The sequence below is a fragment of the Panthera leo genome, chromosome A2, assembly GCF_018350215.1.
Source record: "Panthera leo isolate Ple1 chromosome A2, P.leo_Ple1_pat1.1, whole genome shotgun sequence".
NCBI lineage: Eukaryota > Metazoa > Chordata > Mammalia > Carnivora > Felidae > Panthera > Panthera leo.
Window position 1 is genome coordinate 161,954,898 of NC_056680.1, and position 524,364 is coordinate 162,479,261.

The window sequence follows — 524,364 nt, forward strand, 5'->3', positions numbered from 1 at the left end:
CTCGCCCCACATCCACTCAGATGAGCGGACTCTCGTCACCCCGTGGGGTCTCCCAGGAGTCGTCCTCGAACCACCAGTGGCAGCTAGCACAGTGCCTGGCCTACCGTAGGGGCTCAACTCTTCCCTGCTGAGAGGGATGAGCCTCAGAGAGCCTGAGCCAAGGTCCGAAGCAGTGGGAGCCTCTGCGTGGCGGAGCCAGCAGGTAGGGACTTTTGGGGTCAGGGTCCTGCCCACCCGCCTACCAGGAAGAGCTGTGATTGAGGCCCAGGTGGAGGTGGAGACCTGTCCCCTCAGAGTCTCGCCTCTTCCCCAGATGCCTAGCCTGGCCCCATCGGGGCCACTCCTCTCACACTGTGGGCATTTGGGGATCCGGGGCCCCCAGGGCTGCAGGGGCCTGCACCGCCCCGGAGAGGAGCGGGCTTGGAGGCTTTTCCACCTCCACTTTTGTTGTTGTTGTTGTTGTTGTTGTTGTTGCTGTTGTTATGTTTTCCTTTTTTACTTAAAACTTTTTTCCCAATTATATTAAAACACAAAATTTGCCATCTTAACCGCTTTGAAGTATATCGTTCAAAGCTGTAAAGTGTTTTCACTTTGCTGTGCAGACGATCTCTGAGCTTTTTCACTTAGAAAACTGAAACTCTACGCATTAAGCAATGACTCTCCATTCTCTATCCCCGGCCCTTGGGCACCCGCCGTTCTGCGTTCTGTTTCTATGAATCTGATGGCTCAAGGCCCATCGTATAAAAACCTTCATACGGTATTTGCCCTTTTGTGCCTGGCTTATTTCACTGGGCATAACGTCCTCGAGGCTGACCCCTCAAGGTGTCAAAATTTCCTTCCTTTTCCGGCTGAATGAGACTCTGCTGTATGGATATATACACGATATATACACCGTATATGTGTATCAACCACATTTTGTGTATCCATTCATCTGCCCATGGATAATTCGGTTGCTTCCACTTTTGACTACTGTGAATAATGTTGCTTTTACACCCCCTTTAAAACGTGTTGCCATTAAGGGTGCCTGGTGGCTCAATTTGTTAAGCGTCCAATTCTCGATTTCGGCTCAGGTCATGATCTCTGGGTTCATGGGTTCATGGGAATGAGCCGTGCATTGGGCTCCACGCTGACAGCCCAGACTTGGGATTCTCTTGTCTCCCTCTCTCTCTCTGCCCCTTTCCTGCTGGCGTTCTCTCTCTAGATAAACAAATGAACATTTAAAAAAATAAACAAACCATGTCGATACTAAACTGGACAGAAACATACTCCAGCTCAGCCCTGGAAAGCCATGCTTGATCCTCCCCAGCCCCTGTGACTCTATTTTCAAGACCCTTCCCCAGAGCACCTCAGATCTTTGGCTGCTAAAGGACCCATGGTGGCCTTCTTACCCAAATTTGCTTACTTAATGCTCTCGATCAAACGTATTCCTGCTGACAACTCCATGCTGTCCTTCCTAGGAACATTTATCTCTTAACAAGGGACGCTTGGAAATGCAGGGAAAGGAGAGGAGGGGATAGTTTGAGGTGGGGAGGATTTGCCCAATGACTTGGGGTTGGGAGGGATGGAAAGCTGTCTGGATAGTGGGATCTGAGGGGGCCTGAAAGACTTCCCATGACCCAGACTTCACCCCCTTGGGCAGACAGGAGTCTATTTAGAGGCAGTACACATCCGCCTGCCCTCCAGCTCTCTCCTCTCCCACCAACACCAGCTACTAACTTGGCAGAATAAACCCTTCTGAGGGGTCCTGGACGGCTCAATCGGTTGAGCCTCCGACTCTTGATCTCGGCTCCGGTCATGATCTCACAGTTTGTGGGTTCGAGCTCCACATCGGGCTCTGTGCTGATGGCATGGAGCCTGCTTGGGATTCTCTTTCTCTCTCTCTCTCTCTGTCTTCCTCCCTCTCTCTCTGCCCCTCCCCTATTCTCTCTTGCTCTCTCTCAAAATAAATAAACTGAAGAAGAAGAAGAAGAAGAAGAAGAAGAAGAAGAAGAAGAAGAAGAAGAAGAAGAAGCCCTTCTGATGGGGTAGGTAGTTCGTTCTGAAGGTCAGGCAAGGTGACCAGGTCCTGACATGAGGGTATGTGTGTTGGGGGAGGGGGTCACCAGAGGAGGCCCCCAGAGGGAGGGCAGGCAACCAGGACACAAATAGGGGAAGCATCGGGCAGGCAGGCGGAGCACTGGCCTAGGCCTGGCCAGAGGGGACAGGCAGAGGAGCCAGGTGGATGGTCCCGCCTCTTCTGGCCCTGTACCCACCCCTGCACCTCCCCCTTTCCTCCTCCCACTCACAGTCTGTCCGTGGGGGATAAAGTCATCAAAAGTCAAGCCCATGGCCCTTCTTTCTGACTTCCCAGGTGGGCAGGGTATGTCTCTATCCCAGTGCTTAGCACCTTGTTCTTAAGTCACCGGGCCCTTGTCCATCCCTCCTTCTGGACGGTGAGCTCCAGGAGGGTGGGACTGGTACTCGTTGGCCCGACCCAGGCCTGGTGCAGAGGAAGGTCCAGCAAATGTTTGGAGGAGGCTTCAGGCCGACAGGTCTATGGCTGCAGAAGGGGCTGGCACTGGGGACCTGGGAGGCCGGGGGGAGACTGAGCCAGAGGCTGGCTTAGACAGCGCTAGAGGTAAGGGGTGAAAGCCAGCCATTTGTGAGGCCGTCCCTGCGGCATTGCCTGTATAGCAAGAATTTGGAAATACCTAAATGCTCGCCAATAGGCGACAGATTAAATAAATTGTGTGACAGGTGTAAACAGGCGATAAGAGACAGGATAAACAGGTGACAAGATAAATACATCATTCCGTGAATGCTATCAAACAATGGGGAAGCACTCCATATACCGATAGAGCAGGATCTCAGAGATAAGGTGAGTGAAAAAAATCGAGACGTGCAGAACAGTGTGTAAAGCAAGCTGTGTGTGTGTGTGTGTGTGTGTGCGCACGCACACACACGCACAGTCCTCTGGAAAGGGTACAAAAGGAACTGGTCCCTGGTGAGGAGGTGGGGGGGGGCGGGATGGGTAGAGGAAGACTTACTCTCCACTGTGTGTTCTTTTGCGGCTCTGGAATTCAGAAGTGAAAGTTTACAAAAATCACCTCTATCATCATTCGTACTTTCAAATTAGACTTGAGCACCCACTGTGTGAAATCAGGCCACAAATCTGTGTGCCTTGGATCATGAGCCACTGTGGGACTCTTTATCTGTTCATTTCTGTTACTTGTTTTGCATTTCTGCCTCGAGCTTGTCCTTGGGCGTGCCCAGCACTGTGTGAGGCTCTGTGGGACAGGGATGAAAGAGGGGATTAATCCAGGTGAACAATTCACTAAGCCAGATGCGAGGCATAAATGCAATCACAGGGGCCACTCCCAACGCTGGAGGGGACAGAAAGAAGAATGGAGATGGGGGGGGGGGGCAGGAGGTGGGGACAGGGGGCTGGGGAGTTAGTATTTCATGGGGACTGAGTCTCTGTTTTTCCAGATGACAAGAGTTCCGGGGATGGACCATAGTTAAAAATACTGTATTGCATATTTGAAACTTATTAAGAGAGTAGATCTTAAAAGTCTCATCTCAAGAAAGACAAGGTTTGTAAGGATGTGAGGTGATCAGCGTTAACTACACTCATCATGGCGATCCTTATCCAATCATTACATTGTACAATGAAACTAAGATAATGTTATTGTCAGTTATACCTCAATTACAAATAGATAAATAAGAATAAAAATAGGGGTGCCTGGGGACGCCTGGGTGGCTCAGTCCGTTGAGCATCGGACTCTTAATGTGGGCTCAGGTCATGACCCCAGGGCTGTGGGATGGGCTGCACGCCAAGCAGCGTGGAACCTGCTTAAGATTCTCTTTCCCTCTCCCTCTGCCTCTCTCCCCCGCTGGCACCCCTCCCTCTTAAAACTACATAGGGTGGGGCCCCTGGGTGGCTCAGTCGGTTGAGCGTCCGACTTCGGCTCAGGTCACGATCTCGCGGTCCGTGAGTTCGAGCCCCGCGTCGGGCTCTGGGCTGACGGCTCAGAGCCTGGAGCCTGCTTCCGATTCTGTGTCTCCCTCTCTCTCTGCCCCTCCCCCGTTCATGCTCTGTCTCTCTCTGTCCCAAAAATAAATAAACGTTAAAAAAAAAATTAAAAAAAAACAACTACATAGGGTGTTTGAGTTTCCAGCAGCCCTGCAAGAAGGAAACAATTATTCAGATTTACACATGATATAACACGGAGCTCAGGGAGGTCAAGAGACATGTCTGAGCTGGGATTCGAACGCATGTCCTTCGGGCTTCTTCCTGCCCCTGCAGGCGGCTCTGGGGAAGCAGGGCAGAAACCGGAGGGTTTGTGGACATTTCACGGAGCAGGCAGCCAGGGGGTGGAGTTTGGCCGGGCCATCCAGTCGTTTACCTGTGAACAGCAAGGGAGAAGAGGGCCCGCCAGGCAAGGAGTAGCCGGAGCCCCAGCCTGGCAGGGTGAGTGTGCAAGGCATGCCCGTGGACTGACCCGGAGCCCGGGTGAGCTGAAAGACAAGGCCGCAAAGGAACAAGCTTGCCCGGGAGTCTGGGCTGTGTCCCGGGGCCGGTAGGTGCCAGCAAGGACGATTGCATGTCCTCGAGCTCCCAGGCTCTCCTCGCAGGTTTTCAGGACACAGGTTTTCACCTCCCCCTTTCAGTGTCCCCCATACCCTCAGCTCAGGACAGGGAAGGTGCAAAGAGTGCAGAAATGGCTCTAAGGGTGACTCAGATTTATTTCTTTTTTTTTTTTTTTAATTTTTTTTTCAACGTTTTTTATTTATTTTTGGGACAGAGAGAGACAGAGCATGAACGGGGGAGGGGCAGAGAGAGAGGGAGACACAGAATCGGAAACAGGCTCCAGGCTCCGAGCCATCAGCCCAGAGCCTGACGCGGGGCTCGAACTCACAGACCGCGAGATCGTGACCTGGCTGAAGTCGGACGCTTAACCGACTGCGCCACCCAGGCGCCCCGACTCAGATTTATTTCTGATTTGGTGCTTTTCTTTCCTTTTTTCTTTTCTTTTCTTTTTTTTTTTTAATATTTTTATTTATTTTTGAGAGACAGAGCACAAGTGGGGGAGGGACAGAGAGAGAGGGAGACACAGAATCTAAAGCAGGCTCCAGGCTCGAGCTGTCAGCAAGGAGCCTAATGTGGGTTTGAACCCACAAACCGTGAGATCATGACTGGAGCCGAAGTCGGGTGCCCAACCGACTGAGTCACCCAGCCACCCCAGTGTTTTTCTTTTCTTAAAGAGTCCTCCTAGGGCGTCTGGGTGGCTCAGTCAGTTAGGCGTCTGACTTCGGCTCAGGTCACGATCTCACGGTTCGTGAGTTCAAGCCCCGCATCGGGCTCTGTGCGAGTATCTCAGAGCCTGGAGGCTGCTTTGGATTCTGGGTCTCCCTCTCTCTCTGCCCCTCCTCCACTCACTCTGTCTCTCTCTCTCAAAAATAAATAAACATTAAAAAAATTTTTAATGAAAAAAAACCAGACTATTTCTTAGAGTAATTTTAGTTTCACAGTAAAATTGAGTGGAAAGTACAGAGAACTCCCCTATACCCCTGTCTCCTCCCCCCAATCCACCCCCCTACCAGAGCGGTACATTTGTTATAGTCAACAAACCTACACTGACATGTCATTATCACCCAAGTCCACTGCCTACGTTAGGGCTCGCTTTCAGTGTCGTACATTCTATGGATTTGGACAAATGTGTAACGACACGTATCTACCATTATGCTGTCGGACAGAATAATTTCACTGCCCCGAGAATCCTCGGGGTGCTGTCTTCCCTCTCTCCCTCCCCACGACCCCTGATCGCCACAGTTTTGTCTTTTCCAGAATGCCACATAGGTAGAAGCGTACAGTATGTAGCCTTTTCAGACTGGCTTCTTTCACAGAGTAATATGCACTTAAGGTTCCCCCATTCATATCTTCTTCTTGTGGCCTGATGGCTTACTGCTGTTGGGAATAGTATTCCATGGTATGGATATACGACGGTAATAACGATCTCTTTAAAAAAGAATTCTTGTTTGTTTGTTTCCTTAGCTTTCTGTGTACTTATAAACCCAGCCCAAGTCTCTGCTGACTATCTAAATGCCCTCTCAGGGCATCAGATTCAACAGGCTCTTCTGGAGCCTTCTGACCTATTTGGGTCTGGGCCGGCTGCCTGCAGCTGTTATCTTGGGATCTCCTTTGAATATAATCTGGGGAATTCCCTTCACCTCGCTACTGTTCTTTTATTCACTCACCGAACAGGTACTGAGTGCTTACCCCTTGCCTGGCAGTGTTCAGGTACCGGGAGACCGCAATGAACAGAAGGAACCAGAAGGTTTGTCCCCATTTAGAGTTTACCTTCAAATGGGAGAAATGGACCACAGGGAAGAAAAGTACGTGGGATGTTCATCCCAGGCCTCTGGGGCTGGTTCAATATTCAGAGATCAATCAATGTAATCTACCCTATTAACAAGCTAAAGAAGAAAAAAAAAATCACATAATCACATCAATTGATGCAGAAAAAGCTTTTAATGGGGCGCCTGGGTGGTTCAGTTGCTTAAGTGTCTGACTCTGGATTTTGGCTCAAGTCATGATCTCATGGTTCACGAGATCGAGCCCCGAGTTGGGATCTGTGCTGACATGGGGAGCTTGCTTGGGATTTTCTCTCTCTCTCTCTCTGCTCCTCCCCTGCTCATGCACACGCTGGCACTCTCTCTCTCTCTCTCTCTCTCAAAATACATAAATAAACATTTTTGAAAAATGAAAAAAAAAAGGAAAGAAAAAGCATTTGACAAAATTCAACACTCAAAAGGCAATTTGAAGAGTTCTGAGATGCCAGGAATGTTCCACATCTGCACAGTCGGGCTAGGCTGATGGCAGCTCCCAGACATGTCCATACCCTAACGCTCAGAACTTGTCAGTGTTACCTTATTAGGAGAAAAGACCTTTGCGGAGGTAATTAGATTAAGGATCTTGAGATGGGGAGATTATCCGGGATTATCCTGTGAGCTCTAAACGTCATCACAAGTGACCTTATAAGAGGGAGGCAGGAGACTGCACGCACACACAGGAGAAAGTGATGTGAAGCTGGAGAGAGAGAGAGATGGGGCAGAGCGGCCACCAGAAGCTGGACAAAGCAAGGGACGGATTCTCCCCTAGAGCCTCTGGAGGGAGTAGGGCGCTGCCTAAACCTCGATTTAGAAGTTCTGGCCTCCGGAACTGTGGGAGAACAAATCGCTATTGTTTTAAGTCACCCAGTTGGTGATAATTGTTACAGTAGCCACCGGCAACGAATACAACCCTACCACAGTGATAGCCTCGTGGTCACATTGTACCTGTCGAGCAAGATGTTACCATCGGGGAAAACCGGAGGAGGAATACACGGGGCCTCTCTGCCTTATTGCTTTACAACTTCATGTGAATGTACGATTATCCCGAAATAAAAAGTTCAGGGGCGCCTGGCTGGCTCACTTGGGAGAGCATGCGACTCTTGACCTTGGGGTTGTGAGTTCGAGCCCCACATTGGGCGTACGGCTTACTTAAAAAAAAAAGGTTAATTAAAAAAAAAAAAAAAACAGCAGAGAAGGGAGATGAGAAGTTTGCCTTGAAGGGAGGGGGACACCAAGTGAACAGTCCCTGGATTTACGGGTCTGGTGTGTTAGAGGAGGCTGCAATGCAGCTGGAGGGTGCCGAGGTCCCGGAGGTCCTGGCACCTGCGTGTATGGGGGAGGGTGAGGCACGCAGGGCCTTGTGGGCTGTTTTGAGGACTTTGTGTCCTACTCTGAACGAGATGGGAAACCGCTGGAGGATTTGAGCAAGGACAGACAGGATGGACCCATGTGGCTGCCATGCCGAGCAACCCCCGTGAGGGGCGAGCCGGGAGGATGCTGAGATGCGTTCATCCCGAATCAGGAGGAAAGCAGGAAGCATGTGGTGTCCTGGAAGCCGAGTCGAGGAAGCATTCTAGGGCGAAAGGAGTGATCGGTTGGGTCGGATATCGTGGATGACCCCTGAAGTGGAAGCCTGGGAATCGGCCATAGGCTACAGCAGTGAAGCAGCCATTGGCGAACTTGACGACAAGAGCTTTGGCGGGCCCGCAGGGCAAAGCCTGGAGAGCCAACGGGAGAAAAGGAATTACAGACACAAATACAGACAACCCTTTAGAGAAACGCGTCGCGAAGGGGAGTAGAAAAGTGGGGCAGTAATTGGAGGAAGAAGTGGGGTGGAGAAGTTTTTCCCTAAATTGGAGGAATCAGCAGCATGTTTGTAGCTGGGAGGAAGGAGCAAGCAGAGGGGGGGGAACCAACGATGCTCGGAGGGAGAGAAAGACTCCTGGAGCAATCTCCTCGAGCAGCTCAAGGGGGAGAGCACGGGCCATTCATCCTCAGTGGCAGTTTTCAACGTGGGATGTACGTTAAAATCATCCGGGGAGCGTTTCAAGGTCCCCAGACCGAGGCCGCGCTCAGCACATTAAATCGGGGTCTCTGGGACGAGCCTGCAGAGAACGGAAGGGGAGAAGGAGCATAGAGGCCCAGAGGCTGGTACTTGCGGGGGCCAGGCAGTTGCAGGGGCCTACGGGAGCTCTCTGCTCACTGCTGCTATTTCCTCGGTGACGTAGGGGGCACGCTCATCGGCTGATGTTGAGGACGGGGGAGAAGACTTTGCAGGAGTGAGCAGAGAAGAAGATATGGATGGTGACTGAGGCACGGGAAGGCTGCAGTTATTGGTAACAATGAGGCCTAGGGTAAGACTATGAAAATGAGTGGCTGAGGCAGGGGATAGAGGACAGTGTCACCAGAGGAGGAGAAGCGTAAGAAACGGAGGCCAGGGTGCTGGAAGTTTCCTCTATGTGGACATCCAAGCTATCGAGAATGAAGACTTCCGGGGTGCTGGAGAGAGTGACAGCAAGCTAGGAGGATTCTCTCCTGAACTCAGTCGCTGTCGGTCTGGAGCGGGAGGGGGTACATCTCTACCATCACCCTCACCTTGCACGTTATGCTTTCGCAAAACTGAACTACCTAAAGGTCCCGGATCTTGTGCCAGAAGTCCCATTTCTTGTATTCTGTATCTTTTTCTTTCTTGGTCTCTTTTTTGGATGGTACATCTTCTCAATTTTATTATGTATGTATGTATGTATATATGTATGTATGTATTTTGCTAAGACCGTTGCAGTAGTCTCGTTACTGGTGTTCTTGCCTCCAGTCTTGCTCCACTCCACCTGGTCACTTACAAACCCCATGTCTTCTCCACATTTCCCCCAGAACAGTTTTTTGGATCACCACATCTGACCCGGTCACTTCCTTGCTTAAAACCTTGCAGTGCATCACTGTCCCTGATGCTGTTGATCACTTTCTGTGCCAGGCACTCTTTTCAATGTTTCACGGACATCCGAAAGATACATCCTGTCATCGTCCTTATTTTACAGGCGGTGAAACAGAGGCACAAAGAGGTTAGATAGTTTGCTCAATGCCTCGTGAAGCTTACAGGATCCCAGTGCACAAAGCTTCTCATAATTGACCACCCTCCCTGTACAACTTCATTTCTCACCATTTCCTCCCACCACGAACTTTATGCTTCAGTGAAGGTGAATTACTTAAAGGTCCCAGGATCAGTGAGGCCACCAGCAGGAAGTATATGGCACAGAAAGAAGGTTTAATTGAAGAAAGTTAATGAAGGGCCTCTTTATGAGACACGGGCAGGGCTAAGGGAAAATAATGATAATAAGACACCCAGATACAAGCACCAAAGGGGGACCAAGGGGACAAAGAAGGGATGATGCTCCCATTACCATGTGGGGGTCAGGGCTGTGGAAGAGGGTCTGCCCGCCCCGGGGCTTCAGGGCCAAGCGAGCACTGTCAAAACCGTGACAAATCCCTTGATCTATGTTTCCTCCAAACCTATGATCTCCTGCTCATGCCTCCATTGGTCAAATCCAACTGGAGGCCAGAAGATGAGAGGGTCTGGAGAGTGGATTCTATAGCGGCGTGAGTGGACACCCAGCAGGCGAGAAAAGGATGGAAAATGAATCCGGAGGGGCAGAGAGAGTCCTTGTCCTTTATTTCGACGACTGGATCCTGTGGCCCCCACCCTGGGGAAACACCAAGTCCCATCAGGCATCGACTGCGGTGGGTAGTGTCAGCTGTGTCATACTTGCAATGCGAATCCAAACGACGGCGTTAGTGGCCAACATTGTTCTTCACGGAAGGCAGCAGGGAAAGGGGGGGGAAAGAGCCCACTTGCTGCTGGTTCCAGACCTGGGGTGGCACTCTTGGTTCCCTCCTCTCGCTGCCTGCACCGACTTCCCTACCTCTCGGCAGCACTGCGGCCCTCTGGGTTTCACTTCTCAGGGTGGTGCAAATCTTCATTCCCACGGAATCCAAATTCTTAGCTGTCCTGTCCTCCCTGAGTCACCGCGGTTTCCTATTGGCCGGTTTCTGGACGGGGAGACCCTGCCGCGCTCTGGCGAGTCCTCTGGCTCAGGTACAGTCCTCCTTATCCCGGCCAGTACAGCGAACCCCATTCGATGCGGGCTCGGTCAAGAAGCCCACAAGTCACCAACCTGACCTTCCGGTTTAACGGGATCAAGACTGTGCTCTCCCGGGAATGTTCTCCAGCTGTAAGTCCTCTGTAAGAGGACTGGTTGGTGAAAAAGCGACAGGGGCCCCTTCGGCCTCCACCCTGGTCCTTGCGCACATCTAACACACCTATGTGACTATGTCACATCTTCTCTTCAGATCTCCAACATTTCCTCCCCGGGCTACGCTCCAGACCAGTTCGAGACTCCGGGGGCAGCCTGTCAAAGTACAGAACCTGCGTATTCGGGCCGTGGGGGAAACGGCACCGAATACACGTGGTGTCTCCCAGAGAGATCCCACATACTCCCGCTGGTGCCCCAGCTGAGCCCTCAGCAGGCCATTTCCTCAGTCCATCCACACAAGTGCCACCGAGTATCTCGGGAGCCGTGCACAGGCCAGTGAATTCCACGGGCATGAACTCAGTGCCACATGCCTTTTGCCGTATAATGAGTTTCTTGGCTGGAGATGATGTTGTGTGGGTTACCATGACAATGAGCAGGGCACTCTGAAAATCTCCAAGTGGTGGTGCTGGCACGCTGCCAGTAAAGAAAAGCAAGTCTGGACCCGGAACAGGACCCCGCTCCTAAGAGAGCAGATTTCTCCATGAAGAAGCAGTACAAGTTACCGGCCTGGTCCGCCAGCTTCCGGAAGGTGCAACCTCGGGGATTCGGGGTTGGTCTTTGCTAGCATTTAGCAGTTTGAGACCTCAATGGAGATGATACCCGTGTGGGTCCTAGCGAAGGGTACTTACTGAGGATGCACTGCGGTGAGAGGGGAAACGGGCTGACCGACATTCGCGGGAAAGATCGATCCCTTCATTAGCGTGATTAGCAAGCACCCCTGCTGGGGTGCTCTGCAGTGGGGGCCCCAGCCGGGAACTTCCATACCTTGTAGCGTCACATGATGCTCATCCAGGGACTTCCATCTCCATGTAACTCGTTCCCAGACTTCCTGCTCACAAGCCTTCCGATCTCGACCATCCAGGGTTCCTGACCAGCCAGCGAATCTATGACCCATGACTCATCAGTCAGTGTAGACCGTGACCCCAAACCACCTTTCCTCCGAAGCACACAACCAGATTGGCCAAAATGTGTCTACTGGGAGGCTTTCCCTTCACCACTGTCTTTCAAGGCCGTTCCTCCCTGTAGCGGTTATCACCTCCCGTGGTGAACACAAAATACAGTAAAACCTTGGATTTCGACCAACTCGTTCTGCGAGTGTTCCCCAAGACGAGCAAACATTTCTAATCAATCTTAACTTGAAAAACAAGAGATGCCTTGCAATCCGAGTACTAGGTGATGCCAGATGTCACACGATTACCACTGAGCCAATGGTTCTTCTCTCTCTCCGGCTGCGGGATTGTGGGTGATCGCCAATGCGATGTCACGGTTCCACAAAATCCTCAAAAAAAGGCAAAAGCAGGGGCCATTGGATAAGGTTGCAGGAGAAGAAAAAGGTTCCATTGAGCCAATAGAGAGCGGTGATTCCTTTCGTGATAGTGAAAGTCGTCCTACACAATAGCCCTCCTCTCTTTCCCTCATACCAGCCACGAAGGCTTTCAAAGGGAAGTGCAGGTTGTTTGTTGTTCTTTATATTTTGTATTTTCTTTATTCTTTTGTATTATGTTATAGTACTGTAATCATTCTTATATGAATATTTTGGGTTGTGGAACGAATCATCTGAGTTTCCATTATTTCTTATGGGGAAATTTGCTTTGGTATACAAGTGCTTTGGATTACAAGCATGTTTCTGGAACGAATTGTGCTCGCAAACCAAGGTTTTACTGTATGTGAATATATATTCACGTGTGAACATAATATGTCGGTTCTGTTTTTCTGGAGGACCCTGACTCATAAACTTCCCCAAATTTCCTTGTGTCCCTTAGGGGATACATCCCTCCCTATCTCCTTCCCCCCATCCCCAGGCAACCACTATCATTACAGCTCAGTTTTCATTTTCTACAATTTTATATAAATCAGATCATATGCTATGTGCTCTTTTTTGGTCTGGCTTCTATCACTCAGCACAGTTATTTTGAGATTCATTTGTGTAGTTGTATGAATCAATAGCTTGCTCCTTTTTATTCCAGGAAATACACTTGTTGGTGAACATTTGGGTTGTTTCCAGTTTGGGGCTATTTTCTTTTTAAGTTTATTTATTTTGAGAGACAGAGCGTGAGTAGGAGAGTGACAGAGAGAGAGGGAGAGAGAGAATCCCAAGCAGGTTCCACACCATCAGCACAGAGCCCGATGCAAGGCTCGAACCCACAAAACTGTGAGATCATGACCTGAGCTGAAACCAAGAGTCAGACAGTTAACCAACTGAGCCACCCAGGTGCCCCGGGGCTATTTTTTTTTTTTTAATGTTTATTTATTTTTGAGAGACAGAGAGAGACAGGATGAGTGTGGGAGGGGCAGCGAGAGAGGGAGACACAGAACATGAAGCAGGCTCCAGGCTCTGAGCCATCAGCACAGAGCCCGATGCCGGATGGAACCCACAGACCATGAGATCATGACCTGAGCCCAAGTCGGAGGCTTAACCAACTGAGCCACCCAGGCGCCCGCCCTGGGGCTATTTTTAAAAAAAAACTGCTCTGGACATTCTTGTGTTAAGTCTCTTCAAAGACACATGTTTTTATTTCTCTTGGGCAAATACCTAAATGAGGAATGGCTGGGACACATGTCTCATTTTTTTTTTTTTTTTAATTTTTTTTTCAACGTTTTTTATTTATTTTTGGGACAGAGAGAGACAGAGCATGAACGGGGGAGGGTCAGAGAGAGAGGGAGACACAGAATCGGAAACAGGCTCCAGGCTCTGAGCCATCAGCCCAGAGCCTGACGCGGGGCTCGAACTCACAGACCGCGAGATCGTGACCTGGCTGAAGTCGGACGCTTAACCGACTGCGCCACCCAGGCGCCCCTCATTTTTAAATCAACTACCAACCGTGTTCCCAAGTGGTTATTATTGAGCAGGGTGAGTTTTCGTGGTTCCCCCTCTTCACCAACACTTGATACAGTCAGTGTTTTTATTGTAGCCATTTCCCATGGCGTGTAGTGGTATCTCGTTTTAATGTGCGTTTATGTTTCTTAGGGACTACTGATGGTGAGCACCTTTCCATGGGCTCATTTGCCATCTGTCTATCTTCTTTGGTCAGGTGTCCATTCGGATGTTTTGCTCATTTGTTTGGAGCACACACCTGGTAGTTTTTATTGAATTCTGGACATTGGATTTGAAAAAGAGGCTGTGGGTTTTATGTTTCAGTTTTTTACTGGCAGCCAGATACAATGTAGGCAAACCACCCTGATCCAGGGAAGGATGGGCTTCCGCTTTGAGCCGTGGCCTGCTTTTGGTACATTGCCAGTCCCGCAGCACAGGCCTTCAGCATCGTGCCCGGCAAGCTGGGGGTGTCCTGTGTCCTCCGTGTTCTCTCCTGGTGGGCACAGAGCCCCCCTGTTCTGTCTCCCCCACCTGCTGAGATTGCTGAAATGACTGCTTTTAAGCCTCGAGACAGATGCTTTCTGTTTCATTTCTCATCATCTTGTTCCAGAAGGCCCAGGAGACTTGTGGGTGTGGCCACAAGCGGGGGCGGGGAGGGGGGGGGGGCTCTCAGCTCCAGGGGTGTCACAACCTTCCTTCCCGAGCCTGGACTCTCTAGCATTTTAGGAGACTTCTGGCGAATCTGTGGAAGCCCCCACTTCTAACTTCGAAAGCACCTGTGGAGGGCAGCTGGCTCCTCCCACTGGAGTCCGTCTGGCCCACACAGGCGTCCTGCCTCGATCGGGATGTTCCTTGCTCTTCTAACAGTAGGGATCCTACCGGAAAGGTGCCCGAGAAGGGACAGGGACGCGGCAGAGTGTGCTGGTGGCAGGATAGCGACGAGGGGCTTTACCACCCTCCCTGCCCTTTCAGTCTAGAGCTATCCTCTCAATAAGAGGAACCTGGCTGGCTTGGCCTTGGGATTCAGATTTTACCTGCTGCTCTACCTGAGCAGGTCTGGCTGGGGTGGGGGCGGACACGCGCCCCCTAGTGGCCCCCGCGGGAAGATGACCGCGCGCTCAGCTGTGGATGCTGGCGGGGGGGGGGGGGGGGGGGGGGGGGGGGGGGGGGGGGGCGGGGAGTTTCAGTACAAAAATTGAACAGGAGGGGCACCTGGGTGGCTCAGTAAGTTAAGTGTCGGACTTTGGCTCAGGTCACGATGTCACTGCTGGTGAGTTCTACTCCCGCGTCAGGCTCTGGGCTGACAGCTCAGGGCCTGGAGCCTGCTTTGGATCCTGTGGCTCTCTCTGCCCCTCCCTCACTCACACTGTGTCTCTCTCAAAAATACACATTTTTTTAAATTAAAAAAAAAAAAAAAAAAGAATTGAACAGGAAACCTCTTTAAACAGCCCTTGAATGCCCTTGTGCTTTTGTCTTTTTAAAAAACCTTTAACTTTTTTGTATCAAAAAATTAGCCTACATACAAGTAGACTGGCTGGTTTAATGAACCCCGCCCCCCCGGGAGCCATTGCTCAGCTTGCACTCACTGCTGGTTCTGTTTCATCTATGCTCCTAAGCACTCCCCTTCCTTGGATTTTTTTTCTTTTTAGTGTTTTTTAATGTATGTATATATATATATATATATATATATATATTTTTTTTTTTTTTTTTTTTTTTTTTTGAGAGGGCGAGAGACACAGAGGGGCAGAGAGAGAGGGAAACAGAGGGAGGGAGACAGAATCCGAAGCAGGCTCCAGGCTCCGAGCTGCCAGCCCAGAGCCCAACTCGGGGCTTGAACCCACATACCGCGAGATCATGACCTGAGCCAAAGTCAGATGCTTGACTGACTGAGCCACCCAGGTACCCCTGGATTTTCTTTTTAAGTAAACTTGACACCCTACCTGGGCTCGAACTTACTACCCAAGATCAAGAGTCGCATGCTTCACCGGCTGAGCCAGCCAGGAGCCCCTCCTTATATTTTCTTAAAGAAAATCCTTGACTTCATATTATTTCATCTGTAAATGTTTCAGTGTGTAGCTCTAAAAAGTAAAGGTTTGTCTTTTAATTTAATATGTAATTTAAAAATAATTTAAAAAATGTTTTTAACTTAATATATAAAGTTTTTTTTTTAATTTTAATTTTATTTTTGAGAGAGAGAAAGAAAGAGAGAGACAGTGCAAGCAGGGGAGGTGAAGAGAGAAAGGGAGACACAGGATCTGAAGCAGGCTCCGGACTCTGAGCTGTCAGCATAGAGCCTGACCCAGGGCCTGAACTCATGAGCTGCGAGATCATGACCTGAGCTGAAGTTGGACGCTCAACCGACTGAGCCACCCAGGTGCCCCAGTATATAAAGATTTTATGAAAAACCTTAAACATCTATTTTATAGAACATTAAAAGTTTTAAAAACTAAAATTATAAAAATACAAAATATTTTAAATATTTGAAAATAATATAAAAATATAAAACATGAAGATATAGACACATATAAAATATTTAATAAAAATTAAAATATTTTATATAAATGTATTTAAGTGCACCTAGTACATAAAATATATAAATATTTATTACACAAATAGAATATATAAATATAAAATAAAAGTTTTTAAAATATAAAACCTTAATACCATCATCACACCTAAAAAATTAACACTTTCTTAATTTCAGCAAATACTCAGTATTTAAATATCTAATTGACAAATGTCATTTTAAAAATATCTTGCTTGTTTGGATCAGGATTCAAAGTATTTTTTTTTTTAAGTTTATCCATTTTTGAGAGAGAGAGAGAGAGAGAGAGCCAGCAGGGGAGGGGCAGAGAGGGGGACAGAGGATATGGAGCAGGTTCTGGGCTGAGAGCAGAGAGCCTGACACGGGGCTCGAACCCATGAAGCGTGAGATCATGACCCGAGCCAAAGCTGGACGCTTCATCGACCGAGCCACCCAGATGCCCCGGAATCAGGATTCAAATAAGTTCACGTGTTGAAATCGCTGGGTACGTCTGTCAGGCTTCTTTTACCCCGTAGGTTTCTTGACTCAGTGGGTATGTGTGTTTGTGTGTGTGCATGCACGAGCACATGCACCTGCGAAGGAACTGGGTCATTTGCCCTGCAGGGTGTCTCCCAGCCTGGGTCTTTCTCTCTCTCTCTCTCTCTCTCTCTCTCTCTCTCTTTTTTTTTTTTTTTCAGTTTTTCATGTTTACTTGTGAGAGAGAAAGAGGCAGAGCATGAGTGGGGGAGGGGCAGAGAGCGAGGGAGACAGAGAATCCGAAGCAGGCTCCGGGCTCCGAGCTGTCGGCGCAGAGCCCGACGCGGGGCTCATGAGATCCTGACCTGAGCCCGAGGTTCGATGCTTACCCGACTGGGCCCCCCAGGCGCCCCTCCCAGCCCGGATCTTGCTGGTTGCACCACGGGGAGGCCATGCCGTGTTCTTCCATCAGGAGATAACACACCGGTTATCTCTTTTGCTAACAGTCACAGCAGCTGACGATCAACGTGAGTTTCATTAATTCAGCGCTTGATTTTACGTGGCTCCCCCTTTCTGGTTCTGGTTTTGGAGATACGAGAGAAGGATGAGACGCGGTCCTCAGCGTCCTCAGGCTCCGCTCTCCCCAAACTCCGCTGTGGTTTCCCCGGCCCTGCCCACCGTGGGTCAGCCAGGATGTTTCCTGATCCCGGCACTCCTGACGGGTGATGCCAAATGCCTGTGGCGCGAAGGAATGAGTGAGTGAACGGGATGACGGCCTCCACTGCTCCACGGGTTGTCCCTGCGAGTACCCCGAGCTCTCAGCAGGGTTACGGACTTGGGCTGGGAAAGGCCAGGAGAGGAAATGCCTTATGGCAGGCAAGCTTTGACGGTATCCCTCAACCCACGTGACCGGTCGGCGACCAGGGCTGAGGAGGGAACACATTGTTCTGAGGGTGGCCTCCGAATAGAAACTTCTGGAGCACGGGGCGCCTGGGTGGCTCAGTCGGTTGAGCATCCAACTTCGGCTCAGGTCACGATCTCACGGCTCCTGAGGTCATGAGTTCGAGCCCCCCCTCCCCCCACTGCCGTGGGGCTAGCTGCTGTCAGCAAAGGAGCCCGCTTCAGATCCTCTGTCCCCTCACTCTCTGCCCTGCCCCCACTAGCATGCACGCATACTCTCTCTCTCTCAAAAACAAATAAACATTGAAAAAGAAGAAACCAAAGAAGCTTCCGGAGCACAAGGGAATAAGAATGTCTCAAGAGCAGGGGGCTTTCAGTCTGGCTGGCAGACTGGGGTTTAGCTATCAGCTTCACCACTTAATCCGCTGTGTGACATCGGGCAAGTTACGGACTCCCCATCGGGGACTGACAGAGCCTCCCAAAGACACCAGGTCCTAACGAGTGCGAACTGTAAATGTTACCTTATTTGGAAACGGGCCTTTGCTGTTGGGACTAAATTAAGGATGCTGACAATGGAGAGCCTGTCCCGGGCTATATCTGGCGGCCCCAAATGTAATCACAAATGTCCTCAGAAGAGAGAGGCGGGGTGGGGGTGGGGGTGGGGGACCTGACGCACACCCAGGGCAGAAGGCGCCACGAAGGTGGAGCTGAGAGGGACGTGTAGATGCCGGCCTTGCAGACTGGAGTGACCGTGACCACGAGCCAAGGAGAGCCGGCAGCCGCCAGAAGCTACAAGAGGCACAGAGGAGCCTCGCCCCTGGAGCCTCCGGCGGGAGCACGGCCCTGCCATCCTGGGGTCAGCCTCGGAGAGAGAACACGTCTCTGTGCTTCTAAACTGCTAAGTGTGTGGTGACGCGTGACGGCAGCCGCGGGAAACGAACCCACCTCCCCGTGCCTCGGTTTTCCTTATCTACGAAAAGCGCAGTGGGCCCCCTTGGGTGGGGGAAGAGAAAGTCCTGCTGGTGGGCTCAGAGGAGCACCGGGGGAGCCAGGCCCTCCGCACTCGCCCACCTCTCCCTGCGTCCTTACGGTTGCAGGGGGGCCCCGTGGCCCGACGGGCCACCGATGACCAGTCGAGGGTGGCAGAGGGGAATTCTGATGGACTCAGTGTCTCCCCGGGGGGCTGGGCTGCAACGAGCTTCCTCAAGCTTCCGGGGCCCCGTCTTCCACCACCTGAGCTGGGAGAAGAGAGCAGCATCACACCAAGGAGAGAGAGGGGTCCACGCTGGGCACGGTGTCAGGGAACCAGCAGGGCCACCCTTTCCCCTGGGGGGGCGGGGCCTGGGGGGGGGGGGGTCAGGAGAGAGCCCGGGCCTTCCCCAGGTTTGCCTGAACAGGTCAGGTGAGCCCAGCTCGGGGCCACCCGCCAGCACATCTCACCTGGGAAAGCCCTGCTCCTCCAGAAGGCCGTACCCCCCCCCCCCCCAACCCGCACCGCCCGCTCGCGACCTGCATGGCCCCTGCTGGACTGTGTCTTCTCAAACCCAGCGCTGGGCGGGGGCAGGCATCAGCTCCGTTTTGCTCACCGCAGCATCCCTAGCGCTTAGCACACAGTAGGTGCTCAACACACGCTTGTCGAGAGGGAGGAATGAATGAGCAGAAAGATCCTGGAACGAGCGGCCAGTCGGAGAAGGGGCTCTGGGAGCGGCTGATTTAATGAGAACGTCACCGAGGGCCGTGCACTGAGTTCAGCATTGAAGATTGTCCCTCGGAGCTTCAGAACTACTATTGGTACCCCTGTCTCCGCCCTGCACCCGGGCAAGGTGAAGGAGCCTGTTCAAGGTCAGCCAGCTTGTCGGGCAGAGCTAGGCCTCAGCCTGGGTCCGTGACCCCGAGCCCCGCCTTAGAGCTCCGTGCAGCATTCTGCTGGAGATCAGGGGAAATTCAAGGCTTGACAACGGGCCTCATGTGCTTGCTGTCACCCCCCCACACACACCTCCTACCCCCCCCCCCCCCCCCCCCGCCCCCTGCTCCTGGGAGTGGCTGGCCATAAAATGCAGAGATGTAAAAAGACACAAGGGAGGAGCAGAGGGGCCCAGGTCCTTGGCTTCAGTCACCCAGAGGAGGATCAGCTCCAGGAGGGAGTCAGGAGGGGTAGGAGAGATGGGCTGGGCGGTCCTTCAGGAACATTGGACCAGCTGAGTAGAGAGAGGCGCCCAGGATTTAAGCCTTAAGAATAGCACTGAATTGGGGCGCCTGGGTGGCTCGGTTGGCTGAGCGTCCGACTCGATTTCGGCTCAGGTCATGATAATCTCAGGATTCGTGGGTTCAAGCAAGCCCCACGTCGGGCTCTGGGCTGGCAGCCAGCGTGAGCCTGCTTGGGGTTCTCTTTCTCCCTCTCTGCCCCTCCCCCGCTGGCGGGCTCTCTGTCTCAACATAAATAAAGGTAAAAAAGAAAAAAAAAGAAAAGCACAGAATTTATGGGACGAGACAGAAAAGCCCCGGAAGGGACTGGCGATCCGCATTCCTAGTTCTCCTTCGCATTCCCCTCACTGTCCAGCTGAACTGAAAATGTCTGGTGGCAGAAGAGAGTGTCCAGGGGTGGGGAGGGGTGGGCAGGACCAGGGCCCCCCAGCCTGCGCCTCGCATCGTCCATCTGACCCAGCGCTGCAGGAGTCCGCGGTGAGCACCGGGCAGGGGGGCTTCCTCTCCCCAAACAAGCCACCCCGTGTCATGTCTGGAGCTCCTGGCTCCCTACCTGATCCTGAAGATGCCTGCCCCCTTCCCCATTCCCCGCATTCCTGACCCAGGCCTTCCGTTTGTTCAACGTTGGTGGCAATGATGCGACTATGATCTGTTTTGCGTCCTTTTTGCTAGAGTTGCCAGCTGAGATATTTACAGATGAAATGATGGGATGTCTGAGATTCGCTTTTAGAAACAAACAGGGTGGTGGGGACACGGGCGGAGGAGTAAGAGAAACGGAATCAGCTTTTCGTAATACCGTTCGGTCTGTTTTTGCAGGTATTTGAAATTTTCCGCTGGGAAAAAATCTCCCCGGGAGATGCCGAGGTGGGGGTGGGGGTGGGGGCGAGGGAGACGCTCACCGGGAGACCCGACCCCCCCTCACCCGCCGGCTTTGGCCTGGGCGCCCGGGAGGCCGGGCTCGGAGGCTGCGAGCTGGCGCGGGCTCTGGCGCCACCTGGCGGCCGTCGCGGGACCAACAGCCTCTGAGGTTCCCTGGGCCCCGGGGGGGCACCGGGCGCTGGGGGCTCTCCAAACCCAAGCCGGACCCCACAGCACGGAACGCGCGGGCCCACCCGGTGCTGCCCTGACCCCCGGAAGGCCCCTCGGCACCCCAGCCCAACCTTGGCCTCCCAGGGCCCACCTCTGCCCCTCACTCCCCACTCCCCGAGCCACAGCAGCCGTGGGGTGTGAATGACGAGACTGACCGGTGATTGCGGGGGTTCCGTCCTCCACGCTCGCTGGGGGCCCTCCCGAGGGTGGCGAGTAGGCCCGGCCGCCGCACACGGCACATCCAGTCGACTCATCGGGGTCTCCCTTTCTGTGGTTTGTACCGAAACGTCACAGTTTAAAGGCAAATACTTACAAGAGCATTTCCCCCCTCCCTACTTCCTGCTCTCCACAGTGGGAGCGCTCAACTCTTCTAGCTGATTCTTTTGTTACTTACCTCCCTATCACCAAAGAACAGGCTTATATTTCTAGCTTTTTCCACTCTGGGTGTTTGAAACTGAGAATAGCCCGTGACAATTTGGCTCTTCTACATTTTTCACTCTTCACCCCCTGACACTTCCTGTCTTCGTACACCTTTCACCCCCTTTACTTCCGGTCTCCTTCACCTCTCACCTTCCACCCCCTTACGCTTCCGGTCTCCTTCACTCTTCACCCTTCACCCCTCCACTTCTGGTCTCCTACACACACGCACGCGCGCACACACACACACACACACACACACCCATCATCTCATCACTTTCCACCCCCTTAGACTTCCTGTCTCCTTCACCCTTCACCCCTCCACTTCTGGTCTCTTCACCCTTGGCACCCTAGACTTTCTGGCCCTTCATCCTCCCAGTTGTGACTTCTTCTGGGTTAGAGTAATTTTCGGAGTTTCGGGTAACAGTTAACTACTATTCACGGATGAGCCATGATTAATTTTTCCTTCTGCTGTAACTTTTCGTTTTCTCTGGATTTCGTCATTGCCTTGCATTTGCTTTTGCCGAGCTCTCTATGCACTCGTTACTGTTTTATCCCCCAATTCTTCCCGGTTTACAAGTTGTGTAGATTCAGATATGTTAGATATCCTATTAATTTCGGCGTCTGGGAAAAACTCTTCCCCAGGGCCTTCTGGCCTCTCCCATGTAAGGGGACTGATATCTGCTGCCCAACCCCCCCCCCCCCCCCCACCAGCAGGGCAGGGGCATCCCGGAGGTGCCTTCCACAGACTCTCTCTTGGGTGGAAGCCCATTTCTTGGGCCCCTTTCCTTCTCATTTCTTGCTTCGTTCTCCTGTTTTGATCGAGTCTCCCTTCCAGCAGCTTCCTGAGAAAGGATGCTTAAGGGGTGAACGCTTGAGACTGTGCGTATCTAAACACGCCTATTTTGCCCTAATGTTTTAGCGGTTTCACTGGGTATATAACTGTTGCTTGGGAACCGCTGTCCCTCAGAGTTTTGAAGGCACTGCTACCATCTAGTGTTATTAATGAGAAGTCTGAGGCCATTCTGATCCGTGATCCGTCTTATTAAATGTTGCCCCCTTTCTGAAAGTTTTTAGAGCCTTCTCTTTATCGTCAGTATCCTGAAAATTCATGATGATGTGCTTTGGAGTGAATCTACTTTGACAATGTACAGGGATTTGAAGTGTCCTTTCAATATGTATTTCATGACCTCCAGTTCTGGGAATTTCGGAGAGAAAAAAAAAAAAAAAAGAGAGAGAGAGAGAAAACAAATCCAGGATGTTCAAATTGAAGTTTTGGAAGTAAGGAACAAAGAACGTAATAGGAAGGTTAACTTCCTTCCTAATTCGTAAAAATACACAAAATTTTTCCAGAACTGAGTATCGTAAGTCTACAGATTGAAAAGTCCTAGGGACCACTCAGTGTGACGCATGACAAGAGACTCAATGCAAGGCAATGTGCTGGTGACATCTCTTGGTTTGCATATTTGAAGCTGCATTTAAATGCGACATAGAAGTTATTTGGACCTCAATATACGATCCAGGCGACGACGTGTTCTATGACTGAAATGAAGAACTGATACTGATTTGCCACATAGAGTTGTATCCGGGAAGGCTTCATGGAAGAGGTGGAACTTGAGTTGGTTTGTAAGGGATGGGTGGGCAGAGAGGAGGGCTAGATGTTCCACGGGAGGGAAATATTGAGCTTGTAATGAACCCCTGGGTGGGGGGTGGGGGGTGGAGACCGGGCTGGCTGGAGCCTCAAGATAAGGTGAGGTGGGACCCGAGTCCTGATCTGGCTTCGTGGAGCCCCGCTCCTTATCTGAAACTTCCCACAGAGAAAACAATGCCCTCGCTGTGTTCAACCTGAGCCCAATCACGCCCAGAGGCCCTGGGCAGCTGAGGCCCGATAAGCAGGTAAAATTTCCCCTTGGGAACTGAAGGCGAGTGGGTCCTGCGTCTTGTAAGTCTCCTTGGGAGGATTCTCCACGACCCTCCTGCCCTCTCCCTGGAGTTGGAATCTTGGCACTGGGAGGGATCTTAGAGCCTCCTAGCCACTGAGCAGAGGCCACACAGGGTTCAGGATTTGCCCAAGGTCATGCTGCTTGTTGGTGACAGAACTGGGTTTAGAACCCAGATCTCTGCCCACCCCCCCCACCCCCCCATCCAGGGCACCTTCCCACCCCCGCCTGTGCTCACATCAGGAGAGGCAGCTTTTCATCTGAAGGCTACACTCAGCTTTTCAGCCCTGGGGGAATCACAGGGTGTCCAGCGGGGGGTGGGGGGGGGTGGAGGAGGGGCCAGAGCGGAGTTTGCTGTTGGATTTAGGATCTGCATTTAAGTTCACATAAGCGCCAAGGACAATGATGTCCGTTCTGCATGTGTTTCAATATCCTTACTGCTCTGCACATTCACTATCGTATTCCCCGGGGTCAAGGTCCTCGGGGTGCCTCCCTGCCCGAGAGCCCCAGAGCAGCATTGGCAGGCAGCCGGACCCCAGAGGGAACTGGAGCCAAATAAAATATGAATTGAGTTGAGAAATGACTCAGGCACTCGGTTTTGCATCGAGGTTGCTGGTAAGCGAGATGTGGCGGTGCTTACCCTCCGGGCAGGGGGGTGGGCAGCTCCTAAGGGCTGGGGCCATGTCCCTTCAGTGGCCGGCACGGTGCCTTTTACAGGGAACTTGCCCAATACACTTGTGAGTTGACGTCTGTCATAGGTTGAATTGTGTTCCCCAAAGACCACGAAGTCCTCACCCCCAGTACTTGTGTGACCTTATTTGGAAAAAGGTTTCTGCAGATGATTAAGTTGGGATGAGGTCATTAGGGTGAGCTCCAATCCAATGGCGGGTGCCGTAATAAAAAGGGGGAAAGACAGACGCACAGGGAGAACACCACATTGAAGACATGAATTTGAGGCCCCGAGCCCAGGGACGACTAGATGCCGGGACACAGCCCTGGAACACATCCTCCCCTAGCAGCTTTCGAGGGAGCACAGCTGTGCTGATGCCTGGAGCTCAGACTTCTGGCCTCCAGAAGCAGGAGACAATAGATCTCTGCTGTTTAGGCCACCTAGGTTCGTGGTCCACGTTTAGGTGGGGCGCCTGGGTGGCTCAGTTGGTTAAGCATCCAACTTCAGCTCAGGTCGTGAGCTCACGGTTCTTGGGTTCGAGCCCCGCGTCGGGCTCTGTGCTGACCGCTCGGAGCCTGGAGCTGCTTCAGATTCTGTGTCTCCCTCTCTCTCTGCCCCTCCCACACTCATGCTCTGTCTCTGTCTCAAAAATGAATGAGCATTAAAAAAAAAAAAAAAAAAAAAGGTGGCCCCAGGAAACTAATGCGTTGCCCAAAGCATCCGCTGGTTTCTGCCTCCTGCCTGCCAGGCCAGTCTGTCTGTCTGCCGCCTGCCATGGCTGTTTCCCAGCCTGGCCATCAGAGGATGGTGGTGACGTCAGCAAGACCGGGGTCTCAGACCCCTTGCTCGTGGGATTGAAGCCCTCGGCCGGCCTCTGGACACCACTGGGCCCTCCCGCACGAGGGCATCAGGAGAGGTACCGAGGGACCGGCTCGGCTGAGGCCCCGACACAAACCCCTGGCCCGTGGAGCTGCAGCTAGCCGAAGAGGGCGTCTGGCCCAGGGCCTGGGAAGCTCGCGGGTCCATCCAGTTCTGTCACGTAGCCGCGGCGAGAGCTGCCACCACTCAGGCTCCCACCTGCGAAACGGGTTCTTCATGCTTCCCAATCGCAGGTCCCAGGGGCACGCTCACGCGCACAGGATATTTTTGGGCGCCACGAGAACTGGGGAGCTTCTGGCGTTCTGCGAAGCACCCTGTAGCGCGCGGACACTGCCTGGGGAATGATGGTCTCGGTTCCTGTCCTTCCCGGTTTGCGATGTGCTCTCTGACCACTTTCCTTTTGAGAAAGGATGAGTCATTCTCGTGCCCCCCAAGTTCTTGCTAATTTAGCGTCATTTGCATGTGCAGCCTTTTAGGTGATTTAACTTGTAAATTTCCCTCAATAATTCCAGCTCCGTTACTTTAGGCCCTGATTGCAGCACTTAAATTTTTTAGTATTCCGTGCACCTCCTTCCAAGATGTGTGGGCTCAGCCGCCATCAGAGCAGCCAGAAAGCCCTCCAGCCTCCTGTCTGGAGGCTGCGGCTTGACAGTTCCCCCGGCGAGCGCTGTGCCCAGGCTCTGAGAGCAAAGAGGGGAACAAAGGGGTTGTCGCTGAGCTCTGCGCCCCACGGGTCTTCTCCACGGAGTGTCCATAAATGCAGGTCCTCATGCACTGGTACAGCCCTGCTGGGGGGGTACCTGCCATCCGGCATCTCAGTCCTCCGTGGGGGATTTCACATGGGTCACACTTCTCAACTCCACACCCGGCAGGTGTCCCCCTCGGGTCCCCACCCCGCCCCCAGATTCATCCCCCATCCTTTCTGGTCCTGCTCTGTGTCTTAGGGGCTGGCCCCGAAGGCTGTACCCTCAGTGGGAGCTCAGAGGGGGACTCATCTGGGTGCCTCAGGACAACTGTTCCTACAGGGAGGCCCCTCCCCAACCCCACTGGGCTCTACTAGTAAGATTTTCTTCCTGGGGTGCCTGGCTGGCTCGGTTGATAGAGCATGGGGCTCTTAATCTCAGGGTGATGAGTTCAAGCCCCACGTTGGGCATGGAGCCTACTAGATAGATAAATAGATACACAGATAGGCAGATAGATGGATAGATTTTCCTCCTTCAGGCCCAGGAGGGTCAAGGTTCTGTTGTGCCTACTTTGGGGGCAGTTGTTACCTTATCTGCCCCTGGCCTCTGCAAGTTCCCTTCTGTTCTGGTTGTTGCAAAACCAACCCCGTCAAACTTAGTGACAGAAAGTGATCACTTTGGTACGTGTCCTGGGTCCTGGGAGTCAGGAACTCAGACAAGGCAAAGAGAGGCAAGTAGTCTCTGCTCCTCAGCCAGGACGACTGGAAGGCTGGACGACTTGGCAGCCCAGTCATCTGGAATCATCTGGAAGCTTCCTTGCTCACATAAGGTCTAACAGCTGAGACTGGCTGTCAGCCAGAACTCCTACACATGGTCTCTTCATCTGGTCGCTCTGCGCAAGCTGGCTCGGGCTAGCTCCCAGGAGAGCACAGTACAAGTCCCCGGCATTTGAATGATCTTGCCTCGGAAGTCACACGGCGTTACCTGTTCCCCGCAGGCGGCTCTGCTCCTGAAGTGGGCTCTGGAAAGCGGATGTGGCTGTACTTGGGGCTGGAAGGGTCCACACGGCCCTTCCGACCCTCAGTCACTAGCTTCCCCACCGAGGCCCGGGAGGGTACAGCGAACTGGCAGAAGATCTCTGTGTGTGTGCCCTGCGGCTGCCAGGGAAGCTGGGATGATGAATGTCTGGCACTTTCTGCTTCGGGAGTCGGGGGGGATTTTTGCCCCATAAAAGGGGTTCCCTAGATGTATGAGTAAAAAACATATTAAGGTAGATGAAGAACTTTAGATGCTGAGGGGTTACTGAATCCAAGAGACGTCTGCTTGGTCCTGGGACCCAGAGAAAAGTCACTTCTGACGTGTCCCCGGAAACGATGTCGGAGTGTGCCCTCTCTGGGCTCCTTCCGCAGAATCTACAATTAAATGCAGTATACATTTCTCCCCTTTTTTGATGGGAATGGCATCTGCGATAAAATTTTAACTGCAATTTCAAAAACTGTTGTGGAACATTTTAAGAAAGTGAGCGAGCAATTACAGATTCCGGAGTTTGGATGCATATAAAGGATACCTTCTTCTGTCATCTTTAAATTCAACTTAAAATCGGTGGAACCTGAAACAAAAGCGATAACAATGAGATAAGGTCTATGTAAATTATTCTGACATTGAGAAGCAAATTGTAACAAAACACTTTCAGATCCCGTAAAAAGCAATAATGGACCCAGGCGAAGGGATACATTTTGAATAGAAGCTATGAATAGGTTTGGGGATTGTTTGATAATCCAGTTAATGAATCACATGAACACAAACACTGGAAAAGGATGTAACTTCTTTGCTAATTTGACAAGAAATGCTGACATTGACAAAGATAAAACTCGTACAGCACCACTTCAAGGAGGCTGTCCATGACGCCCTGATTAATAACTGTCATTAATTCAAAGGTTTTTTTTTTTAGTTTTTTTTTTTTTTATTTTGTTTTTAACGTTTATTTATTTCTGAGAGACAGGGAATGAGCAGGGGAGGAACAGAGAGAGAGGGAGACACAGAATCCGAAGCAGGCTCCAGTCTCCGAGCTGTCAGCACAGAGTCCATTGTGGGGCTCGAACCCACAAACCGTGAGATCATGACCTGAGCCGAAGTCGGACCTCAACCGACTGAGCCACCCAGGGGCCCCTAATTTGTTTGTTTGTTTGTTTATTATTTTTGAGAGAGAGAGAGAGAGAGGAGGGGAGGGGCAGAGGGAGGGAGAGACACAATCCCACATAGGCTCTGCACTGACAGAGCCCCGAAGTGGGGCTCAAACTCACAAACCATAAGATCGTGACCTAAGCCAAGATCAAGAGTTGGACACTCAACCGACTGAACCACCCAGGTGCCCCAATTCAAAATTTTAATTTTAAGATTAATCCCTGAGCACCTCCTGGCTGACAGCAAGGAACCTGCTTGGGATTCTTTCTCTCCGTCTCTCTACTCCTCTACCTACTTGTGGCCGTATTCTCTCTCTCTCTCTCTCTCTCTCTCTCTCTCAAATTAAATAAATAAGCATTAAAAAATAACAACAACAACAAAACAGATTAGTCCCTGAGCAAAAAATAACTTGAAATGCACTGAAACCTTAAAACTCATATGTGAAACTCGATAGAGATTTCCTCGAATGTGGAAAAAAAAAATCCTTAAAATTTATAATAATTACTATCAGCAACGCACTGCAAAGTTGTATTGCTAAGGGTCCAATCAGGAGACAGAAACCGCACAGCAACTTGCACAAGGGAAGTTTAACATAAAGAATTAATTTTAACATGGGGTTGGAGTAATAAGGGATTGGCTAGGAAGAAGTAAAGAGGGTTCTTGGGGCGCCTGGGTGGCTCAGTCAGTTAAGCGTCTGACTGCAGCTGGGGTCATGATCTCCTGGTTCCTGAGTTCCAGTCCCATATTGGGCTCTGTGCCGACAGCTTGGAGCCTGGAGCCTGCTTTGGATCTCTCTCTCTCTCTCTCTCTCTCTCTCTCTCTCTCTCTCTCTCAAAAATAAATCAATATTAAAAAGAAGAAGAAGAAGTAAAGAGGGTTCTTGAAGAACGCAGGCTGGGGAGACCCAGCGAGTGTCCATCACCCAGGGTGAGACGAAGCACCCACGAAGACGTCCCTCTGCAGGGCTGAGATCCAGGCCTTGATTGGAGACAGCGTGGCTCGCTGCCCCGCAGAGAAGTCACTGAGGTGCCAGGTTGGCCGCACTTGCTGGAGATCCGCTGCCCGGGGTGCCAGAGGACCCTCCACCGGGAGGCGTCCTATCTCAGAACTCGCCCCAAAGCCACAGGAGAGGACGCCAGGGGACACTGATCACGGGCTACAACCCCCACCCCCGCCACCAGGTGAAGCTGGCCCCCCCGGGGACGCCAAGGGAAGCTCCTGGCTGCGGGGAAATTTTAGAGCCGGGCGCTGCACACATCACACAGGCTGTTGGAACGCAGACACCCAGACACTTCGGAAGCTGCTAGTCGCGGGAGGAGCCTCACGTGCTACGGGAACCAGGAGAGAAACCCTTCTCCTCCAGCGGCCCTCTAGCGCCCTCTCCTGACAAAGGTTAACACCCAACAGTTGGCAAACAAAATTTTTCCAGGACCCGCCCCCCCACCTCTCTAATTATCAGAAAGCGGACCGCGAAGGGGTGTCAGGAGCTGAAATGCAATCCAATTTCTCTGGTAAGAGTGTCTTCATTTGAAGAGTTAGCCTAAGGACTTCTAGCCAAAAACTGTTAAGAAAAAATCTTCGAGAGGTGTAAATGGTTAATAAAGATGTTTTCGTTTTCTGGGTTTTATGATGTCTTGTGGTATCTTTCAACTTTTAAAAATTTGTAATGTTAGGGAGGCCTGCGTGGCTCAGTCGGTTGAGCGTCCGACTTCGGCTCAGGTCATGATCTCACGGTTTGTGGGTTCGAGCCCAGCGACGGGCTCTGTGCTGACAGCTTGGAGCCTGGAGCCTGCTTCGGATTCTGTGTCTCCCTCTCTCACTGCCTCTCCCTTACTTGTGCTCTGTCTCTCTCTCTCAAAAATAACTAAAATGTAAAAAAAAAAAAAAATTAAAAATTTGTAACATTATTTTTTTCATTCTGAGTAAGTACTTTCATTCCTGATATCGTATTTGTAATAATTGTCTTTTTTTTTTTTTTCATAAAGGGCCTTCCCAAGTTACATTAGTTTCAGGGCCCCCCAGACTGGATCTGCCCTTGCCCATGGGAAAAACTTCCAAGCTGTTTTTATAAGTGTTGCTCATCAAGACCCATGTCAGATCTCAGCTTCCTTTGAATACTTTAACTAAACTGATAACTTGGCCTCTCGGTAAATTGCTGTGGCGCTAAAGGGGGGAAATGCTGGGTTTTCTATACTCTACATGCAACACTTCTGAAACCAGAGGTGTGGGTTGTCCACACCAAGCAATTCTCCAGTTCTCTGCCACACCAAGCGGGTGTCCTACGTTCAGTCCAACGCGGGCCCTATCTCCCTGGATAGAGCATCACCTCCCACGGGTGAAGGGCTCCGTCCCACAGGACTGTGCCCACCCTACTGCACGCACCAGCCCCACTCCAGGTTGCCACCTGTTTGAGACTGACTGGCTTTAAATCAGAGGTTCCCGGGGCGCCTGGGTGGCTCAGTCGGTTAAGCGTCCGACTTCAGCTCAGGTCACGATCTCGCCGTCCGTGAGTTCGAGCCCCGCGTCGGGCTCTGGGCTGATGGCTCAGAGCCTGGAGCCTGCTTCCGGTTCTGTGTCTCCCTCTCTCTCTGCCCCTTCCCCGTTCATGCTCTGTCTCTCTCTGTCTCAAAAATAAATAAACGTTAAAAAAAATTAAAAAAAATAAAATAAATCAGAGGTTCCTACCACCCTTTCCTCAGGTTGGATAACTTGGTAGGATGAGTGAGAGAAGTCAGGAAAAGAGTGTACTTACTAGATTACCAGTTTATTAAAAAGGGGTGAACTCAGAACAGCCAGATTGAAGAGATGGGTGGGGCTACAGGGAAGAGGAACTGGGCTTCCACGCCCTCTCCAGACAACTAAAGAAACTAACTCCCCAGCACCTCCACATGCTCAGTAACTCAGAGGCTCTATGAACCCCTTCAATTGGGTTGTTGTTGTTGTTGTTGTTGTTGTTGTTAATGGAGGCCTCATGTCATGGGCTCCATTGATGAAAGCATTGGCCATTAGTGATTAACTCAACTTCCAGCCCCTCTCCCCTCCCTCCTGGAGGGTGTGTGTGTGTGTGTGTGTGTGTGTGTGTGTGTGTGCGTTATGTGTGGCTGAAGGGCCAACCCTCTAATCAGGAGGTTGGTTCCCTTGGCAACCAGACTCCATCCCGAGATTCATCCTGGAACCCCCCCCCCCAGGCCCAGCCATCTCCTTCACATACAAAAAGGCACTTGTCACTTCAGAGATTCCAAGGTTTTGGAAGGTGCCTACCAGGAAGTGGGGCAGAGACCAAATATATATTTCTTATTATGTCAAAGGCACTTTTTTATCTGTATGTTCATTGGGTACCTAGCCCACGCCACTGTCTATTTTTATTTAACTAAAATTTCTTTCTAGCTTCACACAAATGTGTCTCCTTTTCCTGGGATGTGCAGAGAATTCTCGATCTCCTTCACAGCAACGGTCACTTCCTACTTTGGATTGTCAACTCCTAGAGGGAAGAGGTCATTTTATTTATATATGTGAACTTGAACTTGTAGCAGCATTCAATAAATGTCAGTTGCATGAAGTAAGAGAGTCCTCTTGCCTCCTTTATTAGATTATAAGCTTCTTGAGGACAGGGCTAGGATTAAAGTTGAGGGAACTCAGAGAGGTCATCCAGTCTAACCCCTGGGTACAGGGTGGGGAAATGAGGCCCGTAATAGGGCACATCCTTGAGACCCTGAGGGCAAGGCCACACGGTATCATCTTCAATTTCAGTGTTCTATCCTTCATGGTGTGTGTGTGTGTGTGTGTGTGTGTGTGTGTGTGTGTGTGAGATGGGGTAGGAGGGCAGAGATGGAGAGACAAGTGGAGCTAAAAACCCCCCGGGCCCCAGTGGCTGAGTCAGGCATCTGTCCTTCTCCCCATTCTTGGCACAGGTAAGTGTGTCGGGAACAGAACCCCGAGAGTCTATTGTTTAAACAGGGGAGTGGGGGCACCTATTTGTCTCAGTCAACGGAGCATGTAACTCTTGATCTCAGGATTGAGTTAGAGTGCCACTTTGGGGGTAGAGATTACTTAAAAATAAAATCTTAAAATAAAACATAAAAATGGGAGCGGTTAGGGACATGTAATCAAAATCTTCCAAAATTCCTGACAATTTCAGTAGCGGGCTGGGGCCTGGGTCTTAGCGATAGTTCTTTTTTTTTTTTTTTTTCAATTTTGTTTCACATTTTTATTTATTTTTGAGAGAAAGAGACGGAGACAGAACACGAGCTCGGGAGGTGCAGAGAGAAAGGGAGACACAGAATCCGAAGGAGGCTCCAGGCTCCGAGCTGTCAGCACAGAGCCAGACGCGGGGCTCGAACTCACCAGCGGTGAGATCATGACCTGAGCCGAATCGAACACTTAACCACCTGAGCCACCCAGGCGCCCCCCAGCGATAGTTCTTAAAAGGGGGAATTAATGGGTGAAGAAGCAGAAACTTAGAGAAAAAAAACTTAATATTCTTCATTTTCTCTCAAATTGTTGTTCGGACTTACAGTTTCATGAACAGAGTATGAAGAGGTGTGTATTTCTCAGATGTGCCCACTCTTCTCAGCTTAGATATTATCAAACAAATGCCAGTCTAACAGCAAGCCAATCATTTCTTAACATGGTTAATTTGTGTTTCTTTAGTTACTGGGTGGGTTGAACATCTTTTTAAATGTTTGTGGGTCCTCTGAATACTTTTTGGGAAAATCCTGTGGTTGGTTGTTATCGTTGGTGCTTTATAACAATAATTCAATGGAGTACATTTTAAGTGAAAAATGTTTAATGTTTATTTTGAGAGAGAGAGACAGGCAGACAGAGCATGAGCAGGGGAGGGGCAGATAGAGAGGGAGACACAGAATTTGAAGCAGGCTCCGGGCTCTGAGATGTCAGCACAGAGTCTGACATGGGGCTTGAACTCCCGAGTCTCGAGATCATGACCTGAGCTGAAGTTGGATGCTTGACCCACGGAGCCACCCAGGTGCCCCCTTCTTTAAATTTTTTAAAAGAGAGAAGTAGGGGCACCTGGGTGGCTCCATGGGTTAAGCATCCAACTTTGGCTCAGGTCATGATCTCAAAGGTCATGAGTTTGAGCCCCACATTGGGCTCTTGGCTGTTAGCACAGAGCCTGCTTGGATCCTCTGACCCCTCTCTCTCTGCCCCTCCCCCACTTGTGCTATCTCTCTCTCTCTCCCAAAATAAATAAACATTTAAAAAATTAATACATAAAAATAAATGAAAGAGAGAAGTAGAAGGTGGATTCTACTAGTGGATGGCCGCCTCCCAGTAGATCATGGAGAATCATGCTTACACATAGCAGGTACGCAATAAACACGTAGCAGATTAATGGACCATCATCAAGGATCCTGCTTGGTGAGATGTGAGGGGTACCATTCTGCCCTGCTTTTTCTCTCCCGATTTATGCTGGGCTTGGGTAGGGGAATGAAATCTCTTCCTGCTTTGGTGGGGAGGGGAGCCAAGGTGGAGATAGGACACAATGGCCCAACATGAACAGGTGTGCTAATCCTACCCGGCTCAAGTTTTGTAGCGATGATTCCAGAAAACACACCGGGAAGGGTTTGGCTTGTAGAACCTGGCCCTTTCAGCTCTTGCTAGATACTTCTCTTGAGCTTCGAGCCAACACAAATCTGAATCTCACCACGAGAGGGGGCCCTAAACTCAGGATGATTCTGAAGTTTGGTCAGGTGCTGTCTTCAAAGTTATCCCTCAGAAATTCTGATTTTCCACCTAAAATATTTCCTCACAAGTTTAAGTGGCTGCAAGAAATGCAACTGCCTGTCTAGCGTAGTTATACCTATTTTTAAAAACTCTTGGCTATATATTCAGTGATATGTAAATATCAGCAATTTGATATCCATGATTTAAAAAATACACAAAGTTTGGGGCACCTGGGTGGGTCAGTTCGTGAAGCATCTGACTTCAGTCAGGTCATGATCTTGAGGTTCATGAGTTCGAGCCCCGCATCGGGCTCTGTGCTGAAAGCTCGGTGCCTGGAGCCTGCTTCAGATTCTGTGTTTTCCCCTCTCTCTGCCCCTCCCCCATTCTCACTCTGTCTCTCAAAAATAAGTAAATATTTTTTAAAAAATTTTAAATACATAAAGTTCTTTTAACTATTCATTTTTCTTCATAAACTTGTCTTTCCATCACCTCCCTCCTCATCTAATTTTTTTCCTTAATTTTTCCAATAATGAAGAAATTCCCTCATCTAGTTTTATCCTAATAGAATATATGTTATTTAGGGAGTCTTCTTTTATGGATTGTCCCTATCATACTTCTCAGCAACAAAGATATAAATAAAAATATTTAAAAAATTTTATATCCTATGATCATGAGTCTCTAACTACTGAGAAGTCTCTTCTGGTTAGAGTATCATTGTTATCATGTGTATTTCATTAAATCAACATAAATATGTTGCCAATTTGATAACTAATTGTTAAACAGAAAAAGTAATTTTTTAAAATGTTTATTTTTGAGAGAGAGAGAGAGACAGAGTGCAAGCGAGGGAGGGGCAGAGACAGAGAGGGAGACACAGAATCTGAAGCAGGCTCAGGCTCCGAGCCATCAGCACAGATGCCTGATGTGGGGCTCGAACCCACCAGCCACGAGATCATGACCTGAGCCAATGTCAAACACTTAACAGACTGAGCCACCTAGGCGCCCCTAAAAAGTCAATTGTTATTGGAAATGCCCCTCTTAATGAGGTGGATGAGGTCGTTTGTATTTTCCAATCTGCTGGAATAAGTCACATTGCTAACCAAACACACTCCTATTTCCACTGCTTGGAATGGATTTTGGGCTCTGCAGCCAACACTGGCATGAGAGTGACAGTGTGGAGGCACTGATTAAAGCCTGGATGAAAGCCTCTGAGCAATGTCCCCTGCGCACGTGAATTCGGTTACATTGTCTACGTGTGAAAGCACACTAGGACAAAATTTTCAAGTGGCTAAAATAAAACTTGACTTGCTCCTTCATCCCTCGTCTAGGTAGTCCTCAATCTCCATAAATTACGTTAGTGTTTGCATCCATTTTTTTCTCACCCTTAACTGCCTTTAGCCAGGTGTGTACCTCTTTCTACCTGAACCATGGCAATGACGTCCAGACCCCTCTAGTCCTTCCTGCACATGGTGATCAGACCGGTCCTACTTATGCCTCTTGTATCCTACCTCTCTTTTGCCAACAAAACAAAACAAACTTTCTTATCTCCTAGAATATGAAGTCTAGACTTCTGTGGCTGTCATTCAGGGCTCCCTGGGATGTCCATTTCTGCCCTCTTGAACGTCACAGCCCGTTCTCTTCCAGTATCCTCTCCCAGTCTGGTGGGCCTCCCTCGCCATGATCATCTCACAAATTGCAGTTTCTTTGGACCAATGGGAAGTCCCTCTTGGTCAGGTCCTCTCCAGGAGAGTTGGTTCCTTCTGGTCTGCCCCTGTCTTCATGTAAGGGGAAGGGCATGAGACAAGGTATTTCTTTGCTCACGCCATGTGCCAGAAATAGATTCATCCTGATACTTGTGGAGCAATCAGAGAATAGAGATTTCAAATAAACGCCCCTAGGTAATTATTATATATTAAGAATGTTTACTAAGCATCTGCTGTGTTTACCACTGTGCTAGGCACTGGTGACAGAAATAGAAATTTAAGATCCAGTCTGATGAGGGACGGTAAGGCAAGCTGAGGGCTAAGCGCAAGCTAGCACAACCCCCTCCCCCCTCTTGGGATCTGTGTGATACTCCTCAGGCCCTCCTGGCTGCCCAAGAACAAAGGAAAGGAAAGAAAACAAACGGTTAACTGACAGAGATCACAGGCCTGCAGGACCTGAGTCTTTACCTGTTTACAAATGTCTTAGTAAATTACAAGAAAAAGGCAATCTTATCAATAGCCTCATGTCCAGGAACTCCCTGCTGTCTCAATGTTAATGCATTGCTAGAGGGAAAAACAACCTTAGCTTGACAATAGCTAAACCTCCAGTAATCTGTGAGTCTAATAGCAAATGGAAACCACGTTAAGAAACTTCCTCTTAGGGGCGCCTGGGTGGCTCAGTCTGTTAAGCCTCTGATTTAGGCTCAGGCCATGATCTCATGGTTCGTGAGTTTGAGCACCACATTGGGCTCTGTGCTGATAGCTTGGAGCCTAGAGTCTTTCAGATTGTGTCTCGTGTGTCTCCTTCTCTGTCCCTCCTCCACTTGTGCTCTGCCTCTCTCTCTCTCTCTTAAAAATAAACATTAAAAAATCGATTTTAAAAAGAAACTTCCTCTTCACTTTACCTCCCCTAACCCCATAGTATATAACCACTCTTCACAAGCCCAGTGCAGCTCTTTCTGCCCACGGGTCCTGTCCCTGTGCTCTAATAAAAGCACCTTTTTGCAAAGACGTCTTCTAGAATTTTCTTGGCCGTCAGCTCTGAACATTCATCACCCCAAACCTCATCATAGTCTATCTTCCCTCAAAGAGCTGATCATTTACTTGGGGAGACAAGAATTATACACGTTAACAGTGGCAAATAAAATAGTACAGAACCAAATGCAAAACGAACCTGTTATCATTTGTGATAAACTATTTTCCTATATTTTCACTTTAAAAATTTTAAAACAAAAGTAACACATACTTGTCAAAATGAAATGTTTTGAAGTATAAAGAGTAAAAGTGAAAGTCCCTATTCACTCCCTTCTCAATCCTTCTTGGTGAATACCCTTCTAGACTGTTCTCAATGGTCTTATAGATAAATATACATATGTAAATGCATATATACACATACACAGTATTTTGAATAGTGTCATCATAGACATATTGTTCTGCAACTTATTCTTTCAATTTTATACCTTCCCCTGTCCTACATATGTGCAAATCTACTCTGTTCTTTTTTTTTTTTTTAATTATTTTTTTCTTTTAGAGGCAGAGAGAGTGTACAAGCCAGGGAGAGAGAGAATCCCAAGCAGGTTTCACACTCAGTGGCAGAGCCCAATGTGGGGCTTGATCTCATGCCCCTGGGATCATGACCCGAGCTGAAACCAAGAGTGGGATGCTCAACCGATTGAGCCAGCCAGGCTCTCCACTACTCTGTTGTTTCTTTTCTTTCTTTCTTTCTTTCTTTTTTTTTTTTTTTCTTTCTTTCTTTCTTTCTTCTTTTTTTTTAATGTTTATTGATTTTTGAGAGAGAGAGACAGAGTGTGAGTGGGGGAGGGTCAGCGAGAGAGGGAGACACAGAATCCGAAGCAGGTTCCAGGCTCTGAGCCATCAGCACAGAGCCCGACGCGGGGCCTGACCCCAAACCTGAATCCATGAACCATGGATCATGACCAGAGCTGAAGTCAGATGCCCAACCGACTGAGCCACCCAGGAGCCCCAACTCTGTTGTTTCTAATGGCTGCTATCGTGTTCCATAGCAAGAACCTATTTATTTCTCCTTGCCTTCTATTGATGAACATTTGGTTTAGTTTTAATTTTTCCTTATTAGAGTTACATTGTATTCAAAATCGTGCAAATTCATCCATATGTGTTCTGCAAAAAACAAAAACAAACACAGGAACAAGGAAGCAATAAAAACAATGAGTAAGCATTAGTCAAGAATGTAAACTCTGGAACCAGACTTCTTGGGTTCAAACCCTTATCTGCCACTTATTAGCTGTGTGATCTTGGGCAAGTTCCTTAACGTCTCTGAGCCTCACTTTCCTCATTTAGAAAATGGAGGTTATAACCGTGTTTATCTCATCTAATACGGTTCTAATCTCATCTATAAGGTTCTAATACGGATTAAAGGTTCTAATACGGATTAAAGGAGCTAATGTGTGCAAGATATTTAGAACAGTTCTTTCTTGGCACAGAGTGAGTGCTTAATAAAAGTTAACTATTATTCTATTATTATTATTGTTAAGATATACATAGTAGGGTGTGTCTGGCTGGCTCAGTCAGTAGAGAACACAACTCTCGATATCGGGGCTATTAAATTCAAGCCCCAAGTTGGGTGCAGAGATTACTGACAAACAATATCTTAAAAGAGAGAGAGAGAGAGAGAGAGAGAGAGAGAGAGAGAGATACAGAGTAGATGAGCTAGAGGAAAACTTATTAAATATAGCTACAAGTCACAAATAGTTTACCATTATTTTTTTTTAATTTTTTAAAATGTTTTTATTTATTTTTGAGACAGAGAAAGACAGAGCATGAGCAGGGGAGGAACAGAGAGAGAGACACAGAATCCGAAGCAGGCTCCAGGCTCCGAGCTGTCAGCACAGAGCCCGATGCGGGGCTCGAACTCACAGACTGTGAGATCATGACCTGAGCTGAAGTCGGATGCCCAACTGACTGAGCCACCCAGGCGCCCCAGTTTACCATTATTTAAAAGTTATTCTGGCTAAAAGAAGGGAATGGGATGCATCTATATTATTCCATTTGCAGCTCAAGAGACACTGCGAAATATGGCAGAGAGTCCAAGTTAGGCCCTGTTCCCTTTGCTTATTTTATTTTTATTTTATTTTATTTTTTTTATCTTACACAACGTAAATTTATTAACAGAAAACAGTAATTTGAGGAGTGCTGTTCACGGACAGAGACAATGGCAACCTCCCTGCCTGCAGGTACTATCAGAGGGGATGTGGGTGACGTCCTCAATCTGCCCGATCTTCATTCCTGAGCGGACCAGGACTCACCTCTAGCCCCATGTCCAAGGTCTCGGTCCTGTATCCCGCTGTGGCCACATCCTGGGCAGCCAACATGGCAGCATACAGAGAGGCCTCATTTCCATTTCCTTGCCAGAAAGATTGGCGACACGGACAGAAGTGTCACTGAAGGACGCAAAGATGTGGCGGGCACCAAATATGTTTTCCCCTACGGCCCCCTGAGGTCCAAGGCTGAGGACCTACTCTTCCTTCCTTTCCTTCCCCTTGCCAGGTGCCATTTCGGCCCATCTTTTCTAGACTCTGCCACTGGAAGAAGCCCCTGTTCTCTTTTCTTTTCGACTTAGCTTTTGAGCCAGGCGATAGTACGATTACAAACAATCTGAACGGTCCCTCTAAATCGTGAGACTTGCGATGTAACAAAACTTAAAGGCATTTTTGTGGATGTGCTTTCATGGACCCAGAGACATTGGGCTAAGCCTGTCTAGCGCTTCGGGTCTCCCTGGTAACAGTGTTTATTAGGCCAGGCTTGCACCCACCAGTTCTGGGGAAGGGTGGCCCTTCCCCACAAGGCTGAAGCGGTTCTCTGGCAGAACGACCTGGAAAAGCAGGAACAGACTCTGTCACTAAAGGGGCAGTAAAGCCATCAGCACTTGGGGCCACTGCACATCCCTCCAGTCCAGCTTCTATGAGGTCTGGTGGTGTCACCAGGAGACCAGTGGTGATGATGAGGGAAACAAAGGCAAGAAATATGTGGTTTAAATTAAATTCCCTTACAGCCTGCAGCCCGCTAATAGACGCCAGAGACTTGTAGTGTGTAACACTCCCCAAGAAATTTATGGCTGCCTTAATGCCTTAGTATTTACACTTCCTCAAAAATTAAAAGCAACCTTATTTTGACAGTAGCTAAATCTTCAGGGTCCTTTGACACCTTGCTTTCAGCATCCAGAAATTCTTTGGAGACCTATGTTATCTATAACTCCCCTCCACAAACTCAAAATATACAATAAGTCTTTCCCACACCCGCAGCTGCTTTTTCTGCCCATGGGTCCTGTCCCTGTGCTTTAATAAAATCAGCTTTTTGCACCAAAATAAAAAACAAAAAACAAAAAACAAAAAACAAAACAAGCGAACAAAAACCAAAAGAGTCTCTAGAATTCTTTCTTAGCGTTTGCTCACGAACTCCACCTCAAATTCCATCAGTGTCATCCAGAGACCAGGGAGAGGCTGAAGTTTCCGTTGTTCTTATTCCCATATGAAACATGACAATAAATCCTCATATTTTGAGATTCCTGTGTGCGTCTGATCCTTGACCCCAACAGGTCTAACTCAGACATAAACAAACCGTTTTATAAATAAAAATATGTAAATAACCAGGAAGCAAGCATGGGAAGGCGTTCACTCCCCTGGTATGAAGCATAATGAACATCATAAGAACTATAAGATGCCTCCTTTCCCCTCCTCCTCATCTCGCCTCCTCTTTCCCCTGTTCTTCTTTCATTTTCCCTTGAAAAAGGGCAAATTGCAAAAACCATAATATCTAATTCTGTTGAAAAGGTAAAGCCATAAATTTATCAGTAAGTATAGGAAGTCTAGAATTTGTACCTTTTATGGAGTACTCTACAGGAATATCACTGAACAAAAGAAAACAAAACAAACAACTACTAACAACCACAACAGAACACCCTAAATATAGAAAAAGATTTACATCAGAGATGACCTTCACCATTATAAATAACGAATAATTAGAAACAACCTTGTGGCTAGTCTTCCCGAGTCAAGATCTATTTTTTTTCTTTCTCTCTCATTGTAATGGAATCCTTCTCTGACGTACATGGTGCATGGCTATCCAGATGGAGTTCTACATTTCCCAGCCTCCTTTGCGCAGGTGCAACCATGTGACCAAGCACGGGGCCAATGGAGATGTAAGGCGGGAAGCATGTGACTTCCGATCGAAGCCCCCTTCACCTTTTCCCTTCTCTCTGCCTAGAATGTGGACGTAGTCACGAGCGAGCAGGTGCTCCGCAGAGGTGGGCAGGATCCTGCAGATGGCAGAGCAACGAGATGGAAAGAGCCTGCGTCGCTGAGCCATGGAGCCACCGTATCAGCTCTGGGCTGTTAGACAAGCAAACAAAATTTCAATTTCTCTTGAGTCTGTTCCAGCTGGCAAGTCTGTATCCTAATACACATGCAAATGACCCACAATAGGAGATGATGGGCTGATCTGTTGTATTTCTACTTGCTGAGATATTAGGTAGCTATTGAAATTATATTTATGAAGGTGTGAAATAATAATTAAAACTCTTAAACTATATTAATTTTTATTTTTTTTTAATGTTTATTTGTTTTTGAGACAGAGAGAAACAGAGTATGAACGGGGAGGGTCAGCGAGAGAGGGAGACACAGAATCTGAAACAGGCTCCAGGCTCTGAGCCGTCAGCACAGAGCCTGACGCGGGGCTCGAACTCACAAACCGCGAGATCATGACCTGAGCCGAAGTTGGACGCTTAACCGACTGAGCCACCCAGGCACCCTAAGCCATATTAATTTTTAAAAGTATGGTTAAAAATTGCATACGTGGATTTTTAATATATTGAGGAAAGGCTCTGATTAAGAAACAGATACTGGGGCGCCTGGGTGGCTCAGTCTGTTAAGCCTCTGACTTGGACTCAGGTCATGATCTTGCAGTTCACGAGTTTGGGCCCCACGTCGGGCTCTGTGCTGAGGGCTTGGAGCCTGGAGCCTGCTTGGGATTCTGTGTCTCCCTCTCTCTCTCTCTGTCCCTCCCCCACTCGTACTCGGTCTCTCTCTCTCTCTCTCTCTCTCAAAAATCAATAAAACATTAAAAAAAGTTACAAAAATAAATAAATAAACATTGAAAAAAGTTAAGAAAAAAGAAAAAGATACTGGAAATATTTACACTGAAATGTCAACAATGGTTATAGTGTAGGTAATGAAACATCAGGAGGTTTATATTTATTCTTCCCTCACTTTATGATTTAAAATTTTCTAATAAGAGAAAAATAAGAAAAATTTGTTAAGTGGTACTCCCAAACTATTCAGCCAGTCTTCTCTTCTCCCGGGACTGGCTGCCCCCAGGCTTGGCTTTTTGTGCAGGTAACATAGGCATCAGCAAGTGGAACAGGGAAGGAGGAGAAGGGCTCCTCTCTTCCGGCTCCCCCCACAGGCTCCCTTGCAAGATTATTCCTGATGACAGCAATTCCATTACTAACATCTCTTCACTATCAACCTCTATGGCGGCTATCCAATCCCTCCTTTGGGGGTAACACGCTAAGTGTCTGACGCATTAGGATGAATCACTTAGGCTGGAGCAGATTCGTAATTCGTGTCTGTGAGGAGGTGGGCATGGGTGGAGGGGTGGAGGTAGGAGGGCAAAGAAGGGGTGGGTAGGGAACAGCAAAAGGTAGTATCATCAACCTAAAGCTTTGCCTAAATGAGTCACTGAGCCAGATGCTGCTGTCTACTCAACGTCCACTCTCCTCTTCTTCCTGATGACCAATTTTTTTTTTTTTTCAGGGGTGAGGAATGATTCCCCAACATGCCTTGCAGGTAGTGGCTATTTTTTTTCTAGTTGAATGACTGTTTTAAAAAAGCTTTTTTTGTGTTTATTCATTTTTGGAAAGACAGAGAGAGACAGAGCAAAAGCAGGGGTGGGCTGGGGGGGCGGGGAGACACAGAATCCGAAGCAGGCTCCAGGCTCCGAGCTGCCAGCACAGAGCCCGACGCGTGACTTGAACTCACGAACCGCGAGATCATGACCTGAGCTGAAGTTGGACACTCAACCGACTGAGCCACCCAGGCGCCCCGACTTTCTGTTTTTAAAAAGTTTCCATGTTTATTGTATTTTGGGGTTGGGGAAGGGCAGAAAAAGAGAGAGACACAGAATTTGAAGCAGGCTCCAGGCTCTGAGCTGTCAGCACAGAGCCCGATGCGGGGCTCGATCCCACAAACCGCGAGATCACGACCTGGGCCGAAGTCAGCCGCTTAACCGGCAGAGCCACCCAGGCGCTCCAAGTCTAGTGACTTTCTAGTGACGTTTTTTTCCAGTCTAGTCAGAAACAGAAGGGGTGGGGCTTCTGGAAAAGCTATTGTTTTCCTACTAAAAACAGACTTAGCTGACACACGCTTTTCATTCTTTGCGCTCCCCCTTCTCCTTGTCTGGACCACAGACACAGTGTCTGGAGGTGCGGCCGCCATCTTCTTCCAGGGCATAAAAAGTGTTACAAGGTGAGTTTCAGGATAAAAGTAAAATCACGATTCCCACGCAGAGATACACAAATGAGCACGTGTTCAAGATTTTGTTGAACTCGACAACAAAACAGGGAACAAGGCAGATGTTATAACCAGCTCAAAAGAGGAGCCAAGAAGCACACACTCCTATGAAATAAAGGAAGGTGAAGGCGAACGGGACGTAGAGGTGAAACTGGTCCCCCGCAGGGTGGGAGGTGAGACAGTGCAACTTCTACCTGAAAGGGTAGAATTTGCTTCGTTACCGACAAGAAGTCCGCGATGCTATTCGTGACCTTCGATTACAGCTGGGAAGGAGCGGCATGGAATCAGTCTTATCAGCTGGAAGACTGTGCCACGGGTAGTGCAGTCTTCCATCAGAGTGCACGTTTTTCCTCGAGTGACATCAGCTCTGGACTACAGACCTCTGGACTTTTTTTTTTTTTAATGTTTATTTATTTTTGAGAGAGGGAGAGACAGAGCACGAGCGAGGGAGAGGCAGAGAGAGAGGGAGACAGAGAACCCAAAGCAGGCTCCAGGCTCTGAGCTCAGAGCCCGACGCGGCGCTCGAACCCACGAACCACGAGATCGTGCCCTGAGCCGAAGTCAGACACTCAACCGACTGAGCCACCCAGACGCCCCTAGACCCCTTCTAAGCGAGAAAAACAAAACCCTATTTGCTTAAGTGACAGTTAGTTTCTGCTAAATGCACCTGGCCACAATGCTGACAGATTCAGCCGAATTTAACACAATTCAGTTATTAGGAAAATGCCAAGAATCCTAATCCTTGGGAAACTACAGGTGATATGAAATAACCGCAGCAAGGTAGAGGGATGACAAGGACAGTCTTTTCAGACGTAACGGTATTTCTGAGGGCTTTCTCTAGAGGTGAATAACAAAGATACCTGGTTTTGCCTTTCTTTCTTATTTCGCCAGTAGTCCATCAACAGACGGAGTGTCCGCTCTCGGGTGCGATGGAGCCACTTGCAGGCAGATCAAGGTTTCCACTCACAACAACTAGAAAAGCCGGATGGAAGCGTCAGACGTCACCCCAGATCGTCAGCTGACTTCAGAAACAAGCCGGAAGATAATGGAAGGGCATCTTTAACGTGCTGAAAGAAAACACACCTGTCGGATTAAAACTTCCCCAAAGTTTTAGACAATAGGCTTTATTTAGAAAACAGGATGGTAGAGAGGTCTGATTTTACCTTTTTAACTGCCATGCATCCTATCGATTTGTAATGATTTTCTGGAATCAAGTAAAAAAAAAAAAAAAAAAAAAGTAGTTTAGCATTCCGTGGAAGTTTCTCAAACCATAAGCCTACAGCAATGACTACCTACTCTCCGGTCTCTGTGTTTGCTTTTAGTTTTCATTCATCCTTGGACTTAAAATCACAAAACTAATATTGTAGATCAAGTTCTCTTTGACGTTAATAATAGGTTAAACGACAAAACACAGATTGTTGTGAACTTAGTTCAATAGTATAACTACCATGGTCGGCTTTATTCATCATCTCTGCCTTTCCTCCTTTATCTTTTCAGAGCTGGAACATCACCTACCCACCTCTTGGGATGATCAGAGGTACCTGGGTTAAACATTTGGGAGCAGAACATGCTAGAAATTCGAAACCAGGATGCAGAACTTGTGGACTACATGCTTTCAGAATGATTCTACCTGGGTCGGGCGGGCCACCAAACCCCTTCTGGCAGTGACTGAGATCCAGCCTCCGCATTTCACAGGGAATCAGAGTAACTCTCCTATTTTACATTTTCAAAATTTCTTTCAGTTTCTCTCATCTTCCAGGGGGATTGAAATGATGTATTTCCAATCAGGTGGGAACACAATCTCCCTCCCCACCTGCTTGGTTTCTTTGTCCTTCTATGTCTCCCTCCCCACCTGCTTGGTTTCTTTGTCCTTCTATGTTCTTCTCATCCAGCTAGGATGCTAAATAAAATGACCACGTCTCCAAATAAGGTGATCAGTAATTAAAAACCTACCAGACAGAAAGTGTGAGTCATCATTCAAATTCCCTGAAAATTCCTATTTATAACCACTTCCTTCAAATTCTCATTTACAAATAGAAAAATCAAGAATGAAGTGGTTTTCTTTTTTTTTTTTTTTTAACGTTTACATGAAATTTCACTGTCCTATTAAGGATGTTTGAGGGTTTTCTGATTCCACTCCAGCAAAAGTAAAATCACTTATGCAGAAGTTGCTTGATTCCTTGTTACTATGAAACCCATGGCAACAAAAATACAAACACAAATTAGGAAGAATTCGTCATCCTACAAAATTGCAGTTGAAGCCACTAAATGTCAGCGTTAGAAATAACAGAAAGGAGGTAGGGTAATAAAATACAACAAGAATGATGCAAGTTGAATTACTGGGTAAAAGGGAATATGCGTTTCGATTTTGATAGACGGTGCCACATTGCCCTTGCAGGTACGAAACAGGGTACCTATTTCAACACAGTCTTGCCATCACAGGCTATCATGTTATTTTCCAGTCTGATAGGCACAAGGTGGTTTCTTGGTGTAGTTTTATATTTATCTCATTGTGAGTGAGGTTAAGTAATGTGTCATACGTTTATGAGCCACTTGTATTTCCTCTTCGGGGAACCATACTGTCAGAGCCTTTGCCCAGTTTTCTATTTTGGTCCTTTTCCTATTGAATTGTAAGAGCTCTTTATATACCAAAGAGATCTGTCTTTGGAAGCTCTCAAGCCGCACGCCATCACAATGCTAGAGCAAGTCCAAGGATGGTTTTGGGATTCGGACAGGAAGGGCCAAGGGCCTCAACCGAGAAAACTTTCTGCCGTCTGAGATTTACTCCTTCTATGTTTCATTTCCGGGTTCTCCTATCAAAGGCTCATCTACCCATCGCTCAACGCTCTGTCAGAGCCTGTGCTCAACCCCACGTTCCCAGAACATTTCACAAGTTGCCGTTAATTTTTATGCACACTTGTCTTATTTTCTCACCTAGACATGAGGACGGAACCCAGACCATAAACTTTATTTGTATTTACCACATTGCTGGGCAGAGAGCGGCTCTCCATCGACCACTGAGGTTGCTAGTGCGATGGATACCTGGTTAGCAGGGCCAGGGTCGGGGGGAAGCGCCAGGGCAACCAGCCGATAAGTTTCAGGTGAAGCAACCTAAATGTCACCCTGGGCGGAGGCCCGACGGAGACAGGGAAGAAAACCCTGGCGTTTAGGGGGACAACCTGTTTAGTCCGGCCTAGACCGAGGGGGAAAGGGTACTCCCTGCCAGGTCCGCTGGTCTTTTTCAAGGCTTTAGGTGAAATGAAGCCAGGCGCAATTTCCTCTGAAGTCGAGCAAACGGGGCCGAGCCTGCGGCCGGGCCGGGACACCACTTCCACCCGGACGGAAACGGCCCCGAGACTCCAACGCCCGGGCCTAGGGTCCTCCCATAGGCCCCGCCCCCTCACCCGCCACCCTGCCCCGCCCACGCCCTCCCCTCAGCCCCGCCCCGCCCTCTCCCTGCCCCACCCACCCCGCCCACCCCGTACACGCCTTAGCCCCGCCCACAAGCAATACCGGTCCCGCCCCTGTTGGCTCCGCCCACACGGACCCGACCGCTAACCCCGCCCACAACCCTCCTTCCGGGCCTCGAGAGGGTGGCGCGGAGGCCGCAGCGGCGGGGGCGGGGCCAGCCTCACCCGGAATGAAAACAAACGGCGGCCGCCGCCGCATCCGGGCACTCGGCGGGTCGCGGCGGGCGCGGTGGTGGCGCAGGTGAGGCGGCGGCGGCGGCGGTCGAGCGTCCGGTCCCCGACCCGGGTCTCAGCGGCGCTGTCGGGCGGCCCCCGCTCCCGGCACCACCCCGACGCATCCCCAGGCCGGCGGGGGCGCGGCCACAGCGGCGGGCGGAAGGCGCCCTGCGCGGAGGCCGGCCGGGGCTTCGGGACCCGACGGTTCGAGCGGCCCTGGGTCTGCGCTGGGCTGGGCCGGGGTGGTGGTGGTGGGGGGGGTGTTTAAAAATATGTGGAGTATTGTTGGGGGCGGGGGGCAGAGAAAGAAATGTATCTAATTAGCCAGACAAAAAGCTTGAGACAACACTGTTACTCCAAATAAGCCGTTTGGGTTGTGTTTGCAGTCACAGCTAGGTTTTCTTTGCTATTTAATGAGAAAACATGGTTGATTCTTCATTTCTCTGACGACCTGGTTCTGCGTTTCTCATCTCCTTCCCTTACTCTTAATTTTTAAGACAAGAATCTTTTATTATTCCATCTAAGAGCAAATGTAGTGTATTTTGAATATACGTGTACATATGTGTATTTGAAAAGCTCTGGGGAAAGGTAGCATAGACTGATCGTTACTAAAGTGAAAGTGAAAATTTTAAAGGCGTGGTTTAAAACGTTTCACTTTCAGTTTGAAGCAGTGATAATGAATTTCTGGGCTTCCCTCCCCCGTTTTCTTGAGAAGTACTTGAAATACATCACTGCTTTTTTGGCTGTAATGTGAAACGCTGTACCTGCACGCGTGAAACTTTCAGTTCTCCAGCTAAAACTGAAAACTGGTTTCTTAAACGATTTGATGTGAAGTACGTATCCTCTTTGATTCTGTTGTCTATAACTGAAATTTTTGTACATTTTAAAACAGCAGACTTTTCTTTTGTAAACATTAAGTCTTGTGCCTACAGACCGCCATCTGTTGATTTGCTCAGTGGGCAGATTGTGGGATACGCACTATATTCGTGAAACCCTTTGGGCCTTTAATCAGGCAGTGGCTAGGATGGGCCACGGAGGGCTGTGCACCTGGCCTTACAAATAGCTTGCCTCCCTCAGTAAGCAGCCCATGAAATGATCACTCCCCCCCCCCCCCCCCACCTGTTGATATTTTATTCAGAATTCCTGAAGATTTGAGTAGGGAACTAGATACAGTGGTTGTGTGAGTTATTTATGCTTGAAAAGCTAATGCTCATAAGTACGCATGCTTTTCCGTGTGAGAAGTGGTTTCTTAAATGCTTAAAAATCTGGGTTTCTCCTGTGGGTCACCTGGATGCACAAGCCCCTCCTTGATGTGTTTATTCCTTACTCCCTTTCCTCCTCCGTATCCTGATGACCTCTTTCTTCCCCCCACGCTGATATAAAATAGATTTGAACTTTAAGATATGTATTTATGGAATACACTTAAGTGAACAGACTTGATTTAAAATTAGGTGAATTGGGTTTCGGGGGGTGTGGAATACAGGCCTTTCATAAAAAAAGAAAGTTACTTATCAAGATTATATTAACCCTTATATATGTATTTTTTTACTCTGTGGACCTTGTCTTCATCATTCAGACGTTAATTATCTTTTTCCTTTTCTTACTCCTTGTCTAATTTGGTCGGTTGACATTTCCAGCAGCCTTAGCCATCCCTTCAAATTGCTGTGCTCATGAGAGATGAGTGGACCTCTCCATCGCTGGCAGGTGTTTCTTTGGGGGACACTAGTTACATACACGAGACAGATAAGCAGTGAAGGATTGCGTGCCAGAATGCAAAGGCCAGTGTCGTAGGCAGACCTAACTTTGTGACCTTGGTCAAGTCATTGTACAAACCTGGGGCCTGGGTGTTTTCGGCTGTAAAATGATGATCCAACCAGCGTTCGATTTGAACAGTGCACATAGATGGGTTGTGGTGTGCTTATCACGAAATATATACAGTTTTTCTAGTGAAACTTTTGTATTTAAAAAATTCAGTTATCGGGAATGTTGCTAGTTCACAGTTCAAGCTGGCTTTTATGTTTACCCTTCCAGGGTGGTTGGTCTTTGTGTTAAACTCAGCAAAATACAAGTACAAGAGAATGTATAAACTCTCTGTTGAGTTGTTTATGAAAGTTAACAGCTTTAGGGATTCACCTTCCCCTCATTTTATCTTTCAGATCAGAGAATAAGAGATTAAGAAATAGAAAAGTAGTATAAGCCTTGCTACATATTAGCAACTTGGAAATACATACTTTATGTAACAGTAACATGCAACTGTATATTTTAGTGTGTGTATAAAATACCTAAGAGAAGTCTGGAGCTAGTTAAAACCTAGTCTAAAAGTAATGTAGATTAAACAGGAGGGGAAGGAATGGAGGGGAGCTCTTCTTACCACACAGGTGAGTTATAAAATGCCTTGAAATACAGTGTGGAGTATCCTTCATATACTGTTTTGCTTTCAAGAATGGCGCAAAAGAAATATCTCCAAGCAAAACTGACCCAGTTTTTAAGGGAAGACCGAATTCAACTTTGGAAACCTCCGTATACAGATGAAAATAAAGAAGTTGGCTTGGCATTGAAGGTATTTTCTTTTAAGACCTAAATAAATAGCCGTGTTGTAAGTCTCCTTGGTGAATAAGGTTCTGGAGTCACCGGAAATTGCCGGGTGTAACCATGTAACTTTTGGCCTAACCAAAAGCATTAGGGATAAGCAGGTACCCACTTTTCACTAGGAGTTGACAAGCTTCTTTTTGTTTAATAAGGTTTTATTCATAGGAGAGTGTTCTCTAATTTGCGAGGCACATACTATTTTTAATACCTTCAGTGTTATGTAACAGTGGTAATTGGGGAACTAATTTTGACCTGCTGGTGAGGCAGTACTGATGCCTCTATTGTGTGGCCAGGGGGAGCGGCTGGGTTGGTTCTCAGTTCTCCTTGCTAGCGTGGTTCACTATAAAATAGTTGCTCCCTTCCGCCAGCTATTTTTATACTATGGCTATCTGTTCGTTCGTTCAAAAGACATTTTTCTAAGAATTACGTCTCAGCTTTCTTCGGCAACGTCAGAAATGGCATTGTTTTAGGGGAGGGGCAGAGAGCCAGAGCGCGAGAGAATCCCAAGCAGGCTGCGTGCTGCCAGTGCAGAACCCAGTGCGGGGCTCGAACCCATGAAGCCACGAGATCGTGACCTGAGCCGAAACCAACAGACGGACACTTATCCAACTGAGCCACCCAGGCGCCTTCATTAATCATTTCTGATAGAACTCTGTCATGTTGGAATATAGCGTGTCCTTTTCTGCTTTCTTAGTCTGAGTACCCTGAGACAAATAATGGAATGTTTATCAGGGACTGAGGACTGTCACCAGGGCATCATATTGCCCCGTGTGGTGACGCAAGGATGCGCTTGGGAGAAAAGAGTTTTCCTATTTTTCCTGTTCCTGACAGGCCCCACTTTGTGTTTTCTGCAGCCCATTTTCTGACCTTTTTTCTTTTTTTTTTTTTTTTTTTTTTTTTAATTTTGTTAACGTTTATTTATTTTTGAGACAGAGAGAGACAGAGCATGAATGGGGGAGGGTCAGAGAGAGAGGGAGACACAGAATCCGAAACAGGCTCCAGGCTCTGAGCCGTCAGCACAGAGCCCGACGCGGGGCTTGAACTCACGGACCGCAAGATCATGACCTGAGCCGAAGTCGGACGCTTAACCGACTGAGCCACCCAGGCGCCCCTCTGACCTTTTTTCTGAATTTGCTTGTTACCGTCTCTTGGCTCAGAAGCTAGGTATGGCAGAATAAGAAAGCTATTTGGTCTTTGCCCCCAGGACGTGACGCAGAGTTCCTAAAACCCTTGGAATGTCCCCAGTGATAAAGGTGATAGGAGCATCGTTTGTTCCAATGAGGCAACTGTTGGTAATACCTTCAGGATGGGGCTGCTGGCCAAAAAGACCAAGCTTGGATTAGAAGCTTAGACTTCCATTCCCCTTTCCAACCTCGGAGAGGGGAGAAGGCTGGAGATTGAGTTAATTACCAAAGGCCAATGACGTAATCAGTCATGCCTTCAGAAGAGAACTCCCTTGAAAGCTTCCAGATTGGCAGACCTATCCCAGTGCTGTGCGGGCGGCACGCCCCACCGCCTCAGGGTTAGAGGCGCCTGCGCTCAGGACCCTTCAACGCTCTGCCTTCTGTACCTCTTCACCTAAACACTCATTTGTATCCTTTACAATCAACTATCGTTGGGAGTACAGCATTCTTCTGAGTTCTGTTGAGTCATTCTAGCAAATTATGGTTTTACAACCAGTACAGTGATTCAGAATTTTCTGGTAAGATAGTTATTTAAGTTTCACCTGACTTGTTCTCACAAGTTGGAAAAATGGGAATGTTTTCTTTATTTTTTTGTTTTTTCTTTCTATCCCCTCCAGTGAAGCTGACCACTTCACCGTTCCTTAAAGTAACTTATAATGTATCACAGTCAACGTAGGTCACGGTCCACCTTTCCTTTAGCCCAGGATAATCCCCATTATAATTGACACTTCTTCTATTCGGTCCCATTTTCCTATCCTTTGTTTTTTGTTTTTGTTTTTTAACTGTTATTTTAACGTTTATTCATTTTTGAGAGAGAGTGAGTGGGGGAGAGGCAGAGAGAGAGGGAGATACAGAATCCGAAGCAGACTGCAGGCTCTGAGCTGTCAGCACAGAGGCGGATGCAGGGCTCGAACTCACTAACCCGAGATCATGACCTGAGCCGAAATCAGAAGCTTAACCGACTGAGCCACCCAGGCGCCCTATCCATCCTTTGTTTCTATTTCGCTTTATTTTTACCTGGATCCTTCCTAGCCTCTCTCCCTCTCAAGATGTCAAGCCCGTCTGGGTTTCTCTCTGATGGGCTGACCACCACTCATCAGAGCCCTTCACACGCTGTCATGTATTACACCCCTTTTCTGCAGTCGGTGCTACATTGACCTGTGTTCTGATTTGGCTTCACAGGACCTTGCCAAGAAGTACTCTGACAAGCTAGATTGCTGTGAAAATGAAGTGGAAAAGATAATAGAAGAAATACGTTGCAAAGCAATTGAGCGTGGCACGGGAAATGAAAATTATAAAACAACAGGAATTGCGACAATTGAGATATTTTTACCTCCCCGACTAAGAAAAGTGAGTAATTTCCCTCAATGAGTACATAGGTACCAATGCTTTGTTAACTTAGTGATAAATTGTGATTTAAAAAAAAAAAAAGTGTATTTATTTATTTTGAGAGAGAGTGAGCAGGGGAGGAGCAGGGCGGGGGGGGGGGGGGGCGGAGAGAATCCCAAGCAGGCTCCACACTGCCAGCACAGAGCCCGATGAGGGGCTCGAACTCACGAACCGTGAGATCATGACCTGAGCTGAAATCAAGAGTCAGATGCTTAACTGACTGAGTCACCCAGCGCCCTGTGATTTTTTTTTTTTTTTTTTTAAAGCTACAATCCACAGTTAAAATTCTTTTCGGTTACTTAACATGTTGAATATTTATCAACTTCCAAGTTAATTTTGTAGGTTTTTCAAACTGGAACATTTTTACAGGGTGGGTTTGTCCCTCACGGACCTCCAAAACGTCACAAGGCTATGCATCACATGGCTTACCTTCTCTGCAGTTCGGACAAACAATTTAGAAATAATGGGGAATCAAAGGAATACTTCAGGTTTTTTGCCAAGCTGTGTGCAGTTGGACACGTCAGTCGGGAATTCTCCCTTTTCTCTGTGCTGGTGGAGGTTAGAGTGTGATGGACTGAGTGCTCCAGCAGGGCCACAGTGATGCGGGCGGGGCCACCGCATGTCAGGGCCATGTCCTCAGTAGTGCAAGTCCAGAAAGGTTCTTGAGGCAGGGTACCCAAAGGTTGCTGGCCTCTGAGGACTGATCAGTGTTAATCATTTTCAGAAGATCTGAAAATATATAAGCGTCAGATCTACCATAGGGCCCAGCAGTTTTACTCCAGAAAACCGTGTCTGTGCGGAAACTTGTACGTGAATGTTTGTAGCAGCTGTGTTCACGGAAGAGCCCTCTCTGGCTCCCGGGTGGAAACAGCCCACATGTCTGTCAGTGGGTCAACGATCCACGAGGGAAGGTTGCCACACGGTGGAATGTTACTCAGCCGTGAAGACGGATGAGGTCCTGACACGTCTGTGACACGGCTGAACCTTAGCAACATGATAGAAGCCAGACACAGGCCACACATTGTACAGTTCCGTTCATATGAAACGTCTAGAGCGAGTGAATCCATAGAGACAGGGACTAGATCAGTGGTTGCCTGGGGCTTGGGGGATAAAGGGAGGGATTGGGGGTGTGAATTATGGTATTTTTTGGAGGGGATGATGAAAACGTTCTGACATTTGGTTACAGTAACGGTTGTGTAACTTCACAAGCATACTGGAAACCCCTCACTTCTCTTTTAAACAGGTGAGCTTTATGAAATGTAAATTATCTCATTAAAGCTTTAACACATTTCTAGGAAAAACGAAGAGCTTTATGAGAAAAAGGAAATGACATATGTAACTACCTCAGGATGCCCGTTCATGAGTTCACATATATCTATATCTATATCCACATACATATACACACACATACAGGGCTCCTCTTTGCTAGAATCAAGCACCGGGGAAGCCAGCTCACCGGTCAGAAAGCTGAGTGTACAACCTGAGCAGATGTGCGTGGTCTCGTAGGCTTTCCTGCTGATCGCAGTTTTTCCTCATAAGCCCAGCCAGTGGAGAACGAAGAGGTTCCGAGATCATGTCTTGCCACTTCCTGCTCAGTGGGCACCGTGTCTTGTTCACTGAGGGTGGCTGCAGTGCTGCAGGTGCTGGGCTGGGTCCTTGTGTCGCATAGGCCAGCTCCCTTGAGTAAAGACGCATCACAAACCCCTCTGAACATCTAACTTCCTGCCGGAGGCTGAGCCCTGCCTAAGGTGCACACTGCCACCCCCTTGAGGGCATCTAGGTCACAGGGTCAGCATGTTCAGTAGCTTCTTCGCTAGGCACGTGTCATTTCAGGGCTTAACATCGTCTGATACCAGCCTTCCTGATTTTATAGACAGAGTAATAGCACCAAAAAGTGTCACACTGAAGTACATTTTCTTTGATTTGCCTTTTTTAAAACAGGATAGGAAAAACCTGTTGGAGACCCGATTGCACATCAGTGGCAGAGAACTGAGGTCAAAGTAAGTATCTGTTTGCCCAGCGCCCCGGCTGCTCTCGGCCCTTTCACATTAGCTCGACTGATCCTTTGTGACAGTCCCGTCAGTCCCGTCAGAGAGACAGGGCAGGTGTTATTTACGCTCACTTAGTGGAAGGGAAACAGGCCTCGAGGCCGCAGAACTTGATCAGGCTCACACTGCCAGTTAAGGGCAAAGCAAGAACTCAAGACTGGCACCACTCGCCTTCATTTCCTGGTGGAACTTGAGGTCCGTGGGAACTGGCCAACGTGTCCTAATCAGCGAACGAGTGATATAAATAACCTGATGTTCACCAGATCACTAGCTTTGACTTTTATTTCTTCGCGCACTGATAACTTGCTGTGACATTCAGCAAGGTGTTCTAGCCGATTTCAGGCTGTCGGCCCATCTGTAAAAAGAAAAAATACCCGTCACAGGCCAGTGAAATTTACCTTTTGAGGCCCGGTTGGTCAGGTCATCCACTTCTCGATTTTTAAATGGTAAGTGTCTTCGCTACTTCCAGGGCTAGCCAGTCCTTGTTTGTGAAGCTGATTTTTCTCATTTCCTCTGGTCTACATCAGGGCCGTTAGGGATGGATTCAGGAAGCATCATTCATTCAGCACACATGCGCAGAAGATTGCTGGGAGCACCCCTCTATTACGGGCTCCTCCAGGGAGTCCGCAGAAGGTGTAGAGAATGAATTTGCTCCTGACATGCAGCCAGGGCCCTCCTCTTCAAATGGATGTCCCGCCCAAGTGGTCTCCACATCATGAGGAAAGAGATAGTTTTAAAAAGGACATGGCCTCTTACACAGTCTCAAATAACCACCTAGGAACCACGAAGTGGTGTTTGTGAGTCAGTAAATCGAAATGCCAGAGTTTCTGAGTGGAATGTATGAAATAGCTGTCACGATTAAACTCTGTTTAACGGCTCATGACAAATTGATGGCCTGCAGCGGGTACCGGTTTATTTTACAGAATAGCTGAAACCTTCGGATTTCAAGAAAATTACATCAAAATTGTCATCAACAAGAAACAGCTTCAACTAGGTATGTCATGGCAAAGTGCAGAATTTTAAATCGGGTTCATGTAATGACGCTGCATCTTTTTTCTCCCTCTTTTTCTGTCCACAAATTTCTAGCGGCTTTCTTGCACACATAGTCTAAAACCGATCGTTGTAGTGTTCGCTAAAATAAGCACGTAGAGCAGAAAGCAAGTTTTCTAATCAGCATTTACTACCTGTTCTGTGCTGGTGGGAAGAAAGACACTCATCACAGGTCTGAGGAAGTGTTAAGGAATGGAGATGCAGAGGCCACAGCGAAAAGGTGGTGGCAGTGGTTCTCAAGCTGGGCGATTTTGCCACCCAGAGGACATTTGGCACTGTCTGGAGACGATTTTGGTTGTCATGACTTGGTTGTGCGGTGCAGGTGGGGGCTTGTGCTCCTGTCACATAGGGAGTAGAGGCCAGGGACACTGCTGAACATCGGATCAGGCACAGAACAGCTCCCACGACAGACTCACTTGGCCCACGATGTCAGTAGTGCCGCTGTGAGAAACCCCGGGCCCTGTGAACTTGTGCAGTGTTAGAATGTTCTTCCTAACAGAAGCAGGAAGCCATGGATGCTGGGGCGGGGCAGAGGGGGGTGGCGAGTGCAGCACGACGAATTTGGGTTTCAAAGATCCCTTTGGCTGCCCTAGGGAGTTGGACTTGAAGGAGGCACGAATAGACTTGGGCGACCAGTTCGCTGTTGCAGCAGTTTGGGCGGGCACTGCAGTCTGCTCCCAGTAGGTTCTTCTGGCTTAGAGAGTCAGGTTCACATCCTCGCTTGATGGAACACAGCCTGCACACAGCCCTAGGCTTCCTTTCCAGCGTCTCTGCGAGCCATTTCCCGTTGTCTCTTGCAGGTGTCATAGACAGCTTTTCACTGTCATCTCTCTGACAGTGCTGTTTGTGGTATTCTTCATGGGTTGGAAATCCTTGATTTTGTCGTTATCAAATCCATCAATTTCCACCTTATCATTTGTGTTTTAATAGTTACTTCCCCACCCCCACCCCAGGGCCACACAGTTTTCTACATTTTCTTGTATTAGTTTAATCTGCGTGAGGTCTGTAATCTGTCCGGAGGCCCCGTTTATATTTAAAGGCTAAAGATCGAACTTACCTTGCTGTTGCCACACTGCCCTTCGGTGCCCCCTTTGTCAGAGCTCTGTTTCTGCACTTCCTGTTCTTTCCTTTGACCTATAGGTTTATTCCTGGGCCAGAACCATAGAGGGTTTTCTGTTGGGGTGTAATTGACATGTAACATTATATGAGTTCCAGGGGTACAGAGTAATGATTTGATGTTTGTATATATTGTGGAACGAGCACGATGATCTGTCGTCTCACGTAATTAATTTTTTTTTTCTTGTGAGAAGAACTTTTATTCTCTTAGCCACATTGAAATATAAAACACAGTATTGTTCATTGTAGTCACCAGGCTGCACATCAAACAGCCCAGGACGGACTTACTTTGTAACTGAAGTTTCTACCTTTTGACCACCTTCACCCATAGGGTTCTATTACCGTGGTTTTGTTGTAGTTTTAAAATCTGGTAAAAGGAGTGCCCTTCTTGGCTCTTTTGTTTTTTTTTTTTAAGTTTATTTGGGGAGAGAGAAAGAGAACCAGCAGGGAGGGGCAGAGAGGGGGTGGGGACAGAGGATCCAAAGCGGGCTCTGTGCTGACAGAGAGCCTGATGTGGGGCTCGAACCCATGAACTGTGAGATCATGACCTGAGCTGGAGTTGGACTGAGCCAACCCAGGTGCCCCTTGGCTCTTTTTTATTAAGGTGACTTGGCCATTGGTGTATCTTTATTTTTCTACATTAGAATGGTTGCCGAGTTTCTCAAGAAAAAAATCCAACTGGAGTTTTCCAGAAAAATATTCCAATTTGTATGTTTATAGTTCATAATATTTCATTCTTTTAAAATCTGTATGTATGTGTATTCTTCATTTTGATGGTGGTCCATTTGCATCTTTGACTTAGTTTTTGTTAGGTTTGTGTATTTGATTACTTTTTCATGGAACCAGGTTTTGATTAGTTTAATAAGCTCTTTTATTCTGGTTCATTGATTTCTGCCACTTTTTTTTCCACGTTTGTTTATTTATTTTGAGAGAGACAGACAGACAGAGACAGCGCGCAAACAGGGGAGGGAGACCGAGAATCCCAAGCAGGCCCTGCGCTGCCAGTGTGGAGCCCGATGTGGGGCTCGAACTCGCGAGATCATGACCTGAGCTGAAACCCAGAGTCGGACGCTTAACCGACTGAGCCACCCAGACGTCCCTCTGCCAGTAGCTTTATTTCCATTTTATGTGTGCAGAACCTGGGTCCTAGGAAATACGCACTTTACTCAGGGTCACAGAGCTATAAAGGGATAGAACCCAGGAGGTTTGCTTTTAACCGCCACCATAGATCTCCCGCGGTGCCCCACTGCACCGGGGCTTCTCGCCCGTTGCTGCGAACCCGGTTTGTGGTTCGTCCAGCTAACAGGGGAGGAAACTTCACCGGTTGCTTTTACCCCCTGCCTAGCAGCAGCTGAATTACACGTGCCGTCAACGAGTCCGTTGCGCAGTGGCTCGCAAGTACTCCGGCAGGTTTAAGAGCTCACGTGGGGACACGGAGAACGGACCGCTTTCCAGCTCCAGCGGCTCTTTTCGTAACGAGCATTTCCGATTTGTGCAGGGAAAACTCTTGAAGAACAAGGAGTGACGCACAACGTGAAAGCAATGGTGCTTGAACTGAAACAGTCTGAAGAGGATGTGAGGAAAAACTTCCAGGTTGAAGAAGAAGAGCAAAATGAAGCCGAACTAAAAGAAAAAAGAATCCAGAGGACCAAGAGAGGCCTGGAGATCTTGGCGGAGAGAGGTACACGGCACTCTGGGCTCTGTTTCACTCAGGGTCTTACGGGCGGTGGCGGATCAGACCTGGGGGGGAGGCTCACCATTCTTATGGGCTCTTGTGCCCCACGGTCTAGTAGTTCAGTGTCCCCATCGCTGCTTTTTATCGTCGAACTAACGGGGCTCCTTTTGGCTTTGTTGCAGCTGAGATGGTGGTGGATCCAGAAACCACGCCGTACTTAGACATAGCTAACCAGACGGGCAGATCCATCAGAATCCCCCCTTCAGAGAGAAAAGTAAGGACTATAGACATTTGTGGCTCGCGCTTCGATTGGCTGTCCAGAACAGAAGTGGTTTGCTAGTTCTTTTATCTTGGACTATTAGAAAGGATTAGAAATAGCCTTCTGGTTGAGCTTATAAACGGGATGTCACCATATGGTGAGCACCTGGGTACAGCGGACTCACCCTGTGATTTTCAGTGCAGTGGAACGGGACAGCGTGATCGCACTGTCCCGCGGCGGTGACTTGGGACACTCCCGAGTAATGTGACGCACTGCCTTCAGCATAAGTGGCTTCCCGGGGCAGTGGTAGTTTCGATGTGGTGTTTTCACTAGAGGGCCATGTCCCCCAAGGGGCGGATCAGAGTGGGGGGCTGGGGTGGGGGCTCTGTAACTTGGGAAGAGTCTGACAGGCGATTCTGCCCTCTCACCCCAGTCCCCCAGTCCCCCTTTCCGTGTTCGCTAGCTTGGAATAGGCAGGAGGTGGTTGTCCCCTGGAACATGCCCAAGCTGGTCTTTCATGGCAGCGTTCTACAGCTGCGACCCCGAGATGAGAGAGCTAGAGTCCAGGACCTTCTTAGAAAGAAGGGCTAGAATGACGGTGGGCCAAGTCCATTTTAATTTTTGTCCTTATTTTTTTTTTAATGCTTATTTGTGTTTGAGAGGAAGCACAGGCAAGGGAGGGACAGAGAGAGAGAGGAAGACAGAGAGGGAGACGGGATCCGTCAGCTCACAGGCCGATGTGGGGCTGGGTGTCACCGACCGTGAGATCGTGGCCTGGGCCCAAGTTGGAGCTTAGCCGACTGAGCCACCTAGGCGCCCCCGAATTTTTCCGTCTTTAAAAGACAAGTTTGTGTAGGTCTCACGATAGGAATTACTCCCTTGAAAGTGAAGGATTAAAGTCACGTTTTAAGAAGAGGACTTTGTAGCCGTCGGTGGATTGATCGGTGTTTGTTTTTAAATGTTGGTGATTATTCACCACAGCTCTCTCACGTTAAATGACGATATCCAGATCTTTTCCGAAAACATTTACACGACTGAATTGTAAACTCAAATCTAAATATCAATGAACTTAAAGCATTTTCTGCATTACTTTTTTTTTTTTTTTTTTTTTAAAGTAAGCTCTATGCCCAGCATGGGGTAGGAACTCATGACTCCAAGACCAAGAGTCACATGCTCTACTGACCAAACCAGGCAGGCGCCCCTGGATTGCCTTTTAAAAATTGTTTTAGAGGGGCACCTGGGTGTCTCAGTCAGCTGAGCATCTGACTTCAGTTTAGGTCTCAGTCTCACGATTCGGGAGTTCGAGCCCCACATGGGGGCTCTCTGCTGTCAGCCTGTCAGCTCAGAGCCTACCTACTTCATTCAGATCCTCCATCCCCCTCTCTCCGCCCCTCCCCTGCTTGTGCTCTCCCCCAAATAAATATGTAAAAAAATAATAAAAAATAAAACTTTTTTTAGAAATATTAGAGTTTACAGTTCAGAAAAAACTTCGTCAAGACTAGAAAGTGAAATGAATATGTTTTCTAAAAAGGATACAAACAAGCATCTCTGGTTACTTCTTTATGTGTTCAGTCTTCGAGACTACCAGAAATCCATCTAAGTCACCAGGTACTAAAATAAACTGCTGGAAACAAAGGGGGCAGGTACTGGCTGTGACCGTATCAGTCACATTGAATTGAGTGCTTGATCTCAGCATTTTGATGAAATGAAAGCATTGATTATATTTTTCTTGATTTCAGCTTTTAGATTCAGTTGTGATCTTGTTGTCATCGTTTTTTTTAATCTTTATTTGATTTCTTTAGACTTAATGTGCTTTTAATAGAATTTGTTTTATTATAGTTTAAAGTGATGTTTTTTTTAAATCCGTATTTTTTTCTAGGCCCTTATGTTAGCTATGGGATATCATGAGAAGGGCAGAGCTTTCCTGAAAAGAAAAGAATATGGAATAGCCTTGCCATGTCTGTTGGATGCTGACAAATATTTCTGGTAGGCGCTTTTGTATTTGGTGAATACCACTTTTAAGGAAGATTTCCCAGTTAAGGAAGGTCTTCCGGTTTTAAGGAAGGCCTTCCCTGTGAAGAATTTTATAGACATACGCACTTACTGTCCTTACGGCAAGCATGCGGGACATAGGTCTGGGTTTTGTGATGCGTCGGCAGCCTGCCCCATCCGTCATGCAGGCCCCATCAGCTTTTCCCCTCGTGGTTTTGGTGTGGATGTTGATGATCATTCCCCAAATCTGTTGTTTTATCAGGGGCTGCAAAACAGTGATACCTGCTGCATTTATTGCCGGGATTTTCCTGGGAAGAAATATTTTTCCTCATCAGCTAATTGGGTTACAGTCAGGTACAGTTTGTGCAGAAAGAATAAAAAGCTCGGTTCTTCCCTCTTGTTTTCTTGTTTTCACAATAAATGAGCGGCTTCCCCAAAATTCTCCAAAGGGGACATCAGCAGTGAACTGGGTTGTTTGTTTTTTTTTTTTTAAAGTATCAGTGTGAACTCATGGACTTTAGCACATTCGATGTATTTCAAACCTCAGTGCTTTATTTTTTTTATTTTTTTTTTTATTTAAAAAAATTTTTTTTAACGTTTATTTATTTTTGAGACAGAGAGAGACAAAGCATGAACGGGGGAGGGTCAGAGAGAGAGGGAGACACAGAATCTGAAACAGGCTCCAGGCTCCGAGCGGTCAGCACAGAGCCCGACGCGGGGCTCGAACTCACGGACCGCGAGATCGTGACCTGAGCCGAAGTCGGCCGCTTAACCGACTGAGCCACCCAGGCGCCCCTAAACCTCAGTGCTTTAAATTGACCGTCTTTGGCCAGCAAGTGGGTCCTGGCTGTCTTTCATGTTTTGACCTGATCCCCGCGGTCTTGGTCTCTGGTGTTCGAGACGCCTCCTGCCCATTCCCTGCCCCAGGCCAGGAAGCAGCCGTTCCCCAAGGATTCCTAGTTCCTCTTAATGGGAAAAGGCACTGAGACACTATAATCCTGAAGGAAGAAACATTTGAAAATTAGACTTGAGATTTAAGAATGGTCCGAAGTTAACAACGTTCGGGTAATTTTCCCCCCATTTTGACGAATTCCCCCAAGATGTATCGTACGCGTCAAGAAAATGAATACAGATGTTTACGGTTTGCCAAACGTACTAGCACCCTCGGGCTTTAAGTGAACAAATCCCAATTTAAACTGACTTAAGCAAGAAAGGGGATTTGTTGTTTCGAATATTTGGGAGAAGGAGGCGAACCTGAAAATAACCAGAACGAGGGCTTGGTGCCTTTCGGGTTTTCTTACTCTGCTGGTCTCTGCTTCTACGCTGGTTTCATTTTCTTCGACTAGACACGGTGCAGGAGGTAAGTTAGGTCCCTCAAACTCAGATACGGTTTCTCGTTTCCTTCCATAATTGTTTGTAACTTTTGGTTAGGACAATTTCAAGTACACATAAAGATTAGTATAGTGAATTCCTATATACTTTTAATCCAGCTTCAGCAGTTACCGAGACGTGGTTGACCTTGATTTGGCTGCATGAGCCTTTCTTCATCTTTTTATCCCATATAAATCCTTGAAATGGTTTTCGGGTCTCCAGGAACCCCTGAATGAAAATAACCGTATCTCCAGTTCACAGTACGTTAACGTGTTCAGTAAGCAGTAGGTACACTAATCCGGGAATAATTGTCAGTGCCTCAGCAGAGAATGACATTTTTTCCCCGAAGCTCTGTTTATTCGGGCTACCTTACTGGCATACGTTGGGTGCGAGTTCTTCCTCTTGGTAAAGGAGACGAGCGCTGACACAGGTCAGGGATGTGCGTGTGTTGTTTCCTTTCCCACGTGATGATTTCCCACCTTCACGGTGGCCAAAAGTCCCGTCCCAGCTCGCTGTTCTACATCTGGAGGGATGGTAGGTAGTGTGACCGCGAGTAGTTTCTTCCCCTGTTTAAAACTACAAGTGAGAGAGTTCTGCTTTGGGCCATGATGGAGTCACAGTGACTGGACTTACCCTGTCGCCCAAAACAACTGAAAATTTGGGCCAGGTGTCTGAAAACTCGAGTTTCCGGGCAGTACAGGACAGCGGTCGCTAAGGTGGAGGAAGAGACTAGGGGAGCCCTGTGATTGTTTCAGCTGGCTGCCCAGAGCATCTCTAGACTGCAGTGCAGGGAGGAGAAACCCAGATGCAGCCTCCTGGTCCCACCGGAGTCGAAGCCAGGAATCCAAGGAGGCCAAGATGTGAGAGGAGAGAGCTGCCTCTGCCTGAGGGAGGATGTCAGAGAGCTTCAGCGGGTCTCGTTGGAGTATTCTGTTGAGTAACGATCAGCACACGCGTTTGAGGAAACTACCCAAGGCAGGGGAAAACCCTGCCCGAGTGGAACAGAGAACAGTCTTCAGAGTTCGGAGGGCCGAGAATAATCTGCGTTCCCGCCAGCCACAGTGGGAATCTTTTTGGTCACAGGCCGTCGCACAGAATTCAGAAGGGTATTGCCTCAGCAGTAGGCCAAAATTCTCTCCAAGGGCTGCTGTGGTCCCACCTAACCAAGCTTAAAAGCAAGACTTAAAAGGATCACGTGGTTTTCAAGTAACTGCCTCTCAGACAAAGCTCAGTAATACTTCCAGCAATACAGAAACATCCAGTTGCCAATTAAGGACTAACAGTCCTGCAAAGAAGCAAGCAAACAGAACCCCACACTAAGAAGAAAGAGCCAGTCAGTGGACTGGAAGACAGACTCGGAAGACAGAATTAGTAAGCGGGGACATTGAAACGGTTACTAGAACTGCGTTCCGTATGTTCAGGAAGGTAAAGGACGGACGGAGCATGTTAAATAGACCCCTGGAAGACCCACATTGGAATTGCAGAGATGAAAAACCCCACGTCTGAGGTGGAAAGCATCGGGTGGGATTAAGTGTACATCGGACCCCACAGAAGAAAAGATGGGTACACATAAAGGTGAGGCAACAGAAATCCAACAGGAAGCTGAAAGGACTAAAAAAAAGAAAAAAAGCGGGCGGTGGGGGGGGGGCACATCATCCACAAGTTATAAAGCAGCCTCAGATGACCCTGTTTGTGGATAACTGTAGGCCCTGAAAAAGGCAGCTGGGACTAATGGCCCCAAATTTTCCCAGTTTGATGAAAACCCTTAAACACCCAGATAAAAGGACCATAATGAATCCTAAGTAAAAGAACTATGGAAAAACTACCCCAGGGCATACGGTAATCCGGTTCCTTAAGGCCAGTGATAAAAAAGACTTCTTAGCCAACCTTCCCTGAAAGAAAACGGAGATACGTAGGCTTAGCTTACGTTTCTTGAAACTAGTATCTTTATTTTACGTAAAAATTTTGAACTCATAAGGCAAATAGAATAAGTTTCTGTTAAGTAACTGACTTCAGCCCAAATGGGATTTAACTTTTCTAAAGGTAGGCTCAGGAGGCTTTATTTAAATAAACGTTGCTCATTTAGGTATTTCAGTTAATGTTTTTTAACATGAGAACTTTTTGACTGCTGATTGTGAAAGCCACTAAAACCACAAGCTGAAGCGGTATTAATAAAAATATATTCTATGGTACAATTTGATACAAGGCTTTGAAAATTTTGTTTTTTTCTGAGGGATCCAATCAGGTTCAATGACAGGCCTAAGAGTTTCAGAATTACTACATATAAGCAATGATTTTGTGGTCTCTTATAGGCCTCTCTATGAATAGAAAGTGTTGTTTTTAAAACTAAAAGAATGAAATGTATTTCTCAGCTGTGAGACTGGTGTTTGTTTTCATGTTGCACAGTACTGCGTTCGGGCTTGAACTCGTACACAGGCTTCTATGCCTACCTGAAATGAGGCAGTTCCTGCCCTTGCCCTTCATGCTTATTAAACACGAATGAGCCTGTGCACACATACAAGATATTGAAAACTGTGACAAAATGTCCCCCGCTTTCTTAGGGATGGCAGGATAATCTTCTGTCACAGAGACAGAGGGAGTCTAGAAAGTAAGATCACCTTGAACATAAGATCCTTCCTCTTCCCTCAAAGGCAAGTTCTCAGGCTGAGCAGGCATTCTGAGAAAGTGCCCCCGCCCAGAGGGGGCGCCTGGGTGGCTCAGTTGGTTGAGCCTCCAGCTTGGGCCCAGGTCATGATCTCAGGGCTCGCGAGTTCAAGCCCCACGTCGGGCTGTGTGCTGACGGCTCAGAGTGTGGAGCCTGCTTCAGATTCTATGTCTCCCCCTCTCTCTGCCCCTCCCCTGCTCACGCTCTGTGTCTCTCTGTCTCTCAATAATAAATGTTAAAAAAAAAAGTTAAAAGCAAAAAAAAAGTGCCCATGCCCAGCCATGCAGCTGCGCGTGCGTGTGTGTAAGATACGGTGTGTATGTTACAAAACCTTCACAAAGAGGAGAGAAGCCTGCTTTGGCATATTTCTCTTGCATACGCGTGTAGACTGTCCCGGGCGCACCCCCGAGGCCTGACATTCCACTTAGGAGACTCCTGCTTTACAGCGTAAATGCCGCCGTCGCATTTCATGGGTTTTTCTTTTTTTCTTCAGGCAGATTTTGATGGGCAAGGTGGGAAGCTTGAGGGCATGTGGATTTTGCAGTTTGATACAAGAGCAGTCTTATTTTTTTGATAGAATACCCGTGAAAACAAACAGCCAAGACCTTTCTCTTTTAAAAAAACGTTTTTAATGTTATTTTTGAGAGAGAGATACAGAGTGTGAGCGGGAGGGGCAAGGAGAGAGGGAGACATAGAATCCGAAGCATTCTGATGTGGGGCTCGAACTCACAAACCGTGAGATCCCAAGTCAGACGCTTGACCGACTGAGCCACCCAGGCGCCCCCCAAGTTTGTCTAGGTGTAACACACGATTCCAAATATTTTCCTTCCTTGTTGACGAGGAGGTTCAGATTTCAGGTCTGGATTTGCATGATGAATTTCTAAAAATCACATTTAAAATAAATAATCTTGATGTCCATCTTTGTCAACATATCATTGTCTTGTTTTCTCCCTTTCTCTGGACCTGGGTTTAGCCCTGCTGCGACAGCTACAGAGTAGCATTTAGCCTGTACCTGGGCCCCCACATCCGTAAGCTTTTAGAGCCTGGCATTTTCTGGATCCTTTTTCCTCCCACCTTGCCTGTGATTGCATATGAATACCTTGTTTTCACCAGTTGGGGCATTCCCAGTAAGCAGTGATTTTTTTGGGGTGTGTCTTTAAAGCATTGGTTCTTAGCTTTGGCTGTATGTTAGAATCACCCAGGGAGATACTCGACATACAGCATCCAGGCCCTATCTCCAGACGTTTCTATTACAACTTGATGTAGATGGGGTCTCAGCATCAGTATTAACCAAACAAAAAAAAAAAAAAGAAAAGAAAAAAATTCCTCGCTTCCAAGTGATTCTGATTTGGAGTCAGGGTTGGAAACCTTTGCTTTAAACCACGGTCTCCTCACGTTTGCTGACGGGTTTTGACACGGTGGCCCCAATTTCCACTTTCTGCTGAACGTCTTTCCCGGCACAGCAAGGCTGTGCGTGTGTTTATGCCCAGGGCAGATGGTATTAGACCGTTATTCCTGAGCCCTAACTGCTTTTTCCCCATTGGGAGGATTCAGCTTATAAATACAGCTCCTTTCACAAACATAGGGGTCTGCGCTTTAGAGCAGCCGGTCTTTGGAAATACAGCGAAACCTGGAAAAGACTTGCAGAAATTCAGAAAAGGTTGTTAATGCTCCCTTTGTGTGCTTCCCCCCCCCCCAGTGAGTGCTGCAGGGAGCTGTTGGATACGGTAGATAACTATGCGGTGCTCCAGCTGGACATAGTGTGGTGTTACTTCCGCTTGGAACAACTGGAATGCCTTGACGACGCAGAAAAAAAACTAAACTTGGCTCAGAAATGCTTCAAAAATTGTTACGGAGAAAACCATCAGAGGCTGGTCCACATAAAAGTATGTTAGTGTCCTTTGTTTACGTATCATCGAGCCCATGTCTAGAACTTGAGCTCTATTCCCGTTAAATAAATATTCCTGTTGGAGATGGCCGCCAAAAGGCCATTTGATGGTCGCGTGCATGGTGCTCGTTTTATGCGCTTTTTCGGTGGGGTGGTTAAATGTTCTACAAGGTGGGCTGCTCAGCGTGTAGCCAGAGGAACACAGTTTTCCAGCCACAAAACCCCCGCTGATGGTCACCCCGACCGAGAGAGCTTGGTGACTGTGTTCAGTAGAGTCTCGTGGAAGATTTAAATGCAGGAACAAAATAGACATTTTGAATGGTAACAGTTCCCACGAATGGGTCACAGCTCGAGAACTGTGATTTGAATAGGACTTTTCTAAGGTGATTTCCACAGGTCAGCAGAATTCTGCTTGGAAATCTCAGGGCAGCATACAACCTCCCTGGTTTGGGTTTTTGTGTACTTCCTTCCCCTCCAGGAGGAATAAACGTTTTCGTTACGCTGTTTTGCCCCTGTGGGGATGAAAGGGATCACAAGGGTGAACGTTACAGCTCTGTAATTAGAAACAAGACCATTTTATCCTTTTTTCTTCCCCAATAATTTTAGGGGAACTGTGGGAAAGAGAAGGTGCTGTTTTTAAGACTTTACTTGCTTCAAGGTATCCGAAATTATCACAGTGGAAACGGTGAAGAGGCTCGTGAGTATCTCAACAAGGTAAGAAAGTGAATACTCCGAAGTGGTAGCCGTTTTCACCTACCTTTTTTTTTTTCATCCCCCAAAGTTAAGTATTTCATAAACTCAGCAGTTTGTGACTTGTAAAGGACATGCATGTATCTCCCGTGTTCTCTGCCTCGTACATACCACAAACATACTTGTATCCGTTAGGGTGTAGGTGAGATGCTGTGATAAGGAAACCTCAACAAGACAGTGGCTGTAATTGGCTAGAAGTTTCCATGCCTGTCTGCCATCTGGCAGTGGAGAGGTGAGCAGGCGGGGTCAGTAGAGCAGCTCCGCCGGCCTGTGTGCGGCAGCCAAGGATGCTCCTGTCAGTCCCCTTCCAGCCAGCAGAGGGGGCAAGAGAGAGTCCAGGGCGGCCTCGGGAAGGGCCGGAAGTTGGGGCTGTCACTCCTGCTACGTGCCCCTGGCCGGGACTTAACCCCCTGGCTACACCCAGTTGCAGGAGGGGGTGAGAAATGCCGTGTGCACAGCTCCAGCTCAGGGGATTTGATTACATAAACGGGGGAGATGGTGGATACCGGCCCCTCCCATGATACTCCAGAGGCCCGTTGCCTTCTGTTACGTTATGATACATCACATGCACAGCGTGGGATCTGTAGGGATCTGCAGGGATCTGTATTCTACTCGAGCTAGTTGATGACAGGTAGAGTTGAAGAGTTTTTATCTAAAATCTGACACACCCCTCAATCACATAGGGTACAAGCTAATTTCTTTCAGGCTTTAGCCTTGTGTTCGGCGTTAATGTTGTTATAGTTAATGATTCGTGTATTTTTTCCTTGTCTGCAGGCACGTCAACTCTTTAAAGAGCTATATATTGATCCATCAAAAGTTCACAATTTGTTGCAGTTGGGATTTACTGCCCAGGAGGCCCGGCTTGGCCTGAGGGCATGTGACGGGAACGTGGACCACGCGGCTGCCCACATTACCAACCGCAGAGAGGTACCTTAACGTGGTCTCGGCGACACTGGGGCTCCGCCTTTGCGTAGGTGTGAAACTTGAGGCAACAGCAAGCCTGTTTCCAAAACGCTATAGCTCTTGGATTGGAAGGAAGAGAAAGAGATTATTCCGTGGTAGTTATTAACAACAAGGAGCTCTTTATACTTCGGACTGGGAAGAAACAGGAGAAACTTGTGTCATTTAATTGAATTCATCTTCAGGCAGCGTGGTTTCCTCAGTTTTATTTTCTGCTGCGGCGGCAGTAGCTCATAAGTGCGTTGTCCAGGTAGCCTGTCTGTGCGGGTCTTTGCTCTCTTTCTGTCTCTTTGCTTACCATGGTAGATTCCGGAAACCAGTTTAAAGGGGGGCTTTGTTTTCCCTTGGAGCCGTAGCTGTAGTTTGGGATGGCATTCTTAGCTGGAAACGTGAGTCAAGTCATAGGAGCAGTTAACATTATGAAGGCGAAGGGACAAAACTGTAATCATTTGGAACAATTATAAATAAGTAGATTTTCGGGGGCACCTGGGTGGCTCAGTGGGTTAAGCATCCAACTCTTGACTTCGGCTCAGCTCATGATCTCACGGTCTGTGGGTTCGAGCCCCACATCTGTCAGTGCAGAGCCTGCTCGGGATTCTCTGTCTCCCCCGCTGTCTGCCCATCATCCACTTTCTCCCTCTCTCTGTCTCTCTGTCTTTCTCTCTCAAAGTAAACATTAACAAAAATAATTAAGTAGATTTTGGAGTTGGGGGGCATGTTACCGTATCTAATATGCTAGTTTTCAGTAAAAGAGTATTTGGTCGGGAAAGCCCAGTGTGGTCCCTGGCCTGCCTGGTGCTGGAGCGGGAGTGGATCCGTGGGCCAGTTACACAGCAGCCAGTCTGAAGGGCTGTTTTGGCTTCACCTTTTAAGACCCCAGCTGGTAGCTACCCTTCTGTCTGCCAGTCTGCCCGACTGCCCTCCTGATCATGGTCCGTTGGGTCTTGCTGTAGAAGTCAGTGAGTGGGTAAAGGCAGAGACTTGGAAAAGCTAAGTTTTGTGTGTTTTTGCATTTCACACAGTCTTATTCAGTACTAGGGCGCCTGTGTGGCTCAGTCGGTAGGGTATGCAGCTCTTGATCTCAGGGTCGTGAGTTCAAGCCCCACATTGGGGATAAGGCTTAAAAGTAGATGAATAAATAAATAAGTTCAGTACTAGGAGAAAAGCAAGCATTGCTGAGACTGCATTTGTTACGTTAATTTTGATTGTAAGATTTCACTAGCATTTGGAAAGCCAGCATTTTAAAATGAGACACTGAAAAATATTTCTCATAATCTTTCCTTACATTTGTATATACTTTAGAGTTTATAAAAAACATTCTCAGGGTCATGATGTCACTCAGTTCTGCCTGTGATCGCCTGAGGCCGCTGGGGCAGATAATTATCAGTTTTACAGATGAGGAAAACTGGGGCTCAGCAGTTGACGTTTCTGGGGTTGTGGGTCAAGTCAGTGGTAAAACCTGAACTAAGACTCTGGTTTTCTCATGCACTTTCCACGCCCATCTGACAGCAGCATTCTGAGGAGTTTTTACCAAAGGTTCTGAAAAGCCAAGAGATACTGTGAGGGGGCAAAAATGACCACTTCCTGACTTTATAAGTAGCAAAAATAAATGTTAAAGAACAGTGGAGTCCTACCATAGTGCATTTACTTAACCAAGTCCTAAGCCCTTGGAGAAAATCAAGGGCAAGATGGCGTATGCAGAGCGATTGACCCGGTTCACTCTTGGACCCGGTGGACGTGTTCAGGGTGCTTTGGGTTGAGAGCAATAAAAACCCCAATCCAAGCTGGCTTAAACTCTGGGCAGGAAATTACTGGCCTGCTTCGCTGCTCAGAGGCAGCATGAGTCTCCCTCAGGTTACTTGGGCCAGTGGCTTCCCCCTGGGGCGGAGAGCTTGGCTTCCGGGTCTGTCCACTGTCTAGTCAGGGTCCTCTCCTCACCCCAGGAGCTCGGTCTGAGCTTCAGAATCATCTGAGCAACCCTGAGCTGCTCGCTGACTGGCTGCCTTCTAAGCAGTCACTGTGGGGGTGGAGGAGGGAAGACACTAGAACCCCCCCCCCCCCCCACAGCCCTTCCTGGGGCCTCCCTGGGGCTCGTCCTGAGTACAGGCTGGTTCCCCTTCGGGCCAAAGCAGCAGACGCTGAGGTGGCCGCAGTGCTGAAGGGCTGGGCGGCAGGGAGAGGCGGATGTCCTCGTTCCCCCGACGCCCCCGAGCCCGCTCCGCGTGGGAGGCTGGGCTGGGTACTCGGCACACAGTGCAGTGCCCACTGTCCTCCAGTTGGTCTGCTTTGTGTCTCCGGTTTCTAGTATAAAGAGAAACGTCAGAAAAGATTGTGTATCCTCTTGTGTACCGATACGAATAAGAGCTGGTGTAGACATTTGTAATTAAACAGAACTCCGTGAGGCTGCCACTCAGTCTCAGGTCTGTGTGACGTGAGCCCCGTGTCTCCCGGCTGGCTGCGTCTTGCTCTGGGTTCGACACCATGCACGTTTTTTAGCCCTTTGAAATACGAGTGGAAGAAGCCGAAATCGGGAGTGGTGATGGGCAGGGTGAAGGCAGCAGCTTGGGCGGCGGGGAGGCGCGAACAAAGGTGGAAACGTGAGGGCCGCGGAATCGCTCTGCTGGCCTGCGTGGCTGTGGCGCCGGCAGGATGGGGGCAGCTTGGGGGCGTGGGGGCCGGGGGGCGAGGAAGCAGGGGTGAGATGGCCCGGCCTCGGCCTCGGCCTGCGCGGGGCGCCGCGGGCAGTGCTGGGGTGGGGGACTCGCTCCAGCTGAACACAGGTGAAGGGGGCTGGCCCGCCGCGATGCCCCTGGTGATGCAGGTGCTTACCGGCACCTTGTCCGCTTTGAAACAGGAATTTAGTCTAAGGACGCCTTCGTCCCCGGGGGTGTTTGGGGGAGTCACTCGGTTCTGTGAGTCCTCCTGCTGACTCTGCGGGAATTTCTGGCTGCGCCGTGAGGACTCCTTTCTTCCTAAGAGATGAGGCCGCGGCCCCCCCGTGTGCAAGAAGATGGGGGGCACTTGGTGCTTGGGGTGAGCCACGGAGGTAGGAACAGACCTAACAGAGGAGAAAGAGCCATCTTCTCCGCTGTTCTCTCTGTGTCGGGTGAGAACTAGCCATGTCCAGAATTGTGCAGAAGCCCTCATCCCAGCTCTGCGGTCAACTGTGACCTTGGTCCGCAGGCCACTTAACTTTCTTTAGAGATTTTCTGTCTTCTCATTGGCAAAATGATGAGGTTGGATTAAACTAGTGCTTTTCAGAGTTGTTTTAGCTTGTTTTGTTTTCTGTCAGCAAAATCCGTTTTTTAAAAATTACGTTTGTTTTCAAAAATTCTGAACTCTCTTCAGTGGGGCTGGGATGGGAGAGAAGAGGCTAGAACTCTCCACAGCCCTTCTCAGACTCGCACGGCAACAGCAGGCACTTACGAGACCCGGGGTCAAGAACTGTGGGACTAGATGACCTTTGTCACCTAACATTGACCATTCTGGAGGTTTTAAATAGGCTAATAGGCCCTAGGAGGCATCTGAGTCCCTGCTGCCTGGAGTGGGGTGGGTAGGGTCTGCAGCTTTGCGGTCACCTGGGACACTGCCCCCAACCCCCATTCAGAGTCCACCATTTTAACAAGATCCCCGGGGATTAATCAGGGGCCAGGAAGTACCAGCCCCCCAGAGAGGGTCCATCCGCTTCTCTGGCCTGGCGGCAATGAGCTCCCTGGTTCCGAGTGGCCTGTTCTGGTCGGGATGGCAGTGACTAAGAGGCACTGTCTTCCGGGCCTGGAGGGAGGTCTCCAATCCCCACGGGCCCTGCCCCAGGGGCAGCGCGTGCCCCCTGCCCTTGCAGCCCTCATGCTCTTGCTTGGGTAAGACATGCGGAGAGCGGTTCACTCCCCTTTTGTTACTTGCTTGGCCCGTCGACCCCAAGAATCCTACAGAGCATACCGAGAGGTCTCCCTACGGAATCCCAGTCCCCAACTCGGTGACTTTGCTGTTTTCCTAAAGGAATTGGCCCAAATAAGGAAAGAGGAAAAAGAGAAGAAAAGACGCCGGCTGGAGAACATAAACTCTTTGAAAGGAATGGGCTACTCTACTCACGCGGCCAAGCAGGCCCTGCATCAGGCCAGCGGGAACCTGGATGAAGCCCTGAAGGTAGCGCATCCCCCGGGGCCTCTCGGCCTGCCCTGAGTGCCCCTGGTGTGGCCGCGGGGCCCCTTCTTCCCCTGACCTCCTCTCCGGTGTCCCCCCGCGGCACACGGAGCCCCCCTCCCAGGGCCTTTGTCCCCAGTCCTGGCATGGATCTCAGGGTCCGTTCTCGTTCTCGGACCCAGTGACGGGGCCAGAAGGACAGACCCCACCTCGGTGCCCGCCCACTGTTGGGCAGCGTCCGTGGGGCAGAACTCTGCGTGAGGTTTCTGTTTGCAGCACCAGGGGTTGGCAGTGACGCAGGAAGGGGACGTTGATGAAAGTTGCAGTATAGTTTTCTTTTCATTAAAACGTTTTATTTGAATATCGTGTTGTTTCTTGATGCAGTCAGTACACGCTGACCTCAGGGAGCGCAGAGTGTTGGGGAGACAGAACACAGCGGAGCGCGGCCGCCGTGTGCGAGCACAGCACATCGGGGGCGGGGCTGCAGCTGCGTTGTGGGGGATCACGCCCCCGGGGGCGCCTCTCCAGCAGATGTGGGGCACCCTGAGGGGAGCAGGAGCCCCGGGGAGCTGCCGGGGTTGTGCTTGCCGGAGGCTGGGGCCGGAAGGGCGGGCGTCCCCTTGTCGCCCTGCAGAGGGGTTCCTGCTGGAGCCTGCCCTGCCCTTGCCTTTTATCCTCAAGACCTCCTGTCCGTTCCCCAGAGGTTTCCACAAGTAAATGTTTACCTATATATTATATATATAAATATATACGTAAATATATATAAATATATGTACAAAAACGTATATATGTGTAAATATATAAATATATATACGTATATATATATAAAAATGAATTTGAATATCTAGTTTGGCTTCTCACATTGGAGAACTATAAAAGGCGGGGAATTCTGAACGTGTGCAGGACCGGTGGGGCACCACGGCAGGTTTGAACTGCACCAAGTCGTGCATCAATGCGTGCCACCAGTACGGAAGTGTTTAAAGGGAAAATTCCCAACAGGGTTTTTTTGGGGTTGAGTAAGCACCGTGTGATACGAAAATCAGGGGTCAAAAGAACTCTTATGTTCGTCTCGACGACATGTGAGATCTAGCTCGTGACACTTTCCAAAGAGAAATTACATTGGTTGGCCCTGCACTGCGTGAGAAGCACTGGCGTGTGTAGCCTTTTGTGGCCTGTCGCCCCGGAGGCTGAGCCCTAACGCAGCTGGGGTTTCCTTGGTAGCTTCCCACCCGGGCGCTCTCGTCCCTTCCTGGGTCCTCAGAAGGGATCTTTTGGTCTGGCTAACCTTGCTCATCCTGCAGATGTTACCTGGGGCAGGAAGCTTTCGAACACCGGCATCCCCGCCCCGCCCCGTGTCTGCGTTCGGGGCCCCCTTTCTCTGCTTTCTCAGCACCCTTTGCCTGGCCCCCCCGCGGCGTCCTTGGTGCCGCGAACTTGCGTGTTGGTGTGTCCCCTGGCCGTGTCTGCCTAGCACAGAATAGGTGCTTGGTTTGTCTAAGTGAGCAGGTGTTCGTGATGAGTAAAGCATGTCCCTGTGTGTTTGTAGATTCTTCTCAGCAATCCTCAGATGTGGTGGTTGAATGATTCAGATCCCGACACCAACAACCATCAAGAAAGTCCTTCCCAGGAAAACATCGACCAAGTAAGTCAGGATGGATCCGCGTCCCTCCGCCTGCACGGCCTTGCGTGGGATTGCCCAGGGTGACAAGGTTGGCGGCAGGACGGGGCTCCAGGCGTGACTCAGGCCCACCCCAGGAGGCCAGCCAAGCACGCGGCAGTTGCAGCGGGTGGAAGTGGAGTAGAAGGCATTTCCTTCAAGAACAGCACGTCAGGAAGCAACTGGAAGTTCTTGGGCTTTTCTCCTTGTGTGTGCATACAGTACTTTACACACCAGGCACGCTTCTTTCAGCCCGGTTCTCTGCCTGTGACCTAAAGAGACGTCACTCTGGCGACTCTGTCCACATCTTCCCTCCCCTGGTAGTACACCTAGTATGTTGTGACTGCTTGACTAACGGTCCTAGTGGCGAGGGTTATCACTTCCCTGCCGGCCCACAAGCCCGCTGTGGCTGGGCACTGGCATGTTTGGCTCGTGTCTTCCTCGGTCCCTTCCAGGCAGCCTCGTGTGCACACCGGTGCTAAAGAGCAGTGCGCACAGTAGGGCAGCCTGTACGCGTGCCATGGGTTTAAACACGTGTTCCCGCTAGGGCCGTCCTGGCAGGGGCGGGGGCCGGCTAGGGGTGTTGGACGGGTGTCGGCCGTGTGCAGCCGAGGCCCGTCAGCGCCGGCTGCCCCCTCCCTGTGTCCTCCCCCAGCTGGTGTACATGGGCTTTGACGCGGCAGCAGCCGACGCTGCCTTGAGAGTGTTCAGGGGGAACGTCCAGCTGGCAGCTCAGACCCTTGCCCACAACGGAGGAAGCCTTCCTCCTGACGTGCATCTCTCGCTGGAAGGCTGTTCGTCGACACCATCCACGTCCCCTTCCGACTCCGCAGGTAGGTCTGAGGTCTCGAATGCCGACTTGAGAGAGGCCTGCTAACCGGAAGCTGACGGGGGAGGGGCGTGACGAGCTGTCGCGGGGACTGACGCGCCTACTGGGCGTAGGCCCTGGTCTGCGCTTGGGCTGCCTGGAGGGCGCGGCCGGGCTTTGTGGAAGTCGCCCGGGGTCCCTTGCAACTTTCTGCGGCATTTTCTCCTTTTTCTCCTCCTCCCCCTCACCTCAGCTGTTCCCACACCCCTCTGTTGCAGGTGCCTCTAGTGCCTCAACAGATGAAGATATGGAGACAGAAGCTGTCAATGAAATATTGGAAGATATTCCAGAACATGAAGAAGATTATCTTGACTCGACGCTGGAAGATGAAGAAATTATTATCGCAGAGTACTTATCCTATGTAGAAAATATAAAGTCAGCAACAAAAACGGAATAATGGGCAGAAATCAGTACTGAGTTTCTGCTTATAAATTCTGTCATTATGAAAAGTCCAATGCAGGTCGTCTTTTTTTCCTTCTTTTTATCTGATTTTGCTCCAAGAGTGCTTCCTTCTTGGGCATAGGAGGGGCGGGCAGGGAACAGGCCAGCCGTGAAGGTGAGAGATGTGGGGGGGGGGGGGGGAGCGTCCAGATCTATTTCCTCTTCATTTTGCCCGGCTCTCCCGCCCTCCTCAGCCCACTGCTGCTCTCTTCCTTCTTCCCACCATGCAGCTCTGCCTTTCAGCTTCAGCCTCGCTGCCCTGTCGCTAAAACATCCTTAAAGCCTTCAACCGTTCCAAGTGCCCTGGGGACCTAGGGAGGAGGCCTCCCCTCCAGTAGCCATACCGCACTGTGGCAGACTGAAAGCTCGGGTTTTGTGCTCTTAGTTTAGTAAAGTATGCACTTGTAATTCAAGGTTGAAGTTGAGAATTTATAGACGTGCAAAATTCTTCTTTACAAAAATAAAATCCTTTTATTAAACAGGAAAGTCCTTAAATGCTGACCAAAGCACCTTATTTTTCATTAGCACTCTCAGATGCTGTGCTGTCATATTAAACTCCCTGCCGGCTGAGATACCTGTCAGAGATTATTAAGATATATTTTCTCCAGGTTTGTGGGTTTCTTTGGTGTATCTGTGTTACAGAAGACTGCTTCCAAAGGTACGTAGCTGGCCTCTTAATGGCTCACGTGTCCACTCTCGGTGCACCGCACATTCCCCTGTAGATGTGTGTTAAATGAAAACCCGTCCCAGCACTAGGACACGGCTGGCAGCAGCCGTGCCAGATGTGTTCCTGAGCCTCTCCTCTTCCTGCCCTTCCGGAAGTCTCTGGAAGCGCCTGTGACCATCGAGGGCAGATGGGTCACATCACTGCCATCGACGGGCTGGGGGAAATGCTTCAGCTGTTTCACTAATCATTTTCACAGAGCTTCAACAGCCGTCCAGTTTGGGTGGGTGGGAATCTTTTCTGTCATTCTTTTCAAGTGGATGATACGGTTGGAAATAAAAGGTGGAAAAGGTATTCAAAAATCGTCAGCCTAACTTTGCAATAAGTTGCTCAAACTCCCTACGCTGCCCTACGTGCTGAAAATGTCTGGGTGGTCTGGAGTTTCCTTTAGACTCCAGGTGCTTGCTGCCATCGACGTCCTCTAAAAAGATGGGACGTCCAGAGCAGGGCAGAGGCTGACGGTGGGGAAGAGGACGACACAGCGGGGAGGGGAGTTTGGGCTGTCAGGGTCTCTCAGCCTCGCCTGAGACCACGTCTCACTCGGATTTCGGGTCTGAATTGCAGCTTTTAGCCAATCCCTGTCCTGGACTTGGGCCAGGCATGGCTTCTAGCTTCCCAAGGGCTCTTTTGACGGTCATAAACGGGCTAGGGAAGCAGAGCCACGCGAGCAGGGCTCGGACGCGGCTTCATTTTCTCGTGAAGAGACGCACGGAAGCCAGTTCTCGAGTGAGGGACCGTCCTGGGCACATACCACGTAAGAAGGACGGCCCGTCCGGACTTGGGAGACAGGCTCCGGTCCTGGCTTTGCCTCCAGCTGGTGGTGTGAAACTAGACAGAAAGTGACTGAGTGCCACTCCCCGCTCTGGAGGGCAAGAGAAGCCACAAAGGACACTTGTGATGAAAATCTGCCCCCAAGTCTTTAAAGAGTATGGCGAGGCTGAGTCACAGAGGAGGTAGGCCTTGGAGGAAGCTCTCCCTGGAGAGTCAGAGGAGAAGGGAGAACATTCCAGACCTGGGGCCAATGAGGAGGCAGCACAGGCTAAGTGCGCCACATTCGTGAGGTTACAGCCGTTCTAGACCCACCAGAGGATGGACTGGGGGCAGAGAGAGGTCGAAGGGACTGCCGAGTGCAACCACAGAGCGCCCTGAAAGGCGGGCAGGGGGTCTAGATTTGAGTGGCCGAATACGCGGGCCATTAGGGGTTCGAGAACTCCGGGCAGCAGTGGGTGCAGGTGTGTGTCCGCTAGACGTGCCGCCCTCACCACATCTGACGCTCATCCTTCTCCAGTGAAATGCCACCGGCTCTTGGCTTTGGTGATCCGGGTCCTGACCCTATTTCCCGCCCATGTCCCTAAGTACTTCTGTCCTTCCCTATTCAATGTTATTTATCAAAGGCAGAGGATACCTGGTTATCTGGTCTTTACATCCTCAACGTCTCTAGCAAAGGCTTGTGTGTTGTAGAAACAAATTCCTTGAGCATATTCTGCCACGTAAATACAAAACGACAGTTTTCCGTTTCCTGCTCTCTTCCCGGAGAGGCAGGCGGGAGAACAAAAAATGCGGCAGCTCCTGTTTTCCCATCTGCACCCAGCGGCTGTTTCTCCGGGGATATCACAGCTTGTGTGTTCTAGTCTCTGTTGTGGTTGGACGGGACGGGGGACCTGAGATGACGCGGGAGCCAAAGCTGTAGACGCAGGAACACGGCATCGGCTGTGCCACCGGGGAGCGTCTGATCACTCGAGCGGCCTCTCTGCCAGCGACGCAGAGATACCGGCGCAGGTACTCGAGGTGGTCCCTCTCCCCGTCCTCCCTGAAACGCACCTCCGCTCCCCGGGAAGCTGCCATGGCTGGCAGGCCCCTGCAGCCGCAGCGGCGGCACCGAGAAGGGCTAGGGAGCGAGGGCTCCCAGACGCAGCGGGCAGAACGCGCCGAGCCCCACGCCAGACCGCAGGGAAGGGACCCTCCTCCCTTCACGCAGAGCGGGAGCTCCGAAGCAGGGGTGACGCGTCCCCGTCGCCACCTAGACAGGCTGAAGAGCCAGGTCCTCGCCCTCTGGCCCCTCCCCGCGCGAGTGACACTGTAGGGGCCATCAGGCCTCAGCCCCTCACGTCGCCCCGGAGGAGGGGCAGGCCCAGGCCGGGTGCGTGAGCCCCCCGGTTCCGGGAACCCCTCCTCCTCCTGAGAGGAAGCCGAGAGTTTGCGGAACAAAAGACATATTTCAGGGCGCTTTGAAAGGCGTGTATTTCGGTTCTTCGCGAGTGTCCTCCAGTTTGCCAAACTAATGACAATTGCGGCTCGGTGGCTTTTTGAAGAAATCCCCGTTTCCTCCCAGGAAAGGCTTGGCTTCTGGGACCTCTGCGGGGCCGCAGACCCTGGGTCGGGAGGGTCCCGCGGGCCAGAGGCGCAGACCTGAGGGCGGGGGCCACTCGGCCGGGGGGGGGGGGGGGGGGGGGGGCCGGGCTGGAGGGGAGGGCGGAGGAGACTCCGTCCCCGAGGGCGAGCACGGTCCCCCTCCACGGGACGGGGCTGCCAAAGTCCACGGACACGGAGGACGGGCAGAGCCCACTGCCCAGGTCGCGGGCGGGGGTCCGTCGGTCCGCCGGCGGGTGGGTCTCGGGCGCTCAGGCCGGCTGCAGGGGCGCGGCGGCGCAGCCCACCTTGTTGCTGAAGAGGCGGGAGCGGCCGCGCGCGGGGGCGGCGGGGCGCGGCGGCGGCGCGCACGGGAGGCCGCGCACGTCCCAGAGGCGCAGCGCGCCGTCGTGCGAGGCCGTGTAGAGCACCTGGCCGTGCACCTGCGGGCGCGGGGCGGCGCGTGGGGCGGCGCTGCGGGGGCGCGGGGCCAGCCCTCCCGCCGCGGGGCCCGCAGCTCCGGCCGCCGGCCGCGGCGCGAACGCCACCTACCTCGCCGGCTCCGCCGGGGGAGCCGGGGCTCGGGGCGCCGGGGGCGGCCTCCCCCTCCCCGCCGAGGCCGCCGGGCTCGCCCTTGCTCCAAGCCCGGGAGCCGGGCGGGAGCGCCTACCTGGATGCAGTTGATGACGAAGGCGTGACCGCGGAACACCCTCTGCAGCGCTCCAGACTCGGCGTCGAAGGCGCGCGCGCGAGCGTCCCCGCTGCCCGTGAACACTGCGAACACAGGGCCACGCTGCCTCCACCTCCTCCGGGCGCCGCGGGGCGGGGAGCAGGGAGGGGCGGGGCGGGAACGGTGACGCCCGTCCGCCCGCCTCACGGGGAAGCCAGAGGGTCCAAATAGGAACTAGCAGAAGCCCCTTGAAAGGAAGGAGGCGGCACCTTCATTATCCTACCACGTGCCTGGCAATGCAGGGTGACCACCCCCTCCTTGCGCCGCGGCCAGCTCCGCACGACTGCGGCTGCGCCGGCGCTGCCCTCTCAGGTGCTCCTACTCCTCCTGAGTACCAACCACCTCGACCCACGTTCCCTCTCAGACCATTTGGTGGAAGCCTTTTAAGCCTTTGGTGAGGCGTGGCTTCCCTGCTACAAAGCCCCTCCCTGCCTTGGGGTGGGGGCAGTCATACACCCCCACCATCTGAGCAGCCTACTGGGGCAAGGACCAACCAGAAATTCGTTCCTCCGCCTCCTCGGTGATGAACCTGGCCCTCCAAACAGAGCCTCTGGGGTTCGCTAGAGTGCCCCCGCCCAACCCCTCACAGGGGAAGCCCCGGGATTCCGCCTTCCTTGTGCCTTTTCCTACATTAGAACTTAGGTCAAGAGTTCCCAGACTCCGGTGATCACCTGGAGGGCTGGCTAAGACCGATTGCCGGGCCCACCTGAGTGTCTGTGTTAAAAGGTCTGGGAACCTACATGTCTAACCAGTTCCAGGTGCTGCTGCTGCTGGTCAGGGACCACACTGAGGACACTGACCATAAGAACTCCCTCGTTTGTTTTTTGTCTTAGCCTGGGTTCTCCCAGAAGTGAGCCCTGACACTAGGATCTGGGTGCAAACACTTTGTGAGCGCATTCCACGAGGTGGGGAGAGAAACAAGAAGGAAGGAGGCCCATACAGGTGTATTAGTGAGCAGGTGACTGCTGGGGCCCTTGGGAGAGGGTGCAGAGCATGTCTAAGAGTTGTTCCCCGGCGGCCCGGGGGGGGGGGGGGGGGGGGACAAGGATGCTGGACGACTAATCCACAGTTCCCATCAGTCATTGGTTGAGGGCCTCTCTTGTGGGTATCAGGAACCAGCCCTCCTCCGACCTGCTCCTCACAGGAAAACACCCTAGCGCAGAGGACCTCAGCTGCAGCAGCAGAAGTTACCCACAGCACCTGCTACCCCCACCCAGCAGCCTAGCGAGCCATGGGGCCTCCCTAGCCTCGGAGATCTATTCCTTACCCCGCTAACTGCTTCACCTGCCTATTCCCAGCCTTGCTGCTAAAGCCACTGGTGAATGCGGCTCTGGGGGGAGGGCGGGTTCCTTCCTGGGTCTCTTCTGTTCCTTTCTGCTTCCCCTCCCCCAACCCAGTGTGGCTGCTGGGCACCCTGTGGGCGAGAAGAGGGTCAGGAATTCAGTCTGATCAGCCTGCACCCTGTTGGCAAAGACCACGGACCAATTTCCTTAATAGCGGGCAGCAGGTAGGGGCCGTCCCAGCTGCTGCCAAGGTGAGGCGCTCTGGACAGCTTTCGTCTTTTTACATTAGAGGTTCTGACTTGGGAGCAGAGCCATAATCACACTTACAGGCTTGGACACAGGAAAAAGGAAAAAATAATTTTTCCGTGTCAGACACCTAAATCCTGAGGGCATCTCAGGCTCTATTTTCAGAGATCCACATTCTGCCTTCATCAAACACCTGTGCTGTGAAATCAACTGGAATTTTCTGCTGTGTCTCTTCCCACCCCTCTGCTCCCTCTGTGTGTGTGTGTGTGTAAAAAGAGGGGGGAAGGGGGTGCTGATGGCAACACATAACGCTGGGGATTGTTTGGGGAAACAGATACGTTCAGGAACCTGGGAGCCCCACTCCCATGCAGGTGTGATGTGATGAGGTTGGGGGGGGAGGGCGATTGCTTCTTCGAACAGTGTCTGTTTTCTGGGCATGTCTGGGGTGAACATGTGCCAAGCCCGCGGGACAGAGCCAGCAAAGCTCAGGTGTGTCAGTTTGAGACCTGTGGGCCAGACGGCTTGTTGCCTACCCGATAAGCCAGTCTGTCTGTCTTTCTTTCCAAACTAGCCCTGATTCATCCTGGAAGCAATATCCCAGATAAGAGATCTTATTATTTAGTCCTTGCAGGCTGTGGTCAAAGAGGTATAAGCACAGAGCCTTTGGGCAGGGCTTCCAAGAAAGATCTTTTTTTGTTTTATTTTGTTTTGAGAGAGTGATAGAGTATGAGCAGGGGAGGGCCAGAGAGAGAGGGGGACACAGAATCTGAAGCAGGCTCCAGGCTCTGTCAGCACAGAGCCGGATGCGGGGCTTGAACTCATGAACTCCAATATCATGACCTGAGCTGAAGTCGGCTGCTTAACCGACTGAGACACCCGGGTGCCCCTAAGAAAAATCTTTAAAGGGACCTCCTCAGCTGGAGCACCTGGGTGGCTCAGTCGGTTAAGCATCTGACTCTTGATGCTTGGCTCGGGTCATGATATATCACGGTTTGTGGGTTTGAGCCCCATGTTGGGTCCGCACTGACAGTGTGGAGTCTGCTTGGGATTCTCTCTTCCTCTCTCCTCTGGCCCTCCCCTGCTCCTGCGCGCTCTCTCTGTCTCTCTTTCAAAATAAATAAACTTAAAAAAAAAAAAAAAAAAAGGATCTACTCAGCTAAGAGATGCATCCTTTTGCCCTTCCCTCTTCTTCCTGTCTAAAACATGACATGATGGCTGGAGCTCCAGCAGCTATCTTAAACCATGAAGTCCCCTAAAGGATAGAAGATATGTGCTAAGGGTGATGTGCAAAGTGATCAAAGGAGACTGGGTGCCTGACTGACTTGGTGCAACCATCCATTCCTGTCTAGACTGCCAGCCTCTGAAATTCTACCTGAGAAAAATAAACCACGGTTTCATTTAAAGCACTGTTATCTGGGCTCTTGTCTGTAGTCAAACCTAATGCCGGGTGAAGCCAAAGGCACGCGGCCCTCAGGTCTGGCTGGAGTAAGTAGTCTCTGTCTCACTTAGAGAATTAGAATGTGTTGGTGAGACAGTGCTCTTAACCCTGGGACTTCCGACCATTCAGGCTGCTGCACGTTCTTGTGGGGTGCAGTCAGGGAGGAATCCCCACACCCTCGTTTGGACCTTCTTTGGAAATAATGCCGCAGGCACATGTGCGTGGAGGGGGGTGGGCTGTTGGTCCTCCCGACTGGCCGCTGAGGCTCACGAAGGGAACAGTCGAGTAAGAGGTAGAGAGGCAGAGGGGCCCCGAGTGAGGGAGGACTTGGTAGGGTAAGAAGTGGAGGGCACAGGCAGGTTGGGGTGGCGTGGGGACCGCCGGGGACAAGGCTCACTTACAGGTGCCCGCGTGGTATTTGAGGGCGCTCACGCTGTGTCCGTGGGCTGCAAACGTGCGCACGCGCTCCCCCGTGTCTGCCAGCCAGCACTTGACCGTCCTGTCCGCGCTGCCCGAGTACACGTGCCGGTTCACGAGCTGGGGGGAGGGGGGAGAAGGGCGGGTCAGCACCAGACTTCCGGTCCTGCTGGCGGCAGCAGGCGACTCGGAGGCCCCCTCCAAATCTCTCTGGCTAACAGGGGAGGGGCGTGTCCGGGTCTCCCTGGAAACCGGATGGGCAGGAAATGGCCCGGCCTGCGGGACCCACCCAGCGGCCCACTCCGGCGCCCAAGAATCCTGTCGCTTTGCCCTGGGCCAAGTCACTGACTCTGCCCGCGCCTCCCTCGGGGGGTGCAGAGCGGGCCTGTACAGCGCTCGGCACCCTAAGAGCAAGGACCACGAAAGGTTCGCGGTGCTGTCATTACGGCTTCAGCAGCTCCCTACTGAAGAAGAGGCAGTGCCTGGGAAGGTTAACGCGAATCCACCGGCCCCAGGGGTTTCTGGCTGAGGAAAGGGCTCCCGGGGCGGGGCTCTCACTCTGCACCTTTGCACGCAGAGGTGCATACAGGAAAGAGAAAGGTCTAGAGGTACCCTGACTGGCCGCAGTTATGTCCAAGGTAGATCTTTGCCACCCGGGGGCCGTCCCGGGTCCTGACCTCCTGCGCCTGAGGCTGCCCTGGTGGGGAGGGAAGAGGCCCTGGAGACAGGCTCCCCCACTTCCTGCCCGCCCCGGCTCACTAGAGTGGCATTCCCAGCCCTGCTTGGTGTGGTGGGAGGTAAGGAAAGGGCCTGGGAGAGAAGGGAAGGGGCTTGGGGAGGCCCCCTCCCAGGAGCACCCCCTGCCAAGGTAGTGTACTGGCCCAAGGAACTGCAAAGAAAGACTATTAAAAGAACCCTGCAGATTCCTCTAGACAAACAAAACCCCACGCAACACCTCTGGGTAGCAGTGATGCAGAGAAGCGAAAGTTGGGCGAGGAGGGCAGGCGAGAAGCCCTGGAGAGAGCTCTTCCTGATGGTGCTGGGGCCCAGAGACCCCTGGGGGCATAGGAAAGATGAGGCCCTTCCCGGGGCCCAGAGACCCCTGGGGGCTTAGGAAAGATGAGGCCCTTGGGGGGGGGGGAGTGGGCAGCAGGCAGCTGGCCTGGAGCACGTACAGGCTGGCCACTGGCCTCCTCCACCTGCCCCAGGCCCTCCTAGCTTGAGAGCCCGATCCCGGCCACGCTCTGGGCCGCTTTCCACTCCGGTCCCCACGGCTGACCCGGTTTCCCCACGTCATCTCCCAGTTTAAATCCCAGAGGACAGGACTCTCGCTAGCCCAGGTTCTAGTTCCACCCGAAGCCACGGCACAGGTCAGACCTGGCTCTGGGCCACTCACAGGACCTCGAGGAATACACTCGGCCTCCTGGAGGCGGAGGCTGCCGCTGGTTTCCGGAGGACACAAGGGGGACACAGACACGGCCCCTCTCCCCGGCCCTGCCCTACAGTCCTGATAGTTTACGACTCGCCCCGGCCAACAGAGCCTGACTTCTGGCCTCTCTTATTGTCCCCTCCCCAAGAACAGGGACACGTGTGACACCCACATGCCCAAGGGGCTCCAGCAGGGCTCAGGACGTCACTCAGTCTTCTGGCTACCTGCAGCACCCTGCAGGGGCTCAGCTCCTGCCCATGTTCCAGCGCCCCTGTGCTGTCCTCTTTCTTTGTGGGCAAGCCGCCCCCCGCACTGTGCCTGCCCCCTGCCCCGTGTTTCCTGACCGTTCCCCGGCATCTGTTGCTGTCCCCAGCATCCACGGCTGCGTGCCGCTCAGCCCACGCAGAGGAGGCGCTGAGACCCCGCGGCTGCCGGGGCGGAGGGGAGCTATCTCCTGCTCCCCACGTAGCGTGTCCCAACAACGTGGGGACTGCCACGCTGTGTTTAAAAGTGACCAAGCGGCACAATTTCAGAGCACAAATCCGAGGCCAAGGAAACGCTCCAAGCGTGTCGCCCTTGGCGGCCTGGGGCCTCGCCGTTCCCTTGGGCTGCTTTCCCGGGGAGACGCCCACAGGGAACAGCGGGGCAGTTTGGGGAGGCCAGAGGAGGCCCGACGCAGATGGGGAAGCAGACAGACCCTGACGGGGGCCTATCACAAAGGACGCAGGTCCTGCAAGACCTCCCTCAGCCAAGACGGCTCCGAGGGGGTGGGGCTCACGGGCCACGCCCCTGCCACGGGATCCACCCAAACAGGCGGCAGGATGAGGCTTGCGAGCCTGGGAGCCTGGGACTCTGCCGTGGAGGCCCTGGGGTGCACGCCTCTCCCCGCTCAGCTCACAGCAGCAGGTGCACCAGCACGGGGGTTAGAGGAGCCACCGGGCCAGGCTGCGGGGCACAGCGGGGCTCTGGACAGTCCGCCTCCTGGGCGGAACTGCCAGAAGAGGCCCCCTGACTCCCCCACGGTTCAGGCCCCGTCGCACCTTTCTAAGCTGCTGGTCACGAGGACAGGTGACGTGTTCAGCCCCGGGTCCCAATCCTCCTCTGCCCCTTACCAGCTGTGAGGCGTGTGGCAAGCTGCTGACCCTCTCTGAGCCTCTGTCCTCGCACGTGCCCCATGAGAAAACGTAAGCACGTCTGTTAGATGCTTAACAGCAGCAGAAACAAGCAGAACAAGCCGTGCACGGCCACCGTGCTGTGCCTACAGCGAATCCATCCGGATCCTCTCAACCCCCCGGGGGTGGGCGCCACTTCACGCTCAGAGGCCCCGAGCCAAAATCTTGGGGCCGGTCGTGTTTCAGGAGCTTTTGGATTTTAGCAGCACGCTCCTGTCTCTACAGCAACAGGGTGCATATTCCCAGGAAGCGGGCAAAAACGAATTGCCACGAGCCTCCTCTCTGTCCAGGCTTTGCCACCAACTAAGTTTTGCTGCCGAGCCTAAATCTTTAAGAAGGCTTCAGGTTTTGGAACGTTTGCATTTAGGAATCGTGGACCGGGGGCTCGTGGGTTGGTAGACCTAGTCCTCACCTAACGTGTGAGGAGACCAGAATTCGCGTGTGGAGCACAGCCTTAACCCCCGGGTCTGTGAACGTGACTGTCTTTGGAGACAGGGTCTCGAAGGAGGTGGCTAAGTGAACTTGAATTCACTAGGGTGGGCGTCTCATCCGGTCGGACCGGCGTCCTTGTCGGCAGAGGAATTCTGGATGCGGAGGGGAGACCCAGTGAGGACGCAGAGAGAAGATGTCCGGCTACAAGCTGGCACCTTGGCCTTGGCCTTCCAGCCTCCAGAACCGTGAGACCCTCCATCTCCGTTGTCTAAGCCCCACCCCCCTCCCCCTGTCCGTGGCAGCTGGGAGGATGCCTCCCTGGCGGACAGGCAAGGGCCGGGCGGATCTCACCTCCAGACAGATGACGGGGCCCTGGTGCTCCCTGAACACCCGCAGCTGTTCCCCGCTCAGGATGTCCCAGGCGCGGATGGTGGCGTCGGTGCTGCCGGTGAAGGCCGTGTGACTGGGCGTGTCCAGCACAAGGCAGAGCACGGCGCCCGTGTGGCCCCGCAGCGTCTGCCAGCAGCCGCCGCCGGCCACCTGCCACACCCTGGCCGTGCCGTCCGTGCTGCCCGTCACCAGCAGCCCCCCGGCCTCCTCGGCGCAGGGGGCCCCGGGCAGGTCCCAGGGGGCGGAGTAGGCGAGGGTCAGCACGCAGTTGCGGTGGCCCCGGAACTCCTGGGACACCTGCCCCTTGTCCACGCTCCAGGCTCGAGCCGTCCGGTCGTAGGAGCCACTGAACAGCTGGTTGTCGGCCACCAGGATCCTGGAAGGAAGAGGGAAGGGCAGGGGTCACACCGTGCAGGGCGGCCCCACGGCCCGTCCCGGGGGCCCTTTGTCTGCCGTCCCGCGTGTCCGGGGAGCCCAGGGAACTTCGTGTGGGAGGAGCAGAGGGGCCCCCCGAGCGGGACGTGGCCACGACGCGCCGTCTCATTTTGGTAAATGCTAAGAAGCCCTCGGAACATACATGTCTGTCTTCACGCGGCGCTCCGCATAACGTCCCGGGCTCTGTCCACACACCCCCCCAGGGGAGCGGCTGAGGGAGCACCTGGAACCGGCGTGTGTGGCCAGTGTGGGGGCAGAGCGGTCAGGACGCCGCGCCTCACCCTCAGAGGCGCCCGGTGCTCCCTCTGCCGGCGAGCCTGGCGCAGGTAGGGGGAGGGCCAGACCTCGAGGAGAGCAGACGTCCCGCCTGCACGCGGCCCACGCCGCTCTCCGCTGGGCGGTCCTCAAGGCCCACGGGTCATTAGGCAGGCCGAGCACACCGTGACACGTGCTCTGTGTCCGACTCCCTTCTTCCCTGACACCCAGTAGGTATGGTTTTCATGACACGTGTATCTCTAACAGAAAGTGACGAGTTGACACCACATGGCATCATAGGTGATGCCCTGGGGGCCTGAGTCCTGCCCCGTCGGGCCCGGCATGAGAAGACAGGGACCCCAAGGCCTGGTCGGCGCCCCCCCCCACCCCGGCCAAACGCACGCACCCGGCCAGACTCTGAAAACATGGGAAGAAGTGAATTCCACGTGGTGGCCCCAGGGATACTGCACAGTCGCGAGCACTTACTTCGTGATGCAATACACTAAGACTTAGTATCTATCCAGAACTATCAGGTTTTGTTTGTTTTTTTTTTAAGTCTATTTCTTTATTTTGAGAGAGAGAGAAAGACAGAAAGATTGGGGGAGAGGCAGAGGAGAGGGAGAAAGAGAGAGAGAGGGAGAATCCCGAGCAGGCTCCGTGCTGTCAGCACAGACCTTGTCTCGGGGCTCAGACCCACGAACCGTGAGATCATGACCTGAGCTGAAACCAAGAGTCAGACGCTTAACCACCTGAGCCACCCAGGCGCCCCCAGAACTATCAGTTTGGAACAGCAACCTCTCAAAAGTGGTGTGTGTGTGCTCAGCCTAAGCCTGGCAGACTAGAATTTCTAGCCTTCATTGTCCGGGTTTGCTTTTGAGGAGCAGCCGATAGTTTCCAGCTACAACCTGAGAGCAAGCTGGTCACCTGAGATGTGGCCTGTCCTGTCCGCCCCAGCCCCAGCCCCAGCGGGAGAATCCCGCAGACCCGTGTTTTTCCTTAGTCACTTTTTTTTTAAATGTTTTATTTATTTTTGAGACAGAGAGAGACAGAGCATGAGCAGGGGAGGGGCAGAGAGAGAGGGAGACACAGAATCCGAAGCAGGCTCCAGGCTCTGAGCTGTCAGCACAGAGCCCGACGCGGGGCTCGAACTCACCGAGTGTGAGATCATGACCTGAGCTGAGGTCGGACGCTCAACCGACTGAGCCACCCAGGCGCCCCGTCACTAACTTCTTCCTCAAGGAAGAGCTTCGGGAAATGGTCAGCAGGAGGTATGACCCCCTCGGCCACCTGTGTCATCTGGGCCCTGGTCCTCAGTGTCCGGGCCTCACTTGCTCTAGCTAAAGAGGCAGGAGAATAGAAGCCCGGATGCTGGGGGCGCCCGGGGGGCTCAGTCGGTTGAGTGTCCGACTTCAGCTCGGGTCATGATCTCCCAGTTTATGGGTTCGAGCCCCGCGTTGGGCTTTATGCTGACAGCTCGGAGCCTGCTTTGGATTCTGTGTGTGTGTGTGTGTGTGTGTGTGTGTGTGTGTGTGTGTGCGCGTGCCCCTCCCCTGCTTGTGCTCTCACTCTCTCAACAATAAATAAACATTAAAAAAAATTAAAATAAATTTAAAAAGCAATGCAGATGCTGGAAGGCAGGAGGGCTCCCTCCAGGCCTTCTTCTCCACTCAGAAGCATCCTGAGCCAACACAACCCCCGGTCTTTCTACTGAGAGATGTTACCTGGTTCCTGCCGGGTAATAAGGTTCTGACCGCAGGCAGCTGGTACCCCAGTCAGTTAGTGGTCGGTCTGGCCCCCCATTCCCTCCCACCGAGCCCTAAACCACTGGGCCAGTTTCTCACGCTGACCCAGCCTGTGAATCACACAAGCAGTGTCCCCTGTGACTGAGAACAGCCCTCCCTCTCCACCTGCCCTGGCCCAGCCCCTGACCCCTTTCCCTGACTGACTCAGCACACCCCCCAGGAAGCCCCCACCCCCAACAGAGAGGCCTCGAGGGCCTGCGCGCAGGTGCCCGTCCCCCCTGGTTATACCGGGCCCTCCCTCCGGAGTTTAAGACAGCCACCACAAGTTGCATAAATAGTGTCAAATTGATCTGATCAGCAAAGGAATTTTCACGGCTCAGATCAGACCCAAATTCAAGAAGGAAAAATTCCAACCTCCTTGAGAAGGAGGGGGTGGCATATTTCAACCACAACACGGAAAGGAGAGGTTTAAAACCACTCTGGGCTCTTATCTTCAGAACCAAACCCGTTTTGCTCCAAAGCAAAGCCCCCGGTCCACCATCAGGTACCTGTTAAGCCACTTTGTCTGGAATTTGTTCGCATCAGGAGGGGCCGTGGCCTCCAACGCCTTTCCCCGTGCCTAGCAGTGGGGCCCCCAAGTCGGGCATCCCTTCCCCGACCTCCTCCCGGACCCCCACATGCAGCCGGGGGACATCCGTCCTGAGCCTCCGTGGCCACGCGCTCCCGACGACCTCCGCGCACGTCCACGGGCAGGCCTCCCCGGCGCTCAGTTCCTCCGGGGCAGGGGGCCCCCGGCCACGCTGACCTGTTCACGATGGACGTGTGTCCCCGGAACACCTGCAGGCACTGCCCGGTCCGCACGTCCCACTTCCGGATGGTACAGTCAGCGCTGCACGTGAAGGCGGCCTCGTCCTCCAGGTGGCAGAAGGTCACGTAGCTCTCGTGGCCTGCGGACGAGGCGGACACGTGAGTGTTCCAGGCCGTGGCAACTCTCGCGGGGGCGGGGAGTGTCTCAGGGGAGTCCGGAGCGACCGGCCCTTTGCAGGGACGACCGACGAGTCCAGTCTGGGAGTCTTGGGAGCGATGGGGCACCAGGAGAAATTCCGGGGCACTCTCCCTGCCCCCAATCTTTTTTAAAAAACGTTTATTTATTTTGAGAGAGAGAGAGTGCAGGGAAGCGGAAGAGAGAGGAGAGGGTATCAAGCAGGCTTCACCCTGTCAGCACGGAGCCTGAGGCAGGGCTAAAACCCACAAACCGTGAGATCATGACCTGCGATCAAGAGTCGCCACCCACTGAGCCACCCAGGCGCCCCTACCCCCATCCTTCTGTTCCTTCCTCTTCGTCTCTCTCTCTGTCTTCCTCCTCCCTCCTCTTCTTCCCTCCCCCTTCCTCACTGGTTCCTTTCAGTCTTCAAACTTTGCAGGTGTTTGAATTCACTTAGTCACTGAACAACCCGGTGTCCCGGAGGCAGGAGGCAAGGAGACCCAGGGCACACCTGGCCTGCGGGCCCAGAATGCCTGGCTTAGCTCCTGGCGCAGGCCCGGTCTCACCCCTCCGCACCCCCATCTCCTGATGGGCCCTGGGGAGAGTACCAGTGCCCGCCTCCCGGGGCGGCTGTGCAGACGCAGTGCATGCTGGATGGTGGCTGTTCTTATGTTTGGGAAGAGACACTGGTCCCAAAGGTATCAGGCCCTGATTCTTGGAAACGAAACGTTACCTTGCTGGGGGGGGGGGGGGTGGGGCGCGGGGGACACACATTTTCAGATGTAATGAAGGATTCTGAGATGAGGACAGTATCCTAGATTCTCAGGGTGGCCAGAAATACCACCACAAGTGTCCCTGTAAGAAGGGGCAGAAGGAGATGTGAGGAACCCACAGAGAAGCCGCTGTGGAAACAGCAGTGACCGGAGGTGCCCTGAACACGGCTGATGCCACCCAAGCCAAGGAGCACCCAGCGGCCGCCGGAAACTGGCAGAGGCGACCAGCTCTCTCCTGCAGGGTTCAGAGGGACAGTGGTCCTGCCGACACCTCGGCTTTGCCCCAGCGACACCGATTTTGGATCTCTGGCCTCCAGAACCAGACCGGAATACACTTGTGTCTTAGGGCGCCCAGCGTGACCAGTGGTCAGAGCAGCCGCAGGGAACTAATACAGAAGCAGAAACGACTAAGGCATTTTCTCTGCCCTCGAAGAGAGTGCTGGCCCCGAAGGACGGACAGCGACGGGACACGCGCTGGACAGAGCATGACGGGGTCAACGGAGCAGAAGCCTGGGTGTTGCAGTGCCTATGTGGGGAGGAGAGAGCAGAGTGTCCCGCGACGGAAGATGTCACACACCAACGCAAGAAGGAACCCCGAGGCCAGAATTTAGGCGCTTGGCAGAAATGGCGGATCCCGCACGGATACAGCGAGGGTGGAGGTCTAGGGCAGAGGGAGGGCCACACAGAGCCTGGGGTCTGGGCCAAGTGCACCTGCCCGTCCAACTGTTCACAGTGCAATTGTCAGTCTCTTGACTGTCACCGTGGCTGTGGCATCAAGGCTCACAGAGCAGCTCTGGAAGCTGTCAGGTGCCCCGTCATAGGAGGCCTGTCCCTCAGGTCAACACGTTTCCACCTCGGATAACCACTCCTGATAGCAAACTGAACCTGAGTGTGTTTTTAGAAGAATCCAGGGACCAGAAAACCAATAGAATCAAAGGAATGTTTGACCTAAGATCCATTTCACAGAGAAGGAAACTGATGAGTTCAAATATCTACACGTGTGGGCTATATTAATTACGCTGAAGATTGCGGTCAAGGGGCGCCTGGGTGGCTCGGTCGGTTGAACGTCCAACTCTTGATTTTGGCTCAGGTCATGATCTCAGGGTTGTGGGCCCGAGCCCTGTGTCAGGCTCCGTGCCAAGCATAGAGCCTGCTTGAGATTCTCTCTCTCTCTCTGTCAAATGAATAAAATGGTATCAGATAGGGATTCAGAATCTCCTGGGCAGTTTCAAGCTGATTTGCACTTTTTGGGCGGCCCTTGGTTTTAGTTTAGTTGCTCTTGGAAGAACCCAACTCCCTGGGTTTTAGGAAACAGAATTAAAAAAAAAAAGAAAGGAAGACATGTTTTTCAGTCTTCTTGGATAGCATATACCAGGCCTCTAAGAGAACGACGTTTGTGTGAATTAAGTAAACACTTGAAGAGGGCGCAGATTATGTTTCCCTTAAAATACACGTCAGTTTAAAAGTCGAGGGCAAAATGTGTTTGGCAAAACACAGCCCAGCTTTTTTGCCAACCCCAAAATGTTTATAAAACATTTTAAGATTGTCAACAAACTTTCCCTGAAACCAGAGCTGCCGTGGGGAGGGCTCAGCGCCGTCTGAGGAACCACCTGGCTTGCTCAGCGTGGCTGGAAGGCAGCCCGGTGTCCCCAGGGCAGGCGGGCGCGGGCCAGGAGACCCCTGCGGGAACACCCCGCAGTCTCCTACCCACCCCGTGCAGCCCGGCGCCAGCCAAGCCAGGAGACGCTTCCGCAGGGGCATCGGCCCCTTTCTGGCCGCTTCCGTCCTGCCTCAACAGCATCTGACAGCAGGAAGGCAAAGTGCCAAGTGTACAGGAGGCCAAGAAAAGCACTGGAAAACAGTGTGGCGAGTCAACCATGGCATCTCCACTCAATGAAGCCATAGCCACTAGCCCAGGCATGGGAAGGCCATGAGATGTGGGACCGATTATATGACCCGTGGAAGACAAAAGAAAAAAGAAAAGAAAAAAAAAAGATATATACAATAAAAATATAAGCACCTAGAAACAAAGACTTGAAGAAAAGAGTTAATAATGAAAAGAATTTCTTCGATGTAAAAAAAAAAAAAAAATCTCATGTCTGAAGCCGGGCCAGGCTGACCCTCTGCCCTCTCGGGCGCCTGGCCCTGGGCTGCCTGAGGATCCCCGCGGTGGTCAAGGCCCTCCCAGGGACAAGCCCCTTCCTGTGCGCCAGGCACCCCCACATCTGAAAACCCACTGAACGAGTCCCAGCTCCGAGCCCTGCCCGCAGACGCTGCAGAGCGTGTCTCTGCCTGCAACCCACGGGCTGTGTGACAGGGTCCACCGCCCCCAGCCTACGGGGTCACGGGGGGAGGGGATGAGGGAGGCTGGGGAGGAGGGCCCATCAAATCTCCAGGGTCCACAGCGCTGCCACCACCACCACGAGCTGTTGGAATTGTGTAGAATAAGCAAAACAAAGCCAAACTAAAAATAAACATTTTTGAAGGGATAAAGAATGCAGATAAGACGCAACTATTATGTTCAAAAGGACAGGCTGAGGCCAGGGGTTTTCCGTTTCTGCCAATGTCGTCCGGCCCTCCCCGCCTCCCTGGCAGCGCCCCTCAGACTCGCCGGAGGCTCCAAGTGGCCCCTCCACGTGCTGGCGAGACCGCTCAGGGCACCGGCCACCCAGGGGCCGAGGTGGGCTGGCTGGCGTGGGCCCCACCGGAGCTGGAACGTGTGTCCGACTCACTTGGCTTGAAAAGCGGATCCGCTTTCCCCTCTGTGTCCCTGGCAAGTCTTGGGTCTCCCCGGGGGGGGGGGGGGGGGGGGGGGGGCGGGGGGGGGGGAGGGGGGCGGGCTCCAGGCTGCTCACTGCAGTTCCCCACCCCCCTGGTGGCTCCCCCACCCCCCAGCTGCCCGCAGGGTTCAGACAGCTGGGAGCCCCAGCAGGAGGCTTTAGGGCAGGATCTGTTGGCCTGCAGCCATGCTCACACCTCCCTGGAGGGAGCCTTCCCGGGCTACGGTGAACTTCCCAGCCTTGCTCCTTCGGGGCTAGGAGTGATGACCCCTTGACCCCTGCTGGTGCAACCACAGGTCCCGCGGTTCCCCTAGGCTATGCCCACATTTGGCAAGTGCCTCTATTAACCTCTCCTTGAGCCACCATCTTGAGGGTGCCATTTGGTTTCCTGCCGGGACCCGCCTCACGGAGCCGCCTGGCGATGGGGCCAGAGCAGTGAGCCCAGAGCACGGAAGGGGTGGCTGAAACGGACAGTGTCGGACAAAACCAGCAAAGAGTCCGCTTCGGGCCACCCGCCCCGAGCTCCCAGCCAGGACAGGCTGGTGCTCTTGTCGCTGAGGCTGCCACTGGCGCTGTCGTCCCGCCTGGCTTCTGTCAGCCCACGCCCTCAACCAGGCGGCCTCGACCTGTGCCCTCCTCACTCCACACCCGCAGGGAGCTCCCCACCCCCAGACAGTGGTCTCCCAAGAGCTGGAGAAATGAATCATCCAGCCCGGGCTTCCTTCACATCCATCCTTAAAAACGCATTTTGATGGAACTCTTCTTTGACAAAGTTACTAATGATCCATGTCTGAGAGCCTTCCCTGTGCCCCCACATGCTTCTTTAAAAATACGTAGACGATTCAGAAAGCCCACTTCTCGGTATATACACAAAGGGCCTGGAAGAGATGTTTGCACGGCCAAGTTCACGGCAGTGAACTACTCTCGCGATAGTCAAGTGAGAGGAACCCAAGTGTCCACTGACGGGCGAACGGGCAAAAAAAATGCACACAACAAAACAGTTCGCGGCCTTCAGAAGGAAGGAAATCCTGACACCTGCTACAGCACGGACGAACCTCGAAAACATCATGCTCAGTGGGATGAACCAGTCACCGAAAGAGAAACACTATAATGACTGCACTGTGCGGGGTCCCCAGAGCAGTCAGATCCACAGGGGCAGAGAGCAGAATGAATGTGGGGGGGCGGGGGTGGGGAGAAATGGGGTTATTGTTCAAAGGGGACACAGTTTCAGTTTTACAAGATGACCAAGTTCTGGAGATGGGTAGTGGTAATGGCAGGACATTATGAGAGATTCCTATCTTCAAACCGTACAATTAAAAATGGTCGAGATGGTAAATTTGATGCTACATGTTTTCTATTATAGTTAAAAATTGGGGCGCCTGGGTGGCTCGGTCGGTTAAGCACCCACCCTCAGCTCAGATCATGATCTCTCGGTTCCTTAGTTCGAGCCCCGCGACAGGCTCTCTGATGTCAGCACAGAGCCTGCTTCAGATCCTGTCTCCCTCTCTCTGTGTCCCTTCCCTGCTCACGCGCGCTCTCTCTCTCTCTCTCAAAAATAAATAAACATTTAAAAAGTTTAAGAAAAAGGGGCACCTGGGTGGCTCAGTCAGTCAAGCGTTTGACTTCGGCTCAGGTCATGAGCTAGAGGTTCGTGAGTTTGAGCCCCGCATCGGGCTCTGTGCTGACCGCTCAGAGCCTGGAGCCTGCTTCGGATTCTGGGTCTCCCTCTCTCTCTGCCCCTCCTCCACTTGTGCTCTGTCTCTCTCTCAAAAATAAATAAAACATCAAAAAAATAGATAAACATAAAACATAAAAATAAGTAAGATTGCCCATTCCCTTCCAGGCCCACCTGGGCCAAGAGGCGAGCCCTGACTACCCCAGCGCGCAGACTTCCTGCTTTATCTGAAGTTCAAGTGCACAAAGCCCCCCGAGTTTAGCAACCCATCCTGCAAATTCTCTGGGGCAGCCATCTCCGAATCTCACACAGGCACCCGGTAGAGCCAAGGGAGGGGTGCGGGCCCCGGCCAACGCCGCCCTGACTGCGTAAATGCGGGAGCACTGCTTAGCCCTTTGGAGCCTCAGTTTCCTCATCCACAAATGGGGATAATAAGGCTGTGAGAAGCAAACGAAGAAGAGCTTTGGAGCTGGCCAGGTACAGTGCCAACGAGACCCTCTTATTTGGTTCGGGCGTGTTGATGTAGGCATGGAAGGTAAGACGACTAGTACGAGTCAGGAACTATTTGTTCATTGTTTTAATCCCCGCCCCCCCCCCCCAAAACACACACAACCTCATAAGGCTAGATGACTATTCTGTCACCCCCAATTCACAGATAAAGAAACGAAGGCAAGAGAAGTAATGAGATTCGAGCAGGAGCAGCCCAGCTCCAGAGCCACCTCCTAGTAATGGATCCTCCTGCTCCCTGGTGGTGAGTAGGGGTCAACCAGATGGGCAGACGCCCACCAAGGCTTCCAGTAATTAGGGGTGTGCAGTTTGTTCACATGGAATTAAAAACAAACAGCACCCCTATCTTGCTAGAAGATGCTGTTAGGAGACAAGGACGCTGTGGGACAACCACAGTGGGTTGGAACCTTCAAGCTGGGTCCCTCGCCACACGGGAACAGACCAGGGCGGGGTCCGCCATTTTGGGAAATGCTGCCTACCCCATTGAGCCAATGAAGTGCCCCAAATGAGTAGGTACCCGATGGATAAGAGAAAAAGAGGGGAAAGGAAAATTACATTAAATACAATTCTTCCCTTTACAGAATAATTGTCAGTTAAACCTGCTTTTTTTCCCCTTAAACCTGCCTTTCTTCACCTAGAGGTCACCGACTGCCTTTGAAAGCCAGTTCTATTTTCTTTAAAAATAAATTTTTTTTTAATGTTTATTTTTCAGAGAGAGAGAGAGAGAGAGGGGAGGGGCAGAGAGAGAGGGAGACACAATGGGAAGCAGGCTCCAGGCTCCGAGCTGTCAGCAGAGCCCGACGTGGGGCCCGAACCCAGGAACGGCGAGATCACGACCTGAGCCAAAGTCGGACCCTTAACCCACTGAGCCGCCCAGGCGCCCTCAGTTCCATTTTCTGAAAAAGCAGAGCTGCTGCGGGTCAGAAGCTAGGAGCAAGGACTAGTGCACATCCAAACTGACTCTTTTCTAAGTCACTATTAGTGTGACTTCGTGATAAGGCAAGGTTATTCTGTCCCTTCTGTCCATGAAAATTCTTGAAGTGCCGATCTTTATAGCAGCAGAAACAATTCGGGTAAGTGGTCAGCAGTTTCTCCGTTTGATGGAGGTTTCCTGTTGAGGGGGATGGCTCTCGGCCAGGGCACAGAGGCTGTTGGGGTCCTCCGGGGACAAGCCACTGTGAGGGCCACAAAGCGGGTGTTTCGGTTGTTGCCAGGCACAGAGCTGGGTGGTGAGGACAGGGCAGAGCTGGGCAGGAGGGCGGGCCCTGGAGGCTCGGCCCAGTCTCTGGAACTGCCCACCAGGCCAGAACCACCCTGGAAAGGCCTGGAGCTCAACTAGGGAGGAAACGCACCTACGAACTGGACTCCCATCATGGGCACTAGCCCCAAGGTCTCCCCGGGGGCAGTGTGCCTCAGACCCACCCAGGAGCTTGTTAGAGGTGCAAATTCTAGAGTCCTACACTATGGGCCCACTGAAACTGCAACCTGGAAATGTACATTTCTGAAAGCCCTCCAGACGAGTCTCGTGTCTGGGGGGCAATGCAGCTAGATTTTAAATTCTGAACAGATCTGGCGCACCCGGGTGGCTCAATCGGCCCGGCCTCAGCTCAGGTCACGATCTCGCGGTTTGTGGGTTCGAGCCCCGCCTCGGGCTCTGTGCTGACAGCTCGGAGCCTGGAGCCTGCTTCGGATCCTGTGTCTCCCTCTCCCTCTGCCCCTTCCCCCTCACGCTCTGTCTCTCTCCATCTCTCAAAAATGAATACACATTAAAAAATTTAAAAACATTTTGAATAGATCTTAGCTCTTCCAGATTTGGGTCAGTGCCTGTCAATCTGTGCGATGCTGGGGGCAGGGGGGTGGCCAGGAATGTGTTGGTTTGTACCAGAATTTCCCGTCTCCACACCTACCCCCAAGTAACAGGCAATCCAAAATCCATTTCTCCCAGGCTTTGAAATATCTCCCATAACTGCTTTTATTTAAAACCAACAGGGTTATCATCTGCCACTAATGAAGCTCCCTGTGCCTACATGGCTTAGAAGGCCCGGGGAGGCCACTCAGGACTTGCTGGTTATGGTGGAAAAACCAGGTGGTTATAAACAACCGCCGCGTGGAGAGCCTTGTGCTTCAAGGGGCTGCTCTCGGGACAACAGCGACAGGGCTGGAGAGGGACCTCACAGTCCTGCAGTGCGGACACGTCACAGGGACCCACGGAAAGAAACGCATCGGCCTCCAGTGTGACGAAGTACACAGATCCAAACCAACACGTGTGCGTTTGTGAAACTTCTATAAAACAACATGTCCACCTACTACGTGTGCCTCCTGCCCCCGCATCGTGTTTCCAAATATGCTAACCCCCTTCTGAGAAACTTTGATCCATTCCTCTCCCACACCCCTTCATTCTCCAGAAGAAACGAGGCTGCAGGGAGGGCAGGGCAGGGCGGTCAGATGGGGAAGGGAGGGGGGTTCACATTTCAACCCTCCCCTCCCTCCCCCACAGGCTGCGCGACCCCGGGCAACTTATTTCCGGAATGCCTCGGTTTCCCCGTCTGCCCGAGGGGGATAACAGCCGCGTGAGGCCTGCACGCTGCAGTGCTCCGTGCGGCGGGGTGGGGGGCTTGGCAAGCCCTGGTGGTGACCACAATGGCTCCTAGAGTTAGTGTCCCGGCCAAACGCCCCAGGGACAGCGAGAGGCAGGGGAAGGCGCTGCCTAGCCACAGGAGCGCGCCGAGGTGCGATTCCCGGTGGGGCGTGACAGCCGTGGTACCGGAAATGATTTCCCCGCACTGGGCTGACAGGTGACGGAAGCCCCACGCAGCGGGCGCCCCTCGGCCCACGGGTCGGGGTCACGGCCGGCTGGGCCCCCCCGCCCGGCGCGCGCGCGCAGCCCGCGGCGCGCTGGGCCCCGGGCGGGCGCTCCCCCCGCCCACGAGCGCCCCGGGCGGGGGCGGGGCTTGGGCGCGGGGGGTCTGGGGGCCGCAGGGCTGAGGTCAGAAGGCGGGCGAGCGCGAGGCGAGGGAGGGCGCGGCGAGGCGGGTCTACCTTGCAGGAGGGCGCAGCACTGGCCGTCCGCGGTGCTCCAGAGCCGGGCCGTGCCGTCCTCGCTGCCCGTCAGCAGGCGCCGCCCGTCCGGGCTCAGGCTGAGCCAGTTGATGCCCCCGCGGTGGTCGGCGCAGACCCTCAGGGCCGACCCCCCGCCCCCCATGCCGCCGGCCCGCCGGGAGCCCCGGAGGCAGCGCCCCGCTAGGGAGGGGCGCCCCGGCATCCGCGCGGCGGCTCGCTGCGGCTGAGACCCGCGGCCATGGCCCCCCGCGGGGCACGGGGTGCGGAGGAGGGGAGGTGGGGGCCCCCGCTCCCGCGCCGCCCACCCGGCTTCCGGGCCCGCGGGCCCGGCGGTGGGGGGGAGGGGGAGGGGGCTGCGCTGCAGGGGGGCGACCCGCTGGGACTTCCCGGCCCCCACCGGCGCCGGCCGCCTCCGCTCCGCGCGCCCCACCTGGGCAGGCCCCTCCCTCCGAGGACCCCCGGGCAGCGGCGTCTCCGGGCGCGCCGGAAGGCTCGGGCCTCTTGGCGGGGTCCCGCGGCGGGGGTTGGGGGGGGAGCCCGGGAAGCCGAGCGCCCCGCGCCCCGCACGCCCTCCCCGGCCGGCGCCGCGCGCTCGGGGCGGCGAGTGTGGAACAATACGGTCCGGCCTGGCTCCTCCTCAGAGACCACCCCCCAACCTGTCCCCTCCCACTTTCCCGGCCGGCCGGCGCCCCAGCCCCCACCCCGGCACCCGGCCCTCCGGACCCACCGCCCCACGTGCGACTCCCCCGGCTGCCCCGGGCGGGGACCGAAGGCCGGGACGAGGGAGGAGGAGGTGGACGCGAGGGTCCGGCGGGGTGAGACCCGCACGCCCGGGAGCTCCCTCGGGCCGGCGGCTGCGCGCCACCACGGGGCAAGCCTGCCCCGCTCCAGGCTCCCAGCCCTGAGGGGGGGGGGATGCTGTAGGACGGTCCCCTTGTTGGAGAGCGCCCCTGGCCCGCCCTCGCTGGGAAATCACACACACGCCCCGAATTCTAAAGAAGTTCCGCCAGTGGGGTGGCGGCGGGGGAGCCGGGGGGAGAGCGGCGCGGTGGGGTTTCCCGGAGCGGTCAGGTTCACCCATTCACGCGGCCGCGGGGTCCTCGGCGCCGGGCTCTCGCCGTCCTCGTGCTGGGGGTGCGGGGCCCCCACCCACCGATCCGTCTTTTGACATCCCCATCCCACCCCAGCTCCTCTGACGGTCCACTGAGGTCTCTGCGGGAATCCCACACCCTGGGATGGGAGCCCTCCCGGAACGCCTGCTGGTTCCTATTAGAGCGGTTCCGCCGCCTGTTTCGCTGGGGGCGGGGAGGGGTGACGCCCCCACCCCCCACCCGCGCAACTCCGACTCGGATCCTCCAGGTCCTAAAAGTAGCAGGGTTTCCCGAGGGGCGGGGTAACGGAGCCAGGTAGCTTTGCAAAGACGGCCAGACCTTCTCCCAATGGCTGACCACGCCCAGACACCAAAAGCAAACCCCATATTGGGGTCCCAGGGCACACTGGACAATTTATTCGATCTGGTGAGTCAGTTTACAGTTCAGCTTAGGGAGCTGGCCCCAGTGAAGGGTTTAGGGGTGGGGGGCAGTGGGATTTGGAGTTGTGGGAAGACACAGGTAGAGGTGGACTGAAAGGAGGCAGGATGGGGTGTGATCCAGCAGGAGAGAGGAAGACAGACACCCTGAAGTATCTTCGGAAATTGGATGCTTGCAGGGAGGAAGGGAGGATCCACGGGGTGTCTGCTACTCTAAGACTGCGTAGACAGGGACTGGGTTCAGAGATGCTCCCACAGGCTGACTGTAAGTTCCTCTTAGGACCTGTGACCGTCAAGATGCCCTTGCAACATCCAGGTATGAAGACTGACGGGCAGCTGGCCGGACAGGTGCTCAGAAGAAAACCCAAAGGAGACAGAAGACCCCCTCCCTGGGCTGTTCCCTCCCTTGGGGTCCTGGTCCTTGGGGTCCCTGGTAAAGGGATTCCTTTACCCTCTCTGCCCCCAGGGCAGGGTCCTTCCGCACCTGACACAGGAATTCTACACAATTCTTGACGTGGACTGGCTGAGCTACCATTTACTTTTGAAAAACGAAAAGAAAAGGAAAAAACTTTTCACTTACATTCTAGAGTTCAGCCTTTACGAGGCAGAGGGAGGGATATTTGGGACAGAGAGACCTTCCCAAGCCTCCTGACCTTTCCCTCTACAGGCAACAACCATCTCTGGTTTCCGGTTTCAGGCCAACTCTGCTAACGCCTCTTGCAAGTAATTCCCTGAAACTAACCCACCCAGTCACACTTCTCAACAGCATCTTGCGTCCATCCGATGATGAAGAAGTGAAACCCGGTCCCTGTATCCGCCACCACGGTCAGACTGGAAAAGAATGATTTCCAAGGCTGGCAGAAATCTTTCCTACATATTCTATCCTCCCCTAGACACTAAGCAAACAAACAAAAACATCCTATGCTATCAGAATTTTTACAGTATTTCGCTATAATCAAGTGACAGTGATAAGGCAGGCACAATCGCACATTGTGTAATAACTTCGAACTTCCATAACAACTACTCGAGATAAATATTATCTTTCTGGTTTTGCTGATGAGGACAATGAGGCCTAGAGAGGTTAAGTAGACAAAGTCACGCAGTTGAGTGGGAGATTCGGATCTGTTAGGCTCATGTCTAAATGATCTGTCTACATAATGCAAGTGAATCAGTGACTTAAAGGGAGCAAGCCCATCCCTCAGTGCCTAGGACATGGAAGGCTCGTGGTAGTTCCTTTCTCTCCGATCCCACTGAATTTTCCTGGAGAGAAATCTCAGGCAAAGGTCTGGCAAGAGTGTCTTTCCCCGAATGTTCCAACGAGGATCTGTGGGCACCTCACTAAGTGCATTTCTCTGTGGATGGAGATAAGCAGGCCCACAGCCTGTCTCTTGGTGCCCGGTACACTTCTGCCCTCCCGCAGAGATCTCGAACATGCTGCCTGTGGGCATCTCTCCTCTTGTGAGTGGCTTTTATTCACACCGGACCCAGCAAGGCATCATGGTTAGAGTGTGTGTGCATGCGTGCCTGTTCGTGTGTGTGTGTGTGTGTGTGTGTGTGACTAGAAAGGACAAGGAGGGAGGCTGGTTTAGCAGCATCTGTTTTCACTCATTCCAGAAGATTTCTAGCTGCCCTCAAAATGATGCATTTGCTTGTTCTCTGTGTGGATCCTGAAGCCAAGTTTAATTCATACTGGAGCTGTTAATCCTACTACGCGTATTTTACATGAGTTTCGTGTGTTTCCAATCGGAAGCCAAGGGTCCACTGACCCATTAACTCTACACCTGCCTTTATTTTGCTGGGAGCAAGCTGGTGTCCATCAGGACTCTTTGGTTGTGGTGAGAGACACTGAGCTTACTGAGTGTAGGCAAGAGAAGGGAATCTGTCAGAAGGATATCAGGCGAAGGAAGAAATGAGCATCCAAATTAAAGAAAGGTAAGAATTAGGACATGCCGGGACTCCCGGCTCCCCTCTCTGTCTCTTTGTGGAGACCCAGACCTTAACCCCCGAGAGGCCCGAGTCCTTGGTGGCCCTGCCTGTGTGACGGTGGCCGTCTCAGTGATCTTCATTGCTGAGTATGACCATCAGAACGATGACAGTAATATTTATTGAACACCGAGAATATGCTAGAACGTGTTACAAGTGCTTTACAGGTCTTATTATCCTCACAATAACATTTTTTTAATTTTTATTTTTTAAAGTTTATTTATTTTGAGAGAAAGAGAACGAGCAGGGGAGGGGCGGGGGCGGGTACAGAGGATCTGAAGCCATGACAGAGATAATGAGTTACCAGCTGAGTTACCCAGGCACCCTACAGTAACATTTTTTAGATGTGTATTTATTTATTTGTTTTGAAAGCGAGCACGCACGTGAGCAGGGGAAGGGCAGAGAGGGAGAATCCCTAGCAGGCTCCGTGCTATCAGGGCAGAGCCTGACATGGGGCTCAATCTCAAGAACTGTGAGATCATGACCTGAGCCAAAATCAAGAGTCAGACGCTTAACCGACCCAGCCACCCAGGCGCCCCCCCACGATAACATTTTGAAGCAATCTCTATGCCCAACATGGGGCTCGAACTCACGACTTCAAGATCAAGAGTCTCACGTTCTCCCAGGGGCCCCTTCATAATAACCTTTTGCAGAGATACTATTAATATGCCATCTTACTGTAGGGAAACTGAGACACAGAGGGACATTAACCCTTCCAGGCTCACACAGCTAGCAAGAGGGGAGGCTGGACTGGAGTCTGGGCACTGTCCACGGGTCGCATCCATACCCCTCCAGGCCACCGCTCTGTGGGCGCCCCATTCCCCCCGGAAGTCAGCGGGATCGCTTTGTCAATAACTATAGCTCCCGACGTTCTGCTGGCCGTCCTCTCAGAGACTCGCTCGCACGTGGTGTGCTAGGACCCTTAAAAGTCTAAGTATTTACTTTCCCCCAGGCATCTCTATCTGAGGCAATGACCCAAGGTCTAACTTTCAAAGACCGGGAAGAAGTCACAGGAGGTACCTGTGACACCGTGGCGGGCATCTTCCGGAGTGCCAGGTCTGGGGATTGCGCGGTCCTCTCACACGCTGCCTCACCTTCCTGATTCTGCAGATCGACGGAGACTTCAACGGATTGCTCCCAGAGTCAACTCTGGGCGATCGCCCGTTCATCCCCCCAGAGCCTGAGATCTTGGAAGGTCACAGGGCTCCCTGAGACCCAAGCTCCGCGCCTGCCTTACACTCTGAGGCCCAACCCACTGTACTTTCCAGCAGATGCTCGTCCACCCCCTGGGAGACCAGATGTTTCTTCACAGCCCCTCCTGGCAGCATTCCCTGAGAGACAGCCTTTAAAGATTCCGGAACTTCTGTTAGCAATTTATTCCTGTGGCAAGGGTGAAGTTGGGGGTAGGGAATCAAGTGGGTGCCCTCGGGGTACCAGCCAAGGCTGGGTGAGGTGGGTACGTGTGAATGGATCCAATTCAGCATTCTTGTCTCTTGGTTAGAACCAAGCCCCCGGTGTTATGTATGCCAGGGCTCCTGGCCTTTCTGTGTCATTTCAATGCCGCCGGGTTGGCATCAGCCCGTCCAGTAAGTTGTTGGAACACAGACCACAGTCCCCAAGCCGGCGCATCAAACACCAGATTGTCTTCTCCGTGCCCTCAATCGGATCCAGAATCGTGTTCCTCCCTCTTGGCCAAGCACCCTCAAAACCCATCCCTACATTCTCCAGATTTCTGATGATGGAAATTCGTGGACCCCTGCAATTTCCCGGGTATCTCTCTCCTTGCCTTGTCTCTGCATTCTGCATCTCTGCCTCTAGTCTAAGCCATACAAGCGAAAACCCTGTCACTGGGGAAATAGCTAGGAGAGGTACGGCGTGCAGAGAGCTGTTCGCTGCTTCTTCAAGGGAAAAGCATCTTCCTCAGGGGAGTGGGGAGGGTCCTCGAAGTCCTCCACATCCCCCCGCCACCCCCCTCCCAATGGTCCTTCTCTCATGAGTGCTCTAAATTTCACACGGTACTGTCCATGGGTTCAAGCCCCGCGTCGGGCTCTGTGCTGACAGCTCAGAGCCTGGCGCCTGTTTCAGATTCTGTGTCTCCCTCTCCCTCTGACCCTCCCCTGTTCATGCTCTGTCTCTGTCTCAAAAATAAATAAACGTTAAAAAAATTTAAAAAAATAAATAAATTTCACACGGAAGACCTGGCAAGTTGGTGGATACAACTGGGGTTTCCGTTTGGCAATCTACAGGATCGGTCTCCAAACTTTGTCTCCAGATTTTTAGCCTGTTCACGGAAGGCCTTGGGTTCCGCCACGCACGTCGTGAGACGTAATCTTGCTGTGCATCCAAATACCCGGTGCTGGAGAAGCAGCTCTCCACCATGGCGTCTGCATTCTGCATCCTTCTAAAAGCGTTTTATGACCGCAACTGTGCAGTCCTTCGAAACTCTGCCGGTTCCAGTGGGCGCCTGGTTCCAGCGGGCCACGGACAGTAACTTGGCCCCATGTTTTGCCACCCTCTACCAGGGCGGCTCTTTCCTTCCATATCCGTTGCCTATGGCTGGCATAGCGAAGTGTCACAAACTGTGTGGCTTAGGCACCAGGAAGGTTAGCAGATTGGAGTGGACCAGGCTGGGCGGGGGGAGGGGGGCACAGACACAGGCTAAGTCACATATCTTCTCTCCTTTGTATACAGATATCACACTATTAGCGCACTTTCTGCAGAGCAGAAAAGATGTTCTGAAGACTTATAGAACCTCTGTGGTCCCCATTATCCTTATATGTCACTACTTTGGACAAACTAGGCAGAGGATGCCCATTTGAACAGATGAACAGTTTGATGATAGATGCTGATTGAAAAAACATCTGTCTTCATACTTCCAAAAGCAAGTTCTTTTCTTTTCTTTTCGTAACCTTTACACCCAATGTGGGGCTCAAATTTACAAGCCCAAGATCAAGAGTCACATGCTCTACTGACTGAGCCAGCCAGGTGCCCTGCAAATGCTCAATAGTCACCAGTGAGGCACAGAACTAGGTACGTATTAGGAACTGTTTGTGATCGGTTAGGAACGCCTTCACATGTAAGGGATAGAAAACGTAATACTGGCAAAATAAATAGGGGTTAATTTCTCTAACATAAACAGGGGTGGCTGCTGACCCAGGTTTAGGGGCTTAATGACACTGGAGCCATATTCTCTCTGCTTTGCTCTCATGGTTACAAGAAGGCCGCCCAGGCTCCTGGCATCACATCTTCATTCAAGGCAGGAAGCCAGGGGGAAGTGGCTTTTTATCAAGACAGCAAAAGCCTTTTTAGAAGTCCTTTTAATAATCTTTGGTTTTCATCCCATTGCCCAGAGCTCTTCCCATGGCTGTGTCCGTGAGCTGCGTCCATGCAAGGGAGGCAGGGAAAAAAAGTAGTTGGCTTTCCCGGATGTGTCAGGAAAGACAGGCAAGGTTAGAGGACTGGGATTGGATTGGCTAGTCCACAATGTCTGCCACATCTCCTTAGGTCTTTGTGGAGTAGTGGCTTTTTTGTTTTTGTTTTGTTTTTTTCATTTATTTTTGAAGGAGAGAGACAGAGCATGAGCGGGGGAGGAGCAGACAGAGAGGGAGACACAGAATCGGAAGCAGGCTCCAGGCTCTGAGCTGTCAGTACAGACCCCGATGTGGGGCTCGAACTCATGAACCGTGAGATCGTGACCTGAGCCAAAGTTGGACACTTAACTGACCGAGCCACCCAAACGCCCCTGTTTGTTTGTTTGTTTGTTTGTTTTTTGAGTAGCGTTTTTCAGACTAGAGAATCGTGATCCACTGGGGCTTGTGAGATAAATTTAGTGGGTCTCTGACCAGCATTGTTTTAAAAGAAAATATCAATGTTCAGCTCCATACTGAGTGTGAGGACTGTTCTGTGACACAGCCATTTCACTTGTATATAACAACCCACAAACAGGTTTAGGCAGAAAGATCACTGGGGCGCCTGGGTGGCTCAGTCAGTTGAGTGCTGGGCTTCAGCTCAGGTCATGATCTCGCGGTCCGTGAGTTCAAGCCCCACGTCGGGCTCTGTGCTGACAGCTCTGAGCCTGGAGCCTGCTCCGGATTCTGTGTCTCCCTCTCTCTCTGTCCCTCCCCTGCTTGTGCTCTGTCTTTCTGTCTCTCAAAAATAAACAAACATTAAAAAAAAAAAAAAAAAAAGCAGGAAAACCACTGCTGTGGGGCCGTAGGCAGGAGTCAGAAGGCCGGAGGTCCCTTGTGTCGATGGTCCCTTGTGTTTTGGGCATCGTAATGGCTCAATAAATATTAGTTGTGTTGTTGTTAGTATGTTCTGATAACTAAGGATGGTCAGGTCCGGCCTTCACAGCCCAGTGAGATATACTCAGCATCAGCTAAATGTCCCTGTATAAACAAGTGATGTTAAAATACTGCCCCCACAGAAAGTTTACTTTGGCACGGCGCCGTGGGCCTAGCCCTGCGGGGTATTATTAACAAAAATCCTAGGAAGCTTGTTATTTTCTTTGCAAGAGGGCTATGTTGAGGATGCTGCTTGTGAATTGCAGCATGGGTCCCAAGGACCCCTGGAAGAAGTGTCTCTTTGGCTTGAGTCCCAGGAATGGCTGCGTTCCTCCCGGGAAACTGGCTTCTTTTTATCTTTTGGACTCGGCATCATGGAGCCGATGCTGTTTTCAAAGAATCGGGACTTCGTACCCCGTAGAACACTGTGGACGCTCACCTTACCCTGGCCTCCCCTTTTTTTCTTCTCCCTTTTTCGAAATCCCCAAGATGTCTTTCACATGCTTTCTCTGCCTTATTTTTTTTGCTCAAGACGGACGCCCCTGGCTTTGGTGCGCAGCCCCACGATGTGTAAAGTGGCAGTTGAGTGCTCCCTGTCTTGGGGGGGGGGGTGGTGCTGCTGCTCTCTCCGGAGCCCCAGGAAAGGATTTCTGGCCAGTAGCCCCATTTCCTGGGTGGTGCCTGTTCCTGCTGCCTTTCTTGTCCATGTGGATCAGGAATCCCAGGATGCTGCTTGTGGGTCGCAGCTGTGAAGCAGCCCGGCACCCAGGGACAAGCCCCCCAAATCCTCCATGGGAAAGGGATCCAGGAGACACCTTTCTCAGCCCCAAACTGTGGGCTCCCTGCATGCTGGGGGCCCGGCAAGATGCATGGAGAGGTGGTATGGATCCATCCCAAGCAGGGCAGTCCCACACAACGGCCAAAGCCTCTCCGGTTGGACAGGGGCCCTCCCATCATGGTCGATGGCTCACCCTATGGGGCCCCCGCCCTCCACCCAGGGTGTGTGGTCCCGGGGGGATGCTGGGCACGCAGGGACCAGGAATAGGGTTCTCACCTCTGACCGCTCCCCCCACCCGCCCTGAGCAAGGGGCTGCTCTCACTTTCCAGGGAGGTCCCTTCTGTCCCTTCTGTCCTGTGCCGAGGATCAGCTCGACCCTTTCGGGATGTTTTCAATCACTGATTCCAGAGAGGGGCTTAGCCTTAGCCGCAGGCCACGGGCAAGCCAAGATCCTGTTTACGAAACTGCTCATTTTACATGTCCGGGAGTCACGGGCTGCCAGGCAAGTCAATCCCTCTCGTGTCGCCGGGCCGCCCCCAGCTGAGCAGGGGCTGGGGCTCAGGAAGTTGGGGCTCAGCCCAGTCCTCGCCCCGGGTTCCCCGAGCCACCCTGTGGAAGGAAGTTTGCCTTGTGCACTTTCAATGTCCCCAGCATTCGGTGGGGGAACCGACTGAGATCAGGAACGAGGGGACAGACTCTCCAGGTAGGGGGCGGCGTGGGCAGGGGGCGCCCACGGGATCCTCTAGAATCCGGGGAGGGTCCTTCATGTCCAGATGATCTCCCAGCAGCCCTTGGCACCCTGGCAACGAGGAGGGGCTAGACTTTTGTTTTCATTGTGATGACAGAACAGATCTCCCATGGTGTCCGTTCATGTCTGCGCCCATCACCACCGTCTCCAGGGCGTCGTCTCCATCCTCCCAAACGGAAACCCCGGAGCCAGATTTTGGAAAAGCCTCCCCCGCAGCAGGTTTTCATTGCAAACCCATATGGGTTGTTGAGGGGGGGAGGGAGGAAGATACGTAGGGGTCTGAAGGGACTCCTCTGGTGGGGCAGAGGCAGGGACAGGAGGCCTCCAGCGGGGACTGCGGTGAGCCAGGGGGGACAGCCGGGTCACCTGCAGGGGGTGGGGGATGCTGTGCGGAGAGAGCACTCCCGGGCAGGAACACCTGCGGCTTCAAAGGGAAAATTTTTTCCTGGGGTCTGACTGTGGAACAGCCAGTTCCTGGTCGGCAGGGGGCCGCGGGCTGGGGACGGAGGAGGGACAGGACGGCTTTGAGAAAGTCCTGGCTTCCCAAACCACAGAGCAGGGACAGGAGGGCTTTGAGAAAGTCCTGGCTTCCCAAACCACAGAGCGGGGACAGAAGTATGTGAAGCATGTGTGACTCTCCTCAGAAGGCACCGGCCCTCAGTCTACCCGATCCCCTGGACGGACTTCAGACAAATTGCGAGCCTGCCCACAAGCGCTCTGGTGGGGATGGCACAGAAAGCAGATTTGCTGACAGATTAGGGCGCAGGGGGGCTGGGGTGAGGGCAGGTCACCCAGGAGCACAAGCGGTCAATCACCAGTTAATGAGGTGCCGCTATTCCTAGTTCTAGGGGAGCGGTTGGGGCCGGGGTGGGGGTGGGGGCAAGTTCAGGAGAAACCTCCAGAACGCCTGGAAGCCTGGCTCCCCAGAGGCTGCCTGCCGGAGAAGGAACAGGGGGGCCAAGCTCCTGACCCCGTGGGAGGGCTTCCTTCATCAGAAGTCCTCACATAATCCCCAAAAGGGGGTGCTGTTGTTGCCCCTACCGCACAGCAGGGGAAATTGAGGCACGGAGCAGTGACCTGTCCGAGGTCACACTGTAAGGGAATGCTAGAGAGAGCATCGGGGTGGGGTCCATCAGAACCAGAACCTGTCTGTCCCTGCTCCCCAACGTCCCGGGTGACCTTGAGCGCACTCGTCACTTCCTGCCAATGACCCATATTCATGCAGCACCTTCTCGTGGGTTACTGGCTTGGCTTCTACAACTGTATACAGTTGGAACAACAGATAGATTTGCCCTCGTTTCGCAGAGCAGGAAACTGAGGCCCAAAGCTGTTTGGTTTGTGTTGTGGGCTGAAACGTATGCGCCCCAAATTTAATTTAAAAAAATTTGTTTAATGTTTATTTTTGAGAGAGAGAGAGAGAGAGAGAGAGAGAGAGAGAGCACAAGCAGGGGAGGAGCAGAGAGAGAGGGAGACACAGAATCTGAAACAGGCTCCAGGCTCCGAGCTGTCAGCACAGACCCCGACGAGGGGCTCGAACTCACGGACCGGACCGTGAGATCATGACCTGAGCTGAAGTCGGTCACTCAACCTACTGAGCCGCCCAGGCGCCCCCTGTAGGCCCCCCAAGTTTATATATTGAAGTCTTAACCCTCAGGACCTCAGAATGTGACTGTATTTGGAGACAGGGTTTTTAAAGGTGGAATTAAGTTAAAATGAGGTAGTTCAGGGGGACCCTTGATCCCAAACCGCTAGTATAGAAGAGATTAGGACACAGAGGCACACAGAGCAGAGACCACGTGAAGACACGGCCAGAAGACTGCCATGGGCAAGCCACGGAGAGAGGCCTCAGGAGAAACCAATTCTGCCCACACCTTGACCTTGGAATTCTGGCCTTCGGAACTGCGAGAAAATGAACTTCTGCTGTCTAAGCCCCAGTCCTGGTATTTGTTACAGCAGCCCAAGGTGCCTCTGACACTCTGCTCCTTCACACCGTGAGTGGGGACACCAGGTCCTGCTTCCCCCGGCCTTGGGGTTACTGTACATAGTAAGGAACATCATAGATTCCCGTCCCAGACCCGAGTGGAGCACAGAGGGGCCAGCCGAGCAGGGACAGGGTCCTAGCCGGGGGCAGGGCCCACACAAGTGGAGACCAGGGTGGCTGACTTCACACGGAAAGTTCCACCTCCCTGAACAAACTGGCAGAGAAATGAAAAACAAAAACATGACTTCATACCAGCCTCCTCCCAATTCAGACAGGGTGACGGTGTATTTACATGTTGATTCGTTCCGGGCTTAGAGATTTGAACCCGTTTGCTGTGGTGGTGGTTTCTTCCAAGTTCATGATCTGAGCCCTGTCGTGGAGGGAGGGCCTGGAAGGAGGGTGTCTGCACCTGGCAGGCCTCAGTCCCACACGGCCAGGGGCTTCCCGGGCTCCACGCTCTGGGTTGGAGGTGAAAGGAGGAAGGTTGGGGTGTTTGGGGTGCAGGGCACGCCCTTTGTGGACCCCATCTACAAATGGCAGGATGGCAACCCTCTCCCCATCCTGGAGGGGTGGATGGCCGCCCAGTGCTGTAACTTCTCTGCTTAGAGGGGTCCCCCAGCAGACTCATGGGGGCCCTATGCCTTCGCCACCCAGATCTTGGCAGGTGTTGTGCTGGGTGTGAACAGTGGGAGCCCCCCGATGACTCACCTTTTCCACTTCTCCCTCAGTGGGCAACGTGGGGTGCGGGGGCAGAACCCAGAAATGGGACAACGGCACCTTCACAGCCCCCTAGGACAGACTCTTCCTCACTCAGAACCCTCAGCAGAACCCACCCCGGAGATTTTTGGTTTTCTTTCTGGGACCCTGTTTCCCTCCCTCCCCACCACCCAGCCTGTCCACGGCCCGATTCTAGTCGATGTATTAATTGCAGGGTTCAAGTACTTTCCCATAGGGGTCCCGAGGGAGTGGCCAGCCTGAAGGGGTCCTTCCCGTTTGGGACCCCCTCCCCTAATCGGAAAAGCACAAGCAAGATGTGTGGAGAGGAGGGGGCGGAGCCTGTGTGGCCAGTCAAGGGGCAAACTGTGGGGCGGGGGCAGGGGACCCCAGGATCACAGAGTGAGGGGGGGTGTTGTAAAGCTGGAGCACGAGCTTGAGCCAATGGTCAGCACTCTTGGGAGCAAGTCAGGCTGCCGCAGCCCCTCATCCCTCTTCCCGCCAGGCGCCTCGGTCTGGGTGCAGCGGGGAGTAGACATCTGTGGTTTCCTCATCTCCACGGAACCCTGTCCGAGTGTCCAGTGCCCTTGTGTTCCCAGGAGCCCAGCCCACGGGGGAGGACAGCAGCCGAGGCCTCTCCCTGTCGAGTATCTCTATGCCCATCTGAACAGCCGGGGTCCGTCCAGGCTGCTCCGTGGTTCAGGATTCTGGTGGGGAGCCCCGGGCAGGGGGCAGAAGTTACCTGGGCCACTGCTAGTGTCCCGCAGGCTCCCATCCTGTCTCACGGGGGAGGGGAGGCTGGACACTGAAGTGTGGGTGGGCAGGTGTCCGGAGTGCGGACCCTCTTATTCCCAGAAACCCCACCACCTTCAGGACAGGCTCCTCCCTCCCTTGCCCCTGGCTCAGACCCCCAACAGGGTAGACCCAGGGTCCCGGAGAGGGCGGAGGCCACAAACAAGGTCCACGGGTTCACCCAAGGGGGTGAAGGGAGCCAGGCCCCTGGGTCTGCCCAGCCCCGGGAGCAGGCTGGGCGCGGGAGCAATGGTCTTCAGCTCCTTCCAAGTCTCCTCCTCCACTGCCTCGGGGTCCGCGTATTCCCGAGTCTTCTGAGCCCCCGTTGCACGATCAAGCGGGCAATGTGTCCCTAAGGCCCAGCCCATCTTTTCAGAGGGGCCTTTCCCGTAAACCCCAAGGCCAAGATCAGCCAGAGAGGCAGACTCATGAACCCTGGGTCAGGCTTTTGGCTGCAGAGCAGACCACGTGGCCTGGCCGCCCCGGGGCTGCTGAGTCAGGAGAGGCACAGCCGGGAGGGAGTGGCGGCCTCAGCCCCCCTTACTTCTCCCCGACTCTCCCCTAACAGGCGCTCTGGCCCTATCCTGGCTCCACGGGGAGCTGGCTCTGGGACCGGAGGCTGTCCTTCCCGCTCAGGGCGCACGCCTCTCCCGTGTCAAATGAAAGGGCTCGGCTCCAGGGCCTGTAGATCCCTTCTGGCCCCTTCGGCCGCCCTCAGCTCCCCGGCCTGAGCCCGGGGCCCAGGTGCCCTGCCGGCTGCCCCACGGTCAGGGAGGGGCGGGGAAATCACTCAGGCCAGCTCAGCTCTCCTTTTCCATGATCTTTATTCCTCAGGTCTGAGCCCAGGGTGGGGCCGGAAGGGGCTGCCGCTAGAAGAAGTTGACCACCCTGCGGACCGACTGGACGCGAGAGCTGTGGGCCTCCCAGTCCGAGTAGTTGCGGAAGTCACCCCGCTCCACCAGGTACATGCGGCCGTGGTAGTTGGGCTCCTCGTACAGGACCCACCTGCGGCCAGAGGGAGGCCAGGCGGCCGTGAGCCGCTGAGCAGCACAGGGTCTGCCCGCCTCCCGCCTGCCCGCCACCCCTCACCCCTCCCGGCCAATGGGGGGGCCCGAGCTGAGGGGGAGAGGTGTGGGGCAGGGCCTGTGGGGCTGGCCTCTCCTCCTCCCTTCTGATGCTCCCTCACCCTTGGCTCTTCCACCGCGGGAAGCAAAGCGGGGCTACACGCCCCGATCCGGTCGCTGGGGTCCTTCCGGCCCAGGCCATGGGGTGCCCTGACTCTGTCTTTGCAGCGAACCCCACTGTGGCCCTCGCCCCCCCAAGGCACTCGGCTGCTGAAGGGGCCTTCTCCTGGCTGAGACACAGACTCAGAATTTCTGAGCCCAGCCCGCCCAGAGAAGGGAGTGACTGCCCAAGTCACACGCCACCCCCCTCACCCCCACCCCTGCGGCCCGAGTCGCCTGCTTAGGGCAGCTTCCCCGGCCACCCCCTTCCTGCCCCATCCCGACTCCACATCTGGCTCCTGGCGCAGTCTGCACAAGGGTCAGGGGTCAGGAATGAAGAGAGAGGCCCAGTACGTGAGCCGCTGGGGAGCTCAGGGCAGACCTGGCTCACCCTGGCCTCCCCACACCCCTAGCCTTCCTGCCCCTCCCCCCTCCTCCCCCTCCTCATGGCCGTGGGTGGCTCAGGCCCAAGGTTTCGGGGCGTATATGCAGGAGTCCCCAAAAGGAAGAAGAGGAAGGACAGGCTGGGCCTCTGCAGTAAACGTCTCAGGTCTCCCGGGCTTCCTGCTGTGACTTTGGGGACCAGGCACGAAGAGGGAGGGAGGAGGGGGCGTGGCCCATCCACAGCAAGGACTGTGCTCTTTGGGGGGTGGCAGGAAGTAGGGAGAGCGACCTGGCACATTCCCCTCCAAATGCCCCCCAGAACCCGGGTCTGTGGGGACAGGTCGATCCTGAGCTGACTCGGGAACCAGCGGAACACCGCGGCTGGTGTCTGGGAGGCAGTAGGGAGACCTGCCTGGAGGCTCCCCATCAGACCCCAGGAAAGGGCTTGACGGAGGTCACCGCCCCCAGACCCGGTGGTCCAGGCCATCACCCTGGCCAAGGGCTTACTTTTTTTTTTTTTTTAAAGGTAGTCACAGGAGCAAAGGGTGAACCCCCGTAGGGAGGAGAGCAGAGCCCTGGGTGAGATGTGGGGCTGGCCATACACAGCCGCTGAGTAAGTGGGTGTTACAGGAGACCCCGGGCCCCTGCACTCAAAACTCTTAGCTCCCACCCTCCCCCGCCCCTTTTCCTAAAGAGGCCCCTGGAGTCTTCCCAGGGTGGGTGTTCGGGGACTGTGGCTAGGGTCTCAGGACACCTTCCACGCAAAGGTATGACTCTGGCCTCACGAGACATAATTTAGCCGGTCGTTTTCCAGGCAAACTGTTGTTCTGGAATTCTACCCCTGGATTCCCAGAGGCCTTCAACTGAGGGCAAACATTTCTGAAAGGCAGAGAAAGGCAGACAGGAGAAAAGGAACCCTGGATAGAGTCAGAGTGACAGAGAAATAGCAGGAGGGAGCTGAGTCCCCCTGGGACTCTGGGAAGGAGGAGAGAATCCCCCTGGGGCGGGGGGGGGCCGGGGAGGCGAGGGGTCCAGTGCTCCCTCTGGCTCAGCCACAGTCTCCATTCAGTCCCTCCCGTGACCACTCTTGAACCTCTCGTGACGTGCCCTGATCCCCCACCTCGGGCACACAGACAGCAACTGGACCCCTTAGCTGCTGTCACGGGAGCCACGTTCCCGGAACCCGCGTGGGGCTCTTCTGCAGAGGGGCCGGGACTGAGGTCAGGGGAGGCTCCCTGCTCCACACCGGGGACACTCTGACTTGACGCCCAGCTGCCACCCCCGCTGTGCGGTTCACGAGCGAGCGGGGCGAGGTCACTTTCGGAGCCTCCGCTTGCTTCTCTGTAAACGGAGATGACGCTACCCACTGGCTCACAGGAGGAGCTGACTATACGGGGGGCTGGCAGAAGCCAGGCCAGCACGGGGGTCCTGACCACTCTCCAGGAGCAGGGCAGACACGCCCTGGGCAAAACCCCCGTGGCCACAACCTGTCCGCCGGAAGTGAGCCGCCATGACGTCCAGCTCCCCGGAGGGGCTGTGTGGCAGGGGTCTGCCCGCTCGGTAGGAGAGCTCCAGCTCAGGGGACCCCTTGGCCGAGTAGGACCGGGGTGTGCAGGGTGAGCGGGTTTCCTCTGGTTCGAGGGGACCAAAGTACTGTCCCCGAGCTCAGTCTAATCTTAGAGAACGGTTAGTCCACAAAGGGCCCTGCTACGTCTGCTCCCACTGGGGAGGCCTACCTCTGGGGCCCCACGTCCCCTCACCACGGCCTTCTGGAGCCACGGAGGAAGCCTCCCCGCTGCTTGGCTGGGGTAGAGGAGGCAGCTGAGGGGGTGCCGGGCCTCCCCCGCTGCTGGGGTCGGGCCCGCCCGGTGGCCTCCCCACACACTTGGCTGTGCAGGGCCCAGCCGGGCCGCGGTCGGCGGCCTTGCGGCCTCTACTCACGCGCCGTCCCCATACACCTTGACGGCGTTGACACAGTTCTTGGCCCAGCCCCGGCTCTGCAGGAAGGGACAGTCGTCCTGAAACTCCAGGCACTGGCCGGTGAAGTTGCAACCCTCGAAGATCTCCATGCGGAAATTCTCCCCATGCTGCGGGCCCGCGGGAGCGGAGGAAGGAAAGAAGGCAAACGGTGCTGAGTCCCATTCCCCCCCAACACAGAACCCACGTGGCCAGAAACTCGGAATCGCCCCGGGGCTCGGGGCACCCGATGCTGGGGGGTGGGTACCGGTGAGTGCCTGCCACCCCAACTAAGTGGCCCACCCAGCACTCTGCTTGTTCTGGGACATGAGATCTGGCTGGATGAGAGGGGTCGATCACTTTAAAAGGCTTCAGGGCCCTGAACCAGTCCAATCTCCTCTCTCCTCAACTAAAGAATCCAAGGGTTGGAGCAGCCCAGACCGCCGGGGGACACAGTGGCCGCGCTCTGACCAGGGCCTGGACCGCTGGGTTCCCTTCTGGTGCCTGCACTGGGGGACGTAGGCCCCAGCCACACCAACGCGTTCCTCTGCCCTCCATCCCCACCCTGGGGCCTCAGGCCACGGGCAAGCCTCTCAATGATAATATTTTACAAACTGTAACAGAACCTTTTATTAAAACACGAAGCCAAAAATCTAAAACAAATAACAGAGATCTCATTTGCTGGAATCCCAGCTGGCTTACTGGGATGACACTATATAGCACCCTATAAGATTCCTTGCATTTCCGAAAGACAGAGGAAGGCCATTTCCCAGCAGGCTCTGGGATAGTTTACATAAAAACAGCATTATGCAAGGGCCTGTGGGTGGCTCAGTCGGTTAAGGTTAAGGGCCTGACACTGAGTTTCAGCTCAGGTCATGATCTCACGGTTTTGTGGGTTCAAGCCCCACGTCGGGCTCCGCGTTGGCAGTGTGGAGACTGCTCAGGATTCTCTCTCGTTCCGGCCCTCTCTGCCCCTCCCCTGCTCACGCTCTGTCTCTCTCTAAATACATAAGCTTAAAAATTTTTTCTTTTTAAACAGCAGTATGCAAGATCCAGGGCCAACCACATTAACTCCTTTTTCCAAATGTCTCTGGCCTGGTGGAAATACTAAGGGAGCATACTTACGATCTGAGATGCCAAAGCCCCGGACTCGTGTGGAAGAGAGGGGGGGGGCCCCCATACAGGAGGCCCCTTCCCTGGGGTTCCTAAGATGTTCACTTAGGACCACCTGGCCCCCACATCCAGGGACAGGTCCTTCTACAGACACACGGCTGAGACTCTGAGGACCCTCTGGTTCAGGAATCTGCCATTTCCCACCTGACCATGTGGACCTCAGCGCCGGTCAGCTAGCACTGGTAACTTGTGTGAATCCTACGTCCTCGGATCCCCCTTCCCGGGGGGGGTGGGGGGGGTGGGCAGACATGAACGATCACCGTGGGTAGTGACGTCCCTCCTACACTCTCCCTACACACACTGGGCCACGCTGTGAGATGACAGCCGCTCGTGTGGCTCCCAGAGACCCGCCCCAAATTCCCCGAGGACCAGCTGGTGACTTAGTCACCTCCTTCAGTCATTCCACAGCCAGAGGATCAAAGCCGCCTGAAAAGCGCGACACAATGACCCACAGGAGCGGACACACCAGGCCCGAATCAGCCCTGCTTAGGTTACATTCTCCCCCGTCCAGTTGCAAATCGAAACTTCTAATATTTCCAACAGCATTCTAAGTGGAAAGTTCAGCAAGATTTTGGGATCAGAAATGGAAGGTGGTTCCCTGATACGTGCCTGTAAATGTCAGGTATAAAAACTCCAGGGGCAGGGGCGCCTGGGGGGCTCAGCCGGTGAAGCGACCGACCGACTCTTGATTTGGGCTCAGGTCATGACCTCACGGTTCGTGAGATCGAGCCCTGCATCGGGCTCTGTGCTGGGCCTGGGGTCTGCTTGGGATCCTTTCTCCCTCTCCCTCTGCCCCTCCCCCACTCTCTCAAAAACACAAACAGGACTTCTGGCTCTCCTGTTCATTCCCATGCCAGCCCACACACGGGGGTGGGGGGGGGGATGGCGGGTCTGTGGGGGGGGGCATCTCTGCATCTTAAAACATCCCACAGCCTCATCAGATCTTAGAGCTGGGAAGACCATGCAGCACGGACCCTCGGTCGCTCTGGCAGGAGGCCCCCAGCCAGAGGCCCACTCACCATCCCCACGGGCCGGCAGGACCCCATGTGGTCGTTGTGGCCGTTCCAGCACAGGAAGTCAGGGTAGTTGCCGTGCTCCAGGATGAACTGTTGGCCCCGGAAGTCGGGGTGATCGTAGCAGACCCAGGCTCCGCTCTCCACGCGGATGGAGTTCACCCGGTTCATAAAGCCTCGGTCCTGGAAGTTGTCACAGTCCCCATAGACCTCGAGTTTCCGTCCCGTGAAGTGCTTGCCTTCATAGAAGGTGATCTAGAAAGGCCAGGTTAGAGGGCTCGGGGTCAGGGGCTTTCTCCTTTCAGTCTTGGGAGCAGACAGCTGGGGTCCAACACCCTCGATTGAACCCTGATTCCCAGGCCTGCTGCGTACAGCAGGGGCTCAACACCGTTAGCTGGGTGAAGGAATGAATGCAAGGTGGGTTGAGGTCTGGGGCCTGGCCCTCCCTACTCTGGGAGCTCACGGTTGAGCAACCAAATTTCAGAAAATACCTGGGGACAGGGATTCCCCCTTTGTCCCTGGCCCATTTGAAAACAGGCTCCTTTCAAACTCGCAATGCATTAAAAAAAATTTTTTTTAATGTTTAATTTTGAGAGACAGAGAGAGAGAGAGAGACAGAGTGCAAGCGGGGGAGGGGCAGAGACAGAGAGGGAGACACAGAATCCGAAGCAGCTCCAGGCTCTGAGCTGTCAGCACAGAGCCTGACGCGGGGCTCGAACCCACCAACTGCGGGATCACGACCTGAGCCGAAGTCAACGCTCAACCGACTGAGCCACCCAGGCGCCCCTCCCACTGCATTCCTTACACTCAATTTTTGTTCATTGTTAAAACCTAACATCCAAGTGTTTTCAGAAAAAAAGCATTTCACCCACAACCCCATCATCATAACCAAACAATGAATTTTCAGAAAGTCGAGTGCCTGGGACCGGGCCCCTTAACGGGAAACACTGAATGCAGTGACCAGTCAGAGCCTGGTGCAGGGATTAATGGCTAAAAAGGGGTTTTTTTCAATGTAACTCGTCCCTTTGTGTACTAGGCCTCTCCTGTGGGTGACAGGCATGTGTCAGATCTGGAACATTACCAACTCGGTGGGCAGTTCAGGCACCGTGTCCTACGGCAACGTAGCACGGACAGGTTCTCCTTGTCCCTAAACAACATGCACGCTATCAACCCCAAAGTTCATTTACTGCGGTGGACCCTAAAACTCCAACCATTCAGTAACTATCTGGTTTTCAAGAATTGTGCGCCTCGAAGGGCCCTGGCAAAGTACAAATTAACGTTTCCTGGGGCCTGGTAACCGGTGTAATCATTTGTGCCGATGCCAGGGACTTCCCTTCTGGGCCCCTTGGGCAGAAGCTCTGAGAGCCCAGGGCGTGACTCCCCAGCTGTGCCTCTGGGCCTGGGGGAGGGTGTGCAGGGGCGCGAGGGGCTCTTGGGGGTTGTCTGTTACTGACGCATAACCTAGCCAGTGCCTACTGAATAATGTGCTCACGCACTGACCCTGAATGAGGCCCCTGGAGACAGAGGCTGCATCGGATTAGCCAGCGAGAATGGTTGGGGGAGATCCAAATTTGCCACCTTCCTGCCCAAGACAGGCCTGGCCGGTGGCCCAGAGATATTTAGGGAGAACTAGTCACCCAGAGGATTCCAGGATCCCTCAAACCTCTCCAGAGCCACTGATGGAGGGGGTAGGGACGGGGCCTTCCCACCTCGCACACCAGAGAGGCCAGCGCGCCCGGTTTGGGTAGGACGTTTTGCCAGTTTCGCTCAGGTCTGTCAGATGCAAAGGGCGAACGGTGCAAAGAGTTAGGTTTGGCCCCCGCCTCCCCGGAACGGGGGAAAAGTGGAACGCAGTGTGGGTAACGTCGTTAACGTCGGGCCGGGAGGGACCACACTCACCTTGCCGGAGCACTGCGCCATGGTGTCCCCGCCCCTCGGGCTGCAGGCCCCTTTATAAGCGGGCGGCGCCCTGCTGGGTCAGCGCCGCCCCGGACAAAAGATTTGCTGGCCGGGGCGTTAGTGTTGTCCGGTGCGCTAAGCCCGCCTGGGGCCGCCCCGCCCCGCCCCGGGCCGCCCGTGGGACCGAACCCCGGCGGGAGCCCGGCCGTGCGCCCCGCCCCTGCCCGGGGACGGCCGGGTGCCTGCGGGGTCATCGCGGCCCAGCGAGCCCCAGCCAGCACCCCCAGGGTCTACTCTGCCTCTGACCCCAGCCCGCCGGCGGTCCCTGCTGAGTCAGGGGCGCGCGCGCGCACGCACACACACACACAAACACACACACACACACACACACACACACACACACACACACGTGCCGGGCCCCACTGCCTCCCCGCTGCCTTGGGCTGGGGCGTCTCTAGCGCTCAGGGTGTGGATCCGTGCTGCCCCTTCCTTGGGCACAGAGCCTTCCCAGACCTCCCGCCCCGTCCTTTTCTCACCTGGTCACCCACGTTCAGGCTGTCACTGAGTTTTTTCTCAGTAACAAGGTTACAAGGATGGAACCTAGCTCCTGGGAGCAAAGAAGACAGCCCTTGCCTGGCCCCCTGCCTGCTGCTCTGGTCTTACCTTCCAGCCCCACCCGAAACGTACCACCACCACTCCGATGGCCCCCAATGCCTGGTGGCTGTCCCCCCACAGCCCCATCTCTATGCCAAGTGGTCCTTCTTCCTCCCCTTCTTCGTTCTTGCTCCCTGAATGCTGTCCCCTACCCCCCATCAATGCTCATCCTTGATCCCTACTTTGATTCCTACTTTGAGGAAAGTATTTTTCAGCAGCATTTCACAGATGAGACGCCTCCGACTCAGAAGAGGAGGTCACGCAATTCTTGGGGGCACCAGGGTGACCTTGCCCCTGTTCCGGGAGGCTGTCCAAGGATAGGCCTCTCAGCGGACCTGGCCCTGCCGTGGCCCCCACAGGAATCCACACTGGCCAAACCACACATTCCAGCGTTTGCCTCCCGACACGGGCCCTGTTGGGGAAATATAATTAAAAGCACAATCTCCCAACCCCGGAAGCCTGTCCATACAGGTAGGAGAGGAAGAAAACCGTTGTATTATTGAATAAGCATTAAACTTGAATGTGAAGTGTATCACAGGCCATCTGCTGCAGAGATTGCAAAGACCAGGACATCTCAGTCTTTTATGTAGTCAGGCAGATGCGGCTCGTCACACGTGTTCTCAAGAGAAATTGCTGATTTCCTTGTATCTTTGTGCTGGGAGATAGGTTTTGCAATTCAGAGTAAAGGGACAGCTGGCGTTAAGCCCTCTCTACCCAGGAAACCGGGAGGTGGGGCGATATCTACCCTGATGATTATGTGTCAGAGAGGTGGCTCCCAGCTCCTGGAGGAAACATTCCTGAGTTTTCAGACTGGCAAGCTGCTTATTTAGCCATTAAGAGACATGCATACATATGAGATGAACTGAGAGAGAAAGTCTAGAAGAAAAACGAGGGATGGAAAGTCTGTTCCCTTATTTTTAACTGGGAAAATTAAGGATTTTTTTTTTTTTTTTAGATATAAATTTTATTTTGGGGACACCGGGGTGGCTAAGTCGGTTAAGTGTCCAACTTCAGCTCAGGTCGTGATCTCACAGTTTGTGGGTTCGAGCCCCGCGTCGGGCTCTGTGCTGACAGCTCAGAGCCTGGAGCCTGCTTTGGATTCTGTGTCTCCCTCTCTCTCTGCCCCTCCCTTGTTCGTGCTCTGTCTCTCTTGCTCTCAAAAACGAATAAACATTAAAAAAAAAAAGAAAAGAAAAAAGGCCTTCTTTCTCCAGAAATACCCACTAGCCTGATTTTTGTGTTTATTATTTCTTTGAATGTTTTCATGCCTTTCTTATGTGTGTACCTGGAAATATTATACATTTTTACAGTGTGGTAACATTGTACAAGTATCCTGAATATTTTTACTGTTATTGTACTGTCTGTGACCCCAGTTTCTGAAATAGTGGCTCAGTCTGTTAAGTGTCCAACTCTTGATTTAGGCTCAGGTCATGATCTCTCAGTTTGTGAGTTCAAGCCCCACATCGGGCTCTGTGCTGACAGCTCAGAGCCTGGAGCCTGCTTTGAATTCTGTGTGTGTGTGTGTGTGTCTCTGCCCCTTCCCTGCTGCCTCTCTCTCTCTCTCCTCTCTCTCAAGTAAATAAACATTAAAAAAAAAAAAACACGCAAAGAATACAATGTGTTTGGGGTGAAATTGTAGGACTGTTCCTTGTTGCTTGTTGCACGATATCAAATACCCCTGGCCCTGCCCATTAAAGGCTTGTCCCTCCTCTATTATTCTGACGAATGGAAACACCTTCAAATGTCCAAATGCCCCAGGGGCCAATCCCGCAGAGTCTGGGGGCCACGCCTCTGTGTGAAATTGCTGGGTGAAGCAGGAACTTACCTTCACCTCCACTGGATGCAGCCAAGGCTGCATAAATGCAGGAGTAAATGAGGGCGAGTACACCGATGGTACCATATTAGCATCGGGATGTTGGGGTTGGGTTAGTGTGTGCCCGGAAAGTGCACTGGGCAGCTTGGGGACAGCCTGGCCACTGGTGGACAGGGAGGGAGCTCCTTTGGCCAGAATCTGTGCCCCTCTGAGGGGGGCCTGTCTGTGGACCAGTGGGGCCTTGAACCTCCGGGGGGAAGGGGTGAAAGCTTCCTCCGGGTTGCTCAGGGCCAAGCCTCACCGGGTTCTGGCTCTGCCCTGTTTTAGGTCTACTTCTAGAAGACCGAACGCATCTCCCTCCCAGAGGAGGGGCTGGAGGTCTCCAGCGGAGGAAGTGAGTGTTGGATTAGGGCAGGGAAAGAAAGGGTGGGAGCCGCAAAAGTTGAACGTTTGGGTTCTCGAGACATCCCCTTGGCCCCTCTCCCACCGGGGAAGTGTGCTTGGTAAGTGAGAGGCGCCAAAGCCTGACCCCTAGTGGTGGTTATAATAACGACACCCCCAATTACTAGGGGGCGGGTAGCAGGAAGGCTTAGAATTAAAGCAAGTTCAACACCAGGGACAGTAATCTCACAGCGTTTATGCAGCCAGGGACCAACCAACTAACACAACATATATTATGCCACTTAAGTCCCTCAGCAATCTTAAGAGGCAGGTATTATTACCACCCCCATTCTGTAGATGCAGAAAGTGAGGCACAGAGTAAGTCACTGGCCTGAGGTCACAGAGTAAGTACGCACTGGGGCTCGGATTTGAATGCAAAACTCGTGCCCTTCCCCTCAAAGAGATTACAAATCGTACATTTTTTTTAAGTTTCTTTCTTTATTTTTATTATTATTTTATTATTTTTTTTAACGTTTATTTATTACTGAGAGACAGAGCATGAGCAGGGGAGGAGCTGAGAGGCAGGGAGACACAGAATGTGAAGCAGGCTCCAGGCTCCGAGCTGTCAGCGCAGAGCCCAACATGGGGCTCAAACCCATGACACCGTGAGATCATGACCGGAGCCGAAACCCAGACCTGGATGCATAACCGACTGAGCCACCCAGGCACCCCACATGGTCTTAGTCTTGATGGTGGCTGAGAACTGGGGAGGGGGCACCCCATCAGTTGGGGGCAGGGGCAAAATGGGCAGAAAGAGGCAGGTCATGTGGGCACAGTTGGCTAATCTAGTGGGGACGTGATTTCCATAGTAGCGTCACAAATAGGATAAGTTTGTGGAGTTCACACCGGGAAAGGGGTTTTGCTTTTGGATCCAAACTAGAGTGCAGGGGCGCCTGGGTGGCTCAGTCGGTTAAGCGTCCGACTTCGGCTCAGGTCACCATCTCGCGGTTCGTGAGTTCAAGCCCCGCGTCCGGCTCTGTGCTGACCGCTCAGAGCCTGGAGCCGGGAGCACCGTGTCTTCCTGTTCGAATCCAGGAGGGTCCAGCGGAGGGCAGCAGGTGGACAGGATGGACACCTGTCTGAAACGAGGGTGTGCGTGAGCCCAAAGACCAGGCGCTATGGTGCCCTCAGGAAGGGTCACGCTCGAGCTGTTGGTGGCCAGTCACCCATCAGGAGACGGTGGCAGGGTGAGGGCTATACTCTGGGGTGGCCAGTTGGACCAGAAAGCCTAAAAGACACGGCCCCTTGGCCCCCCTCAAAGCTGGGGTCTGTGGGAACAGAGAAAGGGACTCACTCTATCGGAACCTCAAATCCCACAGAGCTCCTCCTTCCAGGGCTTGGGGCCAGGCCACCTGGCTGACCAGGGGCACATTATGCCATCTCTGTCCCCTCCCTCCTGCCCGGAGCCGCTTAACACGCAGAACCCAGGGCAGAGCATCTCGCAGTGGGTCCGGTTCCCCACCCTTTCCCAGGGAGCCCCGCTTTCAGATCTTCCTTCACCCCGAACCTCAGAAAATGAGGGAGAAAACATGGAAAGCCTCTCAGGTTGCTGGCACCGGTCACAGGTCACAACCAGCAACTGTGAGTGGCCGTGGGGCACTGGCCTGCTCTGTCGTGTGTGCCCCATGGGCAGAGGGCAGGCCTTGGGACCCCATCCACGGGTGGGAGGTGTAGACGGTCCGGAAATGGGGAAGAAGAAATCAGCACCGAGATTTGTGCCTCTCTCAGACTCTAGGGGGCGACAGTGCAAACCTGGCCGGTGGACTGAAGGCTCCGTCGGCGGGTTTCACTGCCCCCCCCCGCCCCGCCCCCACCCCGGGGAGGCTACCAGGCCTGGCGGAGGACTTGATACGTGGAAAATCCATGTATAATTTGGGATCCAATCACAACCGCACGTGGCTGCACCTGCTACCTGTTAAAGAAAAAACTGTAGGGAAAACAGCCTTAAAATTGAAAACACCTTGGGGCGCCTGGGTGGCTTGGTCCGTTAATCGTCCGACTTCGGCTCAGGTCATGATCTCATGGTCTGTGAGTTTGAGCCCCGTGTCGGGCTCTGTGCTGACAGCCTGGAGCCTGTTTCGGATTCTGTGTCTCCCTCTCTCTCTGCTCCTCCCCTGTTTATGCTCTGTCTCTCTCTGTCTCAAAAATAAATAAAAGTTAAAAAAAAAATTAGGAAAAAAAAAAAACACCTTTATTTTGGCCAAAAAGTGGGAAATTTAAATTCTCGCAGCAGAACACCTTAATGCAGCTTGAAGCATGCATAGTTGGGAACGACCAATTCAGTTCAAATGATTCTTCATTTTGCAGATGGAAACACAAAGGTGAATCCAGAAATGTGGACCGTCCACCTGGTGGCAGAGGAAGAGTGAGAACGTGGGTCCCCGTCGTCCGGGCAAGCGGTGCACGATCTTTATTTTTTCCAGGGGCTGCACCCTCCTGAGGGGTTGTGTAAACCGAGGCAGCGTGGCCTCTAGTCCCAGGGCATCAACATCACCTCGCACTTGTCAGAAGTGCACATTAAAAAAAAAAAAATTTAATGTTTATATTTATTTTGGGGGGAGATAGAGCATGAGTGGGGGAGGGGCAGAGACAGAGGGAGACACAGAATCCGAAGCAGGCTCCAGGCTCCGAGCTGTCCGCGCAGAGCCGGACGCGGGGCTCGAACTCACAGACCATGAGATCGTGACCCGAGCCGAAGTCGGACGCTCAACCGACTGAGCCACCCAGGCGCCCCAAGAAATGCACCTTTCAGAGCTCTGCCCCGGCCCTACTGCATCTGAATCTGCACAAAGAGCCCCCACCGCACCCTGGATGGCTTGGTCGGACGGCCACTCACATTCACACACGCGTATACACGTTATGCATTCACATGGATGTGACTCATCCGGGGATCACGGTCAACTCTTAGAAAACGGGTGTGAGGCTTGGGTCTCACATGAATTTGCTAGATGATCCTTGTCAGGTGCGATGCATTGAACGTACGCGTCCCCCTCGAATCATATGTGGCAAGTGGATCTACAAGGTGACGCTATGAGGGGGTGGTGGGTCCTCTGGGAGGCGCCCAATGGCCGTAGTGCCCTCGGGCCAAAGCTCCTGTTCCACCACGAGGGGACACAGCCAGAGGACCGCTGTCTGGGAACCAGGAAGCGCCGATCACCAGACACCAAAATCTGCCCGGGCTTTCGCGCCTTCATCTTGGACTCCCCGCCTCCGGACGATGACAAATATCTTGCTCTGACCCCCCTAGCCTGTGGCGTTCCACGTCGTAGCGGCCCAAACAGACTGGACAACAGGTCACAACTCTGAACTTCAGCTTCCTCGTTTGTAAACTGGAGAGTTCTGGCCATGTGTCCTTTAGGATGTCCTAGCCAAGGGGCTCCAGTTTGCCAGAGCTGTGCTGGTGTTATTTATTATTATCATTAAATTTTTTATTTATTTATTTGAGAGAGAGAGACAGCGCAAGCGGGGAAGGGGCAGAGAGAAAGAGAGAGAGAATTCCGAGCAGGCTCCGCACTGTCAGAACCAAGCCTGAAGTGGGGCTCGATCTCACAACCCTGAGATCATGACCTGAGCCAAAGCCGAGGGTCGGATGCTCAACGGATAGAGCCACCCAGGTGCCCCAAGGGCTGTCCTAGTTTTATTATTTATTTATCAAAAAAAATTTTTTTTTAACTTTTTAAATGTTTATTTTTGAGAAAGAGAGAGAGACAGAGTGCAAGCAGGGGAAGGGCAGAGAGAGGGGGAGACACAGAATCCAAAGCAGGTTCCAGGCTCTGAGCTGTCAGCACAGAGCCTGATGCGGGGCTTGAACCCATGGACTGTGAGATCATGACCTGAGCCGAAGCCCGACGCTTAACCAACTGAGCTACCCACGTGTCTCAGTCAAAAAAATTTTTTTAAGGTTTATTCATTTTTCAGAGAGAGAGAGAGAGAGACAGAATGTGAGTGGGGGAGGAGCAGAGAGAGAGAGACACACACAGAATCTGAAGCAGGCTCCAGGCTCCGAGCTGTCAGCACAGAGCCTGACATGGGGGTTGAACTCATGGATCTGGAGATCATGACCTGAACTGTCCAGCTGTCTGAGTCACCCAGGCACCTCGAGCTGTCCTAGTTCTAAAAGTGAAAGACCCGGGGCACCTGGGTGGCTCAGTCGGTTAAGCATCCAACTTGAGCTCGCAGTTTGTGGGTTCGGGCCCCGCATCGGGCTCTGTACAGACAGCTCGGAGCCTGGAGCCTGCTTCGGATTCTGTGTCTCCCTCTCTCTCTGCCCCTCCTCCACTGGTTCTCTCTCTCTCTCTCTCTCAAAATAATGAATAAACATTAAAGAGATTTTTAAAAAAAGTGAACGTCCCACGTTGCGAGACTGCCCCTGTGGGAGGGTCCTAGGGCAGCCCCAGCAGAGAATCACAAATTGGGGGGGCTTGAAACGACAGGAATTTACCGCCCCTCACGGTCCTGGAGGCCAGATGTCGACAGCCTGGGTTCCTTTTCTGGAGGCTCCGAGGGAGAATGTTCCATGCTTCTGCTTTCGTGTGGCTGGCCTGTGGCCTCCTCCCCGCCCATCTCTGCCTTCACCTCTGCCTTCAATCTGGCAAACTTCCTCTTCTTATAAGGACGTCAGTCAGTGGATTAGGACCCGTCTTGCTCCGGTGTGACCCCACTCAACCTGATGACCTCTGCAAAGCCCCTATTTCCAAGTAAGGCCACGTTCACAGGTACCCGGAACCAGGACTTCAATACAGCTTTGGGGAGGATACAGTTCAACCTACAGCTGCCTCCGGGTCCCAGGCAAAGCGGGAGGTAGGTCACCCCCCTACACTGTGAGATCCTGCAGGCGTGGGACTCTGGCCTGTGCCCCCCTTCTTTGCAGGTATCATGGCCTGAGTCCGTGGTTCTCAAAATGTGGCCCCTGGCCCAGCAGCAACAGTGGCAGCCACGGCCCTGGACACTTGTCAGACGTGAGGATGTCTGGGGCTCCACCCTGGACCCCCAGAATCGGAAGTTCTAGGGTGAGGCCCCTGTGCGTCTTACCTTCAGGTGCCTCTGAGGCCCATGTTCGAGAACCGCCGACCCGAGGTGGGGCGGCGGCCCCTGGGCCCTCAAACCGTTCCCAACATTTCTCACGCGACGCTCCGGTTATAGGCACAGAAGAGGTCGTGCCTCGGAGTGGTTCCTGTTACCGGACAATAAAAACTCCCCGCGTCAGAGCCGAGGAGTGGAACCTTCCCAGCTGTTCCTGCTGTCCACACCCGGCTGGCCCTCCGCGTAAGGCCTTTTAGGGTAAAGTTCCGGACGTAACAACCCCACAGCCCTGCCCCATACAAAAGCCAGAGATTCCGGTGTTGACTGACCCGGATTCCTTGCTCATCTACCGAGACGGGGCTGGAAGAGGGAACACAAAGATAGAACACTCGGAAGCCAGCTCCTCCTGTGTGGCCTCTCCCTGCGGGAGCTGTTTTGTTTCTGTAAAATCAGATATCAAGAGGTGCAGGCCCCCACCGGGGCCCGGGGCCGTTCTCGGGTGGCAGGAAGAACTGGGTGAAAGGTCCCGATTGCTGAGGCCGCAATATTTCCAGAATCCTTTGCTATTTCCTGGAAAACTTCCTATCTCAGAAATCTAAGCCAAGCCCTTTTCCTAGGCTGTACCAGAACACGGGGCCGGAGGGGCCTCGGGAGCCCGGCTGACTCCCGTGCGCACCATCGTTCTCCTTGGAGGATGGAAACTGGGGTCCCCGCTGGGAATCTGAGGGAGCAGGTGGCCTCTCCTCAGAGCAGGACACACTCTCCACTGCAGGTGTGATGGAGACCGAGCTCTGTGGGTCCAGACAGGGACCTGCGTTTCCTTTATTAGCGCGGTGGGAGATCGAGGTGTCCTTGACACCTGGGGCCAGAGCCCGACGCGGGGCTCGAACTCACGAACCGCGAGATCATGACCTGAGCGGAAGTCGGATGCTTAACCGAATGAGCCACCCAGGCGCCCTGGCTTCTTTTTTTTTTTTTTTTTTTTTTTAAGTTTACATATTTTGAGAGAGAGACACAGTGTGAGTAGGGGAGAGGCAGTGAGAGAGGGAGAGAAAGCATCTCAAGCAGGTTCCACACCGCGAGTGCAGAGCCAGGTGCGGGGCTCGAACTCCCGAACTGTGAGATCACGACCTGAGCGGAAACCAAGAGTTGGACGCTTAACCGACTGAGCCACCCAGGCACCCCTCATTTTTTTTAACGTTTATTTATTTGAGAGAGAGAGAGAGAGAGAGGGAGAGGGAGAGAGGAAGAGAATCCCAAGCAGGCTCCACGCTGTCAGCACAGAGCCCAGATGCGGGGCTCGATCTCACAAACCGTGAGTCGAGGACCTGAGCAGAAATCTTAACCGCCCGAGCCCCCCGGGCACCCCTCTGTCTTGCCTCTCTAGTTTTGTGATGTTGCAGGAATCCCGGAGTCATACCCACTGCTGCTGGCGACACGGGGTGAACGCTCGGGGAGCTCCAGAAACAGTGGGACCCTGGCAGCAGGTAAAACGGGGGCAGCTGACAACCCTCAGGACTGTGACTCTGCCCTTGGTTGGGCTTTGGGGACAGCCGAGGTTCTCATACTGGCGGCGTGACAAGGGCCAAGGAAAGTTTATGGATCAAGGACTCAAGACCAGAGAGTGTGGGGGTGGGGGCGGGGGGGCCCAGAGACACAGTTTGGAGACTCGGGACCAGGGCTGCCTCGTTCTGAGTCTTCGTCCCATCTATGCTCCACTTATTTGGGGTTCCAGTGCGAATCAGGGTGCGGTGCAAACTCATGGGCTAATTGTGGGGAGCTGTCTCTGGGCCTCGGGTCCCTCCTGTGGAAACCGATGCCCGGTCTCAGCTTTCCGGTTGGAACTCTGGAACAGACCCTCCCCGCCCCCCTCCACACTAGGAGGTTATCGAAGGGACAGAAAGACGATAAAGACGGGGAACACAAAAGTTCTGCTTAATGCAAACCTTTCTTGCTTAACGTAAACCTTTGCCCTCTTGGGGGAGGGGGAGGAGACTTGGACCGGTTCCGGAATCTCCCGAGGAATGCTTTGGAAGACATCCTGGTTTCCCGCTGGTACGGGGCCTTCCAGGCAGCCCCTATTAATTAATATGCACAACAGTCTTGGTCGACTGGAGTCACCCAGGCAGCCGGAGGTCCCGGGCAAGCACGCACTCCCTCCCGGAGATGCTGGGACGGGCAGTACCCGTGAAGCTGGGTCAGGGGGGCACACGGCAGTGTGCCCACTTCTCGGGCGAGGCCGCAGCCCACGGGAGCCGGAGACATTTCCCTGAGTCCAGAACTCTCCAGCAATTGTCTCTTTGCCTCCATTTACACGATAACCTGAAAGGCCTCGGCGTAGGTTCTGGGCCGTCCGACTGGCTTCCCGATGACAGGGTACCGCTGCCATCTGCTGTGCACACGAGCCACGGCAGAGGACACCCTCCTTCCTCGTTACGAGCCCTTAATGGGGTAGGCTCAAGAAGCGAGTAAAAGCTGTCCCAGTCCCAGTGCCCCGTGTGAATGGTGGGGGAATTTCAACCACACCGCAGCAGACGTGGGCCGAATTCAAAGGGAACTTTCTGGAAGGCAGCCCTACAGAGAGGCTCACTTACTCTTCTGTTTCCCTGCCGAGGCTCCCCGCGACGGCACAGGCCCCGCGGTAAAGGGCCTCTGAGAACCCGGTGAGGACACTGGCAAAAACCGTCCCCCCAAAATCGACTTCTCCAGAACTCTGGAAATCAACTAAAGGCTCGCAGCAACCAGGGAGCGTTTATTTAAGAAAAGCGATGCATTCTCAGCCCAGGTGAGCTCTGTGGCATTGTCACTCGCCCTCCGGCCAGCCCCGGACCCCAACTCCGAGGTGCCTTGAAAACCAGCAGCCGCAACTGGGTAAAAGCCAGCGACCTAGCGGCCCCCGGAAGGATCACGCTGGGGTTGCTGCTCTTTGGAAGCCCCACGCTCAGAAAACTCCTGATTTGCCCACCAAGCAGTTCCCTGGAAAACTCCACCTTGCAAAGCTTGTCTTTATCCTTGACCTGCCCGCTTTTCCCCACGGTATCTATCAAAAACAATCAGCGGGCATTTCGCTGACACGGGAGCAAACAGCAAGATAACAAAAAAGCTGAAAAAAGAAGAGAAAAGAAAAGAAACTGTTGGAAAATGAGATGTCCGAGGGGCACCTGAAAAGGCTCTCCTCGGAGCCCAGGGGAGCACTGTGTGTCGAGCAGCGCCGCTCACGACAGACCTCACCAAGACGGGTCGGGAAGGACTGAGGCAGAGACTCTCCAGCTAGAACTCGACATCCTGCAAGGTCTTCCCGGAAAAATGAAGGAGATAAACAAAAACTCCCGAGAACTCCCAGCTGGCTGACGTGCCCGCAGAAAGTGCCGGAGGGAGTCTCGGGCCGGAGTGAGGTCACCAGGTGATCACAGAGCGCCAGTAAGGGGAACCGGCAGGTAATTACACAAGACAGGATAAGTGAATGTAGTTTTTGTAACTTTTTTCTTCTGTTTGATTTCAAAGATGACTTCGCAGGGGCGCCTGGGGTGGCTCAGTCGGTTAAGCGTCCGACTTCGGCTCAGGTCATGATCTCGTGGTCCGTGAGTTTAAGCCCCGCGTCGGGCCCTGGGCTGACCGCTCGGAGCCTGGAGCCTGCTTCGGATTCTGTGCCTCCTTCTCTCTCTGCCCCTCCCCCGCTCAAGCTCTGTCTTGCTCTCTCAAAAATAAACGTTAAAAAATTTTTTTTCTTAAATGTAAAAATAAAAAAAAATATTTTTAAAAAATTAAACAAAAGAGGACTTCATAAACCAGTAACAAGTCTTGTTACTTTTAAAAACTGGTGCACCGGAACATCTCTCTCGGCCGGCCCCAAGCTCAGAGAGAGGCTGGTGGGGGCGTCAAGGTCCCGGGGACAGACCTCTCACGGCCTTCGTCGCAGGCAGATTTAGTCCGCGAACATGCAGTGTGTACAAGGACCCACCATGACGGATGGTGACGGGTGCCATGCTGTTCGACAAACCATGTGGAGGCCTGGAAGGGAAGTCTGGGGAAGGGCGTTGTCCAGGGAGGAGAGTCTGGGAACCACCGAGGCCAGAGTGACCAGAGAACAGCCTCGGTGGCCGGTGGCGTTAAGCGCCAGCTGGATCGTGCTAGGCTTCAAGCGTCGGAAGTTTCGATTTTGGCACGATTGTTATTAGCGAATTGTAAGGAGGGAGTGACATGAGGCAATTAGTTTTCAACAAGCTGACTCGGTGGGAAGCGGGAAGGGTTTGGAGGGCGTGCCACCCGCCGCAGGAAGCCAGCGTGCAGCGGGGACAGACTGCCTGGGAGATGGGAGGGGAGAGGGAGAGGAGGCCCCCTCCCCCCACTTTCCAGCTTTAGCATCCGGCGGCCAGTGGTGTCATTTCCTGAAATGGTCTAGGGGGAGGCCCAGGTTGAGGCTTGATCAAGTATTCAATTTGCACAGAATAAATCTGAGATGCCTAGGAGGCACGGAAGAAAAGCCCAGAGGTCAGGGCGGGAGGTGTGAGCTTTGGAGCCTTCGGGGAAACACGCTAGCGAAATCCGTGCCTGCAGAAACCCCACAGAAATCCGGGTAGAGGGTGTAGGCCGGGCAAGGGCCCATTGAGGTTTGGCAGAGAAGGCCCAGAAGTGGCTGAACACGGTATTAAGTGACAAAAAATTTAAGTCAAATCTGGCACTTGCCAGTTTCTTCAGAAGCCCAGCTACCACATTCGCACAGAGGACACAAAACGGATTTGGTTACTGACATTAACCAGTCGCGAACCCCTTTAAGACGGCTTCCTCCCCTAGAAGTGGGGCGGCACCCTCTTCACGCAGTGGAGCCAACCAGAACATCCGCACAAACAGGTAACACCAACCACCCCTGCCGTCACCTGTGGGTAACCAGCTGGTGGAGCCGACGCCCCGCCTCGGGGACACACGAGGGACATGCGAGACGCTCTCTGTCCTCTGTCCGCGCTCTGTCCTCTGTCCGACCAGTAAGGCAATTGGCCGCGGACAGGCTCAGGGCCCTGGGGGGCGGGACTGGCTGGCCCTGTGCGAGCTCGACAAGGTGCAGATTTCCCTGCGGTGTTCGCGACACTCAGAACCGCCTCACTGTGCGCGAGCTGACATTTAAACAAAACGTCGGAAAAATCAAGAACGGTAAACACCTAGCGACCAGGTGAACCGGGCCACAGAGAGGAGCACCACGCCACCTCCAGGCCCCCTGTGACAGACAGCTGAACCTGCGTCCGGCACGAACGTGCTGCTCGAGGTTCCCGTCGTACACAGAAAGCTTGGGACGCACTGCGTCCGGGTCTCGCGCTGTCCCCCACACCGAATGCCCATATAGAACCTAAGGCCTGAGGATCAACCCTGTTAATAACAAGCGACGATACCGTGTTGTCAAAAAAACCCCACTACTGTGTTTCAACATTTGAGGAATTGCGCCACTCAACCTCGGCTGGACCTACAGTCGACGGGGCGGCCGCCGTGCACACCGAACGCTCCTTCCTCCTCCTTGCGGCTCCCGGTGGAGCTGAAGGCGGTTCTCGAAGTCTCTCACGCGACACTCAACCGGCCGTATTCTCCGACCCCTGCAACGACTCGGTGTGGTGGGGTCTGAACCGGATCCCGTCTGCGGTGGACACCCAGCCTGGCGTAAGGAGAGAGAGGAAGTGGTCCCGACTCCTCCTTTCCCTCAAGCAACCCACGGGCAAGCGCGAGGGAAGTGCGGGGAAGGCTGGGCCAGGCGCACCCCCGCGTGCACCCCGCTCAAGGGGGGCGCTCTGAGGGCGGAGGGGAGGGCGGTCACTCCTGGGGACTAACTCCCTCGGACGTCGTCGGTGGAGCGCCACCCCAGCTCTTGCCAGCTGCCCGCCGGGTGGGCCCCACCAGCCACCAGTCCCCCCCCTCCCCCCCCAACCCCTGGGTCCCGGGCCCCCAGGCTCCACTCACCTCTGCCTGCGGCCACCCCCTCCACCAGTTCCTGCACTCCAACCTGAGCCTCCCCAAGGCCAAGGTTGGGAGACAAACCCCCAGGAGGCCAGGGATTCTCCCTGAGAAGCCACGCTAGGTAGCACGAGGGACTAAGGTTTGCAGCTATTTTATTTACAAGTATACATTTAACACAATGAAATAAACACTGATATATTGAAGCCTAGTTAATAGTAGTGTAACAATATGTATCATTTTGATGATTACATTATTTTAAACAACAAACTACACTGAAAAATTAATGCCGATAAAATTCTTGGTCATAATATTATTAAGAAATACAATATATAAATTGAAAATATGATTGCTTAAAATTTGAAAATGGAAGTGAACTCATTTGGACAGAGTCAGAGTTTAACATAATCTGAAAGGGGGGTGGGTGGGGCCAGAAAAAGCTCTGACCCAAATGAAATCTTTCAGGTTAACAGAAGGAAAAAGCAGCGGAGTTTCTCTTGAAGGATAACGGGCAGTCTGCTTCTGCAGGCAGGATCGGCTCCCGGGGTCCTCGGGCTCCGCGGCGGGATCACATCACCGAGCAGGAAGACTTTCCTTGTGACGCGGCCCCATCGATTTTTTCTGCCTCCAAAATTATCCTTCTAAAAACGTCAACAGCAGTCTGAAATCAAAGACACAGCCAGACAGCGATAGGTTTAACGTGGAGCCCTGGTGCCTGACTGGTGCCAGTCCCGCAGGCAGGACTGAAGAAGGCCCGCCGCTGCCCGCCGTCCCCCACCCCTGCAGGTGGGGGTGCAGCTGCGGAGAGACCCCAGAACCGCCCAGCCCCCTACACCACCTGACCGGAGAACTAACCTCTCATCCCGCTTCTGGTCCCCGTCATCAACGGTCACTGTAGGCTGCCCCTGGGTCTCCCCCGACCCCACGGCGCCCCTGGAGCTTCTGGGTCCGGTATGAGGACCCCTCACCCGTTGGCTCCCGTTCCCATCAGAACACCCCTCTCCCCTGCAGCGCGTGTCCCCTTCACGGCCTGGCTCCCACGGGCCCTAAACCAGGGCGGGGGCTTTTCCTGCTCCTCGCGAACCCTCCAGACCTCTGCCTCCCACTTCCTTAAAACGCTCAGCTTCGCCTCGTAGGCAGCCGTGCGATCATATAAGCCACCTTCGAGCCACCTGCAAACCCTGAGTCACCTCCCCCCTTCCTTCTGGGGCAGTGTCACTGTGTCCAACACCGCTCTCCGCCCCTGGGACCTCCTCGCCTCCCGTGACCGGGGGACCGGTCTTTCTCAGTGGTAGCCTCTCAGCCCGGCGGGCAGCGCAAGGGCCCTTCACAAGGAGCCACTGTTATCTGAAGCCGGGAATCCCCTCTCAGGCGGGACACCAGCCCCCCACGATCACAAGATGCCCCTGTTCTCAAAGGCCTCGAGGGGCAGCGCCTAGACCTCGTCGATACCAACGGTCACCCCTCCAACACCCAAGGCCAAGAACCCACCGTGCCCACCTTCCTTCTCTCTCTCTCCCTCTCACTTTTCTTCAATATCCCAACCTCCACAATTCTCGGCCCCACAGGGACCAGCTTCCTTGATCCGAGGACACGTCCCTGTCCCTTAACCACTCGTCCCCCTCACTCTGTTCCCAGCACCACCGCCACCGGCTTCACCTTCTCTGCCCGCAGCCACAGCCAGCACCCACCCGGTCACTGTCTCCCTGGGACCCCGACTCCAAAGGGGGCCCTCGGTGCGCCCCCCCCGCCCCACGCCGATGGAGGTTCGTGCCTTGCCTTTCTCCTGGAATTTCTAGCGCCTCTCCCCGTTCTCACGCTCGGCTGCTGTGTCTTACAGTTCGCCGGGAAAACGCGCAGCATCCAGGAGAGAACTCTGCATCCCCGTCCGCCAAGCTGACTGCCCCTCGAGCCTGGGCGCACCTGCTCTCGCTCCTTCCCTGCTGCCGCGGACGAGGCGGCCCTAACTGGGCGAGAGCTGCCCCGCCCCCACCCTCTTCTCTAAACAAGGTCGCTGGCTGCAGCAAGCTCTCCTCCTTTCCCAGGACTGTACAAACACGTCGTTTATTTCACCCTACAAAAATGCACAGAAAAAGGCCTGGAAAAACCCGTGCCAGACTCTCCCCGATTCGGTGTGCCTGGAATCTGGCGTTCTAGATAAACCTCGGAATTCTTCTTGCTTATCTGTGTGATCTGACTCTGCCCAAGTGTGCTCTCTTTCATCACATCGCTGAAGTACAGCCGTGGGTCGCCACAACAAACACGCCAGGACCGCCAACTCACCCCCGAGTTGAGCAAGAGAGGGTAGCGTTCTCACGGACTCCCATCGCTCTTACCATCGAGGCTTTGTTAACAAAACCCACTGAACTCCGCTTACGAGGTACGTGAGACAAGTTACAAACAAGCTATGCTTGAAAATTTGAAAATCAATAAAATTGACTTGATTGAATTGATTTGAAAATCAATAAAACCTTTGAGCGGTTCACACAGGCTGATCTCTGATCACATGACTACTGGTATGCACGTGTGTGTGCGTGTGTCTTTACTACACTTCTCCTCTCCCCTGTTCTATTCGAATAGCCGTGAGCATCCTGGCAGGAATCTGGGTTAGAATCACTCACACCTCTAATGTAAGGGATTAGAGTCCCTTTGGGCGGCGAGAGACTCACCAGGCTTCGGCTCTCCTCATCTCTTTAGCACATTGCAAGACGGCGTGGGCAGGAGTATGAGAGACGTGACAGAGAGCGGACACATCTAGACAGGCCTTTAAGATAACTGACCAGGACACGGGTTTCCCAAGGACCGCGGGTCACTGCTGTATTTACCCGATTTGGGTACAAAGATCTTCTGGCCTTAAAGGACTCGCTTCCTGTCGGAGAAGGCACCTGCTAATCGGACAGCAGGGCCGGCAGGGAACAGACCACAGTGAGTGGATCACTCGATCTCTGATCTTCTCTGGCTTAAGACGTTTGAAGCTGCCATGCAGGACCCTTGCCTTCTTTTATGTTTTTGGCTACTATGCGATAACTTCGCTAAATGTATCAAAGCCACAGAGAAGGACAGTAGTGGGAATCTTTTCTTTTTAAGCCTTCGGCACAATTCCTCTTTTCTCTGGTGTTCAAAAGGCACCAGGCTACCCTCTACAAGAAACACAAAGACAAAAGAGCACACCCGTCCAGAATCACGTTACGATCCTTAAGCTCCAAGGACGTACGGCGTAAACCAGAGAGGAGGCCTGCACCCCGACACCAAAGGGCCTAAGAACGCACCTCAAGCAAACCATTCGAGGTTGTTCTCAAGAGGAGACGTGACCCCGAGGCAGCGGCCCTTCCTAGGCACTGCCTCTTCGTCACACTGGAGCGCAGGGCCCGCTCGGGACGGACGTGCTCGAGGGGGCCGGCAGGAAGGACACACGCGGAACGCGGTGCACGCTCCGCGCGGGGGTTACGCGAACAGTTGAACGACACTGCTGCCGATGCCAGTTTAATTATCGTGTCCGATGGGACAAGTGCTCAAGGACCCTCCGATTTTCACCCGAGAGGAAGAGTGAAGTCAGCGAACAGAACCAAGGTGGCTGGGGCCATTCGGCTGCCCTCCCCCGCTTGACGAACGTTTTTTACATGAGGTGTAACTGACACGTGACGCGGTGTTAGTTTAAGGAGCACAACGTAACGATCTGACAGTCGTGGGCACTGAGAAACGATCACCCCAGTAAGTCGACGGCCACCGCCACAAGGTTACAACCGTTGTTCTTGTGAGAACTTTTGCCAGCTACTCTCTCGGCAACTTCTTTCTTTCTGTAATTTTTTTTTTTTTTGACGTTTATTTTTGAGGGAGAGCGTGAGCAGGGAAGGGGCAGAGAGAGAGGGAGACACAGAATCCGCAGCAGGCTCTGGGCTCCGAGCCGTCGTCCCGGAGCCCGACGCGGGGCCCGAACCCACGAGCTGTGAGATCATGACCTGAGCTGAAGTCGGACACTTAAAGGACCGAGTCACCCAGGCGCCCATCAGCAACTTTCGAATACAAACAAAAACACCACAGTACTGTTAACTGTAGTCATGCCATATACTACACCCTGGGACTTACTGATCTTGTAAGTGGACGTTCTTACCTTCTGACCACCTTCAAACTGTGACTATGCAGATTTTCAAGCACACAGAAAAATGGAAACAACCGTGTTAACAATCAGCCAGCCCCCCATCTAGAGTCAACAAACGTTAACGTCCTTGCTCGCTCTGTCACCCAACTGCCCCATTTGAAAGTAAGCTGCAGACGTTAGGAAACTTGGGCCCTAAATACTTTGGTTTGCATTTCCTAAGAATGTGGACAGTCTCTTCATCATTCCAGTACTGTCACTGCATCCAAGGAAATGAAGGTATTTCCCTAATATATCCAGAACATAGTAAAATCTCTCCAATGCACCAAAGATGTCTTTTACGTTCCAATCGAGATTGACGGACTCTGTAATCCACAGTGGCTATTCCTCCCCAAGAATGCTTTAACTTTCTCTTAATGTTTATTTTAGAGAGAGAGAGAGAGAGAGAGAGAGAGAGATACTGCGCACATGAGAAGGGAGGGGCAGCGAGAGAGAGAGGGACAGAGGATCCAAAGCGGGCTCTGAGCTGTCAGCACAGGGCCCGACACAGGGCTTGAACTCACAAACTGAGACCATGGCCTGAGCTGAAGTCCGACGCTTAACCGACGGAACCGGCAAAGCACACCCCCCCCGTGTCCCCCCGCCCCCCTCCCCCCGCCCCCCCAAGAACACTGTAATCTCTATTATGCTTTGCTCACGCCAGAGTCCTTCTCCTCCTGTCCACCGGAAAGCATGGTATAGACAGAGAGGACCAAACGTGGGGTAGGTTTAAACTCTCTGAGCTCTTACATCATATATGAATAGATCTAAGAGTGATCTAAGAAAACTCATTTACATCTTTGGACCTTAAACTCCCTTCCAGAATGAGGTAGTGCAACTAAATGATCTTAAGGACAGGCCAGACACCTAATAAATGTTTGATTTAGTTCCATTAGAAAATGAAGGCATCTCTTACGATCTCAGCCCCTGGTATGAGTTCTATGTGCAATCAGGAGCTGAGCAGAGTCCCATAAATCCCTTGTTAGCTGGCACTTGGGAACCAATTACACAGATTTAATATCCCCCATCATCCGAACCCAGGGACCAAGGGATCTGACGAGCCCGGGGCACCTGGCTGACTGAGCCCCTACCATACAGGCACGCCGAAGGCATCCGCTGTGCTGGGCATTAGGGAGCGCACAGTGGTAAATGACACGGCCTTGGATTCCAGAATGAACTATGGGGGAGAAGGGAACAGAACCTTGAGCCGGGGAAAAGCGGCAGGGGTGGGAGAACGGGCGCCAGGCCCACCGTCTGCTGCCACCCTTCCCGACCTGCTGTTTCCTCACAGAAATGGACACTGACTACTCTTATTCGAGGATCAAACCAGAGAACATGTTGAAAATACTTTCAGAACTGGAAAATGGCAAAAGCTACAGAACGTCGTCCGAATGTAAGCGGTTAACGAGAGAAAAGACAGGTCAGAGGGGAACACGAGTGAAGGGTGCCATTCTCAAAGTGCCCACTGTGTTCAAGGAGCGAGCGCAATAAATAAACATTAAAAAAAAGGGGGGGGGGGGTGCGCCTGGGCGGCTCAGCTGGTCAGGCATCCAACTCTTGATTTCGGCTCCAGTCATGACCTCGTGGTTCGTGAGTTCAAGCCCCGCACTGGGCTCTGCACTGCCAGTGTGGAGCTTGCTTGGGATTCTCTTTCTCTCCCTCTCTCCCCCCGCCCCTTCCCTGCTCGCACGCGCTCTCTCTCAAAATCAATAAACTTACAAAAAAAAAAAAAAAAAAAAAAAAAAAAGGAACATCTGCAGGGCTGATATTGGGAACAGATGCCTGTAAAACGGTTCTCTGCAATTTCTACGTTAGAAACAATACATATGCGTCTAGCCCCATTTCATCCGACAGAAAAAGGACGTAGGTGCGGGCACAAAATTATTGCCAGAATGACGTAAGACCATCACTGCTTCTTTTCTACGTCTGGACTTATTTCTGGACCAGCCCTGAATACAGAACAAAAATAATCATAAACGTCTACAAATTCGTGCTATCAACTCCTGTTTATCCTACAAATATTCTAGGTCCCGTCCTAAGCGGAATACTGCCAGCCACCCGAAGACGGGCGCTGGAGAGGGTGGAAGGGAAGGACACAGGGGAAGCAGGAGCGGCACAGCTGGCGGGGCCACAGGCCGACCGAGGGGACACAGCCCGGGGCCGACGGATGCAGCGTCAGAGGCCGTCTACGAAACACGTACCTGATTTTCTTTAGCAGAAGATTCCAAAAAAGCTGCGTTCCAAGACTCTGCTAATGCTTTCCCTTCTTCATAACTGATCACCCTAAAGGAAAAAGAAGATTCTAATTAAAGTACTTGGCTCTTTCTTTATAAAACATCTATAATTATTTATGAACCAGGCTCTACTTTTAGCGACCGTTTCCCGTGCAAAGCGGAAGACCGCTCTCTGCCCAATATTCCTACCCAGCGTGTAACATACAGCAGCATTTTAATTACGCCTGGGTCGGGGAACGGGACAGACATGGCCTTCCTGGGTTACCTGTGCTCCTGCGAGCCCTCCAAGATCAGAGGACACGACTGCGAGCACCCGAGGACGGGGCGATTCCCAAAGGCACGGGGTGCAGGCCTCTGGCCAGCCAGTCCCCTCTCCAGACGAGGCCCCACAGGAGTGGGGCCCTTGTCCCTGACCACCGATCTAATGCCACCTGCGTCAAAGCAGGAGGGGGGAGATTTACGCTGTGGCTCTGCTTCTGCTTAGGTACAATCGCTGCCACGTTTCTGAACACAGAAGATGCTACAGCTGAGAATATTCTCGACGTGGGAACGAGAATTACAAAAGGCACTTCCGCGGTGAGATCAGCGTAGGCTTCATTTTAGAAAGCAGTTCGCCATCCGGAAGGTACGCACCTTTCCATGTGTAGATCTTTCTTATTCCCGACCAGCATAATAGGTATTCTAGTAAGGGAAGGAAAAAAAAAGCCACAGTAACCCAGGGCCAGACCCGCCTGTTCACAAGACACTACTGTCATGAGGGCATCTAACAAAAGAGAACGAAACTATTACTACTTACTGCACTTTCCCCACCATATCCAACAATTTGCCGTGAATAACTTTAATCACTTCAAAACTGTAAAACAAAAGCATGAAATCAGACCTCCATCTTAGTTGGTGTTTTTACATGGTTTTTTAAATGTTTATTTCTGAGAGACAGAAAGAGACAGAGCACCAGCAGGGGAGGGGCAGAGAGAGAGGGAGACACAGAATGGGAAGCAGGCTCCAGGCTCTGAGCCGTCAGCACAGAGCCTGACGCGGGGCTGGAACCCACGAACCGCGAGATCATGACCTGAGCCGAAGTCGGACGCTTAACCGACTGAGCCACCCAGGCGCCCCTCCATGTTTCTTATATAATGTTTCTAGTGGGAAAAACATGGAATGTCACCGACTCACCGCTGTAATATAAAATAAAGTGAACACAAGGAATCTCATAGTTTTTTCCTATAAACTTCTTTCACGTGAGCGTGTGACACTGAGTAATAACCCTTACTGAGAATATTCAAGATGACGTACGTGAGATTATTAGATGGGAAACTCTACCAGTTGTCCGACAAATCACATAAACGCGTATTTTAATCTCTGAATAAACATCCGTAGGATGTTCTGTAGCTACAGGGCCCTCGCGGTCAGCCCGCGTTCCACGTTAACGTGGTGGAAATGCACAGACAGTAAACCAATTTATGTGGTTGTCATTTCCATTAGCGGAAAAGCTCAGATCACCTAGGCAGCTGGAGGTGAGGAATACAGTTTTCATTCTAGCAGTGCAAGAGAACGTTCATCGGGATACTTTTCCCCCTTAACAACCTGTTTGCTCCACAAGCCAATCACTGAAACGCATTCAGCCCGGTAAGGCTGATCGTTACTACAACCAGTCCCATCATAATCCTTTAGATGGCTGAATGCTATCTATGCAGAGCAAATAAACTCGAAGCAAGCAGCAGGGGGGGAATCGTACCTTTTGATTGATGTAACAGAATACACAAGAATATAACCATTAATATCTATGGAGTATGTCTGAGGAAAGATGGAGTATTCATCCTGTGGGAGAGAAAATAATTCCATCTGAGTAAAGTCTTCACAAAGCATAACAAGCAATCTTTACCCAGTTTTTCCCATATTACCTGGTCAAAGAAATCAAAGTCAACGAAGAAGTAGATTAAAACATTATTCTAGACACATAGCCCCACACACTGAAGACTTATTTAAGACTGGTTTGGGGCGGCTCATTGTTTTAAGCTAATATTCAGAAACGATCCTGGCCATTCTAAGGCTTCTGGGGAGAAGGCTAATCACTTCTGCAAGTCCTGGTGGGGAGGATGAAGGAAATGGCAGGGCAACAGGTCCCGCAATCTTACGTGCAGTGAAAGGCGCTAACGTTTCCTTTATGGACAAAAAGTCCAGAATCTTAGATCTCATGGGAAACTCACGAGTGCTTCTGGTTTATTCCACAAATTTGTGTTTTCATATTTAAAAGTGTTAGGTCATCACTAAACCTGTTCCCTGCACTTGAATCACAAGGGCCTGAATGCCAGTCTATGGGCCATTAATGGGCTGCTACCTGCACTTGAGAGGGGAAGAAGAGAGGAAGAGAATCCAAATGCTACACGTGGGGTACCCGGACTTCCGAGGATCACAGGAGTTACTTACCGAGCAAGTTTAGGAATGAACAACAAAGGCACACGTTATGTGACAATGTATCAGCAGCTACTTTCATAAAGCGGCTTTAGGAGACTCAAATATAAAAGCATTCTAAAGGTCTAATGTCAGTGCAATTTTCCTTAGTGCCCGCCACTGTCTCGTACAAAACATTTTGTTCTCTGGTGAAATGTAATTGTCAACGTGCTGCGTATCCCGGGCAAGCGCTGTTATATAGAACATCTAGAACATCGTGTCAAACCACCGTTTTATCAAAGAACGGTCTCTGTTAACTTTGCAGGTCCACGGGATGATTATAACTAATGTTCACGATGGCCCGCAATTATTACTATTCGCCACAGTAAAGTGTCTTTAAAAAAAACAACAACAAAGAGTAAGTTTTACTATCAGTTCTTGGTATCATAAATAGTAATCTTTAATTAGAAGACAGCATTTCTACATCACAGCACTCACTACATACACAAAATAAAACGTCTGTTTCATTATTACTTTCAGATTAGTTTCACTAAGTCGAGTTCATTTTAGAAAAAAAGTTTTTTTAATGTTTATTTTTGAGAGAGCACCAGCGGGGGAGGGGCAGCGTGAGAGGGAGACACAGAATCCAAAGGGGGCTCCAGGCTCTGAGCTGTCAGCACAGAGCCCGACGAGGGGCTCGAACTCAAACTGTGAGATCATGACCTGAGTCGAAGCCAGACGCTTAACCCACTGAGCCACCCAGGTGCCCCACCCCCTCCAGTTTTTTTTTAACATTTATTTTTGAGAGACAGACAGAGCATGGATGGGAGAGGAGCAGAGAGAAAGAGAGACAGACACAGAATCCGAAGCAGTCTCCAGGCTCCAAGCTGTCAGCACAGAGCCCGATGCAGGGCTTGAACCCACGAACCGGGAGATCACGCCCTGCGCCAAAATCAAGGGTCGGGCGTTTAACAGACTGAACCACCCAGGCACACCAGTCAAGTTTATTTTAGTGTTAAATTTTGAGAACATTTTTGTCGATGGAATGATAGATCTTTTCACCCAGATTAAAAACAACATTCCAAATGATTTTAGTCACCAGTTGAGCTACAGTAGATCCAAAGTTCAAATCACCTTTTCCCTGAAGAGAAGATGTGGAAATAAAAGAGTAATCATAATCACATGGGGTGCCTGGGTGGTTCAGTTGGTTAAGCGTCCGACTTTGGCTAAGGCTGTGGTCTCACGGTTCGTGAGTGCAAGCCCCGCATCGGGCTCTGTGCTGATGGCTCAGAACCTGGGGCCTGCTTTGTGTTCAATGTCTCTCTCTCTCTCTCTCTCTCTCTCTCTCTCTCTCTGCCCCTCCCCCGCTCGCACTCGGTCTCTCTCTGCCTCTCTCAAAAATAAACAAACAACAACAAAAAAAAAGCTTAAAATAAGAAAAGAGTAATCACATTTCAGAGGCATGGTGCAAGGAACAACTCATTAAAAAGTATATTGGAAGGAAAGGACCTCCGGCTGTAACAGAAACCAAAAAGGACAAAATTTCTAGGAATAAACTTAAGAGAACGAAACTGTACGTTCCAACTGAAAAAGATCTGAAAATCCTCCCAAGAGATAAAACACTTCAAAAACTGCAACAGTGCGCCGAGGTCCTCAGCGTTCACGCGCAGGTCTCCACGGTCTCCACTGGCTGATCCTGAATTAACACATGAATGTAACATGAGCCCGATAAAAAGTGTCTTTTCCGAGAAATAGCAATTGTAGAAGCAGGTGGGTGAAAAGCACAAAGCTACTTATTTTAAACTTAAAATAAGTACAGCACTAGTTCAGGAGCGAAGCAGACAGAAATCTACAAAGACCCAGACGGTCAGGGGGATTGGATATGCGCTCATACCGGCCCTTCAGCTCAGTGAGGGAAAAAGTAACCTTCAACAAAACTGTGCAGGGAACGAGATCAGAAGCTTCTGGAGGTAAACGGCTGAGTCGCATCTCTAACTCACCCTTGGGCAAAAACACATTCCAGAGGAATTAAAGACTGCAAGATTAAAAATGGAAACTGCGTGCAGGGTAGACGGGAGAATTCTTTAAGAATAAAATCAGTTGAAAAGAGAATGATAAATTCAACTATGTGAGAACGAGCAAGTTCTTCATGGCTAAGAACCTTTCCAACAAAAATCATAAACTGAAAACAAAACCTTGCGGCTCAGATCACCTACCATGCGCATTTGCTTCACATTATTAAGGGGTCTGTCAAACCCATCAGCAAAGACCATCCGCCCAACAGAAAAAGGGCAAAGTACACGGACAGGATAATTCCCAGAAAAGGAAACACACTTGCCCTCAAACAGGAGAACGTGATCACACTCCTTCGTGAGAAAAATACTCACTAAAATGATACTGGGGTACTATTTTTCACCTAGCGGACTGGCGAGTAACCAAAGACGTGAAAATGCATTGCACTGATGGATGTGTTGGGGAACAGGCACTGGCTCCTTGCTGGTGAGAAGGTAAGCGGCCACCCTATGGCCCAGCGACCCCACAGCCACGACATGTCCTCACACACACACGGTCTAAAATGACACAAGATACGGATCGCAGCGCTGCTGGTGGCACCAAGACTGGAAATGACCCACTTGTTGGTCAACAAAGTACGCTGCGTCCAAACAACAACACGCTATGCAGCAAGTGGAGGGAAAAAGGGCCACAGGGACCCAGGTGGAATCACCTCCAAGACGGGAGACGCAGGGATAGGCTACTCTCTGTGTAAAAGAGAAAAAATAAAACTACAATTGTACGTTCCAGTACAGAGTATCTGCAAAGCATCTACTAGAAACTGGTCACGGGGCTGTTCGTGGAGGGCTGGAGCTAAGGCAGCCAGAGCCCGAAAGACCCAAGTGTTACTATTTACCTTTTGGGGTTATTCCAGTTCTGTAACACGGGCATTTATTACTGTTTTTTAAAAACCGGACTTAAGTACGTAATACTTGTTTTTTTAAAAAGGGGGATTTGACACTATAAATATGACTGTCACTGGGGCGCCTGGGTGGCTCGGTCAGTTAAGCGTCCGACTTCAGCTCAGGTCACGATCTCGCGGTCTGTGGATTCGAGACCCGCATTGGGCTCGGTGTGGACAGCTCAGAGCCTGGAGCCTGCTTCCGATTCTGGGTCTCTCTCTCTCTCTCTCTCTGTGCCCCTCCCCCACGCATGCTCTGTCTCTCAAAAATGAATAAATGTTAAAAAATGAAAATTAAAAAAAAAAAATGACCACCACTGATTAACCTGTCATTGAGTCTACTTCAATTAGGCCCGAACAAAGTATTTCATGCAAACTAAAAACCATCCACTTGTATTGAACCATGTTCACCCCCTCCCCTTGCTGACAACAAAACCTGCTACGACATAAACTACCAAGTAGATAGTACTTGCTGCGACAGTGTTCCTCTTAAAACGTGACAACCGCGAACACGCTATAGATTCTGTTTGAAGAATCTGCCCTCTCATCACCTTCCCCTGCCATGGGGCACTCTTCGCTCCAGCTCCAGCCCCAGCCCCAGCCCCTAGGAATCCAATTTAAGAACAGCTGTAAACGTGTTGTGTTGTCCAGCTGCCACAGAACAAGGTGTTCGCGGTTACAGAACCGCAGCAAAGCACATGTGCGTGTCGTTAGCATCACGCATCATAAATACGAACACAACCTTTTATTTCAGAGTCTCCCAACTGAACGTAGCCTTGAAGAACTACTAGCTGCAACGAGCACAAATTATTCGAGGCAGCTGAATTTGGATCCGTCTGTGCAAAAATTCTCTATTCTGATCTGGCAGTAACAGGCCCAAAGGAGCGAGACAGGCAGAGCTGGTCGCGGACCTTGCTCTCGCCGCCCCTCCCACCATCCACCCGCTCCCCAAGATCTCTGATCCTTTCGGGGTGATTCTTTAGTACTCTATCATTAAAACAGTTACAGGCATGTGACGCTCAGTGCCAAACAGAATCCCAGAGGGACACATCTTCTATTCTGATAAGGAGTCAACATAAAGAAATTTTCTCCAGAGAGATGTTTTCAAGGACAGCGCTATTCCAAGGATAAGCGACACCTGCACTCCTCCCATTCAGGGTCATGTTAACATCAATGGAGTTGCCATGCTGGGCATCGCTCTGGTCTTAAGAGCATCAAAGATCTACAAGTCAGGACCCAAGCTTCTGGAAGCTCATCAATCTCCTCTAAACCATGCAACAATCCTGTGAAGGCGGGCACTACAGAATCATCTGTTTACAGATGAAGAATCTGAGACCAAGAAAGGTTCATTAACTTTCTCAAGGTCACCAGGCTAGCCAAAAAAAAAAAAAAAAAAAAAAAAAAGCCAGGGTTCAGGAATCAAATCCAGGCAGCACGACTGCAGAGCCCACGTTCCAAACTATGAGACACTGGTTTCTCCTTCTGGCCTATTATAAAATGAATTTCTATAGTAACATTACACGAAAGCGATTTACTGATTTACATCCTCACCCCCATTTTCCAGCAGCTTTAACAAAAATTCTAAACGAAGACATAAAAAGCAAAGCAGGATCTTGGTAAAGTCAGAGGCCCACTATGAACGAAGTGCCTGTTATTTCTTCACCCAGGACCCTATCCGTTAACACCTGCTGTTCTAGCATAATTGTTACCAGGGCTCCCTTCACTCTTAGTTGTTTTAGGCAATAAATTATACCAGTCACCTTAACCACGAAAGACACAAACTTCAAGAATCGAACGCAACGTCGGACCCCAGAGGCTCTTCTACAGTGACTTCTAAGAGAAGTTTTGTCCTCTAGGTCACGACTCCCCTATGGAGACTGTTCCTCTTCTGCTTTACGCACCAAACTCCCCTTCGGTCACTGGACAGGTACCCTGCAGAGTCAAAGTCCAGGACGGCTCTGCTCTAAGACAGCCATCATGAGATCTGAGGACGAAAGCCCATTATACCGATTACCCAGTGGCCTGCGGGGCGAATGAGGGAGTCACGTGGCATACCCCTGGGACGTGCACATTTGATTTATTTTCCTTGAAGCTTCCAGAATTGAAACTCCAGGGTTCCTTTGGTGCTCAAACCACTCAATATAGCTATTTTCTTGCTTCACTAGGGGGCTACACTTTGCTTCCATGTTCATTTCGGAACTTAAGGGTGGGGAGGGGGTTCATTCCAAACTCACATGACGGGTCACATCATTCTAAGTCTATCTCAATCTTCCCAGGTTCCAGAAAAAAAGCCTCCATTTAACATGGCAGATCAGGTTACGCCACACGCACTTTCCTGCTAGTCTGATCCTCTGTCGATTGTAAGAAACACGGCAGGACTCGGACGACATCCCAGCCTCTTGAAGCTCCCACTCCAGCAACTGTAATAGATCTGGCCCAACAGAATGGCTTCTAGTAAAAGCTGGACCAGGTGCCATGGGAATGGGTGAAGTTCAGCCGCCAGGGTTAGGAGGTTCTTTGTACTCTTCAAGTTCTCTGAACTTCTTTTCACCCGCTGCTTCTAGTCAATTCCCCTGGCCATCCTCCGCCAAATCCCTGCTACATTAACCCGTGAAGACCTTTTTTTTTTTTTTTTTTGGGTTGTTTAATCTTTGGCAATTACTTACTGCCTAGCAAATCAAATCAACGCTCCTTAAGCTCGTGATCATGTAATCCATCTATAAGTCACCTCATTTCTGCCCTATACCTTTCTCATCCCTTTCCCCAGGAAAAGACTTAACTCTTGTTTTTTTTAAAAAATTATTGTATGTTTTTATTTATTTTTGAGAGAGTAAGAGTGTGAGCAGGGGAGGGGCAGAGAGAGAGGGAGACACAGAATCCGAAGCAGGCTCCAGGCTCCGAGCTGTCAGCACAGAGCCCAACGCGGGGCTCGAACCCACAGACCGCGAGATCATGACCTGAGCCAAAATCGGACACTCAACCGACTGAGCCACCCAGGTGCCCCTACTTTTTTTCTCCTTAATGTAGAAAGGGAGGAAAAGCACTAATAGGATTCTGACATAAAATGCAAGTTTAAAAAACAGAAATACACTATCCTATGATATATACAAACCTTCCTGATGCTATGAGTGCATTTAACACAATTCTAGAGTAGAACAACAAGCTAATGATTCGGAAAAACTGCCACAAATGTCTTAGAAGACAGCCTGTTAATATTCAGGCACACATAAATCAGGAGGGGTTTTCCTGGCATCACTGTTGCATTTAAGTATCAACAGCAGGGCCAGGACCGCTAGACAGAGGACAGCGGAAGGGGACTCTGAGACACCAGACTTACTTGTCCAGCTGTGTCAACAAGCTGAAGATGATATTCTTGTCCATTTACTGTGATCAATTTTGTGAAAGCTACAGGGAAAAAGGGAATTAAATATTAGTAAAAAGAATTGACTTTAGATCAGTTAAAGCTTGAACACTGACCACCGATTAAGAAGAGTCCCTAATCGTTTCATAAAGATCCCACAAAACAAAATGGAACAGATCTGAGTTTACAGATTCTTCCCTCTTCCATTATTTAATAGACACAAGCTGATGGATGAAAATCCAGCTTCGGTACACCTTGAACCTTGTTCCATGAAACTGAAATTAGGCAACAATTCATATGCTGTAAAAGTCATTTGAGTGCTCCGTGGCTTACAGCTTCCTCTGTGAAAAAGAGAAATATATTACATAAAGTGTGAGGTCTAGAATGGACCCAAAGCACAAAACCTTTCATTAATTTAGAAGTCTGGTGTCAGAGCACAAACAGCTAATATTAACTGAAGTGTTAAGAACGTCCAGTACATAAAAAAAATTATCAATTTCATCGACATAAAACAGCAATGGAACAGGTGTTCTGCATGAAAGCCATCATTCCCACTTAGCTTAAGCATCTGAGCAATTTGTGACAATCTCTCTTCCCTACCAAGGGGGGGAAAAACACAAGACTCATAACTTCCGGAAAAGTCCATTCAGAATCCTGAGGAGACAGACTTCAAACAAATGTAGACAAAAGAGGAAAAGAACTATTAATAGTAAGAGAATATTGAAGAGTAACCATCTGGAACCCTGACAGCAGAACGGAACTTATTTCTTTTGCGTCCATGGTCCCGGCCATCTTCACTTAAGACGCGTCGTTGGATCTCCTGGCTGGCCACTCGACTGGACCAGAACCAGGCCACAGAATCGGTCCCTTGCACAGCTGGGAGAGGACCCGCTGTTGTCCACTTTATCCCACAGCCAAAAGGGAAAGCACAGCAGACATATGAAAATTAGGAGAGGAAACTTAGAGGTGACAAGGGTGGACAGAGAAGAGATCTTCTCTGGAGGAGGAGTTCCACGGGAGCACTCCCCTACGGCCAGCAGTGGTGCTAGAATCGGGAGGAAAGACCACAGACCAGGCCATCCACACCAGTTGCCACATTTTTTCCCCCTTCATTTGCGTGCCTTAATGGAGACTACCACTTTAGAGAATAATTTCACCAGATGAAAACCGAATCCACATTATTTCAAGATAGGGAGTACACAACATAATGTGTTTCATCAATTTTATTGCATTTTTCTTCCGCACTGGAACTTCTCTGAATGTGGGGTGCACCAGGCCTTGACTGTGCTTTTGATCACTATCAGCCAGGGGGCAGTCATGATGCTCCTGTGTGAAAACCTGCCACTGACACCTTAGTCGGGGAAGATCAAAAAGTGCATTCAAGACGATGAAATTTATATAAGGAACCGTGATGAGCAGTAAAACAAGTAACCTTCAATTAGATTTAAGTAACTGTGGTTATGAAGTATGACATAATTATTATGTCAACACTACTAAACAAAACATCACTCATTCTCGCAAGAGCTCCTTCTTGAGTACCTATGAACGCCAGGAGCACTGTTCCAGGAGCTCGAAATACTGCAGCTGACCTCAGCATGCTTACAGCCCCGGGGGGAAGGAAGGGTCGAGACACCGTCAGGCACCGTCTTTGGGAGAAGAGCATCGGGAGGTCAAACAGCAAGTGCCAAAGCCCAGCGAGAAGAAGCAAGATCAGCGCAGAAGCGGAGAGAGTGCTGGGGAGGTAACCAGGTTGGGGAGGAGGCAGAGGACCTTTTAGGAGATGGTAAGGACTTCAGAGTTTCATTCTAAATGTGCTGGGAAACCAAGGGTTCTGAGGCAGGGGAGTAACTTGGTCTGATTTATATTTTAAAGAGATCGCGCTGGCTATGCTGTGAATAAGAGAAATGGACAAGAATGGACCAAGGACATTGGTGGGGGTCCATAATATAGTGCTTACGTAGACTCGGGATCTGAAGACAACGATGGTGGTCTGGGACCAGAGAGCCATGGTGGAATTCAAAGGGAGAGCCAAAAGGATGAAAAAAAAATTTTTTTTTAAATGTTTACTTTTGAGAGAGAGAGAGAGAGAGAGAGAGAGAGAGAGAGAGAGCGCAAGAGTGCGCGAGCACAAGCGGGGAGAGACAGAGAGAGAGACACACACACAGAATCCGAAGCAGGCTCCAGGCTCCGAGCTGTCGGCACAGAGCCCGATGTGTGGTTCAAACTCAGGAACCAAGAGATCATGACCTGAGCCGAAGTTGGATGCTCAACCGACTGAGCCAACCAAGCGCCCTGAGCCAAAAGGATTTCTGGCTGGAGGCAGGGTGTGAGAAAATGGAGAGGTGGGAGGACTCCAGAGTTTTTGGCTTGAGCCACGAGATGCATGAATTGCCATTTGCCAATTCGGGAAAGCCCGGGGAAGGAGCGCTGCAGATGGGGGAGGAAGCAAATGAAGAAGACTACACCCAAGGGGAAGCGAGGGCAGCTGAACAGAAAAGCCCTGAGTCTGGGGGAGAGGGAGCGACTGGGGGTTTTGGGAAACAAGCAAACTTCTGGGAAGAAGGGAAGATCGCTGGCGATCAAGTACCGCCAAAGCCCTAGCCGGACTTTGGAGCCCAGGGCCCCCCCGATACTGCCAGGTCAGGAAGATCAAGATTCAGCCAAGGAGACGGGAGAAATACTGGCCACGAGGGAAGAGTCAAATGGGACGACACGTAATTGTACAGAAGATAAAGGAAATGAAGCTATTGATCAATGTGTTAGTATATCCTTGCACATAAAAAGGATGTAAATCCTCCTACACAGAGCAGTAAAATGAAATCGAGGCCTTTCCATCTGTCATGGAAAACTGCCTCTTCTTATTACTATAGAAAAAAAGGAAGTGTAATAAGAGATCTGTCAGCTCCATAAACTAGGAACCAATTCTTCTACGCACTCCATGTCCGATCCTGCAGAGCAGTGGAAAGCTGGCTTTCTCCTGGTATCGCTTTCCTCCAGCCCTCTCTCCGTCCCCCTCCCTTTTTCAATCACTAGAGAAATTAACCCACTTCCCCCAACGAAAATCCTGAAACTGCCCCAAGCAGACTAACAGTGACGTATTCGTAGAGCCTACTGATGAGGGACAGATTTCGAAGATCTGGAATGCGCCAAATAAGATCTGTGTTCCTGAAGTGTATCACAGTCTCCTAATTCGTATCCCACTGAGAAGGCTACCCACCATGCGATGCTTGATAATGCTGCAAAACTCCTAATTAGAACGGTCCCGTTTTCTCAGCTTTATTAACGCATCAACAGTACTACCTGGAAATAGCAGAAGCCGTAAATCACTACTATTTTTCCTCCTCTAATTGACCAACTACCCCTACTGGTTAAATTTCACCAGAGCAATTTAGTTTGTATTGAGTTGTTAGATTAACATGGTGGACAATCTACACATTTGCGTAGGTAGTATTTTTGGCATAAAAACATCCCCAAGCTAGAAAAATACAGGGTTTTATTCATGTTATTCCCCTACATTCCATTTTCTTTTATTAAAAAAAATTTTTTTTTTTAATGTTTATTTTTGAGAGAGAAAGACAGAGCGTAAGCTGGGGAGGGGCAGAGAGAGAGGGAGACACAGAACCTGAAGCAGGCTCCAGGCTCGGAGCCATCAGCACAGAGCCCGGCGCGGGGCTTGAAATCATGACCTGGGCCGAAGTCGGGACACCTAACCGACTGAGCCACCCAGGCGCCCCCTCCTATATTCCATTTTAAAAGGAGATGACACCGTCTCAGAAGTTTTGCTTTTGTGGTAATGTCTCAGAGATGCGTCACCACTGAATGTTTGCTATGAACCACCTGTTCTATGTTCTGAAGTGCAAAATGATTACCGGATTCTTTCCATATTTACAGAGTACTGGTGTTTTTTTTTTTTCAAACCTTAAAACCATCCATTCGTTAGCAACAGGTTTATGATAACCTGTTCCATTTCTAATTCCCTGTCATCACTGAACAACGTTTATTTTATTTTATTGTTAATGTTTATTTTTGAGAAAGAGAGAGAGAGAGAGACAGAGTGGGAGCAGGGGAGGGGCAGAGAGAGAGAGAGAGACAGAATCCGAAGAAGGTTCTAGGCTCTGAGCTGTGAGCACAGAGCCCGACTTGGGGCTCGAACCCACAAACCATTAGATTATGACCTGAGCCGAAGTTGGGACACTCAACCAACTGAGCCACCCAGGAGCCCCTACTGAACAACGTTTCTGACCAAACAGCACAGGAAACAGTGGAGAAAGGGTTTCTTCCTGGGTTGGTCAGAAGCAGGGTAAACAGAAGCTGATGTCTGCATACAACTCATGAACTTTTAAGCGATTCATATACCCTGACACTCATTTTCGCTCCTGCCTAAAGACTTTAATAAATATTCTGAATTCATTTTTGACATGAATAAATAAAAGTCTTTTTTACCGAACACTAAGTAGTAGGAAACATTAAAAATACGATTAAAGATGTTGACAGACTTCATGTTGGGTCATTCAATTTCTGAGATGATATCAAAGTAAGGAAGCTGGACGTTCACTGGATCTTTTACTTACATATAAAGAAAATATATCTGTACACAACACCATGACTTTCCTTCCACCTTAGTTATAAATGACACATAAACACTCAAAAATAAGAACCACCTTTATTGGCAGGCCTAACCAAGAAAACCGTACTGTATTATTCTGTGAATAAAATGCCCAAATGAGCCTTATCTTAAGGACACACAACTCTCTAAGTTGTTATGTATAGCAAATGTTAAGACCAAGACCACGATTTGCTTGTGTTCTTATTCCAATGGAGAGATAACCAGACTTGTCCACCTAGCATTCAAATTTGTTTTACGTTTATTCATTTTTGAGAGCCAGAGAGAGCGCACAAGCAGGGCAGGGGCAGAGAGAGAGGGAGGCACAGGATCCGAAGCAGGCTCCAGGCTCCGAGCCATCGGCACAGAGCCCGATGCGGGGCTCGAACTCACGAACGGCGAGATCACGACCCGAGCCGAAGTCGGACGCCCCACCGACTGAGCCGCCCAGGCGCCCGTGTCCACCTAGGATTCAAATTCATCTGCTCCTCACACTGGCACACTGTTCTGTAAGTCACGGCCGAACAGATCAGCACAGGATGTGTCCGTAGTCAGGACTCTTCCCTTCTGGACACTGGCCGAGCTTAGTTACTTTCAAACCCGGGTCTTCCCAGGGTCAGTGCCCCAACAGGTTTCCTTCCCCGCTACCAGCACACTGGGACATGAGGGACAGCTGCATGTTTTAAGTCAGAGGTGGGCAAACTCTTCCTGTAAAGGGCCAGATGCTACTGTAGAACAAAAGCAGCCACAGACACTACGTAAATGAATGAATATGGCTGGGTTCCGATAAAACTTTATGGACGCTAAAGTCTGAATTTCACGTAACTTTCACATGCCCCAAATATTCTTCTCTTAAACCTTTTTTAATGATTAAAAAATGTGTAAAAACCAAAAAAAAAAAAAAAAAAAAAAAGTGAAAACCATTCTTTGCTCATGGGCTGTACAAAAAGGCAGTGGGTCTTTCTGGCCTACAAGCCATAGTCTGTCAACCCCCCTGTCGTAAGCCTCTTTGGAAATCTCTCTCTCGAGCGCCGGGCAGATGAGATCTATGAATCTAGTTCACGAACCTGACTGTTAAGTCGGCTTCATGTCTAATGTGTCCATCAGGGTTTGATGAATCCCATGTTTAAATGTGTGTGTTCCTGGTGACAAATCCTGGGTAAGCCCAGGTGCCAAGAATCTCAGAAGACTAGTTCTAGGGCCTACTTAGGGTTTTAAGATCGCCCGAAACAAGAGCAGCTTCCAATAAATCAGCTTCTCTGCATGAAGTGCTTTAGATTTTCCTCCATGACTCTAGAATCAAGACCTCTCTCATGGTCCTAGAATCCTTCAAGAAGATTCTGAAACCATGGATTGAAACCGGACAAGGTAAATGAAGGTTGTGGTTGGTCCCGGTCTTTGGGGCTTTTCTCTGCGCGTGGCCGGAAATGCCAACAGGCTTTAGAACCAACTCTGTTTTCATGCTGCAACTGCTCTCTCCATCCCAGAATCGCTCACTACTCCACAGCCTTGACTTTCAAGTGTTCAGGACTGGAAGGGGTTGGGGGGCTGTGGGGGAGGGGGCCGGGAGGGCTGGTGATTCCGTGTAAGAGTAAGGTACAAAGGAACTAGAGTGTTTTCATCCTTCCTTTTCAAGCTTGGAATCCTTAAAAAGGGCTACTGTTGAGAAGAAGGGGGGGGAGGGTGCGGAGATTGTGTGCTCTCTCTTCTTGTTTTCCTGAAGCAGAGTCTGGGACAGGAGGTTCACTGTAGGACTGGATTCCTATGGAACTGAAAACAATTTCTCGATGGAGGGATCTGGATACTGAGTAAAAATCCATTCAGTGTGAAGCGGGTCAAACTTTTGGAAGCTTTTCTGGACCCCCGTTGGAAATCTATAGGTTTACCCCAATAACCCCTGCAATCAAAGCCTCCCGAAGTACACAATGGCTGTTTGTATGTAGAATGCAGGCTTCTCAGTTTATAAACCCTTGAAAACAATACTTACTGTTTTCTATGGTTGGGTCGTAGGAGTCAACAAATTGGCCTTCAACAAACTGAATCGTCAATGAGGATTTCCCTATAAAAGAGAGCAAAAGCTCAGTATGTATTTGCATATTAAGGTAAAAAAAAAAATCTACTATTTTACAAAAAAACCCCACTCTAACAAGATGAAGAAACGGAAAGTACTGGGATCAGAACACCTTCCTTTAAATAAGCCTTTGGGCAATTTCAAAAAGGAAATAAAATTTCAAGAATCTGCTTTCTAGGAGAGGAATTTAACCAATTAAGCTATTATGAATTAAAACACTTTTGTGACGTTAACAAATATTACTGACCAGCAAACATTTCACATATTCTGTTAAAGGTAAACTCTGCAATAAGGTCTAAACTAAGCTAATTTCCTCTGGTGTCCCTGAAATGTGGGTATTAATTTTAATACAGAAATTATTAAGACAGGATTTGTTTCTTTGGGCTCTTTCCTATGTGGCTGTTAGAAATGTTACCAGGTACAGCTTTTAATTTTTTCTTTTTAACGTTTTATTTATTTTTGAGACAGAGACAGAGCATGAACAGGGGAGGGTCAGAGAGAGAGAGGGAGACACAGAATCCGAAGCAGGCTCCAGGTTCTGAGCTGTCAGCACAGAGCCCGACGCGGGGCTCGAACTCACAGACCACGAGATCATGACCTGAGCCGAAGTCGGACACTTAATCGACGGAGCCACCCAGGTGACCCAAATTTTTTTTTAACGTTTATTTATTTTGACAGAGAGAGAGAGAGAGAGAAAGAGACAGAGCATGAGCGGGGGAGGGACAGCGAGAGAGGGAGACATAGAATCTAAAGCACATTCCAGGTCCTGAGCCGTCAGCACAGAGCCTGACGCGGGGCTTGAACTCACAGACTGTGAGATCGTGACCTGAGCCGAAGTCGGACGCTCAACTGACTGAGCCACCCAGGCACCCCTCCAGGTACAGCTTTTAAAGAGGGCAATGTGAGACCATGTAAAAGAAGTCTTTAAAAAACTCCTCGAAGCCAGAAATCCTGCCTGAACCATTCAGTCTCAAAAGCCTAGTGATGTCTGGCACACACAAAATAATGAAGAAATGTTCTGGACTTTATCATAAAATCACTTTCTCATAATTGAGCCTATGTGCTAACCAATCAAGAGCCGGAGGCTTAAGTTCTCAACTATTTGATGCCTAAAATTTCACCTGCTGGACTTCAGAATGGGGCACTCTGTAAAGATAGTGTGAGAACAGTCCAGGAAATGACGTAGGTGGTCCCCCCCACCCAAATCTCACCCGAAACACTTTCTTCTCTCGTACGTCTCCCAGAGCACTAGTGTTTTTTGGGTAAGATTTAATTTTTTAACTAATCTCTACACCCAGTGTGGGACTTGAACCTACAACCCCGAGGTCAAGAATAGCATGCTCTTCAGATTGAGCCAGCCAGGCGCTCCCTATTAACTTTACACACACGCTCTACATGTTTGCTGCATCTCACCGGACTTTCACCTCAAAAGACCTTCAGGGAGAGAGGTTTGCACCAGGAGCCTTCTGCTTCTGGGGGGTTTCGGTTGGCACGTTTCCATAACACAGGCAGCACCCCCCCATACTTAGAAATTAATGAATTAATAAACTGGTTTACAAGTGAGAGCTGCGGGGAGACAACTAGAAAACCCCCAAGTTGGCAGGATTATTTTACTCCTCACAGGCAGTTAAACACACAATTCAAAGTGTTTCTAGAATTATTAAAACCCAAAATCATTCTCTACAGAAGCAGCCTACAAGAGCTTTTGACAATTAAAAGTTACCTCCCTGCTTTAAATCCTCATTTCAATTAGAATAAATTTCCTGGGGCACCTGGGTGGCTGAGCAGTCGGTTAAGCGGCTGACTTTGGCTCAGGTCATGATCTCACAGTTCATGAGTTCGAGCCCTGCACTAGGTTCTCTGCTGTCAGCACAGAGCCCGCTTCGGATCTTCTGTCCCCATCTCTCTCTCTGCCCCTCCCCTGCTTGCTTCCTAGCTCTCCCTCTGTCAAGAATAAAGTAAACATTAAAAATTAAAAAAAGAGTAAGTTCCCAAATCCCAACCAGGCCGGGCTCTGCTCCGCCTACCCCCCCCCCCCCAAACCTCTCTGCTGCCCCTCCCCAGACCCTCCCAGGCCCATCTGGCACATCCCCCTCTGTCCCTCTGTTCTAGAATTCTCTGCACACGACTCACTTTTGTCATTACTTTGGGAGCTCAATGGCCCTTCTTCAGAGACGCCTCCGCTAAGACCACCCCATCTAAGGTGGCACCCACTCCCTAAGGGTCACTCTATCACAGCCATCCTGGTTTTTCTCCGTAGTGCTTGACGTTATCGGACACTGTCTTCGCTCATTAGCCTCCGGAGACCAGTATGGTGACTGAGGGGTACAGCAGACGCTCAGGTTTTGGAACGAACGAATGAGATTAACACTTACGTGTCCAGAGGGCACTCTCACGCATTCTGGATGTTATAAAAGATCTCAATTTTATGCCCAAGGCAAGGAAAGACAGTTCGACAGGAATTAAGAAACAGTTATCTAGTATTTATTTTGGTGTCCAACCATGAGCCTGCCTGTGCTATGCGGAATACGGGGTCATCCAGGAGCCCACACGTCTCAAAGGGACTGTGTTCAAAAGAAAGCATGTTATCGAAGCTAGTTCATAAAGAGCATTTAAGTTAACAGACAGCAAACCTATTTTATGTAAGGAAACAGCAAGAGAAAAAAACGTCTACTAAGTCAGCCAAACTGAAAAAATTTAAAGGAGTAGGAAAATTCTTATTTATACTGAATGCTATTGCTTCAAGCAAAAGAAATTTAATTGGAAAGGAAAGAGAGAAAGAAACTTCTTTAGGGCTTCTCAGGGGACTTCTGGGCCCTCCGGTGGGCACTCTGACACCCCTAGGTAGGCTAAGGGAGGGTTTTGGCTTGTAAATGGAAAGAAGGAAGGAAGCACAATGTAATTTTTCTTAAAGACAAATGGGCAAGAGTTACAAGGGCTTCAGAGCATTTTTACACCTTTTCCCAAGTAGAACCGGGTTAAGAACAGTGGAAGAAAGGGGTTGCCCATGACACCCATGGGGAGCCCCTCCGAGAGGCAGGAAACACGGAAACACAGCTCAGAGTGGTGCCGGGCAAGCTTCAAGGGCCTCACTTGCAGGGGTGAAGGGGCAGAGAGCAGAGCCTCGGAAGTTATCCCAGGAAACTTAAGAAACTCAAGAAGACACACGCTTAACAAGACAGCACGAGATTAAGTGCAACGACGGAGTATTACATAAACGAGCGGCCCACGTTTCAAAAATACAATTACTGGCGCGCGTCCGAAGAGGAGTTTCTCACATACGTCATGAAGGGCGTGCATTACACGAAAGGCTAAATTGACGCTGAACTTGAAAACACGGATAATCATTCCGGCGAAAGGCAGACAGCGGGGTCCAACGCAAATCACAGTGCGGGTTGGCACAGCCAACTCTCGTCTTGGCGAGTAACCGGGACGCCCGAAGTTAAAACCCTGGTCTTCAGGGAGCCAACTGGCTCTCTGCATCTGCTTGGTCCCGGGAGAAGGGAACCATCCATTAGCAGAGGCAGGAGGGCTCTGGCCTCCCCTGGGGTCTCTCCTCCTCTGCACTCTCCCCTAGGGGGAGGTGATTAATTATTTAACTGAAGAAGGGACAGGAAGACCACGTTTGCTGACAGGACACGGCGGGTTTTTCTGCCGTTTCCACTAAAAAGTCGCATTATGGGGCGCCTGGGTGGCTCGGTCGGTTGGGCGTCCGACTTCAGCTCGGGTCGTGATCTCGCAGTTGATGAGTTCGAGCCCCGCATCGGGCTGTGTGCCGGCGGCTCAGAGCCTGGAGCCCGCTTCTGATTCTGTGTCTCCCTCTCTCTCTGCCCCTCCCCCGTTTATGCTCTGTCTTTCTCTGTCTCAAAAATAAAGATAAACATTAAAAAAATAAATAAAAAGTCGCATTATTAGGCAGCCAGTGTTGAGACCTTTATATTAATGTTAGTAAACAAATCCCAATTTAATAACGTCCTTAGCCTCGCTTCCAGCAATTTCTGGCTTTCAGGGACCTCCTCGTCCTCTAGAGCAGTTTGCAGCTACAAAAGGCATTGCTGATCCACAAATGATATTCTTTTTAAACACAAAATTTTTTTTTAATGTTTATTTTTGAGAGCGAGAGCGAGAGCGCTAGAGAGCGTGAGAGATAGAGCAAGAGCGGGGGGGGGGGGGGGGGGGGGTGGGGTGGGGTGGGGAGAGAGAGGAAGACACAGAATCTGAAACAGGCTCCAAGCTCTGAGGGGTCAGCACAGAGCCCGATGTGGGGCTCGAGCTCACAAACTGCGAGAGATCACGACCTAAGCCGAAGTGGGCCGCTTAACCGCCTGAGCCACCCAGGCGCCTCCACAAGTGATATTCTTGATCACCTTTAACATTTTCCCTTCATTATAACGTCATGAATTTACTGTGGCCTTTACATTTACCAAATTCAGATTCTGAAACACTAGTTACTTCCTGAAGACGTTTCAGCAACAATCGTGCTCTCAGTAGGCTCATAAATTCGTACGATCTGAGAAGAACCTCAAATTCCAGATCAACTCTCTGGAGAAATGTTGTATGAAAACACAGGAGTGATCGGAAAGAAAATAAAAGGCACCACGTACGCAGATGTGTGTTATTAACGCACAGAGGGGCGCAGATCACTCATTTGGTGACATAACGTAGTACTGAAAAGGTGTGAAAACAAAATATCCCCATCTTCCACAATTAACTTCCAAATACTCTTCGGCTAGACTGAAACCCCCCTTAACTTTAAAAATCCTACAGATTTTCGTTTTTTTTTAAGTTTACTTATTTATAGAGAGAGCACGGGGGAGGGGGAAGGGCAGAGAGAGAGAGAGAAAAAGAGAGAGAGAGAGAGAGAGAGAGAGAGAGAGAGAGAACACCCCAAGCAGGCTCCACGCTGTCTAGCGCAGAGCCCGATGTGGGGCTCAATCCCACGAACCATGAGATCGTGACCTGAGCCAAAATCAAGAACTGGGTGTTTAAGTGACTGAGCTGCCAGGGACCCCCCGCCCCAAATCCTACAAATCATTTTTAAAAAGTTTCTTCCTGTGGTGCCTGGGGGGTTCTGTCGGTCAAGTGTCCAACGACTTCCCACATCCTTGATTCGAATTCTGTCTCCCTCTCCCTCTGACCATCGCCCTCCCCGGCCCCACGTTCTCTCTCTCTCTCAAAAATAAATAAACATTAAAAAAATTTTTTTTTCTTAAGTTTCTTCTACACTTTTACCAGGTAAACCCAGCATTTATGTGTTTCTCGCCAAGGATAACGGGGCCCAGTAACTTTGTTCACCCGGTATTTTCCCCACGGAAGATACACCTGCACAGTTGCTGACTGAATCTCTCACACTTGTGATTACTGCAAAATGAGCGCTGTGCACAAAACCTTTTAAGAGCTTTCAGGTTAATTTTGAACTCGTTTTCATGATTGTTCTCCTAAAAAAAAAACCCACAACAAAACCCTACTTTTGGATTACTTCCCCCTCTCCCCAGCCAGCATTCTCCGGGAACAGCTGGCACATTACTTGTTCATCGGGGCATAACGGGAGGAGAAGGTTCCATCTACCAACTAGTCTGTCAAGTCGCTTGGCACAGGGTCCACGGAGAGCAGTGTGATGTATCTGGGACACAACCCATCCCCGAGGACTGCTTTCATTTTCACCTGAAATTCCTAACCTCACCTTATGCGACCTGATGTCCACGTAGATAAGCTAACACTTCAGCTTCAAAGCTTCACTGTATTGCCACCAATAATCATCTGTGTCGCTTCAGAGAGCCACCTTGTGAGCCCAGCACCAGACCCTGGCTGGTCACCCCTCCCAGACAACTCCCCTCCTAACACCTGCACCTCCCATGTACCAATCACAAGCGGGACATTCTCCCGGCCCTCACTCTCTGACTTCTATTGAGCACATCTCCGGAAGTAAAGTTTTCAAACCAGGGGGTTGAAACCCACCAGGTGATGAAGTCAATATACTGAACTATGACCAGACTATCTGTGTTTTTTTTTTTTAATTAAAAAAATTTTTTTAATGTTTATTTATTTATATAAAATGTTTATGAGAGACAGAGTTCAAGTGGGGGAGGGAGAGAGAGAGAGGGACACACAGAATCCGAAGCAGGCTCCAGGCTCTGAGCTGTCAGCACAGAGCCCGACGTGGGGCTCGAACTCACGGACCGTGAGATCATGACCTGAGCCGAAGTCGGACGCTTAATCGACTAAGCCACCCAGGCACCCCAATGTTTATTTTTGAGAGAGAGAGAGGGAGAGAGAGAGAGCAGGGGAGAGGGAGAGAAAAAAAGAGACACAGAATCCGAAGCAGGCTCCGGGCTCTGAGCTGTCAGCACAGAGCCCGATGTGGGGCTCGAACTCCTGAACCACGAGATCATGACCTGAGCCGAAGCCGGACGCTTAACTGACTGAGGCCCCAGGCACCCCCAGACTGTTTTTAAAGAGAGAGTACACCAGAGTGGATCGCCTGTAATAAAGTGATGAAACTTTTCTTCCAGTTAGACAAACATTCATGACTGCGTCACAACGTAAACTCTTTCTTAGTGCAGGCTGTAATCGGAAAGGTCAGAAATCTACCACTCTGCGTGATCACATCCTGAATCTCCAATCCCCACCATGCTTCATTTCCTTGCCTATCACTTTAAGCCCCAAGATAAATCACTGTCCACTACTTTCTTGTCAAACCCCTCCAATTTCCTTTCCCCGGGCCCCTGAAAAACCTTCATCTGATCGTTTGCCCTTGGGGAGCCTGTGGAGCTCAGCTGCAGAAAAATTCCGCAACCCTGTGGGTTAACGACTATTCTCAAGCCACGGTCTTTGCACCTTTCCCCTGTGCTTGTCCCACGGCCCCCTTTCCTCCTGCCGAAGTGGTGAAAATGTGGTCCCGGCAGCATCCCAGGGTCACCTATTACAACGGCATATTCTTAAGTCCCAACCAAACCTACTGGAAGTGTTAACAAGCCCCGCCCCCATTCTACGGGGCACCCAAGCCTGAGAACCACTGTTGTCAGGAAACAAATTCACATCTCCTGGATCACCCTGAGTCACCTTTCTCCTCCAGCCTCCGGGATGACCCCAAATCCTCTAGTTCCTCCCAGCAGCTCTGATCATACGCATTTAAAGGACATCTAATATGAGGCAGGTCCTGGGACACAGCTATGCGCGTGACGTGGTGTCTAACCTCAGCGGTCACCTGCTGTGACCACCTCTTCCTCCCACAAATGCTCTCCTGGCCACTTGTGCTCTGGATCCCATTCCCTCCCAGTCTCATCCAGATCCTCCTCCTCCTGAGGCAGCTGTAAACACACTAGTAGGGTCTCCACTGCTTTACTCCATGCAATGAGGTTTGTTAACGGTGCCCCGGAAACATGTCAATACGTACAAGCCCGGGAGACCGGACTGGAACAGATCCTCGCGAGCACCTTGATTTCAGACTTCTGACCCCACAGCTGTGACAGAATACATTTCTGTTGCTCCACCCCCAACCCACCATTTGGGGTGCTTCCCTAAAGGACACGAATACACCTGTTTTTCCTTTCGTTTTTTAAAGAACTTTATTAAGATGGAATTCACGTACTATAGAAGTCATCTCTTTAAAGAGCACGATTACATTTTTAGTACACTGACAGGGCTGGGCAGCTGTCACCACGACCAACTCTGGGACATTTTCATCCCCCCAGAAAGAACCCCCATGCCTGTGAGCCGTCACTTCCACTCCCCTGTCCCCTCCCCAACTCCCGGTGACCTGACCGCTGAGCTACTCTCTGTGTGTATTCAAAATAACTCAAAAGGAACCCGACAGCACAGGCAAGAGACTGGAAGAGGCAAATCACAAAAGACGTATGAATTACCATACCAACAGGTAAATGGAAAGATGCTCAACATCATTAGCCACTGGGAAAATTCAAATAAAACCACGACCCACCACCTTCATTATTAGCGGGGCAAAAGTTAACAAAGATCCACGATACCAAGCCTCGGTGAGGACGGAACTCTTAATTTGTTGCCGGCAGAAGTGGGAAATGGCACAAACGGCACCGGGGAAGAGTTTGGGAGCTTCCCACAACGTTACACACTTAAGAAATACGTGGTTCGTGCAACACCATTCCTAGGTATTTACCAAAGAAAAATGACCGCCTGTGCACAAAGACGTAGCAAATGCTTACCGTGGCTTTATTAGTAAATACTGGAACCAACCAACGGGTGACAGGAGAGACAGATGAGGGCACGGCCATTCAACGGGATAGTACTCAGCAATAAACCGGAACTACTTACACACATGACGACCGGATGAATCTCAAAACCATCACGCTTTCTGAGAGAAGCCAGACAAAAAGAGTATGCATTGCAGGATTCTATTTATATAAAATTTTAGAACAAAGAAAAACTAATCCGCGGTGACGGGAAGCAGATCAGTGCTTGCCTGGGAGTGGGGCTGGGGCATGAAGGAAGGTTTGGGGATGACACAAAGGTTCTGTTCTGTCTTTCGGAGTCATGGTTGCACAGGTGAATAAACCTATCAAAACTCATCTAACTTTACACTTAAAATGCGTATTTTAATATATGCAAGTTATACATCAATAAAACTTGATTTTTAAAAAAGTATAAAAAAGGGGAAGCCACGGGGTGCCTGGGTGGCTCTGTTGGTTAAGCACCCAACTTCGGCTCACGTCATGATCCCACAGTTCGTGGGTTTGAACCCCCGCATCGGGCTCTGCGCTGACGGTCTGGAGCCTGCTAGGGATTCTCTCTCCCCGCCCCTCCCCTGCACATGCACGTATTCTCTTCTCTCTCAAAAATAAATAAACTTAAAAAAAAAATGTGTGTGGGAGGAAGAAATTTACTATTTTTTTACTATGCAGAATAGGATGGTGATTGTTAGCTATGTCACTGTAGGCAGTTTTCCTGAGTCCATTCGCTTATGTGTCAAATGGTTAACAGTACCGACCTTACACATAAATGAAAATACATGTAGAATACCTGGAATGTTAGTAAATCCTCAATAAATGTCGCTATTAGTAATAATACTATTAACTGCTAAATCAGTTAATGACTAAATCAGCTTGGGAGGAAAATCCGCTTCAGATTGTGTATCTCCCTCTCTCCTTCTGCCCCTTCCCTGCTCTGTCTCTCCATCTCTTAAAAATAAACAAACATTAAAAAAAAAAACACAAGACCAGACTCCTAAAAAAAATCAAAACCTGAAAAAAATAGCATGATAAAGAAATCAAGAAGTATAAAAATACACACACACCCCCTGAAGCAGGAAACCCCCAACTGTTCGGTCATCCGCTGCTGTGTAACAAACCACCCCAAAATTTCGTGCTACTGCCAGCAACCAGGTCATCTGTTCTCGGATTCTACAATCAAGGATGGGCTCGGCATCCCAGCGCAGGGCTGGTCCAGCAGTCATTCCTTGGTGGCTGGGGGCTAGACTCAGCTGGGAGAGCCGGGCCTTCCCCCTTCCACATGTCCTCCCCTAACACGTCCACATGTTTCTTGCAGCTCCAGAGGACGCGGGAGCAGAAGGTTCTGACTTGCTAATGAGTAAAGCCTGCCACCGGCACGTCACCATCTCTGCAGCATTTGGCTGGTTCAAGAGTGCCACAGGGACAGGACAGGGGTCCCAGGAAGGCGTTTCTCTGCGAACCGCCAACAGGAGGGACATCAGCGAAAAGACAAGGTTTGCAGGCGGCAGCAAAGACCCGCAGACTCGCCTGGGGTTATAAATGGACTGCACCCTGAGGGTCATTATCAGAAGGGCCAGAATAACAACGAACCGTAGGAAGATTCAGGAACGCGCTCCTTACGTGGTACACAATGCCAGTTACGTGCCCCCCTGAAGTACCACACCCCCTTCGGTACAAAATGTGTGGTTCTGTTAACAGGCTGCTGCTGTTTTTTTGAGGGGCTGGGGTGACAGGCATGAACGTCAAGGTCACCAAGGAAGCCTTTTCAAAAACTACGCATACCTTCTGATTTTAGAAGGGGGCGCGTAAAGACTTCTTCGGTGTTCGCTGTGATTCTGACAGGCACACCTACGTCTACACCTCCATCACAGACTCCCAGGAAGGCATGGGATGCAGATAATCCAAAATGTAACCGTTCACCAGGGACTACAAGCCAGACACTGTTTTCAGAATTTGTAGAACACTGTCTTGTGAATTATCTCCTCTGTTCCTGTGAGTTAACCGGGGCTGACACCTTCTCAGTCTTTCACGCCCCCTTCCCAATTTTTTAAAAATAGATGCTAGGTGAGAAAAAAAAAATGAAGGCGCAATTATTATTACGACAAAGACGAGACAGAATAACCAAGCAAAACTGGTTCATAAAATTATTACTCATTCAAATACTTCCCGGGTGCTCACTCCTGCCAAGCATGATGCTTCCAGATGCTTCCACTGCGGAGAATACGAGAAGTTTATGTGGAAACATGAACACTGGAGCTACGTAAATGAAGAACTTTATTAACTGTCAGAGTTATTAAACTAAAAGAAAAACAAAATTCTGCCAAGAAAGGCCACGGAGAGGGCTCCCTGAAGAGTTTTAAAATAGGAGATTCATCTCCCGTGGACTGATTTAGAGATACAGACTCGCAGGAAGGCAAGGGGACAGACCTGATAACGCTTGGCAACAAGGAAGAATGAATTTTTCCACATTTGTAGCCAAACCTGGGGAGAAGGCTGGGGTTCAGGGCGGAAAAGAGCTAGAGAAAAGCAAACAGGAGATAGATTCCCAAATTAGAACACAATTTTTAACATACCGAAGAGCATGTAGTTTTAAGATTCATCAAAACTAGCAATAACAAAAAATTAGCAAAACGAAAGAAGACATTCATCGGGTGAGCGCAAATGGTTGTTTATGAAAGTTATTTCTTCGGGGTGCCTGGGTGGCTAAGCGGTTAAGCGTCTGACTCTTGATTTCAGCTCAGGTCATGATCTCATGGTTCGAAAGTTCGAGCCCCACGCAGCCTGCTTGGGGTTCTCTCTCTGCCTCTCTCCGCTCAAGCTCTGTCTCTCAAAATAAGTAAATAAAATAAACTTAAAAAAATTGTTTTTTCAAAAGTTCTTCAAGAATCTACAATGACCCATGTATGACCACCCATCCATTCCTTGCTATATACCAGGCTGTCCAACCGCGGGGGGGTCAGCAGCCCTATGTGTGGATGATGAACATCTGAAACGTGGTTAGTCCTGAGACATGTCATACACAGTGTAAAACATACAGAATTTCGAAAGCTTAGGATAAAAGGTAACAATACCAAAAATATGCAATATATATTGAAATGATATTTTGGACACATTGGGCTAATAAGTTAAACATACACTGAAATTATTTCACCTGTTTCTTTTTACTTGTTTAATGTGGTTACTGGAACATTTAAAATTCCCTCTATGGCTTGCATTGTATTTCTGTCGGGCAATGCTGCTCTACGCGACGGTTTAAGGATACAGGAACATCCGGGGCACCTGGGTGGCTTAGTCGGTTGAGCGGCCGACTTCGGCTCAGGTCATGATCTCGTGGTTTGTGAGTTCGAGCCCCACATCAGGCTCTCTGCTGTCAGCCTGTCAGCGCAGAGCCCGCTTCAGATCCTCTGTCCCCCTCTCGCGCTCTCCCCCAAAATAAATAAATATTAACAAAAAAAAAAAAAAAAAGAAAAAAATAGGATACAGGAACATCCTACTTGTATATAAACTTAGCTGCCTACCAGGAAAACTTCCACAAAGCTTTAAGAAATGGCAGGTATGTCCATTTTGTATACGGTCCAGTTTTTTCAGGTAACAGTCATCCAGAAACATGGCCAGATGAAGAAAACATTTCATACCACATTTACGCATTTGGGTAGCAATTATGCAGGATGAAAAGGTCTAGAGATGGAGCCCAAGTCCCCTCCCCCCCTCCCCCCGCCCAAAGCAAGGAATGTCCCTGTAGATGGACACGAATCCTCAGGACCCCTGCCTGGTGGAGCAGTGTAAGCCACGTGGGACCTCCAAGTTGGGTCCTGCAACCTCCCGTTTCCAAGGCAGCAGGGCAACGACGCCGCACCCCGAAGGTGTGTTGGGGCACTCCCTCGGGTGCCCCGGGGATCCGGGAGCAGCAACTCCTCAGAATCCCAAATGAAGGCACAGCCACCTGTCTCTAGGACCACGGGAACTGGGTGGGTCCCTGCTAGGGCCTCCGCAGCCAGCAAGCAGGGTGAGTGTGTGATCTGGCAGGTACGTAAATGAATCTGGTCCATCTCCGAATCCTGGCGTACCCCTTCTCCCTTCTGCCAATGGCACCATTACGCATCCGGGCTCTCGCGCGAACCACCTGAAGGTTACCCTTAGCGTCTCCCACGCCGCAGCCTTGCCGATTTCCCCCTCATCACCTGCCAACTCTGTCTCCTCATCATCCTGCCTGTACCCCACCAGTCCCCGACATCTCGCCTGGTGACCCTGCAGGATGTGCCTGGTCTTCGCCCTTCCACCCCGACTGCCCCGTGCACCTCGCAGAGCGGGGGGAGGGATCTTCTTGAGGGCACAATACGGGAGGGTCAGCAAACTACAGACCAGGAGCCAGATGTGGCCCCCCCGTGTTTTTGTACAGCCTGTGAACTACAAATGGTTTTTACATTTTCAACTGGTTGGAAAGAAAAAAAATCAATACTATTTCCCGATGTGGAAGTTAGATGAAATTCAAATGTCAGCGTCTGTAAGTGAGGTTTCACTGGCACGCGGCTACGCTCGCTTGTTTATGTACCGGCTGCAAATGTGTCTTCTTCCTTATGATTTTCCTAATGACACCTTCTTTTCCCTCACTTGCTCTACTGCGACAGTACAGCGTGCACGACATATATTTAGAGAAGACGTTAGTCCATCTTGGTGTCGAAGATCACCTTAATTGTCGCTTAACAGCCTTGACTTTTCGCTGTTTCTAGGGAAAAGTCTAAAACTTTCGACAAGGCCTGTAAGGCCGGTTCCCGACCGACAGTCCGCACACAGATATAAGTCCCGCGTGACCTCCCCGCCCGCTCACATCTCACTGTCTCCGCCTCGTTCACCACGCAGGGGTCCGGCCCCACTGGGCCAGGCTCCTTTGGCCCTCAGGGGCTCTGCCCGTGCCGTTCCTTTTGACTGGAAGGCATTTGCCCTTCTTCCCCTGCCCGGCTAACTCCAGCATTATTTAATGACGGTTCTTTGGGGACAACTGTCTACCCCCACCCAGGGTCACAAGAGCTGTCCCCGGGATTACGTCTTTCAAAGCATTTATCCCGATTGGATGTGAAAATGATCTGTGAACGGGCCCGGACGGTGGTGCTGGCTCTGGAATCGCTGCTTCGATTCAAATCCTGGCTCAGCTACTTAATAAACGTGTGATCTTGGGCGACTCGTCGAACCTTTTGGTGGCTCAGTTTCCTCATCTGCAGAACAGGCACAAAAACAGGACCTACACCTCCCAGAGTTGAAGGCCCCCCTCCCCCCACCCCATGCTTTGAGAACAACCACTATTACTATTAATAGTGGCACTTACTGTGGCTCCCTCACTACACGAAGCTCCCTGAGGGCAGGGATCAGGACTGCCTCGGCCTCTGTGACTCAGCACACAGCGTCTGGCATATGCAGGGACTTACTCGAGCATTTAATGAATGCCTATCTGAATAACATCTGACACTTAATCCCCACCCTGTCCTCTTCAACCAGTCATTTTAAAAAAATGTTTATTTTTTGAGAGAGAGAGAAAGAACGCGTGCACACAGGTGCATGTGCGCAGGGGAGGGGCGGGGGGGGGGGGGGGGGGGCGGACAGAGGATCTGAAGTCCGCTCTGCTCTGACCGTGGCAAGCCCGAGGCAGGGCTTGAACTCATGAGCCGTGAGTCATGACCTGAGCCCGAGTCAGATGCTTCACCAAATGAACCAACCACCCAGCTGCCCCTTCAACCAGTCATTTCAGTAATTCAATCTTACTAAAGGCGGGGGCGGGGGGGGGGGTTGGTGGGACTGAAATCCTTTGGAGAGTGGACAGAAGCCACCTCTTTCCCCAGAAAACATGCCCACAATCCCAGGGAAAGCCCATGAATTCCAAGAACCACTACTCTAAGTTGGCAATACTCCTCGACACGCGCCACCCAGCACTGAAGAGACCGCTCCCCCTGTGGTTCAGAATGAGCGCTGGGTGGTTCAAATGCCCGGCAAATTAAAAAAAAAAAATTTTTTTTTAAATGTCTGATTATTTTTTTAGAGGGAGAAAGAGACAGCATGAGCGGGGGAGGGGCAGAGAGAGAGGGAGACACAGACTCTGAAGCAGGCTCCAGGCTCTGAGCTGTCAGCGCAGAGCCCGACATGGGGCTCGAACTCACAGACTAGACCGCGAGATCACGACCTGAGCTGAAGTCGGATGCTTACTTAACCAACTGAGCCACCCAGGCGCCCCTGCCTGGGAAGCGAACCCAGGGCCTCAACCCGTATGCACTTGGGAACCCTTTTCTGAAACCTAAACATAAGACTTTCCATCTGTGGTCATCCCTTCCCCCCATGGGCACTGCAGCGACCTTCTGGTCCCAACTCTGTGCGCCCAGCTCCTGTGTCTCCCGGTCACGCATTCCAGCCCCCTGGGGTACTCAAGGCCGTATGAGCCTGCTCAGAGATGCACCCTACCGTGGAGAGTTCTCTCCTAGCAGGCAGGCCGGAGATTGCAGTGTTTTCCCACTCCCCTCCTGCCACGGAGCGCCACATTTTACCTCGGTGCGTCCCCTTTGCCAAGATCACCTTGGGCCCTCATCCCTCTTGATGTTAGCCAGCATGGTTGAATATTGCCACTTGTGTTTTTTAGTCGTCTATACAAGTCTTGAACGAGAATAAAGAGAAGCTACGGTTTAAAATATTCTCTTTAACATATCCTGAGTGTGATTTAGATTTGAAAACCGTGAAGTATCAGCCGGATGCGTTTGTATCTAATACAGTCTTAGAAGAGCATTTTCATTTCATAGAACTACATTAACTGTGAGAGTCGATACTTTCATTTCCACGGACGCAAGTTATTTACTATGACACTGTGGAGTTAATATTCAATTTTTAATCTTGCAAAAAGTAGGATCACGTATCTTGTTGAAACATCAATTTCTGTTTCAAAAGTCCCTGAGGAGTCTTTCTGCAAGCACAACAGAAAGAGAAATGAGGGAGCGGGAACAGGGAGGTAAGGGGGGTGCCAAGCAGCCAAGGGCACGAGGGAGTTAATTTTATGGGGATCCTCACACTGTCCAGTTTCCACTTACCCACAGAGCGTAATGCAAGGCTTCTAGTACTTCCGTTCTAAATTAATCTCAATTTCGACTTCAAATTCCCATGTCCTACACAGAACTCTTTTTTATCAGATGCCCAGTATACGTTTAAGAATGTTGGGGCGCCTGGGTGGCTCCGTCGGTGAAGCGTCCGACTTCAGCTCAGGTCATGATCTCGCGGTTCGGGAGTTCGAGCCCCGCGTCGGGCTCTGGGCTGGCGGCTCGGAGCCTGGAGCCTGCTTCGAAATTCTGCGTCTCCCTCTCTCCCTGCCCCTCCCCAGCTAGTGTTCTGTCTGTCTCTCAATCAAAAAAAAAAAAAAATAAATAAAAAACATGGGAAGAAAAAAGAACGTTAAAATACTAAAATGATATTCCAGGGGCACCTGGGTGGCACAGTCGGTTAAGTGTTCGACTCTGGATTTTGGCTCGGGTCATGATCTCACAGCTCGTGAGTTTGAGCCCCACGCTGGCTCCACGCTGATGGCATAGAGCCTGCTGGAGAGTCTGTCTCTAACCTTCTCTCTGCCCCTCGGCTGCTTGTGCGTGTGTCTCTCAAAATAAATAAACGTAAAAAAAATTTTAAATAACGTTCCAGGACCGCTGTGTTTGAGATATTAAATTACATTTCTAAACCAATCAAGAAATTCATGATAAAGGTCCCCACCAGAGTTTGGATTCTGATTTAAGACGGACTGTGAGAACTGGATTACTTTTGGCTTAGTTTGCTACTTGATGATAAACAGTTCTAGAACTAAGGATAAAGGTTCTCTCAAGGGTGATCACTGAAGATTTCAAAACGCTTTAACTTGCACAATCATGTTCGAGTGCAGCTCTGACTTATTCGCATAACTAAATACAACCCACTCATGGACAATATTAAAGTTGTTAACTCCTTATTCTAGACCTTCAACTAAGAAAAAAGTATCGTAGGGGGTGCTTGTGTGGCTCAGTCAGTTGACGGGCGTCAGACTCTTGATTTCAGCCCCGGTCATGATCCCAGGGTCGTGGGATTGAGCCCCGCGTAGGGCTCTGTGCTGACAGCGCGGAGCCTGCTTGGGATTCTCTCCCTGCCCCCCAACCAAAATAAATAAACAAACTCAAAAAAAAAAAAAAAAAAAAAAAAAAAAAAAAAAAAAGAAAGAAAGCGTCAGGGCGCCCGGGTGCCTCAGTCGGTTAAGCGGGGCAGACTTTCGCTCAAGTCACGATCTCACAATTCATGGGTTCGAGCCCCGTGTCGAGCTCTGTGCTGACAGCTCAGAGCCTGGAGCCTGCTTCGGATTCTGTGTCTCCCTCTCTCTCTGCCCCTCCCCTGCTCACTCTCTCTCCCTCTCCCTCAAAAATAAACGTTAAAAAAATTTAAAAATAAAGTATATTTTGGACTACGTAATCCCAGGTAGGGACGGTGGTTTCTCATTTTGTGATAACATTGCTGCTTGTACTTAAGTCTCCCTGCCCCCATTCTGCTGCTTACATTGGAAAATTGTGTTATTAGCATGTGGGTCCTGACACGCTGCCACCCGTGGCCAATTTCTACTGATCTCTGGGAGTCTCACCATTACCAAGTCAAAACACAACACTCACCCCAAACTGCATCACCATCAGAGGCCAAGTCAACTTGCTTTCAGGTGTCCTAAGTCTCCCCAGGCTCTGGTAACTCACCACTCACCGCTCAGAAGGAATGGTCCCCCGACGTTCCTGCGAGGCCGTCCCTCCTCCGGCCCCCCACCACCTCTCCAACTTCACTTCCTACTCCCACCATATTCTCTGCTAGCCACCCTGCTTCCTTCAGTTCCCAAGCACGCGAGCGCTTTCCCGCCTCCCCATCCCTCTCTCCGACCAGGCGACCGGGCCTCTTCTGGAAGGCTCCTCGAAGACTGTGGTAACCACCCCTTTGAGCAGCATCCAGGATGCGGCCACTCTCCATTCAATTCTGCGCGACAGCAAGTAGCAGCCCAGCCAGGTTCGGCACATGCCACAGTCCAACGAATCTCAGAGAACAGAGAAACTCTGGGGGTCCCCTGAGACCTTTTCAGGGGGCTCAGGAGGTCAAAAACATTTTCATCACGATACCAAGATACCAGGTGCCTTTCCCACTATGTTCGTATTTACACTCCGACGCTGCAAAAGCCATGTACGGATGTACAAACGACAGGGATCACACGCTGCAGCCTTCACAACCATACCCCCATGGTAAGAACAATTTTTACGGAAGAGTGCCCTTGAGACAGCAGTAAAAATGATTAACCTTGTCTTGAGCCTTAAAGCAGGTCTTTTTAATATTCTGCGTGACAAAATGGTATGTCGACACATGGCGCTCCTGAATACTGAAGTCCGATGTTTGTCTCAAGGAAACGCACACGCGCAACTGTTTGGGAAGTGATCTGAAAATAGCCACTTTGCTCACGGAGCATCATTTTTACTCGCGAGAGTGACCAACCATCATTCTTTCAAATGTGACTATCTGGGCAGACATCTTCCCGAAATGAAAGAAATGAGACTGTCACCTCAAGGAAGACCGGCAGCACTCTACCAACCATCAAATCCTTAACTCTCGGGAGGACGTGAGAATTTTGGAGAACGTGCATCTCGCACGGTGAGCTTAAAGCCTCCCAATATTTACATTTCTTCTAAGGAGAATGAGGGTGATGTTTAAAAACGTGATTAAAAGAGTTTGTATGTTGGGGCGCCTGGGTGGCTCAGTAGGTTAAGCGTCCGACTTCGGCTCAGGTCATGATCTCACGGTTCGTGAGTTTGTGCCCCACGACGGGCTCTGTGCTGAGAGCTCAGAGCCTGGAGCCTGTTTCGGATTCTGTATCTCCTCCTCTCTCTGCCCTTCCCCCTCTCACACACTCTCTCAAAAATAAACATTAAAAAAATTAAAAATTAAAAAGTTCATATGTTGAAATGCATCAAAACGTAGAAAGATTTGCAGAACAGTGAACCATCCTTTTTGAAATAGCGAAGATATGATGTCACAAAATCAGTCATGGGTGGAAGATCCGTTGAAAGCGAAAAATAAACCAGTGGAATTCAATGGAACAGGGTAGAAAAAATTCTTCTACAGGAGTTGGCAACGAAAGGGAATTACTGATACATGCTACAACATGGATGAATCCGGAAAATTTGCATGTGACACGAAAGATGCCCATCACAAAAGACCATGTATGTACGATTCCATTTATACGAAATGTCCAGAATGGGTAAATTCACAGACACAGGAAGGTTAGTGGATGCCTGGGGGCAGGGGTGAGGGGTGGGGCAGTGTATCAATAGGTACTGTTTCTTTTGGGCCTGATGAAAGTAATTGTGGACAGACAGAACCCACAGGGACATCAAAATAACATCCGGTGCTGAAACTGTCATGATCACAAATGCAAGCTCTGATGATTCCCTTGAACGGAACAAACGAACAGCACCGAAAGACAAAAACAAACAAACAGAAGTTAATTTCAAGCATCAACAGAAGGTGGTCACTATAGGACTACCCCACCCACAAGTACACAACCAAATGTTATTGAGTGCCTGAACACACAACTTCACTTGAGAACAGATTTCATATATGGCGAAGAATGTTTTCTTTTTATCATTTTCAATGAAATGTGTCAGAAAAGGATAGAGTAATTTAAAAGGACACTAAGTCAAAATACAGTTGGACTGCATTCTGGGGCACCTGGGTGGCTCAGTCGGTTAAGCGTCCGACTTTGGCTCAGGTCATGATCCCAAAGTTTGAGTTCCAGCCCAGCGTCGTGTCGGGCTCTGTGCTGAGAGATTGGAGCCTGCTTCGGATTCTGTGTCTCCCCATTTCTCTGCCCCTCCCTCTCCCTCTCTCAAAATAAAATAAAACGTTAAAAAGATATTTTTAATTAAAAAAAAGAATATAGTTGGATTGTATTCCACTGGGAACAGATTTAATGACTTATTTCTCTATGAAGTATCCAACTAAAAGGTGCATCTTCTTTCCTACCTAAAACATTTTGACAAGGTAATAATTTGAGTTACTTCTGAATCGTCTTTTACCAAACCACAGGGCTGTTTCATTTTCTCTCTCATGATCTTTCACATTCCTGTGATCCCCTCTCTCTTGTTAGCCTCAGAGACTTATATATGACCAAAAACCTTTTGATTATGGTCTAATGGTAAACGAGACCATCAAAGCTCTCTGCTGAAGGTTCCAGGGAAGGATGTACCAGATTTTATTTGAAAACAGTGACCCGGCACTATATTTTTAGCTTGATTTAGTTTAGTTACGTCCTATCATGGGACTACTTGTTGTATTAGAAACAATGGGCGTAAGGGAGCTTGAACATGTGCCACCACTAAAACAATTAATACAAAGCACTCCCAGAAAGCCAGACTGCGTTATAGGTGACGTGTCCTTAAAGGCTTAATTTAACATTGTAAATAACAGGAAAAGCACTTCAGGAAAAAGGGCTGTATGAATTACCTGCGAATTATACATTCCTCACTGGTAGTTCTATCAAGGTTTTTAAAAAAAATGCAAAATTTGAAAGCCAAGTAAAACCATCACAGCATTTCGTTTTATCTGAAGGCGAACTCTTCAAATAAAGTCGGTAACGCGACAAAGTCACAATGACACGTACCCTACCTGTCAAACTGGCAAAAGAGAGTTAATTAAGAGAGTGTTCTGAGAAAGGTGTGGGTTCTAGCTGAGCCTTTTCCTACCACCTTTTATTATTTTCTTTAAAGATTTTATTCTTAAGCAATCTCTACATCCAACATGGGGCTGGAACTCACAATCCCGAGATCCAGAGTCACACGCTCCCTTTTCTACCTCTCTTTCCCTTCAGTCAATAGGACACAACAGCTCAGCCTCAAAAAATAACACAGCCTAGAAACACATATACTCAAACTTCTCTAGTAGAACCGCATTCAAGCAAACATGTCCGCGAACTAGAAGCCTGAATACTGAGTAATGCTCCAAAGGGTGGCCAATACTTCCTTTTCTGATGCTGGCAAAACAAAAGACCCACAAACCACAAAGAGCCTTGGTTCCTAACAAAGGTAAACAACTTTAAAATCAAAGGCAAAGGTTGGGGGTAATAGATGGAAGGCAAAACAGAACAGATCTGTTGGACATAAGGACTTCTTTAGCAAAAACCGCCATAGAACGCTAGACTCGCTTATTACTGAAGCCTAGAATCACCATCTGGGGAATTTCAAGCAGTGAGTCAGTCAGTATCTTTAGGACATTCTTTTAAGCTGAAAACAGGTGGCCCAGGTAGATGTCACCTGTAACTTGGTTATTCAGAGGCACTCTGTATCTGATTAGAGCTCACTCAAGAGCCAGAACAGGTCATAGTCCCACTCTTCCAAATGCAGAGGAAATAAAGAGAACAGAGAAAGAAGCAAGGGCTGGGTGACTCAGGCTGCCAATAAAGGTCAGATTCCACATGGGCACTTGGGGAGGGGGCTGCTGGTGGTTTTTAAATGCCTCGATTTGCTGCAGGGTTACTTGCGAGCGGCAGCCACCAAGACCCTCACCCATTCCCCCGATGGGTATATACTTATGATTTCCCACTGCATACCAGAGTTATCCCTAGGGCTCTTGGCACCCCCTATCTCTACACAAGCATCTCTCAGCCTTTGGTTCCCCCCCCCCCCCCATTCTCAGGACTCCCCCACCCCCCAGCACTTCGACGAGAGAGATGATAAAAGGATGAGTAAGCATGCCCGTAGCTGATCTTGGTCAAAGAGCACAGACCCTGGCACCGGCGGTGGAAAATGGGGGTGAGGAAGCACAGAAAGCGGAGTCGGGGAGTTCATCCAATGGGTAGCCGGCAGTTACAAGCTTTCCGAAGGCAGTTATTGTTGCCTCCTTCTGCAATCCCGGTAGACTCCAAACCTTCGCTTTCACCTCCCTATCCAGCACCCCCCCCCCCCCCGCCCGCCACCACGATCAAGTGCACGTTTTCCTTAGACAGTTACTTCTTAAAAACAACACCGAAAAATAAACGTAATTTCTCCAGGCTTCCGGTTGTCAAAGACAATAAAGCCTCGCCCTGAAGCATGGTTAAGTTCAACGGTTCTGTTTCCTCACTCGTTTTCCGGCACCCCCTCCACCCCCACCCCACCCCAGACCACCTCAGCGACGCAGAAAGGCGACTGCCGGGAACAGTTTCAAATATATGTCAACCTTTGGGAGGGGGAGAAAAAAAAAAAACCCAACAAACTTCTGAATCACTTCGACAGCCCGGTTACAAGTACCTGACCTTATTATTTTTTTTTTTTTTCCCCGTAGAAAAATAGGACACCGAGAGATCAGAAATCTCGTTTTCTCTGCCTTCCTACATCGGTCGTGGCAACATCTAGGGGGCTTTCGAAGAGGGGTCTTTTGGGTTTCTTCGGGGGGAAACTTGCCCTCGGGAGCCAAACGTCCTAAATTCAGGTCCCTGGTTTTCTTTAAAATGCTGAACTTCACCACGGACAGAAAAAAAACCCCAAGGTGCCGTTCCCTTTGTTAAAATCCCACGGACTTTATTGAATTTGAGGCGGAAAGGCCGCTGGCAAGATCAGGACAACCAGCCGCAAGAAGGTGGAGAGACAGGTGCGATTTCCCCCCGCGGCGGTTCCGGCCGGGAGCACACCCCTCCTCCGGCTCGGCGGCCCCAGACCACCCCGGACCTCCCCGTCCGCCCGCGGCCTCCCCACGCGCGGCCTCCCGAGCCCGGGCCGCCCCCCGCCGCCGCCGCCGCCGCCCCGCGGGGCCCGGCCTCGCCGCCTCCGCTCAAAATGGAGGTGGCGGCGGCGGGAGGCTGGTTACGAAACGCGCGGCCGCCACATGGCCGCGCCGACCCCAAACTTGGCCGGGCCGCCGCGTCCCGGCGCGCAGGCGAAGCTGGGCCCCGGCGCGGAGGCCGCGCGGCGCCCGCCACTCACCCACAGACCGGTAGCCCAGGATCGCGATCTTCCGGGACTTGGACTGCGGCATCTTGGCGGCCTCCTCAGCCCCGGGCCAACCACATCAACCGCGGCGGCGGCGGCGGCGGCTGCTGTGCTGCGATCGGCGGCGGCCGCGCCGGGGCAGAGCGGCATCCAGGGGCGGGGCGGGCGGGCGCGGGCAGGCGCGGCTGCCTGGGCTCCTCGCTCGCGCGCCCAACCGCCCGGAACCGCCGCGCGGCCCCGCCCCCAAACACGCCCACGTGACCACCGCCGGCGGGGAGGGGGGCCTCCCCCGCTCCGCGGTTCGCGTCAGCACTGCCCTCCCCGCCGCGGCGGCCACCCCCGCCCCCGAAACGCACGGGGGTGCGTCGGGCGACGTTTTACTTTAAGGGGAAATAGAGGGGACGCCAAGATGCCCCCGGAAAAGTCACGACTGAAACTCGCTGCGTCATGACCCTCCCACCCTCTTCCGCCGCCTTTTCCTTACGCCAGTTCTCTCTGGGCGCTGATTGGATAGCTCCCGCCCGCCCGCGCGATGACGGGACGGAAACTCCGTCTCCGATTGGGGGCGGCTAGGAGGCGGAGCCGGGGGCGGGGCTGCTGGCCCAGAGCTAAAAATAAATTCCGGCTGCGACCCCGCGGTAGCGCGCGAGTGAAGTTTGAAGGATTCGAACGTCTCACGGGGTGGGAGTGGGCAAGAGGGGCGGAGAGACGCTAACTCCTCAGTGATTGGTTAGTGCAGGGAGGGGGGCGGGGCAAACTTTGAGGAGTGCAGTGATTGGCGGGACCTTGAGCGGTTGGTGGACTCGCGCCCACTGGGCCCTTAAAAGGCGCGAGGCACGTAGCTCTTGCTGGCTGGGCTGTGGGTTAGGTGGGGTTTCCCGGCCAGGGTTTTTGTTTTTTGCTTTTAACTCCTTGTCTCGTGGGCTCAGCGAGTCTGGCTTTAAGGTTGTAGCTTGTTACTCGGCGTCACCCAGGGATGAAGGACGGATATGCGTTCATTCAAAATGTTACACATTTCACTAAAAATGTGTGTGCCTCCCCAGTTCGGGTCTCAACCCTGCCACGGGCGAACCCGGCACACCTCGCAGGAAATGAAGAGCGCGAGTCAACACCTCTTTACCTGTCAACGCCTGCATGGCTCATTCAGTAGGCAAACTTAAGCAACAGCTGTGGTTGGCTGGGAACGCTCCAGAACCAACCTTCCAGGCGGGGAGTCAAGTCTATTGGGCTTGCCCACCTGTGTGGGCTGGTCGCTCCTTTAAGGGCACATCGCCGCGTTTCCCACCAAAGGCACATGGGCGACCCCTTTTTCCAGCAGTGCGGGTGAAGGGCGGTTGGGTCGGCACCACTGTTGGCAGTAGGGGAAGGGAGGCCAGTGCTGGAGGCCTTGGTCACCGAAAGTGAAATTGAAGGCCAGGCCCGAGAGTTGAGGATGCGATTGGGACCTTTCCAGCCAGGGAGACTTCCATCATGCTTGATCTTCTTGCCCTTGGTGGTTGCTAAAGAAGCAGCTATTCCGGCTACTCCTACGAATGTCCCCTACTGTCCTCAGGCTGTTTGACGGTGTTGGGACAACCGCCTGCTGGTCACAGCCCTTTGCCTTTCCCAGGGAGCACAGAGGAGGAACCCCCCCCCCCCCCCCCCCCGCCCCCGCTTGGAAGCTGAGTGGCAGGACCGGATTCCTAGGTATGAAGATTTAGAGGTGACTGTCCCATAAATAGGCCTTGTTGAGTTAGAACACTGGCCTTTGGGCAAAATCCTTCCACCGTCCTGCTGAAGTACTTCGAAGAGAAGGAGGATGGATGTTCCCATCCTAGGGGCGCTCCAGATCGAAGCCCCAGACAACCAACTGGAAGTGAAAAATATCTTTGAATTTCTGTGTTTTATCTTAATGGCTTTTGCATTCTACTCTATTTAGTTGAAATATTTAAAAACTTTAGGTCTTTAAAAAAATTTTTTTTAATGTTTATTTATTTTTGAGAGAGACAGAGACGGAATGCGAGTGGGTTAGGGGCAGAGAGAGAGAGGGAGACACAGATTCGGAAGCAGGCTCCTGGCTCTGAGCTGTCAGCACAGAGCCCTATGCGGGGTTCAAACTCAGGAGCCCTGAGATCATGACTTGAGCCGAAGTCCGACACTCAACCAACTGAGCCACCCGGGCGCCCTTAGAAGCTTCAGGTCTTAAAATGGAATCTCCAGGAAAATGTATCCCTTTTATCCTGTGAATTTGGATGCCGCTTACCACAGTATCTTGCACTGATCCTACTAGACTCCTGGTTGGTTGTGAAATCAGACATGGAGGTGTTGCCTTTTATTTTCTTAAATAGAAGAACCGAACAGAAAATAGGTTGCTCGTATTGGTAAGTATTGTTTTGTATTGTCTCGTGATACTTGGGTTGTGTGTATCTATATTTGTAGATGTGTTATATATGTTTTGCATACTGGGTTCCATTGTAGAATGTATTTCCTACTGTGGGTTGCCTCACGAGGTTTGAAAGTGTTGCCCTAGTCTTGGAATATTAGGAGTCCAGACTGAGCAGTGCTGTTATAAAGGACAAAGTCGTTAAATGTCCCAGTCGTCTTACAGCCTTTAAGGTCAGACCAGGCATTTTAAAGATTCCATTACTCCAGAATGGGGAGAATGTGTTTGGTCTAAGAAATGACTCAGGTTCCCTAAAATATTTGGGATTGATGGTATGAATTCACATAGAAGGAACTGACTCCAGCCAGCCCTCATGGGAACATGGTGGGGAGAAGTGCGCTTGCTTCTGAATTCAAAGTGGTTCTACTGATTGAGATCCCTTGTTAACTGTTGAAGCAGCTGGAACTTCCGCCGCGAATCAAATCAATTTCTCCTCCGCAGGTTCTGCTTATTCCAGACCGTTCTGTCTTGTGGTCTCTGCGTGCTGCCTTCCCTCGGTGTCCTTCCACTCTATTTCATTTCCCTGGAAATTAAGAATTCTGTCTCTTCCATTTGAATTACAGGGAGAGGGGCACCTGGGCGGCCCAGTCGATTGAGCATCGACACTTGATGTCGGCTCAGGTCATGATCTCACGGTTCATGAGTTTGAGCCCCGTGTCGGGCTCTGCGCTGATGGCGAGGAACCTGCTTGGGATTCTCTCTCTCTGCCTTTACCCTCCTCTCTCAAAAATAAGTAAAACATTAAAAAAACTAAATTCCAGGCAGAGAACGTGATTGGTTCAGCTAATTACCACTATCCCTTGAATGAGGAGCTGATACTGAGCCTGTAGATTTGCCAGTTAAGCCTCCACTGGTCTAAACCTATGGTGTTGCAAATAATGGCAGTTATTTGAAGTGTGAACTGTTCGCTATTGAGGGATTATTATTAATGTTCTGCGAACATCTCCAAGTCCAGTGACCTCTTATTTGTAACTTCAACATTTTATTTTTATTTTTTATTTTTTCCTAATGTTTATTTTTGAGAGAGAGAGAGAGAGACAGAGCGTGAGCAGGGGGAGGGGCAGAGAGGGAGACACAGGATCCGAAGCAGGCTGCAGGCTCCGAGCCGTCAGCACAGAGCCCGAAACGGGGCTCAAACTCGCGAACCGTGAGAACACGACCTGAGCCGAAGTCAGACGCTTACCTGACAGAGCCACCCAGGCGCCCCTGTAGCTTCAACATTTAAAAAAAATTCCCCGAGTTTTTATTAAGTTTTAGAACTTATTTTTATCTACCATTAGATTAGACTAAGCGAGTAAAACTGCTGTGCTTGTTTTTACTCAAAGGACATTTATGGGGGCACCTGGGTGGCTCTGTCGGTTAAGCGTCCGACTCTTGATTTTGCACAGGTCACGATCCCAGGTTCGTGAGATCAAGCCCCACAGCAGGCTCTGCGTTGGGTGTGGAGCCTGCTGAAGATTCTCTTTCTCTCATGGCACCTGGTGGCTCAGTTGGTTGAGCATCTGACTTCAGATCAGGTCATAATCTCATGGTTCGTGCGTTTGAGCCCCGCATCGGGCTAGCTGCTGTCAGTGCAGAGCCCATTTCTATCCTCTGTCCCCCACCCCTTTCTGCCCCTCCCCCACATACTCTTTGCCTTTCCCCCACGTGCTCTCTCTCTCAAAAATAAACATTAAAGGGGCGCCTGGGTGGCTCAGTCGGTTGAGCGTCCGACTTCGGCTCAGGTCATGATCTTGCGGTCTGTGAGTTTGAGCCCCGCGTCGGGCTCTGTGCTGACAGCTCAGAGCCTGGAACCTGTTTCAGATTCTGTGTCTCCCTCTCTCTCTGCTCCTCCCCCACTCATGCTCTGTCTCTCTGTGTCTCAGAAATAAATAAAAACATTAAAACAAATTTTTTTAAATAAAAAAAATTCTGTCAAAAAGTTTGTGAAATTAGTTTACCTTTTTAAAGTTTATTTATTTATTTTTGAGAGAGAGAGAGGGAGAGAGAGAATCCCAAACAGGCTCCTCACTGTCAGTGCAGGGCCAGTCATGGGGCTCGAACTCCCAAACTGTGGGATCATGACCTGGGCTGAAATCCAAAGTCAGATGCTTAACTGACTGAGCCACCCAGGCGCCCCTATTTTACCTTTTTACATGTGAAAGGGTGGCCCTAAGTGAAAGTGGACATGAAGGCATTTTGTTGTTGTTTTGCTTTCAAATATTTGGTGAAGGAAGGGCTGAAAAAGAACCAAACTAGTCTTAATCTTGGCGTAAGCCAAATCAGACCGATCTGTTGTGTCTCCTGTAGGGTATTATTCAAATCAAACAGTGCAGAGTTGAGGAAACACGCCGAGGTCGTTTCATTGTGTGGTCTTGTGGACGAGAGAGTGGTTTTCTGAGCAGGACCTTGGTAGGCCTGTCCTCAGCAGAGGGGCGAGAGACCGTCCTAGGCAAGGCAAGTCCCTGACCTGCACTGGGCCGAAAGAAGGTCCCCTTCTCTCTGGTGCCAGTGATCAGGCTGGCTCAAACCCTGAGGTGTGGAGTTGCATGGAGGGCCCCCAGAAGAGGGAACGGGAGCAAGCCGCTTAGGTCTTAGGTCCACGGAGGTAGGCCACGTGTGAGAGAGGAAGTTGGCTCAGCAAGGAACTCTGAGGACAGCTTTAGGCCTGTGCAGTGGTTGTAAATTGTTCTCAGCTGTTAGAGGTTGATGGCGTCCCTCAAAAAGACGGACTGAAGTCTCCACCGTCTCAGAATGTGATCTTATTTGGAAGTAGAGCTGTTGCAGATATAATTAAAGATGAGGTGGTATTGGGAGTAGGGCCTACCTACTCCCAATACGACTGGTGTCCTCATAAGAGAAGAGACACAGACACAGGGCACGCGGCCACGTGCAGGCAGAGGCAGAGGCTGGTGCGATGCGGCCACAAGCCGAGGAACACCCGGGACTCCTGGAGGCTGGGAGGGACAAGGGAGGAACCTCCCTCCTAGAGACTTCAGAGAGAGTAGCACCTTGAGTTTGGGCTTCTGGCCTCCAGAACCGTGAGGGAATAAATCTATACTATTCTAAGCTACCTAGTTTGTGGCATTTGGTTACGGCCTTAGAAAACCAAATCCATCGGTTATCCTCAAATCGTCAATAAAGTTTCATTCCAAGTTTGAGTCCGGTTTCTGCTGGGCCCTGAATGAAATCGCCATTTCTCCCTAACCCCGGAAGCCAGAGTGCACCTAGTAGGGGCTTTTGCCAGCAGAGGGCTGCCGTGCCCAGTAGAGTTAAGTTTTCTGAGGGTGCCTGGTAGGGAAGATGCCAGGGAGGTGGCTAGAGCAGAGCCCCTGTTCCCGAGAGCGTGTGCGACGGCACCTGGGGGGGGAGCCGGGGGACAGCCAGAAGGCTGGTGCTGTGCAATAAAACAGGTGACGGCTTGTGCCAGCTGGGCTTGGATTACGTAAGCTCCTCAAACGTGTTTCAGATGTGGAATCTGGTCACGGAGTTCACAAGCCACCCAAAGTTATAATTACTGTTTGAGGAACGTGTTCACTGTTGGATCCTCCTGTATGAAGACATCTCAGTGTTGGGTTTCATCCAGCATGTAGGGATCCAGGGAGTTTCTTTCATTGTTGTGCAGGAAGAACCAACCAACCAAACAAAAAACCCCAACCACCCCCCTCCGAAACCAGAACTTGTATTTTTTAAGCATGTTTATTTTAAAAACAAAAATAACTGAGCTTTGCTGGTATGTAACATACAGATTGACCAGGGCACCCTCATGGCCCGTGTGACAGAGGGTAGCATGTTGTGACAGGTTCAAGAGGTAACCCGGTGGGACTAACCCAGCAGGGAGCCGTAGGCAGTCTTGCCCTCACTGTTGGGTGTTCAGAATATTGTCAGCGTATCGCTTTTCATGCGTGTGGTTTTGGGGAATTGTGGAACGCGTTACCTAAATTCTGCCAAACTAAATCTCACAAAATGGCCCCGGATCGGAAGAGATTTCTTGCAAAGAAACCGTCAGTTAGCGATGAGCATAAAAATGCAATGGAAGCGTATGCTCCGAAAAACGGCTGAGCTGATACCCCTTCCTTGGGTGAGCCCTCTGCCAGCGACATTAAAGGTAAACCTGATAACCAAATCATATCTTGTAAGAAAATGACCAAAAAACTTTTTACGAAGAAGTCAAAGTTGGCTAGAGGAGCATTTGAAATATTGGGGCACCCGAGTGGCTCAGTTGAGCTTCGGACTCTTGGTTTCCGCTCAGGTCATGATCTCATGGCTTCGTGGGTTTGAGCCCTGCATCAGGCTCTGTGCTGACAGCATCCGCTGCCCTCCCCCACCCCCCCCATGCTCTGTCTCTCTCTCAAAATAAACTTAAAAAATTTATAAAATATAGATTCACATCTCCATCATTAATGATGACTAAGTATAATTACACCTTGACAGTAGCTAATGATGCAGTGAGTGTCCCTTAACAAACAGCAAGATGTTTAAAAACGAAGCGTCCAAAACACTATGGCAGACTTTATCAAATTTTTCTGCAACTTGTCTTTTTTTGGAAAATGTCAATCACATGTCTAAAACTAGAGTGATTAGGACAATGAGCCCTGGGCCTATTACCTAGTCAATATATACTGAGTCGTGGACAATCCTGTGTCATCTATACAATACCCACTTCTCCCACCCACCCATGGACATCAATCCCACTCCATTCATAACTACGTTAATATTTTCCCTGAAAGATGACTCTCTTTAAAAAAATAAACTATGCCGGAGCGCCTGGGTGGCTCAGTCAGTTAAGTGTCTGACTCTTGATTTCAGCCCAGGTCATGATCTTATGGTTCCTGAGTTCAAGCCCTGAGTCGGTGTCAGTGCGGAGCCTGCTTGGGATTCTCTCTCTCTCTCTCTCTCTCTCTCTCTGCGCCTCCCCTGTGCGTTCTCTATCTCTATCTCTCTTTATTTTTGGCGTTCAGAGTCTATGATGTGTTTGTATTTAGTTTTCTTTGCTTTTGTGCTGTGTAAGGTTTATGAGTTTCTGAGATTTGCGAGTTACTGTTTTTGATCTGATTTGGAAAACTTCCCAGTCAATGTTTCTTCAATTACTTTTCTTCAAGTACTTTTTCTGTTTCATACTCTGACCTTTTATTCTGAGACTCTAATTTCACACATATTAGACACTTCAGGGGCTTTCTACCAGTCACTGAGGCTCCGTTTATTCTTTTCCCTATTTTTCCTGATTTAGTGATTTAAAAACAAATTGGAAACATTTTTCAGTTGTAAGATTTCCGTTTGGTTCTCTTTTATAGTTTCCTTTTTCTCCTGAGATTATCCTCTCTCTACCCAACATACATATGTGTTCTCTAGGTTGTTTAACATACTTTTATTTTTAAGTCTTTGCTAATTATAATATCTGGATCCTTCATAGGTCTGCTTTTATTGAGTGGTTTTTTTCTTGATTAAAGGTCATTTTTTTTTAACTTTTTTTTTTTTTAATGTTTATTTATTTTTGAGACAGAGACAGAGTGTGAGCAGGGGAGGGGCAGAGAGAGAGGGAGACACAGAATCCAAAACAGGTTCCAGGCTCTGAGCTGTCAGCACAGAGCCCGATGCGGAGCTTGAACCCACGAACTGTGAGATCATGATCTGAGCCAAAGTCAGACGCTTAACTGACTGAGTCAGCCAGGTGTCCCATGTCAATTTTTTGTTTTTACATCTAGTAACTTTTGTAGTGGACGTTAAGGATGATGTATTATAAAAATTCTGGGTTCTTAATATTATTGAGCTTTGTTCTGAGTTAATATTTGTATGTGATAAAACGTATGGAGCAAAGTTTTCTATTTTTTTTTTTTTTTTGCACATGAATATCTGATTGGTCCAGCACCGTTTGTTGAAAAGACTCCCCGTTCTCCACTGAATTGCCTTTATATCTCTATCAAAATTCAGTTGCCTATACATGTGTGAGGCTCTTTCTGGACAGTCTTTTGTTCCATTGATGTGTTATTCTGTCTTTACATCAACCCAAAGCTGTCTCGATTACTGTAACTTTACAATAAATCTTGAAATCTGGTCATTTTATCCTTTCCAACCTTGTACTTCTTTTTCAAAGTTGTTATGACTAATCTAAGTTCTTTGCATTTTCATATGAATTTTAGAATCCATGTGTCAATTTCTACAAAAATCCTGCTGGGATTTTGACTGGCATTGTTTTGAATCTATAAATCAATTTTGGGAGGAATTATATTTTAAATTTTTTTTTTTTTTTTAACGTTTATTTATTTTTGAGACAGAGAGAGACAGAGCATGAACGGGGGAGGGGCAGAGAGAGAGGGAGACACAGAACTGGAAGCAGGCTCCAGGCTCTGAGCCATCAGCCCAGAGCCCGACGCAGGGCTCGAACTCACGGTCCGTGAGATCGTGACCTGAGCTGAAGTCGGATGCTCAACCGACTGAGCCACCCAGGCGCCCCAAGGGAGGAATTATATTTTAGCAATATTGAGTCTTCTGACCCATGAGCAAGTGTGAGATAGAAATACACACACCCTCGTTCCTGGCACAGAACTCCTAAAACCCTCGTAAGTTACTAGGTGATAAGAACATTAGGAGCACATCTCTTGTTCAGGGTGCCTGAGTGGCTTACTAAGCGTCCAACTCTTGGTTTTGACTCAGGTCATGATATCACGGTTTCATGAGTTTGGGCCCTGCATCAGGCTCTGTGCTGCCAGTGCCCTCTCTCTCTCTCTCTCTCTCTCTCTCTCTGCCCCTCCCCCACTCACGTTGTCTCTCTCAAATAAACTCTAATAAATAATTAAAAGACCATCTCTTGTTCTAATATTTGTCTTTGACCCCATCCATGAGACAGGGCTCCTAAAACCCTTATAAATTTCTAAGTGATAAGAACACCTTTTGTTCTAAATGGGGTGACTATGGGTGGGCTCCCGGGTGGGAGCTCCTCACCAGAAAGACCAGTCCCTGATTAGAAGCTTGGAATTTTCAGGGGGCACCTGGGTGGTGCAGCCGGGTAAGCATCCAACTCTGGATTCCGGCTCAGGTCGCGATCTCACAGGTTGTAAGATTGAGCCCCGCGTGGGGCTCTCTGCCCCTCTCTCTGCCCCCCTGCAAATAAACAAAAAAAGCTTGGAATTTTCAGCTCCTCCCACCCCTCTTCTCCTGAGGGGGAGAGGCACTGGAAATGGAGTTACTAATTGATCGTGCCTATGTGGGGAAGTCTCCATAAAATCCCAGTAGGACTGGGGCAGAGACCTTCTGTGTTGGTGAGCATGTAGGTACCCCTTCCCTCACAGGTGCCCTATGCACCTTGTCTGTTGGGATGTTCATATGTATTCTTTATTTTAATTAAAAAAATTTTTTTTTAATGTTTATTTTTGAGGGAGAGAGACACAGCACGAGCAGGGCAGGGGCAGAGAGAGAGGGAGACACAGAGACAGAATCCGAAGCAGGCTGCAGGCTCTGAGCCGTCAGCACAGAGCCTGACACGGGGCTCGAATTCACGAACCACAAGATCGTGACCTGAGCCGAGACCGGACGCTTAACCGACTGAGCCACCCAGGTCCCCCTCAATCTGTATCCTTTAAATATCCCTTAATAAACTGGTCACTGTGTTTCCCTGAGTTCTGTGAGCTGCTCTAGCAAATTAATGGAACCCAAAGAGGTGGTTGTGGGAATACTCCGATTTATAGCTAGTTGGCCAGAGGCACAGGTCACGACATGGACTTGAAATTGGCATCTGAAGCGACGGTGGGGGCCGTCCTGTAGGACCGAGCCCTTAACCTGTGGGATCTGATGCTCTCTCCAGGTAGATAGTGTCAGAATTGAGTTGAATTCTTGGACACGCCAGCAAGAGTTGCTTGTTGGTGTTGGGGAGAAACGTCACACAGCCGGTGACTAGAAATGTCGGAAATGAAGTGTTCTGAGAAACATAGTAGAGAAGAACTGGATTTTTCCCTACTCACACAGGAAAAATCTGAGTTTTTCCATTACAGCAAGGACATCACTCCGCGCATTTAGGTCTTCATTAAATTTCTCCAGCAATATTTAGTAGTTTTCAGTGTATAGGCTATAAATACTGTTCCTCAAATTTACTCTAAGTATTTCTTATTTTGATGCTATTAATGGGATTAAAGCGTTTTCGGTTTTTGATTGCTGCTAGTATATAGGTATGCAATGATTTTTGATCACTGATCTCTTGTCCTAAGAACACGCTCTACTGCGTGAGCTACATCGCCTTCCTTGATTTCTTATCCTAAAACTTTGCCGAACTTACTGGTTTCAGTACATCTTTCATAGAGTCCCTTGGCTTTTCTACATAGATAATCATGTCGTTTTTCCTGGTCACATTCCATTTTGGGTGCTTTGAATGTAATTTTCTTGCCTTGTTACACTATGACGTTGAAGAGGAGTGGTGAGAGCGGACGTTCTTATCCTTGATTTAGGGAGTGAGCCCAAATGTCGCCATTAAGCGTTGTGTTTATTTGCCAGAGGATGAGATACAATTGGGTCAGAGTCTCAGATTTTAGCAAGAGATATTGGTGTCTTGGGGCGCCTGGGTGGCTCAGTTGGTTGAGCGTCCGACTTCGGCTCAGGTCATGATCTCATGGTCTGTGAGTTCGAGCCCTGTGTCGGGCTCCGTGCTGACCGCTCAGAGCCTGGAGCCTGTTTCCGATTCTGTGCCTCCCTCTCTCTCTGCCCCTCCCCTGCTCATGCTCTGTCTCTCTCTCTGTCTCAAAAATAAATAAAACATTAAAAAAAAATAAAAAAGAGATACTGGTGTCTTAAATCATTACGAGAAGAGAAACATTGGCTGTATGCCATTTCTGGAGAAATGCCTGTCATCAAGGGAAGGACTGCCATTTCGAATAAATACCCTGTTTTAATTCCTGTTCCACATCCTGAAATCTCTACAGCCTTGGAGAAGCTACCCTACCTTCCTGTGCCTCCCAGACCTGCTGAGATCTACCACGGGGAAGGCTTGGCTTGTCATCTTGTCCCTTTCCCTCACCTGCCCTCTTTTCTGGGATTGGATTAAATGCTTCCTTCTCTCCTCAGTGTGACATACAGTATAGGATAGGACACTGAATATGAAGTTTCCTCTTAATCTTGTTTTCAAATTATTCTGTGATGCTGACTTTTCCCTGAATTCTTTCATTAATAGTTCACTTCTTGTTACTTGTCCTTAGTATGTGGTTTCGATTGAAGATTTCATTTCCAAGGAAAGGCCAACTTTCCTTTGATTCTGATGGAGGAAAGATCAACAGGATAAATCTTTTGAAATTAAAGCAACTGAACCAAAACACAAACATAAGAGGGGTATCAAATGCTTCTCTGAACTCAAAGGGCTCCCGTTCCAGAACCAGTAAAGTCGGGAGGGCTCTTACTGCTCGACCTTGAAGGAGGTAGCCCAGAAGAAAAGGAAATCAACTGCAGTAGTTAAGAGGAAAGAGGAACAGCCAGCTGGAGAGGAACCAATGAAAACCCTTGGAGGCAGCTCTTGGCTGGAGGAAGAAAGCGGTCTGATCTCAGCGTGTGGCACACAGGTCTTCCCTGAACTGGCAAAGTCAGGCTTCGTTCCTAAGTCTGCTTTGTCAGTCGGATGTCAGCATGACCAAGGTCAGGGTCAAACAGGAAACTTACAGAATGGGTTAGATGTTAAAAAAAAAAAAAAAAAAAATGGGGATGTGCCCAGATAAACTACAGGAAAGAAACCAGCTTGAATTTATTATGCAGAAGAAAATTTGGCTGTTAATTTCTTTCCGATCTTAATTTCCAATCCAATCTTATAAATTTTAAGATTGTTGCAAGCATAAAATTAGTCAACTGTCAATGGTTCAAGATAATGTGTCGTTCAGTATGTTACATTCTAAATGGCAAAAGTATTTAAACTGGATAATTTGGGGGAATCAGCCTTGTGCCCTGATTGAACAGTACATTACCTGACGGAACTTAGCTTAGCAATACATCAGTTCTAAACTGAAATATGCCATGCTTATTTGGAGTACAGCTTTATCTCGGTGTTTGCTGAGGCGTAGAAGTTCATCGGTCGCTTTGCCAGCTGATATTAGGTAAAGGTCACTATATCAGTACGTTGTGTCTGTATGGATAGTTTCATTTCCAGCTCTGCTGAGCGGATCAGGGCAGGTGCTCCCTGGTTAATTACACAACTGTGTTCTAGGGAGACTTTGGAAGGCTCTTCACGCCCATAGGACTCTCCTGGGGGTTTCCTCCTGCATGGGTTGGCGTGTTCTGTGCAGTGTGACTCTGCTGGCGGGGTCAGGACGGGAACCTGATCCAAGGAGAGCCAGTTTATAAGTTGATCTGTGGCCCGCTCACAGTTCTGCTCAAAAGGGTCATTCATGTTGCGTGGCACTTGGTGCTGTCAGTCTGATCCTCCTGGAGTCTGAATGTAAAACGTGAAAAGTTGGCAGTTAGAAGCAGTAGCAGCGGAAGGACGTGCAGGGGAAAAGGGGCCACGAGCAGCAGAAGGCACCGAGCAGAGAAGGGCGCAGGATGCGAACGGCGGGTGCTGCTGCTGTCCGTGGGGTGACAGCTGAACCAGAGTGGGAGAGCAGCCCTGTGCCAAGACGCTCCGAGAGGCCAGCTGTGCATCTGTCTGCCTCACCTTTCAATATAACAGCCCTAGGACACCCGCCTGTAGCTTCTTTCCAGGACCCAGGAAACCAGGGGCTTTGCTTATTTAACTGACCTATTCCCAGCACAGGCGCACCTCAGAGATGCTGCGGGCTGGGCCTTTGCGATAAAGTGAACACCAGGGTAAAGCGAGTGGAAGGAAGGTGTTGGTTTCCTGGTGCACGCAGGGCACGTTTGCACCACACTGCGGCGTGTGACGTGTGCCCCAGCACCGCGGCCAAAACGACAGTAGTGGACACACCTCCGTGAAAAGCGACTTTATTGCTGAAACGTGCTAACCGCTGTCTGAGCTTCCAGCGGGTCCTAATCCTCTTGCTGGAGGGGGTCCTGTCCCACGGTGACGGCTGCTGACCGGGCAGGGTGGTGGGCGCTGAAGGCCGGGGTGGCTGTGCAGCATCTGTAAATAAGACAGTGGGGACGTTGGCCACACCGGGTGGCTCTTCCCATCACGAATGATTTCTCTGTGGCGGGCGGTGCCGTTTGATGGCATTTTACCCAGAGAACTTTCCCCGAACCGGGGTCTGTCCTCTCAGCCCCCGCCGCTGCTTCGCCGACCAGGCTTCCGGAACGTTCCAAATCCCTTGTGACCATGTCTTCGCGGCATCTCCACCGGGAGGAGATGCCACCTCAGGAAACCGCTTTCTTTGCTCCTCTTCGTCCGTCCAGGTTTCATCCTGAGATGGTGGCGACCCCGTCCCCTCTTCAGGCTCCACTTCTGATCCCAGTTCTCTTGCTGTTTCTACCGCGTCCGCAGTGACTTCCTCCACTGAGGTCCTGAACCCTCCATGTCCTCTCCAGGAGGGTTGGAATCACCTTCCAAACTCCGGATTATGTTGATAATCTGATCTCTTCCTGTAATCATGAACATTCTTAATGGCTTCTAGAACGGTGAATCCTTCCCAGAAGGTTTTCAGTCACCTTCAGGTGCATCTGAGGAGTCCCAGGCGTGGCAGCTGTTGCCTTATGACACGTATTTCTTAAATACTAGACTAATTTCAATACTGATGTGTCTCAGGAACTAGGGAGGCCTGAGGAGAGGGAGGGATGGGGGAACGGGCAGTTGGGGGAGCGGTCAGAACACGCGCATCATTTACTTATTAAGGTCGCCATCTTATATGGGTGTGATTTGTGCATCTACGATTACAGGAGTCACATCAAACATCCCTGATCACCATAGCAAATATCATAATGAAAACAAACATTTGAAATACTGTGAGAATTACCAGAAGGCAACCCAGAGACACAAAGTGAGCAAATGCTGTTGAAAAAATGGCGCCAGTAGGCTTGTGGGATTCAGGGTTGCTGCAAACCTTACGTTTATAAAAACAAAACAAAACATGCAGCATCTTGAAGTGCCACAAAGTGAAGCACAATGAAAGGAAGTAGTTTTATTGCCTATAGTGGCTCTTGGTATCACTGAGTGAGCTGGCCACAGTGCTGGCCTTGACTGTGGTCAGTATTCAGCCAGAATACATACAAAGGGAGAGATGGGAGGACCAGTGAGTAATACAGGCAAGAAAAATATTAGGGGAGCAGGATAACCAAAATCTGTAAAATTGGAGGATTTATCTTAGAATTTATGATAATATTAGTGTTCCAATTTTGGATCGTGTACATAGATTTCCATTCAATAAGAACTGTTGATGATAATAGTCAACATTTCATAATTTCAGTTTGGCAGTTGTTTTCACCCATGAGTCCCTTTTCCCATTTAAGTAATTTTGCTGCAAATAGAGTAAGGGGCAGAGGTAGCCAAACTTCCTCACCATCGGAATGGAAGAAGTTGATACAGCCGCCATGGAAAACAATGTGGAGTTTTCTCAAAAACTGAAATATAGACATACTATGTGATTCAATTGTTCCACTACGGGGTACGTACCCAAGGAAAATGAGAACACTAATTCAAAAAAATATATGTACCCCTATGTTTAATGCCGCATTATTTACAATAGCAAAGGACGACATTGTGCCATTTGAGGTGACGTGCCTGGACCTAAGTGAAATGAGTCAGACTGAGAAAGACAATTATCATAAGATTCCACTCATAAGGGAAGAGGGAGACACAGCCTCCAGTTATGGAATGAATAAGTCTCCAGAATAAAAGGCACAGCACAGGGAGTACGGTTAATGATATCGTCATAGCGACCTAACAGGACAGATGGTAACTACTCTCACGGTGAACGCAGCATAATGTATACATTTGTCAAATCACTGAGTCGTACACCAGAAACTAATGTAATCTTGTGTGTCAACCATTCTCAAAAGAAAAAAAAAATTGCTCACCATTATTAGATAGATCCATACCACCAAAGGCTCACCTTAGATTCACGCTTCTTTACCTTTAGATTCATGCTTCTTCTTAAGGGCACCGTGTCTTTGTCTGTTTGTCATAACAAAGTGCCGTAGACAGGGTGGCGTAACAAAACAGAGATTTATATCTCCCGGTTCTGGAGCCTGGAAGTCGGAGATCAGGATACCAGCATGGTTGGCTGGGACCCTCTTCTGGGTTGCAGGTTTCTTATTGTATACTCATGTGGTAAAAGAAATAATACTAAAACTCTTGAAAATCCATCATCCAGAGGTAATCACCATGAGTGCTTTGGCGTAACGTGTTCCTAGACTTTTCTAATCACATGTCTATATGTTTATAGCCTAAAAAATACTGTCCGATTCATTTGCAGCCATCTACATCATAGCTCTGTCTACGTAGTATTCCAGTACGACTGACCGTATCATCATCTATGATAGTAGCAATTTATGGGGCTCTTACTTGGTTCCAACAGTGTTATATGGTCTCAACCAATCCTCCCACCCCCTCCGTGAGGATAGGTACGATTTGGTGTCTTTACGTAACAAACAGAGAACTGAGGCTTAGGGCTGTCGGCCTGATAGATTGCACATCCATCAAGTAGAGAGGCTGGAGCGCCAGGAGTCTGACCCCGGCACCCACACTTCTAACAATCGTGCTCTTGTGCTTTCCATCTTTGGGCACTTCGGTGGCTTCCAGAAAGGCACACGCCGATAATTATTTTGGCGTAGCTAGGATTTATTCAATGAGACGCACGTTGAAATTTCACGGAACGAGTTTTTAAAGTCAGAGCAATATGATTACATGCCTTTGCCGCTGACATTTAATAACCTCAAGTTACGATCTAGGCTAGTTCTATTCTGAGTGAGATGGCTGTGTTCGTTCTGTCCGCTCCCCTCCTGTAGTCCAACCTTCCCAGATTTGGGAAACCGTGTGGTTCTGAGGCCGCTCTGCTTCACGGAGGCCTCAGGCTGGCAGTGTTTCCTCCTCTCCAGGCTTAGCCTAGAGAGGAAATGCCACCTAGGAGGCAAGGACGCGGTGCTTTTCTGCTCCAGACCCTCCTCTGGGACCTCTACGCCACCCCATCCCGTCCACTTTCCCGCCGGCCGAGAACTTAGAAATCTGTGTGAGACCCAGCTGCCTCTGTCTCCCGAGTCGGAAAGCTGACATTCCCACGTACAGAACACAGCACCTCCCCTTGCAAAGGTTATTTCTAGCAACTGCTGGCTAGGTGTAACTTGAACCCAATACAATACTTCCGGAAGCCGAGTGAGCTCACAAGCTGGTGAAGCTGACCTCCCACATTGTTAGACTGTGATGCTAAATGAGGTTGACAGCTCTTTTCCCATTTGACTCAGATTCTCTCTGAGAAATGGCCAACTTAATCCAGATTTCTGAAGATGATTCTCTAATGGCACTCTCATTTGGGCTTCTAAATGTGTTGTGCCAGCTGGTAGAAACCTAGGAAAGGTACTGAGAGGGAGGACTGGTTGATTCCAGTCCCCCCCCCCGCCCCCACCGAGGGATCAGTATACACTTAAAAATTCGAAGTGTTCAAACAAGAGCACAGGTAACCCTTGGAGGGTGCAGAAGCGTTCCAAGAGACACACAAGAATGGATAGCTTAAAGAGAATCAAATTCCAGATTTTCAACTTTAATGTATACGATTTCCTAGATGGGGCTGCCTGGGAATATACCTGAGTTCATCACAGCTCCTTTGCTACTTTACAAAAATAAGGCGGACTCTTCACCAGGACGTGCTGTCCCAGATGGACAAAACCCTGGATCACTGGGTGAAGGGAAAAACTCCTTTAGTAATTCATGGAAACATCACGAACCCTTAGAACTTGGTAGATTCTTTTTTTTTTTTTCTTCTTAGTTTATTTATTTTGAGAGAGACAGACAGTGGGAATGGGGTAGGGGGGGAGAGAGAGAGAGAGAGAGAGAGAGAGAGAGAATCCCAAGCAGGCTCCATGTGGGGCTTGAACTCATGAAACCACGAGATCATGACCCGATCTGAAACCAAGACTCAAACGCTTAACCAGCAGAGTCACCCAGGCGCCCCTGTCTGTTCTTTTTTTCTTATACATGTTCATGTTCAGGCTGAAGCCTAGTGTTAGAAGTGAGGTATTTTGGCCTGAGTTGAGATATTCAGAAATAATATAGGGAGGGGTGATAAGAACCATGATTTTCATTTATTTCCCTTTTCCATCCCTGGACTGTTGTTAATATATATCCATTCTGAGGGAGAGTTTTATGGGAGCAAAGCAATGAGAGCATTGCTAAGAAATAATGTGCATAAAAACCAGCTGTTAAAAAAAAACTTATCTGAACATAATTCTTTTCGTTTCTCTCAGTATTCATCTCTCAGCTATTTCATTAACTAGAAAGAACTTTAAATGACCAAAGAAATATGGTAGTTAAGCTGATTCTATTAAAGATAGCCGAAAAAGTTTCTCAAACCACCAAAATTTTCAACACACATTGGATAAAGGCCAAGGATAAAACTTTTTGTTGTAAAAATTTTTTTAATGTTTATTTGTTTTTGAGACAGAGACAGACAGCATGAACGGGGGAGGGTCAGAGAGAGGGAGACACAGAATCCGAAGCAGGCTTCAGGCTCCGAGCTGTCAGCACAGAGCCCGACACGGGGCTCGAACTCACGGACCGCAAGATCATGACCTGAGCCAAAGTCGGACACTCAACCGACTGAGCCACCCAGGCGCCCCTCATTCTTTTTATAGCTGGATAATATTCTATTGTATATATACACCACTTCTTTATCCATTTATCTATTGATGGACACTTGGACTGCTTTCCTAATTTGGCCATCGTAAATAATGCTGCAATAGGCGTGGAGGTGCATGTACCCTTTTGGGTTAGTCTTTCCATATTCTTTGGGTAAATACCCAGCAGTGTGATTACTGGTTCATATGGTGGTTCCCCTTTTAACTTTTTGAGGAACCTCCCTAACTTTTCCACAGTGGCTGCACCAGTTTGCCTTCCCACTAACCATGCAGAAGGGTTCCTTTTTCTCCCCAACACCTGTTGTTTCTTGTGTTTTTGATTTTAGCCATTCTGACAGGCGTCGGGTGACATCTCAGTGTGGGTTTGATTTTGCATTTCCCTGATGATGAGTGATGCTAAGCATCTCTTCGTGTGTCTGTTGGCCAACTGGGTGTCACCTCTGGAGAAAGGGCCGTTCATGTCTGATGTACATTTTTAAATTGGATTATTCATTTTTGGGGTGTTGAGTTTTATAAGTTCTTTATATATTTTGGGTACCAACCCTTTCTCAGATATATCATTCGCAAATATCATCTCCCATTCTGTCAGTTGACTTTTAGTTTTGTTGATTGTTTCCTTTGCTGGGCAGAAGCTTTTTATTTTGATGAAGTCTTCACTGTTTATTTTTGCTTTTGTTTCTGTTGCCTCAGGAGACCTATCTAGAAACATATTGCTATGGCCAGTGTCAGAGAAATTACTGCTTGTGCTTTCTTTTAGGATTTTTATGGTTTCAGGTCTTACGTTTGGTTCTGTAATCCATTTTGAGTTTACTTCTATGTATGGTGTAGGAAAGTGGTCCAGTTTCATTCTTTTTGCCTGTAGCTGTGGCCAGTTTTCTAAACACTGTTTGTCGGAAAGATGCTTTTTTCCCCCCATTGCATATTCTTTCCCCCTTTGTTGAAGATTAATTGACTATATAATTGTGGGTTTATTTCTGTGTTTTCTTTTCTGTTCTGTTGATCTATGTGTCTGTTTTTGTGCCAGGACCATACTGTTTTGAGGACTACAGCTTTGTAGTGTAACCTGTAATACCTCCAGCTTTGTTTTTCTTTTTCAAGATTGCTTTCGCTGTTTGGACCCTTTTGTGGTTCCATACAAATTTTAGGATCGTTTGTCATAGTTCTGTGAAAAATGCTGTTGATATTTTGATAGGGATTGCATGAAATCTGTAGACTGCTTTGGATAGTATGGACATTTCCGTTTTTTTTTTTTTTAATGTTTTATTTATTTTTGAGAGAGAGAGACAGAACAGGAGCAGGAGAGGGGCAGAGAGAGGGAGGACACAGAATCCAAAGCAGGCTCCAGGCTCCAAGGTGTCAGCACAGAACCCGACACAGGGCTCAAACCCACGAACTGTGAGATCATGACCTGAGCCAAAATTGGTTGCTTAACCAACTGAGCCACCTAGGTGCCCTGGGTAGTATGGACATTTTAATAATATTTGTTCTTCCAATTCACAAGTGTGGGATATCTTTCCATTTGTGTTGTCTTTAGTGTCTTTCATCATTGTTTTATAGTTTTCAGAGTACATGTCTTTCACCTCCATGGTTAAGTTCATTCCTAGGTATTCTTTTTGATGCAGTTGTAAATGGATTTATTTATTTATTTGTAAATTTACTTATTTATTTTGAGATTTGAGAGACAGAAAGGGGGAGGGGCAGAGAGAGAGGGAGAGAGAGAGAGAATCCCAAGCAGGCTCTGCACTGTCAGCATGGAGCCCGATGTAGGGCTCAATCTCAGGAATGGGGAGATCAGGACCTGAGTCAAAATTAAGATTTGGACACTTAACTGACCGAGCCACCAGGCACCCTGGAATTGTTTTCTTAATTTCTCTTTCTGCTGCTTCATTGTTAACGTATAGAAATGCAACAGATTTCTGTACATTGATCTTGTATCCTGTGGCCTTACTGAATTCATTTATAAGCTCTAGTAGCTTTTTGGTGGAGTGTTTAGAGGATTTTCTATATATTGTATCATGTTATCAGCAGACAGTGCAAATTTTACTTCTTCCTTACCAATTTGGATGCCTTTTCTTTCTTTCTTTTTTAAAAATTTATTTATTTTGAGAGAGCGTGCACGCGTGTTTGTGCGCATGTGAGTGGGGGAGGGACAGGGAGAGAGGGAGAGAGAGAATCCCAAGCCGTGCAGAGGGAATCCCTAACAGTGCAGAGCCCGATGCGGAGCTTGATCTCATGAACTATGAGATCATGACCTGAGTCGAAATCAAGAGTCGGACGCTTAACTGACTGAGCCTCCCAGACATGCCCGTTTGGATGCCTTTTATTCCTTTTTCTTGTCTGATAGCTGTGGCTAGGACTTCCAGTACTATGTTGAATAAAATTGGTGACAGTGAACATCCTTGTCTTGTTCCTGACCTTAGGAGAAAAGCTTTCATTTTTTTTCCTATTGAGTATGATGTTAGCTGTGGGTTTTTCATATGTGGCCTTCATTATGTTGAGGTATGTTCCCTCTAAACCTACTTTGTTGAGGGTTTTTAATCATGAGTGGATGTTGTACTTTGTCAAGTGCTTTTCCTGCTTTTCCCGTCAAGTGCATTTCTGTCTAAATGATTATATGGTTTTTATCCCTTCTCTTTCTTAGTTGATGTGATGTATTATGATGATTGATTCATAAGTATCCAGCCACCCTTGTATACTGGGAATAAATTATTGTAGTGAAAGATTTTCTTAATGTATTGTTGGATTTGATTTGGTAATATTTTGTTGAAGATTTTTGTATCTAATTCATCAGAGGTATTGATGTGTAGTTCTCTTTTGTTCTAGTGTCTTAATCTGGTTTTGGTATCAGGGTAATGGTGGCTTCATAGAATGAATTTGGAAGTTTTTCTTCATCTTCTATTTTTTGGAAAAGTTTGAGAAGAATAGGTATTAACCCTTCTTTAAATGTATGGTAGAATTCACCTGTGAAGCCATCTGGTCCTGGATTTTTGTTTGTTGGGGGTTTTTTGATTACTGATTCAATTTTATTGTTGGTGATTGGTCTGTTCGAATTTTCTATTTCTTCCTGATTCGAATTTGGAAGGTCATATGTTTCTAGGAATTCACCCATTTCTTCTAGGTTGTCCAGTTTGTTGGCATATAATCTTTTGTAATATTCTCTTAAAATCTTTTGTGTTTCTGAGGTGCTGGTTGTTATTTCTCCTCTTTTCTTTCTTTTTCTAAAATTTTTAAAATTTATTTTTGAGAGAGAGACAGAGGACAAGCTGGGGAAGGGAGGGGCAGAGAGAGAGAGGGAGACACAGAATCCAAAGCAGGCTCCAGGCTCTGAGCTGTCAGCACAGAGCCCAATGCAGGGCTTGAACTCACAAGCTGTGAGATCATGACCTGAGCCGAAGTCTGATGCTCAACTGACTGAACCAACTAGGCACCCTGTTCCTCTTTTATTTCTGATTTTGTTTGAGTCCTTTCTGTCTTTTTTTTTTTTTGTTTCCTTATGAGTCTGGCTAAAGGTTTATTAATGTTGTTGGTTTTTTTCAAAGAACCAGCTCCTGATTTCATTGATCTCTTCTATTTTTTTTAGTTTCTATTTCATTTATTTCTGATCTAATCTTTGTTATTTCCTTCCTTCTATTTAGTTTTTTTTTTAACATTTATTCACCTTTGAGAGACAGAGAGAGACAGAGGATGAGCAGGGAAAGGGCAGAGAGAGAGGAAGACACAGAATCAAAGCAGGCTCCAGGCTCTGAGCCATCAGCACAGAGCCCAACGCGGGGCTTGAACTCACAAACTGTGAGATCATGACCTGAGCTGAAGTTGGACGCTTAACCAACTGAGCCACCCAGGTGCCCCTATTATTTCCTTCCTTCTATTGGTTTTGGGTTTTGTTTGATCTTCTTTTTCTAAGTCCTTTAGGTGTAAGGTTGGGCCGTTTATTTGATATTTGTCTTCTTGAGGTAGGCCTGTTGATATAAGCTTCCTCTTAGAACAGCTTTTGCTGCATCTCAAAGATTTTGGACTATTGTGTTTTATGTTCATTTGTCTCCATGTGTTTTTTTGTTTCCTCTTCGATTTCGTGGTTAACTCATTCATTGTTTAGTAACATGTTAATTAACCTCCATCTATTCGTGCTCTTTCCAGATTTTTTCTTGTGGTTGATTTCTAGTTTCATAGCATTGTGGTCAGAAAAGATGCAGGGCATGACTTCAGTCTTTTTGAATTTGTTGAGATTTGTTTTGTGGCCTAATATGCCGTCTGTTCTGGAGAATGTTCCATGTGCCATTGAAAAGAATGTGTATTCTGCTGTTTCAGGATGGAATGTTCTGAATATATCTGTGAAATCCATCTGGTCCAATATGTCATTCAAAGCCACTGTTTCCTTGTTGGTTTTCCATTTGGATGATCTTTCCATGATGTAAGAGGGGTGTTAAAGTTCCCTACTATTATTGTATTACTAATGATTACTTTCTTATGTTTGTTATTAACTGCTTTATGTATTTGGTGCTGTCATATTGGGTGCATAAATATTTACAATTGTTATATCTTGTTGATTGCTTTCTTTATGATTATATAGTGTCCTTTGTCTCTTGTTACAGTCTTTGTTTTAAAGTCTATTTCGTCCTATACAAGTATTGCTACCCTGGCTTTCTTTTCACATCTCTTTGCATGATAAATGCTTTTCCATTGCCTCATTGTCAATCTTTATGTGTTTTTAGGTCTGAAATGAGTCTTTTGTAGGCAGCATATAGATAGGTCTTGGTTTTTTATCTATTCTGTCACCCTGTGTTTTTGATTGGAACATTTTGTCCACATACATTTAAAGGAATTATTGATATGTATTTATTGCCATTTTGTTACTTATTTTATCATGGTTTTTATAGTTCTCGCTTCCTTTTTTAAAAATGTTTATTTATTTTTGAGAGACAGAGAGAGAGTGTGAGCAGGGGAAGGGCAGAGAGACAGAGAGAGACACAGAATACGAAGCAGACTGCAGGCTCTGAGCTGTCAGCACAGAGCCCAATGTGGGGCTCAAACTCGTGTACTGTGAGATCATGACCTGAGCTGAGGTTGGACACTCAACTGACTGAGCCACCTAGGTGCCCCTCTGTTCCTTTCTTTCCTTGTTTTTTTTCTCATGATTAGTTGGCTTTCTTTAGTGATATACTTGGATTTCTTTCTCTTTATTTTTTGCATATCTGTTGCTGCTTTTTGATTTGTGGTTACCATTAGGTTTGTATATAACATCTTCTGCATATAGCAATCTGTATTAAGTTAATGGTTGCTTAAGCTTGAACCCATTCTTTACTCCTCTCCCCATCATGTTTTACGTATATGGTGTCATAGTTTACATCCTTTTGTTTTGTGAGTCCCTTGACTGATTTTTACAGATATACTTATTTTCACTGCTTTTGTGCTTCCTGCTTTCTTCAGTCTTACTTATGGTCTTTCCACTCAAAGAGCCCCTTTAACATTTCTTGTAGGGCTGGTTCTGTAGTTATGAATATCTTTAACTTTTGTTTGTTGGGGAAACTCTCTCCTTCTATTCTAAATGATAGACTTGCTGGATAGAGTAGTATTGACTACAGATTTTTTCCTTTCAGCTCTTTGAATATATCATGCCACTTCCTGTTGGCCTGCAAAGTTTCTGCTGAAAAATCAGCTGATAGCCTTATGAGGTTGCCCCTTGTATGTAACTGTTGTCTTTTCTCTTGCTGCTTTAAAAGTTACCCCTTTATCACTACTTTTTTCCATTTTAACTACTAGGTGTCCTGGTGTGGACCAACTTGGGTTGATTTTGTTGCAGGATCTCTGCGCTTCCTGGATCTGGATTTCTGTTTCCTTCTCTAGATTGGAGAAGTTTTCAGCTATTAGTCCTTTGAGTAAATTTTCTGCCGCCTTTTCTCTCTCTTTTCCTTTGAGGATCCTTGTAATGCGAATGTTATTATGCCTGATGATGTCACGAGTTTCCTGAGCCTTTCTCATTTTGCATAATTTTTTGTCTCACCCGCTTAGCTTGATTATTTTCCATAACTCTGTCCTCCAGGTTGCTGATTCATTCTTCTGCTTCCTCTAGTCTACTACTTATTCTATCTAGTATATTTTTAATTTCATTTATTGTGTTCTTCATCTGATTGGTTCTTTTTTACCTCTCTGTTAAGGGTCTCACTGATGTCCTTCACTCTTTTCTCAAGTCCAGGAGTATCCTTATGATCATTATGTTAAATTCTCTATCAGGCATACTACTTACCTCCATTTCGCTTTGGTCTCTTCCTGTGATTTTGTCCTGTTCTTTCATTTGGGACATTTTCCTCTGTCTCCTCATTTTATCTAACTCCCTGTGTCTGTTTCTGTGTATTACAAAAGTCGGCTACATTTCTTGCTGTTAAAAGTAGTGGCCTTCTGAAGAAGTCCTGTAGTTCACTGCAACCTGGTGCTTCAGGGGTGTCTTCTGTGTGTGTTGCATGAACTCTGCTATTGTGGTTTAGCAGCTCTTTCCCTTAGTCCAGTTGTCTGCTGTGGCTCACTTGCCTGTTGTGGGTAGGGTTTGGTCCCGTGGTGTTATTGGGCCACTCTGTGGCCACTGTAGGCTTGAGTTGAGTGACATCAGGCATCTGCAAGATGCAGTAGCATCGACGTGTGGAGTCCTTTCTCTGTGTTGCCCCCCTGAGAAGCTTTCTTTGGTGGGCGGGGCCTGTAGTCAGACCAGCCGTGTACCCCAAGCTCACTGCTGGGGCTGTAGTCTGACTGGTGTGTGTGGTTATCTTTCCCTCTCCTTGGGGCAGGACTCACTTTGGAGTAGTGCTGGCCTCTCTTGGAGCTGCTTGCACATTGCCAGGCTTGTGCTACCACTTTTCGTGGGCTCCGGGCAAGAGCGTACTGGGGCGGGGGGAGTGGATTTGCAGCGTCCACAGGAACGAGATGCACAGTGTTTGCAAGGTTTGCGTGCAGGTCCTCTGTGAGAAGGGACCTGTCGCTGGCGGAATGGAGGCCAGCCAGGTTGGGGGTGTGGCAGCTCCACAATGTGAGTGGGGGCAGGAGGTGCTGTGTGAGCAAGGTTTGCCGGCCGCCGGTCTTCTGGGGAAGGGGACCCATAGCACCAGACCGAGGTAGTCCTGGCCAGAGCGGGTGGATCTGCTGAAGCGTTGGGGGGTGGATACAGGGGTGCAAGGTGGTGCTCTTAGCAAGGTAAGTATCAAGTGTTGGCACTGTGCTTGCACAGGCAGGGGGCCATGTGTTTATGCTGGGGAGTGGGGGAGGGAAATGGTGTCTGCCTGCTCCTTTGCTCCTGGTGGAGTCCCCCAGTGATCCCCTAGATGAGAAAGCAGCCCTCCCTCCTGAATGCCCCGGGCACTTTTCAAACTGCTGCTTCTGTGCTGTATCTCCACAGGTTGTTGGTTGTGCCGTCTCTTTAAGGGTGGTGACTCGGTTTCCTCTTGTGCTCCCCGCCAGAGCTGAGGCTGCTGACTTTTAAAATTCTAGGTTTTAAGTCCCCCTGGTTGTAAGAACTCATGAAATTTCACCCCTCTGGTTTTCAAAGCTAAACGTTGTGGGGATTTCGTTTTCCCCGTGCAGAATTCACGGCGTGACAGTCTGTCTCCTTCCCATCTCTGTGCCTATGGGTCCCCCCTCCTGTGGACAGTCCTGCAGGTCTGGTCAGCTTGCCACTGCATCTCCACCCTTCCTCCCCTCTTCGATGTGGCCTCTTCTCTATATTTAGTTGTGGAGTTTGTTCTGCCAATCCTCGTGTCATTTTCTGGGCTATTTACAAGATGTGAGTGTTTCCAGTTGTATCCATGGGAGGAGGTGAGCTTAGGGTCCTCCTACTCCGTCCACCGTCTTTGCATCTATCAGCTATATAGTTCTTACCTAATTATTTGTAAACAAATCGAAGTACACGCCCCATTTCACCTATGAAATGTTTATGCCATAAAATTAACCACGAGTCTGATCAATCCCTTGGTCTAATGGGATAGAGGAATATGCTAAATGATACCCTGTGGAAATGTCAGCTTTCTGGAATGTGGGAATATCTATAAGCTAAGTGTCCTCAAAAATAAGTGACATGGAAAAAGAGGGAGGAGGGAGAGAACTCATAGATTTAAAGAGCCCTGAGAGGGGGGCCTGGGTGGCTCAGTTGGTTAAGCGTCTGACTTTGGCTCAGGTCATGATCTCACGGTTCCTGAGTTCGAGCCCTGCGTTGGGCTCTGTGCTGACAGCTTAGAGCCTGGAGCCTGCTTCAGATTCTGTGTATCCTCCTCTCTGCCCCCGCCCCCACCCACACTCAGTCTCTCTCAAAAATAAATAAAAATTAAAAAAAAAACAAAAAGAGCCCTGAGAGATAAATCAACCACATCAAACCTGTGGATTGTGTTTGAATCCTGATTTGAACACATTAAATGTGTGTTACATTGGGGGTGTTTGAAAATGGAGGGTATTACATGATATTAAGGGATTTTTGTTAATTCTGTTCAGTGGGGTAATGGCATGATAATTTTTTTAATGTTTTATTTATTTTATTTTTTTATTTGTTAGAGAGTGGGTGTGGGGGAGGGGCAGAGAGAGACTCCAAAGCAGGCTCCATGCTGTCAGGACAGAGCCCAACATGGGGCTCGAACCCATGAACCACGAGATCGTGACCTGAGCTGAAGTCGGTCGCCCAACCGATTGAGCCCCCTGGGCGCCCCAATAGTTAAATTTTTTAAAAAATTTCTCTCTGAGATAGTGTTGAAATATGCAAAAACTCCAAAGAGTAGAAAGGGCAAATGGAATAAGAAATGGAGTAGAATAAGAGAAAAAATAATCAAAAGGAGGAAAAAAGAAACATAAAATAAGGCCATGCAAGTAGAAAACACAAAATAAACACAAAATACAAGTAGATCAATGATTATAGCAAATGGACCAAAATGTTTTAATCTAAAGACAAAAGTTGACAGGATGGACTTTTAAAAAAATCTAACCATATGATGATTACAAGAGACACATCTAAAACATAATCATACAGAAAAATTGGAAATGAAGGTTATTTGGAATGGCTAATAGAACAGGCTATACCAGGGGCGCCTGGGTGGCTCAGTCGGTTAAGCATCCGACTTCAGCTCAGGTCACGATCTCGCGGTCCGTGAGTTCGAGCCCCGCGTCGGGCTCTGGGCTGATGGCTCAGAGCCTGGAGCCTGCTTCCGATTCTGTGTCTCCCTCTCTCTCTGCCCCTCCCCCGTTCATGCTCTGTCTCTCTCTGTCTCAAAAATAAATAAAAAACCTTAAAAAAAAGAATAGGCTATACCAAATACTGACCAAAAGAAGACTTGTGAAGCTGCGCTGATATAAAACAAAATAGGTTTTAAAGCAAAACCATTACTATGGTTAGAGGGGCTCTAAATAATTATGAAAGGTTTCATTCACCAGGAACATACTACAATTCGAAACCTTTATGTGACCAGTAACATTCTGTTTATGCAAAATATGTTAAGCAAAACTTGACAGAATTACAAGGAGAAAGTGAAATCATGTAAGATATTTTAATACCTTTTAGTAATTGGGAGGTAGTTTTTAAAAATCAGTAAAGACAGAAAAGATTTGAATGGCAGAATGAACAAAGTTGTTTCACGACCACCTATATAGCACGTTGCTCTCAGCAGATGAAAAGAAATACATATTCTCAGACACGGATAATCCATTTATGAAAATTGACCATGGGGAAGGTCATAAAGCAAGCCTCGTCACATTTCCAGGAATTTCTCATATCGACCACATTCTCCAACCACAATGCAATTAAGTTAGAAGTCAATTAACAAAACATAGAAAGAGAGCCCCATAGATTTGGAAAATAGGAAATATACTTTTGTAGAGTTCATGGGTCAAAAAGAAATAAAGACAATAAAATATTTAAACTGATAATAAAAATGCTTCAAGTCTGGGCGCCTGGGTGGCTCAGTCAGTTAAGCTCTGATTCTTGACCTCAGCTCAGGGCTTAGTCTCAGGGTCATGAGTTCACGCCCCAAGTTGGGCTCCGCACTGGGTGTGAGGTCTACATTAAAAAAAAAAAAAAAAAAAAAGCTACAAATCAAAGCACATGGGATGCCATAAAAGGGAAAAAGTTAGCCTTAAATGCTTACATTAGCACAAAAACAAAAGGCTAAACGTTAATGAGCTTAGTGACTTATTTAAGAAGTTAGAATAATAATAGAAGGAAGGAAAAATAAAGAGCTGAAGTTAAAGACCTAGAAAACAGGGGTGCCGGGCTGGCTCAGTGGGAAGAATATGTGACTCTTTATCTTGAGGTCGTGAGTTCGAGTTCTAACCCCACATGGGATGTTAGAGATTACTTACATAAATAAAACTTAAAAAAAAAAGATACAGAAAACAGAGTTAAATATTATTAACGAAGTAAAATGTTCATCTTGGAAAGAATAACGTTGACAAACATCTGGCTGGGCAGCAGGTGTAGAAGTCATTAGTCCCGCTGGAGGCAGGAGGAGGGCAGGGGCCCAGGAATGAGGTCGCTAAGAAAACGAAGATGGGTGGGTTAACTCATGCTTTTGAACTCAGGGCGAGGAGATCAGTGTTTGTTGCAGAGAGTTTGGGGATGAATTAATGGTAGATGATGGAAAACTAAGCACGTGGAGAAGTGACAGTTGGGGGCCAGCTAAGGCCTTGAGGGAGCAGGTTGGGGTCGGCCAGGGCCCTGTGTGTGTGTGTGGGGGGGGCAGGTGGGGCCAGTGTGGGGATAGTGTAGGGGGCAAGGTGGGAGTCAGCTGGGAGCCATGCATGGGGGTGATTCTGGCCAGAGCTGTGTGTGGGGGGGTGGGGGCGGGGAGGGAAGGAGCTGAGGGCAGAGGGGGCCTTGCGGGGTAGTGCAGGGGGGCAAAGGTCCGGCCAGAGCTGGGGCTTTTGCAGGAGGACAGGGGCAGGGGTTGGCGGTGTCTGCAATGGACAGTCAAGTCAGGCTGGACAAGGAGGCAGGACATCGAGGGGTAGACGGTGAGGGACGGCCGGGTTGGGGGCTCACAGGGGCCTGAGGAAGAGGTTAAGCGGAAGTGATGGTGGCTGGAGGAGAAGGGCTGCCCCCCCCCCCCCCCCCGCCCCAGGTCAGTGTTCAGTGACTCTGTGACCCTCCCGTGAAAGTGGCATTGGGTCGGCAAGAGGGCTCAGAGCTGCAGGCGAGGCTGGTCCCATCATTTCCCCGCTGGCTCACGCTGTCGCTTTAGTTTCACCAACGGAGTGGGGAGCATTCTTCCTCCAGGCGATTTGCAAATAATAGAAGAAAGTACACACTGTGCTCTTTTAAACGCTGTTTACAGTTCTTGAAAAAGCCTGTTTCAAAAAAAAAAGAGCAGTTGGGTCAACTAATTTATGGCGTAATAAATAGAGCCATCGGGTGCATAAGGTATAAGGAACAGATCTCAATTATTCATCACTAAGTGCTGTGTCAAGATGTCTGAAATCTATAATATGGTTACTCTTGAAGACTTTTCCTTTCAATGTGGTAATCATAGCAGCCTGCCCTATTTCCAACCAATGCATTTCAAGGCCCCTGAAAATGGACCTCTGTCGGTCGCCATTTGAAAAACCTCCTGTCCGCTTTTTTTTACGCTCAGTTCTACCTTTCCTTCCGTGTATTTCAGTTCTAACATGTCTGGGTTACGATAAAATTGCTTTTAAAAGGAAAGCAAATGGCGTACTTTTATAAAAATGTGTTGGTAAAGTTTTTAAAACCACGTTTAATGTTCTAGCACCTTCCCAGTACCTAGCTTTGTCACATTAATCAGTCTGCGTCTGCTGTCACATGGCCTTCTCTCTGTGTGGCCTGTTCTCCAAGGGACACAGTCACTGGTTTAGGGCCTGCCCTCCTTCAGTGTGACCTCACCTAACTTGACCATGTCTGCAAAGACCCTGTTTCCAAATAAGATCACATTCACAGGGACCGGGGTCGGGGGGAGACTTCGGCAGATCTTTGTGGGGGGGACACAATTCAGCTGGCGATAGCTGTTTAGAACTGGGATTAAGAGCATGGGCTTTGAGGGGCGCCCGGGTGGCTCAATCTGACTCTTGGTTTCCGCTCAGGTCACGATCTCACGGTTCGTGAGTTCGAGCCCCGAGTCGGGCTCTGTGCCGATAGCATGGAGCCTGCTTGGGATTCTCTCTCTCTCCCTCTCTCTCTCTGCCCCTCCCCCACTCACACTGTCTCTGTCTCTCTCAAAATAAGCAAATAAACTTAAAAAAAAAAAAAGCGAGAGAACAACCTCAAGGTGCTGTGGTGATGTTCTTCTAAAATGTTCTCGCAGCACACTAGATAGAATGTAAGCCCCTGAGGGCAGAGATTCGTGGTGTGGCCCGGTCCCCTCGAACGGTGCCCGGCCCGTGGTGGTGCTGTGTGCACAGTGTAATAGTTGCTAAATAAATTGATATTGAAGCCTAAGGCTTCACTGGGGACTAAGCAAATGTTCTCTTCGATGCGGTTCTGAAAAGTAACAGGGACTGCAAAAGTGTGGGCCTTGGGGGCCACCCCAGTTTGCTCATTCCAGGCTGGTTTGCTGTAAACCTCCCACCCAGGGGCCACCCGCCTATCCCCTCCTTCCACCTGACGCTTGTGATTAGGAATTAGCCCAGGGGCCGTCCTTCACATAGCACTGTTTTGGCGGGGCGACGTTTCTGGAAATTGTTTCAGCTGTCAAAAAGAGGACAAGGGGCAAAGAAAGATGGTAGCTGGGAATTCTCAAAATACCCTGGAAGGACTGCCTCTGGATTTTAAGAGGCTCAGGAGTGAGTTTTATCAAACCCTCTGTTCCATCTATGCAGGTGTGAGGGGCTGGCTTGGTGCCCGCGTCTCTGGTCTTTTCCACTCCCCGCGCCTGAAGCTGGCCTCATCTTTCTCTCTGGGCAGGTGTTGGTGTCTTTTTCTCCATTCTCCTCCCCACGGAGCTTGTCGCTTGTGCTCTGACTGCCGGCCCTCTCCGGTGGCCGCGGGCTCCCTGGGGGTCTGTGGGTATCCACATTCCCTCCTCTGAGAAGGAAGTGTCCTTTGTGTTAGAGAGGGAGCAGGGCCTGCCTCCAGCATCCTCCCTGGGTAGGAACCCACCTGTGAAAGCTACAGGCAGAGAAGGGGGCCGCCTCTGGATTCGTAGATGATGCCCCGTATCCTGTGGTGTCTCCCCACCTTCATCAAGTAGCCTGGCCACGCGGGGGACCAGCTTCACACGGTTGGAGTGTGTCACCAGCCCCAAGATCCTCCTGGATGTACTGGCCTTTACCAACCGCTCATCAAACGTCGGCCGAACGTTCCCGAAGCACCTCTCAGGTCCAGAGATGTGCCGGTGTGGGAGTACGGAGATGAGTAGGAGATCGTTCCCTTGAGGGACTCAGGTGACCGCTGCACCCGTGAGGACAACACCTGCTACTAACATTTGCGAGACTTTTAGCGTTCGGGGAGCACGCTTACGCGCAACGGTGTGTGCGTATTTCTCCGTCTCGGTAACTGCACAAGGGAAGAGCCAAGCCAAGAAAGGTGAGGGACTTTATAACAGTTTCCTGGTGCGCACAGCAGTACCGAGAAGCATGTCTTCTTTAACAAAATGTTTAAAATGTTTATTTAAAAAAATTTTTAAGGTTTTATTTATTTTTGAGAGAGACAGAGAGCGAGTGGGGGAGGAGCAGAGAGAGAGAGAGGGAGACACAGAATGTGAAGCAGGCTCCGAGCCATCAGCACAGAGCCTGATGCAGGGCTCAAACCCACGAACCATGAGATCACGACCTGAGCTGAAGTCGGGCGCTTAACCGACGGAGCCACCCAGGTGCCCCAAATGTTTATTGATTTTTGAAAGAGAGCATAAGCAGCACACAGAGAGAGGGGGAGACACGGAACTCAAGTCGGGCTCTGGGCTCTGAGCTGTCAGCACAGAGCCTGACGTGGGGCTCGAACTCCCCAACCCGAGATCGTGACCCGAGTCGAAATTTGGATCCTTAACCGACTGAGCCACCCAGGCGTCCCTGAGGAGCGGATCTTCTGACCCGAGATGCCAGGTGGCCTCAAGTGCCACCCTCCACTATCCAGGAAGGAGGCAGGGCAGAACAGGCCTACGGAATTACGGCCTGTGCTGTCAGAGGAGGGAGGCATCCATCGGCCGGCTGGCGGGGGTGGGGGGGGTGGGGGGGGTGGGGGGGGGGTAGGGGGGAGTCCTGGGAGCCTCCAGGTGGAGGGCCATTTGACTTGGCCCTTGAGAGAGCAGTTGAGTATCTGCAGGTGAGGAAAGGGGGTGGGGACCAGCTCAGGCCAGTGGGCAGGCGTGGAAGGCGTGGAGCTTCTAGAAGGACGGGGAGCAAGTCGGTGGGAGGCTCAGTGGGAGGGGAGGGCTTTGCGGGGCGGGGGGGCCTGTGACCGTTTCTGAGCAGTGAAATGAGATGATGAGATTTTTGGTTTAAAAATGCAGCTTAACGGCTGTGATGTCGGGAGGGTCAGCTTTTTGGGCCTCCGAATCCGAATGCGTTCGGAGGCCGCCAGAAATGCAGCCTCTTTATGCTGTCTTTTCAAGGGGCGGGGTGGAGAGGAGGAGGATTAAAAAGCTCACAGAGGATTCAGAGGGGGCCAGCGTCTCCACGTCGTGGTTGAATATGGTGAGTCCCCAGCAGCGGGGAGGGGTGGATGGAGGTGTTGGCTGGACAGGAATCGGGGGGCTGGGGCTGTAGGTGGAGGTTAGGGTTTCCTGAGTGTGACCCTCTCTGCGTCCTCTGCACCAGGCAGTGGGGAGGCCTTGCGGCTGGAAGGGAGGTGACCCCACAGCTCGGGGCGTCTTGCGGGCCAGGGGGCATATCCAAAGGGTTGCCAAAGCAAGGGGGACCTCAGGCCGCACGGGCCACGAGGCGGGGGGACCCCACCCTCCCCAGATCTTGGCCCGCCCAGCAGTGGCCAGGCCTCGCGGGCCGCAGTTTGAGGTTCCCCCTTGGTCTTTGCAGTTGAGGCCGTGGACGAGAGCAGCCCCGGGCGTGGCTTTGGGCCGTTGCGTGGTTCTCCCAGGCCGAGCAGCACAGTTTGGAAGAGATGAGAAGGGAGGGCCTGCTCTCAGGCTCCTGCGCTCAGCTGGGAGGGAGAGTTCACGCGGAGGAGGGTCAGCAGCCTCTCTCCCTGGGGCTGGGAGGGCCGGTGGCTGGAATGGGTGAGGCAGATGGCCTGTGGCAAATGAGCGCCAGTGACACCTGGCAGTTGTTTACCTGCGTTCTCCAATTCGATTCGTTGCGGTGGTGATCCGTTGGCCGGCGCGGCGGGAGGGGGCGAGATGCTCCTGACTTTGGCCAGTGGAGGCAGGTGGGAGACTCATCCTGCGTCCCCAACCTCCCAGAAGCAGGCGCCCCTCAGGCTCTGGTCCCCAGTGAGAGCAGGTGATTGTGATGCAGGCTTTCCAGAGAGGGCAACGCACAGCTGAAGTCAGAGTAGCGTTTTGTCGAGCCTTCAGATTCTGACCAGCAAGTTCCTTGGAGGTGGAGGTCCAGCAGGGGTCTGGAGGGAACTGGGTATCTGGCTTTTTCCCCACCTCCCTGCGGGGAGGATCCTCAGTATCTCTGAGAGCCACGCAGGGAGCCACGTGATTAATTTTCCTATGCCCTGGCTTAGGCTGGCATCTAAAGGTAAATGTTGTGCAGTGTGGTAAGTTCTAGAAATAAGATGGGGCTATATCCACAAGGCGAGGGGACTTTAGGGGTTTCCTGTGACTGTTGCAGGCATGCTCTTTATGTAGACTTACAACCCTGCCGGTTGCACAGGGAATTTTACGTGAAAAAACAATTTTGGAACCTGTTCTTGGTTTCTTTATGAAAAGAGAGTAACAGAGAAACTTCCAAGTATTTCCCTGCGGGTTGGAATTTTCTCCCGAGAGTGCTACCGTTTGCAAAGCAAAATTCTCTTTTTGGCGGAAGTGCCTTGGAAGTAAGCGCCCTGAAATCTACCTGTGGACTGTTTGGATTGTCCCCTGTCCCAGAAAGGCTGCCTGCTCAGGTGTTTTTTTTTTTTCTCCCCCCTCCAAAGACAGATGGATTCAGTTAGGAAGTAACGAAGGTAATCAAAAATACCCAGAAGGTTGTAATTGTTCGGGGCGGAGTTTCTAACCTCCTCACTTACATCTTGGGCTGCACATTGTATGTCGTTGGGGCTCGCTCGCAGGGTCTATGGTCTCTGCCCACCAGGTGCCAGCGGCACATCCCCACCGCCAGTGGTGACGAGAGAAAGCGTATCCACTTTCCAAGTGTCCCCCGGGGTCCACAATCTCTCCCGCCGAGAACCAGTGGTTTAAAGAGGATGGTCTGCTCACGCAAATGTTTCTCTAGGAAAATGTAAGAAATGTCATCAGTTCAGGAAGTCCGTCCAGTTTTCCTTGGAGATTAGAATGTGAAACGGAACGGATGCCCTCTCCGCTTCCGGAACCGGCGTGGTGTGTTTTTTACGCTCTTGCTTTCACGTTGATCACTCATCAGTCGTGCGCAAGCCTTTGGGGGCTGTGAGCTCCTCGTTGGTGCGAGGGCCAGGGCGTCCGTGGGCACTGGTGGCGCAGTGAGCCTGCCACGCAAGGGGGTCCTGGGAGCCTCGAGGGGACAGGCCGCTGCAAACACCTGGGGCGCATCCAGCAAGGGTTCCCAGGTGGTTTTTCTCGGGGCAGCTAGGCTTTTCCCTTAGAATCCTTTCCTCGTTAGGATTCTGGAAGTGCCACTTCTCCTTATTTCTAGAAGGGCACAGAGAGGCACACTTCCTAGAACCCGGTCTTTATCACTTGCCGGAAACAAGATGCTCTTGGGCAACAGCCCTGCGTCTGAGAAGGGGCCACCCCACTCCCGCTGGCGCCTAACAGGTGCAGGTGCGCCCCAAACCCTGCTGCCCGGCACGTTGGCACAGCCCTGCCCCGCCCTACCCTACCCTGCCCGAGGCCCGCCAGACTGAGTGTGCCTCGTGGGAAGAGAGAATCGTAGCACGTTTCTTTGTAAATGGCCCCGCGCGGTTTTCTGAAGCGGAACATACACAGAATACGCTCTATGTGGTACATGGGAGTCTGAGCAGACTCATGGGTGCTTCACAAACCCGGGGCGGGCTGAAAGCAGATGTTTTGAGGTTCAAAACTGGGGTTCTAGCAGCTTTGTGACTGTTTTTGCTTTCTCCCAAATATGACCATTAACCTAAGTCACAACCACAGTTGTTTCTATGGGGAAACGTGTACATGTGCTCTCTCACAGCTGGCCTAACTAGGAAATGAAAAGTGACAGCGTAAGAAAATCTGCGGGTCGACTTTTATTTTTTTTTAATTTATTTTTTTTTAAATTTTTTTTTCAACGTTTTTTATTTATTTTTGGGACAGAGAGAGACAGAGCATGAACGGGGGAGGAGCAGAGAGAGAGGGAGACACAGAATCGGAAATAGGCTCCAGGCTCCGAGCCATCAGCCCAGAGCCTGACGCGGGGCTCGAACTCACGGACCACGAGATCATGACCTGGCTGAAGTCGGACGCTTAACCGACTGCACCACCCAGGCGCCCCCGGGGTCGACTTTTAATTGAATGTATTCTATTTAATAATGGAGAGAAAGTGTGTGAGTCATTAAGGTTTTTTCAAAAATATTTTATTTTTTAATTTCTTAAAAAAATTTTTTTTCGAGTGTGTGTGTGTGTGTGCGCGCGCGCGCGCGTGCGCGGGGAAAGGGCAGAGAGAGAGAGAGGGAGACAGAATCTGCAACAGACTCCAGGCTCTGAGCTGTCAGTGCAGAGCCTGATGCGGGGCTTGAACCCATGAACCGCGAGATCACGACCTGATCCGAAGTCGGACGCTTAACCGACTTATTTTTGAGAGAGTGTGTGAGTGGGGGAGAGCCAGACAGGGAGACACAGAATCTGAAGGCAGAATCTCCAGGCTCTGAGCTGTCAGCACAGAGCCCGATGCGGGACTTGAACACATGGACTGTGGGATCATGACCTGACCCGAAGTGGGACGCCCAACTGACTGAGCCACCCAGGCGCCGCTATTATGTTTTTAATGTTTTTTATTTATTTTTGAGAGAGAGCATGAGTTGGGGAGGCGGGGGGGCGGGCAGAAGATCCGAAGCGGGCTCTGTGCTGACAGCAGAGAACCCGACGTAGGGCTCAAACTCACTAACCGCGAGATCATGACCTGAGCTGATGTTGGACGCTCAACTGAGTCACCCAGGCGGTCCCCAAGAATTTATTCTTAAGTAATCTGTACACCCAACACGGAACTCGAACTCACAACCCTGAGATCAAGAGTCACACGCTCCTCCGATCGACCCAGCCAGGCTCCCCAGGTTTGTTTTTTTCTCATGAGGGAAAAAGGGATCCGCGAATTCACGTTCTCCTTCATTTGGGAAGAAATCTCTACGTGGGAAACTTCATGCCGATTTGTAATGAATATGTGCCGAAACACGTGGTATTTTAAAGAACGTCCTGAACAAAATGGTCGATAATAAGATTTACTTTAATCTTTCAATCTGCCAAAAAAACCCCAAAACGACAACAAAAAAATCAAACTATACTCATATATATATACAGTGTGGACATTTTCAGAGCACTTACATTAGGAAACATGGTTTCTCTTCAACCACATGACATATTGCATGTGCCACAATAGAATTTACATGGACGATCGCACAGCAGCCGTACAAACATCGTGATTTTACGTTTCAGTACACAAGAAAAAAATAGACCTCTTCCCGGCACTCTGTCTGCTCCTAACCGCCGCCTGTTCCCAGCCTAGCAGAGCACGTTTTCACCCGTGCTTTCAGAAACTTCGGCTTTCCACTCTTAACAGTGGCTATTTTAGAAGTCCTACGCTTTCCAGATCCAAACTTAAATGAGAAATTTGCCTTTTAAAAATAACCACCGATGGTTTATTAACGGGCATGGGGAGGCTCACCCACCAGGATGTGTTAAAAAAAAAAAAAAAAAAAAAAAAATCGCAGGAAAGTAAAAATAAATAAAGCTGTTGTAAAGCAGTTTTGTTTACACTGTAGTTCAGAACAGACACTTAAACGTAAAACTGCCATTGAAGTTTTACAAAGTAATGATTTATATCCAAATTACAACGGTTTGACAAATCTAATGAGAACAAAACTGATTTGGTAAAGGTCCAAAGACTGTCACGCCCCAGCACCGTGTGGCTCCAGCTGCAACGGGCCGCAGTGATGACATATCACGTGTTCCGACATAAGGCACTAGGTCTGAAGAAGCCATGCGCTTGCCTTATGTCCTATTGCCTGTTACAGACCAGTGAATTCTTTGAAACGAAAAATAATAAAAAATTTCAGGACACAGTGCACTTTAATAACATACAGCATTTGAAATCGCTCAGACGAAGGTCTGAAAACAGTCTTTTAATGCAAGGCTGAATCTTCAAACACATAAAACCTGTTTCTTATGCTCAGTTTCAACGTCACTGGAAAAAATACCCATCGCTAAACCCTGCTATACATTCTTAGCCATTTTACGGTCTTCTAACACGGTCAGTGTTCATGAGGCAAAGCGTGACCCAGAATCTTTGTTCAAGTTCTCCTACGAGGGCTTCTCCACTCACAGCGGTCATTCCGTTTCCGTCTCCTTTTGTTTGGCACCTGTCGGTAGATGGAAAATGAAACATCAAAGCGCGTCGCAGCCGGGCCTGTCTTGCACACAGCAGGGGTGGTCCCCGCCCCCCGGGGGGTCCTCACCCGTACTCTGCCGTGCCTTAGGAGAACGTTCCAGACCCCTACAAACACAGCAGCCCACTTCTAATCTGTGTTCCAGGTCCTGAGTGTTAAATACGCAAGACTTACTTTGGGAAAGAAAGGGGTTCCAGTGCTAACGTTTTTAAAAGAGAGAACGCACGTGTGTCCTGGTGAAGGTGCGCGTGTTGCCGTCACGCGGGCGGACCTCGCTCACTGCGCTCTGTGGGTGATTTTGTCCTTAAAAATTGGAAGGTCTGCGCCAACCCTGCCTCAGGCAAGTCTACCGGCACCGTTTTCCAAACGGCATCGTTCTGCGTGCCCGTCCCATTTTGGGAATTCTCCCCGCGTTGCAAACTTTTTCACGACGATACCTGTTACGGCGATCAGGGATCTCGGTCGCTACTGTAATCGTTGGCCGGCACCGTGAGCCACACGCAGGCAGCGACTCAATAAATGCGTGTGTGCCCACCGCTCCGCTGGCCGTCCCCCCCCCATCTCTCCCTCCGTCTCCTCGGGCCTCCCTCGTCCCTGAGAGGCAACACTCTGGACATCGGGCCAACGTGGCAACCCTACCGCGGCCCCTAGGTGTTCAGGTGAAAGTCGCCCACCTTTCGCTTTGTATCAAAAGCTAGAAACGATTAAGCCCGGTGTGACAAAGGCACGTCCAGAGTGGGCCTCTTTTCACCAAACAGCGAGCCCCGCGCTGTGAAGTCAGAGGAAAAATCCTTGAGATAAAGGGCTGCTCTAGGGGCACCTGGCTGGCTCGGTCGGAAAAGCGAGCGACTCTTGGCCTCTGGGTTGTAAGTTCGAGCCCCACACTGGGGGCAGACATGCCTTAAGTAAATAAACACGTAAACTTTAAAAAAAAAAAAAAAAAAAAGGAAAGCGCTCCTCTGGGAACACACAGATGCTAAGAAGGCAACGCGGCCTCCCTGCTGGTATGGAGAGGGTTGCAGGGGTCTGGACGGAAGGTCGCACCAGCCACACGTCCCCTGAGGCCAGAGCTGAATCCGGAGCCAGGCCCCGACTCTCTCCGATTCCGTGAAGGCGGAGAGAGGTGAGGCAGCTGCAGAGGAGCAGCCTGAAGCTGGCAGAGGTGGGTCAGGAGGTTCCGGGAAAGGCGCCGTCTCTACAGCACGCAAGTGCAGGGTGAAGTGGCAGGCCGGCCGGAAGGCCCAGCGGCCGGAACGAATGACGGGGGCCGCGCGACACCCACCCCTTCGGTGGAGACACAACAGCCTTCTCCCGGAAGACGCCAGCCGGGCCTTCGGAGCCAGAGAGGGGAAGTCCGTGCCCGGGGCTGACTCCCTCGTCGGGGGCTGACGCGGCAGTGACCTGGACCGGCAGCCGGGGCTCGGTGACCATTCGGAAAACCCGAGGCCCCCGCGAACGGCGGGAGGTCCGCTCCGCCTGCGCTCTGTGAACGCACGACGAAGCCCGTCGGTCTCCAGCACGGTCACTGAGCAGGGGACGCTGGCTGCGGAGTTCTGCTCAGCCGGAGATCCCTTTCAAGACGGGGCAGCTCCCCGGCGGTGCACCCGGTCACAGCCCAGAGCTCTGACGGAGACGGACGGGATGAGGGTCGTGCTCGTGCCTGCCACCACCCCCGCCATCCTGCAGCCCGTGCCTCAGGCGGCCGCCTCGGCCTTCGAGTCTAGTATTTAAGAAACACGGGTCACGAGGCAACAGCTGCCATGCCTGGGACTCCTCAGATGCATCTGAAGGCGACTGAAAACCTTCTGGGAAGGATTCACCGTTCTAGAAGCCATTGAGAACGTTCGTGATTACAGGAAGAGATCAGATTATCAACATAATCCGGAGTTTGGAAGAAGGTGATTCCAACCCTCCTGGAGAGGACGTGGAGGGTTCAGGACCTCAGTGGAGGAAGTCACTGCGGACGCGGTAGAAACAGCAAGAGAACTGGGATCAGAAGTGGAGCCTGAAGAGGGGACGGGGTCGCCACCATCTCAGGATGAAACCTGGACGGACGAGGAGGAGCAAAGAAAGCGACCTCCTGAGGTGGCATCTCCTCCCGGTGGAGATGCCGCGAAGACACGGTCACAAGGGATTTGGAACGTTCCGGAAGCCTGGTTGGCGAAGCAGCGGCGGGGGCTGAGAGGACAGACCCCGGTTCGGGGAAAGTTCTCCTCTGGGTAAAATGCCATCAAACGGCACCGCCCGCCACAGAGAAATCGTTCGTGACGGGAAGAGCCACCCGGTGCGGCCAGCGTCCCCGCTGTCTTATTTTCAGACGCTGCACAGCCACCCCGCCCTTCAGCGCCCACCACCCTGCCCGGTCAGCAGCCGTCAACCGTGGGACAGGACCCCCTCCAGCAAGAGGATTAGGACCCGCTGGAAGCTCAGACGGCGGTTAGCACGTTTCAGCAATAAAGTCGCTTTTCACGGAGGCGTGTCCACTGTCGTTTTGGCCGCGGTGCTGGGGCACACGTCACACGCCGCAAACGTGTGGTGCAAACGTGCCTTCCGTGCACCGCAAAACCAACACCTCCCTTCCACTCGCTTTATTGTGACATCCGCTGTGCTGCAGGGGTCCGGACCCCAGCCCACAGGGTCCCTGAGGTGTGCCTGTGCGTACTTCCAAAACGTTGAACAAAAGCATTCCAACACGTTTACGGGTATCTGCACGCATCTGGCTCGTGACTTTCCGGGCAGGTTGGCGGGAGCGCTACCGTTTTTCTCAGCACAGCAGCCTCTCCTATTGTCCCTGCGGACCCAAGAAGACTTTTGAAAGAGATGAACAACCCATAGAAAATAAGGGGCTAAAAAAACCATAGCTACCGCTAACCGATCGTGTATTCACCGGTCGCGTGCGCGCAGGTTTGCCTGGACGGTCCACGTGTGACAAGGAACTACTGCTGAAGAGGAAATGTTGCCACGGCCAGTCCGCGTCCTCGATGGAGGACCGTGTCCACTGGCTGCTGAGTCACCACCGGTAGCTTTTATTCACCCAACAGCGGGCGCCTTCTCGAAGCGCCCCTTGCCGCTGATTCCCACCCAGCAGCGCGGGTCCCGGCTGCGGTCCCTCGCCGCCCGCAAACAGGTTCACGCTATCAGAGCGTGTCTGGCAGGACGCAGGGCCTGGGTCGGCCCGCTCACCGGACGGCTGCCTGGACCAGGGGCTAAATGAGGCCACACACGGGCAACTCCCGGGGGAGACGGGGGCCAGGCCGGAGCCCTCACCTGATGCCTGCTTACACGGCACCGTGTCTCACGATGACGGCATCTCAAGGGCTGCTGATCCGAGGCGGGCAGGGCCCGCGTTCCCGGAGAGCTCTCCGAACGTTCACTTGCGATCCAGCTATTGGGGACACGGAGCACTTTTCCTAAATAGGTTCTACACGCTACATCGCAGAGAATTCTAACTCGACTACTATCTTTAGAACGTTATTTCTATGGTAACGCACACACCAAATTCGGCCGTGGAACAGGGTTCCTCCCCGCAGAGGAGTATTAATGACTTGGAATTTAAAAAATCTCAAATGTGGATGGAAATGTCAACTCATCCAGCCCAACATTTTCATTCGTGTAAAAAAATTTTTTTTTTTATTCTTTTGATCTCTACGCCCAACGTGGAGCTCGCACTCACAACCCTGAGGTCAAGAGTCGGATGCTCTACTGAGCCAGGCGCCCCGGGCCACCACTCTCATTCTTTGGGTCTGTGACACTAGGCACACAGAGGCTAAAGAACGTGATTCGTTCACTCTGGAGCTTACCACGCACAAAGAGTCTTGGCCATGAGACCGAGAGGGGCCCAGATGAGCCCTAACGCTGCTGGCTGAACGTGTGCCCTGGCCCGGGCCAGCTGCCCGGGAGAGGGGTGCCTCTTTCTGAAGGTGCTAAGGTACGTGCCTGCAAGGACGAGCCCGCCCTGGACGAGGCCCGTCCCCGTGCGCACCAAGGAGCTGTCTGTGCGCAGGCTGCACAGGAGTGGGATCACGCGCTCCGGATGGGTCTCGCCCGCCTGCTCCGGGTGACCTCCGTGCGTAGGTCAAGTACAGCCGCGTGAGTGCCCTGCTAGCCGGGGAGTGTCCCGCAGCACGGGGCTGGCGCCACCTGCTTATCTTTCTGCTAGGGGTTTGCGTGTGTTTCCTCAGTCCGTGGACCCCCTCCCCGGTTGCTGCTTCTCTGCTGGAGTCACGGCCTCGGTGCTTGCACCCAGAGGAGGTGAGATTTCTCGCCGGTGGCAGGGACTCCTTTAAGATGGGCATCTTTAGGTTAGAAACCAACTGGAAACTAGTCTTGGCTAGTTTGATTTCTGAACGAAAGTAAAATAAGTACTGTAGTACGTGTACAGTTTATTTTTTCCCCATTATTTGGGTTCATTTTTTAAAAACATAATTTGTTGTCACACTGGTTTCCATACAGCACCCAGTGCTCATCCCAACAGGTGCCCTCCTCAGTGCCCATCACCCATTTTCCCCTCTCCCCCACCCCCCATCCACCCTCAGTTTGTTCTCTGTATTTAAGGGTCTCTTACGGTTTGCCTCCATCCCTCCCCCTCCCCCATGGTCTTCGGTTAAGTTTCTCAGGATCCACGTATGAGTGAAAACATATGACATCTGTCTTTCTCTGACTTATTTCACTTAGCATAATACCCTCCAGTTCCATCCACATTGCTGCAAATGGCAGGATTTCGTTCTCTCTCATGGCCAAGTAGTTTTCCATTATAAACCACATCTTCTTTATCCATTCGTCCACTGATGGACATTTAGGGTCTTTCCGTAATTGGGCTGTTGTTGAAAGTGCTGCTATAAACACTGGGGTACAAGTGCCCCTATGCATCAGTACTCCTGTATCCCTTGGGTAAATTCCTAGCAGTGCTACTGCTGGGTCATAGGGTAGATCTATTTTTAATTTTTTGAGGTATCTCCACACTGTTTTCCAGAGCGGCTGCCCCAGTTTGCATTCCCACCAACAGTGCAAGAGGGTTCCCGTTTCTCCACATCCTCGCCAGCATCTACAGTCTCCCGATTTGTTCATTTTAGCCACTCTGACCGGCGTGAGGTGCTATCTCAGTGTGGTTTTGATTTGCATTTCCCTGATGAGGAGTGACGTTGAGCATCTTTTCATGTGCCTGTTGGCCATCTGGATGTCTTCTTTAGAAAAGTGTCTAATCATGTCTTCTGCCCAATTCTTTCTGGATTATTTGTTTTTCGGGTGTGGAGTTTGGTGAGTTCTTTATAGATTTTGGATACTAGCCCTTTGTCGGACATGTCATTGGCAAATATCTTTTCCCACTCCCTCGGTTGCCTTTTAGTTTTGTTGATTGTTTCCTTTGCGGTGCAAAAGCTTTTTATCTGGATGATGTCCCAATAGTTCATTTTTGCTTTTAATTCCCTTGCCTTTGGAGATGTGTCAAGTAAGAAACTGCTGTGGCCGAGGTCAGAGAGGTTTTTTCCTGCTTTCTCCTCTAGAGTTTTGATGGTTCCCTGTCTCACATTCAGGTCCTTTATCCATTTTGAGTTTATTTTTGTGTATAATGTAAGAAAGTGGTCTAGTTTCATTCTTCTGCATGTTGCTGTCCAGTTCTCCCAGCACCATTTGTTAAAGAGACTTTTTTCCATTGGATCCTCTTTCCTGCCTTGTCAAAGATTAGTTGGCCATCTGTTTGTGGCTCCAATTCTGGGGTCTCTGTTCTGTTCCACTGGTCTGTGTGTCTGTTTTCGAGTACACGCACACTTTAATGTTTAACTTCTAGGGGTTCGGAGTGTACGTCACTTAGTCTGCAGTCTTGGCACGTCTTGGCACGGGTCAGTCTGGCCCAAGGCTGGACTATTTGTACTTGATGGGGGTGGGAAGGGGAGGAGTAGGGAGGAAAAAGAGAGGGCTGGTGCTTTTAGGACCCCTTAGCCTGCCTCTCACTACTAAACATGGCCCACAGGAGACACAGCAGCCCTCTTTCCCAGAGCCCCCTCCTCCCCTCCCCTGCACGCTCCCTGACTGGCCTGAGAGCTTGCGCCGAGCTGGTCTGGCACAAAATGAGGTTAGCTACCAACGCTGTTTGGGAGGTAATGTAATTCCCATATGCTGTTGTTAATGGAAAAAAGTTTGTGTTTAGGCCTTCTGTTTTATATACTCAAAACACAAGTTTTTTGTGTGTGTGTGTGTTTTTTTAAGGGTAGAGCAAAGAATTTCCCCTCCTATGTTTTCTAGGTAGTCGTCCTAAAAATCAAAACTGAAGGAGTCTTCGCTTTTGAATGGGAAGGGTTAGGACTATGGCAACGAATCCTCACTTATGCAGACGCTGCTGGTTGTTGATAGGATGCTCCTCCGAATTTCTATCAACTTTTATCTCTCACCCACGCGGAGCAGTAAAACAAAGAAAAACCACCCAGAAAGTGAAAATGGTTTACAGGGCAATGCACGAGAATTCAAATTTCAGAGTATCAATATAGGAACGATACAACCCCGAAACACCTAGCTCTGTCTGTGCGCGGTGGTGAAGTACCTGCACGGGGTACCTGCCCCCGCCCGGCAGCCCCCACCCCCCCCCCCCCCCCCCCCCCCCCCGCTTCTTGCACACGAAGGGCAAGGCCAGCACCCGGCACTCGTACCTGCGGGCGTGAGTATCAGGGCCTGCAGAATGTCTGACAGGGAGATAATACCCACGATGCTATCTGCTTCATTTACTACCACCAGCCGATGCACCTGCAAACGCGAGACAAGTGGGTCAGAATTTACATGAAGGTTTAAAACGGGTGTAAGGGAAAATGTCTTTCGTATACGATGCCCTGAGTACATCCCACAAGTGAGAGATGGAAACAGCGCGCAGAACCTTGAAGGGTCTTAGGCTCTGAAGCCACAATGCAGTGCTGACTTTCTTAACTACTTGTGGGAAAAATCGGCTGCGTCCCGCTGTTTTCAAATTTCAGAATATTAATATACGAACGATACAACCCCAAAACATGAAGGTACCAGGCAGCCATAATCTTAAACGTAAGTTCTTAATTCTTTACAGTTGAATCTCAGTTTCTCGTAACTCTCAGATACTGATTTACGTGGGAAGGACGTCCAACCAAATGAGAGCGAGAACAAAATGGGTCACGGTTCTTCATTTTTCTGTAGTCTTTTCTCTATGAAATTCCTATGTAATATGCTCAGTTCAGAAGATAAGTGAACTATAATTAAGTGAAACATTATATTCACATCTCATTTTCCACTGAGCTCTTTAGCAAACGAATGGCTTGTGTTGTGGGGTCTTACTCTAAATGTTGGGTGTAGAGAGGACTTAAATAAACTTGAAAAGTTTTTCTAAAAAAACTTCGGGTCTTCAATAATCCTGTGATAGAACACAATTATTTTACTATAATTATAAATTAAAACGATGGCTTGTATCTAGGATCAGCGAGTGCTTTCTAGTCTATACTGGACACATTTTGTTGTTAACGTCCAATAATGCTAATTAAGTAACTCTCTTTTGAACGACTGAAGGTCAAGGGGCAGCTATCTTACCCAGAGAATTCATTCTTCCAGGCAGAAATGACTACCAAAAATATTTTCTTGCCATTTGTTGCTGAGTCTAAACTAGCGAATATTCTGGTGTGATATTTATGTCCTATAAATAACTAAATCATTGTGGACACTGTATCCCCTTTCCCCAACAACTGTAATGAAGCTAAAATTGGCCTTTGTCCCCCAGCAAGGAGCCATCTGGTGAAAGAAATTATTTCAATGGGGATAAAAGTCAAAATGGGTAACTTGAGAAAAGTGTTAAATTACATCTTTTTCCTCAATGACCTATTTCCTATTACAAAGAAATTTCTATCGCTTGCCAGATGGGCCGAAAAGACGAGCCAATTGCTTTTCTCTTTTGCCCGAGAATAATATATGCTCAGACAAGAGAGCTCAGGACAGAGGATCACCAGACGGTGTTCCCCACGCCAACCAGAACTCCGCCACCCAGGACCAGCCACGGCTACTGCTGTGGCACGGGTCTTTCTGGCCTCTTTTCTATACACGTGAGCAGGTAAATGAATATACTCACGCTGTATACGGTAAGTGGCTTTTTCTCTTGGTAATATATTAATGTTTTTTCTGTACCTTCTAGGACATTTCTCGTTGTAAAGGATCTCATCACATGGATGTGCACTGTCCTTATAGATAATCAGGAAGAAGGGTCTTACCTATTTCTGCCTATGATCTTCGAAAGGCCCATAATTCTATGGACCTTCATAAAAAGTAAAGATGTATTCCCAAGTCCACTAAAACTCTTTGGAGAACAAGAGTGATGGGTACTAAACTCAAGTAGAAAAAGGAAAGAGTTCCTACTGAGATTCTAAGTGAAATACGTTTCAAAAGCTGTGAACAGTGGTAGCAGGGGGAGGCCCCGCGGGTGAGCCCACGCCAAGGTGAAGTCTTCAACACGCAAGGATGAAGACGGGGCTGTTTCTGTAAGATGGCTCCCGAGAGGAGCCTTGCCCTGCAACCCCCTGCTTCACATGTAACGTTAGGATCGCCTGTTAGTAGCCTACGAACTAATCAGGGGCTTTTCTTCGTGGACTGTATTCTCAGATTTATAATAAGAATGACCAAAGCAGATGTATCATTATGAATTGATTCTGCCTACTTCGGGGCAGTTCCAGAAAGAACACGGTATGTCAGTCCTGGACAGTGATAAACGGCTAACATTCCCATCCCTGTCTAATGAGGAAGGGAAGGAAAGATTCCGGGAGTGGGGATCCTGGATTAGATACGTTATATGCTGATCTCGCTCATCTTTTATCGGAAGCGTTATCCCAAGTATACTCAAAACCCTCACGTACGCGGGCACCAGAGTGCAGAGGGTCAGGAGACGAAGTTATTCGACCATCTACTCTTATCTCGATCAGGAAAGCGAGAACATTGACTTATGAAGATCAAAGGATGTTTTGAGTGACCATTCCCTTTGTTACAGCAGTATACAATGACACAATTTTAAGTTCGTAAATCCCCTAATGGGACCTAAAGCGCTTGGGACATTTGTTTTCTTAGTTACGTGCTTTTTAAACCATGAAAGTTTCTGACCAGTTTGACTCCACTATGACACTGCACTTATCAGTTCACTGCAGTGAGCATTTCCAGATGACCTACTATGTGTCAAGCAACACGGGGAGGGCGTGATCTCCGACCGCACTGGCTGACGCTGTGACTCAGGATCCCCGCGCACCTCGAGCAAGGACCCGGTGCAGCGGGCGTGCGCAGGGGTGGGAGGGGAGGGGGTGATCTGGCCCGGCTGCCTCACCTCGGCCCGCACTATTCTGTCCACGATGGTCTCCAGTATTTCCAGCTTACTGCACTTCACGACGCCCTCAAAGTACTGTGAGCGGTGCTGAAGGGCCTGGGTCACTGTGATATCTAGGTTATTGTACGTCTTCTCAGCAGCAAGGTTCTGTAATAAAGGGGCGGTGAATTATGTCCTTTGATTTCAGCTCGCCTATTTAATAACCAAGATTAGTAAGTTTAAAGTGACCTGATTTTTAAAGACATTGTTTATCTTTTAAAAAAAAATTTTTAATCTATTTTTGAGACAGAGACCGAGCATGAGTGGGGGAGGGGCAGAGAGAGAGGGAGACACAGAATCCGAAGCAGGCTCCGGGCTCCGAGCCGTCAGCACAGAGCTTACGAGATATACCTTAATTACGACAAACCCTGTTAAATTTTGCCTGCTTGTCCCACGGAAGACTACCTCCCCCCCCCATCCTTAGACTAACATTTGTAAAGGGTGAGAAGCACCCTAGGGTGCCTGCAACAGTAGACCCTCCCTGTGAGCCCCTGCCCAGGGGGCAAGGTTTTCGCCAGGAAGGCGCCGAGGGACCCGCCAGGTCAAGCCCGTGAAGGAAGAACAGGCCAGACGAGCCCCCCACAGACCCATGTGGCTTTAACCTCAGAGGGTCCTACCCAACCAAATTCTAATTGGCAGATTTTTTTGATGCCTGTTATGTTAAGCAGAATGCATGAGACAAGAGACACAGCTAGCTGCCAAGTTATATTTAACGGCAGGATCAATATTAGGGTAAAAAATGCAGAGCATGTTTGGGGCTACCAGAATTTTGGTTTCCTTTCTTAGAGATACTAGAAAACTCTAAGGAAGTGCATTTAAAATGAATGGGGCGAAAAAGCATTCAGTAGAAAGATGTAGCATTACATCTAGCAGATTTGCACCAGGGATCAAAAACAGAGCCCTCGAAACAGGACTTTAACTAACTCTAATATGGGGGCGCCTGGGTGGCTCAGTCGGTTGAGCATCCTACTTTGGTTCAGGTCCTGATCTCGCAGTCTGTGGGTTCAAGCCCCGCGTCGGGCTCTGTGCTGACGGCTCAGAGCCTGGAGCCTGCTTCCCATGCTGTGTCTCCCTCTTTCTCTGCCCCTCCCCCACTCGTGCCCTGTCTCTCTCTCTCTCTCAAAGATAAACATTAAAAAAAATTTTTAAATAACGAATATATTTGCTGTTTTCTTGAGAACAGCTGTTCCCAATCAGTAAAACAATGAGATGATTATAACCCCTAAAGTGACCCCTGAATCACTGTGTGCACTAAGCACATGGAATAAATAATGTCTTGCCCACAGAAATAGGACCGTCTATAATATTCACACATGCTGTAGTAATGGATAAACTACACATAGACTGGAAAAACCAGAAGATGCTAATATGTTATTCACTGCTAACCCAGGGGATGTTAAGCACAGTAACTCTGGGCAGTCTGCAGAATCCTCCGGTCCTCACGTTCACAAAAGCTGGTAATGAGGGAAAACCACAAGCAGGTTAATGTACCTAGTTTACACTTATTTATTTCTGAGGGGCAGAGAGAGAAGGAGACACAGAATCCGAAGCAGGCTCCAGGCTCTGAGCTGTCAGCACAGAGCCGGACACGGGGCTCGAACTCACAAATCGTGAGATCATGACCTGAGCCAAAGTCGGATGCTTAACTGACTGAGCCACCCAGGCGCCCCACGAATCTGTTTTAAATGCATTCTAGACGACAGGTGTAACAAAATTAAAAGTACTTACAATGACATCAAATTTGGAATAAATATCTACAACTTTTCCTAAAAATGAAAACAAATGTTAGAAAAAAACAGGTCTTAGAGACAAAAAAAATACCACTTAAAATCAGTCTTAGCCAGATGCTTACTAGCGATTAAACAAACTTGCCTAATTTTAAACGGACGTGAAATCCCATCTTAACAGCCAGTGTAGAAATAAGCCAGGTCCAAGTCCTTGCTAACCCGAGCGCTGCTCGGTGCTGACTTGATCCGCCATGTCTGAAACTCTCATCCCCACCCCCCTTGCTGGCCACCCACCCAGTCTGATCTGCTGACCGCTTAGCAGTCAGTTTGCCCCAAGGAGACAAAGCGTGGTCTCTGTCTGACCAAACCCACAGACCTGACTCATCCACCACAGGCAAGGCCGACACTCGTCTTTCTACAAAGACGTTCAAGGCTTTAATGATGGGAGTGTCCGGGTGGATGAAGGCGATGTTGTGGTAGGTCCCGATGCCAAGGGCGTCTAGGTTCTGCTTCATGAAGGCAGGCTTTGGCATATCAGACATCTAAGCAGAAGATAAACACAAATGTTCTAGAGCCCGAGCAGACCTTTTCAACGTGCACATGTCCACACTTGAAACAAAACACTACGTATCACAGATTACAGTTAGCGGTTTTCTGACCATCTACCCGGATGTCCGAACGAACACGGAAATGCTACACGTAGGAACTGCAGTCTGCATTCAAACCGGTTTACGGGTCTACGCTTCTGTTCAACGACTTAGTAAAACACTACAAGGCACTCACACAGTGTAACGTTCCCCTTCTCTTCACCCACGGAAAACGTGGACAGAAGAGGGAACAAGAGGTCTCTCTGGAAGTTCAGACCCATAGCCACCAAGAATCCTGTATCCTTAGATATTTATCTTAAATTCCTGGTCCTGCTGTCGGCATTAAGGAATATCTACCAAGAACCCACGCGTTTCCAAACCCAGAGCGTCTCAGGAGAGCTGTCTGAGCTAAGCTAGTCCTCACCCCGGCCCCCCCCCACCCCCACATCCTGAGGACTCCACCTTGTGATTACGAGGGGCAAAGAACAGGCCAACAGAATTGCAAGAACCTTTAAAAGTTCGCTTTTCTTTTCATGGGCTGTTTTAGAGGAGGAGGGAGAAGTCAGAAGAGAGGAGTCTAGGGTCATGTTTGACTAAGACAAAATAAGGTCTACGGTTTCAAAAATCCACCTTGTATAAAGGGTATAGTTGATTCCGTCCTCCTGCTGTACCTTATAATTATCAGGAAAAGATGAACAATTAGAAGAAACAAAATGTTCAAGTCAAAGAGTTCATCAATATTCAAATCATGAGAATCCTAGAAATTTAGAGAAAAAAAAGAAAGACCTATTAGGTCATCTAGCCCATCGTGACGCAGGACAACCCCTGTTCCAAATTGTACGCTCAGGCTAACTGTCAACGGTCTCCAAGGGAAAGGCCACTTTTGCCTCAGAAAATGACCTCGGATCAGTAAAAATCAGGGTCTGAAGTTTTATTTAAAATCCTGTATTTTAATCTGAAAACCTCCAGGTGAATATTCTAAGAGCATGACTTCATTACCATATTGGCCCAAATGTAAGGCTGTACTGGCAGAGGGGACCTCCTCGACTTTTTACGGAAGAGGAGGACACCAAGACCCGCCTCCCACTGTTCCTTGGCATCCGCAGTGGTGCAGCCGTGAAAACGGGCTGGACTCGACCAGAAACATCTGGGAGACCCGGGGCAGGCTTAAGTCTCTGAGCCGGGCGCCTCCGCACAGAGGAGCCGCGACACCGCCCGCCGACAGGGCCGCGGAGGCAGGGAGGCCGAGAGGCCGCCCGTCGGGAGCCTCTCAGCCACTGCCGGCAGTGAGCTGGCAGTCGCTCCACCTCAGTTTCACCGCCTCGAAGGTGGGGACGCGTAAAAATACCTACCTGAGAGGGTGGAGGCGAGGATTAGAGGTGTCGTGTGACACGGGCAGGACAGTACCTGCCACGTGACAAATGCTGAAGAGTCTTCAGCTATGACGATTACTGTCACTTTAGTGCGATCGCTCTAGGGGGTGGGTGGGCTAAAAGCCTGGCACCTGCGGGCCCTGGATACACGGCCCCGTCCTGGGTCCCACTCAACTGGGATCCTGGGGCGACAGCCTGTTCAGCGCACAGCAGACCCGGGGTCTGTGCCTGACAGGGGGGACGTCTACCCAGCACTATCCGTCCCTGACTGTCCCCTACACTGTCTTTCTACTGCCTGCTTTTTTGTCAATTTCCTACCTTCTGTCTTAGCAATTATTTAATCGTGAAGAGTGTTAGTTTCCCAGGTAAACTATGAAAATGCAGGACTGGCTTGATTCTCCCAACTACGGACCCCTCGGTGCTTCTGTCTGGCAAAGCTGAGGTCGGGATGCCCGCCTCTCTGCGTCGCGCTAGAGCGCCGTTTTATTTCCTTAACTGATGCGGTAGGAAGCGGGGGAAGCGCATCTGAGGTCGATTTTTAATGTCTAGTACATTCCGTAAAAACACGACTTCACGTGTCGTCTCTTCGGGACCACGAATGAGGCCTCCTACTGGTCCTAGCTGACCAACGATGGCTAACTGCAAATTCAGGGCATGTAATCTGAAGGGGAAAAATTAAAGCCCTCTTGTAAAAACTCGGGTCCTTCGGCGCCTTTAGTATTGACCAAGGAGGCCAACGTTCGGGATGATTAGGAAGAGGTCTCGTTTCAAACGCAGTTGAGAAAACCTACCGGTAACACAGCCCGAATTTGGACCAACATGGTATTCTTGTGCCAAAATTCTATTCGCTGTGGGTTTTTCTATCGCTGTAATTTCCAATAAGATAATCCTGGGGACGGTATTGTTTGAATGTTTCTGCAACCATGATACCGATAAAGCATCGTTAAGGCAATTTGCTGTAAATACTGGCTCAACCGATCTTAAGATAGCAGTGTCTTAAAGAGACTGACTGGCAGATTGCTTTCCTGCCCTCTTGTTTTAGGTGATGAAACATTCTAACTTAAATAGAGAATTTCAAGCGTGTTGAGTATTTTGACACTTGCCCTGAAAGGCGACTGCTTCTTACATGGAATCAACTTGGAGAATGCAGTAAGTTGAGAAAGTGCAGCTTAGCAACGATGGAGACCTCCTAACAATCGCAATGCCAAAGCGAACCACTTCCACTGAGGGTGACAGGAGCCAATTTACTTGAAGTAAATTAGTTAAAGTAGATGCAACTACGTCTTTAGAAACACTAAAAACTACTTACAAAAAGCTGGAGGAACTTGAGGATTCTTTTGTGGGTAAGTATATAAAGTGCATTCCCACTGATAGGGTCAATAACTGGCAATCTGTGGATTTTATTTTTGATCAACGAGTATACAGCATCGAAGAGGCTGCGGGAAAAGCCATCAAAGTTGTTAGGAGGCTTTAAGGAAAAATGTAAAACGCTCTGGACCACCCCTGCTTTAGAAGCCTTTTCAGTGTTTTCACATCACGGCAATAAAAGGTTGACTTGACTCAAAGCAGTGTTTGGGAAAAGTTTTACGTTGGGTATCTCAGCAAGAGGTCTTGATTGTTCCCAGTCTGTGTCAATCTCAGATACAAGCGTGAGCTACGGATCTCTAGGAGAGGGGGTTCTAACCGTGTTTAATGCTGCTGTTTGAGAACGACAGGACTGCGAAGGGACCACACCAGCGACCAGGAGCTGGGGCCCGGCCCCGCCCCGTAGCGGACTCACTGCGACCCCCTTCGGGGCTGCCGGAGCCGCCCCAGAAGGCCTGGGTCAAAACGTATGCGCTAGAGGACTCCCGAGGGGTGACGCGTTCTTCCGATGACCTCCTGACCCATGTCTAACGGAGAGTGACCTTCAACCTCAGGGCACGCTACAACCCCTGGGGGAGCTTCCGGAATGCACGTTCCTGGGCACCACCCTCCAGAGGCGATCTAACAGGTCGGAGGCAGAGCTCCCCGGATGGTTTGTGCTGCTGGTGATCGGGATTTTAAAACTGCTTAACGTGACCCTCCTCCCAGCCCATTATCAATCCTCTGGACAAACACTGATTTCTATTGCCTCTACATCTACTGAATTCAATATCTGAAATCAGGGAGGGCTGGCTGGCCCCTATCTAGATGAAACACCTAGCAATCATGGAAACAAAACAAGAATCTGAATGAATGTTTTCAAAGGAGAAAAACTTTACAAGTTTACCTTGCATCTGGAGATATATTCACTAAAGGCTTAAATGTTTCTTGTAAATAAAGCTCTGTTTTTATAGAAAGAAAATATGCAGTTAGTAACAACCCATTTGCCGTTTGTAATTATTACATAAATTAAACTACTCTTCAATTTACAGACAACAATTAGAAGGATTAAAAACCAAAAGCAAATGAATGCAATTTACTGAACACTACCGGATAAATTAGGGTTAGGACTATTTTAAACAACTTATAAAAGCTGCTTTCGGGATGCTGCCTTTGTGGAAAAATTAAATATTTAAAAACAGTATTACAATAGATGTTGTAAAAATGAGAAGAATATTCAAGCAATCTGATGTAAAAAATCAAAACCAGCAGAGGTCACTAGAATATTAGCAAATTACTATCACCCTTAAGACAGAAGTGTTCATAGAATCCTTTAAAACTAATTTTCCCAAGTCAAAATAGAAAATAAAAGTTACAACAGACTTTGTCCTTTAAATGTGCTTCAGTTTTGTTTCCCCAAACTCATGCTCAAAACCTGCATCTTGGGGATCTTGGGAGTCTGTAGAAACTATCTTCCTAGAGACCCACTGTAATGAAATCTGCCTCGTGGAGGTTTCTATACAGAAAGCATGAAGAAGTATCTTGACGTTACCATCATTACCACTGAGCACCATCTCACGTCAAACTGTAAATATACTTAAATCTTAGTCTAACGTTACTTATAATGCAGTAGAATCTGATCAGGAAGATCTGTCTTGGTGTTAAGTTATATATTCACTTCCTAACAGGCAGGGCTAAGATACGGATCCCATGTTGACTCTGTTTTGTTTGACTTGACAAAGCCATTCTAAATCAAATATATCGCTCAGCGAAACTTCCAAGTCAAATGGAGTGAAAGAGCCGCTAGCCCTTTAGAGAATTCCCACGGACGTTCGGATTCTGCGGCTGCTGGTCACAAAGGTTGCTCATCATTCCAAGCAAATTATTAATCAAAAAATTTCTATCTACCGGTCCCTCCGTTTCTAGCCAGGCTCTTCTCTGAACACCCTACAAAGGCCTCTCCTCAACGTCGGTCCGACTGCCTTCCTCAGTGAGTCCTGTCCCATCCCAGTGACGGGCCCTTTGCCCCCCCCATCAATCCAGCACGACGGGGCTCGCTAAGACAGAACAATTTCACGATCGTGAAATCAGAATTTAAAAAATGGATCCATTGCGGAAAAGGTACTGTGACTTCGAAGGGTTCCTTTTTCATGTCATTTTATTCACACCTTCTAGTTTAAGGTTCGTTTGTTCTGTGTTTCTCCATTATAAAGAAATAATGATTAAATTTAAGAACAGATCCTTAATTTTGTTCATCTTAAGCACTCGCCTGGTGCATTTTCTATAGACAGATAAATCTGTGGGCAAGGAGGGTAATCCTTAGCAGTCAGTGGTGGCTCCGTGGGGGGCAGTGACCGGGGCACTGGTTAGTTCACTGTCTTTCTATCCCAGCCTTAGTGTGAGGACTTGTTATAGGATCCCCTAGTAAACAGAATGGATGGTGTTTACAATAATAGCACACTATTCAAGATTAAAATAGAAATAAATGTTTTAATCACATAATTTCTTAAGCAAAGAGAAAAGGATCTGTGAAGCTAAGACGTGTTTTACACACATTTTTTTCCTGATCCTAAAAGATTTTTAACACCCAATAGTGCTTACCCCTCCATGTTTCAATCTTATGTTCCTCTAATTCATAGATCTGTACCTGCAAATGAGAAAAATTCTTATTTACAAACGTTAACATATACAACATAAGAAAAAAATTTCATAACTACTGTGGAGTCCCATAATTCGGCAGATGGAAACAGTCAAGATAATTCAGAAATACTGGAAACATAAATTAGAAACATAAAGTGCTCTACGTTTCTTGAAAGATAAATGTTTTCTAAACTTAAAACACAACAGGGGTGCCTGGCTGGCTCAGTTAGTGGGGCACGGGACTCTCGATGTCAGGGTTGTGAGTCAGAGCCCCACACTCGGCGTAGAGATTACTTAAAAAAATAAAAAGTGTTTACGTTTAAAACATAAACTAGGGTAATATTTTCATGAAATCTAATAGAAACATTTCTGATCCGCTTAAATTTTAAAACACGTATGGACATACATGCCCAATTCCCTCTTTTTCAGGGTACAGAAAATGTTTAGCATCTCTAATTTAAAAAGGACAAGTGGTTACATGGTGCTAAAATAAAGCTGTTAGGTCAATTTGTGCCTGGACCGTATCGACCTGTTTCCCCAGGGTAGGAAGGGCATAAAATACCTGGAGGGTTAAACGGCACAGTATAATACAAAGTCACTTTGGAGTCGTTCAGCTTTGTTTCAAATCTCGAGGCCTGCCCTACCACTTTCTTAGTTGCTCTTCTTGGCCAAGTTATTTAACCTCTCCATCCGCTTCCCTTCCAAGACGAGTGCGTGCAAACTCCCTCCAGATACGGCTTCTGTGAGCATCCCGGGAGAGAACAGGAAATAGAGGGCCTGGCCCAAGACGGTGGTTCTCCGCGGCGCCCCCCTGTGGCCTCCCCTCCCGGCTCAGGGTTTCAAAAAATCACTACGCCTTACTTCTATCAGCGTTGTGCTGGGACTCAAGGGGGCACCTGAAATAAGAAAACGTGGCCTCTTCTTGGAGCTCAAAATACAGACGGCAGCAGCATCAAGGCAGTCTTAGATAAAAATGCCACCGACCCTAGAGCGACGCGGGGTCAGGGGTGCCGACCCCCGCGCCGTCGAAAATCTGTGCGTGATGTGTGACTTCCCCAGAGTCAGCGTGTTGTTCAACAGTCAACTGTAGGAGGTCACCCTCTAAAAGGCTGAGTACGGGGACACGCACAAGGTAGAGACGACCAGAGGTCAGGCCAGGGAAGTGTCGAGGAGGAAGATTTCAGCCGGGCCCGCATGGCGAGTGGGCTTTACAAAAAGCAGAAAAACTCGAGTAAAGGCCTGGGGAGGAAAGACTCGCCCCTGCTCAAGGAACACGGAGGACACGCAGGGCTGGAGTGAGGGCTGGGGACCAACGTGGCCTCATGCTCCCTCGACCGCCCCATGGCCCGGGGGCTGCCTGGCCCGGGAGACGAGGCCGGGTCAGCCCTGATGGGTTTGAAGCGAATGATGACGTGATGGTAAGGGTCTAAGGAGGAGGCTTTCACAGCACCGGCGCCAGATGGGAAACCGAGTCTCGGGTGGTGAGGTCTAGAACCGTGATCGGGGTGATACAGGGGCCACAGGAAGAAGGACCGAAAGGTTCAGAGATTAATTTAACAGGAGGGAGAGAGAGACCGGTACGTAAAAAGTCCCCCACCCCCGCCCGGTTCTGATGCTAGGTGACGGAGCAGTAAATATCCACACCAGAGAGGAAAGCCGAACCGAAGGTCAAGGGAAGGGGAGGGCGTGGGTTTTTTTTTGTTTAAGTTCCAGTTAACATACGGTGTGATACTAGTTTCACGAAGAGAATGAGTGACTCATCACTTCCATACAACCCCCAGTGCCCATCACAAGCGCCCTCCTTAATGCCCATCCCCCAACTAGCCCATCCCTCCGCCCACCTCCCTCCAGCCCCCTTCGCTTTGCTCTCTATCCTTAAGAGTCTGTTTTATGTTTTGCCTCTTTTTGTTTCCCCTTATGTTCAGCTGTTTTGTTTCTTAAATTCCACACATGAGTGAAATCACATGTTGTGTGTCTTTCTCTGACTTACTTCACTTAGCATAATACGCTCTGGAGCCCTCCATGTTGCAAACGGCAAGATTCTGGTTTTTTTTTTTTTTTTTTTTTTAAGTTTATTTTTCAGAGAGAGACAGAGAGAGCGAGCAGGAGAGGGGCAGAGAGAGGGGAAGAGAATCCCAAGCAGGTGCTGCACCATCAGCACGGCGCCCGAGGTGGGGCCCGAACTTACAAACCACGAGATCGTGACCTGAGCCGAAATCAAGGGCTGGACGCTGAACCGACTGAGCCACCCAGGCGTCCCAAGGTTTTGTTCTTCAAGGATATGGTCGAACATAGTTTACAAACAGAAACTACAGCTCCAGGCCTCACTCTGGAAGTCCCGAGAAGACACCAGTGCTCAGCTGAGCAGAGGCCTCCCTGCGTCCTGCCTGCACGGGCCCGAAGGTCTTCAGCCACAGTCGCCAGCGTGGATGCGGTTTCACCAACGTGAGCGTCTATTATGAACCAGGTGTGTTTGGCCCTGACGTGATGGGAAGGGTGTGTGTGTGTGTGTGTGTGTGTGCGTGTAAGATACAAAGATGAGTAAGATACAGTCTCTACCTTCTCCCTCAGAGAACTCAAAATCTAGCCCGAGATTCAGATCCCCCCCATAACAGCATTTCTCAACCCTGGCACTAGTGACATTTTAGGCTAGGTGACTTTTGTTGTAGAGACCGTCCTGTACCCTGTAGGCTATTAAGCAGCATCCCTGGCCTCTGCCCACCAGACACCAGAACCACCCTGCCCTTCTAGCTGTGACCAAAAATATCTCCAGATGTTGTCAAATGTCCCCTGGGCTGGGGGGGGGGGGGCGCGAGGGGCAAAATGGCTCCCAGCAGAGAAACGCTGCCTTACGACTAATGAGAATGCAGCATGAAAAGTGCCATAAGGGCATTAACGGGTGCAGAGAAAGAGTGACTAATTCTGTCAGAGGTGACTGATGCAGGGAACTCTCCATCACTAAGGTGATCCAGGAGTAGGATTGTGAAAGTCTAGACTTTCAACTGGCAGGGGCCTAAGGACAAGGAGGAGGACAGAAAGGAGAGTGTGAACATGAAGTTGGGCAAGAGCAGCCACACAGACGAGAAGAAGGCCGAAGGCTAAGCTTTAGAAAATATCCACAATTAGGAATTACGGGGAGGCAGGAAGAGAAGGAGCCTAGCAGGTCAGCTCAGAAGGAGAGGAGAAACGAGAAGTGTCACCAACACCAAGTATAACACTGCCGACCACCGTTCTCGAGTACAAAATTCAACAGTTAAAAAGAGGCATCCAGTACCTACGTTTCTGTAACCACAGTGGTCGAGAGGGGCGGCGGTGGCGGTGTCTCTCGCTCAGAGGAAAAGTTCTTTCCGAAACATACGTGAAAATTATGGTTTAAGAGTTCCGTTTCCGTTTTGTGGAAGATCAGCCACAGAAAATTTTACGAAGACGCCACAAAATCTTTCAAGTGTGAGCTCCCAACCTCACTGAAAATTCAATAGGAACAAGGTTTGAAAATAAGGCTGGAGATCACCCAAGGGAGAATCGGCAAGTAGCAAATGAAGACAGGTCAGTGACGCTGAGCCCTGAAAGATGAACACCGTGGTCAAGTGGCCCGATGCTCCTATGCCTGACGTCCCCGAGGAGAGGGGATGAGAAAGGAAAAATATCTGAAGAAACAGCAGCCAGAAACTTCCCAACTCAGTGAAAAACCGACTTAGGAGATCACGGAAACTCAGCAAACCTGGAGCGGGATAAAGACACAGAAAACCAAACCCGGGCATGTCCCTGCTACTGCTGAAGCCCCGAGTTAGAGAGACAATCTCAAGCCAGAAAGAAACAGCGTATTCTACGGAACGCGTAAGAATGAACAGGTCTACTGACCTCTTACCGGAAGCACCGGGGAGGAGCTGCAGCGTGGATGTGTTAAAAAAACAACTATTAACTCAGCTTCTATGATGCAGCAAAAGCCTTCTTCAAAAATGAGGATGAAGTAATGACGGTGTCATTGAACAACAACTGCGATGGCCCGTCACGGCAGAACGGTCACGATAGGACTGAATGACACAACGCAGGAGGGAACCAGGCAGACTGCAGGGGTGGGGTGGGGTGGGGTGGGGGCGCAGCACGCAGATCCAGAGAGCAGCGAGAGACGGCCTCTGGGCGGGTTGGTTTAAAAAACTATGAATACTTGTTCTTTTTACTCTTCATTTGGTTTAAAACAAAAATAAGGGCAGATTAAGTGGACCTTTGGTTACCCTGAAAGTTCAGCGTTTAACTCACAACAGATGGTGTTCAAGTCGATACTGAAATGCACACAGCAGCCAGAAACATCCAGGGCAGAGAGGTACAGAAAACATCGACAGAGCGCAGTCAGCCGTGATGGAGAGGAAGGCACTACCCTTAGTCTCCAGCTGCAAACAACCAGAAAATGGAAAAAAGGATGTGAAATGACTGTTTTCAGACATTAGGCAACAGGCAGGGCAGGACCGGCCGGACCGTCAGCCCCGGGAGAAGGGAAGCAAGCAGACCGAGCCCCATGATCCCCACCTCTTTCTCTGGACTGCAGTGCAGGCAGCTGACCCAGCCAGGGCATGACAGTCCCACTGAGTCAGGGAGACAGGAATCAAAGTCTGGGCAGGCGGAATTTGCGGGCAGAGAACCGGACGAGGAGGCGCTGTCCACGACAAGAGGGGACGGCAGTGCAGAGATCCTGAGCTTTGGACGGAGTACTAAGCTGGGCACGGCCGGGGTAAGCGGACGTGAGGCCAGGCAAAGACTGACCAAGACGCTGTGTCTTCACCAGGCAGAATGGACAGTCCTCACTAAGCCACCGGCCACCAGGGATTCCACGGAGATCCCAGCAGTAAGAGAACCAAACCAGAGATGAACACTCTCACCAAGTTTAAAAACTGGCCCCCCAATAAACATTTGAGAAGATGCTCAACATCATTAGCCATCGGGCAAATACAACCCCAAACCACAATGAGATCTCGCCTGTCGGGATGGCTAAAATAAAAAACACAAGAAACGACAGGGGTTGGTGAGGATGTGGAGACCAAGGAACCCTCGTGCACCGTTGCTAAGAATGCAAACTGGTGCAGCCACTGTGGAAATCAGTGTGGAGGGTCCCCAAAAAATGAACAACAGAGCTACCACAGGATCTGGCAATTCCGCTCCAGGTGGTTTCCTGCAAACCCCTCCTCCACCTGCCAAAAAAACCAAATACTAATTTGAAAGGATGCATTTATCCCCACACTTGCTGCAGCATGAGCTGTAAGAGCCAAGACCTGGAATCAATTCAAATGTCCATCAGTCAATGAATGAGTAAAGAAAATGTGGTGCTCGCACGCACACACACACACACACACACACACACACACACACAGGAATGCTACTCAGTTATAATGAACAAATGCCGCCATTTAAATGTGACAACGTGGATGGACCTAGAGTGAAATTCTAGAGAAATAAGTCAGAGACATAGTGAAATAAGTGAAATAAAGTGAAGTCAGAGAAAGACAAACACTCTATGATTTCACTCATATGCAGAATCTAAAAATCAAACAGAACAGAAATATACTCAGAGATACAGAGAACTGGTGGCCACCAGAGGGGAAGGGACAAGAGAAATGGGTGGAGGGGATTAAGAGGTACAAACTTCCAGTTATAAAATTAGTCAGTCACGGGAATATAGTCAATAAAATTGTAATAACTTAGTATGGTGACAGACGGTACAACTGGACCTGGTGTGATCAGTTTGTAACATGTAAAGATACTGAATCACCGTGTTGCACCCCTGAAACTGACACTGTATGTCGATTATAATAAAAAAAAAATTGGGGCCTGTATATTTAGACAAATGTTTTATAAAAACTTTGGTTTAACTGATAACTACTGCTGAGATTTTTAATGCGGGGGTTAGCTGCATTTTATCAAAATACATCCAGTTAATAATCATCCTTGTGTTGATCTTGCTAGTTCAGAAGCAGACACGTGACCACTATAATGAAAACCAACATTCACCTGCATTGGTAGTATTTCAGAAATCAGGCACGTCACGCGAAATAAATATGGCATACTTACAAAATCTTTGGTAAAACTTAGTTCTAAGAGTAGGTCTCATGTCTTTTCTTTTACGTAGGAATTTAGTTATTGGGCAATATTAACCATTACGTGTAAAAAGAAAATTGATTGAATTGTCTTTTTACCTTTTAGATACCCGAAATAGTATGAAGGAAAAAAATTACACAATTCTGTCCTTGCCCACCCCTGCCGAAAAAACAAACACAAAACACCCCTCCCCGCCGCCCCCCCCCCCCCTCCCGCGCAAAGCAATCAACCGCCCAAGGCAACAAAAACTAAACAAGCTGGTAGAATCACAAAAATCATAGTGTTAGATAAAGGCCATCATGTGGTTCTCAAATGGTGCTCTTACAAAACAGCTGGACCAGGGACGAGGGAGTTCTCCCACTAAAATTAACCAGTCCTTTTGTAACTGGCAGAAAAATGTCAAAGCTGAATTTGTCCAATTTTAAGATTTACTTCTTTGAAACCAGAGAGTACATATCGTTCTTGTTAGAAGAATTTAGGGGGTGACCGCACGAAGCTGCACTCGCAGCAAGAGGCCCAGGAAGATCCACTCTGTGGCACCGTCATCTGCAGAGGGACGCTGCCGTGGACCGTCACTCGCAGCAGGCTGTGGGAAGGGCCGCCTTCACTCCTGGGTCCGTGCAGTCACAGGGCCCCAGCACGCCCATCATGCCGTGAAAGATCGGAAGTTCAGGGACTAACTGACCTCTGTGATTGACCTGTGCTTCTAGTTGTAAAAATCCCCCCCCCGCCCCTCACCCCACACACACATACGCAGAAACACACAGCTCCGATTACGGACATAAGGATTTCTGGCACTTACCATGGGTGATTTATAGTATCTATGTAGTATATTTATGAAATCTGTAATTGTTAGCATTCCTGGAACAGAGAATCGTATGTTAAATATAAAACCATGAAAAATTTCGAACGGTAAGCAAAAATATTTACTAGAAAAGCTTCTAAAATATACTTTAAAGGTATCAAGCACGGTTTAATAATATATTACTTGGGGCTATTAACCTGTTAATTATCTACAACAAACCAAGACAAACGTAGCTGAAAATAGACCGGATGGCGAGTACAATGGAAGCAACCACGGTGTTGGGCAATTCAGTGATGGAAAACTTACTGATTAATAGAAAACATCACAAAAGACTTGCAGCTATGTAAATAACTGGAGATACTTTAAAATAAGATGAAGTATTCCGTAAGCTTTAGACGCGTGACCTTTCTGGGGGCAGGTGGATTGTTTCCTGAGAAGCATTCTATAAAGAGTGTCTAAGTGCTTATTTAGCGCCTGTTTATTGAGGGCCACGAAGTGCTTCCTACGTGCTTCGTCCTAAGACGAAGACGACAGGAAACTTTTCCTTGAGACTGAAACTGTAACCTGGGCAGGGAGGCACACGTACACTGGTAATTTCAAAACAACGTGAAGTCCACGAGGAGAGACCGTGCTCACTGTCTGCTACGAGTTACAAAATGAGAAGTGACGGATTCAGGTATCGTAAGTTACGGGACTTTTCTAACAGTACGGCGGTGATCTGGCTCGGGCGTCAGGCCTGTGTCACTTCGTCCGCACCGTCAAGAAGGTGTGTGGCAGACAAGCAGGGACCGACCGCGGGCCTGTGCACACGCGCGGAGTCAGGTGTCCGAGCACAGCGTCGCCCGCGGACCCTACCCCCGGGCTCGCAGGAGCTGGCAAAGGCACATAAGCTCCTTCGGGAGCCAAAAGGGCACTGAATCAAAAGAAACTGGATGAATAAATAAATAGGAGAAAGAAACTCAGTAGGGGTACGTAAGTGTTTTGAATTTCCCAGCAGCCCCGCCTCAGCCGGGATGTAAAAGCCGGAAAGTTCTTTAACTTGGCAGCAAGTTTTCTAGGCTGAGTTCCAAACCAGGGCCTATTACAATACCTTCGGCGTTTGGCCTTTCAGGTTGCCATTTCAGCTCTCTCCCCGGCCCGCGCTGCTTACCTACAAAACTTTGTTTCTTACTCTCCCACAGCGGCGCTGCTCGGACACCATTGGCTACTAAGGCAAAGAAGGCCTTTTTCACCTGGAGACAAACGGGAGAAACAGAACAGACTTTCAAGTCCACGTGTCAGGGAGAAAAATACCTTCAACTAAAATAGCCGACCAGATCTTACCAGTTATCTTCGATGTCAACTTCTGTAAGTTGGACAGGCCCAAAAGAGCTGAGTTTGTTACCACCAGCAAAAATACAGAAGCCTACAGGGACTGGAGATCTTTTAAATGGAAACAATGCAAGTAACTTCAAAAATGTTCTTTGTTCATTGTATCTAAAGACTTTGGCATACACAGAGACTTTATATGATTTAAACCATATAAAAGAATTAAATTTCAGTGCAATTTCTCCTTGATGTGGTTGTCCGTTCATCTGAAAACGCTGAAGTGACACCAAATGACTTGAAACGAAAATCTGTTTTTTCCTATGTTCAATAACAAAGCAAACAAGTGTACTTTCTCATTTCCTGGAAGCTGAGAAAGAAAAGGTATGAAACACGTAATACACACGTACTTTCATTGTGGTCCCGGGACCATAATAACATTCAGCATAAACATTCAGCGTGTGCCTGTCACAGGCTGGGCCCCGTTCGGGCAGTGCTCACATCTGGCATCTCTGTGAATCACCCCGACAGGCCCCCTCTGGGATCCCAAGCCAGGTCCAGGCACCAGAGCGGATGGTTCGTTAAAAGCCAAAAGCTCAGGGGCGCCTGGGTGGCTCAGTCGGTTAAGCGTCTGACTTCGGCTCAGGGTCACGATCTCGCGGGTTCGTGGGTTCGAGCCCCGCGTCGGGCTCTGTGCTGACGGCTCGGAGCCTGGAGCCTGCTTCGGATTCTGTGTCTCCCTCTCTCTCTGCCCTGCCCCCGCTCATGCTCTGTCTCCCTCTCTCAAAATAATAAATAAATGTTAAAAAAAAAAAAAAAAAAGCCAAAAGCTCAGTGCTGAAGAGGACTCTCTAAATACGGACGGCAGATAAACACAGGGAAGACGGCTCACCTTTATTAATAACCAAAGGAATGAAGATGAAGGCAAATTTAAAGTATTATTTAGAGCTGCTAAAAAGGCTAATATTTTTCAGTGATAGCACCTAAAGCAAGTGCTGCTGTAAAACCGCGTGTGGCTCCATAAATTGTGTTTCTGAGCTTCGGTTTGTATGACGAATTGTGAAAATATTCATACGGTTTGTGCACTAGCTTTTTCTGCTGAAGTATGGCGTCATCCTAGATTTTAGGAGTAGGAGTCAAAGACGTCCAATGTCGCATTATTTCTAATTATTGGCATTGGAAAAGAAATCTGCCCCCGACGAAAGAGAACACATTAAATGCTGGCATACCGAGATGAGAAAAAAAGCATCAAATAGAAAAATTAGGAAGACTCGAAGTAGAAAAAAGAAAAAAGGTTTATGGCAGTGTGAAACATAGACTATTAAATTTTATGCTATAATTATACACAATATGTGTTTAAATGGAAAAGATCAAAGAGAAATAAGCAGAAAATCAGACTGTATTAAGGAGCGGGGACAGTGACCCTGCGTTTCTTTAAAAAAAATTTTAATGTGGCATAGTTTTCTTTTAAACTAAGGAAGAAAAAAGTTCTTCCCCCCACCCACTGTATTCCAAACCCGTTAGCTTAACAGTAAAAAGAAAGGAGAGAATTATAGGAATCCAGGGCTTTCTATCAGACTAGGGTTAACAATTCAACACCTGCTTATGCCTTTATTGTGACACATTCTGCCTCTGTTTGGCACGACTTCTGTGGACGCTTGGTTCACTTACATGAGTACGGGGACGGCTGGCGGGTGAGGGAATCTCATTCATTATTTTCTATGCTTCTCTAGCCCCGTCCCGGACTGTGTCCGACGATCTACAAGATCATCAGAGGGCAGGGAAGAGGACGTGGAGGTCCCGAGGGCCAATCAGATGACATGGGAGAGCATCGGCAACTAAGTGGCATCCGTAAACTGCCCAAATATTTTTTGAACCACAGCTTGTATCAAGAATCCCAAAGACGTTCATACCGCTCGTGCAACTACATGGCCCCCAGGGGCGGTGTGCCAATGTGTATGGTCTGCTAGCTCTATCTGGATGACGCTCTGGGGATCCCGGATGGCGGTCCTAGAAAATACCGCCAAAGAATATGGGGGAGAAGTCACAGATAAACCGATTTTAAAACACATTAAATTATCAGCTCAGCTTGCTTTTCTAAACGGTGCCGAGTCCGCATCGCAGGGCTCAATCTCATGAACCGTGAGATCATGACCAGAGCCGAGATCCCGGGTCGGAACTCGACCGACTGAGCCCCCGAGGCACCCCAAGAAAACCAATTTTAAAATCATTCATCAACATCATTCATGAAACCCTAAGTGGCCATATCTGTTGAAGACCCATTCCAGAAGGTTCTGAGTTTGGCCATGATGAAACAACTACACAAGCCAGACAAAATACACAAATCTCTGTTTGAAAGCACCGGTGTGCAGCACGCAGGTGAGATTCAAGAAGCCCCAATTCCCGAGAGAAAGGCGGCATGTGACGTGAGCTCCACAGTCATTCTGGAGGTTTTCTGTGGATGTTTTCCAAATCCTTTTCAAATAGGTGCATCTCAACAGAAAGCTGGATACTATTAAAAAGAATCGAATAAACCCCAGGCAGGTTAAACACACACAAAACCACACCTAAGCGCATGTCACAGACAAGATGCTAAGAACCAAAGGCCAAGAGAAAATCAGCTGGAGGAAAAAGACACACAACTGCTTTCGAAGAGGCTACAAGCCGCCAACAGCCATTTTTCTCTCAAATGTGATGACTCTTCCTTCAGAAACACAACATCTCACTTCCCTGACTAATCTGCTACCTAAAAGCTCTTACTCAGCCCTATAACTGCTATGAGGTTGCCATAGGCGTCTAAAGGCCAGCACCCGACTCCGCATGTGGCCAATCCACCGGTGGGGGCACACAGGCCGTGACACGGAAGTCAGGCACTGATAAGGCGTGCGGACTTCAGTGAACACTGGGGCTGGAGGTCAGTGGCAAGGTAGACTGTGAGAAGAACCCCCAGGGAGGCAGCAGTCCCACGGCAAACAGGAAGTTAAGAATTTAATGTGAAAAGTATCATCACTTCTGCAAGAGGAGGCAGAACCATCGAAAGATAAGGAAAATGCTTACATAAAGTACCTCCTAGCCCCCTTTCTTTTCAACGGGTGAAATCGCCAGGCCAACTAGAGTCCCACTTGGGTTGCTCGGGCCCTTGACCCTCTCTGAACCTCGGCGTTCGCAGGTACACGATGAGGTTAACAGGTGATGTCTTCCTCACCGGACTAACCGGGCTCGTAGGTGAGGATATTCGGCATGGGGTCAGCACCGAGAACCAAACAGAATAAATGCTTTAATTTCCCACCCTAGAGGGGTCCGACCAGAAGGAGAGAAACAGCCACTGTTTTAATCCCACCCACAGGCACTGCTGACATGTCCCTACATCGCGGAGGAGTCCCAGCCTCCGAAGACCCGGGACAACACCGTGAGGTGGATGAGACACCCTTGCGCTCGCACGGGCCGTGTCACAAGGCCCCAGAAGGGCAGGCCTGCCTATGGCTCCTGTGGTCTGGCCGGACCTCCTTCTGAACCTTGGCTTTCTCAACACCATGTGTGTGCAGCTGAAGAGCAATTTAAAACTAGACTTAGAAAATTCTTCACGATTACAGACGGCACAGAGTGTTACCAGTTAACCGGTAAACAGGACAAAAGGAAGACTGGTGCAGTCTGGCTCCAATTTGCAGGAAAAAAACTCTTGGGGGATCTTGAGTACCTCGGAAAATTTCTTTTCAACTGAAATGCAATTTGCTCAAAGTGTTGTCCGTTTAAAAATGTACTTAAAAAAAATTTTTTTTTTAATGTTTATTTTTTGAGAGAGAGAGAGAGACAGAGCATGAGCCGGGCAGGGGCAGAGAGAGAGAGAGGGAGACACAGAATCCGAAGCAGGCTCCAGGCTCCGAGCCGTCAGCACAGAGCCCGATGCGGGGTTCGAACCCACAAACCGCAAGATCATGACTTGAACCGAAGTCGGACGCTCAACTGACTGAGCCACCCAGGTGGCCCCTAAAATGTACTTTTAATAGGATTTTCAAACAACCAAATGTTGATCATTAGATACGATGGAACATAAAATTTTAATAAACGGTTTCTTAAAATAGTAACAAGCCCCAAGAGAGCGGGGCCGTCTCATGCCAACTAGCACATCTGAGTTCCCTAAAATGGGAATCTGGTTCCTCTGACGCGTCACTGTTCTCTGTACGGTTTTACCCCGATTTTCAGTAATGAAGTAGATGGTGGGGCTTTCAAAATTAACGCCGATGAACAGCTAGAGCTCTTTAGAACCGTCCAATCTGGTTCTGTACTACATTTTTGCATCAGGACTTGCCCAGTGGATTTACACTACCTGGAGGCAGCTCTCCGGTCTGACAGCTGTCCCCTGCGTAGGAGGCGTCCAGCCTTTCTCAGGTGAGGTGTCCAAGCCCTTCTGCAGCCCAGCCCCAGCCCACAAACTGAACTTTTTGTTTTTTGCTTCTGCGTCACAGTGTCCCGTCTGCTTCAAAGGAACTTCCCTTCAACTCTACCTGTTAAAACCCAGTTGACCTTGGACTTCTAACTCCACAGCAAAACCTACCCGGGTCACTCCCATCAGAGTAGTGCTCCCTTCTCTCTGCTGCCACGGCACCTAATTCCTACCCTTTCTGTGATTTCCAGGGTTTCCCTTGTGTCTCCTTCAGCTTAAAAATGGCAGAGTAAAATCATTCCTGACAATTGTTCCTCCTGGAAGGTCACCCCCAGACTATAGGGAATATAAGCTGGAAAAGGGATGAGCCAGGAGGCCTGCGGGTGGAAAGTGGGGGGGGGGGGGGGAGGTTAACGAGTAACCAAGAGGAAGGGCTGAGCCCGGTGGGAGAGAAGCTGAGCGGCCTCTCCCTGTTCCCGGAAGACCCAGGACCGGAGGCCCTGGCGGGGTGGGCACAGAGCCAGAAACAAACAGGACGGCTGTTTCCGATCAGGTAATAACCACAGCCACCTGCCGTCGTTGACAAAGGGCCATTTTCTGGAGAAACTGCTCCACAAATGCAACAAACAGACGAGAACGTTCCGGGATGAACAAGATCAGTGGAACCCACCAAGAAGCCCACTTGTGAACACAACGTATCCACTCAATTCTTGGCGCTCGTTCTTCATTATGAACAGCCAGCCAGACTCACCGGCCACTTGACAAAGCTGGACGAGTCCTAGTTTTATCTACGTCTTACCCGAAGGGCCGAGAAAACAAGACTCCCAAAAAGCAGAACAAAAAGGCCGAGAGAGAGACAGGATAAGAATATTAAAGGACCAACTCAGGGGGCCCAAGACTCGCTGGTCGAAGTTCCAGGGAAAGGAAACAGGAAGGAAATTACCGAGGCCACGCTACACGGAATACAGACCTGAGGGACGCGAACGCCGGGTTCCAAAGGCACGCCGTCCGCCCGGCTCAGTGAAGAGAATCACCACAACGAGGCACATCAGGATGAAATTTTGGGAGTTCAAAGTAGAAAGAGAAAACCCCAAAAGTGTCACAGGGGAAAAAAGCCACGTATAAAAGGTAGAGAAAAATGTAAAGAAATCACAACAGATTTCTAATATGGTCAGAGGCAGGGGAATAATGCCTTCAAAATTCTAAATAAAAATTATTTTCATTATGGAATTCTATACCCAGCTGTCTGTAAAGTGAGCGTGGGAAACACAGATATTTAAAATTTCGTGTAAGGATCTCCCGTGCACGCTTCAACGGCAAGTGTCCCGCACTGAACGTGTCCCCACAGAACTCACAGGTTGGAGCCCTCACTCCCAATACGGATAGTACGTGGAGGAAGGGCCTTTAGGAGGTGATCGGGTTTGGGGCTGGGGACCCCCTGATGGGATTAGTGGCAGAGATGTGCGCTGTGAGGACACAGTGAGAAGGCAGCCATCTGCAAGCCAGGAAGAGAGCCCTCACTGTGCAGGTGAAGCGACCATCGCCTCGATCTTGGCCTTACAGCCTCCCTAACTGTGAGAAGTGAATTCTTGCTGTTCAAGCTCCCAGGCTGTGCTGGGTCTGTGCAGCCCGAGTGGGCGAAGACAGAAGCTCCTGAAAAAATGTACTCCACCCTCCGGCCGCCCCCCCCAAAAGAGGGAACAGATCAAGGAAGCAGAAAGCACATGTTCAGTAGACAGGTGTTACAAGAAGCGAAGGCTCAGGAGACAGCAACGAGCAGGCCGGCAGTGACAGCCAGAGCAGGAAGACAAAGGACCCAGAAGGAGTGGCTCCAAACGGAGCTGCAAACACGTCCGACAGGTCTGACCACACGGAAAATTCCGTCAAGAAGTCAGAGGTGTGAAAAGATGTACGTGGTCAAAGTAAAACACAGGAGAGTTCTAGACTCCAGGAAGAACACCGAATTGTACCGAAAAAGGAAACGTTAACTACAGTTTGCACTGGGCTCAGCAGTGAATAGAATGGACAGAGAATAATGCCAGCACGCCGGGAAGGATTTCACCGGCACCTGACAGCCAGACACACTGGGAGGATGGGGGCAGGAAGGAGGCAACACAGGCAGCAGGAACACAGGGCCGCCAGACCCGGAAGTAAAACACGGCTGAAGTTACTGGACTGAGGTGTCACGGCAATCAAGTCTAGATTTCACAGCCGAACTGGTTGTTTCCGGGCAGTGTGACAAGGGCGTAAGGAACAGGGACAGAGGCTGCTGTTTTCTATCGTAAGTTTTTGTACTGCTCACTTTGAAAACCCATACGTTGGTCCCCAGTGCACTGCCTACGGGCGTCAGCATGGGCCCCGCCAGGTAGTGTAAGCCTTGGGGGCAGGGCCGTGGCAGGTTCACCCTCTCCTCCCCCCGGTTTGAGCAACGTGCTTTGCCCCCACTTTTATTCTTTTCGGGAATACGGATGCTAGAATTTCCTTTGTCCTGGATGCCATCTACTTATTCACTGGTCCTAAGAATTATTTGGCTTGTTGAGAAATCTTTCTGTATTTTATGATTAGCTCTCCCACCTGGGCTCAAGTCCTCTGTAAGTTAGACGACGTCATCAACGAAGTCAGCAGTCAAGTCGCCGTCCCAAATGTTGATGGGCTTAGGGTAAAAGAATCCTATGTTTCTTAGCCTGGGTTCCCCAGAAAGCAGAGCCTGGCCTGCGGTCATTTATCTGGGAATTGTGACCCCAGGAGCAGGTGTGGAGGATGCGGCTGAAACGGGCTGGCAGGGTATGTCGACGGGTGGCTGAGGTGGCCGCCAGGAAGGGCAGACTGACTCCTCCGTTCCACGGAGTCCCAGTGGGATCTTCTGAGGACTGCCCGCCCTGAGGGTGCAAGGTGGAGGCGGTTACCCACTGGCTTCTATCCTCTGCTGAGAAAGCAGGCCGGGGGGGGGGGGGTCACCCCCACCCCGAGGGACCTGCCTGAGGTGAGGCGGGGCTGGAGTCACAGGCGGCGTAAGAGGATTTTAAAACGATGCACAAGAGGCAGCCAACGCGACTGGAAACCGTGCTCCAGGCTGAGTGTTAACGAGCGAACGTTCTCCGGAGGTCCACGGCGAGCCATCAAATTGCGCACCGAGCTGACAGACCGCACTGTGCGTCCTGTCCACCGGGACACCGTGCCAGGCTCCGTCAGCTGTCTGGCTGAAGCCGGGATTTGCCTGTCCTGGCTTGACCACCCCGATGGAACAGTCCAAGAAGGAAATGGGGCTCAATCTGCGGCCTCTTTGGTCAATTCATGATAGGTTCCTAGCGATCACTATTCTTTTACTTTTATGAATAACTCATTCACACGTCTTACCTGGGATTGGGGCCACGCGCCCTACCCACAGGCTTTTTTTATGTTTTGAGTTTTGAGGAATCTCGTTTTCTTTCATCTCCAGCCTGGGGCACGGACAGACCACTTTCCACAATTCCTCCGAGGTCACCGACAGCCTGGCAATCTGCTTTCTACGCCCCTTATCACACTAGAACGTGATTCATCTGGATCAGAAAGCAAACTGGTTGAGCGCGGAGACTACCCTTCATAATCTCCACACCCATCTCAGGGTTCAACTTCCTCCAATCACCATTTATTGCACTCTTCCCATTTTGAAGATCATTGTCCTTGACGTGGAAGAAGTTCAAAAGGAGCGGGAGACTTTTACTTCCTGTTTCTTGGCACCTGCAGCGTGAATCCCGAGCAACAGGCCGGCCTTCTCTTTCCTTCTGTCTTTTGACACGAGCAAGCCCTGTCCCCTCTGCACTTACGGATCTCAGTTCTGGTCCCCAGTTCACACGACCCTGGGTGGCCCCTCCTCGTCACGCCCTTCCCTGAGCTTGCTTTTGATGAAACGCGCTTCGTTCTTTATTTTCTGCGTGTTCTACAAACGTGTGCTTGGCAAACACTTATTTGGATGCCTGCCGTTCGCTCTCACGTTGGCATTGCTAAAAATTATACTGACTGAAATAGTTTGAGCAAGAAAGTAAAGTGGTGATGGATCATAATTGAACGGAACACCTGTATTTACAAATCTCTGCTGACATACAGGACTGAATAAAGAAATGGGATATTAATACATTACTTGTATCAATCAGCTTACTACGTAAGCTAACTCGGGCAGTTCCTGTGCCCCCAAGGAAGCGGAACACAGCTCCTCACCCCGTACGCGTGGGCTGTGCCCAGTGGCTTCCTCCTCAGAGGCTCAGCGGGGAAGTGGGGAAGCCTGACGAAGACGACCTGGGCCAGGTGACCGATGTGAAGGTCAACGGTGGTAAGACGTGCTGACAGTACGCACCCTTGATACGACGGGGTAACAACGGCACCGAACCTCTGTGGTCTTCCTTCCTGAGCTCGTGACCCCAGTCTGACCATGAGAAGAACGCGAGGTCGGGGCCGACAGCAGGGTACCCTACAGAATGATCTGCCCAGCACTCCTCAAAACCGTTAAGGCCACAGAAGCAAAGGAAGTCCGGAAAAACTGCCACGGCCGAGGGGAGCCTAAGGAGAAACGATGACCAAATCTCCCAGAACCACCTCGGTGGGATCTTCGGACAGAAAAATGACGTCAGGCCAAAAGTCCGGTGATAATTACGTGCCGGCTCGTGAACCGTGACGAGCGTGTGCCACGTGGAGGGAAGATGGCAGAAACGCGGGGGCCTGGGGACGGGGTGTCTGGGAGCTCCACGCTCACTCCTCAGCTATTCCATGAATCCAAAACTCCAAAAAAACAAGTCTATTAAGAATGGTTATGTTTGTAGAGTGTTGCTAAAAAAAGAAATTACGTAGGGAAGGCCTACCTAATTCTTAATGCCCCCCCCCGCCCCACTCTTGGGTGGCTGTCCCAGATGTGGCGTCTTGGGGAACCTGTCGCTGCTGCCTGGACGCATACTCTCTCTCCACGGCAACTTGCGGGGACCCCCGGAAGCAGCGTGCTAGCATCCGGCACAGGGCGCCTGGACCACGTGCCTCCGGGCTACGTCGCCCTCTTGCTCTCCGCCTTAAAGCTTCTGCACAGAGGCTCGTCACCTCGACATTCCACCTGCCACCTCCAGGTCCACGACCTTGACGACACTGCGCCGACAGGATCTGACGGGCAGAAGGCGGCAACACTTCAGACGCCTCGGTGACGCGGAAGGAAACGAGACGGGGAGTTTTCGGGGGGTGGGGGGGAGGCCGGAGCATCAGCCACAGCTCCTCCCGGTGGAATTCAAGGGGCTGCCCGGCACGCGCCCTGCCAGCCGCACACGGCTGGGGAGGTTTCTGGAAGCAACGCGCATGTGTGAGTGGCTAACTCTGACACACTGGCTGAGTCGCCCATAGAAGCTGTCTTCCGGTGACCGGAGCAAGTCCAGGCTCCTCGTGCACACGGGCCCGTCACCGGCAAAGTCAACACCAGGGATCCTGCCCGAAGCCCCGTCAGGTGTCGCAGGAGAGCCACAGGGCACCCGCCCAGGGTGTGGAAGAGCAGCCGCGAAAACCCACCCCCTCTCCTGCGGCCAGTCGCTTTCCTGCTGAGAAACCGCCCCCGGCTTGCCGCTCGGCCCCGGTGGAGACGGAACGAGGACCCGCGATGCCCAGCGACCGTGCCGCCCGAGCTCCCGTGACCGGGTGTCATCTGACCGTCCAGCCACGCTGCCGAGCGTGCGCCACGGCCACCGGCCGGCAAGTGAACACGGCGTGTCGGGGATGGAGCCTGCGTGCCTCCCCTTCCTCGGTCCACACCCGCGGTCTGGCGGCGCTCCCGAGGAGGGAAGAACCGGCTCGCTTTCCGGATGCGCCCCGCGGCAGGCTGGCCCCAGCTGGGGGCACAGCGGTGGCAGGGACCGCTCCACCCGGGGCAGCCCCGGGACAGCGGGGACCGCCGGGCCCGAGCGGGCAGAGCTGCGGGCTGTCGTTGTGGTCTCCACTGTGCCAGGACGGCGACGCCCGGATGCGGGTCCCCCGTTCGCGCTAGCTCGAAGTGGGGATTCTGCAGAACCCGACCACGGGAACCCGAGCTGGCTTCTGAGACCGACGGTGGGGGCTGAACCCGCGTCCCAGACTGTTCTTTCCCCTCCCCTGGGGGCAGCCTTTCATTCATCTGAACCTTCTCCATGTGTCCGTTCTGTCTCCCACGCCTGCCTGCGCCTAGGGGTTACGACTCTGGTACTGTGTACCCTCAGAATAACATGGTCATGATACATGTATGATTCTGCAACTTGCTTTTTTTTTTAGTTAAAAATATATTCTTTTTTTGAAAGTTTATTTACTTATTTTGAGAGGGAGGAGAGAGACAGGTGGGTGGGAGGGCGGAGGGAGGGAGAGAGGTGGGAGGGGGAGGGGGGAGAGGGGGAGGGGGGAGAGGGGGAGGGGGGAGAGGGAGGGAGGGAGAGAGAGAGAGAATATGAATCCTAAGCAGGCTCCACACCATCAGCACAGAGCCCCGTGCCAGGCTCAAACTCACGAACTGGGAAATCGGGACCTGAGCCAAAACCAAGACTCAGACACTTTGACTTTTTCCATTCTTCTTACTGGCTACATGGTGTTCTATGATACGCCCATCCCAGGATTTACTGAACCCCCCTCAGTGAGGAGACGTGGTTGTTTCTGGCACTCTCTCTTCTGGCCATCTCTCCACTATGTGCCCTGCTCCCGAGATGGATCGACGACTACCACTGCCATCTGTGTCTACAAAATACTCTGCTCCGACCCTTCAAGTGCTTAACTTTGCTCTCCCCGTGACAGCCCCCCCCCTTCCCCTGGTGACAAATTTTAGCTCCTTCAAAGCCGAGGGCCTCACAGGATTCGTGCCTTCCAGGGGATGATGCACACAGCTTCTATTAATTAGGAAGGTGATATCACTGGATCAGTGACCTCTGACAACCCACAAAACATCCCGTTTTTCAAGTATCGCTCACTCGGCTCAATTTTAAATTCAGGAGAAAGTCAACTCCTTGACAAGGGAAAAGCCGAGCAGGAGGGAAAGCAGATGCAGGTCTTATCAGCCATCACTTACTTTTCTGTTGGTGGAAAACCCAGGGTCAGGGATGGGGTTCTTGGAAAAGTAACACGCCTTTTGGGGAGTGGGAACACGGGGGAGGTGGGGTGATCTAGCAGCGGTTTATTTTGGGAACTGAGAATTCCCAGCTGTGTTCCTACGGAAATGTGCAGTTACAGCAGCAGAGACTGAGTTTCCTGAAGTTACTGTCTGCCGGGCTCCCTGGATGGTAGCGTAGCGGACGCCTCCCTGTCCTCGCCGTGTCAAAGAATCAGAGGGTCTTAGGGTTCAGAAGCAACCTTGAAGGTTACCTGGTCTGAAGCGAATACAGCTAAGTCACAGGATAGAAGATCAGGTTACAGAAATCAGCTGTAGTTCTAGATGATGACAAAAACACAGCTGGAAATGACATTACACAAGAACAAGCCATTTTCACGTTCCTGAGTCCTGCGAAGCCCGCACTGAATGTGGATAAAGTGGCCACAAGACACCAGGTGTCATCTGACGAGCCACAGGGACAAGTTGCTGGGAGGGACAACCAGGCGGCGGGAGGGACGAGGAGAGGCCCGGAGCGTGGGGCAGAGCCGGCCCCGTCTGGGCACGTATCTCCCGGGATGGCCCCGGACGAAGTGACAGAGGCTGGGGCACCTTCCCCCTACCTGAGCTCCGCGGGGGGGCCAGCTCACACCTTTGCCCGCGACCCGCCTGGAAGGGCTTCTGCTTTCCCGAGATCCCCCCTCCGGTCCCCTGGGAGCCCACCAATTCCTGGCTCGGTGGCTGCTTCTGGGAGCACAAGCGAACATACTCCTTTGTAAAGATTTATGCACAAATATGCACACTAGATACCTATGTGTGTATATACTTATCACATTGGATGTAATCTGATCATTACGTCGACTGTATTGTCCAGGACTTTTCACGCATGATTAGGTCATTTTGGTACAAAATTAGCTGCGACCAGCACACTTTTAATGATTGGGTTCAAAATTTTTCTACTAAAAGAGATCAACAGAGCTCTCTCTCAAGAGATGATCTACCTTAGTCCTTTTTTTCTTTTTAACCAGTATTATTTCAAATTAATTTATTGTACATTCTACTACGTAACTAAGAGAAAAGCTCGGGATATCCTGAGGGAGGCATTAATTTAATGGTTAATAGCTCAGGCTGTAACATGCGAGACAGACCCCGCCTCTTACCACCTGTGTGGACTGAGTTATTGAATTCTAGAATCTATGGATTAAACTTTCCATTTAAGCTCTTTGACTCCAGAACGACCGCCCTTATCTGGAGGAAGAGAGCGGTTTATGGCACGTTCTTTCCACGGCTGCCACGGGGACCGAGAACGCGGACGACAGCGATGTGGGGGCACGACACAGCACGTGCGGAGCGTGGGGTGTCGCTGGGCTTGTCCCCGAGGTGGAGGCGTGCCAGCCGTCCGTGCGAATGGTGCACACTTACTTGTAACGTTGTATCAAACACCACAAGCTTTGAACTGGTGGGAACGATGTCGTAACACTTGTGTGACCTCATGAAGCGCATGTAGACGCCACTCTCTGAGTCTTCTGCTGAAAAGGAAAGAAAAAAGGCAGATGTCAGTAGTGACAAAGGACTTCCTCATCAGCTGAAGAGTACGTATGAGAGACCAGACTTCATGGAAACCGTGAGCGGTCTGCCGCGTAAGAGTGAGAAGGCAAAGACGTTCACTCGTGCTGATTCTTTCTGTTCAACACTGCTGGACGCCCTCACCGGTACGGAAAGGCAAGGAGAAAACCAAAGGCGTACGGACGGCACAGGAGAAAGGAAAACTGTATCTGCAGACTGTATGACTTTTTTTTTTTACACAGAAAGTACCAAAGAATCTACAAAAAGTTCCCAGGCCTAAAAAAAAAAAAAAATGAGGTTAGCAAGGTCATGATACAGCGTTAATGAAAACAAACATGTAACTTACAAACAAATACACAATCTACATAATTGCTCAGTGGAAACATGGATCTACACAGGGAGACAAAGCGCTGAAAACAGTAACTACGTGGACATGTACGCAGATTATTTAAATCTTCGTAAATGTTAATTGACAGTTGGTGAAAGGGATGGCAGTGATTCCTGGGGGGTCACGGCACATTCGTACCGTGGGGGGTACGGCGTATTTGTACGTGAACCGCCCGCCACCACCATCCAACCGATGATGCAGAAATCTGGGCTTCCTCCTTGTCCCGCCGCCTCCTCCACCCTCACCCATTTGTCACGACTCACTGCAGAGTGTACCACAGATGTCTCCTAATCCGTCCACGTCTCTCTACCTCCACGGCTGCTGGCCTGGCTCCGACAAACGCCCTAACTTCCTGACTGGTCTCTCCGCTTTTGATCTTGTTCTCTTCAACGGCTGCCCACACCGCACCCAGAATGGATTCGGTCACGTCACCCCTCTGCTGAAGACACTTCAACGGCTTTCAGGAAAGACAAAATCCTTCAAGACCCGGCCTGAAAGACGCATCCCCTCTGGATCCCCGGCCTCGTCTGCCAAGTGCCTGCGCCCCAGTGTCCCCGCAGCTGCGAGGCCTTCTCTTAGTCCCTCCTAAATGCGACGCTCTCTCCTTCTACAGGAGCTTCAACCACCCTCTCCTCCGTCTTCAACACTCTGCCCATCTCTTCTTGGCCCCGTGAAATCCTCCCGCACTAGAGCTCAGCTCGAGGACACGACGGGGAAGTTGCGGAACCGGAATTTAGACCCGGATGCCTCTAGATTCCAAAGCTGTGATCCCAGCCGGGGTGATGGATCGCCCACCGCCCCCGCCTGCTGTGGCCTTGCTCCTAACCTGTCCTCACGGTTCAGCTCTAAGTAGAGACCTCCAAGAGACTTCTCTGACAACTTCGCTCAGCCCACGCTGATCTGTACATTTGGGGAAGATTAAAACTACCTGGGGGAAAAATTACTTTATTGTATTTAGGAATTAGCAAAATAAGTGTTCAACAGTGTGACACTGAGCAAGTTCCTCGACTGTGGAAGGAGCCCTTGGTATTCCGGTATTTCCTACTATCGTAAATGCTCAGTATATGCCGCCTGGTTTGCCAATTTCGTGACAAACCACGTGAACACCCCCAACTCTCTGTGTTCACTCCTGACCTCTCTCCCAGGTACCATACTTCGTAATTCTACCATTCCCGTCACCTCCCGGCCAGCTCCCTCCTCCAGTATCTCCCCTCCTGCGCGTGGGATAGTCCGGCGTCTTGGTCTGGCGTTCATGAGCCTCCGGTCCCCGCCTCCCGTCCCCACGTCAGCAAGTGGCTCCCTGCCAAGTTCCCTGCCGGATTTAATCTTTCTTGCTTGTCTGTTCCACTTTAACTTCAACGCCTTTCTCTACTTTTCCTTGTCCCATTTCAGCCCAGCCTCAGATGCCAAATTATCCACAAAGCAGGTGAACGTTTGAGTGTTCGCTACGGGCCAAGGATTTTTATATTGTACGCTAAGTGTTAAATCAATTACCTCCTTCAATTTATAGAACGACTCTGAGGGCAAACGCCTTAATTTCTTCGCTCTGCACACGAGCCGACGGGAGGCGAGGAGGGGCTGAGGAACTGGCCTAGAGTCAGCACCTAGAAGTAACCAAAGAGGGATCCAAATCCACGTCCGAGAGAGACTCCGACGCGTCTCGAGAGAACTCCGCAGTTTCAACTATGCACGCACGCACGTCCGACCGACGCCCGGGACGTGCTATGGTCCACACCCCGTGTCCCCGCTGAGACATAAAGATGAACAGCACAGGCGCAGTCTCTGCCCCCCATGCTCACACGCTGGTGGAGAAGGAGGGCACCCGGACAGACGCCGCGTGGCAGGAGAAACCCTGGACCGCGTGAGGTCACGCGGGCGCACAATCCCCCCGGGGCCACAAAGGCAAGGAAGTCTAACCACCTCCCCTTCTGAAGGCGTACCGACGTCCACCTGGGTTTCTCATCAGCTGTCCCTTTACAGCTCGTTCTCGGCGATCCGTGCAGCCCGAATGCTCTTCTCCTTCTGGGGCGATCCCTCCTTCGAACGACCGGGATCTTACTCATCCACTGCCTTCGTTCATTCAGCGAGTAACTACCGCGTGCGGTCTCGGTGTGGGTTCTCCCGGAGCGGGTCAGTTCGGATTTGCACGAGGCTTCTCTCATGACCTCGGTCTCGGGGTTATGTGTTTTGGGGAGAAGACCGACCGCAAGGTAAGGCGCCATCTCACCCCACCGCATCAACAGCACCTGCTGTCGACACGACTTCCCACGTGGCTCGGTAGCATCTGTCGGTTTCTCGCCGGCGGCGACTTTCTCCTCTTTCCGCGCGGCAGCCTTTGCGAGGCAGTCTGCACCCGTGGCCCACGTTCAAAGGGTCAGGCATAGTTATGGACCACCTCCTCGAGGGGAGGGCATGTACCTGAATTACTCAGAAGTCTTCTGCACGGGACTATCTACCTGTCTGTATCAGTATGGATTCCTAACGTTCATTTTATACTCTGACTTACAAACCTACACCGCACGGGGAGGGGCGAGGAAGGCCGCGGGGCGCCCACCCTCCCCGCCGGCGGATCTGTGCGTGGCTGGGGAGCAGGCTCCGCGTCCAGACGGCCTCCCGCCCCGGCTCTGACGCCCCGCGGGCGCCCCCAGGACTTCCCTGCTCACACACACGGCCTCCACGTCAGCGGGGAGTTTGCGGAGAGCTGGGCTCGCTGAGGTCTTTCTCCGTGCGTGCTGCCTCGGCCGGCGGTGGTGGTGCGACGGCGGCTCCCCTGGTCCCTGCCCCAACACACACCAGCCTCCGCGACAGGAGAGATGCATTTCCTCCGTCACCAGTGTCTTTCATCAGTATGGCGCTTCTGTGACGGTTCACGAGGCGGTAAGGCAACGACGAACAAACTGTTACCAGAGGTCCACGCATTATTCAGCAGGCCCTAGTTTTTCTTCCCCCCAGGACGGCACAGGACATTCAGCCCTGGCTCGTCAGGCGCCTCTCGGCTGAGGGTTTTGAGGAGGACCTACAACATTTTAAAAATTTTTATGTATTTTTTATTCAGGAAGGGGCAGAGAGAGGGGGAGAGAGAGAATCCCAAGCAGGCCCCACGCGGTCAGCACAGAGCCCGACACGGGGCTCGCACCCACAATCCGCGAGATCATGACCTGAGCTGAAGTCAAGAGTCGGACACGTAACCGGCTGAGTCACCCAGGGGCCCAAACGTTTTTTTTAAATGTGAGAAGCTTGGCCAAAGAAAGCAAGATGTTAAATATGTAAAGCACATTACGACAAAATTTGAGTCTGTAATAAGGACAGATTATTACCGTTGCGATAAAACGGCATGAATAACAAAAGCGTTCGTGACTTAAGTTAGGAAAATCAAGCGAAATATTATGAAACGTCGTGGTTTCCCTCCACGGAGTGTAAACTTTCAGATTATCGGCGGCACCACTCGTATTATTTACGCTCTGATGAAGTCTCCAATCGCAAGTGAAGAAAGAAATGGGATGAAACAGAAAGTAAGAGGGATGTGGAATTAAAGTAAAAAGAAAAAAACCCCAAACCCAAGACCATCCAACGAGAACAGGTTGTCTGGAACGCGTGATTCAAGTTCTCGAGAACGCGAGGAGTTCGGACTCCCACTACTCGCAGGGAGCCCGGGGCTACGACGGCATCGGTGTCCCGTTCCTCGTTCCTGGCCCTGCTGTTGCAGGTCGTCCCGGCACGGGAGCAGAATTACGGAGCATCACACTGGCGCTTGAGCTACTGGGTTTGGAAGGACCCCTCCTCCGAGGACGCGCTGACCTACCGCTGGCCGAGCGGCTGCTGAAGGGGACTACTGGGAAGCAGAAACTGGGGTGAGGGGCTCGATTGCTGAAGGTTAAGGAAAGAATTCGAAGAACGCAGCAACTAAGTGTAAACGCGATCACACACACGCGGGGTGGGAAAGCGTGAAAGCCAGCATTTCCTAGGGCAGGTCCGACTCCGTCCCCCCCGACAAGCCCTCGCTACCTCACGACACACTACACGTCGTCGCACAGCACAGGGTCTCCACCACCTGACCCCATTCCCCGCTCCCGGCCTCCTCTCCGACCACACCCTCTGGGAATCGTCCACTCTCAGGCCGGACTGACACTTCCCTTCCAAAGGATTCTGTGAAGTGTGGGAAGTTCAGCCCGGGGAACGCGCTCCTTGGGTTCCCGCCTCCGCTCTGCGCATGCTGTCCTGTGTTCCGGAAGGGCGTCCCGTTTCTGGCCCACTGAAATCCCACCTGCCTTCTGGCAGCTGAATAGTGGCTCCCCAAAATCTGTGCCCAGCTGGAACATCAGAACGAGACTTTGTATTTGGAGTGAGGGCCTCTGCGAGTGAAATTACAGCAAGGACCGGGAGACGAGACCAGCCTAGATTAGGTTGGGCCCTAAATCCAAAGACCAATGACCTACAAACCACAGAAGTCGAGACACAGACAGAGGCGGCCACGGGAGGACGACGCAGGGGCTGAGTCACGCAGCCACGGGCCAAGGGCCGCCAAGGACTGGGGGCGACCCCTAGAAGCTAGGAGAGTCAAGGACAATCACCTTGAATGAAGTTCTATCGTTCTAAGCTGCTATGTTTGTGACGGGGTCTCAGAAAACTAACGTAGCTTCAAAGTTCAGTTCAAGGACCCGGAACACCTTCCGTGAAGCCTTCAAGTCAGAAGTAATTGCTCCTTTTAACATTCCCATTAGTGCTTTGTGAGCAATTAGCTTCTGGAGTCGTGGTACGCCTTGTACTAAAGTTACAGGTCTGCTTTCCTTTTAGACTGTAGCTTTGTGAGACACCGGACAGGCCTCCAGCAAGTTCCCAGGAGGTGTCAGGACAGGCTCGCACCTGCTGAATGGCAGAAAGACTCATGAGTAAAATGCAGAGGACCAAGTATGAGTCCAGGATTACTGTACTGCCTATCTATCCTCGGAGACAGAGACAGACACAGAGAGACAGAGCAGGCGAGGGTCAGAGAGAGAGTGAGACACAGAATCCGAAGCAGGCTCCAGGCTCTGAGCTGTCGGCACAGGGCCGGATCCGGAACTGGACCCCATGAACCATGAGATCGTGACCTGAGCTAAAGTCGGACGCTTAACTGACTGGGCCACCCAGGCGCCCCCCAAAGCACCCCAGTTTAAAAGAATGCTGGTGAATCTAGATTTAATGATCAGTAAAGAAACTTTACTTATACACCTTTGCAAGACTGAAGGGTTGAAAAGGGATGTTTTTGTGATGAGATGATGCATTTGTGGAAGTGCCCATGTAAGTTTTTTAAAAGTGTAACAGCATTAATCTAAAGCTTGAAAAGTGGTTGCAAGCATATTTTATATTGAAACTATTTTCTAATTCCACTGGACAAAACAAAAAGTAACTGAATTGAGTAAAACTGCAGAAGACGTTAAAATGTCCACGTTATTATACACGGATTTTAAAACCCTGAAAATACAGCAAAACAACTTGACAAATTCACATTTCAGAGGTAACCTCTAGAGTCATAAATTACTTTTTATAACACCGATTTACGTGGAATTTTAATTTAGCAAGACTCTGTAAAAACTGAATTCTAAGATGCTGTGATGCTCTGGCATTTCTAGCCTTAACGGTACGAAGACGAAAAGGACAGACTGTCACTGATAATTAGTCTAAGAAAGGCGAGACTCCCACAGAAGGAGAGCGAGACGAAGGGGCAGGTGGAAGGTGCTGGAAGTCTGGCTGGGAGTGGCTCGCAGACGGCTCAGTGGTGGGGATGGGAGAGAAGGGAGCAGCGGCCGGCTTCGGCGATGCAGCGACTCCCTAACCGTGTTGAGGCGGGACGCCTTCTGCCTGCTCGGGGCCAGACGTGCCGGGAGACCATTCGTTCTCTGCAGACAGCAAGCAGGTGAGGGGACACAATTAAGGACTGTACAGAGGGCGACTGCTCCCTTCCGTGTGCTGTCCTAACTAAATCGGCCCCTGGCGTCCTCCCTGGCAGATGAAAACCACGAGCCAGTCCCAGGGTTGACTTAACAGAGCCGTAGGGGCTGGGGGCCTACAGGACCGATGGAAGGGGGAGCCCCTCACAGGGATGGTGGCCTGTCCTTGGGGGCAGGCTTTTCAAGCTGCCGTCGGGCAACCGCGGGGAAGAGGCTCTGCTAGGCCACGGCCGGCAACACGCACACCTGACTCCAGGCCACATCCCGCCTCCTTCATTTGCCACGACTGAACACTGCACCTGGGGTGACATCACGGGTCACGGTCATAGATCCAAACCACATCTCAAAGAGCTAAGTGTGCATGGATGAAGGCATTTTGAAACAAACATCACGTGTCACCCCGAACTTCACTGAGAAAGCCTCTAAACAAAAAGCCCGACTCCTTATCTCCAATCCCCACGAATTTTTTTAAAATATATTTTTCATTTTTTTTTAATGTTTATTGAATTTTAAGAGATATATAGAGAGAGACAGAGCATGGGCAGGGGAGAGACAGAAAGAGAGGGAGACACGGAACCCGAAGCAGGTTCCAGGTTCTGAGCTGTCAGCACAGAACCCAACGCGGGGCTCGAACTCATGAACCGTGAGATCATGACCTGAGCCGAAGTCAGACGCCCAACCCACTGAGCCACCCAGGTGCCCCTCCAATCCCCACGATTTTAACTTAATATACAGACCTTGCATTCTAATTCCACTAAAGATCAATGTTAGTTTTTCTTTTAATTTGTTAAATGTTTATTTTTGAAAGAGAGAGAGAGAGAGGGAGGGAGAGACAGAGAGAGAGGGAGACAGAGAATCTGAATCAAGCTCTGCGCTATCAGCACAAATCCTGACGTGGGACTCGAACTCACGAACCATGAGATCAAGGCCTGAGCCGAAGTCAGATACTCAACCAACTGAGCCTCCTAGGTGCCCCAATGTTAGAGGGGTTTTTTTTGTATTTTTCATTTTTTTAATGTAAAAAATTAAAAAAAAATTTAATGTTTATTTTTGAGACAGAGAGAGAGAGAGAAAGAGAGAGAGAGAGAGAAAGAGAAAGAGAGGGGGGGCAGAGAGAGAGGGAGACAGAGAATCCAAAGCAGGCCTCCAGACTCTGAGGTGTCAGCACAGAGCACGATGCGGGGCTCAAACTCACAAGCTGTTGAGGGCATGACCTGAGCCCAAGTTGGACGCACAACTGACTGAGCCACCCAGATGCCCCTAAAAAAAATTTTTTTAATGTTTATTTATTTTTGAGAGAGAGAAGGATTGCGAGTGGGGGAGGAGCAGAGAGGGAGAGACACAGAATCCAAAACAGGTTCCAGGCTCTGAGCTCTCAGCCCAAAGCCCGATGTGGGGCTCAAACTCCTAAACCGTGAGATGGTGGCCTGTGCTGAAGTCTGATGCTTAACCCACAGCCACCCAGGTGCCCCAATATGTTAGTTTAAAAACAATTTTCTTTTATCCTTTATTCTACATTTTGAAACACAAGTTTACCTAATACATACGGTATCTTTTATTTTTTTAGAAGACCATTGAAAACAGTTGAGTAAGAAATGGGAACGAGAAAGTTGAAGTATACGGGAAAGACCACACTCATGTAAGTTTCCCTAAAGTGCTTAGAAACGCAAATAGTAACAAAGCCAAAGCTTAAATATAATTTTACAGGTATGAGGTTTACCCACTCTATCGGTAAAGTTCTTTTCCAAGAAGTAGGATCCTGTTTTTGTTACGAGGCAGTAAAATAAATGAAGTGCATTCGATTTGTTCTCTCCATGCTTTCTGCATTTGGGTTCGAGCGTGCCAGAGGTAAGTACCTCTGCGGAGGGAAATGGATCAGCTCTGCTAGGCAAGGGCGGTCAAAGACTTGGTAGAAAGAAGTGTGGGTAGGTAAAGGCACGCCGGCTCCCCAGCGGGTGCAAAACGGGCTGCAATAAATGCCCAAGAGATGTCACAAACAACGCCGTGACCTTGAAATTGTATGGGATTTCCCCCCCATTTCAAAATGGCTTCATGTTTAATCTTGGGAACCACGCGACTGAAGCATCCACCCTCCCCTACGTTCCCTCGTTCTTAGGACACAGATTATTAAGCTGAAGCAACGGGGAGGACAGAGGTTAGTTCACAGAGGTCAAGTCCCAAGCACCGACGGGTCGGCAGGGTGGAGACCGCCCTGACGGCGAAGGCCAGGAATCACTTCACTGCTGCCCGGCGGCTTCTGTCAAGTATGTTCCCAGCAATTTAAAGGCGTTTCCTTCTCTCTCTCTAGCTTACTAAGGATTTTGTTAAAGGCACGTATTTATCAATTGCTATTTCGGTGTCTACTGAGATGGCCAGAGGGTTTTCTCCTTTAACCTGCTGACATTAATTCCTTAGCGATTTCTTAAGAAGCTGCGGTTTTCTTGCATTTCCAGGACAACACCCAGCGTGGTCACCGTGCAGCGCGTGGCTCCTTTTGCTGATGCTTACGCAGGGGTTCTGCCCGTATTTTCAAGGCCAGGCTAATCATCGGGTTTCTTCCGTGCCATCAGCTGGTCTGGGTGTCAGGATGAAGCTAGCTTCAGGGAATGAGCGTGGAAGCTGCCACCTTTTCCTATGCCCTAAAATCACGTAACTAACTTACACAGTACTTGTTCCTTGAAGGTTTTACAGAGTGCACCCACTGACAGGCTGAGCACTGGCCCTCTTTTGCAGGGGCAGGGGAAGGAAGGCTCAGGACTTTTTTTTTTAAAGCTTATTTATTTATTTTGAGAGAGAGAGAGACAGCGCTGAGTGGGGGAGGGGTAGAGAGAGGGAGAGGGAGGGAGGGAGGGAGGAAGAGGAGAGAGAATCCCAAGCAGGCTCTGCACTGTCAGCACACAGCCCGAAGCGGGGCTCAAACCCACTAACTGTGAGATCATGACCTGAGCCGAAACCGAGAGTCAGATGCTTAAGTGACTGAGCCACCCAGGTGCCTCGACTTTATTTATTTTGAGAGAAAGAGAGAGCGGGCACACACGAGCGGGGGGAGACGCAGAGAGGGAGGGAGAGAATCCGAAGCAGGCTCGATGCTGTCAGCATGGAGCCCACATGGGCTCACAAACCATGAGATCACGACCTGAGCCGCGATCAAGAGTCAGATGCTTAATGGACAGCCACCCAGGCGCCCCAAGGCTGAGGACTGTTAATTCCTTTTTTTAAGAAACAGCTTTATTGAGCTATAATTCACATCCATAGATAGAGTTCACCTATTTAAAATGTACGATTCAACTAAGACTACTTCTGAATTTCTTTTATGATGACTGAAACGAGTTTTTTTAAATTTATTGATATAATTTGGTCTACTCAGGTTTCCTTTAAATGCTATTTCCTAAATCTTCGCATTCACAATTAGAGATCCCCCCCCCCCCCCCCCCCTTATTTCTAAAGCTTTGCATGGTCACTCACGACATTCTTGAACACATCTGACAAAGGTTTACCCACTTTTTTGGTCTTTTCCCAGAACTAAGTTTTTGGTTTTCTCGAGCAAGACTACCTTTTGTGTTCGTTTTCACTGACTGCTGTCATTTCAGTAGGACTTTACGAGGGAAAGGAGACAAATGAACGTGTTCAGCAAGTCACGTGGAGTCACAGCGTGGCGGCCCAGCCCAGTCGGGTGGGCAGAGACCGGGAGTCCCCCCGCAGTGGGCGATTCGGGCAGGACGCTGCTCGCGCTGACCCGTCCCCCTCGGCCACGGCTTAGGCGCTTGTCCACGGTGCGCGCACGCCCCTGGGTCCGGCAGTACGGCGGGTCCTCCTGCAGCGGGCCCTCTGGCCCCCCCACCGTGGCGCACCGTCTGCAGAGTGGGGCGCGAACAGGAGACCCCTTTACGGGGCCCCCGGGCTCCTCCCCCGGGGACTGCAGGTCCCAGCGGGACGGGGTGTGGAAGCCAGAACGGGACAGAGCTAGACCAAACCCAGGTTAGAACTGTCACCACCTTGGGTGTGACCTCGGGCAGGCGCCCGCATTTCTCCACTTGTCATGCGGGGATAACGCTATCTCCTCGCAGGGTGGCTCGGAGGGAACGGGGACGGTCCGACCCCCGGTCCCCAATGCTGCCGACCGGCCAGCGCGGGCTGCGCTCACGTCAAGTCCGCCAGCACACGTGCTGAACCACTGGTGACTGCGACCCCGAAAGTCCCCCTCGGCTGCCTCGTGGGCCCTCCTCGGGCCGTCACCTCGGCCGTACCTGCGGGCACTGTCCTGCCCGGCAGGGGAGGCAGCAAATGCTATACTCCTGTCACTCAATCCACATATAATCCTATTAGCTGGAGGCTGCTAGTCTGTCCCAGTTACGGATGAAACTGACGCTCGAAATAACTGGCCTGAGGTCTCGCGGCGACTACGTGGAAGGAACGGGACTCCAAGCTGGCTCTGCCCCGTGCTCTCAGGGACTATGACACGAAGGACATGTGCAACTCAAGGGGGGCGGGGCACACATGCGCTCCAAAGCTCGAGAAGTCCGTGTGGCAGGCGAGAGCCAAACACAGGGTATAAATCCGCACGTGAGAACGCGGACGTGTGTGTTCCTGAGGAGGTCCTCACGGAACAGGTGACCTATAAAACACGTGGCAGCAGCTTGCTGCGAGTGACAGGTGACCAATATATAACGGTAAATCACGGGGGTTCCCATGAATTCAGATTCACAGGATACAGCTCAGAGCAGGGAAGCAGCAGCAAATTAAGCAGATTAAAAAGTGACAACAATTTAACTCAGAGGTCCCCAAATTGGTTTCCTCCTCCGAACGGCCGCCCCGTTTCTCATCGGAGATAAGCGAGGCTTCTTTCCCCCTGACGTCAGTGCCGCTGCCATCCCAGCCACAGAAGAAAGATCTAAGAGACGTTTTCCTCGGTTGCCGGATTACGTAAGCAGGTCCTCTGCTGTCACCCCGCACGCCCCCACCTGTCACCACTCTGTGATCGGGAGGCAGTAACTTGGCAAATGGATTTCCACCGACTGCCTTTCACAGAAACGCCTTATTTCTTTATAAGAAAGAACACTTTCTAAAACGCGAAGCTTATGTGCCCGAGTCGAGTCGAAAGCTCCTCACACGGGGAACAAACATGTACTGGAAACGGAAGTCGTCTTCACCACGGCATCTTTGAAACACGGCAACTGTTAAGTTTTCAGTCCCCACCCTCACGGAGCTCACAAGTCAGTGACAAAGAAACATAAGGAAACGCGTTTCTCCTTAACAGCCCGTATAGATATCCAGGGAGGACATGCGAAGTCCTCTCTGGGGCTGTCGGAAAGGCTACCCCAGGGAAGTGACATCGGGGCTGAGAGCTGACGAAAACTAGCAGGTGGCCGGGAGGAGAGGAAGAGCAGCCCGGGGAGAGGCACGCGGCCTGCGAATGTCCGGCAGCCGAGGTACCAAGCAGGGCGGCCAGGACAGGTGCAGGGAGCCACGAACACAGACACGCAAGAAGGGGAGGCAGGGGCAGGCACCAGGGATGGCAGAGCGCAGGGCAGGAAACCTGAGCACGGCAGTGATGTGACTTGTGTGTGTGTGTGTGTGTGTGTGTGTGTGTGTGTGTTTTTATTAAAAAAAATTTTTTTAACGTTTATTTATTATTGAGAGACAGCATGAGCAGGGGAGGGGCAGAGAGAGAGACACAGAATCCGAAGCAGGCTCCAGGCTCCGAACTGTCAGCACAGAGCCCGATGCGGGGCTTGAACTCACGAACCGCGAGATTGTGACCGGAGCCGCCGAAATCGGATGCTTAACCAGCTGTGCCACCCAGGTGTCCCACGTATGTGCTTTTATAAAACACCTCCGGGGGCAGCAGCTGAACTTGACTGGAGGGTGGGGCAGGTGCTGGGAGACAGCGGGCTGCTTAACAGGTCAGCAGCAACACGGACGGGCTGGCCCCCAGTGACGGCAGGAGTGACAGGCACTGGCAACGGTCCGAGGGCTCCATCACCCGGACGCGGGCACACGAGCTCCGGCATCACTCCTGTTACAACGACAGCGAGGCGGATGTGATGCCACTTACTGAATTCGGCCGGCCGAAACCAGGGAGGAGGGGATGCAGGAGGCCAGAACAGAGGCCGCGGGTGAAGTGGTCAGCAGAGATGGCCAGCGGCAGCTGCGTACTCAGGAGAGATGTGGGTGAGGTGTCTGTTTGGGCATCATCAGTTATTAAGCACTGTGGTCACGAAATCCGTGGGATTAAATTTTTATTTTTTAATTTTTAAAAAAGATTTTATTTTGAGAGAGACAGAGACTCTCAAGTAGGCTTCACGCTCAGAGCGGAGCGTCGAGCCCGACGCGGGGCTCGATCTCCCAACCCTGAGATCATGACCTGAGCCGCAATCAAGAGGTAGACACTTAACCGACTGAGTCACCCAGGCGCCCCTAAATACATGGCATTAAAACACGGGGCAACAGGCCCCGGGGTAAGTGAAGTGATGGCAGAGAGCAAGGCGGCGGACAAGAAGGCGGGTAGGCACTGGGCACGGCGGCCGGGAGCAAGTTCGACATCCCATGCTCTGGAAACAAGAGTCGGAACCATCAAGGAGAGAAAACCAACGGCCAGACGTGCGTGAGGTGGCCACGAGGGGGCTGTGCGGTACACGGGAGCAGAGACCATCTTTGTGGACTGTTACTAAGAGTTGAAGGTAAGAAGGGGCCTGACAGGTGTCCCCTGGAGTTTGCACCAGGCAGCCCCTGGAAATGGCCTCAGTGGCTCAGGCGGAACGTGCCGGAGGCGGGAAAACGTAGAGGGTTTCTGAGTAAAAGAGGATTCCGGGCTGGTTACGCACCCTGGCTCAGAGCACAGGACCGTATTTGAAACCTGGTTCCCCACCTTCCCACATACGTCCCGGAGACAGTGACTAAACCTCTTACTTTCTTGATTTCTTCCTCTATAAAATAGGGATGACAAAAATATTTATGTCTCAAGGCTATTGTGAGGATTAGACAAACGTGAACACTTACAACAGTGCTCAGTGCACATCATGCACGCTGGTTAGGAGAACCTCCAATACCGGATATAAACCATCTTTCCATTTCTTTCGAGTCAACTCCAAATGCTCTGTCAGGCTTCCCACTTTTCAATCCGCAGAGGGGCGCCTGGGTGGCTCAGTTGGTCAAATAAACGTCTGAGTCTTGATTTCAGCTCAGGTCAGGAGTTCAGCTCACAGTCTGTGAGTTCGAGCCCCACGCAGCACTCTCTCTCTCTCTCTCTCTCTCTCAAAATAAATAAGTAGACTTAAAAAGCCTCAGGGATCCCAGTATAACATCTTTCAGGGACTTTGCAGCCCACGCAGAGCTGCAGGATGGGACCATCCTGGGCACTGTGCCGCCATCCGAATCACGGGTCTGGACCGTGGCCCCCTGACTGGTGGGGTCGCAGCTGAGGGCCTTCACGGAGCAAAGTCGGTCTTGAGAGGGAAGGTCATGGAGACCAATCCTTCATGGAGAGGACCGGACTGCTGTCTCAGCTCCCGAGGACTTTCTGGAAGTTGCTCGTGAGGCCCAGCCAACAGATCCCGGTTTCAAATACCTCGAGTCGCCCCTCTTTATCTCAGGTAGTCAGGATCTTTCCATTTCAGGTAATGACACCTCCCCAGGCCACAAGACAACCGTTCTATCTCATCAAATCTAAGATACCATCAAATGTGAAGCTAGAGCCTAACTTTAGAGACATTAAAATGTATACCTAAAACCTATTAAATATGGCAAGCTTTTAAATATGGGTCAGCTAGAGATGAAAACAAATTTTTTTAAGTTTATTTTGAGAGCAAGCGAGCATTTGTGTGAGCCCGTGGGGGGGGGGGGAGGGGCAGAGAGAGGGGGAGAGAGAGAATCCCAAGCAGGCTCCGCACTGTCAGCACAGAGCCCGACTCAGGGCTCAAACTCAACCAGCTGTGAGATCATGACCTGAGCCGAGATCAAGAGTTGGACACTCAACCGACTGAGCCAGCCAGGCGCCCCGAGGGAAAAAAAAAATTAATTGTAAATATTTCATAAAATTGTAACTACTTTTATAATTAAGAGAGAATCTGTTGTCTGAGATGAGTATGTAAACGGTAGGGAAGGCCAGAGTTTGGATGATAGATGATCGGAGCCTTCCAATAATCTAGAACAATCTAATCATTATGGAGAGGTACCCAAAGGTGGGAGGTGGGGGTGGGCAGACTACAAACCTATCACTGTAGCGTCTCTACCACCAGAGGGCAGCACTGTTCACATGAAAGCCAACGTCCCACCAAGTGGACAGGGCTGAGCCTCACTGGGCAGCGGCTCTGAGGCCAGTGATAAGGGGGTGCTCTGACAGGTCCCGGCAAAAACACAGAGAGACAATTCTCCCTGAAGTCAGAGCAGTGTTTCTCAAACTTTTCACTGCCCAATCCCCCTCTGAAACTTTTTATATATTCCCCCCCCCACCCCCCAACCGTCCTACGCCTGTGAAACTATGATCTGGCAGAAATATATCCGTTCATGTAACACGGCCCTTTGGAGAGCCACGAGCCACTGTAATATGTAAGATTTTTTTGTCCCCTGACAACAACCAATCTTTGCTCGCTTTGCTCCCCCAGTTGAAAATGAACGCGTCTGAGCGAGCACCAATTTTTGGTTCTGTTTATAGAGTGGTTGCCGCTTGCTTTAGGCCGTATTTTTGAATCAGAAGGAAAAGCTCAAGCTCACCAGGCGCAGGCCCTGTTTTATGCAGAAAACTCCCGGTGACAACAACAGCAAAACAAGCGGCAGAGCCCCAAGCGACTGTGGATTACGAGGATACGGCTACTTTACTACCAAACGAGGCCTAACATTCTGACCTGACAAGTTATGCTTTTCCTCCTAAAAAAAAAAAAAAAAAAGAAAGTGGCCCCGTTTCTTCCATACTTTTGATCAGCGTAGACAAGGTTGACCAGCCTCGCCGGAAAAATGAGCTGGAGGTGAGTTCTAGAAAGCTAATAGTCTGGAGGAGGCCGTGAGGCTGAAGAAGGCCAGGGAGGACCCCAGAGGTGGTCTGGGGTCAGGGAGGAGGCAGACGGCGAGGGAAGAAGCAGGCTGGAGAGCCAGCTAAGTGAGAGGAGCGCGCCATGGCGAGTTACCAAGACCCTGAAATAACTGAAGAGTCTGTGACAGCTGAAGGGACAAGAGGGAGGCCGGGAGAGAACACGGATACTTCCAAGGGGCTGTCCAATTCTCGAAGCGGCGGCCAGAGTATAGACTGACCGACTGTGACTGAGCTGCTGGTACTTATCTACAGCATCCCTGCGCTGTGTTTAGGTCCCTACTCAGTACTCGTGCTTGGTCCGGCCGTAAAATACGTTCCCGACAGTTCATCCGGATAAAAGAAAAACATTAACGTGATTGACCTCTGAATAAAAAAATCGAAAAGCAGACGCATAAAGCGACTGCTATGGGTGAGGCAGTGTTCTCCCCCCTCTGCATACACAGAACCACCGGGTCCTCTCAACGCTCCCGCGGAGTAACATTCACCGAGGCGCCGGACGAAGATTCCGGACACTGCTGAACGCCTACTGTGCGCCGGCCGCGTCAGGCACGGGGAACAGCAAGACGAACTGTGAAAAGAGGCGCAGAAGGGATCTGGGGGACGGCCTCGAAGAGGGGGCAAGATCTGGGTAGAGCCGTGAGGCATCAGTAACACGGACAGGGCGGAGACAGGGAGGAAGAGAAGGTCTCGCGGTCAAGGTAACGGAACACTCTAAGGCACAGAGACCGAGAGAGGCACGCAGAAATCAAGAGGCGCGCGCAGCCAGGGTCTGGCCAACTACGCCTGGGAGCCAAATCCGGCCCGTGTTTACAAACGAAGGCTCACCGGAGCACGGCCCGTTGGGCTGAGTTTGGGCTTCGGCTGCCTTCCGCCTCGCTGCCGCACGGGCGGGCGGAGGAGTCGTGACCGAGCCCGAGCCACAGACCATCTGGCCCTTTGCAGAAGTGGGCCGATGTCTGTTCTGGAGCCTTGCTGCTCACAGAGGGGTCTAGGAAGCAGCCGCCGCCGCCGCCCCTGCGAGCCTGGCAGAAACGCAGACCCCCAGGTCCCAGCCCAGAGCCGCAGAACCAGAACCTGCCCCTTAAAAAGACGTCTGGCGATCTCTGGCACAGACAGCCCTCCGATCACTGGCGTGTACGGCCGGGAGGTGGCGGCGAGGTTGCAAAGGAAGAGAAGCACCCACTTATCCTATATATAGACGGAAGACAGAGGTAAAGAGCTTCCCGCAAAGGAGGAATCTGATGGTAAGGAGGGCTGGCGGCAGAACGGGGGCAAGGCCGCTGGCGTCAGAATCCAGGCAAAAGATGACCCGGACCCCCTGACCAGGTCACGGTACGGCTTCTCCTTCCTTCCCAGAAGCAAACGACATTTGAAGAGACTACTCCGACTTCGCCAGCGCCCCCAAATTACTTCTGACAAATACAGTATTGCTTATAACTTATCAGGAAACAGAAAAACACTCGGTAACGAAAATATTCGGCATCACGTGTTTCTGTGCCTGCCAGACGTATCTCCGTCTAAGCAATGCATCCGGAGAGCAAGGCAGAAACGACGACAGGCATGGTTAAGGAGTTTGAATTTTTTTTAACTTTGAGAGACAGCGCGTGAGAACCGTGTGTGCCTGTGTGCGTGCAAGCACGCGTGTGCGAGTGGGGGAGGGGCAGAGAGAGAGAGAGAGAGAGAGAGAGAATCCCAAGCACGGACAGTGCAGAGCCCAACGCGAGGCTCAAACTCAAGAACCGTGAGATCACGACCCGAGCTGAAATCGAGAGCTGGATGGACGCTTCACCGACGGAGCCACCCGCGGGCCCCAAGAAAGAAGTTTACAGATCAAATGAGGATCGATTCAACAGCCATCTGTGATGAAGGCTGCTAACGCGTAGTTCACAGGATATTGAAGGGTGTAATGGCTTAAACTGTGAGGACCTTCCCCACCCCCGCAAATAAACGTAAGATTCTGCTGGATATTCAGTTTTTCCATCCTATGGATGAATAAGCAATATAAAGTTCAAAAGAAACAAAGCAGCATTTTAGACAAGCATGCCGACACTCTTTCTTTTTCTAGCTCTGCTAACGGCTTCCGAGCAAGTGCTTAACGTTCTGCCTTCTTAAAAAAATCTAGAAAAGTTTGACAGGGTTATTTGTGGGCTTCAGCCTGCTTTAAAGTAATGACAGCGATATAGATAAAAATAGATGGGCGAAAACAGGAAATCCCTTTCCTTAGATGCTTAGGTTTCATACTTCATATTCATTATGTCGGCAGAAACAATGCAAAAGAAACCAGGCCCGTAGATCTGCTTTGAGAAACGCAACATAATTAAATCAATAAATCTCAAGGAAGAAAAAAAAAAAAACCCGTCAAATCCATGTTGAGAAGACTCTCCATGTTAAGGTTTGTTAATAAAAGCCTAAAAAGTCCATGAATTCGGTATAATGGTTAACGGCATTAAAAAAAAATAACTAACATGTCCACAGTACTTACTATGTGGGTTTACACCGTCCTAAATACCATTACACAAATTATCTCATCTAATCCTCAAAACACCCTGGCTGGTATTAGCTTCATCTCACAAACAGGGAAAGTAAGGCAGACGGAGGACCTCAGTGATTTGTCCCAAGTCACATGGCTACACGAGAAATGGAGCTGAGACGTGAAGCTGGGCCTATGTCCTTAACCATAACTGTGGTGTCTTTCTAAATGCATGTGGTCTCCACTTTCCTCTGGCCCACAAGCGAATCTGCAAAAAGTTTAAACGCAACAGACTCTTATTACTGGTATCAGGGACAAAGAAAACCCCTACGATGTAGACACTCGGCATCTCAACGGAAAGGGAGGCACACCGTATTGTTCTGTGGACAGTGGCCAAAATTTGACCCGCGGTATGCAACTGATGAGTAATGAGGAGGATTCGATTTAAGACACTGGGTTATTTTTCAGTAGGAGAAAATGCAAATTAGGTCCCAGTAAGATCCTGAAATGTATCACGTAACTGCTCGTGAATAATAAATATGGATGCAGACTTCTAATGATAATTACTACGCGTGCGTTATCTTCTAGCAACGTGCTTGTGAAATGCTGCAGGGAAGCTAAAACAGAAAATGAATGCAGGTACTGGCCTAATACTATCTGGTTGACATTCTCATGTCGGCTGTGCACGCTTATTTAAGTCATTGCCTGGCTGTAAATGAACAAAAGTATTAAAGTAAAGTTGGCACACGGCACAGCATCCACATGGCACATTCTTTGTTCCAGGAGCTTTATTCCATGAATACTCCTGGGGCAAAGAGAAGTCACTAAATAAATAACGCAAGCACACGAGATAGCGTGGAGTTCTTTCAAATTAAATTCCTCAAACTGTCAAGCATCTCGTACAAAGTTCTTTTCCGACTCTGAGCTCGCCATATTCCATCTCAAATACTAATTCTGGCAAAGAACAAGCTTTGCGCCCTTGGCATTTTAACAGTTTCAAAATAAAATCCAGGTGAAAGCTCATCGCCTTCCGTTTCAAATATCAATTTTGCCAAAGAACGAACTCACCCCCTTCAACGTTTCAACAGCTTCCTCACAAGATCCAGGTAAGTAAGAAGCAAACAGGGCAGGAGAGAGAAAACCCGAGCGAGCGCAGAGGCGACAGAAATGATGGAGTGACAGGGTCACCTGAACTCAAACCCAATTCGCGAAGCCGCTTCTGGTTTTCCTATTTAACTTTCCCTATTAACCAGAAGACACACCCTGCCGGTGGTATTTTCGGAAATACAGAGCAGGGAACCGGTTGGTGTTATTTTAAGGTATGGGCCATCAACGCAATTTGGGGGTTACCTCTACGTGTACGGCGGCACCACAAACAATTCCTGCTGCATGACACCTGGCTCTCCCTCGAGTTGGGCTGGTTAGGACAAAAGGGCCGCCCCTCGGAGCGGATGGCCGGGGTTTCGGGGCTCCCCTCCCGGACCCAGCCCGGATTCCAACCCCCCCCCACCCCCACCCCCGATCGGCACCCGCGGGCCACTGCAGACGTCCTCGGCCGGCTCGGCGTCTGCATCCCCGGCCGCGCTCGGCAGCCGGGGCCGCACGGCCTCCGGGGCGTGAACCCCGGCGGTCCCCGCGCCCCGGCCCCTCCGCGTCGAAACGGAGCGCGTTCCGGCGGGGGCGGGGGGGCACTCACCTTCTTCTTCCAACTCGAATTTCTCCAGCATGCCGGCTTCCGCGGGTCCCGGGGCCGCCGCCAGCGCCGCCTGAGGAGGAGGAGGAGGACAGGGATCAGCATGCGCTCGGCGGCGCTCGTCCCGGCCGCGCGGGCGGGGGCGCGGGGGTGCGGGCGGGGACGCGGGCGGGGGCGCGCGGGGCGCGGGCGGGGGCGCGCGGGGGTGCGGGCGCCGAGTGCGGGCGCGGGCGGGGACGCGCGGGGCGCCGTGGGGAGGGGCCTCCGGGCCGGCGGCGGGCCGGCGGCGGGCGGCCCGGCCGCGGCGGCCCCGCCCGCCGGCAGGGAACCGAGGGGGAACGGAGAGGACGGCGCGGCCCCGGCCCCTCAGCCCCCGCCCCCGTCCGGGGGCCGCAGGTGGCGCGGGCCGCGGCCTAACCCGCCGCCCCTCCCCGAGTGGATCGGTCCGCCCCCCCGCCCCCCGGCGGCTTTGGTACGGACCGGCGAGGAGGAAGCGTGGGAAGAGGACCCCGAGGAGCCCGGGGCCGGCTCGCGCGACGGCGGCCGGGGCGCCCCCCTCCGGCCGCGGCCCTCCTTCCCGCCTCGGCCGCCGGGCCGCCATTAGCGGAGGCCCGTTTTCCCAGCCTCGCCTGGTCCTCCCGCCTCCCCCCGCCCCCCCGCGCTCCCCCGCTCACCTTCCCCGCCACCCACGGGCGGCGCGTCCCCGCAGGGTTAACCTGCGCAGGTGTGGTCTCGGCCAGCACGGGGGTGGGGCGAGAGGGGAGCGCCGCCGGGTGGGCGGGGCGACGCCCGGGAGAGAGGGGCGGGGGCCTGCGGGGACCCCGGAGGGGAGAGGGCAACACGGACTGGGGGGGGGGGGGGGGGCGCGGGGTGTGATGGCTTTTCTTTTTTAAATTTTAGATTAAACTATCCATCCCCTGCCCCCATTAAAAACAGGAAACGTTCCGGGGATTACACGTATTGTAGCTGCACTTTGTTGCTATCAGTTTTACCCAGCCACGGAAGTCTTAATTTGCTCCCTTCGCAGCTGATCCTCCGCTTGGGCTGAGCCACTGCCAAAAGCTCACACAAATCTCAATCTGGCCCCGGCCACTCCTGTCACCCTGGATCTGGGTATCTGAGACGCCGCTATCGGCGGCAGCTCGGGGTGGCAGGCAAGCGAAGCTGCCAGAGCTGCCTGGGAGAGCAGGGCAGTGGGAGAGGGGACAGGCGCCCCACTCCCCGAGGCTCTCCGGTGTGACAGCCAATTTCTGCCCCATCTACAGGGTGCCCTTAGCTCGCTGCAGACTGCAAGGGCCCTGGTAGATTAGCTCCCTGGCGCTGATTAGGGCTGTAAAGTACCCCCACCCCACCCCCCACCCCCCCTCGAAAGGAAGCCTAGTTTTATCACTCTTGCAAGCCTGGCCTGGAAGAGGAAGTACTAAAAATCTCCTTTGCGGTTCCTTTTTGCTCTGTCATCTCGGTTGGGCCAATCCCCAAGTTGAGACTTAGCTTCTTCTCCTCAAAAAGGGTATGTGGGGGGCGGGGGGGGGGGGGGGAGAAGAGGACAAAACTAATTTTGTAAGACCTTTGTTGGTCAAAACAAAACAAAACAAACCAAAAACAAACCCTGCAGCTGCGTCATATTTAACAGCAAGAGCCTGAATGCTTTCCCTCTAAGCTCAGGAACAAGGCAACTCTGCCTGCTTTCACACTATTTTTATTCAACACATCGCTGGAAGTTCCAGCCGTGGCAGTAAGGCAAGAAAGAAAGAAAAGCCATGCAAATTGCAAAGGAAGAAGTAAAATCCTCCCTATGTTCAGATGACATGGTTGTCTCCACAGAAAGTTCCAAGGAATCTATTGAAAAACAAAACAAAACAAAAACAACCAAAACTAGAACTGGTGAGTTCAGCCAGGTCGTAGGCTGCAAGATCAACACCTAGAAATCAATTGCATTTCCACCTGCTAACAATGAACATGTGGAAAGTGCTATTACAAACAATACTATGATCAACCCTAGAGAACATGATGTAGGGATCCACTTAACATGTACAGGATCCGTATGCTGAAAATTACAATGTGGTTGTAATGGAAGAAATCCTAAATAAATGGAGAGACATCCCGTGTTTACGCATGGGAAGACCCAACATGGCAAAGTGGTCCGTCTTCCCCCAGATCTCTGCGTTGAATGCAATTCCCACCAAAATCCTAACCAGGTTTTCTTTTTTTTTTTTTTAAACTTTACTTCTTTATTTCTAGAGACAGAGGGAGAGAGCACACGCACAAGAGAGCGTGAGGGAGAGCGAATCCCAAGCAGGTTCGGCACTGTTAGCACAGAACCTAATTTGAGGCTCAAACTCGCGAACCAGGGGATCATGACCCAAGCCGAGGTTGGACGGTAGACAAGATGAACTCATTCTTAAATTTGTGTGGAAAGGCACAGGCTGTAGAGTAGCTAAGACAGTCTTGAAAATGATGAGGTAGGAGTAGTCACTGCTGTTTGGTACTGGTAGGGGGAGAGACACGTAATCAACAGAAACAGAGAACTAGAAATAGACCCACCTTAATATGGGCTTGAGGAAGGTGCAAAAACAGTGGTGCAATCAGACACGGATAGGCAAAAAAAATAAGCCTCAACCTCAATATAAGCCTCACACCTTATACAAAAATGAACTCAAATTGGGTCATGGACTTAAAAATAAAATGCAGAATTATAAAACTTCTAGAAAAAGAAAAGCAAACCATTTGGGATCTATCACTAGGCAAAGAGTAAGGCTTGATATCAAAAAGCATGATCCATAAAAGGTAAAATGAACACACCGAACCCCGGTAAAATTAAAAATGTCTGCTCGGTGACAGACCTTGTTAAGAGGATGAAAAGACTCATGCCAGAGTAGGAGAAAATACTTGTAAAACCGCAGAGCCAACAAATGACTGGCATCTGGCAGACATAAAGAACTCTCAAAGCGCCAGCTTAGAAAAATAAAAGTTAGAATTCAGTTAGGATAGGAAAAAGACAGGCAAATGGCAATAAGCACGTGAAAAGATGTTTGACAACATGAGCCATCACGGACGCGCAAATTAAAACCACGGTGAGCTGTGACCACACACCTCTTAGAACGGCCAAAACAAAAATAAACAGCACATGCTGGTTGAGGACCATCGCTTCTGCATTGCTGTGGGGATGGTAAATTATACCACTGCGCTGGGAGACAACTCGGCAGTTTCTTATGAAGCTAAACACGCAGGCTGCTACGTGACACATCATTTGCAGTCTTGGGCATTTATCCTGGGAAATGGAAACTTACGTTTACGTGAAAACCTGTATACCATGTTCATAGAAGTTTCATTTGTAATAGCCCAAACCAGAAATAACAGATGTCGTTCAGCAGGCAACTGGTAAACAAAATATGTTACGTCTATACTTGGGAACAGTACTCAGCAATAAAAAGGAATGAATTATCGATACACACAACCACTCGCATGGATGTCCAGGGAATTAGGATGAATGGGAGAAACCCATCCCCAAAGGTTACATACTATGTTACTCCCTTTATATAACATTCTTGAAATGACTAAATTGTACAAGTGGAGCACAGATTAGTGGGCGCAGGGGTCAGGGTGGAGGTGGGGGACAGAGGTACCTGTGGCTAAAAAAGGGCAGCATGAGGGATCCTTGTGGTGAAGGAACCGTTCGGCATCTTGACCGAATCAATGTCAACATCAATGTCAACATCCTGCTTGTGCTATACTGTATTTTTCCTCCCATGAGTCAAGCCACACTTATTTAATTGTGTGGAGGAAATGACCAGTTGGGTTAATTAAAAAAAAATTTTTTTTATTGAGATAAGATTCATATACCATAAAAATACGTGTTCAGCATATTTACCGAGTTGTGCCACTATCTGTGTTTACAGCATTTCATCATCTCAAAGAGAAACCCTGTACCCACTAGTGGTCATTCCTTATCACTCTCTTAACCTCTCTCTATTCCCAGCCCCAGGCAACCACTAACCTATTTTCTGTCTTCATAGATTTGCCTATTCTGGCAAATTTCACTGACGTGGAATCATAAAATATGTAGGTTTTTTTTTTTTTTTATCTCTAGCTTCTTTCACTCAGCGTCCACGCTGTAACATGGATCAACGCTTCCTTTCTTTTTATTGCTGAGTAATATTCCACTGAATGCATAGACCACATTTTACGTATCCATTCTCCCCATTTTGGCTATTGTGAATATTGGTGCTATAAACATTCGTGTACAAGTGATCTGTGTGGACATATGTTTTCATTTCTCTTGGGTATAGACCCAGGAATAGAATTTCTGGGTCATATGGTAACTCTATATTTAACATTTTGAGAAATCGCCGAACTGTTTTCCACGGTGGCTGTACCTTTTTACATTTTCACTAGCAATGTGGCGGGGGGGGGCGTCCATTTCTCCTGCGCTCTGGTTTTGTAAGATGTCACCCTTGGGGGAAACCAGGTAGAGGGCACACGTATATTACAACTGCATGTGAATCTACAATGAGCTCAAAATAAAAAGCTTAATAAAAAAAAAAAAAAGCACAGGGGTACAGAGTGGAAGTGTCAATCATTCTAATTATCGAAAGGTCTGCATTTTAATTTCTTGCAGGAATCCTAGTATAATTGTAAAAACCAATCTCTAATTGGTGTTTATTGGAAGTATCATCAATTTCACCTGTACTCCTGTGAGTTGTTTTGGGGAGGCAGAAACGGGCCACGAGTGGGAGTATGTATTTCCGGAGGCTGTGTGCTCGCAAACGTGGTTCTCAGGCTTAAAAAGTCCTGTAGCCATTACTGCTGAAGTTGGTAGAGAATAGAGCTTAAAACAAATTAATGTTAGTTTCTCAGATTTCACTTCACTTGATAATGGGTGTGCAGGAGAAGGCTCAAATAAAAACGTTTCTGTCCTATATGTTCGGGAGGCAGAATTTATTTCCACGGGTTGCTTTCACTTAGTAGGATAGCTCCCAGATTAAACTGTCCTCCATAATATACCAGGTCAATTTCCGGAATTTGAGGGTCTGCAATGTACACACTTGTTGACAGGGTGAAATGAGTGATGGATTGGTTGGCACAAACCATTTAAGGTTGGTGATTGTTAGTTGCCCTTTCATGGTGATATTTTAGGTGATGTTTTCTTAGAGTCTCAACTGACTTATAAGCCAGACTCAATGTGAGCTATTTTGGGGAGACGGGGAAGCCAGGAGAGGGAAGGTTTCGGGCAGTGTTCTGCGTGCAGAGAAGGGGGTTGCAGGGGCGCCTGGGTGGCTCAGTCGGTGAAGCGGCCGACTTCGGCTCAGGTCGTGATCTCAAGGTTCGTGGGTTCGAGCCCCACGTTGAGCTCTGTGCTGACAGCTCGGGGCCAGGAGCCTGCTTCAGATTCTGTGTCTCCCTCTCTGCCCCCCCCCCCCCCACTTGTGCTTTGTCTCTCTCTCTCTCTCAAAAATAAATAAATTAAGAAAACAAAAAGAAGGGGCTTACGTGGACGCCACCTCAACTCTCTCGAGAACTGAACGTGGCAGATCACGGTAGAGAGAGGTGCCGGGTTTTCCTAGCTGGGCCTCCTGCAGATCTCAGTATTTCTACCATATTCTATGGGCTTCTGCAGCCAGTCTGGGCTGCTGCACTCCGGGATGATGGGAGGGAACAGGCAGCTGGAGTTGAATTTTATTGAATGCCTGAAAACCACGGAGCCATTAGCAGCGTGACCTGCTGGTTGGTGAAAAATGCTAAATTATTAAGGTTTGTCTAACACAGCTGTGCCTAGGTGCAGCAAAAGACAGTATTTTGAATCACTACTGGACAGGAAAACTTGATCACAAAATGACTGCCAAAAAAGCTTTTCCTTTATGGACTGAGGTCAGATAGGAGTTCGCTTTGCCTTTTATTTTATCTTAAAAAGCTACTGCAAGAAATAAATCAACCTTAAATACTGGATAAGTGGCTCCTGAATAATTTAGCATTTGGAAACCTGTAGCGTTGAGGTCCCCGCCTCCCCCGCCCCGCCACTGCTGCCTTAAAGGGGTCCTCTGTGCGGAAGGGGAGGTGGGAGGGGGGCGCCCACTGGTGCCAGGATGGGATCTGCCTGTTCCTGCCACTCGCTCTGCTCTCGGATCAGCTCTGACCCCTCCTCTGCGTGGAACACCTCCAAGCCTGGGTCACAAGCTCACAGCAAGCCTGAGTACCGGACTGCTTCCTGGTCTTCTCCATTCGAATCTTCTATGGACAACTCAAACCCATCCCCCTAAAGTAGGTCTTGAGTCCTCTCTACCTGTCTTTGTGACCTGGGAGGTCACCCTAGTAGTGTCCATCTGCACTGCGACGCTCAGTGGGGCTTCGGGTCGGCTGAAAACCTGTTTCAGAGAGGCGCCTGGCTGGCTCTGTAAGTAGAGAGCATGTGGCTCTTGATCTTGGGGCTGTGAGTTCAAGCCCCACACTGGGTGGAGAACTTAGTTTAAAAGTAAATAAATAAAAAACCTATTTCAAAGGATTCAATAAGAGAGGAAGAAAATGAACTAAACCAAAAATGTCCCTTTTGCCCGGATTCTTTCTTTAAACTGTCTTCTAACTTTCAAAAAGTAGATAACGTTAAGGTTTTGAAGACAGATGTTGAACATATATTTAATAGCTGCTGTATGCCAGGCACCATGGTCGGTGGGCAATAAAATATCTGCTATGATTAGAAATGCACATCAAAGATAAGAAGTGGGAACCCTACACCTACATAGGATCAGTTTGTTCCTCTTCAAGTTCCACGTTTGTGGAGCTCAGCAGTTAGGGTCTGAAATACGTCTTTCTCTTGCTTTTCACAAGTAAATCCAAATTTGCTCTTATTGTTTGCTAACCAAAATATTTTCTTCTTAGGTTTGTGTTTGACATGACTTACTGGGAGCTAAATATATTCTATTCTCCTGGTAATTCTTGTTGTCCCGTAATCCTTTGCAAATAAAAACATAAGTACTGCTCAATTCGTTCAATTAACCTTTCAATTCTTAGTGCATCAAGCCATAAACTTTTTTCTGTGTTTCTATTAGACAGTGACACAAAACGGGGTGCCTGGCTGGTTTAGTCGGTGGATCCCAGGGCTGTGAGTTCAAGTCCCACATGGGTGTGGAGATGACTTAAAAATAAATCTCAAAAAAAAAAAAAAAATAGAGCGACACAAAAAGTGATATAAAGTCCCATGGTGGCTTTTTTCACTGTTCTTTCCTCTTCCTCTTACAACTGGCCTAGTCATTAGCCCTTCCCAGAAGAGACCAATGAGAATAGCTTTCCGGGTTGTTTTAATTCCTTCATGTATAGAAACTCTGGCTAGAAATTGGTGAGAATTGACAAAAGTGATTAACAGACCACTGCCATTTTTCTGCTGTGTTCTACCTAAAGTGCTTGGAAGGAAGTATAATAGTCAAGTCGAAATCAAAGGGACCTGTTAATTCTTCTGTTGCCTCTTCTGCACTTGGCTCTGAGTAATCTGGTGATCTTTACTCACTGTTTACGACGTCATGTCGCCAATCAGGAGGGTTGACGTGAACTGGGGACACAGAGCCAACCAACTAAGTGTAGAGACAGGTCCCGCAGACCTCGAGTTATAAATCTTTTCAGAAGGGTATTTAGTGTCTCTTTTTTATTGACAAAACTTGCCTACAATAAACGGTATCCATTTCAAGTGTACAATCTGATGAGTCAACAAAAAAACCTTCATTCCAATCAAGATACATACATTTCTCTCACCCCAGACATTTCCTCGTGCCCCTTTGTGGTTCATCCCTCCTTCGGCAATCAGTGATCTAGTTTTTGCTGCTATCATAGATATTTCCCAGAATTTTCTATACATGGAAGCATTCAGTAGATACTTTTTTGCTCCTGGATTATTTCACTTAGCATAATGATTCTGAGGTTCATGAGATCCAATTTATCCTTTCATGATTCATGCATTTTGTGTCCTAAGAACTCTTTGCCTCCTGCCCCCCAAGAGTGTGAAAATTTTCTTCAGTGTTTCCTTCTAGAATTTTTTTTCATTTAGGTCTCTGATCTGTTTTGGTTTAATTTTTTATTAGGATGGATGGTGAGAGTTTAGGTACATTTTTTCCCCATACTGGTGTCTAGTTGTTCCCGATAAAAGACTTTATTGGGGCGCCTGGGTGGCTCAGTTGGTTAAGCGTCCGACTTTGGCTCAGGTCATGATCTTGCGGTTCATGGGTTCGAGCCCCGCGTCGGGCTCTGTGCTGACAGCTCGGAGCCTGGAGCCTGCTTCCGATTCTGTGTCTCCCTCTCTCTCTGCTCCTCCCCCACTCATGCTTTATCTGTCTCTCTCTCAAAGATAAATAAACATTAAAAAAAATTAAAAGACTTTATTTTCCCCAATGAAAATAAAAGATTGCCTTGGCATCTTTATCTAAGGTCAACCTACTATATATGGGGCATCTGTCTCTGGCCTCTCCAGTCTGTTCAATGATCTCAATCTATACTTTCGTCATGACCACCCTTTCTTTAAAAAAAAAAATGAATGTTCATTTTTGAGAGACAGAGCACGAGTGGGGGAGGGGCAGAGAGCGAGGGAGACACAGAATCCAAAGCAGGCTCCGGGCTCCGAGCTGTCAGCACAGAGCCCGACATGGGCCTTGAACCCACAAAGCGCGAGATCATGACCTGAGCCGAAGTCAGACACTTAACCGACTGAACCACCCAGGCGCCCCTTCTTGATCATCGTAGGTCTATAGTAAGTCTTGAAATCAGGTGGTGAGCATTTTCCAACTTTGTCCTTCATTTAAAAAACTTGCTTTGGCTCCCCGAAGCCCTTTGTGTTTCCACATACAATTCAGAATAACCAAAAGCCTCCTGGAATTTTGGTTGGGATTCCATTTTACTTGTTGGTCCATTTGGGAAGAATTCACATCTTCACAATGTCAGGCCTTCCGATTTAGGACCATGGTTTACCTTTCTGCTCATTTGTGTTCGCTTTGGTCTCTCTCGGCCGTCTTCTGTGGTTTTCAGTGCAGAGGTCCCACACATCTTTCACTAAATTTTTTCCTAAGTATCTGATGGGGGGGGGGGCGTTTTTCTGATGCTTTTGTAAGTGAAACTCTTTCCCAGATTTCATGTACTAATTGTTTGCTGTCAGCATCTCACGGAAGACGTAATTGATTTTTGTATGTTAGCTTCATACCCTGTGACTGTGATAAATTTACTCGTAAGTTTCCGCGGCTGCTTTGTGGCTTAGTTAGGATTTCCCACCTGAGGATTCAGGTCGTTTGGTGCCTCTTACCTTTAGTTCTTTATGTTGTGGTTCCCAGGGGCTGTATAATTTTACCTATTCTTCCATGGTAGCGTGTTACACGTACACGCTGATTCTTATCTAAATGTACCATTTTGTTTATGCCTTGATTCGGAAAAGACAGTATTTCTCATACTCTACGTGATGTTATCTATGTAATATACACGTGTATATGTGTTATTATGAATTACGTATGTAAGAATATAGGTGTCTCTATGTGTGTATCCATAGACGCAGAGTGTAGACACATACATTCCCCACCTTAGCCTCCCTTGCAACCCTTTATTTCCAGTGTGTACCCCTCAGGGCGTGGCACATTGCACCACGTTGTAGTGGATCCTGTTGGTTTTGCCTGCGTGGCATTCACGCCTCTTCTACCAACTTCTTTCCTAGAACAAGTCCTTCATTTCGTCGCAGTGCACACCCTTTGCTTACGTGAGACGCGATGGTGACAGCGTTCCTTACTCTCCTGGAGTAAAAGGGAGGGCTTATGGGTGAAGAGGATCCGTGCCCGCACGCAGGTAAGCACGTCCCCGCCCTGCCCTGTTCTTGCCACAGAGAGCACCTAGCCTTGACTGCTACAGAGGACCAGCCTTCAGATGAAGCCAGGGCTGAGTAAGAGAAAGGACTTGGGTCCTTGGTGACATCACTGAGCAGGCCTGTATCTCCCCCTGCCTGGGGCCTGTCCTACTTCTGTACCTGTAACCTGAGGCAGTAGATGTCTTTATCCTTCAAGCCACTTTGAGTCGCGGTTTTCTGTTACTTTGCAGCCAAAAGCATCCCACAAGGTATTTGGGAACTCTAGCCGATCTCGGCCCTGCCCTTGGGAGGTGAGATGCTAATCAGGGGGAGGTTTTAGCCTAATTGTGAAAACTGTATTTCTGCATATATATAACGCCGTCAAAAATTACAAAGTCGTTTAAGTTGAAAAAAAGCAACAACAACAAAGACACAAAGCAGCTCTATAGCGACCGCAGAGTGTGCGCAAATGCTAAGAATCCTTTGAGATGCACGGCTTCCTTCAGGAGGCGAATCGAGGAGGCAGATTTAAAGGAAGCAAGGGAAGGAGGCCACTTCAGGTGGTGGCCACAGCAGAAAAGCTCGAGGGGTCAAGACACCTGCAGGACACAGCAGGCGAATGGCCTTGATCTGAGCGCGGAGTGTTCCAGTACGGAAATTAAGGATAGATCGCTAGAGACCCCCGGGGGCCAAGGGGACGGGATTCGATTTCATGTGGTAGGACGCGAGGAGGGGAATGTAACTTCCGCAGCCTGCTCTGATGACATCAAAAGATCTTAACAGCGGTGTAGAGTGGAAAGGGATGGGCATGGGAGAGGCTGGAATCCGCATGAAGGTTTACGATGTCTTTCCGACAAATGGAAAAATGAAGCAAGCTATTCCGAGAAGCATCGCAGAGATAGTGAGGAGTTTGGACTTGGTATTTCCATGGATTATGAAATAAACACAAGGGACTAGGACATCGGGGAAAATGGACAGGATGAGCCCATTTGAGGTAAGAAAGGAGAAATGCTGGGGTTAAACCTGCTGAGTTCCAGGTGTTGGTTGGCTGTCCAAGAGGTAGCTCAGGCAGGTAACTAGGGTCTGTGAGTATGTGAGGGAAGGGAGGGCGACACAGTCGGGGCCTGGATTCAGCAGCTCTGCTCCTCAACCTTCAGTCATTTTGTCCTATCTCCGTGCAACTGGTACAATGATTTAAAATTCACTTTAGGGGCAGCTGGGTGCCATTGGTTGAGCGTCCGACTCTTGATTTTGGCCCAAGTCACGATCGCACGGTTTGTGTCCCGTTCGTGAGACTGAGCCCTATATTAGGCTCTAGGCTAACGGCACTGAAGATTCTCCCCTCTCTCTCTGCACTCCCCACGCTACCCCCCGTCTCTCTCAAAAAAATTAACTTAAAAAGATAAGATAAAATTGACTTTAAAAATTAGCCTGTAGCCGCCAACTCCAGGAAACCGTAGGTATGGGTGTTCTAGATATATTTCTCCGTGACGCACAAATATGCAGCTATTAAAACGTTCGTCCTTATACCACCTAAAACTATCCTGCATACCATAGTGGTATTCACCCTACACTTTGGGAAAACTGGTCTACGAGAGTAAGAGAAGTCAGCGCCAGAAGCCAGAATGCCAGGGCTGGTATCCACATGGGCAAAGTGGGGGGACTTTCAGTGAGAAGACGGGGTCCTCTCAAGGAAGCAATAAGAGAGGTCAACAGAATGAAAGAGAAGAGACACTTGCATTAGATACACAGCAGTCCCGAGTCGCCACGGCCCAAAAATGTCTACCACACCAGGAATTTGAGAAAACAGCCTGTAAGAAACCAAGTCTAAACCCCTGGTTTAAAAACTGTATACTGTGACCTATTCACGGGTGACGAAAGTAGTTTAATGTGTCAGTTTAGGGGCTCCTGGGTGGCTCCGTCGGCGAAGCGTCCGACTTCGGCTCAGGGCACGATCTCGCGGTTTGTGAGTTCGAGCCCCGCGTGGGGCTCTGTGCCGACAGCTCAGAGCCCGGAGCCTGCTTCGGATTCTGGGTCTCCCTCTCTCTCTCTGCCCCTTCCCCCGTTCATGCTCTTTCTCTCTCTCAAAAATAAACAAACAACAACAAGAAAGGACTAGCTTGGTTTCAAATGAAATATCACAGAAATACCACTTTGCACTGAGGGCGATCGCTGTTTCCAGAAAGCTGTCTTAATTATACATACACGTGTGTGAGTAGTGGGTCAAGATTTTTCCTTATCGTAGTTTATCGTCATAAACAGGATAATAAAGGAAGATGGTGTATAACCCCTGATGTCTCTGGGCTGAACGATTTAGTCACGCACATGGGACATCAGTTCCAGGAAGTGTTGTTTGTTCACCAAACATGATCAAGTTTCTCTTCACCAGAGAGAGAGTAGCCAGTGTCTATAAGGAATAAATGAGGCCCGAGGGAAAAATGATTTCAACTCATTCATTTTTAAGGCACAAGTAATAGAGTGTAAAGTTGGTCTAGACCAAACCTTTGACATGTCACTTGGCGCTTTTTAAAGGTATATTTGCGGGGGGCGGCGGGGGGGGGGGGGGCGCCTGGGTGGCTCAGTCAGTTAAGGGTTGGACTCCAGCTCAGGTCGTGATCTCACAGTTCGTGAGTTTGAGCCCCACATTGGGCTCTGTGCTGTCAGTACAGAGGCCGCTTCAGATCCTCTGTCCCCTCCTCTCTCTGTCCCCACCCCCCGCTTATACTCTCTCTCTCAAAAATAAATGAACGTGAAAAAAAAAAACCAAAAAAGGTATATTCAGGTATATAGTCTACATATCTGGGAGGAAAAGTGCACACACACACTCGTGTGCGCGCACACACACACACGGGAGTGGTAACAGAATAAAGGCTACGTATTAGCATTTCCACTTTTTTTCAAACATCAAACATTTTCAAGAAAAATGGTTTATGGGGCGCCTGGGTGGCTCAGTCGGTTGAGCAGCTGACTTCGGCTCAGGTCATGATCTCGCAGTCCGTGAGTTCGAGCCCCGCGTCGGGCTCTGTGCTGATAGCTCAGAGCCTGGAGCCTGTTTCGGATTCTGTGTCTCCCTCTCTCTGACCCTCCCCCGTTCATGCTCTGTCTCTCTCTGTCTCAAAAATAAATAAACATTAAAAAAAAAAAAAAAAATTATAAAAAAAATAAAAAAAAAAAAAAAAAAAAAAAAAAAAAAGAAAAATGGTTTATTAGTTTCCTGCTGAAAGGCGGACGGTTAGGAACCCTTTCCCTCCAGGGCATGGCTTGCGTGTTAAGACTGGGACCAAACAGGGGATCCCAATACGGTCATAAATCCTATGAAACTCATCAGTCCCCGTCTCTGTCGTTAGCATTCTGAAAGATGTATGGATGGTGGGGACGCCTTACAACGGCGCAGTCAACATGTCTCATGAGAACACTAAGGCAATAAATATCTGCTTTTCACCCACTACTGCTTGAGCCCCATCGACGTCGGCGCCCCAGAATTCTCCGGCAGTTCATCTCACACCAAGCTGGTGGCAAATGGCGCTAAGCTTCCACCGTGGAGGAAATAAGCCAGTTTCACATGGGAGTATCTTTGAGGGCGTAGAATGTATTCATTTTATTAAATCTCAACCCTTCAGTACATACCCTGCTTTGTTTCTAATTTTATAATGTTTTTATTTATATTTGAGAGAGAGAAAGAGAGCACGAGAGCACGCGCACGTGCACAAGCGGGGAAGGGGCGGAGAGAGAGGGAGACACAGAATCCGAAGCAGGCTCCAGGCTCCGAGCTGTCAGCACAGAGCCCGACGCGGGGCTCGAACTCACGGACCGCGAGATCGTGACCTGAGCCGAAGTCGGACGCTTCACCGACGGAGCCACCCAGGCGCCCCTGAGCTGCCTTTTTAATGAGACACCGAAAAACAACCAGTCTGAACTGGTTGTTCAGACTTGGATGTCTGGCAGACATTTTTTCCCAAAATGAACAAAGGGAACCTGTCGCTTCAAGGCAAACAACTGACCATATCTGTTGCCGATGCTGCCACTTGAGTTTTTCAAGCAAAAGTCAGAATCTTGGAAAAGCAGTGTCTGTCATAATGAAGCTTGACAGCTTCCCAATACTTAGAGACTTCTCCCAGGGAGACTGCAGTGTTACTAATAAAGGTGATTTGGTTTTTCGGATGCCGTGATAAAATGTGTTGACATTTGGAAGATCTGCATTGGTCAGGGACCCCGTATCTTCCCAATGATCAACGCACGACATCGCAAGATCACGCGTGGGTTAAAGATCGACTCAAAGTGCAGGGCGGGACAGACGGATAGATGTTAATGTAAATAGAACAGACTCTGTTAAGTAGACTACGGAAACTCATTCATAGGGTTTCAGATTCCACGTCGCAGCTAACCTTTAAGAAACTACTACTTGTCAAGACTACCCACAATTTTCGGAAGAGGCTGTTAAAATACGCCTCTCTTTTCCAACCACATCTCTGCTCGAGGCTGGAATTTCTTCACGTACTTCATCCAAGACAACATATGGCAACGGAAGGAATGCCGGAGCGGATAGGAGAGTCCCACTGTCTTTTAACCCAGGCTTTAAAAAGATTTGCAATAAAATAAAGCGATGCCACTCTCCTCACTAATTTTTTTTTTTTTTTTTTGAGTAAAAATTTATCTAGGGGCGCCTGGGAGGCTCAGTGGGCGAGCGTCCAAGTTCGGCTCAGGTCACGATCTCGCGGTCCGTGAGTTCGAGCCCCGCGTCGGGCTCGGTGCTGACAGCTCGGGGCCTGGAGACTGTTCCGGATTCCGTGTCTCCCTCTCTCCCTGCCCCTTCCCCTCTCGTGTGCGTGCTCGCCCGCTCGCTCTCTCCAAAATAAATAAACGTTAAAAAATATATATCTCTGGGAATATCTGAGTTTATTATTGATCTTTTAGATAAATTAATATTTTTTCAAATTTCTCAGCTTTAATTTTCCATATGGTCGATATCTACAGAGGAGACCCATACAAATAAAAGCCTGGGTCCTCACGAATGACGAGGACAGAAGTGTCCTGAGACCAACACGCTCGAGAACAACAGCTGACTGGCTGCCCGGCAGACCTAACTCTCAGAAATAACTCCTGAGGGGTGCCTGGGTGGCTCAGTCGGTTAAGCGTCTGACTTCAGCTCAGGTCATGATCTCGCGGTCCGTGAGTTCGAGCCCCGCATCGGGCTCTGTGCTGACCGCTCAGAGCCTGGAGCCTGTTTCTGATTCTGTGTCTCCCTCTCTCTCTGACCCTCCCCCGTTCATGCTCTGTCTCTCTCTGTCTCAAAAATAAATAAATGTTAAAAAAAATTAAAAAAAAAAAAAAGAAAGAACTCCTGAGCTTATAAAACTTAAAGGAAACACCCGTTTCATCCTCTTCTCTGGAGTTAATGACCTTCGATTGTGTTAGGTAGGCATTTCTTTCCATTTTTATTGAGACAGTCACTTTCATTATTAAAGAGAAGCTCTTAATCATCCCAGCGGCGTCCCGGACAGCTACGATCCAAATTCACATTACCTTTTATGAACCACAGAGTCCTGTCCCTTTTATCCTACTCACATCACGCATCATTTTTTCAAACTACTAGGAAGTTTGCTTGTTGGGAAAAAAAAAAAAGACATGAGCTTTTTGCCTAAATGCTTTTCAACATACGTATTTTATTAAATTTTTTTTGTTGTTGTTTAGTGTTTTCTTCATTCTTGAGAGACAGAGAGAGATAAGAGTGCGATGGGGGGAGGGGCAGAGAAAGAGGGAGACACAGAATCCCAAGCAGGTTCCAGGCTCCGAGCTGTCAGCACAGAGCCCCCACGCGGGGCTCAAACCCACGAACCGCGAGATCGTGACCTGAGCCGAAGTCGGGCGCCCAACTGACTGAGTCACCCAGGCAGCCCCCGCCATACGTGTTTGAAAGGGAGAGGCATTTTCAGCGACTCTGGTGTTGACTCTGCTAACTCATGGTGCCAGACGTAAACTTTCATGCCATCGATTTTACTTCCTATGCAGAAGGTCAAGGTGACCACTCAGCTGCACCCCGACCACGGCTGCTCCCGTCGTCCACACACACAGTTGCCTGCCTTTTTTGTTATGTCAACATCCAAGATGTACCAGTGTCGTGACTACGCAAATATTATGCACACCCGAGCCAGCTGTTCACTGTGCCGTAAGCAACCTTCCTTTCGGTGCGATTTAATGTTTTGGGGGAGCTAAATTTTCGACGTGTCTACCACAACGTCATCCCCAAACTCGGCCAAAGCCAGAAGTTTTCTCTCAGTGTGATGAGACGCATGAGGTGATCTGCGGGTTTTATTCTCTTCTCGGAGATGTCGTCCCAGGCTTTCTAGACCTGGCGAGGTGAGCCCAACCCTCCACGTGGTGGTCCCACGGCCCCCGGGCATCCTCCTGCTGCCTGGGTCTTAATTTCTGCCCTTATCATGAGGGACCGGGTGCTCCAGTAACTTCCCGAGGAAAGGTACGTGGGGGTCAATTACTGGAGACCTCGCGTGTCTGAGAATGGCTCTCAATTTGATGTCCTGCCCAAGTCCCAATTTTGAAATCATCTGCCCTCTGTTTTGAGAGCCCTGCCCCCGCCACCTTCCAGCAGCTGCTGCTCTGAAGTCTGACGCCATTCTGATTCCCAGTGTCTTTCCCTTTTTAAGTGCACTTTGTTTCCACCTCCTCTCTGGAAGCTTTATGCTCATTTTTTTTTTTTTTTAATCCCTGCCGTTTTGGAATTTCACGATGCTGTATCTTGGTGTGGGTCTTGTTTCTTTTCCCAGGTTCCCCCCACCGCCCCCCTTTCTTTTTGTTTTGTGCTGGGTATCAGTCTGGGAAGTTGTGCCCTCCTCTTGTTCTCCTCTAATTCTCCTTCTGTCTTCCTTGTTCCTCCTCTCTGGACCCCTAGGATCGAGCGGCTGAGCCTCCTGGACTAATGCCTTTCCTTGCCTCCTTCCTTCCTTCCTTCCTCCTTCCTTCCCTCCCTCCTCCTTCCCTCCCTCCCTTCCTTTCCTTCCTTCCTTCTTCCCTTCTCTCCTTTCTGTCCCTTCCTTTTACTTCCTCCTTCCTTCCTCTCTTTCCTACCCTCCCTCCCTTCTTCCCTTTCTTCCTGGCATCAATTTTTATCTCGCCTTTAAGGGCTTACTTTCCAGGAGATACGCTTGATGTTAACTTCTAGCGCATGTGTGTATGGACATATACGCACAACCATTTGTGTAGTTTACTTCCCCAAACTCTCGATCTTGAAATACCCCCTTTTAATTTATAGAGCCTCCTATTTTTTTAAATGTTTATTTATTTTTGAGAGAGACAGAGAGAGATAGCATGAGCGGGGGAGGGGGAGAGAGAGAGGGAGACATTGAACACGAAGCAGGCTCCAGGCTCCGAGCCATAGGCACAGAGCCCGACGCGGGGCTCGAACTCACGAGCCGCGAGATCATGACCTGAGCCGAAGTCGGACGCTCGACCGACGGAGCCACCCAGGCGCCCCGGAGAGCTTCCTACTCTTTTTTCACGGCTGCAGTTTCCTTTACTCCCTTTATTGCTTTCTCAGGCTTCCTTTTTTTTCTGTTTGCTTTTGTTCCCGTCTTTCGTGATGGAAGGGGGTTTCCTCCAATGCCTGGCTCTCTTTGGCTGCACATTTAACAGGAATGCCCTGAAGAGCTAGGCTGGGAGGTCCGAACGTGCAGGTCGGTGGCTCCCTTTGCCACGGTGAAACGGAAGTGACAAGCCAGAGTTTCAGGGTGTGCAGATCTTTTCTCTAAAGAGAGATCCTCCTTTTGTGCATGGCTGGGCGGTCCTGAGGAAAGCCCAGCTGCCAACATTTGGGGAGCCAAGCAGGGATGCAGGGGCGCTCATCAGTCTGCCTAGGGGCTTTTACTTAATCTGTTTTCAGAACCCACCCTCCATGAGGAAGTATTCTTCCTGTGAGGGCGAGCGTCTGGGACTTCTGTCTATTAGCTTTCAAACACAGTGGCCCCCTCGCCTTCAGAGATAACTAGTGCCTTCAAGCCAGGGTCCCCATGCCCCCGTTTCAACTGAAAGTGAGGTTTACAAGAAGAGTCATAATTAAAAATAGAAGCATTCATCAAAAGGAGCCTTTACGTACGGCAACGAAGTCTTTATGGAAGCAAAAGAAAGCCAATAAAGGAACGTTGATGGAATCACAGAAGCCGCACAGTGTGGCTATAAATATCACTCCAAAGCTTCTGGAGGCTTCATGCTCGTTTCCCAAAGGCCTTTGCAGGCACCTTTTTATGGCCTGGGTTTCAAAACCTATGGCTCGGTCTGTCTTCTACTCTGTTTTATGCTCTCCTAAAGAGAATGCAACTTGAAAACTGGCATTGTTTTCCTGCGGTGGCCCTCCAGAGTGTTTAAACAATCAACTACTACAAGATTTCTGTTTTAAAAAGAGCCCGGGTGGCTCAGTGGGTTGAGCATCTGACTTCGGCTCAGGTCACGATCTCAAGGTTCGTGAGTTCGAGCCCCGCATCGGGCTCACTGCCGTCAGCACAGAGCCTGCTTCGGATCCTCTGTCCCCCTTTCTCTCTGCCCCTCCCCAGCTCGTGCTTATGCTCTCCCTCAAAAATAATAAACGTTAGAAAAAAAAAAAAAAAGAGCAGGAACCCATCAGGTACTAGCCGAGTCCTCCCACGAGTCAGGAGCCGTCTTCAGTGATCTCCCCCGACGGCTGCCTCCATGAACAGACTGTGTGCAGGGGGGCTCCACGGAGGACAGACCCACGGCCGCCACAGCAAGGCAGCCGCTCTGGGGCCAGAACCTCCTCTCTGTGGGTCAGGTCCACACGGGCAGGGAGCGTGGGCCCTGAAGCGACCGCCCGGGGCCCAGTCCTGGCCCTCTCACTCGAACACGGTATCGAACTCCAGCACTGCCCGCCTCACGGGCCCGGCCCCGGAGCCAAATGAAAACGAGGCGCCCTTTGCTCGAAAATGAAGAACTTCCAGATGACAACAGACCGCGCTTTGAAGCAGGAGGTGGCTCCTGTAAGCACAGGGCCACGGCACAGGCCACGCACCCACGGAGCTGTCTGTGCCTCAGTGGTCTCCTCTGTACAACGGGGGTCACACAGTGCCTGCCTCACAGCGCTGGGAGGGATGTGTGAGTTAACTGATTTCACCAGTGAATAAACTATGATGACTAAACCTAAAGCCTGAGTAGCGCCACACCGTGGTTCACTTCTGTGGCGACGTTAAAAAAATCATAAGCACGTCATTACTCATCATGGCCCCGGAGAAATACACGTGTGCTGTCCGGTGAGTCAAGACAAACTGGAAACAACTAGAAGCTGCAATCAGATGCCAACACCGGGGACGCCTCACGACGGTGCGAAAAACCAGAGCTCCTTTCACACGCAAGTGCCTTGTCCGCCACGTTCTGGGCCAAGCGTAGATCCTTGAAAGACGGGATCCATTTGCAAGGCCCCGAGTCAAGGGCGGCCATGTCTTAGCGTGTGTGAATCAAGTCAGCACCGGCCTTCTCTTCCATCGTTGTTTCCTGCTTTAGGAAGGGGAGGTGACTTGGTTGTGTCGGGTCAGTGCTTTGGTGCAGGTAACACCTCGGGATTCAGAGAAGCCAAGAGTGGGCAAAAATCTCAAAAGGGGGGCATCATTCGCCAGGCGTTACTTCCTTCAGTTAAGATTTCTAAGACTAACGTCAAAGTCAAAACACGTGACTAAAGCAGAGACGAAATGAAGAAAGCAAGGAGTGCCGACGGGAACAAGGTGTACTTGACCTTGAAGCTCATGCCCTTCTTCCCTCAGCGGTCCAGGATCTGAGCCCCCGCCCTCCCACACGCTGCCTATGTATTCAGCACATTAGTCTCTGAGGCTCGTGTCGATGTGTGTTATGTGCCTGGTTCGGTTCTCGGCTCCAGCTAGGTGCCAATAAATGATAGGTTTTTTTTTTTTAAGTTATTAAAAAAATTTTTTTTTAATATTTTTTTTTTGAAGGAGAGAGAGAGACAGAGCATGAGTTGGGGAGGGCAGAGGGAGAGGGAGACACAGAATCTGAAGCGGGTTCCAGGCTCTGAGCCATCAGCACAGACCCCGATGCGGGGCTCAAACCCACAAACTGTAAGACCGTGACCTGAGCCTAAGTCGGAGGCTTAACCCACTGAGCCACCCAGGTACCCCAATAGTTGTTCTTAATTTGGGGGGTGCTGTTTCATAACGGGAAAACAACATAGGTTTCAAAGGTAGGTCTCCACGTGAACCGTGTCTCTACTAGGTATTAGGCACAGAATCTCAAGCAGATTACTTATGTTTTCGAAAGGAGATAATGATACCTCCTTTGCTGAGCTGGCGGAGACTTAACCGAAATAGTGTGAGCCTGGCTCGTGACAGGCAGCAACAAGTGGGTTTTCACCGTGTCCCTAATTTCATAATCTACAAACCAGGCAGGGGAGAGGGACTGTATCACACTGGGAGGATGGGAAGTCAAAGAACCTGCATTTGCTGTAAGAAATCAACATGCCAAATGTTTATTAAAGAAAGAATAATCAACCATATTATATTCAAAGGATGGTGGGTAAATTTGTCCCACGGATCCCAGAGCACCTACTGTTGTCCTCTGTGTTCTCCAAATCCACTGAAGACCACTTTAAGACTCAAAATGACAGGGGCACCTGGGTGGCTCGGTCGGTTAAGCATCTGACTTCAGCTCAGGTCATGATCTCATGGCTCATGGGTTTGAGCCCCGCGTCAGGCTCTGTGCTGACAGCTCAGAGCCTGGAACCTGCTTCGGATTCTGTGTCTCCCTCTCTCTCTTCCCCTTCGCTAACTCACACGCTCACTCGCACGCTCTCTCTCAAAAGTAAACATTAAAACAATTTTTTTTAAAGACTGAAAGTGACATTTTCGTAAAATATTTGCATCCAAATGTGCCTTATCTAGTTGAATATTGGGCAGAGAACACGCAGAAACGCTATGAGATAGGATTATCCCACACACTTCAACCAGGGGCGTGTTACGAGTTTAACTAAGCCACAACTAGTATCACTGAGCGTCTAGGACAGTGTGTTGCAATCATTCGATCAAGGTCATTTCTGGCGTAGATGAGTAAGGAGCCCGTTCATATCATTGCATCTGCTGTCCATTTGTGTTAAGCACCAAACTGGAAATAGGGCACAGAAACTCCTAATTACGGGCTGATGATCTTCTGAGTCCATTCAGAATTTAATTCATTAAGACTGGAGAGGAGAATGAGTCTTACTCTCTCCTTACTAGGAGACGGTTACTAGGGGGGGATCTGGTGACTGAACAATCAACCACGATCCAAGCTGCCCTGTTAAGGTGTTGTCGGAACGGAAATAAAATTTGACCTTATTTTATGTGCTTAGCTACTCAACAAAATATATTTGTAAACATAACTCGATCTTCTCACATTTGGTCTTGGTGGTTTATTTCCAAAGTAGTCTCTTTATAATTTTGTTTTGAATAGACCTTCTTTTATTACTCGTAGTTGTTGTAGCCAGGCAATGCCTTCTGTGCTCTCCTGCTGTTTCTGCCTCCTCCACTATTTCTCAGAAAAATAAAAAATGGCTTTGCGATGTTGAGGGGAATACGTACACCCCCTTCCATTTAAGCTGAATGCTGGCTATGGTCTATGTTCTTGGAGCTACTGGCTCTAAAAGCCCTTGTACTTGCTTTTGCCATCCTGTAATAAGGCAATGGACAAGTTTTCATGTTGACCTTAAGGCCTTTCCTCTCACATCATGCAGATACCTTAACATTACGGTCTTTGCACAATCAATGCAGACGCAGGCAAACCTAATGCACAAGTGAAATGCAGTCTACAGTTAATGCCCAGTGGGAGATAGACATTTTCTTTGATTGCCCATTTGTAAGATTGAACAAATGGGCAGGCAGAGTGATAACACGGCCCCGTCCCTAGACACGTGGCCCGAGAGCAGGAAGGATCACAGAATCTTTCTTGAGCCACTGACATCAAGTCTCTATTTTGAAGAGAAATGCTCTGATGGTTTCAGCACATAATGCTATTAGATACAGCCTCTTGGGGGGCATACTAGGAAAACTCCTGAGTGCATTAGGTATAGTTTTTTCCCTTAGCAATGTCAGAACACATCCAACGTAGCTAATGTTAAATTATTTCTGCAATTCATTCTTACATTCTGGAAAAGAATAAACTATGTGGATAATACATCCCAATTCCAGCATCATCCTATCTGGGTAATGAGCACGTGAATTTGTATTTGCGGATTCCCCCAACCTCATTTTCAGTGGCCAGGCGTAACAAAAGTGAAAGGCCGGAATCAAGTCCAGAGCAAGGACAGATCTGAAGAAGAGGAAAACGTTCCTTTCGTGCCCCTGCCCACCTGAGTCCTCAGAGTGGCCGCTGAGTCCCCAGCAGGGAAAGAGCTCAGACACGCCTGCAGATTCCCGGTACTAAAGTATTATATAGTCGGTTTCTTAAAAGAATCTGATCGCCAGCGAGTAGGTCTACTGGAATTGCACCTTCTTTTATCCAAATACCAATACGATCTCCGTCCGATGGTTCCCGGTACATTAAACATGTTCTCCAGGCTACACGTCATGTGCATCGTTTACTGGATTAGACCCAGCAGTCGGCTTCACGATTTGAAGAGTCGAAAGTAATAGCTAATATTGCGTGACCACCACATTTTATGAAAATGAGACCTTTGAAAATCACATCCTCCTGACAACCCAACTGGGTAAACTGAAGACGGGGCCTGATTAGAACATTAGCGGAAAGTCCATTGCTGAACAACCTTGTCGCGGTCTTTTAAAAAAAAAAATTTTTTTTTTTTAATGTTTATTTGTTCTTGAGACAGAGAGAGACAGAGCATGAATGGGGGAGGGGCAGAGAGAGAGGGAGACACAGAATCCGAAGCAGGCTCCAGGCTCGGAGCCGTCAGCACAGAGCCCGATGCGGGGCTCGAACTCACAAACGGCGAGATCACGACCTGAGCTGAAGTCAAACGCTTAACCGACTGAGTTACCCAGGCACCCCCTTCTTAGCCCTTTTTAGGCACGCAGGTCAGTCAAGTACATTCACGCTGTTGTGCCACTACCCATCTCCAGGATTCCGTCATCCCAGAGGAAGGCTATTTTTAAAAGAGATAATCAAATACTTCTCCAGATGTACCTAATTTTTGAAATTAAACGCAAAGATGGTAAATGGAACGGCATAATCAGACTAAACTGAGGTAATTGAATAGCCTTACCAATTTGTGAATGAACACAGGATGAGCAAAGGGCTTTTAATCTGCTTTTGCTACGGCATGCGAAGAGGAAATCGTTGGCCGTGGTGTAGAAATTACATTGGAATCGCCTCTGTGTAGTTCCTTAGAGAGTCTGCCCTCGAACCACCTGCTTCGATCCCCCTTTTACTGAAGACAATGCCTCTGGTCACACTCATGATGAGAAGATGTAATCCTGACTCGGGACTCAAAACAGCAGTGCTCTCGGGTTCTGTGCCCAGCCTCAAAAATCGCGGGGAAAACGTGTTACGACACACAGCCTCCAGAAGCAGGTCTACTGGAGCACTGCTAGAGAATTCGGGTCCCTCGTGAACAGGTTCCCCACTCCGGCCTCAGAGAGATGCCAGGGGAGGCCTGTTCGAAACGTTTCCACCATTCCAGCGGCTAATTTCTACGGAGTCCTTCCACAAAGCTATTAATCCTGGTGTTTGGGTTTGTGTCTCTGTTGTACCCGTGACCCTCCACCAGGCAAAGTTAATGCTTTTCCAAGGGCTATGGGTGAGAGGAAAATGCTGGTTCTGAGCCGAAGGAATTTCCATCTAAATGCAAATCAAGACAAGCCCGCCTAGAAGGCGCGAGTAGATATGGTCACGTTCCACCACCAGAATGCACTTTCATCCAAAGGGGCAAAGAGAATCATTTTCCGAACCCCTGCTTCTCCACTCCAGACTTAGCTTTATCTGTGCCCCGGATGCCTCTATTTCATGTCCCAAAAGAATCAAAAGGAGTATGGCCCAAATGGAACTTGCCTTTCTTCCCCAGATCTCCTTCCTCCTCTTAATTTAAGGACCCCGCCATCCAGCCCTTCTTGCCAGAAAGTGGAGAGTCACCCTCGAGCCCTCCTCCCGCATGCCACGTATCTGGGGTCTCCCCCAGACCAGTCGATTTTTTAAAAATACATACTTTTTTAATGTTTGTTTATTTTTGAGAGAGAAAGAGACAGAGCATGAGCGGGGGAGGGGCAGAGAGGGAGGGAAACACGGAATCCGAAGCGGGCTCCGGGCTCCGAGCTGTCAGCACAGAGCCCGACGTGGGGCTCGAATCCACGAACCGTGAGACCATGACCTGAGCCGAAGTGGGGCGCTTGACCCGCCGAGCCCCTCGGGCACCCCCTCCCCGCCGGCCGGTTTTCTCTCTTTATGCTTTCATACTTCACCCCTTCCTCTAAATCTCCACTCCTGTGGCCTGGAGTCAGCCCTCCGTTGTATCTTGCTGGACCACTGTGGTTCTTTTTACTGGGCTGCCTTCTTAGTCTACCCCAGGCTTCCTCCGGCTTCTAGCCTGTCAGCTGGAGTCATCCTTCTATTAAAATGCAAGCTGACCAACTCGCTCCTCTAAACCCCTGCCAGGGTAGGCAAGGAAGACTTTACGATGCCCATCTGTGCTGCTGACGTCGCGTTCACATCCTCTCCTTACTCAAGGAGATTAAGGGGATGAATAAGGGCCCTTCCCCTTTAATTTATATTAACCCCAAATCTCCTCAACCCAGTCCCACAGCGGGCTGTGTAACGTCGTTAACGCTCTGGGGGTAAGGAGAATACGGATCCCCCCAGTCGTAACTCCATAGGATCACCTGCCAGTTTGCCAACTTTATGGCCAACCCGATTGCTGGGCGTCTGGCGGGCGGGACTGATGATCGCCTTCCCTTGCGCTCTCCCGGGGGGCCAGTGCTGTGCCTTCAGTGGGGGCAGGGCTCTACGGCTGGCCCCTTGCCTCTCTGGGGACAAGTCCCGTCCTGGCACTCTGCATGGGATGTCCTATTAATTAATGAGACACAGTAAAGGGAGGCTGTGTCTGGCACAGATGAGTCAGGGGCTGGCAAGTGTTTCTTTTCTTTTTTTCCTGAGAAAAGGCCAGATAATAACTACGTTAGGTTTTGCAGGCCATCCGGTCTTCGTTGGCCGTACCCCCCTCTCGGTGGCAGCATGAAAGCAGCCACCGCCGATGCGTGAATGAGTGGGCATGGCTGCGTATTAATAAAACTTTAATTACAGAAAGAGACGACGGGCCAGATTTGGCTCCTGGGCCGTGGCGGGGGCCCCTTGCATCAGCCACATGAGCTAAGATGCCGAGTCGGTGTGCGACGGGTGGGCCGAGAAGCCCGGGCTTCTCTAGAGGCTGTATGAAATCACGCTGAGGGCGTGGGCTTTGGAGCCCGGCTGCCCCGGTTCGAAACCTGGCTTCAGTGCTAGCGACAGAGCTTCGAGAAGCTCACACAGATGCTCTCCTTTGATCCTCACATAAAGCCTATCTCTTCAGAGGACAGAGGAGTGGGTGGACAGGGTGGAAGTTTCCGGAACCTGTACCTCCTTCCATCAGCACATTAACACGCTCAGGCCATGCCCATCTTTGAGAAGAAATGCCCTCGGGCTCCCGCCAGCCCCGGCCCTCCCTCGTGGCTCCTCTCCACTCTGAACTTTGCGACAAAGCTGCCTTCTCCATCTACCCTCCCCGAGTGGTCCCTGCAGGCTGGCTTCTGCCCTGAGCTTATACAGAGCCGCGATCAAGACGGTCTCTTCCACGAGACACACGTTTAGTCGAGGCCCGTTGCATCGTTAGGCGACGTGCTTGGAAAAGCCAGCCCAGGGGAAGGAAAAAGCTAATTGCAACGTATTCCACCCCCCAGCAGAGGTGCTGTCTGTCGGTTCCCCGTGAGAAACTCCAGGGAACAGCCCAACCCCACATGACACCGATATTTTAACCATTGCCTCGCCCAGGGTTGCTCCGCTCGGGTGGAGAAGTTCAAGACGAAGCCTACAGCAGCCCCGATCGTGATGGCAGATTTCACCAACAGAAGACCGGCTCTGTCAGCCGAGACAGCAAAACAAGTCACCATGAGAAATTGATGTTTGTATCCCGGTAATCACAACAACGCAGAGTGCACATCCCCCATGGTAGGCTGTGGCCCGTGAGTGAAGAGGCGGGGGCACTCCTCGGCCACACTGGCCCCGGGTTCCGGCTCCTGGGGACCTGCTCTTCCCGAGACTCTCGAGGGAAGAGTGCCCTGTCAGCTGTCCCAGTGCCCGGTATCCTGCCAGGCAAATGACGGGATCTTAGGAAACAACCACCGAACGACTCACTTCCCTCATGGGTCCCCGGGGAGGTGACAGAGGTAGGCCATTGGTCATGTTTAAAAAAAAAAAAAAAATCAAGGTAAAAAAGATTCAACATCCTTTCCTGGAGCTCAGCTACCCTGGGGAACAGAATCAATCAGAATCTCAGAGACCCAGGCCAGGGCTCAGAAACACAGGCCGGGCTCTCAGTCAAGTATGTCTCTCTTATTTGGGCTCTGCTGCCTTCTGTTCATCGAGTCACGATTCTACCAGCGCAGGGACACGGGAACGATGCCAATTATAATACCTTTTTTTTGACAGCTGGGAGGGTAGACATTTTCTGCCTCTTCAACACACTGGCAACACTTGTGCAAGCAACAACTCTCGTGATAATCAACGCCGTTACGAATCAGCTCTCTCCGGCGCTCCTACTCCTTGACCCAATACGAATTTTTCCCAAACTATTTTTAAAATATCTAATCTGCTGTGAGTAATGGGCTATGGAACTCTTAGTGTGCCATCTCTAGGCAGATAATTTTAACACCAAGACCTTCTGAGGCTGTAACCTGAAATTTAAAATGGTAGGTGGGAATATAAAAACAAAAGAGTGCGTGTAAAATCTTATCTATTCCTTCACGTCAAGTGATTTGAAATATTTTTAGATTTTTAAAAATTTAACGGTATGTGTGTGTGTTTTTTAATGTTATTTGCTTTTGAGAGATGGCGGGGAGGGACAGAGAGACAGGGGGACAGAGGATCTGAAGCAGGCTCTGTGCTGACAGCAGAGAGCACGGTGCGGGGCTTGAACTCACGAATTGTGACATCATAACCTGAGCCGAAGTTGGACACTTAACTGACTGAGCCACCCAAGCGCCCCGATATTTTTTAGATTTTTAAAGGGCTTTCCTATCTTAAAATTTTTGAGATGTTTATTCTTGAGAGAGACAGACTGTGAGTGGGGGAGGGGCAACGAGAGAGGGAGGCACAGAATCCGAAGCAGGCTCCAGGCTCTAAACTAAAAGCTCAGAGCCTGACATGGGGCTCGAACCCACCAACCGTGAGATCATGACCTGAGCCGAAGTGGGAGCCACCCAGGCGCCCCTAAAGTGCTTTCCTATCTTAAAAAGTGAAAAGGTAATTATTCTAAATAACAATCTTGAAAGATTGGTTGGTGATTTCCTTCCAAATAGTCATATGAGGAAAACCAGAGATCTTGGAGACTGATTCAGTGGTTAAGACAGTTTTTAAAAAGAACCCCAAACTTCTGAGTTTATTATCTGATGCTGAATTCATTGAGTTATATTATCTCCCCACATACATGATAAAGTAAGCATTGGTTATCTTTTGATATGTAACAGATCACCTCACAGCTCAATGCTTTAAATGCCACTTGATCATGGTGAATAATTCTTTTTATATGCTGCTGAACTCGATTTGCTAGTATCTTGTTGAGAATTTTTGCATCCATATCCATCAGGGATCTTGGCCTGTAGTTCTCTTTTTTTCAATATTTGCAAATCAATCAATGTGATACATCACATTAATAAAAGAAAAGATAATGAACCATATGATCCTGTCAATCGATGCAGAAAAAGCATCTGACAAAATTCAGCATCCTTTCTTAATAAAAACCCTCGAGAGAGTCGGGATAGAAGGAACATACTTAAACATCATAAAAGCCATTTATGAAAAGCCTACAGCTAATATCATCCTCAGTGGAGAAAAACTGAGAGCTTTCCCCCTGAGATCAGGAGCACGACAGGGATGTCCACTCTCACCGCTGTTGTTTAACATAGTGTTGGAAGTTCTAGCATCAGCAATCAGACAACAAAAGGAAATCAAAGGCATCAAAATTGGCAAAGATGAAGTCAAGCTTTCACTTTTTGCAGATAACATGGTACTATACATGGAAAACCTGACAGACTCCACCAAAAGTCTGCCAGAACTGATACATGAATTCAGCAAAGTCGCAGGATACAAACTCAATGTACAGAAATCAGTTGCATTCTTATACACTAATAACGAAGCAACAGAAAGACAAATAAAGAAACTGATCTCATTCACAACTGCGCCAAGAATCATAAAATACCTAGGAATACACCTAACCAAAGATGTAAAATATCTGTGTGCTGAAAACTATAGAAAACTTATGAAGGAAGTTGAAGAAGATACAAAGAAATGGAAAAACATTCTATGCTCATAGATTGGAAGAATATTGTTAAAATGTCCATACTACCCAAAGCTATCTACGCGTTCATTGCAATCCCAATCAAAATTGCACCAGCATTCTTCTCAGAGCTAGAACAAAGAATCCTAAAATTTGTATGGAACCACAAAAGACCCTGAATAGCCAAAGTAATATTGAAGAAGAAAACCAAAGCAGGAGGCATCACAATCCCAGACTTTAGCCTCCACTGCAAAGCTGTAATCATCAAGACAGTATGGTATTGGCACAAAAACAGACACATAGACCAATGGAATAGAGACTCCAGAATTGGACCCACAGATGTACGGCCAACTAATCTTTGACAAAGCAGGAAAGAATATCCAATGGAAAAAAGACAGTCTCTTTAACAAATGAGAGCTTTCCCATTTAACAAATGGTGCTGGGAGAACTGGACAGCAACATGCAGAAGAATGAAATGAGACCACTTTTTACACCATTCACAAAAATAAACTCAAAATGGATGAAGGACCTGAATGTGAGACAGGAAACCATCAAAACCCTAGAGGAGAAAGCAGGAAAAAACCTCTCTGACCTCAGCCACAGCAATTTCTTACTCAACACATCTCTAAAGGCAAGGGAATTAAAAGAAAAATGAACTATTGGGACCTCATCAAGATAAAAAGTTTCTACACTGCAAAGGAAACAATCAACAAAACTAAAAGGCAACCGACGGAACGGGAAAAGATATCTGCCAATGACATATCAGATAAAGGGCTAGTATCCAAAATCTATAAAGAACTCATCAAACTCCACACCTGAAAAACAAATAATCCATAAAGAATTGGGCAGAAGACATGAATAGACACTTCTCTAAAGAAGACATCCAGATGGCCAACAGGCACATGAAAAGATGCTCAACGTCACTCCTCATCAGGGAGATACAAATCAAAACCACACTGGGATACCACCTCATGCTGGTCAGAGTGTCTAAAATGAACAAGTCAGGAGACTATAGATGCTGGTGAGCATGTGGAGAAACAGGAACCCTCTTGCACTGTTGTTGGGAATGCAAACTGGGGCAGCCGCTCTGGAAAACAGTGTGGAGATACCTCAAAAAATTAAAAATAGATCTACCCTATGACCCACCAGTAGCACTGCTAGGAATTTACCCAAGGGATACAGGAGTGCTGATGCGTAGGGGCACTTGTACCCCAATGTTTATAGCAGCACTTTCAACAATAGCCACATTATGGAAAGAGCCTAAATGTCCACCAACTGACAAATGGATAAAGAAGATGTGGTTTATATATACAATGGAATGCTACTAGGCAATGAGAAAGAATGAAATCTGGCCATTTGCAGCAATATGGATGGAACTGGAGGGTATTGTGCTAAGTGAAATAAGTCAGGCAGAGAAAGACAGATACCATATTTTTTCACTCTTATGTAGATCGTGAGAAACTTAATAGAAGACCAGGTGGGGAGGGGAAGGGGGGGAAAAGTTAGAGAGGGAGGGAGGCAAACCATAAGAGACTCTTAAATACAGAGAACAAACTGAGGGCTGGTGGGGGGTGGGGGAGAGGGGAAAATGGGTGATGGGCACTGAGAAAGGCACCTGTTGGGATGAGCACTGGGTGTTGTATGGAAACCAGTTTGACAATAAATTATATACATGTGTATACACACACACACACACACACACACACACACACACACACACACACACACACACATATATATATAAAAGCTCAGTGGTTTAAGACAGCAATATTAATTTATTACCTGCGATGGAGAATTGTGCCCTGCCCCCCAAATTCATATGTTGAAGCCCTTAATCCCCCAGTGTGACTATATTTGGAGATGGGGCCTTTAAAGAAGTTACTAAAGGTAAGTGAGGTAATAGGGTGGGGCCCTAATCCAATAGGACTTGTGTCCTTATAAGAGGAGGAAGAGACACGAAGAATGTGTGTGTACAGAGGAAAGACCATGTGAGGACACAGCGAGACAGTGGCCATCTGCAGCCAAAGAGGCCTCAGGAGAAACCAAACCTGTCAACACCTTGATCTTGGACTTCTGGCCTTCACAGCTGTGACAAATGAATTTCTGCTAAGCCCCCTAGTCTGTGGCATTTTGTTCTAATAGCCCTAGAAGAATAATACATTATTTCTTATGGTTTCTGTGGGTCAGGAATTCATGAGCAGTTCAGCTGGGTGGTCCTGGATCTGTGACCAGGTCTCTCGGTCCAGTATTGGCTGGGGCTGCAGTCTCATCCAAAGGCTTGACTGCGGCTGAAGGATTTACATCCATGGTGGTTCACTCCCACAGCTGGGAAGCTGGTGGTGGGTGTTGGCTGGGGCCTTAGTGCCTCTCCCCCCTGGGCCTAATAAAACCATTTTCATTCATCCCCCACCAACGAAACCCTTTTCTTCAGTTTAGTTACGTGTTAAATATATCATAAGAAGAAATGTGATAGCCTTTTTTGTCACCTATCAGAATTTTGGGATCGTAAATCAAAAAAATTAAGTCGAGAATAAGTCCATGCTTAGTAGTTGTGAGGTCCTTCTCAGATCCCCCTTGAGAAATGAAGGATTTCCCCCCAGCCATTGGAGATCTGCCAGGCGATGACCCTCAACGATTAGCCAGGACAGCCCTTGGCTGAATAGAGTTGTCTTGTCCGAGGTTAACCCCCTCCCAGGAGAGCTGTCATCTAATGACTGGCTGATGTAAGTGGAGAAAGGCCTGGCTCCTTCACCCCAACTTGGGACAGCTCTGAGGAGCGTCCCCCTCCCCCTCACCGGTTTTAGCATTCCCCGTGGGTCTGCTGAGGACCTTGTCGAGACTGTACTGCATTTCAACTTCTCCCTCAGGCCCTTCCGCCTCCTTCCTTTCTTTCCCAAGCATTGATCCTAAGAGTGCTTCCTAATAAAACATCCTGCACATTCATTTCTGTCTGGAGTCAGCCTCTCGGGGAACATGAACTGCAGCGGCCACCTTTTTGGGAAATTACTCTCTGAGAAGTCCGCCATCTCAATGAGACTCCTCACATAGAGATAAATGAACTTCTAGACGCCAGGATCCCGTGTTCAGCTGCAGACGCAGCTGTGGAAATCCAGTGGTAAGACGTGTACGTGGTCGATCTCACAATTGGCCCACAGCCTCCACCTCTTCCCACGTCTATGCTCTCCACAGCGTGACTTTGTCACTTCTGCCTTGTTCTGTTGGCCAAAGCAAGTGAAAAATCCAGCCCAGCTTCAAGGGCAGAGGAAACAGATTCTGTCTCAGGTAGGGGTCCGTGTACCTGTTCTACACCTAGGCCTCACGAAGACTTGTATACGCTTCCGTGTCTCCTGGAATCATGTCACTGCCATAAGAACAACTTAGGATAGCCTCCTGGGGGAGCAGAGACCACACGGAACAGAGGTGAGACATTCCAGCTGGGGCCACCCTGGCCCTACCAGATGCCAAGTGACCTGGTAAGTGACCGCAGACGTGTAAGCACAGCCAAGACCAGAAGGGTGCCCAAGCCAAAGTGAGGACCCACAGAATTGTGAGCCAAATAGACGGTTGCCATCTTACATTTTGGGGAGGTTTGTTATGGCAATAGAAGAGCTGATATAGCACGCGATCGTGTCGGATACAGGAGTCAACCAGGCAAGAGAAGAAGAGACCCCAGGCTGCAGCAGATACCTTGGGTTCCTTGTCATTGGCTTAGGAACTGACTCTGCTTCTAGGGACTCTGACCCAAGACACAGGTCAAGAGTGAAATTCCTAGAAGAAAAAGAGGGAGAGCACAGGAATAACTGTTGTGGAAAGGGCACCGGAGAAGTACTGAGCCCTCTCGTACCCTCATATCAAGTTGTCAACGCAACGGAAGACGGTTCTTCCACCGGTCCAAGACAAACACCTCCCACCACCGAAGGAATCTCACCCATTTCCTTCATAAGAGTGGAACCTAACGCTCGCCTTTTCCCTTCTGTCGTTAACCACTTCCCTCCTCCTGACTCTGTCCCGATTAGTGCTTACATCTATTCCCATTTGTAGGAAGAAACCGTCACCTCCATTCTAACAGCGACAGCCCTCTCTCCTCCCCTTCAAAGTCAGGACTCTTGAGTTATCTACATGAGAGACTTCTACTTCTACACCTCTTTGTCATTCAACCCACGTTCAGTGGCTTACACGCTTGACCACAGTATTCTTGCCAGTGTTGTTAGTGACCTCAGTCCTTACATTCTAGGCCAGTCTACTGCATTTGGTGTCACTGGTCACTCCTCCAAATGCATGAAACACATTCCTTTTGCTTCTGTGTTTGCCTACTTTTCTGCCTCATTTCAAGGCAATTCGGAATCCTTTCCCTTTATTTGTTCCTTAAATGTCCATGTTTTTCTGGCTCTCTTCTCACCTACCATATGTTTTTGTGGGTTATTTCATCTATGATCATGGCATGAATTACCATTCATATTCTGATGATTCTCAATCTTTGAAAATTTTTTTTAAATGTTTATTTATTTATTTATTTATTTTGAGAGAGAGAGAGAGACAAAGCATGAGCAGGGGTGGGGCCGAGAGAGAAGGAGACACAGAATCTGAAGCAGGCTCCAGGCTCTGAGATGTCAGCACAGAGCCCGACAGGGAGCTCAAACCTACAAACTTTGAGATCATGACCTGAGCCGAAGTCAGACGCTCAACCGACTGAGCCACCCAGACGCCCCATGATGATTTTCAATCTTAATTTCTAACTCCAGATGCACATATCCAACTGCCCTTTGGATACCTCCTCTTGAATGTTCCACGGACACCTTATTATACCACCACCCGAACACACAAACGTGTGCCTATACACACACATGCACCCCGCACGTGCATGCACACACCCACACACACAGGCACACACACACAGCCTCTCAGCCTGCTCCTCCTCCTCCCCTGTTCCCTACCCCAGCAAGTGCAACTTCCATTCGTTCAGTTTCCTAAGGCAGAACTTCTGGAGGCATCCTTGATTCTACTCCCCGCCCCCCCCCCCCCCAGCTAATCAATCACGGCCTTCTAAATTCTTTCCAATTCAACCTCTTAAATAGCTCCTTACTTCTTAACACTGGTCCACTTCTTTCCACCATCAGCTACCACCAGGCCCAGACGATTGCACACCATGTCTCATCTGAGCCCCTGTGCGACTCAATTTCAATCTCATTTCCACACCCACCCACCCAGAGCATCCAAAAAGGCAAAGCTGATTATTGCTCTCGTCTGCTGAAAAAAATGTCCGCTTCCTTCCTCTGGAATCGGTTCTTCCACTCACTCAGACTCGACTGGGTGTTTCCTCCCGTAATAACAGCACAGGTTCTATCAAACTCTCGTAACTATTCACCTGTCTGCACCCCCCCCAGATAGACGACTTTCCCGCCTGTGTTCAACGAGCCATTTCTAGAAGCCCTCCAGTGTACAATGTGCTGTTAATCAAGCAGTGAGTAGAGCAAACAGGGCCCTGCCTCACGCGAGCATCTCACACATTTGTCACCTGTGCCCCCTTCCTGCGCACAGTTTCTGGCACATAGCAGTTGCTTACTAAGTATGTGTCGAATAAATAAATAATAAAAATGAGTGCTATCTAGGGGGCGTCTGGGCGGCTCAGTCGATTCAGCATCCAACTCTTGATTTTGGCTCAGGCCGTGATCTCACGGTTGTGAGATCGAGCCCCACATCGGGCTCTGCGCTGACAGCGTGGAGCCTGTTTGGGATTTTCTCTGACCCTCTCTCTCCACTCCACCTCCCTCTCAAGATAAATAAATAAACATAAAAAAAAAACGAGTGCTATCTACTAAAGACTAACTAATTGCCTTTATCCCCATTCCAATTTTAGAGTAAGATTCATGGGAACACGTTTTGTAAAATGGATCTTCAGGGTCAGTGTTTACAGAAAGTGCCTTTTTGTTCCAAAGGGCAGAGACAAATTATTTCTAAATATTTTTAGGCTGACAGAGTCATTAAGCGACTCACATTCCTCCAATGAAGATTATGCTGGTAGCCAATTATTGAAATCAGCCGAGCTCTTAAGGAACTTAGCACATAAAGACGATTGACACAGTTCAATGATAAAGAAGCACATTTTACATGAACTTGAAATGACCATCAGCCCTCCTGCTAAGGGGCTGCTCAAAGCAGAACAGACCCAGCAAGCGACGGCTGTGGAGGCCGTGAGCAGGAGCTCCCAGACGCCTCGGGTGACAAAGGTTACAGATGCCATCAGGCCTGTCCCATGTCAGGGAGCCAGTGGGGACTCTGTCTTCCAATTTTGAAATGTATCATTTCACAACATAAGTGGAGAGCCTCTGGCGATCACCCTGATTTTCTGAAGCTCAAACTATATAAACGCTGTAGTCTTGTCTGAATCACTTTTTAAAAAAGAATTAGATGGGGGTGCCTGGGTGGCCTAGCCGGATAAGTGTCTGACTTCAGCTCAGGTCATGATCTCATGGTTCGTGAGTTCGAGCCCCACGTCGGGCTCTGTGCTGACAGCTCGGAGCTTGGAGCCTGCTTCGGATTCTGTGTCTCCCTCTCTCTCTGCCCCTCCCCTGCCACTTATGCTCTGTCTCTCTCTCTCTCTCTCTCTCTCAAAAATAAACATTAAAAAATTGTAGTAAAATATACATAATATAAAATTTACCATCTTAACCATTTTTAAGAGTCTAACTCAATGGTAGTGGTTTTAAAAAAATTTTTTTTAAATGTTTATTTATTTTTGAGACAATGCGAGAGACAGAGTGCAAGCAGGGGAGGTACAGACAGAGGGAGACACAGAATCCGAAGCAGGCTCCAGGCTCCGAGCTGTCAGCCCAGAGCCCGACGCGGGGCTCGAACTCATGAACCATGAGATCATGACCTGAGCTGAAGTCGGACGCTCAACCGACTGAGCCACCCGGGCGTCCCAATGGTAGTGGTTTTAAGCGCATTCACACTGTTGTGCGACCAGCACCCCCATCATCTCCAAAACTTTTCATCTTCCCATACTGGAACTCTGTCCCCATGAAACGCTAACTCCCCATTCCTCCCCGCCCAGCCCCTGGCAGTTACCGTTCTATTTTCTGTGTCCATGAATCTGACTACTCTGGGGACCTCATGCACGTGGAATCACACAGCACTTGTCCTTTTGTGGCTGACTTACTTCACTCAGCATCGTGTCCTCAGGGCTCATCCGGGTTGTGGCAGGTGTCAGGATTGCCTTCCCTTTTAAGGCTAAGATCCCCTTGTACGGGATGACCACATCTTGTCTCTCAGGACGTCTGGATGATTGCTGAAACATCGCTGAAATGTCACACACGCCATCAGCCACGTGCGGGGAATCGCGGGCCCTGACCGGGGCACGCATCACTGAGCGTGGAAGACAGCTGAAGACACTTCCTCTCTGGCCCCGGAACGACCTGGGAAATCCCAGAAGGACCCCGGCCTGTGGGCCTCAACCACGGGCTTCTTGGCTGTGTGAAGTTTAAACAGCTAAGAACGCCGTTTTCCAGTCATTGTCCCAGGAAAAAAAGACTGGCATTGGCCCAAGAGCGCCCTCTGGATTCTCTCCTACTTAAACTCGGAAAGGCCGGCACAAAACTTCTGCAATCATGATCGCCGCCAGTGACCTAAACGGTTTTTGAGACTTTGGCCTCCCTGCTGGTCACTTCTGTCTTTAGTCCTCCTCCTGCTCCCGGCCCCCACGGGCTCCCTCTGTCCCAGATCTCCTGTGTTAAATGCCCAGGAGACCCTTTCTAGATCGTCTCTCGCTCCCGCCCAAGAACGTGGGGGACCCTCCTCCGAGCGCCATAGCTCTCCGGGGCCAAGCCCTGCAGCCTGCCTCATCTGGACTGTTCCTCTGCTTCCTCGGCTTCCCGTCTCCAGCCCAGCTCCTAGTCTGCTGCTAGGTTCTGGACCCTCGGAGAGGGCCCGCGGCCCCGCTCCTTCTCTATGCTGCAGTCGCGCTCATTCCCGCCCAAGTCACGGCGAATTTTCTTCTCTGGAAGGCTCTCCCTTCACCTCCCCGCCTCTCATTTAAACCCTCCCGGTTACACAAGGCTCAGCTCACTGGTGCCACTGCACTGGGGCCTTCATGGCCCTTATCAGACAACAGTATTTCCCTTCTCCCCTCCTCTAGAGTGGACTATTTGCCTACTCTCCGTCCCCACTCGACCTCCTTTCTGCTTTTACTTAATGGCTTTATCTGAGCGTTCTTCTTCTTTTTTTTTTTTAAGTTTATTTTTTGAGAGAAAGAGAGAGAGAGAGAGAGAGAAAGTGCCGTGGGGGAGAGGCAGAGAGAGAGAGGGAGAATCCCAAGCAGGCGCCACTCTCTCAGCGCAGAGCCCGACGCGGGGCTCGAACTCGCAAACCGTGAGGTCATGACCTGAGCTGAAGTCGGACGCTTAACGGCCTGAGCCACCCAGGCGGCCCTGGTGGAGTGTTCTTCTGTTCCCGGTAAGACTGGAAGCCCGAGAAGGCAGAAATAATACATTGCATTTTATCCCTCGGCACCCAGAATAATACTCTGCTAAGGGTACGCTCGTAAAGTCATCACCGAAAGAGCGAGGAGAACAGTGATGGTATCTTCTCTGCATGACAGACCCATGTTGGCGCCCCAAAGAGAACAACCCCAGTGGTTGGGTTGTGTCCCCCCAAACAGCTACGGAGAAGGCTTCCGCTCCGACGCCCGTGAGCGTGACCCCGTTTGGAAATAAGGTCTTTGCAGGCGTGACGAAGTAAAGACGAGCCGGAGCACGGCTGGGCCCTAATCCAGGATGAAGGGCGGCCCTACAAGAAGGGGAAAACGTGGACACATGCAGACACAGGGCCCACAGCCACGTGAAGACCGAGGCAGAGGCTGGTGCGATGCGGCCACAAGCCAAGAAAAGCCGGGGCTCTCGGAAGCCTGAAGAGTCAAGGGAGGCTCGTCCCCGCTGGAGACTTCGCAGGGAGCAGGGTCCTGCCCCAACCAGGACTTCAGACCGCCAGCCTCGGGCGCGGTGAGACAAGAGCTTCCTGTTCTTGTAAGCCACCCACCCCCCGAGTTCATGCGCTTTGTTTCAGCGGCCCCAGGGAACGAACCCAGCAACCGAATACGACAGTTCCGTCCACATAGACGGACTCCGGACACGCTTCTCGCACCCTTGCTGGGCCCAGGGGTAACACTGAGTATCGACGTGCCTTCCACGAGCCAGGCAGGGTTGGAGGGCGTCTCCACGCTTGGGGCCACCGTGCTGCTGGCGAGGGCCCGCGTCCCGCCACTAGGCCGGCTTCTCCCGCCGGGGTCCACTAGCCCCCCTCCTCGGGAGGGTGCAGGGGCCCCGGGCTCCCCCCCCCCCCCCCGAAAGCCTCACCTTTGCCAGCACGCTCCCCAAGCCAAATGCTGCCAACCTTGAAATCTTAACACTCGACAATAAAACTTCAATTCGAAAAGCCTGTTGCTTTGCCTATGGCTTCTCCCTTGGGTTTCCCAATCAGGATAAATTCAAATAAAGCTCTTAAGGGCTGATTTTTGTTCGTTGGTTGGTTTGTTTTTAAAGAAGCTGAGGCAAGAAACACTTTCCGGTCACGCCACAGACATGACCACTTTCCATTTAATTTCCGTTTGCCCGCTGTGCCCTCAGCAGTTTTTGTTGTTGTTGTTTTTCCTCAGCCTGCGATTTATGATAAAATATACCAGAAAGGTCGGGGGTGCACAGCCTTGACTTCGGCTACGTTCAGCCAGACTCTGCCCTCCCTCCCGACGCCTGGCGGCCCGGCCCACGGACTTACGGTTCTGGAGGAAGCATGGTGCGTGGGCGATGCCGATGGAGGCCCGGCTGTGCTCTGGAAGGAGGACGGGCAGTACCTCTGGCCTGTGTCCGGAGGGGAAGTGGAGGCATAGATGCGATTTTCCAGTCGCTCAGGCTCATGCTTGTAGGATTCGAGAGGAAACGTGTGCTGCTTGGCCGCTTGGGTGGGTGTGGACGGAGAGGAGGAGAGGCCTGAGGCTGAGGAGGAGACCACAAGAGCTGTTAGGAGTTTGGCTGAGACAGAAGAAGGCAAGAGAAGGGCTCTTCCGTTTCTAAGAGCCCCAAATCTCAAAAGGCAAGAATCTGAATTATTAAATTCTGAATGTTGGGGACAAGCTCGTATCAACGTATTTTTTTTTTAATGATTAGTTTTGAGAGACAGAGAGAGAGACAGAGGTGAGCAGGGGAGGGGCAGAGAGAGAGGAAGACACAGACTCCGAAGCAGGCTCCGGGCCTCGAGCTGTCAGCACAGAGCCCCGATGCGGGGCTCGAACCCACGAGTCGAAGTCGGACGCTCAACCGACTGAACCACCCAGGTGCCCCTTTATCAACGTACTCCTCCCCTGTAGAGCGTGTGGCCAGAGCACACGGAGTGGAACCAGGGTAGGGAAGTTCGTAAACTAGGCCACAGAGACAAAGGTCGACGTTGCAGAAGGTCACGTGACGACTAAGAACCAGACGAAACGTGCGATGACCGTCAAAATGCGCAACCTAAATCTTGCCACCGTGAGTTTGCGGAGGCGAGAGTTGGCCACGAGGGTGAATGCTGAGGGGACGCGGGAGGAGGGGCAGGCCTGGGAAGGGGCCTCGCAAAGCGACAAAGTGAAAAGTCACACGGATAGGGACGAGCGGGAAGCAGATGTGGAGTGAGGGGGGGGGGGCGTGGCAAAGAATTGCGGGGAGACCGTCCACTTCAACAGGGTGTGTGCAATCCAGGGGCCTGCCTCGGGTGGGCGGCCATCACTCCCGTCTAGCTGACCGTGCCATAAATCATCGTTGGGGCTATGCGTGTCCCCCAAATAGCTGTGTGGAAGTCTGAACCCCCGGCACTTGTGAATGTGACCTTATTTGGAAAGAGGGTCTTTGCAGATGCCATCAGGTTACAATGAGGTCACGCTGGAGTAGGCTGGGCTCTTAACCCGACGGGACCGGTGTCCTTGTAAGAGGAGAAGCCATAGAAATGGACACACACTCAGAGAAGCCAGGTGATGAGAGAGGCAGAGACCGAAATGATGCATCTCTAGGCCAAGGAACACCAAGCGCCCTCGGTGACCAGAAGCTAAAAGAGGCACCAGAGAACGCTACCCAGGGTCTCAGAGGGAGCACGGCCCTGCTGACACCTTGGCTTTAGTCCAAACGTTAAGCCACGCAAGACAAAGCAAGGATGTCGGGAGACGGAGCCCGAGGGTTACCTGCCGTGTCCCGCGTTCCAGACCCCTGTTTCACACAGAGACACGTGTGCTCCCTTCTCTGCTTCCGTCCTCGCTCCCCGGAGGGGCCTCCCACTCCTCAGGAGTCAGTTCAACCGACCTCCTTTTCCTGACGCCACGGCCTGTGGCTTCTCGCTCCCCCGGACCCAGGAGCACGTCGTATCTGTGCAGCACGTGACCAGGGAACGAGAAGATATTTCACGCTAAAGCCAAGTGTGAAACCGTGTCAGTCTTCTGTCCCCAACAGAAGCCGCCCTTTGTCTGTGGGGCAGGGGCTCTGGGCCACACTGCTGGGTCCCCACAGCAGCCAGCGCCGGCCTGGTGAGGGGAAGGAAGGTTCCTGGAAGACGCTCGCCCCAGCAGGCAAGGCGGGACAAGAGAGCACGAAGGGCCTAAGGCTCCAGCTCAGCTCGCGTCTTCTCTGCCTCCCCGAGCCCAGAGAGTGTGGGGGGCACGTAGGTCCCTGGTGGGCATTTCGGAAGGAATCTGTCGAAGGAGGAGCGTCGTCTTCTAGGGAGCCGCTCTTCCCGCGAAGCCATCGCGAGTGGGAAGGCCGGCTCCAGGCGGACCCCCGGGAGGCAGGTGACAGCAGGAGACAGAACACTCTAGCACCCACGGGTTTGTGGGTCTCAACTTAAGGCACAAAAAGGCCTCCAACAGGACAGCCCCCGACTCTTAAAAACAAAAGCTTTCCCCCCGAGGCCTTGAGAAGCCAGGCTTGCTGCGAGGCGGGGCTGGGGGTGGGGGAGGAAGGGGAGAGAGGACGAAGCACGGGGGATCTGGGGGGTCTCCAGCTGGTGGGGGGCAGGGGGAGACGGAAGGGTCCGGCAGGCAGGGGGAGAGAGGGGCCGCCTGGCCCAGGTCTTCTCTAGCGTCACGGCGCCAACGCTCCCCGGCGATGCCCGCAGAGCGGCGAGGGACGAGGATGCCGGCCAGGGGGCTCCAGGGGGCGCGCCTGGGTCATCAGAGGGCTCGGCTGGGGAGCAGCGGAGGGGGCTGCTTTGTGGAGCCCCGCCTCCCCGGGCTGGTGGCGCGTCCTTCCCTGGCTCTTCCAGCGAGAGTCCTCAGCTGGCCCGCCAGCCCGGCCCGTCACAGCGTGGCCCAGAACAGGCCAGTTCCCACAGCACCGTCGAGCAGGGAATTCTGTGTTCTGCACTCCCAATGCTCCCCCGGCCGCTGGACACAGAGGCACCCCCCCCCGCCCCGGTGCTTTCCGAGGCCGAGTGCTGGAGACCCAACAGGGGCGCGGAGAGGGACGGGGGGGGGGCCGTTGGGACTCCAGGCCGGGGCCACCAACCACGTTCTAACAGCCTGTGAGAGGCCCTCCCCCTATAGGGGTCTTGGCTTTCCGCGTCAAGGAGGGACAGGCCCAGCGACGCCCAGCACCCCTCGGTGCCAAAGCACCCGTGTCTGTCCGAACACAGGGCACAATCCAGACCAGCCCCTCCAACTTGCCTGTGACTTTCCTCCCAGATCAGGCTCATACTGGCTCAAACCACACCTACAGAGGAGTGTTCAGAGGCACGGACAAATCGTGTACCTCTGTGGAGGTGCTTTGGCAAAACATCTAGCAAAGCTACACATGCACATGCTCCTTGGCCCAGCAGTCTGCTTCTGGGATTTCCTTCCACAGACGTAGGGGCAGAATTGCTAAACGGCGAGCGTGTGGGGTCATTCGTTACAGTGGTGCTTTTATTTTTTTATTATTTTTTTAAATGCTTATTTATTTTTGACAGAGAGAGACAGACAGAGCATGAGCAGGGGAGGGGCAGAGAGAGAGGGAGACGCAGAATCCGAAACAGGTTCCAGGCTCCGACCTGTCAGCACAGAGCCCGACGCGGGGCTCGAACTCACGGACCGTGAGATCGTGACCTGAGCCGAAGTCGGCCGCTTAACCGACCGAGCCACCCAGGCGCGCCCCATACAGTGGTGCTTTGGAAAGCAGGGACCGGAGGGCCGTCTGGGTGGCTCAGTCCCTTGAGCATCGGACTCTCGATTGCGGCTCAGGTCACGATCCCAGGGTCTTGGGATCAAGCCCCGGGCCAGGATCCACACAGTGTAGACCCTGCTTAAGATTCCCTCTCTCTCCCTCTAAAAATAAATATGTAAACAAACAAAATTACACAAAAATTAAAAATTAAAATACAATACAATACAATACAACAAAATAAAATAAAGTAAAAGCAGAGATTGGAGACACAGGTGCTCATGGGCAGGAAGAGGCTAACGCGATGACAACATATCCACAGGGATGGCCATGGCTCCCCGACGGGGCACGACAAGCTTCGTCATCCTTACCTCGGAGACGCGGCGGCAAGTGAAAAGGCAAACCCCAGAGCCATCCGTAGAGAATGAAACCATTTCTAGTCCCAGAAAAGGGGATGGGAATGTATATATGTATCTGTCCGCGTGTGTGGAGTGTCTGGGGAAGGCTGTGAAAGCCCTGGAGGCGGGAACGGCTGGCAGAAAACACTGTCGTAGTGCACCCTTTGTCATTTTACAACTTTCGTATCACGTGGATGTGCCCTCTATTCAGAAAATTACTTTCTCCAGCCCCGATTCTGCATTTGCGCCAAGAGGCTGGCTAACACCGAATGTAAGCGTCTCCTGCCCCCTGCCCTGATCCCAGCCGCCCCCACCAGCCCTGAGGGGAGGTCTGTGTCCCCACCTACATGAAAGCACTCCGAGGGCGGGACTGGGCTCTCTCTCTCTCTCTCTCTCTCTCTCTCTCTCTCTCTCGGTCTGCAAGAAGCTCTCCCATTTACAACATTCTTCAGGGATCAAGCCCAGTCACCATGACGGAAGGGACAGTCATAGCTGGTAGAACTCCTTGCGAGCTCTTTGCATCTAGAATGTTCCTTCCTACGTGTGAATAATTAAAGAGAACAAGACCGAGCAGCTTGCCACCTAAGAGGGCTCTTGAGAGCACGAATGGCGGCTCCCGCTTCTCCTGTGGCTCGGCCTCTGTGGGCCGTCCCCACGTGAGTCCTGGAAGGGTCCTAAGCCCATGCTGACCGAGGGCAGGAAGGACGGCGAAGACACACAGCCCTAGACACAACCTTGCTGCACTGTCTGCAGTGAGGAGACGATGGGTGGGCTTCCCATCTGGTGGCGGGAACGACTGGTTTCTGGGGGAACGGCGTGATTCTCCGTGCCCCCCAAGACAGCCCCTCTCACCGAAATCTTTCCAAGTTCAAAGGATCCTTCCACCTGGCCACCTGGCCTCCTCTCAGAGTGGGTGGTCTTGCTGCCGAAGACAGAAGGATGCTCTGGACTCTGGGGGGAGGGGGGCGCGGGGAGAGAACGACCCTTCCGGAAAGTGGGGCTTCACAGGCCGGCAGGCAGGAGAGCTTAGAAAGCACTGGGTGTGGCAGAGAAGTGAGAGGCGGTGGGAGGGAAGGGGGTCCCGGAGGAGAGTGGGCTTGGGGCTCTGCGGGATTCCTCCCGCGGGGTGGCCTGGCGTAGGCAAGGGCGGGCCTCGTCCAAACGTGTTTCTCCTCTGCCCCAGCCGGCAAGAGCGGAGACGTACGAGGCGGGTAGAGAGAGGAGACTTCTAGTCGCTTCTCTGCTTTTCACCCGGGCAGGGAGGGGGCATCCTACGAAGGAAGGTGGGGCGGTTCTGCATAGACGAATCCAGCCACACGCGACAGAATCAGGACTGTCCTCACCGAAAGAATCCTAGTCAGGGGGAATCGGCAGTGAGGGAGTCCTAAACTTGTCCCTCTTTTGTCGACCGGTGTCACACTTTATCAACAAAGAGGAGAGTGGGGCCGTGCTGCCACAATCCCCCAGTATTCTGGAAATCGACCAACGTCTCTCCCAATCACAGGGCAAACTGCCAGAGCGCGATCGTTCAGGAAGGCCACGGTCTACCCAGCCGGCTGCCGGGGGGCCAGGCCCGTGCAGGCGCGGAGGAGGGGGCAGGTTCCCGTGAAGCAGACGACTCCCACCTTTGAGACCCGCTTGGGGAAACTGGGGCGACACCACACCGAAGCCCAAACCAGGCACGCCCCGTGGTGAGCCCTGGAGTGAAAAGCGTGTGACGCTAACCCAGGAGGGGCTCGGAGAAAGGGCGGGAAAGCCCGGCGGAGACACCAGGAGGGAGCCGGGCCCGCGCCTCGGAAAATAAAACACATCTGCCCCCGATCAGGCGACTTTCCGAAGGGCCCAGACAAGACCGGGCTGTGGCCACGGTACCCAGGGCACAGATAGGTTTCCCCCGTTGTGCTCTTCTGAGAAGGCTTTCCTTCTTTCTTCTGCTGCTTAAGGACTTTGTTTAGAGCTGCTGTCGGCCTCCGAGAGCGAACAATGCCTTTGATTTTCCTGGGGCGGCAGCCAGGATAAGTGAATAGGGACACTGAGCCAACAGAAATGGCTCCTGGCAGCCACGCAAGACATCAGGCGAGTGGCTCCAGACACCAGGGAGCCATGGGCTGGTGACTTCACAGGGCCAGGCCGTACTGGCATGAGCTACGTCTAGAGAGGCGGCGGGGGAGACAGAACAGCGGTGCCCCTGGGAGCGAGACGGCAGGGGTCTGCGGAAGGACAGCAATGCGGGGAGGAAGGAGGAGGCCCTTGTGCCAATCAAGGCCCTTGAGCAAATCAAGCCCTCGTGTCGGGAAACATAAACCAGGTAGACCAGATGGCTGCGTGCTGGGCGCGTGCACATGTGCCCCCTTCCCCCTGCCCTTGGGCAGCGCACGGTCTGAATAACGAGAGAGAGGAGAACATTCATCTTGTTCCTGATCTTAAACGTCCTCGCTGACCGCTGTCCCAGGAGAAGAGCAAATATTCAACATGCATCGGATGGGAGACTTGCTTATATGCAGTTTTTAAAAAAATTATCATTTTTTAACGTCTATTCATTTTTGAGAGAGAGCGCGCGCGAGTGGGGAAAGGGCGGGGGGAGAGGGAGACACAGAATCCGAAACAGGCTCCAGGCTCCACGCTGTCAGTGCAGAGCCCGACGCGGGGCTCAAAGTCATGAACCGCAAGATCGTGACCTGGGCCGAAGTCGCATGCTTAACCGACTGAGCCACCCAGGCGCCCCGCGAATCTGGGTTTTCTAAAGTTCCCCAGGTGGTTCAGTGGCCAGACAGGTTCTGAACCATTATTCGAATATAGACTCCTCATTCTGTAGGTAAGAAACTTCTAGAAGAAGTTTTTCCCATTCTTTGTGGCCATGTAGAACCAGGGCCTCAGCTCTCTCTCTCATAGCTCTCTTCTTCAAGAGGGGGAGTTCTCTTCTGAGTCCCAAGCCCCCTGCCTGGTCTCTGAGGGAAATCATTCTTCCCACCATCGACGGCAGTCTCATGCAGATGACCCTGAATTATGCCTCATCTCTGGTCACCAGGTGTTCCTTCAGCCACTGGACAGTGCTCCCAGGGCCCTTCCCCTTTTCAGCTCTTGCTCCAAATGTTCCAGAATCACTCATTTCCTAAAAGACCCTTTCCTGAGATCCTCCCCACCTCACCCACCCCAGCCGGGTCCCCCTGTCTCTCTTAGGGGTAAAGTTTCCGGACTCTCGTCTCAGGACTGGCCTAGGATCTCCTTACAAACCAACGGGCTTTGGCCCTGGCCATCCTTGACTTTACTCTCAATTCACATGTCGACTGGAAGTCTGGTTTTAGGCTGCAAGTTTTGCTTATAGACTCCAAGAATCTGTTTTGCAATCTTTTATCATTGAAACTATTCAAAATATGTTGGAGGCTGTCTAGAGTCATTTGGGAATCAAAGCGTTATGGTAATCCAGTGGGTGAAAAATTCTTTCTCTAAAGAAAACACAAAATTCTTTTAGGACATTTTCTGAGGTTCTTATTCTCCTAGAAGGAATCCAGGAAAAACTAGTTTTACACGGCTGTGCACACCCAATAGGGGTCTGGACCTAGGTATTAGGTAATGGAGTGGGCTCAAGCATGTTGATAGTTGCATAGGTAAACTGGAAAAGGACACAAAATGAAAACGGGGACTGACTCTAGATCAGTCCCTACAGTGTGGTCCCTACAGCCTCTGGTGTTGCCCTGGCCTTTAGAAGAGCTGTGCCCTCAGGGGCGCCTGGGTGGCTCAGTCGGTCGAGTGTCCGACTTCGGCTCAGGTCATGATCTCGCGGTTCGTGAGTTCAAGTCCCACGTCGGGCTCTGTGCTGACAGCTCAGAGCCTGGAGCCTGCTTCGGATTCTTTGTCCCTTCTGTCTCTGTCCCTCCTCCACTCACACTCTGTCTCTCTCTCTCTCTCAAAAATAAACATTAAAAAATTTAAAAAAAAAAAAGAAAAGAAAAAGAGCTGTGCCCTCTTCACACTCATCTGCAGGTCTGAGGTCTGCTTCGTGAACCCAAAATATAACCCTTGCTACTTTAGCAAAGCATAGGTGCCTTTTGATGTTGAAGCTAAAAGTCAATCCTTGGGGAAAGGAAGAGAGAAAAAAAATTCCTCAGTCGCTTTGCAAGAGGGAGAGATTCTAGAACAATCCACTTCCCATCTAAAACAGATTCTGAAGAGCAAGTCGCTAAGGATTTGCCAACGAAGGGGCAATAGCTACGCGGGTCCCTTCTGCCGACGATCTTTGTGGAATCGTGAAAGCAACAGGTGTTCGATACTGTGTAGACTGATTGGGCTGCATGTGACAGAATCAGGATAGCCCCCACCAAAAGAATCCCAGCCAGGGGGAATCGGCGGTGAGGGACCTCAGCAGACAAACATCCCATGGCCTCATCGTACAGTGGAGGAAACGCAGGCCCTGAGAGGCGAAGTGTCAGGCCCGAGGGCAGCAGCTAGGTCGGAAGCCGGACCACGCAGAGCCATCACTTGGGTCTCTAGACCCCCAGCCCGGGGCTGTGAGAGCTTTCGGACACCGGCTTCGCACCCACGGAGTCCCAGGGAGGAGACCCTCTGTGTCGGCGAGAGGAAAGAGCAGGTGTTCACCCAGGAGGACAGCAGGCGCGCGGGGTCAGAGGTGGGAGGGTGAGACCCAAGAGTACCCCTGGGACCCACAATGCTGCACGCGGGCTCTCACTGGCCGGCCCCAGGCTCTTCCTTCCGTGTCCACCAGCCGCCCCCATCCCTCTGGCAGGCTGCACAGAAGGAGTGCATAGCGACAAGCCGTGGCCAGGACATATTGGATGTGGGGCAGGAGGAGCTGAGGTTCCTTCCTGGGTCGGTACCGTGACCGTCACTTCCCGAGAGCACATAGGAGAAGAACACTAATTCAGTAAGAGAGCCACGGAGTCGCCAGGTGCCCAGTGGGCAGGGGGAAGGCTGTCTGGCATTGGCCAGAGGTGGGGCTGGAATATTTCTGGGCAGGAGCCCCCCCCCACCCTGCCCTGCTCGGATGCGCTCTTAGGTCAGGACTAGATTTCCGCGCAAGTTCAGATGAGTCTTTCTAACCTCCATTTCTCCGAGATGCCTGTTTACTGCAGTGTGGTTCCGGCCAATTGTTCCGGCAAAGCCAGCCTGTCCCGGGCGCGCGGTGTCACCATGATGTAAAACAGCAGATCCGGCAGAACTCTGCTGATTTGGGAGCACAGGGAGGGTCGAGGCCCCCAGGCCCCGAAAGCAACCAGTAGCTATGTCCGCTGAGGGACCCTCACGGGGAGAAGAGGGAGCCAGAAGATTGGGTGGAAAATCAGCGTGGATAACCAAACCAGGGGAAGCCAGTGACCACGCCTAACCAGGACCCCGGCACGTGGAAGCTTCCAGAGCGGGCTCTGAGAATCAGAATCTTTACCTTGGAGTTTTTCCTACACTTTCCATGATTTGGGCCTCTTAAAAAAAAAATGTTTCTTATTTTGAGAGAGAGGGCAAGCGGGGGAGGGGCAGAGAGAGAGAGGGAGACAGAATCCCACGCAGGCTGTCAGCGCAGAGCCCAACGCGGGGCTCGAGCTCGTGGGGCATAACCGCGAGGGCATAACCTGAGCTGAAATCAAGAGTGGGATGCTGAGCTGACCCAGCCCCCCGGGCGCCCCACAGTCTGGGCCTTTTGAATCGAAGCGGTACCCCTGATGAGAGCTCCTCCCTCCCACAGACCGTGGGCTCAGGCTGCTGGTGACGTGTGCCCCTGCCAGCTATGCTCAAAGCCCCACCTCGGAGTTTCCCCGGGCTGTTTAACCTTACCCTCGAGGGTGCTCCCAGATCCCCCCCCTGCCTCCACGCTCTGGACCCAATAGCAGCGACAAGGGGATGTGGGTATCTAGAAAGTGCTCTGAGCCACTGTCCCCTCCCTGAGGGACGTCTTGGGTGGTTTCCAGATGTCTAAGACACTCTGTTCTACCAGGCGTGATGGCATTTGGGCCTCGGGAGCACGCTTTCCAGACCTCGGCTTTGGAGGCCACGTTCAGCAAAGCGGGACGGGGAGGCAGAGGCTGGGGGCCGGGAGACCGTCTGTCGGTGAGCGACTCCGGCCCTGCTGTTGCCTGCCCGCTGGGTCTCCGGGCAGGCCAGGTGGTGGCCAGCAGCCAGCTGTGGGCATTCCCTCCCTGGGGTGCTGGCTGCAGCCGGCTGCCACGGGACTCCGACCGGGGCTCTCCTGTGGGTCTGTTGACTCAACATATCACCTGACACCACACGCCGGGCCCTCTGGGTGTGAGGTGCCAGTGAGACCGGACGGGCGTGCGCGAGGCCAGGGAGGCCTCAGGCCGGGAAGGCATCCAGGCTGCCTCTGGGGCCGGTGCTGGTTTCTATGGTGCCGCTCTGGACTCTCCTCATTCAGCTCATGAAGAAAGGGACCGTGGGCCACACTGGGTATCCGCTCCCAGGGAAGAATGGGTAGATTCCCCGTGAAGGGGGAAGAGGGGAGGAAGGAAAGCCGCAGAGAGAAGGGAGTTAAGCATCTCACGCTGAAAACACGTTTCGGCGTCTCCTTCTTCTTTAAAAGTTTTATTTATTTTTCAGAGAGAGAGAGAGACAGAGCGTGAGCAGGGGAGGGGCAGAGAGAGGGGGAAACACAGAATCCAAAGCAGGCTCCAGGCTCCGAGCTGTCAGCACAGAGTTCAACGCGGGGCTCGAACTCACCAACTGCAAGATCATGACCTGAGCCAAAGTGGGACGCTTAACTGACTGAGCCACCCAGGCGCCCCTCGGCTGTGTCCTTTTAGAGGCAATCCAGAACCTCAGGCCTGGGATTTGCCTCTGCCTTCAACAATCCAACAACGATACGACAGCAGTTCTGGGAGTTTAGGGCCATGAGCAAAGCTGATGGCATCATCCCTCGGTTTTTCTTTGTGTTTAGTAGAGAGGTAACAAGGCGACCGGAGGGAATGAGGAAAAGCACTCTTTCTGGGGATCCCAGAATCCCTCACCTTCCAGTGTCTGACTTACATCGACCACAAGTGCCCAAGCCTGTTTTATGGGTAGGAGAAGCCAGCCTCCTATGTATAGGACTTTGGGGTTTGGAAGGTCCCTTGACCCCTTCCAAATACCTGACCTACTCAACCAGTCTCTCTGGTGACCCAGCCTCCCCCTGTTTATGCACCTTGCACATTCCACCATCACAAATTATAGTACGCTGTCATTACTCCTTTACATATCCTGTCTCCTCCACTAAGCATGATCGGTAGTGAATTTTATTTACCATCGTTTCCCCAGCTCGGTACACAATCCCTACTCCGTACGTACTCATAGGGCTACGTGGCACACCTTAGTTCCACAAAACGCCCGATGAGCACAGTTCATAAAAGAACACTTGGATGAGCTGGATTTCATTAAAATCTAAAACGTAAGCTCTTCGGGGCGCCTGGGTGGCTCAGTCTGCTAAGCGTCGGACTTTGGCTCAGGTCACGATCTTGCGGTCCGTGGGTTCGAGCCCCGCGTCGGGCTCTGTGCTGACAGCCTGGAGCCTGGATCCTGCTTCAGCTTCTGTGTCTCCCTCTCTCTCTCCCCCTCCCCCCACTTGTGTTCTGTCTCTCTCTCTCTCTCTCAAAAAATAAACATTAAAAAATAAATAAATAAAACGTAAGCCCTTCAAAAGATACTGTTAGCAAAATGAGACAAGGTAAGCGACAGAGAGAAAGTATTTGCAAATCATATGTGCTAAAGAATTTGTATCCAGAATATATAAAGAACTCTCGAAACCCAATAACAAGAGAACAAATGGTTCTATAAAAAAAAGTGAACAGAAGGCTAAGGTTAAGACAGATACTTCCCCAAAGAAGGCATACAGATGACAAATAAGCGTGCTAAAAGACACTTGGCATCATTAACCGTCAGTCATTACGGATAAGCACATTATAGCAACGAGATGTCGCTGAGCACCACGAGATGACCTACTATTCTTTCTAAAACCGACAATACAAAGTGTTGGCAAGGATGTGGAGCCACGGGAACTCCCATGCATTGCTGGTGGGAATGCAAAATAGTGCAGTCGGTTTGGAAAACAGTTGGACGGTTGCTCACGAAGTCACATGTACATATACCATAGAGCCCCACAAGGCCACTCTAGAAGAAGTAAAAACTCGTGTTCATACGAAACTGGGATGCAAATGCTTATAGTGGTTTTGCTCATAGTTGCCTCAAGCCGGAAACAATCCCCAAAGTCCTTCAACTGGTGAATTAATAAACGAGCTGGTGCATCCAAACGGTGGAACATTCCTCAGTAATAAAAAGGAAAGGACCATTGAGATATAAAGCATCAGGGACGCATCTCTGACGCATTTTGCTAAGTGAAAGAAGGCTATACGCTAAATTTCACCATCTAAATAGAAATTATAGGGGAAAAAGCAAAATTATAGGGGACAGGAAAATTATAGGTTGCCGGGGGTTGGGGATGTGGGAAGAAGTTGACCATAGAGGGGCACGAGGGAATTTTGGGGGGTGACAGAACTGTTCTATATCTCAGTGGTGGTGTTGAGTATTCAATTACATATATTTGTCAAGACTCACAGAACTGCGCGCTTAAGAGGGGTGAATTTTACTGTACGTAAACTACGTGTCAGTAAACTTGACTGTTAAAAAAAAAGATCTCTAACGTGATTTTGAGGGGGGCTGTCTATGCAGCCTGGACTAATGTCATTTCCCCTGGGCCTTGAGGGAAAGATGGGTAGGACAGGGCTGTGCTGTGATGCAGACAGGGTAGGGGTGCGATGCAGACACGGGTGGGGCTGGAATGCAGACCTGGGTAGGGGTGTGACGTAGATATGGGTAGGGGTGTGACAGACATGGGTAGGGCTGGGATGCACACACAGGTAGGGCCGGGAGGCCGACTCCTAAACATTACCGTAGAAGTGGGGCCTTGGCAGTGTGATGTAAGACTGTTCCATTAAAAACAGCAGCTACAATCCCCCCTCCCTCTGGCCGGAAGATTATTTTGGGAGACAGGACGGAGTGACCACTGCTGTGCAGGGGAAAGGAGTGAGGTCTGGGCTCTGGGAGCCCCCGAGCTGGCCAGCCTGTGCCCTCCTGGCCCCTTGGGAAGGGGAGCAGGTGAGGAGAGTTCAAAGGTCACTGTGGAGGAAGGGAGGAGAGTTCCCAGAGAGTGTGAGGGGAGAAGGGGGCCGAGGGAGGCCTGGCGGTCAGGCTCACCAAGCCTCACGTTCGCGGCCTCTGGACAGGCACAGCTGAGTGGTGCCCAGAGCCGCAGCCATGGCCTTGGACACGTCGGTGAGTGGTCATCGTCTCCACGGGGCTCCTGGCATCGGCCTGAGCCCACAGACCGTGGAAGGTTCTGTACAACTGTGTCACCACCGGGGCTTTCTCCATTCTAGAACATTACGGTAAAATAAGGACTTTGCTGTTTTTTAAGGACCTCCGTGCTAAGCACACGAAGAGTTATGAATATCCGAGAAACAGGTTAGTAAAACTTGGCGAATAAGCTACCTTATTCATCAGAACCATTTTTAAAAATTTATTTGTATTATAAAATGCAAAGAACATCAAATTCGCCATCTTAACTATTTTTAAGTGATCATGTGGCATTAAATACGTTCACACCGTTGTGCAACCATCAGCACCACCCGTCTCCAGAACTTTCCGTCGTCCCAAACTGAAGCTCCATCCCTACTAAACACTAACCCCCATCCCCCCCACCCCCAGCCCCCCACCCTGCCACTTTCTGTGTCTATGACTCTGACCCCTCCCGGGACCTCACGCACATGGGGTCACCCGGTGTTTCTCCTTTTGTGACTGGCTTACGTCACTCAGCATGATGTCCTCAAGGTTTATCCATGTTGTAGCAGCTGTAGGGATTTATTCCTTTTTTTTTTTTTTAATGTTTATTTATTTTTGAGAGAGAGAGAGAGAGAGAGAGAGCGCGCGCGCGTGCAAGCATGACACCCCCGCTTGGTCCGAAGATTCTGTGTGTGCGATGCCGGGCCACGGTCACAGGACCCTGCGTGGGTCACCAGGCCTGCAGCGGGAGGGAGTCCAGGGAGATGTCAGACATTCCTTGCCTTCCCGCGGCCAAGTTTCCGATGCGCTATCTGAGAAGCCTTGCCAAGGGTAATGTGACATTTACATGACTCCCGGTGAGGCTGCCGGCAGTGACATAACTGGAGGGAGGGACGGTTGGGGGTGTGTCCCCGGGCAGCAAGCCTGCAGCTGGGCACACAGTCCGCTGACTCGGTGTTGTGTAAATTAAAGCAGCGATCACCTGGTCGCCCGTGTCACGGCTGACCCTCCTCCCCTGTGACCACATCACGAAGCTAGTCACCTCCACGTGGGGTTCTCTTTGGCCTGCCTTTCCCCAAGAAAGCCATCTGAGGAGAGACCTCTCATCTTTCCCTGGGGGGGTGACACAAATCCCATAGAGGGAATTATTCTGAGGGGTCCCCGGAGAGGATAAACCCCCCCGGCAGCGGGCGTCTGTGACAGGAGTCACCGAGCTCACCGGGGGCTCCCGAGGGCCAGCGTGGAGGGGCCTGCAGATACCCTGGTGGGAAACGCAGCCCCTGCCCTCTCTCAGCCTATTCTGCGAGGAACTTCCGCGGCAGACCCCAGCCCCGCCGTTCACCAGCGCTGCTCACTTCGGACCTGAGCCTCAGCTTAGCCATTGGTGAAATGGGCAAATAAAAAACCAGCTCCTGAACGGGACCCTCCCCCGGGGAGCAGGGCACCTTAGCTTCCGAGGTGGCTGAAAGCTGCTTCTCCGCACGGTGGTCTGAGCAGAAGCTGCCAGGCCGGGTGCCAGCCTGACCCTCAGCCCACTGTGCAGGGCGCCCCTGGCCGGCAGACCCCCGGGGGCTCGAGTGCCAGGTGGACGGGCGGAAACCGTGGGCCCCGCTTCCTGCAGACTTAGCACCGCAAGAACAGCGTGGAGCTCATCCGGCAGAGGAGGCGGACCCCGCTCTGCGCGCACAGCACCCCAGCCCTCGCGGGGTCTGAGGCCGTGGGCCTGATGCCAGAACGAGGGCCCCGTGTGGCCTCTGCTAGGGTCTCCCGGTGGTCGGGCCTCACATCGGGGTCTCCCGCCCCGCGCCTGCGGGGGCTGCGGGAGCCTCACAGACCTCCTCCTTCCCTCCCTTCCCCCTTCCTCTTGACCGTCTGTAGTGAGGCTCTGACAAGCCGCAGCCTCAGCTAACGGTGCCGTCAGAGACCCCTCCTGCCCACCCGGGGACTTCTCACCGCCACGTGCAGCCCGGGCAGCTCCTGGCCCCGATGACAGGCTGCGGGGCTGGGCGCCGGCTCAGGACCGTATTGGGGATACGGTGGCCAAGGCTGGTCTGGCGACCCGGGCAAGCGAGAAGGTAGGGGGCTTCCCGGGGACAAAGCCGGGGCCTTTGCTGCGGTGGTCACCTGCTCTGCAGGCCTGGGCCTCCGGCCACTCAGGACAAGGGCCTCTTTTCCTCGCCTAAATATCGTACGGCCAAGAGAAAAGCATCAGCCTCCGTTATGAAAGGTGACAGACGCTCCCCTCAACCTCCCATCCGTCGCGGACCCTCGAGAATGCAGGGTCTTAGGTTTTAAACCCCCCAGGGAGAAAAGTAGGTTGGAGACCCAGGTGATGGTGGAGCTGGGGCAGACCCCCCCGCCCCCCAAGTCAGAATAAGCACAGCTGCAGGGATGGGGGGAGGGGAGCAAGCCCGTTGCCGGCCCCCAGGCTCGCCAGTGCCCCAGCTGAGGCCACCCCTTCTCTGACCTCCACCCACCTCCGCTGCACCCCAGCTTGTCTCCTGTTGACAGCCACGAAGGCTGACCTGAGTTGTAGCGAGAAATTCTCGGGGAGCCGAACGAACAGTTACACTGAGGGCGAGCCTGCCGTCGGGGTTTCCGGGCAGGGGGTCCTGCCTGGCGAGGACCGAAAATCCCCGGCGAAGGTCGCCCTCCTCCCCTGAGTAAGGCTGCTGCTGGCTGAGTCCCCGCACATCTGGAGGAGACACGTTCTCGGAAGAGGCTGGAGAATGATTCGAATCACTTACGTCGGGGGAGAGAGGTAGGGAAGCAAGAGGGTGGCGGAGGGGAAGCGGGCTGGTCCCAGGCAGCCACAAATCCGTGCTCGTGAACAGTCAGTAGGTCTCTGCAGGAGACCTCCAGGCCTGCTGGTCTTTCACTGCCCCTAAGATTAATGAAATAGTCCCCGGGAGATCCTGCACTGTAGCTCTGTGCAGTTAGTAGGACACAGGCCACCGAGCAAGTCATCGTGAGACGTTTTCTGCCCCCACAAGGGGAGGCGAGGTGAGTTTCAGCAGCCCTCTCTCTGGCACCAAAATATTTTCAGTCGAGCGAGGAGGTTAGAAGTATATTATATGCCTGCCTTCTGTTCTAGGTGCTGGGAACGGTGAGCCAGAGAACAGGCCCGGCCCCTGTGGACCTTAGTGCTTTGGACCCCGGTTCCTTGGAGTACAGTCTGGGGACCAGCCGCCCGGCATCATCGGGAGCCTGTCAGACACACAGACGCCAAGGCTTCCCCCCCGCCCCGGCCCCCAGGATCCAAATCTGCCTTTACCGAGATCCTCTGGTGACTCGTACAACTCGACCCTGGGCCAGCGGTTCAGACTAGAGCAAGGATCCTTGTCGCGAGCAGGGCTGGTGGAACCACAGTGTGGCCTCGACCCCTGAGCCTGGGATTCGGTGGTTGGGGCGGAGGCCCTGGGACTGTGCCTTTCTAACAAGTTCCCTGGTGGTAAGCTGGCTGGGCACCCACACCCTGAGAGCCAAGGGCTCTAAGGGCTCCCTCGGGCTCCGGGGAAGCTGGGGACTACCCTGCCCGCATCCCCCCATCCCCACGACGGGCCTGGCAACGGCTTCCCTGTGTGGCCAGGCCACGGTTTCTTACTCTCCACATCCATTCCCTCCGTTGGGGGAGAGTCTGGCTTTGTACCCAGCCCCAGATGACCCTTAGTACTTGTCCTGCCCGTTTAGAGAGCAAACGTCTCTGCAGAAGCCATACAGCCTCCCTGGGAAATCAGAGCAGGGACCTTACAGGATGCCCGGTGTTTTGTCCAGGCAAGGCCACGAAGGGTTGGAGGCAGCCGTGCTGTGCGTGCTGTGCGGGTGTGTAAAATGCATGGAGGGCTCATCGGAAGGCCAGTGCTTCTTCCTCTATCTCAAAAGGATGTGCTGAAGTCCTAATCCCCCCCAAAACCTGTGATTGTGACCTTATTTGGAAGTAGGGCCTTTACAGCGCTAATCAAACTGAAATGAGGTCATTAGGGTGGTCCCGGTCCAAAATGACCGGTGTCCTTAGAAGAGGGAAACCCGGACACAGACACGCACGTGTGAGAAGGCCGTGGGAGGGAGCGGCGGGCAGCCAAGGACTGCCAACACGCACCAGAAGCAGGAGACGGGCCTGGAACACATTCCCCTTCTGAGGCTCCAGCAGGAGTGAACCTCAGACGCCTCGATTCCAGAGCCTCGACAGAGAATCTCTGCTGTTTTCAGCCCTCCAGTTCGTGGAGTTTTGTCACAGCAGCCCTACGAACTAATGCAGGTGCACCGTCCCTGCTCCTGCCGTTCAACAGCCACACGCGCCTCGTGGCTACCGCAGAGGACAGCAGGGATCAAGCCCACGTCCATCTTTGCGCGGAAAGTTCTGTCGGACGGTCTTGCTCTACGGTACGCCTTCATAAGAACGAAGCAGAGATTAACCGTTTGATCTTCAGAAAAAGTCAACTTGTGTCGGGCTGGCCCAACCTCGTCTTCCATAGCGTCCACTTCCCCAGTCCTTCCAGAGGGGAGGCCGGGGGCACTTACTGGCTCTCCCCGCTGACCCGAGAAAGTAGACCTCGACATTTAGGCCCACTCTTCATCAATGCGGACAGCAGATGGCGAGGACGTGGGTCCACACTGACCCCGAGAACCAGAGGCACAGAACGAGCCCGTCCCACACCCTCACCAGGCGTGTGCAGGACAAAATGCCCTCAGAGGATTGCACCACGTCGTATCATTGGACAATAAGACTGCGGCATGAGTCAATGATCACGTGAAGGCCTTAAGGGCCACGGCTCCCAGGACAGCAAAGATGATGGAGGGGGGGATGGGCTGATGGGAGGGAGGGGAGGGCCAGCACCCTGGGAGGGGCCTGAGTTCAGGACGCCAGGAAGGGCCGCAAGGTTGACGCAGAACTGCCAGTGAGTCTCCGCGCGTTCCCGCACACCCTCTCACTGCCCACCTCGCCCTGGACCCATTTCGTCTCTCTGGCCAAGCTCTCCGGCCCGGTACACACCAGCTTGCCCAGAGAACAGGGAAGCCTGGCAGAAAGACATCCGCCTGCCCCTGCCTCACCCCCCCCCCCCCCCCAGGCTCTCCCATTGCCTGGTGCTGAAAACCGCTCCTGTTTCTTTAATGCCATTGTAGGGTCTTTGACCCACTCATCAGTGGGTGCCAGAGGCCAGGAGGAAAGAAGAAAAATCGGCCCTTCTCCGCCATTAATGATCACTGTGCTGCAAAGAGAACGCAGCTGCTCCAAGCAAGGAAATCTGTTTGCAGAACCCCCCCCCTTCCCCCCACCGGCTGTCTTCCCAATGCGTTTCCAACTTCTTTTACCAACGGGCAAATAAGTCTGTCTCCAGCACACCAGGATAGCGCGGCGCACAGCTCCTAGCTCGGCCCGAGGTCTTGGGGGCGCTCCTCGGTTTGTATCAGTGACGAGAGGAACTCAGCTCCCCTCCTCCCACACCCTTCTGGGGGCTCGTGTGCGTAAAAAACGTTTTCATCAGAGCGGAAGAGAGAAAAGTGCACAAAACGGGAGTGTGCAACTCGATGGGTCTGCACAAAGCGAGCGCAGCTGTGTGACCGGCTCTCTGAGGACAGGACCGTCCTATCCCCACCTCCCAGGGGCCTGCTTCGGATGCCCTTTGCTCACCTCCTCAGACAGTCACCGGCACGATCCTAACGCCTGGTTTTGTCTGTTCTCATAGGTTATACCGATGGAACCAGACGGCTTGTATTCTTTCACATCAGGCTTCTCTCGCTCACATTGTCTGCGAGGCTCATTATATTTGCTGCACGTAGCTGCGGACCGCTCATTCACATCACCGCAGAATATTCCATTATGGGAACTTGCTGCCGTGTATTTATCACCTCCGCCGCTTATGGGCATCTGGGTGGTTTCCGTGTCAGGGCTATGAGGAGTGATGCCACTTGAACATTCTATTTTGTTTCTTAATTTTTAAATGTTTATTATTTTGTGAGACAGAGCGTGAGCAGAGGAGGGGCAGAGAGCGAGGGAGACACAGAATCCGAAGCGGGCCCCAGGCTCCGAGCTGTCAGCACAGAGCCCGACGCGGGGCTTGAACCCACGAACCACGAGATCACGACCTGAGCCGATGTCGGACACTTAACCCCCTGAGCCACGCGGGTGCCCTGCCACCTGCACATTCTATACACACACTCACGGAGAGGCAGGCATGCTTTTTGGGGGGTGCTGCTTTTTATTTGATGTATTTATTTGGCACAAAATTCTCATGGGAGAGGAGGAGCTTAACGTGCTAGGCCCCCCCCCGCCATACCTCATCTAATGGACGCACCCATGCACCAGCCACGAGGTGGGTATCGATCCCTCTGTGCCCAGAATGGCCAGGCTTGGAGAGAGAGCGCATTCCTGCTTAGGAAAGCACAGCAGGAGTAAGGCTGGGAAGTGGGGGGGCCAGGTTTTGAACCCTGCTGACCAAGCCCGAAACCCGTGATTCTGTGGACGTAGCATGTCCTAGAACGCTAGCGTTCAACAGCCCGACCCCTGTCGGGCTGCTTGTACACTTGCTGATAAGAGAAAAGTCTACTTCCTTCTGAGCAACACCAAGGAAACAAAGAATTAGGGTCCGTGTTCTTTTCTGAATCTGGTTGTAACACACACACACACGCACGCACGCACGCACACACGCACACATGGACTGAGAGTTAATCCTGACGGGAAAGTTGGTTGGAGACCACTAAGCCCCAAACAGGATGACCCCGGCAGGCTGAACACATCCGTCCATCACACAAAGCTGGCCTTGGGACCGTCAGGCGCAGTTCCTGCTGCTGAACCGTCTGTCACAGACACTCCTTAGGGAGACAGACAGAGGAGGGGCTGTGTCTGTACGCGCGGCTACTTAATAAGAGGCTACGAATGCACACAAGATTGTCCTGTGGCTTTTTGTGCTGTGCTGTCACGGGGTGAGGCGGGGTCTCTCTGCCCAGGAAGGACCTGAGGGAAGCTTGCTGGTGATGGCTGTACGCAGCCGATGGGGGAGCCAGACTTGGAAGCCACGTGTCCCCGTCGCGCCAGCTCCTGATTCGCTTTCTTCGGTGAGGGGGCCTGGGAGGTGGCTACGTCTGGCCGACTGAGCACCAGGAAGGGACACGGGGGCTTTTCTCTCAGAGGGAAGGGGCATGAGAGCAGGGGGTCAGGGTCCACAAGGGCCCGGAGGGAAAACAATTCTGTCTGTCCAAGAGATCAGCTCCCTACGCTTCTGGAGAATTTCCACTTCTCTGCCTGAGCGCCCAGGCTCTGGGTCCCCAGCCTAAGTCACAGCAAGAGCCACACATCCGTGTTTCTCGTGCCGTATGCTTCAAGTCGGCATCAGGCCCTTGGGAGTCTCAGGGCCACGGCTGGCCTCAACGTGGCCCTGCTTGGCCAGCACTACCTTATCTGTTGCCCTTTGGCCTGATGTCACCTCACGGCGGTCTTACGACCCCGTGCCCGAGATCAGCGTTACTGCGGGTAGTAAGGATGCCAAGCCTGGAGCCGGAGTCCCTCCTGAGTCGTCCCCTTCAGGGCACAAAATGACAATCTGCCTTGGGCACCGCGAGGCAGGTCCCTCCCCTTCCTCGGAGTGAAACGTACGTGCCAACTGTGTGCACAGCTGCACGTGACCGAGTGCAGCAGGTCCTTGTAGGGAAAACCAGCCCAAAGGGGTTTGGGTGGGCCAAGGGGAGCCCCTGGCAGCTTCCAGCTCACCAAGCCTTGTCAAAGGTCCCAGTTCTCCAAGCCCAGTGCGGCCCTCCCCCGTGCCGGTCCCTTCTTTGGCCCCGCCCCCCCAGGGACAGAAGGGACAGAGCACAGCTACAAACGCTGAAGGCTACCTGTGCCAGCAGTGGGGGTTGCCAGGGAGAGGCCGGGTCTCTGCGGTCTCTCCGACAGTCACACCTTGGGCCACCTTACCCTCAGGACCACACAGCTGTAACCGCAGGGCTGCGATGCCCCAGGGCGCCCGACTCTGCTCTTGCCACAGAATGCCACTGGGCCGCTGTAGCTGGAGCCTCGGTCAAGTGTACAAGCAGCGGAAAGTTGGAGGGGCCCTGGGGACACCCGGCCGTCCACGGTGATGATGCCAACTCATAAAAGCAGGCTGATTATAGTCAGCATGGTATTTCGCTGCCTGCGGAGTCAGGGGTGCGTGGGGTAGGTTCTAGAAAGACGCCACTAGCATAAAACACTCAGAGGGCAAGTTTTGGTTCTTCCACAAATTCGCTGACAAGAAGGCGTCTTCCTCAGCCCTCTTAAGCGGTTATTCTGTACCAGGCATTGTTTTGGGTGATTTACAAACTGTAGCTCCTTTAATCTCACCACACCCCTTGAGGGAGGCTTTGGGGCCTCTTACAGATGAGGGAAGGGAGGCAGAGGGAGGTCAGGTGACTTGCCCCCGGGGCCACACAGCCAGAGGGTGTCATTGCTGCGTCAACCCGTCTGCTTCCAGAGCCCGGGCTCCCGGCCGTTGGCATCTCCTGCCGCCTGGCCCTGTAGCACCAGCGGAGAACTCAAGCTTCACTTGCAGATGGCAATGGCTCTCTAGAGGCGAGGGTGACAAGCTCTCCCACCGAGGGATCGGGGGATCGCGGGAGGTCAGAGCGTGTGCCCCAGCCACGCACCTGTTTTGATAAGACACCTTCTCCAAATGCAAACTCTGGTTCCATAATGTCATTAGTTGAAGTCTTCCCGAGGAACTCACTCGAAAGAAAGCTGCAAACCCTTTGGCTGTCTCCGGGGCCCGAGGGTTAGCCGTGGCAGGAACGGGGCGCTCAAGGCAGGCAGCCTCCAGAATATGTTCTGGCAATCGCTTCTACTTCTCAAACCCGACCCTGAGGCTGCTGCGGTTCCCCCCACCCACCCCGCCCCCCACTCGGCCTCTGGGCCTGGGCGGGCCAGCCTGCAGCAGCCTAAGGACACAGGGAGGAGGTCCTTCCCCGCGGGTCCTAGAAGCCCGGGTCTCACTGAGCCCCGTGTTCTCTCTGTTTCAGAGGGAGAGACTCAGGGAGGGACTTGAGTGGTTGACTCATCCCAGGACGTTTAGCACCTGGTCAGAGGATGGGCTGAGCCACCCGGCTAAGTGGGTCACGTTGCTCACTGCACTTCCCATCTCTCAGAAGCTTCTCAGACTCGAGGCGTCTTTGCATGGACTCGACGGCACCTTGCTGGCAGGAGAACTCAGGGTGATGTCGACTCACTCAACCGGTGGGCTGGAGACCCTGGTGAGGCAAACCCTGGCAGGGGCGGGGAGGGGGGTGCAGCATGCAGCCGGGGGCGGGGTGGGGGGCGTTGCAAAGACGCTCTGCGGTTGCTGCATTTCCGGGGGGGGTCCCTCACGCTAACCAGTGAGCCACTGAGCAACATTCCGAACAACCCACGCCACCCTCTAGCCTTCCCGAGGGTCTCAAAAGCTGCTGTCTCTGGGGGAGAGGGAGGGGAATTCAGAGGCCAAAGCTTTCTTCTGGCCACAACCATCTCTTCTTGGGGGGGCGGGGTGCCGAGAAAGTGACCTAATTCTCTCAGCAAGCCAGTCACCCGAGGTCCCACCTGCTCCCCACGGGTCAACGCCATGAAAGGAGCCCGAGCGGGGCTGGGCCGAGCCCTTGATGAGGTCCCCGCTCCCCCCACGGTGGCAAACACAGGACACAGAGGATCCGATGCCTGACTGAGAGCCAAGTTAAACAGGGCCAGCCAGTGAGCTCGGCCCAAGTCAGCAGAGGGCTCCAGATGGGGCCTGAAGGCCCACCAGGGGCCAAGGCCAAGGCCTGGCTAAAGGCAGAGCAGGTCCCGAGGCGTAGGGAGCCCCGAGAGGGAACAGGGGTGGTCGTTAGCTAGAACATGCTCATCCAAACCCCAGAAGGGTGGACCAGGGGTGCGTAGGGACAGCGTACAGAGCAACAACCTCGGCAGGGCACCTGAGAGGCACCGTCGTACGTGATGTTGGCCACCACCTGCCACAGGGCCGGACCTGAACCCAGGACTGTCTGGCTCACAGTCAGCTACCGGCCAACATGGAGAAGGAAAAGCGGGATGGATATTCTTAAGTTTTCGCCTTTTTGAACTGGGCTCCGAGAGGCCAAATTAATGAGCTCAGCACTCTAGCAACCACTGGGGTCGGGGCTGGCCCTCACAGAAACTGTTCCATGAGGCATTCTGTTGCCTGTCCCTTCTCCCATGACAGAGACCTTCCTACCACTGAGGAAAGGAGGAAACAGAAAATGGAGACTAGAAGTATCTCCTTGGCTGCGCCAAGTCAACTGAGCGCCCAAGAGGAGAGCGGCCAACGGCACGTCGCTGCTCGACGGGAGCCCAGCGGGCGAGCTGCACCCAACCCCGGGGGCCTCGATGACCACTTCACGCTTCAGAAGGTCTTTTCGGAGGAAAAGCATTTACGCTGGAGCCGCAAAGAGCAGTGGAGACCCTAGAGAGATGAGCCGAGGCCAGGGAACAGAAGTTATAACGCTGTTCTGCCCTCAGTTTCCTGGTTAGACCAGCCGCCTGAGGCCTTCGGGCCTCTCCCCTGAGCTCCGACGTGCAGGTGGAGATACGGACAAGGGGCATCTCAGGCTAAACATCTACATCAGACTTCTTAGTTCCGGATCAGGCCCAAGCCCCGCTCAGGCTTTCCACCTTGGCCCTGACACCCTGCTGCGGAGGCCTCCCTCCCTCCCCGACCCTGCATCCGTGCCCCTGGCCCAGCAGCGCGCACAGAAGCCTCCTTCCTCCCCGGACTCTCTCGCCCCTGTACGGTGCATCTTCTTCACCCAGAGGCTGCGAGAGCCTTCAAAACAGGGGTGCCTGGCGCCCCTCTGCGCAAAGCCCTGGGACGGCCCCGTCACGCTTAGAAGAAATCTCCACGGGTCCAGCCCCGCACCCCGCCGGCCCTCACTTCCTGCCACCTTCACCCCCAGCGGGGCGCCCCTGGGGCCTTGACGGTCAGCCACGCTTCCTCCCTGACCCTGCCGCCCTCGGGTGCCCTCGGCCTGACCCAGGCTCCCGCTCAGGGGGGAGGCCTTGCTCACCAAACCCGCCAAGAGGGCACCGCCCTCACGCGCCCCATCCGCTCTGACTCCTTTGTTCCAGGCACCGCTACCTGACTTCATACACGAATGGACACATAATAACACGTAATCCTCTTGGCCTCCTCGCGCTGGCTCCCCAGGCCAGGGACCTGCTTTCTGCACCTCTGCTCCAGGGGCCTGTGCGGGTCGGAGCACCGGCGGGGGGGGGGGGCAGGCACAGCAGGAACCACAGCAGGCAGGGGCCCCGCCGTGACCGCCAGGCATGCTAGGAGCCGGAGCAACTATTAAGTACCTTAGCGTACGCATGACAGAAAGTACCTGCGTTCGTATTCAGCGCGTGCGTATATTTAAGCACGTTTGTCTATTCCTCGAATCCTCAACACCTCCGAGGTCGGTGGGGTTACCGTTTCCATCTCATAGGCGATGACACGGAGGCACAGGAAGGGTAAGCGGCCGCACGTGTTTAATAAGCGTTTGTTGAATGAATACGCGCACGGGTCACCCGTCACTAGACATGTTCGGATGGAGGCTGACGACCGCTTGCGAGAGTGACGGGAGGTTAGGGCAGACACGGGATTTTCGGGAGAGCTACCGGCCTGTGTGCGGACTCAAGAACCCGGCTTCTATTCTGCATTCCAGAAATCCTCCCACCTGAGGACTCTTCCTCACTGTGGCCCCACGGTGACCCAGTGAACGTGGGACGCAGGCCAACTGTTGGTCTGGTGCCGTCACCCCAGAAGCAAGCCCCACCTCCCCTGAGGGGGCCCAGGGCTGGCAGCGGTCTTGAGACTCCCTGGTGCTGCCTGCCGGGGTGACAATCACCCCCACCTGGTGGCAGGGCCACGTCTCGTCAGGTGACAGTCAGCCGGGAGGATCCAGTGTCAGGGTGTGACTGGCCACCTGGGACCTGGCCTTCCTCCCGCTGCCTGCCTGTCACGCGGTGGAACAGGACCAGGCGGCTCGCGACCCCCGCCCTGACGTGTCCCCCAGCGTCCCCCCTGCTCTGCCGTAAATGGACAGGAGGGGCCCGCACACCGGAGCCTGGGCATCGACTCAGGCAGCCACGATGGGGTCTCTCTCCTCACTCCCTGGAGTCGGCCCTCTTCTCAGGCCCCACAAAGCTGCATATGGCTGCCACGGGGACAGCCCTACGAGGTCCTTTGTCCTGGTCCCCTGGGGGAGAGAGAGGGTCCCTGTCCCCGACTGATGAAAGAAACTGCCCTTCTGGGCTCTGATGGCTGCCTGACCCGGACACACTTCCCAGGCTGCCAGCCGCAGGAGGGGAGCCCGGGTGGAATCGGGTTCCCGTTTCCACAAGAGGGGGTCCACGCTGGGTGACGCGCAGCCGCGTGCTCAGTTACCCAGCACGGTTTGCAGAGGGAAGAAGGGACGACCCTCGCCCACCTCTGTCCCTGTCTTCCGTGGAGGCTTATGCACAGCTGGAGAATCAGAGAAGAAGAGGAAGAATGTTCTAGTCGTGCAAATTCATTCCACCTGCATTTACATTTTCCATCACTTATTTGGGTACGGGATATTTTCAGCAGATTCCCAGCACCCAAAGCAAATCCTATTTATGTGGTGCCCTGGGTATTCTGGGACAGCGGCCGTGGCGCGGAGGAGAGGGGCGTGAGCGGGCGTGGGCGTTCTCTCTGCTCTCTCTACAAACACTCCTCACCCTGGTGCAAGGATCTGCCTTTCGAGGTGAAGCAGTTTCCAATTTCTTTCTGTGGCCGCATAATTAAATCAAGGCAGGATAACAGAATTTGTTGAACACGGAGAAGGAAGACTCGAGGGCAAAAATCCCAGAAGGGCAGGGGGTCGGTGAAGAGTGAATTCTGAGCTTGACATCTTAGAAATCAGGTATGCTAGGGTGCAGATCTAAAAGCCCTAAACTGTCCTCCGGGAGTGGAGGGGCTTTGGGGCTTTATTATCTTTGGCTCTGACTCCCTCTGCACCCCCCACCCCCTCTGTGGCCCCCAAGACAGACTCTATTCTTTAATTCTGGAGGTGCGGGGCACGCCCCGGATTGCGAGCCTGTTAACAGGGTAGTTTCTTCAAGGACTCGGTGCCTCGTCTCTTAACGCGTGGATAATGCGGTGCTGTTTTACTTTTTAGCCATGGAAAAATTTAAACACCTATAAAGGCAGAACAGAATCGCGGACCTCCCCATCTTCCCCTCGCCCGGCTTTAAGAACTATGAACTTGCGAGGACGACGGTATGCTGTCACTCTAAAGCCTGCCTGGGCATCCCTTAGAAGTTTTGATAAAAATCCCCGGGCATCATCCCGGACCAAGTACCTGCCAATTTAGGGGGTAAAGTCCGATTTCCCCATGCATTCCCCCAAAGGATTCTCATAGACCGGGGTGTGTGGGGTTTGCCCCAGAGGAAGGTGGGGGCAGGGAGCCCTGGGCTTGGGTCCCCACCCTGCCACTTCCTGGCTGCCCCACTTGAACTCTTTCTTACACTTTCTCAGCTGGCATCTCCATCGGAATATAGATATTACACAGTTGTTCCAAGGAATAAACAAGGTGGCACGGGAAAAGTGCCTGACACAGAGCAAATGCCCGTGAAACACCCAATGCCATCATTATCCTGCTTCACTGTGGTTGCTTTCCAAGCCCTGGGGAACATGGAACCCGGATGGCGATTTTGCAGGGGCTTTGTCCAAATCCACGAGCCCTGCTATCTCCTGGCGCTAAGGCAGAACCAGGGTATGCACTTCTGTTTAGGGCCACTGACCAGCAAAGGAAAAAAACCCAGCAATCCACAAACCAGGGGGTTCGCATCTTGCTATTAGCCCCCAGGGGTCAGATAGGGCAGAACCTGAGGTCTCCTCGTCCTTATGAAGAAAACTCAAGGAGATCAAAGGAGGGCACGTGTGGAAGGACTTACTACCAACACATCAAGTATGTTACCAAGGGAACGGATAGAGACCTCGGTCTGGTAATAACGTGAGGTCATCCTGGCCACCTCTGTGACCCTGGGCATTCGCGAGCAAGCCCACCTGGTCCTGGCGGGGACTGGATCCACTGGTCGCAAACCTTATTGCAATGTTGCCACGCACGGAGCTCAACCCATCCCGCACGTAGTAGGCCCCTTAACAATCACTAAAAATGCAGATGGGGCACAGGTGGAAAGCGAGGCTTACACAAAATTGAGCTTAATGCGGCGCCATAGAAATTCATTTCGCAGGTGCCCGGGTGGCTCCTCAGTTGAGCGCCCGACTTCCGCTCAGGTCACGATCTCACAGCTCGTGAGTTCGAGCCCCGCCTCGGGCTCTGTGCTGACAGCTCAGAGCCTGGAGCCTGCTTTGGATTCTGTGTCTCCCTCTGTCTCTGCTCCTCCCCCGCTCACACTCTCTCTCACTCCCCAAAATGAATAAATGTTAAAAAAAAAAAAAAAACAACTCTTTTCACAAAGCATAGGGATTAACACAATTCTCCCAGTTACTGGTTTGCATTCCTCTAGGGAAAACAGCTTCTACAACCTAGAGCACTTCAGAAAACACGCCGGCCCCAGGCAGGCGGCCGGTTCACAGACTGAAACATCTCTGGGGCAGGTGAACGCACACACAGACCAAGGGGGGAGGGACAGGGCCACACCTTTGGCTTCTATAAACTTGTAGGGAAAGGAGTGTTGGCAGAAACCTGCTCCGAAAGAATTCGGGGAAACAAAAGAAGGAAAGAGGTTGCCCTTATAAAGTGAAGTTCTGAAAAACACATAAAAGAGAAGACGTAAGTAGCCATTGATGAGCGTTGCCCAAGAGACTGATGATATGGCTCAAGAATTTGGGAACACCCATAACCCTACTCAAGGCGACCTGGGTCACCTTCAGGGAGGCAGAAAATAACATTTTACTCTAATTTAGTAAGCAGAAACTTTTTGGAGGAACTCCAAGCCCAGAGAATGATGGAAGAATGGCCATCCAAGGGCACCGAACGGGAAGCTCCAGATGCCTTCCCTTGCATGGATCCAAGGGAAGGGGGGCTGGGCTCCCGACCCTGTCCTAGACCCTACTTGAAATCACACTGCAGCTGTTGGGCTGGCTCCCTGTATCGCTCGGCAGGTAGGGTGCTGGTGTATGTGTCCCAGTCCACGCGTGCCCAGCATCTTGCCACGGAGACGGGAAACCTTCATTTAGATCTGGATGGTTTTATGAACCGAGCAAGAGACGAGTTCTCGGCGTGCTGAAGAGAGCGGTTTTTGAGCCTACAAAGTTGACGACCCACCCCGAGACCTGGTGACCCACGGAGACAGGTCACCACGTGGGAGGGTCTCTTGGCAGCTCATCTCGACCTTGCTGGGGACCTCCCTCACATTCACCGTCCTGTGTCGGAAGGGTGTTTGTAATTCCTTCTGCCCACCCAGCATCCTTCACATCTTCCCTATGCTTGGCTTCTAGAGAGGGGGAGAGGGGCTCTGAAGTGGGGGGGATTCCCTCAAGACTCACTCCTCCAGCCCCCCGTGGCAATGGCACGCCACCCGGAGACCTGGACTGACCGACGGACATCCTGAGCCGAAGTGCACAGAAGCCAGTATGGAGCAGGATCCCCTGGTTGCCAGAGATGGGAGGCTGGATAAGTGTGCCCACGCTGGTTAATATAATAGCACACGCTGGGCGCCTTCGACAACACGAGTTTATTTTCCCACAGTTCTCGAGGCTGGAGAGTCCCATTATCAAGGTGCCGGCGTGGTCAGGTTCTGGTGAGGTCTCTCCTCCCGGCTTGCGGACGGCTGCCTTCTCGCTGTGTCCTCACACGGTAGAGAGCTTCCCCTTCCTCGTTTTATAAGGCCACCAATCCTATCGGTTTCGGTCCCCACCCTTGTGACCTCATTTAACCATAATTATCTCCTAAAAGCCCTATTTCTGAATGCAGTCACGTTGAGAGTTAGGGCTTTACCATATGAATTTAGGGGGGCACTGCAGTGGCCCAGGGCTGCGTGGGAATCCACCGTCCCCATTCTGGAGGTGACTCTGGGCTCTTCTTGGGAACACCCGGCCAGGTTCTCTCCACGCTGGGGATTCTGTGAGCTACTCAATATCCTTTAATCATTTTTTTTTTTCCTTTTTTGCCCACTTGAACTAGCTAGAACCGATTTCTGGGCCTTGGCTAAGAACTCTGATGCCAGGCCGCCTGGGACCCCTCTTTCCATAGAGTCCAAAGCTGACTTGTCTGAATTTCCAAAGGGGATTCTCTGGTTCTTGCTCCCCACATGTGACAGGAGGCCTGCCCTTGTCCCTTCTCGTGGTGTCATTATAGGAGAATCTCCTGTGAAGGGTGCGTTTGGGCTGTAAGTAACAGAGAGTCGAAATCAAACTCGCTTTCACCGTAATAATGTTTGTCTCAGGACAGGAAATCCAAGGTGGAGCTGTGTGTCTTCCCTCTGTGTCCATTTGGTCTTTAGCGACCTTGCCTCGTGGTCACAGACGGCTGCCAGCCGCCGGGGGGAGTGACTGTGTCCACGTCCTGGGAGGAGGACCCAAACCCAAGTCAGCAGCACTCACCCCGGGCCAAGGTCACTTGCCAGGCCCGTTCCAACTGCCAGTGTGTCGGAGAAGCTGGCCAGCCTAGGGCAAGTGGTCGGGAGCCTGGGAAGAGCCGGGCTGGGGTGGCCCGTCAAATGGACCAGAGCAGGCAAGCCCGGCCAGCAGGGAGGACACTCCGAGCATTAGACACAGACTGCCCGGGTGACCCCTCTAGAAGTCCAACCCGGAGGTGCCCAGCGGTACCACAGGAAAGGCAGAGGGCCATCCCAGGGGAGACGGCGAAGCTCAGGGTATGGGGCCGGCCTCCAGTCTCTGAGTGGGGAGGAAACCGAGCACAGACCCCCAGAGGTTCTGGTCACCAAGGCAAGACTGATAGCATGGAGAACGAGACAACATCCCTTTGGCAAGACTCTTGATAGGCCAAGACGGGATGTAGCACGCCGGGGCCATATTGGCTTCTGGAGAGGGATGAGGGAAGGGCCCGGATGCAGGCTGAGCCCTGGGCGTGGAGGGACCGGGGTAGGGGGTGGGGGGGTTGGCAGCAAGAGCCTGCGATGCAGCTTGAGAATGTTCTGGCCAGGTGGTGGGGAGCTGCCCCTTGGAGCCCGACGTCCTGCAGGGATAGGCTGACATCGGCCCCCGTGTGCCCGGCGTCACGGCCTTTCCTCCAGGCACGGGACATAGCGCCCTGGGTTCCTGTTCTCCCTTCGCATGAGAACCTACTGTCTGTCACCTGCACCTTCTCCCTCCCCAGCGGCTCCTCTGGAGGGCTCATCTCTCGCTCGGAAAGGAGGGCTCTGCTGGTCACCGACAGGCAGGGAGGGCAGAAGTCTCTCTCTCCTGAAAGCGGCGAGACCCTAAGTCTTCTCGACCAGCCGAGGGGACAGACGGCACGCACCTCGGCCTTCCCCCTGTCAGCCGACAGCTCGACACCCGCCCCCACTCACGGGCTGTCATATCAGCCGGCACTTTCTTATTATGGATGTGCTAACACACCCACACTGATAAGACACGGGCCCCTCGGCTTCTGATGAAGTGACATTCCTCACTTCCCAGCTGCCTCTGCAGCCTCCAGCCAGTTCCCCACTTGTGAGCCTCTGTCACCCCGGCCCCACATCCACCCCCCCCCGCCCCCCGCCCTGGGGTCTCTGCTTGCAGACACGGGGAAGTCAAGGACCGCACACAGGAAGGGCTCTCCCCCTCCGCTGAGGCGGGGGGGGTGGCTAGAGAAATTCTGTGCTGGAATCACCAGCGCCTGCTCTCCCACAAGCACCTGCTGAGACCTTCCGGGTCTCCTGGGATTGGGGTCCGTTCGGAGCCAGGGTCAGGTGATCTCTGAAGCACTGGGTCATTTCCTTGGGCCAACGCACAGTCACCCTGGTGAAGCCGAAGGTCCCTCTGGGGCAGGCACAGATTTTTGGTAGTGTCCCGGGGTCCTTCCTCGAGGGGACCTGGCCTCCCCTCCATTCGAGGCGTTCTGGGTCTGAACTGGCTCGGGTCTGGGAACCGACTGATGGGCCGTGACTCTGTTTTTATGATTCAGACTAGGCTTTTGTCTGCTTGGCCTAGAACTTGCCCACTTACACAGACGTGAATCGCGGAGGTCTCCCTCTACCTCACGCCCAGGAAGACCAACATAAAGGAGCCGACACCCCAGGTCTGAGCAAGGCAGACCCTTCCCATCGCCGCTTGGCCCCCTGCCACCTGGGACCCGACTGTCCCCACTGTATTCAGGATTCCCAGGACAGAGGCACTATAATTTCTGACCCTCGGGGGCGAGCGTGCACGGAGCTCCTCCAAGGTGCTGGGCTCCCCTTGCCAATCATTTGTCACATGGCCTTGGTCACAAGTGTGTCCTCTGGGTTCTCTGGGGGAGGGGGCGGAGGGCAGGGAGCGGGTCCTACGTGATAATCTACTCTCACATTCCCATCTCTCGAAGCCTTCGGATCCCTTCCTCTGTAGCGTCCTCTCGGCAGGTCTGGCGTTTCGACTCTGTCTAGTGTTGGCCCCCTTGGGTCCATGTTAGCGCCAAGCAAGTCAAACAAGCCGCAGGGCCCCCTCTGCCCCCACAGCCCTTCTGCAACCTCTGGGCGAGCCCAGGAGTGAGCGTCTCCGAGTCCCCTGGGGCAGGAAAACCTGTAGGAACCCTCAGAAGGCAGGGCTGGTCCCCACTCATCTGTGATGAGTGCCAGCCTCCCTCCCAGAAACTACCGCCAGCCCCGCCCCAGGTTGGTAGGGCCTCCCTCTACCATTTTTTCTTATCTTTTATTAAAAAAATTTTTTTAAACATTTATTTTTGAGAGACAGAGCACGTGCAGGGGATGGGCAGAGACAGAGAAGGAGACACAGAGTCCAAAGCAGGCTCCAGGCTCCGAGCTGTCAGCACAGAGCCCGACGCCGGGCTCGAACCCACGAACCGGGAGATCATGACCTGAGCCAAGTCGGACGCTCAACGGACTGAGCCACCCAGACGCCCCTCTACCACTTTTGCTAAGGACCCCATGTCTCCAGGCCACCTCTACAGACCATGCCAGTCTCCTGGCCCCCCCGCACAGGTCCTAACCCAAAGTCACTATTCCTGGTCTATCTCCAGTGCCTTGCTCTGTGTGATTGGCTAATTGGCACTTAGCTGCTACCTGTTGATTTGTGAGCGCTAAGAACAGAGGCCTCTGGGAGAAAGAATGAAACAGCAGATGATGCCGGGATCCAAACGCATGCCACCTGAGCTGAAACTTGAACCTTTGGAAAACCCGATGTTGGGGGCTCGGGGCTGCTCACTGCGTCCCTCGGGTCACATTGCAGGTGGCTGCCCCTCCCCCCCAGTGTTCCGTGGGGGCCCAGCGTCCCAGCGATAACTCCGGAGGTGGTCCCCAGGCTCTCAGCACCTTCTCATCACACACAGCGATGGGTGTCAGGAGGCCCTCCCACTGGGGGGTGCAGGGCGTAGCCCTGGAAGGATCCAGCAGCGGGACTCATTTCGCCACACACACAAGGGCCACGTGTTTGGCCCCAGGCTGTCAGGAATGAGGTCCACGGCTGCCTTGAAGGGCTTGCAACCTAGGCGGGGAGACGTGGCCAGGTCCCCTGACTGAGCAGATAAACAAAACGTGGTGTCTACATCCAGGGGAAAACGACTTCCCCTTAAAAAGGAAGGAGGGGCGCCTGGGTGGCTCAGTCGGTTAAGCGACCGACTCTTGATTTCGGCTCAGGTCATGTTCTCACGGTTCGAGCCCCACATTGGGCTCTGTGCTGACTGCATGGAACCTGCTTGGGATTCTCTCTCTCTCTCTCTCTCTCTCTCTGCCCCTCCCCACTTGTGCGGTTGGTCTCTCGCTCTTAAAAATAAATACGTCGGGGCACCTGGGTGGCTCAGTCGGTTGAGCGTCCGACTTCAGCTCAGGTCACGATCTCACGGACCGTGAGTTCGAGCCCCGCGTCGGGCTCTGGGCTGATGGCTCAGAGCCTGGAGCCTGCTTCCAGTTCTGTGTCTCCCTCTCTCTCTGCCCCTCCCCCGTTCATGCTCTGTCTCTCTCTGTCTCAAAAATAAATAAACGTTAAAAAAAATTTAAAAAAAAAAAAAAAAAAAAAATAAATACGTCAAAAAGGAAAGGCAGGAAATTGTGACACACGCTACAACATGGACGAACCCTGAGGACACCGCGCTACGTGAAATGAGCCGGTCACAAAGGGACAAATGCCACGTGACTCCACTTAGACGAGTGACTACAAGAGTCCAATTCATAGGGACAGAGAATCGGAATGGTGGGCGCCAGGGGCTGGGGGACAGAGCAGGGATCGGTCATTGCCGAATGGGGGCGGAGCCTCGGTTTTGCAAGAAGAAAAAGTTCTGGGGATGATGGCGGAGGTGGTCGTACAGCCACGTGAGTGTGACTCAGGCCACAAAGCCGCGCACTCAGAAACAGATACGAGGTGAATTTCACGTTTGTCTACTTCACCACAAGGTAAAAAAACGCAAAACCAAAAAGACCAAAAAACAACCCCACGCCCGCAAAACAAAAACGAAATAAAAATAAGGAGCAGCATATCACTAATCGCTACCACGTGTGGCTTACGGGCAGGGAGGGTCCCAGTGGAGCAGAGAGGGGACTCCCCAGGAAGGTCCAAATCCAAGGACCTCCGGGCGCCCCCAACGGCCCCTGGACTGAGCCCAGCTACTCCCAGTACTGCTAAGCTCCAAAAACTCCCCGTTTCAAGCTTACTTCTCACCGTAGCCCACAGCCCTGGTCCATTCTGCCTGTAGCTCAGAGCCAGGACCTGGAGAAGGTCTCCGTAACTCTCCCATCCAACGTTTAAGACCTCGTCCTTGGCTGGAATACCCCTGTGGGAACAATTAACGCTGCCGAGCGCCTCCCGTGTGTGGGCAGGGTGACCCTGAGTCTCCATAGCCACCTCGGGAGGGCCCCCGACCCCACCCAGCCAGCATCAGTTCAGCTGCGTCCCCGGGCGGCAGCCGTCCAGGACGCTGTCCTCCTTAGAGGTCCACAGAGATGCTGGGGCGCTTTGCAGGCTTGTGATTCGGGAGGGCTTTTTCTGGTTTCAAAATGCTTTGAAATATTTTTTTATTGTTTTATTTTATTTATATAAATTTACATCCAAGTTAGTTATTAGCATATAGCGCAATAATGGTTTCAGGGGTAGATTGCAGTGATTCATCTCATCCCCTATCTATAATACCCAACTGCTAGTTACAGACTAAATGAAATTTTATTTTAGATTTTCTAAAATGCAATAAAATGCACTTAAAAAAATACACGTATTTTCGGGGGGGTGGGGGTAGATAGTCTCTCCCGTGGAGTTGAGTTCTGTTTTCCTGCAGGATGAGAACAAGGCAACCCCTCTTCATTAGGACACTCCTTCAAATATTCGAAGGCTGTTCTCAGCCCTCGCTAAGCACACTCCCGTCCATGCCAACATTGCTGATTCTTTCAACTCCTTTTCATAGGACAGGATTTTCAGTCCTCGTATCACCCTGACAATTAAGTCCCCAACCTTGAAAGAGGTTTGCAATCCCACAGAAGAATTCAGATGAAAAAACAGTAAGGCCGATGTGAAACGACTGTTTATGATTCAGTATTCAAACCTCTGGACTATAAGGGAGGAGGTCTTCTAAGCAGGGGGGAGGCTTCTGTGCCCCTGTGGCCCCGAGAACGCTTGCAGGGGACCGGCCATCCCACCGCAGACCTTTCTGCTTTTAGACGGGTGGTGAAAAAGGCCGGAAACATACATCGCCACACCTCGAGATCCATTTGGGGACTTGATTTTCTTTGATTTTTCTATCCTAGGGATGAAGCGATCTATTTTTAGCGTGGAGGCTGCTGTAAGTGAGGAGTTGCTATAGCGACAGCTGGTGGTTACAAACCGGGTCCTGCTACAGTTCCCCGTCATAAATAAATCCCAAACGCTGAGCCCCAGGAAGCATGCAGCCTTAGAGACCGGAGCTCCTCCCGGATCCCCTGCGGACCCCACCGGCTACGCTTCATGGTGGGCCATGAACAGGCTGAGCCTGAGTCCCTGCTAGTGGGGAAGCAGGCCAGGATGTGGGATGCCGGGCACCGCCTCTCACTGCCCCGTCGGGGACTGACGCTACCCCTCGATGACCAGGTGAGGAAACACACCTGCATCATTGCGCTGGATGACGGGCGGAAGGAGGCGGCTTGTGAGTAACAGGACACCACACACACGGAGACACGAGGACACGGTGTCTGCTTAGAGACCCGCCCGGGGGGCAGGCTGCAAGCACAGCGGACGCCGAGATCCCCACCGAGGCTGCATGTCTGCGTGTGCTACGACCAACAGTCCTCGTGTGTGTGTGTGTGTGTGTGTCCCACGGAAGCGTGCAAACGTACAAGAGCGTTCACGGCGGCACTCCGTCAGGGTCCCCGGCCGGACACCGCCCGTGCCCGTCCAGGTGGGTGGACGGAGGAGCTGTGGTCCGGGCAGAGGACGGAATGTTCCTCGTGCAGCGACCAGAGAGGGTGGACCGCAGCTAGGACGTCAGCTGGGTTGCTCACGACGCTCACGCGGAAGAAGCCAGATGAAAGATACCTCTTGTATGGACCCACCATATAAAGTTCAACACCAGGCAATGCCAATCTTGGGGGGAAGTGCCCTGGAGGGGGTGCGGGGGAGGCTCCTGACGCCCCCCCCCCTTCCTTGATCTGCACGTCGCTTACGTGAGCACGTTCAAACCGCGATTTTACCACCCACGATCTGCACATGTTTCTGTAGGTTTCTACGTTAGTAAAAGTTATATTTACAAGGTTTCGAAAGGGGGCTCCTGGGTGGCTCAGTCGGTGAAGCGTCCGACTTCGGCTCAGGTCATGATCTCATGGTTCGGGGGTTGGAGCCCCGCGTCGGGCTCTCTGCCGACAGTGTGGAGCCCACTTTGGATCCTCTGCCCCGCCCCCCTGCCCCTCCCCTGCTGGTTCTCTCCCTCCCCCACCCTCAAAATAAACTTTACAAAAACAAACAAACAAGGTTTTAAAAGTTAGTACTGCATTGTTAATCAAGCTATCAACAACATAGTGCCTGAGGTTGATCCGTTTGTGGGTGCTGGGACCTTCCAGGATGGATGGATCCGAGCCCCATCTGGCTACAGTAAGTCGAGGGGCAGAAGGGCCAGACCTGGTCACAAGGACGGGGTCACTCCAAGTGACCCATCACCAGGCGTGGGAGCCCCGCGGTGGGTTCCGTCCAGGAGAAGGGAGGCTGGTGTCGCGGGAGAGCCCTGAGGAGGGGACCCTGGGAGGGCTTTGGTGGGTGATAGGAATCACCCCCAGGCTGGGGTGCACCTTGGGGGTTCCCGGCCCACAGGCGCCAGCCTGATGACACAGCGCTCTGCTTACCTTTCTGGGGTACTCTTTAGGTATCTCCTCAGGTCAAGGCCACGGCTGCTCAGAGGTTATCTCTAGGCTACAGCCCCTTCTGTTTCCCCTCCCATCAGATTTGGCTGCTCTGCGACCAGGCTGAGTCACCCGGCAAGGAGCAGCGGGGAGGACAGGGGACTTCTGACTCAACATCCCCCGTGACTCACGGGTGGCCCGAGGTAGCAGCCGGAGTGTGGGCGAAAAATGTGGCTGAGAAGGGGAGGCTTTGCCCGTTAGCACAGCAGGGGGGTGGGGGGATCCACCTCGGGCATAGTGAGCCGAGGGAAGTCCTCCGGAAAAGGATGCCCGGGGTCATCTCCTTTGATAGGTTGCCACAAGTGACTGAGAGACCTCTGGGCCTCTCTGGGCCGCAGTCCTCCCATCTGGAAAATGGGAACGCCCCTCCACCATCTCCTCTGCCCGCCTTAACAGTTACTGAACATAAAACATTGTAGAGCCGCACCACACCTTGCGAAACCATCACTGATAGCTCATGGTGACGTCCCCACCACCCAGGTCCGTGCTCAAGGTCCCTGCCATGTCCCGGCCCTTAGCGCCTCTCACGCTGGCCTTCCTCTACTCCCCTAGGTGCCTCTCTCCTGGTCCTGGCCGGCTGCCGCGCCCCCTCTCGCCTCTGATCCCTGTGTCAAGACCGGCAGCCAGGGACCCCGCACCTACCAGTGCTGGGAGGCACCTGCCCGGGGACACTGCCCTCAGAGCCACGGGGCTCCCCACAAGCAAGTGGCGGGAGGTGCAGGGTAGGGGCTGCTCAGGGGCTGGGAACACCGGTAGACCCTCCCCCGGGGGAGGCCGAGGGAAGCCACCGCTGAGGCCCTGTGAGGCCGCTGTTCACGCAGCACCAGCTCTGGCTCTTCCCCGTGGCCCTCTCCTAACACCCTCCCTGGCTCACACCCCTTCCGGAAGCCCCAGCCTGGCACCCTGCATTCAGTCAAACCAGGCCCCATTTTTCTCTTTCTGGACTTTTCTTTGACTGCCCTCCCCTCCTTCGAAGCTGCGTCTCATCAATCCAGCTTTAGACAGAGCTGGGTCCAGTGTAGACAGAGCCCAACTCCACCCAAGCCCCGGAGCACTGAGTACCAGCGGGATCCCGGGGTCTTCCCTCCAGGCCGGCGTCCTCACCCCCGGCCACACTGCGGGCTTCTGCGAGCCACATCTCATTTTCTCACCCCACGGTTCGCCCCAGCCCATCACACACACATAATACATATATTTATCAGACAGATTAACTTGCGGTTGCTGGCTTATCCAGGGACGTGCAGCCAGACACACGTCATAAAAGAAATGTGTCAAAACCCGGGTCGTACAGAGTCCAGACTGCACAGCCTATGTCCAGGCTCAACACGTGGCCCAAGGGGCTGGCCTCAAATTTGCCAGTGCACCTTCAGTGGAAGTGTCATATCCGTCTGTCTCTGGGCTGGAATCTTTCCAAACTAAGTCATATTTTAAAACCACAAAAAAAGGATACGGTAATTTCAGAAAAGGGCCTATTTGTGTAAGGCATCAACAATTTTTTTATTATAAATAAAAAAATGTCTTTCACGTTTATTTTTGAGAGAGAGAGGGACAAAGTATGAGTGGGGGAGGGGCAGAGAGAGAGGGAGACAGAGAATCTGAAATGGGCTCCAGGCTCCGAACTGTCAGCACAGAGCCCGACGCGCAGCTCGAACTCGCGAACCGCGAGATCGTGACCTGAGCCGAACTCGGACGCTTAAGGACTGAGCCTCCCGGGGGCCCCATCCAGTCCAATTTTTTTTTTTTTTAGTGTAAATTTAGAATATCAGCGTTTTCTTAGAGTGAGTCTACTTGTATACAGTGGACGTACAGCTTTAGGGAATACGGAGCTGGACAAACTTCAGTGGGATGTCCTCAGAGACCGGGCCCTCGTCCCTGCCTGGGCAGCCCCACCCACCGAGCCTCAGTAGCCTCAGTCTGCAAAAGCCACACCTGGGGAGGAGCTCACAGATCACTTGCTTGGTCCTCACGTCATTACCCAGTGCCCAGTACGGGGCAAGTTCCGTGCGAGGAACTTGGCATCAGTGGGGATTTCGTTAGCTCTCATTTCATAGGAAAACCCAAAATAACAGTGGTTTCGGGAAGAGAGAGGTTCATTCTGCTTTCGCACAAAGGACGCCTGTCAGGTAAGCAGCCCGGAGCCGCTAAGGCGGCGTCACAACGTTAACCCAGGCCCCTGTCTCTAGTCTCCACTCTCCTCAGGGTGTGTTTTCCATCCCCAGCAATCACCTTAGGGTCCAAGATGGCTGCTGGAGCCCCAGTCATCACATGCTGCCTTCGAGGCAGGGGGAAGGAATAGGGGATCAATGGGGACACACCTTTCCCCTCCTTCAACAATCTTTTCCACAAGTCTAAACAACATTGCCCTTCATAGTTCACCGCATAACTTGCTCGTATGCCCTCCCGAGCCCCATGCAGGCCACAGCATGAGAACCGGGGGTCCTGTCACGGAGGAAGGTGGCTCACGAACGTGGGTCACAATCAGAGGTCTGTCACCGGCAGAGAGAGAACGAGACGCAGTCTCCACACCCGAGGAGTTTAGCGAGTTGGCCCGAGCAGACCAACCAGACACCGCGCTGGGTTCCTGTCCCCTTGGCAAACGTGAGCGGGACGGTGGCCGGTCCTGGAGCGCTCGGGGGAGATTCCGCAGAAAAGCCCCGAGAGGCTGGTGGGCCTGGGCGAGCAGGGCAAGGAGGGCGCTTCCCGCAAGGGGAAAAACACACTCAGCCCCGTCCTCTTTAGCTTATCTTCTGGACACAGCGTGGAGCCGGGCCACGTGACCCCGAGAAGTCACTCTCAGGGCCTCCTGGCGGGGTCTTTTGTACCAGCCTGGAATAAGAGCCAACTCCCCAGGGGCCACTGTCATCTGGACCGGCCACCCTCAGCCGACCCACACGATGCGGAGGTGGGTCAGGGCCCCCAAAGTCGCACAATGGAAACCTCCAGCAGAGATACCCCTTGTTCCTTGTTTGGGAGAAAACCTGCTTTTCCAGGTTGGATCCGTGGGCCTGAGGCCCACGGATGCCAGCAGGAACGTCAGGAACGGGAGGGCCGAGCAACAGCCACCGCGTCTCCAGAATGTGTTCTAGGGGCTCTGTGCTGGGTGGGGGCCACGGAGGACGACCTTCCGGGCGCTGAGACACCCGTGTCGTTCCCCTGAGCTCTGGGCGACCCTGCTAAGTGCCTGTGACATGCCCGGCCCTGCCGGCCCCAGACCTTTGCCTCGTTCTCCTGCCTGGACCCCTTCCCGCGCCCCTGCCCCAGACCCCCAGCTGGTGATCTGCCCAGAGCAGCCTCCCCCCACCGGCCCCCCATCCTCCACATCGAAATCAGATCCTTCCGACAAAAATCTCAGCTGACCCTTTGCTTTTTATCATCTCTCATCACACACTTTTATGACCCATTTGAACGTGTTGGCTCAATGTCTATAGGTTTCACCACCGTGTCCTCAGCACCCAAGACCCACACGCGTGGCCGGAGGTTAACGGAGCGACCCAGGGAGACTGAGTGGGAGGCAAGCCCAGGGAGAGTCGACGAGGCCCATCTTGGAGGCCAAGGGAGGGTTAGAGAACCAGGGAGAGAGCACGGCCGGGCGGAGGGGCCGCGTCAGGTGGGAGTAGGGCGGTGAGGTTCAAGGAGACCTCAAAATGGAAGCCAACCGTCTGTTCCGCACCTCCCGGGGCCCCCAGGGTGGTGCCGGGTCCTCCACGGCCCCCTGTGTTGGTTTGGCCACGCCTTCCTGTCGCTTTCTTCCGGAAATAAGGCCATGGTTAGGCGAGCCCCAGGCTCCATGCAAAGTGGCCACAAAACATCCAGCGGGCCCGTGATCGTTTCACGGAATATCGTCTACGACAACGGGCGAGACGGCGGGCACAGCGTGCTTGCCCACAGACACTCACATGGCACTTTCTGTGGCCTAAAGAAACCCCGTCGGGGACAGACAGCCCTTCCCCTCCGTCTGCAGGTGCCAGAGATGTGCCCCAGGCTTGAAAGATGGTGCCCTTGAAAGGGAAGGGAGAAACACCCCCTGGGAGAGAAGTAACGCAAGAAGAAGCCTGACCGGCTGGGCACCTGAGGCCCGGGGAAGCCAGGGTGTCTAGACTTGGGGGGGGGGGGGCACAAGCCCCTCCCCACCAGGCCCTGCATGCTGGAGACTCAGCTCTCTAGGAAGGCAGACTTTCACCCTGCAGACTTGAAAACGCTTGGGAGGTAAAGATAAAGAGAATGAGAAGTATGGCAGTGACCTCTAGTGTGAACTGTCTTATTTTCTGGGTCCCTGTTCTGGCATCGGGGGTCCTCGCGGCCTGGGGAGAGACCGCCCCTCCCAGGGTGGCAAATCCTTAGAGAGAGCATGCCTTTCACACGCAAACCAACCTATCCGGGAAGCCAGACTCAGAATCCCTTCCCCATGCCCTAACCATGGTGGAAGGGGGGCCGGGGACCACACACTAGAGACTGCTGATACCCCGATACCCCACAGCCTGCTGGGATTATTCAAATCCGCCAATTTCAGACGTGCTGACCCTGCCTGGCTTTGCCTTTCCCACCGAAACACAATAAAGGCTCCTGGCCATCCTCTCCCCGCCACCAGGCGGCCTTCTGCCTCCTGGCCCACCTGCCTCGTCCCGTCACGGCTCTGCACAGTACCTGTGGCCCTCCTCTTGGGGGCTGTGGACAACAAAGTATTTGAGGCAGGGTCCCCGGACTCGACGGTCAGCCTCACCGAACCTGAATGATAACAAAACCTCCATGTTAAGACCTACCTCCCCGTGTCTATACCAGGCATTTCCCTTTCTCCTCCTTTGCTCTGGACTGGCAGACAATCAAAGGTTTCCCAGTATCTATATATATGCAATAAACTGTCCACAGAAAAGCTTCAAGGGAAGGATGCATCGTTCCGACGAGCAGAGAATTTCTCAGAAGCCCCCTGATGAAATGCACCTGTACGGAAACAGTTTCCCAGGGCCCTCACTTGCCCGGGGAACGGACTATAGACGGTACGACCGGGCCTGCCCGTCCGCAGCTCAGAGTTCTGTGCTCGGGTGTATTGTTTTCTTGTTGTCGAGCGTTGTGTCCCTGCAACGCTGAGTTTCTAGGAGGAAGGGGCTACAAGGGATTCGGTTTATAGATACGAAAGCTATGGGGGTGTTGAATGTAGGTGAGGCCGGGTCCTAGGAGCTTTATCCCTTAGTTGCTGTTCCTTGATGAAACCCCTGCTTTGTGTTAGGTCTTTCAGCCCAGCGTGGGGGCTCGGCCAAGTATTTTAGTTCTTGGAGTTACCGAAACTCGCTTCTGAATCTGCCGTGAACCTTCCACCTCCTCGTCAGCAGCACTCTCGCTCTGGAGTCCTGGACAGGAATGTGTAGGCCTACGTCCAGAGCCAGGTGTGTGTTCTTTCTTTTTCTTTTCTGTTCTTTTCCTTTTTCTTTTTTTCTCTTTTCTTCCCTTGCTCTTCCTTTTTTCAAGTTCTTCTTTAAATTCTAGTTAGTTACTATACAACGCAACGTTGGTTGCAGGAGAATTCATTAGTTACACACGACACCCAGGGCTCATCCCAACAAGCGCCCTCCTTAGTACCCCATCACCTATTCAACCCATCCCCCACCTCCCTCCATCAACCCTCAGTTTGTTCTCTATATTTAAGCGTCCCTTGGGGCACCTCCGTGGCTCATCCGGGTAAGTGTCTGACTCTTGATTTCAGCTCAGGTCACGATCTCACGGATCGTGGGATCGGGCCCCACATCGGGTGCCACTGCACAGTGTGGAGCCTGCTTGGGATTCTCTCTCCCTCTCTCCCTGCCCTTCCCCAGTTGCCCGTGCACACACACTCTCAAAATGAACATTAAAAAAAAAAAAAAAAAGTCTCTTATGGTTTGTTGCCCACTCTCTTTTTTTCCCCGCCCTCCCATCTGTTCATCCGTTTTGTTTCTTAAATTCCACCTAGGAGTGAAATCGTATGGTATTTGTCTTTCTCTGACTGAATTATTTCACTTAGCATATAGCACATTCTGGCTCCATCCACATTGTTACAAATGGCAAGATTTCATTCTTTTTGATCGTACAGTAATATTCCATCATATATATATACATATATATGTGTGTGTGTGTGTGTGTGTATATATATATATATATACATATATGTGTGTGTGTGTGTATATATATATATATATATATATATATACACACACACACACACACAGACACACACAGACACACACACACACACACACACACACACCACATGTTCTTTATCCATTCATCGGCCGATGGATATTTGGGATCTTTCCAGAATTTGGCTATTGTTGATAGCGCTGCTATAAACATGGGGGTGCACGTGCCCGTTCGGATCTGTATTTTGTATTCTTTGGATAAATGCCTAGTAGTGCAACTGCTGGGTCGTAGGGTAGTTCTATTTTTAACTTTTCGAGGAACCTCCATACTGTTTTCCAGAGCGGCTGCACCAGTTTGCATTCCCACCAACACTGCAAAAGGGTTCCCTTTTCTGCACACCCTCACCCGCATCTGTTGTTGCCGGAGTTGTTAATTTTAGCCATTCTGACAGGTGAGAGGTGGTATCTCATCGTAGTTTTGATTAGATTTCTCAGATGGGTAATCATGTTGAGCATCTTTTCATGTGTCTGTTGGCCATCTAGATGTCTGCTTTGGAAAAAGGTCTATTCATGTCTTCTGCCCATTTCTTACCTGGATTATTTGGTTTTTTGGGTATCGAGTTTGACAAGTTCTTCATAGATTTTGGATGCTAACCCTTCATCAGATACGTTATCGGCGAATATCTTCTCCCATCCTGTAGGTTGCCTTTTACTGTTTTTGACTGTTTCCTTCACTGTGCAGACGCTTTTTCTCTTGATGAGGTCCCAGTAGTTCATTTTTCCCACCCAGGATTTTCTGTAGGTGCACCCCACCCCACCTCACCACATGCACTCCATAGCTCCGGGGGCGCTGTTCTCACTGGACTCTGCAAGGCCAAGCACAAGGCTGACCTGGGTCCTAACCGGGAGGGGACACACTCCCTCCTAGGGACTTAAACCCTGGACCACCACCCCTGTCATGAGGTACCTGTGGAGGCCAGCAGTCCCAGGGCCACAGCCTGGGCCCAGGGACACAGTGGGACAAGAAGCCGTTGTGATGCTCAGGGAACACCCCTGTTGATTTGTTCTTGAGTACTCGCACCTTGTATGTTTTTTCTTCTCGATCATCAAAGGCAAATTATTACTTGAGGACAGAGTTTGTGCTGCTCTTTAAATGTACCACATTTTTTTTTTTTAATTTTTAAGTTTATTTGAGGGAGATAGAGACAGCACGAGTAGGGGAAGGGCAGAGAGAGAGAGAGAGAGAGAGAGAGAGAGAGAGAGAGAGAGAGAATGAATCCCAAGCAGGCTCTGCACCATCAGCGCAGAGCCCGATGTGGGGCTCGAACTCACGAAACCCTGAGATCATGACCTGAGCCGAAACCAAGAGTCAGACGCTTAACCGACTGAGCCACCCAGGCACCCGTAAACGTATGATGTTCTCGTCTCATCTAGAGGCAGGAAGCCCACACAATGCTTTCAGGTGGCAAGGGGGCCCTTAGACCCACCCTGGGCCGGGGGGTCCTTCTGGAAGGGTCTGGATGACAGAGCAGCAGTTGTGTGACCCCAACCCGGCATTCCAGCCCCGAGCCGAGTCAGCGAATCACAGGAAGCTTCTCCATCACTGTCCAGAGTCACTGTGCTTAAGTCCAGCCCCTTCCCTGAGTGCTTCTTCTCCCTATTTCTCTCTGCCCTCCCCCGGCTCTGTGATCTTGTCCTACTGTCCATTCACGCCCATCACACGTCCGCGGTACCGACATCATTTGTGCGGGATCCGCGTTCTCTGTGCAGACCAGGGCTCCCTGGAGGACAAAAGCCCCCGCAAACACACTGCTTACAGGTGCCTAACCTCTCAGAGCCCACGAGCCACCCGCCACAAGCACCCATTTCACGGTCACTGCTGTCACTCGGCCTGTTGCTGGGACACTCCCCTCTGTCCTGCTGGGGCAGACGAGGGAAGGGGCGTGGACAGTGACAGCCCTGGCCACCACGGTCTCCCCCGAGTCCTCCTCACTCAACCCTGGAGCCGGCAGTGCACAGATGGGAAGTTGAGGCACAGAGTGGGTGAACACACTGCCCGAGGCAACGCACACCCAGGGCCGCCCTGCCTCCTGCCAGCCTGCTGGGCGGTGGCCGAGGGATCCAGGAAGCCCGCAGAAGGGATGAATCCGGAAGTGCTTAACTGAGATTTTTCCCAGGAAGCCCTCATCCGGGCCATGCCTTCCACCTGTCGTCTACCCGGGGCCCGCGTCCAGGGACCGCTGAGCCGCGTTTGGGGACGGCTGCGTACAGAAGGGCGGGAGAGCAACGGAGAGGGTGGGACGGACGGGGGCCTGTGAGCCAGGCCTCCCTCTCTTGACTTCTAGCTGAGCTGAGAACTCCTAAACTGTTCACTGCTCCGAGGAACACGAGGAAATGCCCTCCGTGACACTCAACGCCCCACCCCTGCCTGCTAGAGTCTGCCATCCCCCCGGTGCGCCCAGCCCTGCAGATGAGATCCTGCGTGTCCGGGAGTCTTCTGTGTGAGCGCACGTCCAGCAGGTGCCCGGGGGGGTGGGGGCCACCAGGCCCACGGAGAGGCAGGGGGGGGACACGGGCTCGAGTCCCCTTGGGGGCGGCCCCAGCCCTCAGGGCCCAGCAGTGCTCTTCTCGAGACCCCCCCGGTGTTCCATTCACCCAAGTTCAGCCCCAAGTTCACACGCCCACAGGGAGGGGACCATGCTGGCCGCTGAGCTCACCTCCCCGCCTGGTCTCCAGCTGAGCACCTGACTCTGCTTCCTGCGGTCCCCACACGGACCTCTTGCTGCTCCTGGAACCCGGCAAGGGTGTCCCCCTGACCTCAGGGACCTGCATGGCCCACTTCCCCAAGCCTTGGCAGGGGAAGAGCCCCCCCCCCCCCCCACCAGCCGGCCGACCCCTCATCCTGCCTCTTCCTCCACAGCCCTCACCACCGCACAAGCCAAACACTGGGTGGTTCCACTTGCATGAGGCCCCTAGAGGGGTCAATTCCGAGAGACGGAAAGTCGAAAGGTGGGGGCCAGGGGCCAGGGAGCAGGGACGGGGAAGTGTTGTTTCACGGGCGCAGAGTTTCAGCTGGGAATGACGGAAAGCTCCGGAGACGGACGGGGATGAATGCCACCGCACCGTGCACCTCAAAGCGGGTAGGGCGCTAAGTTTTATTTGACCACAATTAAAAAAAAAAAAAACCATCTCAGGTGTCTGCTTCGGTGGGGGTGGCGGGTGTCTTGCTCACCACCGCGCCCCCAGACGCTGGTGGGATTGGCAGAGCACTGGGCGCTGCTGAACTTGAACACGGCTTTGTGATGCCGTTCTCCCTACGTCTCTACACGCTTGCAATTTTCCATTAGAGAGAGGGAAGTACGAGCATCTGAACAAGACACTGAGTGGACACTGGGGTCTTTCCGGGCAACTGCGATTACGCGAAGAGCATGAGGGACAGGCAGGGAGCAGAGGGGGACAGCTGGGGGAGGCAGGACGAACCACAGATGTCACTTTCCAGCCAGGCCCGCTGCTTTGAGGCAGAGAGCCAGGGACACTTCCCCCCAGCACCATCGACCTGCCTGCACATACAGAGGACAAGCTGGGCCAGGCGGTGTGGGGTGACGAGGGGACCTGGGCATGAGGAACCCTGAAGTTTTGCTCCAGAAGTGGTCATACTTATCCCGAGGAGGGTCATGGGAAGGGGAAGCTCGCTGTAAAGCAAAGACCCACCAGAAAGAGGTTTCGGTCTTCGGTGTTATTTAGACGCCTCCCGGACGGGGCCGGAGTGCCAGCTTCCTGACGCACTTCCTGTCTCCAGTGCGGTCCCCAGAAGGGGTCTCTTAAGACTCCAGGTACATCTATCTTTTTTTTTTTTTTTATGGTTTTTATTTTTATTTTTGAAAGACAGAGCATGAGTGGGGGAGGGGCAGAGAGAGAGAGAGGGAGACACAGAATCCGAAGCGGGCTCCAGGCTCCGAGCTGTCAGTGCAGAGCCCGACGTGGGGCTTGAACTCACAGACTGCGAGATCACCACCGACTGAGCCACCCAGGCTCCTGCCCTACAGCTTTTAATTAGTCCCCTCTAATTGCAGAGGGGAGAAAAGGTACTGCAGCCAGCCCTCTTTTATCTGATCAGCATACTCCTTTCCTAGTCTTCCTTTTGCATTTTTTATTTGCATTGCCACATGCTCTTTGTCAACATAATCTGTTGACCAAAGAGGCTGCAAGAAAAGGCTGAAGTCGACATCATCACTCATGTATCGCACGGAGCATGAAAATCTGAGGCGTCTGCTTAGCTTTGCAGGGGATCTGGGCAGATACTAAACTCTGAGGGGGTTTGAAGGGATGAGCTTTTCGTGAACCCGAACCTTCAAGGGTGTTTTATCACAAGCCTTGAAGTGTTCAAAAGCCCAACGAGAGCCACGTACTTCCAAAGGAAAATGCCATCCAGGCGAATACGATTGCCCTCCAGGCTCTGTAGCGGCTGGTTGGCCGTGGCCCGACTCTCCTTCTCTCTCAGTTGTTCTGGCTAGTCAGGAGGCCGTGGGGACAGCTGCGTGTGAGTGTGTGCACCTGCACGTGTGTGCGGCAAGGATGTGTCTCCGTGGACAAGTCCGTGGCTCCTGGGACAGTACGGCCCGGCCACGGAGAGTGAGGAGCCCACACCAGCCACCTGCGTGTGCTCGAGTTGAGGAAAATGGAAGAGAAGGACAAACATCGTCACGACCCTCAAGGAAGCTTTCTGGAGAAAGAAGAGGCCTCCTCTAAAATTCCCTGGCCACCATAGGAAGGAGTGGACCAGCTGAAAGGGAATTTAGAAAAACAAAAAACCTGCAGCGATCCCTACTCACCAACCAGGAACGATGCGTCCCATAACCAGCCAGTCTGTGGTGAGGACGTGGGATAGAAGGCTGCTTTGGGGACATATCTCTGTCCCCAAGAAGCCAGGGGATCACAGGACGGGTGACCGGGCTTTAGGGAAGGGAAGGTTAAGCGGAGTCTTGATAGGCGGGTGAGGGTTAGCAAGGCACGGAGGGGAGGGGACGCCCAGTGGACACTCTCCGACTGTTTTTTCTTCATTCGCCGTGCCCCCGCCCGGCATAGTCTGAGGGGCTGACACCTGCCCCCTGGCCTTGCTCTCAGCTCCTCGCACCCTGAGACTCTGACAAAAGGAAAGACAGGATACACCACAAACCTGGATGCCCGGGCTCTGGCCGCCTCGAGTGGCCTCCGCCTGCTTCCTGAACCCCAGAGGAAGCTTCTGGAGGGAGCCCCAATGTCCCCGACCGTGGTCACGGCTGGCCATGTGCACGTGAGCACTTATAAAACTTGGTCGACATGCAAATATTAATTTTTGATCTCAGGAGTGTAGGAGACACGATGACAGCCAAATTTGAAATGAGGGAGGGGAAACCACGGTCTGGCAAGTAAGAGGCTTTTAATAATGGCCCTGCCCTTCCCCGTTAGCAAAATGGGACTTTTAGTTAAATATTGGGTTCAGATTTAATTCTGAGGTAAATGAGTGTTTATTACTTTATTATTTAAAGCAAGAGTCTTCTTTGTAAACCACAGTCTATGAATCAAGTCCAAAGACATCTGCCATTTGCCCCCGAGGCAAGGGCGGGCGTGTTCGTACCCAACTCTACCGTAGCATCCGATCAGACACTATTCCTACGTTCCTCCACCACAAGGTCAAAAACTCCCTGGTTCCAGAGCTGCTGTTTCCTCTGCCCGCACGCCCCAGGGTCACCAGCCTCGCACTGGGCCCCCCAGAGGCTTTCTGGAAGTAGTTGGTCACTACCCCCAGGATGTGCGTGGGGCCCTTTCGGTCCCTCCCACAGCGGGGTACTCAGGAACACCCTGCGTCAGACAGGCCGTGGCCACCGGGAACTTAAAATGAAGAAGTGTCCCATCTAATTTTGAATGGGCAGGTCTTAGCCACGCCTCCAGGGAGCTCAGAATGCTCTGGAATTCCTGTCACACCACCCAGCCGGAGGGAAAACTGACCCCAAATCCACAGGTCACTGGAGGTACTGAATCACGGACGCTGCCCCTCATGACGCAGTCAGTCACACTGGTCCCAACCCCGTGTGTGGGGGAGCCGTGGAAGGTTCCAGACGCCAGGGAGATCACGAAGCAAACCCCTCTCCCCGGGGACACGAATCAGGCAGGTGCCTTCCCCTCCTACATGAACCCCTGGTCCGATTGCTCAGCCATAGGGCGAAGGGTCCATCCCATTGACCCCCGACACGAGTTTTCTCTGCACACACACATTTCATCCTTAATAGCCGAAAATAACAGTTCCAGTCCATTCTTTCTTTCTCCCAAGCTGCGGGTTTTCCCTAAATGAATGACAGTCCAATCGATCACTAACCTCATTGGGCCAGGTGGGGTGAGACACAGGAAGGGGTCTCAGAGGAACGTCGGGCAGTTCATGGTAAGCACTCCCATCAATACAGAGACACCTGCCAACCTAATCCTCTAACTACTGCCTGGCAATTACACCTGCACACAGCTACCGCTCAGGAGGCTGTGCGTGCACACACACACACGCACGCACGCACACACACGCACCACGCCGTGGGGTTTCCCTGCCTACAGCACAGACTGGCAGAAAACCAGGCAAAGGGCAGCGTCCTACCGAAAAGGCCGTGGGGCTCCGACTGGCGCCTCTCCGTGCTCCGGTTTGGGTCCTTGTGTTTCTTGTTCCCCCTGAGACTGCCGAAGCGTTTCATGGGTAGCGGTGGCCACAGGAGCAGCAGCAGGTGACCATACCAAGGCCCGCAGAACCCGTGTCAGCACCAGATGGCGGGGGGCCGGGAGAGCTGCAGCATCGGCCGGCAGGTGTGGGCCACCCAGCAGCTCATGCACCGAGAGCTTAGAGACGCCGCTTGTGCTCAAGCGACAGCCCGGGGCCCTCACCCCAGCACGGCACGGGTCGCTCTCGGGGCCGGCGGCCACGGGACACACAGGGCAAGCCCACTGCAGTCCTTCCTCGGAGGCTCGGAGAGAGAGCTCAGCCGTCCTCCCCGCCACACCTCCGGCCGCAGCGGTGGAGCAGCCCCTGTCCTTAAGTAGGCAAGACGCTGCCGCGGGTTTGTTTATGTAGTTGAGGTCAGCTGTGCGCTCAGACACTCCGGGACTTCTTGCTCCTTAAAATCAGAGAAGGAGGGAAGACTAAATAGGCAAACGGAGCCCAGGCTCGCCCGTCATGTGCAGATCCGCAGATGTCTCTTTAAAAAGACTGTAAAAGGAAACCGCCCTGTACAGACAATTCTTGGCCAGTGCACATTCCCATTATGACATGACATCACACAACTATTTTGATTCATGTGTTCCAGGGCTCCACGGGGTCAGGAGGCTCCGGCTGCTGCTGGGTGGAGAAGCCACAAGTCCCTGGGCTGGGAATCAGCTGAATCTATTTCAGCTCGATGAAAGATACAAGACCACCTGTGAGGTGGGGCGATGGGGCTGGGGGGAGGGGGGGCTCCGGAATTCAAGGGAAGGTTCTTCAGCAAATGCACACCTTGAGGCCCGGGCTTCTCAAGAATTGTGGCACGACAGAGCTTTTAGACAGAATCTAGTCCGTCCCCTTCCATCACAGACGGGGAAGCTGAGGCTCAGGAAGGTCCAAGGTCCTGTAGCTAACGGCAGAAGCAGGGCTAGAATTCTAATCTCCTTAACTCCTAAGGCAAACCCCGGTCTAAGAAAACACAACAAAAAAACTTTCTATGTGTTGTGTGACTAAAAACCGCTGTAAAAAGCTAAGACAGAAAAGCAATTTTTATTTTTATAAAAATGTTTACTTATTTATCTGGGGAGAGGGAGGGAGGGGCAGAGAGGGAGGGAGAGAGAGAACCCCAAGCAGACTCCACGCTGTCAGCGTAGAGCCCGACACGGGGCTCGAACCCACGAACAGTGAGATCGCGACCTGAGCTGAAACCAAGAGTTGGATGCTTAACTGCCTGAGCCACCCAGGCATTCTGAAAAATAATTTTTAAATTTAAAAAATTCTTTTTCTTTCTTTCTTTTTTTTTTTTTTTTTAGCTGATATCTACACTAGATTAAAGGGAAGGGACAGTATGTGCTACTAACCAGCTTCACGATCTTGAGATGTTACTTCCAATTTCTGGGCCTCAGTTTCCCCCTCTGTGAATCGCGACAAGACTCGATCCCATTAGGGTTTCATCTACTTCTAGAAGTCTACACTTCTAACGTCTGTTCAGTGTGCCTTTTCTTTCCTCCCAGGACTGATGGATAGAAGCAGTGATCAGATATTTGTGGCAAGGATGCATGAATGAACAAGCAAAATAGTTTTGCCCTCAAGGAATTTGCAAACGACAATGATAAACCATAAAGCAATAGTGACTGCATAAAAAAAAAAACAAAAAAAACAAAGCTGGATGCATTCAACAGCGAGTGGCCAGCAAGGACAATGAGTGCCATCAACGCAAATGGCCAGAGGGGCAATTGCATGGCCCCGCTTGGAAGGGAGAGCTTGAGTTGGCCTGGAGGGCTGGAGGGTCTGGAGGAAAGGAGAGAGGCCAGGCCAGGCCAGCACAGCCTCCCCAAACAAGGCGCGAGACCCCCCCCCCCCCCCCCCCCCTCCAGCTGGGGCCCCCAAGGCAGGAGAGGATCATCTCTGTTGCTAAATATGGCAGTGCACACTCACTGTGATTAAACTCTGAAAAAGACTGAGTAGGTAGGTTTTTCCCACTGAGATTTCCTTTTTTTTTTTTTTTTTAATCTTACCAATTTGGCTCCTCACAGAAGTCGAAATGTTCTCCTGATTGAAAAATAATAATAAAAAAAAAAACAGAGCAGGGGTGCCTGGCTGGCTCAGTCGGTGGAGCGTGCAACTCTTGATCTCAGGGTCGTGAGGTCGAGCCCCACGCTGGGTGTGTAGATTACTTGAAAAGAAAAAATAAATTGGGGCGCCTGGGTGGCTCAGTCGGTTAAGCCTCTGATGTCGGCTCAGGTCATGATCTCACGGTTCGTGGGTTCGAGCCCTCGCATCGGGCTCTGTGTTGGCAACTCAGAGCCCGGAGCCTGCTTCGGATTCTCTGCCTCCCTCTCTCTCTGCCCCTCCCCCGCTTGCACTCTGTCTCTCTCTCAAAAATAAATAAACGTTTAAAAAATTTTTAAATAAAATGGTATTAATAACGCCTGCCCCACAGGACTGTGGGAAGGACAAAAGAAAATAATAACTGAGGTAGCCAGCACTCCAACCACCATGGGGTAGGCGCTCGGCAAACAGGGTATATTATTTTACTGATTAAAATATAGTTCTTAGAGGACAAGAATGTCTTTGAATTATTCATAGCACTAATCCCCTCCATCAGCAACTGTCCTGTACATTTGGTAGAGGTTTAATCACCACTCGATGAGTGAGTGGCCACATAAACGAGGCACAGGACCATCGGGCATGCCACAGTCACTGTTTATGTTCCACACGAACTTGCACTCGCTCACTTGCAGTCGCTAAACTCTGAAATGTGATCGCTTGCTACGTTCTTTATCGTACGGTAGAAGAATGGTGTACTGGCTTAGACAAAAACTTCTCATTTTCCTTTTGACCAAATATGCTCCTTGGCTCTGAGCTGTCAGCACAGAGCCCGTGAATCCACGAACCGCGAGATCATGACCTGAGCCCAAGTTGGACGCTTAACCAACTGAGCCACCCGGGCGCTCCAATACCATTTTATTCAAAGACGAACAACCGAGTCAGAGAGGTGTCTTGACCCGGATCACACAACTAACAAGCTGGGAAAACCCACATTATCTGATTCCGAGATTTACGTCTTTGCCCTGTCCCGAACTTTGTCATACACGTGCACGAGAAAATTCACCACCAGGGAGACAAGGGTGTGGGCAGTGCCCTAGGCTGAATCTTACGGGCCACACAGGACCACAGCGGACTGGAGTGATTTGGAAATTTCTCTCTTCTCCCTTGCACTTTTTGATCATTAGGCCGGAGAACTTACAGGAGAAAGAGAGAAGGGTCACGTTTGAAAGGCTCGATTCCCATCACCGTCCAGCCTGTGACACGGACCAGCCTGAGTCTGGGACACCTGGCTTGTCCCATGAGCGTGCCATGCTTTGGAAACACAACGCGGACCTGCTCGCCTCTCCCACAGATGCATGCAGGTTGCTGAGCAGAGAACCGGGAGCCCTGTTGCTTTCTCTGCGCTGCAAGGCCGAGGCTCGCTGCTGTGCTCAGCTCTGGGCTCCACACTGCCCGAGCTCGCTCAGCGGAATGTCTGGTGCCTTGTAGAGGGGCTTAAAGGATGTGGCAAAGAAGAAAGAAGAAAAGCATTACCCAGATCATTCAGGGCTACTGTTCTGCTAATGAGACGGTGACAGAATATTCTGGAAAGAAATGGTGGAGTTGGTCTGATTCAGCAAAAACGGGTTTGGCCCAGCATAGCTCCCTGTCCTGGGGGATGGGTCCTGGAAAGCTTGGGATGGAAGGACCTGGGGAGCAAGTTTGAATGCAGCTTTCAGAAACTCTAGGTGACTTTAAGCATGACGGCCTTGACCCTTGACATGGACACAAATCCCCAAAGAGACCCTACCCACACCAACACGCACTTTTGACCTCACTCAAGATGTTCTTCCCAGGGTCAGTCTCACCCAGGGGCAGAGGAAAAGGCTGCTGGTGACATCGGATTTCCGAAACAGAAGCAGTGGTGTCCTGGGAAATGATGAGCAGGCACAAGTCTGGGGGGCAGGGGGACGACTGGTTTGTGGTCTGCACGTTCTGTGGTGCAAATGCCCCAACAGTGGCCCGTTTCCAGGCACCAGTGCGGCATGGACAGACTTGCAGAATTTCTGGAAGTGTAACAATTGGCTCACTCATCACTGGGGTCTTCCTGTTCAACTCACAGGCGCCTGAAATTCCTTAAACTGGGGACAGCGCTTTTTATTCCACAAATAGAGGTAGATGCCGGTGCTCTGGGAGAGGGGACGCGTGCACGCTGCTGGTTAAGGGACCAAGGACCCTTCCTTCGGCATGCTGGCCGGGGCTGGGAGAGATGCCCATTCACGGGAGCACTAAAAATGCTGCCTTCCTCACCATTTCCATCAGCTGACGGTCTCAAACAAACCAGGGCAAAACCCCTTTATGCCAGAGTGATTCAGGTAGTGGGAAGACGTTCCAATGGAAACCTTTCCAGATGGGATTTTTTTCTAAGGGAAGGACTGGAAAAAAAAAAAAAAAAAAAAGGGAACTAATGGCTTCCAAGATGAAACTGTATTTTAAAGATTTTTAGTTTTTTAAATTTTTTAATGTTTATTTTTGACACAGAGAGAGAGAGAGAGAGAGAGAGCGCACGCACATATGGGGGAGGGGCAGAGGGAGAGGGAGACGCAGAATCCCAAGCAGGCTCCAGGCTCCGAGCTGTCAGCTCAGAGCCGGACACGGGGCTCAAACCCACAAAGTGTGAGATCATGACCGGAGCCGAAGTCGGACGCTCAACAGACTGAGCCACACGGGCGCCCCTGGTGCTGTGTTTTAAAATATATTTTTTAAGGACCTGCGTCTTTCTAGATGGTACTTTACAAATCACTTGCTGGGGCTACACCCGGAAGCCTGGCATAGGACCAGGCAACTGGGGCAGAGGGGTTTTCGCACTTGGCCAAACAAGGCCTCCGGATCACCACTGAGCGAGTTCTGGGAGGTCTGGTGGAAGTACGGGTCTTGCCAATTGTGTCGTTTATTTCTGTTGTTGCTGTCCTTCTAGGTTTTCGGCGACAAACTTACACCTGACAGCCAGAAAAATAAAAAGGTGCTGAAGGGTGCTTCCTGGAGACGGGGCACACCGTGAGCCTGCTTTGTTATTTTGTGTGTCTGTGTGTTTCTTCCCTCCGAAGCTGTACGGAACGCCTCTGGTCGTGGGAATCTTACCTGATGGGGGAAACAGAATCGTACCGAGCGGATGAGTTCTTCAGGCTGGCGCGTGGGCAGGGAGGTGGGCCCGGGAACAGAAGCCCATTGTGCCCTGTGCCTTCGGTCACCCCAGGGGTGGCATATCCTGACCTGGGGGGCATCGACTGATGCCCTTGGAGGCAAGGGGGGCTGTGCTGACGGCTCCCTGCCCTCCGTCAGCCAAAGCTCTGCACTCGCCCTGCGGCCGCATCCTCAGGGTAGGGCTGAGGGCCACCACATGACCATGGGGACTGGGTCTCTTTACCCCGATGTGTGCATTTTACTGGGCGGGCTGGTCTCTGCACATCTGAATATTGCACACCACTCAGAAGCCCGAGTGCGGAGGTGACAAGAGGCCCTGGGAGAGGCAGGGGAGGTGGAGAGGGGACATCGTGGGGGCCGCAGACAGGCTAGCAGGACCGTGCTCTCTCGCCACTGCTCCAGGAGGCCAGCAAACAGAAGCTCTCGCTCCTTCCCTGTGCCGGGCCGGCTGTCGCTCCGTGCAGGGAGCGTTACCACGTTCACAGAGTTCCGACGTGTAAGACCCCTCCGGTGACCCTCGTGGCCCCACAACGCAGGTAATAAGCCAGTTGAGTCGTTGGAAGCTCTCAGCTGGTGAGCCGGGAGGCCTTGTTCCCTCGGCCTGGGGGCAGGTGCCAAGACGTGAGGCACCCATCGTGCCAATGACTTGGTCCCATTCCAGGCTGCCGGCGGTGGCCCCAAGCAGGACTTGTGCTCTCTCTGCAGCGGACACCATGGTTGATGCTGACCTCTGCTCGTCACCCCCCTACCCTGTACACACAGGGGTGCGGCAGCAGGGGGCCCTGAGGGGGTCCTCACAGGGCCGGGCAGTCCTTGGAATACCCACAGGAGTGATCCCCCCTCCCCCCCGAAGCCCACCTACCTCTGGATTTCCAATTACATTAAAATACAGTTTTTTAAAGGCCAAAACCCTTGTCACCGAAGCCACTTGGGTACTGGGTCCTGTGCAGCTGCGAACAATTCCCCGAAATGGCCACAAGGGGCCCGGATGAGAGAGCGTCTGAAGACCGCCCTCACTAAAGGCACTTCATGCCTTTTGGACGGGTTCCCACAGCCCAGATGGCACCCCTCGAGGGCGCGCTCTCGCCGGATGAGCTTCCCGTGCAGACAGCAGCAGCCAGGGGACGGGCCCGGCTGCCACCAGGGGCCCCACCCCGTTAAGGGTGCCTTCCATCGGAACAGAGCGTGTAGACCGTTCCCAAAGCACCGTGCTCAGGACTTCCCCACCATGCTGGGAGGTAGGAGGCCAGCCCGCACGATCCGATTTAAGAAATAAAAAGAAACGGAGACTCCGAGAGAATGACATGTCCAGGATCCCGCCAGAGGGTCAGGGGTGGGGCTGGGGGGCTAGACGCGGGGTCGCCGGGCCCCCCGCTCGGGGGCACTGAGGTCCTCGGGTCGCCTCTTCTCTGTCGGGATGTGGGAAGAGTAAATAAGGACACTTCAATGGGAAATTGACTCCGAACCCTTCGAGGATCATGTGACAGTACCTGAAAAGCACCCAGATCCCTGAAGGGCCGTGAGCCAAACAAAATCCCATTATGTAAGAGGACAGCGGGTCCCCCCCTGGAGCCGAGCGGGAGCGGCTGCACATATTTGCTAACACCCTCCTGCTGGTTGCAAAATACTGGGTCGTGTTTCACGGAAAGTTCTAAAGGTCACCGTGGCACTTGACTCTGAGTGAGGCTGCCATGTCACCTCACCGGGGCCTTCCGTGTCCCCTCCCGGAGCTGCTGATGAGGCGGAGGGCCTGGAGAGCGACAGCCCCACGGTGACTCAGGCCCCCGTGCCTCCTGTCCGCCACCCCTCACCCCCGCCCCCATGAGCAGGAGTGTGGAGACTCCGGTGTGAGTGGAATCCAACTTGATTTTTTGGGTAAAGGCAAACCCCCTCAGCCTGAATAGTTCCACTCACACCAGTGACGTCAAAACCCGGTGACAACAGGAATGCCAACTTGAAAAATACGGGGGAGTACAGAAAAAGTGGAAAAAACAATGGCAGTAATTATTTTTAGCATGCCCAAGGGCAGCACCCAAAAGTATGAATCCCTAGATGTTCTTAAAGTCTTCAGGGGGCATCGGGGGGCCTTGAGGGGGGGTCCTCATGGGGCCAGACCGTCCTTGGAATACCCACAGGAGCGATCCCCCCTGAGACCCACCTACCTCTAGATTTCCAATTACAGAGCCCCCTCCCCTCCACAGTGGGGGCCTTATGTAACCCCTCCTCGTGGTCCTTGCAGTCCCTGGGGGTCTCTCTGACAGGCCAAGGGCTGTGAAGGTGCCAGAGACCAGAGCGGCTCCTAATTGCAGCATTCAGAGGGGCCAGGGTGAGCCCAGAGCTCAAGGACTGAAGAGTAACGGCTCTCAAAAACTAAACTCCAAAGATTATAGAGGCCAAGCATCTGGATTTTCCATCTAGTTCTTTCTAGATGAATTATGTCTTGGAAAGGCCAAAGTGATAAAGGAACGTGCAAAACCCTTGGCAACTGGCAAGGGTCAAGACCTCATCAGCTCCCCCGTTTGGCCGGAGACAGAGAGTGGCCACCTAGGCCTTCAGCCCCTGGGGCGGCCAACCATGGTTTCCATTTTCCAGAATCCGGGGCTCCTCAAAGTAGGTGACCCCAGCTGCTTTTCCACTCCCTTCATCTGGGTGAAGCCACTAGTTTAAAATACGACACCTGCGGGGCGCCTGGGGGGCTCAGTCGGTTGACCGTCTGACCTCCGCTCAGCTCATGATCTCGCGGTTCGTGGGTTCGAGCCCCGCGTCGGGCTCTGTGCTGACAGCTCGGAGCCTGGAGCCTGCTCCGGATTCTGTGTCTCCCTCTCTCTGCCCCTTCCCTGCTCGTGCTCTCTCTCTCTCTCTAAAATAAAATAACATTAAAAAAAATTAAAATACGAGACGTGAGCTGAAGTCTGCCTTTCATTGATTTCGTGAAATATGTTATAAACAAGACGGTGAGCAGGAAGGCTGAAGATACCTTGGGTCAAACAAAGGCCCCTAAAGCAACGCAGGCTCACCTATCGGCATGCGGTTTTGAGCCATCTAGTTTAGTCTTCCACGTTCCGCCCATAAAAGAGACCGCAACACACCCCGAGCCCCCCGCACGGAAGTTTTGAGGGACTCAGACGAGATTAAATATCTTGAAAGCTGCAGAGCACTTCACAGGCGGGCAGGATCGTCTCACCCTTCAGGCGGCTCTGAGCGCTGGCTCAGACTCCGTGTGCCTCAAGGACATGGTGGGGAAAACAGCAGCAGCAAAGCCTCGGTGACGGAAGGGCACCTCCTTGGGCTGGCTGCCTGGGCTGTGCATCAGGGGACAGCGCCGGACCGGCCTGGCCGGGCAGGTGTTGGGACGTGTGCTGGGAGGGGCTCGGCTGCGGTCCCCACACCCGGTCTAGACCCAGAAGTCAGAAGTAACTGGGACAAAACCCTGCTCGTCAGCCCTAACCCTCAAAGCCCAGGCATTTCTTTTTTTCTTGAGCGAAGAACCAAGGGACGTTGCTCCTAATAATTTACTCTTTTTAACCACACACACAAAGAACGCTGGTTCTCGGCAGCACTTTGCGATGGGAGGGCAGGGGGCGCTATTCAGGGAAGAACACGGACTGCCGTGGAACAGGTAGCTGGAACAAGAAAGGAGGTGCGGAGGGTAAGAAGAGGGCAGTCAGAAGCCCTCACGATCCAGAACCCAGTCCCTGTATCTCAGTGCCGGCCGGCTGGATATGCTGGCGTGCATCACGGGGCAATCTGGTGAGGACCCTAAATCATCTGCAGACGGTGACGTTGTATTTCGTATCTTTTGGATAAGAACGCTGCAAAGTGCATAATGCACCTAACACTTAAAAAGATGCATGGTTTTGGTGCTCAGTGGTTTAAGTTTCTAAATTTCTAAAAAATTTTTTAAAAGTTTATTTATTTTGAGAGAGACAGAGACAGCATGAGCAGGGGAGGGGCAGAGAGAGAGAGAGAGAGAGAGAGAGAGAGAGAGAGAATCCCAAGCAGGCTCCACGCTTTCAGTACAGAGCCCGATACAGGGCTCGAACTCACGAAATCGTGAGATCAGAACCTGAGCCGAAACTGAGAGTTGGACGCTTAACTGACTGAGCCACCAAGGCGCCCCCTGAGCCACCCAGGCGTCTCGAGTGGTTTAAGTTTCAAACATCTACAACACTGACTTATGTGGCTGGTTTACTTCTTGATATTGACAAAATATAAAAATGCCATTCTATAATTTAGATCGTTCTCTAATTCAGATTGGTTTTATCCCAAATTAGTCAGATGTTACTATACTCACTGACATCATCACCTCAACTCCTTCCTTTTCCTGAAAAATTTTAAAAGTTTATTTATTTTTGAGAGAGAGACAGTGTGAGTGGGGGAGGGGCAGAGAGAGAGAGAGAGAGAGAGAGAGAGAGAATCCCAAGCAGGTTCCCACACCGCCAGCACAGAGCCTGATGCGGGGCTTGATCTCATGAAACCATGAGATCATGACCTGAACCAAAATCAAGAGTCAGATGCCTAACTGACTGAGAACCCCACGTGCCCCATCAACTCCCTTTCTAACTAAGGCATTATTCTAAGAGGGTGATGATGGCTCTTGGGGACAGCTACTACGATTTTTTATATATAAAGTGCAGATATACACATAGTACATAAATAATATATGGTACATCCGTTCTATTAAAGTTGCATGGGGGTGATTAGAAACAAATGTCTAAGAAACCTCTTTGTGGGGATGATTAAAAGAAAAGGTTGATTAATTTAAAAAAGGAAAGCAAAGGGAAATTGGAAGGGGCACCTGGGTGGCTTAGTCCGTTGAGCGTCCGACTTCGGCTCAGGTCATGATCCCACAGTTCATGGGTTGGAGCCCCGCATCGGGCTCTGTGCTGATGGCTCAGAGCCTGGAGCCTGCTTTGGATTCTCTCTCTCTCCCTCCCCTCTCTCTGCTTTGGATTCACCCTCTCTCCCTCTCTCTCTGCTCCTCCCCCTCTCTCACTCTGTCTCTCTCTCTCTCTCTCTCTCTCAAAAATAAATAAACATTAAAAAAAGAAGGGGAATTAGAAGATGTGGGGGAGTGAGTATTCATCGTCCACCACGATGAGACAGTATACAAGCTTTGACACTGATAAGCCATAAAATAGCTGAATATGTACACAATTTTAAAAGGTCACATTTGGGTTTGGGTGGAGTGGGATGGGAGATCACTGCCTTTCAGTATTTATCATTTTGAACTGGTTTTTTTTTTCCAATCATGTGATTGAAGGGCTTCACTGAAAACTAAAACGTAAAGAGGATAAAACAAAATGAAATACAAACAAGAAAATCTAGTAAATGGTGATCAGTATCTCCAGCAGGAAAAAGCAGCAAGGTGCATTCTCAGTAAATTGCTTCAGCGAAAGCTAAAAAAAGAAAAGAGAAGTGTTGAGAAACACCGTTGTGAGCAGCAGCGTGAAGAAAGATCACCTCCTGGCATGCATGCCATCTGGCTTTTATCTCTTATCGCTGGCCCAGAGGCGGGAGATTAGCTGGAAACATTATCCAGCCCTCCCCCAACGAGGAGAATGTGCTAATTCACCAATGTTCCAGAGGGTGGCTTCCTGCCCTTTAGAGGACTTGGTCGAGGGTCCTCGCAGGATCAGAGGGTAAGGAGGAACGTGGGAGGTTCTCCTCACAGAGGCCTAGGAGTCACAACAGCAGCACAACAGTGTGCCTTTATAGATGTCCCCACCGAGCGGAAACGTTGGAAAGAAACTAGACCTACGGCAGTGGAGCAAGGGGGTCTGTGATAGAGTATGAAACTTAGAAATGATCCAGAGAATCTGCTGTCTTTGCTCTCCCCTCACTGGAGGCTTGAAGGGGATGGTCAGACCCTGAGTCAGCCTGTCATGACTTGGTGACAATGAGGCAGTCCCCTACTCCATCAGTCTGTCCTGCCATCTCCTCTCCTGGGAGAGAGTCGCTCCTCAGAATCAATGAGGTGTGGCCACTGGCACTTCTCTGCCGCTCCCCCCGCCCCAGCCCGCACTTCATTTCTAGTGTCCAGGTATTTTCGGTCATCAAAACTTTGCTGTCATCAAAAGTAGTAGTTTTTGTACAGCAAAGGACACGATCAAGGGGTGGGAAGGCAGCCCCCGGAAAGGGAGAAGAAATCCACAAAGGACGTGTCTGGTAAGTGTCTACCACCTGGAATGTCAAAAGAGCTTCTACAATCCAGCAACAAAAAGACAACCCAATGAAAAAAATGAGTAGACCTCGCCCCAAAGAAGAGACACAAATGGCCAACAAGTGCATGAGAAGATGCCCGATGTCCTTAGGGAATGGCAAGTCAAAGCCCCCGTCACCACCTCACAGCCACGAGGGCGGCCACAGTAACAAGGACGATGACCACAAGTGGAAAGGTGCAAGCGTTGGAGAGGATGTAGAGAAACTGGATGCCTCACACAATCCTGGTGGGAACACACAACGGTGCAGCCGCCGTGGGAAGACCGCCTGGCTATTCCTCACCAAGTTAAACAACGAAACGGCAAATGAGCTGGGAACTCCACGCCTAGGTCTCTATCCAAAACAATTGAAAACAGGTGTTCAGACATGAACTTGGACGTGAATGCTCATAGCAGCGTCGTTCACAGCGGCCACAAGGCGGAAACCACCCAAAGCGTCCATGGACAAACAAGACGTGGTCTGTCCGTACAATGGGACATTATTCATCCACAGAAAAGAATGAAGCTCTGATACCTGCTACGTCATGGATGAACCTTCAAAACAGTATGCCCCGTGGAAGAGGCCAGACACAGAAGGTTACGTTTTGTATGATTCTACTTACGTAGAGTGTGCAGAAGAAGAAAATCCAAAGAGACAGAACATAGATGGGTGTTGCCCAAGCTGGGGGGCGGGGGGGGGGGTGGTGGAGGTTGGGAGTAGTGGGTATTAGGTTTCCATGCGGGGCGATGAAAAAGTTCTGAAACTAGGTGGTGGTGAAGGTCACACGGCAACGTGAACGGACTTAACGCCTCTGAACGGTACGCTTTAAAGTGATTAAGAAGGCAAATGATACGTTGTGTGTATTTTACCACACAAAAAAGAGTCAAGCCATGTGGATACTAGAGGAAAATATTCGTGAATTCCTCGACAAACTGGATTTGGGGGAAGGCTTTGTATTGATGTCTAAGTGCTTTTACTACCGTCCAAGGGCCATTTCCGTGTCTCTTGAGAACCCTCTATTCGTCCATACAATGGGACGGTTGTATGGGACGGCTGCCATATTGGCTCAATGATATCATCTGTGTATTTTTTTCTACAGCCACATAGCACTCTGCTGTGTGGATGTACCTTCTTTCTTGGATCTACCTGCTCTCCTAGATGTGAGCATATCTCCAGTGTGTCTGCTCAGAGGACCTAAAAGCAGCGATGCTCCAATAGCCCCGAGCACATTTAGCGCCTAGATCCTATTTCTAAATACTACTGGCCACTGGACGTAACGAGGGCTCTTTGGAGAAATGGCTGATTCCAGGCCAGGGCAGGGAAAGGACACGATGAGGCTCGAACACTTTGCTGCACCAGCAAGTAAGGCAGTGTTTCTGCCACAACAATGGGGACGGTCACAGGAAACAGGGACCTGCCTGAGGGGCTCCTGCTGGCCAAGTGCGGGACAACTCAAACATCAAAATATGATCGTGACAAACCAAATTGTTGACCGAAACAGGAACCTGTGAGTACATACATACATATATGTACACACACACACACACACACACACACACACACACAGAAAAGGAGATTTCCTTCCTGAGTGCAATTCCAATCAATCGACATAGAATTAGTGATAAAATCAGATCATATCACCTTTTGGCCACCACCCTGGTCATAATTCAGGCAAGGCTAGTCAACTGGTGCTAAAACTAGCAAATGAAGAGGCGTCCGGGTGGCTCAGTCCGTTAAGCGGCTGACTTCGGCTCAGGTCACGATCTCACCGCTCATGAGTTCGAGCCCCGCGTCGGGCTCTGTGCTGACAGCTCAGGGCCTGGAGCCTGCTTCAGATTCTGGGTCTCCCTCTTTCTCTGCACCTCCCCTGCTCGTTCTCTCTCCCTCTCTCTCTCTCTCTCAAAAATAAACATTAAAAATAAAATAAAAACCTAGCAAGTGGAAGTTTGGTGATGAAGAAGATATTTACAGAACTCCCCAAATCACTCCCCATGAAATATTTATTGCTTACAAAGGGAAAGATAATAATTTAAAAAAAGGTTCACTTATTTTTGAGAGAGAGCGAGCGAGCATGAGTAGGGATGGGGCAGAGAGAGAGAGAGAGAGAGGGAGACAGAGATTCCCCAGCAGGCTCTATGCTGTCAGCAGAGAGCCTGACGTAGGGCTCGAACTCATGAACCATGAGATCATGACCTGAGCCGAAGTCAGACGTTTAACTGGCCACCCAGGTGCCCCCCCAAATAGTAACTTAATTAGGATCTTACTGTGGCCGACGCTTCCCTTAACCAAGTGATTAGTAAGCATCAGCAGGGACGGGTCAGAGTGACATCACCTGCTTCCCACTGTGATGCCGGGACAGGACACAAGACGCGGACACTGCCCGACCAGGGAACCCGCATCTAGGCGTAAGGACGTGTCAGGCCAACCCCACGTGAAGCGGTCTACACAATGAACAGCTTGTGGTCTTGGAAAAGGCTGAGATGGTGAAAGACAAGACAGAGGGTTGCTCCGGATGAAGGCAGTCGGAGGAGAAAGGAGAATCAAATGCAACGCTTCACTGGGGGTTTCCTCCTCCAAAAGATGTTATTGAGATAATTTGTGAATGGTGAATAAAGCGTGCACTTTAGCGAATACTACCGGATGAACATCAATTTCCCGATTTTGATAAGTAAACTCTACTTTGGAGAATGTGCTCATTTGAATGAAATACGCACTGAAGTATTTAGGGGTAAAGGGACACTATGCCTGCAGCTTATTCTCGATGGTTCAGATTTCATACAAACACGTGCACAAATATTTACATATTCGGTGGGGGGCGGGCGGTGGGATACAAGCCAATGTGCTAAAATGTTCGCGCCGGGGAATCGGGACGAAGGGTACGTGAGAATTCTCTGTACTATGTTTGCAACTTTTCTGTAAGTCTGAAATTGCCAACATGAAATGTTATGTTCACCGAGGAATTAAGAAAGCAGCGCGGCCAGAACACAGGGTCCATTAGCCTCTCCCCCCACCGTGGCCCACCATCACGGTTCTCCGAGGGAAAGGAGATTCTTCTGGAAACCTCCCCTTGCCTTTGCCCAAAGCACAGCAACCTCCCCTTATAATAATAACCCGGCAGCCCAGCCCAGGCTGGCGCCCTCACTGGCACCTTTCAGGGACACCTGCATGATCGCCAGCAGAGGGCGCTCTCCCAGGGGACCCACGCTAGGTGCCAGGCCACATAGCTCTGCAATGTGCTGGCTGAACTTTTCAGGAAACTTGGATGCCACGCATACTTTTCCTTTCTTTGTGGGTAGGCAAGATGAGTCACGTTTTTCTGAAGTCGGCTCGGCCCCAGGATTCAGTCTCACCAGCTGCCCCGATCCAGAAAGCTCCAGCAGTGGCTGGTGAGCCCTGCCCTGGCTTTGGCTGAGCCAGGGCGGCTGGGTGGGGAGGGGGGAGGGCGGACTGAGGATGGGATGCAGGGCGCAGGAGCACAGCCAAGCCAGGGAAAGCCTTATTTAGCCAGGCGCAGCGTAAAACAGACCCGAGACGGGAACTGGCACGCAGGACTCGTATTTGGGGATCAACACCCGCCACGAGGAAAGCAAGGAGGCAGGCTTGGGCCTCACGTGACACTGAGAGGCCACGCAGACCCGGTGAGGCCCCTACAGAGAGTTCGGGAGCTGGGGCGACCCCTCAGAGCTGCCCTGAGGGGGGCGAGGGGGCCAGCCCTCCACAGCCACGCCCTGCCCAGCTGTCAGGTGCAGTCCTGCTTCGGAAGGGGGGCGACGCTGTGGGGAGGGGCGGGGGGCTCTCCGTCGTCGTCGCAGCCAGCAGCGTGGGGACCGAGCCCCCTCACTTCTGAAGGGGAAACCGGGAGGTACGGCAGGGTGTCTGTCCATCACTGGGACCCACGGTGGCGGAGGCCAGGTGGGCTGGCCATGAGATGAGCTCAGAGCCAGCCAAGGGCCAGGGTGTGGACGACGCGGCGAGACCGGATTTGCGGGATGGAGAAGCGGGTGAGACGGGGACGCCTGGGGGGCGGGGCGCTCAGTCGGTTCCTGCTGGCCGCCTGCTTTTATAAAGATTTATTGGAACGCGGTTTACATTTTGTCTGTGGCTTCGTGTCTACAAGAGGCGTGGGGTGGCCCACAAAGCCTAAAATACTTGCCACGTGGCCTTGCATGGAACACATGTGCCTCCACCCGACGCCGGCCCTGCCTAACCGTGTGCCCACGACCCTGCGCGTGCCGCTCGGGCTCCGGTCACGTCCCTGTGCCTACCACGGGAAGGAAGGGCCACGAAGATGAAGCGTGCAAAGGACGAGCTGCCGGGTGTGAGAAGAGTGCGTGTGGGAGGAAAGAAAATCAGGTCCCGGAGGCCAGAGGCGGGGGCGAGAGGGGCAGCTGGAATTTGGGGGCGAGCGAATAAGGTGATTGGGGGTCGGGGTGGGGGAGCGGCCAGCGTCTGCATGCTCCGGAGCGTGGCTGGGAAGGGAGAGCCTCAGGGCCCCTCGAGGCACGTTGGAGGGCCAAGTTCCCCTGCTGGCCGCCCCCCCTCCCCAGGCCTCTTGCCGCTGAGGCATGGGCACCAGCTGCACAGGTCCTGGGACGTCCCCTGAGAGCGAGGTGCAAAACCGGGCACGCAAATGATGCCCACGGAGCGATCGGCAAACACGGGAATCTGCACACGGGGAAGCAGGGGCGGGACCACATATCAAGGACATCCTAGAGCTGACTCCTGTCAATGGAGGTGACACTGAAGTTTCCCTAAGACCCTCTCGGCTTCCTGTCACCACAGGGCTGGGGGGGGGGGGGCGGGGAGGGATATGCCTGGATGCATCAGCCACACCCAGGGGCAGAGCACAGCACCCAGGGCTCACCGTCACAGGGTGGCGTCCACTCAGGGGCTGGCACCTTGCTGTGGGTTCTCACTCGCGCTCCTAGCGGGTCCCCTGCTCTGCTGGGCACACAGGGACCTGTCCCTGCAGCCGTGACACCCAGGCTCCTTTCTCAGCTGGCTTCTGGCCCTGGGTGGCATCTCTGACCGTGGCCGCTCCCCATCCATCCAGGCAGACCAACCGCCAACCGCGGCTCCCGGTTCCAGCCCCCACCCTGCCCCGGGGCTGCGGTCCTCCGTGCACCTCTCCGACCCAGGAAAGGCACAGGCTTCGTGCTCATCTCTGGTTTGCCTCCCTGAGTCCCGCTTAGCTTCTCAGCAACCTTCTCCCTCACCTTTATAACCACACAGCCATTAAGTTCTGGCTGTTTTAAACACACGGATAGTTCGGTCGCACAGGTAGCCGACTGACCTGTAACGAGACCAGATTCCTCAAGAGAACGGAAGACCGAGAACGGTCGGTACAGACGTTCTGCACAGAAGCCAGCCTCGAGTTCCAGACCCAAGTGCTGGGGGACGAAAGTCACTCTCTCGGACCCCTGTGCGCGCGGGCACGCTCACAGGCTGGCGGGCCGCCTGGCGTTGGCCGGCTCCGAGGGTAAGGCGAGGCAGGGGGTTCTCGGCACCGGGAAGCCCTTGGCATGTGAATCAGAGGCTCGAGGCTCTAAAGTTCATTCCTTCGCACACAGTACAAAACCTCTGGCATTTTACGGGAAAACAAACTTTTATTTGAAAAATCAACTCAAGTTGCCGGCAGAGAAAGGAGAAGCTGTCTGTGATCCAAGATAGACATGGTGTGAAAGGACCAGGAGTTTTCCAAGTTAAATAAACTCCTCTGGAAAGCTCATGCGAATTTCAAACGGCTGGCAGGGCACCCTTTGATTCGGATCCACAGACAAGGAGCCGGGTTGACGGAACTGAGACGTAACCTATTCCGGGAGGACAGTCACCCATGGCGGGGTTTTGGTATTTCGGCTTAACGACCCACCGAAAATTAACTTTATTTGGGGTGTTCAAAGCCCACGTGGCCTCGGTCGCAGCGGTGAGCCGGTCCTGGAGAGTTCGAACGTCTACCATGGCTCATCTCTGGCAAAGCCCCTGGAAGTTCCCAGCCAGACCCACTTTGCAAGCGTTCCACAGCCTTCCTGCGCTTCATGACCAGCGAGGGTGGTATCTTCTGAAGCGCAACCCCCCCAGCCGCCCCCCCTCCCCCCCCCATGAAACCAGCCGTGTGGGTCAGAGAAAGCAGGCTTTTAGAACAAACGGGCATCGAATTGGAAATAGAGGGCAGAGGCCAGGGTCGACGCTGGAGAAAAACATGCATGTTCTGGATTACCGCATACGACGTGTCTCTTGCTGGGGGTCACCGTCAAAGACATCCCAATCCATGCAGCCTGGGATGAAGCTTCTGGCCTCGCCTTCACGCCCCGTGCGGTAAGTTCCTCCCACTGGGCCGCCGCACACTCCCTGGGTCCCGGGATCTGCCCTCCACCTTTTCCTCTTTGCCTGTCCTCCAGATGCTACGGTCGTGACCTTGAGTCGCCGTCAGCGTAATGAGAGTAGGTGGCTGCCCAGGTCAGCGATTTTCAATGTGTTTTTCTGGTAGGACAAAGATAACGTTCCAGGGCCCGGGTGGCAGGGGGGGAGGGGGGGGGCGCTGACTTCCCTCCATAGTCGTCACTCAGTGTAGACCAGTGCCCACGTACGACGAGATACCATTTCTTGCTCAGTGGGGGGCCAGCTGCCAAAATGCCACCCCAACGTCTGAGACCCCGAGAGCCATCACTGCACGACCGTGGGGTTCTGAAGAGACAACTGCTTCCGAAACGTCTGGCAGGAACTCCTCCTCACTCATACACTACATGTGCCAACCGCGCCCGAAATTCGGGAACTTTCACTTCTGTCACGTACATGCTGGTTTGAATGCCTGTGTCAGACCTGTCCCTGCAAGCTGGTCTTGGTCTGGGGTGGCGGGGGGGAGGGTAAGGCATTGTCGCTCTCGGAGCCAGGAGCCCCCAAGGGGAAGAAGACAGAAAAGGGAGCCCCGGGGGACCCCAAATGACTTTCCCCTTTACAGTGTGATGGGGACCAGCCCTTTTCCTGCAGGTTACGGCAGCTTTTCATCCTTCCTCTAGATACATCTGCTTACCCAGCTGCGCCCTCCACCCAGACCCCCGTGCTCTCCTCAGGGAGGACCACAGTCAGAGGTCTCGGGGGGGGGGGGCACTGTGTTGCTTAAGGCTCTGCCTTAAGCGCGTGGACCTGGAAGAGCGTGGGGGAAAGTAAGAGGCAAGCGAGTGGAACACGAAACACACGATCTTCCGGAAGACAGAAGGTACCCGAAGCGGATCGGAGGGGAACACAGAGCGCGCAGATACTTAAAATAACGGTTGTATTTCTGAGCTCTGGCGGACTGCTCACGGCAAGCCTGATCTTAAGGTACGGCTTTCTGGAGACGGCAGGGTTGGAGGACGTCTCAAAGGAGGCGGGAGGCCACCAAGACGGATCTCCGGGTCTACTCCGGCGGCTCAGCTGGTCCCCCCCGACCCTCCCTGCCCAGTAGCCGGCTAATTCCTCCAGAGAGCAGGACATTCGCTGAACAACGCGTGCTGACGATCGCTCAGCGAAAACCTGGAGTCCTGCCCTGGCCTGCAAGGCCCCCGCCCCGCCTTGCGGACCTCACCAGCGTCTCCCTCCTCGCTCAGTTCTAGCCACACCGGCACAAGGCTCGGCAGGTGCCCCCGCTCAGGACCCCTGCGCCGGTCCTCCCTCTGCGGGTGCACCTGCCCACGCGCCCACCCGGCTGGTTGGCTCCCCGGTTCTATCCCACCCTTGCTCGATGCCTCCGTTTCCCATGGCCCAACACGGAACAGCAGCCTCCAACCCCCATCCATACGTCTCCTTTTCTCTCCTCCCTAGAACGTAATCCCCACAAGGGCAGGAGCTCACTTCCTGCTGGCTGTGTCCCGGGTGCCTGGCACATAGCGGGTTCTCATTAAATACCGACTGAGCAAATGTAGTCAAAGTGAAATGATTCCCCCCCCCCCCCTTCAACCCCCTCTTAAAAGGCCTGGTGGGGGCTGGTCAGGCGTGAGGTCCACCCGTCTGCTCGGGGACATCAGCTTTCTTCTGTGTGGGCTGTGCATTTGAAGGTAGACTTCCCAAGCTGGAAAAACCAGGCAGGGACAGCGAGCGGGTCCTGCCTCTGTCCTCTGGGCAGAGCCAACCGGCTGGGGCATAAGGCTCAGCACGTGAGGCTGTATCGCCCCCTAGTGGTCACTCGGCCACAAAGCCAGAAAAACCCCAGAAGCGTGCGGTGCCCGATGGGGGGCTGTTAATGGAACCCAGATCTGCTCTCTCACCCCCACATTTTTCTATGGAAAATCAGGTTCAAACGAGCATTCAGAATATGGAGGCAAAAGGAGGACACATAGTAAACCCGTCTTGTCTTGAACGCAGGAGAGATTTAATACGGATGGCCTTCACTCGGCTCTGTGGTTCGAGGTCAACCGGCCGCCCTGGGACTTTGGACCCACGGCGGCCATCCCTTCAGAGCCTCTCAAGTCATTGAACACAACGTAGGAACTTTTCAAAAGTAAACTTTTTTTTTTTTCTTTTTTTAAGGAAACAGTGGGAGGAATGACATATAGAAAAAGTGAGTTTACAGAAGGCAGAACTCTAACAACCAGACCTGGCCCAAAGTCGGCCCGATAAGCTTGTTTGGTTATCTACTTTGTTGAGGGTGAGTTTGGGAGGAAAAAAACAAAAAGGCTGGGAACTGACATTTTTGTGACGCTTTTGCTCACCTGCACTGGGCACTTCCCCTGTCTTAAGACTTCTGCACTGCTCTCGGCTGGCTCAGTCATGGTCACGTTATGGGACTTCTCCTTCCCTCACCATCCTCCACAAAACAGCACCCCCATCTGCCTCTGTACCCTGCTCTAGTTTTCTTCATAGCACAGGGGGAAATTAAAGACTGTGCTCCAGTTCTCCTCCCGCCCCCAGCCTTCCATCTGGAATATTCCCAATTCTCCAGCATTGTTCTGGTTGCCATCCGGATGAATCTCACCTCTGTTACCAAAGAGACATGTATCAGTCAGGATCCTTTACTGGCCTATACCGGAAAAACATAACTTAAAAGAGACTAAACTACAAGGACATGTGTCATCTAGAATGCTAAGCTCAGTGATGTAAGAGGATTACGTTCCCACCTTCTTGTTCCGCCATCTTGCATGTTGGCTATGGTCACAAGATGGCCACCGTGGCTGGAAACCACAAAGTAAGGAGAGGGAATTAGTTCTCGTGTGTCTCTTTTTTGTTGGGGGAGGTACGTCTTCTTTGATTCCTCACAGAGTTCTCCTTACATTTTGTTGGCAAGACCTAGGTCCCGGTTCACCCTCCAGGCCAGTGGCCCCGAAGCCAGGCACTTCCCCGATGGGAAAGGGATAATTCCAACTGAATCAGACCAATGGGAGGTCCTGCTCTGGGGCTGGGCCCCGAATAAAACCAGGCTCCGTGCAGAAGAAAGGGGAGGGGCAGCTGTCAGACGGGTTATCAGAGTCCGCCAACACGTGGTAGGGACAGGCCATGCACTGGAACTTTGGAGAAGGAGGGACCAGCGGACAGGGGGCAGAAAAGACAAGAGAAAGGGGCTGCACGTAGTAGCCGAGGGCAGCATGGCCGCCTTCTGAGTCTCCAGAGCTCGAGACGATCTCGGCAACAGGCAGGAAAACATTTCTCAGAACGTGCCTAATAGAGGAAGGGGGCTCAGCTATCTGACAGTATTTACGCAGATGTGTGCACACGCTCTAACATATATATGTATGTGTAAGGACCAAAGAGGTGCAGAAGAGACTGTATCGTGGCTCTTCAGGGCCCCAGGGAGGAGCCACCACTGAGAGGCAGGGTTAATTCAGTGAAGTCAGAGGGGCGGCCTGGTTCTTCTCAGGAGCAAAACCCGGGAGTCCTCAGGACAGGGACGGGTCACACTGTGCTCAGCACCTGCCGCGTTCAGACCAGACGAGCTCACGCACACCGACGTCACTACCAAGCCTTGGGACCCAGAACAAGTCACTTTTGTCAGGGATTAGCAGCCGTCTTGCAGACCTGACCTTGAGCCTGAGCTCAGAGCTCACTGATAAACGCCGTGGCAGCCACCTGCAGAAACGTGCTTCGCGGTGCGAACAGGAGGTCCCCACCCGCGGCGGCGCAAGTCCCCGAACAACCCGGAGGGACCCAGATGGCCTCGGAGGGGGTGAAGGCAGTACTGGGGAGACAGACAGCCTTGTCGGGGCCACGAGGACAAACGGAGGCGTCCCCCAAGCATAAGCCCAGCAGTCTAATGGAGAACAGAAGCCGACACCAGCGAGGGACACGGGCTCACGTCCCTGGCCTGTCACAACCCACCGGCGTATTGACATTGGCTCCTTGCCTCTCAGCCTATAAATGCGCTCATCTCTCCTATCTTAAAATAGGCCAATCCAAAACTTCCATTAACGCCAAGCCACCCACTCACTCCCAGTCTACCTTCACGCCTCAGGATCGGCTCAGGGGGGCCCCAGCAAGAAATGAGCCCAGGTTCTCAGTGGTTCCACGTGAGAAGGGTTTCTCTTGCTCGCGTCTCTGTCCCGCCCAGGAAGGCGGCTGGCCCCGCTGCCCTCCCCACTGAGCCACCGGATCGGGGCCCCCAGCCTCCGACACCCTCAGCACCCGGCTGTCTTCGCCTCCAGCCTTGTAGACGCACACGGGCAGGAGGTGATGTCCTGTCCCCGACTTTGGTGGAGACCCCTTCACGTGCAGGGAGGGGCCGGGAGGAGTAGAGGAGCTCACGCCGCCTTTGGGCACCAGGTATCTGCCACCCCTCCCTCCCCTCCCCTTCCCTTCTGACCCAAACTCCTTGAAAGAAGCCATCACTGTCTCAGTCCTTGGCCTGGTAACACGCTCTCCTTCCTTCCCCCGCTACTCAAACTGCCCTCTTGGAAAGTCGCAGTGACAAAGCACATCAGGAACGTATTGCCTAGGGGCGCCTGGGGGCTCAGTCGGTTAAGCCCCGACTTCCGCTCAGGTCATGATCTCACGGTTCGTGGGTTTGAGCCCCGCATCGGGCTCTGTGCTGACGGCTCAGAGCCTGGAGCCTGCTTCGGCTTCTGCGTCTCCCTCTCTTTCTCTCTCAAAAATAAATAAACGTGAAAAAATAATAATAATAAATGTATTGCCTCGCAGTCTGCAGGTTCAAAGTCTGAAACTGAGGTATCAGCAGCTCCCCCCGAAAAGGCGCCAGATCCTTCCTTGCCTCTTCCAGCTTCCGGTGCTGCCGGCAACCCCTGGCATCCCTCAGCTTCTAGAACCACCCCACCGGTCTCTGTCTTTGTCACGTGGCTTCACCCCGCGTGCCCGTCTTCTTACAAAACACAAGTCATGTTGGATTTGGTGCCCACCTGACTCTAGCAGGGCTTTATCTTAATTACACCTGCCATGGCTTTATTTCAATCAGGTGACGTTCAGAGATGACTGGGGGTTAGGACCCCAACATCTCTCTTCGGCGGGGACACAGTTAAATCCACAAAAGTTATTGTAAGGGTTAAGCGAACTTGTATATTTTTGTAATCTACCGAACAGTGTCTGAATTCGTGTACCTCCAGGAACTACGATGAAACAGCAATTTCAGACCCCATCTCAGGCCCTTTCTCTGGGACACCACGTGAATAGCACAACAGAGCATGACGCAGAATACTCAGCCCCCTCCCGCAAGTCTTCTAGAAAGATCCCAAGATGCCATCATCAATTCTCACACACGCTCAGCCGTTGAGGGTGAGGAAGCAGCTGGCCGTAGGCCTGAAGTCTATGTTCTAGAATCACTCATGGCAACAACAACATTTACCAAAATCCATGCAGGAAGATGCTTGCAAAAAGGGGACATTTGGGGGAAAACACTAATTGGTGGGAACCTGGGAGGGTAGTGTGGAGTCTGGAGGTGGGAAGTGAGGCCATAACAAAACTCACGGGCCAGAAACCTGCCTCCTCCTCTCGGGTGTCAGAAATGGTCTCAGGGACAGAAATGCCTCAGGGCTGGTTTGGTGCTCCCTGCCCCAAACTTCTTAATTTTTAAAATTTTTTTTTTTTTATTTACTCTTGAGAGAGAGACAGGGTGTGAGCAGGGGAGGAGCATAGAGAGAGGGAGACACAGAATCTGAAGGAGGCTCCAGGCTCTGAGCCATCAGCACAGACCCTGATGCGGGGCTCAAACCGACAAACCGTGAGATCATGACCTGACCCGAAGTCGGAGGTTCAACCGACTGAGCCACCCAGGCGCCCCTCTACCCCAAACTTTTAAAGCTCATTTACAATCAATAACAAGACCAGTGTCATGGCTGTGTGTTGGCATTTCTACTGTCATATCTTTATCCTGACTTTTGAGCCAAAACATCATTTGCCCAAAGAGATCCCTTTACAGTTAGAAAACCCATCCTCAAAAGCCAACGACGGGGGTGCCTGGGTGGCTCAGTCGGTTGAGCGTCCGACTTCGGTTGTCAAAGTTCCAGGACCCTTCCCCAGTAGGAGGTAAACAGGACCTGATTTATCTGAAGGCTGGTGGTCACTGAGAGGCTAAGCCACCAAGGGCTTCAGATACTCACTTTCACAATCAGAAAATCTTTCTTCAGGATTAAGCCAAAATGAGGTTTTTGTTTCTGATGGAAATGCAAACGCTCCCGAGAGAGAGCTCTCCCTTTGAACAAAACGCACGCCTCTCTCCTCTCCGAAGGTTTGGAAAGGAGCCTGGCCGATAAAATCTTGAATCCGAAGAAGAAGAGAGGGGAATTCTTCTAGAAATGTCAGGGGGAGGCGCGAGGTCTGGGCCTTCTAAGTTACGATGACTGACATCAAAGTGTCCACCGGGGTGAGAGAATCCAGTGAGTTCTACAGTTCTCTGTCAAGCAGAGCATGCTATAGACGCGGTGTGACCAAATCTGGCCCGGTTTCAAAAGCATCATCAAGGAAATGAAGGTTTGTGTCCTCATAATTCATAGCCTGCCTTGCTCCACAAAGGATCCGGGGCACTTTACAAGGAGACAGAAGATACATCTGGATATTGTGAGTTCAATCTAGGGTGGGAGGATGGGCACGAGACCTCCGGGGGGCACAGGACCTGAATGAGGAAGGTCTCACATCTGCAGACCTCGGCCAGCTCGAAGCCATCTACCTGGGTGCGGGTGGGAGCCAGCCGCCCCGTCCCGGGCACCTGTGGCCAGCCTGGTGGCGCCCTCTGGCCGCAGCCTAGAAAATGGACCTCAGGGCGCCCCCGTGATTCGATTCCCATGCTGAAGTTACTTCCAGGAGAAAGCGTGCCCTTTGCCAGGAGAAGACAGAAATCCTGGAGAAAGACCACGGACAACTGAGCTCAGGACAAGCTCTCCCACCTGGGGCTTCCGCTGCTAGAAGGCAGGAAGGAATGCGCTCCAGGGACAGACCAAGGAAGGGATACGTGCTGGTCCCTGCGAGCACGGGTCCTACGGGAGCTTGAGATGGAGACTAAAAAAAGGTGTTCAAAGGGGCCTGCTGGAAGGTCACCGAGAAGCCACAGGCTGGGGCCGGCGGCCGAGGAAAGAGCTCCAGGCTGGCGGCTTCTCCCCTCCGCAAGGTGGCCTGAGACCCGACGTCCACCTCGGGAGGCAGAGGGCGAGGCCCGATGATGGACGGACGTGCCTGACAACTCAGAGCGGCTGCAGGGCCTGAGGGAGCCAGGGATGTGGCCTCCGCGGCAAGCGGTCTTCTGTGCGAAGGCCAGAGGGAAACCTCTCCGCCGGCCGGGCTCCGAGGGAGCATCGGTGTGCGTGCGTGCGTGTTTGCTTTTTTGAAGCGGTCTTCCTTCCGTGGTCGGTTTTCATTTGTCTTTCCTTTATCGTCTCTGCGAAGAGTCGCGCTTCTCCAAGCCGCCGAGACCTCTCGCTGAATGCGGGCAAATGCCCCGTCTTCGGAAGCGGCAGGCCTGAGAGCCCAGGCCAGCGGGCGGACTCACCGATGAACAAAGGCAAGGGGTTTGCTGGATGCCCTCTAAGTGCCCAGCGCCGTTCTAGACACTGAGAAAAGAGCCCGGGACGAAACAGAGGCCCTCGTCTCACAGCGCGTACGTTCTGGAGGGAAGGGCAGCCGAGAGAAGCGATAAAGACCCACTACCTACAGTGGAGAAAAAGCAGTGTGATGTGAAGAATGCTTCTATTCTGTGCAGGCGCCCGAGGAGGGCCCTTCCAAAGAGGAGGTGTTGAGGGGCTCCTGGGGGCTCAGTTGGTCGAGCGTCCGACTTCGGCTCAGGTCACGATCTCGCGGTCCGTGAGTTCGAGCCCCGCGTCGGGCCCTGTGCTGACAGCTCGGGGCCTGGAGCCCGCGTCGGATTCTGTGTCTCCCTCTCTCTCTGCCCCTCCCCAACTCACACTCTGTATCTCTCTCTGTCTCAAAAACAAATAAACATTTAAAAAAAAAAAAAAAAGGAGGTGTTAAGGGGCAGGGTGGGAGCTGGGGGTGCGGTGGTCTCCCCTGAACGCAGGAGCACCCCTCTAGAGGTGTCCCTGCCCCTCTGTCCTCCCCAGAACAGTAACTGAGCTTCGGGCTCTGGTCTCACTGCCCACACTCCCACGTCCCGCCCAGCTCAAATCCACCTTCTGGAGTCTTCCGTTCACTCCCTGGACCCCATCACGTACCTAAGCATTGCTCCCTCGGATAGCTCGTGCTTTTCCCACGCGGATCATCTAACTCTTCTCTACCCAGACCAATGTACCGACGCTCTCAGCATCAAGCCTGCAAACTTCCGGGGACGGTGAGAAAGGCTGTGAACGCTCCCATCGCGTTTACACACATATTTTTTGCACCCTTTACAAAGGCCTGGCACCCCAAGATTTTCATCCACTTTTCAGGGCGTTTAAGTAACATGTAAAGTTTCGTTCCACATGGAAGTGAGTTTGGTGCAAGGAATAACCAAGGAAATACCTCTATTTTCCTTTCTCTTCAATGGCCGGCTATTGTCCTATTATTGGCTTATATATTCCTAAAATCCCCTCCTTTAAAGAAGAGTCTTCATATCTGGGTTAAAAGTAGATTCGGGAGTTAGGCCACCTGAGTTCAAATCTTGGTTCCACCGCTTACCAGCTGTGTGGCCTTTGCTCAATGACTTGCCCTCTCTGTGGCTCAGTTTTTATTTTGATAAAAATGGTAAAAATACGACTTTATAGGGTTTTTTATGAAGATTAAAACAATTGTTACATAGGACACGCTTAGAATGCACGTAATAGGCATTTGTAATTATTTATGTTTATCAGGCAGAATATTTACATTATAATAATTAATAACGATTAGAAAGCAAAGTTTAGTGACGTGACATTAAGCCGCTCTTGAGGTCCTGCCTTGCTGACTGTGCAAGATTGTTTTATTATTATCTAAAAAACTTTGGGGTGCCTGGGTGGCTCAGGTGGTTTAGTGTCCGACTTTGGCTCAGGTCACGATCTCGCGGTCCATGGTTTGGAGCCCCGCATCAGGCTCTCTGCTGGCAGCTCAGAGCCTGGAGCCTGCTTTGGATTCTGTGTCTCCCTCTCTCTCTGCCCCTCCCTCCCTCATGCTCTGTCTCCCTCTCTCAAAAATCAGTATTAAAAAATTTTAAAAACCTTTAAACTATTATTTGAATTCAGGAACATACTGCCATGGGCTTTCCTTTCCTTTCCTCATCTCCAAAGGCAAGATCAAGCTCTAAAACAAATCTTTCGAAGATAAAGGCTTCGCTGTTCTGGAAGCTTCCACTGCCACAAGGCCACTTCGGATTTCTTGAGGTGCTCGACAGGGTCCATTCTGGACCGTAATGTCTCCACTGCAACTGCTCGATCCTGCCACTGCATCGTGAAAGCGGCCACACTCCAAAGAAATAAAGGGGTGTGACTGTTTCAGTAAAGCTTTATTTACAGCAACTGGTGGCAGGCCAGAGTTCGTCCCCAGGCTGTAGTCTGCCCACCAGCGTATGAGAGGAAGAGGCAAAAAAGCAGATTATGGTTTCGGGTGGGGTAAGACCCTGACCCTCAAGAGAAGCAGGTTTGCTGCTACATAGTGGGGCTGCAGGCAGTACGAGAAAGACCCAGAAGCCCCAAGACATGTCTCGAATCAACGTGCCACTGGACCTTAGGCCAGAGGTGAATATCAGTGGAAGACTGCAGCCACGCCACGGAGGCAGCTCCTCCATGAGATAAGATCCTTCTAGAACAGAGCTTTGGTTCTCTCCCCTGGGCCAAGAACGCCCGCCAGCCTGGGTACCCATTGGTGCCAGGGCCAGATGTACCATCTGGACTGAAGCTCCCACCTAGATTCCCTTCCTCGTTCTCGGAGTGTCTGAAGACCGAATTATCTCCTTTTCCTTTTTTAGTTCCCCCTTGAAGATGAGCGTGATCGTCGTTTCTGTCTTCCTGCTTCCTTTCCCCCTAACAACCGATCACGGTGTTTATCCAGCTTGCGTGTGTATCCGTGCCACCGGGGAGGCTGCTGAACTTTTAGGTCCTGTGCCACCCTGTGGGCCCTAAGTCACACGACAGAGAGGCAGGCGGCAGACAGAACTCGAGGAGGCATCACCTTGAGAGGGTAGACTCGGAAAACATCCTTGGTCGGTGGTTCAAGGGCGGTAGCATGGGCGGGTGTCCTGGGACCCGGTCTTCTCTGGGCTGAACATCCCTTCCCAGAGAGCTTCTGTGGAGAAGCCAAGCGCCCACCCCCACGAAATCAATGCTTGTCTTTAGGAGCAGCTGAAGCCATTCCAAAGCCCTCCTGAGCCCCTTCTGCAGCTGCCTCGCCAGATGGTAGAAAGGAGCCTTGACAAGCAATGCCTACTCCATAGCATCTCATGAGACGGACCTTTGAAACAGTGTCTTCCGGCCGAGAACACCGAAGAACCCTTTACAATGCCGACCAGAAAAAGGCAGCAAGGGCTCCTGCTTCCCAGGGAGCTGAGAGTCTGGCCCTTGTCCACTAGCCAACATCCCACCCTCCCAGACCCCGTATCGTGGCTTCTCCTTTCTACCTTCAGAAAGGACCCTGGTCATAACAGGCTGGCCACTCCACACCCACAAAATCGTCTACGCCCCCAGCCCGTGATGTGAACCGTACATCTCGGCTTTTCCCATACAACCTGTGTCCTGTCTTGGACAGTGTACCCCAGACTCATGCCTTCCCAGGAACCTCAGAGGGTGACCTTTCTGAAAACAGGGTCACTGCAGATGCCCTCACGATAGAGTCGGACAGACGGGCTGCTAACCCAATATGATTTAGCTCTTATAAGAAGAGAAGAGCCTCACGGACGTAGACACAGGCGACGATGGACGCAGAGACAGAGATCGGAGAGATGCTTCTACAAGCCAAGGGACACCAAGGATTTCTGGCAGCACCCGAAGCCAAGAGGAAGTCGCGGAAGATTCTTCTCTAGACCCTTCAGAGGGAGCACCACCCTACCGACATCTTGATTTTGGACTTCCGGCCTCCAGAAACGTGAAAGTAGACATTTCTGTTGTCCCAACCATCCAGGTTGGGGTACTTTGTTACGCAGCCCCAGGAGCCCGATGCAGCCTCGTTCTGTCATAACCAATGGAGGCTTGATGCCACCGTTGAAGAAACAGGACACGCGGATGAAGATCTGTCTGATATCCCCTCCTCTTAGAGGACATCTGAGAATTTCAGCATCTCTGTCAAGGAAGCTGGGGATGCTTCCTAGCACGCGAGGACATCGGTGCTGGGACACAGGCCTCCCTCGTGGGCTTTGTATATACAGTTCCCAACTACATGTTGCCCCCCTGATGTCCCCTGGAGGGCCACTGTGTCATATGACATCTGTGAATTTATGCTTAGGTCTGCTCATCAAAGGGGATGACTTCGGGGGTACTGGCAACAATATCCCACACCACAAAAAAAAAAAGGAAAAGAAAAGAAAAGAAAAGAAAAGAAAAGAAAAGAAAAGAAAAGAAAAGAAAAGAAAAGAAAAGCGTTCCCCACCCTCTCCTTGCAAATCACAGAGTCTGAATTTGTACCGCGTGCCCCAGCCTTGCAGATTGAGTATCGCTTTAGCCTGCAGGTCCTGAGTGCAAATGCAGGCTGGGAAGAGACGACCTCAAGTCACTGCCCTCCCCAACAGGAGCTTTCTGTCATCAGAAAAACTCAGAAGGCGCGGGGCGATGCGCTGAGACACGGGGGGAGGAGAAAAACTCCGTCTCCTTTACAGGTTGCCTCGTGCATTTCCGCTTATGATCATCAGTGCTCCGTGGAGAGTATTTTCTCCTCCGCTCACAAACACTCAAGAGCCTCAACTCTCTCTTAAGCATACGTTTCCTTCCCTTGTTTCTCTAGATCAACCCCAGCTGCCCAGAGCCCAGAAGAGAAAGTGAGGATCTGTCAGAAACAGGGACGCTCAAACCCCACGAAACCAGCCACGGGCCGCGAGGGCCACCTCTGGCAGACCACAGCACTGCTGATTTCAGGGAAGGCTGCCGGCCGGAGTGTCTGCGGCTGTCCTTAGAAGTCACACCGTGAGTACCGGGATGTTTCTGGTTAGCCTCGAACCGACACCTTAGTACAGGGAGAGAGTGACAGGTGGAAAGCGGCAGCGTTCCGGGGCGACGGCTGTTCTTGGGGGACGGCCACAGACATAGGTTCTCAGCACCAAGTCACCGACAGCCACCCAGCCAGCCTGGGCGCCCCGCAAATGGCACCGTGGCCCCGCGGGCCGTAGGAAGGTCCCCAGCGGCCCGGCACCCACCTGAAACAATAGCATCAATGTCTTACTTTTTCTGGAGCGGGAGAAGAACCTGATGCCCCCGGGCGAGGTAGACGGGTTGGAGTTGGGGGAAGATTCTTTGGAGGAGGAGCGAAAGATCCCACTGAAGCTCATGCGGCGTGGGGAGCGCGGAGGGGACTCCTGGTAGGAAAATGGGAACACGGTTTTGGGAGAGCCGGGGCTGGCCTTGGGCCTCACGGGAGCAGACACGGGGCTGGAGGGCCGGTGCTGGGGGCCTCGAGAGAAGAACCCTTTGGAGGGGCTGCCCGAGCTGCAGGGGCTGTCCACCTGGGGAGAGACAGACAAACAGAGCGGTCACTCCGAGCACGGGCACTCAGACCTCAGCCCCGCGCCGGACCCGTCGCGGCTGGACCGGTCCCTCCCCATATTCACCGCCACCGGGCTGCACCTTCGTGGCACCCCGCCCCAGGGACGGCCCCGAGCTCTTCTACACACACCGGGAGCGACCCCACGGGCCGGAGGAAAGGACCTGACCCAGGGTGGCCCGTCCGCAGGCCCGTCAGCACCACCCAGGGCTCCGGTGACCTCCACCCAGCCCTCTAGAAGGGGCTTCCTGGAGCGGACGAGCACGGAAGAGGCAGCGAGGTGGTTCGAGACGATGCATCTTCCCCTTTATCCTATTTGTGGGTCTGTCTCCTGGCGTCTACTTCTTCACGCCTCACGTCTGTCCTTCTCGAGGTCTGACTACCCTGGCACGATGGTCTCTTGGCCCTCTTCGAAGGAGGAAACACAGGGGCGCCTGGGTGGCTCGGTCGGTCGACCTGATTCCGGCTCAGGTCGCGATCCCAGGGTCACGGGATCGAGCCCCGCGTCAGGCTCGGTGCTGGCAGCAGAAAGGCTGCTTAAGATTCTCTGTCCCTCTCCCTCTGCCCCTTCCCTGCTCTCGCCCTCCCTAAAATAAATAAGTTAATAAATAATTTAATAAAGAAGTAACTTAATTCATAGAATTTTTAAAAATTCAGAGGAGGAAACGTATACCTCTAAGGCCTGAACCACGGCCGGCCTGGGGCTCCACCGAGAGGCAGTCCCAGCGCTGAGGAACATGAATTCCACCACCCCCCCCCCAAGCTGCTGTGGCATTAGGATGACTGGGGCTGGTGACAGGGCTCAGGAAGGAAGTTAACAAGGCCCAGTTGGCTGGTGACTAGACCTTGTAGTTACGGTCTGAGATACGACGACTCCGTCCACGGCGTCAAGCTGGGGCACGTGACTCACGCACTTGGACGGACATCGGAAGCCGGAGCTACACCTGCAGCCTGAGCGCGAGGGTCTGACCCCGACTCACCCCTCACTGGGCCTCCCTGTGCACAACTTAGTCTCGTCGTGCCTCAGTTTCCTCATCTGTAAGCCGAGGCGTCACGCCCGCCCGCCCCCGAGTCGCAGGAGCTACCCTCTGCGCGTTCGTTTGCTCCTGTCGGTTTGGCAAACTTGCAACACGGGGGCCAGAAGGACCTCAGGGCCTACCCGGTCCCACGGTAGGAAAGAACAGCGACGGGTCCACGGGGCTCGCGGGGCGAGGAGGAGGCCGGGCAGGGAACCGCCCAGCGTGCTGAGACCCCGCGATGCCACCCAGCTGGTGGCCACAGGCTCGCAAAGATAGGTGAGGGCACGAGGGCACGCACACGACCAGAGGTAGCATCTGTGGGGCTCTGGCCTCTGTCCCCGGGGGTGGCTGAGCGACCCAGGGCCCCTGTGAGCTCTTCCCCCACCAGAGGGCGCCCCGAACTGGGCTTACGACTCCTCGCTGGAGGTTATGCCCTCCCGGGAGTGGGGGTGGGGCTGAGGGGGGCCTCAGTGACCCTCAACCACAAGTCACTTCTCCCTACAACTCCCCACTTTATACTAGAGGGCCCGTGGGGCCATATGGGGGTGCCCAGGTGGGCTCCACGTCCGTCCCTTCAGTGAGTGAGCTTCTGGGCCAGAGGCCGGGACTACAACAGTCACAGACCACAAGCGCGTCTCCTTATAGAGAGGTGAATTTTTTTCTCTCTTTAGCCCTTGATATTGAAAGCCTTTAGACCTCCGCTCCCTGTGCTCTGAGTTCTCGATTTTGCCACTATCCCCCCCACCTATGGGACTCAGGCTTCCTCACGTTGTTCTGAACCCTAAGAATGACTAAGAAGGAGACGTTCTCCACGCAGTAGACCAGACGCGCCTATGGCCGGGGGTGGGGGTGGGGGTGGGGGTGGGGGGGTGGGGAACGTCACACAAGGAGTGGAAGGTGACCCAACAGCGGGGCGATGCAGGCAAGGAGTCTGGACACGGAGACTGGAGTCTGAATCACGGCTCCGTTTCCAGCGGTGTGGACAAGCGACCTAAGGTCCAGGGCCCTCATCCATCCAAGGGGGGACACTAGGCCGACCCACGGGGTGCGAAGTTGACTGGATCGACGGCGGGGAAGCACCTGGCACACAGTGAGCACGCCATGCATATTTGATCCGTGCTCCTGGTCATGAATTTGTAACTAACGGTTGCCTGATGTTTGTGGGGCGTCAGGGGGGCAGGGCTGACTTACGGCGCGACACCACCTGCGGAGTAAGAACCTGACTCTTCCCCGAGGCTTTCCGGCAAGGGGATGGCACAGATTTGCTCAGGGCAGACCATTTGGTGGCCTCCACCATCGCTCACTGAGCACCCCTGAGCCCGAAGCCAGGGGAAGGGGCCAGCCGGAGGCACGGTGAAGGTCGCAAAGCTTCCACCCTCTCCCTCCCGAGAGGGGCAGAAATAGCTGCTGGAGGGAGTGGGAGCAGCCCGGAAGACACGAAACGGAGTCAAGGTCAGGTTTGAGGGGCGGAGGCAGAGTCGGTCGCATTTAGGAACCAGCTGCGAGGCTAACCCCACAGGCGACCCCCGAGTTTGCCGTGCTCCGCAAGGCCCCGGGGGGCTCTGCAGGGAGAAGGCAGAGCTGCTGGGCACATGCCCGTGTTGGGCTCTGTGGGGGAAGGGAGAATGGCGGGCAAGACGTGGCCGCCACGAGCCCGGAGCAGAGGGCCTTGAGCGCTGGCTTGGCCCTTATTTGGTAAACAAGGGGCACCCTAGGGTTCTCCTGACTGGAATGCCATTCTGCACTGAGAATTCCAGGCCGACGGAGTCAGACACGGAGGAGGGAACCCACGGGAAGTAGACCTCTCCCCAAAAAGGCCAAACAATGGTGGACACAGCCCGGCTCCCCCTTCTTCCGCGGGGGCCCACGCTGCCTGGCAGAGGGGAGATGAGATGGCCGGGCATGCCAGCCGTCTGTTCCCTGCAGGCTGGGCGGGGGCGATGCTGATTCGGGGGCCAACGGAAGCTGCCGGGGACGGGGCTGTGGCTCATGCCTGCTGGCAAGGCTGCAGAGAAGCAATACTTCGATAAATGTAATCGGACGACGCGCCGCCTCTGGACGAACAAAAGGGCCCGGAGACTCCCAAGATGTGTGCCGGCGGTTCAGGAGCTAACGGGGAGCGGACTCTCCAGCCGTCGGCCAGGAGGGCACTGGGGCGAAGGCCAGGCCGCCTGGTGCTCAGATCTTTGCTGCAGGCCTTCCGCAGACGCCCCGTCCCACCCCCGGCGCCATGCCGGCTGACCCAGAGCGGCTGCAACGGTGCTGAACGATCCCCGAGATCCCGGCACTGGCCTGGCCCCAGATGCTGGCCTGGGAACTGCACGCCAGAGCCGTGCAGAGTCAAGGTGACCAGAAGCTTCCCACAGAGACACGGTATGTGACAAAGCGCTGCCATCTCTGGGGGCGGGGGCACCGCGGACAGGGGTCCAGTGAGGAGGCCCGGAGATCCTGGATGACTGATGTGACAGATTGCCAGGTTGGCCGCTGGAATATTCAGGAACACCTGTCAAGGGGAGCTCAAGTGTAGCCCATCCATCCAGCTGCACAAGGGCTCCTGGGACGCAGGGGAGGCTGTGGGTGTCCGACTGTGTCCACACTTCTCCGCCCGAGGAGCCTGGCGGCCCCTCGGTGGCCCTCTGTGGCCACCCTCACGTCCACGGAAAGGGCTAGATGTCAGCAGAATCGAAGCCACGTTCCCCTTCACAGGGGTGTCTACGCTTGGAACTGGATTGATAACACGAAGGGGCAGAATCAGGCAGGGGAGGAGGGCAGCCCTCCTAAGGCAGTTTGGAAACTCTTCTCAGCAGTGGCCTAACTCTGCTTCTCAGAAAGGCCGACCTTATGTCCAAATAATTCGAGGCTACTGGAGTCTAATTGAAAGGAGGATTGCCAGGGTTCAAGGCCAGGGGGAGGGAAGGCCTGCCCTCCGGGGACGGAGTGAGGGTGGCAGGGGGGAGACCGAGGGATGGCCTTCGGGAATCAGGATCAGCGGGAATCCCAAGCGCCCCGCCCTGTCCACGTTCTTCTGCCGCACCTTCTATCCGAGGCCCGTCTCCAGGCTACATCGGGCCACAGATGTAGGGGAGAAGCGCCTTCCCAGCTAACCAGCACTCCGGTCCCTCCGTGTCCCATGCCCTTGTCAGACCATCTGGAACAATTCACTACCTTCTCGGGAGTCCGGGCCTCCTCTCCCAGCCAGACCATGGGCTGTTGAGGCCCATGTCCCAGACGTCACCATTGCCAATGTCCCCCAGCATTCCAAGGACACGCTGGGGGTGCAATAAACCCTCATGGTCCCTTTCCGCTCCCATGTCGTGCATTTGTGACAATGACTTTGCTCTGGAACCCTCTGGGAGCCACCAAAGTGGGGGCCGGCCGGGCTGGGTGAGGCCTCAGTCCTCGCCGTGTATCTTCACCGCATGCAAGGTTCCGCCTCAGATTTTTCACCTCGAGGACGGGCTTCCTGGCATCCAACCCCCGCGAGGAGGAAGACCCGCCCTGCAGCCGCAGACCGTGCCCTTCCAGGCTAGGAACTCCGTGGCTCCTTCCTGAGGGCATCCTCTGAGGGGTTCTGTGGGCTGGGCCACGGTGACCGCTAATCAGGTCATTGCTTCGGTCGGGACAGGGAGCTGAGGCCAGCGGAACCCCGCAGGCCTAAACCAGGCTATGCTGCCTTAACTGTGCGCAATTCAAAATGCTTAGAGAACAGGCTAGCCCTCCGCCCTGGAGCTCCGGCCCCAACCCCGGGCTGTACCCAGAGCCGGAGTCGTGCGGCCCGGTACGTCTGTGCCAAGACACTGCCCACGGCACCCGTGTGGCTGGGCCCCTCCTGAGGTCCCTTCCCCGCCCCCGGGGCCGTGGGTAACAGGGCCCGGGAAGAACTTGCTGCCCAGCTCTCTGCCCCACCCTCGCTCCCGACGGCCGGCCGCCTCGACCTCCCCTTTCGTGCCGCGCGCCCACTGACGCTCATGGGATATACACTTCTTGTCGGCGGCCTGACCCCACACGGCCGTCAGCCTTGCCGAGACACCGGCTGACCAGCAGGGCAGGGTTGGCAGTGAGCTAGACAGAGGCAAGGAGAAGTGGCCAGGAGACCAAAGGGAAGGACGGACACCCAGAGCGGAGGGCGGGGGGGGGGGGGGGGGGGTCTGTCCGTGACGGGACGAGCTGAAAGCCACGGATGGTCTCCGAATCTCCCATTTACTGATACTTTGAGCCTCTTCTCTTTGCTTATTGTTGATCTTCCACATTATCTCGGACTCCTTTGGGGAGACAAGGGGGAGGGCATGGCTGAACCCAGAGGGAGGAGAGAAGGGAAAAAAGCCCAGGAGGCCCTCAAATTAGAGAGCCGCAAGTGTGAGGGGCATGGCCAGGTGAGGTGGGTCATCCCAGCAGCGGCCAGGTGCACCAGCGGGTAAGCAGCGGGGACTGCATGTAGGAGCACAGGTGGATGGGCATGTGGGAGCACAGGTGGATGTGCAGGTGGGAGCACCGATGGATGAACAGGTGGGAATACAAATGGATGAGCAGGTGGGAGCACAGCAGATGTGCAGGTGGGAGCACGGGTGGATGTGCAGGTAGGAGCACAGATGGATGTGCAGGTGGGAGCACAGGTGGATGTGCAAGAGGGAGCACCGATGGATGAGCAGGTGGGAATACAAGCGGATGAGCGGGTGGGAGCACAGTGGATGTGCAGGTGGGAGCACTGATGGATGAGCAGGTGGGAATACAAGCAGATGAACGGGTGGGAGCACAGTGGATGTGCAGGTGGGAGCACCGATGGATGAGCAGGTGGGAATACAAGCGGATGAGCGGGTGGGAGCACAGTGGATGTGCAAGTGGGAGCACCGATGGATGAGCAGGTGGGAATACAAGCAGATGAGCGGGTGGGAGCACAGTGGATGTGCAGGTGGGAGCACCGATGGATGAGCAGGTGGGAATACAAGCGGATGAACGGGTGGGAGCACAGTGGATGTGCAGGTGGGAGCACCGATGGATGAGCAGGTGGGAATACAAGCAGATGAACAGGTGGGAGCACAGTGGATGTGCAGGTGGGAGCACAGGTAGATGTGCAGGTGGGAGCACCGATGGATGAGCAGGTGGGAATACAAGCGGATGAACGGGTGGGAGCACAGTGGATGTGCAGGTGGGAGCACCTATGGATGAGCAGGTGGGAATACAAGCAGATGAACAGGTGGGAGCACAGTGGATGTGCAGGTGGGAGCACGGGTGGATGTGCAGGTAGGAGCACAGATGGATGTGCAGGTGGGAATACAAGCGGATGAGCGGGTGGGAGCACAGTGGATGTGCAGGTGGGAGCACGGGTGGATGTGCAGGTAGGAGCACAGATGGATGTGCAGGTGGAAGCACAGGTGGATGTGCAAGAGGGAGCACCGATGGATGAGCAGGTGGGAATACAAGCGGATGAGCGGGTGGGAGCACAGTGGATGTGCAGGTGGGAGCACTGATGGATGAGCAGGTGGGAATACAAGCAGATGAACAGGTGGGAGCACAGTGGATGTGCAGGTGGGAGCACGGGTGGATGTGCAGGTGGGAATACAAGCGGATGAACGGGTGGGAGCACAGTGGATGTGCAGGTGGGAGCACAGGTGGATGTGCAGGTAGGAGCACAGATGGATGTGCAGGTGGGAGCACAGGTGGATGTGCAAGAGGGAGCACCGATGGATGAGCAGGCGGACGTTTGTCTTAGGCTCTCACCGAGGGAGTCCCGCCTCAGTGGCACCCCAGGTGAGCCGCGAGATGTTGTGAGAAAGGTGGCTTACCTTACGAGAAGCATGCTTTTCTGAGCTCTCCAGGTCTCCGTCCAGGAGAGGCATGGCAAAGGAACTCAGGTCCTAGGATGGAAAGAGAGCATGTGGTCAGCGGAGTGGCCCTCGGGTGCCCACCCGGCCTCACCCAGGGGCCTCACTGACTCTGTGTGTGCATCGCCACCCCCTCCTAAGTCCTCCGTAAACACGGACCACGAGGGAGGGGTGTGGATGTAAGCGGAGACAGAGGACGGGGCACCGCATGCCAGCTCCCTCTAAGATCGGGAGGGAGATCCGGCAGCACGTCCAGCAGGAGAACACGCTCACATTCCCTTCCAGAACAGGCCACTGCCCCCCACCGCCCCGGGGAAGGGGTGAGGAGAAGAGGCTGGGACTAGAGGCAGGAGGGAAAGTGCCCCAGGATGAAGACGGCCGTGAAGGGCAGGACTCTCGGCGCCCTGGGGAAAGGCTGATGGGACAGGACCTCGTGTCAGGACACAGAATGTGGGGCTCGCGGAAGGGGTCCAGGACGCGCGTCTTCCTGGAGAGATGATGGGGGGCCGGCGGCGGGGAGAGCCGGGCTGGCGGCTGGGGCTCAGTGCTCAGTGAAGCTGGGTGGCACGGTGGCACAGAGGGGCGGCGGGGACCCACACGCGGCATCACTCCACTCTCAGCTCTGCTCCTCCTTCCCCTGGTCTCACCTGACGGATGCCCTCACACCCCGGGAAGAAGCCCCACATGGGAAGTCCAGCAGGAGAACTTGCCTGCGTCCTTAACCTTTCTGTTTTCCCTTTTTCGTTGTGGCAACATACACACAACACAGGACTTACGATCTTAACCACTTTGCGTGTACAGCTTGGGAGCGTTAGGTGCATTCACACCGCGCAGTCATCACCACCATCCGTCCCCCCGACCCTTCTCATCTTGCAAAAGGGAAACTCTGTCCTCGTGAGACAACTCCCCATCCCTTCCCCCAGCGGCTGGCACCCAGCATCCTACACCGTGTCTCTATAAATCTGACTACCCCAGTACCTCGCGTAGGTGGAATCATGCAGTATTTGCCCTGCTTCTGTGACTAGATTATTTCAGATGTTGTAGCCGGTGTCAGAGTTTCTTTCCTTTTAAAGGTGAATAACAGGCGCGCCTGGGTGGCTCGGGCCATCGAGCGTCCGACTCCTGATTTCAGCTCAGATCGTGATCTCGAGGTCGTGGGATCGATCCCCGCATCGGGGTCTGCACTGACGGTGGGGTACTCTCTCTCCTCTCTCTCCGCCCCTCCCCCTGTTCGCATGCACGCACACTCCCTCTCGCTCTCAAAATAAATAAATACAGATTTAAAAAGTGAATAACGCTCCATTGTATGGACGGGCCGCATTTTGCTTATCCGTTCAACCATCAGGGGACCCTTGGGTTGCTTGTACCTTGTAGCTATGGAGAAACGCTGCCGTGAACATAGGTGTTGAATCACGCCCCCCTCCCCCAAACCCGCGGGTTGGAGTTCTAACTCCCAGAACCTCAGAACGTGACTGTATTTGGAGACGGGTGTTCCCTCTTCTTTGGAAAGATGTCTGCTCAGGAAGTCCTTTGGCCATTTATTAACCAGGTTGTTTGCTGGTGAATTGGTGGGAGTTCTTTATGCATTCTGGACGCGAGCCTTCTGTCGGATGGATGCTTTGTGCATATTTTCTCCCATCCTGTAGGTTGCCTTTGCACTCTGGCGATCGGGTCCTTTGATGCCCAGAAGCTCGTAACTTTGAGGTCGTCCGATCTATCTGTTTTTACTTTGTTGCATGTGCCTTTGGTGACATGATGAAGACTTTGCTGCCAAATCCAATGTCAAGCGTCTCTTCCCCTGTGCTGTCTCCTAAGCCTTTTCTAGGTGTAGCTGTTACACTGAGGTCTGAGGTCCATTCTGAGTCAGATTTTCTCTATGGTCTAAGGTGAGGGCCCACCTTCCCTGTTTTCCAGGGATATATTCATGTTCCCAGCACCATGCATCCAAAAGACTGCCTTTGGGGCCCCTGGGTGGCTCAGCCGGTTGATTTCAGCTCGGGTCCTGGTCTCACCGTTTGTGGGATCGAGCCCTGAGTTGGGCTTTGCAGCGACAGCACAGAGCCTGCTTGGGATTCTCCCTCTCCCTCTCTCGCTACCCCTCCCCCTCTCATGGTTTCTCTCTGTTTCTCCAAAAATTAATACATAAACAAAAAAAAAAAAAAGAAAGAAAGAAAGAGGGGCATCCGGGTGGCTCAGTCAGTTGAGGGTCTGACATCGGCTCACGTCATGATCTCCTGGTTCGTGAGTCCGGGCCCTGCGTCGGGCTCGCTGCTGTCAGCCCAGAGCCCGCTTCGGATCCTCTGTCCCCCGCTCTCTCTGCCCCTGCCCTGCATGCGCTCTTTCCCTCACTCAAAAATAAGTAAACATTTAAAAAATGAAAGGAAAGACAGTCTTTTCCCACTGAATGGCGTTGGCACTTTTGCTACACATCTCAGCTTGGCCACACATGTGAGGGTTTCTTTTGGGCTTTGTATTCTATCTCGGGGGCCGCATGTCTGTCTTCATGCTGGTACCACGTTGATTCAATGACTACGACTCTGTAGTAAGTTTTGAGATCAGGAACTGTGAAACATCTCACACTGTTCTTCTTCTTTTTTTTCTAACATCCATTTATTTTTGAGAGAGAAACAGAGCGCAAGCAGGGGAGGGGCAGAGAGGGAGGGAGACGCAGACTCCGAAACGGGCTCCAGGCTCCGAGCTGTCAGCACAGAGCCCGACGCGGGGCTCGAACCCGTGAACAGTGAGGTCGTGACCTGAGCCGAAGTCGGATGCCGAACCAACTGAGCCACCCAGGCGCCCCTGTGTACCCAGGCTTTCTCGTAACCCATTCTGTCCCCGCCACCCTTCTTGCTGCTGGGATCCAGGTCTGTACCCTCCTCCCCCAGCTCTCTCTGGGGCTGCTTAATTGTCCTCTGAGACCTTCAGCCCCACCCCCTTCAGGCCATCTCCAAACCTCTGCTTGAAGAGTGATCCCTGAAAACGTGGGTCTCATTATGCCGGCCTCTCCCCTGGCACCCCAGGGACTCGGCAATGGCTCCCACCCCTGGTTGACCAGTGCGTGCTGATGAGCTCTTACGCGTGCAGATTCCAGACTCAGACTCCCTGGTGTTGAGGTCTGTGGTCTCGGGCCTGGTTGCACTTGGGAAGCTTCGGTCCCGCCGTGGAAGGGAGTTGATCCATCGACGGTGCAGTCCAGGCATCTCGGTGATTGGGCCGGCAGCCCGGGTGGAGGGCCACAGGTGACTGCCGGGAGAGCCACGGTCAGGAACCCTCGTCCAGGCCCTGCGGTCTCCAGACCGGGCCCTGTGGATCCGCGGACTTCCGCAGCCTTGTTTCTGATGTGCTTCTCTGCAGCCTTGTTTCTGATGTGCTTTTAAAACCCCGTCTCCCTTCAGCAAGTTCTCAGGCAGGCTGGTTTTTCCAATCGCGGCCGCGTGTCTGTGGACGCGGTCTGGAACGCCGTCTCAACTCCTCACACACCTCACTTCGAGGCTGCTCTTTGGCCGCTGTCCACCCCCTCCCAGGAGAACAGACCCTGCTTCACTTTAGTCCCTCCAGGACAGCGCCGGCCTCTAGCACAGAGCCTGGCCCAGGGCCGTGCGTGAATGGCCAGTGCTAGCCAGCACTGTCCCCAGCTCCTCACCCGCTCTGGGCTTTACTGGTCTTCCCGCCCCCCCGTCACCCCCAATCCTGGTTCACACAAACTCCTAACCAATATGACGGGACTTGGCGTGCCATATTAGGATCGTTTACGAGTCTGTTTCTCTAACTAGGCTTTGCGTTCATCAGGGGCAAGGGGAAAGCTAGTCCCACTCTCCGCCCTGCATTTGCCGGGCGCACAGCGGGCACACGGCACCGTTCGGATCAGCACCCCCTCCCCTGGGCAGCCAGCGGGGGGCGGGGGGGGCCACGCGGTCTGTGCCCACGAGCAGGCCCCACGCGGCTGCAATTCCCTGGGAAGTGAGCAGGAACACGGTGTGGGATGCTTATCTCCTGTTTTAATGAGTACATTCCTCTCCGGTTTCAAATAATCATTACCCTCCAACATTTGTGCAGTACGGCGGTCTCCACGCGCGGAAGCCTTCGCACAAACACTCATTTGTTCCTTGTGGAACCATCACGCTCTAGCGACTGAGGCCCCAGTGGCTAAATGACTCACGTTAAGACGGTCTGGGAAGGGGAGAGACCAGAATGCTGGGCCGGCTCCTGCCGCAGGTGGCCCGCGGCCACGGGGGGCCGCCAGGAGCGGCCGCGGCGGGTCCCCCGCCCCGATTTCTGACCAGGGGGAGCTCACGGAAGTCCCAAGCCATCCGACCGCTGTGGTGTGTCTGCTCAGTCAAGCATCCCTACAGGGAAGTCCCTTGGCATGAGTGGCGGGCTTTGCTGGAAGGTTCCTCCGCCCCACATTCCATGATGCTAATCTTGGCTCTCATCTCTCAGAGCTCCCCAAGAAACAGCACACACCTGGGAGACCAGGCATGGGAAAATCTCGAACTGCAACTGCGGCCACAAGGCTATCAGCTGGTGGAATAACGGGAGGCCTGGCCTCCGAGCTCGGCTGACATTCCAGAAGGTTCAGGCTCTTGGAACTTCCCGTTTACGGGCTTTCGAAATTTTAAATTCCCACCAGAGCCTCACCCTTTCCTCACTGATTTCTCTTCTCCTTGCCATCCCTGAACCTCCTTTTCTGGTCTGCCAGCCGGTCAGGCCGCCCACGGTGCCAGGTGGGCACCTTGCTGGGCCATGTCGAGGCGCTAGGAGACGTTTAAGACCTGGTTGCGGCCAAGAGACTCTGGGATCGTCATCAGCCGCACACGCTATAGCCTAGACCTTGACCGCAGGCTCTGGAGACCACTGTCAGGGTCTCTGGGGAAAGTGAATTTTCAGGATTTGGGCTGATAAAGTCGCCTGTCAGGAAAGCATAAGGATAAAAGAGAAAAGACCTAAGTTTGGAAAAATCGCTGAGATGTGAGCTGACCTTAAAAGTAGCTCATTTAGGAGGCGCGCCTGGGGGGCTCAGTCGGTTGAGCGTCCGGCTTCGGCTCAGGTCATCATCTCGCAGTTCGTGAGTTCGAACCCTGCGTCGGGCTCTGTGCCGACAGCTCGGACCCTGGAGCCTGCTTTGGATTCTGTGTCTCCCTCTCTCTCTGACCCTCCCCCCGTTCATACTCTGTCTCTCCCTGTCTCAAAAATAAATAAACGTTAAAAAAAAAATTTTTTTTTAAAAGTAGCTCATTTAGGGGTGCGTGGGTGGCTCAGTCAGTTAAGTGTCCAACTTCAGCTCAGGTCATGATCTCATGGTTCGTGGATTCAAGCCCTGCCTCAGGTTCTGTGCTGATAGTTCCTCTGTCCCCCCCGCCCCCACTGCCCCTCTCTGCCCCTCCCCTGCTCATACTCTCTCTCTCTCTCTCTCAAAAATATATAACCATTAAAAACAAAATAGCTCACTTAACCCCCACAGCCCCATCCCTACCCTCTTCAGAAATTCAGGCAAAAGCCAACATTCTACCGCAAAAAAGGTATCGGCAACAGAGCTGTTATTAATCTGCCCTTAGTGTGTCCTTGTTAAACCTTTCTCTGGTCCTTAGGGCAGCCCATACAAGTAGGGAAGGCAAGCGGTACCATCCCAGTCCACAGATGACGATACTGAGGGTCAGAGAGGTTAAGCCACTTGCCCGAGCCAGACAGGCGGACGGTAGCAATCAGGCCCTGCAGCCCCGGGGCCACGCACTCCCGCTCAGAGCTCTTTCCGCTCAATCCCAGCACCTCCTTGCGATGGCTCAGCTCCGCGAACAAAACCCAACTCGGTATCAGAGGCTGGGAAGACGCAAACTGAGTATCCTTGGCACAGCGGAACCTCGGGGGACAAGAAAGAGGAGTGGGGGTTTGTACGGTTCAGCGCTTCAGCCCCAAGGCAGCTTATGATGCTTTCTCTTGAAGGCCTACTCTTCATCAAACGCAATTCACGCTGATGTCGCAAAGACCGGCGTCCCATCACCCAGTGTCATCGCTCCACACGCCGGCATGCCTACGCTTCGTATAGTTTGGGGGCCAGTCCCCTGCCACGCATCCCGAACCCCAGAAGATAATGGATTTTATACCGTGCCCAACTGACTTACGAATCCCGGAAGGACAGGGGCTGTCTTACTCATATTTTAGCCTCGAGCGTAGGTGCGGGGTAAGTGCGTATCGATCGGGTGCGGTTCTGACCTTTTGGTCTTACAAAACTCCTTTGTTGATGCAGCTGGGATACCCCAGGAACAGTCCTGACGAAGGCACAAAGACAGGACAAACAGAAAGGCTGCCAATGTCAGGGGCCCGTGGCCTGCACCTGAGGGCCGGCCAGGGGTTTTAAATATCAGGGTCACAATAGGACATTCCTGTGCAATTAGCAGCAGGCTGATTCCTACTGAGGAAGGAACACATCTAGAATGGTTTGCATTCTCTGCTCCCACTGAGCAGACCCGAGGCACCAGAGACATCTGGAGCCACCCCAGGCTTGGGAAGGGCTGGTGATGGGCACAGCCGGGTCCCACATCGCTACGCACGCAAGAACACGACCCGTGTGCAAGGAAGGGGCCAGAAGGCTGAGTTCCAGCCCCAGCTCTGGACTGGGCGGGGGGGGGGGGGGAGGGAGGGGGTCTCAGACACGTCTGCATTCAGCTTCTCATCTGTCAAGTACGAGGGGATTAACCGGATAATTCCAGAAGATGCCTTTCAGCTCCCACGGTCTGGGTTTTTATCGCTGAACTAAATGTCATCCTGGGATCAGGAACCCCGTAAAGAAGTAAAATGTACCCTCTCACCTTCTGTTCGTCACGAAAATAATTTTCTTCTATTCTCAGGCTTCTAAGTCATCTCCCCCGCCTTAGAAACTCTGGGTTTGGGGGCAGGGTGTCCATGAACATGGGCTGCACCTGCGGAGGGGCGAGGGCACAGCCATGGTCCCCGTTGATGCCTCAGAGAGGAGGTGGCGATGAGCCAGCCGCACTTCTTTCTATCTTGACGTGACTTTCCTCTGCCTCCTAAGTGTTAACCTTCTGCCTATTCCATTGGTTTCTGAGGCCCCTCTATCTTAAGCACCCGGGTCATCGACACAAATGCCAGGCGCGTCCTCATGGATGCTTGGCACGATTCCAGGAAAGCTGTGAGCGGCACCCTCAGAATCACCAGTACTCGGTCACTCAGGTTCCACACGGAACGCGCCTGCCCTGCCCGTGTCCCTGACTCTCCTCGTCCCCGTCACGCCAAGGGCTGCTGCTCACGTGATTTAGCCTCGTCTGTGTCTCATCTGCTGTGGCTTGAAGTTCACCCCTTGCGGTGAGGGCCTTGGCAAGCACCTCAGGTGGGAGGCCCGAGTGAGGTGTCTCCAGATGGCCTGGGTTAGCGCCATCCCTCAAAGCCGCCCAACGGGCAGTTCTTGGTACCAATGTGGGGGGTGGCGACCAGAGCCATGGTCAGTTGGGGCCTTTGGAAAACATTCACGTTATATAACCACTCTCCGAAAAATAAGGAACAAACCCTGAATCGCTGGAACTCGGCAACAGGGGAGGGCCAGGGGCCAAATTCGGCAAAGCCTAAACTTAACTCTCAGAGAAGTTCCAGAATTCTTGATTTTCCACAGAGGACATCGTGGTTTCTGACTGCAGTTGGAGAGGCTTCCTGATGTAAAAAAGACAAGAAAACCGCTCCTTTTCCCGCCTGCAGCCACCCCGCCTGCCCCAGGCCCCCCACCTGGGGGTCCCGACTGATTCGACAGCTGGCTTGGGCTCCCCCACCCGCTGCCCCGGGGCCTCGGTGCCAAGGAAAGTACTTGGGCCCCTGTGCTGAGCTGGCCTTTCTCCAAAGAAAGGAGCTCTGGGCCCCAGGAGGGGCGGGAGTATGGCAGCCTGACCCTGCCCAGTGCTGAGGAACTACCCTGTCCTGCGGCCGTCCCCAGTTCCTCGCCCGGCGGCTTCTTTGGCACGACAGAAGCACCAGCCGGGAAACCGTTTTCTCTCCAGAACTCCCCCTCGTTTTAGCCTCCGGGAGCCTCGGTTCTTCACTCTGTCAGGTGAGGCCACTGGCCGGGGGGCCATACCTGTCCTCGGGACTGGGGACGGCACAGGTGTATCACCGGGACACCCCCCCCACCCACCCCCCGCCGCGTCCCGGGTCAACTGTCAACCCGGAAAGCCCAGGTGGCCTGTCACGTTCCACTCGACCGTGGCCTGAAACGAAGCTGCAAAGGTTCTGCAGACGTTGGCTGTCCCTCCTTGTAACGAGAGAGCAGGCCTGATCCCCTCCCCACGACGAAGGACAGGGTGACAGACACCTCGTGCGCAGCCCTTCGAGGGAGGGATTACCAAGGGCCAGCTGCTCCTGGTCTCCTCTTGTTTAAGAGGCAGCTAGGCCTTGCCCTGCCTCGTAAGCAGCCTTTGCTCGACTATTGCTACACGGAAGCTCGGAAGGGCCCCACGGGCGCCTGGCCTTACGGCTGAGGACGCCGTGCAGAGGGAACTGGCTGGTGCTCTGGAAGGCCTGAGGGCCCCCGGTCCACATTCCCAGGGTCCCCTCCCCGCCCCTCCTCACTCGGGCCCCCAGAGTGACCCCTGAGAGACACATGTCCGGGCCGGGTTGAGTCCAGCCTCCCTCTGTTAACCACCGAGGATTAGGAACTGGAATCAACCCTGTTTCTTGCCATCTCCGAGCCCCCGGCTCCTCCCGGAAGAAGGGAAGAGGGAGGGCGAGTGGGGAGGAGGCTCCAGGGGTCTGAGTGGGCTCAGGTCGGCCAGGAGGAAGGCTCGGTCATTACCGGGGTGGGGGGGGGGGGGCTACCCACAGGGACCACCTGGGTGGCAGGTTGCTGCCTCAATCCAGAACAATCCATATCTCCACGGGGGGTATTTCCTGCCCAAGCCTGGCGATGGGAGGTGGGAGATGTCACAGAAGGGGGAGCTCTGGGCTCTGGGACCTAGTGCCATCACGGAATCTGCGATGCGTAATTTGATTGTCACTTTGGCCGGGCCAGAGGCTCCAGTGCCTCAATCGACCACCAGTGGAGGTGTTGCCGTGAAGGTCCTTGTAGATGAGCATCTACGGTCTGAGATGACCCTCCCTGACGTGGGTGGGTTTCACCCAATCGCCCAGTTTTGCCCTTAGAGCAAAACCTGAGGTTTCCAGGGGCGCCCGGGGGCTCGGTCGACTAAGCGTCCGACTCTTGATTTCGGCTCAAGCCACGATCTCACGGTCATGGGATCGAGCCCCGCATCAGGCTCTGTGCCGACAGCACAGAGCCTGCTTTGGGAGTCTCCCTCTCCCTCTCTCTGCCCCTCCCTTACTTGCACGCACTAATGTACCTTCTCTCTCTTTCACTCTCTCAAAAAGCAAACAAAAAAACCAAAAACGCTGAGCTTTTCAAAATTAGAAGGAATTCTGCCCCAAGACCTCAGCACCAGCTCCTGCCTGAACTCCCACCCGTCACCCCGCCCTGTGGATTTAGGACTCAAGAGCCCCACAGATGAGCTAAGTCCTTAAAACAAACCCTTTGTGTGTGTGTGTGTGTGTGTGTGTGTGTGTGTGTGTGCGTATCTACATTATGTGTTATGTACACCTAATGTATTAATTTGTAATCATTTATATTAAGGGCATATAACATAGATGTGTATATTAAGGGTATATTACATACCCTTATAATATACATATTATCTTGGCTGCCTCTGGGAAGGAGAGGGGGGCCACTCGGGGGAAGGGGGGCTCTGTACACACAGCTGAGCCTTCACTTCGCCACAAGAAATCCCCAAAGAAAATAGCTGGAGGCGGGATAGAGACGGATAGGAAAGGGTTTCCATCCCAGCAGAGTTGAGTGGAAAAACAGGAAACAGCCCAAACAGGCCTATTTTTACTGTCCTGGAGAACACGTGCCACACGCGAAGGAGAGCAGCAGACTCAGAAAAGCCCTGCTGTCCCATCATAGCCTCATCTGTTCACGCCTCACCTGCGAAATGAAAGCAGTCACTCTTGCGTCACTAGCCGGGGGGAGCGTCGTGCGAATTTCCCCCAGGCACCTGCTCACGCTGCCCTGGTCCCTCCCACACCAGCAGCGGGTCGACAGCAAGGACCTCGGCTCATTCACCTGAGTGACTCATTCCTCTACAGTGCCAGGCACGCAGCAAGACTCAAATGGGAGTCTGTCTTTCCCCCAAACAAAACTGATACTGGAAAAGGCGCTCATAAGCTCATTCATACTGAGGTATAAATGACTGATGACAGCTCAGAGTGCGGGAAACACCCAGATCTTATGAAAAGGAAGTGATGTTTAATGGGCTACCTCGGACCGCTGGGCCCTTCTGAAGGCAAGGGCAGACTGAACACAGGAGCCATCTGTGACAGGAGGGACAGCCCTTAATCCCAGCGCTGTTTTCAGCCCTGACATTTTACTATTCTACTGAGACAACTCTTAAGATAGGGTTTGAAAAGACCAAGTCTGGGTTTCTGGAGAGGCTTTATTGACTCACAAACAAAATGCCAAGCCACCAACCGAGACTGTGCTATCCTTGGCATTGAACCCTCCGTGGGGGCCACACACTGCCTGGCCAGCTAGGGAACTATAATTACGGGGCTCCCACACTCTAACGTCCCCTTCCTGGAGCAGAAAAACCAACCACGAGGGAAAGTGGAGGTGCTTCTGAGTGCATCCCACAGACCCAAATGGCCCTCCATCACACCTGAGCCCCCCACCCTGCCTGGTGCCCCTCGTAAGCAGCGCTTGGCACCTCAGGGGAATTCAGGTGGGTTTGGCCCAAACTTCAAGAGGGGCATCATAAATCTGAGTAGAACTGGGCACCCAGGGAACATTTCTATAAGGTCACAGTGCCGCTGGCTGGCTCTGAGACACGCCCTATGCAGGAGCATCTGGCACAAGCATCAGGGCTCAGAGAGACCTCATTTCTGCCCCCAACCACCTACCCAGCGAGGCTCTGGGGCTCCGCCCAGGAGCTGAGCGGATACCTGCAGGGCTTGGGGCTCAGAATTTTCAGAGTATGAAATGTCCATATCGATAACACTATGTATCAAATGAGCCCTCCCCCTTTCTGCAGGTCCCGCAAGGATTCCCCTCCATCCTGCTTGCTGTGCCGCCCCCCTGCTCCGGGCCACCAGGTTACAGACTGAAAAATACGAGGAGTTCAGAGTAAGCAGCCAACACCAAGGACGCAAAAAGAATTCAAGGGCTTCCTGCACTAGGCATAATGAAGGGAGCTGCTTTCGTTTGTTCCTCCTGGCTGCTCTAGGAGCACCTGGCTGCTAGTTTTTTCTTTTTTTTAATGTTTATTTTTGAGACAGAGAGAGACAGAGCATGAGTGGGGGAGGGTCAGAGAGAGGGAGACACAGAATCCGAAACAGGCTCCAGGCTCTGAGCGGTCAGCACAGAGCCCGACGCGGGCCTCGAACTCACAAACTGTGAGATCATGACCTGAGCCGAAGTCGGACGCCTAACCAACCAAGCCGCCCAGGCGCCCCCTGGCCACGATTAGTTTTCAAACGAATAGTCCAAACCCATCAGTGGATCATAAAATCGACTTAGTTGATTACACAACCACAAAAATGTGAATTAGAACACAGTAAGGGTGCATTTCATTGTTTCATAAACTTTTTGATTACGCACAAACAGACCTAGAATAAAATGCGCGTCTGTCCTGGTCGGAGCCTTCGGACCTCCCCTCGTATTTTGCACCCAGAAATAGGCACGCAGTAAAGAGACAGAGAACCACGTCTCTCTACTGTCGTGGGAGGTGGGCAACTCCTTCCCTCCTCCCCTCTTATCCAACCCCGTGCGTCCCTCCCCTGCCCTGTGAGCCGTGGGCACTGCTGTTGTGACCCAGCATGGGCAGCCTGGCTCCTGCCACCCCCAGACCCAGACCGGGAGCAACCCCCCCCCCCCCCATTGAGACCCCCTCAGAGTGGTCTCTGTCAGCACCTATACCCACCCCCTGGGTGGGCCAGGCCTGCACACGCCCCCCTGGTCTCCTGACACCTAAATCCAGGGAAATCATGCAGTGAGAGCATGTTACAGCCGGAAAAGTTCTCAGAAATCTCCCAAAACAATCAACCCCCTCCTGCCCCCGGGGGAGTAATGGACGCCCAGAGAGAGGCGACTCAAAGCCGCCTTGCACAGTCACGAACCAAATCCTGGTATTGCAACTTCTAGCAACTTCCGGTCACACTACGCTCTTTTTAGCCGATGGTGACTTTCTAGCATCTGTTTCTATTACGTAAGGTGACAACAAAACTATCTCACGGAGTCCCGTTGCGAGGCAAGTCCGGGGCGTGGGCCCGGCCGTCCTGGGCCCGCGGTGAACGCCAGTCCCGATCCACGCACGAGGCGTTTTCCAGTGTTGGCCTTTCTGCATCTTTCCTCCGGCGCCAAAGCTCTTGTTCCAAACTGCGCTTCCTGGTTGTTCGTCAGCGTGGTGTGAATTTGTTACTTCCCGGAACCCTCCACACCTGTGTCACGGCCATCAGGGTGAGCAGCCGCTCCAAGAACCTTCCGGAGCCACAGAAGCCTCGGTGTCCCGCTGACTGAAGGCTGGTGGGTGCTCCGCACAGAGGGGCTCCAGTTGCTTTGGCCAGCGGGGCGGGGAGCTGGTATCTGCCCGCTTCTGCTTCCTCCCAGGGCCGCACCTGCTGAGGGCCGCGTCAGGCACATGCCCCACAGCTCCACGCGGGAAATCAGAGTTTTCAGGTGGAACAGGACGGCATTGGGAGCACGCCGCACCCTCATCACCGCTCATGACCATGGAGGGTGCCGGGGACCCCATCTGGGCCAGAGGCGCCCACCGGGCAAGTTAATGACACTCAAAATGGCCAAGTAACTAGCTCTTTTTAAAGTGAAGCTTTTGGTCCTGTTTACTAATTTAGCTCTCGCCGTCAGAAAAAAAAGAAAGAAAGAAAGAAGGAAATAAAGGAAGGGAGGGAGGGAGGAAGGAAGGAAGGAAGGAAGGAAGGAAGAAAAGAAAGAAAAGAAAGCAAGCAAGCAGCTGGGGCACCTGAGTGGCTCGGTCAGTTAAGCAGCTGATTCAGCTCAGGTCATGATCATGAGGTTCATGAGTTCTAGCCCCACGTTGGTCTCTGTGCTGACAATGCAGAGGCTGCTTGGGATTCTCTCTCCCTCTCACTATTCCTCCCCCTCCTCAAAAAAAAGAACATTAAAAATATGTTTTAAAAAAGCCGCTGATCGGTGGGAATGCAAGCTGGTGCAGCCACTCTGGAAAACAGTGTGGAGGTTCCTCAAAAAGCTAAAAATAGAATGACCCTACGACCCAGCAATTGCACTACTAGGCATTTATCCAAGGGATACAGGTTTCAAAGGGACACATGCACCCCCATGTTTCAAAGGGACACCTACACCCCCATGTTTCTAGCAGCACTATCGACAATAGCCAAAGTGTGGAAAGAGCCCAAATGTCCATCGATGGATGAATGGATAAAGAAGATGTGGTATATATATACAATGGAGTATTACTCGGCAATCAAAAAGAATGAAATCTTGCCATTTGCAACTACGTGGATGGAACTAGAGGGTACTACGCTAAGTGAAATTAGTCAGAGAAAGACAAAAATCACACGACTTCACTCATATGCGGACCTTAAGAGACAAAACAGAAGATGAACATAAGGGAAGGGACACAAAAATAATATAAAACCATGGAGGGGGACAAAACAGAAGAGACTTATAAATACGGAACAAACTGAGGGTTACCGGAGGGGCTGTGCGAGGGGGGATGGGCTAAATGGGTAAGGGGCACTAAGGAAGCCGCTCCTGAAATCATTGTTGCAGTAGATGCTAACTAATTTGGACATACGTTTAACAAAATAAAAAAATAAATTAAAAAAAATAATAAAATAAAACAACATGAGAAAATCGGAAAAAAAAAAAAAAGAAGAAAAGCCGCTGATTGGGCCTATGCCCCCTCTGTGACAGGCCCCCAACCCACTGTGTCAACTGGAAACCCACACCCCATCTCTGGCCCTCAGTTTCCTCATGGGATAGGAGGTGTGCAGGCTCAAACTCCAGAGATCCTCCAAGCGCCCTCCAAGACCCCCAGTTCCGTTCTAGGCCATTCCCTTCCCCAGCCCTGCGACGAAAGGGATCCTTTCGACACACCTGGGTTGGGCTGCCCCCGCCCGGCCTGGGGTCCGGCTCCAGAGGCATCAGGACAAACGCCAATAAGTCAGAGCCAGCATGGGGTTGGGGGAGGGAGAAGAGGCAGAGCCCCAGGCATTTTTAGGGCATCCGGCTCTGGCTGACACCGTCATGGTCAGCCTGACATTTGTCCAGACCCACAGAACGTACCACACCAAGAGTGAACCCAAGGTCACCTCTAAGCTTCAGTTAACAATAGTTTATTCATAAAGGCTCATCGATTGTAACAAACGTACCTCTAATGCAAGTTGTTAACAATGGGGGATACCGGCTGGAGGGGGGGAGAGGAAGGTGGTGTGTGAGAATTCTCTGTACTTTCTGGACAACAGTTCTGTAAATCTAGAACTGCTCAAAATGGGTCTATTAACGAAAAAAGAAAAAAGGCAGGAGCAAGAAATGGTTAGACATGCCTTCAACGCCACGGCCAATCGAGCACCCATCACACTGGGCCAGGCCACCCGCCCTCTGCCCTCCGTAACGGGAGACAGAAGGGAGCCTGCAATCTGGCTGAGGGGCCTGCCTGCAGCTCCCCGGGAGGCTCGTGCATCACTCCACTCGCGGACAGGGGCTGGAGCGCGGTCACCTCACCCCACGTCCACGGCTCTCAGGACTTCCGGAAGGCAGGGGAGCAGGTGCGCTGCACATGCCCAGACTCTGCGTCCTAAGCCAAGTGGATCTTGTCTAAGGCCTCCAGGCAGAGAAAATAAATGAGGAGATAAGGGGGTTAGGCAGCAAGAGGGCCAGGAAGTTCTGAGAGCCCAGGTCCCCTCTCTTAGGCCGAGCCGGCCAGTGTGGACCCAGGGGTGAGGTCTCGGGCCTTCTAGCTCCAGATGGAAGCAGGTGCCAGCCCGAGTCACCAGGCAGCCTCAGAATGTGTGGAGTGGATGGACAAATCCCAGCGCCAGGCCGGAGACCGAGTGGGCACCCAGAAACTCATGGTTCCTGGCCGGGGCCTCAAGGCCACAGACCACAGCGCGAACGAATCCAAACAAGGAATTTGCTAGGTTTTTTGTTTTTTTGTTTTTTGCTGCCAACAAGCCCATTCTGTTCTGGAGGGGCTTGTTATGTAAGTAGGGGAGGGAAGAAAAATGCTGGACGGGAGGCCAAAGTCACCAGAACAGCAGAAACTTTTAGATCAGCTGCTGCCACGGCAGGGAGTCAGGTAAACACCGGGGTTGTTTGTGGCTTTGCTTTTTCAAGGAAGGGAGAAAAAAAAAAAAAAAAAAAAAGCCTGCTTTTCATATCCTAAGAATTGGGCTAACAGCCATGATCTCCTCAGAGGACCCGGTCACTGAGATGTCCCCGTGTGCAGCATGCGTCCCCAGGCCACCCGTGCCTCCCCGTGGGCCGGCATGGGGCTCGGAAGAAGCATGTCCTGAGCGTGTCCTCCGAATTTCTCATCTGGTCCCTGCTAGAATGCTTTGGGACTCGTATTTCTCGCTGAAAAAGCACAGGGGATTCTGGACTGGGTCGTGTAGGGATATTCCAAAGGCCAGGGGACCCCCTGGGATTGCCTGTCCCTTAGCCAGGCCAGACCCTTGTTTTCACTGGGGGTCACGGCCAGTGTGCCCCAGAAGCCTCTGGACCACGTATCTCTCTGCCCTTTGTATCTATGAGGCCCTGGGGGCGCCTCCCTCCACTCGCCAAGCACAGGGCCTCACGCCCCAGGTCCCCATGCCCAGAGTGGGTGGACTTTGAGCTTCCGGGACCGCCGTGGGGGTGATCTGGGAGAGCAGCTCATCCTCGGGGAGGTCCAGGGAGCAGAAAGGGGACCCCCACAAGCAGAGGGGAAACCGGGGCTGCCAGGGCCGCTCTCTGCCGTCATCGTTGGTGCCCACTGCCCCGTTTTCATGGTTTAAAGACAGGATAACAAGAAGATGTAGTCCGCCCTGGTCAGTGTGCCCAGCCTGGAGAACGGAATGACGCTGAACGAGAGCCTTGCTGGCTGAAACCTCCAGGGTCCCCCCTGCCCGGGGCAGAAGTTCCCGTACCCCTCGCCTGGCATTCAGTGCGCCCAGGACACCGGTAACTGGCCTACACGCTGTCGCCAGAACCTTGAATTATTAAGGTTATAACCTAGCAATGGTTTTTTTTTCATACATTACAATTTTATTGGGGGGGGGGGGGGCGGAGGGTTACACATTTGTTTAACCTGGGCCAGGTTCGGGTAACTGAAGAGCCTTTCCGAAATTAGTTTATATTGACCTCGATCCCACGTGTGCTGCAAACACAGTCTGGAGCAAAATGGGAAATAAAGACATCTTTCTAAAGACAGGCTTGGAAATTCTAATCCGGTAAGTTGTTTCCTTTCCCTGGGAGCAGTTGAGCCCTTTCTGACTCATAGCTGGCTGCTAGGCCACCATTCACAGGGAATAGCCGAGAAACCAGCGTATAGACCACCAGAAACGAGACCGACCAATCCTCCCTGCGTTAGGGTACGGGCTTCACAATTCAAATCCCCTGTATTCAAGGGTAAATTTAAAAAACCTTTGTACGATGCATGCATAGTCAACAGTGGGATCCCTGCCATCGGCAAGCCAGCGGCTATACGAGCCTGTGTCACGTTTAGGATGCGTTGAAAAAGACTATTTGCTATTTTTAAAAAACGTTTATTTATTTTGAGAGAGAGAGAGAGAGAGAGCACGAGCAGAGGAGAGGCAGAAAGAGGGAGAGAGAGAGAATCCCCAGCAGGCTTCACGCCCAGCACAGAGCCCAACGCGGGGCTCAATCTCACGACCGTGAGGTGACGACCTGAGCCAAAATCAAGAGTTGGACGCTTACTGGATTGAGCCGCCCAGGCGCCCTAAGACTATTTGCTATTAGACCGCAGAAAACAGCATTAAGTCCAATGTAGGTCGATCCGTGTCCAAGTAGATTGCTTTCTGCTTCTGGAGGTTGGTTAATTTTTCTGGTGACGATATTAAAAATCAAATTTTCCTCAACAGCGTCACCTGGCTCCTGCTTTTCCACCTGGAGCCTTCTCCTCCTCACAGTAGTCAGCGCCTCCAAAGGTCTTCCGCGGCCACGCGGGGGCTCACTCCAACCTTTGCTCAACTAGCCAGAGCACAGCCATCTTTGGTGGACACGTGACTCGAGTCCGACACACAATGACGATAAAGGTGGCATTTGGGGGCGTCTGGGTGGCTCAGCTGGTTGAGCATCCATCCAGCTCTTGCCCTGGGCTCAGGTCACGAGCTCCCGGTTTGTGGGACGGAGCCCCGAGCTGGGCTTTGTGAGGACAGGGAGGAGCCTGCTTGGGATTCTCTCTCTCCCTCTCTCTCTGCCCCTCCCCCCACTCACACTCTTTCTCTCTCTCCCCAAAACACAGAAACTTAACGAGTTTAAAAATACTCAAGTGTGGCTCATGAAGTCAAAACGATGCACCAGGAAAAGCTGGGTGGGCATCTACCCTTGGCCCCATCCGTGATGCACCCCTAAAGGAACCACTTTGAGCACAGAGATTTTTCCGGTATCCGGGGCACGCTCCTTTGGATGGAACGTTCTAGCTGCACCAGCCCCCGTGGCAGTGAGAGTTTCTGATCTTGGGCCACGACGACAAGGCGGTCACGGGAACTTTGCGCAGTCTTCGTGTTTCTAGGATACGTTCCCAGAAGTGTGACTGCTCAAAGTGCCACGGGCGTGTGATTTCTGGGCAATACCGCGACCCGTCCTCCCCAGGACCGGGCCGTGCTGCCCTCCTGACTATGGCAGAGGAGGGGGGGTCTGCTTCCTTCGTAGCCTCACCAACAGACGACACTGTCAAACTTCAGATGTGTATGTCATTATTTATTTATTCATTTATTTTTTTGAGGCAGAGAGAGAGTATGTGTGTGTGCGAGCGGGGGGAGAGGGGCAGAAGGAGAGGGAGAATCTTAAGAGGGTTCCGGGCCCAGCACAGAGCCGGAAACGGGGCTCGATCTCACAACCACGGGATCATGAGCCCAGATCAAGAGTTGGATGCTTAACTGACTGACCCACCCAGGCGCCCCGTCCAACCTCAGATCTTTGCTGGACCCTTGAGAAATGTCATCTGTGTCCCCTCCTGTTTCAACCGTTTGCTTTAACTTTGGTGTGGCATCCAGTGGAGTTGGTGTTTGGGTTAGTAAAATGTGGGACAGCCTTCCTCCAACTGCAGGGTCCTGAAACCCACACAGTCCCAACAGGCTTTGTTGTCGTTGTTAATAAAACGGAACAGAGGGGCGCCCGGGGTGGCTCAGTTGGGTAAGCGTCCGGCTTCGGCTCAGGCCACGATCTCACGGTTCGTGAGTTCGAGCCCCGCGTCGGGCTCTGTGCTGACAGCTCCGAGCCCGGAGCCTGCTTCGGATTCTGTGTCTCCCTCTCTCTCTCTCTCTCTCTCTCTGCCCCTCTCCTGCTCATACTCTCTCTCTCTCTCAAAAATAAATAAATGTTAACAAAAAATAAAATAAAATAAAGAAATGGAATAGAACCGGTGCCCTGGGAAACTTGCCTTATGGGGAGTATATCCAACCGGCCGTGATGTGACCTCCTCACCGTGGCCCAAGTTGAAGGGAGCAGGCCGGGCCCACAGTCTGCGTCTTGGCGGTGTGGCAGTCTGCCCCTAAGAGGGCCTCCGTGCACGGCTTCCCTCCCTGCACACACACGCCGCCCCCACCAAGAAGCTGAGTCCACATCCTTCCCTCCCTTGACCTTGGGCTGTTGTGATCAACAGAGACACAGCCACAGGATCACGTGATAAGAAGCCCGGTGGTTTATCTCTGGATCTCCTGGAATCCGCCCTGGGGGAAACCAGCTGTTAAATATCCAACTGCCCGGAGACCACCCTGCCGTGGGGAAGCTCGAGCCAGCCAGGTGGACAGGCGGCACGGAGAAAGAGCCACCAACCAGCCCAGGCACCTGACGCAGGGTGAAGAAACCTTGAGAGCGCTCTGGCCTCAGCCGCCATCTGGCTGAGGGTGCGCGAGGAAGCCCACGTGAGAACTGCTGGGCTGAGCCAGGCAACCTCCAGACCTGTGATGACGCCAAACTATACTCCTTCTTTTTTTTACTGCTTATTTATTTATCCTGAGAGAGAGAGAGAGAGAGAGAGAGCGCGCACGCGTGCATGTGAGCGGGGCAGGTGCAGAGAGAGAGAGAGAGACACAGGATCCCAAGCTGTCAGCCTGGAGCCCGACTCAGGGCTCAATCCCACGAACTGTGAGATCGTGGCCTGAGCCGAAATCAAGAGTCAGACACTCAAGCGACTGAGCCGCTTGGGTGCCCCCCCCCCCAGCCAGATTTCTGTTTGGGGTGGCTTGTGATACAGCAATGGATGGCCAGAAAACTACGGAATCTCGTGAAAGCTAATTCCTCCGCACCTCAGTTTTCAAATCCACAAAGTGGGAATCAGAGGAGTTCCTACCAGATTAGGAGCTTACATAAATATGCAAACATGAACACCTAGGGGCTAACATATAAAGAGATTATGGGGAAATGCTGCCTATTACATCCAAACACTGCCCTGATTTTACAGGCAAGGTGCCATTATTTAGGGGCAACGTGCTGTTATTGAGCCCAGAAAGGCGGGGAGGGATGTAGGTTGGGGGCTTCCGGTCTAGGGTGAGACGCTCCTGCGGCGTTTCCAGTGTTTCGAAACGTGGAAAGGAAGCGCGCACGTGCCCATGGCCGCATAAACAATGAGGACGGACAGTCCCCTGCTTTCACCTGGAATGTCATCAGCTCTGATGACACTGATTATCTCCGGCTGATCAGGAGGCTGCTATCAGGAATGGCTAAATGCAGAAGCTAGCAGCAAATGCTTATCAGACAATCTTTTAAAACTCAGGATGAAAGGGAGAAACCAAAGAGGCGTCTTGGGGGGATTTTTTTTTTTTTTTTTTTTTTTAGTATGTTAGAGCCGCTGATGTACTTATTCATTTAAGTAGCGTCCGTGGGTCTGGAATTGTGCCAGATACGGGACATTCACAGATAAGACACACACCCCTCTGCCGTGTCAAGATGGGGCTGGGGGAGGGGACAGAATGCAAAGGGACACGAGGGACCTACAGGGCGCGTCCTACATCGTGAACATGGCTCTGGTTGCATGCCTGGGCACATCACCATCTGCCTAGCTGCATACTTAAAATTGGTGAATTTTATTGCATGGAAACTATAGGTCAATAAATCTGACCACAGGGTGACCCCCACCAGCCACCACCCATCCCCATGCCATAGGGGAGAAAAAAAAAAAAAAAAAAGAAAATCACACAATCTGCAGAACACAGGGAAGATATCTGCGTTATTAATCCTGGAATATTGAGTGTGCTTTTTCATGCAGTGGGAGTAGAATTTTCAGGAAGCAGCTGTGCAGTGTGGGTGACAGTTGTACTTTATTCGCAGCAAAATTCTCTGGTTTCAATCGCCCTCCTGGTGACAAAGCACCTTATTACACTTGTCAGATAGGGGCACAGTTGTCCCTTCCTCCCCTACCTGGGATCTGAAGACCCGGCACGTCACGTTCCAGAACCCAGCCCAGACACATGCGGTGACTACCGATCTAGGGAAGAGAGATTTGTTGGGCACCAAGAGCCCAATTTCTCCCAAAGGTGAATCCCCGGTATGTGAGGTGTCACAATCCTATGGGGGTGCTTAAATGTCCTATCCTTTATCTGGATCCTTTATCTGGCCCTTTATCTGGATCAAGGCAATACTTAAATGACAACCGTGAGAGACAACCCATTAAAATGAATCCCTTCTCTGAACTGGGAGGTCATTGGATTATTAATCTCATGAAAGGACCCTGAAGGCCTAGGAGAGAAAGGAGAGAAATCCAGATGGAGCAGAGATGGCCAGGCAGAAAAAGTGCTTAGAGCAGGCCAGTGTGGGGGCCACGGGAACGGGGAGCCTAGACATAAAGGAAGGCCCTCGAAGTGGGGAAGGAGGGGAGGGGGTGCCCAGAGACACTCAGGGGCCGAGGCTGCGACTTCCTGCCACTACTAACTACCCCCTTCCCTCCAGCCACGTGGCTAGTTTCGGGATCACTAGCACGGAAACCACGGGTGGATATTTAAATGTGATCGAGAAGGTTGACCACAGCTGGCTTATCTCCACCCGACGTCCCCACTCACTGGCACTCCAGATTCTGTCGAAGTGGCATTACTGAGACCCTAAAAGTACCTGCAGTGTCAAGACTGGGTGATGTCAGGTTTATTTCATTGTTAAGCACATTTTATAGTACTCTAATTTTTTTTTTTTTTTTTTGACAGTTAGCATTCCGAATAAGACACAGCTGGTACCTTTCGAGACTCTGGATTAGCCACAGTCCCCAGGCATCTGGGACTATTGAAAAATACTCTTCGGATTTTTCATATACTTTTTTTGCAATCGCACCATGATTTCCTTATCTATCCGCATGAATGAAACTAGAGAAAGCCGATCTGGGGGGAAACTGTTCGACCTGGTATCTTGGTAGACCTTGGGCAAGAAGGTCTAGAATCTTCTTTTCAGGTGAATGAGCCCAGTCCATAGTCCAGGTTCCTCTCTCCAGCCTGAAGCCAGTCCTCAGTGCGTGTAAGATGCTACCAAGGGCCTCTGAGCTTCCCGGTCAGTAGGCGGGGGTGGGACCCAGGAATGCGCATTTTAACAAGCCCCCAGGCCACCCTCTGAGAAACACTGGGGGCTCTGGTCCATTGCCAGAGGTCTTTCCTCCCCACTTAGGAGAGAGCAGGCGCAGGGGTGAGGGTGGGGTGGGGTGGGGCATGGTCCTCGGCTACCAAGTAGGGATCTGGGGAAGAAGAGGAGAAGAAGGGGAAAAACAAATGCTGTATACGGCGGCGTGGCCCGGTGCCCTCTGTCTACGCGGCCAGGAGAAGGAACAAGCCCTTCTGGGGAGAGCCGCCAGGTGGCCGCTGAGAAGGCCTGGAGGGGCGTCCTGACACTACCCCAAGGGAGACGTCCCCGGGGCCCTGCACGGGGAGGCACCCAGAGCCCCTTCCCAAACCCCAGGCCTGCTGGAGCGAGGCCCCTCCTCTCCTCCTCCAGGACCCGCCTTTCTCTCCGAGTGTCCCCCCGGAGTTTTTGTTGGAAGACCAACCGGCAAGCGCATTTCAAGGCTCTGTGATTTGAGCAGATAAGTGTGGGATGAGTCAGAGCGAGTGGGTGGAGACAGATGCCGGCGGCCAGCTCTGAGCCAGGCCTGGCCGTGCTGGGTAAGCGCCCGGCTCTGGTCTTGGCCTTGGCCTCGCGTGAAGGGCGAATCCCACCAGGATTCTGGGCTCTGGGGTTCGGAGTGGAAAATCTGTTCAAACGGATGAATCCCCAGCCCCTCCTCCACCCCCCCTGCCCTAACTCGTGCAGCAGCAGCCGCCTCATTAAGAGGCCCTCGCACACCTGTTAGAGGCCAGAGCCCGTGTGATTGAGGGGTCCGTGCGGGCGCCTGGCCGGGCCCGCCCCCCCCCCCCCCCCACCAGCGTCTGGGTACTGGAAGTTTCCCTCTCATCTTCATTTGCTGGGCCTTACAAACATACCGTTCCCGCTCGCTACTAAAATGCAGACACCCCTCCCAGGACGCACGGCAGGTCGGCTCAGTCTTGACTCTGAAATAGGAACGCCCCTCCGTCTTCTGAGCCTGTCACATACCCTCTCAGGAGTGTCTGTTTTCCAGAAAGCTCAGCTTTGTGGAACCACGTGTTTCCTGCCCACGCTGGGTAGGGGACGGATCAGGTACCTGTGATGGCACTTTCAGGATTAGGGTTAACTGGACTTTCTGGATAAGCAGAAGTCATCCTTCTGATTCCTATGGGCAAAAATCCTCAACCGTCTTCACACGTCTCAAAGCTTTGCTAAGCGCGTGGTGGGCGGGATTTAGCCGTCAGGTGGCCACGCTTTGTGCAAAGCACCAGGACCCCTGCCTCCCCCGGCCCTGGAGCCGAGGGCAGGGACCAGGGGTGCAGCCGTGAGGCCCCGGGTCAGATTCACGCTCTTCCGGAAGGGGTCCTTTTGCTTTCATCCCTCCTACCTTGGGTTCTGTCATCTTCGTTCCTTCCCAAGAGGGTCCCACACCCAATATGGTTCACATGGTTCGCGGACGACTCCGCCGGCTGCTCCCGGTCAAGGGGAGGGTTGTGGACCGTCCCTGCGCTAAGTGAGGGTAACGTTCTGCCTGTTTCCTCACGACCTTTCCCCAAACACAGGCCACCCCAGCTCTGCCCTCCACCTTGGAAGTCTCCAGGGCCCCAAGGGCCCAGACGGGTCAGCCCCACGTTTACTTCCAGCCATGAAAATGTGACTCCGAATGCGCCGCAGCCGATGGAACTTGCAAATCACAGAGAACGCCTGCACTTAAGGTCAAATACGTGAGCTGTGCGGGTTATGCGAAAAGGAAAAGCCCCACTGAGTTTTCTGAGGCCTGGGACTGCCTCTTACTTCTCCTTAGCTCTCGACTCGGTACTTGGCTCTCTCTCCAAAGAAACCCTGTCCTAGGGGCCCTCGGATCATAGCAGCCCTGAACCAAAAAGAAAAGGCAGACCAGCCTGGGGGAGAATGTGAACCCCCGACTCCACAGCCCTCCATTCTGCCCTCCTTGGGCTGCCTGGAGCCCCCCCCACCACCACCACCTTGTTGCCAGCCCCCCAACATGGCTGTGGGGGCAGACGGTAGGGCTGAGTCTGCTCTGACTTGCTGAGTGTCTGTTCCCTTATTTACTGGAATCTGTACAGCGAGTCTCTAACTCACGGGTGACTAACGAGATGAGGACATTCTTACCAAGCAGACGGCAGACCCCCTTAAAAGCAGATGTGAGGCAATAAAATGCCACCACACACCTCACTCGCGAAGGAAAATCAAAACAAGAACCCAAGTCTGGCTCTGTTTTCCTCTGCTTTCTCCCTACCTCCCCCTACACGCTAGATCTTAGGGTGAAAGATGCCAAAAGAAATCAAGAAAGGAATGTACGATTCCAGGAAGGTCATGTAAATGTGCTGCTGTGACCTTTAGGAGATGGCGGTGGCAGGGGGACCACACTGAGATAGACAGCCGTGTCCACATGGGACAGGTGGGGCAGGAGGGGGGGCCGGGATTGGCCAGCTCCAAGGACAGGTGGGGACCTGGCCAGACCAGCACAACAAGAGAACCACCAGAACCCAGTGGAACCCACAGCCCTCCAGCCTTGATTTCCTGATGAATAATCAAAGTGATAAGACCCAGAGAATTCTATCCGAAAACCAAATCACTTCAAGGCCCTGCTTGGAGAGAAATTCTTCTGGGCTCAGCTGGGGCATCCCACAGCTGACCACTCACCTACGGGAAGAGGGCAGCTACTGACGAAGCATCGATTACAAGCTGGGAACTGGCCCTTGGACTTTTTGGGTAAGTAGAGATCACCCTTCTGATCCTTACTGGTGAAAATACTTTTAGGTCCACTGGCTCGCTGGTCACCACACCATGATGGCGGCTGATACACGAGTTTTCACTGTTGGACATTTGCCATGTGCCCGTGCAGTGCAGTGGGAGGAGGGGACTTTGGCGTCGGAGGGCCTGAGTCTGAACCCCAGTTTGCCATTTACTGGCTACGTAAGCTCGGCAAACAGTTCAAGTTCGCAGGGCCTCAATTTCCCCCTGCGTAAAATGAGGCAAACCTCCCAGGATCGTCTTGAGAGTTAAGATCATCGGCATCCATGAAAATGCCAATTGTGGAACCTGGAGCCTAATACATAGTCAATAAATATTTACCAAAGCATAAGGAGCTAAGAGCAGGTCATAGGGAGGCAAATCCCTTTAAGAAATGAAAGCCTTAACTGACCGGAGGGAATTATCAATCGAATCCACCCAGAAGAACTGAACACAACCTAATATAAAATAACGCATAAAACAAAAAATATAGGCATGGACCTATATTAGCCCACAGGCCGAGTACGAGGGAACCCTAAGGGGATTTGCTAGAAGGTATGGGTCAAGCCTCGTCAATATGGGCATCCCGTGGGAGGAAAGAATTCAACACTTTTAAAGGAAGAAAAGAGCATACGGTTTGAAAGAGAGCAGTGCAGAGGTCAGGAAAATCCAAGAAGGATTCCATTGCTTAACAGCTGAGCTGAAAGCAGGATGCAGAATTAGAACCTCCATTTTGAGGGAGCCCTGGCTATCCAGTACTATTCACTGATGAGGTCAAGGCCAAGCGTCGGACTCATCTTGGATGACCAGTGCCTGGCATATAGGACTCAAGGGTGTGTTTCCTCTTCTCTGGGTCAGGGAGTGAGCTGGGCTGCTCTCAGAGCCAGCAGTCAGCCCGGCGAGAGGCGCACGGAGCCCACGGGGCACTGGGCCAATGGCAATCTGCTCATCACAACGTGGGCTGGCCGCTCGCTTCCCTCCCCTCTGCCCCCACTAGGTACGAGAAGTACCTAGCCACAGCTGACGGCACCTGCATTTATATTTTGGGGTCTCCCCTGCACTCAGGCACAAGCCTGCGTCCTGCTGTCCCCAGGCCCGGGGGGAGCCTGCCGAGCCCCAGCCCCTCCGCACTGCCCCCTCCCAACGGCCCCCAGACGGCCAGTCCGCTGCCTTCGGCACTTGGTACCTGCCGAAATCCCATGCTTGGTTCTCTACTGCTTCTCAAGTCTTGAACGGTCTAATACGGTGTCTCCCCCTCCCCCAGACTGTAAGTCCAGAAGCAGAGAATCAAGCCTCATTCTCCTATTTTCCTGCCGCCACCCCTGCTGGGTAACCCCCCCAATCAGCAGGACTCAAGAACCAGCCACACAAACTCCCAGCTGAAGTTTGGTCACGCATGACCGATCGGGGTAGCCCCTGGCTTACAGAGGGGGTCGTGGGGGGCGATCCAAACACTCAGCGGCGAGCTCCAAGCAGCGAGCCCCCCCCACCCAGGTGTCAGCAGAGGTGGGGGTGAGAGCCCGCGTGGCCTCCGAATCCAGCCCTTTCTGGGGGCGGTGCTACCACCTCAGGTGCTCGGCCCCCAGCTGTCCCCTCCCCACCCGAGACAAGCCTTGGCTCAGTCATGGGTGAGGACATCTCCCATGTCCCCCTCTGTCTGCCCCCTCCCAGCTGCCGTTTTCTTCAACGCGCCTTGTCCGTAAGTTAAAAGCAACAAGTATGCCTCCTGGAGCTCACCCTCAGCCGGCAGGAGACGCGAGTGCGCGATCACGAGCCTTCCGAGGCCACCACGGGCGGTGCCCAAAGGCTCCCACATCATCCCCATCCTTTTCTGTTCGGGACAGATTTAATAAGTGACGGCTCGGGGACCGGCGGAAGGAAAAGAAAGGCAGCCCGCGTGGATCCCGCCAGGATTTCGGCAGGGAACTTTCAGCGGCGGCGGCGGGAAGGTGGGGCCGAGAGAGCCACACTCAGGAACGGGCAGCTCCGGCTCCGGGCGGCCCGCGGGGGCAGGGGGAGGAGGGACCGAACGCGGAGAGGGAACGGCGGCCGGCGAACACGCCCCCACACTCACACCACCTTCCCTACGGATCCTCTTTAAACCCCGACGAAAAGTTACATAAGCACCAGACACACAGCGCCCAGGTGGGGAAGGAGCACTGAGCTCCGCCCGGGGGTGTTGAATTCAGCAAGAGGCCCCCGCGGAACAAAGCGCCGGTTCGGCATCAGCCTGGCAGACGGAGGAGACAAAGCGTCAGAAGGGGGGCGGGGGGCGGGGGAGCCGCACACCCGGGAACGCACAGTCATCACGCGCTCGGGAACCCGGCTCCGGGGGGTCGGCTTACTTGGCCCCGAGGGGTCCCGGAGGTCGCCTCCTGCGGGCGCTGACGGCAGGTGCACGACGCTGGCCGGCAGGACGCTGGTGCCGCAGACACGGGGCTCCCAGCTCTGACGGATGCTGCCGCCTGCTCCAGAGGCCCATGAGAGAAGGGGTTTCCCGGCCCCCTCAGCACAGGCGACTTCCAGGGCTCGGCTGCTCCCCGAGCCGCCGCCGCCGCCCGTCTGCAACAGATGGGGACCGGGGCTGGGCGTGTTCCCAGTCCCCAGAGCGGCGCACCAAGCGGACGGCAGGCAGCATGAGCCGGCCCGGCACCGCGCGGGCGAGGGGAGCGGGTGTGCTGCTCAACACGCAGGCAGAGCGCGGGCAGATCCCCTCAGCGACGGGACCGCAGCCAGCTGTCATCACCACCTGTGCCAGGGGCTGCCGGGGAGGCGACTCCTTACTACACAGCGAGGGAGCGGGAGGGAGGGCCGAGCCAGGTCTCTTAAAAAGACAGGCGGCAGGACAAGCGAAGGCAGCAGAGGCCGACGATGATGCAGCAGCAGCGGCCGGCGGCATCCGGGCCCGCGGCCCCCGAGGCCGGCAGAGCCCCCTGGGCCGTCCCCCTCCGCCCAGGCCTGCGAGCTTCGGGGCGAAGGGCTCGGTGGCCGCAGAAACCCCGACTCCCTGGGGATCCCCGCCCTTGGACTACGGAGGATGCAGTTTTCTCTCCGGCAGGAATACTGGCGAAGGCCCTTCCCGAAGGCTCTGCTAGGGAAATTCCCATGGGAAACCCGGTCCCTCAGCCCCACCCGCACAACCTGCAGACACATCTGGAAGGCAGTAGGGGCCTCGCTTTTTTTAACCCTGTCTTATTATCTGTAATCCTGACCCTCTGACATCGGGGCCACCCTCCGTCCCCCCGACCCCGGTGGGACTGCCCTCCGCGGGCTAGCCGCTCCCTAGAGAGGGTGCACGGCTCAGCTGGGAGCACACCCCTCGGACACACGACGGCCCATCCAGAGTGCACACAACCTGAGCTCCTCTAACAGCTTCGCGCTCTGAGCCACTATGCTTGGCACACTAATCACCTGGATGCAGGGCCCGCACAGCCGGGGACGGCCGTCGGACCCAGAGCCCGCCGAGCCCAGACAATCCCAAACCCCCTACCCTGCCTCACGCGTTCCCACCCGCAGAAACCGCGATAGAGCTTCCTGCCTACACCTCCCTCTCACGCCTTCTGCCTCCTGACCCAGCCTGGTGCCTCTCTGCGTGGTCCGGCGTGGCATACGTGCCTCCTGTTTCTAGGGATCCGTGAGCATGGGAGACTCCTTCCTTCGCGACAGTCATGTGGGTGTCTTCCCCTACCTGATTACAACAAATCCCAAGTGCCCTGAACACGCTTCCCCGGGGAGTGTGCAAGCCGGTTGGTAAGAAAATGGATCAGGAGAAAATGAGGCTAGGGCCCCCCGCTGGCCAGGTCCGTGGTACGCGTGACTCTCGATCTCGGGGTTGTGAGTTCGAGCCCCACGCTGGGTGTAGAGATTACTTAAAATTTTTAAAAATCTTTTTATTTTATTTTTTTTTTTAAAGGAGAGGGGTGCCTGGGTGGCTCAATGGGTTGAGCATCTGACTCTTGGTTTCGGCTCCGGTCACGATCTCACGGTTGGTGGGGTCAAGCCTCGAGTTGGGTTCTACGCTGAGCATGGGTCCTGCTCGGGATTCTCTCTCTCCCGCCCTCTGCCCCTCCCCCCCCCCCAATAAATAAACTTAAAAGAAACTCATAGTACTTTTTTTTTTTTTAATTTTTTTTTTCAACGTTTTTTATTTATTTTTGGGACAGAGAGAGACAGAGCATGAACGGGGGAGGGGCAGAGAGAGAGGGAGACACAGAATCGGAAACAGGCTCCAGGCTCCGAGCCATCAGCCCAGAGCCCGACGCGGGGCTCGAACTCACGGACCGCGAGATCGTGACCTGGCTGAAGTCGGACGCTCAACTGACTGCGCCACCCAGGCGCCCCCTTTTTTTTTTTTAAGGAGACAATGAGGGTCCTCACTTCAGAACCCTGCAATGGTTATCCTCAAATAAAGTTTACTCAGGACTTCAACTTTTTGGCAAATCTATCTTCGAAAGATAGCGAGCAACTCATTGCTACAGGTATTCAAGCGGAGGAGAAGTCTTCTTTGAAGAATCTATTCTTTGGTTCTATGACAGGATTTAGCTGGCAGATCCGTGGTTCCAGAAAGGGGGGTTAATTGAAAGGCAGGGTAGAACGGATGTGGAGGAGGTATGCGGGAAGCTTCATAGGGAGAAAGTAACATCGCATGGCTTCCAAGGCTCATGAACAAAGAGGCAACTGACTGAGAGTTTGGGACTTCAGGAAACTTCTAATAGGGTTGGAAGTCTGCGGCTTTCTTAAGGTCACTTTCTGCCCAGAGGGTATGGGGCAGTCACTGTTTATCCAATGGTCCCTTCTGAGGCCAGAGAGATCACAGGCGTGGGCACAGTGCCAGGGTCTCCCTGGGCACCGGGAAAGCTGAGCCGACCTGAGACAGTCACCTGAACCGGACTGTTTTCTTGCCTGAGGAAGGAGCGATGCGTTACCTAAAGGACCTCCGGGCCCTCTCGGACCTAAACACACACATTCTGTGACAACAGTTCAGATCCAAACCATCTCTCTGAACCTCAGATCTCCCTCCGAGAAAACAATCGCCCTGCCCGTCTCTCAGGGCTGCTGTTGGGATAACGGACGAGGCAGCATTTGGACACAAACAAGCAGCAACTTGGGACGTACGGGATCATTCTGGAACCAGCGGGCTGTACTAGTGTAAACTCACAGTTTAGCAAGAAGCCGGTACCATTGAGTGATGAGCAAAGTGCCGTCACCCTGCGGCCAACCCCCTGGCTCTGGCACTCGGGGTCCACTGGCGACCCAGCCAACCACAATATTTTCTCCTGCTGCTTCTGGAACTAGCCTCGCTGGGTTAGCTGGGCTTGTTTTATTTTCTGTGCGCTTTATTCCAGAGCATACACATAGGCCTGCGGAAAAAGCCTAATTAGTTTTGCTTGGAATGGCTGGAGATGCCAGGGAAGCTGGGTTTCACCATCCAAAGTGTTCAACTTGGAGACAAGTTCGAGCAGCTGGGCAGCTGCTGTCGGTCTTTGGAGACAAGTGCCCGTGCATGACTTACGGGGGTGTGAGCGACGTTGTGCAGCCCTGACTGCCAGCGATTCCACGTCTCGGGTCCCCGGCGTCATTATGCAGCAGCGATAGAGGCGCACAAACAACCCCACTCCAGCCTGCCAGCTACCAACCACGAATACGGTTACTGTTTTCACCTGCATCCACTGCCACTCCCAAACTCTCCGCTGCACCCTGCGAACCCTGCTTCCTCTTCTGGCTTGGAGCTTTTCCACGATCGCCACCCTCCCCCCCCCCCCCACCCCTGCCTTAGAGAGCGCAGGTCGGCTCTCCTAAAGGAGAGGCCAGGAGATCAAAGAGCTCTGTGGAACACCGGAAGACCACTGCCGGCCCAATCTCTGGTCTTGGGGATATTCCTGCCTGTGGCCCATCCCCTCTGACTCACTTCCCCTGCGCTAATTAATCTTCGTAAACACGGCTTTCTGAGCATTACCCGTAGCACCCTCCCCAGACCAAAAAAAAAAAAAGACAATGCAAAACCAAAACGAGACGACCAGAAGGCTAGCTCCATACTACCTACAGAACAGACCACGTTCTACAGGAAGGGAAATCAGACCCCGTGAGAGCCTGGCCCACAGCCACCCCACCTTCCAACCGCTCAGGCTTGCAGAAAGCTGTCACCCAGAGTCCTCACGGGCCCCTCAGCACCCCCACGCCTGCACACAACTGCCTCTACACTTCCGCACGCCTGGTTTTCCATCAAAACCCTGATGGGTCTCGCACCGCTCCCCACGTGCTTTCCTGACCTCTATAGGTTCTTACCCGGCCTCTCCCTCGGAATCGATTTCTTGAGTATATTTTTAGTGCTTAGGGTATTTACATACGCTATCTCAACTTGCACAAGAGGTAAATGGGTAAAATGATACTTTTTTTTTTTTAAATCAATAAGGAAATTGTCGCTCAGAGGGGCTGAGTTGCCAAGGTTACGAACACGTCAGTCGCAACGCCGGGATTTAATCACAGGTGCGTTCAGTCGCGAGCCTGACTGTGCTCCACACCGTGCTAACAGGCCCACACCCCCTTTTACTTGTTTATTTTTGCTTAGTTGCATCTTCTGGTTTTTCCGGGGCAGGGGCTCGTTCATTGCTCGTGTGATTAAAAAGCAGAGGGTTCGGGGCGTCTGGGTGGCTCAGTTGGTTGAGCGTCCCGACTGGGGCCCAGGGCATGATCTCGTGGTTCGTGAGTTTGAGCCCCGGGTCGGGCTCTGTGCGGACAGCTCGGAGCCTGGAGCCTGCTTCGGATTCTGTGTCTCCCTCTCTCTCTCTGCCCCTCCCCTGCTCGTGCTCTGTTTCTCTCTGTCTCTCGATAATAAATTCATGTTAAAAAAAAAAAAAAAGCAGAGGATACGCTCCCTCTTGAAGTTGGAAAGTCCCACTTTAGGGGTCCCCAAGCAAATCCGCAAGGCACGTGAAGGTTTATACACAGGGAGACAGACTCTTGCACGTGTAAGAAGGGGATTATTGTCAGATGTGATCTGACAGAGTCACGGGTCCTAGTGCGAGGACATCGCAGCACATCAGAGCAAGGCCTTCAAAGGCTACAAATAACCAGGGAAACGTGGCAGGAAAACCCCAAACCGTTCCCTGCATTACCTCAGCTGTGTGAGTGCCACAGAGGACTGGAAACACGCGTCACATGTGAGTAGAAGGGTGCCTTGCCCCCGGTCACGGGTAACAGACCAGGGTTCCAGCACAGGCCCTCTGCCAAGTCCCCTGCCGCCTCCAGCCGCGAGCCTAGACGTCACACGCTGCATGCCAAGCTCGTCCTGAGCCGCCACGGCAGAAATGCAGCCACAGCCCTAACAGCAAAGGGCCCCACGGCCCCACGTCCACGCTGGCCACGGCGCCAGGTCTATGCGTCACCCCGCTTGTGGAAACCCAAAGACCGACGGCGGCCGCCCAGCAAAGCCTATCTCCCTCCTTCCGTAGGTGGCCGCGGCCGGCCCTGTGCTCCGGGTGGCAGTCCTGGGACCGGCCAGATCTCCGCCCAGAGAAGCCCAAGGCACTGAAACCAAAGGGTTCCCTGGGCCCAGTGCCCAGCTCCTGGCCGCACTGGCTGCACTTGTGTTTCACTGAGGAGCTCGGCAGCCCAGAAGAGGGGACATGGGAAGGCCTCAGCACCGTGTTGACTTAGCCATCCACTGGGAACGGTGTCAGAGACGTACAGGGTCAAGCGGGGATGTTGACGGCAGTGGCACTTGACCTGGGAATCTCATTCCTACAAACAGCCAGCGTTCCTGCATCTATTAAGGCACGGCGGACACGCTGGGGACAGCTCGGTAGCTTCTAAGACACCCCCCGTGACCAAGAGGACCGCTCAGCGCTTCCAACATCCTTAGTGAGATCTAGACCAGAAGCCTTGTTAATCAGCTCAAGAAACTTAGAGCTCTTTCCTCTCGGTGAAATGAGTGGTGCCCAAGGTAAGCTAAGTGCTGGCTCGGGCTGGCTCAGTTAGGACCGCGGGGGGCTGCGGGACCCTTGAATGAGCCAGCTAGAGAATCTGCTCAGGAGCAGTGGCACCCAGCGCCTAAAATCGTCGGGGTGGGGGGTGGGGGGTGGGGGTGGGTGGCAGACTCTGGTCTCAGATTTCCTTTCACTGAAAACACCGCCTGGATGGGGCGCCCTGGGTGGTTCGGCCGGCGAAGCATCGGACTTCGGGGCAGGTCATGATCTCAGAGGTGGTGAGTTCGAGCCCCGCGTCGGGCTCTGTGCGGACAGCTCGGAGCCCGGAGCCTGCTTCGGATTCTGTGTCTCCCCCTCTCTCTGCCCCTCCCCTGCTCACAAACATACTACCTGGTACCGAGACTGTTGGGGTGTGTGCAGAAGCAGGGGACACACGGCCTTATCTACCTCCCGTACGGGTACGCTGCTATTCACCAAAGTACCCGGATGTTTGCTGGCTTAGAACCGTGTGTCTCACAGCCCCTCGCGGACGCCTCCGGCCAGGCGACCTAGAAGCTCGGCAGGTCCGGGACTGTAAACGCACGTGGAGCCCTGGGGCTCTCCTGCCCTGGTTTCAATGGAGAGGAACCCAAACCCAGCCCAACCCCTCCACAGGTAACCGTTTCTCTAACTTTCGCAACCAAGTTCTGGACTCTCGAAGGTCTTCAGAGACAGGCTACTGCACGTGTGGGGAGACTGCGCCCAGGCCCCGAGGGCCCACCCCCCAGCCCCCAGTGTGGAGCGGGGTCCCGAGCCCCCCGTCCACGGGAGCCCCGTGTATACTGACTGCGCGTGCGTGGGCTGGAGCCCGCCACCTGCCCGACGACGGACTTGCAGCTCTCAGCTAAGCCAATACGTATATGAGCTCGAAATCCCACGCGACCCCTTGTGTCGTGCCCCGGGCCACTCAGCTGGGTGCTGAGGGGGCCGGCAGCTGACCAGCAAGGGCTCAGCCCTGCCTGCGGGAAGGCTGGGCTTATTCGTGCGGCCCCGTGGTGACCTCTCCTGCCTGTCTGAACAAGTCCAAGGTGCACACGGTGCAAAGAACGGATGGCGGGAGGGGAAGGATTCGCCAGTGGTGCCGGCGGCCAAAAAGGTGATGCACACTGCGGGCTCACCGGCGGCCTTGGGGTCAATAAGACACACACACACGCGTGCACACACACATACACACGCACGTCTAGGTATCTGTCTACCAAAGCCCACACGGACCTCTCCTCCTCTCGGGGTCTGCTCTGAGCCCACCCCCCCGGACAAAGACCCTCCCGTGCCCCCTGCCTGGTTCCTCCAGCATCCATCCCCTTAACTTCCAGGGCCCACCCCGTAGCTCCGAGGAGTACACGGTATTTTGAATACTGCCCGAAATCTAACTGAATCTCACCCAAGTTCACTGGCTGACCAAGGAGGGCTCTCCTCAGACCCAGGAAGCGGGAGCCTGCCAGCCGGGACGCGTGGCCTCACCTTCAAGACAAATGGCCCGGCACTTGAAAGCCCCCGTCGTCCTCTTTCCTTTTGTAGTTAAGAGCAGGACGCGCTTCTCCCTTAACACAATGCTCCCTTGGTCTGTCGAAGGTCCCACAGCCCCCCACCCCGCGGCTCTCACTCGACCTCTTGTTGGTCCCTCTTTCAATGACAAACACCGTTGCACGGAGCCCCCAACTACAAGACACAAGAGAAACAGAAGACAGACCCCCAGTCTCGGGGACTCGAGTCCCGCCTGGGAGGAAAGTCATGGAGACAAGGAAAAGCAGGCTGAGGGTCAATGTCATACCTCACCAGGTACCGACGGCGGCCTCTGCAGAAGTTTCCAGAAGGAAGAGGCTACTTTGGAAGACAGTCATAAAAAAGAGCTCCGTGAAAAGAGCAAGGTTAAAGCCGAGGGTTTGAGAGGTGAGCAGGAGCGGGTTAAGAAAAAGAGGCATGGGAGAGGGTCCTGGAATTTGTAAGGCTCCCTAGTATGTGCTCCCTGTTTGGTCCCTGGACATTCTGCCAAGGTTCTGGAAGGCTCTGGAAGGCTTGCAGCAACCAGATCTTCTATTTAAGCCCGAAGCCGGGCTGGGTACATCCCCCGCTGAACGCTGAGGGGCTGAGCTTGGCCACCTCAGGCAGGTGCTCTGGTTCTGAACGTCTGTGACCTAAAATCGCCTCAAAGGCACCGCTGAACAGAAGGCTCCGGGCCGCCCAGGTGGCAGAAAGCGGGCAGCTCCCTCACACACACCAGGCTCCCCGATTTAACTGAAACCAACACAAATCACACTGGGGCACAAAGCAATTTTTCCCTCCAGATTGCCCTCTCTAACCATGCCCCGAAGCGTGTCGTCTCTCAGGCTGGATTCATCTTCCTGGGCATACAGCGGAGGAGGGTAAGAGCCTTCACACGTCCTTGGACGCGGCTGCTACTTTTCTGCGCGTTCAAATTCCGGTTCTGCCATTTCCTGGCACTGAGACCTCGGACAGGCACCGAACCTCTCCGGGCCTCCATTTCCTCGTCTGGAAAATGGGGATTAACGATAACCGCCCCTGCCCCACAGGGTTGCCGTGGGCGTTACGTGGGCACGTACGTCTTCTAGATACAGACAGAGACCCTGCCTGGCGCACACGTGCACTGAGCGAGTGCGGGCTCAGTTTCAAGGACGTGCGCGGGGCCTGGGAGCTGATGGGAGCCAGCAGCCCGGGAGGCAGTACAGTCCGCTTCAACGACACGGGACGCCAATGTCAAAGGGGCCCCACGTGGCCTCTCACGCTACGACAACTGCCATTGGAGAGACAGCCACCGACACCGAACCTTAAGGCAAAGTAGGAAATGGTGGCAGGTAATCAAGACACACGGCCCGCAGGGTGGGGCGGGGGCTGGAGCCGGGCTGTGGGTGCCCATCGAAGCCTCCAGCAACGGAAGGGGCAGTGGGGCCAGGAGGAGGGCTTGGAGACTGCCGCCCCCTCTCCCCAACCCACCGACCACCGTTTAGTGAGCCTTACCTGGCACGAACCCTGCTGCGGCCCCACGGGGACAGAGGAGAAGCTGAACACGGTCCAGAACACGTTCGTGTGGTGAGCTCGACGGATGGGTGTTCAGTTTGCTCAGAGGTGTTCAGGGACTCCGGGCTGGGGGGTGCGGAGTGGGCCGGTAGGACGTGGCCAGCCGCCCCAGTCAGTGATGGGGTGCCGGGGGGCGGGGGACAGGGACAGCCACCCCACCACGCAGTCAGGCTCCCTTCTTTCTCGCAAATGGCTCGACGGGACGGACGGAACAACGAATCCACGGCAAAAAAAACTTCAGCCCTGATTTAACAGAACAAGCCCAAAACAACCAGGCTCCCTCATTTACCAGCCCGGGGAAGCTGAGCTTCTGCCAAGCGCGGGGTGTCACCGTGGGCACCTAAGTGTCCTTAGGACACCTCACGGGAACCCGGTCTTCAGCTCCCATCGCCCCCATCTCCTCCCGCGCCCACGCCAGGAGGAATGTGCCTCGGCTGCAGGACCTCGCGTCGCCCGGGGGCAGGAGCCCGGGCCCCAGCCGGTGACGGGCACTGGGGTGCAGGCCAGCCTTCCCACGTGGCCGGGTGTGGCCCTGGTGCGCACCTGCCTGCAGACATCCCCATGAAAGTTGGAAGAACAGGAAGGTTCGCATATCCAGGACGTCGGTTGAAGGAATTCTGAACTGGGGCGCCCGGGCAGCTCAGTCTGTTAAGCGTCCAGCTCTTGATCTCGGCTCGGGTCACGATCTCACGGTTCGTGGGATCAAGCCCCGTGCTGAGATTGAGATTCTCTCTTCCCCTCTGTCTGCCCCTCCCCCCCCCAAAGAAATACATAAACTTAAAAATAAAAGGAATTCGGTATCAGTTTTTCTGAAAATTGAATAAACGCTAAAACTTTTTAAGCACTTCAGCAATTTTATTTTTTTTATTTTTGAGAGAGAGAGAGAGAGCACGTAAGTGGGGGAGGGGGGCAGAGGGAGAGAGAAAGAATCTTAAGCAGGCTCCACACTCAGCGTGGAGCCCAACGTGAGGCTCGATCCCACGACCCCGGGATCGTGACCTGAGCCAAAATCAAGAGTCGGATGCTCAACCGACTGAGCCCCCCGGGCGCCCCAAAGCATTTTAACAAACATAAAAGCAGTGTCTCCGAATGCATTATAGCCTTCTTCGCTGTGATGGGCTGAATTGTGTCCCCCCCCCACAAAAAGATATGTTAGAGCCCTAATGCCCGGAACCTCCGAATGTGACCTGATTTGGAAAGAGGGCCTTTACAGAAGTAATCAAGTAACAGTGAGGGCACTAGGGTGGCCCTGGTCCAATATGACTGGTGTCCTTACAAAACAGCAGAACTTTGGACACAGACAGACTTGTAGAGAGGGAAGAGATATGGGAAAGACGGCCATCCAGGAACCCGGGAGACGGGCCTGGGACAGACCCTCCCGAGGGCTCTCAGGGGAGCAGGGCCCTGCCCAGGCTTGCATTTCAGACTTTTGACCCCAGAGCTGGGACAGGACAGATTTCTGTGGTTCCACCCCCCAAACCCCCATGTGTGGTGCTTGGTTACAGCCACCCCAGGAAATGAAGACACTTGCTTTTTTTTCCCCTTCATTTTTTCAACAGCTTTATTAAGCCAGAGTCCACATACAATAAGGTCGCCCGTGTAAAGTGCACGTTAAATCGTTTTGACTCTATTCACAGGGCTGTGCAGTCGTCACCACAGCCAATTTCGGGACATTTTCATCCCCCCCCCACCACCCCTCGAAAGAACCCCCATGCCTGTGAGCCGTCACTTCCACGCCCCTGTCCCCTCCCCAGCCCCCGGCGACCGCTGAGCTACTTTCTGGGTCTGTGCACCTGCCTTGGGGGACGTTTCCTATAAATGGAGTCATTCACCTCGTGGGCTTTTGTGATGGGCTTTTCCCTTCTTAACCGGAATAAGCCTAGGTATTGAAACGCGGGTCAGTACCTTCCACGGGAACCCACTGGCTTTAGGACCAGAGTTTGAATCCGTTCCCTACTGTCTCGCTCTGTGATCTTAATGTGTGTCTTAGCCTGCCTGACCCAGAGGCCCTCCCCCTGTGGGGGTCGACTCACTGTAGCTCGGCGGGACGGGGGCTGATTCAGTGACGGCACGTGTGTGGGCCTGCCCCCGCTGGTTTTAGTGACAGTCCCCTTCTCGTGCCTCGAAGACTCATTGCCACTCTGTTAAAGTTGTCACTGAATGCAGGGACGGCACTGAGGGCCCTGGCCCGGCAGGCCCTTCTACTGAATTCCCCCAACTGCTGAGTGTTCCCAGTAGTTGACGAAGAGAGGTTTTACGTCGGGTAGCCCGGTGCTAGGTTCTGCACACCAACAATGACTGTTCTGACTCGATTCCACCGGCCCCGTCCCCCCTATCAGCTTCTATGCACGTTCTCGTTTCCAGAGACTTCTCGTCGCTGCCCTGTCTCACGAGGAGCCGCGGGGCCCAGTCGGGGAGCCCGGCCACCATCCACGAGTCTGTGACCAGCTCGTCCCCCACTTGCTGGCTCGCCTGTGTGCTGACGAGGCAGAGGAGAACAACTCACCGAGGGCGCGGCCCCGTCATCGGGCTTAGTGACCCGGACAGGCCACCCGAGGGCCGGGAAGGAGCTGCGGTGACAGGCGGGAGAGCCAGGGCCAGGCCGGCTGCAGGGAAGGTCTGTAACATGAATCCCGGGGGGGCTCTGGCCCCGCTTTGTGGGTACTCACCACAGCAGTGGGCACGCAGCCCTTTGCCACGTCAGCTCTGACGAGAAAGCAGAACCAGAGGAGATGTCGTCTGAGGCTATCAGAGGCCTCACCTCACCAGAAGCTTCACAACCGAGCGACATCAGAGGCCGGGGAGGGAGCGGGGGAAGAAGTGACCCCCTCCGTCTGTTTCTTGAGCTTTCTCAGCCCGATCCTGCACCTCCCCCAGGGCGCCTGCGTGGCTCAGTCGGTTGAGCGTCTGACTTCGGCTCAGGTCATGATGTCGCGGTTCAAGAGTTCGAGCCCCGCGTCGGGCTCTGTGCGGACAACTCAGAGCCTGGAGCCTGCTTGGGATTCTGTGTCTCCCTCTCTATGTGCCCTCCCCAGGCTGTGCTCTCTCTCTCTCTCTTTCAAAAATAAACATTTTAAAAAATTAAAAAAAAAAAAAGAAAGAACTTCCGGGGCTGAGAACAAGGGTTCGGGGGACTGAAATGCACTCTAATTGAGAACCAGCAGCTCGTGGAAATAAGCCTGCTTATTCGTGGCATGATCTGTACTCAAAAGAGAAGGTGCCTTTGAGAAGGGAAATACGAAGTCAGGAATCTGAGCTTTCCCTTTAAAAAGGAATCAGGTTTTGGGCGCCTGAGTGGCTCAGATGGTTAAGCCTCTGACTCTTAATTTCGGCTCAAGTCATGATCTCATGGTCATGAGATCGAGCCCCACGTCTCTCTCTCAAAATAAATAAATAAACATTAAAAAAAAGAAGAAGAAGAAGGAATCGGGTTTTGAATCAGAGCAAACTAAGAAGCAATCGCTTGGACTTTGGAGGCTCAAGGGCAATGCAGTAAATCGCCCTCGGTCCAGAATATTTATAATATCCCATGACTCAGAAGGCTTCTCAGCTGGAAGCTTCCTATCTGGCTAAGGTCAAAGGTCACAGCACAGACTGCACTTTGCTCTGGGTCATTCTGCCCGTCTCCTGACATCCAAGTTCTAAGAACATATATATGTGCTGGGATCACGCTGCTTGTGTTAACACCCAGGGGCGTGAAACGCACGCCACACGACTGCAAGAAGCCCTCAGGCGTGGCCAACTGTACAGGCCGTGGTAACTGCTGGCCCCGGGGGGCCCCTCCCTCTGCCATACATCCCTCGTGTGCACCCTCCCCCCCACCCCTGACGTCAGGCCTGGCCACGCGGCTCGATTTTCTCAGGAGGACCGCATGCCGCTTCCCGAGGGAAGGTTCAGAAGCCGTCCCGTGTTCCAGTATCGTCTCTTCTCCCTCCGACAGCAAGGACTCAGGGATCGCTGCTTCAGCCCGGGTGCCCAGAACAAACCGGACACGGCTGCCCACGAGGGACACACAGCCGGGGAGAGAAAGAAACCGCTGTCATTGTATCGTTTGTGACCCCAGCATCGCCTAGCTGACGCGCACCCACTGTTTTTCTGCCCCTCCTTCTGTCTTCTGAGCCCCTTCCCTGGCCCTGTATGAGCTCAGCGTAACTTGCTGTGGTTGAAAATGTTGTTTACTTGGCCTACGCACCCTGTCACGCTATTCGAATCAAGTTTGGATTGAAAGGGCCTCTCGGAGACGGCCCTGAACCCACACACAGCACGATTCAGCAAATTCATTTTCTATTACTCCCCAATTATTGATACTTTATTTATTTTTTAAATTTTGCTTATTTTTGACAGAGAGAGACAGAGCGCGAACAGGGGAGGGGCAGAGAGAGAGGGAGACACAGAATCCGAGGCGGGCTCCGGGCTCCGAGCTGTCAGCACCGAGCCCGACGCGGGGCTCGAACCCACGAACTTGAGATCATGACCTGAGCCGAATCTTTCCATAAATACAACCTTTAACGTAGAGCTGGACACCAGACACGTGCTTTCTCTTGGCTGAGTGACTCTGACAAGCACACACTAGACCCTCATGACGCACCAGGCACACGGGGGACAGGGGCACAAAGGTGAAGTCCTAGTTTCGGGAGAAGAATGCAGCCGAGACAGGTGTCTCTGTCTGTCTCTCTCTGTGGGTCTCCTCGGCCCCAGCCTTCGATGGGGATTTGTTTGGTGTATCCCGTCCTCAGAACAAATGCGTTAGGTAAAGGGACACCCAGAACCAGAGAGCCTGGAACCTCACCTCCATGCCACGCCGAGCCAGGCCACACTTCCTGCCCCCCGCCCCAGGACTCCTTCACTTCCCTTTCCTGCCCATAATTGCCTCCAAACAAAAATGAGTAACCAAGCAATCAGTTTATCCTTGGCCAGTGGATACAGTGATCAACTTCCTCTCGGTTTGCCCAGGACCGATCAGGTTTTAAAACAGAAAGCCCCACCTTCCAAGAAATCTTCCGTCCCCAGTGAACCCGGACAGCTGGTCCACCTGACAGACAGAGGCTCTCTCCCTGTGCCCCCCCCCCACCCCCTCCCCGGAGACCGTGTGCTCATCCGTGTATCTATCTACACCACCGGCCCGACCTCCCACACCCACTGCCCGACCCCCCCTTTCCGTCTCCCCTGACCTCCAGCTCCATTAACTTCTTCCATTTTCCAGCCCCTTGGTAAGAGAGGAAATTCCCGCCCACCTTTCCCTTCCTCTGTGTTTCATTTATTTGATGAAAGTTACCCCTAATCATCAAATAAGAAGAGAGTCGGGGATTTGGGTTTATCAAGAAAAAGTAATTACTGTAGGTGAAAACAAAATTTCAAAGTGAACTTAAGGATAAATACCAGGGTCACCACATCCCCAAATCTACCGAGATCTAGAAGGGCCCTTTGGAATTTCTAGAACGTTCCCCATGTATCTCTTTTTCCTCCTCTAAACAAACCCACTTTTCATAAAACACAGCTTTAAAGATACACAAAACACCACTGCAATTGTATTTTGTCTTCTTTTTAATGACTACGTTCATTCATCCCTTCATTCAGCAGAATGTGTTCCCAACATTGCCAACCTGCGTTACGGCAGAGACTGTGGCCACGAAAGGTCACGTTTATTTATTTATTTATGTTAACGTCTATGCATTTTTGAGAGATAGAGACAGAGCACGAGTGGGGGATGTGGGCTCGGAGCCCGGCACGGGGCTCGAACCCACGAACTTGAGATCGTGACCTGAGCCGAAGTTGGACGCTTAACGGACTGAGCCACCCAGGCGCCCTGAAAGATCACGTTTAAAACCAAAGGCCACTTCAGCTGCCCATCGGCCAACAGAAATCAGGATCAGAGACAGCTTAAGATGAGAAGCTGAAGCCAGACAAACGGGGAAAGCAGCGGTGGGGGGGAGAACACTAAAGTCAAGTCATACGTTTGGCTCCAAACCCCCTGTATCCCATGGGCTCTCAACCTCAGATGCACATCATCTGGGGAATTGGGAGAAAGAAAGAAAGGAAGGAAGGGAGGAAGAAAGAAAAGAAAAACCCCAAACCCTCAGTACCTGGTCTCAGAGTTTCTAATCCAATTCACCTGGGGTGCGGCCAGGCACTTGGGGAGTTTTAAATGTCCCTAGGGTGAGCCTAATGTACAGCCACGTTCGAGGAGCCCCGCAGCAGACCAAGAAAGATAAAAACACAACGGGTTACCAAGGTGCTCATTTTACGCAAAGAGAAAATAAGCCAGTTCCTGGGGAAAAGTACAGCTGTTCCTAACACACATTTCAATAGAGACTTCTTGAAACCTAGATTCCTGTAGCCTTTTCTGGTATGGCTTCCAAACCAGGCCCCTACACCCCCAGGGAGCCCCAGGGCACCCATCCCAGGGCTGTTTCCCCCGAGGCTACTCGAAGCCTGTGCCGGGTGCCCGCCCCGTAGCAGGTGCAGTGAACCCTGTCGCGCACTGCTCTACCCGCCCTTCTCGTCCAGTCTCCAAAAACGCTCAAGCAATGATTCATGAGCTCACCTTAGAACGGAGGAGGAAACAGGTGGATCGGGGGGCTCTGGGCACCAGCTACTCTTTCAACGAGTGGCGATGAGCCCCTGCTGCCGAGGAAGAGCCCCAGCCCGGAATGGGCACAATTCCTTGTCCGTGGGTCTCCATGCTTTCGTGGGAAGACCTGCTTCTCCTTCCCATGGAGCCTCGAGACAGGTCCCGAGGGTCAGAGAGGCAGCTCAGCGGTCCCGAGAGGAGGGTACTGGTAAGCACATCAAATAGCGACCGGACAAGTAAGTGGGGGTGGGGCTGGGACATCTGATTCACGAGACCTAGTACAGATCCTGATGAACAGTAGGTGCTCGGCAAACATCCCATCTCCCCGCGATGACCGTGCTAGGAAGTCTGGTAAAGCAAATACGAGAGAAAGAAAAGAACTTCCGCAGCCGAGGACACGTACCAACTGACACTGGGCCATCTCATGTCTTCCTTATTCCTTTAAGGGCCTCGGCCTCAGCGAGATATCGACACAAAACTGCAACACGTGTCCTCACGTGGGGGCGTTCCGAGCGCTCTGACGTGTCCTGCGGATTCTGGGACAGGACCGCAAAAGGCCAGGCAACAAAAAGACAAAAACAGAGACCCTGGACTTCTTCAAAACTCAAACCTGGCGGGCTTCAACAAGGCACCAAAAACGTGAAAGAGAGCCCACAGAACGGAAGAAAATATTTTCAAATCGTGTCTCCGATAAGGGATTTGTATCCAGACTATATGCAGAACTCTCAAACTCCACGGTGAAAAGACAACCCAGCTTCAAAACAGGGACAGGATGCGAACAGACACGTCCCCAAGGAAGATTCTACGAACGGCCAAGAAGCACAGGAAAAGATGCCCGACAACATGGGTCGTCAGGGAAATGCGAACCAAAACCACGGGACACCCCCACTTGACAACCCCTAGGACGGTGGCAATGAACAGACGGACAGTAACAAGGGCTGGTGGGGACGTGCAGAAGCCGGACCCCGCATACGCCGCTGGGGGAATTTGAAACAGTAAGCCCATTTGGAAAACTGGCCGCTGCTGAAAAAGTTGCACACAGAGTTGTTACTCCACGAGAGGCAATTCTGTTCCTGGGTATAAACCCAAGAGAAAGGAAAAACCTATGTCCGCGCAGACACTTGGATGTGAACGTTCACAGCGGCATGATTTCGTAAGAGCCAAAAGGTGGAAACGACCCAAGTACCTTTTAACTGATGAACAGGTCGGCCAAAGGAGGTCTATTCAGACCAGGGGACATCGTGAAGCCATAAAAACGAGTGAGGTTTTGAGAACATGCCACAACGTGGATGAGCCACGAAAACACGATGGTAAGTGCCGGAAGCCAGTTGCAAAGACCCTGTAGGATTCCATTTTCGTGCAAGTCCAGAACAGGGAAAGCTATGGAGACAAGAGAGTCGTGTCAGGGCTGCTCAGGGCCAGGAGGGGAGGGCGGGGATGAAGGGAGAGGCTGGCGACAGCCATAGCCTAAGGGGTTTCTTTTGGAGGAGATGAAAATATTCTAGAAGTGACGGTGGCAATGGTGGCGCAGAACCGTGAATATACTAAAAACCGCTGAAGTGTGTACCCTCGATGTGGTAACTGTATCTCAATAAAGCTGTTTTAAAAGGGCGCCTGGGCGGCTCCGTCGGTTGAGCGTCCGACTTCGGCTCCGGTCACGATCTCGCGGTTTGTGAGTTTGAGCCCCGCGGCGGGCTCTGCGCGGACAGCTCGGAGCCCGCTTCCGATTCTGTGCCTCCCTCTCTCTCTCTGCCCCTCCCCCGCTCACGCGCGCGCTCTCTCTCTCTCTCTCTCTCTCTCAAAAACAAACATTAAAAAAAAATTTAAAAACTAGAAGGTGTGTGAGGGCCAGCAAAACAACAACATAGCAACAACGCTGAGACTCCTGTGTCACCAGACTGGCCAAAACGATAAAGGGTGGCCACAGACTGTCAGCAGGCCCGTGGGCAAACGGGCCACCGCCGCCTGCACACATTGCCATCGGAAATGCAAACAGACACAACCCCCCCGAGGGGAATCTGGAGATAGCTAAGCATGTGAGCACGTGAGCAGGCCGGGCTCCCTGCAGACAGCATCCGTGTCTGCGTCCGGGCCACCCTCCGCCCTCCTCACCTGCACACGCGTGTGCCTGCCAACAGACCACCCGATGGGCTTGGCTCAGCGCGCTCAGGGCGCGGTCGGCGCATCGCCGGCTCGGCCGCGGTCACTGATGCCCGTCAAGGAGGCAGTGAGTGAACAGTCAACCACAGCCCTGGTCGTGCAGAAGGAAAAGAAAAACAGGAAACCAAAACATGCCTGAAAGGGAAGGGGCTGGGACGGCGTTTGGGAAGATGGGCTGCGATTATGGGAAAGGCAATGAGAGGACCTGCTTTTCCTTAAGGTCAGAGACTGTCTTTTCCTCGGGCCACCATGTGGATCCTTTCAGGACCCAGGTGTCCAGCAGGGAGAATTGCAGGTGCAAAGGCCCGGGGGCAGGAAGAGGCCGGAGGAGGCAGTCCCGTCCATGGCAAAGCAGCGGCCCGTGTGACTGAGCCAAGTTGATGAGGTCAGAAAGGTGGCGAAACCATGCTCAATCCGAACCCTTCAGGTCACCAGAAGGACGAGGGCTTTCACTCTGAACACGACAGGGAGCCACTGGAAGGTTCTAGCAGGGAACACATGATCTGACATATTTTAACAGCATCACTCTGGCCCCCTGTCGAGAGCAGACAGCTGGGGGCAAAGGTGGAAATGACCTTCAATTCCAGGTTGGAGCCAACCAGGGGTGATGGGGAGGCAAGGAAAAGTGGGCAGGAAGACCTACTCATGGAAGAAAAAGGAGAGGAAGCCAATGGGGTCCTGGGGGGAATGGCCCCAAGGCCCCAACAAGGCGACATCCCCACATCATGGGCTCCCAGCCACTGTCCCAAAGCTTAGTGTCCCAGACCATTTCACAACGGAAGCGGAGACGTGGTCACTGATCATACAGGAAGAGTCCATATAGACCTCAAGCATATAGAAATAGTTAAAATAAATATTCTTTAAAGATGAGACGCCATCCTGAGAAAGGGGGCAATCGTGAAGTCGAGAGGGGGACAGAGAAGAAGAGCTAGAAGGTTCTGAGGCTCTCACCCATAGTGAGCTTTTAAGCCTCAACGCTATCACCTCCCTGTAAGGTGCTAACGGTCCATTAAGCACTGTTTCCAGCTAACTGCCCTGGTCCCCCTCCACCTCCAGAAGGCCTCTCCTGAAGGGTGAGGGTTAGGCCCCTCGGTTCCCCACCCCCTGCAGCAAAACCAACCCGAAGTCGGATGGAGGAGAGACCTTCATGAGGGCAGGGCTAGTGTGGAAAGCAGGGACGGAGTCTCTGCGAGGCTCGGGGCCCTGGGAATGAGCACAGGCCAAAGCAGGGGGGCGTAAGGAGCAGGAGAGCCACACGGTGATGCACTAGACCCAGACCCAGAGGAGGAAGACTGGAGGCCAACTCCTGTCTCAGTGGAGCGCCGGGCTGGGCTGGGGTGGGCGGGGCTAGGGTAGGCACAACCCAGCGGCACTGTTCCATGGACCGCAGAGGGCCTGGTGTCCCCTGGGCTTGGGCGGCATCGCAGCTCTGCCAGGCTTCGCCTGCCTGGCCTCCCTCTGTCCCCCGTCTGTCCCCTCCGCGCACTCTGCCTGCGCAGCCTTAGGCTGTCACCTTGGTCTCGGGTGAGCACGTTTCCTGGACATGTCCCACTTGGCTTAATTGGAGTCAAGGTCAACAAGAAAAAGAGTGGGTCCTTGAAGTGCCAAGTCTGTAGACTCTCGGCCGCCAGATACATTAATCAGGCCATTTCCTAATCTCCTTGGAGTGGAACACCGTGTGCTTAAATGCGTCCGCCCCCGGCCACCCGGCGCTCACCAGACCAAAATCTACAGAGAAAAACATTTTCTTCAAGAATCAAAAGAGTGGTAATTTTCTCAGTCATGAGCCAATTACAGAGAATGACAAGAAGAAAGAAAGAAAGAAAGAAAGAAAGAAAGAAAGAAAGAAAGAAAGAAGAAAAGGAAGGAAGAAAAGAAAGAAGGAAGAGAAAGAAAGAAAGAAAGAAAGAAAGAAAGAAAGAAAGAAAGAAAAGGAAGGAAAAAAGGAAGGAAAGAAGAAAGGAAGGAAGGAAGAAAAGAAGGAAGGAAGAAAAAGAAAGAAAGAAAGAAAGAAAGAGAAAGAAAGAAGGAAAGAATGGAAGAAAGAAAGAAAAGGAAGGAAAAAAAGGAAGGAAAAAGAAAGGAAGGAAGGAAGAAAAAGAAGGAAGGAAGAAAAGGAAGGAAGGAAGAAAAAGAAAGAAAGAAAAGGAAGGAAGAAGAAAGGAAGGAAGAAAAGAAGGAAGGAAGAAAAAGAAAGAAAGAAAAGGAAGGAAGAAAGGGAAGGAAGGAAGGAAGGAAGAAAAAGAGGAAGGAAGGAAGGAAGAAAGAAAGAAAGAAAGAAAGAAAGAAAGAAAGAAAGAAAGTATAAAGAGAAGAAATCAAACGATGATTGGCAGAAAAGCAGTGCGGCACTGGCAAAGCCACCAGACTGGGATTCACCCACAGGTTTGCAGTTAAGGAGCCGTCAGCAGCCCTGTGCACAAATTCCCTGCCCCAGCTCTGTGGGCCTCAGTTTCCCCAGCCTAGACTACGGTCCGTGCATCTGTTACTTCTGTCACTGCTCGCTCAGCAAACTCGTATTCGGTGCCTATTACGCACAAGAAGAGTAGCGTTTACAGCTCCAAAAGCTTTGGACACGCCTTGCTCACGTCTGATATTTTAACACTGCTTCGTCGTTACCAAATGCTCCACCGACACAGTTTATCCCTACGACGAGGGAGCAAGGGCAGGAAAGAAACCATGCCTCGTGCTTTGGTAATCACTAGGGGAGGAAGGTGTTGGAAGACCCGGTCCCTACTCGATCGGTGCTCCTGGCTAGAGCTCTGCCCGGACCCGAGGGGCCGAGCCGCAAGCCGTCTGTCACACCTCCGATGTCACTGAGCACGGGGAGGGGCTCGTGCTCCAGGGAGATCCGGGCACGGAGCCTGGGACACCACGTGGCACAGGCTGCATGCCCTCTAGAGCTCTGGGACACTGCGCACGCCCAGGGATTCTTGGAAAATGGGGCGGGAGAGTGGCTCAAGAGGTGACTTCCTAAGGCATGTGGAGGCCAGGTACCTATCGGGGCCCTTACCTGTCAAATGTGAACATGAAGTCAGTTGGAGAAGGTCAAGCCCCTAGGAAGTGCAAGCGAACGTATGACTTAGAGACGTCAGGTCAGAGCCGTGAGTGTGCCCCCTGACCCCAGAGGGGTGGTGTGGGGTGATGCCCGCCGCACGGTGCGGCGACGGGGGTGGGGGAGGAAGCGGAGACGAAGTCCAGCTTACATCTGCCATTAAAACGTTCCCAGGGCGCCTGGGTGGCTCATTCGGTGAAGCGTCCAACTTTGGCTCAGGTCATAATCTCACTGTTGGGGAGTTCAAGCCCCGCGTCAGGCTCTGTGCTGATGGCTCAGAGCCTGGAGCCTGCTTCGGATTCTGGTCTCCCTCTCTCTCTGCCCCTCCCTGCTCGCACCCTCTTTCTGTCTCTCTCAAAAATAAATAAACATTAAAAAAAAAAAGAAAGAGAGTCTCTAAAAACATTCCTAAAGCTCAGTTATAAGCCCTCTCCATACAAATTTCCTTCTTGAGCGACTCCTTGACCTTCAGAATTCAGGGCCGGGCACGTCTTCGGGACAGAGGACAGGGAAACCGTGGGATTCCCTTCCAGGTCCAATTCCACAGACAGTGCTGTTTGGATTGGCTCCATCTTGACTGACAAGTCTGGTTGCATCCGTGCGGGTTTATGGGCCAACACGCCAGCCATTTAAAACACACATGTCCACACAAGCAGACGCTTCCACATTCGTGCAAATGTACGTACGTGTGCCCGAACTTACGTCTGCGATGCCGTGGTACGCCTACGGCCTCGGCTCCGGGTCTACCTACGCACATACGTGTGGTACACACAGACAACTGATGGGCCACGGGCCTAGAACCTAGAACAAACTCTAAAGCTGGCATCTGAAGGCAAATGGAACCCAGAGACAGGGCTGTATTCCGTTCTGTTAAGTTCTAAAGCTTGGATACATCAGACGCGGCCTACTGGCCCCGCGGGCCTGCCCTTCCTAAGGACGGCGGCATTGAAAAGTTGTCCAAGAAAGGCTGAACTATGTAGGACATGGCTGTGGCTGTTGCTATGTTTCTCGAGTGTGTTGCCCTGCTGTTGTTTTCCCCAAAGTTTAATAAATTATGTCACCCACAAAATAATAGTTTCTGGAGCAAAGCTGAAGTGATATCTTGCTGGTGTGCTTCCAAGGAGAATGAATGGATCTGTCTTTCTCCTTCCAGGATCGGGGATCACGCGGCCTGTCTCTACCCACGTGGGGGTGAGGCCGCCCAAGGAAGTTTAGACTGGAACGTGAGACCGCTTATGACCAAACAAATTAACAAGATAAATTCGTGGAATCAGCAGACTCAAGGTCAGGAAGACTTGGGCCCCATTCAAACATCTGGACCGAAGCCGATGCTCTCTTTGATGAAGAGCAGATGGAAATTCACCCTCGTCACATCTCCCATCAGCTGAGGAGCCATGACCTATGGCGCCAACGCCCTCCGAGTTGGGCTTGAGGTGGAGAGACACAAGACTCGGGCCTCAGGAGGCTCACAGGGGCCATCTAGACCAGACCACGGCGGGGGGGGGGGGGTGGCAGTGGGAACATGGGTACTCCAATCTGTGGCCTTGGCTCCACCTTTGGCCGTGGACAGGCTGGCCGAGAAGCTCTTCAACATTTCAGATTCCAAGCCCTCCTCTGGAACCTCAAGTCTTTGTGGGGGGGAGGGTGGGGAGTGCGGGTGGAGGGAAGTCATGGAGGAAGCAAGCACAGAACCCAATCCTTCCATTTCCCGGGCCTTTTCCAAGGGCCTACACCCTATAGGACGGGGAAACAAAGGGGTGTGGTCGGGCCATGGGAAAGTTAAGGCGGCTCCCCTCAGAGGTCCGGACTTGAGTCTGGTGTCTACTGGTGACCTCTGGGCCTCAGCTTACTCTTCTGTAAGATGGGGAGATGCCACTAGACTGTCTCATCTCCGACACCAGTCTAGCTCTCAGCTCCTGTCATGGAGGTCAGTGGCGCTCCCGGGGGAGCTGGAGGAGGGCCTCCATTTACCAGAGGGGCAAGACAGGACTAGGCGGAGAGGGGGTCGTGTGACAGCAAGAAGACCGTCGCACCTAGGTGAGGGTATCTCTCCGAGCAGTGTTTTTCAAACGCTGGCCCCTCCGGTAGATCATAAAATGACTCTAAGTGGGCCCTCCACACTAGTTTTTTAAAACTGAAACACGACAGAGTAGAGAATACCACCAGCTGCCGGCACCGAGTGAGCAGTTGAGAAGCTTAAGCCATTATTGTTACTGTTATGTCTGTTGTAGGTCCTGGTGCAAACAAACTCACGAGATAAACTCCCTGGGAATCAGCAGACTCACTGAAATACACTTGGGTGTGTTGGGGTCGATTGTATCTATTCCACACTGGAATGGAAGCCCCTGGGTTAGGGGTTTCCAACAGTTTTGTCAACTGGTAGCCCCAGCGTCTCGAACAGCACCTGGCACCAGCTAAATGCTCAGTAAAGATTTGTTTGGACAAACGAATCAGTATCGTTTCATGGAAAGGGAATTTCAGCGACCAGGAGGTGAGAGGGGAAATGAAGCAAGGAAAGAGGAGGGGCCCCTGGGTGGCTCAGGGGGTTGAGCGTCCGACTTTGGCTCAGGTCACGATCTCGAGGTTGTTGAGCTGGAGCCCTGCGTCGGGCTCTGTGCTGACAGCGCGGAGCCTGCCCCTCCCCTGCTCGTGCTCTCCCTCGAAAATAAAAAAATAAAGATGACAAAATTTTAAAAAGGTGCCTCGAGACACCTTCAGGCTTCTGGCTGCCTCCCACCCCTCCTTACAGGCGGAGGAAGAGGCCACGTGACCAGACACGCGGTTAGAGTGGGAGGTGGTGGGGAAAAGGACCCACCTAAGAGGTTGGAGTCCGTCCAACACCCTGGTGGCAGGACGCCCACACTCGTTTGCTCCGCAGACCTGCGGTCTGCCGCTCGGGGCTCCGCTGCCTTCCTCCGGGGGCCGGGTTCTCCGAGGGTGATTTCGGACGGTTCCCAGATGGACACGATTTACCCTTATGCTTATGTATCTGTTGTTACGGTTTACGGCCAGCCACGCTGGTTGCTTTATACGAACAGGTTTAAGAGAACCAATAGTGCTCAGGGTAAAAATTGTGCCGTTTGAGTGAATCACTGCAGTTTGGGACTAACTCACCCCAGGGGGCTGCCTCTGTTTCCCTGAGGCTGAGTCACACGGGACCCCAGTGGGAGATGGCGTGTCGGCCCAGGCACGCACGCGCGTGCGCACGGATGTGCGTGTGCGTGTGTGAATGTACGTGGGAATGGGTGTGTGCGTGCAGGTGCGGGCATGTGTGTACTTGTGTGTTTAAATGTGTGTGTGTGTGTGTGTGTGTGTGTATAATATGCGTGTGCTGTGTGTGTGTGACTGTATGTGTGTACGTGTGTGTGTACGTTCACGTGTGTGTGAAGAGCTGGGAGCATTCTTCCAATTATCTTTGCAAAATGAATCCTACTCTTATGATCACTACGGGTTTCAGGAAATAGTATTTTTTTAATTTTTTTCAATGTTTCTTTAGTTTTGGGAGAGAGAGAGACAGACAGACAGACAGAGCACGAGCCGGGGAGGGGCAGAGAGCGAGGGAGACACAGAACCCGCAGCAGGCTCCAGGCTCCGAGCTGTCGGCACAGAGCCCGACGCGGGGACCGAACCCACGCCCTGGGAGATCACGACCGACTGAGCCACGCAGGCGCCCCGGGAAATAGTATGTTCTGATACCTTTTCCGCATTTGCACTTTACAAAGTTTGTAAAGCCGAGCATGGTGCCACGGCTGTTCCGTGAAACGTGGTCATAGATGAAGAGGGCCCCCCAGAGAGCACGGTTGGGAACGGAGCCCAGTCGTTTCGCAAGGGGATTTGGGTTTTAATGACACAAACGTGAGTCCCTACCTGCTTGCTGAATTGTTCTCGGGGGGATCATCAAGGCTGTGATAATAAAAGTGGGCCTGGGGGCAAAGTGTGGGGGAGGGGGCTGCTGTGTGCAAAGCCTGTGCCTGCGGGGGGGGGGGGGGCGCCTACAGGGGAGAATGGGTGAACGGGGCATGGAACCTCCCAGTGAACCACCGTGACCTTGCAGGAAGACTGAGGCCCGAGGCTGGGGCCTCTGGCTACGTGGCGTCACGGTGGGCACACGGCACCAGTTGCGGCTGCGGGAGGCGGGGCTGGCAGAAAGCTCCCTCCTTGGCAAGGCATCGAAGGGGAGCCCGTGGGCTGCTGGTAAATTCCCCCCCGGGCACGGGTCAGGTGTGGCCGACGGGTAGGAGCGAGGGGCCTGCCCGGTGCAGATGTGAGTTAGGGGAGCTGGTCTTGGGTGACCTTTCATCGCCAGCTCTGTTCCTTCTTTCAAGCCACGTCACTGGGGGACGGCAGCCCTCTAGCGCTTCTGCCCGGCCTCTCTGTCCAAGAACTGGTCCTCCTTAGGCCCTGGAAGACTGAGACCCCCGTTGGAGCATCCTGCTCAGGTTATACCCCCTGGACTGGCCCCCCCCCCCATCTCCATGCCTGACTTGGGGCTTTGTCATCCCCTGAAGACGCAGTTCCTCCACAGTGACAATGAGCTAATCTGGTACACGGAGTGGCCAAGTGCCAACAATGTGCCCTGGGAGGGCTGGCCTGGCCCTCGCCCCACGCCCAGCACCCCCTTCCTCTTGCCCTGCATGGGAAGTCTTTCTAAGCGGCTTTCCTTCTATTGCTGCCTTTATTTTATTTTTTTAAGTTTATTTACTTATTTTGAGAGAGAGAGGGAGAGAGAATCCCAAGCAGGCTCCGCACCAGTCAGCACAGAGCCCGGCACGGGGCACCAACCCACAAACCATGAGATCGTGACCCGAGCCGAAGTCAGACGCTTAACCGACTGAGCCATCCAGCCGCCCCGTGGCTTTCCTTTTAGACACGAGGCTTCCTTCCTCTGTGGTCGGGGTCAGCAGAGGAGGCCGTGCACCCCTCTGACGTCACGCTGGCAGGGACCCATTGGGGCAGGTGACACAGCGCACACAGGCAATCAACAAGCATCCCAAATCCGGACCGCTCGTCTAAGCCAGTTGTTAACCATTTACCAGCAGCCCGCTGGCCCTTAGACCCTGCGGCGAGGGTTCACGCTACCCCCCAGCCCCGGCTGCAAAGCCAGATGGCAAAGGACAGGCTTCGGCGCTCAGCCTTTGTACCCCGACCAGACGAAACCTCGGACAAACCCCTTACATTTTCTGATGGTCGCGAAACGAGAAAACAAAACCAAGGATAATAAATAACTTCGAAGATGAAGTTCAAGTGCAGTCTGCACACATCATCTCGTTTCTCCTTCACATCCAGGGCAGGCGAGGAAGGGGCGGGGGGCTGGCGGAGTCGCCCGGAGCCGCGGGGACAGGCCCGGGGGCTCGCTCTCGGGCCTCGAGAGGCCAGCTGCTCTGCTCGGGGAAAGGATTTCCTGATGAAGTGGCTCTGGAGAAAGTTCTAGCAGTTGGAGCTCTCTCCCACCCTCGGGGCTCGGGCAGTGCTGGCGACGCACCCGTTTCCTTGAATTCTTCTGCTAGATTCCGAGTGATCTCGGGATCCCGGAAGACGGGTGGGGAAGCGCTGGGTCAAGGCGCTGCATGCCTCAGTTTCTCCCCCATGTCCATTTGCTTCTGGCTGGAGGGGCAGGAGAGCCAAAGACAGAGGGTGAAAAGAAACACCAACACTGTTGTGTCCTCGCCCCGGGGTGGCCTTAACTCAGCACTACGCGCTGGGGGACTTCAAACCACACACATGTATTCTCTCCCCGTTCCAGAGGCTGAAAGTCCCAAATCCGGAGGCGGGAGAGCTCCCTCTGAGACCTGGAGGGGACAGTCCTCCCTTGCCTTTTCCAGCCTCTGGTGGCTGCCGTCACTCAGTCTCTGCCTCGTCCTCACACGGCCTCCTCCTCTCTGTGGGTCTGTGTTTCCTCTCCTCAAAAGGACACTGTCCTAGTGGGTGAGGGGCCCGCCTTGCCATCACAACCAAAGCCATCTGCAATGACCCTCTTTCTAAATAACGCCACATTCTGAGGTACTGGGGGAGGGGAGGGAGGACTCCGACGTATCTTTTGGGGGGACACGATTCAGCCCACCGCACCTGCTATGTCTGGGCAGGGCTAGTCGGGGAATCTGGCCGTGCTCCCTCCCCAGTGCTCTGCCATTTTCCAGAGGACAGCGTAGCGGTCCCAAAGACGGGCCCCACTGGGCGGCAGGGTGCCCAGCCTGGGGACCCCGGGCACTGGAGGGCAGTGCCAGTGAGGCTGAGACCCTTGGCACCACAGACCGGCTGAAATGAGGCAGGACGGGACACAGAACCACGGAAGGTACCCCTCCAGAAGGTTTCTCCTGGAAGAAGAGATCCAATTTGCCTGTTGATTTAAACCGCTAAGTGATTAGAGAACACACGATTACTCCAACTCAGAAAGGGAAGAAAGGAGCACCGGGCATAAGGAGACTTGTCCTGTGCTCTGCCTCCGAATAACCTGATGTGGTGAATATTCCGTGTCTCTCAGGGTTGGGAAACTGAGGCTGAGAAGCAACCGTCCTCTTGGGATAAACCAGCCCAAGCTCGCAGCCAGCGGAGGCATCCTGGGCCCGGATGTGAACTCAGGTGTTCAGATTCCGAAACCGTTGAGTTTTCCCCCAAGCGCCTTTGCACTCATGGTAACCGCACTGTCCTGTGTCCCGGAAAAATGCCCATGCCCGTCCCCAGTGCCTGCCCACCTGGCCAGCTTATCTGTCCAGTGAAGCATAGAAAGACACTCGGGGCCGAGGAGGAAAGGGAAGGCGTCCTGATCCCCTGTCACAGCGGCTGACGATCATCAGCTTGGAAGCCAAGTTCTAGAACAGCGAATCAGGAACCCTCAAGACTTTCTCTGCCTCCAGAGGCCGTGACCTCCACCTGCTTCCACCCCCAAGAAATAAGTCGGGCTACGGATCGGGGGGTGCAAGTTCCTCCAGCAGTGACGGCCAGGGCTCGTGCTAAATGCTTTCGTCTCTGTCTGAACACCTTATTCTGAGAAACAAAGAACTTCTAACTCTTCCCCCTAAGACAACCACTAACTAGCAGACCTCTCATGGCCTGGTAGGGAAATATCACAAAACAAACACACACCGAGCAAAGGGAGGAAAGAAAAAAAAAAAAAAAAAAAAAAAACCTCAGCAAAGGCTGGAGTTCAGCTTGGTGATGACAATAAATTGTGAAAGGCCAAACCCACAAACTTTCCGGAGAGGGAGTGCATCTTCCTGCTGACATAATGCACTTGGGCACTTTGCTAAGAACAAGTTTTCCCCGTTTGAGGCTGGCAAGTCGGGGGCCTCTGCAAACAAGTTGCTTCTGCTTTTGCCAAGCAGCTCCCCCTTTTCTGGAAACTTCTGCCCCTCTCGCCGCGAGTGGGCCGCCTCCGTCGCTGGCCGGGCCCTGGATATTCATCATAAACACGGCAGTTGTGGGCGAGCTGTTTTTTTCTGATGTTGATGTTTCTCTCCAAAGTCGGCTACAAGTGGAAATTTCCGTATTCCCCCCCACCCCCTTCAGCAGAAATTACAGGCTTCAGTTTTATTGTTACTGTCAAATCCTTAACCATTAACCCTTGACACCCCGTGGAGCCCTAAAGCAAACAGCCTGGAACGCGTTCCTGGGGCTCGGGGCCGCGGACGCTTTGGGGTGGGGGCGGTCTCATGTGTCAGGAGTACCAGGGGTGGGTGCTTCTGGAAAAAAGCACCAGAAGCCTTGCTTTGCACAGACCCTCCTCCATACCTCACGTCCGTGTGTCTTACCCTGTGTCACCACCTTCCATAAACTGAGCGTACCTTCAAGCCTGTCACCTCTGACACTCACTCCTTGGATGCCTTGGCTTCCTGCTGGGGCCGTGCCCTATGTCGACCCAGGTGAGGGGCTCACCTTCGCTCCCCTCAGCTGGAGCACAGGGACAGCAGTCGCGGCCCAGAGAAGCCCTCCGGTGACCCACATGGGAAGGCTGGCCTTGCCTGTCTCCTGCACCTCTCCCCTCCCTTCCCCTGCGTCTAGAAGAACACCCGCTTCAAAGCAAACCGTCAATCAGCACCGATGAGTGGATGGATAGATGGGAACCCCGCACCTGCACAAAGCCTGCGAACCGTTTGGAGGGGCGGCCTGGCCCCTGGGAGGTGGGAGCGGCTGCGGCCTTAGGAAGGGAGAGTAGGAGCCATCTGTCCTGCCCGGCCTAGCCCAGCGCCAGCCCAGGGCACAGGAGAAACACTCCATCCGTCGCCTGTCACGAGGTGCATCAGGGCCGCCGAGGCCAGCTTGTGAGGTCCAGAGCTCTGGCCAGGAGTGTAGATTCCACCCTAGAGCCCCGAGGCTCCCACGGTAATGCTGTCACCTTAAGGGCCCCCGCCCTACAGGAACACGGCTCAGATCTTCACCCCCCCCCCCCAGAAAGCCAGGACCCCAGCTTTTCCTCTTTTCCATCTCAGAGCCTCGAGTGACCCCGACTCAGCCCCCACCAGCGGGAGGAGGGACGCCCGCCCTCGGCGGCTCCAGCTGGGGACTAGATTGATTTCACCCTGGGGAGGGGGCGGCTGCCTCCAATGGCTTCCTGAGCATTCCACGGATACACCGAGTGTCTCCGGAATCTGGCCTGAGGTCACTGTTTCGTGAACCCCTCGCAGAGCTCGCCCCCGGGAGACGCGACGTGACAACTTTTTCTCTTCAACTTTTTAAAAGTAGGTAACGATAATGGGGCGCCTGGGTAACTCAGTCGGCTATGCGTCCGACTTCGGCTCAGGTCATGGTCTCACGGTCCGTGAGTTCGAGCCCCGCATCGGGCTCTGTGCTCACAGTGTGGAGCCTGGAGCCTGCTTTGGATTCTGTCTCCCTCTCTCTCTGTCTCTCCCCTGCTTGTGCTTTGTCTCTCTCTCTCTCTCTCTCTCTCTCTCAAAAATAAATAAACATTAGAAAAAGAAAAAGAAGAAGTAGGTGACAATTGTGACGAGGCCGACAGGGCTGGCTGCGTGCGGGCTCACTGTTTGCAGGCCTGCCTCTGACGGAGGGACCCACGGGGCCACAGCCTGGCCGCTCGGCGGGAGTCCAGAAGAAGGAAGAGAAACACTCAATTTCAGCAAAGGGGGGAAAACCAAAATGCCAGGGCCGTCAATCAAATAATTTGCATTTCTGAGACTTTGCTTTTTAAAGATGATTCTTAGATCGCTTGTTTCATAACGACAGTTTCAACCATTTTATAGGGCGGGTGGATCAGATATTAGGTTGAACTCTAGGCTTATCATTCTCGAGGTTAAAAAAAACATGGTCAAATATTGGATATTTCATTTGGTTTAACCTCCTATCTTCAACTGCTTTTCACCATCGGGGAAACGGGGCCCGAAGATGACAGGGGGACAAATGTGACTCAGACCCAGACTTCCCCTCCCAATCCAGGCTTTTCCTGAGAACCCGTCGCATTGCTTCCGGCCCCGCCGAACCACGACCAAATCCAGGCCCCCGCACGTCACAGACGCGGAAACTGTGGCCTCAAGGCCAGGCCCGGCCGTCTGCCCGACGACGCTCAGATCATCGGCCGCAAAATCGAAGCCCCAAAATCCCCTTCCTTTAGCCCAGCTCACTTCTCGTTTTACGACCTGGCCATGCTGTGTATGTCCTAAAGGCCTCCTGCCCCTCCAGCCACTGGCAGGTTTTCCTCTAAAGATCGTATTCGAAATGAACCTCCAAGCGGTTGGATTCAACTTAAAAACTCCAGAAAACATCGTTTCCCGGTCGGCGTCTGTATGTGGGTATCTACACGTCTGTCTCCGTCTCTCTTTGTCTGCACACAACACACGCACGTGCACGCACACACGTGCACACCTGCACTCAGGGGACCCTCTCTCTAGGGCTCCGGAAGCGTACGCTCCCGTGTGGCTGGGTGTGAGGCTGGGAGTGGCACGGTCCTCGACCTCCACCAGCGCCGTGGGGGGCTGGGGCCGGAGAGCCCCTGCCCAAAGAGCGCCCGTGTGTGTCCCCCTGGCACGGCGTGGGCATGTGGAGGTAGATCTGGGTCCCCTGAGCAGAAGAACCGTGTGCGACATCCAGGCAGTGCCCGCCCCCCCATCTCTGCAAGGGTCAGGCAGGGGCGATCTGGCTTCTGTCCGGAAAGGATGACCACCTGATGTTTGAGCCCGACGGTTCACGGGGTCTTAAAGACCTTCTGGAATGAAGTCCACAGGGGTTAGGTGACCCCATCTGAGCTTGTACAACGGAGCTGGGACTCGGCTCTCCTGGGTCCTAGGGGACAGGGCTGTTTTAGCACTCAGACACAAGGACTGTCAGCAACCAGAGTCCCCTGTCCTCCTGTCCCTCTCCCGTGATTCCCGAACCAGCACCTTGAGGGACAGATGAGCACACGGGAGACCATGGAACAGGGGACACGCAAGGGCACACTGCAAGAAAGGACAGAGTTCCAGCAGGGGACAGCCTCTCTGCCCAGCTCGAGATGGCTGCGGGCCCCTGCTCTTCCTGGGCTGAGACTGGGCACTGGGATCGAGCCACCTCACTACACACACCCCCCCGTCCGTGCGCCCCGGCACCCACACCCACTGTCCGTGCATACCACCATCGAAACCCCACTGTCTACACCCCACGGTCCACACTCTACCATCCAAGGAGACAGCAGGAAGATGGGTGCGTGTGGGATGTGCCATCAGGGAAGTGGGGTGGGTGGGAGGAGGGAAGAAAAGTGAGGGCAGAAATAAAAAGGACCAGGAACGGGCCCAGCTCCACACCCCCACCTGGCATGCCCCCCCCCCCGGAGATTTGTTTGTTTGCTTGTTGAACTAGAATTTATAAGAAAAAGGAAAAAAGAATGTATCGAGTCCCAGTGAGAACTTATTTATAGCCTGTCTTCATTACCGAAAGGACGCTGCAATGCAGCAAGATTAAAGCACACGAGAGGAGGGGAAACAGCGGCCACAGAAAAACCAAGCGGGGCAGGTCCGGAGAGATGCTGCCCCCACAGCCACGAGTCCTGGCCCTGGCAGGCACATGCCACACGTTGTCTCTTGGGGCTTATCCAACATCACAGCCAAACAAATGAAGAAGAGATTTTCATAATTATAATTCATTCAAGTTTGCTGCAGGCGAGGCACTTTATGGGACGTCGTTTTAGGCCCAAACGGCCCACGGGTGGGCATCCTTCCTGCTCGTTTACAAAGGAAGCAAATTAGATTCGGCCGCGCCACGGGCTCATCTAGTTAGAGATACAACAGGTGGGAAACCCAGGGCCCCAGATCTCCTGGTCAGGACCTTGACAAGACCCGGAATCTAAGGAAGGGTCCTTAGGAACATGCACAGGTGACAGGCAATCTCCATCCTGTGATGCATGCAGCTCCTGGGCAGGCCTTTCTAGAACCCTCTGTACCACCTCATTGGGACTTGCAGGGGGTAATGAGAAGAAATCTTACAGGGTAAGAGTTTGGAGGCAACCACACCTGCTTCAAATATTGCATTTGCCGGGGCACCTGGGGGGCTCAGTCGGTTGAGCATCTGACTTCAGCTCAGGTCATGATCTCACGGTCCGTGAGTTCAAGCCCCGCATCAGGCTCTGCGCTGACAGCTCGGAGCCTGGAGCCTGCTTCGGATTCTGTGTCTCCTTCTCTGCTCCTCCCCTACTCATGCTCTGTTTCTCTCTCTCTCTCTCTCTCTCTCTCTCTGTCTCAAAAATAAACATTAAAAAAAATTTTTTTAATATTACATGTGCCTTTCACCAGCTGTGTCTCATGGGCAAATACTCAGTCTACCTGAGCCTCAGTTTCCCCAACTGTAAAAATGGGGGGAATAATATGAACCAGACAGGGTTGATGAAGTGTTAAGCGACAGAATCCGTGGAAGTGGCCATGAAGATGCCCAGCACCTAACGGAGGGCCCCGTAAACACGTATCTCACGATTTCATTCAGCAGTGACCTGACGGGTGAAGAAAGAAGCAGGCAAGCCTCGCGGCACGAGGGGCAGTGTCCCCACAGGGACCTGGCTCACCAGTGCCTCTCGGCGGGTGTGGTAACCCAGGGAAGAGAATTGGGTCAGGAGGCAGGTTTTTCAGGCCTGGTGAAACCTTGCCCCAAAGAAACAAAACAAAGGATGAGAAGAGATTCAGGGCAGGGAGACGGACGAAAACGGAAAAAAATTAAAAAGAAACACAAAGGAGGAGAGAAAATAGAGCAAAGGAGGGGGAAAAGGGAACAGATGACAAGAGAAAAGGCTGGTGGGAAGCCCGCGGCCTGAGTGCCTGTCTGCGTCCTTCAGCTTTGACAACGAGGGCACCCTTTGAGGGACCACAGACAGTGTAATTTCGGGAAAGCAACGTTAGGAAAAACCCTGCGACCCATCCATTGTCGAGCAGCCAAGGACCGGCCACTGCCCTGGAGGATGTGTGCGGACAATATAGGCAGGTTAGAGGCGGAGGCCACAAAGGAGAGTCAGGGCCTGTCCTGGGCCGAGACGAGGGGCAGGGGAAGGACGGCACCGTATACAAGATGACATGATGGTCCAGGGCGGGGAAAACTCACTTCCTTTGCCCGCGTGGCATTCAGGATGCTTCTTCTCTTGCCGGCTGGCTCCCCGCTACAGACCACGGAGGCACACAAGCTCAGCACTGGGGCGTCACCTGCCACAGAGCAGCTGGGCCCAAGGGGGACCCGTCAGCCGGCCCAGAGAAAGCCTTCAGACTCAGCCGTCTGCCGTCAGCCTGTAACAAGGACTGAGGGTCGCTCACCCCTTCCTCTCGTGTCCTCAGGGCGCACGGCCCCCCAGACCACGGGGCTATAAGGCGCGGGGGCTCAGCACGGGGCTCAGGTGCCAGACCGCTCGGGCCTGGAGCCCGGCCTCTGCCGTGCACGGATTCCCACCTGCAGAATGGGGGCACCCATAGGACCCGCCCGGTAAGTAAACCGGGCTCGGCGGCGAGCCTCAGCCACTTCCACCGCCCCGTCGTCCATCAGCCACTGTTTCCCTTCCTTTCTCTCCAGGCCGACCCTGAGTCATATGCCACCCAGACGGCACGGTGCGGGGCAGACCTCACCCCTCCCTCCCACCTCCAGCACAGCTCTGACCTCTGTTCCTCCTCCCCTGGGGACAAGCGTCCAGGCTGAGGGGGCCCCGGGGTCCAGGGCCAGGGCCGGCCCTGATCTGATGACTGACTGACCCAGCACAGCTCTGACGTGTCCGCTGAGGCCTTCGTGAGACCACCTCGCACCTCACTCCCTCCTCCCCGAATAGCCACGCGTCTGTCCCCGAGTCTGAGTCTGTCCACCCGAGAGCCCAGCCGGGACATGTGGGTGCCCTGGGGGACCAGAAAGACCAGTGGAACATAAATTCCACTGGGGAGTGAACCAGAGCCTTCTGAGGCAAACCTGGATGTAGGTCAGCGTCTCTCCCGTCTGTCACAGAACAGACTCCTGAGGCTTCTGCGGGGAGGGGACACCGCACCGCCCAGGACCGCCGACCCCGGGGGAAGTGACATCTGGGCTACTTCTGAGCCGTGCCCGCCAGGGGATGCCGGTGGCCGCGGTCGTCCGGGCCTTCTCTTCCTCTCAACAGGAAGTCCCGCGTGCGTGTGGAAAAGGGTGGGACGCGGATCGCCCCCCTCGGAGACGTGTGACTCTCTAAAGAAAGAAGCCAAGGACGCCAGGAACCCGTTGGGGTCTTCGGTCCTGGGATTTTCACCCCCACGGCGAATGGGCGCTTGACCCGCAGCATGACTCGGGGGCCTTCTGGTGGGGACCTTGGGGACGGGCCTTCGTGTCCCCGCCCGCCTGAGGCTTCATCCCCAAAAGCGGGTCCGCAGTTGGCATCAGCACCCAGCGCCGCTCTTTGCGTTGTCAGAGCCACGTGGCCCGTGACACTTCGTGTTTCTCTATGGCACCTGCTAGGCCACCCACCAGCTAGGCAGCGAGTCCCCACGTAGGCGGCGGGACCACGCTGGGCCCCGCCCGTCCGACCCCGTCGGCCTCTGGGACGGGAGGAAGGCCTCCTCCCGGCCCCCCGAACTGCGCCCTGGTGCGTGAGGACTGGGTGCTAACACGCCAGGGGTACGTGTGCAGCTCTGTCGGGGGTCAGTGTTGAGCTGGGTGACAAGGAACCGACCCCTGTGCCCACAGGGGTCATCAGGGCAGCAGAGGGAAATCTCTGGTTACAGGACCGGCCCGAGCCATCAAAGCCGGCGGACGGACGGACGTGAGGTTGGGAGGGAGCCTCCCTTCTGCCATGCGGTCACTGTCTTGCCACTGTGGGCCCGGGCCCTGCCTGCTGGGACTGAGGGCCGGGAGGACAGGAGGCAGGCGAGCCCCTGCGGTTTCGGCAGGTAGCGCGAAATGCCAGCCCTGGGCGGGGGGGGACACGAAGCCCCCCGTCGAAGCCTCATCGCCCCATCACATGCCTCCATCCCTCTCCGAATCGAGGACTCGTCAGCAGCCTGTGAGGAACAGACGCAAAACAGACTCTATGCCTGAGAATCACACACGGTCCCCAAGTCCTTCTGGGAGGCAGGCGGGGGTTGATCTCACCTCACGGGGGATGAACCGGAAGACAGAAGGGACAGTGCGGCACCCCCGCCCAGCTCCCAGCAGCTCCACCCAGAGCTGTTGTTCCCGGCAGAGGCCATGCCTATGTTCCATGATCATTCCGTGTTCAGCTAGGGGCTCAACCCCTCAGCCCCTGCGGCCCACACCGGCTCTCCCTGCGGGCACAGCACCTTGGCCGTTTGAACTCTCTCACCGTAACTAAGGAGATCTGCGACATAAATACGTGCATGTATTTAGCCACAGCATGACAAGGGATAAAAACAAATTCACACCTGGGGCACCTGGGTGGCCCAGTCCATTAAGCGTCCAACTTCGGCTCAGGTCATGATCTCAAGGGTCACGGGTTCCAGCCCCGCGTCAGGCTCTGTGCTCACAGCTCAGAGCCTGGTGCCTGCTTCGGATTCTGTGTCTCCCTCTGTCTCTCTCTGCCCCTTCCCCCGCTCATGCTCGGACTCTCTCTTTCAAATTAAATAAACATTAAAAACAAACAAATTCGCGTTGGAAGGTATAATTAAGAATCACCTCCATTGAAAAGAATAAAATTATCTTACCATGGGACTCTCCCAGAAAACCTGGAGTGGGGTGGTGGCACAACTATATTCTTAGGGTGATCTTACCCATGGGTCCCCTTTATAGGAGCGGGGAAGCCAACATTCTTGATTTTCCCCCTGGACCTCATTTCAAGGTCCACGCTCCAAGCCCTGTGAGGTGGGGACTATTACCCACATTTGACCGGTGAGGACACTGAGGCTCAGAAAATACCAGCAAATGGCCCAAAAGACACTGAACAAATGGTAGCACTAGAATTGCAACGCTGGCCTTTGATGCCCAAACCTATACCCCCTACCACGACACCCTTCCACAGAACAGATGAAAACCACCACGGTTTCCCTGCTGACGCAAAGGATTCTGTTCTAGAGACAGTCACACAAATAACAGCTAAGTCTGTGTCTGTTGCCTGGGTGGGGGAGGCTCCCCCCTCCTCTGGTCCAAAGGCGGTGAGGCCAAGAGGCTGGTACCTGGCCTTGGGCCAACCGTCCCCTCCCTCGCTGCTTGTGAGGGCATCTTACGTCTGTCTAGGTGCCGGCCCGGGTTCCAATCAGAGAAGGATCGCGACGCCATCTAAAATACCGCCTGACATATTTACGACGCGCTTACCAGTCAGTTAGCCTGAGCAAAAGCCCAAATAACTTTCTCAGGTCGGAGATGAAGGGAAAAAAGAACGAATATAATAAGGTTCCTAAAAAATTGCTCTTTTATTGAACCAACAAAACATGGTTTGCCTGAAAATTATTTTTTCATGAGATTTGTAGATAATGGATTCACCCAGATTTTTCAGAATTAGCAGACCGAGGGAACCAAGCATTTGGATTCTCAAAGACTGCTCATATTTTTTTCTTTCCCCCAGTTACTCGGGCTTCTGCATTTCCTCACCAATATCCTCAATGTCAATGTTCGAATTGGCCGCACGGAGGTGGTTTCCCAGGGGCAAGGGCATGGAAGTACAGACGCATGCTATCCTCAGGGAGCATGTGATCTAATTAAGGAGACAAAAGTCTGGCCACCCTTGCGCCAATCCAGGACAACTCTGAAGGACCATCCCGGTTCCAGAATGTTCCAGTGGGTCAGCTAAGGTCTTCGTTGTGACTCCTGCACAGTCTAACTTCTCCCTCTGCCCCATCTGGCTTTCTTTCCTTCCCCCGCCACCAGAGGACCAAAGCTAGAGGCCCAAAATCGTTAGCTAAGAGCAATGTTTAGGTGAGAGTAACAAAGATCATTTGAGGGTAGCTCACCATTAAATAGGCATACAACCAAATATGTCCGTTGGACCTTAAGCTTCTGCATTTTGTTTATTATGATTTTATTATGGTAATAAATTCTTTTTTTAATTAATTTTTTCAGCCACTGAAAACAGAACTGCTTTGACTTTGTTTTCTGATCTAACCCAAGGTGTAGGTCACTCTGGCAGAGAGCCACAGTGGGGCAGGCAGATGGGACTGTGGCTCTCCAGACGCCTTCCCTGCCACAAAGGCTCGCCTCACTCCCCAGCATCCCTCCAGGAGGAAACCTGGTTTGTCCTCCCTGCTTTGGCCCTGGCCAATCATGTGACCTCTGGCAAGTCCCTTAACCTCCCGAGGCTGCCTCTTCATTCTGAGGGGTTCCCGGTCAGCTCCCCCACCTTCTCTGGCACCTGGCAGGGAAGTCACCTGGCTGGGTTACTCCCTGAGACTGGTTTGGTACAGCTTCCCGGCATTTCCCTCTGTGAGCTGAGAACATTCTATTTCCTGTGCCCCACACTCATGTCAATCTCAAAACACACTTCACAAGCAGAGAAAAGTGACAAGGAAAGTAACTTCTCTGTCCTCCTGGCACTGACCTCTCCCCACGAGCCAAACGGCACCTCTGACACTCGCCCGTCTCCGGTGATGAAATGGAAGGTTGGGCGACCCCGTCAGATGCCCAGCTTTGCGAGTACCCAGTTCCACCACTCCTGTGTCACTCAAAGCCCCCTGGAGCCCACCTGTCTTCCGGGAAGCCCTGCTTCCTCGCTGGAGCCCAGTGGAGACCCAGACTGCAATCCTCGTACACGATCTCAGCATAGAAGAATTACACATACACGTTATATACTAGATACACTTCTATGTGTTAGTTATATAATTAAAACAAGTATATATTAATTATATACCATTAATTATTAAATAACGTTATTATGTAATATATAAACCCACTTAAGACCTTCATATCGTCTTACATATTATAATTCAATAACATGTCAATAGGTTATATTTATATAGCTATATGTTAATGTGTATTTATGTAATAATATAATCAATATGTTGATTACGTATAATACTAATTATTATATATACTATTTATACTTCAGAAATAGTAAACGTGTGTTGTCTTAAGTCACTATGTTTTGGGTTGTTTTTTTTTTTAATGTTTATTTATTTCTAAGAGAGAGCGAGCACAAGCGGAGGAGGGGCAGAGAGACAGGGGGACCAAGGATCTGAAGCAGGTTGATATCAGTGAGCCCGACGCGGGGCTCGAACTCACAGACTGCGAGATCGTGACCTGAGCCAAGGTTGGAGGCTCAACCAACTGAGCCACCCAGGCGCCCCTGGGGTGTTTGGATGGCAGCACAGGTGAACTGATATGGTGACAGATGTTCAAGGCTCCTCTGCAGCCTCTAAGCCTGGTCGGGAGAAGGTCACAATTGTCCTCTCTGAGGCTTGCACAGTGCCTGGCACACAACAGGCCTTCGCGAAGCGTCTGCTGACGTACCAAGAGAAAGTTCTTTGGCTATTTGGCAGAAGACTCGACACAGGATTTTCCAATTCCTGGTTTAGTATTCCATTATTAAAAAAAAATGAAATATTCCATTATTTCAATTATTATTTAAAAAAAATGAAAAAGACCTACAGAATAAGAGCTATGAAATTATAGAAGGTGGATTGTTTCTTTTTGAGATGAGAAAGATAAAGAATTGCTTTCAATGACCTTCCTCTAAAAAATGTAGGAGCCATTGGGGCGTCTGAGTGGCTCAGTCGGCTGAGCGTCTGACTCTTGATCTTGGCTCAGGTCGTGATCTCATGGTCTTGAGACTGAGCCCCGAATCGCGCTCTGTGCTGAGCTGCTTGGGATTCTCTCTCTCACCTTCTCTTTCTGCCCCTCCCACACTCGTGCACGCGAGCATACGTGCTCTCTCAAAAAAAAATTAAGTAGAAATAAAAATGTAGGAGCCACGTAAAGTGTACTGAGACCTGGCAAACCACTAGAGGGCAGCTGTCCAGACCAGGTGTTTCGCTTCCCGCGCGCCCATCACATGGGTGGTGTCCCCTTCCTACTGAGCAGTCCTTACCTCCCACCCCCGTGCTGCCACGCTGCCTGGACTGGTCTCGAGCCATCAAAAGCCCGGGGCTGGAGTGGGGCCAAGCAGAGACATCAAAAACCCAATGAAAACACAACCGAGAGTTTTCTAGGTGGGTTAGGCTAGAATAGCCGTGAGCCACAGACAGCCTACCCCCTTTGTCTACGGTGAGGCTAGGAACACCGATAACAGTAGGCTGATTGGTGAGATAGAGAGGTGGCTTATATAAAAATACAGGCCTGCCCCATGGCAAGTGGTCCATCAGTGTTAGCCAAATCTGATGACAACCCTGCCATCCCAGGTGGTATCTTACAGTCGATGATATTGATCAGTCATAGCTACTATGAATGAAACTACCCATCGAGCAGTGTCTGAATTTCGAGGAGGAATCTCTCTGGGGTGTTTGATTACATAATATGCTGTAGACAAGAATGGGGCCAGGTGATCACAGCCTCAAGGCCCCGACCCGGTGGCTATCGCATGGCCCGTGCCGCAAGGGGTGGAACCAAGAGGAAGGAACCCAGAGCTGCGTCCGTCCTCGCATGACCTTCCCTCAGTGTCTACGCCCTTCTCTTCATAGAAGGGCGCCAGTCATCCTGGGTTAGGGGCCCGGCCTAATGGCCTCATCTTAACCGGGCTAATCACACACGCAAAGACCCTATTTCCAAATAAGGTCCCGTGCACAGGCACCAAGGAGTTAGGACTTCAGCAGATCTTTTGGGGGACACAATTCAACCCATAACCCTGTTCATCTCTGTATCCTGAGAACCACCCCATCGCCTGGAAAACAGACAGAAATGAATCGACTGGCTTCCCAGTGCCAGCTTTAACCCTACCTACCCGTAAATGTGATCCCCAGCCATCCCCCAGCCCTCCTTCTCTTTCAAGAGCAAGAAGTCGGTGTCCCATGGCCGGGTTGTGTCCTTTCTACGGCTCCCCCATCGCCCCACCCTCCTCCCACCCCCCCCCCCCCCCCGCACAAAGGGAGGTCACCCCAGTGCCGTCCTGAGCTGGGCTATGCAGCCGGCTGAGCCCTCTCTGTGCTCCCCCTCCGCAGCAAGGGGACAGCGATGCAGGGCTTCCCACAGCCTTGGCCTCATGGAAAAAAGGCTGGACCCCTGGGGCCACCAAGAGCAAATCGGTCTCTGTTGCACACTGTCCAGCAACCTCACTGCCAGGTCAGAGTACATCAAAACACAGAGGCCCTGGCAGAAACCCCAAAGCCTGGATGATATCTGATTGGTCTGTGACAAGCCCCTGAGCCGGCAGAGAAGGGCTTCCTGTCAACAGGAAGGAAAAGAATGGAGACCAAATTATTTTCAAAGTAGGCAGTGGAAGAACGAGGTAGTGAGGCTGGGATTAACCATGTCGCCGTGGGCCACGCCAGCTGTCCCCTGGAGGCCAAGCCGGGCCCGGGAAGAGCCGACCCCTTCCTCTGTCCCAGCTGCATACGCTGTGCAGTGGGGTCTCTAAGGATCCCCGTGGGTAAGCCTCAGGGACACAGCTTGACCGCCACAAGGCTCCTCTGCCCCGTTAGAGGAAGATCACAGTCAGTTCACCAAGCAAATTAAGGACTCGGCCTCAGCTCTTGACGGCTCTGCGCCTCATGGGCCTTGATTTGCCCTAGATTTTAAAAGACCTTGACGACAATTTGACCTCTGGTTTGGCATCATGGGGTTTCAAGACGGTTTGGGCCACCGTCTTGAAAGAGGCAGGAGACAAGTGGTGTTTTCGCGTGCCATCATATTCACTGTTCTGGGTCAAAGGGAGGGTGGCTGGAGAGGAATGGGGAAACAGAGCTGGATTCTAACCCAGCTCTGTAGGGACGGCTGCCCTGTTTAGCAACCAGGGTCGCCCCCATAAAAGTAAAATGGTGCCCAGAAACAGAACATCGTTGGCAGTGAGCTGAACAAATCAAAAAGGAAAAATGGGAAAAGTAAAAGAAAACAGGGAAACAGCCTCATGGAAAAGCACATGTATTTGTCTGAATGGTTTGAGAAGATACAAACCGATTTAGAAGTTATGGGATGGGGGCGCCTGGGTGGCTCAGTCGGTCGAGCGTCCGACTTCGGCTCAGGTCATGATCTCACGGTTTGTGGGTTTGAGCCCCGTGTCGGGGTCTGTGCTGACAGCTCGGAGCCTAGAGCCTGCTTCAATTTCTGTCTCCCTCTCTCTCTCTGCCCCTCCCCCTCTCACACTCTGTTTCTCTCTCTCTCAAAAATAAACATTAAAGGGGCACCTGGGTGGCTCAGTCAGTTGAGCCTCTGACTTCGGCTCAGGTCACGATCTCGCGGTTTGTGAGTTCGAGCCCCGCGTCGGGGTCTGTGCCGACAGCTCGGAGCCTGGAGCCTGCTTCAGATTCCGTGTCTCCCTCTCTCTCTCTGTGCCCCTCCCCCACTCATGCTCTGTCTGTCTCTGTCTCTCTCTGTCTCAGAAAAAAACATTTAAAAAATTTAAAAAAAAACATTAAAAAAAAATTAGAAGTTATGGGATGAGGTCTGAGCGGGTGAGAAGGTAAGGGCCAAGTGCTTCCATGCTCCTTCAGTCCATCTGGGGGTTAGGAACCTCAGAAGTCCTACCTCTGGCTGGACGTTAGCAGTAGAATATAGCTCTGCTGGGTTTCACCCCAGGAGGAGGCCAGCTCAAAGCAAGCAGGGCAGGGGAGTACTTGCAAAGCAACGAAAACCCTAACACGACGTGTGGGAAGACGGGATACTGGGCATTCGAGCCATATTGGGTGGCTGCTTCTGTCTTTGCTACCTGAGTACTAGAGATGTCCGCTTGCTGAAATCATGCTCCATGACATCCATAGTTGCAGAGGTCATCAGAGCCTGGTTTGCTCAAGGGTCTCGAACCCCTCCACAGATGGGGTACTAGGACCCAGTGAGCACCAGCAGCAGAGGCTGGGCTCTCACATTCCATTTCCACCTGTCATCCAACCATGGGATGGGGGCGGGGTGTGCTTGTTCTCAGCGGGGCCACCTGTGAAGTGGGGTGGGGGGGGATGAGATAAGGGTGTATCCCAGCCCGAGGGCACACCCCAGGGCACAGAACGGTGACTCAGCAAATCCCTTAGTTTTGTGCATGCTCTGCTTATATGGCTAAGGGAGCTGGTCCCTGGAGATGTGTGCACAAGCCACAGGGCAGAGCCCACAAGGAAGGGGACTTCTTTATCCATACTCTTCCCGCCCATTCCCTCCACAGGCTCAGGGCCCGACTGTGCCTTCCTGACATTCAGCCAACGTGCTATGCCCATGCTTCAGGAAGCCCACTCCCCAGTCAGCCACACTCACACCCTGAAAGCTGTGGAGGGGTACGCCGCCCTCATTTATAAACCCTGGAGCCACAGGACAGTTCTGGAGACTCCATCACTGGGGAGCTTCGCCTGAAGCTTGAGTGTCCTGATATCATACTCTGGGCCCTAGAAGAGCCTACACTCAGGGCGTCCAAGATGCACCATAGGGCAGAATCAAGAAGCATTCCATTGTGCCCTGACAGGCTGGCCCGCACTGGGCTACCCTGGCTGGGGGTGGATGTGGGCTTCCATATTTATTTGGGAGCCAGAAGTATCTTACCATTGTTCAAGAGTCAGTAGCCAAGGACATCTCTTCCCAATGACAACTGGAAAAGTATACATGACAGATGAAGATGGATGGATGGATGTATAGCTGATAGATAGATAGATAGATAGATAGATAGATAGATAGATAGATAGATAGACAGACAAGCAGATACATAAGTAGATAGATGGATTGGATGGATGGATGGATGGATGGATGGATGGATGGATGGATGGATACATGATAGATAAGATAGATGACAGGTAGGTAGGTAGATAGATAGATAGATACATACATACATACATACACACATACATAAGTAGGTGGATGGGTAGATGGATGGATGGATGGATGGATAAATGGATGGATGGATAGATAGATAACATAGATGGGTGGGTGGATGGATGGATGGATGGATAGATAGATGATAGACAGACAGATACATAAGTAGATGGATAGATGGATAGATAGATGGATAGATAGATACATAAATGGATGGGTGGATGGATGGATGGATAAGTAGATAGATGATATATAGATAGATAGATACATACATACATACATACATACATAAGTGGATGGATGGATGGATAGATGATAGATAGATAGATAGATAGATAGATAGATAGGCAGATACATAAGTAGATGGATGGGTGGATGGACAGATGGATGAATGGATACCTAAACAGATAGACAGGTAGAAAGAATAACTCACAGGGGTAGAAGAAAGAGATCAGTACTAACACTGGGGAAGTTGAAAAACAATTATTTTAATATTTACACCACTGTAAGCATAAGACACACCTGGAGAACTTATCAGAAACACGGAACCATGGTCCCACTCCTCAGAGATTCTGATTCAGTAGGTCTGGGCTGTTACTCAGGATTTTATGTAGTAAACAAACAACGGGTGTTTGTACTTAAGCTGGTCCAGGAACCACAGAAAACCCTGCCTGAAACCCCTACTCAACAAATCTTGTTCAAGGGGTACAAACTGACCAAGGCCAAGGCCAAGAACAAAAGCGACACCCTCCCTGTACTGCATGGCATCCCTTGCCTTTCACTGAGGCTCAGGCTGCGGTATTTTAGTGATGTGACAGGTAGCCAGCACTCTAGGCGCTCGGTCCTCCACGCCCCGGGGGCCGGGGGTGGGCAGAAGGGCGGCTCTGGCCCCGCCTGCGTCCCGCCCATGCCCCACCCCCCTTCTGGGGTCCCCGAACAGAGTGGAAGTGGTTGGATGGAGGCTATTGGTCACGTGCAAGCCACAGGCGCATCCCCCGTGTAGAAGGCGCTGGGCCTCAAGCAGTGTCAGGCTTCCCTCCACGGGCAAAGCCATCACGAGTGACCGGCCTGCCCGAGCCAAGTGCTGTGCTCACAACCTTCTGCGACCAGCCAGCTACTCTTGGCTCTAGTTTTAGTGTGTCTCCAGCGACCGTGAAGGATTTCTGGAGCACCTCTCCCAGGAGGCCCGGGGACCCATGCCTTCCATTGGCGGTAAATACCGGGCCCCTGGAGCCTGAGCTCCTGCAGGCCTGCCTCGGTGTCCCCTCAGGCTCCTGCAGAGTCCTTCTCTCTGAAGCCCTTCCCTCCCCCATGGCCTCCTGCTCTATCACTGGCTTCTAAACAGTTCCAAAGACCCACAGTATGCCGGTCCACAGTTATCAATTTAAAAAGGTCTGGGACATATGAATTTCAGCATTAATAGAGAAGCTGCTTCTTCTGGTACCAAAAAAAAAAAAAAAAAAAGAATATACCTTCTCCAGACAACAGTTTCTCTGGCAAAATTCTGGCAGAATGCCACACACGGCTAGGCTTCCAAGGAGTTACTTTCCAAAACCATTCCCACCACCTTCATTATTATTCCTGCTTTACACTGGGGAGGAAGGTTGAGGGAAGAGAACCAGGGCGAGGCGCCAACCCACCACGATTCTAAACATGGCGCCCATCTCGTTCCTTTACGGGCCCCGGGCAACCCCCAGAGGAGTCCGAACTCCCGCTTCCCCTTCCTCCCCTCTCTCCCACCTTCCCCTTTGCCAGAAAGGGGTGAGCCCGGCCACCTAAGGAAGGGACTAAAACCAAGCCGGGCTTCATCCTCCATCAGGCCCAAGGGCCATTCTCCCTTCATCGCGTTCAGTTCATCAGTTACTATAGTTCGTGATTCCAGGTCTCTGTTACCTGCTATAACCCATAGGCCCTAGGGCAACCTCGGAAATGGATCCCCCATTCTGGTGTCTCAGGGCACAGCAGGTGCTATTGGTAGCAAGGAGAGTAAAGACGGTAAGATAATCAGAGCCTGGGAGGGAGGTTCACCGTGACTCCAACACCCCGACACCCTAGGTCATGGTTCTGTTCATGCACCAGATACGGGGGGAAAGACTGGGGCTGATCATGTCCAAAAGGGACTCAATCCAATTCAGTGCACAGACAAGCTGTGTGGACACACTAGGGACCTCACGAGGGCTCTTTCCTGAGGGTGCACTGGACCAGTGAGAGCTGCCCGGAAAGATACAGGACACCCAAGCTGGGATTTCAGACAACGATGGATGATATTTTCAGCACAAGTTCATCCCAAATGGCGCATGGGACATTCACGTACTAAAAAGTTATTCCTTGTTTATCCAAAATTTTTATTTGCTAAATCTGGCAAGCTTACTTCAGGGCCCTCCTTGATGGGGCCTCACTCCATTTCTGATTCCCACACCCTTTCTTCCATGAGAAGGGGCTCTTTGCTGTACCCGGAAGCCATCATCCAACCCCCAACTCACGGAGGTGCTCCAGCTGGTTTGCTGGTGGGAGTAATCCAGGCTTCTCACACGTGGCTCTGTCCTGCCTACCACCTCTGGGTCTGATGTCTCTCGGAACACGTCAGTACGCTGTCCCCTCTCCCTCTCTCCCCTCTGAAAGCAGTGGCTGCCAGCACCGGTCATCGGATGCCCTTGGGTCATGTGCCAGCATCTGTCTGAATGCCATATTTCCCCAACTAGAGTATGACTCTCACCAACCCGGTGCAGCGGTCAACAGGCAATTACTAGATGGTCAAGGAGAAGAAGCTCGCCCCCCCCACCCCCCGCCCCGGTCCCACCAGCAAATACAAGCCCTATAAGGAAGGAGACAGAGACCCTCTCTTTCACCCCTGATCTCGCCATCAACCAGCGCACTAGACACATGTGTGGGACAACTGAGTGAAAAGCACTTCTGGTATGGGATGGATCATGCCAAGAAGGTTGTGGAAAGCAGCCAAAATCACGTCCAGCAGCAAGAAGGGTGGTCAGAGGATTCCAGCTACACCGTGGCCTTCCCACTTTCACAGCCTGGCCCCTCAAGTCTTTTTCTGGGTTCCGGACTTTGTCCCGCACTCACCACCAGCACCGCCCCTCCAGCAGCCCCAACACCGCATCTGGAACCGTCCTCACCAGTCCGCCTGGGTACAATATGGCCTGACACTGGGCAGTGTCATTTTCTTCTCTCTAGGCCTCTCTTTTTAAAACCAGTTGCCCTGATGCAGATGTGACAACCATACATTCATACCACACTATTTACGTTCGCAAGAGCTTTCCCGTGAATTGTTTTATTTCAACGTCGCTATAAGGCGGGAGTGTACGCACACACGGAAGGGAAAGGGGGGGACTTTGTTCAACAAACACTGAAGGAAAGTGCCTAACGGGGTTCGCAGAGGGGAAGTGAGAGGCCAGCAGCCCCTCCCCAGCCCTGCCCTGTCGGAGGCAGTCCTCAGAGGGTGGGACTCACCTCGCACTCCCACCCGGTGCCCAGAACCGGTCATCCCCCGAGAGAGAACTAAACGTCCCCAGGGAGAGAACCAACATTCTTCACGGAGCCCACCGCTCTGTGTGTATGTTTGTGCCTGTGTGCGTGCGTGCGTCCGTCCGTCCATGTATCTGGACAAACATCTACTTGGCTGGTGGAGGTCAGGGGCGTGACCCAGTTGGGGGTTTCTCTCGAGTGCCCGTAGGGGCTGCGCCGCACGCCCCACCACCTGACTTCCCGATGGGGACGCTGGGGAAGGCCGCGGCTCCCCTGGGTAGCCAAAACCCAGGGTGGGCGCACGCCCCCTCCCGGCGCTCCCTCCAGTTGGACAGAGTCGAGCCGCAGACCGATCGAAGTCGCCAAAGTCCGGGCGGGGCTGCCGGCGTGGCCGGGGCTGAAGTTCGTGGCAGCTCCGCACGCGTTAGGGAGTCCCGAACCCCCAAATGCCCGAAATGTGCTCCCGGGGACAGGCACAAGGAATGGCTGCAGAGGAACCCCCCCCCCCCCCCCCCGCCGGCGCCCCGGGCCCAGGCACACCCCGAGGGGAACTGGGAAGGGGGAAGGTCCGTTTCGGGGCGCAGCTACACAGCCACACACATCCCCCCCACCCCCCCCCCCCCGCCTCCCGCGCGCTGTCCCCGCCCACTGCCCCGCCCCTCCGGCCCCGGCAGCCGCGCGCGGCTCCACCTCCCCGGAGCGCAGTCCACACCGTCCTTTTTCAACAAAACAACACTACGCGCCGCCCCCCAGCACCCGCACCAGGCGGGATCCGGGGCTACGCCCAGCCCGCCACCGGCCGCCCCGCGCGCCCCCTCCCGTGCCGCCGCCGCTGACGGTCGCCGAGACAGATGGAGCCCGGGATCGGCGGCTCAGCTCGACCCCGCGCCGCCACCCATCCCCGGGCGGCCCAAAGTGACAGGAGGGGCACGCACGACGCGCGCGGGGCGTCCCGCGTTAACCGCTTCGGCGCCGGGGTAGACGACCGGGCGAGGGTGGGGAGCCGGGCACCGCGCTGCTGGCACTCACCGGGATGTGCACTCGCAGCGAACGCCTCTTCTGGCTGGGATTTTTTTTGCCGCTGCTCTCGCCGGGGCTGGAAACCTCTTTCTTCTTCTTGGTGTCCATGGCCGAGCTTCCCATAACTTTAACCAGAAGTTAATTCCGGGTAACTCGTTCCTGCAATTCGGTCCTCTCCTTCCTCGCCCGGCCCCTGCCGTCGGCCTCGAGCCGCGCGCTCTTGATGATTATTAGCCTTCCACCCCGGAGACACCGCGTGGGGACTTCCGCGGGGAGGGAAGGTGGCGCAGGTACCTGGGGCCGCCGCCACCGGGGAGGATGGCGGTCGGCGTGTGCGCCGAGTTCACGTGTCCTCTTCCTCTTTACGGGCTCATCGATGCAAAATCAAAGCCAAAGTCTGTCCTGGTTCTTGGTCTCTCTCCGGGTTACGCGTGGCAGAGGTCTCCCTCTGGGTGACAAAGTTTTCTTCCTTTTGCAAAGCGAAGCAACATTGTCCACCCTGTCAGCTCCTCCCACAGGTTCCCAGAGGTGATCTGAAAGGCAGGTGCAGGGAAAGACGGTACTTTGGAAAACAACCCTCCCGTGCCTGCGCCGAAGCGGACAATCTGGCGAGAGTGGGACAGTGTGTGTGTAAATATAATCCTGGGCCGCAGAATGAACCAGCCGCGAGCCTGGAACTCGGCCCGTCCCCCTTCTGGGCGAGATGGGGCGGGGGGGAGGGAGGAGGAGGCGCAAACGCGAACGCCCCGGCAATTGGGCTCCCCGCTCGGCTGCGCGCCGAAGTTCGGGCGGCGGCTCGGCTGGCGCGGCCCTGCCAGCCGGAGGGCGCGCCCGCTGCGTCCCACCGCCGCGCCGCGTCCCGGGGACAGGGAGCCGGCGGCGAGGGGCGGCGCGGCCCGGCAGGCTGGGCGAGCGCGGGGCGGTGGAAGGCCGCGTGCACTGAACAGGAAGTGCACGGCGCACGCCGCTCGCCCGCTCCCCGTGCCGCCCCCGGGTCGCCGCACGTTGTCGCCTGCCCGGCGGGCGGGGTCTCCCGGCCGCGGCGGCGCGGGACCGGCCTGGAGCTGATTTGCGCAGCATCTCGTCCCCCGGGGTCTGGCTCCTGGCCCGAGCCCCCTGCGACGCCGCCGCGCCCTGCCGGGCCACCCCGCAGCGGCGGAAGCCGGGGCTTGCGGCGGGACGCGCGCTGACCCGCACTTGCTTCCGGGAAAACCGCGGCCCCGGGCCCCTCCCCACCCGGCGTGCGGACCCGCAGGCGCCCGGAGGGCGGTCGGGGTTACCGGGGAGCGGGGTTCACACCCCACCCCACCCGCCTGACACCCGGCTTTTCTCGGGTGCGCCGAGGGGTGCGCAGTGGGGCGGCGGTAAGTGCGGGCGCAGGAGCCGCAGCCCCGCGCCGCCCCAAACGCGGACTTGCTGGGACTGCGGAAATCAACGGGGGCGGAAATCGCGGGCGAGGCTTCCACGTGCCCCTGCGTTGCCGCCGTAGCACGGCCGGTAGCGGAGGGCCGGGGGCGTCCGTGGTGGCGTCCCCCTTCCGAGGGCCCCAGGATGGCGCGACCTCGGCCCCCGGCCGCAAGAGGGGTGAATGCTGGGTAGGGAGCCGCCTCCCTTCTGGCTCTAGGTTCTGAGGACGAAGTGACTCCCGAAGTCACTCCAGCGCCTTGAATGCTGACGTCAGCCCCATCTCTCCCCGCAATCAGAAAATCAGGTTTACCCAGAGGAAGAAGGTGAGGACGCAGCCTCAACTCCTGTCCGGATGCCGATGCGGAGATTCGCCGAGTGCCCCCTCCCCCCCCTCAGAGGAGGAGGAGGAGGAATTAGCCCGCTTCAGGGACCCCCTTAGGTGGCGCTTCCCACCCAGCCAGAAGCCCCGTGTTTCAGCCATCTTTCCTATTTTCCTTCCGATCCACGTTCCATCATCTGGTCTAAAATCCCCTGCAGTCTGGGGGGTTCCTTGGTTCATGGGGTTTTTTTTTGTTTTTTTTTTTTTAATCTTCCTTCTCTTTCTCCCCTGCTAGTCTAGAACGAAGCCAGACTGGAAAATCCTAGAGCACGGCTTGCTTGACCGAAGGTTGAGCGTTCTGGAGCCCACTAGTCTGGGTTCAAAAACCCGGTGGCCATCCCGGGCCCACAGGTGTGGAATTTCAGGCTTTGACCTTTTTCTGACTGGTTGGTGGGGGACACCTAAGACCTCATCATTCCCCTAAACGCTAGAAACCCTGGTTAGTAGTTGAAAAGGAAGAGGGGGCTTTACCTTTGCGACCAAGGGAGCCCACCCTTACCCACTCAAAATTACTCCCCAACTGTCACTTAAATTTCACCCCTTTTGCTTAAAGTTTTAATCCCTGTCGCGGTAATAATTTGCCAGGCCGTGCAAGTCACTCCATTTGATGAGAACTGATTTTGGGAGGAAAGATGGACGGGTGGGAAGGGGCGAGTAGACAGGCAAGAGAAGTCGAGAAGAGCCACCAGGATGGGATTCAGAACCAGGAAGGGATTCAGAACCAGGAAGCCACTGCTCAACGCTTTGCCTGGGCCCTGTCCCTGGTGATGGGAAGTGGTTAGCAGTTGTTTTAATAGGTACTTGGGTCAGTTGATCCGTGTACCTATGCCCAGTCATTCATTAATAAAATTGATTTGTTCTCTGAGTTTATTTTGTTGGAGTGCAGACTTTAGTGCCCGGGAACCCTGAATTAAAATGTTTTACCATGTTGCTGGCATTTTAAGAGCCTTTTGTGGTTGTTAATATTTCTGAAATCTGGGTGTTTCTTATGGACAGTGCCAGAAGAAGCTTACCATTGTTTTTCCTTCCGATAAGATATGCATAAATTGATCATATGTCTTCCAATCAGTGCAGTCTTAAGATTGAATTTTTTCTGAGGGGGCGCCTGGGTAGCTCAGTCAGTTAAGCATCTCACTTCCACTCAGGTCACAAGCTCACGGTTTGTGGGTTCGGGCCCCACATCGGGCTCTGTGCTATCCTGCTTCGGATCCTCTGTCCCCCTTTCTCACTGCCGCTCCCCTGCTCATTCTCTCTTGTCTCTCTCAAAAATAAATAAGCCTTAAAAATGGGATTTTTCTGAAGGTTTCGCTTTGGGGTGCCTTCCGAAACCCCATCCTGTGGCTTGCCAAGCAGCAGTGTCGAGGAAACCCTTCCCACTGATTGTCGCTGAACGCGCAGATCTATGACTTCCTTTGCAAAACTAATGCAATAAAATCTATGCCGAACAGAATATACAAAACGTTAAAACGTTTTTTTAAGTGTGTTTATTTTGAGAGAGAGAAAGAGAAAGCACGAGTGGGGGAGGGACAGGGAGGGAGAGAGAATCCCAAGCAGGCCCCACACTGACAGTGCAGAGCCCTGCCCGGAGCTCGAACCCACGAACCCCAAGATCATGACCTGAGCTGAAGTTGAACCCTTAACCAACTGAGCCACCCACGCTCAAAATTTTAAATGAAGACAAGCATTACTGATTTTGCCTTTTGCCTGTCTCTAGTATTGCTCAGGTCAGCACTTTCACAGATCCTCTTTATGAAAAATTCTGACTTTCTTTTGGTATAAAGTTTATCTACATATAAGTGTATATATATAAATATATAACAAGTCTACATGTATAATAATCTTATGCACTTTTACTGACCCTGTCTTTATGAAAAATTCGGACTTTTTTTGGTATGAAGTGTACCTACATGTAAGTTTATATATATAAATAAATGTATAAATATATCATATATATATAACAAGTCTGTACGTATAATAATCTTACATATTAGGTTTATATGTAATCTATATAAAGTTCGTATATAAAATATAAAGTTTACATACCTAAGTTCATACACAATAAGTTTATAACATATTACATATAGTATATGTAATATATATACACATATATTCCCTTACACCAAGAGTAAAGCAGAGGCTCTTGGGTCGCCGAATATCTGTGTGATTCTCTACCTTTTCCAGTGCTCTGGCAGTTAGGATAGGATGTAATGAATTCTGGCCAATGAAATGGGAGTAGATTTAGTGGGAATTATTTCCGGGTCAAGCGGTGAGGAGCTGGTATTCTCCCTCAGCTTTCTTTTCCTCTGCTGCTCTGATCTTAGAGACCATGTGTTCTGGATGGTGCACAGTAAGAAAGGGGAGGACAGCTTGCGTCGGACTTGATCGATATGGGTCAGGCCACTGAGATTTTGATAATTAGTTGTTACCGCAGCATCACCTTGCCTATAAAAAAATAACCTCATTGAAATATTACTTATGGTGATGACTGAGTTTTTTGGCACTCCCTTGAATTTTAACCCAGGGCAGAGACTGCATTCGCCTCCCCCTGGTGTGGCCCTGACCTTCTGATGGATGGAAGGGTGAGAAACGGAGGCCAACCAGGACTGAGGGGTGCGGGGGGACCCACCTTGCGGGCTCCAGGGGCACGACTCGAGTCCTGTCCCAGCACTGCCGCTGGTCTATTGTCACCGTGAGCACGTCACTTCCCCATCTGCGAGAGAATCTTTGGAAGATTGCTAAGGCCCCTTTAACGGACTCTTGTATTTTGTCTTGATTGTATATTTTGTACGTCTTTGTTGATTTTATTGCCTCGGTCATCGCTTTTTTATTTAACTTTTCGGAAGTATCATTGCCCGGTGAATTGAAAATTAAAGACGGGGGGCGCCTGGGTGGCTCAGTCGGTTGAGCATCCGGCTTGGGCTCCGGTAATGATCTCGCGGTTACAGGGTTCGAGCTCCGCACTGGTCTCCAAGCACACAGTGTGGAGCCTGCTTGGGAGTCTCTCTCTCTCTCTCTCTCTCTCTCTCTCTCTCTCTCTCTCCCCCTCCCTCGCTTGCACTTTCTCTCTCTTAAAATAAATAAGCTTAGCAAAATAATTTTTAAAAATTAAAAACAAGTAAACAAAAAGACCTCTGGTCCTTCCCCGCAGATGGTTCAGGACAGTGCTTCTCAGAGAACAGGAGCTTATTGGAGATGTTTCCATTGGGGGCATCATCTGTCCAGGCTGATAATAATGAGAGGTGCTGAAGCTACTATGTGCCCGTGCTGGGGCGTCTTACACGTTTTAGTACATCTACGGGAGGAGATGTTATTAACCCCATTTCCCACCACCATTTTTTTTTCTATGAAAATCCCCTAGGAGAACCCTCAGAGACATCTTACGGAGGAGGGAAACTGAGACCAGCTGTCGGAGCGGGCTTTGATATCCATTTCACTTCTGTCCATTGATTTTAATTTGCAGTGCCCTCTGGAAAGAGACAAAAAAGCGTGCCACCCCCACCCAAGCCACCCCCTTTATCTTTGTTTCGGATGGCTCTCCATCCGTAATGCCGGTCAACCGTAGGTCGTCCTGCTCACGCAACCCGAGAAGTACTTTGGATGAAGATACAGGTAAACTCTGTGGCAATATTCTCCCAAAGAACAGGCTTGCCGTTCCCTTTTTTTTCCCTAGAGAATAGCTTGGTGTCTTGACCGGCTCTGTGCCTAAACGCACACTCAGCAGTTCTAAAGAATGACAGATTCAGCAAGCAGGGTGCGTGTGGCCCGCAGCGCTGGGCCGCCGAGAGGCGTCTGTTGGCTACATAAAAGAATAGGTAATCCCAGCAATTATGTTCCCTTCCTTGACTAAGGGTAGTAGTCACGTAAACAGCATTAGTTGGGAATCAAGTCTTTGGTTCTGCCAGTGGCTGCTTTCATCACTGCCTTACGGCATGGCCGTGTGACTTTTGTCCTGGTGATCCAGCATTTCCTCCCATCCAGGGAATGGGTTTGGGCTCCCTGGGCTGCAGTTCTGAGCTTCGAACACGCTAGAGGCATACGGATTAACCCAGGGAAACGCAGACTACCACCGTTATCTGAATATGGCTCGTGGCCGATTTGTGACCTCTCGCTCACCTATCTGGGGCATGATTAAATAATGCAAATTCAGTATAGTAATTTCCCCGAGCAAACAACATGACTTCGGTAATTACACCGGCCCCAAAGTTCATACATGGCAGTACAAACGGGAACATTAACTTGCACGAGGGGGTGCTTAGCAGCACCCAGTGTGAAACACTGGTCCGTGGGACTTGCGGCTGAGGTCCAGACCCGGCCTCTAGAATGCCTGTTATGAACAAGGCTCCAGGAAAAAAAATATATTGGCAGTCCCTTGGGATTGGGAGTGTTCAAGAGTAGAGCTCGTGTCCTGGGTTTTCAGGTGTGTGCCGACCTTGGCCTCCTGACATCCAACCCTTAATGCGGGTGTACGATTTCCAGCCTGACTCTCAGAGAAAGCTGTGTCCCTCCCAGAGGGCCCGAGCACACCTGGAATTAAAGTGCGCACACTTTCCAGGGCCTATCCCCGTCTTTGTACCTTAGCACTTTACGCTCGTTTCAAGGGCTCTGGATGTGCCGGGAGGCTGTCAAGGACCTAGTGGTTTTGGACCACCCTTCTGTGCCCTGGGGGCCAAAAAGATATTCTATGAGACGTTCCTAACGATAACTCCGAAGAGCTGCATGAGGTCTGGGAAGAGGACGCGGAGAGAGAAACTTCCCAAGTAAACCTCCATGCCGTGGACCTGCGAAAGGTCATTTTGAATCGTTGCGACACGTACTCCCAACGGACCATTGCGCAAAAGGCCTTACCTTGTTTCGTTTTGTTTTCTGTCCCTACTCACTGTAGCGTTTTACCCTCTAGGTGGAAAAAGGTAAGGCACGATTACAAAGTCCATTGTTCTTTGGGCAGCCTGGGAGAACATTTTGCTGTCCTTGCAGCTTACTCACACGGGATGCAAGGGAGTTCCCAGAAGCTCGTGGACGACGATGCAGGGTTTCTGGGGACAACGTGAAGTGCAGGGCTGCGTGGGGGGCTCCGCACTGATACAGAGCACACACGGAGACGCCGTGCTCACTGGGTCAGCACCGAGCCCGGCACTCTGTCCACGGTCCTCCGGCTACGATGCGAGGACGGCTGGAGCTTCAAGAGTCTTGGTTGGATCGTTGCTTCCAAATCTTTTCTTTATCTTTGCAGCCTTAAGAAACTGATGCAATTCGTTCATTCGTTCGAGAAGGGAGACCGCTAGAGAATTCTGTCATTCTGACCACGCCCTCATAAGAGACTGGTTTTTCAGCTTGTGGGGAGAGGTGTTCTCTTGCAGGGGGTGTGCTTTTGTGTGATCATTTGCCTCTGCCCTGGGATCCGTTCTCTGTCCCGCCCGGCTCTGTGTTGCCGGGAACTGTGGTCCCCAGATCCTTCGCCAACTGATCCCACTCCCGGTCTGGCCAGGTTTGGCCACTGGGAGGCAGTGGGGGAGACTGGAATGTGGGAGCACGAGGGAGGCCAGGGTTCTTCTTGCCTTGTTTTGCTTTAGGGAGCGTTTCTTTCCTCTGTGGCTCCAGCGCCACTGGCCAGACCCTCCCTCAGGGGCCTGGCTGCTGCCAGGCCGCCCTGACCATGGCCCCAGGGCCCAGTGGACATCTGAGCGGAAATCTGAGGGACACGGGCGAGGGAACCAGGCGGGCAGCTGTGGGGGAGGATCCCAGGACAGGTCAGGAGGGCAGTGGCTGGGGGTGGCGGGGGGAGGTGGGGGACAGGTAGGGCTTCATCTGAGTGACATGGGACGCTGTTGGAGGTCAACCAGAATGGCGTGGTCTGGCTCCCATCCTGAAGGACTGGCCTGGTGGCTCTGTGAAGTGCTTAGAGGGTAAAGTGAAGGAACCAGCTGTCACTCATCTAAGCAAGAGACACCGTGGCTCAGACCACAACGGGGGAGGCGGGGTAGTGAGAAGTAGCAGCTTCCGATTCTGTATTTTGAAGACAGAATCCCTAGAATTTGCTGAGAGATGGGGCATAGAGTCTGAGAGAAAGAAACGGGTGACATATGGCTGTGACGGTTTGGGCCCAAGCAAGTGGAATGATCCTATTTCCTAGCAGGGGAGAGGCTGGGGGACAGGGAGTCTCCTTTCGGCTGCAGTAAGTCCGAGGTGCCTGTGGGACACCGGAGGGAAAATACCAGAGCCACGGGGAGACATCTGGCCGGAGACATCCTCCCATCGGGCATTTCAGGCTGGCATTGGAAGAGATCCGGGCATGAGTGGAGACAGTAAAGAGGTCCGGGTCGCCCCCCCATGACCCTCTGCCAGTTAGAAGTTGGGGACCTGAGCCTCTGTGAATGATGAAAAGAACCGAGAAAAAGAGGATCTGGCGGCCAGGAGACAGAAGGGCGTCAAGGAAGGTGCACTGTAAGCGACAGGCCTGGGAGGTGACCATGGGGTTCGGTCACCGCAGCCCATAGCAGCGGCCTCCTGGGGAGGGCTCATGGGAGACAGGGTCGTGGCCGTGGCTCATGCTGCACAGCTACATCCAGGAGCTGCACACTGAACAGGGAGCAGAGATGGGTGGTGGGGAGAGCAATGTGGGTCAGGACAGGTTGGATTTTTTTTTAATGTTTGTTTATTGAGAGGGGGGAGGGGCAGAGAGAGGGACAGAGGATCCCAAGCAGGCTCCGTGCTGGCAGCGCAGGAGAGGCGGGTGTTTAAGGAGCAGGATGTTCCAGCAAGATGGAGTGCTTTATCCCTGGTGCGGAAGAGGGAAGGAAAACGGTGGGAGCGGATCGCTGAAGCAGGGAAGAGGGGCAAGGTGTGCCAGCTGAGCGCTCAGCCTACATGGGCTGGGGGACGGTCCCTTGTGGGACGGGGAGCGGGGTGCACGGAGAGAGGCGCAGGGAGCTGAGGGTGGGTGGCGGGTCTGGTTTCTTCAGGAACAGGAAGTGGTGGCGCCCCGGATGTAGGAGGAGTCGGGGGCGTTGAGGACAGAGGGGCCGCAGGGGACATCCCGCTAATGACGGAAATGCAGGCTGCCTCCGGGGCTGCAAGGCCCGTGCGCACGTCATGTCACACACTGCGGTGTCGCGAGGGACACACGCTCAGATGCACCGTTGCTGGAGCCGAGCCCGCGTGCACCGTCCCCGCGGTAGGCCGGCAGTCGGTCCCTAGATGGATGGCGGGGACTCCCGCCAACCGAGAGCCCGTCCCGTTGGGCTCACCGACAGAGTGAGTAGCTTTTCCAGCCTCTTGATGTTTGCTAATCTGTTAGGTGAAAGCAGCGCCTCGTACGTTCAGCGCTTCGTTGTCACCTACGAAGAACACCTTTCGCGCATTGGTATTTCCTGTCAGTTACCTTCCGGTGAACCATCGGTCTGTGCGTTCGGCCCTTTCTCTCCCGGCCGTAGGCTTTCTTTTATCTGCGGACAGGGGCTCTTTGTGTACTGACAAAATTAGCCCCTCGTCGGGGCGGGGGGTTGGAAGTATTTCTTCCCACTCTGTTTGTCTCTTGCCTTCCTTTATCTTGCTTTTTTTTTTTTTTTTTTTTTTTCCATGCAGGATGTTCCCCCTTTCCTGTGGCTTGTTTTATTGATTTATTTTTATGGCTGCTGAGGTTTTCTGCCATGTACAGAGAAGTGCGGTAGGCAGGGCATGGGCTCTGGACTCAGACCTGCCCTTGCCACTCCCGGGTGGTGCACGTTGCATAACCACTTGGTCAACGCGGGGTAAGAGTGCCTGGGGGGTGGGGAGGTGTATAAGCACCTGCCTGTGGCCCTCAGGCACTGGGCTTCTTCCCCCGGGCTCTGCCCGGGCAGTTTGGGGTAGGCCATGTGCACCTGTAAAGCTTGAGACCTGCGGGTCTGGCCCTTCCTCTGATCCTTCTCCTGGAAAGTATTTTGGGAACCAGAGACACAACAAGCTGTACATTTGGCTCTGTCTTTCGGGCCAACGAAGATACAGGCATCGTGCCTGCCTGACACGCACCAGAACGTGTGTGTGGCCGTGGAGGACCCCCTCCGGGGACAGCCCGTGCCCCGGAATCACCAGGAAGGAGAGCGTGGCCGCTTCCCACGGAGCTGGCCGCTGAGGCGACCTGTGGGCTGAAAGCCTGTCTGAGTCCCAGTGACGGGGAATGTGGGGGAGGGGATGCCAACACGCGTCCCCTTTCTATCTTACCAACGTGACATCCGCACCCAAGCTTCCCTGAAGAGAGGTTATGCTGTATGGGATGCAAATGTGAGTTTAGGGTTTTTCACTTTCTATGTCTTTCCGGAGCAACTTTTACGTTATTGGACAACAGGGGAATGAGTCAGAGGCTTGGAAACGGGAAACTACGTAAGGCCCAAGTGGAAAGAGGTATTTTTATTAAGGCAGAAGTTGGATTGTGTGGGATTTTAGAAAGCGTGGTGGGCTTTGGACCGGGACCCCAGAGGGAGAGGGGCCATAGAGTTATTTGCCGTAGCGTTCCAAGAAGGAGGGCCCGAGACCCCGCAGAGAAAGCTGCTTCTATCGAGAACTGTTCCAACTGGAGCTGTGCTGAACCCCCGTCAGAGAGGGTTCTATACTACTAAGGCCGGGACTGAGTGTGGCTAGCCAACGTGGGGAGTTGATAGTCTGAAACATAAAAAAGACACGTGTTAGGATCCCCAGAGAGAAATTCCTGTTTGGTCTTAAAACCAGGAACAGTGGTCTTTCTCCCAAATTCTCTTGGTTTGTTTGTTCCTTGTGGGTACCAGAACTGACCCTCGTGTCTTTCACGGGTGGCCAGAGCACAGAGCATCAAAGGCGTCACCCACCCACATGTGTGGTGTTCATTCTTTGCTATATCTTCCTCTTTGGGGGAACTTGGCTCCCCTGTTGGCGGGGGCTGCCCTTCCGAGGCAGTGTACTGGTCCCTGCCCACCAGCTCAGCCAATCACAACCAGGCTCCCTTGGGGCGTTGGTCCTGGGGAGCCAATCAGAGCCCTTCCCCGGGATTCTAACTGGAGCTGACCAAGCCCTCTCCCTCCCCACCCCAGTGCTAAAAGGCTTCCACCTGGAGATGCGCCCACTCAGGGGACAGTAGCCTGAGGGACTGAGTACAGCTCTCAAGGAGAATTAGGGAAGGGAGGACATGGAACCCTTAGTCCCCATCACTCCAAGACCATTTCTTCCTCTCCCTCTCCCACTGAGCCAACAACATTCCCGTCTTTGCTTAAGATAGAGTTGGATTTCTGTCTCTTGTAAGACAAGGTGTTAACTAATAAACTTCTCTCTTTTAATTAACCTAATCTTGTTATTCTTTCCAGACCAGGGTGGGGAGGAAAAGACAAAGGCAGGAAGGGAGGAGAGAAGCAAAGAAAGAAAGGAAGGCTGTGTAAGCAGAGTTTGTAGCTGATAAAAGTGCCTGTTATCTAGCTGTTACAGCCTGAACCCCCTTGCCCCTTGGCCAACCTCTTTGCTGTGGTCAGGTAGCCCTGGCCCTCATGACCAGCAGCCTCCCAGAGGACCTACAGGACCATGGCATTTATTCCCAAGCCCGTTCTGAATATCTGTGGGAATGGGAGGTTCCGATGAGGTAAGACCCATCCTCCATGTGGGTGGGCATCCTCCTGACTCCACACGGTGTTTGTGGGGTGTGAGGGCCGTTTTCAGAGGCTCAACTCAAGCAGAGGCATCGGATATTCTTGTCACTCTGGGGATTCGGACGAGTGTCTCTGATGGGATTGGAGTGCATAAATCTTCTCCCATAGGAAAAGAACTTTGCCCTTTGTAATTGAAGAAAGCCTGCTTAAGCTTACTAATGACTGGGATTATCAAGGTCCATTGGTAATTTTTCAAGTTACCTGAGCAAGAAAAAAACAGTGATTACAGAAGCCCGGACCCAGCATCATCAAGCGCACGTGGGTCATTTACTTTGACAGGCGTAATTCAGTCCTTTTTATTCCTGGTCACACTCCCATGGCGCTGTAACCAGATACCCCCAGGCTAGGAGGTGGGCTGCTCGTTCAGTGAAGGAAAGGTTGTTGGCTTGATAGAAATGGTCAGATTTCTGATTCAGAGAATTACCAAGATCTGATGGAAAAGAGGCCACTTTCCTTTTGGTTTATTTTTCCTCAATTTTTTTTTTTTTTTAATCCTAGCATCTCTGTGTGTTTTTAAGTCCAGATGCACAAAGTGGCTACTCTTCGGGCGACCAGAGATCACAAAATGCCCTGCCTCATATTCTTCCTCTGTTCAGCTTTCACGGAGAGCAAGCCTGCAAAAAAACAGCGTTGGAATAGCCCATCGGGAAGATCTGCATCTGTTCTCACGATGTTCCTATTGCTCGAGATATTTTGGAACTCCTTTGAAACGTTTTTGAAAGTTGAGGGCCCCTTGCGAGCTGTGAAGAGCAGAGTTACCGATGTCACCACGGAATATTTGTGCAAGTACCGAGCAAAACCGTCCGCACCGAAGAGGCACATAAAAGATCCCGTGAAAACGTTTGCCGACGGCAGGGTGAAATTCCCACATCAGCCTCTGTCCACATCTCACCCGCCAGTCGGTGTGGCTCTGATTGACCCTGGTTAATGAAAACTGGGGTCAGTTTCAGGCTGAATTGCTCGCGCCCCAGGGATTGCCCAGTGCATCTCTCTCTCCCTTTTTAAACAAAGAACCAGTAACTTCAGAGGCTCCCATTTGCTGGCATATCTGTGTCAGTTCGGATCCTTGGGGAAGTGGATGCCAAGACAGAACTAGACATGGAAGACGTTGAACGGGGGGCAATGTCTGTGCAGGATCGGGCGGGAGCGAGCAGGAGTGGGTGGGGAGAGCCTCGGACCACAGCCCAGGTCGGACACCTGGGGAAGGAAAGCGGAAGGGGGTGGGTAGGAAGAGCCTCGGATCAGCACAGTTCACACCCAGACCATGCAGCCTTGGCACACACAAGTCGCCCGTCAGAGGAAAGGCGGGGACAGTCCGCTAGAGGACCCCACGTGTTCTGTCGTTGCCTGGGGATGGCCGCAGGGGCGTGGCCTCGGTGCAGGGGCACTGGGGAAGCCTAGTAGGAGGCTCTGGGGCTGTCAGTCAAGGCTGTCCTTGGGAAGGACAGTCGGGTGCCATCTCCGTGACCACCGCATCCCTCCTTGTGACACACAGAAGCACGTTTCTGTGCGCGTGTAGGGAGCGGCGCCCCTGTGGTTTCTGGGGCCTCTCCTCTCACCTTTGGGGAGACTTGGGAGAAGAAGGATGGGATTAACCGTGAGCCACCACCGCTGCCTCTGGTCTTGGGGCCACATGGGTGCCCATCCCGCCCCCTCCCCCACAGGATCCAGTCTAAATGGCCTCCCCCCCACCCATTGTTTGAAAGCATCTTACCTCCCACTGCTGGTCAAGGTTAACTTACCCACCAAGAGGGTGACTTCCTTCTTCACCCACTGGGCCCTGGACACGAGCCAAAAGCGTCCTGGTGAGAGCTGTAGCTTGTAGTTGAATGGGACCCTGCCTGTGTCCCCTGGCAAGAGGGTGTCCCCTTTTGGGACCCAGACTTTTAGCTCTACAGAGTCCAGAGTCGCGGGGACAGGAAGCACGGGTCACGGAGCGATGGTAAGGAGGCTACTTGGGCTTCCACGCCGTGGCCCGTGTGCCCACGTGTTCTAACTCTGGGAGACACAGTGCCACCAAGAGGCCTCTGAATAATGCACACACTGCACGTGTGGGGTGCTCCTTCCCAGCCCCGTGTGCTGTCACCTCCGAGCTCCAGGGACACCTTCAGTCTGCTACTCCAGCTCTCTGTGGGGCTGGCTGCTTCTGGATACAGTAGTGCGTCCTACAGTCATGGCCGCACCCCTGCACCTGCTTAGCTGTAAAGTGAGCCCTCTGATGGCTGCTATGTCATGTGGAATCCATGCCTGGCCAGGTGTCCCATAAGCCCCCAGACGGTGCTGATGGCTGAGGTTCTGTGGGCAGGAAAGGCAAAGCCACGCCCAGAATAGGTATCTGTCCACGTGAGGATGAACCACTGGCCCTTTCGAGGTGTAAGGGGCTTAATATGGCCGCCTTGCCACCGAGCAGATGGTCTCCTCCAGGAAGAGCGCCATATTGGGGTCAGCCTTGTTCTCAGCTGCTGACTGGTTGGAAATTCAGAGGTGGCAGCGGCTAGATCGTCCTCGATAAATGGCAGTCCGTCCTGTCAGACCCACACACAGCCTCCTTCTCTGCCACTCATGTACCCATCTTGCCAGTCCCAAGGTGCCTGGTGACAAAGGCTAGCTGCCATCGACCAGCGAGTCATTTTGCGCGCTTGGCCGTTCAGCGCCTTTTGCGCGGTGGGTGGCCTCTGGTGGGGCCATAACGTGTGATTCCGACACCTTTACACCTCGCGTACACCATTCCCGTACGTCCTTCCACACGCCTCTACCCAGACCTTTCTGTCCCTGACCCTGCAGACCTCTAACCGGCCCGCCGGACCACTGGCCGCTGTCCAGGCACCTGTGCGTATCCTCACCTCGGTCTCCTTCTCCGGCCACACGCGTGGATGAACAGCTGTACTGGTCACAGCCCTGCCCACTGGGAAGAGCTGTCTCCTGGGACATTCAGGGCTGTCGTGGGTCATGACGGTCACGCGACAGCTAAACACGTTCAGATTACTCAGATGGCCATCTGTCGAGGCAGCTTGGATTTTTCTATCTGCCCCTCACACGGGTCAGACAGGACGCTCCACTACCCACACGGCCATAGGCGTCAGCTGGGGAAGGGGCGCTGGTGGAGTCTTACGGTTTGCTCAGCCTCTGTCCAAATGCACCACCTCTCTCTCGTAATGGACCGCTGCTGGTGTGTTCAACTTCGTGACTTGGTGGGTCCCACAGGACCTAGATCGCAAGGAGGCAGCTCCAAGTGCGTGGACGGTCCGTGCTCCAAGGTCAAGTGTCCCCTCTCCCAGCAACATGTTTCTCAAAAGGAGCATAGTTCTCTGCCGTAGTTGGCATGGCCTTGCTCGCATTGGGGTTCTCCCCTGGCTGGTCATGACCTCCGTGGTACCTCTCCTCCCATCGCTGACGTCACCAACACTGCAGCGGATTCCCAGGGAGGAGCCCCACGCGGCCACCCGGATGGCTGCCGCGACATCAGCCCCCTCCCAGACTTCCAGCCCCACCTGCCTGAGCTCTCCCCCGGCCCCATGCCCCAGTTCTACCCGGCAGAATTTCCCCCAAGAGGTGGGCAGGCCTGCCTCTGGGGCCCATAAGCATGCCATGTGGGTTGAGTTGTGTCCCCCAGAGAGAGATGCTGAAGCCACATGCCTGGCACCTGTGAATGTGACCTTCTCTGGAAATAGGGTCTTTGGTTCCTTAAGGTGAGGTCATGAAGGGGACCCCTAATCTAGATGACTGGGTCCTTATGAGAAGAGAGGGGGCACAGAGACAGACGCACAGAGAGGAAAACACCATGAAGACGTGCGCTCAAGCAGAAGGCCGCGTCAGGGTGGAGTCGGGTTGGAAGGATGCATCTAGAAGCCAAGGAACTCCAAGGACATCCAGCAGCACCAGAATCTGAGCCGGAGGCACAGAGCACACCCGCCCCCCACCCCCCAGAGCCTCTTGCGCTCTGCTGATGGCCCCGGTGACACCCCGATCTCGCACTTGTAGCATCCAGAACTGCAAGAGAGTAAGCTTCTGTTACGAGCCACCCCGTCTGTGACTCTTTGTTACGGCCGCGGAAGAAACTAACACACAGGCACGTGGACACACACACACACACACACACACCTTTCTCTGCTGCCCTCCGTACTTTTATCCTGGCTTCTCTCCTGCCTGGAGCGCCCCTCCTCCTCTCCTCCACTCACTCACAGCTCCCCTTGTCCCCGTCAGGGCACCTAAATCTTCCCTCGGGAGCACCCAGGGACTTGCTCACCTCACCCTCTGTCCCTCTGCGTTCCTAACACGTCTGCGGGTGGCACCGAACCCCTGAGCGCTTATTTATAAAATGCCCTGCTTGATCTATTTTTATTTCTCACCTTGCTCCCTAAAAGGATCTCGGGCAGCTTCTGCTTCCTATAGCTCGAAGGCTATCTCTACCGTATTTTTGAAGACCGACCCTTTTGTTTTTAGAACCAAGTAGTGTCTGACCTCACATCTCAGCGTCTACACAGGGCAAGGCTCTACCTGAGGTCTGGAGGGCCTGGGGGAGAGGTGACCAGACCACATGGGTGCAGCGCTCTGGGACCCAGCCATGCCCGTCTTCTGACTCTCGATGGACGGCTCCTGTGTTCGGATCGGTCTCTGAGACTCTGACGCCCTGTGCTTGGACCAGCCGTACCGTCTGTTGGGGATTTGGGCAGGGCTCCCATATTTGAACCCACCCAAGCCTCAGAGTCCCCGGGTGCTTGAATAGCTCTCGGAAGGAAAAAAAAAAAAAATAAATTCCAGATCTTGCCACGTGAGTTAGTGCACAGCAAGGGGACAAGACGACCCATTCCAAATGTAAATCAAAGTCAATTTGTCTGTAGCGACAGCCACATTTAGCACCCATAAGCTCCCATTTTAATCAAGGCGGAAAGCGGTTCGTCTGCAATCAAGGCCCGAGAATTAGCACCATCTCAAGACACGTCCTTGTCATCTGGCAGAGTGGCTTTGGGCGCGAGCCCAGCTGTGTTCTCGGTGGCTCCCGTAACAGCAGTTCGCAGCCCATGAAGCCCTCTCGAAATACGAATGTGCTCATCATCACCGTGCGTCCCGGGTGTCAGAGAAGCCTGTGCAACTGAAGGACCCAAGTTCCTTCACGAGGACATCATCCTTTGCTGTGCCTGCTGGGATGGGCATCTCAGAGACCCACGGGCAGGAAGCAAAGTCAGCAGGAGCAGAGCAGAGGACGTGGGGCTCGGCCCCCCCGTGATCCTTCTGATTACAGAATCTGCAGTGACATCACAGCCCCGACTGAATGGTGCCAAGCCGGCCCCTCCCTGTACCATCCTGTCGTCTCGTCACCCGGGAAAGGGGTCTCTGGAGCTCGTCACGAAGGACAGTTGTCCACCTCAGACAATCCTGGAGTTTTGCTGGCAGGGGCCCTGAAACCCAGTCTTCCCGCCTTGTCGCTATGAGGGTGGCTGGATGCCCCCGTCCCATGACGCCACTGCTAACTAGCCCAGGGGCAGGAAGCCCCCCACCCCACCCTTTTCACCATCACTGGGCCTTCTGCAGGGAGCAAAACCACCCAGGCTCTCGGCTCTCACCAGTGACCGCCTCCCACCCAGCCCAGAGGAAGTTGGGTCTTGAAGAGCCAACGGGCGTGCCATTTTCCGAAAACACGGAGGAAAACACCCCACGGTTCATCTAGACAAATATATGCCTGCAAAGTTAGCAATGCCGTCTTCGGGAAGGTAGGTACACTCCCCCGACCTCAGGAAGTGCAGAGATGGGAGTGCACGGCTCTCCATGGTGCCGGGGTCTCTGGTAGAACCCCCCAGCTTGGTCGTCCGGTCACGTTTCTTACTCTTATTTTAGTGACTCTGTTCTGTTGTGCCTCTTACTGTCCGTGATCTCAGATGTTTTTCTGCTAAGCAGAGGAAGCACAAATGGCCCATTTTATTTATAACTCTGCAGTGAAGCTCGGAATCAGAGTGTGTACATTGTGGGGTGGCGGGGGGGGGGGGACCGGAGAGGGGAAGGTACTGGTGAAACAGGCCGATGTCTGCGTCTGGTTTTTGCCTCCTTCTTCGTGTCGATGATCTTGTAGTTTATACCAGACCAACGCTCAGGAAGTAGTTAATTGTCCGGCCAAAGGCGTGTATGGGCCACGTAATTTCCACGTGGCCGGTATGTGCCACGTTCCCTGGAGTATGTGAGGAAGCGAGGAGGGGCGCGGAAGATGAGAGAGGGGCTCTTTCGGTGGGCGCAGCCAGTCCCCGACTAATCGGGAATTATAACAGGAGCTGACGTTCACTACGTGCCCACGGTGGGACAGCTGTTGTCCTGGTGCTCTCAGCCCACCTGTGGCCTTTCCCACGCTCTTTGGCGGAGGGCACCGTCACTGTGTCACAGACGAAGGTGCTGGGGCACTGAAGAGCTCGGTCAAGAGCAAGCAGCAGCGGAGGGCGGAGTTCAACCGGACGGAACAGCAAGCACTTTGAGCAGGTCTATGGGCCCCAAGGCAGAGGCCCAGGGCCGTGGGGCTGCAGGTGGCCAGGCCTCCTGGTCTCACTCTGAGTTGCTGGCCTCAAGCCTGGGGTGGGGACGCTGTACTGCCTGGGACCACAGGAGACCCCCCCCCCCCCAGGCTCCTTCCCCTTCCCGCTCCCCTCCAGGACCATTTCAGACTGTCCCCTCCAGCGGGTAACCTTTCTTCCCATTCCTCTGACAAAGGGACAGTCAGACGGGAACTTCCGCCAGGCCCCCTCCCCCACGGGCCCCTTCCAGCGGCGACGCCCACAGATGACATTTCTTGTCGCTGGAAACCGCCCCTCCGCTCTCCCGGAGCCAGGAGCCATCGTTCCCCGTCTTCCCCTGCTGCTCAGTGTGTCTTTCCCTCCCTCGGTGGTTCTTCCTCTTGGCTACACGAGGGAATCACCTGGTGACACTTAAAACCGAAAGAATGGGGGCCTCGTCCCCAGAGACTGACTCAAGTAGCCCGGAGTTCTCCCCAGGCATCCGGAGACGTGAAACTGACTCTGCCAAGAAGCACCGGCAGCCAAGAGCGAGATTTCCTGCGGCTGCCCCCAGCCAGCAGCTCTGCTCTTCCCACCCACACCCCTGCAGCGGCTGCCCCCCACCCTGCTCTGCCCCGCTCTACAACCACCCCCTTGCAAAAGCCATCCAGCCCTTTCTCTCCAGACCACGGAAGGGCCGGGGCCACCTCACCGCGGACCCTGCTGGACAGTCGCCCTCCCCCCCCAATCTTCCAGTAGTGGCGAGCAGCTGGTCTCTCCCTCTTTCTCGAAGCACTTCCTTCCCTGGCTCTCCTCGCCCGTCTGCCTCGCCGGCTGTTGCCGGTTCCTCTTGATCTCCTCTGGTCGGTGGCCCAGGGCTCTGTCCTGGGACCTGTTCTCTGCCCCAGGTGCACTCACCCCCTTGCCGTGCTCACTCAGCCTGCAGGCGTTGTAAGTCATCTCCTCACGGAGATGGGATCTCTGGTCTGGACCTCTCTCTAGAACGCCAGCCCGGTGTCTCCAGATGCCCACCCGACACCTCCGTGGGGGTGTCTCTGTGACATCTCAAACTGAACACACCCTGACCTGGGATCCTGCCCTCCCACCCCACCGCTCCACGGCCTTGCCAGCCCTTGCAAGCCCCCGGATGGCTTGCCTTCTGCAGGCGTCCTTCCGGTCCCACCAGCAAACCCAGGCGCTCCTGCGTCCGGGTACATCTAGGACCTCTGCTCACCCCTCTCATCTAGAACCTTTGCCCCCCACCCCTCCTCCATGCCAGGCCGGTCCAAACTGGATCATCTGTCACCTGGTGACTGGTTTCCACTTCCACCCTGCCCCCCGCGGTCTGTTCTTAAGACCACAGTGACGGTGACACTTTACCAACGTCCCTCCAAAGGCTCTACCTTTCACTCTTGTGAAAGCCCGTGAGCCCACAATGACCCCCAACGTCTCCATTCCATTAGTCCCCTCCTTGTCCCCGCTCCAGCCAGCTGTTCTCCTAGCTGTTGCGCTAACACGCCACACTCCCTCCTACCTCAGGGCCTTGGCAGGGGCTACTCCCTCAGCCTGGAACATTCTTTTCCTAGATACCTGGATGAACTGCTTTCTCCTTTCCTCCAGCTCCCCACTCAAATACTACTTGTCAGTGAGTCCCTCACAGACCACTCTTTTAAAGATTGAAATCCCGGGGCGCCTGGGTGGCTCAGTCGGTTAAGCGTCCGACTTCAGCTCAGGTCACGATCTCGCGGTCCGTGAGTTCGAGCCCCGCATCGGGCTCTGGGCTGATGGCTCAGAGCCTGGAGCCTGCTTCCGATCCTGTGTCTCCCTCTCTCTCTGCCCCTCCCCCGTTCATGCTCTGTCTCTCTCTGTCTCAAAAATAAATGTTAAAAAAAAAAAATTTTTTTTAAAGATTGAAATCCCTTGGGGCGCCTGGGTGGTTCAGTCAGTTAAGCGTCTGACTTCTGCTCAGGTCACAATCTCATGGTTTGTGAGTTCAAGCCCTGAGTCCGGCTCTGCGTCTGCGTCTGTGCTGACGGCTCAGAGCCTGGATCTTGCTTTGGATTCTCTGTCTCTCTGTCTCTGTCTCTCTCTCTCTCTGTCTCTGCCCCTCCCCTACTGATGCGCTCTCCCTCTCTCAAAAATAAACATTAAAAAATTAAAAACATAAAAGTACAAATTGAAATCCCCTTCCCCGGCATCTCCCTTCTTTGCTCATTTATCTCTTTGGCACAGGTCACCTCCTAATACCTCCTAATGCATAATTTACTTAACATGTTGTGTTTATTGTCTGCTCCCACGTGAGGTTTCAAGCCCCATGAGGGCAGAGATGTTCGTCTGTTTGGCTCAGTGTTCTATAATCTAGTACAGTGCCTGGTGCTCGGTGCGTAGTCGCTAGCGTTTGTTGAATGAATAAACGATAAATGTGAGGCAGGCCAGGAGCTGTAGGGGGCGGTGAAGGGAAGAGAAGGCTTCATTCGGTTCCACAAGAATCATCACGGATATTTGGTGCTGGGAGTGATGCTCGGGGGAGACTGGCGCTGAGCCTCGGGGGCAGGATCGTCTTTAATCACAGTCATAATAGTCGGGATAAGCACTAGGACTCAGGAAATCCTAGGATCGATTTCCTCGGCGCTCTGCTCTCGGAGCGGGCCACAGCCCTGGAGAGGCCGAACCAGGGGTAGGGTGAGGCGGGGGGCTGTGAAATCAAGGCGCGGGGGGCAGGGACCCAGGCTCAGCCCTCGCTGAGCCGGACCCCCCACACCCTTCCCAGGGCCCCAGTCGGGAAGACACAGTCGGCCGGAAGTGCTTTGTCGCCGAGGTAGCCGTCCCGAAGGAGATCCTTTGCGGTGGAAGAAGCACAAGCTGTGCGGCTCCGTGGTCACTTACTCCCGTCGCCAGTGACGCCGCAATTATGTGTCGCCATGACAACCGCACGGCGCAAGCCGAGCCTCAGCGGATCAGATGCAGACACGCTGTGTGCACTTTTCAACCTCTGCCTGAAACGTGGAGGCCGTGGGTTTTGGTGTCAGGATCCCACGTGGAAAGCCACGCCCCCCCCCTTCAGGAAAGGGAGGGCACGGGGTTGTGCTCACACCAGTCTCTGAAATGCAGCTGTGACCGCACCCCTCCGTGGCCCCCCACGCCTCCTGTCTGCTGGCTCCGCCCCCTCTCGTCTGCACCTGCTTGCTGTGGCCCAACTCACTTATGATTCTCTGGATGCCCTGGGGAGGAGAACGGTGTATAAACAAGGAGACAGAGGAATGAAACAGCATGGAATGTTCTGGAAACACAGGGGGATGTGAGGGGCAGGTTGGGGAGGAAGGACTTTGGTGTCCTGCGGGCACTGAGCTGTCCCTGGCTCTGCCACTCACCAGTGCCGGGCAAGTCCACCTGAGCTCTCCTCACCTCGGCAGGACTGCCATGCAAATCAGTGCTGAGACCTAAGTGAGGCTGGGACACAGCCGAGGTGGGCCGATGGGGAGGGGGTCTTTATGCTGCACATCAAAGACTTGGGAGTTTGGCTGATGGGGGGCAAGGAGCCAGAGATTTAAAGCAGGGGACGAGTCGGTACTGCTATTCATCCCATTTTACGGACGGCAGAACTAAGGCTCAGAGAGGGTCCATAATTTGCTCAAGGTTACACAGCTGGCAGGTGGCAGAAGTGGATTCAATCCCAAGCTCTTAACCACTATTCTTTCTCTGGCTAAACAGGAAGAAGAAAGACCTTGGAGACTAAGGCCATGTTAGGGACCGTGGAAGAATTGACTGGGACCCAGAGAAAAGCTGGACGTGGCTTTGCCTCCAGTGTAGCGGCTAAGCTGCTGAGAAAGGAAGAATTGAGGTAACTGGCGTGTTCATCAACACGTCTCAACAAGGGTGGACCACCAGCCCTCTCCGAAGCCTCCGGCACCAGCCCCTGTGCCCGGCGCTTTGCCGTCTGAAGCCCTCCACGCGCCGGGCCAACCTTTCACCTGGGCTTGTGAGCCTGTAATAGGAAGAATGGCTCCACGGCAGCCGATTCCACCCTCCTGGCAGATCCGGGAAGGAGACGCCCTCACGTAGGACTCAGGACTGCTCACTCACACACACACACAGCAGAGATGCGTGCATGAGAAGGCCGGACGCCTACATGGGGACTCAGGCTGGACGGCGACCGTGTCCCCAGCAGCCACGCATGACTGCGGTGGTCCTGCATTGGTCAGGGTCCCCTGCACGGATTGCGGCCACGCGGCTGCGGGCGGACGCCCACGAAGCCGGCCCTGCTGCTGCGGCCCTTAGAGCTGGGGCTCCGATGGCCGGAGAGGTGGTTTAAGGCGGTTTTAGCAAAAGCCCCCAGACCAGGGTCATCTGACTGCCGCTTGGCCATCAAAGGAGCGCTATGCAGTGGGAGTGGGTATCCCTTCTTCCAGGGATACCCCAGAAGGCAGAGAAACACGCTGGACCCCCCGCTTCCTCCCCCTCCCTTCTTTTCTTCCAGCGCATCCATTAGCGGGGTAGAGGTGGGCGGGGGTTCTTGGGGGCCTGGGCCATGTCGTCCCCACAGTGAGGGCAGGCAGGGAGGGCAGATAGACGGGAGAGCAAAGGGTGGTTGACTGTTCCACCCGGAACAGTCTGGGTTATCTGGAATAATCTAACATCAAATACACCGTCCTATTGTCCCCGTGAACTATTGAAGTTTTCTGGACGTTTAAAGATGGATATGCACCGATATCCGATTTGTCTTCCTGCTACACAGCATTACACATTCCACTCGCTCAGTGGGACCCGACCCCAGCGTCTGACTACAGAGTCTTTATCTGAAGAAAATCCAGCATTCTTCCCAGAATCAAAAAAAAAAAAAAAAAAAAAAAAAAAAAATCCATAGAAAACTGTAATCAAATGTTATTTCCTTAACATAATAAAAAATACCTCACAGAATCATTGGGACAAGAGAGGTATTCTCATTAAATTCTGAATGGACCGAGAATTATAAATATTGACAAGGAGACAAGAAAGTGTTTGATGATATAACTACCCACCTAGAAAACCAATTAGAATCGACTGGAAAACACTTAGAACTAGAACGGCAATTCCATACGTGGCTGCCTGGAAAAGAAATACTCCGGGCTTAGTGCTTTTCTGATATAATAACAAAAACCAGCTGGAAAATTAAAGGGAAGAAAGAGGTGGCTCATAAAAATCAATGCACAGCCTCTTTACCAAGGACAGGACAGACCTCGGCGGGAGACCGGAAGAAAACCCGAGTGAAGGGAGAGGCTGTCACATTCCGGGAAAAGGGGGACCAGGGTGGGGGGTGGGGGGCAGTGAAATCAGCACTAATTCCCAAACGACCATGTCAAATGAACAGAATCAAATCCTATCACTCCCGCCCCCCACCCTCACACACACAGGATTTTAAGATTTGGGATGTGTACCTGTAAAGCTCCTCCAGAAGAATAAATATGAGAAAACTTATTCATGGTTGGGGGGGCGGTAATGAGAGAATTTCTTTAACTAATTGCACATATTACATAGTGTAATCATAAAAAAAAAAAAAAGATGTAGTGAGACAACAGGAAGCCTGCAGATCCGCGAAACCCCTAGTGATCATCTCATATACGATGATTGTAAGTAACACTTTGAATCCTGAATGGTTATTGATGTGTTTTCTGTAATAACGTGGTGGCCGTTACACGGGCTACTATCGGTAAACTGCTTCCGCGGGCTGGCGCTGCTTTTCCAGTTCCTTCCACAGCAGGTTGTGGGATCCGGGAGGAAGGAGAGAACATAAAGCCTCTGGATCCCGGCAAGATGAGATAGACATCCTGGCGGGAACTCAACACTCGTCTCTTCCATGAAAAGTAATCTCCGGAGGTGGGCAGCCACAGAGCAGCAATCGTGTGAGCGCATTGCCGCCCACGTTGGCCAGGCTGGTGTCCAGGTCCGCGATGGCCGCTGGGAGCCCTGTTGCCTGGAACATAGCATCCAGCCCAAGGGTCAGGTGCCAATGACAAGACCACTGGGGGAGGAGATGGCTCCTTCAACAACTTCTTCAGTGAGAAGAGTACACGTGCGCAGGCCAGCTTTTGGTGACCTGGGACCCGGAGACGTGGATGAAGTTCACACCGGCAGCCCCCATCAGGTCTTCTGCCCTAGAAGCTTCTCACCGGCAAGAAAGATGCCGCTAATAACCATGCCCCAGGGCCCTACACCATTGGCAAGGAGATCATTGGCCTTGTCTTGGACCGAATTCAGAAACTGGCCCGCCAGCGCACGGGTCTTCAGGGCTTCTTGGTTTCCCACAGCTTTGGAGGGGGACCTGTCTCCAGGATCACCTCCCTGCCGGCGCATCGTCTCTCTGTCGATTATGGCGAGAAGCCCGAGCTGGAGCTCTCCACTTACGCAGCCCCCAAGGTTTCCAGGGCTGTAGTTGAGCCCTACAACTCCATCCTCACTACCCACACCGCCCTGGAGCGAGCACTCTGATTGTGCCGTCTTGGTAGACGACGAGGCCATCTATGACATCTGTCGTGGAAACCTCAGTACCGAACACCCAACCTGGACTACTAACCTGAACAGGTGGATGAGTCAAATTGTGTCCTCCGTCGCTGCTTCCCTCGGATTTGATGGAGCCCTGGGTGTTGATCCGAGAGAATTCCGGACCGATCTGGTGCCCTATCCCCACATCCACGTCCCCGTGGCCACCTATACTCCTGTCATCTCCGCTGAGAGGGCCTACTGTGAACAGCATCTCGTAGCAGAGATCATCGATGCATCCTTTAAGTCCGCGAACCAGACGGTGAGACGTGACCCTCGCCGTGGCAAATACATGGCTTGCTGCCCGTCGTACAGTGGTCCTATGCTTCCCAAAGACGTCAGTACCGCCATTGCTGCCATCGAGAACAAAAGTACCGTCCAGTTTGGGGACTGGTGCCCGGCTGGCTTCAGAGTTGCCATCAGTAACCTGCCTCCCACCGTGCTACCTGCTGGAGACCTGACCAAGGTGCAGCGAGCTGTGTGTATGCTGAGAGCACCACGGCCATCCCCGAGACCTGGGCTCACCTAGACCACAAGTTTGACCCGATATATGCCAGGCACGCCCTTGTCCACTGGTATGTGGGTAGGGGCACGGAGGAAGAGGCCCATGAGAACACGGCCGCCCTCGAGAAGGATTCTGAGGAGGTTGGTGTGGATTCTGTGGCAGGAGAGGGTGAGGAAGGAGGAGAGGAGCACTACCGTTAAAGATGTCACAAAGGTGCTGCTTTTACAGGAAAGCTTATTCTGTTTTAAATATTGAAAAGTTGTGCTCTGATCAGTTCATTTGTACGTAGAAGTGTATACTCTCCTATACAATTACTGGCCTATTTTTAAAAACACAATACCTTGGGGCGCCTGGGTGGCTGAGGCGTTTGAGCGTCGGGCTCTTGATTTCGGCTCAGGGCATGATCTCACGGCTTGAGAGACCGAGCCCCGCGTCGGGCTGTGTGCTGAGCGCACGGAGCCCGCCTGGGATTCTCTCTCTGCCCCTCTCTCTGCCCCTCCCCCACTCTCTCTCTCCCAAAATAAATAAAATAACCTTAAGAAAAAAAATGATGCTTTGTTATAGACCCAAGCCGTCTGTTTCTCTGATGGGTTTGAATAAAGTATTCCCTGTCTTCTATGAAGAGAAAAAAAAAAGGAAGGACCGCTGGGTAGCCGTTATCGGCTCTTTGTGAACAGCAGACCTCGACCTCGAAGGGTTTGCGTTTTGGTGAAGCCCGAACCTCCAGTGTGAAGCCTCCATGTTCAAGGACACTGAACACTTCTGGGGGGAGGGGCTTCACCCCCACGCGCCCTGCCACCTGCTTTGTGCCGCTATAGGATCCTACAGATCGTCTCCCAGGGGCCTTCTCAGGACAAGTTCTACAGCAGGTAGCAAGTGGTACCTGCAAAAAGGCAACAAGTTCAGAAAGAACGTGAAAAACACATTTCCTGCAAATTGCCTCGAACATTTCAAATCTGCTTCAGGGAAAACTGCTGTATCAGCTGTAAGGACTGGACTGTCATTTAGATAATGGCCTTTCACCAATGATTGAGCATTCACCCTTTTGGACTGAATCGGTTATGAAATCACGTAGGGGCTCTTAACCTTGAAAGGCCCACAGAGATATGTGATATGGAGCCAAATACCAAACAATCCGGTTTGGATTTGTTTTTTTCACAGACAGAGTACGGGAAAGCGGGGGAGGGGCAGAGGGAGACAAAGAATGCCAAGCAGGCTCCGTACTGGGTGCTCGATCTCACAACCCCGGAATCATGACCTGAGCTGAAATCAAGAGTCAGATGCTCAACCGACTGAGTCTCCCCAGGCGCCCCCTAAAGAATCCATTTTAAAACAACTTTCAGGGGGCGCCTGGGAGGGCTCAGCCGGTTAAGCGTCCGACTTTGGCTCAGGTCACGATCTCACAGTTCATGCGTTGGAGCCCCCGCATCGGGCTCTGTGCTGATGGCTCGGAGCCTGGAGCCTGCTTCGGATTCTGTGTCTCCCTATCACTCTGACCCTCCCCAATTGTGTTCTGTCTCTCTCTGTCTCTCTCAAAAATAAATACACATTAAAAAAATCAAAAGAATTTTCAGTAGTTGCTCTCTAGAGAAAGTTGGGGCCAGACAGCTTTTTTTTTTTTTTTTTTTAATAAGTCTTTGTCCAGGCGAGGATCCGGCTCCTGGAGATCTCCACCCCCTGAGTTTCTGTCCCAAATTCAGCCAGTAAGAGCCACAGGTCATGAGGCCTGACGTCAGGAAATCTTTGTCAAGACCTGAACTCTGATGCAGAAAAATTCAAGTTCAACCTGTCGTAATTGGCCAGCTTATTCCCCATAATATTTAGCAAGTCATCCAACACAAGGTGAGTGATCCCACATACCCACTCCTTTACCCCCTCCTCCAAATTAATACAAGCAGAAAGCAGGTTAATAAAAATCAGCACGCCTGTATGGGTCAGGGTTCCCCAGACTGACTAGATATAGTCAGTCCCCGGACTGATATAGATAGATGACATATATAGATATAGAGATAGATATAGATACAGATATAGACATAGGTATAGGTATAGATATAGATAAAGGTATAAATAGAGATATAAACGATATAGATATAAGTATAGGTATAGAGATATAGAGATGATAGATAGATAGATAGATAGATAGATAGATATTTTAAGGAATTGTCCCATGTGATGTTAGAGGCTGGCAATTCTGAAATTCAGGCCGGCTGACCGTTAGGACCTCAGACAGTAGTTGGTGCCCCCCTTGTGTCCAGCACAGGCACCCCAGTACATGGGTAGGGCCTATAAGGTCATCAGCTGTCCCAGGCACAATCTGAAGGCCCGCTGCCCACCCTCCCACCCCCCCCCCCCAAGACATACCCTCGGTGCGTTCCTGGCATTTGCTCTCAGCCCCACATTCTGGCCGTAAGAGAGGCTCCTGGGACCTCTAACTGGCCACACCACTGCTCCCCTTTACCCCAAGACCACGACAAATCTGCCCCCATCCCCACATCTCTCTAGCACATTTTGTAGGGGGCTTTCTGAGAGGAAATGTAAGGTGGGGGGCTGTCTGGACCCTGGTAGTCTCAGTGTGGCTTCCTTCAAAAATAGAGCTCGAGACAAAGAACTTGCATCCAAGTAATTTCTTTGAGAGCCGATCTTTAGAAGCAGGACTGAGAAAACAGGAAGAAGTCCCAGAAAAAGAAGAAAAACCAACACGAGGGCATGCTATCAAGGTCACTGCCAAGGATGATACCTGGTTCTGATAAAACTTCCGAGAAGCCAAGAGAACCTTCCAGAACCCTTCACCTGAAGGAGGGGAGGCTGGGGCGTGTGTCCATCCACCACAGTCACTGTGGGTTGAGGGCCGCTCTGGGCATCTGTGAGCTGAGCCCGTGTTCACAAGGGCCTAGGGCATCAAACTGGTAAGTCCAGATGGGAGGGCCCGTGCCCAGAGCGGAGCAGGTCTAGGGGGAGCCATTCTGAGTTCACGGGGAGCTCCGGGCTGGGCTGGTGGGCTGCGAGGTGCCGAGGCATTGCCCTGCTGCCCCACAGAGAAGTGGTTGAAGGACCAGAAGCTGTTCAGCCTGGAGGAGAGAGCACTGGGTGTGTGACACATGGCCTCACACACCAAAGGGCAGTCTGCGTTAGATACGATGGTGGGGAGCGGGGGAAGAGATTCTGCGCCAGACCTTGGTCAGCCGCTCTCCAGGAGGGTCCCCCAAAATCTTCACGTGCAAAGAACAGTGGGGAGATAAAGGAAAACAAGAGGCTCCTGGGTGGCTCAGTCGGTTAAGCGTCCGACTTCGGCTCAGGTCATGATCCCACAGTTCGTGGGTTCATGCCCCGCATCGAGCTCTGTGCTGACAGCTCGGAGCCTGGAGGCTGCTTCCGATTCTGTCACTCTCTCTCTCTGTCAAAAGTAAACATTAAAAAATTTTTATAAAAAAAAAAATAAAGGGAAATAATACTCTATAATGGTTGCTTTGACCGGTTTTCTAATCAGGTGCGGAGAATTTTCTGTTAGCTGGGCTGGACCTCAGCAAGCATTCCCTCATCCTGGTTATTAAGGCTTCCGGTGAAAGTAGGGCCCTGAGGCCCTCATTTCACCTCTCCGAGACCCAGCCCTAAATCTCGATTGTACCAAGACTAGAGGCAGCCGAGGACGGCAGTGAAACCCACAGGGTCTGGAGCCAAAGTTACAGAGCTTGGGCTTGAATCTTAGCTCGACTATGTAACTCATCTTGTGACCTGGCCAAGTTTCCCGGTGTCTCGTTTATAAAGCAGAGGTAATTATAGTGCCTACCTCCTAGGCCTGGGATGAGGAATAAGTGAATTAATTCGTATAAAACACAAGAGTGTCGGGGCGCCTGGCGGGGCTCAGCCGGTTAAGCGTCTCACTCTGGATTTCTGCTCAGGTCACGATGTCATGGCTCGTGGGATCAAGCCCCGCATCTGGCTCTGCACGGACAGCCCGGAGCCTGCTTGGGATTCTCTCTCTCCCTCTCTGTCTCTGCCCCTCACCTGAGCGTGCACGTGCACACTCTCTCTCTCTCTCTCAAAATAAAGAAATAAGCATTAAAAAAAAAAAAACCCACAACAGCGTCTGCTGCATAGAAAACACCCAAGCTGTTAGTTATGATGATTAGTACTACCCTGTAGCAGGATGAAAGGAAGAGAGAGGGTGGGAAGGAAGGAGGAGGAGGGACGGAGGAAGACGGGCCGACAGGGCTCTCGCCGGCATTGCATCTGCTGCCTGACGACACCACCCACCGGCAAGGGTGGTTATAATTCCCCATTTTGAAAAATCAGATTGTTACTTCGCTCCTTCGCAAAGAGCAGAGTGGTGGCTAGGAGAAAATCTGCGAATTCCCTCTTGCTTGGGCACCCACCCGAGGGAGCGGGGAACAGGCTTATTTTGGGATGTCCCGGGGAGTTTAAGCCACGCCAGTGAGGGGAAGATTTGTTCTAAGTATAATTACAAACTGTCTAATGTTTACACTGTTCTCGATGGAATGATGGGCGGCCCACGGGCGCTGGCATGTGCTAGGAAGTCAAGGACGGGTGTCTGGGCTCGACCTGGCCCTCTGTCGACGTTTCCTCCCGCACTCGTGAGGCAGAGCTTGGGAGGCAGGGCACAGAGAGGCCGGTTCCACATACAGCCACCAGACGATGTTTGGTAAATAACATTTTATAAGGTGTCTTGACAGTGACCTCGTTCTAGGTGGTTGGAAGCACTTTCAACGAGTCATTGTACTTGATCGCGTCAGCCCTGTGATGCAGGTGTTGTTTGGTAGTGAGGCTCACTTCTTCCCCGGTCCTCCGGGTTTTGTGAGGAGGGATTCTCCTTAAGCACGGTGGCCTTTTGCCATATCCCTCTTTCTCCCGACAAAGGAAGTAGGTTACCAGCCAGACGGGTGAGCCCAGCTCCTCCTACCTCCCCTCCCCTGGGGGAGCCAGCTGACAAGAGGGAAGATTCTTCCTGCTCTGGTCGTCCGTGCCAGAAGTTCCAGTGGGCAGGCACCCTGCGAGAGAGACCCTAGATGTCCCGCATGGCTGCGAGGGCATGGCCACATCTTCCTGATGCTGGGCCTTGATGGTAGCAACCAATGCTCGCCTCAGAGCAAAAGCCAGGCCTTCCGAACTAGGCGTATGCTGGGATCTGTTTCTACCCACAGAACACTTCCGACACCAAATGTGTGGGTCCTTTCCGCACAACCAATTCTCCACTTCCCGGACACCAGCTGGCTGTCCTACAACTCGATTCAATTCTGACACTAACTGCTCAGAGTTAGCGCAGACCACACAGGTCAAGGGCTCAGCCCCCCAAGACTGCCCCGCCTCAGACACAAGTCACAGGCCCAGGTGGCCCCCGCTCCTCCGACCGACCAGCTATAAATTTCCCACAACCCCCTCCTTGGGTTTAATAATTTGCTAGAATGGCTCAAAGAACTCAGCAAAATACTTTACATACATGTAGCAATTTATTATAAAGGCTCCAACTTAGGAACAGCCTAATGGAAAGGAGAGAGGTGCGTAGGGCAAGATGTATGGGTGGGGGGTGGGCACACAGAGCCCCCATGCCCTCTCTAGGAGTGTTCCCGATGTCCCTGTCCAGCTCAGAAGCTTCCCAGATCTCCCTGTTTAAAGATTCTTCTGGAAGTTTCATTACCTAGGCCTGATTGAGGAAGTCATTGGCTGTTGGTGATTGATTGATTTACTCTCCAGCCCCTCCCTGTTCCCGGAGGTGGGGGACGGGGGCAGCGGGGCTGAAAGTTCCAACCCTCTAATCATGGCTTGGTCTTTCTGGTGACCATTCCCATCCTGAAGCCATCCAGGGGCCCCCAGCCACCAATCATTTCATTACAGACCAAGGGGCCATGAGGCAGGATTGCAGGTGGCTCCAGAAGGTGGGAAGAGCAGGAGACAGATTCTCCCTTTGAGCCTCTAGGGGGCGCGCGGCCTTGCCCACATCTTGACTTCAGCCCCCTCAGAACTCATTATAGGTGGATGTTAGAATAGACTTCTAACATCCAGAACAGTTAGATAATAACTTTGTGTTGTTGTAAGCCACCATGTTTATCATAATTTGTTACAGCAGCCATTGGAAACCAACCCATTCTCCATCCATTTCTTTTTTTTAATGTTTATTTATTTTGATGTTAATTTGTTTTGAAAGAGAGAGAGACAGTCTCAGCTCCATTAGCTAATTCATTTGGAGTTGCAAGCTGGTGGTATTCAAGTTCTGCAGTTTAAAACATTTTATTAGTTGGGCGCCTGGGTGGCTCAGTCAGTTGAGTGTCCGATGCTTGACTTTGGCTCAGGTCATGATCCCAAGTTCGTGGGCTCCGAGCTGAGTGTGGAGCCTGCTTAAGATTCTCTCTCTCTCTCTCTCTCTCTCTCTCTCTCTCTCCGTCCCTCTCCCCTTCTTGTGCTCTATCTCTCTAAAATAAAAAAAAAAATAGCTATAATAATTTACAAGAGGATCCATCCTTTCATCTGGTGTTTTGCTGTCCAGTGGTATTGTTTACATAGGAGAGATGGTAAATGCTTTTCCTTTTCTTTTGTTTACTCAGTTTTCAGGGTAATCAATTGGTTGCCTGTCATTCTCAAAAGGTGATCAGTTAGTTGTTATTTAAATACCATAAATTTTTAGACAAACATTTGATGTGTTTCAATCTACTGAAATTCCTGTCTTTATTGAGTCTCAAATTGTCCCCCTTGTGGCCAATGGAAACTCCTGAGCCATTTGGACACGCTCTTAATAGTCTTTGGTGGTTCTTTGCTATTTGGTATCTCAAGATGTTCCAGTCTCTTCTAGAACATTTCCTACCTCCAATCCAGAATCAGCCATTTCTCCTAGAATCTCTGGTTTCTTTTAATGGAGAATGATATTTTAAGAGTACAATCTAGAGGCTATGGATATGTATAAAAATATAAATGTATATATATAGAGAGAAAAAAAATGTAGAAATAATGACCGACCAAAATTCATTATCTATGGTACATCCAAATGATACATAGTACATCCAAAATGATATACTTTTTGTTCATATATATATATATATATATATATACATATATATGAAACTTCATATATTTATTAACATGTATCTACTTAGGGAGATAGCTATATATCCACCATTTATCTATCTTGAGTTCATAGAGAATTTTTCAATTCAAGTTGAGAACAACAAGGTTGTTTTTTTTAAATTTAAGTTTATTTATTTAGAGAGAGACAGAGATAGCACGAGCAGGGGAGGGGCAGAGAGAGAGGGAGAGAGAGGGAGAGAGAGGATCCCAAGCAGGCTACAAGCTGCCAGTGCAGAGCCAGACACAGGGCTCGAACTCACGAAACTGTGAGATCATGACCTGAGCTGAAACCAAGAGTCAAACGCTTAACTGACTGAGCCACCCACGTGCCCCCAACAAAAAGGTTTTTACTTAACCACTTCTGTGTTCCATCTGTATCTTCTTTCTTTCACACTGAGATTCCTAGTTCTCGGTGATATGGGGAAGGATAGAATTAAAATATCTCATAACTTTTCATTTGCTTCACCCTGCATGATACATACTACAGTCTTGGAACAACAGTACTAATCCCAGCACGTTAATTATGATTATTGAAAACACTTAGCCAGTTTGTCTGCATATACTATCCCCATTCTCCCTTTATTCTTATTTATTTGGTTCATTTTGTTATGATTTTTATTGTCAGATCATACAGTCATCTCATACTATAATCTCTCATTTTTAACCTTTTAGTTTTACAAGTCACTATATATTTAATGTTTAGCAGTTGTCATTGTGTTAATGTTTGCAGACATTTATCTGCCTGAAGTTCATTCTCTACTAGATCGCTCAGGAAGAGCTCACGGGACCATAATTTCCTGAGTTCGTCATGCTCACCGAAATGTGTGCTCTTTGTACTGAAAAGTCTTTTACTGTTTTAAAATCCATGGTTCCCATCTTTCCTTACGTAGCTCCAATACGTGGCTCTTGTGGCATAAAGAATTGCTGTTGAAAAGCCTGATGAAAAGTCAATATTCTCTACAAGTCACTTTCTCTTTTTTGTCGAGATACTCAAGGTATATTTTCTCTTTTTCCCTAAAGTCCTATAATTTTACTAGAATATGCTTTGGTGTGGGTCTTTATGGGTAAATATTCCCAGGTACAATGTGTTCTCTTTCAATGTGTAGTTTTTAAAAAAAATTTTTTTAATGTTTTTTTTTTTTTTTTGAGAGAGAGAGAGAGAGAGAGAGAGAGACGGTGTGAGTGGGGGAGGGGCAGAGACAGAGGGAGACACAGAATCCGAAGCAGGCTCCAGGCTCCGAGCTGTCAGCACAGAGCCTGATGCAGGGCTTGAACCCACAAACAGTGAGATCATAATCAGGGCCGAAGTCAGATGCCCAACCAACTGAGCCACCCAGGCACCCCTCTTTCGATGTGTAGTTTTAAATCTTTGTTATTTGAGAAATGTGTTCTTGAATTATCCTTGGTAGTACCTGTTCTGATCCCTTGGTTCTGGTTTTTCTATGTCAGAGACTCCTATCTTCATATGTTGGATCTTCTTTTTCCCTCTTCCATATTTTTACAGTCTCAAATACTGTCACCTTTTTCTTCATTATTTTTGGATTTTGGAAATGTTCTCTTCTTTTCCCTTCTAGTTTTCTTGTCATCGTCTGTTGTGTTTGTTTTTTCTTGGATTTCTAGTTCAGTCTTCTAAGATCTGTTCCTTCTGTTTCTAGTTCTTTCTTATTTCTGTCAACTCAATTCTGAGATTTTTTTGATTTTGACTGATGCTGTTCTTTTTCATCTTGTGTCATTTTCTTACTGTCTCTTAGCTTTTTCTGAAATATCTTCTAAGATACCCTCCAAGAGTCCAGCCACCCGGTGCACGCACCCCTTCCCTTGATTGTGGGCAGGACCTGTGAGTGTAAGGGATACCGTTCGCACGATTGGGTTATGTTATATGGCATAGATGTGAGGATTTTTCAGTTGTAATTAAGATTCCCAATCAGCTGGCTTTAAGTGAATCAAAATGGAGAGCATTCTGTGTGGGCCTGACCTAATCAGGAGACTGGTTTAAATGAGAATCTGAAGGTCAGAGACAGAAAAGTCAGAAAAATTCAAAGCAGCAGAGATACTGTCTTGTTGGTCTTAGAACTGCAAGCTGCCCTGTCGTGGAGGGGGCCATGTCACAGGCCAGCAGATGGCCTCTAGCGGCTATCGGTCTGACTTCTACAATCGCAAGGAATTGAACCCAGCCAACACCAGTGAGCTTTCAAAGGGACCTCAACCCTCAGGTAAGATCACAGCCCCAGCTGCCACCTTGATTCCAGCTTCATGAGACCCCAGAGGACTCTGCTAACCTGTGCTTGAACTCCTGGCCCAGGGAAACTGCAAGATGATAAATATGTTTTAAGCTACTAAGTCTGCAATTCATCATGCAACAATAGAAAATGAACATGGTAGGTTGTAGTTTTGCCCTGTTCAGTGAGCACGTCTTCTAGCCTGCTTTCCTTGTTTGTGTGGACTCTATGCCATTCTATTTCTCTTCGTCTTTTTCTAAATAGTTACTTTGTATGCGACTTGACCTTGATATTTTCTGCTGTTAATTTTTATATGAAGTTAGTTTTCTGAAATTTTATAAGAGGGCTTGGTTCTAATAGATTTTTTTTTTCTTTCAAGCTTAACAAAGACCCTTCTGTTGTTTTCATGCAGCAGCTTGCTTGATGACATTTATTGGCTTGGTTCTCAGTTATCTGGACGTTCTCTTGCCTTCACTTCTGTTATCCCTATTCTCCTCAATTTGATTTTACTCCAAGTAATTTCTCCGCAGTGTGGGACCCCATCCAAGACGGGAACCAGGGCGGGCCAGTTTCAAGCGTTTATAGGGTTGGGCTGATCCAGCCCTTAGAGGTTTCACTGCAGGACCCTCCCATTCTCTCTCTCTGTTGGGATGAGCAAACATTATCCACAAAGGGCTCTACCAGCTTCCACCTGCGGGTTCTGTTAGCTGCCCCGTGACCCCCCTGAGTTCTCGTGCACAGATGCCAATGCCATGTAGGTGTCATGGCTGTATCGGTTCGCCTGCCTGCTTTTATTTTGGAGTTAATAGAGATGTCCTGACAGCTGATTATCTTGTACCTGTTGTGCATGAGTTTTTGGTTCTTCTATCTAGTCGTTCTATTTTCATTTGGGGAATTGGGAAGATCCCAAGACAATGCTGCAAGCCCTCCTGTGAATCTCCCAGGAATTCTCCTGCTATCTCCTTTTTATGGTCGAGAAGGCTGAACTCCCAGGGAGGTTAACTAATTGGCTTTAAGTCACACAACAAGTGAGTGGGGAAGCTAGCATTTGAACCTGGTCCTAAATTCAGAGCTCTTACTTCCGCCCCCCCCCCCCCCAACGACGTTTTATTCAAAAACTTCCTTACTATACTAATCCCCAGCTTTACAACTTCACTTGTTTGGGGGCACCTGGGTGGCTCAGTTGCTTAAGCATCTGACTCTTGATTTCGGCTCAGGTCCTGATCTCACTGTTCGTGAGTTCAAGCTCCGTGTCAGGCTCCACACGCTGACAGTGTGGAGCCTGCTTAGGATTCTCTCTCCCTCCCCGTAACTCTAGTCATTTTTGTTTGTTCATGACTTGTGGGAAAGGGTATTTTCAGGCATTACGCTTTCCTATACCTCTCTGTATTAGTTTCCTAGGGCCTCCTGTAGCAAAGCACCATGAACTGGGTGGCTGAAAATAACAGAAATATTGTTCATAGCTGCGAAGCCTAGAGGTCTAAAATCCACGTGTCAGCAGGGCTATGCTGTCTCTGAATGTATGGAACGTATGGAAGAGTCCTTCCTTGTCTCTTTCCAGCTGATGGTGCTCGGCCAGAAATCTTGGGCATCCTTTGGCTCATAGATGCATTACCCCAGTCCTCTGTCCTCACACGGTGTTCTCCCTGCGTGCCTGTGTTTTCACAGGGCCATCCTCCTATAAGGACACCAGTCATATGGGACCTGGGGCCCACCCTACTGCAGGATAACTTCATCTTAACTCGTTACATCTACAATGACCCTATTTCCAAATACTGTCATAATCCGAGCCACTAGGGGTAAGGATTTCAGCGCATCTTTTGGGGGGCGGGACACAAATCAACCCATAACACTCTCCTTCCCGCTTCATCTCTCCCATTTGAGCAGGTGATTTTTTTTTTTTTTTTTTTTTTTTTTTTTTTTTTTTTCTCCTGGAGGAATGGAAGGGATTGGAAGGAACTATGTATGTGGCATGGGGCTCCCATCTTTCTCGGAGCAGCTTCTGTGCTGGTCGTCTGGAGGCACATCCATCCATCAAACAGTAAGCCTTTTAAAAACCACCTTCGGCGTGCAAGACCTGTGTTGGGAGCTGCAGGGAATCTAAAAAAGCATCTCTTTTCATTGAACTTCAGACGTAGTCAACTGTATGGCACACCGTTATTTTCTTTTCTTCCAAGGAAGAAACACGCTGACAATTAAACCATGACGTGGATCAATTTTAAGCTGTATCCCAATTTCAGAGTTGTTACAATTCCAAAAGAGCTGTATCTCAGAATTGACGAAATTCTGCATGAGGCACCAGGTCTCCTTTTAAAAAGTTATACCCTTGGGGCGCCTGGGGCTCAGTGGGTTAAGTGTCCGACTTCAGCTCAGGTCATGATCTCATGGTTCGTGGGTTCAAGACCGGTGTCGGGCTTGGTGGTGACAGCTCAGAGCCTGGAGCCTGCTTCGGATTCTGTGTCTCCCTCTCTCTCTCTCTCTCTGCTCCTTCCCCACTCACATGCTGTCTGTCTCTCTCAAAAATAAATACATGTTAAAAAAAATTAAATAAATAAATAAAAAGTTATAATCTTGGTGGAGAGAAAACACCTGTGCACGCACATGCACGCAGACAGGTGCACACACACAACTGAGGCAGTGCCTGGCCAAGTGTGAAAGGAGCTGTAGGGACTCAGGTGTTTTCAGAGCTGAGACTGGAGGTGGCCGCCCTTTGGCGGGCCCTTCGGGTGTAGATGGGACCACTATCATCCAGGTGGAGCTGAGGAGGGCCATCGAGAGGAGGGGAGAAGGGTAACACAGGGGGCGCAGGTGTGTAAAAGGTAGAGTGGTGTCCAAGAGGGAGAAACAGAAAATGATGTAGCAGAGAGGCCACCTTCTTTCCAATTATGGTCCTCCCTCAGGAGTTTGGATTTTATTCTTTAAGCGATAGGGAGCCATAGAAAGTTTTAGAGCAGGGAGGAGCACACCAAGAAATGTTTGGGGATTTTTTTTTTTTTAAGCAGGCTCCATGCTGGGTGCGGAGGGCTTGAGTGTGGAACTTGCTTGAACTCATGACCCCGAGATCATGACCTGAACTGAGATCAAGAGTCAGACGCTTAACCGACTGAGCCACCCAGGCGCCCCACGTTTCGGGATTATTAACCTGGTAACAGGCAGAACGTGTAGAAGGAATAGGTCGCATTTAGGAGACCTGTTGAGAGACAACATCAAAGGCCCAGGTAGTGGCAAAGGGAAGAACACTGGTGTGAAATGAAAAGGAAGGGACCCAGGGACACTTGTTCAGAAAAATAAACAAGATTGTGTCAGTACCTGAGTGTGGACAGCTGACCGTGGTTTGCCAGAGTAAGGAGCACCTGAGGCCCCATTTACCCGCACGAGTCTTCCTGATCAATACAAAAGAAGGCCCCACGCTTACCAGGCGCGACGTCCATGGACACTCCAGGCTGACCTCAAATTTTGGTTGCCGTAATTTTCTAGAAGGTGGGTTTAGTGCTGCTGACATCTTGGGCGAGACGACGCCGGGAACTAAGAGCGCGTCCCACGACTGTAAGTACCTGAGCGTTTCACAAACAGCCTCGTTTGGTTTTACGACCTGCCCGTGTAGTGGAGCGAGGGCAAGTTTTACTCCATGAGCCTCGAAAACTCAGATGACCTTTACGAAAACCACATAAGCCAGAAGCAAACCTGGGAATGAATCCAAGGTTTCCTGATGCAATATTTGTATCTCCACGCATGTGTTTGCTCTGCCTTCAGTAAATGAGAACAGGACACTGTGTAAACATTAAGCACCCTGTAAATTCTAGGTAGGGACCCAGGAGAGGGGGGTCTGTTCGCGGAGGGAGAGTTAACTTTGTTGAGAGATTCTACATCTATCCCTAATGCTTGGGCGAGGGATGGGCTAGACGTGCCGTGGGCAGAGCTGGCCACCAGATGAGGCAGTGATGCCCTTGACTGCGTAGGGGTCCTGGATTTTCTCTTGTTGGTGTTGGAGGCTCTCAGAGGAGGCACTTCTTTCTGAAGGTCAAGGGCCAGGGAAAACCCTGTGTAAGCAGAGGTCTTTTCCTTCTCATTCTTCAAATGGAACTGTATATTCAGAGAGTAAGTCCCCATTCTGTCGTATCTGTTTATAACGAACTTTGTCCATCGGTGAACCAATAAATGTGGAGAACTTTTGATGGTCCAGGTGAAGGGTGAGGGTCAACAGGAAGGAGATGGTTCCCTTGAGGGATAATTTTAATAAACCTGGCTTTTAGCATTCAAGGTGGTAGAGTTAAGATAGGAGAGAACTTGGTACGTTCTGGCTGAGTAATTACATGGGTTTCATTACTGAGAAGGGAGAAGCCTTGTGGAGAGCACATTTGGAGGCATTCCATGGCTCCCTCTTGGCCATGGTAAGTCTGAGATGCCTTTTGACATCCAAGAAGTGACTCCAGGCAGATAGTCGGCTGGTCCTGCATGGGACTCAAATGCCAGGTTAGGACTGGAGTGAGATATTTCAGAATCATCAACGCGGAGACGGTAGGCAAAGTCAAGGCACTGGCGAGGACTGCTGTGTTAGTCCCTAGGGCTGCTGTAACAAAGTGCCACAAACTGGAGGGCCTCAGACAACAGAAATGTATTCAGTTACAGTTCTGGAGGTCAGAATCTGAAATCAATGTGTCCGCAGGGCCGTGCTCCCCCTGAAAGGTCTACAGCACAATCCTTCCTGGCCTCTTCCAGTTTCTGGCCAATGTTCCGCGTCATCAGAATTCCTTGGCTTGCAGCTAGCTACATTACCATTGGTAATTACCACTGGACTGCCGTTGCTACCAGATGGCATTCTTCCTTGTGTCTGTGTCCCCATTTCCCTCTCCTTATGAGGACACCAGACACTGGATTAGGGCCCACCCTACTTGTGTATAACCTCAACTTGACTGCATCTGCAAAGACCTTATTTCCAAGTAAGGCCACATTTGCAGGTTCCAGGTAGACACATGGGGACTGTCTTCAACCCAGTGTGGATACCCAGAAAAAGAGTGTAGATGGAGAAGAAGGTTGATGAAGACAGAACTTTGGGGTCCCGATGTTGGGAGGCCGCGTCTCACGTCTAGAGAGGCATCGTTCTAGTGAAGGAGTGATCAACCACATGGCACACTGCTCGTGGTTACGGAGGTTCACCCGTTTGGCCTGGTTAATTGGTTTGGCAATGGAGGACAGATTGACCTTCTGGTGTTGGGGATGTGGAAATAGTGGGCAATGGTGAAAAAAAGACACTTCCATGACATGGTAGGTCGAAACATGATTCTACTGGGTTGAAGACAGAGGGAGGACAGTGAAGCAATAAAAACAGTAAGCAGAGACATCTTTTCTGTGAGGCTCGGAAGGGATCACCGACGTGGGGCCGGGACAGTTGAAAAGGGTGTGGAACGGAAGCATGTTTGTGTGAAGGATGAGGAAGACGTGACAGAGTTCATCACTGGGTGGGAAGGTGACCACGCAGGAGAGGAGGCGTTGGGTCAGAAGGGATGTCCTTGAACTTGTGAGGGACTGGAGTGTTGCATGTTTGGGGAGGGTGTGGCTTCAGATGGGAGCAGAGACGGACCAGTCACGGTCATGGAGGTGGGGGTGGGGTGGGTAATAGGCCATTGTTCCAGAATGGCCCAACCGGAAATAGAAGAACTTGAAAGCCTGAAATGCAGTTTGAGGGGGAAATGAGGCTGGGGATGAGGGAGTCAGATGCTAACAGAGGAAATGCTTACCCGAACAGGGGTCCCCTGTAAATGGGGGTCCCTTCAAACTAAAGCCAGTGAGAATTTGCTCCCAGCTTAAAATTTCTGAGGCCCTGGGAACACACGTTTCCCTCCCTTTACTTTTATCATTAATCTTGCAATATAAAAACAGTCCTGTTTCTATAACTGGTAATAACAGTTTTATAACTGTTTTTATAACTGTTTTATTAACTGGTAAGAGTTCCTCAGGTGAATCAAGGCTTTCCCAAGAGATGGATTTATTAAATATCAAACAATAAAGTATTTGTAGAAATTAGAGGTGAACGTGACAGAGGGATTTGTCTTGGCAAAGGGGCATCTTCAGTCACAACTCCACTCCCATCTCCTGGTGACAGTCTTTTTGTTTCCGTCTGTTGTAATCTTTTTTAAAAAAAATTTTTTTTTAACATTTATTTATTTTTGAGACAGAGAGAGACAGAGCTTGAACAGGGGAGGGGCAGAGACAGAGGGAAACACAGAATCTGAAACAGGCTCCAGGCTCTGAGCTGTCAGCACAGAGCCCGACGCGGGGCTCGAACTCACGGACTATGAGATCATGACCTGAGCCGAAGTCGACCGCTTAACCGACTGAGCCACCCAGGCGCCCCCCTCCGTTGTAATCTTGACTTTCCTTGATGGAGAACTTAGCTTAACAAAGTACTGTCGAGTACTTGACAAAGTTTCTCCCAGAACCTTGTCCAGGGTCAAAATCAGATATACTGGCCTATATTTTGTGGAAATATCTTCTGATTTTTTTGTAAGTTTATTTATTTATTTTGAAAGGGAGAGAGTGCAAGCTGGGGGAGGGGCAGAGAGAGAGAGAGAGAGAGAGAGAGAGAGAAGAGAGTCCCAAGCAGACTCTATGCTGTCAGTGCAGAGCCTGATGCAGGGCTTGGTCTCATGAGATCATGAGCTGAGCATAAACCAAGAGTTGAACTCTTAACCAACTGAGCCACCCAGGCACACTGTACCTTCTGCTTTTTGGAACTCAGGACTACGGTTTCTTCTCCTTAGTCCCCAGGTGCTTCTGCTGTTCCCCACACCCCTTAGAGCACATCATACATTCACCAGTGTCTTCTGTATACTTTTCTCATCCTCCGGGATATAATTTGTTCAAAGTCGCATGATCCCTCCCACAAAACATGAAAACTCAGTGCTAGATCCGTGTTATCTATCAATCCTCGAGAATCTTGTTTGACCTTCAGAACAACCTGTGTGCTTGTTGTTATCATCTCAGAGGCAAGGACACAGTCTCAGAGGGTGAGTGTAGTTCTCTCCATTACAGCAGCTGGTCAGAGCAAACCCCAGGTCTTCTGACCCAAAGTCCAATTAATGCAGCCTTCCTCTGGCTCACATTGGCTCTACGCTTCATGCTTTGAAGACCATGATCCCTGGTAGAATAGAAGCCAAACGAGAGCTCAGCAGCTCTGTGTTTTCATCGGTTCCATTTCACCATCTGTCCCAGGCAGGGGGCCTCTTTCTTGTTTCTCTGAGCATAACTAAAATCTATTTTGAAAGTTGACCCGCCGTCACCTGGGAGCCTTAGTGCTGGGTGGCCATTAGCTTTCCTGACACTGGTTTTGCCTCTTCCCCTCTTTCATCGTGTCCTATGACCAGTCTAACAAGACTCAAGAATGTAGGTTTGAAGTTAGGCCAACCTGAGTTTGAATCTTGAATCTTGGCAATAGACTGGAGCTGGCTAGCTGTGTGAACTTGAGTGGCTCCATTGATATGTGCCTCAGTTCCTTGGGTAAACACCACCCTCCTGTCTCCCATGCACTGTGTGGTCCCTCGCATTCTGCTTCAGGGACCCTCTGAGGAGCGGCAATCAGCAGAAGTGATGCTGTGCTGTTCCAGCTCTAGGTCAGAGGAAAACCTCTTTTAAGATTTGGGAAGCTGTGAGCCATCATGGAAGAAGTCTGGTTGCTTGCTACCATATGAAGAAGCTACGTGGAGAGGCATGGAGAAGAGGAGGAGGCCCCACCACCCCAGAATCCCAGCTCAGCCTGGCCTTCCAGCTGTCCACACCAGGGCCACAGCCCCGGTGCACCAACCAGGCCAACCCACAGGTGGAACGCAGCATCCAGCTGAGTCTAGTCAGCCCACAGAATTATGACACCTAGGAAACCAATTTGACAATAAATTTCATATATTGGAAAAAAAAAAAGAATTATGACACCTAATCGGCCACTGTTTTAAGCCTGATCACTGTTTAAGGTGATCCTTGGAACATTAATTGTGGGGGGCAAAGGGTGAACTAATACACTAACAACTAGTAGAGTGCCTAGCATGGTGCCTAGCACATGATAAGAGCTTCATATATAAGAGCAACTCTTATTTGATTTTGTCAAAACCTTAGGTGGTTTGAGAGCTCCTTTGAGGTTCAAGACTGACCTCTTGAACACATGCTCTTGACAAATAGGTCTTGAGGAGCTATCTGAATCATTGAAGATACAGTAATCTGGATCATCAACACCATGACCAGAATTACCCTCCATTCACTCTCTACTTGAAGATAATAAATTGGCAGCCAGGGGCTGAACAATTACTAGGCAAATCAGGAGTTGAACCCACTGCCATGATGGCGCCTTGGTTTTTGAGATCCCTATTGCCTTTACTCAGTCCGTGCTAAGGCTACCCTGGCTTGGTGTCCTGGAGCCAGGAGCTACTTGTAGACTCTGGGCCACTGGGAAGGTGACCTTCCCGTGGGAGACAGGCTGTCCTTCTCGGGAGGACCCTGGGAAGACACAGCTTGCTTTGATGTGTAGGGCAAATAGGGTGGAGGGTCTACACTGTCCAGCCAGTCCCTTTGCCTCATACAGCATTTCTACTTCCATTGGCTAATAGTTCCAGTTGGCTAATTGTCCATGCAGGTCTGGACAAGAGAGAGGGTGGACCTGGGATGCCTAATCCAGCTTAGCCAGGGCTGCTCAAGGAATAAGGACAGGTGAAGACTCATCCTACCTTAGTTCATGTGAGCGTCTATAACAGAATACCATAGACCGGATGGCTTATAAACAACAGAAACTTATTTCTCACATTTCTGGATTCTAGAAGTCCAAATTCAAGGCACCAGCTCATTCAGTGTCTGGTGTGGACCTGTTTCCTGGTGTATCCTCCCATGGCAAAAAGACAGGGAGCTCTCTAGGGTCTGTTTTATAAGGGCACTAATCCCATCATGAGGTCTCCACCCTCATGACCTCATCACCTCCCAAATGCCCTATGTCCATATACCACCACATTGGGATGAAGTTAGTACCAGGGAAATACTGAAATCAACACTCAAGAGGTATCTAATTCAATATTGACAGACTCTGTTTCAACATATGAATGGCAGTGGGGAGCACAGATATTTAGTCGTAGCATACCCCACCAAGAACATTGGGGTGCTGATCTCCATGCAGGGATGACCCTGGAATTGTCCCCTGGCACACAGGAGTCAGGATAAGTCATGCTGCGGTCATCTTCTTCTATAACTAGTCAGCTAAAACTCTTCCTTTGCAGTGATAACATGCAGTTGAAAGCCATTTTCGTACACAAGGTGTCACTTTGTTAAGGTATGAACACGTTGAGACTTTGATGCACGCTGGTGGAAGAATGGAGTCTCACTTTCCACAAGTTCATGAGGAAAGAGCAGCTTGGACACAAAGACTAAGGTCGTTCTGATCGTCATAGTCACCCACACTTCCTGGTGTGTCCTTCCTCAGACTGATCGGGGAGCTGGGGAAGCATGTGTTAGACAAGGGGATTCCAATGAGCAAACACCACCGGAGTTCAGGGCCCCAAACGCTTTCTCCTGAAGAACTCATTCAGGGATAGACAATGGGCACGGTACAACCCCTGCATTACCAAATGTTCATGACTACCAGGAATGTCATATTGAAGTTTATTTATTTATTTTTAGAGAGAGAGCAATTGGGAAAAGGGCAGTGAGAGAGAGACAGAGAGACAGAGAGAGAATCCCAAACAGGGTCCCTGACTTCAGCGCGGAGTTCGATGCCGGACTCGACCCCATGAACTGTGAGATCATGACCTGAGCCGAAACCAAAAGTCAGACACTCAACTGACTGAGCCACCCAGGCACTCTGGGAATATATGTATGTAATGCTCATCTACAAAAACAACCTGTTCTCAGGCCCCTGAGTATCTAACAGTTTCTCTTCTCGTTTATGCATTCAGCAAAGCTTTCTTCAGAGCCAGATTCTCGGCTCTGTGTTTTACAAGGTGAAGGGGCGCTGGGGTTTTCCCAGAGGAGCCGGGGCCCATCAGGGAGACGGGTAAATGAGCACAGACAGGAGCACGGGGAGGGAGCGGTTGGTGCAGCAATTGCAGAAAACACTGGCCAGGACAGAGGCTGGGAATCCAGCTCTGGAAGTTGAGGAGGCCTTCCCAGGAAGTGGCATTTGACCTAAACCTTCCAGGAGGAGTTGAACTTGGTGGGATGGGAAAGGAAGGAGCATTGCAGGCTGAGAGGCCAGAGTTGGGCAGGAGAGGGGTGTCGGCAGTGGGGCAACCACCACAATGGCCGGAACAAGTGGAGCACGTGGCCCAGAGGCCAGGATGGCATGTGAGGTCAGAACAGGCAGCAAAGGTCTTCCTGGACGATTCTAAAACATTGAGACCTTTATCCTGCAGCCCAAGGGAGGCGACAGGATTGAAAGCAGGTGAGTAACATTATCTACTTTGTTTACAGGAGAAGAAAATCAATTCAATTTGTCAAGATGCCCGGCATCAGGAATGTATGAAGTTGAACAGATGGGCAGAGAAGGTGGGAGAATGAAAAGTACAGGGACTGGGGGCTTGATTCTTTGGCACAGAGATGGTGAGTGTTGCCATGAGGATGGGGGGTTAAGGGGAAAGTGGCTAAAGCAAAAATGGCAAATATGTAGCATGAGTGTCCCCATCTCCTTTCCTGTGCCTGTAGCAGACATTGCTAATCAATCACAGCACCGTTTCTTGCAGAGCCCAGTGCTGCAGAAGTCAAAGGAAAAGGTTTCTAGAAGATAGGATGGTCAACAGAGTCGAATGCTCCATGCAGTAAAAATGAACAGGACATAGACCAAAGAAGGCTGGTGAGTTGATGTTCAGGAAGGCTCCAGAAGTTTCTTTCCCCTCGTACAGAAACTATTTTCTGTTGTTTTAGCATTATGTTTTTCCTTTGATAAAAGTAAACTCGCAGAATTTGAAAATAATAGTCACCTGTAATTTCACCTTGACTAGTAACATTTTGATGCGTGTATTTCCAATATTTCCTTATGATAGATTTTTAGACGTCACCGAAATACCTAAAGATTTTAAAACTCCTGACATAATAAAGTGCATTTAGGAACATTTTACTAACTGGCATTACCACCAGCAGAGTATAAGTGTGTTAAATGATGGCACAATTTTTGACTATCTTGTCTTTTCTGAAACTGATACAAATCCTTTATGGAAACCAGCTTATAATATTATAATATCATATGATGTATGTGTATATGTATATACACACACATATTGGTATATATACTTGTGCATATACACACATATACATATGAATATCTTTCTTCAAATAATCTTAATGTTCTGGGCACCAATATCAATGCAAAAGGTTTTTATCATCCTTCCACAGGACAGTAATAAGCAAATCCCTTTCTCCCTTGCTTAGATGAAAAGAAAAGGAAACATCAAAGGAGCACATAGCTGACCTGGTAGACTGTGGGTTCTTAAAAATGAATCAGTGAATGAAATACTCTACTAGTGCTTACTTCATTCTTAGTGTCACAGGCACATGAGAAAAGTATTATCCCAATTTTACAAAGGAAGGGAGCTGAGACTTAATGAGGAGGGTAATTAACTTTCTCAAGGCTGTGTAGTTAGTAAGTGGTAGAACCAGAATTCACAGGCCCCGCCTGTCTTAGTTGAGAGTGTGTATTTTCTGGCTGTACCATGAACTACATTGGAGAGAGAGAGAGAGCCAGCTGAGGGGTGCAGCTGACTCTTTCGGAGGCTCACTCTTGGTTTCTGGTCACTAATGTCTTGGTGGAGACCCCCAAGCCCCAATAGGAAACCCATCCTCTAAAGGCAGCCAGACTCCCTCTTCTCAGTCTGGGCGTGTTTGGGGACCCTTTTAGCTTCTGAGCGCGCTCCGAGCACACCACTCTGCCCAAATCTGCACATGCTCACCATCTCAGGAGCTCTCTGAACCCTATACTTTTGGGGCTTTTATGGAGGCTTCACCACACAGACATGATAGATCATGAAGCCCATCTCCAGCCCCTCGCCCCTCTCAGGAGAGTGGGGGGCAGGGCTGAATGGCCCGAGTTTCTAATCACTGCCATCACCCGGGGAATCCCAAAGGATTCGGGGGTTTTGTGTCAGGATCCAGGGCTGAAGACCAAATATTAGAAGCTCCTGGCGTACCTAAAACCCTTGTAATTTAGGAGCTCTGTGCCAGGAACCGGAGGCAGAGACCTGTATACATATATATACATATATATACACATGTATATATATACACGTATATATAGGTAATATATACATGTGTATATACATGCGTATATATACGCATATGGGTAATATATGTGTATATGTACGCATATGGGTAATATATGCGTATATATACGTATATGGGTAATATATTGGTAACATATACATATATATATATATATATATTTTTTTTTTTTTTTTTTTTTTTTTTTTCCTGTTCTCTCACAGGGTGTTAGCCTGACATGTGGGACAAAAGCTGACTCTCGGGTCAGAGTTACTATATGATTGTGTAACAAAAACCCTTTACTGATGAATTGGGCAATGGGGAGCCTTTTTCTGAGAAGCCTTGAGGAGCGGGATTTCTCCCTGTGATAAACCTTCCTTGAAGAGGCCCTTTGTTTACTGTCCTAGAACCTAGAATCTCGGAGCCTGCTTGGGGCCAACATCCATGTCACTAATGTATGGACCGTAGGATCCACCTTCGGTTTTTGCAAATTAAGAGATGCTAGATTTCCCCTCTTCCTGTGGTTGTTCTCTTTCTCGTTCTTTCTCTTGCTTTCACCCGTCCTTTCTTGGGTGTGACCAGTGATTCTGTGCACCTGCGAACCTGTGCCCTTCTGGGTCTGGGTGGCCAGGAAGGAAGATACACTCCGTGACCTCAGCACAAAGACCTTACTGTTCTTTCACTGCGCCTCGGGCCGCTGGGTGGTTTCCGTGACCCCACTTACCTGGGACACTTCGACTCACAAGGCGGTTTCTCATGCTTCCTCCTTGGTTTCTGTTGGTCACAGCCCCGCTTGGTGATAACCCCAAAGCGGCCACGCTTGGGGGAGGCGGGACCAGATGTGATTGGACCCTGAGGCAGACTCAGCTTCCTGAGTTTCGGGGACAGCGAAACTTTAGACCGTCCCCACCTACCCTCTGGAAGAGCCCACCGAGGAGACCCCACCACATGCTCCAGATCTCGCTGCCTTATGGTTCCGCCTGAATGGGCCACGGTGACCCACTTACCTAGTTTGGAACCATCCAGAGCCCTTCCACCCTGACCAGAGGGAATTTGACTCTCTCCAATTTTTTCTCTCTAGAGCATTAACTTCCTTCCTTATTTATGCTTTAAGTTGTGATAAAATACACGTGAAATTACCTTTTTAACTGCTTTTAAGGGTACAGTTCCATAGTGTTAAGTCCATTCACGCTGTGGTACAACCATCACCACCCCCCTCCAGAACTTTTTTCATCGTCCCCAAGTATAACCGTGTCCCCATTAAACAGTAATCCCCATTCCCCTCCCCCAGCCCCTGGCAGCCACACTTCGGTCTGTCCCTGTGAATTTTCTATCTCTAGATATCTCATATGACTGGAATCACACAGTATCTGTGACTGGCTTGTATCACATAGCATAATGTCCTCGGGCTTCATCCATGTTAATGCATGTGACAGAATTACCGTCCTTTTGAAGGCTGAAAACTTTCCATGTATGTGTAGACCACATTTTACTTACCCATTCATCTGCCAATAGACACTTGGCTATAGCTTTAATTTAACAAACATTTTTTGAGTGCCAATGATGTATCAGGCACGGTGTTTGCTCCTGGACATGAGATTGCTGTTGAGATAGACTAGGAGGTCTGTGCCCTCCCACAGGTGATGAAGCACTAAATAATAATGCCAAAAGTAATGGCAGTTTCTTCCCAGTTCATGAAGACACCAGTGAGTATTCTTTTTTTTTTTTTTAATGTTTATTTATTTTTGAGAGAGAGAGAGACAGAATGTGAGCGGGGGGAGGGGCAGAGAGAGAGGGAGACGCAGAAGCCAAAGCAGGCTCCAGGCTCTGAGCCATCAGCACAGAGCCCAATGCGGGGCTCGAACTCATGGACCGCGAGATCATGACCTGAGCTAAAGTCAGACACTCAACCGACTGAGCCACCCAGGCGCCCCAGCCAACGACTGTTCTTAATTTATGTACCCTCCCCAATTGTTGATAAAACCTTTGGCACCTGATTGAAAAGGATGAATAAGTAGCAGAAATGTTCACAGAAAAGCTTGAAACTCACCGTACCCGGTTATAATCTTTAGAGGGGAAGCTTCTAATGGTAAGTTTGAATTACAGCTGTAAGATAGCCATGCTTATCGCTAGCCGTACTGTTTGTAGCTGCAGTGATAAGAGCAGCTATGTCCGCATTTCTCAGTGTTCCGTGAATAAGCGGCAGGAGTTTCGGGTTTCCTGGGCCCTTCCAAGGTCGCAGACCCCAAGCACCTGGCCACAGGTCCCCGAGGACACTGTCTGTCCCCTGTGCTTCTGCACTCCACTGATCGATTTTCCTCTTGCTGCCATGTTGCTTTTTACTCTGCAACCGTCTCATTAAACCGCACGTTTTAAACACCGTTCAGTTTACCACCGCACCCTGTGCTGCGTCTTCTTCACCGTGAGCGGTTGCTCTGCAGATTTCTGAACGCGTTAAAAGGCCGCTCGCCTTAGAGGGCAGGCGGGAGCCTCTATCGGCGCCCTTTGCACTCCTGCAAAGCTTCCCAAGATGCTGTGTGTCCTTATATCGGTTTATACAGTTACACATCTGGTTGCTGAACTGTTCTAGATCTCCCTCTTGTGGGCCATCTATGGAATGAAACACATTAATTATTTCCAACAGACGTGATGGCGTCTTGTAGGTTATAAGGAGCCCATTTCTGCGAATCCTGTTTTAAACCTATACAAAGTGTATAAAGATCTAAAAATACCCGTGCACCCACGCACCAGCCTTATGAAACCTTAACATTTTGCCCCATATTTACTTTAATTTTTTTAACGTTTATTTATATTTAAGAGAGAGAGAGAGAGGGCTCGGGCGCGCGAGACAGAGCCCGAGCAGGCGAGGGGCAGAGAGAGAGAGAGAGAGAGACACAGAATCCGAAGCAGGCTCCAGGCTCCGAGCTGTCAGCACGGAGCCCGACGCGGGGCTCGAACTCATGAGTCAAAGTCAGAAGCTGAACAGACTGAGCCACCCAGACACCCCTCCGTGTTTACGGCTCAGATCCGTCCTGAGCATGGATCGCTGGGTCATGCAGCTCGTCTCCGTATTGCCAGATTGCCCTGGAAAGGATTGTCCTATTTACATCCCCCCATTTTCCTGTCATCTGCCAGCGGGCAGCCAGGCGGGAAGGCGCAAGCCCCACCATTAACTGCGCACTGCGTTATCCTCCTTGGCATGAATTCGCTTGTTTAGTCATGGAAATAACCTTCTGAGGCAGGCAGAAGCACGTTTGCCAGAAACCAGAGAGGTCCAGGAATCTGCCCGAGGCCGCAAAGATAACAGGCAGAGCAGTGGTAAACCTGACCCACAGCTGTGCCGCGGAGGCCCTCAAAGACTCGGCCAGTGTGGGCTGGGGGTACAGGGGGTGCAAGGGGGTGCAGCGGGGAAGGGGGGGGGTATGGAGGGGAGACGCCCCTTCCACTGCCACGTTGCTGAGAGCTGACAAAAGAAAAGATATGCCCTCTAATTTTTGAAACCATGAAAGTCAGCATACAGACCCAAGAGCAAGGGCAATAAAATGAACAGGTGGTCAGAAGGGAGAAAAACAGGAATGAAAGGCATCTAGATAAAGGGGGAAAAAAACTTCACGGTTAGAAAATTACATCGAAGGGGCGGGTCTTGGTGGCTCCGCTGGTTAAGTGGCCGACTCTTGATGTCGGCTCAGGTCATGATCTCACGGTTCATGGGTTCAAGCCCCACGTCAGGTTCCATGCTGTCAGTGTAGAGCCTGCTTGGGATTCTCTCTCTCCCACTCTCCCTGTCCCTCCACGACTTGCTCTCTCTCTCTCTCTCTCTCTGTCTCTCCCAGAAAATAAATAAATAAACATTCAAAAGTTACATTGGAAAACTTAATTTTCCAAATTCTGTATTAGCTTTCCTCTCAATCACTAGGAATCAGTGATCGTTTTAAGGTGGAAACCCACTTTCCCCGTGCTTGGAATCACTGACTTCAGTCCCGTGTGCTGCGGCAGTGGTGGAGAAGGGCATATTTCCAGAGGTCTCGGCCTGGGTAGTTGACTGGAAGCAAAGAGAAAAACAGAAATGAGAGTTGAGTGAAGAAAAAGAAAAAAAAAAAAAGGGACCAGGGAAACATATGCCAACTCAACAGCTGGTCTCTGCTCAGCCCCCAAAGGATCTGTGCATTGTGTCTTGTCTCTTGGCTTTGCACACTTTCTAAAGAAGCTTCCCCCTTTTATTTTAAGTAAGAGAAGGACTTAAGAAGGACTTCCCTAGAAAACAATGGAAGCTGATATTTCATCTAAGGTTGGACGTGTACTTACAGGAGAAGAATGCCAGGGGCTTGCCTGCTTCTGTTTTAGGTTTAGCCTCTATATTTTACAAAAGTATGCCGACCGTATATTAGAGTGTTTAATGTTTACTTAAAAAGAAAATGACATCTGAAAGGGAACAGTCAAAGCGAACGAGAAGTGAATGTTCACAAGTGTTACAGGAAGTCGACAGGAAGCCAAAAGTGTGGGTATGGAAGTGAAAACCTTTTCAAAAAGGACATCAAGAGCAAAGTCGATGAGGGGGCTAGTTTTCTCAGCCTAAGACAAAGGGTATAAATCACTTCATGTACTTTTTCCCTCCATTTTTTATGTGCGGTAAAGCACGTATAACATAAAATTTTATCATCTTAGCCACTCTTAAGTATCCAGTTCAGGGGTGTAAAATACATTATACCTCTCCGTCCCCACCGTCCACCTCCAGAACTCTTGTCATCTTGTAAAACGGAACAGTAACTCCCCATCCCCCCCGCCCCTCCCCCACCCCCCGGGAACCACCGATCTACTTTCTCTATGATTTTGACTGCTCTAAACATCACGCGCAAGTGGAATCATACTTGTCTCGTTGTGTGTGGCTTGTTCCATTTAGCCTCACGTCTTCGAGAATCGTTCATGTTGCAGCAGGTGTCAGAGTGTCCTTTTTAAGGCTGAATAAGATTCCACTGCACGTGTTTGAGCATCTCTTATGCTTTGCCTCCCTCTCTGAAACTATTTTGCCCCCTCCCCCTCCCCCCATGGTCTTCTGTTAAGTTTCTCAGGTTCCACATAGGAGCGAAAACATATGGTATCTGTCTTTCTCTGCCGGACCTATTTCATTTAGCGTAATGCCCTCCAATTCCATCCGCATTGGTGCAAATGGCAGGATTTCATTCTTTCTCATGGCCAAGTAGTATTCCATTATATATATAAACCACATCTTCTTTATCCATTCATCCACTGATAGACATTTAGGCTCGTTCCATAATTTGGCTGTTGTTGAAAGTGCTGCTATAAACATTGAGGTACAAGTGCCCCTGTGCATCAGCACTCCTGTATCCCTTGGGTAAATTCCTAGCAGTGCTATTGCTGGGTCATAGGGTAGATCTATTTTTAATTTTTTGAGGAACCTCCACACCGTTTGCCAGAGTGGCTGCACCAGTTTGCATCCCAACAGTGCAAGAGGGTTCCCATTTCTCCACATCCCCGCCAGCATCTATCGTCTCCTGATTTGTTCATTTTAGCCACTCTGACCGGCGTGAGGAGGTTATCTCAATGTGGCTTTGATTTGTGTTTCCCGCATAATGAGTGATGTTGAGCATCTTTTCAACAAACTCAGGTGAAGGGGGCAGGGAAGAGGGGAAAATGGGTGATGGGCATTGAGGAGGACACTTGTTGGAATGAGCACTGGGTGTTTTCTGTAAGCGATGAATCATGGGAATCTACCCCCGAAACCAAGGGCATACTGTATACACTGTATGTTAGCTAACTTGATAATAAATTGTGTTAAAAATAGTAATAATAATAAAAGCTAGAAAATGAAAAAAAAAAAAAAAAAAGAACTGTGGCAAGAGGGCGCCTGGGTGGCAAAAAAAAAAAAAAAAGATTCCATTGTACGTGGATAACACATTTTGCTTACTCATTCATCCATTGATGGACACTTGGGTTCCTTCCAGTTTAAGCTATTCTAAATAATGCCGAATCAAGAGTACTGTTTGCCATGTGAACCAAGCTATCGACATCAGAAGTCTCCAAATAGACCTTCTCATTAAATCATTAGTATTTTGAATAACTAACCAAAATTCATGTAATTCTCATCTTTAGAGCATCATTGGTAGATGTTCTTGGCATCCCAGAACCAAAGATTCTGTTTTGTTTTGTTTTGTTTTGTTTAAATTAATTGAAAGAGAAAACCAATTGTTCACCCAAGAGGCCACTGATTAACATCTACCAAAAGCAATTTGGGGGGCACCTGGGTGTTAACCATCTGACTCGATTTTGGCTCAGGTCATGATCTCACGGTTTGTGGGTTCAAGCTCCGTGTCAGGCTCTGCACTCCCAGCATGAAGCCTGCTCGGGATTCTCTCTCTCTCTCTCTCTCTCTCTCTCTCTCTCTCCCAAAATAAATAAATAAACTTAAAAAAAAAAAAAGCAATTTTGGTATTATTTATCCAGGGGAACTGGTCTCATTTGGCCAAATCTATTAATAGAATTTGAACCAATGTCTTGAACAATGTCTTCTTCCCCATTGGAGATGTGAGCCACTCGACAATAGGGACCACAGGTTCTTTCTCTGTGTTCCTGGGGTAGCCTACCACAGGTCTCAGTACACAGTGCCTTTAGCTACTCTAACTGGAAGGTAGGTGTGTAAAGACAAAAAAAAAAAATCTTCCTCCACCCCCAAATATTCACGTTTTGTCATTCCTTTGTCTTACACTCATTGTTATAACCTTGACTCAAATAAGCGAAACACTGGTATACAATTGAAGCAGTCAGCACATGGTCTATCCAACAAGATGGTCCTCCTTGGATATTAGCCAAAGGAAGGTCCCTGCCTGACACTTATTACCAGAGTCTCCCTTCTCCCCACCTCCACATCCCCAGCTCTGGGCCCAAAATAATCCCCCACATTCTAAGATAGCAGGTCATGAATTTCTAGGGGAACCTCTCAAATCACAACCCCACCCATAATTGCCCACTTCCATGGGAAAACTTACTACGTGGTTATTAACGGCCATGCTACTTAGACCCTGAGATGGTCAGATCCAAAAGGATGGTCACAGTGGATGCTTTTAATGGTTGGGAACCAGAGTGGATGGGGACTGGATTCTTCCGAAGGGTTCTCAAGACAAAGGAGAGCATATGTCGGCAAGTCTGACCAATAGCATATGGAGGAATTTAGAAGAACAGTGTGTGGGGAAGGTCTGTAGACCTTTGTCGCTGGAGCAAAGAATCAGTCAGAAAGGAGTTTTTAGATGAATGAGCCCAGCAGGGCTGGTGGGAGGGAACCAGGCGGAGCTGGGACTAAGTCTCCTTCATTAATTTTTAATTCTCTTTTTCCCTCCTCCTTCCTTTTGTTTCCTTTTTACCACCAAAGATATTCACCTTTGGACATTGCTTACCAAGTCCTTTGTCTTAAGAGTGACAATTATTTGAGGGTTTACTGAGTGAACGTCTACTGGCACCAATCACATGATATAGCATCGTAGAGCACAGAAATGGGTGAGTGTGGGGCCTTTCCTCCAAGAGCTTACAACCCGCCCCCCACCCCGCCCAGATGCCTGGGGTGGTATGTGATAATTGGCAAATTTATACTCAGATGTTTTTGCCCGTTTTCTTTCGATTTGCGTTTCCTATTTCTGCTTCTCTGCCCTCTGGTGTTTGGATTTTTTTCCTGCCCTTTGTTTTAAGCATTGCCTTTATCCCTCAGAAGACACAGGCCCAGAAAGATGGTTTCCCAGTCTGAAGTCTTAACCTAGCTTAAGAAATCCATGTTTCCCTTTTCCTCCTCAGACTGAGAGTAGCACTCTGGGCTGCTTTGTTTCTCCTTGTAATTGTTTAATTAGAATCAACTAGGAGGAAACTTGCCTACTCATTTGAGAGAAAACATGCACTGTTTCAACCTCCTAATTTCCTTTTATCCTTAGGGAAGGTTCCAGGCTTTCTGGTCACCCCACAGGATTTACCTCCATTGTCACACGTGCACTTTGCTCTCGCCCCCACGTTCCCTCCCCTCTGCAATCTTTATCTTCCTTCTCTTAACCTCTTCTCTTCAGCACCTACCAGCTCCCTAGTGTCGTCATGAGTTTGTTCTATGCCTTCTGTTTTGTTTTGTTACGTTATTCTTTCCCCTAATGAATCGTTTCTGGCAACAGTGCCCCCTGACTCTTGGGTCGGGACACCAGGCTGTAGCAACTCAGTACACTTTTTATCTTGTATCTTCCCCTAATTTCTCACATGATTCTTGTCTCCCTTAAACAACTCCTGGGTAGTACCCATGACTTCCTTGTCCTTTATACCTACAGAAAAATACCGGACATCTAGAATGTTCTCTGTTCTCTCATTCCTGGTTCTCCAGGGAGAACCCAACCCACCACATACTTTGAAGCAGATGTTGGGTCCCCGACAAAACAGGGTCAGCCTCCTCAGTGAGGGAAAGGTCAAATCTGCTCAGACGTGTTAAGAAGAAATTTCGCAAGCATTTGGCTGAACTTGTGTACTAATATCTAAATATTGAGTAATATAGAGTAAAAAATTAAAAGGCAGCCAAACAACCCTTTGGCTCATCTTTGGGTCCCTTGAGAGGTGTTCTGAAAGCTTATTTTTATCATGTTTATT

General features: G+C 52.0%; 5 protein-coding genes, 3 long non-coding RNA genes and 2 pseudogenes across 18 annotated transcripts; 3 read left to right on the forward strand and 7 right to left on the reverse strand.

Annotated features, from left to right (window-relative positions):
* Positions 1-16,853: 16,853 nt before the first annotated feature.
* On the reverse strand, positions 16,854-21,770 carry LOC122213018. Of its 2 annotated transcripts, none has more exons than XR_006199385.1 (3): positions 21,084-21,770; positions 20,845-20,957; positions 16,854-17,231 (listed from the first exon to the last, which is right to left on the reverse strand). It is a non-coding gene; the product is annotated as an uncharacterized LOC122213018 (long non-coding RNA). The 2 variants fall into 2 exon arrangements; XR_006199386.1 differs by lacking the exon at positions 16,854-17,231 and adding an exon at positions 18,040-18,628.
* Positions 21,771-26,764: 4,994 nt separating this feature from the next.
* On the reverse strand, positions 26,765-45,758 carry LOC122213020. 2 transcript variants are annotated; one of them, XR_006199387.1, is made up of 4 exons: positions 45,370-45,758; positions 43,552-43,592; positions 43,249-43,455; positions 26,765-26,887 (listed from the first exon to the last, which is right to left on the reverse strand). It is a non-coding gene; the product is annotated as an uncharacterized LOC122213020 (long non-coding RNA). The 2 variants fall into 2 exon arrangements; XR_006199388.1 differs by having other exon boundaries at positions 45,323-45,758.
* A 236-nt stretch (positions 45,759-45,994) lies between these two features.
* Positions 45,995-74,133, forward strand: NUB1 (negative regulator of ubiquitin like proteins 1). The gene is made up of 15 exons (XM_042927124.1): positions 45,995-46,099; positions 48,517-48,634; positions 51,030-51,197; positions 53,178-53,236; positions 54,208-54,278; positions 56,949-57,131; positions 57,308-57,399; positions 59,264-59,370; positions 65,112-65,298; positions 65,907-66,014; positions 66,825-66,977; positions 71,010-71,156; positions 72,700-72,795; positions 73,466-73,643; positions 73,897-74,133. Exons 1-15 carry the CDS (start codon positions 46,029-46,031, stop codon positions 74,073-74,075), a joined length of 1,917 nt encoding a protein of 638 aa, XP_042783058.1. The 5' UTR covers positions 45,995-46,028; the 3' UTR covers positions 74,076-74,133.
* Positions 74,134-77,376: 3,243 nt separating this feature from the next.
* Positions 77,377-97,185, reverse strand: WDR86 (WD repeat domain 86). Its single transcript, XM_042927125.1, has 6 exons — positions 96,921-97,185; positions 87,967-88,108; positions 84,691-85,105; positions 81,291-81,426; positions 77,863-77,966; positions 77,377-77,635 (listed from the first exon to the last, which is right to left on the reverse strand). Exons 1-6 carry the CDS (start codon positions 97,141-97,143, stop codon positions 77,465-77,467), a joined length of 1,191 nt encoding a protein of 396 aa, XP_042783059.1. The 5' UTR covers positions 97,144-97,185; the 3' UTR covers positions 77,377-77,464.
* A 13,398-nt stretch (positions 97,186-110,583) lies between these two features.
* Positions 110,584-117,508, reverse strand: CRYGN (crystallin gamma N). Its single transcript, XM_042927676.1, has 4 exons — positions 117,397-117,508; positions 115,504-115,752; positions 113,297-113,442; positions 110,584-110,753 (listed from the first exon to the last, which is right to left on the reverse strand). Exons 1-4 carry the CDS (start codon positions 117,415-117,417, stop codon positions 110,618-110,620), a joined length of 552 nt encoding a protein of 183 aa, XP_042783610.1. The 5' UTR covers positions 117,418-117,508; the 3' UTR covers positions 110,584-110,617.
* Positions 117,509-131,401: 13,893 nt separating this feature from the next.
* RHEB (Ras homolog, mTORC1 binding) lies at positions 131,402-175,360 on the reverse strand. Its single transcript, XM_042927127.1, has 8 exons — positions 175,183-175,360; positions 152,928-152,999; positions 146,314-146,381; positions 139,368-139,450; positions 138,429-138,485; positions 138,266-138,313; positions 137,600-137,681; positions 131,402-131,924 (listed from the first exon to the last, which is right to left on the reverse strand). The coding sequence occupies exons 1-8, from the start codon at positions 175,232-175,234 to the stop codon at positions 131,832-131,834; spliced, it is 555 nt and encodes a 184-aa protein (XP_042783061.1). The 5' UTR covers positions 175,235-175,360; the 3' UTR covers positions 131,402-131,831.
* A 36,369-nt stretch (positions 175,361-211,729) lies between these two features.
* On the reverse strand, positions 211,730-469,938 carry PRKAG2 (protein kinase AMP-activated non-catalytic subunit gamma 2). Of its 9 annotated transcripts, none has more exons than XM_042927129.1 (16): positions 469,307-469,937; positions 395,214-395,285; positions 388,094-388,373; positions 308,682-308,899; positions 270,637-270,706; positions 250,981-251,084; positions 237,969-238,050; positions 236,816-236,874; positions 229,885-229,930; positions 228,191-228,245; positions 227,249-227,375; positions 224,356-224,521; positions 223,981-224,018; positions 222,214-222,360; positions 219,548-219,641; positions 211,730-212,879 (listed from the first exon to the last, which is right to left on the reverse strand). In XM_042927129.1, the coding sequence occupies exons 1-16, from the start codon at positions 469,418-469,420 to the stop codon at positions 212,848-212,850; spliced, it is 1,704 nt and encodes a 567-aa protein (XP_042783063.1). In that variant the 5' UTR covers positions 469,421-469,937; the 3' UTR covers positions 211,730-212,847. The 9 variants fall into 9 exon arrangements, with proteins under 9 accessions (XP_042783063.1, XP_042783062.1, XP_042783064.1 ...); XM_042927128.1 differs by having other exon boundaries at positions 250,981-251,087; XM_042927130.1 differs by lacking the exon at positions 469,307-469,937 and adding an exon at positions 443,267-443,281 and having other exon boundaries at positions 250,981-251,087.
* Positions 411,582-422,677, reverse strand: LOC122213636 (annotated as a pseudogene).
* Positions 469,939-478,174: 8,236 nt separating the features above from the next.
* LOC122213024 lies at positions 478,175-481,755 on the forward strand. The gene is made up of 2 exons (XR_006199389.1): positions 478,175-478,334; positions 481,229-481,755. It is a non-coding gene; the product is annotated as an uncharacterized LOC122213024 (long non-coding RNA).
* Positions 481,756-492,707: 10,952 nt separating this feature from the next.
* Positions 492,708-494,566, forward strand: LOC122213025 (annotated as a pseudogene).
* The last annotated feature ends 29,798 nt before the right edge of the window (positions 494,567-524,364 follow it).

Bases quoted from the DNA above. Each gene is read 5' to 3' on its own strand.
- NUB1 (XM_042927124.1), top strand. From the start codon at position 46,029: ATGAAAACAAACGGCGGCCGCCGCCGCATCCGGGCACTCGGCGGGTCG. The intron at 53,237-54,207 runs GTAAGTATCTGT...TTTATTTTACAG, and splicing joins GGCAGAGAACTGAGGTCAAA to AATAGCTGAAACCTTCGGAT. The intron at 57,132-57,307 runs GTACACGGCACT...GCTTTGTTGCAG, and splicing joins GGAGATCTTGGCGGAGAGAG to CTGAGATGGTGGTGGATCCA.
- WDR86 (XM_042927125.1), bottom strand. From the start codon at position 97,143: ATGCCGGGGCGCCCCTCCCTAGCGGGGCGCTGCCTCCGGGGCTCCCGG. The intron at 81,427-84,690 runs GTGAGATCCGCC...CCCTCCCCCCAG, and splicing joins GCCCCGTCATCTGTCTGGAG to CTCGTGAACCGGCACGTGTA. The intron at 77,636-77,862 runs GTAGGCGCTCCC...CCGCGCCCGCAG, and splicing joins TCGTCATCAACTGCATCCAG to GTGCACGGCCAGGTGCTCTA.
- CRYGN (XM_042927676.1), bottom strand. From the start codon at position 117,417: ATGGCGCAGTGCTCCGGCAAG. The intron at 115,753-117,396 runs GTGAGTGTGGTC...TGGCCTTTCTAG, and splicing joins TGGCGCAGTGCTCCGGCAAG to ATCACCTTCTATGAAGGCAA. The intron at 110,754-113,296 runs GTGAGTAGAGGC...CTCTGGCCGCAG, and splicing joins AAGGTGTATGGGGACGGCGC to GTGGGTCCTGTACGAGGAGC.
- RHEB (XM_042927127.1), bottom strand. From the start codon at position 175,234: ATGCCGCAGTCCAAGTCCCGGAAGATCGCGATCCTGGGCTACCGGTCT. The intron at 146,382-152,927 runs GTAAGTATTGTT...TTTTCCCTGTAG, and splicing joins CGACCCAACCATAGAAAACA to CTTTCACAAAATTGATCACA. The intron at 137,682-138,265 runs GTGCGTACCTTC...TTTTTCCTTTAG, and splicing joins AAAGATCTACACATGGAAAG to GGTGATCAGTTATGAAGAAG.
- PRKAG2 (XM_042927128.1), bottom strand. From the start codon at position 469,420: ATGGGAAGCTCGGCCATGGACACCAAGAAGAAGAAAGAGGTTTCCAGC. The intron at 229,931-236,815 runs GTAAGTGCCAGA...TCTCATTTGCAG, and splicing joins GATACTATAAATCACCCATG to GTACAGATCTATGAATTAGA. The intron at 224,522-227,248 runs GTAAGTAGTTTT...TCTTCTGCTTAG, and splicing joins TCAAGTTCCTCCAGCTTTTT to ATGTCTGATATGCCAAAGCC.